The 576,716-nt window shown below is 42.6% G+C and overlaps 1 protein-coding gene across 1 annotated transcript; it reads left to right on the top strand.

Moving 5' to 3' along the window:
* The first annotated feature begins 126,284 nt into the window (after positions 1-126,284).
* Positions 126,285-438,864, top strand: LOC126456242 (GATA-binding factor A-like). The gene is made up of 7 exons (XM_050091994.1): positions 126,285-126,612; positions 379,114-379,321; positions 379,379-379,449; positions 391,528-391,707; positions 400,770-400,942; positions 412,651-413,005; positions 438,316-438,864. Exons 1-7 carry the CDS (start codon positions 126,285-126,287, stop codon positions 438,735-438,737), a joined length of 1,737 nt encoding a protein of 578 aa, XP_049947951.1. The 3' UTR covers positions 438,738-438,864.
* The last annotated feature ends 137,852 nt before the right edge of the window (positions 438,865-576,716 follow it).

Below are 576,716 nucleotides of genomic sequence, written 5' to 3'. Positions count from 1 at the left end.
GATGCAGCTCTCCATGCTACTCTATCCTGTGCAAGCTTCTTCATCTCCCAGTACTTACTGCAAACCTACATCCTTCTGAATCTGTTTAGTGTGTTCATCTCTTGGTCTCCCTCTTCGATTTTTACCCTCCGCGCTGCCCTCCAATACTAAATTAGTGATCCCTTGATGCCTCAGAATATGTTCTACCAACCGATCCCTTCTTCTAATCAAGTTGTGCCACAAATTTATCTTCTCCCCAATTCTATTCAATACCTCCTCATTAGTTATGTGATCTACCCATCTAATCTTCAGCATTCTTCTGTAGTACCACATTTCGAAAACTACTATTCTCTTCTTGTCTAAACTATTTATCGTCCATGTTTCACTTCCATACATGGCTTCCTGACACTTAAAATCTATACTCGATGTTAACAAATTTCTCTTCTTCAGAAACGCTTTCCTTGCCATTGCCAGTCTACATTTTATATCCTCTCTACTTCAACGATCCTCAGTTATTTTGCTCCACAAATTGCAAAACTCATTTACTACTTTAAGCGTTTCATTTCCTAATGTAATACCCTCATCATCACCCGACTTAATTCGACTACATTCCATTATGCTCGTTTTGCTTTTGTTTAAGTTCATCTTATATCCTCTTTTCAAGACACTGTCCATTCCGTTCAACTGCTCTTCCAGGTCCTTTGCTGTCTCTGACAGAATTACAATGTCATCGGCGAACCTCAAAGTTTTAATTTCTTCTCCATGGATTTTAATTCCTACTCCGAATTTTTCATTTGTTTCCTTTACTGTTTGCTCAGTATACAGATTGAATAACATCGGGGATAGGCTACAACCCTGTCTCACTCCCTTCCCAAACATTTCTTCCCTTTCATGCCCCTCAAATCTTATAACTATCATCTGGTTTCTGTACAAATTGTAAATATCCTTTCGCTCCTTGTATGATGTATGTAGATAAATATGATACCGGAGATATGATACTGCGTGAAGAGTTTGACAGAGCACTGAAGGACGTTAGTGGAAGCAAGGTCCCAGGAATAGACAATATTCCATTAGAGCTACTGACAGCCTTGGGAGAGCCAGGCCTAACAAAACTCTACCATCTAGTGAGCAAGATGTATGTGACAGGCGAAATATCCTCAGACTTCAAGAAGAATATAATAATCCCAGTCTCAAAGAAAGCAGGTGTTGACAAATGTGAAAATCACCGAACTATCAGTTTAATAAGCCACAGATGGAAAATACTAACACGAATTCTTTATAGACGAATGAAAAAACTGGTAGAAGCCGACCTCGGGGAAGATCAGTTTGGATTCCGTAGAAATGTTGGAACACGTGAGGCAATACTGAACCTACGACTTATCTTAGAAAACAGATTAAGGAAAGGCAAACCTACATTTCTAGCATTTGTAGACTTAGAGAAAGCTTTTGACAATGTTGACTGGAATACTCTCTTTCAAATTCTGAAAATGGTTCAAATGGCTCTGAGCCCAACGGGACTTAACTTCTGAGGTCACCAGTCCCCTAGAACTTAGAACTACTGAAACCTAACTAACCTAAGGACATCACACACATCCATGCCCGAGGCAGGATTCGAGCCTGCAACCGAAGCGGTCGCGCGGTTCCAGACTGTAGCGCCTCAAACCGCTCGGCCACTCCGGCCGGCTCAAATTCTGAAAGTGGTAGGGGTAAAATGTAGGGAGCGAAAGGCTTGTAGAGTACAGATGTAGATTACCACCGAGCCGGACACAGTGTTTACCTTACGTGCTGCACTCGAGGGGCTGCTACGACGCGAGTGAGCGACAGGTGCACCTAGACGGAGCGCCACCCGTGTTCCCACGCGGGACTAGGCGAGGCGACGTGACGAGAGCCAGCGCCGGAGTTCTCAGGCCGAGGAATGCCGCGCAGCGCCGCCCCCGATAACGCGGACGCAGACGCCGCCCGGCGCCCGGCGCCTCTATAAATCTCGGCCTCCGCCCCGTAGCGCTGCTCTGCCTACGGCACTCGCGACGCCGCCCGGGCCGGCCCACCACCGCCACAAGAAAAGAATTTTGCTTTTAAAACGCGCATTAAAGGCGAAAGGCCTCCCCTCAATTAACTCGTATACAAAACACGCGGCAGCGGGGATGGTCGGTGCGCCGGTGCGGCCGGCTTCCATTAAATTCTTTTTGGTCGGGTCGTTAGGACGGCGGTGCCCCGCTGGCCCAATTTGTCACCGCGGCTGCGGGGTGTGGGGCTCGGCTGGCGCCTGACCCGGCGGCCAGCCACTTACGGGGGGACGCCATTAGCGCCGGAGTGAGACGTCGCCCTATCGACGGACGCATCTCGGGGCTGCAGGTGACGCGCCGAACACGGAAAAGCCTCACAAACTGCAAGTGCACTTCCGTTACCCGCTCCGCTGGCGAGAAAATATTTACATTGCTTCGGAACTGCTAAGCAACTACTGTGCAGGTCCACTGTACAAAGCCACTGGCATGTCAAAGCTAACGAAGGTCACCCTGTGAATTCACCTTCTTTGGTGTCTTAACAGGTTTCGACTGGAGACTGTCCATCGTGTCCTGTTCTGAGTATCTTCCGTCAGCGGTTTACATCTTAGCCCTCTTCTAACGTCATTCACCATTCCCAGTTCTCTTTCTGTCTCTTCCTCTCATTCTTTTTCCTCTTCTCTCTATAAAGCCACTAGATATTTTCCTACTCTAGCAGATATCCTGCTATACAAGGTAAGGGAGGCAATTGTGGCGGCTGTGCACCCTTCAACTGCCTGCGAAACTTTGTATCAGTGGCTTCTCCTCCTTTGGTGTCTGTGAGGTTACAAGGGATACTGTAATAGTATAACTAATTTGCTGTATGTGGTAATGTTTACTGTGGAAGAACAGTTGGGTGTAGCAAGCACAGGTCAATATATTTATGGAGTCACCTTCTTGATAAAGAGAGGGGGCAGCATATAACAGTTTCACATTGAATTACTTAGTTACATAATTGCCTATGTCTCAGTGCATAACTTGGTACATATGTTAATAATGTAAGGTGTGCTTGTCTTGCTAATCATTGGATTTGCTGGGTATCTGATCACTGAAATGGGAGTACTCCATAAACATAAGAGCTCTTCAGAATAGTTCAAAATTCAAATTTAAAGCATAGTAGCAGGGATAATATTTGGACATTAAAGAACATGTTTTATATAAAAAATTAAGTTGTAACGATGTTTGAGAACATCTGCATAATAAATTATTGTCTTCTATTGTGAAGGTACTGTTCAGTTTTCGATATATGTAGAGCAAAGTGAGTACTTCGTATGCCACACCTTTTAGGCAAAGACGTGATTAAACAAAAGAAGAGGGGTGAAACTGCCAAAAAGTGGAGTGCCCTTAAATAGGTAAATAATCTGAGGTTTGTCTACAAAATAATATAAGGTATTTAGTTTTACATATTTTAATATTGTAACATTGTAAATGCATGATGACCATGTTTAGAAATAATATATTTGGCTACGGTAGTGTCACGTGACCGGACACAGGACAGAGGATAGGGACAAAGGTCGTGCTTTTTGATTGTGGTCCGTTGGTGTGGTAAGGTCAGTGCGGCTAAGAGCCGCCGACGTAATATCACGTGGTCATCAGTTTGTTTTGTGGATGTGAGTTAGTAAAATAAAAACGTTTTCATTCTAAACTGTTGTCGGTGTAAATCACTTGTGAACGATCGTGATTTAGACAAATACTTGAATTCATTCACTGCTGTACTTAGGCTGGCTATTTACTCAATATAGAGCGCGAATGCAACTGTGCACAACCGAATCCCTATTGCAGACGAGTCATGGTAAAAGGTTGTGTACAAGCCCCAGTGAAGTTGAACTTTTAACAGGTTTCAACTGGAGACACTTTCCATCGTGTCCTGTTGTGAGGATCTTCCTTCAGCGGTTTACATTTTTGCCCTCTTCTAACGTCATTCATCATTCCCAGTTCCCTTTCTATCTCTTCCTCTCATTCTTTCCCCTCTTCTCTCTATAACTATTTGTTGCAGAAAATTCCTATGCAGTATATGTCCCAGCCAAGATTTTTTCCTGTTTCTGATCACTTCCAGTAATCTTCTTTCTACCTATATTTTCCTGATCACTTGTTCATTCTTAACTCTTCCAGTCCACTTCACCTTACACATTCTTCTCCACAGCCCCTTTTCAAAACTTTCTAAATATCTTTCTTGTTACTTTTTAACTGTACATGATTCATTGCTGTATAGTCCTACACTCCATTCAACATTTAGCAAATCTTTTCCTCAGTTCCATTGGAATTTTTCTAGATGTGAGTAACTGCTCCAGCTTTTCATGTGCTCCGACTCCAACAGATATCCTCCTCCTTATTTCTTCTGTACAGCTTCAATTCCAAGTCATTAAACTTCACAAGAACAGAAATAATTTTACCTATCTACCTGTTTTTCATCTGAGAATATGTCAGCTGGAGCTACCTTCCTACTTATTCTCACAACTTTTGTCTTTCCTCCCTTTTCTTTCTTTCTTTCGCTTACGCCATAGTCCCACAGCAATCGCATGGTCGGCGTGGTTACAACGGATTTGGCAATGCCAGTGTTAGGCATGGCCAGATGCCCTTCCTGCCGCCTCACCCCATACCCCCCAGGATGAAATCAGTGTACCCCAACTGTCTGCGTAAACTGTAAATCGTGAAATAGTGCGGACGTGTTTCAAATGTCTGCAACACGTGTAACTGAGGCGGAACGTGGGGACCAGCCCGGTATTCACCTAGCGGGATGTGGAAAACCGCCTAAAAACCACATCCAGGCTGGTCGGCACACCGGCCCTCATTGTCAATCTGGCGGGCAGACCCGGCCTACCCGAGTCCAGGAAGCAGCGCGTTAGCGCTCTCGGCTATCCTGGCGGGTTAACTTTTGTCTTTCCTATATTTATCTTTATTCTACCCTCCTTGCCTTTTCATGCTATACTCTTCAACATCTTCTGTAGCCCCTCTTCTGATTCCTCCTGCACTGCTTGACCATCCGCATATATTATAGCCTTTATCCCTTCTCATCCAGTTACAAGGCGTCTTGCATCCTCTATGCCCTTACTTAGCAGTTCTTTCCCATAGATGTTGAATAGCTTTGGTGGCAGCGAGCATCCGTGCCTTACACGCTTTCCAGTGCTCATCTCCTCCACCTCCTCATTCCCTACAGTGTCAGTTGTTCCCATGTATACATATCCTTTATTAACCTTCTATCTGTCCAGTCAATGTCAACATCTCTTAAAAATTCTCAGCAGTATATTCTAGTTGATTCTATGGAAAGACATTTCCCAGTCGGTAAAACAAATATGCACCTTCCTGTTCATTTCTAATATTCTTTCTACAATCATCCTTAGTCTTTCCCAGTATTATACTCAGTCTTCTTTTCGGTTCTCGTAGTATGTCTAACGACATGTAAAAGGTGTTAGAAAAAGTATCCCATATTTTGGGAGGTGGTAATATGGACCAAAACATGACAAAAATAATGTTCAGTAAACCTTAAGAGCGATGAACATTTGTTTCTCTTCTCTACTGTGAAACACATCTCTTCCACTGCAAATTCTTTGTTAATACGAACGAAATACAGAGAAAAATAAACAAATGAGGACACATTTCTCGGCTATTGTCCACGGATACAGCATGCTTGTCCTGCTACGTAGCATTCCAACAACAACTGGAGATGGAGGTCACATATGACTGAGAACCAGCCCATTTTCTCCAACGATATTTAAAGGGCACTGGAATGGTCGGGGAGATCCAGTATGTTGGCCAGCTTGTTTTCCACGCAATCTTAATCCCTTGGGTTTTTGGATGTTGGTACACTTGAAATTTTTGTTGTATGTTATCCCCGTTAATAATGCATAAACACTACAGAAACGCGCCCTCAATATCTGCCAGCGTATCCAGCCGAAGTTTTTCTGAGAGCGCGTGTTTCCCTAAGACTTCGGGAAGATGCATGTATTACTATGAACGGACACCTTACTAAGCAGCCTCTTTATGGCTGACTCACAAGTGTAGGTTGCATGTAAAAGCAAGTAGATCACATCAGAAGCTCTGCTGTTTTACAGTGAGACAATAATGTGTTCTCATTCGTTTACTGGGTCCTGTAAGTCATAAGTAATAGGAAAGAAATAGTAGTGCCAGAGATGTGTTACACAGCAGTGAAAGTGAACAAGTGCTCATAATTCATAAGGTATTCATCTCGGAGCCAATATTTACTGTGTAGTTTTTTTTCTGGGCAATACCACAACCTTCAGAATAAGAATTACATTTTTTTAACGATTTGTATAAACGGAACGAGTCAATAGCGCCAGGAGCGCCAATATGAGATGTATACGTATCGATGTTTTATCTTAATCCTGAATACACGACGTAACCTGCAACGCTTCATGCAGTTGTTAGTCTCAGTAGTAATTTTCATAATGTCGCTTATTGATGACAGTAGCTGCCTTATCTACCATTCGCTGCCCTTGATGAGATTACATGACATGAACATTTTAAGGTGCCCGAAGAGGTTTCAGCTCGGACTGGCAAACGCGGAAGGTCGAGTAAAGCTACACATTATTATGGCAGGCCAAGCAACTTTTATTGATAGCTGCAGTACACTCAAAAGTGACGCAGATGCATGAGAATCTTTTCAATATAGTCAACAAGTGTCTGTAAGCATCGGTTGGAACGTTCTTACAATCGTTCAGTTCTTCGACAATAAATATCGGATCCACTGTACGAATTTCCTCGTCGCTGGAAAATGTTCCCCATCCCCCGTCCTCCCCCCCCCCCCCCGGCCTTCCCTCCCCCCTCCCCCAAATTCCTGCCCCGCCCTTCAGCTTGTCAAAAAGACTGAAACGGCATTGTGAAAGATCTGAAGTTTGGACTTCCCGATCTGTGTGTTGGCGCCGCCAGAATTTCACTGCGAATCTGTGTGCAGTTCAGACGTTTTACCTACGAGAATCACACTGTCCCTGACACTTTAGCTTCGGAGAAAGTTTCCAATTGCTGTGATATTTAAATAGCAAGCTGCGCTGCACCTGTTGTCAGTGCCACAACAGGACTATGTCTACAGGAAATAAGTAATGTATATTCTTTTCTGACGCTGCGCCATTCTTGTTGCGCAATGGTCTTAATGTGAGATGACAAGTGTAACTTACTTTCAGAAGTCCCCACATAGAAAGGTTATGTTTCCCTCGAATTTAATTTCCCTACTTCATCAGATGAGGATATTGTGAGTAGTATGGTAATGTCTTTTCCAGGCCATATTGTTTGTGTGGGATGCATACATTAAGGGGCAAGCATACATTCAGGGCCAAACTATTCCCCTCTCCTCCCCTTAATTCTATGTCAGCCCTTAACCTATTGTTCTTCTATGCCATTTTTTATTTTTTAACTTATTGTTCTGTGTACACTTTTGATATCTAATTATGCAAAGTAATTAGCTGATCAATTGATTACTCCCTCCCCTAAGGATGTCATAGGTTTCCAATGCCACCCCCTCCCACTTCCATTAATTTATTGTGCTGCTTTCTCCCCTCAGGCACCACTTTTGATATCAAAACAGTAGCTCAACTTCACTACAAGTTGATTGACTAATCAGTTATTGTTCTGTTCCATATCACCCCTTAACCTACTCTACCCTTTCCCCTCCCCAATCCTTCTGGGAAATCATCTAGCCTTCCTCCTTCCCCCTGGAGACGCTGTTCCATTTTGATGTAAAAAATTGTGCTATCAAATTGATTGACTAACTAGTTAAATCGATATCCTTTTGCGTGAATGGAACAGTTTCTTTCTTGCATCCTGTTGTTGGAGTTAGATCAACATTCATACTGTTTAATCCCACAACACACAGTTTGGCCCCCCATTTTCTTCAGGGTAAAAAAAAATTCGTTACTGCATATAATATCTCACTGACTATTTTGCAGAATATTTAAATATACGGCAGGGCTGTGGATCTCACTTAGATCACTTAAAAAATATCTGCCAAAATAAAAAACACCCCAATAATGTCACCCACCACGCCTCACTCACTATACCAACGACTGCCATCTCACTGCCCACTGACCTCACCTGCTGCAAGCACCGACTGCCAGGCACGCACAACTGGACCACGCACAAGCTGCTACAGCATGCTTTTGTGAACTACAAGCGAGGAATGAGCTCAGGGTGTCATTCTGGAATGCGTGCAGTCTAATTCTGTCACTGGTACAGTTAGGATAGTTTGGCTGCCAGCACATGTGAGAACTTATGCTGAGGCAACTGACAAGTATGTGTTCCGATCTAATAGACTGCACCTAAGCAAACTTCCTTTGATGTCAATGTAACATGCCACCTAGACTTGTCCCCACACGTGCATCTCAAACCTGCAGACAGAGCTGTCCTCTCCCTCACTTCCTTTACAGAATACTGTGTTCCTATTGGCTAATAACCAGTCAATGAAAGTACACTCAATCGCCCTCATTCTGCCATTGTCAGCGATTGTGTCACGTTGGTCGTCATTTTGGTTCTCATTTGTGTGTATGTTACCACTTTGATTACTGAAAATGAAATGCTCAGGAGCATCAGGCAGTGGCAATGCCATTAGCAGTAGCAAGTGCCTGAAGTAGAGAGAGGAGGAAAATGGAGAATTAGCTGGTAAGTACAGATTCAAATCCAAAACTTAAACTTTTTTCTCTAAGAATTTCTTAGTAGCAATATTGAATACACGTCTTCTTGTTTCATCATACATCCACCAAATCGTAGATGAGCCAGAGTCCACAGCAGCAGCAGCATCATAAGTAGTATACATATTATTCTTTTTATATGTAATGTGCTGCAGTTATTTAGTGGCCAATCAGTCTTTGCAGTTGTACATGATTTCGAGAATCAAAATCGATGACTGTAATTATTTCACAAAGAATTTCGTAGCACTGATACATGTCGTCTTATTTGTTCGGTATACATCTAGTGGGTAACTGATGACCTGGCTACTGAAAGCAGGCAGCAGGAGTAGTTTCATTGTCCAAAGTAAGTAGTATATATTTTCTTCTTCATAGTACGTTGTATACACATGTGGGCCACTCCAAAAGAAATGCACATTATTTTCGTAAAAATACAGTTTACATTCTGCATGTCTTGAAGTTTTACAGTGTGTAGATACATCCCTCCCGCTTGTTTTCAAACTTAGTTCAACCTGTTCCCGTGAGTGGCGCTGCCACAGCATGTCTTCAAGATAGATGCTACACTTGACGTTCGTCAGAAGCAACGTGCTGTCGTAGAATTCCTGTGCTGTGAAAACGAGACAGTGGGAAACATCCAAAAGAGATTGAAAAGGGCGTATGGAGATGCTGCTGTCAATCGCAGTACAGTTAGTCGGTGGGCAAGCAGGTTACGTGATGAAAACGGGCACGGCAATATTGAGGATTGTCCTCGCAGTGGCAGACCTCGTACTGCACACACTCCAGACAATGTGCAGAGAGTTAACGAATTAGTGACTGCTGACAGACGCATCACAGTGAACGAATTGTCACGCTACGTTCGATTACGGGAAGGACGTTTTTGCAGAATACTGAAAGTGTTGGCGTTAAGAAAGGTTTGTGCCAGGTGGGTTCCCAAGATGCTGACAGTGGCTCACAAAGAAACAAGAAAAACGGTATGCAGCGAACTTTTGGAACAGTACAAGAACGATGGAGATGAATTTCTTGGAAGAATTGTGACAGGTGATGAAACATGGCTCCATCATTTTTCACCAGAGACGAAGAGGCAATCAATAAGGTGGCATCATGCAAATTCACCCAAGAAAAAAATTCAAAACCGCACCTTCTGCTGGAAAAGTTATGGCTACGGTGTTTTTCGATTCCGAAGGACTCTTGCTTGTGGACATCATGCCAAGTGGAACCACCATAGATTCTGATGCATATGTGACGACACTGAAGAAACTTCAAGCTCGACTGAGTCGTGTTCGACCACATCGGCAAAAGCAGAATGCTTTATGTTGCACGACAATGCACGGCCACACGTCAGTCAAAAAACCATGGAAGCGATCACAAAACTCGGATGGACAACACGGAAACACCTGCCTTACAGTCGTGACCTGGCTACATGTGAGTATCATCTCTTTGGGAAACTGATAGACTCTGCTCGTGGAAAAGGTTTGAAGATGATGACTTCCTTGTGCACGCTGCCAACAGGTTGGTCCAGAATTTTACCGTGTGGGTATACAGGCGCTGGTTCCAAGATGGCGTAAGGCAGTTGAGAGGGATGGAAATTATGTGGAGAAATGAAAATATTGTTCCTAAAGGATGTATCTACACACTGTAAAACTTTCAAACATGTAGAATAAATATGGATTTAAAAAAAATAGTGTGCATTTCTTTTGGAGTGACCCTCGTAATATGCTGCTGTTAAACAAAAATTTCATTGTATACTTAATGTGTTGCATATTCTTGTTGTTGGTGTGGACTGTTTCGAGGAGCAGGTGCAGAGAGGGGCAGAGGTTATGATGACATCTACATCACAGGTATCGTATAAGTATACAGGGTGCTTCACTAAATGTATTTGCCTCTGTAAGTTACGAAGTAATGGGCGATGGAAATATTTGTTGCAGTAGATCACCATAAGAAACGTTACACTGTCTGCGGAGCTATGGACATAGCTTATTGAGTTATTACCTAAAGAGTTACAGCAAAAAGATACAATTTCTTAAGTGGAACAATAGTTGTTTCTATCATCCACTGGTATCAGTAACACCAGCTGTGTATACATCAACTTAAGTTATATTCCTATCACTTTTAGTTTGGGAGTTACAACCCTTCAAATTTTCAGGGGCAGATACCACACACGCAATGCGCCTTCTAAATGTGGTGCCGCCGAGTTGTAACGTCGCCTGTGTCACGGAGCGAGAAGCTTTCTCGAAGCGCTGTTAGACAGCGGCCGCACACGGCCGTATACCCAACAGTTCGAGCCACACAAACAAACGGGGCTCAGTATACCACAGTTACTGACATCAGATGAAGATGGCATACACGAACAACGAGTACGTTGACATGTTGCTGATGCTCGGCGAGTGCCGACACGATGCCACAGAAGCAGCCATGGCGTACGCCATGAGATATCGTAAGCGAAGAGTTCTGGCAGCCATTACCTTCTTACGTGCCGAACAACGACTTCGGGAAACGGGCAGTTTGGTAATGTGCCGCAGCAACAGATGAAGAACTGCAAGATGTGAGGAGACGGAGGTGCTTGTTTCAGCTGCAGTACTCCACGATCCTCATGTCAGCTTACGAGCCGTTGCGGCAGTCGCTAGTGTCACTCTCACATCTGTGTGGCGTATAGTGCACGGCCACACTTTAAGATGCTATCCATAGGCAGCCTAAGAGTGTGTGTCATGTGGCACCGACGACCCTCTCTATCGAAGACTATATGAAGTGTCTGCATAGCAATGTTCGCGGTGCAATGCTGCAGCCACAGCACATGGTGTGGCACATTAGTATTTGATCGAGAGAACATAAGGTGTTCACTGTGCTGCGTTCTAATGTCGGCCAGTCGCCTCCTGACCATAAAAGGGTCTAAAGCCCTGCAGTCATGGACTGTGCGGCTGATCCCGGCGGAGGTTTGAGTCCTCCCTCGGGCATCGGTGTGTGTGTTTGTCAAATGGTTCAAATGGCTCTGAGCACTATGGGACTTAACTTCTGAGGTCATCAGTCCCCTAGAACTACTTAAACCTAACTAACCTAAGGACACCACACACATCCATGCCCGAGGCTGGATTCGAACCTGCGACCGTCGCGGTCGCGCGGTTCCAGACTGACGCGCCTAGATCCGCTCGTCCACTCCGGCCGGCTGTGTTTGTCCTTAGGATAATATAGGTTAAGTACTGTGTAAGCTTAGGGACTAATGACCTTATCAGTTAAGTCCCATAAGGTTTCACACACATTTGAACATTTTTTTAACATAAAAGGGTCATTTATGATCAGCAGCACACCCGTGTAGTTCTAGGTTTTGAATAGTAGCAAACGGTAAGTTCAACGCGCCCATGCCATCTTCTTCTCGCCTTGACATAGTGATACCTCCCCTTGGAAAAATTTGTGAATTACAGTGCTGGTAAACCCCTTACGTTATTTGATTTTCAAACAGCTGAGCAAAACTGAACGTACTCAGACATTTCTCTCTTTACTTATTCTGATCATCACTAAACTGACAATATTTTTAGCGCAACGCAATCTGACTTTCAATAATCCCTGCAAAAGAATGGCCCTGACTAACAATAACCTATACCTTTCATGAATCACTCACCTCATAAAAATCTTCGTTACTCGAACTACTGCAATACAGCGAGCGCCAATACTGCCAGCTAAATAAAGGATTCTAACTACTGAAATCACTAACTACTGATAGGCATAGTTAGCAAATAAAAGATTTTGATAGAGAACAAACAATGTATTTACCTTAATAGTGTTCAAAAGTCGTAATATATATATCAGTTCATGACATCCAGTCTTACAAATTTACTCATGACATTCAGTCTTACAAAATTACTCTTTCTGATGGATACACGTCCACATCGTCCGCTCTCAAATTATGCCATCTCTCTCCCCACATCCACCACTGCTGGCGGCTCACCTCCAACTGCGCAACCCTACGTGCTGTTCACATCCAACTGCCCAACACTACAATAGCAAATATTCTAACAATGCAAACCAACCACAGACTTCACATAGCACAGTCGGTGATTTTCATATAGAGCGCTACGTAACGTTACCAACATAAAACCTAAAGAGCCTTCTTACATATGAAACATCCCCTTAGGAAAATTTATGTTTTTCTGTGCTGGAAAACCTCTACGTTATATGATTTTCAAACAGCTGAGCAGAGCTGAACGTACTCAGACATTTCACTCTTTAGTTATTCTGATCAACACTAAACTGACACACAATATTTAGCGCAACGCAATCTGACTTTCAATAATCCCTACAAAAGAATGGCCCTGACTAACGATAACCTATACCTTTCATGAATCACTTACCTCACAAAAATCTTCGTTACTCGAACTACTGCAATACAGCGAGCGCCAATACTGCCAGCTAAATAAAGGATTCTAACTATTGAAGGTACTAACTGCTGATAGGCATAGTTAGCAAATGAAAGATTAGCAGCACACACACTCGGCTTGACGTAGATGATGGTATCCGTGTGGACGAATAATCGAAGTGACGTCACCATATCTTTATTGGGTATGCCAGGATCATCCCAGTGAATTCCATTTGGCACTCCTCAATTTTTAGCACACTTCATACCCTTGAAAGATCTCAGTGATGCAATGGTTGCTGAGAATGTCTGTATTATTGTGGCATCTTCTGTGTGTGCTACGAATGCAAAATCTTAAAATCTGAACTGTCTATCCCTATTGTCATAGAAACCCTTAGCGCCTTCAGTGATGTTCACACCTTGAGATGCCATTGAGAAATGCTCTGGGTATGGCGCAGCATCTGTCGATTTATACAGTCGTTGCACTACACCAGTAAGTGGACAACAGTTAATTAAACGGTCACGTAGAACTAGAGCATAGGCTGCAGTGTGTCTGGGTAATATCCCAAAGATTCAGTTCGTACACCTGCAATTCCAGACTAAATTATCTCGTTCTTTTTGACCAGTATATTACGATGATTGGCGCCAGCTCCTTGAATTTCCATGGGCTCAGTAGACATCCTTCCTCTTCGTAGTATGAAGCACAGAACCTCACATACATATCAAATGCTGGACTGTATACATATTCATCCTACTGGATGTGTAAATTATCATAAGGGTAGAATTCGGAGTTCAGGTAGATTCTGACATTATTTATCCTGCAATTATCAAATTTGGTGGAATCATTTGTTATATTAACTCTTCTATTGGTCTGAAACGCAAGTTTGATGACATGTTCAGAAAGATGATGGAAGAAATACACCAGCAGTCAGAACTCATACGATACAGAGGTGTTGGCATTTTCCATTTTATTTCATTGGTGGTGAACTCGTTCTCCTCTTGAGCTCCTTGAATGTATGAATTGTTATCCGTTGCACTCCGTACCAGAATAAGTTCCTACTTAGCTTTCAGAAGAATTCGCTGCATGTCCTCAGAGAACCCCATAAGCAATTTTGAAGTTATACATGTAGTAAACCTCTCATACTCTTCCATTGTTCTGTGGCTGAGCGGTTCTAGGCGCTTCAGTCTGGAACCGTGCGACCGCTACGGTCGCAGGTTCGAATCCTCCCTCGGGCATGGATGTGTGTGATGTCCTTCGGTTAGTTAGGTTTAAGTAGTTCTAAGTTCTAGGGGACTCATGACCTCAGATGTTGAGTCCCATAGTGCTCAGAGCCATTTGAACTATTTCTTCCATTGTTCACCCCCTGGATCGTCTAAGAACTATCTACATTTTCCAAATCGTTCAAATCCGAGGGAGAAGAAGAGACATACGTTTTAAGAATTGATGTTATGCCTACATTGCATGTACGGTCATCTAGACCTCGTTAAATTCATGTTGTATCTCATGAGACATGAACGCTAAAGCAGTATGTAAGGTTCGATGCCACTGTAGAAGAACCATTTCGTATATGAATATGACCCATCAGGATACACGCATAGGAGGCTTAAAGTGTTTTATTGTTGGATGACAATGCTGATTTCATCGTTCTTATTAAATGTGGCTGATGCAAAATGTTTATTCGAGAAGTATTCCTAGCGTATAATTCACTCGTCGTATTCCACTGGGCTAGTATTATCGAACGATGTAATTGAGCGGCTTCAGAATTACTGATTTCAGAAACTCACGGTTTGCCCGTGTTATCTCCTTGCTGTTCTCTTGTGAAGTGCCACGATGTGCGTTGTGCTCTTTAGTTTTATACCTTAGGCCCATCCCGTCCTCGTTGACAAGCAGACCTGTTGCTGCGATCCCTGAATGACTGAAGCTCGCTGCCGACGCTTCGGTCCGGCAAGCTGAAGATCCCGGCTGGGTGAAGGCGCCGCCACCGCTTCTGGGTCTCTGCACGTTCAAGGTCAGCTTTAGACGTAGCTGTAAAACGATTACCTCGCCACAATGGTCAATAGGTTGAGTATTCTGGTCAACGGCCTTATACCCTGATGGGATGAATCGGTAAACTGTATGAATCAGTCTGTTGTTGAGATAAGAGTTTTTTGTGATGTAACACGTGACACGAATTGTACTGACAGGAATTATACACACCAACTGGTCGGATCTGCAGAATTTACTAGGATCCTTCTTCAAAACCGGTCCTTTTGGTAAACCCTGTAGCCACCAGATTGACCCTTTCTTTTAAAGTAAATCGTTGCACTCGTTGTCTTTATTTCAGACTTAAGTGTACTGATATTTGCACACCACACAAACCCTTTCCCAGACCGGTTTCAAACTTCGTTTAAATCTTCAGTACAGAATGCACCAGGTTCTATTTCTACAATTCCTTTTCCACCGTTAATTTTCAGATGAAGTTTATTGTTAGGCTCTGTGATATTTGGAATGCTGTTGTAAGTCTCCAGTCCAATCAGCGCAATACTCCACTCCTCACTGCTTTAAACAGTCGGTGAGAAGCAATTCGCGCGTAATACTGACAATCGTTCTCTTCAAGTCCGAATATACGACATTGCATCTGAACCTCGACTGATGGTTGGATGCTTAATGCACCTCCGTATAAATATGCTTCTTCGTAAACGTTACGAGGAACATGATGCACAGATGCCTGCATAAGCAGGTAGTGAAGTCTTGGTAGCGATGAAAATTGTAGAACATACGTCTTCTTTCGGTGAGGTATAGATGTAACTCCTCTGGTGGCTGCAAGTCTCGAAATAGTAGACGTTATTTGCATTTTTCTTAGCATACGCCACCAAATGCGTTCCTGCCTGCCGCCCCCCCTCCCCCCCCCCCACCCCCCCAGCAACATCTAAATTCACAATTCCACATTTGTCCCGATTTTCACACGGCCTTCAGTAACGTATCCCGTATAAATACACAATGGAAAATTGAAATGCTGCATTTTTTCCTAACAAACTTGAGCAGGTCTTTATTTGTAAACTGTCTATCCAGTAGGATGCTAACGGGATTTTTTTTTTGGTATGAAGAGAGCTAGTCCTTTCTTGTGTGGTTTCAGGTATAGTCATTTTCCGATGACTGCTGCTTCCATCATTCCGTTGTATCTTCTAGCTTGCTCTAGCTGCTTCTGGGAGTTCTGTGCATTCTTGACTGTTCGGGCAATAGCCGCAGCACCGTTAGCCAGTGAAGCCATCGCTGTGAGATCTGCGAAGGCTGGAATGAGGAAGGGGATAATTCCACCTGATGTCTTGGGTATGGGCGGAACCCTCGGTGCTTTAACTTTTTCCTCATGCTTCAGCACTTTTAGCTGCAGACATCGCTGTCAGGATACAGTTTTTTAAACACCCCTGCCCTGGCATCTTCTTCTTCTTCTTTTTCTTCGTAGTTTTCTTCTTCTTCTTCTCCTTCTTCTTCTTCAGTGAACTATGTGCATAGCTCATAGCTTGCTTGAAATTCAGGTCCAAACCCAACTTAATTTTACCACGCATGATTTTATCAACTACAAATGCTGCAACGCGCTGTCCTTTACCAATATCCTTTCTCGCACATATTGCCCTGGCTTTATCAGCTAAAATTAGATCTGCAGCGTGACGTCCTGGGAGATCTTTTTGTTTTGCGTATGCAATGTCATGTTCCAAACACGCCTCGTCGAGCAGGTTAATCCCCTTATCACCACGAGTCAAACGTTTTTGAAGCTGTATAGCAGGTCCACAGTAATTATACCCCGGAATGCGCAGTTCGATGGGACGTTTTTCGAGAGTACCATGGTCTCCTATGATGCATCTCCTATCAAGTATGCTAAGCTACACTGCTGGTTGTGCTCTGTGCACCCCATTTTAAAGCAAATCGTCGGCATCAACCCAGCTGTTTTACGTTGTAGGAAAACCAAGCCACTTAACTAGCGCTCTATTCCCTCAACGTCTTATGCTGTATGAGCAGCATGTATGGTTCTGAGTTTTCCTGCAACTCCTCGGTGTAGAAGCATCCTGCCATTCCAGTGCCACTGCTATACTTTAAGATGTAACTTCTGGGATTAGTTCTCTGCACTTTGGAAACTGAGAATATGTCACTCGATCAGTTTGGGAAGTATGACTTCTCAAATGCTGTCTTGTATTTTGAGATACGTACCGAATCACCTACATTAAATTTCTGCTCAGGTAGATAGTACGTTATATCCATGAGTCCATTATCACGCCGGCCGTTGTGGCCGAGTGGTTCTAGGCGCTTCAGTCCGGAACCACGCTGCCGCTACGGTCGCAGGTTCGAATCCTGCCTTGGGCATGGATGTGTGTGATGTCCTTAGGTTTAAGTAGTTCTAAGTCTAGGGAACTAATGACCTCAGATGTTAAGTCCCATAGTGCTCAGAGCCATTTGAACCATTTTAACCATCCATTATCACGAACATCGATTGATCTTATTTTTATTTTGCTATGTTTGGTTTGATTATACTGTGTAGTTATTTCTGGCAGGATATCTGTCCGTTTGTATGAGCCGCGAAGATTAAAATGCATCCAAACTTCATGTTCAAACATGTTCAGACGTTCCATGATACTCACGTTGAGGTATGTGATTGCTGAGTAGTGATGAATTCCATACCGCTGCATCACGTCTTGAAATACCTATTGTAAAACTCTCCACCATGTTCGGTTTATAGGTTATCAGGGTATCGATTCATCCCTGCCTGCAACCAACGCTCGAATACATCCGCGACATTTCTCCCTGTTTTCGTTTTCACTGGTAATGCGCACACAAATTTTGAGTCTGTATCAATAAACATAAAAAAATATTTGAAACCATTATTCTCATGAGAATATTCCCTCATATCTACAAGCTCAGCCTTCCATAAGCCATCCAAAGCTTTAATGATTACGTGCCTACCATGGTATCTTTACCGTGCTGCTTTGTGCAGGTCTTGAACTACCGCCTCCATACTTGTTCGATTTTACCTCCCTCTCTAACTTCTAAAATTATTGAGACAACATCATTCAAATGAGTAGTGTTTCTGCACAAGCCGATGCCATGAGCAGTCGTAGTCGATCTATTGTCTCATAGGGGTCGTCGTAGTATATATACTGTGGGGGTCGATCACGGACTCATTTACGCTGAATGTCAACACATTCACCACTGCTATACCGACTGTCTAATAATAATGGTTTTGTAATGTCACTGTATTTCGCATTCCATTGGTTTCCTGCTTTCACATGTACACCGATCAAGTGTAGTATTTCACCATACATCTCTCGATCTGTGGGTTAAAATGTTACTGTTTTTGAGGGTTTTAGGAAAATGAGGTTCAGCGTTTTTTCGTTTAAACTTTTGGACTATGTGACCAACACGTATGATTTTTCACTACTGACACCAAATGTTTTGTCTATCCTAGAACCGCTGAGACGGTTAACGAAACCACCAGTAGCATCATTGACATCGTTACGTAATTTCGCTGAGAGTTCTTCGAGAGATTCAGTAACTTGTTTAAAGGTTTCTCTCATTGTCTACTCTTGATCCCAATGTCCTAACCTTAGCAGCTGTAATTTCTCTCGAACAGCCTCCTGTGCAGCGATGACCTCTTGCTTATGCGAACTGCTTCACAAACTGCAGCTTATATGTATTTCGCTTAACGTTTACAATTAAGTCACGTGTTTTCTTTTCAATTTCATCAACCTTCACAACTAAGTCGCCTATTTTCATTCCCAGAATGATCCAGGTTCTAGTTCCTTAACCCTAGCATCTAATTCGTTGATCAGTCTCAGAAGGGTCTCGGCATACATCTCTAGCTCCTTAACTTTACGTTCGAGAGACCACCTCTAACAGCAACAAACACGCCACCGCCAGTCGTGTTTAGCCTATCCTTTCGGAACACCGTTCGGTTCTTCGCAAAAATTTCGGTTGAGCTTTTATCCGGCTTTAGCCATCTTTTACTGCCTACAACGATTTGAGCATCAGTGCTTTCTATTAGCGCTTGGAGCTCTGGTACTTTTCCAACACAGCTACGACAGTTTACAACTGTCATACCGATGGTTCCTGTATCTACGTTCTTCCTGTGTTCGGCATGCACCCTTTGTGACTGAAGCCCTTCTTGTATTTTCCCGAGACCCTCTAACCTAAAAGACCTCCCAGTCCACACCACACAGCCCCTGCTATCCGTGTAACCGGCTCCTGCTTACTGTGGACACCTGACCTATTCGGCGGAACCCGAAACCCAACCACCCTTTAGTGCAAGAGAGGAATCGCAAGCCTACACGGTCGCAGAACCGTCTGAGCCACTGATTCAGAACCTCCACCCGGCTCTGTACCAGAGGTCTACAATCGGTCCTGTCAACCATGCAGCAAATGGTCAGCTCTGCTTTTATCTTGCAAACAAGACTGGCAGTCTTTACCACTTCTGTTAGCCGCTCGAAACCAGAGAGAATTTCTTCTGATCCAAAGTCACACACATCATTTGTACCGAAGTGAGCAACCACCTGCAGTTGACTGCAACCTGTGCTCTTTATGGCACCCGGGAGGACCCGTTCCACATCTGGAATGACTCCACCCGGTATGTACAAGGAGTGCACATTATATTTCTTTCCCTTCTTGGCAGCCATGGTCCTTTCAACACAAACAAACGACTATCGACTCGCGCTACGAAAATCTACTGCAGACCCTGACGAAAGCGCAGGAACTGTGTCTAGTAAATTAAATAATTTGCAGAGATTCAGAAACTAAACTTCCGAAGCACTGAGATGAAACTAAATAATTCGGCCCTGATTAGGAACTTATAATACGTCACAAAATCGGTTTACTTCCCGACGCAAACGAAAACGCGAGAACTGTGGGTATTAGGTATTAAAGTAATACGCATAAAATCAAGAAACTAAACTACATTAAGCACATACATGATATTATAGAATTCGCTCCTGGTCAGGAACTCGTAAAAGTGACAATATCGGTTACTTCCCTGTTGCTGCTTGTGTCTCGGGCAGCTACTGCTGGCTGACTACCTCTACTTGTAAGAAATGATACCTACATTCTTCAGTAGATGTTTATAACTAATACAAATAACTAGGAAACTACATTCATTTAAGACAGCCTTGGTTATTCAGGAGGAATTGTGAAGTAAACATCGTTTTATTTTGTTATTGGGTTTCTTTTCGTTATCTGTCACACCCATTGAATTAAAGGCCAATATTCATATTTATCCCTGCAAATGGCGGTCTTGAGTTCGGGAACAGTTGTCTATTTTTCAGGTGCAGCGTGGTAGGGGCTTGGGGGAGCCACGCCGCACAGGGAAGGTGCTTTCTTGGCACCAGAGTCTGAAATCTTCTTCTGCGCGAGACGTGAATTACTTCAGAACGTCAGTGTTGTCCCGAAACCAAGTCCTTTCCTAACGAATACATGGAAGGGACTTGAAGCATGCGGACATTTACATGTTTCAGGCTCGTGACATTCGCTCACTCTTACATGTGAAGTTGACTGGCCGTAGTGGATGAAGCGAAGTCAGTCAATAGCAGACTGTGTTAGGGTGTGGGATGGAGAGGGAGAGCCTGGAAATGTATTATTTGGTCAAATTAATCCTGCTGAGCTTATAGCTATACAACTAGCACTTCTACACGCCGAGAAACGTCTAGATTATCAAACTGTTGTCATCTCTTATTTCAGATCCCGTCTGAATTTCTGAGATACCTCTCCGATGGACAAAACAGTCATCCTGCGGTACACAACATCATAACTCTGATAATAAAGCTAACTCCTAAGAACCGTGTTGTGCCATGTATTAAGAAAAAGATCACTGCGTCATTCTCAGAAATTAAACAAGCATAGCTCTTCCTCTGTATAAAACCTGCTTTGGTGTCAGTTTACTAACTCCCTCTATGATGATAAGGTCTCACAGAGTGTTTCTACTCAAGGTGATTCCGTATTAACCATAATCTTAGCCTCTCATAACCTGTTTGGTCGCTTTACTACAGAAGATCGTCGATCCATATGAAAATGTCCGCCTATCTATGTTACTGTTGTTCGCTACACACTACCCCGTCCTGTTACAACGAATCCCAAAATTTATCGCAAAGCTATCCATGATTGCTCCGTATCTACTGGCAATTCAGCCATATCCATATAAGCAGTCACCCACTAAACTTCAAGAAACCCGACAATATCGTTATACTATTCCTTCATGCTGGAGATCCCGTAAGAAGATGAATCCATTTACATTCTAACCAAACATTCACCTTAACCATGCTGTACTCCCTCCGTCTATTGTGACACTTCTTCATGCCGACAAGAGACTGAGATATCCTCACAGATCAGCAAATATAAAGACACGAAATTAACTAAATGCTAATAACTGCTAGCGCCTGCGGTCCAACTATCACTCGTACAGCCATGTATCGTGAGTGTCCGTCTTCCTCGCATGTTCCCTGCATTGTCGCTGGCGGTCATAAGAAAACAATATGCAACACATAAACTTGAAGGACTGTATTCCTCCGAGCTTCCAGCAGTGCCAGTTTTCCAGGTGGGCCAGGCCTCGCGACAGGTAGCGCTACCAGCGCTGCCACTACATCCCCACCACCACCCGTGTGCCTCCGAGTGCTGGTCCCCGCATTCACCAACGATCCAGCTTTCATAGGCCATTTATTGGGAGGTCAACAGCAGGACCAGCCTGCGCCGTGCAGGCACAGGCGTAATGGAAGGATCTAGGCCACACATCACGGATAGGCCACTCCCTGGCCTACCCAATATGTCGATGTTGACGACACAAGCGTTTGCGGTACACACGAAGCTGGAGATGGACAAATCGACACCTGAGAAGCCGCAGCAAATTCGTGAGATCCTACATCGCGCACTATCATGACGATCCTCTGTGAAAGAAAGAGCTGCGGACGAGAAGGCATGGAACCCGGACGAGGAAGGGAACTCAAATGTACCCTTCCACAATAATAAGGACAGTTCAAATGGTTCAAATGGTTCTGAGCACTATGGGACTCAACTGCTGAGGTCATTAGTCCCCTAGAACTTAGAACTAGTTAAACCTAACTAACCGAAGGACATCACAAACATCCATGCCCGAGGCAGGATTCGAACCTGCGACCGTAGCGGTCTTGCGGTTCCAGGCTGCAGCGCCCTTAACCGCACGGCCACTTTGGCCGGCAATATGGACAGTTCAATGGCGGTTCTGTCCAACATTGATTCCGAGAACAGTGCGAATCTAATGGAATGTAACCCACTAATGAGAGACAACGGTGTCCATAAACCCGTCGAAGACGCCGATTTCCAGTTGATGAAACGCAAATCAATCAAACAAAAACAGACAGACGGATGATCCCACAGAGAAGATGAAACGGTGCTGTTTGGCATAGGCCATCCCCACTTGCGACTCTTCCACAGAACTTGACGAGCAGATGGCAGTAAACACCCAACATGCAACCACTATGGCACCAACCACCATGAACACTGATTGGCGACACTGGTACTGTACCACGCAAAAGACTTTCCATCTTAATGCAGCTACGAAGAGCATAATCACAGGAGTCTTGTTAATGATATATAAAGGTGGCCAAGTCCGGTACAGCTTTGACACCACGGAAAGTCAACGAATTCCTTGTGCTCTACAACATGCGGTACTACACAACTTCCAGAGGACTGAAACCTGAAAGTCGCTACCTAAGGAATACTAAAAATGGTGGCTACCCAGGAAGTTTCCCAGAACTTGATGGAAGAAGCATACCAAGTTAAGAACATTCATCAGTACAACCAACGATTTGAGAAGCCCAAGAAACTGATACCCATCCTGGTTTTCGTCAAGTCCCTCCTGATGGGAAAAAAATCTGGGGCAATATATAACGAACGATACTCCTTTTACACAATGGTGCGTACTAACAACTTTGACCATGTCATGCACCACTCAAATGCTAGAATTGCCAATGTCTTCGAGACATGGCGAAGTATTCTCACCTTCCAACATGGTGTGCCAAGTGTGCTGGCCTTCACACATCCGCAACATGCACACTACCCACAAATGAAGAGACAACGTCAAAAAAGACCAAACCGCGAACTTTCGAGAATGGCCAGATTTTTTTTTTTTTTTTTTTTTTTTTTTTTTTAAATGGACTTGTAGTCCGGGGTGATATGTTACAATACAGCATCACCGGTCTATTGCGGTCTAACTGTGTTGGTGAGGCAGTAAATTTCCACAGGGCAGTGACTGCGTCACTGCAATTCACTTTGGAGGTGTGGCGGTGGGACTTGTAGTCCCGTACCACCCTCTGACGGTGAGAGTACTACATGAGTCAGGCAGTAAAATTTGGCCTAACAGAGGCAGGTGAAGGTGTGGCGGTGGGACTCACCCTCCGCATGAGAAGAATGGCCAGAATACCAAAGGATGCTTAAACATAACTGGCCATCCGTTAATCTGCGAGAGCCTCCTCCCAGGCTACAAGTACCAGTGATTGTCCCACCACCATTGGATAATGTGCAACACTTTCCTCCACTGAGGCAACAACAACCCTCTCCCAGCACCACAGCAGAGAGGCAGTAGCCCCACAAGCGAAACTAGCAATGCCTCGACAGGTAACGCGCTGAAGTAAATCACTTCGCTCATGGCGTTATTCTTGGAAACAGATAATGTCACCAAAATCAAGCAGACGGGTACAAGAATGAAGACCTTTCCTGACCAACTCAGATAAATTATGGCCCTATCAAAAGTGTAGTGTCTCTTTTCGAGTGGGTGGCCCATCAGAATGCTGTCAAACTTAATACTACTGCAGCTGTATGGAATGCCAGTGGTGTTAAGCGAAAGAAGACTGAGAACACTTCCCACAGTCCACAACGTAGATGTACTTATATTCAACGAAACTTATCTCTGTGGAAATGCTTTTAAATTACGGAATGTGCCATCATACTGAACAGACTTGCACCTCAGATGAGGCAGAAACAAAGCCATCTTCCTCTGGCCGTCTCTCATCCACCACAAAGACCACCCTCCACACATCCACATAGAAACCAAAGTGATAACGAGGCACATGAATACAGGGAATATAACCTTTGTGTTAAAATATCCAAGCACATATGCTGATTTATTGCAACAGGACTTGGAGGCCCTTGCAACGCTCAAAGATGCAACACTTATCAGAGGGGACCTCAACTGAAAGCACCATACCTGGAACTCTTACAAAAATCACAGCAATGGAAATCGTCTCCTGACCTTTGAGCAGGATCTGAACTAGGACAGCCTTGGACCACGGCAGTGTTCCAGTTTTACGGTGGGAGTGACCTGATGTCTTGGATGTAGTCATTTCAAAAAATGTACGAGCTGACGTCAACCTGACCATGGTTAATGATCTGCCCTCTGACCATCTACCAGTGTTCATTGTCATTCAGCGGATCTCCCTCTTACACACCCTATGGACGATTACGACGAATGACTGGAACTCATTCCACTGCTTGCTAACATCGTCCTCTGACACCCTCCTGGCAACTGGCAAACGGAGGATGACGTGCCATTGGCAGCGGAACACCTTACCCAAAACATTCAAAAGGCAATGCGCCAACCAACGATCAGCAAGGTCATACTCACTTCCCAAGTGACTGAACTACTGCCACTGCTCCAGGAACTACGCCTTCAAAATAACAGAAACTGTGGGGAATGGCAGCAGTATAGAAACTGGCAAGACCGACGAGTCATGCAGAGCTCTGGTCACAGTTCTCTGACTATAAACGAGAACAGTTGGAAGACAAAATGGATCCACCTTTAATAAAAACAAAGCTCTTTGTGTGCCTAAAGCCTCTAAAGGAGTCATAGACACGGGCCATGGCTTACGTTTTGATCCTTTGCAAGAGCTGAAGCCTTCGCAGAAGCTTACAAGCAGAAAAACGCCTGCCATGCTACGAACTTAACAACCACAAAAGGCAATTCATTAACGACAACCACCCAGACTTTCCTCACCACCCGAACAGAAATCAAAAAGTCATCAGGAAACGGAAAGTCTCCTCCACACACGAACGCTCATCTGAAACAGTTGTCGTCGAAGCCTCTCGTCCTGGTAACATGGATCCTCAACAAATTTATATAGATGCATTACTTCCAGCGACAGTGGAAAAAAGGCAAGGATCATTCACATCCCAAAATCGAAAAAAGATCTTAAGCTTCCAAATAAGTACAGGCCAATCAGCCTGCTGAGCACTATCAGCAAGAAGCTACAGAAGTTCAGGTTACAGTGGAAGCTGTCAGCAGAAATGCGGATCCTCCATCTCATGGAACGTATCTCGAGGCACTTTAACGCCTCCACGCCACGCAGCGGCATTTCTGGTCTGGGATAAAGTGTAGGACTGGGTGTGTTAAGAGAATTTAATCCACAAACTAGCGGTGCAAACGACTGTTTTGTTCACCCTGTTGATAACTACCTCTAGCGACGGCAGACTGTAGTTACGATAGAGGGAAAAGAATCCAGCATGAAGATCCTCTCCACTGTGATTTTCCTAGTGTCAATACTCTCAAAGACTCTCTTCAACGTCTTCATTAACGACTTCACCCAGGTGTACAATGCCCTACTGACGCAATTTTCCAACAACACGGGACTCTTTGCGAGTGGTCGATAGCACTACGCCATTGCCAACTGCTTACAACAGCAAATGAACAAGGTCATCTGCTGGTGTCACATCAACAGGGTTAAGCTGAATGCCAACAAAATGAAGGTGGTGTACTTCTGCAAGAGGAAGCAATGGGTGGACCCTATCATGGTACACGGATATAGGCTTACATGCTCTCCACACATCCATTATCTGGGGGTCATCTTGGACTCCAGCCTATACATACACACTCCAGATGGTCAAGGCGCTCACCAACTTCTTTATCAGCAATGAGCTTTACCAAGTTGTGCCTATACAATTCCACTGTCTTCCCAGCTATTCTGCAAGGCAGCGATGGCGTGGGGTCTTACGACCAAAACACAGATATTACGGCGGATTCTCCGTGTTCCCCTCTGGGAACGTATATTCGAGCTACATCCCGCAATCCGTATGGACACAATTAAGACTGCTGGCAGGCTCTATGCCAAAATCGTCCAATTCAGGAAAACGTTGCCCCAACTGAGGAACTTTAGAGTGCCGCAGCTTAGATCACAGAATCGTTTCAACATCCACTTGAACTTTCTCAAGGACAAGTTTTAGGCCTCATGCAACATCAATGCACATCTCTACTATGACACAATAGTAAGTCGATTTATCGCTCCTGAGTGCCATATGTGCTTGTTCCTACAAGTGAAAATGTTTATTTCAATAAACAGTAAAAAAAACTAACGTGTCAACAGTTCAAAGCGTGTCACAAAGGCGTTGGACTTGCACACAACAACGAGAAAAGAACCAATCTGCGGCATTTCACATGGAGAGTCGCTCCATGGCAAAGCGCCAGTCGTCGCTGTCACTCATTATAGAGTACGTTCGCCAACACACTTCACGATCCCTCCAGTTGGAGTTCACCTCCAAAGATCGAGGAGTACTTTACGGCCGTATGTCGAACTCCGTGGCCCTCACCCTGTGGTTCCATTACACCGCTTCGTCGGATTTCTGTTCTGACATTGTCTCCGAGATATTTCCTCGTGGAGCACAACCTACTATAGACTCCGCCCATAAGCAAATACCGTGTAGCAAATCCCAGGTCTCTTGTCAAAACGTCGGGCCATCTCCAGGTGCCTCCTCCGCCCCGCTTTGAGGGACGTTGCCTCCGTCATCGTCTCCCAGCCTTCCACCTTGCGGGACTTCAATCTACCACTGACAGCGGCCACCTGCAACCTTTATTAGGACATTCAGTGTACAGTGACGGGCTCTAAACCTGCACCAAGTTACGCACCTAAAAGACTATTGCTGCGTTATTCATTGATTTAATAAAATTCTACTGTGGCTCCTATCTAGTAGTGTGTTTCCCCTGTGTCACGAGAACAAAAGATAAAAATCGCCTGGGCTCTCCTCTTCTCTGAAACTAGCACTAACTGCCTCAGCTTTCATTTTACCATTCATTTAGCTACTTTATTTATTCTGCTCCTGTTTCTTGAAAACAACATTAGATCGATACAGAAAAAAATGCACTTACATAAATTATTACAACAATCAGAGTACTTTTTTACTGTCCTGATTCTTAAACTAAGTTTATAATATTCCTCATATCAATTTTTCTTTATTTCTGTTTATTCCTCCTACTATCACTCCAACATTTTATTGGCTACCTACAGGTTAATCTGTATGCATTTTATCCATCGATTTTTTTCGCCTGTAAGTGGAGTGACTTTCTCTGTCACAGAAAAACAGCCATAGGTTACCATTATGTACAATCAGTTTCAAATTATTTTCCTACTGCCTTCGTCGCCCACTGCTGTTAGTATTATTACAACTACTAAGTCTACAAGTACATATATGTTGTTATTGTGGTCTTCAGTCCGCGAAGGCTGGTTTGATGCAGCTCCTCATGCTATTTTATCCCGTGCAAACTTCTTCTTCTCCGAATAAGTACTACAACCTACATCCTTCTGAATCTGCTATCTGTAGTAATCTGTTGGTCTCCCTCTACGATTTTTACCTCCCACACTTCCCTCCAGTACTAACTGGTGATCCCTTAATATTTCAATAATCTTACTAAAGCAATAACAATCACTACGATAAACTTTCTGGCAGATTAAAACTGTGCCGAACCGGGACTCGAGCAAGGTCCCAACTCGAGTCTCGGCCAGTCATTCAGTTTTAATCTGCCAGGAAGTTTCAATATATTTATTAGCTGCGATTGCAATTTAGCCTTTTTCAGGCATACATAACGGATGCTTCGAAATACATGAGCAATATCACAAATAATCAAAATCAGTGGGATCCCATTTCATGGTGGCGGAAGAGCTACACCGACGAAAGAAAGAAAACTGAGATGCAGCCTTAAACAAAGCAATACAACTAACAGACCTTGTCGATGGAGCTGTTCCTACCGGCATGAAATGGGATCGGTGGATTTAGTTCGCTCAAACGATAAATATTTATATATTCAGGTTTGCAGCACACAATATGCCATATTGACGTTTGGTGCATGCCACCTTAATTGTGTTGCTATTTTAGTAGCCACCAGTTTATCAGTCATTCATTATTTGCAAATAATTCATGCCCCGCTGTCTCTCCACTTTGGCTCGCTGGATATACACCGAGGTGACAAAACCAATGAGTAATATCGTGTAATTTCCGCCGTGGTGCAGCATCTACATGTGGTATGGAGTCAACAAGCCGTTGAAAGTACTGCCTCTATAGCTGTCCATAACTGCGAAAGTGTTGCCAGTGGAGAATGTTGTGCAGGAACTGACATCTCGATTACGACTAATAAATTTTCGATGGAGGTCATGTAGGGCGATCTAAGTGGCTAAATCAATTGGTCCAACTGTCCAGAATGTTCTTTGAACCAATCATGAAAAATTGTACTCTGGTAACGTGGTGCATTATTATCCACAAAAATTCCATCGTTGTTTGGCTCCAAGTAGCCGAACATAACCATTTCCAGTTAATCATTGGTTCAGTTGGACCAGAGGAGACAGTTCATCCCACATAAACACAGCCCATAGCATTATGGCATCACCACCGTCTTGCACAGTGCCTTCTTGATAACTTGGGTCCATAGCTTTGTGGTGTCTGAACCACACTCGAACTCCACCACAAGCTCTTACCAACTGAAACCGGGAGTCACCTGACTAGTTCACACTTTTCCAGTCGTCTAGGGTCCAACCGATATGGTCACGAGATCAGGAGAGGCGCAGCAGGTAATGTTGTGGTGTTAGCAAATGCACGTAAGTATTGAGGCAAGAGTGGTGCTACCTCAAATTTCCGTCATCAAAGATGGCGGCGATGACGTCATCCAAGATAGTGGAGATGACGTCATCCAAGATGGCGGCCATGAAGTCATCCAAGATGGTGGCTATTGGCGGGAAGATTGAATTTTAGTGGGAAGATAGGTCAATTGTGCTACCTCCACTAACCTAACCGCCCTTCCCCTCCCCCAGAAAAATGGCGGGAAGTTCAAATTCCAACAGGATAATGCATCACACCTCTACTAACCTAAAAAATAGCGGGAAAATATGTCACTTGGGCTACCCAGACTTACCTAAGTTACTTGACTGCCACCTCTTCCTATGAACTGGCGCCTAGTTTGAATTTTGGTGATGAAGAAAGGTCAATTCGCGTATCTCTACTAAGCTAAGAAAATGGCGCGAAAGAAAGGACACTTGAACTAACCTCAGTCACCCGACCGCCACTTCCTCCTAAGGATCCTTGGGAAAAGGACTCAGCCTGCACTGGGCTGCTGGAGAGAGGAAGGAGTGTACTTTATTTATTTTGGAACAATTTGTTTAGCGATGGGCTACATTTATCACAGTGATACAGAACACACGCTCTGACAAGCTACACAGCATACAGACCTGCAAACTCCTCCTAAGTAACTCATGTATAATGCTCCACACATGTGCTTGCTAATTGTAAACTGTCAAGATAACACATTGCACAGCCTACAGACATGCAAACCACTCGCAAATAATGCAATACCTTTACGTCCAGAGAGCCAAACAACTCGTAAATTGTCAAAATAATAACCCATCTTAAAGACTCTGCAAACATGCTTGCTAATCATCAGCTGTCGAAATCATGCACCAGTCTTTATTTAAACAATTAGAGACAGCACCACCATCCAATGTGTTCTCCAGGAGGTTCTCACAAAAAATTACCTAGTACACAGTAGCACCATCAGAGGGCGCTGTCATCCATTCCGTGACGTAATCCAAGATGGCAGCCATGATGTCAGCTGAAGACACATGTACCATTATCCAAGATGGCGACAAACAGTGTGTTCACCACAAGGTCTGCACCTAGTACACAGTACCACCACCAGAGAGCGCTGTCATCCATTTCGTGATGCAATCCAAGATGGTGGGGGCAAATAGCAGGAAAACGACTCTGCCTGTGCTGGACATAAGTTTTTATTTTGCAGACAATGTCTCCACCACAAGATCCAGACTCCAACTGACTTATTACACAATACTGCCACCAGTGTGTGCTGTCATCATTCCTGTGGTGTAATCCAAGATGGTGGTCTGGAGGGGGAAAATGGCGCAGAAATGACTCAGCCTGCACTGGGCTACTGGATAGAGTAATTTATTTTGGGACAATTTATTTAGGGAGGGAGTATATTTATCACACTCGTACAAAACACATGCTTGGGGTCATGCCACACAACCCACAGACCTGTAAACTACTCCTAAATGACGCTCTGCAGACATGCAAACAACTCCTAATTTACCAAAATAATTTAAGTACATACATGCAGACTCAGCCTAAATAATGCAGTACACAGATGTACAGAAATCAATCTGGTGGCAGATGTACGAAATCAACTCATAAACTGCCCAAATAATGCATAGTGCAGCCTACAGACCTGCTCGCAAAATAATGCAACAGACACACAAACAATGTACACACCGTCCACCACCCCCTGTAGATCACACAGGAGGCTACCTCCAGCCCTGTGAAGTGACGCAGCGAACAGCTGTCAAACCATGCACAGATGCCCCCATGCATGAGGTGGGGAAATTCCTTTCATACTTGATACCTGAGAAATTCCTCTCGAAATATGTGTTCACCTAGGCACCATTGCTGACGTGACCGGGTGGGAGCGCAGGCACTCAAGGGTTGCATGCCGTCACAGCCAGGAGCAGCCACCAGTTGCAGGTGAAAATTGCCTCTATTTTTGGGTATTCAGCCAGTGTTATACTGACGTCGCCGAACTCCAAGGCACGTTGGTCTCATACGTGAGACGCCTCCGGGCAGCAGATATCTTTACCATTGATGACAGAGTAGCACAGTGTGTATTGTCCCTAGCATGACATGAGAGATGCGTCTAACTGTGCTTAACTGCAAACAGCGCATAATAACATCGAATGCACTCTTCCCAGGGGTCCTAAAATGATACCCCAGTCCATCACGTGTTATCCTTCCTGCTTTCAACACACATTAACGTTCCAACCACTATATAGAGGCTCCTATATCCCAGCACAAAGGATGTGAATGAATTGAGCATTATGATTGGCTCTTATCGAATTTATCCGCCGAATTACTGATGCTGTCGGTATCGAAGCACCATCCATCTTTTCTTTCTTTCTGTAGATGGGACCTTTAGTGGTAAAATTATTTTGCGTAGATTGCATTGACAGTTAAACCCACAAAGTTGTCTACAGATCATCAAATACATACGAGACTCACAAGAATATTACAAGCCTGGAACATATTTACCAGTATAAATAGAATTAAATATTATGATTGCTGCTACAGTCTGACACTGATCGATCCTCTTAATGGCTGTGCTTCTGGAACAAATTTCAGTATCTATAGTTCACATAATTTTCCACATAAAAAATCTCTCTCATACACCCACAGTTATCGATATGCTGAATCTATACGTCCCTCACGATAGGACACACAGTTATCCCCTCTAGTCATGCCACAACATGAACCACTGTAACTTTACAATGCAATATACACACATTTTACACAAACAGTGCAGGTATCTTTTATATCTGTACAGCACCCAAAACATTATGGTATGCCCGCACTCACACCGGCTATAGGTCACGATGCTCCTCAGTCCTAGGGAAGCACCATCCACCTTTTCTTTCTTTCTACAGACATGACATTCAGTGGCAATAAATTATTTTACACTGATCGCCATATTGCACTGACAACTAAACCTTGCAAAGTGCCATACATATCGTCAAATATGGAAAGACTCTTATTCAATTACACTGCTCTCCCACTGAGGACAGGAGTTTGAATATTAGAGCATGAAACCGATCTCTGAGCCAGCAAAATATCACCGTATACCATGTCGATGTAGTAAACATACATTTCATATCCTCCGCGATACAAAATTATCCCTTTTACATGAGAAATACGTCAGTGGATCGAAGTCACTATCAGAACTGTTGTGCAAAGACTGGCTCGTTCCCTCCTTGGTACAAACGCTTTAATGTTTCTGGTCCAGACCTGCCTGCTTGCTCACGTATCGACACCCATCTCCAGACTCTGGGATTACAAGAACACATCTAATTTCACATGGTTCGCACACAGCACTATCCTACCGATCGCTTACGCAACATAATTCTAAAGATATAGACTGGGGATTATTTGTATACAAACCCGAAACTTTAGCTAGGTGGAGCGTGCTCTAGACCACTGAGTAACTAGAAACAAATAGACTAGAAACGAAATATTGTTGCACTTAAATAATTCATAATTAAGGTGTATATCCTCATAGAATCTTCAGGTGATGCTATTTCCCTCTGGTTCTGTATGCGAGCTAGAATCTTTGGGTGATGCTATTTCCCTCTGGTTCTGTATGCGAGCGCTTCATCAAAACATTCACGTTTCGGTAGAAATATATCACAAGTATGACAGACGGGCGTACTTTTCGGCGGTATGAATTTCAGGAGACACGTCGCTTCGTCAGCCTCATTGGTATAAATCTTTTCGTGCATATTGCAATCAGTTTGTCTGTCCCAGGTATCAATAATGAATACAACTTTTCATTCTTTTCGCAAGGATGGAAGACAGTTTCAGGACTGTTCTTCAATTTTTTCTCGTAGACAGATAAAAACCTAGGTGAGGAACTTGCCGGGTGCATGTGCATTTTCAACTTCTAGCGACGTAATGAATAGTCCATTAAATTTCGGGCATGCAGTCGCGCAAAAAAAATTTCCTCCACATATGTTTCGGCCGCTTTTCGTCTGGCCATCCTCACAGTGAGTCACAAGACTGACGACAAGATGCCAAGCGCGGCCTTATATGCTCCACCGCGACGGTACTGTGTATGCTTGTCGGCGGGAAAGAAGTGCGCTTACACATGTGCCGCATGTGGCGAAGACATACAGACATTCGATTGGCTTATCCATGTATGATCGGCGGCGGTAACACCATGACGACTTCTCTGCAGTTTAATTACCTCAAGAGCCGGACCCACGCTTTGTCCAAATTAAAACCATTATCTCTATTTATTAAATTATTAGCTAATCTCATCTCTATAGCTTCCTTGAAGACAGATTCCCAAAAGGAAGAGGTGGATGTTAAAATCTTCACATCACTGTAATTCATGGAGTGCCCTGTATCAATACAATGTTCGGCCACGGCTGACTTGTCTGGCTGCAATAAGCGTGTGTATCTTCGATGCTCCAAACATCTCTCACGAACGGTGCGTGATGTTTGACCTATGTACGACCTCTCACAATTTCCGCAAGGAATCTGACACACACCCGCTTTACGGAGCTGTAAATCGTCCTTCACAGAGCCGATTAAAGCTGCAATTTTCGTGGGGGGCCGGAAGATCACCTTAGCACAGTGTTACTCAAGAATACGGCCTATCTTCGAGGAAAGAGCACCACATAGGGCAAAAACGGACTAGAGCTGAAGGAATTACTATCTTCTTCCCTATGACATACCTGCATTCTAGGTTTTGCATTGAATGCTCTACGAATTTGTTGCGGAGAAAATCCATTCGATTTAAAAATGCTCTTGAGGTATGTGAGCTCTTCTTGCAAATTTTTATCGGATTTACAGTGCGCCCTATGCACTAAGGTCTTAAGGACATCTGTGGTCTGTGAAGGGTGATGGCAGCTACTGGCATGAAGATATAGATTTGTGTGCGTTCGTTTCCGTTATACGGCATGTCCTAATGTGCCATCATTTTTACGGCGAACGACAACATCCAAAAAGGGGAGGCAGCCGTCTTTTTCTATTTCCATATTACATTTTATGCTAGCATAGATGGAATTCAAATGCTCAAGAAATCGATGTAATTTATCCATCCCATGCGGGCATACCACAAATATGTCGTCCACTTACCTCCAGAAGACCGTTGGTTTAAAACTTACTGAGTCCAGTGCCTTGTCCTCGAAGTCTTCCATGAATAAATTAGCTACCAGAGGGGAGAGGGGGTTTCCAATGGCGACACCATCAATCTGCTCATAAAATTCACCATTAAACTGAAAACAAGATGATAAAAGCACATGTTCAAATACGGCCGTAATGTTCTTATCAAAATTTTGGCTGACAAAAGATAAAGAGTCCTTTAAAGGTACCTTGGTGTATAATGATACCACGTCAAAACTAACAAGCACATACGTAGACCTACTATTTAGCCTGAAATTGCTGAGTCTCTGAATAAAATCCGTAGAATTACGAATGTGGTGACTACATTTTCCTACGAATGGCTTTAATAAGGAAGCAAAATATTTGGCAGAAAAATACGTTGATGAACCAATAGTGCTCGTTATAGGTCTCATAGACAAGTCCTCTAGACGCTCATTCTTACCCATCTTGTGAACTTTAGGAAGACTATTAAATCTCGGTGGTACTGCACCTCGTACTTTTAAACTTCTTATGACTTCCTCTGGTAGAGATGAAGCGTTCAGCAAGGCAGCAGTCCTTATTTTCACCTTGTTGGTAGGATCTCTGCTAATGGTTCAAATGGCTCTGAGCAATATGCGACTTAACTTCTGAGGTCATCAGTCGCCTAGAACTTAGAACTAATTAACCCTAACCTAAGGACATCATACACATCCATGCCCGAGGCAGGATTCGAACCTGCGACCGTAGCGGTCGCTCGGTTCCAGACTGTAGCGCCTACAACCGCACGGCCACTCCGGCCGGCAATCTCTGCTAATCTTCCGGTATGCACCAGAACTAAGTAGACCACATATATTTTCCTTGTAGACTTGCTGAGGCAAAAGGACTGTAGCATTACCTTTATCAGCACGCATCTGTGACCCGCATGCGCAGTACCGCAGCGGTGGAGCATATAAGGCCGCGATTGGCATCTTGTCGTCAGTCTTGTGACTCACTCTGAGGATGGCCGGACGATACGCGGCCGAAATATAAGTGGAGGAAATTTCATTTGCGCGGCTGCATGCCCGAAATTTAATGGACTATTGCCGGGTGCAGTTATACTGTACAGTGCGGTCGGCAACTGTGATAGCTTACTCAAGTTCCGTTTTGTGACCAAGGTTGTCTTGGCGCTGCCTGAGACTTTCCCGACGCAATAACTGCTCAGCTGTTTACAGCTTCGCGTCGGATAATGTTGTGAAAGCTGCACACTATTTCATCCAGACAGCAGTTCGTCATCTTCAGGTACATACTGGCATGTTGCTGCAGTGGACCGCCAATAAATGTGCAGGCTCGCAAGAAAAGCGCAGGTGTCGAGGAATGGGGCTATAAGGACATCGTAGACGAATCATAAAGCATGGCGACATGTAGTGCCCCGTGCCGGGGAAACGGGCCACGGTCTTCCCATGCGCGGCCCGGGAAAAACGAGGCCGCAAATCGCTGCCCAGCGAGAGCGCGGACAGTATTGGCGGCCCGTTTAAGTATACGGACTCCGTTTCCCCATCTGTGTTGACTCTGATCCGTTCATGTGCGCCCGACGACGCCGAAGCACCGTCAATGCTGGTTCCTGTGCCTTGCTAATTTGAAATCCCTTGTCTCTGTTAATCAGGTTTTTACTTTTACAAATTTTGACTACTTCTTTAGTGATGGAGTTCCAGTACGAAAAAGCACTTCAGTTAGCTGTTTTGAAACCTAAATGTTTCTAGAGATACGTGGACGACACCTTCGTAATAAGGTCACGTGATCAGCAACACTACCTACATTTCTGGAACGCCTTAACTCCCTCCAACTGAGCATTTGCTTCACCATGGAAATGGACAAAATTGGAGACTTCCCCTTCTTATATGTCTTGAACCTCATAAAAGAAGATGGTTCCTTGGGTCACAATGTGTTCCGCAGACCAACTCACAATGACCTATACCTACGAGTTACGAGCTGCTATCACCCACCTAAACGCAGTGGTGCATTACGGATTCTCGTTCATAGGGCCAAAGCTATCTCAGATCCACGAAGCTTATCAGCAGAGCTTAGCCATCTTCGCTCTGTGTCTGTACAAAACGGGTACACTGATAAACAGATCCGAGATGCATTTCCACCTGTACGCGACTAAACCTCAAGAATAGCCGAAGAAACGGAGAACACGAAGATGTTTTTTCTACCCTAAGTTGGTGGCGTGTCCTTTGAGGCTGGCAGGTGTTTCAAGAAACCTAAAATAAAATGCGTATTCCGCCCCCCCCTCCCCCCAGCGTGAGTGCAAACCATGCTGGGTTCTGTTAAAGGCAACCTAGGGTGTAAGGAGGCCAAGGATATACACTCCTGGAAATGGAAAAAAGAACACATTGACACCGGTGTGTCAGACCCACCATACTTGTTCCGGACACTGCGAGAGGGCTGTACAAGCAATGATCACACGCACGGCACAGCGGACACACCAGGAACCGCGGTGTTGGCCGTCGAATGGCGCTAGCTGCGCAGCATTTGTGCACCGCCGCCGTCAGTGTCAGCCAGTTTGCCGTGGCATACGGAGCTCCATCGCAGTCTTTAACACTGGTAGCATGCCGCGACAGCGTGGACGTGAACCGTATGTGCAGTTGACGGACTTTGAGCGAGGGCGTATAGTGGGCATGCGGGAGGCCGGGTGGACGTACCGCCGAATTGCTCAACACGTGGGGCGTGAGGTCTCCACAGTACATCGATGTTGTCGCCAGTGGTCGGCGGAAGGTGCACGTGCCCGTCGACCTGGGACCGGACCGCAGCGACGCACGGATGCACGCCAAGACCGTAGGATCCTACGCAGTGCCGTAGGGGACCGCACCGCCACTTCCCAGCAAATTAGGGACACTGTTGCTCCTGGGGTATCGGCGAGGACCATTCGCAACCGTCTCCATGAAGCTGGGCTACGGTCCCGCACACCGTTAGGCCGTCTTCCGCTCACGCCCCAACATCGTGCAGCCCGCCTCCAGTGGTGTCGCGACAGGCGTGAATGGAGGGACGAATGGAGACGTGTCGTCTTCAGCGATGAGAGTCGCTTCTGCCTTGGTGCCAATGATGGTCGTATGCGTGTTTGGCACCGTGCAGGTGAGCGCCACAATCAGGACTGCATACGACCAAGGCACACAGGGCCAACACCCGGCATCATGGTGTGGGGAGCGATCTCCTACATTGGCCGTACACCACTGGTGATCGTCGAGGGGACACTGAATAGTGCACGGTACATCCAAACCGTCATCGAACCCATCGTTCTACCATTCCTAGACCGGCAAGGGAACTTGCTGTTCCAACAGGACAATGCACGTCCACATGTATCCCGTGCCACCCAACGTGCTCTAGAAGGTGTAAGTCAACTACCCTGGCCAGCAAGATCTCCGGATATGTCCCCCATTGAGCATGTTTGGGACTGGATGAAGCGTCGTCTCACGCGGTCTGCACGTCCAGCACGAACGCTGGTCCAACTGAGGCGCCAGGTGGAAATGGCATGGCAAGCCGTTCCACAGGACTACATCCAGCATCTCTACGATCGTCTCCATGGGAGAATAGCAGCCTGCATTGCTGCGAAAGGTGGATATACACTGTACTAGTGCCGACATTATGCATGCTCTGTTGCCTGTGTCTATGTGCCTGTGGTTCTGTCAGTGTGATCATGTGATGTATCTGACCCCAGGAATGTGTCAATAAAGTTTCCCCTTCCTGGGACAATGAATTCACGATGTTCTTATTTCAATTTCCAGGAGTGTATAAAATCCCGTACCAGCGTGGGAAATCATACATTCGCAAGACATGTCGCACACTTAAAGACAGACGTCACATCAGTTTGGGTCAACTAGAAAAGTCAGCTATTTCTGAACACTGTCTTGACACGAGAAACGGTATGAACTAAGGAGAAACAAAGATCCTTTCGTCCGCCATCATGCAATGTGACTCCATTATTAAAGAAGCAGTCGAAATATTTATACACTCCTGGAAATTGAAATAAGAACACCGTGAATTCATTGTCCCAGGAAGGGGAAACTTTATTGATACATTCCTGGGGTCAGATACATCACATGATCACACTGACAGAACCACAGGCACATAGACACAGGCAACAGAGCATGCACAATGTCGGCACTAGTACAGTGTATATCCACCTTTCGCAGCAATGCAGGCTGCTATTCTCCCATGGAGACGATCGTAGAGATGCTGGATGTAGTCCTGTGGAACGGATTGCCGTGCCATTTCCACCTGGCGCCTCAGTTGGACCAGCGTTCGTGCTGGACGTGCAGACCGCGTGAGACGACGCTTCATCCAGTCCCAAACATGCTCAATGGGGGACAGATCCGGAGATCTTGCTGGCCAGGGTAGTTGACTTACACCTTCTAGAGCACGTTGGGTGGCACGGGATACATGCGGACGTGCATTGTCCTGTTGGAACAGCAAGTTCCCTTGCCGGTCTAGGAATGGTAGAACGATGGGTTCGATGACGGTTTGGATGTACCGTGCACTATTCAGTGTCCCCTCGACGATCACCAGTGGTGTACGGCAAGTGTAGGAGATCGCTCCCCACACCATGAGACCGGGTGTTGGCCCTGTGTGCCTCGGTTGTATGCAGTCCTGATTGTGGCGCTCACCTGCACGGCGCCAAACACGCATACGACCATCATTGGCACCAAGGCAGAAGCGACTCTCATCGCTGAAGACGACACGTCTCCATTCGTCCCTCCATTCACGCCTGTCGCGACACCACTGGAGGCGGGCTGCACGATGTTGGGGCGTGAGCGGAAGACGGCCTAACGGTGTGCGGGACCGTAGCCCAGCTTCATGGAGACGGTTGCGAATGGTCCTCGCCGATACCCCAGGAGCAACAGTGTCCCTAATTTGCTGGGAAGTGGCGGTGCGGTCCCCTACGGCACTGCGTAGGATCCTACGGTCTTGGCGTGCATCCGTGCGTCGCTGCGGTCCGGTCCCAGGTCGACGGGCACGTGCACCTTCCGCCGACCACTGGCGACAACATCGATGTACTGTGGAGACCTCACGCCCCACGTGTTGAGCAATTCGGCGGTACGTCCACCCGGCCTCCCGCATGCCCACTATACGCCCTCGCTCAAAGTTCGTCAACTGCACATACGGTTCACGTCCACGCTGTCGCGGCATGCTACCAGTGTTAAAGACTGCGATGGAGCTCCGTATGCCACGGCAAACTGGCTGACACTGACGGCAGCGGTGCACAAATGCTGCGCAGCTAGCGCCATTCGACGGCCAACACCGCGGTTCCTGGTGTGTCCGCTGTGCCGTGCGTGTGATCATTGCTTGTACAGCCCTCTCGCAGTGTCCGGAGCAAGTATGGTGGGTCTGACACACCGGCGTCAATGTGTTCTTTTTTCCATTTCCAGGAGTGTATGTAACGTATCCGTGGTCTAGGGGTAGCGTCTTTAATTTGTAATCAATACGTCATCGGCTCCAAGTTCAAAACCCGCCACGGTTTCAAATTTGGTTAATAATCAGAATTAGTGGTCGAAGACATCCGGCATAAGAAGTAAAAGAGGCCGGAGGAGCGGACAGAGGTTCAGGGAACTCTCTTGTCCTAGGGGTGGGTAGTTGCCCCTAAAGGCGGAAGAACCAGCAATGATCAACGTCGTCAGGATGCAAAAGGCAATCGAAACCAAGGCATTACAGAAACGCAATGTGTATCCACAGGCTATGTTGCCTCCAACTGAAAAAGTGTCATGACGATCTCTGCATTGGCGAAAGATTCCGGGATAATCTCACATTCGGATCTCCGCGAAGGGACTGCCAAGGGGGAAGTGACCATGAGAAAAGATTGAATAATAAACGAAAGGACAACGTTCTATGGGTCATGGCGTGGAATGTCAGAACCTTGAACGTGATAGAGAAGCTAGAAAATCTGAAAAGGGAAATGCAAAGCCTAAATCAAGATTAACAAGGTTTAGTGAAGTGAAATGGAAAGAAGAAACGGATTTCTGGTCAGATGAGTATACGGCAATATCAACAGCAGCAGAAAATGGTATAACGGGAGTGGGTTTCCTTATGACTAGGAAAGTAGGGCAGAGACAGTCCAATGACAGGGTTATTCTTATCAGCATCGAGGAACAAGGAATGAGAGAGGAGAATCACTAATTGAGCTCTTTAATAAATATAAGCTAGTAATAGCGAATACTCTGTTCAAGAATCACAAGAGGAAGAGGTATACTTGGAAAAGGCTGAGTGATACGGGACGATTTCAGTTAGATTACATCATGGTCAGACAGAGATTCCGAAATCAGATATTGGATTGTAAGGCGTACCCAGCATCATGTATAGAGTCAGATCACAATGTAATAGTGCTTTAGAATAGGCCGAAGTTTAAGAGATAAGTCAGGAATAATCAATACGCAAAGAAGTGGGATACGGAAGTACTAAGGAATGATGAGATACGCTTGAAGTTCTCTAAGCCTATAGATACAGCAATAAGGAATAGCTCAGTAGGCAGTACAGTTGAAGAGGAATCGACGTCTCTAAAAAGGGCATTCACAGAAGTTGCAAAGGAAAACATAGGTACAAAGAAGGCAACTGGGAAAAAATCATGGGTAATAGAACAGAACTTCTTCAGTTGGTCGATGAAAGGAAGAAGTACAAAAACGTTCCGAGAAACCGAGGAAAACAGAAATACAAGTCTTTTGGACGGCCGAGTAAAATGTTATTGCGTCCATTTGCTATTAGGATGGAATGCGTGGGCGGTAGTTCCGGGTAGTGCAGAACGTGGAACACGGAAAACTTAGTTTTACTATTTATTAATAAAGACGGTGCGACAATGCATTACGCGCGTCTGGTAACCCGTCATCACTGTGTCGAGAGCGATACATGTTCGCAACTGGCCGGTCTCAGACTGCTCTTCGTAGCCGGTGGCTTTGTACACGCCACGGCGCGCGACTCAGATTGCATTTCCCGTCAGCATTCCGCGTGATACGCGCACAGCGCGGCGACTCTGGCGCTGTCCGCTACGGCCGTACAATTCTGCCGTTACAATCACCCTCCCTCACGAAATCGAGCTACCGAAGGTTGCCCGAGGCGACCTCCTGGGCGTCATGCGTTTGTCTCGCGAATGGCGGCGTTGGGGGGAACTTCAACGTTTATTCTGTTTGTAGACACAGTGACGATGGGCACTGTCGGGCGGATTTTCAGGACAACAATTTCATACATTACATAGGCTGTACATACAAGAGACGTCAATAAAAGCACAAAGAACACAACACTGACAATCAAATATGGATTAGCATTATTGGAAGATTCAATAGACTTAATTTTAGTTGCTACTTCTAAGAAATTTAACTCATTATTAGTATTTATTACACTTTCATGGATATCCGCAATTAAATTGTCACCCTCGGGTAAGCTGGACAGAGAATGACTTGCGTAGGTCAGTAAGTATGATTCATTGTAATAAACAGGTAACATCCTTGTTAAGGGGAATTTTGCATCTGCATGAAAGGTAGTTGGTATACAGAAGGCATTTCAAACAGATCACATGATAAATCACAGTGCGTAATATTCAGAATTAATCCACTACCAGTTAATTTGAATGCGAAAGGTAGTTCAGGAGTATCAAACGTTTTACAGTAAATGTGATTTCGAGAGTCGAGTTAAACGAATATATTATACCTTCAGAATATCTTTTAAGGAATGGTTGATGAAGATGCATTAAAATCCTAGGGCTATCACCGCGAGGCGCATTGTTCATAAACAAATCTTTCTCACAACTGTACACTCTAGTATCTCTGGGTAAATTAGCTTATGACTACGTTTACACTTATGAACATCATGTTCATTCAGGGATACAAAATATCTTCTATCTTTACTGATTAATAAATAATCCTTTATCTGATACATTGCGTGAATACCTACTTGGTTCCATTTCACAGGGTAAGTATGAATTTTATACATTTCAAAATTATGCTTTGATACGGCAATCGGTATAGAAACAACTACAGTTAATTGATCTTCAACCACTAAAGAATATGTGGTAGATAATCTGTAATAAGCATATAAATTGTAGGAATTGACAGGCTAAATCATGGTAGATGATGCATCTAGCTTACGTTCAATCAACAGCAACATTTGTAAAAATTGGTCTGGATGCAATAAAACACTATTCAAGCAATCATTTGAACTACTTTCTAAGGCTATTCTTAAATTGAGAGCATCAAATTTAGCGTTTGATAAACTGTCAGTAATTCTTTAACAGTAGGTTGTTTAAATCTAAATGTGCACTCACAGCTTGAAGAATTGCATATAATTCACGGATGGTTGCATTCATTTCACCACGAATTGTGTTAAAATGTGTAATGAACTCTTTCACGATTTGTTCAATAAACAATGTGTGGTTAGTAGCGGTCTTTTGCATATTTCTTGACGCAATTATTTCATTATAAAGGTTAACTGAATTTGTGTTGGACATGCTGCTCTAGAGCTAGTATTTTATCCTTTATGTCCAATAGATCCTGGCTAGTTAAGGTACCAAACATAGTACGAAGAACTCTACCTCCAAAATCAAACCAGGCACGTTTGCACCCGATCAAGCTTTTATGTGGCAAACAGTTAATCCCTTGCTTATAGCTAACGAAAGTGGATTGTACTTGCATTTTTGCAGTAATCCAGTTGTTATACCAAGAGGTTCCAGTTTCCAAGACTGTATCATTATTCTTAATTGAACGGATCAAATCAATTTGTTTTTTAACACAATCAAATTGTTGGTGAATCTCAGACAAATTATATTTAAGCACAATTGTAGCACTGTGCGTTGAGGCTACCATGTCTGGTTGTGGTTCAAACAACACACCTGCATTCTGTGATACTACGTCTACAGCATTAATGGAACACACTAACATAACAAAGAATGGAATTACAGTAAACATGGTTAGTAAGTTCTACACACTAGAATTAAACAATGAATATGAAGAAATATGCGTTTTCGGCGACCTGTGGAACAGATATTATTTGCCGGCCGCGGTGGTCTCGCGGTTCTAGGCGCTCAGTCCGGAACCGCGCGACTGCTACGGTCGCAGGTTCGAATCCTGCCTCGGGCATGGATGTGTGTGATGTCCTTAGGTTAGTTAGGTTTAAGTAGTTCTAAGTTCTAGGGGACTGATGACCACAGATGTTAAGTCCCATAGTGCTCAGAGCCATTTGAACCATTTTTGAACAGATATTATTTACACTTGAGCACCTTGCGCAATAGCTGCGATTTTATGTTGCACAGCACATTCACATATGCACTCGGCTAAACGCAACACAACTTGCATTCACTCACACTACACACGCTTACGGAGGTTGTAAGTGTGCCTTGGGCTGGATCGCTGGGTTGGCGGCGGCGACGCCTCGGGCTCGAAGTCTGGACTGTGAACTCGCGGTGCTCGGCTGCTGGATTTTGGAGCAGCTGGTCTGCCCCTCGGTCGGTCCTCGTCGTCGTCCTGCGTTGCTACAGGGAATCTACCCAGGTAGGGCTTTACACGGTTGACATGGACGACAACAGAACGAAAATGCAGTTGGAGCTTTAGAGTGACAGGTGACACCACCTCCAATATCGGATATGGTCCCTTCCAAAACTTCTTAAGCTTTTTGACCTGCGACTTCTTTAGCACTACGCTGCTCAGGTAGACAAAGTCTCCCGCTCGATATTGCGGCGCGACTGCTTGGCAATCATGTTGCTTGGCTTGCTGAAGGAAGGACTGATGATTCCGCTGTTTCACTCCCCTTCATGCGTAATTTTCCGTGATTTTTCAGATCATATTCTTCCACACTTGGCTCATCTGTACACTGGGGCAAAAAATAAAAAAATTAAACGACAGGTCATTACAATATTACATACAAAGACAGTGAAACATATCTCATCGAATAACCCTTTAGTAACTGATTCATCTGCAAGGATGAACCCTTCTTCAAAGGAAAGGAAATTTACGTTTAGCATTGCCACTGTAGCTCTGTTCATTTCTTTGGCCATTTCTAAGGAAGTAGAATTAACTTCACTCGAAGGCTGGTCTGTAATGAGATCGTGTGGGCGGTAAATCGCATTCGCTACAAGAAGAGCGTTCGCCTTTGAATTTTTCAGCTTCCAACGAGGTCTCACGGGGAACCTCTTTCGTACTGGTGGAAGGTCCAGTTTTTCTTCCATTTCTGTTCTTTTCTTATCACACACCAAAACAGTGATTCGATTCACACACTTGCCAACCTTTCCGTTTATAGAGTTTTGACAAATGTTTGATCCGCACTGCGCGCACGATCATGTCACGCTGAATTGCTTTCTTCCCAACGATGGCAACCTCGAGGATGGTTGTAGATGTAGAGGAAATAACGGACTGTATACGAGGGCGGAGTTGCGGGTATAAAGGGAATCACGCGATTTGTACGAGGTAGTGGGGACACAGTTATAAAAGTTCTGAAATATACAGAAATCGAGAGTGAAATTTTTTTGAGGCAGATTTAGTCAAAAGAAAAGCAATGTACATTAATAGCGTTCCAATCCAGAGATTAGTCGACAGAATCGTGGAAGAATGAATAATTCGGCGTGAGATAGTAATATAAAAGTAAAAAAAGGAAAGAAACAGAACATCCCGACCCGTGCTCACCCTCTGAGCCACGCAGCCTTGACGATAGTTATGCAGCAGTACGGGTATATGAATCGCTTCACATTATTCTAATCGATTTTCCTCGAAATCAGCTGAGCGTTGGCGGCCAAAAAGTGAGGTCTTTAGTTTACTTACGATGAGCACTTCCTTCTCCCAAAACAGCTTTAAAATCCGTGGCTCTAAGCTGAGACTGTCTCCTTATAAGAAGACCAACAAATAGTCTAAATAAGAGAGATCAACGCTAATGTACACTCCTGGAAATTGAAATAAGAACACCGTGAATTCATTGTCCCAGGAAGGGCAAACTTTATTGACACATTCCTGGGGTCAGATACATCACATGATCACACTGACAGAACCACAGGCACATAGACACAGGCAACAGAGCATGCACAATGTCAGCACTAGTACAGTGTATATCCACCTTTCGCAGCAATGCAGGCTGCTATTCTCCCATGGAGACGATCGTAGAGATGCTGGATGTAGTCCTGTGGAACGGCTTGCCATGCCATTTCCACCTGGCGCCTCAGTTGGACCAGCGTTCGTGCTGGACGTGCAGACCGCGTGAGACGACGCTTCATCCAGTCCCAAACATGCTCAATGGGGGACAGATCCGGAGATCTTGCTGGCCAGGGTAGTTGACTTACACCATCTAGAGCACGTTGGGTGGCACGGGATACATGCGGACGTGCATTGTCCTGTTGGAACAGCAAGTTCCCTTGCCGGTCTAGGAATGGTAGAACGATGGGTTCGATGACGGTTTGGATGTACCGTGCACTATTCAGTGTCCCCTCGACGATCACCAGTGGTGTACGGCCAGTGTAGGAGATCGCTCCCCACACCATGATGCCGGGTGTTGGCCCCGTGTGCCTCGGTCGTATGCAGTCCTGATTGTGGCGCTCACCTGCACGGCGCCAAACACGCATACGACCATCATTGGCACCAAGGCAGAAGCGACTCTCATCGCTGAAGACGACACGTCTCCATTCGTCCCTCCATTCACGCCTGTCGCGACACCACTGGAGGCGGGCTGCACGATGTTGGGGCGTGAGCGGAAGACGGCCTAACGGTGTGCGGGACCGTAGCCCAGCTTCATGGAGACGGTTGTGAATGGTCCTCGCCGATACCCCAGGAGCAACAGTGTCCGTAATTTGCTGGGAAGTGGCGGTGCGGTCCCCTACGGCACTGCGTGGGATCCTACGGTCTTGGCGTGCATCCGTGCGTCGCTGCGGTCCGGTCCCAGGTCGACGGGCACGTGCACCTTCCGCCGACCACTGGCGACAACATCGATGTACTGTGGGGACCTCACGCCCCACGTGTTGAGCAATTCGGCGGGACGTCCACCCGGCCTCCCGCATGCCCACTATACGCCCTCGCTCAAAGTCCATCAACTGCACATACGGTTCACGTCCACGCTGTCGCGGCATGCTACCAGTGTTAAAGACTGCGATGGAGCTCCGTATGCCACGGCAAACTGGCTGACACTGACGGCGGCGGTGCACAAATGCTGCGCAGCTAGCGCCATTCGACGGCCAACACCGCGGTTCCTGGTGTGTCCGCTGTGCCGTGCGTGTGATCATTGCTTGTACAGCCCTCTCGCAGTGTCCGGAGCAAGTATGGTGGGTCTAACACACCGGTGTCAATGTGTTCTTTTTTCTATTTCCAGGAGTGTATTAGCAGCCGCACTCACCTCGCCGAGCTGCACCGGGCCGACAGCGATCGGCTTGTCAAACGCTCGAAGGGACCTACGTGCCTGGATACCTAAGCTGCCTTTCGTTGACTGTCCACAAATAGCCAGTTTATAGTGCACTTGCTTTTTCCGGAGGTCGCTCGCTTCTTGTACCTCCCTTGGTTCCATACCAGCAACGGTAACAAATTGCACACTCAGTAAGGATCTTACAAATGCAATTAAGACACAATAAATTCTAATTAATGTCTGGCGCCCATTAAGACTATACTCTACTGCTAATGAAATTGTGGTGACAATGAAATGGACTGTGGAAAATGCTGCAGTTGGACAAGTAACACTTTATAAATATTATTAACAACAACCAGATCCAGAGTTTTATCCCTCACTCCGAGAGCCACCTTAGCATAATCAAGATAGCACAAGTTAACAGACCACAGTAACCAAGCATCTAAATAGCAATTCAATTAATGTTGTTAAAAAAAACTACTGTTATTTACTATCCTTATAAGAAGAGTTCAGTAGACAGAAGTTAAGCCTCGATACCACAAAAAGGGCAAAATTTCAAGTAAAATAATATGTGACGCCATCTGAGCTTTAAATGCCTTGACAAAATAGTTACATGTGCCCGTCTTTAATAAAACTAAATATTACACTATAATGTGTACAGTGTCAAGATACGTAAACATTTAAATAAAAGTCTTAATGCTACATTGCTGACAACCATAACACGCCAAATCCTGGTACTCCTACATAAGCAAAAAGTTAGAGTAGCTATAGTAGACAGAAATCCAATGATCAGAACAGTGGGGAACACAATATTCTATTCTAGGACACAAGCTACTACCATATGAACAGGGAATGCTGATCAGAACCGCAACTAACAAATTCAATCTTGTGAGCAAACCAATACCTGCCAAACAACGCCATTCAAACACCGCTAAGCACACTCCTGCCGCTCATCACGACAAAAGGAAACCATCTTAAATGGCCTTTTCCAGTGTTTCGATCCGCAGAGCAGTTCAGTCTGTGCTAGAGACTGTGTGCTCCTCAACCCATTGCCACTCCGGCCAGAGCGTAGCCGTCACTTCCACATTCATCGCCGTCCTCGGTACACGGCCCAGCGTTAGAGGAAGAGGTAGAGAGAGAGAGAGAGAGTCAGCCAGTGCTGTATAGCAGGCACACGATAACTGCCCATCTTCTCGTTCCACAGTGTTGCTTCCTTTCCTGGCCTTTGCTGACTCCTCACTCCACCTCGGTGCACACTCTTCACTTACATCTGGGATGTGGGAGATATTAGTGTTAAAGTATTGGGGAAGCGGCTTCTCTCTCGGAAAGGTTTCCATTCAAGTTACTAGATATCATTCAGTCATGATAATTTAACTTAAGTTTAATGGGGAAAGAAGTTAAAAACGTCAGCTCAACGGGTAGCTGAAATAGCACTCACAAGGAAATCAGCTGCAATGTTTTTCTCTTTCTTTGGGAGGAGCGTGACTCCTGTCGAAAAAAAATCGATACGCGTCGCCAGAGCTTAAAAATTGATACCCCAGTCGCTACCAAACTGGTCACCAGCGACTACTTAACATAATGCTCGGATGTCCATTACAGGATCATAAGCATCATCCTACTTACCAATCAGCAAAGTGAGAGATGATTGTAATACTGCACCACAAGCTTTGTTTATTTAAGCTGTCTATGTTTAAGCCTGTAGTTGTTGTCAGAATCAAAAATATAACTTCAAACACCAATTAAAGTAGCTTCCTGTTGGTATTTTGACTCTGATAGCATAACATGAACAACAAAAACAACTGAGGGGGAATGGCCCTCAGCTACAGGTCTATCCTCAGTCAACACCTGATGCGTTATACCTCCACGGATGCTTTGTGTCCAGTATTTTTAACTTTTGCGCCGACTGTGTCGTCAGATAATTCACTTTTCCTAATATCTACAATTCTGATTTGATTGTGCTACCTGCTGGTTCCTCCATTACGAACCTCCAGTAACAATGCTTGAAATAATTTTACAATTGTGCAGCCTCCGCAAACACATTTTTCTGGATGGACTAAGTTTCTTCATCTGCCCTTCAGAGCTTTTTGACGAATTCAGCTGCCTCTTGCTAAGTGGTGTCTGCACTGCTAACTATATCTTAGTTTTAGTTTTTCCCTTAGTATCCTTGGGCCAAGTCTCCAGAACACTTCTAACATTGGCTCCGGCCCTGCCATGATGACTTGCGTTCATCCTGGACGCCTGGCTGCCCTCCACGGTACGGGTGACTTGCGTTCATCCTGGGAGCCTGGTAGCCCTATTCAGTACAGGTGACTTGCGTTCATCCTGCATGCCTGTCAGACCTCCATGGTACAGGTGACTTACGTTCATCCTGGATGCCTCTGCAGCCCTCCACGGTATGGGTGACTTGGGTTAATCCTGGACGCCTGGCAGGCCTCCACGGTACAAGTGACTTGCGTTCATCCTGGACCCCTGGCAGCCCTCCACTGACAGGTGACTTGCATCCATCCTGGACACCTGGCAGCCCTCCACGGTATGGGTGACTTGCGTTCATCATGGAGGACTGGCAGCCCACCACGGTACGGGTGACTTGCATTCACCCTGGAGGCCTGGCAGCCCTCCACTGTATGGGTGACTTGCGTTAATCCTGTACGCCTGGCAGCCCTCCATGTTATGGATGACTAGCATTCATCCTGGACGCCTTTCAAGCCTTCCTTGGTACGGCTGACTTGCATTCATCCTGGATGCCTGGCAGCCCTCCATGGTACGGGTGACTTGCAGTTATCCTGGGCGCCTGGCAGCCCTCCACGGTACGGCTGACTTGAGTTCATCCTGGACACCTGGCAGCCCTCCGCAGTATGGCTGACTTGCGTTCATCCTGGATGCCTGGCAGCCCCCACGGTATGACGGCCGGAAACGACAGTCGTACAACCATGGAATTCTGTTGCGGACGCTCACTTGAAATTCAAATATCTACCGATCCAGAGGTCGGACTAAAATAGGCTTTGCACAAATGAATATTATACTAAACAGATCACATACTGAGGATATATCCCTCTGTCATTCCTTCTTTACTGATTCAATTTCTTAACCTTAGCTTTAGGTTATGGGCATTGTCAGAGTGACAGTATATCACAGTCATGTCCCAAGTGATCCAGTATATCAGTCGAACTGTAAACCAGTCATACTTTTCTTATCCGTTTGTATTCCTGCTTTCTTCTATCTCGTCTCCTAATGTTATTGAATTGTTTCTCGCTCTTCCTTGGACCAGTCAGCTTTTGTCCACATTAAGTCCATCGGGAAACATGTTTCTATAAAATATCATTATTCATATATGACAAGAATGCAATTTGGAAGCTGCTAATGACAGTGGCATTTATTAAATTCCGCACATTCACGTACAAACACATTATCATTACTAGATATTTCTGACCACACATCGCTGTGGGCTCAGTCTGGTTAAATGGAAATGAAAGAAAAGAGAAAGCACGCATTTCTAATATGTATGGGACTTGTGTATATGACCTATCTCATTCTCCCTCCTTTCCCTGTCCATCTCCCACTCCCCCTTTATTTGTCCAACTCTTCCTCCTTCCCCTTCTCTCCTTCCATCATCTCCTCCAACCCCTCTCTCTGTCCATCTCCTCCTTTCCGGATTTTATGTCCATTTCCTCCCACCTCTTATCTCCTCTCTCTGACCTAAATCCTTGTTTATAGTTTTTCCAAATTCAGATTCTGTAGGAGTATGCTAATCATTAACTGATAAGCCATAAATACAACTTTCTTCTTGATAACAAGGCATAGCCCATGTGAGTCCAAACGTTTATTACACAAATGTGTAAAGACTTGAAGTCAATCTGTCGAGTACTTTTATGAGATTTTTGGTAAAAATGTTTCCCCATTATATTTTACATATTTATTTTTATGTCAGTAGTTTTTAAAAAATACTTATATAAAAATAAGTGTGAATTCGGATCCATGTTGTGTCGAAATTTTGAAGTAATTTTTAAAGAACTTTTGGAGATTTAAGACTTTGAACATTCGATCATTCACATTTTTATCTATAGTTTTCCTATATATATTTACATATTATTCGTGGCTCTCTAGTATGTATATAAAAACATTTGCGTATCTGGATACAGCGTTGTGACAAAATTTCAAGACGATCGGTGAAGAGCTTTAGGGGATTTACGATTTTAAACAGACGAGCATTTAAATTTTTTTATTGGATATCATATTCGCCATTGACTATATCCGGAGACTATGTCTTGCCGTATTTAATCTATTTTAGCCGTGCATCATATTATTGCATAATGATCAATTTATATTTTTATCAGAATTATTTTAAGTACTTTGGAATTTATAACTATATGCTTTTAGATATCGACATTGGTTTGGTAAGAAGATATATACCGTATTTATGACGTAGCGTCTTGTGATGTATTATCCAAATTTGCTGTGCTGCACTGCTGGCTGTATCACTGGCGCACAATTCGCGCCTTGTATGTTTTTTCGTCAGTTGCAATGTATAGGCAAACAAAGATTACTGTTGCCATGTCAAGCGCCGGCACACCAGTCGGGAACGACAGGGGAAAGAAGGCTGTGAGAAGAGATCAGCCAATCGTACACTGACCGGACCACTCTCCAGGACGACAACGCGACAGCAGCGGCCCCTAGGTAAAGAGGACATAAGTGCCGCGACCGATTGGTGTCGCCCCAGTTCAATAGCAGCTTCAAGATTAGCGGTTTGTATAGCAGCGTCAACAATATTCATATCCCTTGTACTCTCTATGTAGCGCAGACTGGGATTGTCTGTACTGAAGTAGCTTGACTATTTTGTACAACGCCCTTTCCTCGCGATACATCAGTGTAACTGCAAAGTATTCTAATTTTCTTTTTGTAATAAAACTCATTAATACGATTGGTTTGTCTAGCGGTCCGAGTATGCAGGCTTTCTAGACACCACACCATATTCTGTAAGAGTACCCAAACCTGTGTGAGAACATTAGAATAGATAACATTTGTATTTTTACTCTATTTTGTTATTAATAAATTTTCGTATCCTGTCCCTTTGCGTCTTACGACTGTATCACCACCTATACAACTGTATTTTGTCAGCTGATGTAAAAAGATGTTATGATAAGAAGCTTACAACTACTATCTCTGGAATGTACTGTATGTGGGTAGTGTACAGGCACTCTTGACTTGTGAATGTATTTTCGCGCCATCGGCCTTAGTTCACATGTAGTGTGCTAGAACATCGTTTCATAACAATTTACGTAAATGATGTTAACATTGGTAACATTTCACGTAATTTGCTCTTCGCACTCGTCTGATGCTACTGTATCTCTACAGTTGAAAGGTCTATTTTTTACGATGACGTATATACATTCAGGAGGATTTCAAGTCTGACATGTTTCGAAGCAAAATGTAATGGATGTATTATTTTTGGCATTTTTGTAATGTCTACATAATATGTTTGCAGAGTTCTGTATATACGAGTACACTCTGTGCTTCATTTTTGCATTCTTTTAGTTGCCTTGTGGCGTGGTCAATTAGACGGTACCCTGTTACGTGCAGTGCGCAAGTCTTGCGCCCACCACCTGGTCTATTCCGTAGTTTCGCGCTGTCGTCCTTGACATTGTTTGCGTTGCAGGCTGGCACCACGCCGAGTCTCGAAGTATTTTCGGAAGTGCGGTAGCAATGAAGTACACTGTTCCATTTGCTTTAAAAGGAAATTGATCTTATCAAAGAAACGATGCAGGGAAGTCATCAACTTGTAGCCTTTCGCTCTCGCCATTGCTGCACTCGTCTGCTTGATCTTCGTCATCTTTGTGGAAAGAGACAGATTTCTGCCACAGCCTCAACCCACATCGATCAGTATCTCCTGCGCCTTCACCTACACTAGAATTTTTCAGTTTTTGGAGTCTACGAGTCTCGGTCGGGCACACAGTTTCAATCTGCCAGGAAGTTTCATATCAGCGCACACTCCGCTGCAGAGTGAAAATCTCATTCTGTCTACGTTTATTGCTTGCAAATAATAGCAATAAAAGATTGAAAATCGGCTATATCAGAAACCAGTTAATCTAAGTGGTTCCAACAGTCATGTTAAAATGAAGGCAAAGAAAACAGTATAACCGAAAACCGATTGTTTCATCGATAACCGCCATCCATACCGGGAATCCCGCAACAATAGCGCGCTGTGTTGAATGGCTGCGTCCCAGTGGCCGAAGGCGTGCGATACGGCGGCACCCACATCACATTAGCAAATAGCGTCTGCAGTGCCCAGGGTATGACCCCATCCTTCCTGGGTTGTAATCTGGGTTGCTGATGGAGTGAGCCTGGGAGGGCTCTGCTCAGACGTGGCATAAATCCGGCATTTTTTTTTGACTCATTTAATTGGTTTGATGCGGTCCGCCTCGAATTCCTCTCCTGTGGCAACCTCTTCATCTCAGAAAAGCACTTGCGACGCACGTCCTCAATTATTTCCTGGATGTATTCCAATGTTTATCTTCCTCTGAAGTTTCTGCCCTCTACAGTTCCCTATAGTACCATGGAAGTCATTCCCTGATGTCTTAACTGATTCCCTTTTCTTTGTCAGTGTTTTCCACATATTCCTTTCCTCTCTGATTCTGCACAGAACCTCCGCATTCCTTACCTTATCAGACCACCTAATTTCCTCTGTAGCACCACATCTCAAATGGTTCGATTCTCTTCTGTTCCGATTTTCCCACAGTCTGTATTTCATTACCATACAATGTTGTGCTTCAGACGTACATTCTCAAAAATTTCTTACTCAAATTATGCCCTGTGTTTGATTCTAGTAGACTTCTCTTGGCCAAGAAGACCTTTTTGCCAGTGCTAGTCTGCTTTTGATGTCCTCCTTGCTCCGTCCGTCATTGGTTATTATGCTGCCAAGGTAGCATCTACTTCGTGACCATCAATTCTGATGTTAAGTTTCTCGCTGTTATCATTTCTACTACTTCTCATTAGTCTCGTCTTTCTTCAATTTACTCACGGTCCGTACTCTATACTCAATAGACTGTTCATTTCAATCAGCAGATCATGTAATTCTTCTTTCGTTTCACTCAGGATAGCAATGCCAACGGCGAATCGTATCATTGATATTCTTTCACCGTGAATTTTAATTCCACTCCTGAACCTTTCTTTTATTTTCATCATTGCTTCTTCGTTGTACGGATTGAACAGTAGAGGCGAAAGACTACATCCCTGTGTTACACCCTTTTTAATCCGAGCACTTCGCTCTTGGTAGTCCACTCTTATTATTCCCTCTTGGCTCATGTACATATTGTATATTACCGGTCTCTAACTATAGCTTATATCTATTTTTCTCAGAATTTCGAACGTCTTGCACCATTTCACATTGTAGAACGCCTTTTCCAGGTCGACAAATCCTACGAACGTATCTTGATTTTTCATTAGTCTTGCTTCCATTATCAACCGCTATGTCTGAATTGCTTCTCTGGTGCCTTTACCTCTCCTAAAGCCAAACTGATCGTAATCTAGCGCATCCTCAATTTTCTCTTCCATTCTTCTGTGTATTATTTTTGCCAGCAGCTTGGATGCATGAGATGTTAAGCTGATTGTGTGATAATTCTCGCACTTGTCAGCTCTTGTAGTCTTCGTAATTGTGTGGATGATACTTTTTCGAAAGTCAGATGGTATGTCGCCAGACTCATACATTCTACAAACGAACTTGAATAGTTAGAAATACTGATGGAATATTATCTATCCCTTCTGCCTTATTTCATCTTAAGTCATCGAAAGCTCTCTTAAATTCTTATCCTAATTCTGGATCCCCTATCTCTTCAAACTCGACTCCTGGTTCTTCTTCTATAACATCAAATTTTCTCCTCATAGAGGCCTTCAGTGCACTCTTTCCACCTATCCGCTCTCTCCTGTGCATTTAACAGCGGAATTCTCGCTTCTCTCTTAACGTTTCCAGCCAAGTTTTCAGTTTCATCGAAGATTGTTTTGGCTTTCCTGTATGCCGTGTCAGTCCTTCCGACGATTATTTCATTTTCGATTTGTTCACATTGTTCATGCAGCCATTTCGTCTTAGCTTCCCTGCTCTAATTATTTATATCAGTCCTCAGCGCCTTGTACCTTAGAGATGTCCATTCCTCTTCAACTGTTATACCTACTCAGCCATTCCCTACTGTTGTATCTCTGGCCTTAGAGAAATTCAAGCGTATCTCACCGTTCCTTAGTACTTCCGTATCCCACTTCTTTGCGTACTGATTCTTCCTGACTAAACTCTTAAACTTCAGCCTACTCTTCATCACTACTACATTGTGATCTAAGTCTATATCTGCTCCTTGGTACGCCTTACAATTCAGTATCTGATTTCGGAATCCCCGTCTGACCATGATGTAATGTAACTGAAATTTTCCCGTATCACTCGCCCTTTTCCAAGTATACCTTCTCCTATTGTGATTCTTGAACAAAGTATTCGCCATTACTAGCTGAAATTTATGACAGAACTCAATTAGTCTTTCTCCTCTCTCGTTCCTTGGCCCAAGCCCATATTCTAGTGTAACCTTTTCTTCTACTCCTTCCCCTATAACTGCATTCCAGTCCCCCATGATTATTAGACTGTCATCTCCCTTTACATACTGTATTATCGTTTCAGTATCCTCATATACTTTCTCTAGCTCCTCATCTCCAACTTTCGACCTCGGCATGTATACCTGAACCGTTGTCGGTATTGTTTTGCTGTCGAATCTGATAAGAATAACCCTATCACTGAACTGTTCACAGTACCGCATTCTCTGCCCAACCTTCCTATTCATAACGAATCCTACTGCCGTTATACCATTTTCTGCTGCTGTTGATATTACTCTATACTCATCTGACCAGAAATCCATGTCTTCTTTCCACTTCGCTTCACTGACCCCTAATATATCTAGACTGAGCCTTTGCATTTCCCTTTATAGATTTTCTAGTTTCCTACCACGTTCAAGCTTCTGTCATTCTACGCCCCGACTCGTAGAACGTTATCCTCCCTTTGGTTATTGGAGCTTTTTCTTATGATCACCTCTCCCTTGTCAGATCCCTCCCGGAGATCCAAATGAGGAACTATTCCAGAATCTTTTGCGAATGGAGAGATCACCATGACACTTTTTCATTCACATATCCTATGGATACACATTATGTGTCTTTAATGCAGTGGTTTCCATTGCCTTCTGAATCCTTATGCCGTTGATCATAGCTGATTCTTCCGCCTTTAGGGACTGTTTCCCACGCGAAAGACAAGAGAGTGCCCCGAACCTCTGTCCGCTTCTCTACCCTCTTTGAAAAGGCCGTTGGCAGAATGAGGGTGACTTCTTATGCCGGAAGTTTTCGACCGCCAGTACTGATTATTTGAAAATTTTAGCGGTGCCGGTTTTCGAACCCGGGACTGATGACGTTTTGACTACTAATAAAGAACGCACTCCTACACCACAGCTAGCGGACTCATTGCCAGGCGCAGGTATCACGACGGAGACCTAAACTAGTGACTGCTGTTGGCTGCCCCATGCCATCCCCACGCTTGGCGTAGAACCCACTTTCTCTTATAACTGCTGGGCTTCGAATTAATTTGCTATCAAAATTTCAACTATTTGTGTGGAATACCAGCGGTCCTATTATGCCAATGTGCCGCTTCTCATCACATTTTCAGGAACACTACTGAAACCCGTCGGTGGAGAAACCTCCTTTCCTGTACGGCAAGAACCGCGCCTTAACGGTGCACTGCTCGCCCGTCCAGCAGTAAATCAATAGCTCTGTTACGGTTATCGGAATGCCAACGCCCTGCGCTGGTCGGCGATCAGCGGCTACTGCGATACTTCTCTACCATATTCTCAAAAATTTGTCCATAAAATATTATTGGCACTACCGCGCTGAACATATTCCAGTCCAGTGGTCGGATCTCGCAATATTTCTTGTAAATAATTAGACAGCTACAGGGCTTTTGAGTATCGAGTTTGGAGCTGTAGCAAGCACCCAGTCTCGCGGGTCGAAGCGAGGCTGAAGACATTCATTTAGACAGATTTAACGTGAGTATCAGTGCAGAGAATTAAACAGGGTTCACCAAGAAACGTTTTCGATTAAATCTCAGGAGCAGTACGTCTCGCTCACCGTTCATCGCCAAGAGTACGTGGATGGAGGCTGTGACGACGAATGTGGGCTTAGCACGACGCCGAACAGGCTCCGAGACACGAACGAAAGGAACGTTCCAAAATTTCTTCGCGGTGTTCTTCGTTGGTCAGAGGCGTGCTTCATCAAACAGTGATGACTATTTTATTTTCGTACTAAAGCAAATCTGGTAACACTGTTGTGTACACAACGCTGCTTAAAATAATAGGGATAGTTTTTGCTCGCACAAAGGCCATAGTTCGTCTTCTTCCTTGAATATTTGTTGTTATACACACCTTTTTACTATTGTGACCTTCAGTCTGAAGTCTTGTTTAATGCAGCTCTCTACGCTATCCTTAGTAAGTACGAATGGCGTTCAATAAGTAACGCAACACTTTTTCTGTCTCGACCAGATTCGGTTGAAAAATTGGGGGAATTTCACGTGGGACATCGTGGAATATTCTCGTTTCAGCCCCTATATTTTCATAGGCCTCTACAATGAAGGTGTGCTCCAAGCAGAAGACAGTCACTGAGATTCTTTTGACGAAAACCAACAGCATCACAGGCTATGAACAAAAGCACGGTGAGTAATAGGGTGCGTCTTCTTTCATCGTAGCAACAAGATAGCACAAACCTGTCCGATCTAGCCGGCAGCACACATCTGTGACCCCTGCAATGTTGGAACGTGTGGACACTTTCATTCAAGATGATCTACGGGCTGCACAACCTGACGTCTCTGTTGGTAGTGCTGACACATTCGTCCACCACGTGGGGTACTCAAAGATATATGCCGCCTGGATTCCTCGCCGCGTAACAGAAGACCTTGAAGAGCAATGAAGGCCCGCCCAGTTAGCCGAGCGGTCTAACACACGGCTTTCCGGAGTGGGAGGGAGCGCCTGGTACCCGGCACGGATCCGCCCGGAGGTCGAGGTCCGGTGAGTCGGCCAGTCTGTGGATGGTTTTTAGGCGGTTTTCCATCTGCCTCGGCGAATGCGGGCTGGTTCTCCTTATTCCGCCTCAACTACACTATGGCGGCGATTGCTGCGCAAACAAGTTCTCCACGTACGCGTACACCACCATTACTCTACCACGCAAACATAGGGGTTACACTCGTCTGGTGTGAGACGTTCCCTGGGAGGGGGGGGGGGGGGGGGGGGGGGGTAAAGTAGACTGCGGTAGTCGTCGTGGGGTTGTGGACCACTGCTGATGTGGTGGGGACGGAGCCTCTCCGTCGTTTCTAGGTCTCCGGTTAACATACAATACAATACAAGAGTAACGAAGGACCATCTATGCGGAACTGGCTGCACGTTACGACACTGATAGCGACAATGTTTTGTAGAACATCGTAGCAGGCGATGAGACATGGATTCATCATTTCGAACCAGAAACAAATCCGCAATCCCTGGAATTATACCATCTGTCCACAAGCCGAACCCCCAATCGGTAAAGTCGTGGCGACAGTCTTCTGGGACGCTGAAGGGGTTACTCTGTTTGATGTCCTCCCTCATGTTGCAACGATCAACTAGCAAGTGTATTGCGCTACCATCAAGAAATTGAAGAAACGGCTTCAGCTTGTTCGTCGCCACCAAAACCCAAACAAACTTCTCCTTCTTCATGACAACGCAAGGCCTCACACAATTGTTTGCACACGAGAGGAGCTCACAAAACTTCAGTCGATCGTTCTTCCTCATCCGCTCTAGAGCCCGTATCTCATATATTCCATCTGTTTGGCCCAGTGAAGGAGGCTACTGATACAGCAAAACTTCAACTAGCAGAGTGGTATCACATGGGAATACAGGTCCTCCCAGTAAGGTACCGTAAGGCCGTCGCATTTAAGGAAGATTATATTGAAAACTAGGTTTTTGTAGCCGGAAGAGTGGGAAATCCCGAATAAAACGAACCTGCTTTCACAAAATAATGTGTTGCATTACTTATTGAACGCCTATAGTACTTATAAAATAAGTAAGCTAAATTTGTTCGCCGTCTCGATAACTTTTTCTTCAAAAAACCTCAGCTTTAATCCTATGATGTACTGCTGACAATCCCACATCGAGATAACTTGCACTACTGAATTATGCTAAATACATTCGAAACCAGACGTTTCCAACATTACTTTTTAAAAAGAACACATTCATTCGCTGAGTCCCGAACACGGACGCGACAAAAAAGCGCTCTCCGGTGCACAGGCAGTAAAGTTTGTAGCTAACAAGACTAATATATCCTGGGAGTATGTTAGCAGGTTTTAAATTTCTCTCCATGGAAGTCGAGCGAACACTCTCTTCCAACCACGGAAGGCATGCGCCGGGCCTTTTTCAAGAGCGGGTGCTGGTTTAAAACCCACATCGAGACTTCCTTCTTTTTTACGCTCTTGGAATGCAAGATGAGCTGCAGGTCGGTGCACCATATTAAGCGCAGTTACTACTCTGTTAATGACAGCAACATTTCTCTCAACGCTGGTCAGAGCTTCTGAAACCTTCCGGCAGGTCTGAAATCGATTGCTGCACACGTTAGAGAAATTTATTTCACTCGAACATGCTATTGCGACGTTTGGACGGATCAAATACAGCGATTTTGTAAATGGAGGGCTAACGTTTCAGGTTAAATAAGCTGTGAATAGCATCTACACATAGTCCATCAGAATAGAAAATATTAGAGAAGCGTGCAGAAATAACAGTACACTCTTAATGCAGATAAATTGGCAATATTTCATTGCTGATTGATGTTACTGATATATGCATCCCTTCTTAGAAGAAGACAGTAAAATTTACTGATAAATTTGGTAAGCTTATAGTGGTCCTATTGTCCACGCTAAGTTCTGGCAAGGAATAGCTTTGATCGGAAACATTGCTGTGGCAACAGATATGGCTCAGGCTTTACAAGTTACTTTACCGGTTTATATGTTGCAATGGGTACTATCAGTGTACTGCTTAGGAACATGCGGATTCTTTAGAAACAGTTTTGTATCTCTCCCGGAGCTAGCTACTGGAACCATTCATCGTAGTGAAACATAAGATTTGAATTCAGAAGAACTGTGTTTGATTCCTTGTTCCCGAAACCTGATTATAAATTTCTGTTTATGTCACTCCAGTGGAGGATTTTCAAACAATTCTTCCTCTCTTTATTTATTCATTCACCCGCTCATAGCTACATCGTGTACTGAAACCCCTTAACGAGTAAACCCGAAATAAATCTGGTATATTTTAAAATGGTCAGAAACTAATTCTACAGCCTAAATAAACAAAATTGCGTATAGCGTCACTTACGTTAAAAAAGTTCACAAAAGTGCTTTATTGAAGAAAGGAAAAGAAATTGAAAAAAAGAATAGGAACAGACGTGACTGGTTTTACGAGACGCAATTTCAGCAGTGCGGCTATTAATAAATGGAAGATTTAAGAACAACAAGGAAACATCACAGCATTCGTAAATTAAGAGAAACCTTTTAAAAATATCAGGTGTTGTCATTCCAGTAATGCAGAAGGCGTAGTCAGCACTGCCAGAATGGTACAAGAAGCCTAAATCTGGAAAGGTGTGGTTAAGTGTTGCTCATTGTCAGCACTTATATTTAATTTACGTACTGAAGCGTTATTCGGCTTGCTGGTGGCACGTCAGTATTCCCCAAAAGGAAACAGTAATTGAATTAGATGCTCAATGAAATGAAATGACAACTAGCTGATAGCTACAATATTCACATAAATAAAAGCGAAAGGTAACATTGTAGAGGAAGGAAGCGGGTGAATTCCAGAAGTGGAACACATTGAGACGTGTGGTGAATAAAAAACAATGTAGCAAGAATTTCACGCGATTAAAAGATTTTTAATGTAAAGAAACGGTTGCCATCATCCAAAGATGTAAGTCCTTAGACCAGACAAATAGACATGAAAATATGTCTGTATGAGTGGGAAACATGAACAGTGGGGAAGTCAGAACTGAAATGATTTGAAACCTGTAAAATATTATGATACAGAAAGCTGATGAAGCTCAAAAGACTGCTCGAGAAAGAAAATGAAAGAATTTTGCAACAAATCAATGAGAAAAATTTATTGAGTCGAAGTGTTAGAATGACTGAGTGCATATTAGGACATGGATTATTGCTGAAAACTTCGGTTTAAGGTGTGGTAAAAGAAAGGAACTCCAAATTTAAGTCTAGGCACGAATGTATACTGCAGATTGTTGGTGATATAAGATGCAGCAATCATTCTAAAATGAAGAGAATCGGAAAGCGAGAGGAATAAGAGATTTCTATAAAACAAGTCATCTGTTTTATGGCTGAAACAACAACACTCAGTTCATTCCTAGATTGTGACTAAACATTATGAAGTTTACGGAAAAGTTGATACTTACGAAAAAAAAGGATTACTGACATTTATTTAATTTATCTGCTCCCGATTCACATTATATACCCACATACTATTACAAAATTATATTTACCCCTTTCACCGTGTTACCAGACACGTACTATGTCAGTATGTCACCTTATAAACTAATTGATTTAACATCCTTTTACTATCCCGAAGTGCTCATCTTCGTCCAGCAGCCAACCATTCACTACATCAAGAAATAGAGCTCAGCGTTGAAAATAAGAGCAGTAAAATAATAATTTTCTTCTATGTTTCCATACACATAGACAATGAGGGAAGCAAATTTAATATTATTCAGACGATGTCCACGTGAAGATCTGTGTTTAAAAACACATCACAACTGGACTTGTCTGAAGAATATGTAAGCTACGAAGTTCAACGAATTGCGGCATTTTTTAACATTGTACAATGGTTGGTAACAAAATTGATTAATTGAAAGGACACTCATAAAATATGTACAAAATAGCGGTACTCAGAATACTCGTTAGACTTACACAAAAACCAAGATTATTCACCATGATTAAGGAATGATAAGTCTGTCCAAATACAATCAACAAAAACCTTGAGGTCATTATCAAGTAGCACTGCAAAAAAAAAAATTACTTCAACACATGACAAACCTTAGAACCTTCCGACCTGTGTAGATGTCTTGAAGTAAATCTTTTGCAGTACCACTTGATCAAGACATGATGGCTGAAACTTCAGTTTTGAAATAATTAATCTCTACAGTCCATGGCGAATATGATGGCCTTAAAAATATTCTGCATGACTGTGACCCCATGAGAAGTTAATGATTTCAAAAGATCGCCTTTATTCGGCCGACGTTGGTGGTCGGCGGAATGCCCCCGAGGTCAGAGCCACTGTGACCCCAGTCTACATAATGTCTTTCCTCTCGTTCCCCGCCAAATATTAGAGATAAAATTTTTTACACTAGCAGTATTCGAACCGGTTACCCTCGAGCCGAACATCAACGCACAAGCCTGCATTTGTGAAATCGGCGACGAAGTGGGTACAGACACTGTGTTACAGTCTCTCATATATGTCCGTGCTGTTGCTGATTACACGACGGACGGTAGTTCTAGCAGAAATACTAATTTGTGTCAAGAGTAGACTCGGGTCTCCTTCATAGTACGCTGATAAATCAGAGAGAAAGTTTTTCGTCTACTTTTTCCTTTGGTCTCAAAGTAGTGTTATCCTGTTTCCCACGTCAACAGTTTGGCCTCCAGAATTTTACAGAGGTTGCAAAAGGTATTGTTGTACGATATTATTTCTCAACACTGTGTGTCAGTCTTCCTCGAATTATTATTTTTCATTTTCTATGAGTTACTGTTAAACCTTCTTCCAGAACGTTCTAATGGACTTCGAAGTTACTCGCACCAGATGGTTATCGTGATACATTCAAGCTTAATTGCGGTTTCCTTGGTGTACATTCTTCCACAGGGCCCATAAATTATGCTTAACGCTGCACTGAGAGTGGGCCGCAGAGGTATGGCTGCGTACTGCTAAACTACTAGACGGTCTGTAAAGATTCCTTTACGTAATTACGTAGATCGTTGCAGCAAGAAAACAAAGAGGAACAGGCAGCAACTAAATACCCTTTCTTAAAATCTCGTACGTTACATTCCTTTTCTAAAGTATCCAGGAATTCACTACAGGAAATGGTTCTCCACTATTGTGCCAAGAGCTTTCAACTTAGCTTTAAAGTGATTGTAACAGTGACAAGGACTCAAAAGGCGAAATCACTCTTTTGTGGAATCACACAGTTTGAGAAAGATGGCAGAAAACGAATAAAAAGGAACTATAAAGTTTTATGTCTAGAGTTTTAATGTTTGGGAATTTATACTAAATATGTTACCAGTAGCTCGCTTTGATCACAAGGACACGGTAACCTAACGGTCTAAGAGTATCAGCTTTTCTCAAGATGCAACGTTCTTCTAAACCATCTGAGCATCACATTTTGGAAGCGCAGAATATTTCTGGGAGCTACCACCGATTTCATATCGAACTACCAATGCCCTGCACGCTCACAAGAAGAGATACACGCAAATTTTTCGCATAGACTAGTATTCGATACTTCAAGCGGCATCAAGGAAGAAATTTTTAGCAACAGTACAAAATGACAAAAATCTCTCATAATTTTTCTAATAAGAGATACGTTTAAACAGAAAGTAACAATACTAGAACGCAGCTGACTGCCCTCTAGTTGGTGAGAAGACCTTACAAGTGAGTCAATGATGCTCAAAACACAGACAGCTACAAAGATGAATCACCTTATTTTGCTACAAGTTCAGACCAGGCTGAGAAACCATTAACCCAGAGCCTTGTCCTAGTTAGTTAGTTAGTGGTATATTCCGTGTATAGTAATTGAAACCTCTCGCAGTTTTACAGTCCTACTACACTTTCTCAGTGAGAAATATGCCATCATGTCGATTATTTACAAGATCTCGTATGTTATGTTTCTTTTTAACATCAGAGTGCAGTGATCTCTCACTCTCTCTCTCTCTCTCTCTCTCTCTCTCTCTCTCTCTCTCTCTCACACAGACACACACACACACACACACACACACCATGCTAATATACATTCAGAAACTTTTCTATGGATTGGAAGCAGTTGTAAAGCAGATATTATTTCAGTTTGAGTTTGAAATTAATTTTACTATCTATTAAATTATTTACATCACTGATTAGGGCGGTCAAAGCTTCTTTTAGTTGAGTACCCCACTCTCTTCTGCGTCATACAAAACTTAGTGATGGCTAGTAAAGTCATTTCTCCTTCTTCTCAGTATGAGCGGCCACGGGGCGTCTCTCGGGTTTGCCGCAAACAACGGACGCCGGCGGTGCTTGCAATAAATCGCAGACGTCACTCCGCCACTGGCTATAGCTTGTGTGACTTAGTTGTCCACTTTGTGTCACAACTAAATTATATTAGTTTTTGAGCGTCGAAGCTGGTGACCGGAGTAATTTTCAGCGTCGGTTTACACTTTTAAAGATAAGAAGTAACGCTGTCATACTGGTATTAATATATGAGAAGTCTGTTGAAGATTATGTCTACATCTACATCTACATGTACATCCATACTCTGCAAATCACACTTAAGTGCGTGTTGGAGTGCTCATCGAATCAACTTCACAATAATTCTCTACTATTCCAATCTCGTACAGCATGCGGAGTAAACGAAAACCAATATATTTCCGTGCGAGCTCTTATTTCCCTTGCTTTATTGTGATGATCGTTTCTCACTACGTAGATCGGAGTCAACAAAATATTTTCGCATTCGAAGGAGAAAGTTGTTAATTGAAGTTTCGTTAGAACAATCAGCCGCAACGAAAACGCCTTTGTTTTACTGATGTCCATCCCAAATCCTGTATCGCGTCAGTGACACTCTCTCCCCTATTTCGCGATAGTACAAAACGTGCTGCTCTTCTTTGATCTTTCTAGATGTACCTCCGTTATTCCTATCTGGTAAGGATCCCACACCGTTCAGCAGTGCTCCAAAAGAGGACGCACAAGCGTAGTGTAGGCAGTCTCTTTAGTATATCTGCTACATGTTCTAAGTGTTCTGCCAATAAAACGCAGTTTATGGTTTGCCTTCCCCACAACATTTTCTGTGTGTTATTTCCAACTTAAGTTGTTCTTAATTGTAGTTCCTAGGTATGTAGTTGAATTTACGGCCTTTAGATTTGGCTGATTTATCGTGTAACCGAAATTTAAAGGATTCCTTTTAGTACTCATGTGGATGACCTCACTCTTTTCATTATTCAGGGTCAATCGCCAATTATCGCACCATACAGATATCTTTTCTAAATCGTTTTACAATTTATTTTGATCTTCTGATGGGTTTACTAGACGACAAACGACAGCATCATCTACAAACAACTTTATACGGTTGTTCAGATTGTCTCCTAAATCATTTATATAGATAAGCAACAGCAGAGGACCTATACCACTGTCTCGGGGAACGCTAGAAAACACTTCTGTTTTACTCAATGACTTTTCCGTCAGTTACTACGAACTGCGACCTCTCTAACAGGAAATCACGAATCCAGTCGCATAACTGAGACCATATTCCACAAGCACGTAATTTCACTACAAGTGGCTTCTGTGGTACAATGTCAAAAGCCTTCTGGAAATCTAGAAATACAGAATCAATTTTAAATTCCTTGCCAATAGCAATCAACACTTCGTGTGTGTAAAGAGCTAGTTGTGTTTCACAAGAACGATGTTTTCTAAATCCGTGTTGACGATGTGTCAATAGACCGTAATAATTAAATTCCGCTCGCTCAGGTCGGTAGTTTCCATATAAAAGATTGGTGGCATGTGCCATATAAGTACCTTTTTTGTTTTTTGAGTACGATGCCAAGGTTGGAAAAGAAACCTGCCGGTGAGGGTGGAAGGGAGTGGGCCGAGACTGCAATGAAGCAAGCTGTTTCAGGTGTGTAGGAAGGCGAAATGCCCGCATGTTAGCTTATAATTTAATAGAAAATTGAAAACTGCCTCACAGATTTAGGAGAGAAAAGAAATTGTCCGGTAAACATTTCTATCAATACTGTATGAAGAATCCAGGAACGTCTTCCAGAAAACATCAGCCATTAAGTTTAATGTGTTAGTTCAGTCGACCGTAAATTGACAGGTTCTTTAACAAACTGTTTTCTGTTTTATCTTGTACTTCTGATATAAAAACGGATTAATTAGTTTTATGTATTATAAAAACACCTTTTCTGTATAAAAAAACCTATATTTTGTTGTATGTCACATACTATCTATACTTTTCTTAACAGCTCGAATTATAAGTCTTCAAATGTTCATATGTGTGTGAATTCCTAAGAGACGAAAGTGTTGAGGTCATCGGTCCCTAGACTTACACACTACTTAAATTAACTTATGCTAAGAACATCACATACACGCATGCCCGAGGGAGGACTCGAATCTCCGGCGGGAGTGGCCGCGCATAAGTCTCGGAAAACCTTTTCGTGATGTGTGTCATTTTGGTTAGAAATCTTTTTTCATAATTTTCACAAAAAAAGATGTTGATTCAAAGGCTTTATGCAGCTGTACTTGATTTCAAAACAACAACATCGGTTTTATAACAGTTTGGCTTACTTGGTCATACTAGCCGCCATTTATCTACTATTATACGAGTGTTTATGAATGTTACTGTTGTTTTCTGCGCCTAAGCAATCAACAGAAATTATCGTTCTAGCTGCTGTAAGACGAAAATTGCTTGACAAATTTTTTTTCGTTACAAATATTTTTTATCAACCACAACTAATTCGGCATGCAATAATCATTTCCGAAATCGTGAATGTTTATACGTGGGGACTTAAGGTGGCAGTTCGGTGGCTAAGGATGATAGTTTGTGCAGAAACAGAACCACACGTGCCGTTCAATAAGTAATTCGACACTTTTTTTTCTGAAAGCAGCTTGGTTTTATTAAGGATTCCAATGAAGCACATTATTCCCCACTCTTCTGGCTAGAAAACCCTACTTTTCAACATGATCTCCGTTCAATGCGACGGCCTTTGGCCACATTACTGAAAAGGCCTGTATGACAGCGTGGAACTATTCTACTGGTCGACGTCAGAGCCTAAGGTTTGCTGCATCAATAACCTCCCTATCAACCACGTACTGCTTTCCGCGGAGTGCGTCCTTCATTGGGATAAACAGACGGCTCTTCGTTGCTCTTTATGGTCTTCTTTAGGCGCACACGCTTTTGAGTATCCCAACCGGATACCAAGAGAGAGGTCAAGTTGTGCAGCGAGTTGCATGATTGTGACTCTTCAGGGACCTCGAGTGAGAGTGTCCGCACGTTCCAACATAGCAGGGTCGGCGCACGGGAAATCGGACGCCTTGTTGCGATGATGACAGACGCCTCGCCCAAAGACTCGCCGTGCTTTAGTTAACTGCCAGGTCTCCGCAGACATTCTGCAAGTGACCATGAATATCTCCGATGCTCTGGTTTTCCACCAAAAGAAACCCAATGACAGCTTGGAACGCACCTACGTTACAGACGCCATTTTGAATTATACACTCCTGGAAATTGAAATAAGAACACCGTGAATTCATTGTCCCAGGAAGGGGAAACTTTATTGACACATTCCTGGGGTCAGATACATCACATGATCACACTGACAGAACCACAGGCACATAGACACAGGCAACAGAGCATGCACAATGTCGGCACTAGTACAGTGTATATCCACCTTTCGCAGCAATGCAGGCTGCTATTCTCCCATGGAGACGATCGTAGAGATGCTGGATGTAGTCCTGTGGAACGGCTTGCCATGCCATTTCCACCTGGCGCCTCAGTTGGACCAGCGTTCGTGCTGGACGTGCAGACCGCGTGAGACGACGCTTCATCCAGTCCCAAACATGCTCAATGGGGGACAGATCCGGAGATCTTGCTGGCCAGGGTAGTTGACTTTCACCTTCTAGAGCACGTTGGGTGGAACTGGATACATGCGGACGTGCATTGTCCTGTTGGAACAGCAAGTTCCCTTGCCGGTCTAGGAACGGTAGAACGATGGGTTCGATGACGGTTTGGATGTACTGTGCACTATTCAGTGTCCCCTCGACGATCACCAGTGGTGTACGGCCAGTGTGGGAGATCGCTCCCCACACCATGATGCCGGGTGTTGGCCCTGTGTGCCTCGGTCGTATGCAGTCCTGATTGTGGCGCTCACCTGCACGGCGCCAAACACGCATACGACCATCATTGGCACCAAGGCAGAAGCGACTCTCATCGCTGAAGACGACACGTCTCCATTCGTCCCTCCATTCACGCCTGTCGCGACACCACTGGAGGCGGGCTGCACGATGTTGGGGCGTGAGCGGAAGACGGCCTAACGGTGTGTGGGACCGTAGCCCAGCTTCATGGAGACGGTTGCGAATGGTCCTCGCCGATACCCCAGGAGCAACAGTGTCCCTAATTTGCTGGGAAGTGGCGGTGCGGTCCCCTACGGCACTGCGTAGGATCCTACGGTCTTGGCGTGCATCCGTGCGTCGCTGCGGTCCGGTCCCAGGTCGACGGGCACGTGCACCTTCCGCCGACCACTGGCGACAACATCGATGTACTGTGGAGACCTCACGCCCCACGTGTTGAGCAATTCGGCGGTACGTCCACCCGGCCTCCCGCATGCCCACTATAAGCCCTCGCTCAAAGTCCGTCAACTGCACATACGGTTCACGTCCACGCTGTCGCGGCATGCTACCAGTGTTAAAGACTGCGATGGAGCTCCGTATGCCACGGCAAACTGGCTGACACTGACGGCGGCGGTGCACAAATGCTGCGCAGCTAGCGCCATTCGACGGCCAACACCGCGGTTCCTGGTGTGTCCGCTGTGCCGTGCGTGTGATCATTGCTTGTACAGCCCTCTCGCAGTGTCCGGAGCAAGTATGGTGGGTCTGACACACCGGTGTCAATGTGTTCTTTTTTCCATTTCCAGGAGTGTATGTATAGCGCCGCCACCTATCGGAACAATAGGGGCTGAAGCGGAAATATTCCACTATGTCCCACAACAAAGATACACTTTTCTTCAGCCGTAACTGGCCGAGTAAAATATGTGCTGCATTACTTATTAAACGCTACTCGTATATTAGCAGCAGTGTTTTCAACATGATTTTATATCCCCCTCACTTATTGCACCCATTACCGGAAAACTAGGACTGCAGGCTTGACTGGCGTCTAGTTATAATTATAATCTCGTATAGATTCCCAGTTACTTGCTTCAACAGGGTGCAATGTCAGCCTCTTTAGATCGTCATTACAGGCAGAATTTTACGGGAATTTAAGTTATCATATCAGAACTTAATTTAATTCTGGTGATTATCTTGAAATTGCTCACAAAATACTTACGGAAGGAACAGCAGCAGTGAAAATTCTTTCCCACATTGGATGCAGCGCGGGAGATGGAGAGAGCACTTCGCTATCGCTGAATTACGTGCGAGAGAATCCTTTTAACGTCTGCCGCGTTATACCGCGTGGTTGCGTAGCAATGTTTACGTCGATGAGGTAGGTCCAACATTACCCGTTGTATCCTAAGCGTACGCCAGATTAATTACGAAGTAAGCATTAAAACTGTTGCTATACACCTGAAAATAAATGCTCCAATTATCAAATACTTTGTGGTGTCGCTCATAATGTCTGAAGCAACTGTAATACGAGTCATTCTCCCTAAAATAATACGCGTTTGTGCCGTAGACAGCACGGCCACGTCAGCACGGCCACGTAAAAAAAAAAAAAAAATTGTTTGGACAATATGCGTCGTTATACTATTGGTGATTGCGGCAGTGTTGTGAATACAGCTTTGGTGTGCACTGGGTTGTTACCTAATTTGTCATGTATCCTCGTTCATTGGTCAGCTTGCAGCTGCTTTTAAACGCAGAAAAACATAACTTTTGCACCTTGCTCGTAATCTAAAACATTACGCCATCTTGTTGCCCGCTTAGTCGCAAACATGTATCGCATATTGCAAGAAGGTTTTGAAAGAGTGTGTATGTGTGTGTGTGTGTGTCTGTGCGTGCATGTGTGTATGTGTGTGTGTGTGTGTGTGTGTGTGTGTGTGTGTAACTTCTGTGTCGGTTCTCTTAAGAGCCCGAAGGAGTGTGTTATTGCAAAGTGCTGTGTTTTTATTTATTGCGTTTTTCCCTTCGACTATAGCCTTTTGTATGTAATAAGTTTCTTCTATTGCTAGTTTTCGGCGTAAATGTCGCTGTGTTTCAGGATGTGTAGATCAGTTTCGATGTTAGTGGGTTGGTGGTTTTTATTTACGAGGTATTGTGCGAAACTGGAACGTGTGATGTCACTCTTCAGAGCTCCCATGTGCTCTATGTACCTTGTTGGGAAGTTTCTACTCGTTTGTCATAAGCACTGGACTTGACACAGTTTATAGGTGAGTTGGTATATTCCTGCACTGCTGAATTTGTCTGAGGTTCTTTTGTCTGATCTTAGCCTTCGTTGAGCTGTGTTGTTTGTTCTGAATGTTACTGGGACCTCAATCTTTTTCAGTATCTTTCCTATTCTATGCGCTATTTTATTACTTTATGTTTACGTGTACCATCTATTTTTTTTTCTCTAGTCCCACACGTCAAGTACACCGAACACTGCGAGATCTCAATCGATCGACCGTTATCATTTCGAAGCGTCAAAAGGCACCCTTTCGTAGCTGTTACAGAACATTTTGAGCGTTTATACTATTAATCGTAAGTGAAAAATATTTTACACTGCTTATAGATCTTAATTTCAAAAATGAAAATTGTTGATAGGATGTACCTCATGTTTAAAGACTGCCACTTCATTTGCAGCAGTTTATGGTAAACTGTTTAACCAGTAAGAATTTATATTGCCAGTGTACACACTTTTCCCTAGCGTTTATAGAGTTCATTGTGTTTCTCTGTCATTTCTCTACAGTGTGCATAGTGTTTAGTAACATCGGACCGAGCGCGCTAGGGCAGTGCTTAGTACATTGGACTCTCATTTGGGAGGACGTCGGTTCAAATCAAGGTCCGGCCACCGAGATTTAGGTTTTCCGTCATTTCCCTAAATCGCTTGATGCAAATTCCGGAATGGTTCCTTTGAAAAGAGCCGGCCAATTTCCTTCCTCATTCTTTCGTAATTCGAATTTATGTGGCGTCTCTAATGACCGCGCTGTAGACGGGACGTTAAAGTCTTTCTTCCTAATCTTCCTTATTTTTGGTGATATCAGTCAGCACGTTAATTTTCCATACAACAGCGCAATCGACGGCCACGTAAAAAAAAAAAAAAATTGTTTGGACAATATGCGTCGTTATACTATTGGTGATTGCGGCAGTGTTGTGAATACAGCTTTGGTGTGCACTGGGTTGTTACCTAATTTGTCATGTATCCTCGTTCATTGGTCAGCTTGCAGCTGCTTTTAAACGCAGAAAAACATAACTTTTGCACCTTGCTCGTAATCTAAAACATTACGCCATCTTGTTGCCCGCTTAGTCGCAAACATGTATCGCATATTGCAAGAAGGTTTTGAAAGAGTGTGTATGTGTGTGTGTGTGTGTCTGTGCGTGCATGTGTGTATGTGTGTGTGTGTGTGTGTGTGTGTGTGTGTGTGTGTGTGTGTGTGTAACTTCTGTGTCGGTTCTCTTAAGAGCCCGAAGGAGTGTGTTATTGCAAAGTGCTGTGTTTTTATTTATTGCGTTTTTCCCTTCGACTATAGCCTTTTGTATGTAATAAGTTTCTTCTATTGCTAGTTTTCGGCGTAAATGTCGCTGTGTTTCAGGATGTGTAGATCAGTTTCGATGTTAGTGGGTTGGTGGTTTTTATTTACGAGGTATTGTGCGAAACTGGAACGTGTGATGTCACTCTTCAGAGCTCCCATGTGCTCTATGTACCTTGTTGGGAAGTTTCTACTCGTTTGTCATAAGCACTGGACTTGACACAGTTTATAGGTGAGTTGGTATATTCCTGCACTGCTGAATTTGTCTGAGGTTCTTTTGTCTGATCTTAGCCTTCGTTGAGCTGTGTTGTTTGTTCTGAATGTTACTGGGACCTCAATCTTTTTCAGTATCTTTCCTATTCTATGCGCTATTTTATTACTTTATGTTTACGTGTACCATCTATTTTTTTTTCTCTAGTCCCACACGTCAAGTACACCGAACACTGCGAGATCTCAATCGATCGACCGTTATCATTTCGAAGCGTCAAAAGGCACCCTTTCGTAGCTGTTACAGAACATTTTGAGCGTTTATACTATTAATCGTAAGTGAAAAATATTTTACACTGCTTATAGATCTTAATTTCAAAAATGAAAATTGTTGATAGGATGTACCTCATGTTTAAAGACTGCCACTTCATTTGCAGCAGTTTATGGTAAACTGTTTAACCAGTAAGAATTTATATTGCCAGTGTACACACTTTTCCCTAGCGTTTATAGAGTTCATTGTGTTTCTCTGTCATTTCTCTACAGTGTGCATAGTGTTTAGTAACATCGGACCGAGCGCGCTAGGGCAGTGCTTAGTACATTGGACTCTCATTTGGGAGGACGTCGGTTCAAATCAAGGTCCGGCCACCGAGATTTAGGTTTTCCGTCATTTCCCTAAATCGCTTGATGCAAATTCCGGAATGGTTCCTTTGAAAAGAGCCGGCCAATTTCCTTCCTCATTCTTTCGTAATTCGAATTTATGTGGCGTCTCTAATGACCGCGCTGTAGACGGGACGTTAAAGTCTTTCTTCCTAATCTTCCTTATTTTTGGTGATATCAGTCAGCACGTTAATTTTCCATACAACAGCGCAATCGACCGAGCAAGGTGGAGCAGTGGTTAGCACGCTGGACTCGCATTCGGAAGGACGACGGATCAAACCCACGTCCGGCCATCCTGATCCATGTTTTCCGTGATTTCCCTAAATCACTTCAGGCAAGTGTCCGGATGGTTCCTTTGAAAGGGCACGGCCGACTTCCTTCCCCACCCTTCCCTTATCCGATGAGACCGATGACACCGCTGTTTGTTCCCTTCCCCTAAAATCAATCAATCAATCAACAGCGCGATCATTTCGAATTCTAGATTTCACTAACTGATATTATTAGAGAAGGCATGCGAAAGGAGGGATACTTTGTGATCGGTGCATTCTGACTGAAAGCGCACAAGGCACACATAGCTAAAATTCATTGGTTGCTCAGAAGTGAGGGTATACGGCATCTTAGAACTATTACCTTTGTCAACGTATTGACATCGTAAACATGAAAAATGGGCATCACGCTCGTTTACAATTGGTATCTCAAAGTGTATTTGGGTATTTAAAGTCGTTGCTCTGAGAATCTGGGAACTGGTCCAAAGACCAGTTACATGACAAACTTCTACGCAATTCTCATACGGCAGTTTATGTGTTGAACGATGCTAAATTATAATTTTCTTGTGCAGCGCGCAATTTCTCTAAAATTGTACATTCTAGTACAAAATGAAGGTATTAATCTACGTCTTGTATAATGTCTGTGCATGCGTGCTTTCTGGAATAGGGAACACATTCACTAATCTTGTTTAACGTCGAATGACACAGACAACCTCAAACCCACATTTCAACATTGAAACAAGGTCTAAATAGTCATCTCTGTTTCTCACAACGTAACAGGGAGTTAAGTGATGTCACCAGAGGAAGACACAGACCGGTCATATGTAACGCGAGGGCTACGCCAGGCTATGTGCACGCATTGATGCCAGTCTCGCAGGCAGTATATCCGCCAGGCGCGGCGCCTGGCTTCACTGGCATAGCGTCTGTTACCAGCGGGCGTAAATGGAACAGAAGGGAGCGGAACGTTAAGTCACTTGACGTAACGTTACGCTTTTTAGAAGTTACAACAGACCTTCCATCTTGTGCATCTACTCCCATCTAAAGCAAAATACTTACTAGTTGTTCTCTACTAGGCTTCTGCGGGCTCCAAGGATTGGAAGAAGAGGAAACGCTGTTTACAAATATTTTAAAAGATCAACTTTTACTACAGAAACTATTTATAATTACAGAAAAGGCAATTTTCAAGAGGTAGACCAAATAACTATTTTTTATTGTCCATTGTCTCTACGCAAAATACAGCGTGCGTCAAACAGATTCTTACGATCTCGCAAGACAATATATTCTATATGAATGAAGATAGAAACCTAGGATAAATTTTACACTACACGTGGAAATACAAAGTTTTTATTTTCAAAAGAACTATCCGATTTTACGAGGGTATCCAGTTGTAGCTGCATTCAACCTGATGGAAGAGACAACGCAGAAGGTCTTTTGTTGTTATGTTATTGCCTCTCTACTAGACGGACATTGGGTAATGAACGGGTGAGTGAGATGCCCCCAAGACCCAAACAAAACAGAACCAAAATCACGTTCCATGAGATAAGACGACCTGCCAGGCCAATGGTGCGGTGCGAGATTGATACATGCCTTAGCTGATCCACCGTTGCTATTGCTATGAAATGCTGTCTCATATAGATACTATTACGGTTGTGTTCCATCCTGTAGAAAAAAAAAATTTTCGACGTTTTCTCGCAGCTGTGAAAAGATTTCTAACACATCGAGCTATATGGTTCTTGTAAACGACGTTTCAACAAAGAAGGATGTGCCGTAAATCTTTTTTTCAGGGAACGGAGTAGAACACATCAACTTTTGGAGAGTCTGACTGCTGTGTTCTCCATAGTACGTTTCCTCTTAAATGGAATGTAGCTTCTGAGCACTGAACACAATACGGGATAGGAAATTATCTTCTATCTTCAAGTACAGAATGAACTCATGAAACTGGACGTTTTTCTGTATCACAGTCCTAAAGAGCTTGTAGCGACTGAATCCTTTATAGTGTGAAATGCAAACATCGCCGCAAAACACGTCACACAGAGATATGAAGAGTGGCTAACACTGCTGGGATAGCATGACGAGCGGACTTCAGTGGACTAACTCAAAAATGTACACGCTCTACGTCTTGAACGAGCACTTTGAGGCGAACTGTGGATTCCCCCCCCCCCCCCCTTTACTTTATAAACACTGCGTGTCAAGAAACTGCTGGTACCGTCGTAGAATATCTTGAGTTGTGGGAGTGCAGTGTGAAAATCACGCCGCACAGTTGTAGCTGCATTGGACCTGATGAAAGAGACAACGCAGACCGTCTTTTGTTGTTATGTTATTGCCTCTCTACCAGACGGACGTTGGGTAATGAACGAGTGAGTGAGATGCCGCAGTTAGACCACTAACGCCAACCACAAGGAACGTCAACCTACCACCGGCGGAAAGCAAGCTTTTGGACTCGATTAGTAGCTAAAAATTCACACTGAGTTTCAGTCTACATTCATGCGGAAATAGTCTTTCACTTTGCTGTTGCAAACCACATTTCCCCGCTCGTTCCGACGAATTTTGCAGTTTTTAGTCAATATTCACAAAAAAGTTTTCAATAGCATTAGTCTTGTTTAGGTTCTGTGCTGTCTTTTGTTTGTCCAAATATAGTAATTACTAAGGAAAATTATTAACTTCAGAGATTACGGTCTTTCGCGGAAACGCAATAGTTGGAAATATGTTAACTCCTCGGGTAAGCATCACAATTTCTAGCAACAAAAGAAAACACAGATAACGTCAGAGAACGAGATATCATTATCAGTTGATTACGAGACGCGTCCGTTCAGTCAATGCAACACTTAGACTTTCGTGCAGAGAACCATTACGAGACGGGACACTAACGTACCATTCGGTTACATTCCGTTGACGATTAAAATTATAGTGGAGATTTACGTGTGGTTATGTGGCTTTGACGTGACGTCCAGTGCAAAGCGTCCGCAACACTTCCTGCGTGCTGCTTGTCCCGTGACGTTAATGCACTAATACTCGACAGTCGCCGTCGCGACGATGTACGTTATTGTACACTAGGTGGAAGATATAGTATTCTAACGGACTTACAGACAAAATGCATTTCTACTCGGTTTCTTATATGGAAAGACTTCTTTTAACATGAAATTATATGGATGGAAGTAAATATAACAATACATAATACAACAAAACAGAAACACGGAAAGATATGATAAATAGGTGCATTGTTCCAACAAAACAGAGCCATATTTAGTTAGTGCACAGTTCGCAGGCTTTTATGGTGGGAGTCAGTTTTAATAAAAACCGGTTCGGGTAGCTGTGCGTGTTAAAGCACCGCCCCCTGGAGGGGAGCCGCGCGGGGTAGCCACGCGGTCTATGGCGCTTTGTTATGGTACGCGCGGCTCCTGCCGTCGGAGGTTTGAGTCCTCACTTAGCTTGAAAAAGTTTTTTACCTGTATCTTTGAATTTTTTTATTTTCTTTGTTGGTTTAAAGATTTTATTTATCTCATTTATTTAGTGAAATTTTTTAAGAAAAAAATGTGTGTTGTCCTTACCGTAAGTTAGTTTAAGTTAGATTAAGTAGTGCGTAAGGTTAGGGACCGATGACCTCAGCAGTTTGGTCCCACAAGACCGTACTATAAATTTCCAAAATTTCCTGGAAGGGAAGGTGCACCGGCCTCGAATCGAATCCACTTGGTGGATTAACGACGAGAGTAGGTGTGCCGGCCAGGCTGCAGATGGCTTTTGGACCTTTTGCCCACATCAAATTAGTTGGATACGAAGCTGTTGCCAAAGTCACGCCTCAGTTACACTATTCTAAAACATTTAGAAAATTTTCGCCCGCCTTCACATGAAGAACACCACACGCAGTCAGCTGGGGTACACACATTCCGTTCCACAGGTGTTCAGGGCGGCGACAGGAAGGGATTCTGGCTATCATTTAAATTTACCGTGCCATATCCGTTTGCAGCCATGCCGACTCTGCATTGATGCGGGGCAAAGGTACAAGAAAAATAAGTCTATTTCAGTAAAATTCTTCTGGATGTGTCACCTCGTCGTGGTGCGATAAAACTACTTACGCTCCGACTGCTGCTGCAAGCAGTTTTCAACTGCGATGCAGTAGGAGCTGAAACATTGGTAGCTGTATCGCAGATGACGCGGTCGCACACCCAGTAAAGATTTATTGGAACTTAAATACCACCCATTACGAGAATTTAGACCTCAGCTGCCGTGAATGCAACATGTGGTACATTTATCAGAACGTCACGTGGGATCCAAGCAGCTGTACGTTACCCGGGCACGTATTACAAAGGTGGTGCTCAAATGCGTGCAGCTGCGCGTCATACAGGGCACTGGAAATATACGAGTATTCTCCGCAATCAGCTGCCTGCATCATGCTAAACGGATCATTTTCTCTGCCTTTCAAATACAAAGCTTCTCACTATTGCGACTTTCTACACAACTTTCACGTCAGCTCTAAAGAGGGGGAGCATCTCCTGCCACGTTGTTACTCTCTGAATTTGTCGCTCAGGACTGCCAATGCACGATCAACTTGTTCGTCAGGATTTTGCAAAATTTCGAAGGGTAGTCATAAATTTTTAACTGCTCACCTCGATAAAATAAAGTTACTTCCGTCAGAGTTCCGAAACACGTCGCTACACGATCCAATCCAAATGGCGGAGCCCTTTGTTAGACTACGTACGAATGGCAGTCATTAAGATTTAATTATCACCTCAGTCAAACAAAAAATTAATTACCTAAATTCATTGTTTCGAGGTGATAATTAAAACTTAGTGACTACTCTCTTACGCGCTCTACTAATGGGTACTGCCATTTGGTTTTGTATGGTCTAGCGGCGTGCGAAGGAAATGTGACGTGGGCCTTTCTACGTGTACCGGGACTGCAGACATGTATCTGCAAACAAATAAAAAATTATTTTCGTAACTTCTGTGTTTTGAGTTGATAATTAAAACTTTATGACTACCCGCCGTACTCCGAAATCTTCGTTGTCAGTAGACAAGTAGGTTTCCCCAGCGTCAACGTTCTAAACTGGTGGACGTGAACTCGTGATAAAAATCGATTCTCTATGGCGCGTGACAAATGAGGAGACGTCAAGACATCCAACGTGCATGCTGGGACTTGCCGCCTGCACGGAGAATCTTGGCGCTTCCAGGCTGCGCCTTTTTTGCAGGCCCCACAGTAATCTTAATGAAACTCTTTCGGCTTCTGCATAAGTCTTACTGCAGCCTGCTCACACAGTACAGCACAAAAAGCGGAGTAGTGTGGGACAGCGGGGAGATCGACACCAGGATCAGATTAAAGCATCGAATTTAAGAGTATTGGTCTGGTATACGAACAATCATAACGCGCCTTTTAGGCAGATTCCCACATCCAACGAGGCAAATGCTGAGCTTCCACATTTCCACTTTACAAAAGTAATACACAATACATATTCCCGACAAATTGTCGGTGAAACAACGACCAATGCAATACTGAAAAACTATATGTTTTAGTATATACTCGCAATTTATTTAAGTTTCCGACTGGTTACCGGCTTCGGTAGACAGTACCTCCTCCAGGCCATCTTATCATACATAGTTAGAACAAAAGTGAAAGAGCAATTTACAAAAACATTGTTCACTTTGATAGAAAACGTATGGTATACAGTGGACCTTAAAATGTATAGAGAACCTCTCACTGTTGGTACACAGCGGCGCGGGATTAGCCGAGCGGTCTTGGGCACTGTAGTCATGGACTGTGCGGCTGGTCCCGACGGAGGTTCGAGCCCTCCATCGGGCATGGGTGTGTGTGTGTGTGTGTGTTTGTCTTTAGGATAATTTAGGTTAAGTAGTGTGTAAGCTTAGGGACTGATGACCTTAGCAGTTAAGTCCCATAAGATTTCACACACATTTGAACATTTTTTTGTTGGCACACAATCGTCACACTTGCTTTCCAAGTAGTTATGTCAAAGACTAAAAGAAAAGGACAATGTTCAGCTTTAAACATATGTTATTGGCAGTTATAAGAGTGCCCCATATGTACAGAGCTTGTTTTTTCCTCTTTTGTTTTACCTTTCAAGAAAGTCATAATGTAAAAGATACCTAAAATTGTGTAAGATATGAAACTAAGAAGTTGTATAACAAAGTAGTCCCCACTGCAGAAAACACCAAAAGCAAAATTGTAAATATTTTTAGCCAAGTTTACAATTTGCCGTTATATACAGTTTATATCACAATAAAACATTGATCTCACCATTAATCTTTAGCTAAGCAAGTGTCCTCGTAATAACAGGATTACATATTAAAAATACAAAATTATTTTTGTTGAAAAGAAATGAAGCGTCCAGAAGAAATAATGACATACTGTGGCTATGTATTACTTTGCAACCGTAAGTTCACGATCTTCGGCCATATCTTCAGTTTCGTGTTTGTCCAAGCAGTGTCCACGTGCCCGCATCTCGTGGTCGTGCGGTAGTGTTCTCGCTTCCCACGCCCGGGTTCCCGGGTTCGATTCCCGGCGGGGTCAGGGATTTTCTCTGCCTCGTGATGGCTGGGTGTTGTGTGCTGTCCTTAGGTTAGTTATGTTTAAGTAGTTCTAAGTTCTAGGGGACTGATGACTATAGATGTTAAGTCCCATAGTGCTCAGAGCCATTTGAACCATTTTAGTGTCCACGTGTACGCTGGGGCTCTCCGCGGCGCTGCATCGCAACTTCGCCGCGCCGTGTCGCAGCTGTCAACCAGCACGGCGGCGGTGACAAGCAGGTTGGTTTTATTCAGGATTCCGATACACCTTATCATTCTTTCGACTACGAAACTTTATTTGTCAACATATCTCCGTTCAATGCGACAGCGTTACGCCACTTTACTGGGAGCTCCTGTATACGGTCATGGTACCAATCTACTGGTCGAAATCGGAGCCAATGTCTTGCCGCATCAATAATGTCCCCATCATCCAAAAATTTTTTCAAATGGCTCTAAGCACTATTAGACTTAACATCTGAGGTCATCAGTCCCCTATAACTTAGAACCACTCAAACCTAACTAACCTAAGGACACCACACACATCCACGCCCGAGACAGGATTCGAACCTGCGACCGTAGCAGTCGCGCGGTTCCAGACTGTAGCGCCTAGAACCGCTAGGGCACAACCGCCGGCCCCATCATCCACGCACTGCTTATCGCGGAGTGCATCCTCCATTGGGCCAAACAGATGGAAGGTGCGAGATCCGAGCCGTAGGGTGGACGGGGATAAAGTCCTACGAAGTTTTGTGAGCTCCTCTCGGGTGCGCAGACTTCTGTGACGCTCTGCGTTTTCATGAAGAAGGAGAAGTTCGCTTGCATTTGTGAGGCGAAGAACACGCTGAAGTCATTCTCCGGTTTCCTGATGGTAGCAAATTCACTTCAGAGTAGACCATGTACTATGACGGAGGACATCAATGACCCCTTAAGATGCCCAGAAGCCGTCGCCGTGGCTTTACCGGCAGAGGGTGCGGCTGGAAACATTTTCTTCTAAGGAAAGGTAGTGTTGCGGCGCTCCACGGGTTGCTGTTTTTTCCGGTACGAAGTGATGAGTCCATGCTTCATCGCCTGTCACTATATTAAACAACAAATTGTCAAGTTAAGCCTCTTAACGCACCAGCTATTTCCGACAGATGGTCTTTCGTAGCTCTTTATGGTCTTCTGTTAGGCGGCGAGGAACCCAGTGATCACACGCCTTTGAGTACCCCAACTGGAGGACGAGCGTGTCAGCACAATCGACAGAGACATCCAGTGGCGCAGCGAGGTGTTTGATTGTGGTCCGCCGATGACGTCGGATGAGAGTATCCGCACGTTCTAACACTGCAGGGGTCACATGCTGCGCACGGCCGGCCGTCACGCGAAAGATGGCAGACGCCTCGCCCAAAGACCCACCGAGCTTTTGTTCACTGCCAGGTATCTGTAAACTTTCTGCAGGCGCCTATTAATACCTGCATCTACATCTACATCTACATGATTACTCTGCAATTCACATTTAAGTGCTTGGCAGAGGGTTCATCGAACCACAATCATACTATCTCTCTACCATTCCACTCCCGAACAGTGCGCGGGAAAAACGAACATCTAAACCTTTCTGTTCGAGCTCTGATTTCTCTTATTTTATTTTGATGATCATTCCTACCTATGTAGGTTGGGCTCAACAAAATATTTTCGCATTCGAAAGAGAAAGTTGGTGACTGAAATTTCGTAAATAGATCTGGTTTTCCGCCGAAATAAACTGAATGACAGCTCTCTGCTTGGAATGCACCACCATTACAGACGTCATTTTGAAGCCTATGTATAACATCGCAGCCTAATGGAACTCCATGAAACTACAGGGGCTGAATCAGGAATATTCCACGATGTCCCTCAAAAAATTCCGCATATTTTAAACAGAAGCTGGCCGAGAAACAAAATGTGTTTGCATTACTTACTGAACACCCCTCGTACATAATTCAGTTATAGGGTGATAATTCAATTATCTGAATGGAAGTACGCAGTGGGATAAAATGCTTGTCGATCACAATTCGTTTACAAAAGTGAAAAAACCGCTGTAATTTTTAATTTTTATTTAATTCATGAAATTTTTTCACATCAGCATAAACATTTGTTCGCATTTTAAACCCGGAACTGCATTCCGTATACTTATAATGCATTTTGTTTTGATTACTCGTCAACATGGCACTCACAGTGAAAGTAGCAACATCGAAATATCAACAAAACGAACATCGACGACGAAATGAAAACACAGATGAACAGCAGCAACGAAGGTCAAACGAAGCACACGACGTGGCCTCTGTTTAGGAGACAGACGGTGACGTGACGTCAGGTTAGCATACACAGCCGCAGCCGGGTCCTGCGTGGGACACTCCCAGAACTCCGCAAGCGGTTGTCGCGACTTCAGAGGCTGCGGCAAAAACCTCGCACGAGGTGTCCGTTGGCCTGCTACAGGAAAAAAATACATGTCCTGATGGCTCGATCGCTGTTCGTATCTTGTCATTCAAGCCTCTGTACACCCATTCACACGTATAACATACGATACTGCAATGCCTGTGTTGTTCAGAATGACGATGCAATGTGTTGCATCGTAACTACATCACAGGCATTGCAGTATCGTATTTATTCGCCAACTTTCAATTAAATGTCCCCTGTACGGGAATATACATGATGAATGCGCAAGTGCACATTTTACACACATGGCTAACGACATATGGAAGTTTGGGCCTGGCTTCGAGTTGTGTTCGAATAGCCTAATGGTAAGGCAACCGCTCTCGATAACCAGGAAATCTGGATTAGAGTCCCAGTCGGGCACAAATTTTCACTGGCGTCATTTTATTATACAGCTGACTGTTGTCCACATCCGCAACTATGAATACAGTGACGAGCCAAAACGTTATGACCACTTGCTTAAAAGCATGTTTGTTCGTCTTTGGAAAGAAATACGCCACTGATGCTGCGTATCAGTACTCCGACAGTTTGTTGGTAGGTTTGTGGAGATACGTGGAATTAGATGTATACGCACACATCGCGTAATTCGCGTAAATAACTGACCGCTGATTTGCGTACGCGGTCATGGCGCCGAAACAACAACGTGAATTCACTATAATGCTCATCAAACCACTATACCTCGGTTCTGACTCCGAGACACGAACATCGCCGTCGGAGAAGACAACAACCGTGGTTCGCAGCTACCAGCGTGTCTTCGATTACTATCATAGGTCCCATGCAAGCGCAGGTGAATGTCTGCCATTGCTGCTCCCAGCAGTCTGTGTCCGTGTCGCGCTGCATGTTTCGGGTCACCGTTCATCCAGATGACAGTGTTTTTGGAGACGACCAGCGACCCAGTGTAGCAAAAATGTGATTCAGCCGAAGAGCCGACATGTTTCCATTAATCGACGGTCGAATTCCAATAGTCTCACGCGCACCGCAATCGTAACACGATGTTGTCGGGTCAACATGTGAATTCGGAGAGGTGGTCTGCTACGGAGCTTCACGTTCAACAGAAAAATGGAAAAGAGCGTATGGCATCGTTGGCCGGAGGCCGCTATTCGGGGAAGTTCGGCCGCAAAGTGTAATTCTTATTTCACTCGACGTCACATTGGGCGATTCACGCGCCGGTGGTGAGGATGAAATTATGATGAGAACATGATGGGAACAACACAACAGCCAGTCCTCGAGCGGAGAAAATCTGCAACCCGATATTTTTGGAAGCGAACCCTGGCCCGCTTGCAATGGAGACGAGCATTTTATTACCCAGCTAAGCAGGCGGACTCCAAGTTCAACAATGTGCGGTGAACGGTGTGCTCCAAACACTCGTGCGTGCACCAGCATTGTGCTCTTCCGGTAGAGATGGCACAATTCACCATCTCTCCTACTTTACAGAGCAGACAAGCCTCCGAACCCCACGTTCAGTGAAGATTCGTGGACGTTCAACCCTTCAGCCTCTACTGGTGATTTCACTGTCCTCTTACCGCTTTCCTTATATGCTCGCGACAGAAGCACGTGAACATTTGACCGGCTTCCCTGTTTTCGAGATATTCGTTCACAAGCTCGGCGTAATAATAATCTGCCCTTTGTCAAAGTCGCTTATCTCAATGGATTTCTCTATTTGCAGCCCATATCTTCGCTAAGTTAATCCCCCGTCCGTGTCTGCTCCGCTTACAAACTTTCGTTTCCGCGTCACGGGCTCCCAACCCCACCAATCGGCATCCAACGTCGCCGTGGGCAGTGGTTTGGCTTATCAGTGTATATTTCATGTACTCAGTTCACCTTGCTTTCTATGTTGATGTGTACGGTTGGTAGTGTGCGCTGTCATTTTCGATGATTCTAGTTTTGTCCATGCGTACTGATTTGAGCTCACGTTATTTACAGTCGCAAGGTTTACTTTCTACAGTACTTTAGGCCATCGTAAGTCTTGGCATCCACATGCTACAGGATCAAGACAGTGATACGAGATGTCGTTTAGATGACTTCTTCCTCACTCTTAAAGTATGTATGGCGACAGGACAGAAGCTCAGATACAAAAACTAAATGCTGAACTATGGGTGGACGTTGAAAACTGGAACAACACCAGGTCAGAAAGCGCTGCAGAAATCACTGGGAACCTACAGTACGCCCACCCACATCCGCATGCACCCTCTACGTTCATTCTCCATAAACCATCTCGTAATGCATGCTGGATCGTATTTCATTCAGCCTTTGATATTTTTTCTATTTCATTCGCAGATTCAGCTCAGGAGAAAATCCAATTTGCGTCGCCGACGTACTTCGATATAATGCACGATGCGTCTACAAAAGATAGTGCGACTAGAATTTATTCAGTATCTTTTTCTAGCGATCTCGTGCCTACTAGATAATCACATTACATATGAACTTGAACTTTATACCAACTGTCATTCCAAACTGAAAATAATACCGGAAAGACAACTAATATACACTGAGGAGTAGTATCATGTCTTCTGATAGTTACTGTTTTTGACAAGTAAGCCACTAGTACAGAAAGGTTGCGTTATGTATTCAGAAGAAGTTAGAGATTTTATAATTGTATGAGCCAAGCGCTGTCTATCTTACTTTTTCTATACAACCAGCTAATGCTCTTGATAGTTACCATTTCAGCCATAGTTTTATATTCAAAATGGTCTCATCCTATCGAAAGTGGTTATAGAAAATAAAAATACATCATCTAAACGTGCTTTGTTCATAAAATTCATTGTCATAACTTGCTATAATGAAATGCAATAAACGTAAGCAAAAGAAGCAGAGGGTGCAGTCCCGTTACCTTGGATAAAGAATGCAATATCGATTTCTTCTGAGGGACAGCGTGAGAGCAGTATCTTATGTAATACAAAATAATTTTCTTAATACTTACCTTCCAAAGGGCGAATACTACGAAAGTCTTTTAAAGCAACTGAATGAAGGAAAAAGCCGTGAGAAACTGACAGATGTATAGGTAATTTCAGGAGTACACAAGGAAATGTGAGAGGAGCGTTACTGCTTAGAGCATATATAAACGATCTAGTAGTAAATGTCGGAACATCCGTAAGGATATTCGTAGATGATGCGGTTGTCTACAAGAAGGTAGCAACGCCAGAAGACAGTAGCGATTTGCAAAAGGAGATTCATAAATAGTGCAGGCTTTGGCAGGTGACCCTGAACGAAAATAAAGGAGGTAGCACATTCCGGGAAGAGCCGGACAACATATTATTTTCTCCCACATACACCTCGCTAAACGACCTCGACCAGAAAAAGCGAGTAATTAGAGCTAAAACATATTGCGCACACATAGGAGAAGAATTCAACTACTGAACAACTACACTATTGATGACTAATTGCTGGAAACGCTAAACACCGTGAAATATCTATGTGGGGTGACCTTAAAGTGGAATAACCACAGTAAACAAACAGTAAGAAATGAAGCGGCTTACAAGGAGCTTGGTCGGCTGATTCTTGAGAATGGCGCATCACTCTGGGACCCTTACCAGGGAGGGCTGATAGAAGAGATACGGATGGTTCAAATGGCTCTAAGCACTATGGGACTTATCATCTGAGGTCATTAGTCCCCTAGACTTAGAATTACCTAAACCTAACAAACCTAAGGACATCACACACATCCATGCCCGAGGCAGGATTTTAACCTGCGACCGTAGCAGCAGCGCGGTTCTAAACTGAAGCGCCTAGAACCGCTCCCCCACAGCGGCTGTCAAGAGATAGGGAAGATGCAATGAAGAGTAATGCGTTTCGTCACCAGATCGTTTTGTACCCGCGAGAGCGTTACAGAGATGCTCAACAAACACCAGTGGCAGACGCTAGAAGAGTGGCGTTGTGCATCGCAGAATGGCTTGCTATTGAAATTCCTAGATAGTACGTTCCGGAAAGAATCGGACAACTTCTTCCCACATACATCTCGCTAAATGGTCACGACGAAGAAACGCGAGAAATTGTAGCTCAAACAGAGGCTTCCCGACAATCATTCCTCCCACGCGCCATTCGCGAATGGAACAGGGCTCAGATAGTGGCACCAGAAGTACCCTCTGCCACACACCGTCAGGAGGCTTGCGGTGTATTGATGTAGATATAGATGTAGAACAGCCCTGGATTTTAAATGAAGGATCTAATCTTCCACGAAGAAAATGCATTTGACCATAAAGTTAATATGACAATGAGAAAAACAGACGAATCTTAAATATAGTTTATTGGCAGATTCATCATGTTCATCTAATTTTGCGTCTTCTAGAGAAATTGGAAGTGGCGGAAAACTTACAGAGTTCACTGAAGATGTTACGGCAACTGTAGGTTGGTATTTTTCTGGACTTCCACAATCACACAGTGGAACCTATCTACCGGGAAAACAATGGATACTTTATTGACCTAAAATAGATATACCACAAAATATAAGTGGACTTTTAACTATGAAATTCATTCACTGGCAAGTTCGGAATTTTTTCTTCACTTTCATAACTTTGTCCCGAACACATTCCTATTCACTTCAGCCTTATCTAACTTTAAGTTTGATAAGAAAAGAAATCTGGAAGGTCGGATGAGAATTTAAACGACTTTTTTCCAGAATATGCTAACCCACGAGCGCTCCAAAGAGGGCGGATAACGTCAGTCGTTTAAATGCTGTGGTATCTGAGGAGATGAAAACAAAAATACGTAAATTTGCATGGACACCACAGTGCTGTACAGGACTTTATTTTCTGATTACTCTTTGTCAGTTACCAGCTATTGAAACATGTAACAGAGATCGCAATTATTCTATTCCACAGATCTTGCATTCTGTTCACTTTGTTACATAATGTACGGCTTTCAATTGTATGTAGTCCATCAAATGTTATTTTCCCACTTCGGTGCCGCCTGTGACGATATTTTGTTTTGGTATTAAATGAGGATTCATGTTTCCTAGGCCAAAAAATGTTTATCTGTGAAAACTCTCTGCTGTAATTGATTCTTCAAGTCCTTTTGATGTCTTTATTTACTTTGCTTCCGTAACAAATTGTTCAGTTTCTTTAAATAGCTAGATTACGAAATTAGATACTTTTGCATGTTTTAGTGTTACTTGCTGCAGCTGAGTAATCGACCTCTTCATTTATTGTTTATTTTTCTCCCTTTTTATCGTTTGCGAATCCCATTATCGTTACTTTATTTCCCGCAAATGTAAGTATTTGATACTGCTGATCTGTAACAATATTTATTCTTGATGTCTTGCTTCGTAATTACAGTACCATTTTTGGTGCATTGCGTCTCGTTGCTGATTTCTGTTTTGTCACCTTCAGCTACTGAGATTTTAAAAGTTTGCTATAAGGGCGTTGTTGATTACTCCACATAGAAATATGTGGTATTAAGTTAGATTTTCTACACCAGATGCAATGTTTTGATACATATATGGAAAATCAATTTGTTCGTGTATTACATGTTTCCCTTCTCTTGAAGAGTGAAAAGAACAATGGTTCAAATGGCTCTGAGCACTATGGGTTTTAACATCTAAGGTCATCACTCCCCTAGACTTAGAACTACTTAAACCTAAGTAACCTAAGGACATCACACAAATTCATGCCCGAGGCAGGATTCGAACCTGCGACCATAGCAGTCGCGCGGTTTCTGTCTGAAGCGCCTAGAACCGCTCGTCCACCGCGGCCGGCTTTGAAGAGTGAGTTAACTCGATTATCTTAATTCGCATACTGAGTGGCCCATTTACCTAATTTTCATTTCTTTTTTTCTTTTCTCTTTTTCGCCTATGTTTTATATCTTTCTTGTCTGTTCTATATATATATATATATATATATATATATATATATATATATATATATATATATATATTTACCTAATTTTCATTTCTTTTTTTCTTTTCTCTTTTTCGCCTATGTTTTATATCTTTCTTGTCTGTTCTATATATATATATATATATATATATATATATATATATATATATATATATATATGTTTTGCATATCACTATTTATTTCGTTTTAGTCAAGACCATAACAGTGTTCCGTAACTCCCTAATATCTAGCACTGTTGTTTTATTTCTCTTGCAAGTGTCACTTGCCCATAACATTTCTTGTCAACACGTGACTCATTACACAGGGTGTCTCAGATATGTTGCGACAGACTTCGAGGGGCTGTAGAGAATGTCAGGAGAAACAAATGAAGGACAGTAATCTGTGTCTCCAAACGTCATCTAACGAGCGTCGAAGTTATAGGCGCCGGTGTCCGCCACTAGACCACCCCTTCGGCAGCGAACGTCACTTTGTACACTGACGGTCCACAGGTGGGAAGTTTCACAATGCTTTATCTTATTTAGTGATCGGAACTGCATGCCACGATCGCCATTGGAGAAGATGCTCTGTTGCCCTCGTGGATAACGTTTTGGGCACGGGTTTCCCTTGCAGTTTATTGTTCTCCTAAAATCACCAATGTTTTTTCGGTATACAGGAGAAAAATAGTGTATGCTGATTGATGTAAGACGTTCTTGACGATGATCAGTTTTGCACTAAACTCTTCAGTAATGAGTAGATGGACGTCATTTTGCATGGAACAGCGACTTTAATTAATATCGTAGAAGAAGGACAAGCTGTAAGATGGCAAGAACTATACTCCTTACATGAAGTCATTAAAGATCACGTAACTCACGTTGAGCGAACAGTAAGGCTGAACAAAATGACTGACAAGGCACAATGCATCTTGTACAGGGTGTAGTATGGAGGTAGTGGAATAATTAATGTTGGGTGATGGTTTTAAAGTAATTCACATGACATGAAAACTTTGTGGAAACGAGTCGCTTTACTGGACGCTAGTTTACCCCAGGGATGTATTTGACCGTGGCCAGCCAGGGGAGCGGCTGAGGGAAGCGACAATAGGCAGCTTAGGGCGGCTCAAGCTCTGAGAAAGCGGTAACGCGGCATGGCCTCCAGCCGCCTTAAGATGAGTGACAGTGAGTGGGTTGTTGAGCCCAACTCTATGCTGGTGTACCGGGAAGCAGACGGAGAACATGTACTCCTGTTGATAAATGTCCATCGTCCTGTTTTCTGTGAAACATGCTACAAAGATGCGCAAGCTACCGTGGAGCGGTCAACAGAGGTCAAAATATGCGTGTTCGTGACTATAGCAACTTCACGCTGAATTCACGGTCTGCAGAGCCTGAAGTAAATCAGATGAAGAGCGACAGCATGAAATACACTGGCCTCCGATGGGAACGTAGGACCAAGGAATTTGAAGTACTCTCCTGGGAGTCAGAATTCCAGAAAACTTGGTGTTTGTGCAGACGCTAACCTTGATGGGTGGCCTGGGGGGAGCTAAATAGAAGAAGTTGAGAGGAAAGGAGAATTTGTGGGAATTCGTTCACTTCCCAGAGCAGGCATTGGTCGGCGCTGGGAAGCGACACACAATTAAAGCAACTTGCGCTGCAATTGGCGTAAGTGATTTTGCTGGTGGGGGACCCCAGGCGAAGAGCGGACTGGAAGAAGTCTCAGTAGAGGTCTTCCGTTCCCAGCTTGCCTAGAGTGTGGACGTGGCGTTCTTTACTCAGCTTGCCTGAGAAAGAGTGAGCATCTCTGCAGTTTAGGACTTAGCAAAGGGAATGATTGAGCTTGGATATAGAAAGTTTTGGTTCAGCTATGTACTGAGCGAGATAGCTAGGAGTGAATAGACGAGCGCAGTCTTGCAGCACCACGAGGTCGGCCGACGTCCACACAACAACGCCACTCCGCCACACTGAATTCGGTGATATTGCGCCCGCTCCGGCCACTGATTAATTTGTTGGATCACGTCAGCAAGGTTTCCACAAGGGTTTCATGGGCCCTGTATTGTAGAATTCTTCTCGCATTTTGCATTACGCCTGGGTCAGTCGATAGGAATTATTTTTGATTTATCGTGCTTTACTCCACACAAACGCAATTTATTACCACTGCCTGTTAGGAGAGTCATGTAATGTGATGATTGAAGGTCGTGAGTTAAAATAAATCTGTACTAATCGACTGCATCTGTTTTCAACCAAGTTGTTGAAATCCCAAGTCACTTTCTTAATTAATTTTATGTTCAACATTTGCATCTGGTGTTCAATAGTTGAATATAACATCAATGTGCAGCCCTTTTTAATTAAAAGGGATCAACTGTGAATCAATTAATGTCAACACTGCCACCGCAGTTCAATCAGGAGTCACAGGGCCTTATTACTTTCTTTGCGTTATCCGACATTGCGGCAGTTTTGCACTCTCTGTTGATCTGTTAGTGAATTACCTGGGGTGAACACACGCCAAAACCAGATAAGTGATGGTTGGGGTGTTACAAAGTAATTAAGGCTTAATATCTCATCGATGACGAGAACATCAGAGATGAAGCACAAGGATGCGTTGGGGGAAGAAGGCAGAAGAAATTGGCAGTGTCGTTTTTAACCCTTCGGTGGGCGTGCCTTTCATACTTCCATGAGTGGGCGCGTTGCGGCTTTTGCACCGCAGTTAGTTTTACATTATTAATCTAATGAAAAATAACCATCCGATCAGTAATAAATAGGTAAAATGCATCAATTTCTTTTCCGTAATTTCAGCACTTGGTTTTGGACCTGGCAAAACTTTTAGGATGTTCTTGGCCTTGGTTTTAGGAGGAGAAGGAAGCAGTTCACTTATACAAATACTTTCTTTATCTTTTCCTACGTAAAATCGGTAATCCTCTGTTGTCTCCCCTTTTCAACCAGGTGGTCATCTGTTTCCTATGTTGATTGTTCGGAGTCACTACTATGGTTTTCTTCTTCAAAACTTCCACTTCCGACTCAGATTCACAAGAATCTGACAATTATTGTAATTATTCTTCTGACAGTTCTCGCAGTACTTTCTCATAGTCTTCAGGACGTACAGTTAGACGGTGCCTGTCAAATGCCTTCATTTTCTCCATTTCCACGATTTTATGAGACCTAATGAAACACATGTCTTTGTAAAAGTAATATATTGTAGCAAATCAATATCCAAGACTGGGAACTCTGATTCGATTCGAATATTCATTATATACTAATATAAAAGAAAGATTGCCTTGAGGCGAAAGAAAAACACAAGTATAGAGAATACCTACAACATAAGGCGCGTAGCGGCAAACACACCGTAAACGCAACACTCACGTTTCAAACGACAATAGCGACCAAACTGCTGAAAGCACGAATAGCGCGAATGTAGGAAGTGCTGACATTCGTTGAGAACAACAAATATGTATCTGGTCGTGGACGCAACTGTAACGCTATCTGTGATACTAACAGAAAACTACATTTTGCGCCAGCTGCCGCAGGCACGCCCACCGAAGGGTTAAAGGAACCACACCATAATTGATTTTACACAATTAGGAGAACGGAGGAAGAAGAAAAGAAATCTGGTAGGTCGGATGAGAATTGAAACTGCTCTTCTCCAGAATATGCTAACTTATGAGCGCCCCAAAGAGGGCGGAAAACGTCAGTCGTTTAAATGCTGTGGTATCTGAGGAGATGGAAACAAAAATAAACTTGCATGGTCACTGCAGTGTTGTAAAAGACTGTTTATTTCCTGATTACTCATCGTGAATTACCAGCTACATGGAACAAAATATCGTAGAAGTCTTCCAGAAGAACCCTACGCTGCTAGTGTGAAACTCTTATAAGTGCTATATGTGCTCTCTTCCGTGATTGACTCTTGGCAGCAAAATGGATGGACAGGAACGCTTTGGCGATGACAATGTTGAGGCAGAATCCACAGGACGTTCTGAGTCACCATTGCTGAAACATGTACACCTCATTACACGGGTGAGGCCAAACAACAGTGACAAAATATGTAAAACGAGTTCACCATGTATCTCGAAGAGCATTTTGTGAGTTGGAAGCTCGTCAGCGACTGCTTCTTGTCATTCTCAGGGTGTAATACGGACAAGTAAATCCGAAAAAGGCAGAATGGTACCTGGCCACCTCCTTGTCATTTTACATCCGTATGTACATTCCGAAGACCGCTGAGGAGTCAATGGCAGAATGTGCTTCCCATTGTACGATACATTAGGGCTTCTCGTTGCATTCATGTATGGTGTGCACGAGGACTGATTGCCTAAATTCACCTGTGTGTGCTGCAGCTATAGTCTAATTTTGTGTTCGTGGACCATCCAGGATCGCTAAGTACAGTGTTGTAGTTCATTTCTAGATTCCTCCGTTAATGCTCATTCTTCAGACGTTTTGGAAATTTGTGGTAAGGTTGTATGGGACCAAACTGATGAGGTCGTCTGTCCCTAGGCTTACACACTAATTAAACTAACTTAAACTAACGTACGCTAAGGGCAACACACACACCCATGCCCGAGGGGGGACTCGAACCTGCGACTGGGAGCCGCGTGAACCGTGACAACACGCCCTAGACCGCATGGCTACCCCGCGCGGCTTCAAAGTTTTTAAGTCGGCTTTCGTGGGATAGCTTGCGTCTGTCCTCAAGCGGTCGTCCAGATGAAGTTTCCAGCACTTCCGTGACGCTTTCCCACGGGTCAAACAACATTTGACCATCCGTGGTTCCCTTCTCTGTATACATTCAAAAAAATGGTTCAAATGGCTCTGAGCACTATGGGACTCAACTGCTGAGGTCATTAGTCCCCTAGAACTTAGAACTAGTTAAACCTAACTAACCTAAGGACATCACACACATCCATGCCCGAGGCATGATTCGAACCTGTGACCGTAGCGGTCTCGCGGTTCCAGACTGCGGCGCCAGAACCGCGCGGCCACTTCGGCCGGCTGTATACATTCAGTATCCCCTGAGAGTCCTATCTGATATTGGTCCCCGACGCTCGAGCAATATACTTACCTTTCTAGCAATATCCTTACCTTTAGAGCAGGAGTTAACTGAAAACTGAGCACGATTGACAAAAAAAGACATGCTCATGACCATAAGTAGATACGGGGAATATTTCAAATGGAGGAATATTCGGTACGACTTTTTGAAGTGTATCTACGGTGGTTCTACATACGGATTGTCAGCGTGAAGATTACGGAGCTGAACAACGCTAGTCGTAATCTGCACTGCCACAGAAACTGTCTTCTTATCGCTCAGCCGGTTTAGTTCTACAGGAGAGGAATTATGATTAGAAGCAAACTATCCGAGAAGCGACTTTCCAAAACTCTACTATCGTATCAACAGTTCAGGAAAAAGAAGGCAGAAACTATGCAAGACCATATACTGCTTTTTTGAGGGAGACAATACTGGAACAGGCGAAGCTCTGGAGATTTGTCAGGCTTATCTTGGTGCCGTATCTCTGTGGGAAACAGACAGCGGTTCCGGCGATAAGGCTGCTCGCGAGGCGCGCACCCTCCCGCGGAAGCAGGAAAAAAGCGGCCAGCTGTCAGCGGCGGCGGCGCCATCTTGACGGCGCCAGATATATTCTGTGGCGCGCGGCGCGCTCCACGCACGGGCGTGTTTTAGTGCGGTCAGCTGCCGGCCGGCGCTGCGCCGGGGGAGGGGGAAGTAATGACCAGGCGCGCGGAAGAGGAGTGGGCGGGGCCTCTCCAGCCAATAGGGCGGCGGCGCAGCTGCCACGCCCCGCCCACTGTCAGCGTCCGCGTCCGTGGCATACCCTCCAAAAAGGCCAGCGCGTTATTTAGGAGCGGCGCGTGCGGCGCCACCAATCTTCATTAGACGGGCTGATTTACGGCGGCTGTCAGCGGCGCGGCGCGGCGCGGCGGGCTGGTCGCGTGGGCCCGAGGGCGGCCGCCGCGGTCCTCGCCGCCTGGCACAGCCAGACTCGTTACACTGTTGCTTCCACACACCGAACGCAGAGCGCATTCCGGCGTAATCACGTCGCTTTCTGCGGGTCATCCATTACAATACACAACTGGGTACCCCGTCTCTACCTCTCCAATGACTCACTTCGTTTGACGACAGATCTGCTTACTCTTTCAATATCGGTATAGCTCTTTTATTTTTCCAACTATTACTTTGAATAAAATGAAAAAGACTTTTCGCTTCCTTTTCAAAGGTGCTGTTCTACTCTTTTTGTCCCATCGTACATAATATAACCAGGCATTCCGTTTCACTCAAATGAAAACAACACAAGCTCAGCAGACAGAATAGTATTCATCCCCCTAAAAAAGCACGCCACTCATTCTGAGTTGCTGTAGTTGGAGTACAAATGATACTAGGCTGTCATAAGACCCTCCACAGTTGACGTTAAGTCACAGCAGTGAGGTTCTGAACACATGCCAGTTCTACGTGTGCAAACAGCGCAGTACCGTAACAAGGGTGGGCGTTGAGATCTGAGAATATGACAGGAAGGAGCTATAGTGTTTGGACGTGACAATAACCGACCACACTGTGACTGAAGTGACTCGATTCGGTGGTTTATAAACGCAGACTGTCCAACGTTTCTACAAGGAATGGTTGAATTTTCTGATTTTGAGGCGACCGAACGAGCTATCTGTTTTACTTGCTAGAAACATTCACCAGCCGAGCTCACATAAATGTTTGTTTATTCAAAACAGCCAGTTTTAGCAGGCTTTACTGTCATCTTCAGGTCTTAAAAAACGATTTGTTAAGAAAGATGTTCATTTTACGTTGGATCTCACGACAAAATGAAGTCTGCGACGTCGTCATTAGAGCCCTAAGCCAGCAAATATAACACGCGAATCATTCGCACACGATGCAGCTCTACCATGATATTCGAGCATCAGCGGATAGCTCAGACGGTAGAGCATTAGGCTTGTAACCTAAGGGTCCAGGGTTCAGGTCGCCGACCAGATGAAGGGTTTAACACTTTCGTTGCGGCTGGCCTTGTGCGTTTTATTCACATGACAACTAGGCGTGAGGCCCAATGTAAAATGAACGTGTTTCATAACAACAAGATTTTGTAAGACCTGAAGATAACAGCAGAGGCTGTCGAAACCGGTTGTTTTAAATAAAGAAATATTTATGCGAACATGGCTGTTGAATGTTTTTAACAAGGAATGACATACCACTCGTAGCTAGGTAACACGGCGTAAGAACAGTGGTCGTAAAAATATCCAAACCGACATGGACTGGAGGTGAGTGTCACCCCTTGTCAATGTTCCGACAGGAATAGATAGTGTCACTGAATGCAGATGCAACCAACATTGAGAAGAAAACCTTATGCAGTGGACATTTGAAGCTGGACACCTCGCGAAAGACCACTGACTTTTTTAAACCATATTCTGAGTGGTTTCTGCTTTAGTGTATATATCCGACAGGACAAACTCCACTCACATATGTTCATTTCTGGAAAAAGGGTAATGTATCCTCGACGTTTGTTTCTTTGCGGACGCACAAATATCGTCCGAACATCTACTGGAATCAGAATTGGCGAGTAGAGATTTTATTGGACGACGAACTCTGCATTACAGCGTGCGATGAGATGGAAATTTACATTAAGTCAAAGACCCGCGCCCGGACGGCCGAAGCGCTTAGGCAACCGTTCATCAAAAGCTGTAAATCCGGGGCCGAGTCCAGTACAAATTTTCAACTTTCGTCGCTCTGTTACTAAGAAGCCCTGTGCAACTATCCATCCTTTCCCTTCCCTTCCCCTTCCTACACATCATGTTTATATGACCATTGCCACTGACATTGCTCACAGAACTGGACCTCTTCAATATGTAAAACAACACAGAAACTAAGCATCTTTTGGAGCACAGTTCCTGCTAAAACTGTTCCTGCAAATTAAAATAATTTTTTTAATAAAAACAGTCTATGATGGCAAGTTAGTTGCAAAAATTTAAAATTTATTAGTTAGGTGACCAGTTTCAACTGTCATACGATCATCTCTGACCATTGTAACTCCATGATAATGGATGGTGATAGTGTGGCGAACAGCAGCCCACAGTCTAGCGCCGATAAACACTCTGAAGGTGATCGTATCTGATCGAAACCTGTCACCTAGCTTAAGTTTAAAATTTAACGTTTACATGTTACCCGCATTTTCCATTTAAAAATTTTCAATACAGTAGCTGCTTAGTGTCAGTGGAGACGTGTTTTGAGGTCCGACTTTTCACGGCTTTTTTCCAGATGATACAAGCGCCGACTGCACCAACGGTTCACAGTGAGTACAAGTACGCATCGCAGAAGAGGGGTGGTGCGGGGAGCGGGAACACAGTCGTTTCCCTCTCTCCCTGCTGCTCTGAGGCTGTCAGTGGTCGTTGTACTGCCCATCTAAGAAATATTGCGATACCGGAAGGCTTCATTGTTAGCCTTACCGTGACATTTTTCATTGTTCGACTTTACATTCTTGACATTTTTAGAAAGGCGCATATTATTCAGCCGCAGGTCACGTCATGTCCAGAACTACAGCCGCATGCCTGCCGGCCGCATTCTTCTCAGTTGCGTACAGTACAGGGCCACTGATGGTTCTGTGATGTTCCCAGGGTGTTTTTTGTACTAACACTTGAGCCTGGTCATTCAGGTTACCATGAATAACAGTCGGGACGTTTATTTCAACACTCTGGGTGAACAACTGTTGCCTTTACTGCTACATTTTTATGCTGCGGATATTCGGTCCTCCCGAGATGACAACAGCCATGTTCACAATTCCTGGTTAGACTAAAGCCTGGTTGAAAACTGGTATCGCAGGACAGAGCGGATCAGGTTATACTTGTGGAAAGGGGCCAAAATCAGTTACTGTCAGTTGCACAAAACACACAAACTTTATTTTCTTAAAAACATTTAATCACACATGCCCTTAAAAGGATTCAAAGCAATACGGCTGAAAGCCCGAACACATTACAATTGCTTTAAGGAATACACGCGGCTAAAGGCCTTACTTAAAAAAGAAAATCTTACGCAAATACTCGGCTGAAGGCCACACACTGGACACAGAAGAACTGATGCTTAAGGCCTGGATAATAAGAATTTTCAATAGAAAAGAAAATTTAAAAAGGTTTTAAACAAGTGAACTTCCAAATTTTAATTTAAGATTAATATCTTAAAAATATTTTACATAAAAGCTCGGCCACATACTAAACATAGAACAACTCTCGGCTTAAGGCCTGGATAACAAGGATGTGCAATAGAGCAAAATTCCCCTTTTTTTTCTTTTAAAAAAAGTTATTTCAAACAAGAATATTCAAAGTTTTAACTTAAGACGACTGAGGGCCTTATTTTAAAATTAAAACAACCTAAATTAATAGGTGGCTGAATGTCTCGCACCGTACTTGATACAAACATCACAACCTAAAAAGAACAGAACAGTGGTGCTCAGAAGTATTCCAAGAGTAGGCCTGAGGAGGTAACTCTGACGTAAGGTTAGCTGAAATAGGCAGCCAAGAATAAGATTAAGCAATCAGATGGCAACCCGACCCAGGGACGGCCGAAGGACCGACCAACAACCTAATCAATTTCGCTGCGCCGACCAACGGCGCAACAACGGAAAATATCAGCCGAGGACGAAGATACCAGCAGCACTAAGTCTTCAAAACTGGCGTTTAAAACAGCCAAGGCACAGTAACCACTCAAAAATATGAACAACACCCAAGGCTGTCGAACTACACGCAGTACGGACAGCATCAATACGGTGAGCAAAATCACACTCCGGAACACTACGCTAATGCCCTATCCGCGTAGACTTCCTCGCTGCACTGTCCCAACCGACCAACTGCCTACTCCAGTACGCAGACAGCTTTAATATAACTGCTCAGTCGAAATTACACACGCTAGACACAGTTCCACTAAAACACTTGCACAAGAACTCGAACAATCGTAAAACCAATCACTGTGGAACAACCACGACGAATGACAAGTCGGCGCACACAGAGAACCCGAAGCGGTCGGCGACCAAATATACGTCCTCCGATGAGACGACCAACCGAACGACCAACCACGGTCGTCCCCACTCAAGTCATGTATGTCAGCAACGGTCGGGCGAGTCTTGGCTGCCCGGACCTCACTGCAGCTCCATCCCGACCAACTCCATGTCCGTTCGGAACTCGGAGACACGGCGAACCTGACACACTGGCTCGGACCCAACCATGCAGAGCTAACACTTACTTGCCCATTGGCCACCCGACATCTCTGCACAAGGAAGGAACCGAGCCACGTCCGGCAAGATGACCAACTGACGAGGCCCAGAAACGGTCAAAAGACCAACCACGCCGCCACAGGAGACGACCGATCGAACGACCAACCAACGGTCATCGGACAGTGTACGTGTGTCGCAAGCGGTCGGCGAGTACTGGCTCTCCGGACCTTACTGGCGATGCGTCCAGACTAAACCCCCGACACACGACGAGCCGGAAATACTGGCGGTCGCTTCAAAGATAATACGACAGTGCTCTTATCGATACGCTCTGCTGCAGCCACTCACGGGCAGGCAAGCTAGCAACTTAGTGACGCCAGAAAATCGAATAAGAAATGAGGCGACAGTTCCTTAAAGAGAAGCTGTCAAGCAAGAAACGGCATGAACACGAGCAGCGCACGGCCCACTGGTCTACACGTAACGTTTTGTAGTCAGTCTTGCATGATCACGCGAAACTAGGGACAAGACTAACACAAATCGCGCAGCTACACTATTCAAACTTCTGCTCAGTCGTTCCGAAGAAGTCATGGAGGAAGAGCAACGAAGCGACGACGGTCGCACTATGTGCTCTTAAACTGACGGAGAAAACAAAGTGTTCACGTCGTTCACGATGGTGCCGTGATTGTTTGTTGAATAGAAACATTCTTCCGTGTGACTTTTCTTCATGTACTACGGCCCTAACCAGGAGACTGGCGCAATTATTTACGTGTGGACACGGAAACGTACTGTAAACTGTTAACGTTTGTAACGCCAGAAATTCAAAAAGAAGACAGTGTCATAGGGCTGCTGTCAGGTTCTTAGCTACTGGCAAGAGTTAGAAGGATCTTTAATTGTCTAAGTTTGTGTGAGGGACGCAGTAAATAACGGTTGATCTGACCATTCAAGAAGGAAAGTAAATCAAAGTACCACAACGAAGATTTATAATTTCTTCCGCTCCAGTTTCAAATCTCATTTTATTTTCGTACGCTCTTTTCTTTAAAATGTTCGAAATGAATTGACCTTTTTGGTGACCAATTGTTTTGTTGCTTCACGGTCGACCTCTTTGTACTCATTAATCAATGTGGTATACGCTTAGCTTCCCTTACCTCGGTTGCTGTAATCCTTATCGTATACTTGCGAGGGGCAAGGAAGACTTTGGTACACTTCTATGAACCCCGTGAAAAATTTATGAATCCAGCGTAGCAAGTCTACCATTTTCTTTCGCCACTACGTACACTAAATTGAGAGCTAGAACCTCTAGCGTCTCAGAGAGTAGATTGGCAGCAGTGCTATGTCTGAACGATGAGACTGACGAGCGTCTACATACACAGACTTGTCGGCAGGTTTGCATGTACTCAAAGCTCGAGCCCTTCAGTTTTTTGCGACTTTGCCAAACTTCATTCAGTTCATGGAAGACTGTCAAACTTCCGACATGTAACGTTTTATTTGACAAAACTGGCATAACCGTACAAGACTGACGAGAAAAGGTTACATGTGGACCAGGCTTAGCACCCCATCGCTCCTCGACCGGCCCGCTGAATCATTCGATGTTAAAACCGCAGAAAATACCTAAGTGTTATTTGGAGCAGTGGATGAAACGAACAAATCAACATCCCGTAATTATGGAACTGTATAGAAAATAATCAACAATGAGTGGCATCGGCTGGATAAACCATACCTAATGAAATTTTTGGACTCTCTTCGTCGCCATATTGAGGCCAAGGCTAGAGACGGCGTTACACGGTATTAGTGTGCTGTTTCTTGCAGGTGCCAAATTTTTTGCCCGGCGTGTTTACTTCCGGAAGACAAAGGTTCGTTTCCTCTCTGGCTAGGTCGATTTAGGCTTCTCTGTCTCACTTCAAGGAAACTGAGGGAGATTACTGTTCCATCTAAGACCTTGTTGTATAGCCTGAGAAAAATGTAAGGGCTCTCTCTCTTCTTCTTCTTCTTTCTTTTTTTGCTCCGTTTGATGCGTTGCGCGAAATGGAAATCACAGTAAAAATCAAACATGTTTTATTTGTAACATCTAGCTGCACCTTACAGCTCCTTGTCTACACAGCCGCCACATCATCTTAGACGTTTGTCGTATGGTGATAGCAACCTTCCAGTACCCTCGTCATAGAAGGCAGCCGCCTGTGCTTTCCTCTAATCCTCTACGCTGCTCTGCAGCTCGCTGTCTGAGGCAAAATGCTGTCCTCAGGGCTAGCAGTTCATTTGACCATAGAAATGAAAATCAGAGGGAGGCAAGTCCGGGCTGTACGGTGGGTTATCAAGCAGGTGACACAGGTGACACAGAAAACGCTGTAGCAGCGTCTTTGTTGAAACTGCAGTGTACGACCGAGCATTGTCATCAAGAGGGACAATACTTGACGATAACATTCCTCTTCGCTTGTTCTGAATTGCCCTTCATTGATGATGATTTTCTCGAATCGCCTGCCACTCACTGAGCAAGATCATCGGTTGACACTCGCTTCCTTCCCCGACCGCCTGCACCATAAACGTATGTGTCCTGCTTCGAAGTTTTCGGACGTGCACTTTGGTGTCACGCAAGACAGTTACGTTATGTGGGCTGCAACAAGTCATGTGGGACCAAGGGCGCCCATAGCCAGCGGCAAGAGGGACCGCGCCCCCTCCCTACCCCCCCCCCCCCCCTCCACAGCCACCACCAGCTCTCAAGGAAAGGAAAAAAATACAGTGTAATCAGTTGTTTTTCTTTCAAGAAAACAATTTAAAAGTCGACATTACTCTGGTTTCTAACATGGTTAGAAATGGAACTTTTAATGGCTATTTACAAGTCGCCATCGATCTTCCAAAATATAGATAATATTCCTTATCCCCACGTCTAGCCCCCCTCCCCACAAAATATCGTACGCGATCTCCTCAGCATGAAGAAATCGAACGACAGTACGCACTTCACTCTTGACAGGAGAGTTTATTGTTTCTAGGCATCTTTACGTGTCCACTGCGCACTCATAACTGAAAAGCGCGCCGTGCCGCGATCGACGGGCATATTAGAGACACTGTACACCACGTCTCCACAACGGTTAATCAGACTTTCACTGAGGTTTTAATTTCACGACAGATCGGAACTTAAAAAAATAACTTTCGTAAAACTGGTCCTGAAACTGTTTCATGCACTTTAAGGTAGGCAAATCAATTTACGTCCCCCCGCCCCGCCACTCGAGTAAAGTTGTGTGAGTTGAGTTGCCTTAAGGTGTGTCAAACCGTCACTGGACCAATTCTATTTTGTCCACCCTGTACTCTTCATTTCCTACTCCTTTGTCGGATGCCGATTGTCCAACCGACGCGCAAAATAGTCGTAGGAACTATCCTCCTACACCGCGTATCAACAGGATGGATAGGTTTAGTGAAATTTGAACCTAGCATGATCTACTGGTTCTATCTCCTGATTTTAACAACATACCACATATTAGCACGGTTTTATCTCTACGTTTTGCCACTGATAAGACCAGCACTTACAGGTGCTAGGCAGTATACATGGTGCCAACCCGCATCTGATGGTCTTTCACGATGTGCTATTAAGAAACTCGAGTGGAATAATATATTTCTGTAGCTTAAATATGTTGTTTGAAAATCCTTTAGTAAAGGTACAGTGGCATGTTCGAGTCCTGACAGATAGCAGCATATTGAAGTTCTTTTAAGTTAAATACCATGCGAGCTGGTTGTAGAGAAAGGAAGCCGCAATTGCGAATATTTAGAGGGGGACTTCCAGTTAACAAATTTCCCTTATAACCGAAGGAAACTTATTGAACAGTGTCAAAATGGGTGATGCGAATTAATTTAACTCTCAAGGAATTTGCATAAGACAAATATATGAAAGCCTAGTGTACATGTAAATGTATTTATTTTCAAGTATAATACTGCATACTAATAGTTTTATATAGACCATTGGCGTGTGGCTGTCCACCCTGTCAAATTCTGAGTTAATGATTTCAGTTTTGCGGCGAGGCGGATTTGTCGTTCTGCAAGAAACTTTTTTTTTTTAAAAAAAAGGTTTCTTGCGCCAAGAAACGACTAAAATCACAGTTTTTAAGATGTGTGTTTCATGACTGAACGTTTCATGGATTTCAATACAGCACCCGTGTCACTCTTTCATGTTAGACGCGAAATCATACACACGAGAAAAAATTTGCAACACCAGACAGGATAGCAAATGACGAAATTTTACTCTCTGTGCGTATGCAGCGTAGCAAAAAAATGGCTCTGAGCACTATGGGACTCAACTGCTGTGGTTATCAGTCCCCTAGAACTTAGAACTACTTAAACCTAACTAACCTAAGGACATCACACACATCCACGCCCGAGGCAGGATTCGAACCTGCGACCGTAGCAGTCCCACGGTTCCGGACTGCGCGCCTAGAACCGCGAGACCACCGCGGCCGGCGCAGCGTAGCAGGAAGTATAAATGATTTACTGGTATAAATGGCACGAAATGTAGTAGACTACACAGAGATGCCACCTCTAGCGACAAAAATGGCTCTAACGCGGTTGGGCACTGAGTCGAACTGAGCTTGAATGACAGATGCTGGTACGTCATTCCGCATTGCTTCATCTCTGTTCCAGACTTCATCAGTCTTGTTGGCTGGCGGATGCTGGGGTGCCAATAGTCCCGCTTCCCATGACCTGACACTATCAGTGGGTGCGAGTTCTAAAGAAGGTGTTCACCATCCGGCCAACACCTGTGTCCAGAGCAGCACTTGCAACATGGGTTTTGCGTTATCTAAGTTCAAATGGTTCAAATGGCTCTGAGCACTATGGGATTTAACATCGGAGGTCATCAGTCCGCTAGAACTTAGAACTACTTAAACCAAACTATCCTAGGGACATAACACAAATCCATGCCCGAGGCAGGATTCGAACTTGCGACCGTAGCGGTCGAGCGGTTCGAGACTGAAGGGCCTAGAACCGCTCGGCCACACCGGCCGGCTGTCTTGTAGAAAGATAAGACCTCGAGGAGACGGCGCTGTTAAGAGTCTTAACACGTGAGGAACGTAGCAGCTGCTGTCCAAAGTACGAATCAGAGGTGGTCGTGTTGTGGACAGGTAGCACCCCACACCATCTTCAAGCTTGGTACTAGGCTCGTATGACAATGACGAAAACAACCAGGCAACATTTGTCCTCCTCCGAGCCTCCATACAAGGGTGCATCCATTGCTATGTTATAACATAAACAGCGACTCGTCTGAGTACACGATACGGTGCCACCCAAGAGTCCAACGCCGTCGTTAGAAGCATTACTGCCGGGGTGCGTCTCCCTGCTGCCATGTTAAGGGAAGCCACAACAATGGTCATCCGACAGACAGTTCGTTGCTATCAAGTCTTCCAGTGAAGCACTAGTAAAACGGTTTGAATTCGCGACATCCAGGGATATATGGCACTGTAAGACTTATCATTTATTTGGAGGGATGTATATGGAGCCTGAGGATGGCATAGTGGAATGCCGAAACTGGTAGTCGTCAAAATAAAATAACGTCTCAGTTACACGGCTGTTGTAGAGGGTTCGCAGTTGGTTTCGTTGCACGTTTGAAGCGGCAGTCTAAGCTCACAGTTGTTGGCTTTAGGAAAGGTAAAGACACCAGAGAGGTGGTTTGTTTGGGGGAAGAGACCAAAGAGCAAGGTCATCAGTCTCATCGGATTAGCGACGGACGGGGAAGGAAGTCGGCCGTGACCTTTCAAAGGAACCATCCCGGAATTTACCTGGAGCGATTTAGGGAAATCACGAAAAACCTAAATCAGGATGGCCGGACGCGGGATTGTACCGTCCTCCTCCCGAATGCGGTCTAAGCTCACAAAACCTACAGACATATACTGAATATATAAATGAGACACAACTGTGAATAGACGCTGTAAGGGAGGCTGTATGATCATCAATTTACCTAGGTCTATCTGTTGTAAAACCCATTAGACGTGCACAAATAAATATACTAATTCCATCATTATTACAAAGAGTAATAAATTAAATCAAGAGTCTTAATACAAAACCTGAAATAATTATAAAATCAAAATATAAAATAATGAACTAAAACATAATCTTAAAGTGTGTGAAACAAAAAGCTAAATACGTATTTCATCTGCAATAGACCTTTATTTAGGACTGTAACCACACAGAGCATAGAAATGTAAAACCAGTTCTTGTCGATGACTACCATACGATTGACAAGTCAGTGTGACTCACCAGCAGCCACAATACAGTCTCGCCTTAGCGTCGTTGCCAGTTCACAAGGCAGTTACATTACTGAGCGATCATGTCATCTACGACGTCGTCTCTACTCTTAAACCTCAGTTGCAACAAACTCCGTCACTTCTCACTTACAGCGTGACCGCCCTAACCATCGTCTGATCGCTTGTGAGACTTCAGTATCCGAATACTGAACAATGCAGCTTTTGAGGAACATTTTGTACAAGCTCTTGCTTAGCTTGAAAACTCTCAATACATAACAGATAATAATAGCAACAAACCGGATTTGTAGTGTACGGCCAGCCGGAGTGGCCGAGCGGTTCTAGGCGCTTCAGTGTGGAACCGCGCGACCGTTACGTTCGCAGGTTCGTATCCTTCTTCGGGCATGGATGTGTGTGATGTCCTTAGGTTAGTTAGGTTTAAGTAGTTCTAAGTTCTACGGGACTGATGAACTCAGCTGTTAAGTCCCTTAGTGCTCAGAGCCATTTGAACCATTTGTAGTGTACGCTATCTCTGTGTTTTTCTATCTCGTCTGCTGCTGCTTCGTATTCTCCTAATGAAGCATCTAAATACCGAGACAATAGTCGCAAATATAGGTGAATATTGCAAAATGTGGGGCTGTATGTCTCTGGCTTTATTTAGTTTACCATTAATTCGTTTTGTAAATAAGAAACGCTGTTTTCTTGCTGCAATGTATTTTACTTGTTCCATACGCGTTTCGACTTTTACTTAAAGACATCTGTTTATAACTGAAACAGCAGCTAGCCACAGGTCCGATTTAATAAGGTTTATTTGGATCAAACCATGAGCGATTTCTGACTTTTTTTACAAATCCATCTTCAGGTGGGTGTTACACGTTTCGTTTTGTTTTCTTACTGGGGCATCTTTTTGTATCCGTTATGAGTTCGATGATACAAAACGAGGCCCCGGCAAGGAAACAAAACAAAATGTGTAACAGCCGTCTGATGATGGATTTGTAAAACAATCCGAAACAGTTCATGGTTTGATCCAAGTAAGCCCTGTTAAACAATATCTGTCGCTGGTTGCTGTTTCAGTTATAAACTTATAGAATAGACACAGTTCTCAACATGGCGATTTTCGACAAAATAGAGTTAAAGACATCTCATTGGAATCTACAATGAAAAAGTTTTGTTTTCATATGTGATATTTGTAGATTATAAAACGGTTCACGTCTTATTTTTTACACAAATAAGTGATTACTTACAGTTAGTCGAGGTTTTTTGCTGGCATCTATGCTTCCTCTCTCCTGATCACATGCTGAAACGTCAGCTACAACTTCACTTACGAAACATAAGCACTTTTTCACGTTACGGACTGTTTTATTCGAAATTTTCGTATTCTTTGCGCTAATTTCTGTGGAGCACAATTATTCTTCTGTTAGTAGCTGTAAATATTTCACCGAAAACTGTGATTTAAAGTCGTAGCTGCTGTGCGTTCACATTATGTCTCTTCCTATTTGGTGTGCTTATGTACTCGTACATGTAGCCAATCTAAAGAAGTATATGCAGAAAACTAACGTCCGTTCATTTCTTTTCTCTTTATATCTATTTGTTATATATATATATATATATATATATATATATATATATATATATATATATGTGTGTGTGTGTGTGTGTGTTTGTGTGTGTGTTTGTGTGTGTGTGTGTGTGTGTGTGTATGTGTGTGTGAGAGGAGAGAGAGAGAGAGAGAGAAATGGAGTGTATGTTTTTTTTTCTTTTTTTACAAAAATAAAACTGTATCATTCTAGATTGCACTGAAGATGCCTTAAAGTAAAAGGCGAAACGCGTGTGGAACAAATAAAATACATTTCTGCAAGAAACATCCGTTTTTTATTTACAAAACTAATATTTCTATGCATGCTGCACATGATGGCCACGCAAACAAATTTGTTACAATTAATTGTTTAAAGACTCTCCTTTTGGTGGAAGGAAAGACAGAAACGTTAGAGTTTAAAATCTCATCTATATTGTGGTCATGAGAGATTGCCTCTGCTTTAGGTTTCTCGCCCTGATCTTTTCAACCATACCACCATTACGTTTCTTCTCAAAGCCATGATCATCGCAACGTAGTTGCATCATCGTTTCCTTTTTTCTTTTCATTTGACTTGAGGTAACAAAAAACTAGTATGTTCTCGAGTTTTATTAAAATCTTTATCTGGCAAAGATCGCAACGTAGAAAACAGTGACGGATTACTACTTGAACACTTCAACGATCATCTACGGACCTATAAATCGTTACAAAATGTTGCAAGTCAGAACGAAACGGTAGACTTAGGAATTTCAGAAAGCAGCTTACCTATATCGCCCCACGGAAGTCAGCACGTACTCCGGGTTAGCTGCAGACACAGTTATGCTGTGGCACAAATAACAGGTGCATCACAGTGTAGGCGTGAAATCTCTCGGTGACTGGATACCTAAACCAAAGTTGAAGTACACGGAACCAAGGGTGACCATATCCAGTGGCAAAAAGGTCCTCCCGCCCCCCCCCCCCCACCACCCTCCAGAAGCTCTCAGGGAATGGAAAAACATATAGTATAGTCAGATTTTTTTTTCAAGAAAGTAGGAATTAGAACTTGCTTATGGCTACTTACAATTCACCAGCTGTCTTTCAAATATTAAAACATACTCAATGCCCTCAAGTCTAGGCGCCCCTCCCCCCTACAAACTATCGTATGGGTGCCCTTCCACGGGACAATAAAATTATTTTAGGTAAGCTGTCTGAACTGCACACATATTCTTCCCGAAGTTCTGTCGGTATATGGACGAAATGCAAAGTCGCGTCCAGCTGCAATGAAATGGTGCCAGCAATTTGAACTCGGGCGAACAGACGTGGATCAGTCTGGAAAGGAAGGCCACCGACAGCGATTCTTGAAGGGCTCCGTGACCAAGGTGCAAATTTGACATCGTCGAGGAAATGACCCACTGCTGGAACGTCGCGACCGTTGGTTTCAGGGACTTGGTGACTGCGATGAAAAACGGTGTTCCACATCTGTGTCATGCGGAGGTTTAATGTAGGATCTACCGTTCAATTAAAAGTTGCTTGGCCTGCCATATAACGCATAATTTACATTTTGAAGGCACCTAGTACATAGACGTAGTCAGGTATTCATTGCAGACCACTATAAAATGCGTAGTGGAAAGTACTTGTGCCATATATGAAGGTTTCTTTCCATTCCATTTACTGATAGAGCGCGGAAATAATGATAATTTACTTGCATTTGCGCGAGTTGATATTGAACTAATATACAGCAGTAAACTGGGGTTTTGAAAGCTGTTTTTTTTTTTCGAGATATTAAGCGCCTTGGTTCAAGTGTATGTCAGTCAAGATATTTTTCGCATTTATTCCACGGTAATCCAAACGACCACGCGACTATTAGCATTGCTTTTCACGATTTACATTAGATGCCCGTTTATAACCTGACCTACTACGAGGGGGCTTCAAAAAGGAAAGTTACACTTTATTATGGCAGGCCAAGTAAGTTTTATTGACCGCTGAGTTACACTTCACATTGACACTGATACGTGACACTATTTTTCGACATAGTCACACGACTTTCGACCATTTGTTCAGTTCCTCGACTACAGAAAACTGTTACTTGCTCACTGAGCCATTCAGAAACCGTTGTGTGAACATCATCATCGATGGAAAATCTCTTTCCCTGCAGATGGTCTTCCAGTTTGCTGAGAAGATGGAAATTACATTGTGCAAGATCTGGACTCACCGATCAGCATCACCGACGTCTGTGCTCCCTCTGTCGAATTTTGTCACCTTTACACTGCAGCTGGATGCTACATTGCATTTAGTCCATACAGGGTCAGAATTTCACAGTGAATCTTGATGCCATTTAGCCGTTTCGCCCACAGCTATTGCACTGTTCGATGAACTTCAATTCTGGAGTCCTTTCCAATCGTTACCCCATTTTAGTTGCACACTGTGATACAACTGTTATCAGTACCGCAGTAGTCTTAGGGTGCGATGACAGGTGTAATTTATTTTCTGAAGACCGCACACACTTGCCCAAAATATTTGAACACTATTTCTAGTATACGCCGTACAATGCAACAATTTATAGCGTAGACAAACTACAGTTTACCAGTAGCCTATTAATAAAACTAAGCCCATAATTTGGTTTACGTGCTGCTTAGTTTGTGTAATTAGTCCACATCTTCGTGTTTTCTTACTCCCACCTATTACTATGACATGTCTGATTACACTGAACTGAATAGTTAGGCCCGTAAATTAATCATGATAATCCACCACTTGACGTTCGTAGCTGCACGCATCCATGTTTTCTGAAGTCATCTATCCCCGTTCCATTAGGTTGCCGTATCGATCTTTTTACCCTTGGTTAATCTATCACTCACGTCCCGCCTACGTCAATTTTATTTTCATTAGTCGTGATTACGTATTCCATTCCACTCTATCCATTTGATTGCTTTTCTGTGTCTCGTAGAAATGCTCAGCACGCGTCTCTCAACTACTCGGAGGGGTATCATCAGATTTTGAACAGCTTTCTCATTAAAAGTCATATCCCAAAGCTAGAATTCACAACTGGCAGTACAAAGTGACCGTAAAATTTTATTTTCATGAAATTTTAGTTCGACACTGCAGGTCATTTTTACTCTTCTTTTCTCCCATAGATGCAAAGGATCATAGACTTCAATACTACTTTGTACAATTTCTTCTTGATGTGTTTATTATATTTTATTTTATCTTGTTATAACAAATTTTGAAGTCTACATACACACTTGTACTATTACATTCTTCAATTAGTTAGAGTTTATCTGCACTAAAGTCAAGCAGTATGATGCCATCAACACATAAGGGTAGTTCTACTATGTTCCAGTTTTTCTTACTTCCAGTTTGGGAATCAGAATTCTACCTTTGGAACTGCTGAAAACACTTTTGTTATTAGGGACACACCCTGACAGATTACTCTCTTCAGTCTGTATCTCCCACTTAACCGATAAAGTCTACTGGAAGCTGCAACACATGACGTATGTGTTCGTCAATATATACGCAAGTTGAACCAAGAGCTGCTTATGGAAATAATTCTCAAAATATAGAAGTTCTTCACAAACTGATGATTCAGTCTCATAACTTCGTTCTACAATTACTCCGTCCTGACACATCTGCTTCTAAAGTTGGCTTGTTCCGTTGCTTCAATAAAATCATTTTTTTTTTTCTTCCTGTTATGTTGGTGATCATTTTAGTGAATAGATTATATATTTCAGAGAGTAGTCTGTAATTTTGTGTCTTGTCTCCATTCTCAAGACGTAGAAAAATTACAGAATTATTCCGGTGTTAGGCAATTTTCTATCCCTCCAGATATTATACAAGTAATCTTGCGAGTTCGTTTTTTACACGCCTTTCTCCAACTTTAATACTCTTAGTGACACTTCATCACCTCCGAGCGCCTCTTCTTTCTTCGCACCTCGACTGGCTTTTCTGGAATTACATCAATAACGTTACTGCTTTTTTGAGGAAGTAGTCCCTAACTGCGTTTCTGATCCACGTCATGAACTATACAAACATCCACAGAAATAACAAGTTGTTAGTGTGGTCTTTTTTCACGACAAGCATTTTTCTAAATCCACATGCATTTTCCTTGCTGCAGTATGATATTTATGATATTCCAGACTCGTTTACCCTTTTATATTTAAGATATTGAGTGGATTTTTTCCCTTCTGGAATAATACAATTTTGTTTCTACACACGACACAAATTCCAAACAATTCATACCATAGTTTTTATATTTAAAACTGTCACTTACAGTCCTACTAAAAGGAGCGTTTCCTCCCGTGTGGTCAAAGGTTAGCAGTAAACGATTTCATCGTAACATTGTTTATTTAAATTGGCGTCTCTTGTCGCGTTTGTGTGTGTGTGTGTGTGTGTGTGTGTGTGTGTGTGTGTGTGTGTGTGTGTGTATGTGTGCATGCTAGAAGATTGTGTCTAATTCAAATGTGAGTACAGTCTTTTCTCTTTCATTAGCTGCGTTGTTACCTGCCATGTTAATTGCGAAAGAAATCTGTTCTGCCAAACCAGAATAAGTTTCAATTTTGGCTTACTGATACTCATTTTTTTTTATCAGTTTTGTTGTGGTGTCTCATCACGTCCTCTAGAAGACATTTCTCAATAGTTTCGTTTAGTTCAGGGTACTGAATAACGTTCTTACTATCATTTGATTCACAATCTCGTCTTTTATTTAATATTTTACTAGTTTCATTTAAGAATTTTTATTTGTTTATATTTTTGATATCTAAAACATCTGTGATTTGCCCAAGTAGCTTTGTTAAATAACTGCCCTTTCATATATATCGGTATAATCTTCAATTGCTAAGGTTCGGAACTTGTCGCCCAGTACTATCCTAAATGCCACCCTATTTGTAAATAAATGCTCATAACCTAAATTTCTGAGACCGTGGTGGATTTGTTTCGATTTAGCCTATGATCATTTGAAGTCCTAAAATGGGTTAAAACCGTCATGTCTTGGACAATTTCCTTGTTCTTTCTAATAATATTGTCAGTTACACTCAGGTTCAGGAAAAAACAGAACACCTTGAACGGCTAGAGATAGGACGTTCATATTCATAGGACATACCAGTATGTTCTGCAGAAATTATTATCATTTCAGTTACCCCGGTTCAGCATGTGTCCTGTTGCCTAGTACGTATAGCGTCCGCCATGGGCCCTGATAAATTGTTCCATACATGAGGGCATCGACGCTTATAAGGCGCGAATGGCGTCCTATGGTATAGGCATCCACACTGCGTTCACCTGGTACCAGAGTTAATCTGTGGTATTTGGCGTTGGGCCACAGCGCTGTACACATTTTCGACTGGCGGCTCAAGTCTGGTGATCTGGTGGGCCAGGACAAAAGGCTGACATTCTGTGATACCAAAAAGGCAAATGTTCGTGCATCAACATGTGATCGTGCATTGTCTTGCGGAAAAACGGCGCATGGGTTGTTTTGCAGAAAGGATATGGCTACGGGTCGGAGGATGTCATTCACGTAGATCACACTGGTCACAGCGCACTGGACACACACGAGCCGTGATTTGTGGTTGTACCCCATAGCATCTCCCTACCATAAGGCCGTGAGTTTGCGCTGTATGTCTTATGTCAATGGAGTCACTGTGATGCCGCTCCGCCTGTATGCGACGAACCCTAATGCGACTACCATTTTCAAACAAATAGAACCTGGATTCGTCCGAAAACACTATCTGATGCCATTCCTGACCGCAGTGACGTCGTTTCACACACCAATGCCGTGCAGCATGTTTCTGCACATTCGTCAAAGGTAGGCGGAGAAGTGGACGACACGCACGTAACCTACGTCGTAGTAAACGGCGACGGACTGTCACCCCTGATAGTGTAAGATATGTTCCACTGTTCCACTGTCGCGCCACAGCCGGGAAGGACGCAGATCTATCCTGCAGTTCCATTCGGATGAGGTGTCGATCTTCTCGGGGAGTGATCTGGATGGCGCGACCTGACCGGCCTCGTCGTGTTGTACGGCCTTTCGCATACACTCGTTGCACAAAGAAACACTTCGTACCACACGAGCAGCAGTTTCCGGGATGAATGCATCACATTGTCCTATGCCAATAATGCACCCTCTTACTTACTCAATGATTTGACGGTACCGTTCGCTTATAGGTCTGCGAGGCATCCATCCTGCACATCTGCTCAAGTCACACTGATCCAGTACCTTCGGTTTACAGCGACAACGAGAGCTGCAGGCACATTTTACCGCTATATCGATTTTGACCTCCAAATGATAACAATGTCTATAGAATATACTAATGTACATGTCCTGTGAATATGAAGGTCCTACCTGTAGTCATTCAAGATGTTCCGTCTTTTTTTTCTGAACGTGAGTGTACATTTGAACAGCATTGTGTATTTTTTGTTTGTGACGTTTTGCAAGAGTTTGCTAATGACAGTGACGTTCTTCTCGGTAAATACTAGCGTCTGATGTCTGTGATCTCTACTATTACACCCAAAGAATTTCCAGCGAAAATAATTATTATTTAATTTTTGTCCTGCTTTCCCATTAAAATCATCTTATCTTTTAGAGTAATATTTTGTCATTTGTCAGCTTCTGTAACTATTTGTAAAGATCATCTTCTCCTCATCTTAATGTGAGCATGTTGGTCCTTAGTCTATTGCGGAATGATTTCTATGAAATACCTGCCTGTTGTTTACTTTAAATAAAATTATTATTATTCTGTTGGGAGTCGGTTAACAACTGTACCTACACCAAAACATCAAAAGAAAAAAAATGAAAAATTGTAGTTCTTGAAATTTTTGGGTACCAATCTACAAACATAATATCGAGGAACAAAACCAAATTTTACACACAATATATTCTAAAAAAGCCTCGTCGACTCCCCAACAGGAAAGAGCAATATATTGTATAACGTTGAAAACGTAGGGTCAGAAAAAAACGTGTAAATTAGATTACCGACACATACACTACCCTATCTGATCAAAAGTATTTGGACACCCTGTACCTTTATGACGGCTTGAACTCTTCAGTGAGGTGTCTGAATGTCTGTGAAGGAATGATAAGCCCATTCTTCCTCAGAGCCGAAACCAGAGAAGGTAATGATGTTGAATGCTGGGATCTGGAGCTAATACGTCGTTCTAACTCATCCCAAAGGTGTTCAATTTGGTACAGGAATGTTACTGTCCACACACCACTGCCCCACAAATGCTGGTTTACGACAGTCTTCGTCTCCAAGCTGGTCCTCTATCTGCCAGTACACAGTGTTGTGAAATATGTTAGTATCCTTCCACAGATAGAATTCTGTTACGCAAAATAGGGGACAACATCCTGACCACGGAAACACCGTAACACAACCCCCTTCGTACTTCACTGTTGACACTACAAATAATCGTAGGTAATGTTCTCGAGGCATTTGCCAAACCCCAATCATTCCTCGGATGGCCAACAGGCATTGTATGATTCCTCACTCCAGATCACTCTTTTTCCACTCATCACTGTCCAGTTTCGATGCTCTTTACACCACCTCAACTGTCGCACACCATTGATTACAGAAATGTGTGGCTTATGAAGAGCTGCTCGACCACTGTAGGCCATTCTTTGTAACTTCTGCGCACGGTTACTGTGTTAGCTGGACTGTACGTAGCACTTTGGAAGTCACGAGTGATTTCTTCCGCTGATTTCATGCGATTTTTTACAGCTGGCCTACGCAGTGCTTGACGGTCCCTGTCCGTCTGCATGTTATCGTGTGGACAAAGCTTTCACAATCATAGAAAACTGGGATACACTTGAAAAGTTTTAAATTATACGACGTTTAGGAAAGTGTATCTTCCAAAGACAAGACGACTGCAATAAACAGCACTGTGAAGGTAATCCAATTATTTTCTACCAGTTTATTTACTATTTTCTTCGTATACAATCATGAAAAGAAAAAAATACTTACTACTTTCTTCGCGCACGATCATGGAAAGAAAAAAGTTTCGAGATGTAATATGCAATTTCAGTGCGTAAACTTACTGCAAAACTTAGTGTTATCTCCAGTAATAAATGTTGTCGATTTTGGATTCTCATTATCTGCCGCGTGATTTATAAGGGGGGAAGGTCACAAAGTCCGAGCACTGGTTACGTTGGAAACGGGGGTGGGGGGTGGGGGGGGGACCACGGCCTCTTCACGGAATCGCCCCAACGTTACCCTGCTGCGAATAAGGCAAATGGCGGGAAACTGAAGTCAAGTGGAGCGAAGCGGATTTGAACCCCGCTGCTGCGAAATACACTGCGCCATCGTGCTGTCCACATGAACATTCTGTCAGCCTCTAGTAGAATACTTCCTAGAAGAAAGTTAAAAATGTTATCAGGTAATAACATTTATCTTTAGACATAACACAAGCTGTTTGCATGACACTTGCACATTCACTTTCAGTTCAGGTATCACCAATGATATACGTCATGTCCGTCTATATAACACTAACATATCGAATTCATCACAACTTCTACAGCTTCATCTTATCTAATTCACTCTTACAGAAACCGTCGAATTTTACGAGGGCGTGCTAAAAAGCAAAGTCTACGAATTTCTTATGTGAAAATTCTTAAAGATTTTTAAATGAAATAAACATTGTTAACAATTCTACATATTTATTCCTCATGTCTACATATTTACTTCTCACCCTGGCGACAATCACATGTGTATCAACTAGGGAGCAGTTTGTTGACATCGTCAGTATAAAATGTCTGACTCTGTTAACAGAGTCACACCCTTACCTATGCTGCCACCCCTTCATCACTATCAAAGTGAAGCCCTCGTAGGTGTTCTTTAAGTTTTGGAAACAGATGAAAATCGGATAGAGCAAAGTCTGGACTGTAACGAGGATGGTCGATGCCAGTGAGCCCAAGGCGCTGGATTGTTCCAGATGCCGCAGCTCTCGAGTGTGGTCTGGCATTGTCATGCTGAAGGAGAGGTTGTTCCATGTGTGGAAAAACTCTTCGAATTCCAAACTCGATCACAGCACCTTTTTCTCACGCAGGTACGTAGTTACGTTACAAACTAACACACTATTACACGCTACAATTCAAGGTCATCTATCGACAGAGGGCTGCCAAAATAGTAACATGAAGACTAAAGCTGTAGAATCTTAATAATGTTTGTTTTATTTAAAAAGCTTCAAAAGTTTTTACATACACGGAGGAAAATCATTTCAGAAATTGATTCCAGACAATACGTTAGATAGGTATATCTCAATCACGGGCGTACATCTGCGTAGAGATGAAAATTATTCGCAAATTACCTATTCTGCTAACGTCAAACAAGCTAAAACGAATTATAACAGGGCTACAAAATTGAAGATAGGTAATTCCACTATAAGAAATAGCGTAGCGTACACTGTATAGATTTAAATTTTGTTTAGATTAAGATTCTGTTTTAGAATGAAGCAAACAAAGTAATTCACGTTTTACCAGAACAGTGTGCCATATCGGAACTCGAACCGAAATCCTGCCTTCCGTAGGCGGTACAGCACCAGTTACGTTATTTGAGCTCACCTGAAGGACCGACTCATAACTTTAACTGGTCAGGGGCCTGCTACTTCCTTCCAAGTTCTTCACCGGCTGTCTCACGGCGCTGTGAGACTAGCATCTGCGAGAGGGTCAGTATAACATGTAATCTGACCCAGTAGTTTCAGACTTGTTAATGAAAACGAATTTTCGTACATATATGAACTTGATTTTGCGTACCAGGCCCTACAGGATTTAACTTATGGAGCAAAATCAACACAGCTTGTACATCGCGTTTACTGAGATAATTCATTCTCGTTTTGTGCCATAGAGCGACGCTTCGTATTCGAGTGGAAAGTAAATATATTGCCTTCAGATTATTATGCCATACATTGTCGTTTCCGGATTCTGATTCAGGAGACTGACGCATTCTTCTTTTCACAGCTGACTCATCGGTCCTTCTTAATTCTACTGACCTAATCGGCTTCAGTGAAATCATCTCCACTAATGTTTCCTCATCTCAAACTTATTCGTGCATTCGCCAGTTTCCTAACTGACTGTTTAAAAATCATTTTCTGCAGTGCATCAACGAACAGAAAAGAAATTATTGCTTTGTGTTGCAGCCTATGTAATCGCTTCATTGATCGAGTTCCTGTCGATGCTGGTGTTCACTTTGAATCATTCTGCTGTTTGCATCGACTCGAAAGACCACTGTATTGAATCAAAAGAAATCATAATGAAGAACACAGAAGACTGTCGAGCGAGTGCTTTTAAAACTCTCATCTGTTACATTTTAACCCAAACTCTTGTAAATATTCTCTTGAAAAAGTTGCGTGAGGCCGAGTTAACGCGAAAATCAACTACAGAACATAAAACGCTCGTTATACTGTTGATAAATGTGAGAAATGAGACAATGGCTGGAAGAGAACAAGCAAGGAAGCACTGTAGACATTCACACAATTATCGTATTGCTCCAGGTCTACACTGTAATCCCTTACGACTAAGGCATTTATACTGATTACTTGCCGTAGGTCAGAAACGGAACGTCAAAAGCTTTGAAGGAGATAACGCTTAGTCAATGGAAACATGTTACATCACTGGAAGTGGAAGTTTTTGATGTAAGCTTACGTGTCCTGCTCGCACTTACAAACGCCTATCAACTTGAATAGGTGCGACCGCATGTGAATGTGGAAACTGTATTGAGCCGACCGCTCAAGTCGCCAACAAACTTTCTTTGTTTAGAAACAACAGTGTTGAGGACCGTGACCAAATGATTTAATTTATTAAAGTCTGACTGAACAATAAGAAATTCTGGAACATGTTTGGAGAAGTAAAACAAACAAACAGGCCGAGGCCGAATATTTCTCCTCTTTTTCACGGCAACCACGGAAAGAAACGAAAGCATTAACATCCAAAGAGATGACTTAACAACAAAATCCCTCCCCCCAACCACCCACCCACCCCTGCCCACACACGCAGAAAATTCTTTAAAGAATCGAATTCCCATGTATAAAACAGCTTCAGACGTCTGAATGTTTCACAAGTGAGTTACTACTGGCGAACAATTTCGAAAAATTTTCAGGAAAAAGTGTATTTACGATCGTTGGTGGCAGGAGTGTTTGAAACAGTGGAATTTCGAAAAAGGCATTACACATGGAGGGTGATAAGCAAAAACAGAGTAAATGTCACCTTTGAGAGCGCATAATTTAAAATATCTAATTAAGTTGACACATGTGAAGTGAACGTATCGGAACACGTTAAAACGTTTAAAAAATAGTGTTTGTGTGTTTGACAGAGAGAGTGGGGGGGGGGGGGGGGGAGGGATGAAATGGAGGAGGAGGAGGAGAACAACATGAGCAGCAAAAAGCAACCATGCTACACCTCAGTCGAAATTTGCAACTGCTGTTAGTGTTTCATACATGGGAGCATTACATACGTGTTTAAAGAATTACCTCTCGACGGAAGAGATGGTGCATGAGCGGTACATACATAATGCACAGCATGTTTCACAATTCCTATAACTTACTTGTACAGAGGAGGTAGTAGATAAAGTGTTAATAAGGAATGTATGTGCGAAAATGTACCGTTCGGATGCAAGATAAGTTTGAAAATCGGATTACTTTCAAATATTCCACTTCGTGATACTCACAGAAACCGAGAAGAGGGTGACATCGCCTGCCCCTGTTGTAATTATGACATCACATGCCATATTCGTCCTTCTACAAGAGTGCTGGTAGAAACTGACAGGTTTGCAACTGTGGTGCTCCAGGGATGCGCCACACTGTACTCGAAACATTGCCCACGCCATGCGCCCCTGCAGAGCACACAGGTGAGAGCGCATTGTCTTCGCTGGGTGCGTACCGCGAAGCGGGAGATCTGAAACTGATCCGATTTTCAAACTTATTTTATATCGAAATGGTTCATATCAGGCCAAACTTTGTTTACTAAGGCACCTCTACAACCCTGGCACCTCTACAACCCAACCGCGCGGGATAGCCACGCGGTTCAAAGCGCCTGGCCACGGTTCATGAGGCTCCACTCGTCGGGGGTTCGAATCCCACCTCCGACATGGGTGTGTGTGTTGTCCTTCGCGTAAGTTAGCTTAAGTTAGATTAAGCAGTGTGTAAGCCCAGTGAGCGATGACCTCAGCAGTTTGGTCACATAGGGACTTACCGTGACGACTACCACGATCTACAACTCAGGCACAGTGACTTTGCACAACTACGCGGCTACCCTAGCATGCGTCCCTTCTCTATCTACATTCCCATTCACGCCTCAGCCCACTCGGTATGCCCCCTAAACTCAAACAACATGGCAGAGGCTCTCCAACTGCTCTGGAATAGCGCATCATCGCCTGAAACCCAAGCATAGATGATTTAATCAAATGAAATTGTTGGCTCCAGAAACATTTTCAAGTCTTGAAAAGGTTCTCTGGAACGATGCAGTTTCATTTGAATTTCGAATACATTTGCAATCAAAATAAAACAAAGAACTAAATACAAGTGAAATATAACTGAAACAGATGTAACAGTTTAGTTTTTGCTTTGTTTTATATACAGATCTCCTATTCTTAATTTTCGTATGTGTATGTGTTGTAACGTGGACGATCTGTCAACTAAACAGTGAATGTGGTATGCTTCCGTAAATGCTGTCTGAAGAAATGAATCGCCGAATCTGTCTCAATTTGCGTAGCTGTATTCTAATTAACTTTTACTGAAATAATAAGAAAATTTATAACTGTTTACTAAAAAAATTGTTCTGTGAGTATTTTGCAGTTCAGTGAACAGTGGAACAATACGTGACGTCACAGTGTGTGTCTTGCAGTTCCAACACACAAAACTGTAAATAATAATCCTGCATAAAATTACAAAAAGAATTTTGAAAAATGTACCAAAACTAAGTAAAATTCCGAACATTAAATGACAGACGCACCTTAAAATGTAGCACTGTGCTTCAAGAATAAGAATGTCTTACAAAAGAAATGAGATCTGAACTAAACTTTAATGGAACTGACCCTGATAATAATGCTGAAATGCAATGTTTGAGTTTAAAGAATCTTACTGTGTCCAAGCAGTGATGTTAAACTGGCCTAACAAACATTCAAAACTTACCCTGTGGTAATAAATACTCGACACTGCTCGAAAGTGGTGAATGTAAAAATGCAACACAGCAGCAAAGCAGCTAAAGAAAACTTTGTTTAGGTGGTAGTCAACAGCAAATGCAAATTTTAAAAAATGGTTGGCACTGTGCTGTCTGTAATAATGTAAAGAAAACCTTGCCGACGCGCTGGTATCTGTGTGGTCCGAGGCGTCTTGCCACGGTCCACGCGGCTCCCCCCGTCGGCGGTTCGAGTCCTCCCTTGGGTATGCGTATGTGTTTTGTCCATAGCGTAAGTTAGATTAAGTTAGATGAAGTAGTGTAAGCTTAGGGACCGATGACCTCAGCAGTTTGGTCCCGTAAGATCTTACCACGAATTTACAATTTACGATTTAAAACCTTGTCCAAGTGCAATGAAAAGCGGTTGTGCTGATCACATGACACTTTGCGCTTTAAAACCTGTGTTCCACTAAGTGCAATGCGGTGACATACGATCACAAAAATAAAACTTTAGTAAGAAGTCACTGAAAGAAACTGAACTTGCTGTATCCTATAAAGAAAACACCATTTAAAAACTGTATTGTGAAACTTATTTTTCTGTATTACAACAATCTTTACAAAATTCACTTATGGAAAAAATATAACTGTGCCATGTAATTCGTAATTTAAAAGGTGAAGGAGAGGTGAATCTATAAGTCAGAGTCCAAGCCCTGTGAGTAGATAATTTTGTTTGCTCTCGTGCCGACAGTCGAACTAACCTAGCCCAGTCAATAACGAAAAATCACACTGAAAATTTATCTTTCTCAAACTCACCATAAATACACTCGAGCAATGCAGCGACAGCATCACCTGAATATCTTCACACTTCTAAAATCAATATTTACAAATCCATATTTCCAAAAATCAACACCCTCTGCGTACGCGTCACTTAAAATTGAATGATGAATTTGTGCTGCTAAAAGTGTCATTCACTTACAACACACGTTAACTACTTCTATTGCGTATTTCCACAAGTCCTTCTCGTCGTCAGTTTGAAACTAAAATTTTCCCAACACAAATTTACGGAAAAGAGTATTTAAAAGATTTACGTTAAAGACTGATCGTCGTTGACGATAGAATATTGCTGTAGTTTCATACGAGGAAGATCTGGTCCTCCACATAGCAACTGGCCATCAATATTAAAGTTTCCAAGGCTAAATTTTTGGATAGTTAGTTTGTAAAGGATATAACAGATTTCGTTCCGTAAGATTGTCCAATCTGAGCTTATATCCCGTCTCTAATGACCTAGTCGTTAACGGGACGACTAACCCTAATCCCCTAATCTTCCTTTCTTCTCCCTGCCACCAAGATCTTTGTCCAATGATGGAAAGCAAATTCCTTTTCAAAGGAGCTGTTCCAGAATTCGTCGTAAACTATTAAGGAAAATAACGATAAATCTGAATTTGGACGAATGATGAGAGTCCAGCATGTTAAATATTGTGTCACGCCGCTCGGTTAAGATATCAAAAACAGTCTACATGGTAAAGACGCAAATCGGTTGCCCCATTATGCAAGTCATGCAAATGGAACAAGTCGTGGGTATTTGATGCGATACAGTATACACCATTACAAAAGTGACAGAAATAAAATGCTTACCTAATGTTTACTTACGCGGATAAACGGCGAGGTGATGCGAAACGGTGCGTATGTAGAACGCAGGACAGGTGATGGAGATAGTCGAAATACTTGTCCGACAATAATAATTCAGTTACATGCATAAGCGTGGATGTGCAAACACACACACACACATACAAACACATTTACTCTCCGAGATCAGTGGCTGTCGGCACAAAAAAGAGGAGTTTAATGCAGAGCGCGTCGGAAAATACTTAACCGGTAAAAACAGCTATTCGAAATTAGAACACCTCCTCTGAAGGCGCTGGGCTCAGAACTTCCGTCCGAGCACCTCGATTTACATTTTTCTACATTTACCTGATGTAAGCACTAAGCAAGCGAGTTCCATCCTGTACCACTGTTGTGTCTGAGCTAGTGCTCTAACCCTGAAACACTAAAGGGGAAAAATGCCTCTTGCTACTAAAACATTGTAAAGATTACTACCCCACATTTTATTCAAAGGAAGTCATAATTTATAGGTTATGCATTAGCTAATTACAATTATGAGATCTCCAGTGGTAGGTACGTTACATACCAAATTAAGTACAAAATGTCCCGCTTTATACACTACTACTCGTACAACCGTAAATTTTACGAAGGTTTAGTAATCTAGGGTTCTATGATCTCGCTGTGGAAGGGACGTTAAATTTATGCCTTCCGGACGACAACATGTATTTACCCGGTACTGAGAATTCCCGATACAATTACTCGCAAATTCAAATAATTCTTTTAATAAATATTTACAAAATTACGTTCGTGAATAGCAGTCTTTTTTATCTTCGAGTTTCTAATTTCCTGATTTGCATACGGGTATCCAAAACATCAATAATAAAGACGAGTGTTAGTGCGTCAGTGTGATGAATCACGCTAGAACTTGGGGCAATTGGTTGGAGTGGTTTAGGTATAGCAAATGCCTAGAGAACGTTACCTGCTGCCATCATGTGTAGCGCCAACAATGAAGTGCACAGGAGGTAATGTTACGATATGCGAGTGTTTTTCGCAGTGAGGTTGTGGTCCCCTTATTGACGTTAAGCGAACGTTAAATGCGGAAGGATACGAACACATTTCAAAGCATTGTGTATTGCGCACAGTAGAGGAACGTTTAGGAGACTATATCTGTATCAACATGACAATGCACCCTGTCGCATAGCAGCATCTATGAGGCATAATTCGCGGACAATAACATTCCTGAAATGGACTGGTCTGCACAGCGTCCTGACCTGAACGCGATGGAACATCTTCGGTATGATGTAGAATAAATCGACTTCGTTTCAGATCCCAACGTCCAACAACACGACCTTGCTTGGTTTCGGCTCTTGAGGAAGCAAGGGCTGTAGATCCTCCACAGACATTTAGACACCTCACTTAAAATCTCCCCAGCAGAGTTCAAGCCGGTACAAAGGATAATGGTGGACACAACCCATATTAATGTGCACTAATAAGTATCCGGATACTTTCGTTCAGGTAGTATAAATCGAACTGGGGAGGAACGAAATTTACGACGCAACTAAAAGACTGCATGATGATGGGACACGAGGTGTAGTTTTCACCCATCAAATAGTACAAGCCTTAGATAATAATATATAGTCAGTTGGTACTTTTTGTGATCTCTCCAAAGCATTTTATTGTGTAGATAATGTTACTCTCTTACAAACACTCAGGTTTTATGGAACTGATGGGTTTACACACAGCTGGTTTGAATCATACTTATAAACAGAATGGAGAAGACTGATGAATAATTCAGACAACGTCGGAAAAGTATAGAATTCTAGTTAGTGGGGGAAAAAAAAAATCACGAAGCGTTCTCCAGGGGTCAATTCTGGATCCACAGTTATTCCTGATATATCTGACTAACCTTCCACTTAACATTCAACAAGCAAAAATAGCACTTTTTGCAGACGACACTAGCATTAAAACAAATCCGATTAGATAGGAAGCAAGAGAAGAGTTTGTAAATTATATTTTTCAAGGAACAATTAACTGTTTGTCGGAAAATGGACTCCCCTAAATTTTGAAATAAAAACACACATTACGTACAGCTCTGTACAACAAATAGAATTATACCAATAATTGATGTAGCACATGAGCAGCAGTCAGTAAATATGGTAGTATGCTCCAAATTTTTGGGTGTACATATTGAAGAAAACTTTGACTGGAAGAAGCACATTACTGAGCTTCTCAAACAAGTTCAGCTACGTTTGCTCTTGGTGTAATTGCTAATCTTGGAAACAAACGAATCAGTCTCCTGACATATTCTGCATATTTCCACTCAATAACGTCTTATGGAATATTTTTCTGGGGTAACTCGTCACTTAAAGACAAAGTATTGTCTCCACAAAAGGGAGCAGAAAAAATAATGTATGGTGTTAACCCACGAACGTCCTTAGGTACCTCTTCAAGGAGCTATGCATTTTAACTGAGTCGTCACAATTCATACGTTAATGAAATTGGCCCTAAATAATCCATCACAACACTAGAGGGAAAAGTGATTGTTATTACGCATTGTTAATGCTGTCAGTGGTTCAGAAGGGAGTTCAACATCCAGGAACAAAAACTTTTGATCATTTGTCCAATGATATAAAATGTATGATAGGTAGCGAGGAACGCTGAAATTAATAATTTCTCACTGACAAGTTCTTCTATTCCACTGACAAATTTCTTCTACAAAACTTGAAGCCAGGAAAAAATTGAGTATAGTTGCGAGAACATATCTACTCAGTTTTCTGTACTGAATAGGCTTCATACTGTTGTATGAATTTTTACAACTTTTTACTAACAGGGTTCTGTGCCTTCATTTTCACGCTCAGTCTTGGACGCTTTAGAGATAGGGCCTATATTCTGTTTTCGGTATATTTATTGAATACTCCACTGTATACAAATGGCTCTGAACTATTGCAACATGAAAGGTGTATTTCTCCCCCTTTCCGACACTAAGTTTAGCAACCTGTCTAGAAACTGTCGAAACGAACACCATTGCTTATGTCTTCCTGTTCTGTTTTAAGACCTCAGTTTCTTTGTTCCTCAATTTCTTCCTCAACCTTGCGCAGCAGTATTTTCTGAAAACTGGCTAGGGAGGCAGAGTGGTTCTATCAGAAAGAACATTCCACGCAACCTCCATTTCTGTGTACTGCAACACATTATGTTCCTCGGTTTCTCTAAATCCTCGTGAGAAGTAGAGAGAATGTTTTGCTAACTATACCCACTTGCACATCTCGCCTTCACATAAGCAGAAGTACTATTCTCCCTCGTAAGGAATATACATACGCAGTATGAGAAGTTGTTATTATATCGGACAGGTACCGAAAGTGTGCAATAATACACTGAAGAGCCAAAGAAACTGTTACACCTGCCTAATATCGTGTAGGGCCCCCGCGAGCGCGCAGAAGTGCCGCAACACGACGTCGCATGGACTCGGCTGATGTGTGAAGTAATGCTGGAGGGAATTGAAATCATGAATCCTGCATGACTGTCCATCCGTACGAGTACGAGGGGTGGAGGTCTCTTCTGAACAGAACATTGCAAAGCATCCCATATATGCTGAATAACGTTTATGTCTTGAGAGTTTGGTGGCTAGCGGAAATGTTTAAACTCAGAAGAGTGTTGTTGGAGCCACTCTAGTAATTCTGGACTTGTGGGATGTCGCACTGTCCTGCTGTAATTGCCCAAGTCTGTCGGAATGTAAAATGGACTTGAATGCATGCAGGTAATTAGACAAATGCTTTAGACACGTGCGTACGTGTCACATGTCAGAGTAATGACGTATCAGGTGTCCCATATCACTCCAACTGCACACGTCCCACACCAGTACAGAGTCTCCACCAGCTTGAACAGTCCCCTGTTGACATGCAGGTTCCATGGATTCATGAGGTTGTCTCCACATCCGTATACGTCCATCCGCTCGATACAATTTGAAACGAGGTTCGTCCGAGCAGGCAGCATGTTTCCAGTCGCAGCATGTTTCCAATGTCGCTGTTGACGGATCCAGGCGAGGCGTAAAGCTTTGTGTCGTGCAATCATCAAGGGTACACGAGTTGGCCTTCGGCTCCGAAAGCCCATATCGATGATGTTTCGTTGGATGGTTCGCACGCTGGCACTTGTTGATCGCTGAGCATTGAAATCTGTAGCAATTTGCGGAAGGGTTGCACTTCTGTCACACTGAACGACTCTCTTCAGTCGTCGGAGGTCCCGTTCTTGCACCATCTTTTTCTGGCCACCGCGATTTCGGAGATTTGATGTTTTACCGGATTCCTGATATTCACGGTAAACTCATGAAATGGTCGTAGGGGAAAATCGCCACTTCATCGGTTCCTCGGAGATGCTGTGTCCCATTGCTCGTGCGCTGACTATAACCACGTTCAGACTCACTTAAATCTTGATAACCTGTCATTGTAGCAGCAGTAAACGATCCAACAACTGCTTCAGACACTTGTTGTCTTTCATAGGCGTTGCCGAACGTAGCGCCATATTCTGCCTGTTTACATATCTCTGTATCTGAATACGCAGTTTCTTTGGCGCTTCAGTGTATATTGACTTGCATGTGGCAGTCAAAGTAGAAACATCTCTGGATCTCATCCTGATTTTTCCACTCCAATGTCAGAAAATATGGATATACTCTTTGGCTTTACTTTTTCAGGTGATTGAATATCGCAGCTGTCACTGAACGTCTGGTACGTTAAGTTTTTGTATGTCCATCCTTTTGGCAGGAGGTCTCTGGGACGACGGCCGTTTACTACTGTGACAAAATAAAAACACCTACAGCCGTCCTTATAATTTTATTTTATTGCAACCAGTTTCAACGGTTCAACACGTCATCTTCAGGTCTGTATGCATAAAATAGTAACGACAAAATTATTAACTTATCAATCACGTTCATAGAAAGAGATTAAAACCGAATGAGAAACAATGGCAAGACTCTAAAAGTGAATCTACACCCAACATTTATTAGAACGAACAGCTACATCCATTTTGATGTAGTTCAAAGTCCATGGTATGTGTTGGTTACAATACATTTACTCATATGCAATTTATATCTTTTTGGGTTTCTTACATATGAATACTTTTCGAGTGGATTGCTGGTCAGAAAGCTGACGTGAACGTTGCTGCCCCTAGCCCCTAGTTACGTGTTCGGTGGTGGAACCGTGTATGTTAAATGTCGCTTTCTGTAACGTGCAATTATTTTAGTCATATATGACACATTTATTGATTATGTACCTGTCTTCTATTTCGCGTAGATTTGCATTACATTACCTTAAGTTCCACTACATACGACTCGTAGCGCCGTATTCAGCCTGTGTACATATCTCTGCATTTGAATATGCATGCCTATAGCCCGCATCTCGTGGTCGTGCGGTAGCGTTCTCGCTTCCCACGCCCGGGTTCTCGGGTTCGATTCCCGGCGGGGCCAGGGATTTTCTCTGCCTCGTGATGGCTGGGTGTTGTGTGCTGTCCTTAGGTTAGTTAGGTTTAAGTAGTTCTAAGTTCTAGGGGACTGATGACCATAGATGTTAAGTCCCATAGTGCTCAGAGCCATTTGAACCATTTTTTGCATGCCTATACCTGTAAGTCGATATTTACATGAAGTGGCTAGGGAAAATGTAGATGCTCAGAGTGGGTGACGAATAACGTCATGTTAGAATATAGTGTGTATGTGTACATATCCGGTACTGACTCGTCCCACACTATTTCGGCAAAAGAATCGTTCAAATCATCTGTGGAACGTGTAACTGTGTAACTAACTAAATACTCTAAACGAAGATGACGGCTTGACTACAGTAAGCAGTTCAAATTGATGGAGATTCTAATAGCTGTGCAGATATGATGAGACTTGCACAGGACAGGATTCCGCGGAGAGCTGTATCAAACCAATCTTCCGAGTGAAGACGGCAACAAATACAACTTCTATATCTACATCTACATCTACATCCATACTCCGCCACGGTGTGTGGCGGAGGGTACCTTGAGTACCTCTATCGGTTCCCCCTTCTATTCCAGTCTCGTATTGTTCGTGGAAAGAAGGATTGTCGGTATGCTTCTGTGTGGGCTCTAATCTCTCTGATTTTATCCTCATGGTCTCTTCGCGAGATATACGTAGGAGGGAGCAATATACTGCTTGACTCCTCGGTGAAGGTATGTTCTCGAAGCTTCAACAAAAGCCCTTACCGAGCTACTGAGCGTCTCTCCTGCAGAGTCTTCCACTGGAGTTTATCTATCATCTCCGTAACGCTTTCGGGATTACTAAATGATCCTGTAACGAAGCGCGCTGCTCTCCGTTGGATCTTCTCTATCTCTTCTATCAACCCTATCTGGTACGGATCCCACACTGCTGAGCAGTATTCAAGCAGTGGGCGAACAAGCGTACTGTAACCTACTTCCTTTGTTTTCGGATTGCATTTCCTTAGGATTCTTCCAATGAATCTCAGTCTGACATCTGCTTTACCGACGATCAACTTTATATAATCATTCCATTTTAAATCACTCCTAATGTGTACTCCCAGATAATTTATGGAATTAACTGCTTCCAGTTGCTGACCTGCTATTTTGTAGCTAAATGATAAGGGATCTATCTTTCTATGTATTCTTGCTTACTTACGTCATTAGAGGAGAGTTGAGAGGCTGGTGCCTCGTATTGGTGTTGGTTTGACGGTAGTGTCCTTCTCCTCGGCTGTGTCAGTTAGTGTGACAGAGAGCAGAGGGCAGGCGTCAGCGGCAGGTAGGCCGTCTTCATTTGTCGCGCCGTAGCCCGGAGCCGGAGAATGCGAGCAGCTGCCCCCCGCCCCCTGCCCCCCTTCGCCACCTCGGGCTTCCGCCCCCGCCCCCGCCCCCGCCCCCGCCCCCACCCTCCGGCGGGCAGACGGGCGCGCCGGCGCCGCAGCCAGTGTCGCCACGGTTCCCGTCGGACGCAGGCGCGCGCTCTGCCACCGACAACTCGCCACCTCGCCAGCTGCTCGCCGCGTCCACGCTCGCCTGTGCCACTGACGTCTGCAGCAGACACCCCATCACCGAGGCGTCTCCCAGGCTCCTCGCCAGTCTACCAGCTGCCGCCTCATCCACAGCCCTATATGATATACGCCGGATACAACGGTAAGTCTTCTCGCTGACTACTCGTCCGTTGCGTAACCTTATTAACGGGCTACAGCAGAAGCGAGCACAAGAGCCTCGAAGATGCGTGCTCTCCTTCTCACGAAGTCTCTAGAGTAAAATGACACGATTCTGTGTGTCAGAAGACAATAACCCACTTGTCCATAATTTGTTTACGTAAACACCTGCCGCGTTTAGCCTCCACCCTTCCAACAGTAGCACTCATCAGTTATACTAGTAGGAACTAAAAATTAGGTGGAAACATTCCACAAATTAGTGTTTTAGTGCGGATGAGAATGTTATTTATTTCCGTCACGTGTTTCACTAGAAAGAGGGGAAGCATTATGAACCCAGTGTGTGAAAATACCATACTTTTGTTGGTAGGCCTACATGGAAGCCACTTGGGGCAAATTTCGGCACCAAGTAACATACTGCCTCGTTGCCTCTGAAGCGTTTTGTGCCGTGGAATACACATTCATAACAAAGGACTATTCACCTGGGGGTACATGCGATGCACATGCCACCTGTAATCATTATTTAGGACTTACACTTGTTTCTCTAGCTACAGGCATTTAAGACGATATCACCACCGATGATTTTTGCTATAGTGAAGGAGAAACACCATTAGGAAATGTGTAATTAACTAAATTCGTATACATTTATGTATTGTATATATAATTAACATTTGTCTTGGGAGAGCTACAGCTTCAAAGATCGATGTTTACCAAATGTGTTTCATTTATTATCAGGATCATGTTCTTTTATCAATATTGACACTTTCATTTTGTCTGTCACGGTATCATCAGATGGCTTCATCCCACCACAGTTACACCATGACAAGCAATTGTTAGGCTATATTTTATTTTACGTGTGGGACGATGTCTCTGAGTTGATTACGGGATATCGATCATGGAAACATGGTCATCTGATAATGACAGAACTGCTCACATCGGGTAAGGGCAGTATTAATAAAAGACGCGATTGTGAGTGATAAATAAAAGTAAATAGTGGCATATGCCACCCATGTTCGTTTATTTCTATGTTCTTATCTTGCAAGGAAATGAAATTAGTTTGTTCATGCTGCACAAGATACTCGTAATTACAGTCTATGATTCAATTTGCGACGATCACTTTATAAATACATTGCATATGTTTGCAGTTCTTATGCAGAAATAAAGAGTTCTGCACAGTACAAATTTGTGTCAAGGGCTACAACGAACCAGTTTTCGACTAAGCGGAAAACGTAATTTTGGAACTTGTGAATTTGTATAAGATGCGAAATTAGTCATTTGAATGTGCTAAAGAGGGTTTGTTGCTTCATACACATGTTTGCATTGCTTTGCCTCTGCAGGGATCTTATAAGGCACACAAAATATCATTTGTTTCTGCCGTTGTAACTATTTTATTTATTACATACTTAAACAGTTGAATTAAGATGAGCAATTGAATCATTACTTACTACTTAAAAACAGAGCAGTCAAAGGAGCAGGTTTTTTTCCAAATACAATACTACATCGAGAAGTTCTCAATGAATAAGTGTTGTTTGTACATTCCTTTTCTTCCGATACAATCACAAAACATTGCCGACTTCCTTTGCTCACAGTAATCATTTTCATCATATTAAAAATTCACTACTGCGTGAGTATTACCTGTGGAAAACAGCACACGTGTTGTGCCAGGTAATGTCAACAGTAAAACAGTAGTTTTGATGTCGCACTGCATAAAATTGGGTCAACATGAAGTTCACCGAGATAATTTCGGAGTTCGTTCAGGATTATTTTCTGGACACTTTGGCGTGAGGGGCACTTGGCCTCCGCTGGCTCGTTGCAGAGAAATTGCTTGTTGTCTGATTTCTTCTCCCCATTTACCTTCGTGTCTATAGTGCACTGAAAATGTCAGCAGAACACTCTGAATGTGTATGGCTTGCGCTACACGTCCCGTTTGGAAACAAATTTGCTCCATTCAATCACAATACCTGATGTTGACAACATTAGTGTCCAGTTTACTCTTGCACTGTGAATACCGCTCGATTCTACCTCGCATTTGGTTTATCGGCAGTGTTAGTTACACGTCAGCAGTGGAATGGATACATTTGTTTACTGACGAAGAGTTGGCCGAGAAGCAGCTCGTGCATGGGATCGCCGAATTAAAAGAGCAGCCCAACACCGTTATGCTGGGATGTTTTCCGCCGCGGCAGCCACCACATCACAATACTAATTGATTCTTATATTACTCTATGTTTTGTGTTGTACGCTTCTGCGACAGCAAAATTCAGCGTTTTCATTGCTGTGAATATGTTTTCAAATAAACGAAGTTAATCCGGAGTAACAAACTGGATAAAAGATGCATTATTACTCCGTAACATTATTACTCTGTCACCGGACACAACGGATCGGTATAGCAAAATACGCAAAAAATATTCGTGATTTTTGTCAGAGGATTCGGGTTAACCCCTTTTATGCATAGTTTTCCAGAAACACGATTCTCAATAATATGTTTTACTCTTAAGATGCTTGTTGTGAGGAACCGAAACTAGTCATTGTTGTGATTATTTCATGACTGTGTCGGACGATAAAGAAATGTACAAATGTCTTTCTCTCTCGCCGTGCAACACAGTAGCTCTCACTGCTGTTCATACGAAAATCCGAAGAAACATCTTCGGTCGGTAGTTTCGTCCATACGAAAATCCGAAGAAACATCATCGGTCGGTTGTTTCAAACTGTATTGGATATGACACACAGTTGAAGTTAGTTCCTGGAGCAGTTTTTACACAATAACTTCGTGTTTAAATTATAGGAAAACATTCTCATTTTGTCCCATCGTCTTCGGGGTTGTTGACCGTGGAGCGATTTGAGAACATTATTACGTTCTTAGAGGTTTTTCTGATTTTTACAAAAGTATTGGAATCACGAGATTTTAACATTTCAGCGAAGAAATAGCCGCGCCTTGACACTCAAAACTCAATCGTAGACTCGCCCTGAAAATTGCTGTACCCTTAACAGCTAAAATATCGGCGTGACTGTCCCGGATGCACGCCCGAAGGATTGACTGTGCTATCCACCGGCTCTTATGTTTCTAAACCAGTGTAAAATACGAATTTTTAACCAAAGTCGGAGAGGAGGTAGAGCCACGGAATGCGGCGGCAGACACATCGCGACCTGGTAAGTACCGGTCAGTGGGTGTGGCGTGGCGGGCTGGAGTGGAGAGGAGAGGAGTGTATCACAGGCGAGGCAGCGACTGCCTCCGTCCGGCAGCCGTGGGCGCAGCCACAGCCGGAGCAACACTTACCGGCGACACGTCATGGGTACACGCCGATCCGATGGGGAACCGGTTTCTTTGTTCGCTCAATGACCTTCGCTATAGCGGATCATTGCACCAAATGTATGTGTCCGACTGTGAGGCCGACAATTCGACGCTGTTTCATCGCCGGTTTCTTTCGTGTTAAACTGTGTCGCACGTTCTTCGCCTTTGACACATAACGTGTTTCTCGGCCTTGTGGCCGAAATCGCCAACACATATTTCTTTCCCCTGTCATCGCATCTGCCAGTAATCCTTGCAGGTTTCACGTAATAGCGACGGTGTTCGGAAATAACAGGAACTGTGCTTCGTTCGTGACACAGCAATTTGTCTGTACGTCGTAGTGACGTTTGTAAACACATAATCTGTTTCGTTGTTGTTCGTATCCGAAATCAATCGCTCAGTTAGCGACGACTTTATAGTAAGGAAAACACTATGTGATTGTTCTAAAATGCACTCACAGGAATTGTAACAATGGCATAATTATTATTTATTTATTTATTTATGCATTTATTTTACCTGGCAAGATTAGGGTCTTCAGGCCCTCTCTTACACCTAACCAGGCATACGCATATTGAACGAATTTCAGTTTGTACAGAACATTATGGACATACCACGTTATACAGTATTAATGTTAAAGAAAAAAAATAGAGATTATAACAGTAATACAAGGATAATTATAACAACCAAAAAATAATTATAACAATCAAGAATAATAATAAAAATAATAACAATAGTAATGACAATGTATATGAAAGTAAACATATTTTTCTTTTATGAATGTCACTCCTATTGCTAGTTGGGAATTTTCTCGTTATGTTCTTGCAGCTTGTGAGTAATTCACATCGAGCAGAGACATAAGACGACAGAATGGGGTGAAAGAGATATAGAAGAGGTAGCTAGGTTAGAGGAAGAGAAATAGAATGGTAAAATTCGAAGCTATGATGGAGAGGAGAAAGAAAGAGATGAGAGGGGCACAACAATGGTGGCTATACCGTCCCTCATATGTCCTGTCTCGAGTGGCTAACGAAATAGAAACCAGACGCAAGTTTTTAAATCTGCCAATTTTGAACAGCCCAGAGCGTTGGACGCTTCACTCAACGTGCGGCATTGTTCTAAAAAATATACATAAGGAACGAGTTGTTAAATTAATGCAAAGTAGTACGGCTACGCATTTGTAAAACCTTTATTTACGTTAACCGGTTTCGATAAAATTGAGCTACCACCATCTGATCTGAGAAAAGTATACCTAAAGTGTAATGCATATTAAGTTATGAAAAATGACGTACACTGGCACAAATATAAAACGTAGAGTGAAATCTTATTACACATACCTCGGTAAACGTTAATATAAGTGCCGAATTAAGGCTATAAATGTACCCCATATCTTAATCAGCCGGATGAATTGTCATGTCAAAGTTAAAACCAGTATCGCCAGCTGCATCTGTCCCATATTACAAGTGAGAGTACTGCACTGATACAAGAGCATCGTCATCTTCATAATGAGTTACATATGGAACTCTATACTATGCAACATCATTGCCTACTAGATTTCTGCTGGGTAAGCACATTATCAATAAATGTTACTGTGCGATTATTTTATCTTGTATCCGACGTTGTACATAGATAGGATTTTGAAATACGACTAAGATTGCAATATTACCGATATGTCGTCTTTTTCAACTTATAGTTTTACCCCTATGCGGTTAGGTATATTCTTTCAGTTTATACAAAATATTTTAGCTTTTACTTGTCACAAAAAATTTATAACTGTATACCAGTTACCACATATTAATTAAAATTACGTATTTTAATTTGCAATTGACGATGACATGAACACAGAGGCGACCTCTAAAGGCACTAAATGTCAACTTGTTCTCTATTAACTTTCACCCCCTTTCAGTTCAGCGGTGCTCTTATATACTCTGTGCCTCGTAATATGGTAGAGATGCACTTGGCGAAACATACTGTAAATATTGGTTTTAACTAAGTCACCTATCATCGAATATTTTATTTCTGAGCAGTAGGAGCCCTTACAGCTATACGAAGATAAAAAAATTATGACGTTAACGAAAGTGACATTTTGATTTTCAATGCTCGATGCAACTCAGCTGCATAATTCCTGATGTGTGATAGTTTCTTTACTATTTACTTCCTGTGTGAATTGACTCGTATCATCTGCATACTCCACGTGGGCGATTCGTATGCACATTTTCATTGTCCTCAGAATATGATGTAAAACTTAGAAATCCTCACTGAAGAAACTTTACCGTAGTGTCACCATTACGAGTCTGATAACTACTAAACAAGAGAATACGTCTACTCAGTTTTAAATAATGAAGAGGATACCTACTGTTCTGTATAGAACGTTTAATGATTACTCCACTGTACACTGTACACGAGCGTAAACTCTTGTTAGTAATTACGCACGTTGTGAAAATGAGCAAGTTGTATCACTATAGCACAAGATGAAAATTGTATTCCTCATCGCAAACACGGCGTTTATCAAACTGTCTGGCTACTATCGAAACGAACACTATTCCTTAAGTCTTCCTGTTCTTCGTTTCTTAATTCCTTCCTCAACTTTCGGTTGTAGTATTTTCTGATAACTGAGTAAGGAAGCAGAGTGGTTCTTCGATAAAGAACGTTCCGTCCGGTCTGCTTTTCTGGATACTAAACTCATATTTTCCTTGGTTTCCCTAAATCCTCCTGAGAAGTAGTGAGAACGTTTCGTTAACCACATGGTTCAAATGGCTTTGAGCACTATGAGACTTAACTTCTGAGGTCATCAGTCCCCTAGAACTTAGAACTACTTAAACCTAACTAACCTAAGGACATCACACACATCCATGCCCGAGGAAGGATTCGAACCTGCGACCGTAGCGGTCGCGCGGTTCCAGACTGAAGCGCATAGAACCGTTCGGCGACAACGGCTGTATAACCACATATATCTCCTCTTTATGCAAATAAAGGTAGTATTCTCCCTCTTTCAGAAAATAGATATACGATATGTGAAACACGTAGTTGTTATCAGGATATCGGGTAGATACTGGAGGAGCGCAAGTAAAAGGATAATCATGCATGTTCTTGAAGGAGACATGTGCAGGAAGTGTCTAAGCAAAATATAGCTGTTCAGAGTAGGTGGTGAATAATGACACGTCGGAGTACAGTGTGGTGGAGACGGAGAAGTGAGGTTATGAAATCAGAATGCCCGTGTAATCTGATCATCTCGTAATCATAAAAGGGCCGTCAGGCTTGACGCCCTCCGTTCAGTGAACATACGGCGTCAAATGCCGTCAGAAAATAAGACTCAGGAAGTGCCTTAGCACGACTTCCAGGACGATGACATTCAGTCTGGTAATTAGGAACCACATCTCGCCATATTTGCTTCCCTTGTTGGTTACGTTCTGATGATAGTTCGATTCGTTCACTTACAAGTTTTCATGGGTATTAACACAAGTACGATCGCTAAATACAGTATTTCAAAAAGAGATAAGGATTCTTCAAGGGTCCGGTGGAACTATTTATGAATGATACTGATTTAGGATAATTTCCACTGGAATGAAATATAACAAGGTTGCTTTAAATAGCTTAGCTATAGAAGACTATTGAACTCAGTACAATAATTACCCGCCAACACATTCTAAGGTAAAAATATTTTCTTCGCTATTATCAACTGAAGAATGCGCTTGAACTTATTAACCACACACCTACTTTTCTCCCATTATCTCAGCATTTCTCTTTCTTCTTCATTCCATTCTGTATTTTCTAACGTGGTTCTGGCAAATTTATGTTTGTGGCTTGAGGATCCAAATTCGGGTCGATACTTCATGGTTTCTCCCTGAGTGCCAATTTCGTCTTAATCTTATATTCTTTTCATTTGTAATGCAAGATTTAGATTTTCTTCCTGTTCCGGTTTCCATCCGTTTTATCCGCACGACCGCAACATTTTAGACGGCATTTCATGATGGTAAGGGAAGGCCAGGGTAGTATTGGACACGTAAGCGTTTACGAAATTATATTATTTTCTGAAGGTTGTTTTGGAACATTTCTTACGCGAAACAAAACTGTGATACTTTACTTAATAATGTTGCAAAACTTGATGTCATATAGGTTCGTTGATTAATTAATATTTTTCCACCCTTTTCATAGTGGTCATTTAAATTTTTGGAGACTGTATGGGACGAAAAACTGAAATGTCATTTGCTGCAAAAATCTTTTCATTGGCTCTTAGATGATCACAGATTAGAACATATCCAACAGCTCACCTAGTTTAACAGAGAATCTGTCCACTTATTGCCTGCTGAAACTTGCTACTCGCTGCAAATTCATGTGTTCAGCTATCCTCAGTCTTAATTCTTCATGTCTATTCGTAAAACGTAGTAAGATCTTTAGCCGCTTTCCTTTTTATGTTACTGAATTGCTGCTTTGTTTTAAGTTGCTCTGCAGATTTGTACACTAGATTTAGGGACACATCTTTACTTGAAGGTATAAGCTGGTTATCTAAATTTTAACAAGGCCATACAATATAGTTTTCTGTTTATCACTGAAGGTTATTGGAAAAACGTATTTTCTCAATCAGGTTTCATGACCATCTCCTAGTTTTCTCGTGAAGCATTGGATAGTACACAACCCTACACTATATATGGTTTCTTGTAAACATTGGTAGATTTAGAGCTATTTCTTTTATAAAGAAAACTGTTTTCAGTCTGTAATCATTAACTTTTTTCTATATTTTTTATTTTTGCTTTATCAATTATCAAAAAATCTTCAGACACGTAATGTGATTATCCTTTCACAGCTGGGTTACTCTGTTGATATCCTAACTTGTATAGGAATTGTTGCCTAATCGATCCTGGAGAGTTTTATGTTTTAGTAGTTTTGCAGTTTGGTCTTTGATTACGTGCCACTTTAAACTAGCTGATTAAACAATTTGGTCTAGATTATTTAAATCGTCCACTAAGGAGATAGTTCAGAATTTTCTTGTTACGATCTGATTACTGAAACCTCATGTTGTCTCTCTTCCACGTACATCTCCCCGTGTGAAACATGGAGTGCGGTTTTCTTTGGCTCGTGTATATCACCTCTATTAATTCTACCGATAGCAGTGCCAGCCTGACAAGCAATACTTTTGAATTGGTGGTATCAGTTTTTCGAGTATTATAGCTTTCCTCCGTAGATAATGATGAGGAACGCTAGTAGCAATGATAGGATTTGTATTTGGTGTCTTTATTTTTGAAATAATTTTTTGTTGTTGTTAGTAACCTGACCGCACATTCAACTTTCCTGAAAAAATTAACTTCGTAGTTTTATTCAAAAACTTATGAACAGTACTTACTTTCCTGTCTCCATTTGTGAGAGACTTGCAGAGGGACTAATTCTTGGAGGTCAGCAGGATTTTTATGCAGTAAGCAATTCAATTTGTTTCACACATGAAGAATATTGTATTAAGTTTTTACTACACGAAAATATGAATAATTTCTTCCAAACATTTCAGAGTCGTGACTTTTTCTCTTGCTCTCGTTTAAAAAAAATAGACACTAGTAGTTACAAGTTATTAGTACGCTTTCAGCGTAATTTGTCAATTTTTGACCGACGAACTTGTATGCTGGGACGATATATTTTCACGCATTATGGTAGTATACGCTACATCGAGCAAGATTAAACTTTCTGTCGGACCAGGACGTCAACTTGGATTCTCAACGTTCGGAAATAGAGCACTACCAATAACGTCCATCGCAGTACTTGGCACAATTGTTGTAACTTTTATACGTCATCTATTTATGAGATCACGTGGAATGAGTGCCATAACATAAGCTCAACCACAGATTATTTACACCGTCAGGTCTTTTCTTTAACTTGCTATTGTCATTTACGATGTAAGGAGTGTCGTCAACTAGCCAATGTCAGTTGATAAACAAGGGCTCCAATCCTTCCGTGCTCAAAACGTTTACTTTTATCGAGACCATGCTTATGAAAAATTTTCTTAAATTATGCACAATATTCCGAACATTCCTTGGCTAGCCTCCATGATCTCGGGGAGCAGAGAATTGATTCTCCCCCAGAACGTAGGCGTAAAAGTGTCGTTATTGTTTGTTCTGTGTAACTATAGAGATATAAATCGTAGTCAGTCTTGGCTTCGAAGGACATGTTGACCGCAAAATAAAAATATAAAGAAATAAGTAGCGATAAAATAAGTGAGATGCATTTGCCGATTATAACAACCTTTTTCACATAAATAATCGGAGCAGATTCGTGGTGCTGTGTATCTCCCTGTAGTCGAGACATGAGTTGTAATTGTGAATGTCCGTAAGTGGCGTTTAAATATCCTAGGTGAAGCAGATCATTAAGCTTAAAATGATTTTTGCTTCGTTGGCGGCCACAGTCATAATGTACTTTCTGAATAAAATTGCCGCCATATGGCTAAGTTTTTTTTTCATTTATTTCACTTTACCGCCAATTCGGCTTTACAACCATTATCAAATGCAAAGGCGAAACAGTCGTTAAATTTCCGGCATGTCTGAATCACATGTTGTGGTCGCAATATTACAACATACATGTGACTATATACACCAGTTGTCGCATTATAAGATCTGAGTGCGAACTGAAAATAGATATTGTAGCAGAGACTACGCACAACTGACGCATTTTAACGCGCTGTGATAATGATGACCAAAACAGAGCTTTAGCAGGTCTTATAACGCGAAGGCTGGCGTATCTAATCACATGTATGTTATAATATTGGAAGACGATATGTCTTTCAGACAAGTCCTATATTTAATAACTGGTTCACCTTTGCACCTGATAATCGCTATAAAGCCGAAATCACGATAGTGTGAATAAAAGAATAATAAAAATTCTTAGTCAAATGGAGGCAATTCCATTCAGAAAAATCAATAAAGAAGTTTAAAACTGTATAGACAATGAAATGATGTATTTACGACTGCTATCCGCACATTTTTTTACGTAGGCGTTCTTTTAAGATATCACATAATTGCATGAAGTCACAAGTAAGGTGCAACTTATTGTTTTATTACAAACACACAGTGATAAAAAATGAAGAGGTCAGTACGAATATTACGAGAATTTTACTACCATCACAAATTTCGAAAGGAAAGCCTATTCAGACCATGGAAGTTTGTAGATGTTTCATTATTGTTATACCAGCGTGAAAGGGGGACTAACTTCTGAGCAAATAAGAGAACTTGAATTACTTGAAATGAGGTTTCCCAGCAATGAAGCAGGATACTCGCTCGTTCATCATAATAAGAATATCTACATCTCCGCAAGCCACCCAACCGTGTATGGCGGAGGGCACTTTACGTGCCTCTGTCACCTCCCTTTCCTGTTCCAGTCGCGTATGGTTCGCGGGAAGAACGACTGCCGGAAAGCCTCCGTGCGCGCTCTAATCTCTCTAATTTTACATTCGTGATCTCCTCGGGAGGTATAAGTAGAGTGAAGCAATATATTCGATACCTCATCCAGAAACGCACCCTCTCGAAACCTGGACAGCAAGCTACACCGCGATGCAGAGCGCCTTTCTTGCAGAGTCTGCCACTTGAGTTTGCTAAACATCTCCGTAACGCTATAACGGTTACCAAATAACTCTGTGACGAAACGCGCCGCACCTCTTTGGATCTTCTCTATCTCCTCCGTCAACCCGACCTGGTACGGATCCCCCACTGATGAGCGATACTCAAGTATAGGTCGAACGAGTGTTTTGTAAGCCACCTCCTTTGTTGATGGACTACATTTTCTAAGCACTCTCACAATGAATTTCAACCTGGCACCCGCCTTACCAACAATAAATTTTTATATGATCATTCCACTTCAAATCGTTCCGCACGCATACTCCCAGATATTTTAGAGAAGTAACTGCTACCAATGTTTTTTTCCGCTATCATATAATCATACAATAAAGGATCCTTCTTTCTATGTATTCGCAATACATTACATTTGTCTATGTTAAGGGTCAGTTGCCACTCCCTGCACCAAGTGCCTATCCGCTGCAGATCTTCCTGCATTTCGCTGCAATTTTCTAATGCTGCAACTTCTCTGTATGCTACAGCATCATCCGCGAAAAGCCGCATAGAACTTCCGACACTATCTACTACGTCATTTATATATATTGTGAAAAGCAATGGTCCCATAACACTCCCCTGTGGCACGCCAGATCTTAGACAGAAAATAAATATGCACTCATTCACAGATCTTGTCAGGAAATACAGAATAAACGTGACAGTCACGTTCAACGAATGAAAGATAATGGAATAATTGAGATTCCTTCGCTGTAAGAGGAACGATACTTCTTGATGTCAATGATGATGATGATGAGGAGGAGGAGGAGGATGATGATTTACTTATTTGCATTACAGATTAAAAGAAATTTATCATTATAAGTAATACAAAAAATTATTATGCATTGAGAAATAACGCTGAACATCGTTTCCAATTTTTCTTAATAAGGACATTCTTACTTAAGTATCTGTAACGTAACGCTTCAGAGTGTAAGATAATTCATTGTAGCACCTCTTGATGTTGACACGTACGCTTTCGCGGCCGTTGTCAATTGTATTAAACTCTTTCTAACTGAAGTGTCACACCATAATATAAATTATTTAAAACAGCCACGTCAACGGCCTTCACTCGTATCTCAGCGCCCTTCATCAGGGCGGTTTCTTTTTTTTTTCTTTTTTTTTTTTTTTTTTTTTTTGAGGTGGGTATTTTTACAAATTGCACCTTTACCAGTGTCATAAGTTCTCCGATATCTGGTGTCTCGTGCAAAAGAGTGAGAGGATTTTTGGGAGTCTTTGTAGAGTTGGAAGCTTGCCGATAGTATATTAACCGAAATAAAGTAAGGGAGGCAATCGGAATAGCGAGGGCAGCTGCGTGCTCCTGAGGCGCTGGCCTGCCGGTGCTCCTGGTACTGCGTACCGGGACTGGTCATTGGCCGGTGACCTCACCGGACTTTGCCACAACCGGCTAAACATACAGCAGATGCAGAACCGAAGTCGTATTCCCGCGACTGCCAGCAGGAAAACACGGAACCCAGAAGACTGTCGTCGGTTTCAAATGGCCCACCGATTATCAACAAGCTTTGTGATCCAAGAAGAGTCTCCCACACATCCCCTCTCTATTCCATAGAAGACCATTGATATTTTGTGGTCAATAAAAAACTCGGTATGTTGGCATCTCTAGCCTTACGGCACCGATAGGCACACCCATCTCAAACAAAAATACGATGTGACTGAGCAAGGGCACTGCAGCACAACGGAAACATCAGCTATCTTAATAATTTCTGTATTTTAAGCAGAAGGCGATATTTTTTACAAACGTTTACAAAATACTGTCAAAACAATGGTTTCTCCTGAATGGATTGAAAGGTCGTGATAGGAAGCGAGCAGACTAATGATAGATTAAGTTTTCGTTCTCTCGCTGTTAAACCGAACTTCTCTCTCGGAGCGTCATGCCGAATACTTTTACAAATGTGTAGGATGGTCATTTTATATATTAGGCGTGACAATTTCATCGTTCTTTTCGATCTCATTTCCATAACATGGTACTGTCGAGTGTATTCCATTTATGGATTCAAATAAACACAGTTCTTTATATTCCCTCACAGCACTTGCGCAGGAAATAAACGCCATGTCCGATAAGTACCAAAATATCGACTACGGGGCGGAATAGTAAGGCACTGCGACTTCGTAGCCGCGGACATTCTGAATACAGAGTATTTCGACAGAAACAGTAAATATTTCATGTGGTAATACTGTGGAAATTTCTAATGAGAATACCTCAGTCAACGTTTGTCTTGTCGATATTGTGTTACTAGTGTTTTAATGTTGTATGAATAGAAAAGTTAAAAATATGCTCAAAAAACTCAGTTTATGTTTCAAAATAACGAGAATATCTCACATCAAATGTGTGAAACATAGTATCTCATTCTTAATGGAGTGAAATCGTCAGACGTAACTGTAACTTCGGGCGAAAGCTAAGGCAGCGTTATAAGACCAATATTGTTCACAATATACATGTAAATGGCCTAGTAACACAACGTCAGGAGGTCCCAGAGGCTGTAAACGGGTCATGCTGTTATATACAGAGAATTTCCAGCGAAATTCAGGAAGACGTGGCGGAGGATCGACGCTTGGTGATAGGAGTGCAGACGATTGTCACCATAAATGAATGTAACATATTGTGCGTAAGTATGTGGGAAGGCCCATTATTGTATGATTACACGGTTACAGAACAATTGCTGGAAGCAATCGTTCCCATTAAATACCTTGGTGCATGGTTACGGAACGATTTAAAGTGGAATGACCTCATAAAACCAATTGCTGATAAGGCAGGTGCCAGACTGAGATTCACCTCTGGGAGATTCATCAGGAAGTGCAGTCCGTCCACGAAAGAGGGACCTTACAAAACTCTCGTTCGACTCACACTTGAGTAGTGCTCATCAGTCTGGGACCCGTACCGGATGTGATTCACAGAGGAAATAGAGGCGACCCAAAGAAAAGCAGCGTGTTTTGTTACAGGTTCCTTTCGTAATCGCAAAAGCGTCACGTAGATACTCACCCAGCTCCTCGTTGCAATAGAGGCATTCTGCATCACGGTGTGATTTACTATTAAAATTTCAGAGTATACATCCCTAGAATAGTTAACCAATTACGGCTTCCACCTGCGTACATCTCGCAAAAACACCATGAAGGAAGATCAGTGACATTCGAACTTGGAGGCTTCCCAAGAGTCATTCTTCCCGCGCACCATTCGCGAGCACAACAGGAAACGGGAAAAATGACATGGAACACAAAGTACCCTCCGCTATATTCCGTAAAGTCCCTTGCGGATAATAGATGCAGATGCAGAAACGCTTTACCAATGGACATCAGTACAGTTTTCTCCCATTTGCATTCATATACTCTGTGGATTTTTTTGTAGAATACTCTCTCTCTATGTACGTGCTTCCTAAGGCTATTTGTTCGGATAACTGACTCGACTAAATGACAGTCGAACGCAGTGCTATCAATGACAGAAACTGAAGAATAAAGTTCGTTCTATGATGATCTCTCCATCCTGAACTGTTTATTTCGCTGAAGTGCAAACAGTGAATATGCGGTACATCTGCGTTCTACAGAGCACTCCACGTACACCACGCAGCACGGTGCTCAAAGTTACTGACGTAAGCTTTTCTGTTGGCTGATGATGAACGTCATGTGCTCCAGATTGGTGACAAGGATAAACCATCTTCTTAAAAAGCATTTTCATACACAGTCAACACAACAAATATTTTCGTGAGGAAAAATAGAGCTACAGATTTTGCTGATGCTCTCAAGAGTGCAAATATTAACAGATGTCATCAGCAACTAGCTATCACTATTCGATTTTGCAATTGCTCCTACCTGTCTTTCGTGAAGAAGACCCTAATTATTTCCTAATTTAATCTCGCTGGAACATGAAAACAATGATATTTCTGCAATGTTCCTTCGAAATCCATCCAAAAAATTTCGGTGGTTAATCACGGATGTTTTGTGAGTATTTTGGTGTAAGGGACCCATCATCTTCGGTGCCTCGTTAAAGAGAAATAATTTAATCATCATTTACTCGATTATGTATCCCAGTTCTACATCTACATATACAATCCGTAAGCTACCGTACGGTGCGTGGTGGAGGGTATCCTGTACCACTACTAGTCGTTAGCTCTCTCTTGTTCCACTCACAGATAGAGCGAAGAAGCCGCGCGGGATTAGCCGAGCGGCCTATGGCGCTGCAGTCATGGACTGTGCGGCTGGTCCCGGCGGAGGTTCGAATCCTCCCTCAGGCATGGGTGTGTGTGTTTGTCCTTAGGATTATTTAGGTTCAGTAGTGTGTAAGCTTAGGGACTGATGACCTTAGCAGTTAAGTCCCATAAGATTTCACACACATTTGATTTGAATAAAGCGAAGAAAAAACGACTCTATGACTTCGTATGAGCCCTGATTTCTCGTAGCTCATCTTGGTTGTCCTTAAGCGACATGCGTGTTGGCGGCAGTAGCATCGCTCTGCATTCAGCTCCAAATGCCGATTCTCTACATGTTTTCTATAGTGTTCCCCGAAAAGAACGTCACTTTTCCTCCGGCGATTCTTATTGGAGTTCACGAAGCTTCTGTGTAACACATGTGTGTTGTTCGACCCTACCGCTAACAAATATAGCAGCCCGCCGCTGAATTGCTTCGATGTGTTCAGTTAATCAAACCTGGAGCGGATCCCAAGCAGTACTGAAGAATATGTGGTGCCAGAGTCCTATATGCAGACTCCTTTACCGATGAACTACATTTTCCTAAAATTTTCCTAATAAACCGAAGTCGACAATTCCCCTTGCCTACACAATCCTCACAAGCTCCTTCCATTTAATCGCTTTGCAACGTTACGCCCATATATTTAAAGGACGTGTCTGTCAAGTAGGGCACTATTAAAGCTGTATCCGAACATTACGGGTTTGTTTTTCCTACTCATTTTTGTACATTTAGAGCCGGTTGCCACTCGTCACACCAACCAGAAATTTTGTTTAAGTCGTCTTGTATCGTTCTGCAGTCACTCATCTTTGGAACCTTCCCGTACACCATAGCATTATCAGCGAACGACCATAGATAGCTCCCCGACCTGTCCTCCTGATTATTTATGTATACAGAAAATAAAAGCGATCCTATCACACTTCCCTGGCGAACTCCTGATCATACCCTTTTCTCTGATGCACTAGCCGTCCAATAAAACGTACTTGGTCCTATTACTGAAGAAGTCTTCGAGTCACTCAAATATCTAGGAACCTATTCCGTATTCTGAACCTTGGTTAATGGTCTGCAGTGGGTACAGTGTCAAATGCTTTTCGAAAAATCTAGGAATATGGAATCCGCTTGTTGCCCTTCATAAATAGTTCGCAGTGTATCGTCTGAGAAAAGAGCAAGCGGAGTTTCACACGAGGGATGCTTTCTAAAACCGAGCTGATTCCTAAACATAAACTTTTCGGTGTCTAGGAAATTTATTATATTTGAACTCAGCATATGTTCTAGAATTCTGTAGCAGACAGATGTCAAGTATATTGGTCTCTAATTTTGCGAATCCGTTCTTTTACGCTTGTTATATACAGTAGTCACCTGCGCCTTTTTTTGCAGTCTCTTGGCACTTTGCGCTGTAGAGAGATTCATGATAAATGTAAGCTAAGTCAGGTGCCAATGTCGTAGAGTACTCTTTGTGAAGTCGAACTGGGATCCCATCCGGACCTGGGGACTTACTTGTTTTCAACACTTTCAGTTGTTTCTCTACGTCAGGGGTGCTTCTTTCTACGTCACCCATACGGGACTCTGTGCGATGTCAAGCGATATGTTTGTACGATTCTCCTACAACAACAATTTGTTACACGCAAAATTTAAACCTTTGGCTTTCGTTTTGCTATCTTTAACTGACACGTCAGACTGGTCAATTAATTAATGGATGGAAGACTTAGACTCACTCAGCGATTTTACGCAGGACCAGAACGTTCTCGGGTTCTCTGCCAGATCTTTTGCTAAGGTATGACAGTGGTAGTTGTTGTTTACTTCGCGCATAGATCTTTTCACAGACGCACTAATCCTACTAAACTTTGAACGTCGTCATTTGCAAGTTTCTTTCGAACCGAGAGTGCAACAGCCTTTGCCTTCTCAGCATTTTCCGAATTTCGTCGCTAAACAACGGTGGGTCTTTTCCGTCCTTAAGCTACTTACTAGGTACAGATTTTCCCAAGCACGAGCAACAGTCTGATTAAACTTTGTCTATAATTCCTCTATTTCCATCACTCTGGAACTAAGTAATTGCAATTCACTGTCTAAGTGAGGTGATACCAACTGCGTATTCTATTCTTTCTAGAAGTAATACTCTCCCATCCTTCTTCACTTACTTATTAACTCTCGTAACCATTGTCGCTTGGATATCATGATCGCTAATCCCCGTCTCTATATTGCTTGTAGCTAACAGGTCTAAGATATTTCCGTAGTGTGTGGGCTGTCGAACTAGCTGATCAAGACAGTTTTCGGAAAACATGTTCAGAAGTGCTTCGCAAGACTGCCTGTCTGTACCTCCTGCAGTGAATCCACAGACGTCCCAGTCTATATTCGGTAGGTTAAAGTCACTTCCGCGCCGGCCGCGGTGGCCGAGCGGTTCTAGGCGCTTCAGTCCGGAACCGCGCGACTGCTACGGCCGTAGGTTCGAATCCTACCTCAGGCATGGATGTGTGTGATGTCCTTAGGTTAGTTAGATTTAAGTAGTTCTAAGCTCTAGGGGACTGATGGCCTCAGATGTGGAGTCCCATAGTGCTCAGAGCCATTTGAACAAAAGTCACCTCCAACTAGTATTTCATGATCTGCGTATCTATCCGCTACCGACCGTAGACTTTCTTTGAATGACTAGAACTGTCACAGTATATTTGGGTGGCAGGTAAAAACATTCAACAATTTCACCTACACCTGTTACACGTGACCAAATAAGCTCACTGTTACTCAGTTTCAACCTCAACAGAGACAATATTTTTATCAATTGCAAGGAACGCTCCCCCTACTATGGCATTTAATTTGTACTTACGATAAACGTTACATGACTCGCTAAATATCGCAGAACATTCTAGCTCGGATTTTAGCCAGCGCTTGGTTCCAAGAATAATCTGAGCGAGTCTGTACGTTTGTTTCTGTGAAAGTACCTTCACAACAGTGATAAATTCTGTAATATGCAATTAGCAAGACGTACACTGCAATAGCTACCTGAAAAACAAGACCCAAAGACCGAACCGAGCAGTAATGAACGCAAGCTTGATGGCAAAGAGTGAAGTGGACATTACTGTTGACAACAGTTGGTACCCTGACTGAATGGAACAAGTTTGTTTCCGAAAAAGGCACGCAGTGCGGACGGCGCTATTTTCATTGGGATACAGATATTTTGAATGCAACACACATACAAACATAAATGGTGGCAAGAAATAAAACTAAATGGAATTACTTCGTAACGAGCCACAGGAAACCAAGCGTTCCTTACTCTAAAATACTCAGAAAACATCCCTGTTGAAATCAGATCCATCGTTATATTTAGTATCCTCCTGTTTGTACGGTTGGATTCTTTCACAGTGTCATATTATTACTTTGAGTAGATTGAGTGATGGCGCATGCAGAGGACTTGACTTGAATACAAAATGTATATTTTCTTTAAATTCATAGACATAGAGCTCAGACTCTGCAGCCTTAATGGATTAATCAGTTAGAAACTGATTACGTTTTACTCGTAAACCTGGACATGATATATAAGAAGGTACTGTTCTTAACAGATTATTCCAGTCAGACCCTTATCTGGTCTGCGGTTACACAATGCAGAAAATATTTAGAAACAGGAACAAAAATTCATTTTCTTACCACCCACTAAAATTTTGTTGTACGGCAGTGTCATGTGGTACCCTGTAGCAAGCTTTCGGTACTGCAAGTCACTGCACGTCCCTTCATCGGCATCCCTTCTTCCTATTATTGGCATACAGTGGGAGAAATCTACGTCTAACTAAGGATATTTAAGGAAATTTTCTGCTGAAAATCGAAATCTCTTTTTTTGTAACAAATTGCAGTTTTAAATTTAAGATTTTCATTGGCGGGCTGCGTTCGTTTGACCTCTACTTTCTCAGTTTGTAGTTTTCACTATCTGATAATCGATGATTAGATGATTTCTTTCGGAATAATATTAAATCAGTTTGTCTGTTTACCTACGGACCGATAAAACGATATTGACGTTCGCTCATCAGAATTCGTAGGAAATAAATGGGAGATTTCTACTATTGTAGCTTTTGTACATATATATTATTAAATATTCACTTTCTCGACGGTTAAAAATTTTCCTAATCAGCTTGTCATGAATGAGCTATTCTAAAACTGCGTATATTCCATTGAATCTTTATATTTCTTGCAACGTATATTTTCCAGTTCTCGTTGACGATCTTTCTATGATTTGCTAAGAACTTCTCAGATATCCACCTGACACATGGCAAGCCGTCTAAGCATTTTAAAGCTTCGCGACATATTATCTTACATTGTAACCGAGTTTAACTTCGAAATAATTTTGCTAGATACATGTTTTATTATTTATCTGTGAGCATAGAGTTATATTATACACTGTAGACATCAAATGTTAATATCAAAAGCGAACAAGTTACGAATTATAGTAAACCCTGTGTGGAGCTCCAGCTGTGTCCTGTCATGATTTTCCTATTATTATGAGTCACAGTCATGTAGAACTGCCTAAATGGTAAAGCTCTCACTATCTGACTTATTTATTTTATTTCGGCTCCAACAATGAATCACTTGACTACGGCTTTAAAACGGAATTTGCAATAGTGTATTCAAAAGGAAGTAAACAACAGCCAAATTCCAGAAGCAATATGATTTGGACAATGCATCTTTTCACTTCAGAAAAACACTAAATTTACACAAATTTATCATACAAATTGTCTACAGCTACAGTCATTATTGGAGAAAGTATAATAAGATCACTTATGGTAATACAAATAACTTAAAAGCGTAGTAAGCGAAAAGAGTTTTCACATTCGCTTCATAGAATACAGTTCTGGAAATTGGTTCATGCAATTACTAATGGACTACTGTTACAGCCAGAAACAGTACCTTCTTCAAGTAACTTACTTCTTTTACTGGAGACTAAAACTGTTCACGATGTACTGCAACTAAAATTTAATAGCTGATGTGGTAGCATGTTTGCGCTTGTATAATTCTCCCGTCACTTTCAGCCGTTTGATGTTGTGTACAAGACGCTCTTACAGCAGACAGAATATCATTGTTAGCTTTCGGCAATAATTTGTTTTTGTGTATGTATATGTCTTCCGTTGTTGGAAATGGCACTCCACCTTCCACAATTAGTGTTAATGATGCCAACCGCTTGGTTTCTTGGACACATACTACGAATATTCACAGGCAGCGCCGTGGGAAATTCTTATCGAAACTATTCTCAACCAGGTGCGTTTGGCGTTTGATTGACATTTTTTCTGCCTGATTTGAACGCTGTTTATGGTCAGCTTTATCAGTTAAGATTGAATGCCATATAGCACACGCCATAATGTATTACTAGCGTTCGGCAAGAACTGCATCTAAATTTTTTTCTCTTCTCATACGAGAAAAATGGACATTCCATAAATTAAAAACGCTTTCTGTGAGCCAGTAATCTTCCATTAAAACCTTTTTATACGATTTTCTTCCATCTGAATTCACTCTTGGCTTCTTTAGACAATCCTCCAAAAAAGCTTGTAATCATATGTAGCAGTCCACCTCTACAATGAGAGACGCTTTCTCACTTGTGATGCCAAGGCTAATAACGAGATATAATTTTTTCCTTTCTTTTACTACCTTGTACTCCACAGATATATTTCTGATGACGTAGAGTATTTTTCATTTGGTAGAACAGGTGTATGACTATGTTTACTGTGCTATTTTCTATACGAGTTCCTTACGTAAAGACCTGGATTTTGTTTCTGGTGATCTTTCAGATAGTTTTATTAAATGTACTGTGTGAAACGAAATGCAGTAGGCAGAAGTTTTGTAAGAACTGTGGAGCGATAAAGATATCGGTAGTTGTTGGGTCGAACAGTGAACAGACTGTGGCAGATGGCGAAAAGCATGGCGGTATGGAGGCAAGTACTGTGTGTAGCAATGGTGTGCGTTTAACGCGATATTAATACCGGATTTTTTGTATTAGACAGGTTTGGAATTTGACTTTATGATGGATATTCTAAACGGACGTTGTATTACGCAAACGCTGTTGGTTTTTGCAGAAAGATGCCTGTGGCAGAGAGAGTGCACTCGTGAACTGACAGTATTGCCGTCGGCTTAGAATTGAGCTGCAATACGTAAACTGTGTAATATTGCTCAATTTCTTGACTACGATGTATGACGGGGTGAACCGAGTTGCTACGTTAGTGACTGTTTTCGCGGGAACAGTGTTATTATGAACCATGAATATTAACAGTAGATGGACTGTCTGACTTCACAATTGACAAGTTATAGCAAATGGAGTGTTAATTTAAACACGCCCTGTGGACTGTGCCAAACTATAGCGTGAGAAAGTTACAAATGAACTAATACGACCTTTAGACACTGCGTAAGCAGTTACTTTGTTCCGGTCTACGACAAATGGATGCTACGCAACTTTTTACCACCGCCAGCCGAAAAAGAATTTAAGGAAAGATGATATTTGTATGCCAAAGACACGACTGGATGAACTTATAGGATTCATATCAGCGACTTCAAACTGCTTATACCGCCGTCACCACATCATGCCGACCCAGAACAGATAAGAATCAAAAACATTTCTCTCTTCGAGAAACACAATTTTAACCAATTTAATTGCTATATGCTTTGTAATAGACTATCTCTTAATGTTTTTCTCTGTAAATAATAGTAGTGCATTCTAAACACTGTTCACCTTCAGTGATTGTTGACCCCACTCCTAACAGTAGTTATTACCATCATTTATTTGTTTTTGCTTTTGCTTTTCAGTGTATTTGTAGTCGTTGCATCCGTTGTATGTGTCTTTTGGAAGGGTGTGTTTAGATGTGTATATACAGTAAATTAGACGGGAGAATTTGTGTGTTGCACTGCGAAATGTGGCCAAACGTGTAAGTTGAGGAATCTGCCATTGAAGCTATTTACACCGACCAGTTACAAAGTAGCTTATTCGCTATTGGTTCAAGTTAGCGTATTGGAGGGAACTTTGAACCCGACATTTGTCACAGTACGTGATCTTTGCCATGCCACTTAATGTCATATACCCATTCATTCATGTTTAGATGCAAAATTATCTAGGTTTAACTGTTACTGGTAAGCAAAATTACAGTATAACGAGTCTTTATTTATCAAATTAGCTTCAGAGTGTTTTACTGTTTTCCACTATCAAAGGATTTTAACAGGATTTGGAAACTTCTCGTATAGAGGTGTGCTTCTGAAGTTTCCGGAAGTAAAACGGGTTCGTGGGGTTTACACGATATTAATTTAATTCATGCAGTTTTTCTTTAAACATTTTCAGATTACGAATTCATAGTAAATCTCCAGGAACCGTTTTCTACGCACACTTGAACGACTTCATTAGCACCCGCCACGTCTCAGGAAGCGAGTTTCTTCTCTTGCCTTTGAAGAACCCAAGTTTTCGAATGATATGCGAGCTAAAACACTATTTTACATTCTTTTTTCAATATGTATTTGTTGCTGAGACAGTTTCAAGATGTTTGGCAAAGAATTTCAGATAGATTTGTGACATGTTATAAATACGGGGGTAAAATGTAGCTTGAGAGAGCGATTCAGTATTTTAGATTCTGCGATGAAGTGTACAGATTCATGGTAAACAAAACAGGTACTAGGAAACATAAATAATAACCCAACGTCACCAGTCACTAAATTTAATTTCGTCATTTCCGATGCATATCGAAGGCTGAGCTCTATCATCAGGTGACATTTTCGATGTTTAGGTCACGTGCATTACTTCGGGGAAACGAACGATGTCGAAATATGTGCCACCTTGTGCAGCTTCGTTGAATACTTTCCTAAAGAGCACTGCATTAGAGCTTAAAACTTTGACGAGTTGCAAACCAAGGAAGCTGTTGTTAAAGGAACAGTTCCAGCACCCACATGAAGTGATTTAAGGAAACTATGTCAAATCTTAATCAGAATGGCGCAACGGGAAATTGAAGACGCTCCTCCAGCAGTAACATGGGCAGTGTCACTTGCTTCCGGTACCTGATACCATCCGTCATACATCATATCGTTACTAGCGGAATGTAACTGTAGATACAAATACAGCCGCTCGAGCTCTGGAGAGGGGGTTGAAGTGTAGTGTCCCATCAATGACAGGACCATTAGAAAGGAAAGACAAGCTCGAATTCTGAAAGGACGGAGAAGAAAATTGTTTGCTCCCCCTTTCAAAGAAACTATTCCCACATTGCCGTAACCGATTTAGGGAAACCATGGAAACCTTAATTCTTTGACCAACATACAGGGAAATATAATCTTGAACTCATGAATGTCAGTTTAGTATTTTAACAGATAGGCCAGCTTGCTAGATAGGTTTGCTCAGAGAAATTCTCTTACCTTCGTATTTCAGAATCATTTTTCGGTTCAGGCTTGTATAGAATCTCTGGAACATATTTCCACTTAGTATACCATACGGTACAAGAGTAATACAAAGTTGTCTTCTTTTCTTTCAACCTTTTCTTTCTCCATTCCAAGGAGCGGAGTGAGCTGCTAGAGATTCGGCCCATTAAAGGATCGCGGTTCCATTCAGCCAGTTAACAGACAAGTTCATAGTGGGGCAAATGGGGATCCCAATTGGGAATACATGCGAAGGGTTTACCAGTCCCTGCATTCGGCGGGAAACCTCTCACAAACCTTGGTCGGAAGCGGAGGACTGCAACATTATTAATTTATTTGTTGCAAATGTCAGTTTGGTCAGAACAGTGTTCTTCATAGCTGTTAAGCTCATTATGTCGGAGCTAAGTGAATTCGAACGTGGGAAAATTGTTGGTACTGGTATGGTGGGTGCTTCTGTGACCAAAGCAGCCGGAATGTTTGGCTTTCAAGAAGTACCATCTCGAAGATTTATACCGCATACGGACAAAGCGGAAAAATTTCGTCCGCTAAGTCGCAAAGCGAACGAAAGTATGTGTTGAGTGATCGCGACGGACGATCACAGATGAGGCCATATCGTGGTATTCCATGGTCCCACGGTTACTGTAGCCGCATTACTGCCAAGGATTATGTAACCATTTTGGCTGATAAGATCCAAAACCATAGGGTCCCTATTCACACAGTTCGCATCTTCCAGGGTTAGTTATGTAAGCACGTGGATAGATTGTCACATCTCCCATGGGCACCACAGCCACCAGATCTCAATATCTTTGAGCTTTTATGATCTACTTTGGATAGAAGGATACATAATCACGATCCATTTCAGTCGTCGTTACTTGAATGTGCCAATATTTGGTGGAAAGATTTAACATTCTCTCGAAAACCATTCTGGGCCTTTGTTCATCCATTCCGAACAACTAGAAGCTCTTTTGAATGCCAACGGTTTCCTACGCCGTATTAGGCATGGTAATGTGCTGGGTTCTTGGTTTTTTCATATTTTTGTACGCCCCTACACAGTACGCAAGTCATCAATTGTTGCATGAATCAATTAAATCGCGTCCTCAACCTTATTTGGAGAGCGTCCATGGTTAGAGAGACTGACAGGAGCTCATCTAAATAGAGATCTAACTACAGCGGTGACCAGTTTCCATGCCAGCACCAACGCCAAACTGAGAATGAGCTGAAAGTTTTGAATCCCACCAAACCCGGAAAGAAACCAAAGGTAAAACACCGGCTGAGTCAGCTATCTGTCAGCACAACAGCTAGGTAAAACAAAGAGAAGAGCCTAAGTAAGTTAACAACGATTTTTGGAAACCCAATAAAAAGAACAGACGAATGTAGGCAAAGCAAAAACATGTAGAAAGTTCATTAGTCTCTAGGTCGGAAGAAGGTATGATAATTACAGATTTGTCTCTGCTGTTATTCGCTGCTACGTTTGTACCTAAAAGTCTCGGTATGATACCGTACTTTTACCTGCATCCACTTCCAAATCGTGTGTATACAGACTATTACTGTGCACTTCAGTGCAAAGAAATTTTTTGTTATCAATTCTTTCTGTTGTATTCGCTGTGCTTGCACTACTATGACCGCTAAGAAAAATACCTCAGTTGCCTGCAATGCCAGCTGATGTTGTCTGCTGAAAAACTTGTTTCGTAAGATTCCAGTACATTACACTGGGTTGACACTCTTGTCCACTGGGAGAGATATCCCACGGAACCTGGCCTCTTGTTGGGATAAGAGACTTTTCGCAGGAAGCATACAGGCACGCTAGGATTTTTTTTTCTTGTCTAGCAGTGTAGCACGGTGAGTCGTAGCCTACAACACATGTTAATAGGAATTAGTTTTTATAAATGTTGAAAGGTTGAAAATAGCTGCTAATCATTACTTATTATGATTATTTCGCCTTTAAAAGTTTCTGGTTCGTGTGTCTATCTTCAGACGAGTCCATGGTTAGGTTGAATGTGACAGGAAAGTTGTCAGTTGTCGAGGCCAACAAATGTGAAAGCAAAAGCACGTAGTTGTGGTAACTGATCGTAGTTTGGAGCGAAGTCTAAGTTAAGTTGGAAGGCGACAGTCTGTTTTTGAACTGGCGGAGCTAGTGAACGTGAAAGCAAACAACTACCTAACGTGTCTTGGACTCCGTATAAGTTTAACGTTAACACTTTACATTTCCGCTCGAGTGACTTTACGCATAGCTATCACAGAATCCATTACGCGTTTGTACGACCTCCACATTCTCCAATACATTTCAATTTTTAAGGTTGAATGACAAGTACACTGTTTTTGTTCTACTGTTATTTGTTTATTTCTAATAAGTTTTCAGCTTATTGGACCATCTTCAGGAAACAGCTCACTAGCGTCTGCAAGGGACATTGGTTCTTAGATAATCAAATATTATAAGCAAAGATACAATCCACATGCACAGTGGCATCTTTGCTTGTAATGTTTGGCTAACTAAGAAATAGTGTCCCTTGCAGACGCTAGTCAGGTGTTTCCTCAAGATGGCACAATAAACCGATAATTAATTAGAAATAAACAAATATCAGTAGAACAAAAACAGTATTCTTATTATTCAACCTTAAATATGGAACTGTTCCGCCAAGAAATGACCGAAGAATCCATAAATAAGATATGCCTAAATAAAAATGACATGACCTATTGCTTGTCAAGACACAGTGTTTCGCAGAGAAAGTTTTATAGGCTTATAGCAAATATTACTTGATTAACATATTTTTTTCTAGGAATTTCAGAGTAGAAAATGTTTTTCTACCTGTGAGACATCTTCTCTTACAATTTGTTCGTTGCAGTGAGACACTGATTATATGTCACAGTTTAAAATTAGAACCAGGTTTTCCACCTTCATGGGCTGTGCGCTACAGATTGAGCTATCCGAGCAAGCCTCAAGAGCCGACTCAAAACTTCAACAATTCCCTTTTTTTCTACGTTTTCGTTTCAAACTATCGAGAAGCTCTCCCACGGAGTGCTTGTCTGGTATAATTTGTAACGTACTGCCCACGAAAGATAGGAATCAAGGCTCGAATTTTGATCTAACACCAAGTTTTAGCTTGCCACTTATAATGGGCGCCTCTCGCTCTTTGCAGGGAGGAGAGAATAGACTCAGGTTAGTTTACTTGTGTTCCTCATCGTTTTGGTGAATATATCTTCTGTACAAATGACTGCGACGATTTTACAATAGCCGTCCGGAGTGGCCGAGCGGCTCTAGGCGCTACAGTTTGGAACCGCAAGACTGTTACGGTCGCAGGTTCGAATCCTGCCTCAGACATGGATGTGTGTGATGTCCTTAGGTTAGTTAGGTTTAAGTAGTTCTAAGTTATAGGGGACTGATGACCTCAGCAGTTAAGTCCCATAGTGCTCAGAGCCATTTGAAGCATTTTTTGATTTTACGATAACAACAGCATAGTTCAACTGTGATTGAGTTACGGTAGAACAAAAGTGGTTAATTTTTATTTATCAGTATTCATGTTCTTTCTTTTAAAAGATGTCTTTCTTTAGCTCTAAATACTGTCTGAAATGAAAAGCACCGTAGATAAGTAAATATAATATGTAACAAATAATATAATAGTTTAATATGCCTGAAAACAATAAATACATACAGAAGACAATCAGTCAAATGTGATTCATGAGACTGTACATGATTCGTCATAGATTGTAGTAGGTTCCTTGTCGAAAACTGTCCTCCGAATTCACTATCCGGTATTTAGATTTGTCTACAGCTAATGAAAGATTATTTTTCTTTCTCTATTCGACACAAGATTTGAAAATATAGGAATACTTTCCGCATTCGCTCCTCATAAAAAATACGTGTCGTCATTCGCACTTCTGAATATGGAAAGATTATGTTTAGCGTCAAGTGGACGGTGAGGTCATTAGGACGGAACATAATCTCTGATTGTGAAAGACTATGGAAGGAAATCGACCGTGCATTTTTCAGAGGAACTATCCCGGCATTTCCCTTTGGTGATTTAGGCAAGTCAAGGGAAACCTAAGTCACGACAGCCGTCGGGAAATTGACCCGCCGTTCTTCTTGATATGTATTCATTATGTTACCACACTCGCAATAATGGGAGTCGCCACAATCTGCGTAATTTTCGCTCGTTACCGGTCGCTGGGTAAAACTCTCAAGTGGACTTCTAACGAACAGAAGCATTTTATGCAGTATCACTTTAGATTAGAGCGACTTGCAAACTGTGAAAGTATAAGCAGATTACTAACGTAACACGAAGTGCGGCGGAAGCTATTATGTAGATGACGTCGACGGCGTAACTGCCTAATTTCCCTAAATTGCAAAAATCGCTAATTGCAGCCCATAAATGTAGATAGAACTGTCATTCAAAAGAAGATTACAACAAGAGAGAGGATAAAGCGAATTGCAGACGGTCGCATATTACACTGTGAGGTTCAGGAACCAGTTGCGGAGCTACAGCTAGCTGTGAGGTAGTTCTGCTTCACGCTGGAGGGATGAAACGGAAGTAATGACCGAAGCAGCACTCGCGAACAGCAATGAAACCCAACCTGGAGGAACAGGGAAATTAGGACGACGCGTTTTTGTGGTATATACCAGTGCTGTTCGTTTATTATGGTCCGATCTGTAGCGAAATCGAAAGGACACAGAAAATCCGACGAAGCTTTGCACAGATGTGTTGATCAGTGTTTGGCATGCCTGTCTATCGCGCCATGCCGCACTTTCAGTGCTAAGCTCGGGAGTGACCACGTAAAGATGACGAGAAAGTAGTGTCTCCCGCCAAGTATGAGTGCGTGCTGAGAGATTTTGTCTCGTTTCATGCAGTCCATCCAACGCAACTGTCATGCATTTTCCTCTTCGTGACAATTATCGGCCGCACACTGCAAGGCGCAATGAAGGCGCTCGTGCAGCGTTGTCGATGGGAAGTGTTTGATCACCCACCACACAGCCACTCTCGGCTCCCACTGATTTTCATTCATTCTTACAAGAACCACTGGCTATAAAGACAACGTTTTGACACAGATCACTAGCTGCACAGGAGCATAGAAACCTGACGAAAATCACAAGCTGTCTTCTACGACGAGGCTATTTACAAAGTTGGTACACGAATTCTGGCACTGCGTCAGAGGCCGACGTTGTCCTCCGCGCAAGCAGAATGCCTCTCCCTTTCTTGCGAGTTCTCAAACGCAAAGTTTTTTGTTTCCTTAGCTGATGGGTCTCTAGCCACAAGTAATATGAGCAGTCGAAACCCCGTGTCTCACTAATTTCAACTAGGTTCCGCGTATTAGAAGGGTAAGAGAAAAAGGGGGGGGGGGGGAAGGGGAAGGGGGAAGAAGAAATTAAAAGTAAAAGCTTAGATGACAAAGCTTCAGTTTTCGAAATGATAGAGGTCTAAGACTATGACGCTAGGTCCATTTCGGACAGAGAGGAGTCAAGAGAACGTTCAAAAATAAATTAATTTACATCCCCGTCACACGTCCAGATGTTAATGAAAAACGACTCCCGTTGCTGCTGAGAACTGAATTGAGTCCATTATAGGTTTCAGCTTTTATATCAGACAATTTTCAAGTGGTTCTGAAAAGTTATGCTGTAGAGAATAACAATAAAATGATAAAAGTGCAAGTAAGATGGATTTAAAATGTTTACGTTGACCACGAAGACATATCCAGGATGAATGAGTCTCAGTGTCGTTTCTTAACAGAATATGAAGAGAGTCGTTATAAGATCCAAGATGAAACGGTAGACGTCGACGAGTTGCTGTACAGCGCCAGATTTGCACCGTGGGGCCAAAATTGAAACTAATTTTTTTTCCAGCGTATATCGATTCCACATTAACACATTTGCTTATCTACCAGGTTTCGACGCCGTACGATAATTGCATCGCACACTGGACCTTCGTGAGCAGTTTCACTTTAGTTACAACTACCTGGTACTATATTTAGAAATTAAAAATTAGAATAGTGTGGATAAAAAACACACACACGCAGTTCATATTCATTTATGATAGGCACGAGGGCTATTTCCTTTTCAAGATAAAAACAATAGCGAAAGTCCGATGAAGCAGTTGTCCAGTGTCTCTAGTACACCCGTCGATTCCGTCACGTCACACTTTGCAGTTCTCAGTGCACGGTAAGCAATTAACGTTGCCTAGAACAATTGAGTCTGCCGCCAAGTGTAAAGTGTGCGGTATCATTCGATTTCTTCATGCTAACAGATTCCGCCTGATTTCACACAGACTGTATAGCGTAACTGCCAAGGGTAATGGTAAAGTGCGGCAGTGATGCAGGAACTTTCAAGAATGACGTTTATGATGCAGGCGATCAGGGAAGAAAGCTAGTATCAAATGGTGATCTCGCTCAATGAGTGGATCAGGCGATTCAAGACAGTCGCCTGCGAAACGCAATTCGGAACAAGCGAGGAGGAATGTTGTCATCAGGCATTGTGCTTCATCACAATGCTCAGCTGTCGACTACAGCTGCAACAAAGGCACTCCTGCAGTGTTTGTGATTGGGAAGTGTTCGATAAGCTACCATACAGTGCGGACTTGGCTCCCTCTGATGATCATCTCACGCTCATATCAACCGCTGGCTATGAGGACAGCATTTTGGCACAGTCAACGAGCTGCAGACCAGCCGAGAGACTTGGCGGAAAGCACAGCCAGCTACCTTTTACGCGTACCATGAGGGTACTGAAAAGTTGGTACCACGCTACGACAAATGTCCAAGTCGGAGCGACGAAGATGTAGAGAATTAGCTGGAAGGTGAAGCCTAAAGTGCTAGATAAAAAATTCTTGAAATAATTCTCATTTATTCTTCAGTCTCAATTGCACAGAGGGAACTTAGAACAACCTTACAAAACACAGAAAAAATGGCTTTAGGAAAAGCGGTTGACTTAGTGGAGCTTCTAGAACTGACGTAACCCTATATTTCACGTTTAACGATAAGATATACCACCAACGTGAGAGGCTAGCCATGGGGAATGGCTGACATTTTCCTTAATCGTTCGGAAAACCATTTGTTTTACTAACAACCCTGCAGTAGCCAGCAAAGTTTTCTACTATTACCGCTGTGTGCATGATGCCACTTTGCTAGTTAAAGGAGATGAGATCGATGTTTATGTCATAGCGGAGATCATGAAAGCTTCAATTTCTCCAGGCGTATTTTATGACGAAATAAATCTCGGGTGAACAGCCTGGTATGAGTGTGCATAGGACACACTCATACCAGGCTGTTCACCCGAGATTTATTTCGTCATAATGAAAGCCATTCATCGAAAAATTAACAGTTGAACACAAAAATAGAGGACACATCAGCTATCTCAACATCACGGTTACAAGGTAGACGGGCGAGCACCGATTAGCGTGCACAGAAAAGCCAATCTGCGCACACATTATTATTGACTTAGTTTTGGGACCCTGACAGAATCAAGATGGCATATTTTCGATCTGTGATAAATAGGTTATTAAAACTATCATTAAGCCAGCATGAGAGAATAAATTGATCGCTATTATAAAGAAAGTTATATTAAGCAATGGTTACCCAGTCTCGAAAGTAAGTTACTACGGAATATCAAAAGACAACAACAACGAAAAATCAATGACAGTACTCTAACGGGGGAATAGCAAGACCAGAAAATCGTGTACATGCCTATGAGCAATAAAGGACGCGTTTCAGGAATTATCGGTAGACAATTATGTAATGCCAATATGTGTGTATGGTTTAAGACTAATGGCATTATTCGATTCTGACTGTGGCACCGTTTGAACAGAAAAACCTCAAAATTCACAATGGGAGGAGCATATGAACTCAAGTGTGGAAAATGTACAAACCTTTACGTAGATCAAAAAGACAGGACGCTTGAAATACGCTTTAATTCATAATAATGAAACAGCGTTTGATGAACATCTTCTAACACTGAATCCCGCTTTTGGAACTATTGGTCTGCATTTGGAAGTGCTGCAAATTGAACCTACAAGACTCCTGACAATGTTGGAAGAAATTGAGATTTTTATACATGTTCTGCAGGAGCCTGGCAACACATTAAATCAGCTGAACGATTTTATAACAGAGGATCTTGTTTAGAAACTTTGGAGGTCTTGTCCAATCGTCCATCTCGCTGCAGCACACGCATAATCAACAGCCCCACTCAACGGGAAGACACAGTGCCAGCGCATCGGGTCACACAACGCCCTAGCAGCAGATCGGCGTGTTTACTGTCTTCCGCACATACTGCAAAACTGCTATTTGACAGAGGGAAAATTGGCCATATAGATAATTGGAAACGTTATGAGAATGACAGGACTAAGTGCTTCAGCTGCTTAAAAACAGCAGGGCATCGAAATGTACGCAGAGTGGAGGGCAGCTGGTTCCAGAGGCGGACAGGAGCAACAGCGAAGGAGTTAGTGAATGTTTCTGTTTTATGAATGGCCACAGCTAGGGTACTGGATAAATGGGACCTCGTGTTTCGATTGTGATGACAGGTATCTACTCTCTGATGCGAGTTATTGGTAACTTGTCTCGCTGGAAGCACGCTTACGCCGGCCGAAGTGGCCGTGCGGTTAAAGGCGCTGCAGTCTGGAACCGCAAGACCGCTACGGTCGCAGGTTCGAATCCTGCCTCGGGCATGGATGTTTGTGATGTCCTTAGGTTAGTTAGGTTTAACTAGTTCTAAGTTCTAGGGGACTAATGACCTCAGCAGTTGAGTCCCATAGTGCTCAGAGCCATTTGAACCATTTTTTTTTTTTGAACCATTTGAACCAAGCACGCTTACTGAATATATAGTCATACAGACGACAGTTCCAGGAGTAACGCATACAATCTCTCATCATTAGTTCTGAGCGTCTAGTGGTTTTACTACTCGTGCCGTTCTTAAATTACATCATAACAGTGGACGCTCGGTGGGACGAGTGATTAATCAAATTTACGTTTCACATCCTGTGGAAATAAGTTCCAAACCTTTTTTAGGGTGTAGAGGTTAGCGTTAGTCTTCCTGCAGATGTCGACAGTACGAAGTGTACTTGTAGTTTCCAATGTGTCGGAGGGTGAAGTTCAAAGGACACTGTCTTCCCTCAGTGCTTCTTAGTGGGTTGTCCTCCAGGCCGACTACACGATGGGCGGTTTTTCTCCCCACGATGTTTTCCAGCACTTGTTGGAAACAAACATTGAAATGCCCTCTCAGGAAGCAACTCCTTGCTGAAGAGCGGCAGCAGCTAGTGAAACTAACTACATTCTACGTGCCTGCCGCGTGGGATTAGCCGAGCGGTCTGAGGCACTGCCGTCATGGACTGTGCGGCGGGTCCTGGCGGAGGTTCGAGTCCTCCCTCGGGCATGGGAGTGTGTGCTGTCCTTAGGATAATTTAGGTTAAGTAGAGTGTAAGCTTAGGTACTGATGACCTTAGCAGTTAAGTCCCATAAGATTTCACACACATTTGAACATCTACGTGCCTGGAAGACGCGATTGTTACAATAACTTGCAGAGCTCATGAATTAAGGACTAGGCAACCCTCGGGGGGTTGATGTGGGAATTCGGGGGACCCATAGGACGGAGCTGGTGTTTTAAAGTGTTTTACCTTCTGAAGTCACGAATTAGTGAACAATAAATCTACTTTTCAAATATGGGAAGACTACAACAATTGAAAGTGAGTTCCCGTGAGACTCTAATCAGTCTTTTCCGATTTTCTAGGCGACTATTACCATTTAGTGAGCAAATGCTCGACAGGAGAGGCATCATATATCAGGGTGTAGAGTCACAACGCGAAGCGAACTTGGTGAGGTTTAACTGAAGCCAATAGATCGCATTTGTTGACGTGGAAATTTGTGATGTGATGTTTACACGTGTGTTTTGGCTTACTTACGTTGAACTGTATTCATGTCTTGTTATGGTCGAGATTATCGGCGGACGTTGCTAGGAGCCGGAGGCGTGAATGAACTGCTACCGTTGTAGTAATTCCACTCTAGTGGTTGCATCTCGGATTAGTCAGATATCTATAAGACTTGTCAGTATTAACTTTGGAGTAGTCTTATTGTCTCGTGGGTCAATGCGAGTATGGCGCCCATTATTTGGAAAGGTTTTACCCGTTTAACAGTACAGAGAACTAATCCAAGTTCGCCTAAAATACATTTCCAAGTAAACCTGAGAAGTAAATACGTCTAATAATTTGTCTCGCGCACCGCACGACGCTAAGGGAGTGTGGATCCTGGCCACCCGCAAATATTTCTTGCGACTCTACAGAAGCTCCCAATCACGGATAAAATGAATTTTTCAGATCTGTCACACGTCACGTAACTATCGACATTAATCGCATCCACTTGTAATCCTCTGAAGATGCACAGTGTTAGTTCTACAGCTGGAAACCGTATATGCCATTTGTGCAATAAATTCAAATGAAAGCCAAAACTGCGATTAAATTTTTCTTGATAGATATTTCATATTGCCACAAATACGCTGTAAGACGCCAGTCTCCAGTTGGCGCGTCAGATAGTGAGACTCCCGAAGTGATTAGAGGGCCGTGCCCACAGTGCTCAAAACGTTCTCAAGTGGGAACATGTTCGGCAGTCTTGCTGACCAAGGATGGTATCCCACCGCCATCCGGAGCGTCTCCAGACACGTCCTCGGCATAGCTTCTCATCGACTGGAGTAGATTTGTGGTCAGTGGTGAATCCTGCTTCGAAATGAGCTCCCATGACCAGCGTAGGCGTATCTGGAGACGCCCTGGACAGCTATGAGATACCAACCTGATTGTCGCCCGCCATACGGCCCGACAATCGGGAGTGATGGTCTGGAACGTATTTTCATTTCATAGCAAGACCTCTTCTGTGTTCATCCGAGGCACCCTTACAGCTCAGTGGTACGTCGACGACATTCTACGCCCCGTTTTGTTCCCCAAAATGCCAAGTCATCCTGGGCTTATGTTTCAGCAAGGTAAATTTCGTTTTTCAGCGCGTTTCTACTGTTGCCTTCGTACTAACCAAACCTTGTAAGTAGGCTGTTTAGGTTGTTATGTTGGTAACGCCAAATAGTGCCCTATATGAAAATCGCTGACTGCGCTGAGTGCAGTCTGTGGCTGGTTGGACTCATTGTTGGAATATTCGCTTGTGTTGTGTTGGGCAGTTGGATGTGAACAGCCCGTAGCGTTGGGCAGTTGGACGTGAACCGCCAGCAGAGGTGGATGTGGGGGGAGAGATGCCAAAGTTTTGAGAGGTTACTATGAGCGGACGATTTGGACGTGTGTCTCTCAGAAAAAGGAAATTCGTAAAACTGGATGTCACGAACTGATATTACTTTTGAACACTATTAATGTAAATACATTGGTTCAAATGATTCAAATGGCTCTGAGCACGATGGGACTTAACTTTTGTGGTCATCAGTCCCCTAGAACTGAGAACTACTTAAACCTAACTAACCTAAGGACATCACACACATCCATGCTGAGGGAGGATTCGAACCTGCGACCGTAGCGGTCGCGCGGTTCCAGACTTGCGCCTAGAACCGCTCGGCCACCCCTGCCGGCGTAAATACATTGTTTGTTCTGTATCAAAATCTTTCATTTGCTAACTATGGCTATCAGTAGTTAATGCCTTCACTAGTTAGAATCTTTTATTTAGCTGGCAGTATTGGCGTTCGCTGTATTGCAGTTGTTCCAGTAACAAAGATTTTTGTGAGGTAAGTGTTTCATGAAAGGTATAAGTTATTGTTAGTCAGGGCTATTCAAAAATGGTTCAAATGGCTCTCAGATCTATGGGACTTAACTTATGAGGTCATCAGTCCCATAGAACTTAGAACTACTTAAACCTAAGTAACCTAAGGACATCACACACATCCATGCCCGAGGCAGGAGTCGAACCTGCAACCGTAGCGGTCGCGCGGTTCCAGACTGAAGCGCCTAGAACCGCTCGGCCACACCGGCCGGCTCAGGGCTATTCTTTTGTAGGGATTATTGAAAGTCTGATTAAGTTGCGCTCAAATATTGTGTGTTAGTGATGATCAGAATAAGTAAAGAGAAAACTGTCTGAGTACGTTGAGTTTTACCCAGCTGTTTCTGTATCAAACAACGTAAGATTTTTTCCAGCACTGTCATTCTTAATTTTCAAAGGGGAAGTTTCAATCCTACCTTGGCCAGCAAGGTCGCTAGATATCTCCTCAATTACGTAAGTTTGGAGCATTATGTGTAGGGCCCTCCAACCAGCTTGGGATTTTGACGTAACGCACCAACTGGACAGAATTTTCTACGATACCCCTCACGAAGACATCCTACAACTCTATCTGTCAATGCCAAGCCGAATAACTGCTTGCACGAGTGCCAGAGGTTTCTAAGGTTCTTTCTCGTGTATAAATCATCTAATTTTTCAGGAACTGTAATCATTTGTTTGACTATACATGTACGTCACATCTACCGTTTTCCGTACCATTCGTGGTGCGTGTCTTTTTCTTACTCTTACAGTCTATTTGGTATTACGTTTTTACTTCCAAAGTACAAGTAAAAATCGTGATAGACTGATGACTTTACAGTTGGAAGATGCTTTTTCTTCTCTAAGAAGAAACCTGTAAGTTGCTACCAACTAGAAGAAGTTATTTATTGCACTTCACACCTGATTTACGCCTCTAATGAAAGCTGGAGAACCATATCCTAAAGAAGTGAGCCGGTATTAAGAAAACAATCAGTAATTCTCAGTGGAAGGAATTGGCAGGTCCCCTTTATACGCATCGGTATAAACGGCAAGTGCAGACCAGGGTCATTCTCCGCAGCTTCAATGATTGTAAACGCTATGGCGGGCGGAGCTGCACACGTATCTTTACGGCTCTGCCGACACGCAAAAATATCTTAAAAGCCGGAGTGAAGCAATAAAGTTAACTTCACCTGCCGCGGTACCGAAGCGAGCCGAAGAGCAGTTCCTGTCGTAGTTCTGCGAACCAGGCTGGTAATGAATTCTGTGAATTCTGTTCTGATTGTATGCCGCAGTGCTGTTAACATACATTAAGCAACACTCCGTTTGGTTTCCTGGCACTGCTAGATGCCTTGGTAACTTGCCGTTACCTATACATCTGCTATACATAATCTGGGTGGGGTTAACTCACATGAACGCTTATTGCAGGGATCCACGCTTTTCAAACGACAGTAAATCTCTTCTGGCTTCACATGAGTATGAGAAACGTTTGACGCAATACTACTCTATTAAGTCTTCGCCATAGATATGCATACTTGCAGTAATATCGGAACCATAAGATAAGTTGCAGACAGAACACTGATTGGCGATTTTTTGTACTTATTCCAGAGACTGGTTCTGAAGATGATTTATACTAATGGTAATGCAGTGATCTATACAGCGTGCAGGACCGAACAACAAAGACTTATTCTACACATTCTGATCACAGTGGTGCTCCTCATGAGACTAATGGCCAACAGTATAACACTTAAACCAAACAAATCATGTAAAAGTATTTGGATCTTAAGTTCCTGTCATCAGCCGTTCCGATCGACAATAATATTTTACTACAAACAAAATCGTTCTAGGTGATTAAAATTCTTCTGGGTATTATGCCGCGTCATTGCTAAGAACTAACAACAATAATAAACTAAAACCGACGTTTCGGCCGACTTGCAACGGCCTTCCTCGTGCCCTGAGGAAGGCCGTTGCAATTCAGCCGAAACGTCGGCTTTAGTTTATTATTGTTGTTAGTTTTTAAATGACGCGGCATAATACCCAGAAGAATTTTAATCACTATGACACCGGCCGCGGAAGCCTACGTTCTTATAAAATCGTTCTTCTTGCACAACTCAAGGTACTTCCCCTTACTATTTAATGTCGTACTGGCAGACGCTAAAGCGTCAGTCAGTCAATTGACACATTCCTCCGCGGAATGCATAAAAGCAGCAACACCCGACGGATAGTTCGTGGGTAGACAGCGCCTTCGAGACTGGTGGATCCGCCACGGCCCTTACGAAATGCATAGTCCTGTTCATGGTACTTTAATTCAGACATACAAATTTTTACTCGGTAAACCATAGAATGAAGGTGGGGAAAAGTCTTCTGTGATCGGAAACAGCACAATAACTCCCATGTCATAGAAAATTGTACTCGAAGACCTAACTTTTTTTCATTATATACATTGCCTACACAAAGGATGACGTACTGCGGCTGTGATTTAAATTGGCGATTTATCCGATGATAAGTATGCGACCAGTCGCTTTTTCACGATTTATGCAACCGTGAACATGTTTTCAAGCCACTGCAGGCTCATCATCAGATGGAGGTGTTACAAGAACATTATACTGTGGGCCAAGTGTAGGTAGATGCAGTGTTGGTGAATGCACTGCCTTATGGTATACATATCAGATTTCTTCGTAAAACGTCCATTATTAAGCTATGTACACAAATACACAGAGTATTGAGTTTCTTTTTACTTTAGCTTCTATTTACTTTATATGAATCAATGTAAAACCAAATGCCGCTAAATACTGTGTATATTTGTGTACACAGCTTAATAATGTACGACGTACATTACGGGAAGAGATGTGATATGGATATCACAACGCAGTACACTCATCCGTACTGCATCTACCTACACTTCGTGCACAACATAATGTTCTTGTAACACCTTCATCTGATGATGAGCCCGCAGTGGCTCGAAAACATGTTCATGGTTGAATAAATCGTGAAAAAGCGAGTGGTTACATATTTATCAACAGATAAATAGCCAACTTTGTTTGGTATACCTCACAACATCGTTTTACTTTTAACGACTATAAATGTTGCAAATAAGCAAAAGCTAACTCATCTGGTTGAGTTAATAATCATGATTCCTTACTCATAATGTAAGCTTTTTGACTAACGCTATCATCTACTAATAAGTAACAGGTAATTTCCAATTTTTTATTTATTTGCAACATGCTCCATCACAATATTTGAACCAGCACATTGGTACAAAGTCTAATGGTCAGGAACTTTACGCCACAACTCTCCTCCCCTTGCCGGTCAAATACTGGCAATGATTTCCTAAAGTTGCTTCACATTTCTACATGTACATTAATACTCAGCAAGCCACTTGACGGTGTGTGGCGGAGCGTACTTCTAGTACCACTAACTGATTCCCACTTCCCTGCTCCATTCGCAAATGGCGCTTGGGTAGTATGATCGTCGGTAAGCCTCTGTATTCGCCCTTATTTCTCAAACTTTCTAGTTGTCATCATTTCGCGAGACGTATGTGGGTGGAACTAATACTTGAAGCAATATGTTATACGACTCTTACCGGAAAGTATACTCTCGAAATTTCTGTCAGATTGTATCGTAATCTGTAAAGTCCTTACAAGCAGAATTTTTGAAAGGACAACATTTTCATCACATCACTGACATTTTTGTTTATTTTCGTTATATGTGGTTCACAATTTACGTTGCATTTCTGACTGTCCCTTTTTTGTGCTCTACTCTCACGTAAGCAAGTGTTTTACGAAGCATTCGCTTATCAACCCTGCTACAGAAACAGTCAACATGTTTTCACTCTCTTTGGTAATGCTATGACACAATTTTTATGTATTACTACCAAGACACGTGAACTAATGCGTTACTGATAGCGGGACATTGCTGAAGCATTCGGCCTCAAAGTATAGTGTCAGCGTTCACTTTGGTACGAATAAAAGTCAGGCAACAATTCAGCAGCACGATTTAGAGGAATCTGTGGTTTGGAGACTGGTTTGCGTGATATAAGCTGAACAGACAGTGGCTGGCTTGGCAAGTCTTACTGGAGTGACTCAAACGCCAGTTTACGGCTTTCAGTCTTGCTTGTGAAATCAGATCATCGAGGCACAGTTGACCACGAGAAACTACAAGCCAGGAAAGACTGCTGTATTTTCACGACAGCTCTTCGAAACAGTCAGCTGCATGTAAACGAATTGCAGGGAGGCTGGCAAACAGCGCGAGGGCGCAGCTTATCAACAAAAACTGTCTGCAGCCTTCCTCACGAAAGTGCCGCATTTTCGCGTGAGTCCTTGTCCTTGCAGCGTCTTAGTAATCGTACAACACTGCAGTTCCCGAAGACAGTGGATGAGAAAACCATCGCACATGGTAATTCGCTGAATTTTCCGAGGTTTGAATTTTTTTCCCTGACTGTCGAGTATGAAAAGTAATGCGTGTACATCTGAAGAAAGCGCAGAACGAAGAACACGAAATATCTCGTGTTAACAAGAGTTAACGTTGGCAGTTCGAAGGTGAACGGACATGATTTCCCGACTTTTGCTTGTCCCCAGACAGCACAGCTGGCGAAGGGTGCTGTAAAAAGTAATGAACCCACACAAATAGCGTGGCCATATCTCAAACCGTTAATCCTGCTGGGACATCTATGTTTTTCTTCGGACATCCACTGCTAACAAGTCAGCACATTCTCCGATGGTGCCACTCCTAAATAGTACGTAAATTTCATTCAGGTTTTAATCGATAAATTAGTTCAATCCAGGCCATGTTGATAGGAAGCAGTATGTTGACACACAGACAATAATTACGAAACCTTGGTTATTTCTGAAGTTTTTCACTAGGTTACTCCTGGACTGATGCACATAGGCAAGAATTAGTTATTTGAAAAAATACGCTACTACACATGGCAACTGGGGGAATGCAAATCTTATCTTTCCGTAAAACGTGACATCTGATCCTTTAATTGTTACATTCAGTTTGTATTTCCCAAATTACTCTTTCTTTGCATCATAGTATACGCCGTTATAAGGTTTCTAAAAGAAATCTGCACACCTAGTAACGACCCATTGTAACATCTCAGCCTCACACACCATATTTTGCGTAAAAAGTAATGATGCTTGTCTGGATGGCCCTGAAGCGGATTCTAGTCCTTCTCTGTTGAAAATCATAAATTTGTTAAAATATAGTTTCAGCGTTCATAATTTCTAAACCCCGGAAAGGCGTGAAACAATACATACGGTTCCGGATATAAAGAATTTGCGGTCAAACATAGGCACAATGGCTGTAATGATGGTTCCTCGCGACTTTTCTAAATGACTTTAAGTAAATGTACAAGTGAGCCATGGCAAAGATTGTGTACCGCTTCTTGCATGTCCCGAGGATAAGAAATTTGAGGGTGTTTGCGACTAAAATTGTAAATTATATGCAACTTTCCTCTGCCTCATCAATTACTGTGGCAGCATCATGACAAAAAGTAGAGTCTTATTTTACAAGACAGGGCGCGGATTTTCTGTGTCTCTTTGTCCAGCTCTGTTCACTTCATCGATCTGGGTCAACATCTCTGCGCAACACATGATTAACTCTACTGGTATAGCTTCGGAACTGTTCTATTGGACGAAATAAAATATATGATAAGAGACACAAATAGGAAAAGATCTTTGAAATATTGCTTATGAGCAAAATACGAGCTTCAAGACTGTCAGAACAGATCTGTGATTGGATATAGGACTTATATGCAGATAGACCTCAAAAATGGTTCAAATGGCTCTGAGCACTACGGGACTTAACATCTGAGGTCATCAGACCCCTAGAACTTAGAACTACTTAGACCTAACTAACCTAAGGACATCACACACAGCCATGCCCGAGGCAGGATTAGAACCTGCGACTGTAGCGGCCGCGCGGTTCTAGACTGAAGCGCCTAGAACCGCTCGGCCACACCGGTCGGCAGATAGACCTCAACACATCGTTCTGGATTGAAGAAAATCGACAGATGTAAGGTAATTTTGGAAGTACCACAGGAATAAGATTGGAACTGTTTACAATACAATAAATGTTCTAGTGGATAACGTCAAAACCTTCAGGGGGTTGATTGTAAATTATGCAGTTGTCTATAAGAGAGTAACAACGCGAGTCGATTGCTGCGAATTGAATGTAGTCATGCAAGGGATAGACTGCCTGTTGACTGTGAACGTGACACAGATATGTGCGCTGGTGCACTATCCTGCTGGAAGATTACGTTTGGCTGTGAGTGATGAAGATGAGGGACAACTAACTGCTCAATCATAGCCAGGTAAAACGTTCCTGTTACTGTTTGATCAAAGAAGAAAACTGATCCAGATATGCTGTCTTTCATCGGCACACACCACATATTCACCTTCCCGCTGTTTCTGAGGTGGTTTCCCGAACCCCAAGTGTGAAAGAATGTTGTACTGGTTAATCTTCTCACATGTGTGGGAAGTTGATTCGTCAGAGAAAACAATATTACCTACATAGTTGGAGCTTTGTGGGACCTGGTCCTACGTGTCAACAACAAGTTCGTGGGTTGGCTGCAAGTCGGCTGGCTTGAACGCTTGCACAATTTGAAGTATGTAAGCGTACGAGCGCAGTCGTTTATGCATCCCTTGTGATCTGCTGAGCAAGGGCTGTTGAACTGTCGTACTCCTCAACGAACAGACTTGACTGGCCTCCTTTGGAAGATCTCTCTGCTCTACTAGTTCATTAGATGTGCGTTCTCTGGCAGAACCTATCTGCTTCCAAGTGGCTAGCAAATTGTCATAAAGAGCTTTCATCTTTAGTTAGTATAATGTTACATGGATCATCTGTACGATTAATCGTAATGATGCAGAAGAAGTCATTTTACATTCAAATTACACAGTCGTCTGTATGCTAAATGTGGCTACATTCTGACCGTTTACAAAGAGCGTTTATTCTTTCTTCTATGCAGATTTGAGTTAGTAAGACCCACTCAGCACCTTTCAATGACGGCAAAAATAAATCATTTCTTCGAAATAGATGGAGTTTTTAACGACAAACTTTCTCAGTTTGTTTTTAAATTTATCTGTACTGTCTGTGATACATTTTGTATCATCAGTTGAGTGATCAAAATGTTTGACTGCAGCATTACGCACTCCTTTCTGTGCTAAAGACAATCTTAAAGAATTAAACAATCATTGCTTTCTTTGGACTGCAGTGGATTACTGACAACAAGCTTCATGACGAATCAAATACACTTTAAAGCAGTATTGAAACTTCTAACTCTTTAAACACACGTCTACAAGAGGATAATATGTAAGCACCACATTATTCTTACAGCTCGTTTTGAGCGAAGAAGACTTTCTTTCTGAAAGATGAGTTACCGCAGAACAATGCTCCATACGATTTTATTCTACGAAAATTATCAAAATATGTCAACATAACAATTTGTCACTCCCCAATATTTGCGATGATTCGAAATGTAAACGTGGAAATGGCTCTAAGCGCTATAGGACTTAACATGTGAGGTCGTCAGTCCTCTAGAACTAAGAACTATTTAAACCTAACTAACCTAAGGACATTACACACATCCATGCCGGAGGCAGGATTCGAACCTACGACCGTAGCGGTAGTGCGGTTACAGACTGAAGCGCCTAGAACCGCTCGGCCACAACAGCCGACCCGTAAATGTGGCTGAAATAAATTGTTTCAGAAGTTCCAAAACGCACTTTTTTCCAGTTGTCAACGTAGGCACCTACGAGTTTTGATTTATTATGATTCCTGTCTAGTATCACAATGTTTATTTGTTATCAGGCTATTAATTTCGATCGGTAATGACCATCTTCAGACGTGAGTGGAAACGTGTCGCATTATACATATCTTGCTACTACATATGATGGTGCAGTCAAAATCATCACATGTAATAGCGTGATGTGCGTTGTGCAACATGTTTCCACTCAGGTTTAAAGGTAGTCATTAACGACCGAAATTTTGATTACAAATAGACATTGTGATCCAGGACTATAATTATAATAAAGGAAATGTTTCCCTGGATCGCTGGAAACTTTTTCGTGACTATGTCACAACTTGTAAATATTTTTAAGTTTTCAACCTACTTATTCAAAAATGACCCTGAGCACAATGGGACTTAACTTCTGAGGTCATCAGTCCCCTAGAACATAGAACTACTTAAACCTAACTAACCTAAGGACATCAGACACATCCATGCCCGAGGCAGGATTCGAACCTGCGACCGTAGCGGTCGCGCGGTTCCAGACTGTAGCGCCTAGAACCGCTCGGCCACTACGGCCGGCAACCAATCTATTTATTATTTGCTCACCATGTATTACACTTGCCATTGGTATAGTACCTCTAAATGTGCAGAACTTAATGTGTTGTCTCTTTTTCATAATGAGAGTGAGACTTTTAGCAGAAAAACACTTAGAAAATGTTTATAAGTACATTATTTACAATTGTGTTGCTGTATGATTGTTCGGATTGAACACATTGCTATTGTCCGGTTAAAATCACTTGACGGTTGACGTCTGCCACTTGCCGCTACGGCGTTGCTACATCGGCTGCCGGCTACCGTTCGGTTATAGGTTACACACAAACACGGCAGGCCACTTCACAAATGCGGAGCAATGTTGAATGCGACCGCCGCGAGGTATGTCGGAAATAAAAGATGCTCTGTCAGCAGGTGATTTTAAGTGACCAGTGACTGAATCGCGGCAGACGACGCGTGTTGTAGCCCTCAATTTAAACTCATTTCCTAACTTAACAACAAGCTCGTGATGTGCAATGAATCCGAGAAAACGGCGGTCAAGAATTGGCAGCAGAACTAAAATCAAGATCGATTTGTTCACGGCGATTAAAGCAAACGTCTACGATCAAACACAAGACAGAAAAATTTCAGACCCAACGCTGAAAAACAATGTGTAATTTCTCACTATCATTCATAGGTTACCTGAAATTATCCTCACACTGGCTACACGAACTGCCGCTTTACCAGCGGATGAGCAGTCCTGGTTGGCCCTTCGTTGTGGAGTATAGATGATACTGGCAGGTTCCAAATGAATAAAAGAGTCATAGGATAAAAAATAAGGGCGAATAAAAATGCCAATACGATAGCGAAAAGTGACGCGTAGAAGTATTAGAAATTGATAAACACAGATTTAAATCAATTAATTCAATAACAATAGTAATGGAAACGACTTGATTGGATTTAGAAATAAACAAAAAATTTCACTGTATTTCATCTTCATTGTATTTCTTCTTCTTTCGTTTCACCCTCTTTGGGGTACGCTGAATCAATCATTTCTTTGTGCGTTGTTCTTTTCTTAGGGCCCAGTATTTCTTCATTCTTCCTGATCTTCTTCTCCTCTCTTCATCCGAGATGAAGGGTTTGGACTTTTGTGTAGATTTGTCTTGGAACCTTATGTTTTCATCTTTAGTAATTAATTTAGCTGTTCGATCAATAAGTGAATTTCCTGAAATCTTTAATTCTACTAGGTCTTTCTCAGTCTCTTTAAACCAGTTGGGTTTCGTTTTGCGGTTACGGAAGAAGTCAAAGATTTGTTTTGTTAATCTGTTGTAATTCATTCTGAGAAGATGACCATAAAAATTTATCTTCCTTTTTCGCATAGAATCTGAAAGTTCTTCAATTTTCTTGAAGAGAATTTCATTTTTGATGTGTATAATCTTATTGCCTTGAAGTTTTGGCCCAATGATTTTTCTTAAAATTTTTCTTTCCTTTAGCGCAAGTTTCTCCATTTGGCCTTTGAAATTCATGTTAAGTGTTTCTGCTGCATACAGTGCTTCTGGCTTAATCACTGTCTTGTAATGTGTAATTTTGGACCCCCATGAAAGGGATTTTTTGTTGTATGTATTTTTTGTTGGCTGGAAGGCCAATTCAAGTTTATTTTTCTCGATTCCATTGCTTTGCTTTCCCCAGCATTCCAACTAATCCATTCTCCGAGATATGTGAATTCTTTTACTATTTCAATCTTCTGTTCTTGAACTTTGAGGTATTTACATGAGTGCTTGATGTTTGTCAGTATCGTAGTTTTTTCAAAGGAGATGTGAAGACCTATTTTAGCTCCTTGTTTCTTTACTTCAAGGATTTGCTCCCGTGCTTCTTCCATTGTTTCAGCAAACAGGGCCATATCATCTGCAAAAGCAATGCAATTTACTTCAAGCTTCTTCTTTTTGCAACCCAGTCTTATACCACTCTTTTGTGTTCCATTCTCTGACTACTTTCTCAAGTGTACAATTGAACAGCAACGGTGAGAGCCCATCTTCCTGTCGCACTCCCGTTTTTATTTCAAAGGGTTCCGATAATCCGCCCATAAATTTAACTTTCGAAAATGTATTTGTAAGGGTCGCTTTTATAATGTTAGTTGTTTTCTTATCCAAACCTATTTCTTCCAGGACTGATAACAGAGATTCTCTATCAATCGAATCATACGCTTTTTTGAAATCAATGAAGGAGATCGCTGTATTTCATGACCAGTTAATGCGCTTATCACTGCGCTATGGCACTACGACGCGTAATGTTGTTACATTTTAGACTCTGATATTCCAGTAACAAAAACAAATTGCAGCCTTCAAAAATTTAACTCCACATAATGTCATGTGAAACTTTTCTAACGTAAGCTGATTTGGTAATTATAATAACTGTATATGTAACGCTGAATCGTACCTAGCGCGGAAGGATCCAGTAATGTTTGTGTATGAAACGCATGTGTATCGTTAGCATCGTTTTGTGTGTGTGTGTGTGTGTGTGTGTGTGTGTGTGTGTGTGTGTGTGTGTGAGAGAGAGAGAGAGAGAGAGAGAGAGAGAGAGAAAGTGTTGTTTTGTGGTTATGTGTGATGAAATACGAAATTAAAGGGCCAAATCCAGGATTCGGGATCCAAACACAATACGAAAGAAAGCCGGACAAGATGAACTGAAAAATTGTTATGGCAGTTTGGCAACGGCGATAGGTTCGGACGTGACGATGAACGCTCTAATTGGAGGAAACCAGCTACAACGCGTGAAGTGTCAACTACCAAGAAATTTTAATCGAACTAATGTCGTCCGCAAAAAGAACTAATTCTGCTTGTTGTACATAACACGGAAGTTCATTTACACAAACTTCAGTTTATCTAATATTGATCCATGAGAAGCAAACCCCATAAACAATTTTTCCCGTTAGAAGTACCTAGTCTTAACATCTGACGGCTTCCTTTGTAATTCACGTCGGAAATTTCTTTGGAGAGCAATGGGCAGTTTCGTTTACACTTCCCCCTTCTCCATGAGAAGCAAACCCCATAAACAATTTTTCCCGTTACAAGTACCTAGTCTTAACATCTGGCGGCTCCCTTTGTAATTCACGTCGGAAATTTCTTTGGAGAGCAATGGGCAGTTTCGTTTACACTTCCCACGCCACGCATTGGGCTCTCTCTTGAGGGTTTTTTAACTGCATTTGGAAATGTACTCAATGACTGATTACCTCAAGACTCTGTTTTTGCTTCAGTGTTATTCAACCTCTACACAGCTGACCTGCCGAATTTGACCTGCCGAAAATTTCAATATGCAGATGACCTGGCAATTTCATATCAGAGTGAAGACCTTTCTGAATGTGAAGAACACCTAACGAACAGCCTTACTAATCTTTATATTTTGAGACATGGCGACTGAGACCAAATGTTCCTAAAACCGAGGTAAGTCTGTTCCACCTCTCTAATCGCCTTTCATCAGCAAAGATCAGTCCACAGTTCGGCCCTCTTGGCACAGTCAGATACAACGAAAGCCCAAAATACCTGGGAGTCACTCTGGACAGAACTTTAACATACAAAAAACACCTTTCCAACTTGGCCAAGAAGATACAAACACGAGTGAACCTTGTGAGAAAGCTCGCAGGCAGTACATGGGGAGCAACTACATCAGTTCTCCGAGGAGCATCCCTTGCACTGGTATACTCTGCAGCAGAATACTGTGCACCAGTTTGGCTCCGAAGCAACCACGTAGTGAAAGTAGACGTCCAACTGAACTCAGTTACGAGGGAAATTAGTGATACAGTCCAGTCTACACCTACTTGCTGGCTACAAGTGCTTTCAAACATCTGTCCACCAGACCTCCGTCGAAAGGCTGCTCTTTACAAAACCTGTCAGCAAGTTTCTGAAAACAACTCGATCCCTCTTCGTGACGATTTGCTATCACTGCCCAGGAAACGCCTCAAATCTAGAAGACCAGCATATGAAATGGGAGTCCAAATGCTATCCACAGGATTCGACCAGGACGCAGAGTGGAAACGTGAGTGGTAAGCTACAAGAACCCGAAACCACGAACTTGTAGACAATCCAACAGTTCCAGTTCCAGGCTTCCACCAACCAAGGGAGGTGTGGATGCAGTTAAACAGATATCGGACGGAAGAGGGTAGGTGCTAATACAACATGCACAAGAGGGGCTTTTCAAGTGACAGTGTGTGTGACTGTGGTGACACCGAAACAATGAGCCACATTGTGAATGACTGTCCAATCAGACGCTTCCCCGGTGGCATTGAAAAGCTCCATCAAGCATCCCACGAGGGACTCCGCTTGATCGAGTCCGTCAACATCCGAGTGTAGTCAGAGCCGTTTTAAAACTTGTGTACTATATACAATTTCACATGTTCATTTTTATATATACACTACTGGCCATTGAATTTGCTACACCACGAAGATGACGTACTACAGACGCGAAATTTAACCGACAGGAAGAAGATGCTGTGATATGCAAATCATTAGCTTTTCAGAAATTTCACACAAGGTTGGCGCCGGTAGCGACACCAACAACGTGCTGACATGAGGAAAGTTTCCAACCAATTTCTCATACGCAAACAGCAGTTGACCGGCGTTGCCTGGTGAAACGTTGTTGTGATGCCTCGTGTAAGGAGGAGAAATGCGTACCATCACGTTTCCGACTTTGATAAAGGTCGGAGTGTAGCCTAACGCGATTGCAGTTTATCGTATCGCGACATTGCTGCTCGCGTTGGTCGAGATCCAATGACTGCTAGCAGAATATGGAATCGGTGGGTTCAGGTGGGTAATGCGGAACGCCGTGCTGGATCCCAACGGCCTCGTATCACTAGCAGTCGAGATGACAGGCGTCTTATCCTCATGGCTGTAACGGATCGTGCAGCCACGTCTCGATCCCTGAGCCAACAGATGGGGACGTTTGCAAGACAACAACCATCTGCACGAACAGTTCGACTGCGTTTGCAGCAGCATGGACTACCAGCTCAGAGACCATGGCTGCGGTTACCTTTGACGCTGCATCACAGACAAGAGCGCCTGCGATGGTGCACTCAACGACGAACATGTGTGCACGAATGGCAAAACGTCATTTTTTCGGATGAGTCCAGGTTCTGTTTACAGCATCATGATGGTCGCGTCCGTGTTTAGCGACATCGCGGTGAACGCACATTGGAAGGGTGTATTCGTCATCGCCATACTGGCGTATCACCAGGCGTGATGGTATGGGGTGCCATTGGTTACACGTCTCGGTCACTTCTTGTTCGCAATGACGGTACTTTGAACAGTGGACGTTACATTTCAGATGTGTTACGACCCGTGGCTCTACCCTTCATTCGATCCCTTCGAAACCCTACATTGCAGCAGGATAATGCACGACCGCATTTTGCAGGTCCCATACGGGCCTTTCTGGATACAGAAAAAATGTTTGACTGCTGTCCTGGCCAGCACATTATCCAGATTTCTCACCAATTGAAAACGTCTGGTCAATGGTGGCGGAGCAACTGGCTCGTCACAATACGCCAGTCACTACTCTTGATGAACTCTGGTATCGTGTTGAAGCTGCATGGGCAGTTGTACCTGTACAGGCCATCCACGCTCTGTTTGACTCAATGCCCAGGTGTGTCAAGGCCATTATTATGGCCAGATGTGGTTGTTCTGGGTACTGTTTTCTCAGGATCTATGCACCCACAGTGCGTGAAAATGTATACACATGTCAGTTCTAGTATAATGTATTTATCCAAAAATGGTTCAAATGGCTCTGAGCACTATGGGACTCAACTGCTGAGGTCATTAGTCCCCTAGAACTTAGAATTAGTTAAACCTAACTAACCTAAGGACATCACAAACAGCCATGCCCGAGGCAGGATTCGAACCTGCGACCGTGGCGGTCTCGCGGTTCCAGACTGCAGCGCCTTTAACCGCACGGCCACTTCGGCCGGCTGTATTTATCCAATGGATATCAGTTGATCATCTGCATATATTCTTGGTGTAGCAATTTTAATGGCCAGTAGTGTATTTCTTTGTTTTGCTAAATGTGTATTACTGTAATTAATGCATACGATAATAATAATAATTTGGAAATGAGGGAGGTTTCATACGGAAAGTCTGTAGAACCCAGTGCTGTGAATAGCTGCGATTGGCCAGCGCTGGGGAAATGTAGCGCGTGTGCAGGTTGTGCACAGCTGCTGGACTCGGGCCCTCTGTGGCTATGGTCGCAAGCTGGAGCGGCCGCGGCTGGAGCGGCCGGCTGTCGGTTGTCCAGCTCCAGCGCCGGCTGTGGTCCGGCGTATAAATCGGCGCCTTCTGCCGTCGGCCGCGCCCGGCCCGGACCCGCCCACGCGCTCGGCACCTCCCGTACATCTGCCAGCGCGGGCGCGCCTCCGCTCTCACTGTGTGCCGGCCGCGGCCAGCCAGTCATACGTCTCCGGCGCTGCGTCCCACTGGAATATCAAACAGCGCGCCGTGCGGCGGACTCTACCACACTGTAACATCACCCGCCACACTCTAAATGTTTCTTCTATTCTGAGAGGACGCAGAAACGTCCACGCCTCGTGCGATGCACGTCATTTATCTACGCAAAGTAATTACGACATTTCATTGCGAGACCAGCATCGCTTTCGCGTTTATCGCTGAAACGAAATTGCTCGGCGTGAATCTGCAGGACACCTTGCGTGTGGCGGTTGTTACTTTGTGTTTCACTGTCACTTCTCCCAGTTCCTGTTCCAGTTGTGAATAATGGTCGGGAAGACCTGTTGTTGTTACGGCTTAGTTTCAGATCGAGTCACTCTAAAGTTACCTTTTTGGTCTTTCCGCGAGATAATTATCACACCAAAGGTACCGGGGTTTCTATTTGTGGTTATTAATGTGCCGTGTGTCTACCCTTCGCCTAAAGCCTGAATATACTGGGTGATCAAGAAGTCAGTATAAATTTGAAAACTTAATAAACCACGGAATAATGTAGATAGAGAGGTAAAAATTGACACACACGCTTGGAATGACATGGGGTTTTATTAGAACAAAAAAAAAACACCCCATATTGCTAGACGCATGAAAGATCTCTTGCGCGCGTCGTTTGCTGATGATCGTGTGCTCAGCCGCCACTTTCGTCATGCTTGGCCTCCCAGGTCCCCAGACCTCAGTCCGTGCGATTATTGGCTTTGGGGTTACCTGAAGTCGCAAGTCTACCGTGATCGATCGACATCTCTAGTGATGCTGAAACACAACATCCCACGCCAATGCCTCACCACAACTCCGGACATGCTTTACACTGCTGTTCACAACATTATTCTTCGACTACAGCTATTGTTGAGGAAGATGGTGGACATATTGAGCATTTCCAGTAAAGAACATCATCTTTGCTTTGTCTTACTTTGTTATGCTAATTATTGCTATTCTGATCAGATGAAGTGCCATCTGCCGGACATTTTTTGAACGTTTGTATTTTTTTGGTTCTAATAAAACCCCATGTCATTCCAAGCATGTGTGTCAATTTGTACCTCTCTATCTACATTATTCTGTGATTCATTCAGTTTTCAAATTTATACTGACTTTTTGATCACCCGGTATGTGGAGAAACACCAACCCATTCTTCCTCGAAAGCCGAAACCAGAGAACTGGTCGCTGGCATTTGGAGCGAAATCGGCGTTCTACATCAACATCTACGTGATTACTCTGCTATTCACAATAAAGTGGCTGGCAGAGGGCTCAGTGAACCACCTTCATGCTGTCTCTCTACCGTTCCACTCTCGAACGGCACGCGGGAAAAACGAGCACTTAAATTTTTCCGTGCAAGCCCTGATTTCTCTTATTTTATCGTGATGATCATTTCTCCCTATGTAGGTGGGTGCCAACAAAATATTTTCGCAATCGGAGGAGAAAACTGGTGATTGAAATTTCATGAGAAGATCCCGTCGCAACTAAAAACGCCTTTGTTTCAATGATTGCCACTCCAATTCACGTATCATGTCTGTGACACTATCTCCCCTATTTCGCGATAATACAAAACGAGCTGCCCTTCTTTGTACTTTTTCGATGTCATCCGTCAGTCCCACCTGATGCGGATCCCACACCGCACAGCAGTACTCTAGAATAGGGCGGACAAGCGTAGTATAAGCAGTCACTTTGGTAGACCTGTTGCACCTTCTAAGTGTTCTGCCAATGAATCACAGTCTTTGGTTTGCTCTACCCACAATATTATCTACGTGATCGTTCCAATTTAGGTTATTTGTAATTGTAATCCCTAGGTATTTAGTTGAATTTACAGCCCTCAGACTCTAAATTTAGCTGATTTCTTTTAGTACTCATGTGAATAACTTCACACTTTTCTTTATTCATGGTCAATTGCCACTTTTCGCACCAAACAGATGTCTTATCTAAATCATTTTGCAAGTCGTTTTGATCAGCTGATGACTTAACATGACGGTAAATGACAGCATAGTCTGCAAACAATCTAAGACGGCTACTCAGATTGTCTCCTACGTCGTTAATATAGATCAGGAACAATAGAGTGCCTATAACACTCCCTTGGGGAACGCCGGATATTACTTTTGTTTTACTCGATGACTTTCCGTCTGTCACTACGAACTGTGACCTTTCTGACAGAAAATCACGCTTGTGAGGGACGGTGTCGAAAGCCTTCTGGAAATATAAACATATGGAATCAATTTGACATCCCCTGTCTATAGCACTTCATGAGTTCTAGCTCACACCAAAAGTGTTCGATTGTGTTCAGATCGGGACCCTGAGCAGACCAGTCTTTTCCAGGAACATCATTGCCCACAGACCATTGCCTCAGAAATGCTGCTCTATGACGGAGTACATTACCATGGTGTTACACTTAGCGTCTTCGAACTGTCCCTCCACTGCACGCAGCACACAATGCCGTAAAACGTGATTACGTCCTTCTGCAAATAGGGTTTTCTTAAGCCCAACAAGGGGACCACACCTCCTCCTTACTTCACTGTTGGCACGACGCAAGATGGCAGGTAACTTTCTGTCGCCATTCACTTATCGCAAAACCCCTCCATCGGATTGCCATTCGGTATACTATGATTCGTCACTCCTGGTCACTCATTTACTGTCATCTAATGCCTGGTGGCGTCGCTCTTTACACCTCCTCAAGCTGACTACAGACATGTGTGCCTTACGAGGAGCTCATCGATCATTGCACCCCATTCTGCTTACTTCCCTACGCACATTCACTGTGCCAGTTGGACTCCAGGTAGCAATTTGGAACTCACGAGTCACATCACCAACAGTCGTCTTGGGCAGCTCTGCAGGGATTGAATGTCCCTGATGGATGTATTACTCGGGAGGAGGGGGTAGAGGAGGAGATTAGCGTTTAACACGCCGTCGACAACGAGGTTCTTAGAGACGGAGCGCAAACTCAGATTAGGGAAGTATGGGAGAGGAGAAATGGCTCTGAGCACTATGGGAATTAACATCTGAAGTCATCAGTCCCCTAGAACTTAGAACTACTTAAACCTAACTAAGGACATCACACACATCCATGCCCGTGGCAGGATTCGAACCTGCGACAGTAGCAGTCACGCGGTTCCGGACTGAACCGCTCGGCCACACCGGCCGGCGATATTGTAGCTATTCTGCGGTAGAGGGTCAAATTTTAAACATCCTGCTCTTTCGCCAGCACAGGCAAAATTGAGGAAATCGGTTGGTCTTTTTGTATTGGTGTGGTCTAATGTGGGCCTTAGACGACCTATAAAAGCGACATTTGTTCGTGGGCTGTTCCTGGAAAAAGCCAGAGAAATCATGATTTTTGGATACGTAAAGGAGCTATTTTTGGATGGCCACTTCGGTGATTTCTGTTCATGGAAAGTGGTCGAAATTTTTACGTTTTGTTCTTACCATCATGTTCTCGAGGAACCTTGCAACTTTTTTCGATATCATTATCAGAGGTTTAAAATTACCATACTTATGCACGTAAAATACGTGCGTAATATCCTGTCTGAAGCGTAAATGTAACGTAAACGCAGCCCCTATGGAATGGGTTCTAGTGTCATCTCAAGGGTTTTGAGGTTACCAAACTATGTTTCTAAATAGTATCTTTTCACGAACAAAATTTTATGATGCACCGTCTCTGTATACACTGAGGTGACATATGTCGTGTGATACCTCCTAATATCGTGTCGGACCTCTTTCTGCCCAGGGTAGTGCAGCTCTTTCGACATGGCATGGACTCAACGAGTGGTTGGAAGTCCCCTGAAGAAATATTGAGCCATGCTGCCTCTGTAGCCGTCCATAATTGCGAAACTAATGTCGGTGCAGTATTTTGTGCACGAAATGAAAAAATGGATCAAATGGCTCTGAGCACTATGGGACTTAACATCTGAGCTCATCAGTCCCCTAGAACTTAGAACTACTTAAACTTAACTAACCTAAGGACATCGCACACATCCATGCCCGAGGCAGGATTCGAACCTGCGACCGCAGCGGTTGTGCGGTTCCAGACTGTAGCGCCTTTAACCGCTCGGCCACTCCGGCCGGCCACTGGATATCGATATGCACAAATACAAATGGCTGTAGTATCTTGTGCACAAGACATAAAAAGGGCGTGCATTGGCGGAGCTGTAATTTGTACTCGGCTGATTCGTACGGTAAAGTTTCCGACGTGATTATGCCCGCATGACGGGCATTAACACCCTTTGAACGCGGAATGGTAGTTGGAGCTGGACGCATGAGACATTGTACCCTCCCAACTCCTCGCTTCATTAGAAGAGGCTTCCTTTACTGGAAATGATTCATCGTGTTTTGACGTTGGCGATATTTTAATAGGGTCTTGTCGGTGGTTATTTGAAAGCTTTCGTGCCGCTTTGCATTTGCTGCCAACTTGTGCATTACATCAATGTGTAGCACTGTAGTAGGGATTACGCAGTGAATTCTTTATTGTTACTTTGTTGGGAGTTACGTTAAATAGGATCGTGACGTGAAGAAAGCTTGCGTCTGGAACTGGGGTGTGTATTTTACAACGAACTGATTCTTCAGTACTATAACTATGATGTGAAGTTAAATTTGATAGTGTGAATTACGCAGTAAAAAAATGTAAACCCACACATAACCACAAGTATAACGAAAGCTACTGTAAGAGTTTAATAAATATTTTAAATGATTAAATGTCATTCTTGTCTTACTCATTTAATATTTGTATGAGAATGGGCTTAATTTAATTTAATAAGTAAGTAAGTACCACATGCGAACATGAACGATTCCGTAAAAGATTGCTCCCACTAAACCTTATTACTATTATTACTAGAGTGGCACATTTCTAACATACATAGTAGTTGACTGGCACCACGCAAAACTCGTATGTGTGTTGTCAGCACTGAGCAAGATGGCGAAAATTATTCTCTCCGTACCATTCCTCATTCTGTGGCAATCGTCGCTCAACCTTCGCCCCCCCCCCCCCCCTCTCCATCCCGCTCCCACCACCCTCTTCCACCAAGTCAGGATTCCTTACAAAGTTAACAACCTATAAAAGTGCGCCTAAATATTTGAAAATGTCAAGAGGTGTGTAGTGACAAAAAGTCTGGGGACCTCTACCCTAGAGGAATACAATGTGTTATACGGATATGGGTCGGAAAACGCTTTATTTCCATATCAGATTTCATTTTCTGCTTCTCTTCACTACAACATTAATCATAGGAAAAACATAAGAACGGAACGCACTAGCATTACATGAAACGTTTTCTTACGTGAAATGTTCAAAATACCCCCCCCCCCCCCCGGTTACGTGTCTTTGGAATATCCAGTTAGTTGTCATTCTTAGGTTCACTGCCATTATTTGCGTTCCAATTGAACGAAGCTAGTGTTGTTGATGGTATGTGGCACTCTTCATTGTTTGTTTTGACATGAACCTAACCTCACTGCTCTGCTGGCATCAGTGGAAATGTACTCAAATGCGAAGTTGCCAGTTGCCCATTTGCTGTACGGATTGGCATATGGTAATGGCAGTGGCACACAACGTTTGTATCGGGAGACATTTCCAGAACGACGAAGCCCCGACAGGAGGACGTTTAAAGAAATTGATCGTCGTCTAGCATGAGACGTTTATGCCTACTACTCGCGACAGGGGGAGGCCTAGAAGGATGAGGGCATCTCAATTGCAGGAGGAACTTCTTTTGAGCAGTTAATTACAACCCTAGTGCCAGCGTAAGATAGTTTGCTGCAACAAGCAATGTTGCCCACATGACTGCTAGGAGAGTGCTACATGAGAACCTGCTGCGTCCGTACCATGAACAGCGTATGCAGGCACTTTCAGCAGCTGATTTTCCTGCGCCGGTAGACTTCTGCAAGTGCTTCATTCAACAATGTGTCAACTCTCAGCCCTAAGAAAATGTTTCATATTGTGGTGATACGTTCTTTTGCGGTATTTTTCCCATGATTAAAGTGTTAAAGAGTTGTAGAAACTGAGCTGTAACATGGAAATAAAGTATTTCCGGACTAATGTCCGCACTAAAAATTTTCTTCCCCTATGTGTGACGGGAAAAAAAGCTGGGAATTTAAGGAGATGGGACCTGGACAAACTTAAAGAACCAGAGATTGTAGCCGGCCCCGATGACCATGCGGTTCTAGGCGTTCCAGTGCGGAGCCGCGCTGCTGCTACGGTCGCAGGTTCGAATCCTGCCTCGGGCATGGATGTGTGTGATGTCCTTAGGTTGGTTAGGTTTAAGTAGTTCTACGTTTAGGGGATTGATGACCTCAGCTGTTAAGTCCCATAGTGCTTAGAGCCATTTGAACCATTTTTTGAACCAGAGGCTGTAGAGAGTTTCAGGGAGAGCATTAGAGAACGATTGACAGGAATGGGGGAAGGTAATACAGTAGAAGAAGAACGGGTAGCGTTGAGGGATGAAATAGTGAAGGCAGCAGAGGATCAAGTAGGTAAAAAGACGAGGGCTAGCAGAAACCCTTGGGTAACAATATTGAATGTAATTGAATTAATTGAATTTATTTGATGAAAGGAGAAAATATAAAAATGCAGTAAATGAAGCAGGCAAAAAGGAATACAAACATCTCAAAAATGAGATCGCCAAGAAGTGCAAAATGGCTACGCAGGGATGGCTAGAGGACAAATGTAAGGATGTAGAGGCATATATCACTAGGGGTAAGATAGATAGTGCCTACAGGAAAATTAAACAGACCTTTGGAGAAAAGAGAACCACTTGTATGGATATCAAGAGATCAGATGGAAACCCAGTTCTAAGCAAAAAAGGGAAAGCAGAAAGGAGGAAAGAGTATAGCCCGCATCTCGTGGTCGTGCGGTAGCGTTCTCGCTTCCCACGCCCGGGTTCCCGGGTTCGATTCCCGGCGGGGTCAGGGATTTTCTCTGCCTCGTGATGGCTGGGTGTTGTGTGCTGTCCTTAGGTTAGTTAGGTTTAAGTAGTTCTAAGTTCTAGGGGACTTATGACCACAGCAGTTGAGTCCCATAGTGCTCAGAGCCATTTGAAAGAGTATACAGAGGGTGTATACAAGGGCGACGTACTTGAGGACAATATTATGGAAATGGAAGAGGATGTAGATGAAGATGAAATGGGAGATATGATACTTCGTGAAGAGTTTGACAGAGCACTGAAAGACCTAAGTCGAAACAAGGCCCCGGGAGTAGACAACATTCCATTAGAACTACTGACAGCCATGGAGAACCAGTCCTGACAAAACTCTACCATCCGGTGAGCAAGATGTATGAGACAGGCGAAATACCCTCAGACTTCAAGAAGAATATAATAATTCCAACCTCAAAGAAAGCAGGAGTTGACAGATGTGAAAATTCCCGAATTATCAGTTTAATAAGTCACCACTGCAAAACACAAACGCGAATTCTTTATGGATGAATGGAAAAACTGGTAGAAGCCGACCTCGAGGAAGAGCAGTTTGGATTCCGTAGAAATGTTGGAACACGTGAAGCAATACTGACCCTACGACTTATCTTAGAAGGTAGATTAAGGAAAGGCAAAGCTACATTTCTAGCATTTGTAGACCTAGAGAAAGCTTTTGACAATGTTGACTGGGATACTCTCTTTCAAGTTCTGAAGGTGGCAGGAGTAAAATACAGGGAGCGAAATGCTATTTACAATTTCTACAGAAACCAGATGGCAATTATAAGAGTCGAGGGGCATTTAAGGGAAGCAGTGGTTGGGAAGGGAGTGAGACAGGGCTGTGGACTATCCCCGATGTTATTCAATCTGTATATTGAGCAAGCAGTCAAGGAAACAAAAGAAAAATTCTCTGTAGAAATTAAAATCTGTGGAGAAGAAATAAAAGCTTCGAGGTTTGCCGATGACACTGTAATTCTGTGAGAGACAGCAAAGGACCTGGAAGAGAATTTGAACGGACTGGACAGTGTCTTGAAAGGAGGATATAAGATGAACATCAACAAAAGCAAAACTAGGATAATGGAATGTAGTCGCGTTAAAAAAAGGTGATGCTGAGGGAGTTAGATTAGGAAATGAGGCACTTAAAGTAGTAAAGGAGTTTTGCTATTAGGGGTGCAAAATAGCCGATGATGGTCGAAGTAGAGAGGATATAAAACGTTGACTGGCAATGGCAAGGAAAACGTTTCTGAAGAAGAGAAATTTGTTAACATCGAGTATAGATTTAAGTGTCAGGAGGTCGTTTCTGGAAGTATTTGTATGGAGTGTAGCCATGTATGGAAGTGAAACATGTACGATAAATAGTTTGGACAAGAAGAGAATAGAAGCATTCGAAATGTGGTGCTACAGAAGAACGCTGTAGAGTAGATGTATAGATCACATAACTAATGAGGAGGTATTGAACAGAATTGGGGAGAAGATAAATTTTTGGCACAACGTGACTAGAAGAATGGATAGGTTGGTAGGACATGTTCTGAGGCATCAAGGGATCACCAATTTAGTATTGAAGGGCAGCGTGGAGGGTAAAAAATCGTAGAGGGAGACCAAGAGATGAATACACTAAGCAGATTCAGAAGGATGTAGGTTGCAGTAGGTACTGGGAGATGAAGAGGCTTGCACAGGATAGAGTAGCATAGAGAGCTGCATCATACCAGTCTCTGGACTGAAGACGACGACAACAACATGTCTGATGAATGTTTCCTGAAAGTTTGGTCATATCTTTTTGTTACACCCTGTTAAACAAAAATCATTTTAGAACTTTATCACTTTAACAACATCACAAACTAAAACCGTTGGACAAAAAAGTCTTCACCTTATTTTATATTAAACCCTCTTCGTTTCCTACTGCTACCGTCGACCCCATATCCTTGTTCCCTTCTGCCTCCATCGGCTGGCGCAAGCACCTCGTATCGTGCTGCAGGTAGAACGGGAAACGTCGATCGGCTTTTTGGTGCATCTGTAGCGTTGGTGCACCTTTGGCGCCACACACTAAACACTCCATTCTATTCCTTCGACGTCCTAAGCACAGTCTTGCTCCTAGTTATTGGCGTGTTTAAGGGATTATGCAACAAATGTATGGTGCATCCGCAACGGTGCTGTGTTACTCCTCTCCTATTTTTGAGAACGACGGAATTTATATAGCAAGTATACTGACAGTGGGACAAGTTAATTTAATTCGCGTGCACACCTGTACCACGTAACTGGATATCGAACTTTCAAAATACGCAGATTATCGCCGGTAGTCGTGTCAGATAAGAACTCAGGCAATGTTTTTGTTGCGATTATAACGTCTTGATACGTCCATGCTGCACAATTCTGAATGCCGTGCAGAAAGGCCAAAGCGAGGTAACCGTATCTTGCTCTAAGATTGCAGACACGAACTGTTGAAACTTAACGCTCTCGATCACTGTACCCGAAGCTAATGGTTGTAACCTTGAATTTAATACTCGATGTTCATTTACGTGCTTAATACCGTATCTGTGACCTCATTTTTAATGCACCGGCGACTGTTACTGCAAAGTTAAATGTGTTAACGTGATGGAAAAGTTATGTAAGGAATTAGTAAACACGAAATTATTCACTTTAAGCATGTCTCGCTGACGACAGAAATTTTATAGAGATATACTAAAAGTGTACAACACTGCTAGAAAAGAAATTACAAATAATACTGAACGTATGTGCTGGGTGTACGCAGCGTAGGGTCAGCTAATCACAAAGAGTTTTGTTATTGTATGAATTACAAATTTACACTGAAATCCGTAACAGCGAAATAAAATTCTAGGTATATTTATGACAATAACTAATATCTATTAAAATTCATAATTAGTTTTCAGTGGGTAGCCAATATTATATGTTATTTTTGACATCTTGGGTTGTCGGGGGTTCTGCCGGATATCAGCGTCGTACTTGCACGATATTTCGGTCACCTTCATCAGGTGCGATCTGAGACTGCTCCTCGAGCAGTCGAATTCTCTGGGCTTCCATCCTGTATTGCAAGAAGATTCAGCGCCCGGTGGCACTCTGTCTTCTGGTTTAACTATCCTGGGTGTTCCATCTTCGGTCTGGTGCGCCCAGAAGTGGGACTGGTGGGCGCGGATCGCAGAGGGAACATCCAGAGCCGCAGCGGACGAAAAACGGAGCGGCAACGCTCCAACAGGTCGTGGTGAGCGGGCGCGGACCGCAGGGGGGACGCTTGGTACCCCAGACCGTAGTTGAAACCCCCAGGAGCAGGTTTGGTGGGCGCGGACCGCAGAGGGAACACCTAGAACCGCAGCGGACGGAAAACGGAGCAGCAACGCTCCAGCAGGTCGCAGGGAATAGGCGCGGACCACAGAGGAAGCGCCTGCAGCCGTTGGTGGAGGGGGAAGGCCATAAGCATAAATACTGGACCAGGTCTTCCTTGCACCCCAGCGAGACAAATAAAGAGTGCCAAAACAGAAAAACTTTACCCCATGGCTGAAAAGAGCTAAACGAGCGCTCTACAACAGCCCGCCCTTCTCCATCTGAGAAGGGAATGAAAAGTGCAAAATAAATAAATAAATAAATAAATAAAACACTCGAGGAGCAGTCTCAGATCGCACCTGATGAAGGTTGCGAGCTACGTGACCGAAATATCGTGCAAGTACGACGCTGATATCCGGCAGAACACCAGACAACCCAAGATGTCATTAGATCGCCGGGAAAGCCTGAAGAGTTATGTTATTTTTGTTCAGCAGATCGAACTAACAGCCAACCCGCCCCATGAAAGCGGCATATCATTGGTAACTTGAACGAACATCATCAGAAAACGAATGTGTAAAGCACTGATACAAACCTCGAAACACACAACGTTGTTTACGTAATTATGTTGAAGACTGACCCCAATGCGAGAGATATCGCCAAGAGCCTCAAAGAAACAATTGACAAGCAATGAAAAATTATCACCCTCCAAAGTGTAGTTAGTGAAAATGCGCGAAGAGGTACTGTTTAGGAGTGGGTATGAACTTCACAAAGACTTTATGAACGAGAGAAGAGCAAACAATGTTGGTAAAAGATACAGTGCTTACACGTCGAAAGCCTTTGTTAAAGTAGTGTATGTGGAATAAACTAAGGAAAGTCAGGCATTTATATCAAAGTTACGTTACTGACAATAGGAGAAAAATAGTTAGGCAACAGAAAATGTTTTAAATGAGGTTCACCAGTATTATTCCTCGACCTTGCTTTCAGAGAAGATACATAAAATTATTCACGTTAATAGAACGATAATACACTGAAGTTAACTAAGATTTCAGGGACATATAATTAGGTTTTTCCTGTCACTGGGACTACACGGGGAGCAACAAACCATTACAGAGACTTCAATATACTTCAAATTTTAAATGTACTTTCATTCCTTCCCTGTTCTCCATATATCAGTACGCACTTAGGCAGGGAAAATTGACTCGTAATGCGACATTATATGTTAGCACAAAAGTTTTCTGGTTACGGTAACGGGTCATATTCAAGAGACTATCATTGATGAAACCAATGTTTCGGCCACTGTTACAATGACCTCCTCCTATGTCACCTCAGACAGAGAAAAAGGCCATGGCCATGGCCGAAACGGTGATTTCATTAGTGACAGCTATAAAATGACCCGATACCATAACCAGAAAATCTTTGTGTTCACTGATAGTGGGCGCAGAAGTCTTCGTAATTAACTCCATTCAATGTTTCTATTTGTCAGTAACGGAGGTTTTGAGTCCTTTGCGGTATCTGAAGCATTTTCTTTCCATTCACACTTCACCCGGTTAGTAAGAGGTTTGTATATAGGAGTTTTAGAATGAACCAGTGAACCTCACTTCTTTAAAAAATCGAACTTCCACGCATAAAACAACTTCAAACGTCTGGTTACTTTCCAAATGAGCTGATATGTTAAAAATTTGGCGTCAAGCATGAATCAATGAAAAAGTATAGACAATGTTTGAAATTATGCTTAAAGTTTGTTGAAGATGTTAAGTGCTCTCATTATGAACCACTGGATGAATATAGTGTGGGTAATTTGCGCTCCATTTCAAGCAAAAACAAGTTTTTCATGCGTCTCAACGTTTATGACGTCACATCTCCTGAACTGTGAATTGTAAAGTAATATCATTTTGCAGGTACATCCGGTGACATACGTAGATAATGTCAAAAGAGTATGTTGTGAATAGAGTTAGTAGCAAAGAAGTAATTAACTAAAACGTCATGCCTGATGTTGAAGTTTCACTGCAGGGAATTTTAAACAGAAATTAGTTTTTCATGCATTTGAATGTCTAAGACGCCCTATCTCCTAAACTACTCTTAAAATGACATAATTTTGCAGGTATATTCAGCATTATTGTGGATACTGTCTGCAAACTGAGTTGTGAATGGCTCTGTTGTAAAGAAGTATAAATTAAAACATCATTTCTGGTGCTGAAGTTTTACGGTATGAACAGCTAAAGTGTAGTAAGAAATAAATTGTTTTTCTTTCATCATTTTGTGGGGGCTGTCAACGAAGAAAAGTTTCACACAAGTTTGAAAATACAGCGTGATCAAAAAGTCAGTATCAATTTGAAAACTTAATAAACCACGGAATAATGTAGATAGAGAGGTAAAAATTGACACACATGCTTGGAATGACATAGAGTTTTATTAGAACCAAAAAAAAAAAAACCACACACACACACAAACTATTGCTAGACGCGTGAAAGATCTCTTGCGCGCGTCGTTTGGTGATGATCGTGTGCTCAGCCGCCACTTTCGTCATGCTTGGCCTCCCAGGTCCCCAGACCTCAGTCCGTGCGATTATTGGCTTAACTGAAGTCGCAAGTGTATTGTGATCGACAGACATTTCTAGGGATGCTGAAAGACAACATCCGACACCAATGCCTCACCATACCTCCGGACATGCTTTACAGTGCTGCTCACAACATTATTCCTCGACTACAGCTATTGTTGAGGAAAGATGGTGGACATATTGAGCATTTCCTGTAAGGAACATCATATTTGCTTTGTCTTACTTTGATATGCTAATTATTGCTATTCTGATCAGATGAAGCGCCATTTGTCGGCCATTTTTTGAACGATTGTACTTTTTTTGTTCTAATAAAACCCCATGTCATTCCAAGCATGTGTGTCAATTTGTACCTCTCTATCTACATTATTCCGTGATTTATTCAGTTTTCAAATTTATACTGACTTTTTGATCACCCGGTATGTGCAAAGATTGTTAGAAGTCACAAGAGCTCCCATTCTCAAACACTGGACGAAAAAAATTCGGGTATTAGCGCATCTACATCTACATGGATACTCTGCAAAACACACTTAAGTGCCTGGCAGAGGGTTCATCGAACCACCTTCACAATTCTCTATTACTCCAATCTCGTACAGCGCGCGGAAAGAATGAACACCTATATCTTTCCGTATGAGCTCTGATTTCCCTTATTTTATCGTGCTGATCGTTCCTCCCTATGTAGGTCAGTGTCAACAAAATATTTTCGCATTCGGAGGAGAAAGTTGGTGATTGGAATTTCGTGAGAAGGTTCCGTCTGATTTCCCTTATTTTATCGTGGTGATCCTTCCTCCCCATGTAGGTCAGTTTCAACAAAATATTTTCGCATTCGGAGGAGAAAGTTGGTGATTGGAATTTCGTGAGAAGGTTCCGTCGCAACGAGAAACGCCTTTCTTTTAATGATGTCCAGCCCAAATCCTGTATCATTTCTGTGACACTCTCTCCCATATTTCGCGATAATAGAAAATGTGCCGCCTTTCTTTGAACTTTTTCGATGTACTCCGTCAGTCCTATCTGGTAAGAATCCCACACCGCGCAGCAGTATTCTAAAAGAGGACATCGTCAGTTAACGTTGCCTCAAAACAACCACATACTTTCTTCCTGTAATACCGTGCCTCATTCTGTTAAACTTTTGACGTAAGATTGTATCTGCTAATGAGGATATAATGACAGTATTTTAAATTTTTATATTCGGCCAACAATTATGCGAAGTATTGAAAATCAATATTTTGTTGCCCCTGGGAACCGTTAGATCGACAACCTGCAAGTGGTACTGGTTTCCGGGATAGCCGCTAAGTAACTCAGCTCCTTTAGTAACATGCGGCCAGTTTCGCATTTTACTTATTTTTATGTATTTATTTTCCTTTGTATTTACATTATATTCCGTATATACACAAGTTAGTCACTTAGCGGCAGTGGGCTGCTTTTCCTGACTCTCTTAGCAAATGTGGTTTTCTTCCAGTGCCTTGTACTAAATACATTTTCCAAGATGTCTGTAAATACTGTAACGATAGTCGATACAAGCAGACCGCAACGAAATCTCAAGTATCACATACTGGAAGCAAAGTAAATTTCCAGAGATATTGCAGTACGAAGAGAAAACAAAAGACAGCGGCGACGCGTTACAAAACAGTGGGTTGTCCAAAAAGCAAGTGCCTCACACTGGCAAAACACAGTAGGTTCGACACTGAGTGTCGCCGTTGTAGCGGCTTAAAATGGTGGCTCTGAGTCCTTTTCGCATCAGGTGCAACGGTAGGTCTTAGATAAAACTGTCAAAATAAGAAAAGTATGTCGGATCGAATTTTAGCTTCAGACCTGTCTCATGTGTTTTGGAAAAGGATTCTGCGTTGGTGCAAGTCATTCAATTGGAAGCCCATTTCGGCGACTAACGGGTCTCTAACCTACCCCAGTTACCCAATTGGGAAAAGTATAGCTACAATTTAACGTAGAATCCCAATTTATTTAAGAAGCCGAGATCCACGACGCTCGCACTAGCATAATGACCAATACAAGAAGTTATAATGTTACTTCTCCGAAAAGAGTTAGCATGTTAGCAAGACGAGCCTGTGATGCTGTCCGTATGTTTGGGTAAGATCACCGACTAATACGGTCGCATCGAGGGGAAAGCAGACAGCGATTGAAGAGCAGCAGTATTTAAGGACAGAGGGATAAACTGCCATGGCAAGCGTCGAAGGAAAGAAACCTCTGCGACAGTCTGGACGAATAGTGGTGCTACTGGTGAGCTCATGCGAGTAGGGACAGTTCACACGTGGGTGATAGTGGATGGTGTCCCTGCTTGTTGTAGCTACGCACAGACAGTATCTCACGCGCCAACTGCAGCGTCAGCGTACGTGTACAAGCCAAAGTCGTCGTAAACAGACGTTTCCTCTTTTTTCACTCACATATGTTTCCCTGAAGATTCACCATCATCAGTGGGTACCTTTTCTTTTCCTGACAGCACATGCTGTTGTATATGTGGCTGTATGTCGTCTGCAGTACGAGTGATATTTTGGTTCAGTTCATCGTCTGCAATTGTGGTCTCCCCGTTGTCTCGATTTTGTCACAGTGGCACTCTGATGCTGCTCGTAATATCGTTTACCTCGAATATCTTCTTACGGTCGCCTTTTTCAAATTATACGCAGTGGTCCAGCTATGCAGTCCCACTAATTGTACCATGTGACTTCATTTCCAACTACACCGCGTCGAGGGCAGAAAGAGAAAGCTCGTTTTCTCTAGCAATTAGCTGCGAAATCACGCAACCACTTTTTAAAGAATTCTGTATTTAACGTTTCTCATAAACAAATAATAACATCGAGTGAACAGCTTTCTCATTGACAATAAGTTCGTTGCCAGTCTTGACATACTAAGTCATCGAATTACAAGTAATAAATAAATAACAGATAAACATAATGCAGCTTCATTTCTTCTAGGTTAGACCATTGTCGTCGGGTCCCTTCTCTGGAGTCCACAGCATCCCCAAAGCGCGACTGCAAAGTGTAGACGACTTCTCCACTGCAAGTAAAGTTACTGGCTCGTCATCGCGTCTTGTGTGTGGACTGCGCTCACATTTCGCTCTTGATATCTGCACATGCACCCAAAAAATGCAAGGACAGTGGGTTGTTCTTCCTACACTACTAATTAAAATCATATTTCCACAAGAACATCTTTCATCAGTATAGCAGGAAGAAATGAGACATGTTGCCTTATTAAATAACAACTTTTACCAGTAAAAACTATGCGTCACCCATCAAACGGGCATTTTGGCGTATAGTCAAATTTTACGTTGTCATACGTGGCAAAGAAGCAGTTGCGTGGCCCAACTTCGTAGTAAACAATGTGACACTTGTGTTTCTTGGTTCAAATGGCTCTGAGCACTATGGGACTTAACTTCTGAGGTCATCAGTCGCCTAGAACTTAGAACTACTTAAACCTAACTAACCTAAGGACATCAGACACATCCATGCCCGAGGCAGGATTCGAACCTGCGACCGTAGCGGTCGCGCGGTTCCGGACTGTAGGGCCTAGAAACGCTCGGCCACTCCGGCCGGCTGTGTTTCTTGAACAGCTGTGACGTAACTCACCATTTGCAAGAATAAGAAATTTGACTGTAACTCAAATGCGTCCATTTGACAGGTTATACATCTGAAAATGGCTACATGGTAGAAGTTGTGAGAGACAAAATAAAAGGAAATTCGAAACGAGGGCACGACAGCCAGTTCGGCAGATTTATTGTTATTCAGAACACTTATTTCGGGTGTGGACGGAGTCGCAATTAAAATATGGTTTCCTCACTGTTTATTGCCTTACGGAAACTTGCTTTCCGGTTTACTATAGCATCTCTGGAAGTCTAGTGTTTATACCAAGTCTTTTTATTCTGTGAAATCACAGCAAGTGCTCTTCCCTAACTCCTTGGCTGTTTTCTTCCATTAGAATAGAGAACCAGTCCCTCGACCAAAACAGTCCGTTATTGAAAGGAAAGATTCACTTGCTTCAACTTTCGCCTGAACCGTGTGCCTGCCACTGGAGTGGCCTCGCGGCGCAGCCAGCCACGGCGTACCTGTTCGGCGCTATAATCGATTATGGCGGGCAGCGAGCGCGGCGTAAGGCAGATCAGTGCGAGTGCGGGCTGCCTCATTGTTACGCGGGCGCGGTAACTCTGGCTGAGTTAGCGTGCGTGTAGCCGCCTAATGCACGAGCGATAACGCGGCAATGATTCACGCCGGTGGCCACAGCGCGGCGCGGCCACTGGCGCGACTCGCCGCACCGCGCCGCGGCGGCGCTGGCATCGCGGCGTCCGGCCGCCGCGCTCGGCCACTCTGCCAGGCCGCGGACCAATTAGACCGTGCGTCCCTTTTTACTGGCCGACCAACTCCCCCGTCATAACCCGCGCCGTTAAAACGCGTCCGTAAAAGCAGTGCTGTTAACAGCGCTCCCGCTACTCACCGCAGAACAGTAGGGGCCACAAACCAGTGGAGGAGGGAAAAGGCGGTCTGCTTTGCTCGAGGGCAATGTGCCTTCTGGTTCTTTTTTTTCCCCCTCCCGTAAGGGAGTACCACGGCTATAACCCTGGGAAATACAACGCAATCGGTGCGGAATTTGAGCATGTTGTCACCGCAGTAATTCTGCGCGAAACCGGCACACGCAAACAGATAATGATGCAATTCCCTTGAGTCTTTTGCACATATCATAGATCAGTACGTTTGGAAGTAGTATGACAGCCATGTTTACCACACCGGTAGAAGATGATAAACAGTTCAGACGAGAAAAAATAGGTTTTGAAATATGGTGCTTCAGGAAATGCTGTAAATAACATCATTAGAATAGATAATGTGAAGATACTGAATCGAAATAGGGAAAAAGAAAAGTTATGGAATAAGTTGAGCAAGGCAAGGGACCGCTTGACGGGACACTTACTGAGCCATCACGGAATTGTCAATCGTCAATTTAGTAATGAACGGAAGCGGAAGTATGAGTCGGAGGGGGGGGGGGGGTTAGGTGGACGAGGTTGTAGAGGGAGACCAAGTTTTAACTACAATAAGCATGTTAAAATGGATGTAGGTCACAGTAGTTATGAAGAGGCTAGCGCAAGATAGACTAACGTGGGGAGCTGCATTACACCAGTCTTTGGACTGAATAGCGTCACAACTAGGCCGGATTTGGGGGGGGGGGGGGCGGCAAGCCTGGGTGTCTGCCCCGGGCGGCAATTTCAGGGAGCCATCTCATTCATATTTTTGAACAAACAAACCTTGTTTCACGGAGCGCCTAGATCAATATGATTTTGAAATGCACCCCTGTTGGTTTTTAAACATTTTTGAACACATTCGAAGTTGATTTCTGAACCAATCACAAGTTGATTTTTGAATGCGTGCATAGTGTACGTGGTGTCTCTGCTAGGGAATCTCCGTGCATCAAGAAATAAAAATCTTTACCGCAGGCAAAAGGCGCTATACGAGCCGAACCGAATAAACCCCGAACGGGTGAATGCCAATCACTGTTTCTTTATGTGATTGATTGGTTGAGCTAAAGATATTATTATAATTATTAGCAAAATCCATTGATTCAGACTACCAGAGTGGAAATAACCGACTAACAGGTATAATAGCTAAGAAAGATTACATATTATCTTCTCAGTGTTTCCACGAAAATGAAATTTTGACGGAAATTTTTTTCCAGAACGCCACAATACTAATGACCAGTTGTACAGTCCCCGGTCAGCAGCCGAAGTTCTATTCTTGGAATAGCGCGGAAAAAGCATTGTGTGAACACGTAATAATGCCTAACTGGAGAATAAACGCGGGATAACTAAACTTGTGATTCTTGCAAGGTTAGCGAAGTTTACTGGATAATAAGTTTTGACAATGGCAGGAATAATCACAGAATTAGTGATGACAAGATTATTTGTTAGAACGAGGAAGAAGAAAAAATGGGGACGTCACACATATTATATGGAAGAATATGACGCCTCCAGATTTATATAAAAATTTCGTTCTACTACTAGTTTTCGATCTCATGCTTGACAAATTGGAACATGTATTTGAGATGTGAAACTACTTCCTAAAATAAAAAATTTTGCTTGTAATAGGCCTAATAGGTATTTGATGTCGGTACTTCCTGAATTATATTCTGTAGTGTTAATTATGTAAATGAGGTACAAAAAATGATCATTTGTGCCAAAACAATCTCGCTTATTTGGCGTGTGTTGCTATTTCTGTAGTATTTGAAAGGCCTACTTCGTTTTATCTAGGAGACAGTGAGAACTAGACGTAATCAAATCGAGAAACCATACCAGTCTTGGGTACTATTCGTATTAGCAGCTATTTCGGTATTAGACAACGACATTTTGATTTTTCATGCAGCAAAACGCTTGACGAAGTTTGGTGAAGTAATAGATTCGTTCGCAGAAAGGAAAGCACGCCGAGTAAAGCTTTAGCTAGATTAGAGAGAAAAAATGCTGGGACCTAAGGTTTGGCGAAATGTGTAATGTTCTGCTTGTCTCTTGTTTTTACCGGTTTTATGTTTCCTATACTTTATTATATCGAAGATCCTGGGCTGACAACAACAGCAGATGATAGCTGAGATAAGCAAATTTGTCGAATGACATCGATTTATCAGTCGAACTGCGAAGGGGGGTCTTTGCCAAGTGACAGGCAGGTCAAACTCGGGCAGACAAAGTGTTGTGATAAAATATTCATCTTTCTGTCGCTCATAAACTGCAGCAGCGATAGTGAAGGGCTCAGTGGAACAATGAGTATCCCTCGCTTTGGTGAAAATTTAACTAGACTCATGTTATGTGACCTGGGACCATCTGGCGTCAGTTTATGTCACTGCTGAAAAGGATAAGTTAACACACATTACAAAGCAGTCTCAAACTATTGAGTGGAATAAGGGGGTATCCCACATCTCTCTGACAAATTGGTTTCGATAGGCTAACTAATTACCTAATCGACCAGTGGGATAGCAGCTTTATACCTTGGATTTATAATCAACATTGCTGGCACAGAAAGTGACAGTCCAGTTGTAAACACTGGACATCCAAGCAATACTAAGGTATTTTGCCTTGCGATGCAAGGAACAACAACTGTTCGCTTTAATAGAAATGCCGAAAGAGAATTTTGTTAGATCAACTCAATTAACAAAAAATAAGCTAACAAAAAGGAGCACAACCCTTCCTGGCATAAGCGTGTACATCCAAAACGCATCTTTTCTAAGATGCAGGGAGGGTATATAGTCCACGTACTGTTCGCATATAGTGATATAAGCCTCCATACGGCCATAAATTTGCAGAAGGGTAAAGGTAAGGCACAGAAAAATGGTTCAAATGGCTCTGAGCACTATGCGACTTAACTTCTGAGGTCATCAGTCGCCTAGAACTTAGAACTAATTAAACCTAACTAACCTAAGGACATCACACACATCCATGCCCGAGGCAGGATTCGAACCTGCTACCGTAGCGGTCGCCCGGGTCAAGACTGTAGCGCCTAGAACCGCACGGCTACACCGGCCGGCTAAAGGCACAGAAAATAAAATACAGTGACACTGTTAAGGAACCTAAGTATCCTATTGGCAGCTCCATAAAAGATGATAAACTATGTGATGTAATGTCGATTATGAAGTTGAAACCTCTCTTTCACCAAGGCTTTTATCAAAATCTGAAATCAGACTATGGAAATGAAATAGAAGAATATAACGAGCGTGATCTTATTTATAGTGTTTAACGAAAGTTATATTGTTTAGTCAGTTTTTCTCTTCTGTATTTTAAAATGTGTGTTGTGTTTACAATATCACCTACATCTCATTTATTAAGTCTAACCTTGTTCCAACAATAGCCAAAGTATCCTGCACTACGTCTGCAGGGAGTTAATACAATACCTAAGCAATACAACTTTTTTCTGATTCTTATTGTCTTGATGAAATTACAGGCAATCTAATAAAATTCTAAATATCTCAAAAGCACACTTTTGAGGGCTACCTGCATATTACACTAACCCCTTCATTTATTAACCACAATTTCGCGACGTAGACCGTTCAGCAAAGCAGGGCCAAAGTGTACGATAAATGTCGATGGCCGAAACCACTTACGTGTATTCGCGTCCGCAACCGAACGACTATCTTCCTTTGGGAAGGGCGGCATGACGTAGTGCTCAGTGCACTTCAGGAAAGTATTGTGAATATAAGGCGACCTGGCGCATTTATTATGCTCACCGCTCTTCACACAAGAGAGAATTCGCACTGGACTGCAGATATACACATGACCGTTGTCGTTACTGATTAATCTGCACTCGTTAATTTTTCCATGATGGCAAATGGGAACTACGTAACAACTAATGAACAATACTGATAAAATGTAGCCGGCCGCGGAGGCCGAGCGGTTCTAGGCGCTTCAGTCCGGAACCGCGCGACTGCTACGGTCGCAGGTTCGAATCCTGCCTCGGGCATGGATGTGTGTGCTGTTCTTAGGTTAGTTAGGTTTAAGTAGTTCTAAGTTCTAGGGGACTGATGACCTCAGATCTTAAGTCCCATAGTGCTCAGAGCCATTTGAACCATTTTGATAAAACGTAACATCTTCTATTGTAACTCATGTGAAGGCAAAATCGGTTCTATCTCACAAAACATCATTATCAAGTGGCGACATGTAAGAAAATATTTCATTGTAGTTAACTGCCTCGATATATTTACAACTGACGAATGATGTAGGTTGCTGCATGTAATGCGCAAGGAAAAAACTATTACTAACATCTTATCAGGGTAGGCAACGTCGAAATAGTTTTCCAAATAACCGTAGGTCGTAAATCCATCATGATGGAGCTTCTGATTAAGAAAAAAAAAAAAAAAAAGTTGCCAATGAGAGACGATTGTGTGGAAGTTAATATCTGTGAACAGATGTTTGCAAGAATTTTTGAAGCTGCCACACCCATTTGCAACACACTGGGATTTTTCAAGAATATGAACCGTTATTTTTTCTATCACATCAATTTTTTAGAAATGTTGGCTGCAGAAATTTCGAGCATTTGCTGCAAAAAGTGCATGACAAATCATGAGTGTCACAAATTTCTTTTATTACTCACGCTTACTGAATTACTTGTTACAATAAAAATGTAGTCATCCCCTCAGTAAATTAGGAAAAATTAAAACACGTGGCCTTTATATTTCATTATTATAAACATCGCATCTTATAGTACCAGATAGGTCTAACTTATTGCAATGCTATTTCTCCAGTGCAGCTTACTAACAAAATAATAGCATTGGCTACTTATAGAGTACTGTATTTAAAAGTCAAGCTTTATTAAATTAATATCTCAGGAAAGCCGAGTTATACGAAACCAACCTTGGATGAAAATGAAACGTTCCCCAGCTTTGATATATTTTCATAACAGCTTAAACAATTTGTTTGGGCCTATTCAGTCAGTAGCTGTGCTATTTTGCATTAAGATGTTACCTGGGGCAAGTGAGGGTGACGTCCTCCTAGGGCGTACTGAAAAGTAATACCGCCGATTTTTCATGTAAAAATTCTTAAAGCTTTTAAATAAAACAAACGGTACTAACATCTTACACTTTATTCTTCATGTATACGTATTTGCAGCCCTCTCGCGCTAGAGGGCTCAAATTTGCAGAGTGTTAAATGGCAGTGTGTAACGCAACTAAGTTGGTGGGCGAGAAACAGAGTGCTGTAATCGAGTGTCGAATTCGATTTCCTTCACACATTGAGCACCTTATCCCTCAGCCCGGCAACGCCAGACCGTACAAGAGCCCTGCGATATCTGCAATAATCTGACGCTTTCGGTTCATTGTCATAGACCATTCTACATACATCCCCGACTTGGCCCCATCCGATATTTACCTGTTTCCAAAACTTAAAGCACACCTTCGAGGACTTTACTTTGATAGTGATGAAGCGGTAGGAACAGAGGCGAAGTTATGGCTCCGTCGACAAAGTCAAACATTCTAAAGTGATGGTATCAACAAACGTCTCTCGTTGGGAGAAATACGTTCGTCGCCCGTGTGACTATATTGAGGAATAAATATGCAGATGTGAAGAATAAAGATGTAGAAAAGAGATTTCAAATAAAAATTTCGGAGCCATTATTTTTCAGCACTCTCTCTCATTATGGGCGTAGCTCGACAATCTAGCTGTCCCGATGTACAATTATCTGGAAAATTTTGTTCAACATCGTCTTCTCTGAACCGATATAATTGTAGGTCTCATTTTTCTAGTTACTCAATAACGGTCCATTTTCAGGCCAAAATGAGCTGTGGATTGAAATAAACCATTTACTAATGGAGCTGTTGGGTATTATTTTCCACGAAGTGCCAGCAGAATATTTTTAATTTTAGTAGAAGACTGAAGCCGTTACCATCGGTCAGAGATACTGGTGATTTCTTCGGTCTAGGCAGCGTACTTCAAAGGAGTGTTACATCCTTAAGCTGCCGCACAGTCTTACATACATTTCTCTTGGAAGTTCTATAGCAGAAGTCCATATATATTATTTATGCTTGTGTAGGCCTGCGTATTTCCAGTGCAACAGGCTTTTCCATTGTAGAAGGCGATAACACTTGCTCTCACGGCTGTGCCTCGAAGCCAAGTGAATTCAGCAACAAACTGTTCGCTCTACAGACTAATTCGAGAGAAGTGGGGTTCTAATCCCATCGCAGTCATCCAGGTGTAATTTTTCCATGATTTACAGCAAGGATTTATGGCGAATGGAGGCATGATTCCTATGACAAGCCTACGGAGGACTCCCTGCCGGACTCAACTTGTATTTAATCTTTGACTTCGTTATTGAGGGAATGTCACATAAAAGTCCTTCCTTCGCTCTCACCACCTGTAGCCGCTGGTGTATGTTCTTGAGTAACATGGTGCTTCCCTGCATACTGTTGCTTTCCTTCGGACATCTCAGTGGTAGACCGACATTCATTTCCTGTAGTCGTCACAGACAAAATCAATTTTCTTTTTCGCCGCGTTCCGTGCACTCTATCACGGAAATGTGTCTTCAGTGATGTGAAGCAAGTGGAAGTATAAAGAAACAAAGGCAAGCAGGTTATATAAAACAGAAAACAGGTAAAAAACCACAGCGTACTGTAGTACAAAACAGTTAAAATGAAATACGTGTTATCTTTTCGACAATACACTTACTTTTTATCATAAAGCAATACTGGTATCAAAAACAAAGCTAAACCGTTTTTCTCTTATTACTATCAATCCCGAAACTCTGCATTTCGCACAATAGTGGAAAGGGTGACACACTTCCTTTGGTGTATTTTTTCCGATGTTTCGAAACACAGTTTCCTTTGTATGCGCAGTTACAGTCAGTCGAAGCAAATACTGCTTTTTGAGTATTCCATGCGAGATACATCATCAACAAAACACTTCGCTTTGGTTCTTACTATAAGCAAAATGTTTTTCACAGCATGACTTGATAGCTCCAACAGACAGAGCAGCTTTTGTAGCCGGCACACAATGAATGTGATGCGTACGGTTAGATGACAGTGCGCTACAATACTAGTAAGTGGCACAATGGTTGATGTATGGGAATAATCTGAAGATGGTAGTGTAAACTGCTGAAACTGGTTATCAATATAGGTGTTTATTGCGGTCTGGAAAAATAAAACTTCTCTAGTAAGAAGATCCTGTTTTTCAAAATCAATAGTATTTTCGAATGTTTGGAAGAGTAACTTGGTTTATAAACAAACACTGTGACTACTTACTTGTTATATCAAGTTACTTGCTCGGATTTTCACGCACGCCCTCTCGACAGTCCTAAACTTTGCTTTTATAAATTCAGCCTACATACAGGCTCATTTTTCACTACTCGTTGAAAATTAAGTGTTTTAAGTTAAGCAACAATTCCTTACAGCACAGTATTTTCTGCAATAAGAAAATAACCTAGGAAATAGGTTCACCGTAAACTAGAGGCAAGTTCGTGTTCCAACCGTTCATTCAAGTCTCTTCTTGCATCTACATAATCATTTCCTTACTAATTGCAGTTCACTATCTATGTAATTCATTTAGTGATTTATTCCGTTATTTGAACAAATGAAAATAATGCAGAAAACTTCTAAGAGTGGTATCAATAAGCCTGTTAAACACCAGTGTATGTCTACTACCTAAATACTTTCAATATAGCGAGACTTCCTTTTTATTCAAGTCAGCCCAAGTACCATGCACAAATAAATTTCAGCACATTCTCAAATTATCATTCAGACATAAAATATATTCCTGATTTTTTTACTTTAACTTCTTATGAAGTACTTATAAACAGCATACGACAAATAAGAAGCGTCATTTGTAGAAAAACGTGAGGCAGGTGTGCTTTTAACAACGTAAATACTGTAACTTCATTATGTAATTCCTTCTCTTTGGTTAAATTTGTTTACCCACATGTTGCCAACCTAATGAAGTATATGAACCAACTTCTATTAGTGGCCGGCCGGAATGGCCGTACGCTTCTAGGCGCTACAGTCTGGTACCGAGCGATCGCTACGGTCGCAGGTTCGAATCCTGCCTCGGGCATGGATGTGTGTGATGTCCTTAGGTTAGTTAGGTTTAATTAGTTCTAAATTCTAGGTGACTGATGACCTCAGAAGTTAAGTCGCATAATGCTCAGAGCCATTTGAACCATTTTTTTCTATTAGTGATGTTTATATCAGTGTGCGTGCGTGCGTGTGTGTGTGTGTGTGTGTGTGTGTGTGTGTGTGTGTGTATGGGAGAGAGAGAGGCTTTTCTTATTTTTAATAGCATGTGTGTGTGTACGGAGCGGGGGGGGGGGGGGGGTTATTTACAGAATAAGTATTAAATAAACCTATGTTGTGCAACCAGACTGTTTTTTCTGTTGTAAAAATATTTTGTTTATGGAATAAGGATGAAACTTTTTCAAGTCATCACATGCGTTATTTGTGAAAAGCAGTATATGACATTTTACTGTTCCGATTGATGTCTGCTTCAGTTTCTTTGCTCACGAGGAGAACACAGCAATTGCCATCACCCAGTTTCCCAGGAGCTTTGCTCAGTGCAACAGGAGTCAAAACAAGCGAACTACAGGTCTCGGCTTACGCGCAGATACTCGACCGCTTCTGAAAAGGTGACGGTCACACCTTTCGAGGTATTTTCGAGGTACTTTATGTGCCTTTTACCTCGTGATCGCTTCAGACGACATGGTGGCTCACTGGTTAGCACCGCAGCTTCTTAGTTTTGCGCCCCGTGCTCCAAATCCGATTTTTTTATTTATTTTATTGTTTTCATTTACCTACGCATATCCATAGAAGGTTACTACACTAAAATTTCTTATCAGATTTGGGGAAACAAGGACATTATATGAACTGTAAAATTATAACTAGATTTCACAATAAGTGTCACACATTTATTATTTAGTCTGTATGGAATGTTAACGGGCTACAATCTTTTTTAAATTTTCACGTTCTGATATTTCATTTTCATATCAATTCATATATTAATTTTTATACTTTATTCATACCTTTATTCTTCAGGACGATTTGGTGCATTCCTTTGGATGATAACTATCGTAGAAACATTCAAACATAGATATTCCGAACGCCGAGCATCGCAGGAAGTCAGGTTTGTCATAGCGACATTTATTTATATAAACCTCACTAGGGAAAGAAACGTCGTTAACACTAGTGAAGATATCGCGCGTGGGCAGTAACTTCGCGACAAACCATGCATAACGGATCACTTTTCCGAAAACTGGCGCTTGCAGTTGTTCATGAATCATGATACACCACAAGAATTTCACCGAAAACAATTTCAAATAATTTTCTCATTTTTTTAAATTCATTCATCTGACATGCAAGTAGTGGATGAATAAGGACAAAGTTAAATCAATATACACTTGGAAAGTTGTGTGTAGTAATCTTCCACTGACATGGGTATATAAATGAAAAACAAAAATAAAAGTAACAATCGGGTTTCGAACACATGGCAAAAATTACAAAGCCTCCACCCTAACCATTGTGCCAACATTCCGTCTGAGGACATCGTACGGTAAAACGCATGTAAATTACCTGAAAAATACCTCGAAAATTTTGACCGTTGTTATTTCAGAAACAATCGAGTATCTGCGGGTAAGCCGAGACATGTATTCGCTTATTTGGATCCTTCTTCCACTGGGCGAAGTTTCTGGGCAATCAGATTATGACGCTTGCCGTGTTCTCCTCGGAGATTCATGTTTGGGCATATGTGTATTATACAGGCTGTGCTTTTTCAGCCCTAATTTATTTTCGTAGCAAAGTAAGTAGGTGATAAAGCTTTGTTCATTGGGAACATGATATTTATTTTTGTGGTCGCGTATGAGTCTTTGAGTGGTAAGGGGAACATTGTAGTGTACAGCTACACTTCACGTGCCTGCTCGAGATGAAGTGACGCGATATCACAAATGATCTCCAAGTCGACGAGACGTGGAACTCTGACCTAGTTTCCATCTTTAAGAGTCGTACCTATATACAAGTCGTGTTCTCTCTGTTCGCGCACTATAGCGTTTTAACAGAAATTTACCGACCTATGTTCGATTCCGCGAAAAATAATTTGAAGGTTTTAAAAAGAAAAGTAGGAGCACTCTAACGCTATTAAAGACAAGAGGTATGCATTGTTTCGCGGAGAAAAATTTAAATTTTGTCCTTTCAGTACTTATACATGTTTCTAATGTTCTAAATATGATCATCATAGAAAGTACTTAATCTAACTTCCTGGTCGTACTACCTGGGTATTAACAACAAAAGATGTCTGAGTGCATCTGCTCTAAATTTAATAGCAATGTCATCCGAAATGGATGTGCTCATAGTAATGTAAACTGTGGAGAGAATTCTGAGGTGGTGGTGGTTAGTGTTTAACGCCCCGTCGACAACGAGGTCAGTAGAGACGGAGCGCAAGCTCGGGTTAGGGAAGTATTGGGAAGAAAATTGGCCGTGCCCTTTCAAAGGAACCATCCCGGCATTTGCCTGAAACGATTTAGGGAAATCACGGAAAACCTAAATCAGGATGGCTGGAGACGGGATTGGTTCAAATGGTTCAAATGGCTCTGAGCACTATGGGACTCAACTGCTGTGGTCATAAGTCCCCTAGAACTTAGAACTACTTAAACCTAACTAACCTAAGGACATCACACACATCCATGCCCGAGGCAGGATTCGAACCTGCGACCGTAGCGGTCGTGCGGTTCCAGACTGTAGCGCCTTTAACCGCTCGGCCACTCCGGCCGGCGAGACGGGATTGAACCGTCGTCCTCCCGAATGCGAGTCCAGTGTCCTAATCACTATGCCACCTCGCTCGGTAGAATTCTGAGATTATTATATTTACATTATTTGTAATTGCGAGGTGAATAATGCTTAAAAACAACAATATCTGGAAGATTTTATGCTTATAATTTTATTTTTTCGGCAGAACTGAAAAAGAAACGTAGGAATAGAGATTCGTTTCAACACTTGAAGTAATGTGTAAGATGTGGGTCAATGTCAAATTTTTAATGATAAAACACATATCTTGTTGCAAGCACCGACGAGAAATTAAAATGTTATTTTATTTAGTGACAGTGTAAAAATGTGAGTTCGTACTGTGCAGTATATTGAATGTCGAATGAAAAAACAGAAACTATAAAAAAACGATTTGTTGTTTGTGACTCTGACAACGGAATGCTTGGCCGTATCATACCCAAAACTGTTGATTATTTCCCTGCTGTTAGTCAACTTTGAAAAAATCCCGTACGCAAAATTGTAGCTGCTGACGTGCACTGCAGTCAGTAAAAAAAAAAAAATTACATTTTTCACATGGATACTGCAGCTAAAAACTATCTGGTGCACAGTCCTAAATCCACTTGCTACGCGCCGCGCCACTTCTTGCCACTGCTTCTATTAGTTTTTCGATGCGAACGATGATTCGTCTACTGAAAACTGACGAAAGGTGACTAAATATTCGTAGAGAATGACAAATATGTATTATCCGTAACTTATTTCATAAATATGAAATTTACAACATATCTACAGTACATATATTTCTTTTAACTAGACATTGTAAAAATGTGAAATACGTGATACAACGTTCCAGACACAAATTTTCTGTGTACCATTAAGATAAAATTTCAACAATGGACAGTCTTGTGAATAGCAGACATGTTTTTACAGAAAACTGCCCGTAACTCCGATTCGAGGGTGCGCTGAAAAGTAATGTCTCCGAACTTTTTTCAATGGAAACTCTTACAGCTTTTCACATAAAACAAAAGTTATTAACATTCGACATCTTCATTCTTCTCATATACAAGCGTGTAACATGGCGTTGTGTAACACAACTATATCGCTGCGTGTTGAACAGCGTGCTGCAATCGAGTTGCGAGTTCGAAGAGTTGGTCTACACATCGAGCACCCTCTCTTTCAGTATGACAATGTCATACAACACACGAGCGCTGAGACATCTGAAATAATCTGACGTCCTGGGTTCATTGTCATCGACCAACCTCCATCCAGCCCCAACTTGGCTCCATCCTATTTTCACCTGTTTCGAAAACTTAAAGCGCACCTTCGAGGATTTCACTTTGATATTGATGCGAAGTTGTGGCTCCGTCAACAAAGTCGAACGTTCTACAGTGATGGTATCAACAAACATCTCTCTTTGGGAGACATGTGTTCGTCGCCTGGGTGACTATATTGAGAAATAAATATGCGGACATAAAGAATGAAACTGTAGAGTGTTAGAAACGTTTTTTATTTAGAAAGCTTTAAGAGTAACCACATAAAAAATTCGAAGGCATTACTTTTCAGCATATCTTCGTACTTTGAGGACTGCTGTGCATATTTAATTAGATTTTGAAAAGGAGGAGTGGCAAAAATAGCTTACCTGTCATTTTAAATTACGAATACTGTCACGGTGGTAGACTGAAAATTGCAGTGATGTGTATAATATTTGTCTGTGTTAACCCCGTGGTGCAGCTGTCAACTTTAACGCATTTGCACCCTAATGACTGCTTAAAAATGCCAAAGAAGCGACATTAACAGCTGCAGTGGACATATGCAACACAGGGTTAATGATCTGTGAAACCATTCTACTGACAGAAAAATTCTCTGTCTAACGACTGAAGTATTTTCGTCGTACAAGACGGAATCTGAATTATCTGTGCACCTCTGTCAGTGTGAGTCCGAAGTGAAGGTGACAGTGATTCAAAATTTTTTGACCTGACGAAGAGTGAGAATGAGGGAGGAGGTTCTATAACAAAGCGGAAGAAACGCGTGACGCATGAAACGTAAAATTTTCCTTTCCCATTTTTGCAGACTTTGATGTGTCTACATGAAAAGAATTTATGTGCATAACAGTGCGCTTATTATAGATAGTGCAATGTTTACGGTCGATTAGGTCCTACTGAAGACAAAGAAATAACATACCTTTCAGTGAACCGTCTATATCGGCCGCGTGGTTTGTGTACTTATGTGTGACTACAGACACGGACTCCAGAGTCGCCTCTGTATGATTTTCAGCGTTCAATCAATGCGTTTTTTCTCGTTTTCAAAATTAGACTGATAAGCAATGTACACGAGAGATTCGCCAAAACCAGCGACCTTATTCTTTGCATCTGTAACAACCAGCTTAGATTATAGTTGCTGATGAATCTTCCGAGATGTGTGGCCGTAGTTGAAGAAACTTTCCGGTTCGTCATTTCGTCCAGGTTTTCACTGGGCATATTCTCCGGACGAAATTTTAGGAACCGGAAAGTTTCTTTGACAACGGGCATATAGCCCGGAAGATTCATCATCAGCTATGACATTCGGTTGTGGAAGTCTTCATTGTACAACTTACATTATCCAAAACACCATCAGTTTATCGTTTCAGTTTTTGACTTTCCTCTCGATCGGTAGATTTGCAACCTTGTAAGAGCGAGTGGTTCAGTCTTTCAAATCATACCATCTACGCTGTTTAAACCTTATACCTACATTTAGTTTCGTCGTCGCTTTAGACTTTTCGAATCATTAGTTCCCTGTTTTTCAACTATGTAACAGTCGTTTCAATTCTTGTGTTTGCACTATACAAAAAAAATAGATTCTAAAATTGCCACTTTCACAAATTTAGCAAGAAGTATACAAAATTTACTGAATCCCAAACGTTTAATAGTTGTCCAGTCAAATATTCAAAAGTAGATTATTTTTTATACTTAAAAGGGAAGAATATTTCGTTAGTACATTACTATCAGCCTACGAAAATGGATATCGATTTTTTTGTTTAATGACCCGTAATTACAATCTTACATCATTAAATTCAATGTAACCAACTACTTGAGGGAATAAAATTAAAAAATACTCATAAAATATTTTCATCCACTTACCAACAACGTTAGGTTTAAACTGAAAACAGAAAATCTCAAAACGAAAAAAAAGGTAGATGAAGTAAATCCCACTGAATATCAACGGAAACAAATAGCAAATAATATCACTTCATATTAGTCCTCGAAGTGCTCAAATAGGAAATAATCCAATACGCTTATTTAGCTTTAATGCCATCCTGCACCTCCTTTTTTTTCTCACAAAACTTCACATCCGATCATGCTCCTACTATTTAATCTTGTTCAGCATATTAAAGGTTGATTCGGTGAAGTTCAAAAACATGTTTTGAAAGCTACATTTATTTTGGGTGAAGTTTAACATAGGGCCAGCTGCCCACGAGTCAGATGTACGAAACTTTCTCAAATAACTGTCAAATTGGCCGGCAGAAACGACTTTTGTCAGCCAAGGATTGATCCAAGATGTTCTTCATCCATCCAGTTTGACACATTGTTGTACAACTACGGCAACTTGTCCTTATTCGTAACTCTGAGACGTGATGTTGCAATCTGTTGCACCCCTTATATTCTGAGTTGGTACCATCTATTGTGGAGGACATATCTTCAATCTTGAAACTTTATTTCTTTTTTCCTCTCTTCAGGCGCAGAAAATGGTAGTGGTTCCTTTCGAATGCGCAGAAAATGGTAGTGGTTCCTTTCGACTGACGCATTTGAGTCCATAGATGTAGAATAGACGAACATCCCTATACTGCAGCATTGATTCCTTAGACACTACTACAGTCACTCTGTCGTGTAAAATTGAAGGCATTTTCAGTAGGCCTAAATCGGTCTTTAACATAGTTTAAATAGTAAACTACGATGTAATTACCGTGGACGGTAGGGGAAGAGGATATCCTTGGATTCGGGGATGCATGTCGTGTAGGTGAACTCCGCCGATGTTGATACTTTGCTGCGTGTTTGAACTGTCCCTTTCTGTATATCAATATGAGGTGTACGAGGAAGCGACAGAGAAAAGTTGGCGATTCTCTTTCGATAATGTTCTTTTAAGGCTTGCATTCGCCTTGACTGCAAAACAGCGCCAAAATAGCCAGCGCGACTTGGGACAATGTAATTTCCCGTGAACAGCCTGACAACTAAACTAACCTAAGTTGTTTCGTCCTCGTCAAAGCCACAATCTTTCTGTCTGCATATGGCAGTTCTTAATATGCAGTTTAATACAATTGCAACCAATCGTTTTGAGAACTATTTGAAAATGCTCTAACGAATAAAACTATTATTTGATATGATTTATTGTACCATTGACTAGTTTTCGAGACTCTTCAGGCTGATCATCAGAAGGGGGTGTTACAGGAACATTATCTCGTGGGTGAAGCGTAGACAGATGCTGTGGTGTGGGTATTGGTGACAATGACGGAAATTTACCTATTGATAACGAAACTTTCATGAAATGGAAATGTTGTTAGTTTTGAGTATTTAACAGTGCACTGCAGCGTGATACCACAGCAAATCAGTTCCCATTTTGTACATAATCAGGTAATAAAAATAAACATATTATTTATCTGCACTTGTTTTTATGCTTATTCATAGAAGGTAAACATTGGATGTAATTACAAAGAATATGAATATGATAGCTATCACACGTTTCCACATCACGAACTTTACGCTGAGATGTATTGTTTATACAGAATAAATATTTAAAAGTACAGATAACATATTTATGTAAATAACTGACTCTCGATAGCTGCAGGTGTGTTCTTACGTTGGCAACTTACATGTAACACGGATTATAGAGTCCTGAACATGGCTCGACGCAGCAGCTGCAATGCACACTTCATGTAAGAAAAGATGTTAAGCAACCAAATAAGTTGTAATACTATAAGGTTTATTAAAAACCCCTTGACATGGGTTTCGACGTCTTTAAAACCGTGTTCTTCAGTAGGATAAATGATGAATCTGGAGGCATTTTAAATATGTGGCGATAAGGCACAAACGAGGATCAAATACACCTTCATAATAAGATCAAAATATCGTACTGACTGTCATCAGAAACGACTTCACATTTCACATATTACATGCCACCTACATTACCAATACAAAACACATATGCATCTATCAAGATTCACTTAAATATGTTATCTGTATTTGTAAAAATCTCAGGCCAAAGTTCGTGATGAAGTCAAGGATGATATCTGTCATATTCACATTCTTTGCAATTACATCCAATTTTTACGTTCTGTGAATAAGTACAAAATCAATTGTAGCTAAATACCGTGTACATTTGTGCATATTACATGATAATGTACATTATAGGAATGGATTTGGTGTGAATATCACGATGTAGTGCACTGTAAGTGCCTGAAACATAGAACATAACCTTTCTGTTTGATAAACGTTTCGTCGTTGTTGTTGTTGTCTTCAGTCTGAAGAGTGATTTGATGCAGCTCTCCATGCTGCTATATCCTGTGCAAGCCTGTTCATCTCCGAATAATTACTGCAACCTACATCCTTCTGAATCTGCTTACTGTCTTCGACTCTTGGTCTCCCTCTACGATCTTTATCTCCCACACTTCCCTCCAGTATTAAATTGGTGACCCCCTGACGTCTCAGAATATGTCTTATCAAACGATCCCTTCTTCCACTCAGGTTATGCCACAAATTTCGTTTCTCACAAATTCCATTCACTACCTTCTCTTTAGCTGTATAATCTACACATTTCTTCTGTAGCACCACATTTCAAAAGTCGTTACTCGCTTCATGTGTAAACTTGTAAACTGTTTATAGTGTATGTTTCACATACACACGTGGCTTATACTCCATACAAATATTTTCAGAAAAGACTTCCTAAGTCTTAAATCTATATTCGATGCTAGCAAATTTCTCTTGTTCAGAAACTCTTTTGTTGTCATTGCCAGTTTGCATTTTTTATTCTCTCTACTTCAGCCATCATCAGTTATTTTGCAAGCGAAACAGCGAAACACCTACTTAGAGTGCCTCGTTTCCTAATGTAATTCCCTCTGAACCACTCAGTTTAACTCAAATTCATTCGATTACGCTTGTTTTGCTGTTGTTGACGTCCATCATATGTCCTCCTTTACATGCACTGTTCGTTCCGTTCAACTGCTCTTCCAAGTCCTTTGCTTTCTTTGACAGAATGTCATAGGCTAACCTCAGAGTTTCTATTTGTTCTTCTTGGTCTTTAATACCTACTCCAAATTCTCTTAGGTTTCCTTTACCACTAGGTCAGTGATACCGATAGCTAAGTTTCACCACCGCGTCTAGTTACACTTGGTCCAAGATGTAGTGTTCCTGTAAAACCACGTGATGATGAGTCTGCAGTGGCTTGAAACAAATGGTACAATTAACCTTATTGAAAAATCTGAAATAGCGACTGGTTGCACATTTATACCCAAATAAATCGCCAATTTAAATCACAGTTCCAGTTTGTCATCAATGATGAATGTAGTGAAAAAGAGCATACAAGTTTGATTCCAGGGGGGGGGGGGGGGGAAGCGTTAACGGCCCTCATCTTGCGGTTCCCCCCTCCATCTACCATCTACATCTATATCTGCGTACATACTCCGCAATCCAGCGTACGGTGCGTGGCGGAGGGCATTCTAGTCGTTTACTTTCCTATTCCACTCCCATATAGAACGAGGGAAAAACGACTGTCTGCATGCCCCCGTTTTTTTTTTTTTTTTGGTCCTCAGTCTACTGACTGGTTTGATGCGGCCCGCCACGAATTCCTTTCCTGTGCTAACCTCTTCATCTCAGAGTAGCACTTGCAACCTACGTCCTCAATTATTTGCTTGACGTATTCCAATTTCTGTCTTCCTCTGCAGTTTTTGCCCTCTACAGCTCCCTCTAGTACCATGCTAGTACCATGGAAGTCATTCCCTCATGTCTTAGCAGATGTCCTATCATCCTGTCCCTTCTCCTTATCAGTGTTTTCCACATATTCCTTTCCTCTCCGATTCTGCGTAGAACCTCCTCATTCCTTACCTTATCAGTCCACCTAATTTTCAACATTCGTCTATAGCACTACATCTCAAATGCTTCGATTCTCTTCTGTTCCGGTTTTCCCACAGTCCATGTTTCACTACCATACAATGCTGTACTCCAGACGTACATCCTCAGAAATTTCTTCCTCAAATTAAGGCCGGTATTTGATATTAGTAGACTTCTCCCGTAAGAGCCCTCAATTACTGGTATCTTATCGTCGTGATTCTTACGCGAAACATGTGTTGTATGCAGTCAGCTTCAAATTCTGGTTCTCTAAATATTCTCAATAGTAAAGTCGCCTTCCCTCGAAGGCTTTCCATTTGAGTTCCCGCAGCGTCTCCGTAACTCTAGAGCGTTGTTCGAACCTACCGGCGACAAATCTAGAGGCCCGCCTCTGCATCGCTTCGATATCTTCAATTCGACCTGGTTCGGATCCCAAACACTCGAGCAGTACTCAGCAACAGGTCGCACTAGATTCTACATGCGGCCTCGTTTACAGATGAACTTCACTGTTCTAAAATTCTCCCAAAACACCGATGTCGACCACTCGCCTTCCCTACCGCACCCACATCCATCCGCCAAGTATCTGGGTAGATACTTGCGAGACTGGTAGTTGCTGCATTTCCCGGAATCAGACCGTAGATGGTATTTTTTGCGCCAGTAGGGAAACGGGAAAGTTTCGAGGCCACGGTCGCTGTCCCGCGAGGGCAGCACCGGCCCCGCCGCCGATTTCCGGCGGGCGCGGTCGGGCCGCAGCAGCCAGCAGCCAGTATCGGCGCGGCGACCGGCCGCCATGTTGGGCGCCATCTGTCGGCGGCGGGCCGAGAGCCTTCCTGTGTAGCTGATGGCGGCTCTGATATTATTACGTTCATTACGCCGAGAGCCGCCCTCCACCCCTGCCGCCGACCGTCCCCGCGCCGCAGCCCTCTGTCTAATTAAAAAAAAGAAAAAGCCAGCAGCGGGGGCGGCTGCAGGTGGGCGCAGTCCCTACCCCCAAACGGTCACAGTCAAGCGTAATGCGGTGGTGTGGCTGTTCTGTTACAACTCTATAAATAACACACTAATAGGAAAATGAGAGATGAATACCTCCAAAGATATGACGTATGAGCACCGCGGGGACAGTGACAGACATGGGCGTAACCAATGAATGAAAGTGACGTATTGTGAACGTAGGACGAGCGTTGTACTGAGCATGGAAACATTGCGACCGTTGCAACTATGGCTTTCTGACGTTGTAGGCTGCTGTTTCGAGGTTCTTGAGTTAAAGGTAAGGAGGACGACCATTAATTACGTTGGCGCTTTTTCTTTTAAAAAGTTTGGATCCCACTCTCTCGATGGTTAGTCTTGGTGAGATGTGGTGGGACGCCCCGCAACCCATCTACCCGTTCGTCCCTCCCTAATCCCTGACATGAGGTTTACCCCGTAAACGGTAAACAATACGTAAAAATAATTTTTTATTTGTTTTAATCACTGATTAAAACACTTCAGGAAAACGATATTTTATATACAAATTGTATTAATCTACATCTACGTGATTACTCAGCTATTCACAATAAAGTGCCTGGCAGAGGGTTCAGCGAACCACCTTCAAGCTGTCTCTCTACCGTTACACTCTCGAACGGCACGCGGGAAAAACAAGCAGTTAAATTTTTCTGTCCGTGCCCTGACTTCTCTTATTTTATCGTGATGATCGTTTCTCCCTATGTAGGTGGGTGCCAACAGAATGTTCTCGCAATCGGAGGAGAAAACTGGTGATTAAAATTTCATGAGAATATCTCGTGGCAACGAAAAACGCCTTTGTTTTAATGATTTCCACTTCAATTCACGTATCATGTCTGTGACACTATATCCCCTATTTCGCGATAATACAAAACGAGCTGCCCTTCTTTGCACCTTTTCGATGTCATCGTTAGTCCCACCTGATGCGGATCCCACACCGCACAGCAATTACTCCAGAATAGGGCGTACAAGCGTGGTGTAAGCAGTCTCTTCAGTAGACCTGTTGCACCTTCTAAGTGTTCTGCCAATGAATCGCAGTCTTTGGTTTGCTCTACCCACAATATTATCTATGTGATTGTTCCAATTTAGGTTATTTGTAATTGTAATCCCTAGGTATTTAGTTGAATTTACAGCCTTCAGATTTGTGTGACTTATCGTGTAATCGAAATTTAGCTGATTTCTTTTAGTACTCATGTGAATAACTTCGCAATTTCCTTTATTCAGGGTCAATTGCCACTTTTGGCACCATACAGATATCTTATCTAAATCATTTTGCAAGTCGTTTTGATCATCTGATGACTTTACAAGACGGTAAATGACAGCATCATCTGCAAACAATCTAAGACGGCTACTCAGATTGTCTCCTATGTCGTTAATATAGATCAGAAACAATAGAGTGCCTATAACACTTCCTTGGCGGACGCCGGATATTACTTCTGTTTTACTCGATGACTTTCCGTCTGTTACTACGAACTGTGATGTTTCAGACAGGAAATCACGAATCCAGTCGCACAACTGAGGCGATACTCCGTAGGTACGCAGTTTGGTTAGAAGACGCTTGTGAGGAACGGTGTCGAAAGACTTCTGGATCTAAAAATGTGAAATCAATCTGACATCCCTTATCGATAGCCCTTATTACTTCATGAGTATAAAGAGCTAGTTGTGTTTCACAAGAACGATATTTTCTGAAACCGTGCTGACTATGTGTCAATGTTTCTAATACCTGATTAAAAACATTACATTGAATATACCAACCCTGAGTAATACTCGCACGCACAGACAGAGACAGACGGAAAAAAAGACTCCCGTTGATGGATTTCCAAAAAAATCGACCTGTTGTTGATATATTATACATCGTGAACCTATTCTTGCTTTGCAGACGAAAGACCACATTTTTGGCACCTTCCTTAGAACCTTATGATTGCGTAGCTTTCCAGACTCTTGATTTGTATGATCACTAAGAGAATTCTTGTCGGTGAACTTCAGTTTAGCTTCCTTCCGCAAACAATCATTTTTTTGTTCGCATGTCTCTTTCGACTTGACGGCATACCGCTTGATATACACATTGTAAACGTTTTGATACAAATGCATGTCGAACACAAAAACGTCGACTTTATTTTCTTTGTAGACTGTCACTACTGACTCACTGACTGATGTGCAGTGATTTCGACCGGCGCAGCAGAGAACTCCCCGAATGAAATCTGACACTAGTTTCAGATCTTTTAATACCAGGCGTGCACGTGTCTAACGCATTTAGTTCAGTCCGGAGAAGCCATAAAGACTGGTGGGTGCTTTAATATCGTCCGTTATAATAATGCATATTCTCTGAATAAAAATGTTGATCTGAAATTTTCTTTGCCCCCACCCCCCCCCCTCCCATTTTGGGCTTACCTCATTAATGAACGTCCTCTAAAGCTGTTATCAATCCGAAGATTGTTTCGCATACTGTTAGGCACGGCCCCTTGCCTTCCTCCGACTTATTGAACTTCTATGGGGGACCTACAGTTTAACATGAATTCCGATCTGTGGTACAGCTCGGCATTTTTCTCATTAACAAACATTTGCAGACGTCAAGGAAGTGAGAAGTGTCAGATAAAAGCTCCACACCTCTATATCTGCGATCTAACATATAAACACTATCGCTGTTGATTATTCTGGGCCTGCAGGAGACTGCATGGACCTTAACGATATTTGTCCGTCACACTGGATATGAAGAATATCAGCAAGTTGTTGTTTGTGTTGCTAGACCAACCGTGATGCACGCTCTCTCATTACGCTGGTTCCTAACGCCAGCGATACGCTTACTCAGGCTCGGAGCGACGCCTTAAGGTCGTTTCACACTGGATGTCAACTGAAAAGAAATCGGACAACACTGTCATATGGTGGTGGTGTCATACTAGACGGAATCTCAGCACAACGGCATCATATCGTGAGTCAGAGGCTAAGTGATATCACCCGTGATACATAAAATAAAAATATACTATCAGAATTAAAGAAAAAAGTAATGATAAAGTTTGTTAACGGCCGAAACGACATCATAGCGGGTGTTCTCAGCAATTTTGTGTGATAAATTCTATAAAGCGAAACAGTAGTAGAAATGTCATCTAGACATTCCAAAACATCATTTTGTTAGAAAAAACATGCACATACAAAACCATCAAGCGATATTTGGATGCAATACATATAGCCTTCTAAATTTATCCATTCTGGTTTTTTTTTTTTTTTTGCGTTTCTGACATCAAAAACATCCGTATTTTACCCTTCAACAGAGCTCACTTTCTCACTGTTAAAAAAGGGTTACTTAACGTAAACTGCTTTATTAGTTTATGTTCTTATTTATGCAGTGTGTAGGCTTTTTCTTCGTACAGGAACAGTAAAACCTAAATCGTTTTCCTCATTCAGATGCCTGGCCTTTTATGGAGAGCTCACGTCTCATGCGAAACCTATTCAAGCCCTCAGGGAACGTTTGCACTGTGTAAAGAAAACAGCAAATAATAAAATAAAGGCTGAGAAGACACAACGCATAAAATCTACCGCTAAAACGTGATTGGACGCGACGAGAATAGGTTAACGTCCGATGTTAGCAGACGACACCTACGTTCTCAACGTCAAAAAATTTTACCTAAGAAACGATGAATGTGGCGTACTGTTCTGTTCCGTTCCTTTGGCAGCGCGTGCAAATTCTGTCACTTTTGAAATCCATTGTGGAATATTTTTACGTTCCATGTCCCGTCATGTGTAAATCGGCATTTAGACGATCACACATTTCCGATCGCATGGCGTACTTTCTGATCATCGATAACTCCCGCCAGCATATCTTAACTCTTATAAAATTCCTTTTGGCAGGGAGCAGTATCATAGTTTCGTTTTCTTCCAGCGATATTCTTGTTTCTGCATTTCTAAGTATTCATTCTTTGATTGCACTTTCATAAACGTAGTTAAGTTAAAGATACTATCACCAACAATACATCATCATAAGTGCTAAATGTTTACGAATGTAAAGAAGAAATTCCCTCACAGTATAATGATACCTCAACAAGAAGACTGTTATGTAGACATTTTGAAACATAATTACCACACTTGGCGTATTTCAGTTGTTTTCAGGGAGTAGCAACGTAACATGTGTTTTTCGGACGATCCTCCTCCACTGAAGATTCAACGACGATTGAGTTTCAGAATATTAAAGTTCGAACTTACAAAACTGCTACTTCATGCACCAGTTAGTACGCAGATATTAACATCATGAGCCACTATAACTCCTTAAAAATAAAGATTTTGTTAAGAAAGATCGTTCGATGACGTAAGTCAGAAAATATCTATAGCAGAAGGTAAATGACTGGATTACATTCATTCGCTTGCTCACGAAGTACGAAAAATGTTCAAGTGTGTGTGAAATCTTATGGGACTTAACTGCTAAGGTCATCAGTCCCTAAGCTTACACACTACTTAACCTAAATTATCCTAAACACAAACACACACACCCATGCCCGAGGGAGGACTCGAACCTCCGCCGGGACGAGCCGCACAGTCCACGACTGCAGCGCCGTACGAAGTAGGATTGTGTCCGCTGTTTCGTTGGTAGTATCGTAGATTTCAACTGCTCTCTACTCAGTGGATAATTGGTTATTAACATACATAACGTGTCAGCCCCTTTAACATATACCAAAAAACTAATCTTCAGCTAGAAATTTATAAAAAGCCTGTCGCTACTATTGATTCAACGTCCCAGACACAGTAAAAATATTACGGATATACAAGGGTTTGGGGTAATATATGTGGCCACTAACTTATTTATGAATTCAACGTAGTCTTCTGTGCAGGAGCTTTCAAATTGTGTAAAGGGATTTGTACATTTTTCAGTCACAGTCATAGTAACACGCTTTTAATCGTCACCTGTAACGGTCACACATCGGTCATAGACGTAGGCATTGTCTGTCATATTGTGACAACAAATGTCACTGACATACCATCCACCAAATATTGCTTAAGATTTTTGAGTGCTAAAAATCAGCAGTTTACGGTCGAAAGCTGTCATGACTGAAAGACTGTGATTATATCTAAAAGAACAGTCCTATAATCATAGTAATAGTGTTGCACTCCGACCTTAATAATAGTGCCGAAAACAAATAACAATAACTGAATTCTTGAGCTTTCCCAAGCAACCATTTCGGCTGTAGGCGTCAAAGTTGATAGTCTTGCCGTCTTGACTGATAGTACATCCGGCATTGTTCACTATGCAACTATCACACGATCCACTGCACATCTTATTTACAAGCATAGGAATCCCACGCAGCGCTGCGTCACAGATTCCTAATTTGAAAACATATATTACGTACAATTTTCGCGGTAAGGAGCTGGCGACAAACAGCAGTATTAATAGTTCTAAATCGTCTCTTGCAGTTGCCTTGTTCTGTACTAAAATAACTAGCTAATTCATGAAATCTGCAATTCAAATCTCAGTTTCATCATGCAGGAAGGAATGCAAAATATCGACACATCATTGCTATTGAAGGTTAGCTTATGGTCATTCATTTTCATTATTTTCTCTCTTCCACAGAGGTCAGTCAAGATGGAGTACAGTTCAATTTACGTAAGATAGGAGAAAAACCAGCCGATAGTGTGCGCAGAATCCACATCCATTAATGTCTTGACTAATATTTGGACCCGTCTTCTCTCCAGATCGAGTTCAGATTGCATGTCCTCACTGGCTGTAGGTAACTACTACAAGTTTATCCGGGAGGCACCAATTCACATCACCTGAAAGTGACCCTTGAGTGTAAAACTACAAAATCACATGCAAGTCTCCTTGCACAGCTTCTACATTTAACGTATGCAGAGAATCCACAATGTTTCACATTTTTTATAAAAAATGGCTATGAATTTTTTTCTAGTTGATAATGACGCTTATAGTGTGCGAAATCTCTAGTAGACAACATTCAGCTATATGGATGTGTAAATATTAGTTTTTTCCTCCCTTAATTTCTATAAGAAAGGAACAGAGCCTTTCGAGCTGTCATGCTACTGATTTGCGAGAAGAGCTATCAAGTCATAAACTGAAATAAGCAGCAGTTTGTTGTGGAAAACTCAAAATTCAATCAGTTTGGTTCCTTCGTTTGTTAAGTTCATATTTCACGTAATCCGCCTTAGAGTATTAACGAACGTCGCGTGAGAGTACCGGTTTACGTGACACCGTTTTATCAGTGTTGCACATACTCTACACTCAAAAGCTATCTCCGGCTTCTTCTATATAGACACGATGTAGCAATATGGTAACAATGCGCTGCACGGCGCGCAGAACAGAGCACGTCCAATATATTTTAATATTTTAACCCGTGGACACCTACGAACACAAACGCTCTGTCTTATAAACGCACACGCAATCAGAGGGGAATGCTCCATATTGATGGCTTCACTCTGCTTTACTTCACGCGGAGCAAAGACGACCTCTATTTCAGCGTTTGATGCAGCCCGTCTAAAGATGCTAATGTTAAGAAATAAGAAATATTGCAGGCTCGTTTGGTGATTGCAAAACAATAATAAAATGTGTTTAAAGAGAATTACGTTTTTCATTTTTCCACTTGAAACAAGAACAGAAAATTAAATGAACATAGGTAAACCAGTGAAATAAAATCGAATGATTAGTTCGATATTGTAATGTCCAGTCTATACGTATAATCTTCTCTTGTGTTGTCTTTTACAATTCGTTTACTGTCGAGATAGGTGCGAAAACGCAGCAATGCAAGGATTATACAAGTCTTCTTTTTCTCATCTAAGAGTAGGCTACGACAAAACCTGATTTGGTACCTATTTCCTAGACCTTCCTATGTTTCCCTTTTGCTGAGTAGTTTGTCGCTACTGCTGGTGGTACATATCTGGCAATTTTTCCGAAGTTTCGCAGCATTTTATTTTATTTGTTATTTTATTTAGAAGCAGTTACATTCAAATTTCGCGTAAAATACGTATGTTTCTCGTCATGTCTCTTCAAAGTTACATTGATGCTACTTACATACACACCAACGTCTTTTGCTTCCTACCTTTCGATCGCTTCCATACATAATAAATGAAACTGATAATGTCTTCAAATGCGTTGTACATACGTCCATAATTTTTAAACTTCAGAATTCAGCGAATACTTTTCCCTGTACTTATTAATTTACCGTTTACATTCAGGTCTATTTTCTTCTTATGTGAAATTAATATTGTAGGCCCAAAGATTAAAATATTTTTGGGCATTATTTTACCTTTTTTTTAAAGTTAGTCATTACCTCTGTTTCTTCGTCGTCATTTTGTTGACAGTTATTTTGAAATATTATATACTGTTGCTGTCTTGTTTAAAAAAATTTCTGTGTGTCTGAGATTAGCTTCAATGTCCTGTCTAAAGCATAAACGATCAGCGCTGAGATCGACATTTATCGACATGGTTTTCCTTACACAAAATCCTGATTGATACTTCGATTTCCATGTTTAAAAAAGTCATCTATATACTTACTAAAATATGTTAGTAATAAGGTGCAATCCTGTCTGAGTTTTGCATTTGTGGAAACATCATGTGCTAATGTTCCAGTCTTAAGAAATCGTTTTCTGTCGTACGGAAATCGTCTTAGAAGATATTCCAGTCACGAGTTTTACGTGAAGATGTAGTGGATAGCAGAGAAACAGTTTAACAATTTAAGTTACACTAAAAACGAATAGTTAACTGCAATTCACATGTTCCGTCAAACATAGCAAAATCGCGTACAATTGTTCACCTATTGCTCAAAAAATTTTCAGATACATATATGAAATATCCAGATATCTAAAAGAATCTTGGCCGTGAATAGTGTGTAGGGCCGACTCTTGGGGATATTACGAACGAACTGTAAACGAGATTTTACACAACGGGTTTCGGCAAAGAGGCATTTTTGCATTCTTGTCAGCGTTGAGCATGGAATGAAAGGCAGAGGGACGAATAAAGTTCGTAAACTTCCTTCTTTAGGAGACGTCAGAATTCACCTTCAATGTGCTGACAGAGATACGCGGTGGAGACGGAACAGTACCAGTTTTGACTGACCAGTACGCTTGAGGCGACAAGACAAAGCCTGTGGGCAAACTAAGGACCGATACCCTGCGGATGGATCACACTCAAATGCGTGCGTTAAAAATTTTTTTTATTCCTATGTGAAGCATCAGTGCAAAGAAAACAAAAAAAATGCAGAATGCATAAAACAAGTAACTTAAAGTAACTCCATAGCGTAAGCGCTAGGGAGCACGCTATGTAGTCCACTAGACTTAGTGCCCACGAAAAAATCTTTCAAATTATTGTTCCAACGAGAATCGTCTACAAATTAAACTTTCCGCATCTACATACTTGCTGTGGATGGAGTCATTTGCTAGACGTTGGTGATATTCATGAAGCTTTACCTGCACCTCCTCTGTTGGTACATAATCATGCAACGGACAGCCAAGCTTGGTGATCATGTTTGTTCTCTCCACACTGGCCGCAGGCCTATGACAAATCTCTGACGGAGGAAATGTCCGGTGGAGGAATACCTGTTAAGTGATATAACTTGGAAGGCAGTGTAGGCTTAGACATCCAGTAATACACCTGCACGTTTTATTTAGCTCTCATCGACTTCTTTGCTTGGGCAGATCTTTACCAAACGGGAAAAGCACATTCTCCTACAGAGTAACAGACTGATAATACTGTTCTTTTTCAAGTTCATGGATGAGAGTCAAATTTATTCGGTATTATCTTGCTTAGGATCGTATTTCTGGATTCCATTTTATCTCTGTGTTGTAGCAATGCAGCAAGATACAATCAAGTGTGGTACCTAATTTTCTTTGGAGTGGTGTAGCATTCAATTGTACTTCTTGTTGCGAGACACAGATTTTATGACGTACCTGTCTGTGTTTAAGATGGTAAGCATGCAGCTAAGTTTTAGTTGGATTTGGACGTGAGACTGCACACAACATGATCATTTGGAGCGGCCTACGATTTAACGCAACAGAACGTAACACAACTTAATGAAGGAGTAGACTCAACTATTGTCCCACAATATCGGCAAAAACCTTAGCGTAGTAGGCCTACATTTCTTGAACCAATATGGCATTTTCACTTCCTGTTTCTGGACGGCAACGAGTCGGTTTCTGCTGCATAGGACTCTCATTTTCATTTACATAAATTAAAATGTCTAACTAAAATATATCATTATATAAATGAATGCTTATGGCAACATAATGTTAAATTCAAATTAATTGAATGTTGCAGTTATGAGGGAATGTTTGTCTATTAATGCACAAAATTTGTGATACGTTCCTTCTGAAACCTACATAAACCTTGATCAATAGTTGAAAATTTTTCTAGCATAACTCTCGAAGTACATATTCACAACAAAAACCGACACGCAGTTGTACGTGACAAGACGTTAGGCGCATACGCATTTGAGCCTTCAGGCCTTCTCTTACGTTTAACCATGTATCCTTAGCGGGCGTGACATTACGACGTGAATGATAAATGAGCTCTATATAACAATAATAATGATAATAATAATATATGAATAATGAGTATATTACATTACAATTACAGTATCGTCACTCTTATTAACATTGTGCTAATAATTATCTCGTTAGCTTCATGCCGTACTGACAGCAACGTATGGCAGCAGTACAGAATGAATAAATCTGAAGAAGTTGACATGTTTGTGAAAGAGCGAGAAATAATAGTCAAGTTACCAGACGAGATACACTGAGTCTCTTTCGGACAGGAATAACACAGCGAAAATGTGCCGAGAGAGAATGTACGTCAGTGATAACAGATAAAGCTGTAAATCTCCTCTTGAATGCAGCATGGTTTTGAATCAGTCGCTGGTTACTGGGTACTTCGTTGCAGTAATGTGTGGTTGAAACGGAGCACGAGATGGCGAAAGATGAATTGCAACACATAGCTGCAGGCACGATGCTCGATGCGTAGGATCTTGTAATTCAGCTAAGAAAATATAAGAACTTGGTAATAGTGCACATAATACTATTTGACACAGGCCAACGAACCACAAACGTTTGTCAGTGTTTCGCCAGTAAAGAACGGTGAAACAAAGCGAAAATGTGAGAACAAAGTTATGTCTCGTCGACTTCAAAGTGGTCCCAACCAGTAGACGATTTCGAACGGAAGAGAATTATTGGTCTCTGACAAACGGGTGTCTCATACTACTGATTATGTGGCTCGCAAAGAACGCGCATTATATAGCATAGGTTTTCATTCAGTAAAAGGCACAAACGCCTCAAACAAGAATACAGTAATTTTCATTTCGAATGAAAAACTGCAGTGTTTTCCATCGAGTCCTGATCAGACCCCTAGTACAGTTGAAGAAGTTGACAGCAGTCTGGCAGCCTGTTATTCCACGTGTGAAGATTCGAAGTGGTACTGCAAAATCATTTGATTTCTGCTTCTACGTATTGGTGTGAATCTGAACAGCAACTACCACGGTAGGAAGGTTTTAGAGTCCGTGGTACGGCCGCTACATATGACTCATTTCAGCATAAAAGTCCTTGACAAGACGCGGTTCAAATGGTTCAAATGGTTCAAATGGCGCTAAGCACTACGGGACTTAACATCTGAGATCATCAGTTCCCTAGACTTAGAACTACTTAAACCTAACTAACCTAAGGACATCACACACATCCATGCCCGAGGCGGAGTTCCCATACACGTGCAGTCGGAAACACATCAGGGGCTCTTGATGTCAACAAAGGCACGTACCATGTGCGGAAGAGTATTGTGTTACTGGAAAATGACACAACGGTACAGTCGCAGTAAAGGTAACACATGAGGACGTAGGACGTCCGAAACGCATTGTTGTCATATCTGGTTATGTGATATTTACCTGGAGTGGGGTTTGTGTTGCGGTGTTAATGGCAGTCTGCGCATGGGACGGTAATTCGCTAGTATGGCTACTGCTAGTATCCGATGAATGGAGTGGGATGACAAAAATGTTACAGGGAGTCCATTACTTGTTCTCAGGTGGCAGGAACACATGTGAAGGGCTTACGAAAACAGGGGTCCTTCCTTGTGGTGGTCAGGTGTTTGCGACTGGATCCTTGACGACGAGTACGCCTGCCCTGACATTCCCGTACAGTCCAGGTTCGGTCTGCTGTTACATCGGAATGCCCGACGAAACCAGATATTGCACGACTGGACCAACTTTCCAGTTGGAGATCCACAAGGAGGACCTTTTCGAACTCTGTCAGGTGCTGACAACATTGTCTCACATAATGCGCGGCATCTCTTCATAGAGGTCACTCAACATCTGACGCAGTTCACGCCCGTTATGCAGGGTGGTAGAAACTTTTTTTTTTTTTTTTTTCCAATGAAGTAAGCCTGTCAGCGCGATGTGCGAGTAAATTCAAGCGGCCCGCCAGAGACAGTGTCGCCAAACGTGTTCTCTGTTTGCTTTCCTGAAAACGAGAAAGAAAACGATACAAAAATTGGCCATGGCACGCTTGTACGGATCGAACACGAGACAAAGGCTGAGCAGCCTCGTGCACTATCACCTACGCTAAGAGAACAACTGACACTAATTGCACCCCTTAATACGTCAGGCGTGCGCTACATACGGAAGAGGGCACTAAATGCTCAGAGAATGCTCGTTCTTACAGATTGGATAATATGATATTAGTAAACTGCAGGAGCGTTCAACGAAAGGACGCAGAATTAATATCGCTTATGAAAGGTTATGATGCCCAGATAGCATTAGGAATAGAAAGATGGTTGAATCTGGAAGTGAATGCATCGGAATCATAGGTTCAGACTGGGATATTTATAGTAAGATTAGATCAGTCGCCAATGGTGGCGGGTATTTATTGCAGTAAAGAATTATATAATATCTAGCGAGGTTATCACGGATTATGAATTAATCTGGGGTGAAGTTAAGCACCAAAGGTCGATCGGAAATGGTAATGAAATTATTTAATAAACCATTGACGTCTGGAGCTCTAGTAGCAGAGTACTTCAGAAAGAACTTATAAAATTAAACACATTAATCATTTTTTAGATCATGCTGTCGTAATGAGTGTGACTTCAATTCGCCAGACATAGATTGGGAGAGTCTTGCTATCTGGTCCCAGAGACAGGGGCTCGTGTGACATTATTCGGAATTTTTTGTCCGAAAATTACTTTGTGCAGAAAGAGAACCAACTCGTGAAGGTAACATCTTAGACTTCTCGCAAAACACATACCTCAAATTATTAAATCAGTTAACGTAGAGGAAAGTAAAAGTGGTCATAAGGCTGTGGTAGCAACTACGACTTTGTGTTTTACAAGGAATATTTAGAGAGGTGGGTAGATATTTTTGCTTAGCAAGATTTACAGAATACAAATTACATATATTCAGTGATGAGGACGAAGATGTGGAATATAAATGGGAAAAATTAAAGATTGGGAAAGATCCATCATGCCTTAATTGCCGTGTTAGAAAGCTGCTCAAAACAGAGAAAGCTTCATCTCAGATTCAAGAGAGACCAAACCTATAGACAAACAAACGCTCAACTAAGCGAAAATGAGTGTAAAGAGAGCAATGAGACAGGCGTTCAGTGAATTTGATAGTAAAACTTTGACAACCTATCCGAGTAAAAACTATAAGAGGTTTTGCTTTTATGTAAAATTACAGTTGTTGTTGTGGTCTTCAGTCCTGAGACTGGTTTGATGCAGCTCTCCATGTTACTCTATCCTGTGCAAGCTTCTTCATATCCCAGTACTTACTGCAACCTACATCCTTCTGAATCTGCTTAGTGTTTTCATCTCTTGGTCTCCCTCTACGATTTTTACCCTCCACGCTGCCCTCCAATGCTAAATTTGTGATCCCTTGATGCCTCAGAACATGTCCTACCAACCGGTTCATTCTTTGCAGTAACCGGTTCAAAATCATCTATTCACTAACTCAGAGACTATACTGACACCGAAACGGATGATAACAGAGAAGGACGAAATATTGAATTCCGTCTCCCGAAATTGTTTCATCGCCGACGATCGTAACACAGTCACCCCTTTCAATCGTCTTACGAACATCGAAATGGCAGATATTGAGATCGCCTATCGAGGAACAGAAAAGCAACTACAATCGCTTAGTTGCGGAAAGCATTAGGACTACATGAGATACCTGTAAGATTCTACAAAGATTATCCGAAACAACTTGCTCCCCTCCCAGCAGCAGCTTATCGTAGATCGCTGAAGCAACGAAAGGTACCTAGTGACTGGAAAAAAAACCGCAGTTCATACCCCTTTTCAATAAGGGCCGCAGGACAGGTGCACGCTATTAAAGACCTATGTCGCTGACATCAGTCTGTCGTAGAATTGTGGAACATGTTTAAAGCTCAAGAATCATACAGTTTTATTTTAGAACGAAGATCTCCTCTGTAAAAATCAACACGTAATCCGCGAACAGAGATCTTGCGAAACTCCAAAGCGCTGTGGACAACGGCGCTCAGACTGATGCCGTGTTCTTCGACTGCAGGATGGCATTTCATACCATCCCTCATTGCCGTTTAGAAATTCGAGCTTACTGTGTAGATTTGCGACTGGATTCAAGAATTCCTTGCAGATAGAAATCAACACGTCGGTCTTAACTGAACAAAACAGAATGGTGTAAAGGTAATTTCCGGAGTATCCCAAGGAAATGTGATAGAGCCGTTTTTGTTTTCAATGTGCATAAAAGATCTAGCAGAAAGTGTCGGATGTTCATTAAGACTATTCGCAGGTGATACGGTTTCTATAACAAAGTAGCAAAGCCAGATTTGCTGAATGACCTGCAGAGGGTTGATGAGTGATGCAGGCTATGGCAGTCGACCCTGAATGTAAATAAATGTAACATATTGCGCATACCTAGGAAAAGAAAGCCACTATTGTATAACTATACTACTGATGAGAAACTACAGGAAACAGTATCTATCGTAAAATATCTAGTAGTAACAATCCACAGCGATCATAAGTACGATGATCACGTAAAGCAAATGTGGGGAAAGCAGATGCCAGAATGAGATTCATAGGAACAACCTTAAGGAAATGTAACTCACCCACGACGAAAGTGGCTTATAAGGCGATTTTTCGACCGATTGTTGAGTATAGCTCATCAATGTGGGATCCCTATCAGGCAGGACTGATAGAAGAGATAGAGAAGATCGAACAAAGAGTGGCGCGTTTCGTCACGGGATCGTTTAGTCAGCCCGAGAGTGTTACCGAAATGTTCAACCAACTCCGCTGGCAGTCGTCAACTAGACACGGAGTAGTTTACTATTGAAATTATAGAGAGCACTTTCCAAGAAAATTTGGACAACTTATTACTTCCTCACACATATATCTCGCCTAATGACCACCGCCGGCCGGTGTGGCCGAATGGTTCTAGGCGCTTCAGTCCGGAACCACGCTGCTGCTATGGTCGCAGGTTGGAATCCTGCCTCGGGCATGGATGTGTGTGATGTTCTGTTTAGTTAGGTTTAGGTAGTTCTACGTGTAGGGGATTGATGACCTCAGATGTTAAGTCCCATAGTGCTGAGAGCCATTTGAACCATTTTTTTAATGACCACCAAGAGAAAATTCGAGAAATTGGAACCAATACACAGGCTTACCGACAATCATTCTTCCGCTCGCGAACGGAACAGGGAAGGGGGGATAATTTAGCTGTACCAGTAGCACATTTCGCCACGCACCATGAAGTGGCTTGCAGATTATAAAGCAGATGTACATCTGGAGTACCGCTCCAGTTTGCGAGCACAACGGCTTGTTTGGGTAACTTCACTGCTAATTAACTCGGCAACAATTATTTCTCAGCACAAACTACCCTGTTGCAGCTTCTCAGACTGCTTCTGACCACCCTGTATATCCTATCAGGCCTATTAACAATAATTGTTAAAATTCATGGTGAATTGTCATTTATTTTGCACAATTCTCTGCCAGTTTCGGTCAGTGTTCATTATCAAGCTTAGCTGGCATAAACGGCCGTTTATGCAGCTAAGCTTGCTAATGGTCATTGACCGAAACTAGTAGCGAATTGTGCAAAATAAATGACAGCTGAAGGTTTCACAATGAATATTAACAATTATTTGGCAGCGGAATGTCCCCACCTGCAAACACACATAAACTACTAACAATACTGAACGTGAATAACACTAATGCATTCGCCTGTTCTTTCTACCTATAACAGAGAATTTCAACCCTAATCGTTAAATACCCGCTGATGGTATGTACACGTAGGAAGTTACACTGACTTCCGACCGTGTCTTGTGGGTGCTTCACTTTCTTTACTAGGCAGTGTTTGTCGACAAACACTTGCGCATTCATTATTCAATTTACAGACAATATTAACAGCTGCACTGGCACAGGCAATCTAATTTTACTCACAAATTATCATTCGTCTTCGATTATATCCACTTGATGTGTAGTGTCTACAAACAACGGCCAACTGAATCTGACGCAAAGTGATCAGCGATGACAGTGGATCTTTACATGTTGGGGCTCCAAATCGAATGGCAACAAGTATGTATATATGTGTGTATTGGACCGGGGACCAAGAAACGAGAAGTGGATGTGCGGTTCTAGGCGTTACAGTCTGGAACCGAGCGACCGCTACGGTCGCAGGTTCGAATCCTGCCTCGGGCATGGATGTGTGTGATGTCCTTAGGTTAGTTAGGTTTAATTAGTTCTAAGTTCTAGGCGACTGATGACCTCAGAAGTTAAGTTGCATAGTGCTCAGAGCCATTTGAACCATTTGAACCAACCTAGAAACGACGGAGAGGCTTCGTCCAACCGTAGCCCTCAGGAGTTCATAAACCCACAACCGGCCACAGCAGTCCACCCACCCCACTGCCGCCCCACAACGAACCCAGGGTTACTGTGCGGTTCGGCCCCCAGTGGACCCCCGGGAACGGCACGTACCAGGCGAGTGTAACCTCAAATGTTTGTGCGGTAGAGTAATTATTGTGTACGTGTACGTGGAAACGGTGTTTGCGCAGCAATCGCCGACACAGTGTAACTGAGGCGGAATAAGGGTACCCAGCCCGCATTCACTGAGGTAGATGGAAGACCGCTTGAAAAACCATCCACAGGCTGGCCGGCACACCGGACCTCCAGACGAATCGGCCGGGCGGAATGGGACCGGCACGCCTTCCCGCTCAGGAAGCAGTGCGTGAGACCGTGCTTCTAGCCGGGCAGGCTATGGACAGGTAGATGTCCGGCCCCGGACCGCCGCGCTGTGATGACGGAAGTCAACAGTGGAGGCGGCTTTCCGAGAGCCCGGAGATAGGAATCGGCGTGACGCCGGGAGGGCAGTCGCCTGGCGCCATGTGGGACAGGTAGCCGGCATTTCCGCCAGGGCGGTCTGAGTCGCCGCTTGCCGCACCAGGCAGGGAAGTGGCTGGCCGAGGCCCACGAGAAAGACAGGCCGCGGCGCGTACGTCACGAACGTAGTCCTGAACTCGCTCGCTCACTCAGCTCAGCAGACAAAATGCGTTTCTAAACCTGGTAACTAGCAGCTGGGCATGTAAGTACTAAAGAGAATTGTATCTTCCACTGGAATCTGCTATTATGAAGTCTTACTGATTATCAGTACGGCAGCAAAATTTAATTTCATATGAATACTCGATTTAAATGGTATAACGGCGTGTTTATAGCATTTAGTCTCTTCTCCTTAATAGTACTCATTACATGCTGGAAACGGTGCCTTATGCAATTGATAATCATTTTAGCATGATTTTATTTTATTGTACGCCAGTACAGCCGTAACAGATTATAAGTAGGCCCATGGACTTCCCATCATTATTGGACTAATAACAGTAAGATTCCATAAAAGCTGATTCCAGTAGAAGATTCAGTTTTAGTTTGTTCGGACATGCCTAGTTACGATTTAACAGGTGTAGAAACGTTTGTCTGCTGATTTGAGCGAGTGAGCTAGCGCAGGACTACCTTCGTGACGCACGCGCCGCGGCCTGTCTTTCTCGTAGGCCTCGGTGGCTGGCTGTATGACGTCACGTCCACAGCAACTTTAGTAGCGCCCGTGGTCAAGCTCGGTCGGATAGGACAGGGCCCGCGGCCTGTTCACACACACATGCCGGCCGGAGTGGCCGAGCGGTTCTAGGTGCTACAGTCTGGAACCGAGCTACCGCTACGGTCGCAGGTTCGAGTCCTGCCTCGGGCATGGATGTGTGTGACGTCCTTGGGTTAGTTAGGTTTAAGTAGTTCTAAGTTCTAGGGGACTGATAACCTCAGAAGTTAAGTCCCATAGTGTTCATAGAGCCATTTGAACCGTACACACATAGCTGCACCCTTCTACCCACAGTACGACGTGCTGGCGGGGCGAACATTTTCATTTTCCCCTGTCATATCAATTCTTTGACTCGGTGGCTAAGTGATAAATTGACATAGTACGAATCCATAAGTCTGGAGTTCGATTCCCGTTTGGTCCTGTGGTTTCTCTCTCACAGTTATTTCTTCCACCAGCAGCAATATTTGTTACAGTGAAAAATGCTAAGTGGCACGGTGGTTCGGAGTCTGCGTTAAATAGTAGATCCCTACAAAGCTGATTAAGATAATTCACTTCAATGAGCGGGGGAACGGAAGAGAATATCATCTCCAATAGGTTCAAAATGGTTCAAATGGCTATGAGCACTATGGGACCTAACCTCTGAGGTCATCAGTCCCCTAGAACTTATAACTACTTAAACCCAACTATCCGAAGGACATCACGCACTTCCATGCCCGAGGCAGGATTCGAACCTGCGACCGTAGCGCTCGCGCGGTTCCAGAGTGTAGCGCCTAGAACCGCTCGACCACTCCGGCCGGCTCTCCAACAGGACCACACATAGTACAACACTGCGGTGTTCGCACCAACTTTCGCGTAGATCACAGCTTTACTTTTTTATTGTATTCCGTTATATTTCTTACAGCGCATGACGCCATGCATCCATAAAACCTCAGTTTTCTGTAATTTTACCATCACGTTCATTACACGGAATGTAGAAACAAAGTAATACAGCAATACTTTCCTTGTAAATGAAAAGATTGTAGTAAACCTCTGTTTTGGAATTACGTTGGCGGTTTGTAATTGCACACTCCAAGGGGCACCTCATCAGAATGTTATCATCGGCGTAGGTTCCTTCTCGGCATATCCCAGCTGTTTTCCTTCTTTGCAACAACGAACCAGTATCTCTGCATCTACAGTACGGAACCCATACTGACCAGCAATATTCGAGTACTGATCGAATGAGTGTTTAATAACATACTTCCTTTCTTGATGGGCTACATTTTCTGAGGACTCTTCGAATGAATCTCACTCTGGCATCTATCTTCCTCGCGATTAATTTCATGTGGTTGTTCCACATCATATCTCCCTGTACCCATACTGCCAGATATTTTATGGTAGTAACTGCTTCCCAAATGACTATTCTGCAACTGTGCAATCACACAATAGAGTGTTTTTCTGCCTATGTATTCTCGATATGTACATTCATTTATCTATTCCCACTCCCTGCACCAAGCATCGATCCTCTGCATGTCTTCCTGTATTTCTCTATAATCTTCTAGCGTCGCGACTTCTATGTATACAAAAGCGTCATCCGCGAAAAGCCTCATGGAAAGCCTTTTCTGCATCGTCCTCCGGTTCATTGTCATTATGGTCACAGAGTGGACAGAGGGCTTCCACCTGTTTACATAAGACCAAAACTTCTTAGGATTTTCTGTCAAATCGGTGGGCAGAATTTCACTTTTGGATTCGTTGAAAGCTTCCCGCATGGCTCTCTTTACGCCAATTTCCGCTTCGTTTAAGTTTTGTTTGTCTGTGAGTCTTTGGCTACATTTAAATTTGCATAAAGGCTCTCTGCTCTCGTAGCAGTTTATATGTTTCTACCTTAGTTTTTCTTCCCTGTCATTTTTATTACTTTCGCCTTCGCTAAGACCTCTCAACTTCTTCTCCAGACTGTATTTCTTCTGTTTTGCTGCAATTCGTTGCTATTAACGTGTTAACATGAAGCGAAAGTTATTAACACGATAAAAATAAGGCTGATGTTAGTGGGATGTTATATTTTCATTGCTACAGTTATTATTATTACTATCACTATTATTATTATTTACAGCTCACGTATTGCGCAAACAGTAATACTAACTCGCTAAGAATATCTGGTTAGACGAAAGAGAGGGTCTGAGGGCTCTACTCTTGCAAGGTGAACTAAATACTTACAAATCTCTGCTCTGAACAGACACAACTGGCCGTAATTTTGGTGGACAATTTTTGAAGTTGTCAAATATGTTGGAGAAAAAATTGACTTTTAGAAGTTATGGCAGTATCATATTCCTCCTCTCCACCAAACCAAAATCCACCACTTTATCACATAACGAGGTACAATACATATGAATCTACCACGACAAAAGTTACAAAATTTAAGACAAAAAAAGACGCACCAAGACGAAAAAATGATTTAGAAAAATTGGATGATTCATTCAAGAGAAAAGAGCTTCACAAATTGAGCAAGTCAGTAACCTCCGGCACTTATTCAAGAAGTTATTCAGCATCACATAGATTGATAGAGTTGCTGAATGTACCCCTAAGGGATATCGTGCCAAATTCTGTACCGAGCGAGGTGGCACAGTGGTAGCACACTGGACTTGCATTCAGGAGGACGACGGTTCAAACTCGCTTCCGGCCATCCAGATTTAAGTTTTCCGTGATTTCCCTAAATAGCTTGAGGCAAGTTCCTTTCAAAGGGCACGGCCGATTTTCTTCTACATCCTTTCCTAACCCGAGATCGTGCTCCGCCTCTAATGACCTCGTCATCGACGGGACATTAAACATTAATCTCCTCCTCCTCCTCCCAAATTCTATCCGACTGGAGTTACATCGTTACAATTTCTAGCTGATTGGTGGGTCCTGCCAATAATGTTCCAAACGTCTTCAATTTCGTATAGACGTGGCGGTCTTTTTGGCCGGGACAGCATTTGGCAAGCACGAAGACAAACAGTAGAAACTCTCGCCGGGTGTGGGTGGTCATTATCTTGCTGAAATCTAAGCCCAGGGTGGCTTGACGTAAAGGGCAACAAAACGGGGCGTAGAATATCGTCGCCTTACCTCTGTTCTGTAAATGTGCCTCAGATGACAACCAAAGGCTTCCTGCTATGAAAAGAAGTGGCATCCCAGACCATCACCCCTGGCTGTCGAGCCGTTCGGAGGGCTACAGTCAGATTATTACCTCACTGCTGTTTAGGGCTTCCCCAGACACGTCTTCCTTGGTCATCGGGGCTCAAGTAGAAGCGAGACTCATCACTGAAGACAATTCTACTCCAGTCAATGAGATTGCAGGCCGAAGACATCTCTGGAGGGCTCCGTACTGTGGTCGGATACCAATCTGACTGTTAGTCGCCTTACGATTCTACAGCCATTTCATTTCATAGCATTACCCCTTTTGTTGTCATCGGCGGCATCCTTACAGCGCAGCGGTACGACGACGGTATTCTACGCCTCGTTTTGTTGCCCTTTATGGCAAGCCAGCCTGGGGTTAAACTTAACAAGACATTGTCCGTCTGCATACGACGAGGGTTTCTACTATTTGCCTTCGTGCTTGCCAAACCCTACCTTAGCCAGCTAGATCGCCGGTTCTCTTCCCAATTGAGAACTTTGGAGCATCTCGGGCAGGGATCTCCAACCAGCTCGGGATTTTGACGATCTAACGCACCAACTGTACAGAATTTTCTGTGATATCCCTCACGAAGAAATCCAGCAACTCTGTCAGTCAACGCCAAACCGAATAATTGCTTTCACAAGAAGCAGAGGTGGACCTACGTGTTACTGACTTCCTCAATATATGAAACTGTTCCTCTTGAATAAATCATCCATTTATTCAGAAATTGAAATCATTTGTTTGTCCCTTCATCTGCCAATTTGCGTCACATTTCGATAATTTCTTCGTGGTGCGCCGCTTTCTTGTCTTAGATTTAAATGACAGACTTACACATTATGAGTAAGCACTTGAAAATGGCACATCATTGGAATCAGCTGACCATGTGAAATAGGTGACTGATGGTAATATGACCGAAGTGGAAAAAAATGGCTCTAAGCACTATGGGGCTTAACATCTGAAGTCATCAGTCCCCTAGACTTAGAACTACTTAAACCTAACTAACCTAAGGACATCACACACATCCATGCTCGAGGCAGGATTCCAACCTGCGACCGTAGCAGGGGCGCGGTTCCGGACTGAAGTGCTTAAAACCACTCGCCCACAGTGGCCGGCCAAAGTGGAAAACGTCTTTAATAAACTTTTGTCTGTAATCCATGATATGAAAGAAGCTTATCAAAAGGACTGTGGAGTGTTTGCCGTCGGTGCGGGAACAGCTCAGTGCAGCTGTCTTTGTGTTGCTCTTTCATTGGATTCATTTATCAGCTGTATATCGGGCAACTGTTCATCAGTAGTCTTATGTACACTGCTCTGTACCATTGTTAATGAACAAGTAACACTGCCGGGAATCAAACCCGAGACAGCACGCGAGCACTATCGAAGGCAGTTTTCAGAGCGGTGGGTAGGATGAGCAATACCTGTCGCCACAGTAAGTACCTCCAGTGAATGGAACAAGTTTGATTCTAGACAAGACATTCGCACTCTTTTACTGATATTTGCAGTGCAGTACATATGTATGGACATTAACGGAGCAGTAAATCAAAGGAAACGCAATTACTGCATAATGAACCAACGAGGACGATAGCTTCCTTATAATAAAATTCTCGCGAATTATTTCTGAACATCCTCTGAAACTTTATCGCTGGAGTAAAGTTCATCCAGTTTATGAGCTCCTCTGCCAAACGCTCTGCAGACCCTATCGTTTACTTGTCGTATCTTGTTCTAAGTGTTTCTAAAATTCTGCTGACGATTGTACATTCGTTTCTCATGAAGCACTGAAGTAAATCAGTAAGGGGGTCGCCTGTTTAGTGCTGTTCACTAAGTCAATCTGTAGTAATAATAGATGAGTGATGAATGGCGAGCATGCTCTCCAGAACTAAATGTGTCTCTCATTTCGGGAAGCCGAGATACTGCACCTCAGCTCCTGAGCCTATAACTCAGGACAGCAGGCGCATTGTGTAATAATAGATGGACGCTGGTTCCCCCGTGAACTAGCGACGCAACATAACGGGCCACGGCGCGGCTGACCAGGAAGCGACCAGCTGCAGCCGGCAGTGTAATAACAGTGGCGTACTTCTAGTGGCAAACATGCTGGGCGCCCACGCATTCGTTTCCAACCTGTCTGCTCGCCGTTTCCAATGCAACTAAAGTGCCTGTGAGGATCAATGGACACTGTTTCCTGCTGTTGGCAAAAGCGCTGGTAAACATTTTCTGGACCGTAGTGAGTTTCTCTACAGAGCCGTAGCGTAGAATAATCACATCTAACGTTAAATGATTATTGCAGTAACAGTACAAAAGCAACAAACTGTGTACCGTAACCAGTCATAATATATTTAATTACCTTAAAACAAGCTCGTTCAAGCCTTAAGGACTTATCAGATATATATATGGAAGTGTACAAACCGGCTCAGGAGTTGCCGTTCAGATCGAAATTCCGTTCGGATATGTTCGCGTAGTATGACTCACATTGATAATTTAACCTGAGTTCTAACGAGACTGATTTACGAGCTACTCGCCAGACGGCCGCAGTGGCCGAGTGGTTCTAGGCGCTACAGTCTGGAGCCGCGCGACCGCTACGGTCGCAGGTTCGAATCCTGCCTCGGGCATGGATGTGTGTGATGTCCTTAGGTTAGTTAGGTTTAAGTAGTTCTAAGTCTAGGGGACTGATGACCTCAGATGTTAAGTCCCATAGTGCCCAGAGCCATTTTTGAGAGAAAATTCACTCGACACAAGTATCATCGCTGGTTATTTTTCATCTAACCTAGTTAGCTGTAAGTACTTCCAGTTCTTCCGTGTACTACGCAATACACAACGCCTTCACGCGTCCATCATGTAGTTCGATTTCTTTTTCTTTTAATTGCCTACTTACTCAGTTTCCAGCCAGCGCAAGTTATCATCCATGTGGAACACCGATCAAAGGCATGAAATCGAGAGAAGCTAAGACTGGCCACAGCATATGTTATGTATGGGCCTCATGGAATAAGGGTGACACGGCTGAGCCAATCAATTTGACTCATAGTCCGATCACGAGGTGTGGCCATTAACTGCATGCGTTGATCACGTAGGCTGACGTGAGGATCAATGAACTATACTTGACGGGATGTATCTGGAACATCTTAGGTGATTAGAAAGTTAGTAGACAGGAATACAACTAAATACTTAGCTTTAATTCAGCATCAGCGGTGAACGTCGATCTTGACTTTGTACAATAATATTTACAAGTTCAGTTATAGACTGAACTGCGAATACTTCTGTACAATTCTGATTGCTTCACAAATATAGATCAATTGTCAATGCTTAAACTGTATGTGGCGCCTATCTAGGTCGTAGCTACTGACTTAGCTGAAGGCTCTGCTAACTAGCGTCTCTGCAAATGATATGTCTGAAGCTATAACCAGTGAACCATTCCCAATTAAAGTCGGCTGTAGAACTGGCCAGTGCGCTAGCTTGCCTCGTTAAGGCCAGCCGAGTGGCGGCGCTCGGTCTGCTAGCGTCGACAGTGGCGACTCGCGGGTCCGATGTGTGCTGACGGACCGCGGCCGATTTGAAGCCTACAATCTAGCAAGTGCGGTGTCTTGCGGCGACACCACAGCAAATATACAGGGTGTTCTGTAATTCCCGTTACAAATTTCTAGGACTTGTAGAGGGGGAGTGGGTACACAGTATTTGAATAGGAAGCCATGGCCGGAAACGTACCGTTTCCGTTCTATAACGTTTCAGTTTAAATGTGTAACACGGCCACGTCTGCTGCACTATAAATTGAAAATACAGCAGATGGGATGGAAAGTGTGTACTAGAACGTGCTTCGTAAGTACATCGTCTGTAACAACGTTGGTGGTCGTCTCACCGAGCTGCTGTTGTAATGCATCAGCACTGTTCTGTACGTACTGTATGCTGGGTTCTTTTTTGTTTTGGAATAATGTAAACACGTAATGTTTAATTGTCAATATAAAAAAATGTGCTTAAGTGATAAATGGATATTCCGTTATGCTTCATTTAGAATTTTTACCTAATAATTCTACAGCGTCACGTCGATTTCAGTTCCTCGAGCAGAAGTGAATGAGTTACACATTTGAATTGAAACCGTCGTAGAACGGAAACGGTACGCTGCCAGACATGGGTTCCTATTTAAAATATTATGTACTCACTCCTCTATACAAGTCCTGGAAGTTTGTAACGGGAATTTCCGAACATCGTGTATTCATAATGAATAAATACGACTATACAGAGGTGTGGGTTTCGCCACGTTATAGTGGAAAACACGTCAAACTTCCTGACTTTCGGAAGTAACTTTTATCGTTTACACTCGTCGAATTACGACACCGGTAACTTTGTCTTTTTTTTCTAATGGAAATATATACCTTTCCTTTGGCATTTTAAAGAGGTTTTTAAGGGACCTTCAACGACATGACATGTACGGAACTTGATCAGATAGTATCAAAATAACGGCGCCGCAAAGCGCTGTCCCGACTTCAGCAGAAGAGGTTCCGCAAACGTTTGTCCTATTACACCAAATGTAAGCAAAGACGTAACTCAGGTACGGTTCGTATGTTTATTAGCACGTTTGTCATAAAAGTGCTCACAACGTTGACCCTGACTACTGCTACACGCTATAAAGTGATTCTGGTGAAACAATATTGCACGTTGAATAACGTCTGGAGTTACAGCACAGGTACGTTTCATTATGCATTTCATGCCGTCGGGAATCGTCAGTGTTCCCTGATCGACCCCTTGTTTTAATTTTCGCCACAGATAAAAGCATAGAAGTGTTAAATTTGGTGAGCTGTAGACCATTTTGCGTTTCCCGAACGACCGTTCCAATTCTCTCCAAATGTTTTCTTAAGAGCGTCTCGCATTGCATGGGCGGAATGGGAGGGACATCACACAATAGCATTATGTTCAGTAGGACGTCTTCCAATAACTGCGGCAGTAGCATATCTTAGGAACTCGAGATACCCATTAGTAACACAGGGACCAATGATGCGGGTCTTCAAAAACACGCACCAGATGTGATAGACAAAGAGAGTTGTTTTAATCCAGTTTTTGAGTCAGCGTGTACTTTCAACCGATTAGTACATATTACGAAAACTGATTGCTCATTGTTCGTAAACTATGCTTCTTCCTTAAACAAAATTTTGCATAGGTACGCCGTATCACTTTGCTGTTTGCAATGATGACATTCGTAGAACTTTAATCGCTTTGGAAGTCATTGCCGTGAAGCCGTAGATGCAGCGAAATGTGAAGAGGATGAAATGCGATGGAATGTAGTGTTCGCAGAGCAACGCACTCACATGGTTGATCCTCCTCGTACTCTCCAGATGCATCTTTGTAATATTTGCATTGTGTGTTACTGCTGATAAAATGTTAGTTTCATTTCTTTCATCGCTTGCTTTCTTTTTCCTTGGAATATTTTATTCTCCGCGCTTCTAGGTTCCAGAACTTCTTTTTTGTCTGCATAGACAGATCGTGAGTGCTTGGTACGATCTCTATACTCTTCAGCATACAACCGAACTGCTGCTGTAATAATTTGGCAACATTCGCCATAAATGATATTCACATTTTCGACTGTCTTGTACATGTTGAATGTGTCAACAGGTTTACGAGTGCATTACCTAATTGGTACAACAGCAGAACACAAACTGACGGGTTTCAAGCGCATACGTGAACACGAGAACCATACCTACGTTGTATGTTTGCTTACGTTAGATACAATAGGGTGGACGTTGGGGAATCTCGTCTCCTGGTGGCGGGACAGTTGTTTGCGGCGCTGTTATCTCGATACTAATTGACTGTCACATACATGTTATGTCGAAGTTGTCTCATAAACTTGTTTCAAACGCCACAGAAAAGAGTATATAGTTCCATTAGGGAAAAAACAAAGCCGGTTTCGTAATTCGGCGACCATAAATAATAAAAATTACTTGCTAATCCTCCACAGTTTTCGGTATAACTTGGTTAAAACCGCACCTCGATGTATTTATTCACTCTCAATAAATTCTTAGCTGCCTCACCCTGCATAATACTTTCTAGACAAGTCAAGTTGCGTTTCAGTCTTCCTCTCTACTATTTATCTTTTCTCTTCGCTCAGTGACAACATAGTAGCATCAATAGCAGCCTCTACATAACTTATTTTCGTTAGGATTATATGTATTATCTTGAATATGTAATAGACTTTTACTCTCTAACATTCGGCCATGTTGTTATCTGAATGTTTCATTGGAACACCTCAGAAAATATTCTGATGTGCTGGACTCTGGAATAATAACGATACCCGTACAAAGGTCGCATTTTTCTCTTTTTACGTACAGAATTCACTCGTGAGATAGTTATGTCCGTAACTAACATGATCGTAAGAAACCATTGTTAAGGTTACGATTCTTGTATTGTAAAGGATATTATTATACGTTACTGAGTATATGATAATCATTTTTTACTGTGATGCATCTAACTGAAACACTTGAGAATACCCAAGGGACAGAAATTAGTTAACAACTAAATCTTGAAATAAAGTGATTTATTTAAAAAAGTAAAAAAAGGCCTACGCTGGAAAAAGACTTCCTTTGGGAACTAAGACAGACTCCAAAATACTGACACGAATTATTTACAGAAGAAGCTGGTAGAAGCTGACCTCGGGAAAATCAGTTTGGTGTCGATAGAAATATAGTAATACACAAGACAACACTGATACTACGTCTTATCTTAGAAGACAGATTTAAGAAAGGCAAATCTACATTTATAGAATTTGTAGATATGGAGAGAGCTTTCAGCAATGCCCATTGGACTAAACTCTTTGAAATTTTGAAGGTAACAGCGATAAAATATAGGGAGGGAATGGCTATTTATAACTCGTACAAGAAGAGACTGCAGGTATGAGATTCGAAGGACATGAAAGGGAAGCAGTGGTTGAATAGGGAGTAGGACAGGGTTGTAGTCTACACGCGATGTTATTCTGTCTGTACATAGAGTAAGCAGTAAAAGAAACCAGGGAGAAATATGAAAAGTACAAGGAGAAGAAATCAAAACTTTGAGGCTTGCCGATGACACTGACATTCTGTCAGAGACGGCAAAAGACTTGGAAGATCAACTGAATGAAATGGATACAGGTAAATGAATGTAGTCGAATTAAACAAGAGAGAATTAGATTAGAAACGGAAACCGTCAAAATAGTGAGGTTTGCTGTTTGGGTAGCTAAATAACTGATGAAGGCCGAAGCAGAGAGAATATAGCAAGAAATGTAATTTGAAAAAGAAGAACTCCTTAATATGTGATATGAAATTAAGAATTAGGAAGTCATTTCTGAAGCTATTCGGAGTATAGACTTGTGCGGAAATGAAATGTGCGCGTTAAGCAGCTCAGACAAGAAAAGAATAGAAGAATTTGAAATATAGTGCTACAGAAGAACGCTAAATCAAATAATTAATGAGGAGGTTCTGATTCAGATGTGGGCCACTCAACATCATTGTCAGCAGCGCTTTGACGAAAAGTCAACATGCCACAGTCCAACCTGCCAATTCAGAAAATTCCAGAACTAGTATAACACTGATCTCAGTATTGGTGACAATGGCTGGCAGATCTTCAGCCAAACCGAGGGTTAGACACACGTAGACGCAGCCAGAATAAGTTCATCTCAGACTGTCACACCACAAACTTTACAGAGTGGTGGATCCTCCTGCCACAGGAGAAAACCGAGTGTTAAAAGGATGTTCCTATGCACAGTCTTTCATCGGTGATGATGGCACGAAGTCCGCCATCTCTGTGTGATAGATTTGAGAGACCGAAGTTTGTTTTCTGCCGCCTCCTACGACTGAGTTTTTCACTGACGCGTGATTCGTCTGTCAGATAATGAGATGATGGCGTGCAAGAGGAGGGCACGTCCACGTACAAAACCATCCCGACATCCCTTTTTGGCTGTTTTGTCGGCAATGTCGTTTTCTGATATCCCGACGTGTCCATGTACCTAGCAAAAGATCTCCTACTAGCCATGGTGCTGGAACCGCTGTAAGGAGCCTTGTCGCCAGTAGCTCGTTCTTCCTATGGGGATGGTAGCCCCGAGAATGTACTGAATGGAACTGGGAAAAAAGCAGTTCATGGCACAACTTAATTAAAAGAAGGAAGAGGTTGACAGTGGACATCCTGAAACAACAAAAAATAATGTGGTAGTGGAGGGAAGTGCAGAGGGTAAAAATTGTTTAGGGTGGGCCTAGGTGTGAATACAGTAATCAGGTCCAGATGGATGCAGGTTGCAGTGGTTATTTAGAGATGAAGAGTTCTATAGAGGATAGACCAGTGGGGAGAATTGCATCATACCATTCTCCAAACTGAACAACGCAACATTACGGATGTTCATTGTTTTCAAAATGTAATTCCTGGAGTTACTCATGTTTACAACAGATGACAGATGCCTCATCAGCTTATCGCTGCGCTAGCACCATACGGTGTTGAAATTTACGAACATCTATCAGCTGAAGCTTGCAAGAGGCGCCAGGAGAAAATTCGTTCCAGGTGTGACGTCATTACCAGCCGCGAATCTCATTTGTATATAGTTAACGAAATTTCTGCACCTACATTAACTGGCCTCGGCTATGTAGAAGATCAGAAGTCAGTTACGTGAAGAGATGGCAACACTGGCTTAGGTATGCTGACAGAAACGGCAGAATACTTCAGGCAGAAGTTTGAGCGAAGCATGCGTGAAAGCACTCGTTATTCCCTGCCGCATTTTGTATAATGAAAAATATAAATAAAAAAGTTACGGGATACTGTTTATTACGAAAACCAATAATTTGTTTTGATAACGTATATGAAATGCGTTCTTAAAAATGCACTCGATGTGGTTTGCCTCACATACAGCTTGTCTGTTTACCATTTCTGCATCTAATCTGCGAGCCACAGTAATAAGCGTTCCCTATGCAGCCTCCATGGCTTAGCAGCTTCTTCCATGTTCATACAGAACAGTGGTTCCCAACGTGTCTGAGGCCGTTACCCTGGGTGCAATCAGATATTCACTATTACCTCCTCCCCTCTCTCCGCCATCGTGAATATTAGCCCCTAACTAAGGCTTGCAATGAAAAAGAATTTTCTTTGAAAACTTTCATTTTTAAAATGACGGAAGATAAACGATATTTTGTTTATGTACGTGTTGTGTTAAACCACAGACTAAGGAGTGAATGGGACATTTGGTACTGCTTATTCTTAACAACCACTTTTATTTCCTTCTCAGATAAGGAAGCCAACTGTCCACATTGAGGGTAGACATTCGTTATAAAACATGCTTCCTCTGCATCACTCCTTTCACTCATTCTAGAGACATTTGTTTTACCCATCCCCTGTGCCCCCATTTTAAATGAACCAAATGAAAATATTTGCGCTATACTTAGATGTACTGTTCGTAAATTATGTGACTGATGGCTCCTTACTTCTGAGCTGTCAGAAGCTGGAAGACTTCAGGCAGCCGGTGCTTTGTATGTCGCCGTCACCATCACGCTAGCACTGCTACTACTACTACTACTACTACTACTACTACCACTACTACTACTAAAAACTAATTTCCGCCCGAACAGGTCATGAAGGCCCAACGGTACCGACCGACCGCCGTGTCATCCTTAGTCCACAGGCGTCACTGGATGTGGATGTGGATATTGAAGGGCATGTGGTCATCACACCGCTCTCCAGGTCGTTTAGCCAGTTTACAAGACTGGAGCCGCTATTTGTCAACCAAGTAGCTCCTCAGTTTGCCTCACAATGGCTGAGTACATCCCGCTTGCCAACAGCGCTCGGCAACTGGATGGTCACCCATCTATACGCTAACCATTTGCAAAAATGTCACACTCTAAGATGCTTTTGTAAAAAGAACGATGTGTTATGCAATTCAAAGTGCCATGGTACACGTCCTTGCTGCAGTAAATGAGTTTTACGTAATGTGACTATGTTTTCAAACTACAGGTGATAGATGCAGCTTTCGAAGTACGACTGTTTTGTTATTACAGCCATGGCTCACATTCCTTACCTCTTGGCAGTGAAGGTATACATTCACTAGTAAATGTGTATTGTTTGACAGAACTGGAATCAGTATTCCACTTTCACTAAATGGGTCAGTGAAGATGCACTATCACCAGTTATGGTATACTTTCTCTGAAACTTCCACTATAACATATATACTGTAAACTTCCTTAAGGTATTCTCGAGTATACCTTAACACCTATCGGTTCATTCCTTCAAGAACAAATATCAAGAAGTGCTGTGACTCCAGTGTTCCCCCAACTGATAAATGACAATAGTAATCTGCAGTCAGGATCTAGCATACTCGACCAAGTACGTGGAGCCGTTGTTGAGCCGACGGAATGGCGAGCTAAGTTGTATTCAAATTTTGACGCGAACATACATATTCATGATTTCCATAGGTTTCCCAAGAGACAAAGTCAAAGCTTGGGTGGTTTCTTTGAAACGGGTGCTGTCGATTTCCTCCCCAATTCATATAATTCCGAAATGTAGTCATCTCATTTCAGCCATTGCGATACTGTACATTATATAAGCAGGGCAAGCCGTTTATCCTTGGAACGAGTCATTAAGTGAGATTGTTAGCCGCTTAAATACCTTGTCTCTCTGGCGTTTATCAGCGGTTGTTAAAACGCGGCTGCAGGGGAAAAACTGTTGCCTCCAGTCGGAAAGACGACACTTGAACACTTGACAGCTCGTTGGTCGCTACTGGAGAACATATCTCTGCCCGTATCTAGACTTGTAAACAAACGCCAAACCGGTCGCAAAACGGTAATTAATGCAGTATACAGAGTATGCAGTAATTTCTATCAGCTGTTTCCATTTCCGATAACACATTAGAAAAAGTAAGAAACATTAGGTTCTAAGATTTCGACGACGGCTGTCGCACTAAAGACGTGTAAGTATATACAAGAAAGGTAACACAGGTGAGCCGTGTTCCTTTACAAAGGAAACATCCCAGCGTTCGCCTTTATAACTTACCGAAACCTGTGCCTTCCCACTGTGCCATTGAATAAAAATAACTTTCCTCATATCGTGAAAATTTATTGGCTCGCTGACAATGTGATGTCTGGGTGACTGGGAGCGTCTTACACATTTTCGGGGCGATGCTGAAAAGCACTGTAATCCATGACAGGCCAATCCCAGCTACTAATTCATACTCCCTAGCCACATTCGCTGGTGCAGATGGTTGCCCGCTGCCTTCCTCTGTATTGTTACGTGTCATGTGTGCATCTGTATCGTGTAAATAACTGAAGAATGCTCGCGCAAATCACTCTACTATTTGTGATGTTATGGATGAGTATGGAATGACTCAGACGTTTTAAGTCTAGTGGTGGCACACAGGCTTATCCTTGAAGAGCAGGAAGAGAACCATCGCACATAGCATCCTCATCTGACGGACCGCTAACCACGAACAGAATGACATTCTGCCGCTTCAGGAGTCAATGAAATGCTTGTAGCTTAATCTAGAACATTTTTTAAACACTATGGCCATTTCTTTCCCCTTCCTTGTACAATTCTATCTCATCTCTATCTCTGATGACTGACGTCGACGTATGCTTGGCTCTAGGTCACTGACTTCTTTCGATTGTTGGCCAAATAACGGTAGCGAAATTGTCTTCCATCCCGAGGATTGGAAACTGTTACCTCCAGCAGCATCACACTGGCATGTGGCACTGATCTCGGCTTCGGGTGCCATGAACGACATTCACTACGCAAGAATTGTACATCAGATATTTATTGTTTCTCTCTCCTGTTACGCAGCAGTTAAACCACATAAAACTCAAGCAGCCTCTTCGCTCATAGATCCCACTATTATGCTTACGTATGATGCGCTCTGAATTGCAAACACCGCCTGCAATTACGCACCAGTAGCTTTGAGCCTACGAAGCAGTCACGTGATATGAATTTTGCTATTAGATACACGGGCAAAATGTGAATTTTACAGACAAGCTTCCGAAGATTCTCGAACGACGTTGTCTGGTACAGAAAATCTGTAATCACTATGACAGGGAAATTACACTCTACTTCCTCTTTCCTGCTCCCCCCCCCCCCCCCCCCCCCCACAAAAACACTTGCTCTCTCTCTCTCCCTCTCTCTCTCTCTCTCACACACACACACACACACACACACACATACATACACATACTCACACACAACTCAGTTACCATAGTTACCATTAATTAGTATTGGATAAGTTGGTGAGATATTCTGCCTTATGCAAGACACTGTTTGTTTGTTTTAATTTTCCTAAACAAGTTTCTGTACTGTCATCAGTGAGATATACTCGTTTTTCAGTCTTAAAATTATTGTAATACAATAACATTTGAATTTCAACCTGAAAATATTTATGCATATATATGAAGTGATCACTAGGCCTCTGTTTTGCATTGATTTGGAAGGCTTGTTTGGTTCTTCTTCTTGCTCCACATCATCTTCATTTTCTACTGCAAACACACAATTTTCAGGTGGAATAGAAACTAGTGAACGATCTGAAGATTCGGGTACTGAACAGTTCTTTTCTTCATAGATAATTTTGCCTTTATGGGTGGAGTCAAACAGAAAAAGCTGTCACCTGCGTGGTTTGTAGGCTCCCGCCAAACCATAGGCACATAAAAACCCATAGATCGTTTTTTATTTTTCAGCCATTTTCGCAATGTAACTGAACATGCATTGCAACATATATGTGGAGCCCAAGACTTATCCTGGTCCCCAACTTTCATACCGAAATAATGCTGATAGGCAGTCTTCACAAGAAGCGTCAGATTAAGTTTTTGTGAGGAAAATGTTATTTCACCACAAATGTAACAAAAATTATTCACCTTATTTTCGTGGCTTTTTTATGAATTTTGTACAAAAAAACAATCGCAAACCAGAAATTCTGTTTTAATTTCGGCAGAAACTATATGAAACTGACAGTCACAGCAACAGTATCTATGTTTATGACTTACAAACAGCATTTGTTTTTTGTTATTGACAGGTGTACCAGTTCCGAAAACAAAATTTCCCCCAAACCGAAAATGTTGACTACAAAAATGAAATGTCACTTTATCTCCAAAGCAAGATCTAATCTGTCATTTTTATGGTGATCTTTTAAATCAGCCGATCGAAATATGTAAGAATTAACTATTTTTTAGCCAGAAACATTTTTATTATCGGCCAGTGTTATTATTTTCACTGCTGGTTCCTGACCGTGCAACGACACTTTATATTAAAGACTGGGTATTGCTATCGATGCGTTTTTAGTTACGTGAGAATATGATGAGCAATTAATCGATTTCTCTTTTCGAAATCAGGTGTTACGTGCAATAGGAAATCTGCTCAATAGTACCAACCTCAGCACATACAGCAGCAACCTCCAGCATGCGTTAATTTTCCACAGATTCTATATGATGCCTCCAGTCACAGTTTGTGACCACTTACTTTCCATTATTTTGCAGGTTCACATCCAACATTTGTCGAGTCTCTTCATTTTCTCTTGTACCAAATTCTACGCCACACATTCACTGCGAAGAAAGTGTAATCTCAGGAAAATCTTTCCTAACTCTTGATAACAGCAGATTTCTCTCACTGAACGAAATTTTACGCTTCTGCGCTAGTTAGCTCTCTTATATCTGCAGTTCAGAGGACAGTTTGATTTGCTCGTCAGTTAAGGCTCTTCAATTTCCTATTTTTGTTTTTCGGTTATGTAATTCGGTAGCTTATTCTCGATTTTATGCATTACCCCTTTTGTTTTTTTATTGAGATTTTTAAAGCAACGTCTATCCTAAGTGATCAAATCATTCTATGGAACACGTATTTTCGTTATTCCTTATTTTCATCGAGAATCCACTCATCACTATTCTTTACCCTCACAAATGTACTCCTGTGATGAATATTTCTTTCACTATCTTTCATTGTCTCTTCCACGCGCATGGTAGACAGTAAAGATTGATATATTTCATTACAATTTCGTTCTTGAAATACTGTCATTATTATTCGATAATTGTTCATATATATATTGTAAATTATTCCCTTACCTCCGTAATTCGTCAGTTTCCTGAGAAATATAAATTACATTTTACAGTGGCAGAACCTTTGCATGTGTCCACAAGTTGTTCGTTGATTGTTATCCCTGTTTGAAATCAGGTAACCAAAATTTTCTGAAGCTAGTGTGATTGTTATCCACTAACGCCCCCGCTGTCGGGGATCACGGTCTTCCCCCTTGGTGCGTGTACCGGGCGACGTAAATTAGTGCTGTACTTTTGACACTCGACTTACATGCAGAGGCATCAAGGTTCAAGTCACAAGTCAGACTTCCTGATTTAGGTTTTCAGAGGTTTCCTAGACCAGGCAAATGCCGGAATGGTTCTTCATAAACGCTGTGATTAATTTCGTGTCCGATCCTCGTCCAACTGTACTTATGAAGGGATGTTGAGGTCTCATTTTGTTTTCCTAAAACGTGCTCGACGCCTTTAATAAGCTTCTCAGACAACCTTTAGATCGACGAAAGGTACATCAACGTAACGAGGTGCAATGGAGTGGTGATGCCAGGTCGGCAGCTTTCCCTTTTTCCAATAGATTTCATTGCAAGCTCCTTTGTAATAGCCGGCCGGAGTAGCCGAGCGGTTCTAGGCGCTAGAGTCCGGAGCCGCGCGACCGATACGATCCCAGGTTCGAATCCTCCCTCGGGCATGGATGTGTGTGATGTCCTTAGGTTAGTTAGGTTTAAGTAGTTCTAAGTTCTAGGGGACTGATGACCTCAGAAGTTAAGTCCCATAGCGCTCAGAGCCATTTGAACCATCCTTTGTAATACACGAGACATGGATGACCATATCACAACATACTACTGGATGAAATAAAGCTTCATGTGTTTCATCGATTTAATTCACACCTGCAGAATACATCTTCCGTTCCTGCTTACAGTACACTTCACACCAGGCCCCATGGAAGAGAAAAAATAAATTCAGGAAGCACTTTCAATGTTGTTGTTGTTGTCTTCAGTCCTGAGTCTGGTTTGATGCAGCTCTCCGTGCTACTCTATCCTCTGCAAGCTTCTTCATCTTCCAGTACTACATCCTTTGCTTAGTGTATTCATCTCTTGGTCTCCCTCTATGATTTTTACCCTCCACGCTGCCCTCCAATGCTAAATTTGTGATCCCTTGATGCCTCAGAACACGTCCTACCAACCAGTCCCTTCTTCTTGTCAAGTTGTGCCACAAACTCCTCTTCTCCCCAGTTCTATTCAATACCTCCTCATTAGTTATGTGATCTACCCATCTAATCTATAAGAATCAATTTTACTAATACTAAAACACCTTACACTGTTTCATCTTCATAGCTGTCACAAATCAATGTCACTAGTGCATTACTGGCATGAAATGGAAGTGGGCTACAGTTTTTCTTCAAGACTGTAATTTTAACTTTATTAAGACCTCTTGTAGATAAGATCATATGAAAAAAGTACTTCAGTGTTATGTAGAAGCCTACTGTGTCTGCATATGAAGTGGTTTACGAGAGGGCCTAACAGAATTACAGTTTTAGTCGAAAAACGTCGCTTTCACGTAACTAATTTATGACTCTGGTACCAACTATAAAAACATAAAAAAATTCCCACAAAGCGTCGTTACGGAACTTCGACTTCAGGCCTTCGATAAGCTTAAAATCGATTGCTGTTGCGCCCCTTGGTTCTAAATCTCTCCAGTACTCGTCTCCTTCAAACAAATACTAACTGGAGTTCACTTTTCAAAACCCCTAGAGCTTACGCAGTGACACTGGCAAATCTTCACAGGAACTATGAGGCAAACTCAGTTCTGTGACGGGGGATTTTGTTGATGTTCCTCTGAACCTTGCTGTCTTCGCTTCCCTTTCACCCTGCCTATGTTTTCCGTTCCCAACAAGACTATATTTCGACGTACTGTCTTTAGCATCTGCGTCATCAGCAGAACGTTAAACCCTAATCGTCCTTAACTCCGTAGCACCCCAACTTCCCTGAAAGACCTTCTAGACACCGGAACATGCCACTGGCACAACCTTGTTAATACTGCCACCGTTATTTGCCCTGTCGCCAGGTAAGTCAATAGATTTCGTGAATACTTCCATCAAGAAGATAGCTGCAACATCTAGGAACAGAATTGTGATATGATTACACATCATATTTTTAGCAGGTAGGATTGTGAACTCATCTAATGCCAAATTAAAGACATCTTCGTATCACTACATGCACACTGTACAGCGTCAGCCGAAGAAAGAGAAGTGATTACTGTTAAGTATTATGAATGACTTATTTACTACTGCCAATTTCAGTAACATGCCCTATTTTAAGCCCATTCTCGGAACATAATTCCCCTATACGTAAATGTGCAGTTCGTAAATGCTGTTGCTCAGTTACAAATTTAATTTACCTGAAGGGATGAAATCTTCCCAACTTACATTGCAGACAGTTGAAAATGATTTCGTTTCTGATAAAATTAAAGAACAAGAATCTCGCTTGTCTATATGTATTGAAATTAATGGCAACTGAGAAATATATTTATATGTATAATGCTTTAAAAAGTTATTTGCAATGTTTTCTACAAACGTACCTGTTAAATTACGTAATAATATAGCTCCAAAAGAATAATGGAGTTCTATAATAACGGAGATACTGATTTTGCTACGACACTTATTTGCATTTTTTCTTTTTTGTTTATAGTGAGTGGAATTTTCGGTAGTAAAAAGTACAGCTATGACTGCCTCAGTCAGAAGAATTCGGGAATACATCACGTAAAGGACAATCACTAACTTTAAACTGGGAAAAACGTATTGCAAACACTGAAACAAGAGAACGAAAAACGGCGAGGAAAAATCCTCAGACCATAGCACACAGGCAGTCTGATCAGGTTAAGAAGATACCAAGACATCAGGCATGACACAGGTCTTTAAAACGTCATTAGAGCAGCCACATTAAAAGTTTTGTGCCATATCAACTTCATAAAGGTTTACAAGACAAACTGCTTATTTTTTTAAAACAAAAGTAAAGCGTAAACGAAAATAAATAAGTGGAGCGGGGAATAGAAAAAAATCATCAAAAAATTTGCTGTAACAACACAAGATGATGTCTACAGCAGGGATGTTTTACAGTCTTAACTTCAGTGACAACTTGGCCAGGAGGAAAGCCTCGAAAAAGACCAGGGCAACTTCGTCTGGAGTGAGGGAACAGAATGACGAAAAAGAATGTCCGACGAAAAGACAACAACAAATGAGAACGAATTAAAATTAATACGTGGTCCTTAACAGGCCTTTGTTTTTCATCAGTCTTCTGACGATTCGTCTCCTGTGTCACTCTCTTCATCTCAGAGTAGCACTTGCACACATCTTCCTCAGTTATTTGTTGAATATATTCCAATCTGTGTCTTCCCCTACAGTTTTGACCTTCTACTTCTCCCTATAGTATCACGGAAGCTATTCTCTGATGTCTTAAAACATGTCCTGCCATCCCGTCCATTCTTCTTGTCAGTGCTTTCCATAAGTTTCTCTTCTCGCCGATTCTGTGAAGAAGCTCCTCAGTTTTCATTTTATCACTGTACCTAATTTTGAGCTTCCTTCTATAGCACCATATCTGAAACGCTTCCAGCCTCTTCTTCTCCGAATCCACCACAGTCCATGATTCACTCGGATACAGTACCGTGCGCTCATGAATTTCTACCTCAAATTAAGATCAATATTTGATACCACTAGATTTATTTTTGTCAGCAGTGCACTCAGTGCCTCAGCTATTCCGCTTTTCATGCCTTTCTGGGTTCGTCCGTCATACATTATTTTGATACCAAATTTCACCGCTGCTCCTCATTAAATTCGTCTTTCTTCGGTGCATTGTCAATCCGCATTCTGTGCACAGCAGACAGTTCATTGCATTCATTGTGTTCTGTAACTCTTCCTCACTTGTACTGAGGATAGCCCCCGTCGTCATCGAATCATATTGTTGATATTATTTCACACTGAATTTTAATCCTACTGCTGAAGGTATCTTTTATTTCCGTCATCGCTTCTTCGTTGTAGAAACTGAACAGTAGGTGAGGCAACATACCTGTCTTACACCTATTCAAATCAGTGCACTTCGTTCTTGGTCTCCTATTCGTATTATTTCTACGTGGTTCTTACACGTATCGTATGTTAACCGTCGTTTCCTGCGGCTTACGTCTATTTTGCTATGAATTTCGAACGTGGTGTGCAATATCATGACGAACGATTTTCGTAATTCGAGAAGCCCACATCAAAAGTAAAATAAAACAAATAAAGACAACGAGCCGTAACACAAAAAATCTCGATAAGGGCTAGTGGGACTACCGCACCGTACAAATTTTGTTATTTATGTACAGTAGATAGTTAATCCAGCCTGGGAATCTACAGTTGATAGTACAGCCAGCCCGGTAATCTAGAATTTCGACGATTTTTGCCTGTTATCTATACAAATTCTTGAAAGATATCAAAATTATGACATACGTGGCTGTATCTTTTGATTGCATTGACGTAGGAGCTTAAATTGTTTACACTGCCAAGGGGCCGTGAACTTTAGTATGTGACACAGATTTCAAGCTGTTAGGTCTATCTGCTAGTGAGAAAAAGGGGTCTTGACAGAGGGGCAGACAGACAGTGTGATAACATTGACTTGGAAGTTTAGATTTCTTACTCCTCCAAGAGGCCGTAGACATTGGGTTGGGGTTGTTTTGTGGGAAGAGACCAAACTGCGAGGTCATCGGTTTCGTCGGATCAGGGAAGGACGGGGAAGGAAGTCGGCCGTGCCCTTTCAAAGGAACCATCCCGGCATTTTCCTGGAGCGATTTAGGGAAATCACGGAAAACCTAAATCAGGAGGGCCGGACGTAGGATTGAACCATCGTCCTCCCGAATGCGAGTCCAGTGTGCTACCGTAGACATTGGTACGTGGCATACGTCTACTCGTTCATGAGAAAAAGAGGTCTTAACAGACGGACAGAAAGATAGACGGGTAATAAATGACAAAGAAAATATTTGTTTCGTGTGATATAATCACGAATTAACAATATCCGAATTTTTTCCTTTACTTTTGCTGTGAAACCTTGTTTCTTGCTAAATTCCACGATTCTAGGTCAACGCGAAGTATGCTACAGTTCTCGATGAGTGAATTTCCGAGTATCAAAATATGTGAAAAATGATTACTTTCAGCTATAATGGCTATGTTTGTGAACCGTGACTGTGTGGGATAATTATTTATTTCAAGTTTCTGCTACCAGTCATTTTTTATTTTATGCTTAATCTAACATAATGCAACGCGTTTCGAACATGTTCTCTTCATCTTCAGGCAGCAGCAAGATGATGAAATTGTAAGTGATCAACTGTCATATAAAAGCCTTTCACACTATTTTCGTAACACGTAACTGATGCAAATCTATCTGCATCCTATACAGGCTGTGATACACATAGTCAACCACAAAGAAGAAAACCAGCAGGAGACATTACTGATTTCGATTTCTACCCATACACTGTCCCCCTCCTTCCCCCAAAATGCCACACCAGCAGCTACAGTAAAAAACGATGGACAAATTGTTCTAGATTAATCTAGTTTAAGTCTTTATTTGTAAGTAACATTTCTCTATGTATGTATGTGTGTATAAACACCTGAAGATGAACAGAACATGTTCAAAACGCGTTGCATTATGTTAGATTAAGCATAAAATAAAAAGTGACTGGTGGCAGAAACTGGAAACAATTAATTATCCCACACAGTCACGGTTCACAAACGTATCCAAATTTCTTACACCTCCAAGATGCCGTAGAAGTTAGTATTTGACATAAATTTCAACTTGATACGTCTGCGCGTTCCTGCGAAAAAGATGTCCTAAGAGTCGGACAGAGAGACGAGAGGTACGGACCCCTGAAAAAGCAAGAGTTAGAGGCTGTAGGTCTGAATTGAGACGTTCCGGGTCGCGTGAGTGGCGGTTTTGTATTTTTTTTTAAGTCCTGCGTGGGAGTTCGCGGCGTGGCGCCGGCAGCGCCGCTTTGAGGCGCCCTGACACTGTGCAGGGCCGCGGTAGCCGCCGCCTGGCGCCAGCCTACCACCACCAGCGGCGGCCGGCTTTGTGTTCGCCGCCAGACACTCCGGCAAGGCTTCCCGGCTGCCCGCTGGCACACCCTTCACGTCTGTGGACCTTCCCACCCAGGACAGTGCTCCCCTTAGCGACTGTTCCGTGTTACACACACGTAAAAACCACGCTGTTGACATACTGCAGCTTGGAGGCATCCTAATGTACATACATACTCCACAAGAGACCGACTACTAACTGCAACAACCTGCTTATTGTGTTCGTCCCTTTGTCTACCTCTGCAGCTTTTACCCTCCACACTACCTCCTATATAAGGAGACGATTCTGTGATGTCTCAGAATGTCTATCAACCGAAACCTTTCCTTATCCAAGTTATGCCACACAATTTCTGTTCTCCCCAATTCTATTAAGTAACTCCTCATTACACCTAGCCATCTAAGTCTTCAGCATCCTTCTGTAGCACCATATTTCAAAATCTTCTGTTCTCTTCCTGTCTGAAGTGTTTATCGCTCACGTTTCACTTCAGCACCAGACTATACTCCAGACAAATACCTTAAGACAGCTCAAAATTTAAATTTATATTGGATTTTAAGAAATTTCATTTCTTCACAGACGCTGTTCTTGTCATTTCCTGTTAACATTTTGCGTCCTCTCCACTTCGGTCATCGTTAGAAATTTTTACTGCTCCAACAGCAAACTACACTACTGGCCATTAAAATTGCTACGCCAAGAAGAAACGCAGATGATGAACGGGTATTCATTTGACAATTATATTATACTGGAACTGACATGTGATTACATTTTCACGCAATTTAGGTGTATAGATCCTGAGAAATCAGTACCCAGAACAAACACCTCTGACCGTAATAACGGCCTTGATACGCCTGGGCATTGAGTCACACAGAGCTTGGATGGCGTGTACAGGTACAGCTGCCCATGCAGCTTCAACTCGATACCACAGCTCATCAAGATTAGTGATTGGCGTATTGTGACGAGCCAGTTGCTCGGCCACCATTGACCACACGCTTTCAATTGGTGAAAGATCTGGAGAATGTGCTGGCCAGGGCAGCTGTCTAACATTTTCTGTATCCAGAAAGGCCCGTATAGGACCTGCAACATGCGGTCGTGCATTATCCTGCTGAAATGTAGGGTTTCGCAGAGATCGGATGAACGATAGAGCCACGGGTCGTAACACATCTGAAATGTAACGTCCACTGTTCAAAGTGCCGTCAATGCGAACAATAGGTGACCGAGACGTGTAACCATTGCACCCCATACCGCCACGCCTGGTGATACAGCAGTATGGCGATGACGAATACACGCTTCCAATGTGCGTTCACCGCGATGTCGCCAAACACGGATGCGACCATCATGATGCTGTAAACAGAATCTGGATTCATCCGAAAAAGTGACGTTTTGCCATTCGTGCACCCAGGTTCGTCGTTGAGTACACCATCGCAGGCGCTCCTGTCTGTGATGCAGCGTCAAGGGTAACCGCAGCCATGGTCTCCGAACTGATAGTCCATGCTGCTGCAAATCTCGTCGAACTGTTCGTGCAGATGGTTGTTGTCTTGCAAACGTCCCCATTTGTTGACTTAGGGATCGAGACGTGGCTGCACGATCCGTTACAGCCATGCGAATAAGATACCTTTCATCTCGACTGCTAGTGATACGAGGCCGTTGTGATCCAGCACGGCGTTCCGTATTACCCTCCTGAACCACTGATTCCATATTCTGCCAACAGTCATTGGAAGCTAATCATTTGCATATCACAGCATCTTCTTCCTGTCGGTTAAATTTCGCATCTGTAGCACGTCATCTTCGTGGTGTAGCAATTTTAATGGCCAGTAGTGTACATCTGTACCTTTAGTGTGTCATTTCCTAATCTAATTCCCGCTGCATCGCCTGATTTAATTCGACTCCATTCCATTACCGTTGTTTTGCTTCCATTAATGTTTACTTATATTCCTTTCAAAACACTGTTCATTCCATTCAACTACTCATTCCTCTGCTGTCTCTGATAGAACTGAAATGTCATCGGCGAACGTCAAAGTTTTTAATTCTACTCCCTTTTTCCTTCTCCAAATTTTTCTTTGGTTTCCTTTACTGCTTGCTCAAAGTACAGGTTAAACAACATCGCGCACAGGCTACAACCTTGTCTCACTCCCTCCACAACAACTGCTCTCCTTTCATCTCGTTCGACTGTTATAACTGTCGTCTGGTTCTGTACAAGATGCAGACAACTTTTCGCTCTCTGTATTTTCCCCCTGCTACATTCACAATTTCAAAGAGCTCCAGTCAACAGTGTCAAAAAGTTTCTCTAAAGTCTGCAAATGCTATAACCGTGGGTGTGCCTATTTTAAACCTATCTTCTAAGGATCAGTGTGGCCTCGCGTATGCTTACATTTCTCCAGAGCCCAACTGATCTTCCCCGAGGTCGGTTTCTACCAGTATTTCTATTCTTCTGTGAATAATTATTGTAAGTATTTTGCAACCATGATTTATTAAACTGATAGTTTGGTAATATCCATACCTGTCAGCACCTTCTTTCCTTGAAATTGGAATCACTACAGACTTCTTGACGTCCGGCGGCTTTTTGCCTGTCTCATATATTCTGCACATCAACAACAGCTATGGAAGCTTTAACTCAACACATGGTCGCCGCAATGTGGGAACAATCTGAATTCCGCATTGACAAATGCCGTGCATCTCAAGGGGGCACATTGAACACCTATGAAAAGGTATGAGAAAAAAACTTTTTGAGTTTCCCATTCATCAAAAAACAAAATTCATTGTATATGTTTATTAGTTTCAGAAATATAGACGTGCCAAATCGGATGATTCTTTTTGATACACCTTGTATTTCTATTTACATGTCCGATAGCTACAATGATTAGAGTTAGTAGTAAAGAAGTAACTGAATCGTCATTCATGATGCGGCACTTTTTCCATACATATCAGTGTCTACGATGTCATGTCTCCTGATCTATGATAACCATTTAATTTTGTAGGTGCATTCAGTGGCATGTGTGGATACTGACTGAAAAATGTATCGTGAATATTGTTAGTAGCACCCAAGTAATTAATTTGAACGTTATGCGCTATGCGGCAGTTTATTATGCATCTCATTACTTATGAGGTAATACCTTCTGAATTATGATGGTTAGATGGGCATTACTCCCAACGTGATTGTTGCCTGATGGTGAGAGATATGTGTACCAGGTTTGGTCGAAATCGGTCCTGTGGGTTAGAAGATGTGAAACATACACACATACATACATCAATTTTTATAATACTTATGAATGTCGCTGTGAGTTTCGATCCTAAGCTCATTTTCATGTGATCAACACCCAAAATTTTTCTCAAGCCAACATCGAGGTTGCAGTGCGCTTTGTCTATATGAGCTCTCGGAAACAATTACACTATACTGTATGTACAATTTCATGACTGGAGTGCGCTTAAAAAGTATGTGCATTTCCAGAATGAGATTTTTCACTCTGCAGCGGAGTGTGCGCTGATATGAAACTTCCTGGCAGATTAAAACTGTGTGCCCGACCGAGACTCGAACTCGGGACCTTTGCCTTTCGCGGGCAAGTGCTCTACCATCTGAGCTACCGAAGCACGACTCACGCCCGGTACTCACAGTAAAGCTGTGAGTACTTTACTGTGAGTACCGGGCGTGAGTCGTGCTTCGGTAGCTCAGATGGTAGAGCACTTGCCCGCGAAAGGCAAAGGTCCCGAGTTCGAGTCTCGGTCGGGCACACAGTTTTAATCTGCCAGGAAGTTTCATATCAGCGCACACTCCGCTGCAGAGTGAAAATCTCATTCTGGAAACATCCCACAGGCTGTGGCTAAGCCATGTCTCCGCAATATCCTTTCTTTCAGGAGTGCTAGTTCTGCAAGTTTCGCAGGAGAGCTTCTGTAAAGTTTGGAAGGTAGGAGACAAGGTACTGGCAGAAGTAAAGCTGTGAGTACCTGGCGTGAGTCGTGCTTCGGTAGCTCAGATGGTAGAGCACTTGCCCGCGAAAGGCAAAGGTCCCGAGTTCGAGTCTCGGTCGGGCACACAGTTTTAATCTGCCAGGAAGTTTCAGTATGTGCATTGTTTGTGAGTAAGCTATTTCTGAATTTTCACTAAGCGTGTTCAACATTTTATTTATTTGTATTGTGAACAGTAATTCCGCTTAGATTATCGTCAGCCTGTCGCTAAGGTCATCAAAGATGATTATCATTATAGTGAATAAATCCTAGAGTGAAATTAATCCTTGGTCGTAAAACGTCGCGTGAGAGAATACAGAAAGGTAAACATCTAATAAACTTGTAAGGATCATGGGAAAGGGGCGCGGGCTGCACGGCGTGACGAAATTTGGCAACAGCTTCAAATCGCGCTACAAATAAAACAAAATTGACGTAAGGAACCACCTACAGTGCCAAATTGAAAATTTTGGAGAAAAATTGATAGTTTTCAAAAGTGAAGTAACAGGTTTTAATGTAATGTTTTTTGGCGCAATGAAAGCGTAATTCACTAAGTTATCATGACAGGAAAGGGAAATGTAAATTACATTTTATCTTCTCAGATGATTTGGCATGACCGCGCATCGAAATTTAAACCACTGTAAGAATTTGTGAAACATTAAGAGTCATTCCGAGAGCTTCATTCAGAATTTTTCTAGCATCCTACGACATGCAAGATGTTGCGAAGAACTGCTTATTTGTGATCTCAAAACTTCTGGTGTTTCGCAATGGACAGTTTCCAGTGGACACCTAACAGCGAAGCAAGCGGTGTGTGTGTGTGTGTGTGTGTGTGGACGCAAGAAAAACGAATGTCACTTGTATTGCACCGTCCTCTCTGTCATCTTCCCATAAAGTCGAGAAAAATCTTTACGCGAATTTCCGGCCGTAATACGTAACATAACTAGCATCGACGTGTTCAGACTTAATCCTGCAAAACCTAGTCGCTTGAACACCGGTGTCATTTTCATCGCCGGATAAACAGACATATTCCATTTAGATTCAGTGTCCAAGTCAGATTTAAGGCGTTGACAGATTAAGCAGTCACGTATTCATTTTAATGTAAACGCTAATGGCGTTTCTGGTTTGCCAAGTATGCGTTTAAAGTTCTGTGAGGTTTTTGATCTGAGAGAAGCAAGAACCTGCGTCTTTCCCCAAGATATGCAAAAACATAACGTTGCATCTCCTCCTGTCTTGCGCCCTTCCCTCCGTTTCTATGTAAGTAGCACACACGACGTCCTCGATAATTTAATTTGCTTGCTCCAGCGTCTCTCCGTCTTTAGAATTACTCGGTGTTGCGCTCCTTAATTATTCCTTCATGCCGCACCAGGCATCCCACTAAACTGCGACTTCTTCTGATAATGGCTTTCCGTAGGTCTTAATCAGGGTTTATACCTTCACACTTCATCTATTGGCATATAAAAAGTATTGTTCTGGAGCTCCAAACACCAAATAATGCCAATTTCGAAAGACGACTGTCTCTTCGCACTATCGCCGATTTTTGATAATTAGGTTGTAAAATTTGGAGCCCAGACAACAAAAAGTGATACACCGACGCTTGCTGTGAGTATGATGGAAAAAAATCTTTATCAGGGAACTAAAAAAGAGAATGTATGATTCAAACATTTACAAGTTACGCCTCAACGAAACTGTTAAAGTAAGAGTTATGTAGCTGAAATTAATGAGGTGGTTAATTAAGAACTTCTTGGGTGGCGACATATTTCTTTCGTAGCCACAGAAATAAATGTAAAAATTCATCGGATGTTTGGAGAAAACGGTTCAATATGGTTCAAATTGCTCTGAACACTATGGGAGTTATCATCTGAGGTCATCAGTCCCCTAGGCCTTAGAACTACTTAAACCTAACTAACCTAAGGACATCACATACATCCACGCCCGAGGCAAGATTCGAACCTGCGACCGTAGCGATCGCGCGGTTCCAGACTGAAGCGCCTAGAACCGCTCGGCCACACCGGCGGGCGGGAGAAAACGGTGTACTTGTTTATATTGTCAGGAAATCAGACGTGTGCCTCTCTCTGCTGTTTGTACCAACAACATTCGTGCTCGTAGATTTCAGGAATTAAACATGCAATGTTTCAGCCTGATGTTTTCTGGACCAGAACTCCAGTTTTATACAGCAATTGTGTGTAAATGGTTAACACTGCTTTTTGGTGAAGTCGGTGACTGGCGCGTCATCCGTGCAAGTACTAACCGGACCCGACTTTGCTTTCCATTTTTCGATGATCGGGCGAGAACCAGTGTATCTAATGTGGCAAGGCCGCTGTTTTAGCAAGAGACTGGAACAAAAAGGTGCGTATTACAATACACAAATAAGTGACGGAAAAAGGAAGCAGTACTGACTGCATAACTGCACTTGATTTCGGTACTGGGTTACGCGTTGATTATGCAAACTCCTGTTTCTTTAATGGAAAGTGACTTGTTTTGATCTGTACATAGAGCAACGTACACAACTGCTGAGCAAGCCAGCCATCATCGTTTTTCTCTGCAGACTATTCTTTTCTTATTAAATCTTCTGGTACTATGTGAACTGAAGCTACGATTAACTTTCCCCATGATGATGTAGTTAGCGTCTCTGGAAGCAGATGCGAGAAGTCCCAGGCAAGATTCCTAGCGACCATGTTAGCAGAAGGTTGTGAAAGAGGGTCCACTCAGCTGTAGAACAGTTAAAATATGGAAACACTCAGAGAAACAGACACGCAACACACTGAAGTGATGACAAAAAGTACGAATATTGCACTAGTCAAGCGTCATACAACATTTCTTTATTTAGCTTCCAGAATAAGAAGGAGCGTTATTAATTTGTCTCTACCAGTTGTAACTGCACTTCTGTTCTAGCTATCGGTGGATTTTAGTCCATGCAAACTTTTCTAGGCAGCTAGAAAAAGTTACTGGAACGAGGAGGGTTCCTATCGGAACAGAAAAAGACTTTTGTTTAGAAGACTGACTGAAAAGTAGGGTATTAGCTTCCTCATTCTATGTTCCTCAGCACCCCTCAAAATTTTCCCAAATTTTTTGGCATGAGAACATATTCGCGCTCTTTTTAAAATGCAACTCACCTCTCATTCCCGCAAGCTCCCCTAACTGCAACTCGCTCACCACCCTCCAGTCCATTCCCGTAAGTTGTTCATATCCATCCAGTCCCACTTGTCCACTTTTATTCACTCTTTTTCACTGTGTCTTAGCCACAGTTTACTTCGTTCACTCCTACTATTATTGTCTCCTCTCACTGTCACAGTTTCCCTCTTGCTCTCTCTGACTCCCTCTTGCTCCTACTATCTCGCTCACTCCTCCCCACTGCTGCTGTCTGCTCTCATTGTCACTATCTCTCTCTCCTTTCTTATCATTATCATAGACTCTGTCTCTCATTATCACAAGCTCTTACCCATTTCCATTTTCTCCTAACCAAATATTCAAAATGACAGTCACAATCGCATTATTTATTTTGCCGCCAACCGGTTTCAACCTGCGATGGGGTCATCTTCAGGGCAACTTACACCATTTGGTCGCTCGCTGGAGTCGTCATCCTGCTAGTGCACGGTTGGCATCGCGTGTTGAAACCGATTGGCGGCAAAATAAATAATGCGATTGTGACTGTCATTTTGAATAATTGATTATAAGTAAACTAATCGCTGTTATCTCCACACAACTATATTGTCTAAAAATATATCCATTTTCCCCTTGTTTTTATTCCTCTCCCACTGGCAATGTCTCGATCACTCTTTTCCTAGCACTGTTCTGTCCTGTCATCTGTGTTCCATTGTCATTGTGTCCCTTTATTTCCTTCACGCTGCCATTGTCTCCTTCGCTCTTTTTAAATCACAACCACTGTCTACTATCTCCCAGTAATTTATTTTTCCCTCTCTTTTCCACTGCCGCTATCTTCATCTCCCTCCGCATACAAAAGCGCTAATATCTTTGCAAGCCAAAATTCTTCGGAAAACTTTCAAATGTGCTGAGGAAGGTAGAATGAGGCAGTTGGTACCCTACATTCGAGTCAAAGTCTTTTCAACATCAACATACAAGCTTTTTTTGTGCTTCGAAAGGAATATTTTTCCACTGGTTCCCTCACATGAAAAGAACTTCACGGGCCAGTAAAATTTGTAAATTTTACTTATGTGAAATTGAAGTAACTCAAATTAATTTTAGAACGTATTTTACGAGCTAAACACTTTTGCATGTGCTTCACTACTACAGTAGGGGGTTCCCAGAACCCTTCTGACGATAGAGGAGTCAAGTTAAAGCGTATTTCTACTTGCTACGTCATTTTATAAGCCAGGTTTTCACCTCACACCGGGTTTTAGGGGCGTATTTTGGGTATACAAGTCGGGTAAGTTTGAACCTCTGATTTTCGGAAATGGACAAAGAAATGAGAAAATTTTCAAGATTCTCCAAAATCGGGAGATTACGAATATATCGTACGAACTGCAGCCATTTGATGTGCATAGCTGTCTTGGAATGTGCTGTTCGGTTTTGGTACTCACAAACCAAGTTTTGGGGTGTTTCTCGATAACAGATAAAGATTTTTGAAAATTAGAAGATGGTACTTCTATATAAATTCCTAGAGAACCGCCTAAGAACTAAATTGTGCCTCCATAAGCCCGTTAAGGCGCACTGTAGACCACATCTAATGCAAAAAGAACCAACCGTTTTGCTCTATTTGCATAAACTAGTGGAGGTTTCTAATGTTTACACTTTGACCTTGTACTATCGGACGGTTACAGAAAGACGACACTTCTGCTGGGTATACCAATGGTCCCCAACTCAAAGACTATCCGAAACACTTAACCCTACCTTTCTGTCACCAAAAGTATCCAAGGTATGAGCGCCGGAAAAATTCCGCATTTATGAGCTGCGTTTTGGAACACATTAGTACCGCATGCTGTCACATGCGTACCGATGACATTTCATGTACTGTTCCACGTGGTAATAAATTCAAACGCTGTGTAAGAGAGCGCATGATATAACTCCATCACCGGGCAGAAAGTAGTTGGAGCCTCTTAGTGATTTCTGTACCAGCTAATAGTCTGAACGCGGCTGTTGGCATTATAGTGTTATAATTAGTTACGCTCGGAAACAGACTTTTCAAGCTTCTGTAGCAGTTTTGTCTTTATTAATGACAAGCCCCAGCTCTCAGAGCTCATTAAAATGATGCTAATTAAAGTTAGTAAGTGCATAGTGGGATATAATTGCATCCTCTGAGTCAGTACACAGATTTTATCGGATGGACAACTAGATTCAAATAGCTTTCGCGGAACTGTTAGCTGCGCCACCATAACCTTGTCTGGAGAAACGATTATAAAGAATGCTTACGAATATGTACGATATTATCCATATCTGTGACTTATCTTCGTCTGCAGTATGTTTTCTTTTATGCCGCCATACTCTACGAATCACCAGAAAGTGCATGAACAAGACCATTACAATGGTAATTAATAATAATAATAATGGCCCCATAATTCTTTTGAGGCGTCAGTCTTCTGAGTGGTCTGGTGAACCCTTCACGAGATCCTCTCCTGTGCTAACCTTTTCCTCTCAGAGTAGTACTTGAAACTTACGCCCTCAATTGTTTGCTGGGTGTATTCCAATCTCTGTCTTCCCCTATAGTTTCTTTTTTTCCTCTACAGTTCCCTCTACTACCGTAGAAATTATTTCCTATCATCCTGTCCCTTCTCCTTGACAATGTTTTCCATATATTCATTTTCTCGCCGTTCCTGCGGAGAAGGAGAACCTCATGATTCTTTACCTTATCAGTCCTCCTACTTTTCAACATTCTACTATAGCACCAGAATGCTTGGATTCTCTCTTTCTGGTTTTCCCGCAGTTCCGTGATTCAATACCTTACAATGCTGTGCTCCAAACTTACATTCTCCCTTGGCCAAAAATTCCCTTTCTGCCAATGCTAGTCTGCCCTTTACGTCCTTCTTCCACCATTCATCATGGGTTAGTTTGCTACTACGGCAGCAGACTTCCTTAACTTCCTCTACTTCGTGATCATCAGTTCTGATTAAGTTTCTCGCTGTTCTCATATCTCCTACTTCTCATTACTTTCGTCTTTTTGCACTCATTAAACTGTTCCGAGTTTCTTTCAGTCTCATTCACTCCTGAAGTGGGAAGAACAATAGCTTTTATACTTGTAATCTATACTTATTATTAGTCTAATGTGATCTTCATGGTAACTACAGGAGCAATACAAAGTAGGCTGAAGATTTTTCATATTCATTGTCCTGTAAATCTGTTCTCGGAAGACACTGTAACCCCCCAGCAGAAATATTTAAATGGAAATGGTGCCAAGTGTAGCCTCGCCACAGAAAAATAATGATTAAATGAATTTTTTCTAATATTGTAACCTCTGAACAAAATTGGGTCCCATTTATTGTCTGTGTGCAGAAATGCATTCACACTTAATATTCTCACAAAATTCTATTTTCATTTAATGTCAAGTTCAAAACAGAAAAAAATCCTAAACACCAAAATAATAAAAAAGTTTAGTAACCTGATAAATTTTATGAGGATAGCAGCGCTGACCTTCGGCCCTGTATTCTGAATAATAAAAAAAAAAGCAAAAATTCTTACCTCAATAAAACTGCAATTATATCTGCTCTTAATTAGTCATTTTTTTGACACAGCTTCGTGCAATGCTGGCGTATATTTTGTTTTGATTCTTGGAAGCAATGATAATGCATTGGAAAAAATCTTTAAATTGAAATGAATGCTTTTGTTTAAAAGAGTTACTTTATATTATGAAAATTATTATTGGGGCATCTTTTTGAACAAATTAAATTACAATTAACATACATTATTAAATATGCGCAAGGCTGCTTCTTTACCTTCTACAACAATACTCATCCTCCAGAATCCTGACCAGAGTCGCGAGCAGAGCACACAGCCGACGCATGCCGACTCCCGTCGACTCATGCAGACAACACCAGACTACTACAGACTCGCTACTACTACTGTCGACTCGCGCAGTCAAGCGCAGACTAGCGGCAAGCAACAACTAACGATAAACTACTCTCTGGTCAGAGATTCTGTCATGCCTCGCCCATCGCCGGCGAAGCATACGCCTTACATAACCCTCCACTGGGGGGGGGGGGGGGGGGGGGTCAAAATTTGGCAGCGATGGTGAGTCATTTGGACTTGCCATGAGCAACAAATTTTTCTTAATTAACTAAGTTGACAATCACAAAATATATACATATATATAAGTGCAGAACATGAAATAAAATATAGTGCACATGCACTGAGTACAGAACATATCGGGCAATGACAAAATATATACACAATGAGTACAAAACATATTAACAAATGGCAAAAGTGCACACGCACTGTAAAACTCTGTAGCATTTTATAACAAATAAACATAATGAGTACAAATCATATTGACAAATGACAAAAGTGCACACGCACTGTAGTTCAGAACATATCAGCAAATCACAAAAATGTATATGCAATGAATACAAATCATGTTAACAAAATGACGAAAGTGCACACGCACTGTAGTACAGAACATATCTGGGAATCACAAAATGTATACGTAATGAGTACAAATGGCATAAAGTGCACATGCACTATAGAACTCTTTAGCATTTTTACATAACACATCATGGAGTGAAATAAAGTGCACGTGCACTGTAAAACTCTTTAGCAGTTTTACAACAAATAAACATATCAAGGAGTGAAATAAAGTGCACACGCACTGTATAAGTCCTTAGCATTTTTACATAACATATCATGGAGGAAAATAAAGTGCACACGCACTGTAGAAGTCTTTAGCACTTTTACGTAACGTATCATGGAGTAAAATAAAGTGCACACGCACTGTAAAAGTCTTTATCATTTTACAAGAATTTAAACGCATTGTATAAGTGTTTACCATTTTACAAGAACTAGGAAAGGAATGGGAAGGATTGCGTCATGGTTGTAGCACTTTAGGTTGCACGCAGTTGCACTGAAAGTCCATATCTTTCTATAGAAGCACAACACCAAGTGAGACAATCTGAAGTTCTTTTCCTTGAAGTATTAATCAGTGTAGCCAAGACACTGAAATGTCGTAACAATATTTCATGCTATCATTTTGGTAGTACACTAGGTACACCAATTACTGGGACCATAATAACATCTCCATCGCTCAAGGTGGTGGACAGCATGTCGTGTCAACACCACGTTCTTGTAAAGTACATCAACGTAGAATTAGTGCAAAAACCAAATATAGTGCTCTATGATCATGAGGATAGACAGGACAAATGGATATTGCAGTAATTTCTGGTAATTAGGTCAGAAGGTGAAGGACATTAGGTCACATACTAGTCTTCATTGAGAATTACACTAGTCTAACAACTGATTTGAGTAATTGGTGGCACTCATCGCCCAGTTACTGAGCATTTCTGTACCATGTATGTAGTATTACAGAATAATGTTCATAAATTATCTGTTTACAGAGAACATTGGCACTCATTGTCCAGTTACAAAACATATAGCAAGGAATGAGTAGTACAAAACATTTTTCATCATTCAAGTGGCATACGACATATTTAAAATAATTATTGGCACTCATTGTCCAGTTACAAAACATGTAGCAAGTATTGAATAGTACAAAACATTTTTCATCATTCAAGTGACATACGACATATTTAAAATAATTATTGGCACTCATTGTCCAGTTACAAAACATCAGAAGTCATCATTCAAAACAGGAGCTAATGAATGGCATAGCATTTATACATAAGTCATCATATTACAGTAAACAGTGGCATTCATTGGCCAGTTACTAAACATGTAGCAAGTATTGAATAGTACAAAACATTTTTCATCATTCAAGTGACATACAACATATTTAAAATAATTATTGGCACTCACTGGTCAGCAAGTATTGAATAGTACAAAACATTTTCCATCATTCAAGTGACATATGACATAGTGAAAATGTAACATACTGTAACTATTACTCAACGTCTGTGATTAGAAAACATTATTCAGTATTACTCAGAATTCATCATTCAAATGACATATTACTCAGAACTGATCATTCCAGTGACGTAGAACATATTGAAAATGTAACATACTGTAACTATTGTTCAATTTTTTTGTGCTAGCAATGCATTGCGTTGGGATCGATAATTAATTACTGGGGCATAACAATATTTGCTTTTGAGTTATTGTTGCAAATGAAGATGTGTAACGTCATGAGTCAGCTGTAGCAAGGTTATGAAACCAGTAGAGTATATGTGATCACATTCATAAATGACATAGATTTAATGCACAACTGCTTATAGCACATTAATTTCATGAATAATTTCTCCTGCAAAATATACAAAAATGGATTATTAAACTGAAAGAAGAAACGCATATTATGCTGAAAAGTAGTGAACTTCGAATTAACAGGTAGTGGAATGTGTACAAAAAATATATATATTCTCTAGCTGTCCTTTCCAAAACCTTCAGTCATCATACTATGCGATATAAGACATACTGTCAAAACGAACTGCAACAAATACTTAAATAACTACATAGCATCTCTCAACTACCAGTAAATATATAAACTTCATCGTTATTCTCATCTGCAAAGAAAAAACTTCATTATCCATATTATCATAACTCCATTATTATTATCATCACCTGTAAAGAAAAACTTCATTATCCATAGTAGCATATTCTTCATCGTTATTCATCATCATTCATTATCATCTGCAAAAAAGTCACTTCATTATTCATTACACAACTATTCCTTATTTCTAGCATATTTCGTCACTAAAACTAAGATGTGTAGTTCTGTCTGACAGCCTGCATCAATTGCCTCGTATTCTGAAAGAAAAAAATTAGTTAAGACTGCTATTCTACGATGTGTATAGTATATTCTTGTTAATGCTTGTTAATTCTGATCCATTTACTCTTCGTCACGAGGTATTGCATCTTCTTTCGTTCATTCCGAAGGTGAAATTCCCATTTCTGTTTAATTTATTTCCTTTACACGTTATTTCTTTCTGAAAATGATGAACAAAGATTAATGTCTTGCATTTAATTCATATATCCACTGAATAAAAACTGGTTTATAGTAACATAATTAAGCACACAGCATAGCATGACAGAAAACGTAATATGTCAAAAACATAGACAGTGTTCAGAAGCAAAAATGTACACAGTGTATCACAATGTAGCAGCAAAAAAAAGTAAAGTAGTCACGATGTTGAGATATCATAAGGCAAAATTTTAAAGTCAACTGGTGTTTGTTATATCTTAAATATTTCATAGTGCGTACAAACAAAACAGGAAAACAATCATACATACATGAAAAATGGAAAATATGCACGGTCTAATGTGTAACGACAAGGAGAGCGACCTGCTAACCTTACCTTGCTGGGCACTTGCCAAGAAAAAATACGACAATCATCAGTAATTAGTCACATAAATATAATTGCATAAGTGGTCAAAGAGCGACCTGCTAACCTTACCTTGTCGGGCAGTTGCCAAGAAAAAATACGATAATCATCAGTAAGTGTACATGTGAATCTAATTGCATAAGTGGCCAAAAAAAAATTAGGAAATGACATTACAGTGTGATAAACCATAAAGTATGTTCATTCAATAAAGGGTTTGATGTTGGAGACGTGGTGGTTCCCTTTGGTTTTTCTGGTTCTCAAAGTTTCGACGTGTACTACATTGGGGTGAGGAATGCTGCGAATTCGATATGGACCTTCATATAGAAGCTCAAATTTACTGCATCTACTTTTTCCTTTGTTGGATAAATAGTGTGTACGTACTAATATCTTCTGTCCAATGCGAAAGTCACGGCGTGTACAAACCTGTTTTTGCTGTCTTCTCCGGCGCTCTGCGGCACGTTTGATGTTGTTCAGCGCAATGTCAATTATTTCATGGTGTCGCAGTCGACGAGATGTAGGAAAGTTTACTAATTCTTTAATTTTGGTAGGTGGTTCAACATTTTTCAGTATAACAAACGGAGATAGCATAGTAGATTCATTTGGTATGGAATTAATTACATCCTGGAATGAGAGTATGTGTGTGTCCCAATCAATATGTTTTTATGGCAGTATATTCTACACAGTTTACCAATTTCTTTCATTAATCGTTAACAAGGGTTCGAAAAAGCCAATCAATATGTTTTTATGGCAGTATATTCTACACAGTTTACCAATTTCTTTCATTAATCGTTCACAAGGGTTCGAAAAAGCATGGTACCTGGATATATAGATCGGAGAAATGTTTCTAGCTCGTAACATACGTGTCCATATAGCAGATCGAAACTGTGATCCATTGTCGGAAAATACTTTCAACACATGCCCTACATGAAATAAAAAATGTTTTACAAATGCTTTCGAAACAGTTTTAGCAGTAGCTTTGCGTAACGGAGTGAAGGTAACAAATTTTGAAGTAAGTTCAACAGCGACAAAGATGTAGCAAAAACCTCTATTAGTTCTGGGAATCGGACCAAAAATGTCTACAGCGGCCATATGTCTCAATTTAACAGGTACAATGGGATGTAATGGAGGAATATGTGAAGTCGTGTCTGATTTAGCTTTCTGGCAGATTTTACATGACGCTAAAACTCGTCGAATACGTTTCTCCATGTTGGTAAAATAACAGTTCTCTCTCAGTATAAGAAAACATTTTCTGGCTCCGTAATGTGCGTAACTTAATGAATATACCAGATTAATTTGTTAACAAGTTCGTCAGGAATGCATAATAACCAATTGTTGCTGTCAGGATGAGAGCGGCGAAACAGAATGTCATTGCGTACAGTGTAATGGTTTCTAATGGTAACATTATTCCTATCTTGCCAAAGGTGTTTAATTTCTTTCCACACGTTGTCTTTACTCTGCTCTTGTGCTATGTCTTGTAATGACGACGAAATGAAATTTTCAAATGCAACTTGTTGAATGTACATGGCGCTGAAATTTGCTTTGTAGAAGTTGGTTGCGATGTCTTGCTGATTGTTGCTGAGAGAACGGGATAGTGCGTCTGCTACAATATTTTGTGTGCAGGGAATGTGAACAATTGTAAAATTAAATTCCTGCAAATAAAGTTTCCATCTGCTTAATCTGTCGTGTGTAAATTTAGCGGAAAGTAAAACCTGTATCGCTCTATGGTCTGTATAAACGGTAGTGTGTCTTCCATAAAGAAAATGCCTAAATCTGGTAAAAGCCCATACAACACATAATGTTTCAAGTTCTGTAACAGAATAATTTCGTTCAGCAGGTGACAGAATGCGACTTGCAAAAGCGATGTTTTTAATTACTGTACAACCATCTTCTTCAATTTCCTGAAAAATGTGTACGCCTAAAGCGGTGTTAGAACTGTCGGTGGCAATGGAAAAATTTCTGGTAAGATCTGGGTGCGATAAAAGTGGTGCATTCAACAAAGCTTCTTTCAGGTTCACAAATTCAGAATGTGCTTGCCTATCCCAAGACCAAATAGTGTTTTTACCTGTCAATTGACATAATCTAGGGGTGTCTAAAGCAGAGTAATAAATAAATTTACGAAAAAAGTTAATTAAACCCAAAAAACTGCGTAGTTGTTTTTTTGTCGTAGGAACAGTAATGCCACGTAAAGCTTGAAGTTTTTCCGGGTCAGGCGTAATGCCCTCTGCTGAAATTACATGTCCAAGAAATTTTATAGAAGTTTTACCAAAGTGCAATTTACTGAGATTAACTGTGAGTCCTTGTGCACGAAAAGTTTGCAACAGTCGTTCAAGAATCAGATTGTGTTCAGACCAATTAGCTTCTGCAATAAGAATGTCGTCTACGTACGTTGTGATTCTGTCTTTAAGTTCTGTCGGAAGTATAGTATTCAAACCGCGAATAAAAGCTGCTGAAGAAATTGTTAAGCCGAACGGTAATTTACAAAATTGATAACAATCACCAAAATAGAGAAATGCTGTGTACTTTCTGCAGTTCGGATGGAGCTGAATTTGCCAAAATCCCGATTTCAAATCTAATGTGGAATAAACAGCAGTACCATGAAATTTCTGTAAAAGTTCTTCTAATGTCTGTGGGCGATCTGTTTCATTAACAATAATGTCATTGATGTGACGCGAATCAAGTACGAGGCGAAGTGAACCATCCTTTTTCTTAACAATATGGAGCGGGTTTATGTACGGACTAACTGCCGGTTCAATAATTCATTGGTCAAGCATAGCTTGCAATTCTTTCATAACTTGTTCTCTATGAATATACGGAATGGGATAATGCATGGCTTTAAATGTGACGTGCTGTTTAACTTTAAATTCATACATAAAACCGGACATAGTACCAGGAACGTTGTCAAAAACTGGAGCTTGCTGTAAAAGAATTTTGTGTAGTTGCGTGCGTTCGTCGTCTGTATTTGCACCGCTCTGTTTAACTTTATCAGAAATTATCTGTATAACGTCATAGTCGGCTTCGTCTGGAGTATTATAGTTGTGTACGTACGTATCTGTGAACAATGTGGAATTACGGTCTATGTTACGTGATGCAGAAATGACCCCTGTCCGATTAATTGTTTGTTCTTCTGCAGATAAAGAATGCTGAAATTCTAAAGCCAGTTGTACATTTTCATTCTTTAACATCAAATAGGAATTTTGAAAGTCCATAACTGCGTCGTGTTGTACCAGCAAATTCGTACCTAAAATAATGTCTGTCGTCAATAACGGAATAATCCAAAAATTTGAGTGAAATGTATGACCTGCAATACAAAATGATAAATGTGTCTGTAATTTTACATCTACTCCTTTACTCGATACTGCTCCTTTTACTTTCGTTTTGCCTAATGGTAACGTAGGATAGGTATTCTCTTTGTTATACTCGTTAAAATTTTCTTCATTTATAACTGACATAGGTGATCCAGAATCGATTACTGCTGAAAATTTCGATGATCCAATTTTAACTTCGATGACAGGGTGTGAAATGGTTTTTTGAACAACTGGTCTTTCCTGCAAAAGAGTGTCTCGGATATCGTCCAAAGTAATAACATTTTCGTGAACATGATTCTGTGTATCTGAAGTAGTGCTTGCGTTGCTGGAAGATGCGACCTGTCCTGTATCTAGTCAAATTCTATCTGACGTGTTATTATTTTCAGGAGGATGCTGTGGCATTTCGACTATTTGAACTGTTCTGTTATTTCTTCCAGACGTATTACGTTCTGGATGATACCTACTGTCTGGTTCATTCATCAGAATATGTTGTTGCTGATCTTCTTGCTGCTGATAAGATCGACTGCTATTAAATGTACGCAGAAAATTGTGCTCATTATTTTTACGTCTGTCGTGATAATCATTTCTATACGGTGCATTGCGATAGGAATTGAAGTAGTGTGTCTTCTGTACGTACTGATTCCCTTGTTGCTGTGCGTTACTATTTGTTGGGGGCGACGCTATACGCGTACGCGGCGAAACATTAAAGCCTGGTTGACCTTGCACATTACATTGTTGGTTAGGTATGCTAACCGGTTGGTTTTGTTGCTGTTGTTGGGAAAAACGTCTATTGTTACCAAAATGTGGTTCCTCTTGTTGATAATTTTGTCGATACTGATAATTAAAATTTTGTCTGTTATTAAAGTTCTGATGGTTATCGTTCCTGAAGCGTCTATTAGCTTTGCTACTGAAATTACGTGGCTGATGGTAATTGCTGTATGTTTGTTGACCTTTGTTATTATATGAAAAATTTTTGTTTATAAAGGAATAATCCGATTGCTGCACTTCCAAAAGCTGTAACAGATCTCTGAATGCCGAAATATTTTCTTTCTGCTGACCTGCTAAGAGACACTCTTAATGATCGTGGTAATTTAGAAATACATAATTGAATAAGTGCAGATTCACTATATAGTTCACGTAAGTACTGGTTTTGTTGGACCATGTGTTCAAAAAATTGCGTGACAGTGGAAAAATTTGAGTTCTCCTAATTTGGCAAACTAATTAATTGATCCTTGATTCCGCTCTGTGTCGTCTTCGACCAATACGCTGACAGAAAAGCATTCTGAAATTCTTCTACCGAATAGAATTGCCTCGCGATCGGTCTCATACGAGTCGCCGGTTCGCCTTCCAAAAAACTGCAAATAAATTCAAGTTTGTGCGTTACAGGCCAACTTGGTGAAAGAGCAAAGCTAAATTGTTGTATCCAATACAAGGGGTGAATCTGTGTTCTGTCATTTTTAGATACTTTAAATTTTCTCACGGATAGAAAATACTTGTAATCAAAATTATCGTCTCTGTACATCTGAACAGGTTCAGGATTGTATGAGAATCTATTTGCCTGCGACTGTTCGGAATCTAATTCACGTACTCTCTGTAAATTACCCAAATTATACTGACTGTGTGAGTGTGAGAAATGTTCAGAATGTGCCGTATGCTGTGACGTGTTATTAACTGAGACATTTTTCATCTCTGTTACCTCTTGCTGTAAAGTTGACAATTTTCTACGTAATGTATTATTAGACGAATCTATCTCACTGACTGTCTGCTGTAGATTTTGGAATTCAGGTGTTTGATTAAATGAAATCGGTGAAGTATCGTCTGATTTGCTGTCATTATTACTTTCAATAACGTCAATACGACTGGCCAATTCATCATATTTTTCAGTCAGTATTTTTATCTGATCATCGTTTTTAGTGTCAGAAGCATTAATTTGTTTTTGTATTTTACGTGTGGTTTCGTTCAATTTTTTAACGTCAGCTTTGGTGACATCGGAATCATGTGTTAGTTCTAATTGTTCAAGTCTGTCGGTCATTGTCTGAAAGTCTACTGTGTGTGTATCTGTTTTTGTTTTAAGATCGGAAATTTCATCACGCAGTTCTGTGTTCAACTGTTTGATTGTATTAATTTCGTCTGATACAGAAGCAATATTGTTGTCTACGTATGTTTTTGCTTTCGCAAACAATTTACGTTTATCTTCCTGTCTCTGTGCAGTAATTGTTCCCATGACTTGTCGTTTTACTTTATTTTGTTCCTGTATAAATTTACGGAAACGCGTTTCACTGTTTTGTAGGTGGTGATTAAAACGTTCGTCAATTTGACTGTTCTGTTGGCCGAATTTCGCGTCTAGTTTTGCATCCAGTGTGCGCGAAAGTTCTGCTGTCATTAATTTAAACTCGTCGCGTAACTGTTTTGCTTTTTCAGAGCATTGTTTACCGACTGCACTAATTTCGTCTCTAAGTGATTCTGTTATAGCTGTTTGCATATTCCTTAATTCTTGAGCAACAGATCTAATTTCTTCACTGCTTTTCCTAGCACAAGCCTCAATTTCCTCACGTAATTGTTCTTTAGTATCATGACATTGCGCGGCAACGGCTGCAATCTGTTCACTAAGCTGTCTGGAATTGTTGTCTAATTTTTCATTCAACAGTTTGGAACTGTTGTCTAGTTTTTCATTAAGGTTGTCTTGTTTTTCATTAAGTTGTTTGTGATTGCTGTCTTGCTTATCATTCGACTGTTTAAGACTTTCACTAAGTTGTTTGTGATTGTTGGCCTGTTTTTCATTAATTTCATCAAGTTGTTGTTTGAGATTTTCGTTAAGTTGTAGCATTAATGCTATGACTCTATCCATGCCAAAATTAGCTACTGTATTCTCTGTGCTGTGTGATGGTGTATCTGCTTTTGTCGCGTTTTCTATAACCATTTGGTCATTCTGTAATTCTTGAAAAGGTTTGCCAATCGGATGTGCACTGTTAGTCACTACACCGGAATTAAATAAATCTGTCGTATTTTGAGTACTCTGTTCATTTTCGTTAGAAAAATTTGTCTATTCACTAAGTAAATTTTGCAAACCGGGTGTGTCAAGCTGGGCAGCGTTCATTGTAACAGAACGTGCCGCGTCATCAATTGTCGTCAAATTAACAGAGGACGCAATTGAATTTATTTGTTCATCATTAAGATCAAAATCGTTACAAGTGGTCGGTACGCACTGATTGTCTGTAAATGGAGGATTGTCATCATTACACTGCGTGTCGCAAGTATTATCGGTCAAATTATTGGAGTCGGCTATTTCACTCATTGTACATCGCGATGTACTGTTAACAGTTTTTCGCGGCCTTTTTCACAAATCAAAATTATTCACAAATGAAACCAGCACAATGCAAAACGCAACAAACACGAATACAATAAAGAACAACAAATTGCCGATTATCTGTGAAAGAAAGAGTGACAAATTAGTAAAATGCGTTGCGCCAGATGCAAACTACGTTTAAGTAAATAAGAGCAGATATATGACTACTTCTCAGAAGATTCACAAAGAAATACGATCCTGGCCGGATGTCGTCAAGTGTAACCTCCCAGCAGAAATATTTAAATGGAAATGGTGCCAAGTGTAGCCTCGCCACAGAAAAATAATGATTAAATGAATTTTTTCTAATATTGTAACCTCTGAACAAAATTGGCTCCCATTCATTGTCTGTGTGCAGAAATGCATTCACACTTAATATTCCCACAAAATTCTATTCTCATTTAATGTCAAGTTCGAAACAGAAAAAAATCCTAAACACCAAAATAATAAAAAAGTTTAGTAACCTGATAAATTTTATGAGGACAGCAGCGCTGACCTTCGGCCCTGTATTCTGAATAATAAAAAAAAGCAAAAATTCTTACCTCAATAAAACTGCAATTATATCTGCTCTTAATTAGTCATTTTTTTGACACAGCTTCGTGCAATGCTGGCGTATATTTTGTTTTGATTCTTGGAAGCAATGATAATGCATTGGAAAAAATCTTTAAATTGAAATGAATGCTTTTGTTTAAAAGAGTTACTTCATATTACGAAAATTATTATTGGGGCATCTTTTTGAACAAATTAAATTACAATTAACATACATTATTAAATATGCGCAAGGCTGCTTCTTTACCTTCTACAGCAATACTCATCCTCCAGAATCCTGACCAGAGTCGCGAGCAGAGCACACAGCCGACGCATGCCGACTCCCGCCGACTCACGCAGACAACACCAGACTACTACAGACTCGCTACTTCTACTGTCGACTCGCGCAGTCAAGCGCAAACTAGCGACAAGCAACAACTAACGATAAACTACTCTCTGGTCAGAGATTCTGTCATGCCTCGCCCATCGCCGGAGAAGCATACGCCTTACAACACTAACAAGGTTTTCGTGGAATATTACAAGTATCTGCCATCTTGAATTTCTAAGTTACGCCCCTTCGACAGTAACGCAAATATATGACCATTCGCGCTGTTCCTCTCTGTATAATCTCGATGTCCCCAGTCAGTCCAACCTGACACTGGCGTACTTCCGTACAATCGATACATATTGTCACAAATGATTTTATGTCATAATGGAACGACAGCGATCGTATTTAACAATATTGCAGAAAACAGTCCAAATCGCAGTAATTTATTTATCAATTCCGGTAACCGGTTTCAGTCGTAGTGACCATCTTCAGATCAGACGTCAGATATTCTCCAAGTACCATTAAGTGGAGAACAATATTGTGAGTTGTTCTGGCTTGAAATGGCTCTTTCGAGAGACGAAGATGTCTAACGAAGATGTACGGATAAGAGTCCAAATTCAAACATATGGCTTCTGAGATCTTGTTGGCTGAAATGCTTGAATGTTTAAACAATTTTCGGGGTTGCTTGGAGTTTGCAAAATCTGAGACTCGTCCGGCAGCCTGTTACCTTGCAGTCGTGGGCCCTCTAGCGCGGAGGTGTTTCATAATGTTACTGGTTTCTGATGTCGGAAGTTAGTGATCCGCTGTGTTCTAAGAAGTTGTTCTTACCGTATGCAAAGCTTTCAAAAATACTCGTGCGTTCCAGTGCGCGAAATCTGAACAGTTTTTCACCTTTTCGTAGCCGAGAGCTGAGGCTTAGCAAATGTGCAAGTGCTTGGTCGGTGCAGCTCTCGTATTGTGTCGCGAAAATATCAGACAGCTCGTGGAGGTTTTGACTGAAGACCGTAAGTAGTGACGGGTAATTAAAATTAGGTTTCAATGAAAAATTAGTATTTTGATTTTGATTCGAATACATAGTTTTGAATTGTTTTCTTATTTTGACTTTGCAAAGAGTGGAAGTTGCAAACCATTAGCGGGTTAAATGATACGTGATAGCTCTTCATAACTGATTCTGAAAAAGCGACCGGAATGTGCTGGCGTCGTGACTCAAAAATGTTGGAAGTCGCTAAGTGTTTTCGTTATGAATTACTGGACGAATATAGTCTGGGTAATATGCTCTCCATTTTAAGCAAAAGTTATTTGCACGCATCTAAATGTTTACGACGTCGTATGTCCTGAACTACGTGTCGAACACTGATATAATTTTAAAAGTATGCGGATACCGCCTGTAAATCGGTAGTAAAGAAGTAATGAATTAAAACGTCATGTCTGATACTGAAGTTTTACAGCACGAACAGCGAAAATGTATTAAATGATAAACTTTTTTCCAGAATAACTGTAACACACGTAATCGAGAAAATTAACGCACATACACGATAAAAACACTAACAAAACCTCGATATTAGAACAGTTTTGTGAGAGAGAAGTGTACTCGTGAAATCCGAGGCATGAATTGCCACATGTGTTAAACTAACAATGGGTGCGCCACCAGGGACTTCGGGCTCGTGAATATATTCCGAGATCATATCTCCGAGTAGCGAAGGTGAAGGGACGACTATGTCTCGCACTAATCTTTCCTATCCTCTTCTTAAAAATTAAAATGTTGTAATTTTCCATTTCAGAATGTCATACATTATAGTTTCAAGAAATAATCGCAGCTGTATCTTATACAAGAGTGCGAGTAGACTTCCGCCCTGAGGTTACCACACAAAATTAATTATCTAATAGATAATAATAATAATAGTAATGATAATAATAATTTTTTTGTGTGACCAATGGCCTGTTGTCGCTTCGATGACCTGTGTGAACCTAACCTATTCTCGTCATCTAACAGGCGAGAGAGGACCTACAGTTTAAAGTGGAAGTGGAACGACGTGTTGTTTCTGGCGACTCGTCACATCGTTGAGATGTGAAGGGTAAGTTAAAATGAATACTGAAAAATCCGTGGTACGACGTTCCATCCCGCGATCTCACTGTTTCCAGTCACGCGCTTTACTGGTAGACCATCAGGCCCAACATCTATGTACCTAGTTCATCTACATAGTGTTTGATGAGTCTGTTAGTGAGTTTTGAAATATGTAACATAAATGGCCGCATCTTTTGATTTAGTGGGTGGGGTTCGCCAAAATCGCACGAAACCTCATGTAAAGTGGAAGCGCGGAAGGGGGGGGGGGGGGGGGGGGGAGCAGGCAATGAGACTCTAATGTCAATTTTTTAATTCAGAGAATATACATTACTACAGCCTGTAACACATTGTATTATAAAATTAATCCCAAGCCTAAACAATCCTTATAGCTTCTTTGAACTGGACTGAATGATTTATGCGTGTGTACGCCACGGATTCCCCAATTCTGAATCAAGTTCCGTGCAAGTGTCCTATTTCATTTGGGGAGTTCCCTGCTGCACCAGTCTAAATCATTGTCTGTCAGTCAGCGAGTCAGTCGTGATATTCTGCAACGCATATTAATATGACGTTATTGTGTTCACATAAATTTGTGTTAATCGGCATGCTGACAAATCGAAACACACGTGCAAGCAAGAAGTTAATCATTTGTGGAAGAAACCTAATCATACAAATCAAGAGACTGAGAACCCATATAAATTATAATCATACAGTTGAAAGGAAGGTCTTTCATCTGCAAAGTAATTAACTAACGTTTCACTGTCATTCAATGCATATAATATATCAATAAAAGCTCAATTTTTTAGGGATCCGTCAAAACGATTAATACTGTTTTCGCGCTGCTTTTTCTCGACTTTGTCCGTCCGTTCAGACACTACTCAGGTTCGCATGTTTAAAATAAAGTGTTTTTAATCGCATGTTAAAACAGTTTTATACACGTTCCACATAAAATATATTTTTATTGAAGTATTTTTATCAATGTTTAAAACAAATAAAAATTATTTTTACTTATTTTTACCAGAATACAGGGTAAACCTCACACGTCGGGGTGGGGAGGGGCTCCCACCACATCTCACCAAATCTCGCCAAGGAGGGAGGTGGAATCGAAATAAAATAAATACCCTGACGTAATTGATGGAGGTCCCCTAAGTGGACTGACTGGACCACTACGGTGCGCACAAAATTTATCAGGTGGCTGGCCCTAATGGTCTAAATGAAGCTTTGACAAAAAAAATACAGCGTTGTGAGTTACACATCATATATTATTTATATATGATATTATGTACATGTTTTAGTGGCTTTTAGCCAGGGCCGGTTTAAGACTCAAGCGGTACAAGTCGCTACTTGGGGCGCCAAGCTGATTTCTATACAGGACGTATCACAATTAACAGTGGCCGCTTGGGGCGTCAAGCTGAGGAAGACGCCCAAGTGCAAGGTCTGTGTACAATGTGTATGACAACCAGTAGCGGAAACCCAGGTCAAAGTGTAGGAGGGCGGTGATGGTATGCGGGAGTGGGACGAGGCGGAGGTGGAGATTGCCAAAGTCTCTTGTGTGGAAAAATTTTCTCGAAGAGGCGCTGTGTTTAGCTCAGTCTCTGTCTTCATCTTTGTCTTTTTGTACTGTAGGTTGAGATGCTCATTTAGAATCATACCGTTTGTAGCGTAATAATCATGCCTGAAATATAGCTGTCGTAGTTTTTATTGACATTTATATTAGTCAGTTGTAGAGCACAAAAAAATAAAGGCCACACACGGTAATATTTTTCGCCGAATTTTTGTCTCTTAAGTTCAAAGAAAGAAATCCTACCTGACAAATACAAAAACATGGTGGGTCAGACTGAGACTTGAGACGCGTCGGGTGCTGCCCAGTGACTCGAGCAGTGGAGTGACAGCCTGCGGCGCAGAGCGGTCTTGCGCGGCTGACAGTAGGGTGCGGAGGACCAGACGTCAGAGCGCTGCGCCGGTCACAACACGAGCGCCGGACAGACCCGGCTGACGGGCGGTTATCGCGGGCGGCCTTTTTGTGGGCGACGCGCCTTTCTACTTAGGCCGGGCCCATTAGTCAGGCCATCCGTCTCGGCCGCTCTGCCGGCGCCGCCCTCTCGCCAGGGGAATGCGCCGCGCCGCCAAGTCCGAGATGTACTCGTACGTGCATCTCGCTTGCGCACCAAGCGAATACTTCGACCGTTTTTCAAAACCGCTCAAGGCAAGTGTCAGGATGGCACAGACTTTCTATCGCATTGGATTATAGACAAACAATTGCTAAATGTGTTAGGGAATTAGATATACGTCCCAATACTCCTCTCCCCTCTCCATGTCCTCCACCTTCTTTCTCCATCTCCTCCTCAATTCTCTCTCGCTCTCTCTCTCCAACTCCATCTCTACCCTCTCTCTCTACCTCCTCCTTCACCCTCTATCTCCTCCTCCCCTCCTCCTCCCCTTCACCGTGTACATCACCGCCTTTCCCCTATCTCTGTCCACCTCTTCTTCCATCCCTCTCTATCTCCTCCTTCCTCCCTCCCTCCGTCCTCCTCTCTCTCTCTCTCTCTCTCACTCTCTCATCCTTCGCTCTCTCTATGTCCATATCCTCACCCCTCGTTGTCCATCTTCTCTTCCCCTGCTTCCTGACCTTCAGCCTTGTTTACTGTTATAGAAAATTTAAATTCCACAGTAGTATTCTAACAGCAAGCCGACAAGCCATAGAGACAACTTTCCTCTTATTTGTGAAAGTGAAGGCAGGAAAATGTGTATTGGTGAAACAATTTGTCTAATGGTTTAAATGCCTTGCTGTCATAGCTAAAACTGACTGCGAGGAAAAATAAACCGCAAATTTTCACAGCAGAGCATAGCACCGCATTTTCTTTCTCGCAATCGCTTTTAACAGAAACCCGGTGTATAGTTGTTAAAAAAAATATATAGCTTATCTCCATCTCAATCTTCATTAGAGTATCATTTAAATTATTGAAGTAAATCGGCGAATTATTTTTCAAGATGTTTTGCAAGAATGTTAGCCGTCTTTATATTATGTACATTAAAAAAATATATAGCATAAGTCCGGCTTAATATTCATTAGACTGTCATGTAAAAATTTGAAGTAAATCGATCAAGAAAATTTCGAGGTTTTTGCTAATTTATTGTTGCTTAATATTGTTACCAAAAATTTCTAAAAGTACTTTACCAATTTACCTCAAATTTTTACACGCTACTGGTCATTATACCCGACTAGTATCGTGTAAAACTTGTAACTAATTTGGTCAAGTACTTTTCCAGATTTTTGGTAAGAATATTAAACAACGAGTTGTCTTTATATAGTAGTATAGATTAGGCTTTGCTCCCTGCAGCGAGAAGCTAACTTACTTATAATTTCCACTCAGGATGGCTCCTTTGAAAGAAACAGGCCGATTTACGACGGCTATTTTTTTTCTTTTTGTTCAAGATCTGACCTGTCGCGAAATGGAAGTCACAGTGAAACTAGAAAATGCTTTCCATCTACTTCTCTACATAGTCGCAGCTCCGGCTTAGACTTTTGTCGTACAGTCGTATCGACTTTCCAATACCCTAATCAAAGAAGGCGGCCGACTGTGCTTTCCGCCAATTGTCTCCAGTGGTCTGCAGCTCGTTGTCTGTGCAAAATACTGTCCTAATAACCAGCAGCTCGCGTGAAATAAAAATGTCAGAGGAAGCCAAATCGGGTCCGTGCGGTTAGTTATCAAGCACTTCCCATCGAAAACGCTGCATCTGAAGTGTGCGGCCTTGCGTTGTAACGAAGAAGTACAATGCCAGATGAGAACACTCCTCTTCCCTTGTTCTGAATGGCCAGTCATATAATTCTCGAATCTTCTGTTCCACTGGCTGAACAAAATCGTTGGTTAATTTATCTGAATATCTTGCTTCAAAGTTCCTGCGCCATCCCCACACTTTGCCGTCACGCTTGACAGTTACGTTACGTAGGCTGCATGAAACCAGATGGAACCCCTCACCACGAAGAGCTCGAAAGACAGCACGCACTTCACTCATGGCGGAAGACTCTTGTTCTATGCACCTTTACGCTCTCACTGTGCGCTCAGGACTTAAAAGTACGACGTGAACCAATCAACGACCATACTACCTATAGACACACTACACAACATTTCTGCAAACAGCATCGAATTTTCCCTCTGGTTTTAATTGCGATCGGACCAAAGAAAAACGAAATAATAAAAAAGAGTGCTCTTGTACTTCCCCGACCCAAAAACTCGTGCTCCATTTATAATGAATCAGTCCCCAAGCAGACGTTAAACACTAATATTTCGTTTCTTTATTATTATTATTATTATTAATCATTATTTTTTAAAAATAATCTCATTTGCTACTGCATGCTCCACATAGTTCAGAGGATCTACATTTAAATCTACATAACCACACCGCAAGTCAGTTTATGGTAGTGAAAGCGTCGCGGGCAGACCGATTGTCGGTAAATCTTACTGTGAGCTCCAATCTCTTTAATTTTTCCTTCACAAACTTACCAAGCGAAAATTTGAGAAGAAATTGATAGTTTGAAGTTTGAATTGACATTGTAATTCTATCAGAGACGCCAAAGAAATCGGAAAAGCAAATCAGCAGAACGGATGAACGGCAACGGACCTTAAAGAGCAGTTGAACGGAATGGATGGTCTCCTGAAAACAAATTGTGAGCTGAGCACCGCCGGCCGGAGTGGCCGAGCGGTTCTAGGCGCTGCAGTCTGGAGCCGTGCGACTGCTACGGTCGCAGGTTCGAATCCTGCCTCGGGCATGGGTGTGTGTGATATCCTTAGGTTAGTTAGGTTTAAGTAGTTCTAAGTCCTAGGGGACTGATGACCTAAGAAGTTAAGTCCCATAGTGCTCAGAGCCATTTGAACCAAGCTGAGCATCAACAGAAGTACAACAAGGGTAGTGGAATGTAGTCGAATTAAATCAAGCGATGCTCAAGAAATTAAATTAGTGAATGAGACACTAAAAGTAGTAGATGAGTTTTCCAACTTGCGTAGCAAAATGTTTGGTTATGACTGACGTACAGAGGGCATAAAATGCAGAATGGCAACAGACAGAAAAACTTTTCTGAAAAAGAGGAATTTTTTAACATTTAACATCAATTTAAGTGCTAGGAATTCTCTTCTGTAGGTATTCGTCTGTTGTGTAGCCTTATACAGAGGTGAAACGTGACGATAAATAGTTCATACAAGAAGACAATAGAAGCTATTGGAATGTGGTGCTACCGACCGTATCCTGAGGCATTAAGGAAATGTATATTTGGTAGTGCAGGGAAGCGTGCGTTCGTGTGTGTGTGTGTACGTATGTATGTGTGTGTGTGTGTGAGTGTGTGTGTGTGTGTGTGTGTGTGTGTGTGTGTGTGTGTGTTGTGTGGAGGAGGGGGAGTTGTAAAATTGCAGAGCGAGCCCTAGGCATGAATAGAACAAGCAGATTATAATGGATGTAGGTTGCAATCGTTATTCGTAGATAGACTAGCATGGAAAGGTGCATCAGACCAGTCTTCGGACTGAAGACCACAACAACGACCTAGGATGGAGGGAACATTGTATCTCGGTTGACTGTTCTAGGAACGTACGCTGCCGGGCTTTTAACCACAACCACACCGTTATGCGCAGTAACTCTCGTGCAGCGTCTGCCACAGAAGTTGCGACGCTTTCACGCTTGCTAAACGAATTTGTAACAAAATGTGCTGCTTTTCTTTGGATTTTGTGTGTTTGCACTATCTATCCCATATGGGACGCAGGCTGAGAAGCAATACTGAAGTATCGTCGAACGAAGGTTTTGTAATGTACCTTCCTCGTCGGATGATTACACTTCTTGTGGACTCTTCCAACGAATATCACGAATATCAGTCCGTCAGCTGCCAGACCTATGGTTAGCTTTATTTGGCGCCTCTGTGTTTATACTATGAATACCATCATACGGTATATAGCGGAGGATACATAGCTTACAGAACAGTTCACTTTCAGCCCCCTGTACCCTGACCAATTTCTTGTTTCTTGTGAACTAATGATACGGGGGAAGAGAAAGTGATACCTGTGTACAGAACCGAAAGTCTTTATTTTGATGATGGTGGTAGTATCGTACATGGGACAAGATACTTTGTTATAATTGATAACAACGAATGGAGTTTACTGATCGACACTGATCGGAAGTAGTTATTTCGAAGGGTTGTAAGATACAATTGCAACTGTGCGTATGGATTATAACAAAGATCTTTTAAAAGATGCCATAATCTTATCCAGACTTTGTCTTCAATTGCTATCCTCTAAGTTTACAGGAGATGTGTATTTAAGTATGGGGTCCCTGTATCTTCCTCTTCTTCTTCTCCTTCATCATCATCATCATCATCATCATCATCATCCGTAAGAGATTCACTGCTGGATAATGATCCCTTCTACAGTCGATAAAATTCTTCTGGGTTTGTGACCGCATTGTCAACGATAAAATTCCGACGTTTCGTTGCTATAGCAATACACCCTGAGGAAGGCGCCTTGCAATAGTCGCCAAAACGTCGGCATTTTTTAGTTGACAATGCGGTGCAAAGCCAGAAGAATTTTATTGACTGTGATAACGCCGTGGAAGCCTACGTTTACACGTCCCTTCTACACTTTACACAGCATAACAATCTTCAATAACGCAACTATGTCGCCGTACGTTTTCTAACGTCAGTTGCCCATCTTCCAGTCGGTGGTCGTCTTGGTCTTTTCATGTGTAGCAAAGAACTCCTTTGTCCATTTTACATCCATTGCCCTGACTCGCCTCCGTTTAATTATCATTATGGTTTTAAAAGCTGCAACATGGTCGGGAAGAAAGGCAGCGAACTAGGAAGCACAGAATTCTTTACTCTCAATCCAACTGATGATAAATGTTATTAGACTATCGAATTCGGTCCATTGTGACCATGTTCAGAGATGAGTCAAAACTCTTTGAAAACTTTATTTTTGAGATACATTAGAAGCTTAGTTTTGAAAACCCTCTTTACATTACTAGCAATAAATTTGGTCGCTTTTACTTTTATGTCCATTGAGTCATTGGTTTGCACTGTCCTAAATACAAAAATCGTTCAATGGTTCTATGGCGTCCTTGTCAATCTGTACTAATTTCTGTTCTATATGTTTGTTATATTTTTCTGGAACTTACTATAATCGTTTTTCAACCTGTTGCGTTAAGATCTTTCATTATAATGTGGGTAAAGCTGAAAGCCATGCACAAAGGCTTTCTTGTAGCGTTTGGTGGTTTCTTTACATATGTTGCCACATGTTTTTCCATAGTATTGTTATGTTACTGTAGTACCTAGTATATCGTCGTGATTGGTTCGTTTGTTGATTTAGGCGAGGGGACCACACAGCGAGGTCATCGGTCCCATCGGATTAGGGAAGGATGGGGGAGGAAATCGGCCGTCCACTTTCAAAGGAACCATCCCGGCATTAGTCTGAAGCGATTTACGGAAATCACGGGAAACCTAAATCAGGATGGCAGGACGCGGGTTAGAACCGTCGTGGTTCCGAATGCGAGTCCAGTGTGCTAACCACTGCGCCACCTCGCTCGGTGGTTCATCGTGCTTTGATCCTTGTGTGTCTGGTCAAGTGCTCTTTCTGAAGTCCTCGTTGGTGCAAGGAGAAGAGCCTCGCGCTTTGCATTTGTCTAGAGTCATTAAAACTACGTCTTTTGAATTTTCGCATTTTAAATGTGTATTTCTTCTGAGGTAGGGAAGGGAGCTATTTTGACTTTTTATGATGGTTTTCGGGTAGCTATGGGTTTATTTATCGACTGTCATTTTTTAGTTGCTGTTTGAGTTTAAATATTGTCATTTTGCCATTTGGAGGTAGTAAGTGGAGTTGAGGACGCCAGAAAATAGAGTACCACTTGGAGATTTCGGAATATTTCAGTGATATTCCTTTGTGTGAGACATTTGCGCTGTGTATGGGGATAATGCCATTTTACAGAGTACGGCAGGAAAGTTGTTTTTCTCGTTTTAAGGAGGATCGTTTTGACATTAGTGACCTCACGTTCAGGAACACGTTCTAGGTTTGATGAAGTTCGTTTAAACGCATTGTTGTTGTTGTTGTTGTTGTGGTCTTCAGTCCAGAGACTGGTTTGATGCAGCTCTCCATGCTACTCTATCCTGTGCAAGGTTCTTCATCTCCCAGTACCTACTGCAACCTACATCCCTCTGAATCTGTTTAGCGTATTCATCTCTTGGTCTCCCTCTGCTATTTTTACCCTCGCTGCCTTCCAATACTAAATTTGTGATCCCTTGATGCCTCAGAATATGCCCTACCAACCGATCCCTTCTTCTAGTCAAGTTGTGTCACAAATTTCTCTTCTCTCCAATTCTGTTCAATACCTCCTCATTAGTTATGTGATCTACCCATCTAATCTTCAGCATTCTTCTGTAGCGCCACATTTCGAAAGCTACTGTTCTCTTCTTGTCTAAACTATTTATCGTTCACGTTTCACTTCCATACATGGCTACACTCCATACAAATGCTTTCAGAAACGACTTCCTGACATTTAAACCTATACTCGATGTTAACAAATTTCTCTTCTTCAGAAAGGCTTTCCTTGCCATTGCCAGTCTACATTTTATATCCTCTCTACTTCGACAATTGAATTCGACAACATTCCATTATTCTCGTTTTGCTTTTGTTGATATTCATCTTGTATCCTCCTTTCAAGATACTGTCCATTCCATTCAACTGCTCTTCCAGGTCCTTTGCTGTCTCTGACAGAATTACAATGTCATCGGCAAACCTCAAAGTTTTTATTTCTTCTCCGTGGATTTTAATTACTACTCCAAATTTTTCTTTTGTTTCCTTTACTTCTTGCTCAATATACAGATTGAATAACATCGGGGAGAGGCTACAACCCTGTCTCACTCCCTTCCCAACCACTACTTCCCTTTCATGTCCCTCAACTCTTATAACTGCCATCTGGTTTCTGTACAAATTGTGAATAGCCTTTCGCTCCCTATATTTTACCCCTGCCACCTTCAGAATTAGATAGAGAGTACTCCAGTCAACATTGTCAAAAGCTTTCGCTAAGTCTACAAATGGTAGAAACGTAGGTTTGCATTTTCTTAATCTTTCTTCTAAGATAAGTCGCAGGGTCAACATTGCCTCACGTACTCCAACATTTCTACGAAATCCAAACTGATCTTCCCCGAGGTCGGCTTCTACAAGTTTTTCCATTCGTCTGTAAAGAATTCGCGTTAGTATTTTGCAGCTGTGACTTATTAAACTGATAGTTTGGTAATTTTCACATCTGTCAACACCTGCTTTTTTTGGGATTGGAATGATTATATTCTTCTTGAAGTCTGAGGTTATTTCGCCTGTCTCATACATCTTGCTCACCAGATGGTAGAGTTTTTTGAGGGCTGGCTGTCCCAAGGCTATGAGTAGTTCTAATGGAAAGTTGTCTACTCCCGGGGCCTTGTTTCGACGTAGATCTTTCAGTGCTCTGTCAAACTCTTCACGCAGTATCATATCTCCCATTTCATCTTCATATACATCCTCTTCCATTTCCATAATATTGTCCTCAAGTACATCGCCCTCGTATAGACCCTCTATATACTCCGTCCACCTTTCTGCTTTCCCTTCTTTGCTTAAAACTGGGTTTCCATCTGAGATCTTGATATTCATACAAGTGGCTCTCTTTTCTCCAACGGTCTCTTTAATTTTCCTGTAGGCTGTATCTATCTTACCCCTAGTGAGATAAGCTTCTACATCCTTACATTTGTCCTCTAGCCAACACTGCTTAGCCATTTTGCACTTCTTGTCGATCTCTTTTTCCCATGCTGTAAGCATAAGTGCATCTCTGCTTTCTCGTTATCAGCTGGCTGCTATCCTGTATCGTTACTGGTTATCTGCGCGCATCCACAAAAGAAAACGTCATGCATCTGGTCTATTGCTAATTGCTTCCACTACGTATAACCATCACTGCTGACATTTATTGTCAACAACTGAGACGTCTTGCAGCCCAATCCAAGAAAAATGAACAGAAAGACCGAGTGAAGAGATACTACTTCACGAAAACTCCCACTCGCATTCTTCTAGACTAACAGAAAACACCGTACGGGAGTTTGTTTGGGAAGTAATTCCACACCCACCTTATTCACCTGACTTTTGCGCCCTCAGATTTTCACCTTTCTCCGCCATTAACGAGTCTTTTCGAATGAAAGTGTGCTCCGAGCACGGCTCGACGAGTTCTTCGCCTCAAAACCACGTGCTATCTGCAGTCGCGGAATCGAGAAGTTACCCAGCAGATTGTCGTAAACGGTGAAGAAAGATATATTTTTGATGACGTAAATCTCTGTTATGTGTATCTGCTGTATTTTTCAAAACCTATGGAACAACGCTACGAACTTATGCCACAACCCAGTAATTGTAATAAGAACGACGTGAAACGCATTTGGGCTGTTTGCTGCTACGTCGTCGGCGATGGCTGACAGTAACATACCGGTTATATTCCTTGCAACTGAAACAGCCGCAGAAACCTGGGGTGGCTGTACGCCAACGTAAACAGGTTCGCCGTCGGTCAATACCTGCCCGGCCGCCTTATCGGTGCAACGCCTCTCGGGCTCGTGGCGCTGCCATAGTGGGAAGCGTATTAACGGCGGCAGCGCGCGCCACACCGGAAGGTTGGTGGGTGTGGGTGTGGGTGGGAGCGGCTGGGGGCGGAGGAGGGGGAGGCGGGGTGTCACGCGATGTGCCGGCGGCACGCGACGCGGCCGCGATAGCGGCAGCCGCCTACCTGCGCTGATAGCGGCTGCACGCGCGGCGCGGCCTCGCTCCGGCCCTCGCAGTGGAGCGCCGCTTGACAGTGCACTCGCGATGCATGGCTCACTGAGCGGCGCGCTGGCAGGGTGCTCTGTGCAAGGTCGCTGCCGACTGGACTGCACACCTGCGCCAAACTAGCCCCAGACTGCTCTTTGCCAATCTCAATCTACACTGTATATAAAGTAGAGGAAGGCCGGATGGTCGACAACGGTACGGTAGCTCTCGGTCAGAGGGTTAGCTACCCTCTGCAACAAAGAACTGAATGAATGGATCAACGGAGAACCTAAACGGCTGTCATCGGACGCCTGCCCTGAACAACTTCAACGAACAATATAGAACAAAATGAGAAAAAAAGCGGTTACGGCAAATGTAGATTAACTGCCAATCCGCGTTCGAGTCCCGCTCTGGCACAAATTTTCAACCTGCATTTCACAACGTAAAGAAATATGAATGTTTTAGTTGGAGCACTTTTTTCGCTTTGTGGTAGATGGCGCTGAAATAGTCACAAACGTATAAGTACGTGGTATCACGTAACATTCCGCCAGTACGGACGGTATTTGCTTCGTGATACATTACCCGTGTTAAAATCGACGGTTTATCAACTGCGGAAAATGTCGATATCGTGTTGATGTATGGCTATTGTGATCATAACGCCCAACGGGCGTGTGCTATGTATGCTGCTTGGTATCCTGGACGACATCATCCACGTGTCCGGACCGTCCGCCGGATAGTTACGGTATTTAAGTAAACAGGAAGTGTTCAGCCACATGTGAAACGTCAACCACGACCTGCAACAAATGATGATTCGCAAGTAGGTGTTTTAGCTGCTGCCGCGGCTAATCTGCACATCAGTAGCAGACAAATTGCGCGAGAATCGGGAATCTCAAAAACGTCGGTGTTGAGAATGCTACATCAACATCGATTGCACCCGTACCATATTCCTATGCACCAAGAATTGCATGGCGACGACTTTCGACGTCGTGTACAGTTCTGCCACTGGCCACAAGAGAAATTACGGGACGATGACAGATTTTTTGCACGCGTTCTATTTAGCGACGAAGCGTCATTCACCAACAGCGGTAACGTAAACCACATAATATGCACTATTTGGCAACCGAAAATCCACGATGGTAGCGACAAGTGGAGCATCAGGCCCTTGGCGGGTTAATGTATAGTGCGGCATTATAGGAGGAAGGATAATTGGCCCCCATTTTATCGATGGCAATCTAAATGGTGCAATGTATGCTGATTTCCTACGTAATGCTCTACCGATGTTACTACAAGATGTTTTACTGCATGACAGAGTGGCGATGTACTTCCAACATGGTAAATGTCCGGCACATAGCTCGCGTGCGGTTGAAGCGGTATTGAATAGCATATTTCATGACAGGTGGATTGGTCGTCGAAGCACCATACCATGGCCCACACGTTCACCGGATCTGACGTCTCCGGATTTCTTTCTGTGGGGAAAGTTGAAGGATATTTGCTATCGTGATCCACCGACAACGCCTGACAACATGCTTCACCGCATTGTTAATGCATGTGCGAACATTACGGAAGGCGAACTACTCGCTATTGAGAGGAATGTCGTTACACGTATTGTCAAATGCCTTGAGGTTGACGGATATCATTATGAACATTTATTGCATTAATGTGGTATTTACAGGTAATCACGCTGTAACAGCATGCGTTCTCAGAAATGATAAGTTCACAAAGGTACATATATCACATTGGAACAACCGAAATAAAATGTTCAAACGTACCTACATTCTGTATCTTAATTTAAAAAACTACCTTTTACCAACTGTTCGTCTAAAATTGTGAGCCATGTGTTTGTCACTACCACAGCGCCATCTATCACAAAGGGAAAAAAGTGGTCCAACTAAAAATTCATATTTCTTTACGTACTACACGAATATGTATTAAAAATGGGGGTTAAACTTGAAAAAAAACGCAGTTGATATTCGTTTGACCTATGGTAGCGCCATCTAGCGGGCCATCCATAGCGCCATCTGGTCTCCCCCTTCAAGGTGGACGAGTTTAGTTCTTTGTAGTTTTTTCGTTTGATACTTATTTCGTGAGATATTTGTCCGGGTCACTATCAATGGATGCATATCCACTACTCCGTGCAGACACATCAGAACGGTGTCTGCAGGGCATTGTGAAATGTAGGTTGAAAATTTGTGCCAGAGCGGGACTCGAACTCGAACTACGTATTTGGCCCGGTCACGATCAATGGACTGTATATACATATATGGCTCAGTCAATTTTTGGTTTCTGTATCTACATACTCAGGGATTTAAAAACTTGACCTAATTTCTTGCAGATCAAAACTACTCGTTGTTACTGGACAAAACCAAAAACAAGTCAAACATCATATCTAGAAACAAATACTTGTGAAGGTATCCGCTGTACTGTCGTAAGATACCCATATCTCTGAAACTTTCTGGCAGATTCAAACTGTGTGCAGGACCAAGACTTGAAATCCGAACCTTTGCATTTCGCGGGAAGGTGCTCTATCGACTGTGATACCTAAGCGCGGCTCAATACCTCTTCTCGCAGTTTTACTCCAGCCAGTATCTAATCTCCTGCCAGCTCTGCTGCGAAACTAGCAGGACTACCAGTCCTGGAACTTCTGTGAAGTTTCGAAGGTAGGAGATGAGGTACTGGCGGGAGTAAAGCTGTGAGGATGGGTCGCGAGTCGTGCTTCGGTAGCTCAGTCGTAGAACACTTGTCGGCGGAAAGCAAAGGTCCCGAGATAGAGTGTCGGCGCGGCACACTGTTTTGATCTGTCAGGAACTTTCGTATAACTGTAGACTCCGCTACAAAGCGAAAAATTCATTCTGATCACATCCCTGTTGACACTTCATGGTCCAAATGGCTCTGAGCACTACGGGACTTAACTCCTGAGGCCATCAGTCCCCTAGAACTTAGAACCACTTAGACCTAACTAACCTAAGGACAGCACACACATCCATGCCCGAGGCAGGATTCGAACCTGCGACCGTAGCGGTCGCGCAGTTCCAGACTGAAGGGCCTAGAACCGCTCGGCCACTTCGGCCGGCTGACACTTCATGAGCAACTCCACGAGGTTACGAATGTTGTTACATAAGGAGCGATCAAAAAGTTTCCGTTCAAACGCCGTACAGTGCAGAACCGTTATTTCAATCGTGCAATATCGCCGTGAGCACTGAAGCAATCGTCCTTCCATCGCACCACGCTGAAGATACCAATTTGGCGAAACACGACGTCGTGCTGCGAGAAGAAATCTGTAGCTGCCTGCTGCGCATCCTCGTCCGACAGGAATCGTTCATTCGTCAAGGCATTTTTTAAGGGACCGAAGGCGTGAATATCGCTTTGGGAGAGATCACGTCTATAGAACGCGTGCCCGAGTGTCTCCTACTTGACATCCTTCAATACCACACAGATTATCACAGATTCCAACGATATGGCAGCGGTAGTGATTTTACACCACACACAAATATCATGAGGTATTTGCAATAAGCGGACACCTCATTCGGTTTGGATGTAGAGTATAGTAATTATTACTATTATCATACTCATTGGCGTCAGGCAAAGCTCATTACACCAGTACAGTTGTGTCACATAATGATTCAAATAGATTTCATTTCATTACAAAATTGGAAAAAACAGTGTACTACATAAGATCAAATATCATAAAGAAAATCGAATAATTATGCGTGATAATTAGTCTAAAAAGTACATTAGTGTGTATGCTATCGCTTTTCTATGACCTGTTTTCGCTATATATTTAATATTATGTTTTATTTCATGTTTAAAGAAACTAAGAATTCCGTTGAAAATATAAGGACAAGCTCAACCAGCAGTAACACTATACTACTGGCCATTAAAATCGCTACATCAAGAAGAAATGCAGATGATAAAAGGGTATTCATTGGACAAATATATTATACCAGAACTGACATGTGATTACATTTTCACGCAATTTGGGTGCATAGGTCCTGAGAAATCAGTATCTCTGGCCGTAATAACGGCCTTGATACGCCTGGGCATTGAGTCAAACAGAGCTTGGATGACGTCTACACGTACAGCTGCCCGTGCAGCTTCAACACGATACCACAGTTCATCAAGAGTAGTGACTGGCGTATTGTGACGAGCCAGTTGCTCGGCCACCATTGACCAGAAGTTTTCAATTGGTGAGAGATCTGGAGAATATGCTGGCCAGGGCAGCAGTCGAACATTTTCTGCATCCAGAAAGGCCCATGCAGGACCTGCAACACGCGGTCGCGCATTATCCTGCTGAAATATAGGGTTTCGCAGGGATCGAATGAAGGGTCGTAACACATCTGAAATGTAACGTCCACTGTTCAAAGTGCCGTCAATGCCAACAAGAGGTGACCGAGACGTGTAACCAATGGCACCCCATACCAGCACGCCGGGTGATACGCCGGTATGGTGATGACGGATACACGCATCCAATGTGCGTTCGCCGCGATGTCGCCAAACACGTATGCGACCATCATGATGCTGTAAACAGAACCTCTATTCATTCGAAAAAATGACGTTTTGCCATTCCTGCACCCAGGTTCGTCGTTGAATACACCTACGCAGGCGCTCCTGTCTGTGATGCAGCGTCCAGGGTAACGGCAGCCATGGTCTCCGAGCTGATAGTCCATGCTGCTGCAAACGTCATCGAACTGTTCGTGCAGATGGTTGTTGTCTTGCAAACGTCCCCATCTGTTGACTCAGGGATCGAGACGTGGCTGCACGATCCGGTACAGCCATGCGGATAAGATGCCTGTCATCTCGACTGCTTGTGATACGAGACCGTTGGGATCCAGCACGGCGTTCCGCATTGCCCTCCTGAACCCACCGATTCCATATTCTGCTAACAGTCGTTGGATCTCGACCAACGCGAGCAGCAAAGTCACGATACGATAAACCGCAATCAGCCGGCTGAAGTGGCCGTGCGGTTCTAGGCGCTACAGTCTGGAACCGCGTGACCGCTACGGTCGCAGGTTCGAATCCTGCCTCGGGCATGGATGTTTGTGATGTCCTTAGGTTAGTTAGGTATAACTAGTTCTAAGTTCTAGGGGACTAATGACCTCAGCAGTTGAGTCCCATAGTGCTCAGAGCCAAACCGCAATCGCGATAGGCTACAATCCGAACTTTATCAAAGTCGGAAACGTGATGGTACGCATTTATCCTCCTTACACGAGGCATCACAACAACGTTTCACCAGGCAACGCTGGTCAACTGCTGTTTGTGTATGAGAAATCGGTTGGAAACTTTCCTCATGTCAGCACGTTGTAGGTGTCGCCACCGGCGCCAAGCTTGTGTGAATGCTCTGAAAAGCTAATCATTTGCATATCACAGCATCTTCTTCCTGTCGGTTATATTTCGCGTCTGTAGCACGTCATCTTCCTGGTGTAGCAATTTTAATGGCCACTAGTGTACGTACTATTGGAATACAGCGTTACGCTCTCTGGAAAATGGAGAAGGTTTACTCCTTGTAAAATGTCATATTAAGAGGAGAGAACTGTATTGAATTGATACCGATACGATCTGAGAGATAGTGCAATTGCTAGAATATACAACAGATAAATTTGTAATAGACGTAACTACGCCCAATTGTGGACGACTTTTGAACTGTGATTGTAACTAAAAATACTGCATCAAGCATCACATTTAAATTTATTACTTATTTGCAGCATATTTCACAAAAAATATCCACATATGCCGCTGAATGTACCTACAAAATTATAATACTATACGACTCATAGTTCAAGAAACATGACGCCCTAAACATTGAGCTTGTGCGAAAACGAAACTGCAGAGCGAAATTTGCTAGATGTACAGGTAAAATATGCGTACAAACGGGTGTGAAACATGATAATATATGTGACATGTGCGTAGGCAGACAAAACAATGGTTAAAAAGCGCATATTAAACTCGTGGGTTCATTTCAACCAAACTTGGAGCACATATTACTATCTGGAAAGAAATTCTGCGGTGGTATGAAACAGCAACCTCCCCTTGGGGTGGGGGTGACAATGTGGAGAGAGAACGTGGAAAGAAAGATATGGACACACAGAGAGGGGAAAAGAGGATATGGACACAAATGGGGGAGGGGGAAACGGATGGAGAGAGTGGGAGAGGGGAAATGGACAAAGAAAATGAAGAGGAGAGAGAAAGAGAAAGCGGACTGAGGGGGAGGAAGAGAAGGTCGTGGAGCCATTCAGAGTGGGGGGGGGGGGGGGGGAAGGAGGAGGAGGTAGACTAAAGAATTGGAGGAAATACAGACAGAGGCAACGCCGAGTACTCAGCTTGTCTATCATAAGACAACGAATCTCATCCTTAAACTTCTTAGTAGGCAAACGCAGAGAATTTTTAATGAAAGTTGGACATTTTACCGTCTCTAACGGCCTCGTTGTCGTCGGGTCATCAATCCGTAACCTTCCTTTGATTATTTTAGGTATGTGTTTGCACCTGGACAACAAAGAAACTGACAAGTAGTAGAAAATGTCAGACAAAAATTCATACCGCTCCGTTATCACAGATGCCAGTTACCGCAATTAGTTGCGGACGATACTTTTGGCCAGTAACCCAACTTTGTGACTATTTCAGTGTGTACCTGGTATTACACTCCTCTGAGCGGCGAATTAATTTCGTTTTACAAAATGTCTGAAGCTGGTAGTGGTAACGTGCAGGGACGTGTTTAGGCTGCTGCAGTTCCGCACAACTACTTCTATCTACACGCTAACGCGTGTTGACAACGGTACTGCGCGTGCGGTTATGATTAACCTTGCACCACCTCCTATACGATACTATATTCATCTATTTGTTATTCTGTTTTAATCTCAGCTTCCGATCCTTATTCGAGGATTAACTGCAACCTACATGTGTTTAGTTTTAAATTTCTAACCTGATACCGAGCCGTTCCCTTCCTTAAAAGGTACGTCACATCATCCTGTCCTGACCGCGCGTTACCTTTTCAGAGTGCTGTTTCAGTCGTCACAGAAAACTGAAGCCTTCATTATCGAGGCTAAATTTCCACTCACCATACCATGTCTACGAAGGTGTGACCTAATGCAACTGCCTTCGTGACATCAAGGATTCGTACAATGAATATTCTAGTAAGAATCAAACCTAAATGTCAAAGCATTTTCAGGGGTTGCTAATAGTTGTTTAAATGAAGGGGTCGGTGAAAGACCTTTAACTATGCAGAAAGCTGAACTTCTCTTACATTCTGCCGGCCGCGGTGGTCTAGCGGTTCTGGCGTTGCAGTCCGGAACCGCGGGACTGCTACGGTCGCAGGTTCGAATCCTGCCTCGGGCATGGATGTGTGTGATGTCCTTAGGTTAGTTAGGTTTAAGTAGTTCTAAGTTCTAGGGGACTTATGACCTAAGATGTTGAGTCCCATAGTGCTCAGAGCCATTTCTCTTACATTCTGAGGACATAACAATGAACCATTTTGCGGGTTCCCGCAGTATTGTTTCTGGTCCAGTTTGAGTGCAGATTTCTTCAGTGGTATAGACCTCGCCTGGCCCGTCAAAGGGAAGCTATAATAGCTACTTCAGAAGTACAGTAGAGCAATTTTATATTTGTTTCTATACCCATTGAACCATCATACTGAGGTCAAAACATCGTTGTGACCGATATACGTGAATAACAAAAAACTGCTGTAGAAAACAATCTAAACGCATAACCTTAATATTGGCTAAATACCTATCTCGAAACTAATCTACTGCAAGAAAGCACTAGCCTGCGACCACCTCTCGCAACTCTAGCGCGGTCTGTTACATTAGGTGATAGTGCACTCTCTAAGACAAACACGATAATATCCAAATGATTAATAAATTTAACTCCAGTTATCCGTCCGGATATGATATTTTTCATAATTTTATTAACAACTGTGGCCCGTTTCCTCGTACAATAACATGACCTACAGTTACAGTTACCACTATCTGCATCTACAGTGTTTATCTATGTTGGTTATTGTTTTGACGGGTTTTGCCATTTGACATTGCTTCACAAACCTACAAACCTACTCTATTTACAATATTCTGATTTATCTAAAGGCCACTTAGCCTCGCTGTGCAATTCCCGGCAAGTTTCCATCCCTGGCCTGCTTCCATCTAGGAAAGACTGCAATACATTTTCCTTCCTCTCCCACATCCACCACCTCTAACTACTACTACTGCTAATAGGCGGTATCGCTACATTACTGTAATCTACGTATTTACGCCCCTTTAACGTTTTGCCTCTAATGATACGCACCTCGCCCTAGTCCGCGGGTTGGCGTCATCGACCTAAGGCATCCGAGTCCCAACCGGGGCGGAAATGCTAGGCATGCCAATTCGGTAATTCATAAAGCCATTCCAGGCTTTGCATCAGATTTCATTGCAGAACTTGTTCAAGATTCTAAACTGAGTCTTGTCCCTGAGCAGGACGCTTACAACATGGCAGAGGTATGTCGGATAGGCCCATGACCGGTCAGAAAGTGCATAGCTCCCCTCTTTGGTTTAAGATATTTGATTTTCAGTCTGTCTTGAAGGTTTTGAAACCATTCATAGACTCCTCTGTCTGTTTCTTCATTATCCCAGTATTTATGCCACAGATCGAGCGGTATCTCGCTTATGTGCGCGTGATCTTAGTATAACCTGTATTTTTCAATTGTTCTGTTTCTGCAGCAAAAAGTGTGGGTTTGCTGTCTGATGGAAAAGTGCCATACACAAAGTGCTGGAGATGTGCGATGAGCGCCGATTGATCTCACTGGTACTGTGACGTCCCCTCTCCGCCGCGTGCTCGTGTTGTCGACGCGGTGGAGCTGTTATTGCTACAGCTCGGTCGGTCGAGTCGAGACACGATGCGTGATGATGGATGTCTCCGTCGGTTAACGAGAGACAGGATCTGAAAAAGCTCGTAAGAAATCGTTCCTCGCGTAATGATTGAAGTTTGAATGCGAATCCGCACAGTTTCCTTATTAATGCGAACTGCACACTCTGATTGTCTCTTATGGTTTGAAGTTGGATTATTATGCGCCTAGTTAACACTTTAGTGCAGTAATTGATGAATCTTTCCTCATGAGCATCCTCCACAATACCAAAAGCGAGGAAAAAGTTCGATTTCAGATCGTATTGGTCGTTGTTTGTTCGTTGCTAAGTAAAATTGTTCGCTCTATATGACGCGAGATACACAGATACTCTTTAACAATGTCTTAAATATCTTGCGTCGTAATATTACGTATGTCCAAACCTTCCTTGTCACAACTAACAGTCCACGAATTTACTTCCAAGTTAAATAGTCAAATGGCTCTGAGCACTATGGAACTCAACTGCTGAGGTCATTAGTCCCCTAGAACTTAGAACTAGTTAAACCTAACTAACCTAAGGACATCACAAACATCCATGCCCGAGGCAGGATTCGAACCTGCGACCGTAGCGGTCTTGTGGTTCCAGACTGCAGCGCCTTTAACCGCACGGCCACTTCGGCCGGCGTTAAATAGTCACTGTTCATTAATTTTGATGAGCAATTACCAAATATTCATAGAATGATGGAGGCGACACGTTGAATTTCCACTTTCGATGAACAATTTTATTGTTCCTTTTCGCTAAATACTTTATAAACATCACGCCACACGCACACACGGTTAATTGGTTCAAAAATGGTTCAAATGGCTCTGAGCACTATGGGACTCAACTGCTGTGGTCAAAAGTCCCCTAGAACTTAGAACTACTTAAACCTAACTAACCTAAGGACAGCACACAACACCCAGCCATCACGAGGCAGAGAAAATCCCTGACCCCGCCGGGAATCGAACCCGGGAACCCGGGCGTGGGAAGCGAGAACGCTACCGCACGACCACGAGATGCGGGCAGGTTAATTGGTTCAAAAATGGCTCTGTGCACTATGGGACTTAACTTCTGAGGTCATCAGTCCCCTAGAACTTAGAACTACTTAAACCTAACTAACCTAAGGACACCATACACATCCATGCCCGAGGCAGGATTCGAACCTGCGACCGTAGTGGTGTCGTGGTTTCAGACTGTAGTGCCTAGAACCGCTCGGCCACCTCGGCCGGCACGGTTAATTAGTACTGGCAGCTCTGCTAGTTTCAAGTATCGTGACAATTACGACAGCTTTAACCCTCGGCGTAATTGTATCTTCTTCATGTATTCATGTCAATGTCTCCTACTCGAGACTCAACGTGTATTATAGTCTTTTGAAACTTTGTCCATTCTTTTCTATAAGTTCACTTATATGAATGTTGAGCCCAATATTGCCTACTTCCGTTAATAAAGTCCAACAACTCGATATACACAGTCAGCACACTATCTCGGTTGAAGTCTCTAGTTTGAATACCAGTTCACAAAATTCGTGCGTCTACGTCATGCAACAACGACTCTTGAAGGTAAAACAATCTCGTTGCGCTCCGTTCGTTCAACTATGGCAACAGCTGCTGTTGTGATAGCACGATAGCTAGCAAGCGACTTACTTTTTCTGTGAATGAGTATTGTAGAGGCATTGAATTTCTTCGTTTCGTTTACAACTCTCTTCCACTTTAAAGTTATCTCTGACCGACATTTCTTTGGACTTAACTTCCATGGTATTAATTTGCAATTATTGCTTAGTTGTTTGGCAAATAACTGAAGATTACCTTTCTTTCGTCTTCCTTTCTACCAAAACACACTCTTTAGTGCTTAATGTTGGTGTTTATCAAGACTTTCTGGTGTTATATCATCGGCAAAGTTGTCGTACCTGTCAGGATAACTTTTACATCATGCTGGACTTTCCTAATTGGGTTTTGGGGTTCATTAGGGTGTTACAGTACACATCTCTGGATTCTCCGCACGGCCATGGCCGGTCTCGTCCCGTTAAGCCCGTGACCCCAAACAGTCGATTCATACTCCACAATCGGCGTTAGCGTACTGCTATGGTATAGTTGAAGACCATCTGGTGACAGATGGAATCTGTTTTCTCCAATATTTATTAACTGATTTAGCACCTTAAGTGCCCTTTGCGTTACATCATCAATGTGAGAGGCAAAACTTCAGCCTACACCTAGGGTAGTCCCAAGATACTTGGCCCCCGTTTGACGGCGAACTGGTGTGTTATTTAACCGTGTATTTGGGCCGGAGGCCAATTTTCCTCTCAATAATGTATAGGTTGATTTAATTGGTGCAAGAGCCATTCTCGTTGAGCTGCACCATCTTGATATCAAGACTTTATTGGCTTGTCCTCAGGCTCCTAAAGAGAGGTCTGCCTCCAAAGAAGAGGTTATCTGCATATGCTATCATATCATTATCGAAGGATCTTGCTGTAATTGGATGTAGCAGGATCTCCATGTTCACGTCTCTGAACACTATCCCAGCAGAGACCTCTGCGGACATGCTTTAGGTATTAACCTTGTAGCCTCTGAGATAACATATGTACCATCCGATCTTCACAGTAGTTCCTGAGACAGTCATACATTGATTCTGGACACTCCATCTCTTGCAAGCGCGAGAGAGCGAGGGCCACCACAGGCAGTCAAAGGCGTCACTGATGTCAACATACCTGTATGGCGACCAGAGGCACATGTCGGCCGCCATTGTGAGCACACCTTAAGTCGAGCATCCAGCCCAGAAGACGAAGTCCGTTTATACCACACAGGGCCCGATGAGCCATCAGTCTGTCATACGGTAACTTTTCGAAGAGCTTTCACATCACCTCTAATAGATAGGTGGACGTATACGATTTGACTAAGACTGGGTCACTCCCCATTTCCTAATAATTACTTGTTACGCTCTCTTTCAAACAGCCTGGAAAGCCGAGCGCGTTAACACCCCACTTCCAGTATCGAGTAGGCTTCAGATCGAATTTTCCTTGGGCGTTAGCGATGAGGGCTGGTGAGCCGGCCAGTATAAATGTGATTTTAGGCGTTTTCCCATATCCGAGTAGGTTAATACTGGGCTGGTACCCACTATACATCTTCAAGACTCTTTATGCAAACAGGAGATGTTCTCATACTTAAACAGGAGATTTTCTCTAGGCACGTAGAGACCCCGGAAAAGACACCTGAGAACTCGGTAACCTCTCCAAGATGCTGAGTACAGGATGTTTATTCGGGCCACCCCACTAACATATCCTCCAAGACGTAGTTAGTTTGTGTAGCGAGCTGTGTAGCGTGCTGGTGCATGAAGATGACGACTCTTACGCGCCTTGACCGTCAGGAGAGGAGCAGGATTAGGAATAAGAACTCGCCGCGGCTGCCTGGGGGCGAACGGCCACTGTCCTACGTCCGGGCGCACAGCTGCTGGAGGTGCAGGGGCGACGGCGTCAGCAGGTAGAGAAAGAGCTGGCGCCTGCTGGCTGGTGGCTGCTGGCTGGTGGCCGCGGCCGGCTGACACCACAACTCCATTTGGCCCGCTACGCGACACCTCCATTAGGGAGCCGGGCGCCCAGCAGTCGCCTAGCACCCACCCCCGCCCCCGCCCTCCCACGACTCGGGAGATTCCCAGGAAGCCTTCTGGCGCTGCCGCCGCCCCCGTCACTGGGACAGTCCAAATAGCGGTTAGTCCCTTTCTGGCACTGTATACAGGTTGGTCAAAACAGGATGTTGAAGGGGAGGTTCTTCTGAGAAATAATTTTAAAAAATTAGATACGTTGCGCCTTTTCCCACTTATTTAGCACTGAAGTCAGCCAGTTAGGGCGTTACGTGCGCAAATTGAAGCAGCCTGCCACAGGCGGTGTTCTTCGTTTGGTTTCCTCTAACCGAACAAACCCAGATTTTGCTCACCTAGGTTAAATTTATGACTACCGAAAAAGGTACATTTTAACTGGTAATGAGAATTTCTGCAGCTAGAAGCTCACTGACCCAGAGATGCCTGTGCATTACCGCATTTTAGCACATGGAAGTACTTGAATTTGTGCCGCAACGACCGGATTGGCTAAATCGGAAACGGCGCAACGTATCGATTTTTTTCTTAACAATTATTTATCAGCACAACCTCCCCAGCAACAGCCTTACAAGCTCTTCAGACTGTTTCTAACCACCCTGTACATGGTCTAATTGGAGGTGATGAAATGTACAAATGTGTGTGAAATCTCATGGGACTTAACTGCTTCATCAGTCCCTAAGCTTTCACACTACTTAACCTAAATTATCCTAAGGACAAAAACACACACCCATGCCCGAGAGAGGACTCGAACCTCCGCCGGGGGAGCTGATATATCTTTGTCTTATTCTGACCTTTCTACTGGCTTACCCAACTCGTTATAGGGGGACCTACACCTGAAAGTGTCAGCTAAGTATTTTAACCTTGTACAAATCATTTCCAGCCGTGATAAGAACAATAACTGACAGTAAAACTTCTAAGACCGACTAAGAACTGAGCTCTGGATCTTGGCGTTTGCTGTCTGTAACTTAATGCACTGACCTACAGAACACACTCATCAAAATTGAAAGTGACTACACCATACTGTGCACCTCAGTGCTCTCCAGGTGGGCCTGCCGGTTTAATACAAAATTCTTGTTACGTTCAATTACATTTATCGCTTACATCACAAGTAAACAGGGCGTTCAATAAGTAACGCAAAACTTTTTTTTCTGAAAGCGATTTTATTCAGGATTCCGATACACCATATTATTCTTCACTCTTTTAACTGCAGAAGCCTATTTTTCAACATAATCTCCATTCAATACTATGACCTTACATCACCTTCCTGGGAGAGCCTGTTGGCCCGCATGGTACCACTCTACAGACAGTCGTGTTGCTGCTTCAATAACTTCCTGTGGAGTGTATCCTTTATCGGGAACTCGGAAGGTGCGAGATCCCGCGCTATAGGTTGGATGAGGAAGAACGGTCCAATGAAGTTTTCTGAGCTCCTCTCGGGTGGGCAGACTTGTGTGAGGCCTTGCGTTGTCATGGAGAAGGGGAAGTTGATTGCATTATCGTGGTGACGAACCCTCTGAAGCCGTTTCTTTAATTTCCTGAGAGTAGCACAGTACACACGCCAGTTGATCGTTCCAGTGTGAGGGAGGACATCAAACAGGATAACTCCTTCAGAGTTCCAGACGACAGTCGCCTTGACTTTACCAGCTGGGGGTGCGGCTTTGAACTTTTTCTTAGGAGGAGATATAGTGTGGCGCCACTCCGTCGATTGCCGTTTTGTTTCCGGTTCGAAGTGATGAATCAGTATTTAATCGCCTGTGACGATGTTCGGGAAAGAACTGTGACAGCGCGCAACCAACTCCACACACATGATTATTCGTAGCTAAGACTCCCGTTAGGCGGCGAGGAACCCAACGAAGGCACACCTTCGAGGACCCCAGCTGGTGGACGAGAGTGTCATCACGACCAACAGAGATGTCTATTTGTGTAGTGAGGTGTTTGATTGTGATCCCTCGATCACCTCGAGTGAGAGTGTCCGCACATTGCAAAATGTGTGCGGCCAGCTGGCATGCCGTAAATCGGATAGGTTTGCGCTACCTTGTTACAGTGATGACAGACGTCTCACCGACGACTCATCGTGCTCTTCTTCACCGTCAGGTCTCCGTAAATATGCTACAAACGCCTTTGAGCATCTCCGATGCTCTGGGTTTTCCTCCAAAAGAAACTCAGTGACAGCTCTCTGCGCCGGCCGCTGTGGCAGAGCGGTTCTAGGCGCTTCAGTCCGGAGCCACGCTGCTGCTACAGTCGCAGGTTCGAATCCTGCCTCGGGCATGGATGCGTGTGATGTCCTTAGGTTAGTTAGGTTTAAATAGTTCAAAGTCTAGGGGACTGATGACCTCAGATGTCAAGTCCCATAGTGCTTAGAGCCATTTGAACCATTTGAACAGCTCTGTGCTTGGAACGCACATTCTTTACTGGCGCCAATTTGAAGGCTACACGTAGCGCCGCAGCCTATCCGAACTTCATGAAACTCTGTGGGCTAAAGAAGGGAATATTCCACGATGTTCCACAATAAATTCTGCGTTTCTTTAACGGAAAAATGTGTTGTATTAATTACTGAACGCCTGTCGTATTGCCGTCGCTTCAACAAAGATTTTTTATTTCCATCGAACGCGAACTTGTTGGCAAACTGCTCAGTATCCACTCGCTGTATGCAGTCAGCAAGTTTTCGGGTGTTGACCGACGGTCGAAGCCGGAGAGTGTCACCTCCAAGCCACAAGTCTCTCTCTCTCTCTCTCTCTCTCTCTCTCTCTCTGGCACCGAATGCCGCACATTTGGAATAGCGGACAGTTGGAATCGGCAGGGTCCGTCGGACATTTGTGGTCACGCAGTTAGGTTGATCAGCGATCCCTCGGGCGAGGGAGGCCCTTCCTCGTGCTCGTTGTGTCCCGTTTCAGGCGGCCGTCTCCGCATCTTGCCGACACTAACAGCCCGCAAGGGACCTCCTTCTTCAACATCCTGATCTCTTTAAATCACGTTTCCAAACGAAAATACTGATATAATTATTGATGGTGCCCCACTACGCACATGAATTTTAGATATAGTAGTTGCTCCTAATACCAACATATTTCCAACTACAGTTTCATTGTGCCAGAATATAGAGCTTCTTTTCAATACCCGGATACCGAAATATTTAAAACTTTTGGGGAACGAAAGCTATACTATAGACTGTGTCAATATGGAAATAGTTCTTTCAGGTATAAATATAGTCCCGTACTCCCTGCATCTGTACGGTGGCTTATCTTCACACTTACTGACTGCGACCGAAACAGCCCATCGCCATGGGAGGAACAGGAAAGGAACCATGTAAAAAGAATGCGGATGTTCGCTAATCATTTTTATAGCTGCGCTTGCTAATTGCTATGACTGTCAGTCCAAAAAACAATAAAGCAATAAGAAATAGGCACGTGAGAGGCTGAAAAGAAGAACGATATACTCTTATGTTAATTTACTCACTAAAATCCGATATCCTTTGCGGCCAAAAATTCACGAATAATGTGTTTTGGAAGAACGTTCAAAACAGAGAAAGAAAAATAGGGCCACGAAACAGTGAACCGAGCTGCGACAAGCTTGTTTCATCATTAAGCTATTTAGAGATGATATTGTGAGGCCTGAGACGTTCTTTACTTTTAGCAAGTAGTAAATGCCGGTTTTCGCCACACTTCCCACATGCTTTGGACTGTCAAAATGATAAATGACCATGCACCATTGTGGTATATTTAAAATCAGCCAATCAGGCTTCAACATTTTTATGCAAGAACTGCAGCTCACTTTATTTATAGCTATAACTTAATATTACCGATAAGGCTGCTTCATTATACTTAAAAATTTTAACTAAATAATCTGCGAGGACTCAGTGGTCTTCATAGCTTTTTAATGCATTACTTTTTAACACATTTTTATCCATTTTCTGAATATCGGCAACAGCCTTCAAACAGGACCCAATGCTGCCAGCCCCTTCGTAATTTTTTGCTGTTCTCTCTATCCTATCGTCCATCTTCAAGTATTTCTTCTTTCTCTTCTTCCTTTCAAGATACATCTCCAACTTCATGTACATGGAGTTTGTGAACTCCTCTTCCTTCTTCAAGCCCTCCACCAAATAGGTGATTCCAGGGCGAGGTTTTATAATAACGTTATTTATCTTGTTGAGTCACCCTTCAACATCCTTCGTCGTTCGGTGCCTTTTTCTTTAGCAACTCCACACTGCTATTATTCTGAAGCCAGTTATCCATAAAGTAGCCAAAAAATTGAGAGAGCCTTTCGTTATCAGGAGCTTGTGCGTGAATCTGAGCCCATCCGTTAGTTACAGCCCCCTGGTTTACAAATACCAACGCACACAAGCTTACATGAAGTCTTAAATCTTTGTTCTGCCGGTATCCCTCAGCTAGGCTGAGATCTTGAAGTCTTCGCCATAAACTCTTCTGCATATGGAAATAACATCCATTTATTTCACTTGAGGTGAAAGCCAGAAGAGCTGATATAGCAGCTACCTCAAATTCGACGTTCATTTGTCTAGGACACCATTGTGTTCGAATCATCCTTCCATTGCAATGATCCGATTTTTGGTGCAAGCACAACCTTATTTAGATTTCTTCACTTTATACGATACGCGTAATCACAGTAATGAGCGTGCTCTTGGTCTTTGAAATAACTTCCATACTGATAATGACACCAGGAACTTCGGAAACAAAATGAGCATAAGCAAACGTGTTTCGACAACCGTGGCATTTTCCTTTCGAAGCAGGTAAAACTCCAAGAGTCTGAACTCCGTCCAGGAAAGTTCCAGGGGAAGCGTGGTTGGGAAGGAGAAGCTTGTAAAACTGCAAATTTCTGGAGTCGCAATTACCCGGATTCGCAAATTTCCGGACACGCTGGTGCCAGCTCCCAGGTAGCTAGGACCTATTTCATACTAACTCCTTTGCGGAGTTTATTTCTGCAATGACTAACTCCTATTTCTTTATGGAAGCCGTTTTCTTGCAGAGACTGTTGTTTTGTTTTGAAATAAACACTTCATATCATTGTTAGCAGTTACCTAATTTCGCCCCCTTGGGCACAATCAAGCTATCTGGTATTAAAAACAAAAGGAAGAAGAAATAAAAACAGAAATATAATACGCATACAAATATTTACACACTTGAGTTACTTACGCCAGTGTAAAACTTGTTATGTGCAAAAATAGTTGTTCTTCATCAATACACATCTATGAATATAAAAACATTGGCCGTGTTGTTGGTGTGAGAAAATCAAGTGTTTCAAGACTTTTTAGGTCAAGTAGTGATACCACCTAATTGTCTAAAAAGAGAAAAGGCAGAAAATAAAAAAAACCACACCTAGAACTGACAAAACCCTTCTTGAAGACAGAACCCTACTTCAGAGAGAGATACTGGCTACTGGGGCTGAAACTGACTTTTCAGCTGTACGGCGTAGACTTGTCGAAGGTGGGTGGAAGGCAGGAAAGCCAATAAAGGAGCAAATCTTAACACCTGCCACGAAGAAAAAACAGTTGACTTGGGCCAAAGTATATAAATCTTGGACCTCTAATGACAGGAACCATATGATTCTTAGTGATGACTCACATTTTGTTGAGCAGCACCTATGAAGCAGTGAAAAATGAGCATCTTGGAAACGCTGTAAAATACCCTCCAAAAAATGTTTCGTGGATTCTTCATTGCAAGTGGCCTTGGGGCACCGTTCCATTGATAGCGTGACAAATTCAAGTAAATACTCCATTACATGTAAATCCTAAGATATACGATTGTGCCTTTCCTATAGAACTTTGTAGATTGTGAAGGAACATTTCAACATTATTTGGCCCCATGTCACCCTTCTAAAATAGTAAAGAAAAGAACGTTAATGTGCCTCAGTGGCCTGGTAATTCAGACTTAAATCCCATCGCGGATTTGTGGGATGCATCTTGGTAAAATGGACTGTTCAACAAAAGAATACGTGTTAGAAACGTGGTAAAAGTGTGGTTTCATGTCGACTAACTACGAAACATTTGCTTTGAACTGGTCGAACCTACGGCACAACGTGTTCAGAAGCTCATTAAGGCAAAGGAGGGCACATTAATAATTATTATTTGGTAAGCTACAAAATGTATTATATTAAATTTGTGCATAAGTTGGTAGCATTTTAGTTTTGTATGTTGGTATTCCGGTAGCTATGAGTTCATTTATCGATTGTTCAGCATGACGGTTTGTCGTCCAACGGTCCCGGGTTCGATTCCCGGCTGGGTCGGGGAATTTTCTCCGCTCAGGGACTGGGTGTTGTGTTGTCTTCATCATCATTTCATCCTCATCCGGCGCGCAGGTTACCCAATGTGGGGTCGACTGTAATAAGACCTGCACCACGGCGGTTGGACCTGCCCCGCAAGGGGCCTCCCGACCAACGACGCCAAACGTTCATTTCCGTTTTTCCATCTATTGTCAGTTTTTATTTGTAGTTCACTGTTGTTACTTGAGTTTATATATTATCATTTTGTCATCTGGAGATAGTAAGTGGATCTGTGGACGTTAGAAAATGGAATGTCAAGTGGAAAAATCGGAACATTTCCGACATACCCTGCTGTATGAATTCATTTGTAGAGGGGTGAGAGGGGTGACAGCAGCGGAGGCGGCCACAAACATTTTCGCCGTTTATGGAGATAATGACATTGCACAGAGTACTGTAAAAATGGTTTTATTGTTCTAAGGAGGATCGTTTTGACGTTGGTGACTCTCCACGTTCAGGAACACCTTTGGGGTTTGATGAAGGTCGGTTAAACGCATGTATCCACAATGACCCGCGTCACTGTACTCGAGAACTGGCAAATGTGACGAACTGTGATCATTTCACCATCAAAAGGCATTTGCATGCAACGGTGAAAGTTCAAAAATCAGGCACTTGAGTACCGCATACTGTAAGCCAAAATCACAAAAATGGGCTGGTGGCCTTATGTGCCTCTGTTTGCTCGTCATAAAATGGCTCGTGAACAACACCGACTATTGCTATCCTGTATCGTTACTGGTGACGAGAAATGTAGCCTTTACGCTGACGTAACGAAAAGAAGGTAATGGTTGAGCTCAAACACAGGAACAACTCCCCTTGCAAAACGCTGTGCACATTCACAAAAGATAATGTTATACTTCTGGTGGAACAGCGACGGTATGATGTGCTACGATTTGCTTCCCCGAGGTGCATCCGTCACTGTTGCCATTTATTGTCAACACCTGAGACGTCTTGCAGACGCAGTCCAAAATCAGCAACCAGGAAGACAGCGTGAAATGATGCTACTCCACGATAATGCCCTCCCGTTTTCTGCTACACTGACAAAAAACGCTATAAGAAGCTGGATGAGAGGTCATTCCGCAACCGCTTTATTTACCTGCTCTTGCGCCCTCAGACTTTCACCTTTTCCGCTCTCCATCGAATAAGCTTCAAGGTATTTCCTTTTTGGATGAAAATGCACTCCGAACATGGCTCGACGAATTCTTCAGCTCAAAACGACGCGATTACTACGGAGACAAAAAGCTACCCCAGCGTTGGCAGACTGTTGTGATACGTGAAGGATAATACATTATTGATGACTAAAATCTTGGTATCCCTAAGTTTTGCGTTTATATGAAAGGGAAGCAGTGGTTGGGAAGGGAGTGAGACAGGGTTGTAGACTCTCCCCGATGTTATTCCGTCTGTATTTTGAGCAAGCAGTAAAGGAAACAAAAGAAATATTCGGAGTAGGTATTAAAATCCATGGAGAAGAAATAAAAACTTTAAGGTTCGCCGATGACATGTCAGAGACTGCAAAGGACTTGAAAGAGCAGTTGAACGGAATGGACAGTGTCTTGAAAGGAGGATGTAAGATGAACATCAACAAAAGCAAAACAACGATAATGGAATGTAGTCGAATGAAGTCGGGTGACCCTGAGGGAATTACATTAGGAAATGAAACACTTGAAGTAGTAAAGGAGTTTTGCTATTTGGGGAGCAAAATAACTGATGATGGTCGAAGTAGAGAGGATAAAAAATGCAGAATGGCAATGGCAAGGAAAGCGTTTCTGAAGAAGAGAAATTTGTTAACATCGAGTATAGGTCTAAGTGTCAGGAAGTCGTTCCTAAAAAGTATTTGTATGGAGTGTAGCCATGTATGGAAGTGAAACATGGAAGATAAATTGTTAGACAAGAAGAGAATAGAAGCTTTCGAAATGTGGTGCTACAGAAGAATGCTGAAGATTAGATGAGTAGATCACATAACTAATGAGGAGCTATTGAACAGAATTGGAGAGAAGAGGAGTTTGTGGCACAGCTTGACTAGAAGAAGGGATCGGTTGGTAGGACATGTTCTGAGGCATCAAGGGATTACCAATTTAGTATTGGAGGGCAGCGTGGAGGGTAAAAATCGTAGAAGGACAACAACAACAATATGGAAAAAAGGTACGAACATACGCAGCAACGCAGTACACAAATATAAACGTGAACTATAAAACTAAATACGTCGATTTCATATGTCTGCAGTTTGTCTGGATGAATTAAGCCAGGACTTCGCCTTCCTAGCAGCACCAACTTTGCTTTCCTCCAAACTCCGAAGGCTCTCCAGGACGCGAGGCTCCAGGCGCCAGGCGCCAGGTGAGGGCGGACAGGAGGCAGCGCCGCCCCCGCCCGGAGCAATTAGCGACGACTGACCCGTGATTGAGATGGGAGCCGGCGGCGCCCCATTACACGAGCGGAGTCCCATTTGGGGCAGCCCCGACTTACATAAAGCAGCCGGCCCGGCCCGGCTCGAGACAAATGGACGGCCCTTCCCGGGCGCAGATGTGACATTCCGATAGGCGGCGCCGCCCGCCGGCCAAACACCGAAACCCTTTCTGGCAGCGGCAGCAGGCGGCAGCCTCCCGACACGCGTCGCCCGCTCTAGCTGGAGGGTTGCGCTGCCACTGACCGCCGCCAGCGCCCGCTGTGCCCACAAATCCATAGTGACGAGCAGCAGGTACCAGCGACAGCCAGACTGACAGTCGGCCTGAAGGTCCGCCTTGTCCAGCCACGTCACAGTAAACAACACCCATCTGTGAAGCCTTCAGATCGCAGCTGGGAGCACGGAGACAGCAGGTGCATAACGGGATTCATAGGTCATGGATGTACGCCAAGGGTAGCAGATGTAATTTGTCCAAATTAGAAAAAAAAGAAGTGATGATCATGGTCTGCAAGGGCAAATGAAACAGTGCGTGCTTCTGGTGTAAGCCTATTGTGAAGGGAATAAAGATGCAATATAAATCAACTCAATCGTTTTCGAGAGCTGTAGATTGTGTAGACGTGCTAACCAGGTGGTCGTGTCACCCCACCGAGCGAGATGGCGCAGTGGTTAGCACACTGGACTTGCATTTGGGAGGACGACAGTTCAAACACGCGTCAGACCATCCTGATTTAGGTGTTCCGTGATTTCCCTAAATCGCTTCAGGCAAATGCCGTGATGGTTCCTTTGAAAGTCACGGTCGACTTCCTTCCTCATCCTTCCCTAATGCGATAGGACTGATGACCTTGCTGTTTGGTCCCCTCCCCCAAATCAACCAATCTTCGGCCGTAGAGGGCTTAGCTGAAAAAAAAAAGAACTAGTCACCCGATGCACAATTGGTCGATATTGTAAGGAACGTCTAATATGTCTTTCACAATAATCATTCTGACGAAAGGTGAGTTCGAGATGGGCTAACTCACCTGACAAACTCTAATGGTCTGAGATGACATGGGCTCTGTGAACAAAGGTACTAAATATCCCTTCAAATATCCCTTCACTTTGAGCGAGATGGTGACAGTATGAGTAGGCTTCCTATAGACGGTTTGCCCCAACTTAACAGCCACCTTACTCCTGACCAACACATCAAGGCAAGAAACACAGCCATCCTTTTCCCACTCCTTCGTGAAACGAATATTCGGGTAGATTGAATTCAAGTGTTCTAAAAAGTCGTTCAAATTCTCACTACCGTGAAGTCAAACGCGGGTTTCAGTAAGTGGAAGTCAACACATGCCGAAACTGGTTCGTTAATCCAGCACTAAGTCAAATCTCAATCAAGCGTAACGAATCAGACAGAGGAACGCGAGGGAAGAGAGACACCACATCAAAATTTACTAGAAAATCTGAGTCATTCAAACGCAATTCCTCGGCGGGTTTCTTACGTCGATGAGAGGCAATGCGTTTGTGGCAGTCAGTTGCAGTTGTGACATCTCATACATTAGTCAAACTATCAGGACTGTGAAGGACCGGTGAACCTATATAAGCGGCACAAACGCTTACAACAGCCGAGCCTAGCAAGTCTGCCATTGCAGAACGTTATCATGTCATTGGTCATCCTACGGAATATAACAACACAGAAATTCAGGCATGCGCTTCCAGCTGTTGAGATAATATTATTAAGGAAGCTGTGGAAATTAAATTAGCAAGTAATCTTACAAATAGAGATGGTGGCTTTTGTTTCAGTTCTGCACGGAATCCTACTCTCTCTCACTTGTCAAAAAACAGAGCAACAGAGTTCAAGCTATTCACCCGTTGATTATTAATTTCACTGTCAATTACTTGTGACGTCCGTTATCTCTGGTTTGTGACGAAGTTAATGTGGCCGGCCGTAGTGGCCGATCGGTTCTAGGCGCTTCAGCCTGGAACCGCACGACCGCTACGTTGCAGGTTTCAATCCTGCCTCGGGCATGGATGTGTGTGATATCCTTAGGTTAGTTACGTTTAAGTAGTTCTAAGTTCTGTGCTCAGTGCCATTTGAACCAATTTTTGAAATTAGTATTTACAGTGTGTGTGTGTGTGTGTGTGTGTGTGTGTGTGTGTGTGTGTGTTATCTGTACGGAGTTTCTCTGAAAACCGAGGTTTTAAATTCGCTTGCACAGCTACTACTTGTTGCAGTTTTGCCTTGAAAATGGCAGCGTGTGCTCCTGTCGAAATATCGGCGGTTGTCAATGCTGTCACCTGGCTACATTCCCGTAAGTTATACGAACATTGTATGCGCCGTGAGAAACTAAGGTCTCACAATCGATCGTATTTTTTCAGTAAACAGCAGTGCGGGACGGTGTCAAATGCCTTCTTGAAGTCGAGGATTACCGCATCAACCTGAGCGCCACTGCCTAGGCGCTGTGGATCTCACGGAAAACCAGAGCGAGCTGAGTTCGCAGCATTTCTGAGGAACCCATGTTGATTTTATGGAGGTGATTTTCCTTTTCCAAGAATGTCGCAATTTTTTAGCATAAAAGATGTTCCTTAATTCTACAACAGATAGACGTCAACTGCATAGGTCTATAATTGTGTGCACCTGTCCTACGGCCCTTCTCCAATATAGGAATGACCTGTGCTTTCATACAGTCACTAGGTACCATTCGTTGCTCAAGTGATCTACGATAAATTACTGCTAGAAGGGGAGCAAATACTTTCGTATAAGCTTTGTAGAATCTTATAGGTAACTCATCTGGTCCTGACGCCTTTCCACCACTAAGCGATTGTAGTTGTTTTCCTATTCCACCATCAGTTACGTCAATGTTTGCCATTTCGAAGTTCATAGGACGATTGAAAGGAGGTAACATGCTACAGCCTACCGCGGTGAAACAATTTCGGAAGATCGAAGTCAGTATTTCAGCCTTCTCTTTGTTATCTTCTGTTTCGGTGACAGTATGGTCACTGAGTGAATGAATAGATGACTTTGACCCACTTGCTGATTTTACATACGACCAAATCATCATAGGATTTTTACTCAGATCGCCTGGCAAAGTTTTACTTTCAAAGTCATTGAGTGCTTCTCTCTTTACTCTTCTTACGTTCATTTCCGCTTCGTTCAGCTTTTGTTTGCCAGTTAGTTTTTTACTTCTTTTGACCCTGATACGAAGTTCTCTTAGTTTGTGTAGCAGTTTTCTAACACGGCTATTAAACCATGGTGGGTCTTTCCCCATCACTTAAGATCTTACTCGGAACATACTTGTCTAGGGTATGTTGCACGATTCCTTTGATTTTTTTCTGTTTGTTTTTCACTTCTTCGTCCTCATCAACGAATATTTGATTCAGATTGCTCAGATATTATGAAATATGTATTCTGTCAGTCTTGCTAAGCAAAAATATCTTCCTACCTTTTTTAAAATTCTTTGTCAGATCCATTGCGATTGATACTATCACAGCCTTATGATCAGTAGTACCTTCCTCGCGTCAACTGATTCAATATGTTCAGGTCTGTTCGTTTCCAGGAGGTTTAACGAGTTACTCTCACGAGTTGGTTCCTATCTGCTCAAAGTAATTTTCGGACAAGACATCCAGAACAATGTCACACGGATCCCTGCCTCTGGCACCAGTTTTGACAACATGACGCTCCCAATCTAAACCTGTCAAGTTGAAGTCACACCCTGTTACAACTACTTTATCAGGAGAACTGTTAACGATATTCTGCAAGTTCTGAGCTCTTGAAACAGGTGGTCTATAAAAGCATCCGATTACCGTTTTTGATCAATCTTTGATACTTCACGCAGATTAATTTACAATCGCCGGCCGGGGTGGCCGAGCGGTTCTAGGAACTACAGTCTGGAACCGCTAGACCGCTACGGTCGTAGGTTCGAATCCTGCCTCGGGCATGGATGTGTGTGATGTCCTTAGGTTAGTTAGGTTTAAGTAGTTCTAAGTTCTAGGAGACTGATGACCTCAGAAGTTAAGTCCCATAGTGCTCACAGCCATTTCAACCAATTTACAATCGGAATAACCTCGACAGATTTTATCGAAATCTTTACTGCAATAAACACGCCGCCACCATTGGTGACTAACATATCCTTCTGATAAATATTCCAGTCTGAACTTAGGATTTCGTTGTCATTTACGTTGGTTTCAACCAACTTTCTGTTCCTAATAGTATCTGAGCATTATAACCTTCAGTAAAACCTTTTCATGTCTGATCTGAGACGACCAACGTTCTCTGAGGACACTGTGGCTAATTTACCAGGCAAATCGTCTTTAATCCCAAGGGAGGGTTTCTCTAACCTAAAAATGTCCCATGTGCACGCCACCCGTACTCCGCTACCCCAGTAGCCGCTTCCTGCGAATACTGCACGCCTGACCTGTTAAGGGGAACCCTACAATTCTGTACCCGACAGCGAAGGTCGAGAAATTTCCATCCGCTACCGTCGCAGGGTCGTCTAAGCCTCTCGGCTTAGACCTTCCACTACACTCCAAACCAGAGGACGGCGATCAACCCTCGGTACGATGCTACAAATAGACAGCTTAGCGTGGTCCTCACGTGCAATGCTAGCTGCCTTCACCAATTTAGCCATCCACCGAAATGAGTCGAGTACGCCCTCAAAATCCATGCGGAAGGTGTCATTCATTCCGACATGCTCCACTATATGCAGCCAGTTGCGCCCATTACGTTCGATAGCAGCCGGCAGAGACTCTTCACGTCACGCACGAGACTCCCCGTCAGACATACCGAGCACGCACTGGCATTATTTCCCGCGTTTCCTGCTATTTCCCTGAGGGTCTCCATCATCCAACTAACACTGGAGCTCCCAATGACAAGCACACCCACCCTCTGCACTTGTCCAGAGTGGGCAGGAAAATCGTCCGCTGCCCCAACGGGAGAGGTATTGCATGCTGGCTCAGAGTTATCGTCAACACTGGGTAGCATCTCGTGTCTGTTGCTACGGCGTAGGAAGCCAGCCGCGTGATCTATTCCCTATTTCGCCGTCTGCCCAATGAGACGCGGAACCCACCACTGTCTGACACCCACTCTCAAGTGTGGACAGACCGGTCAGACGTTGCGTATCAGAAGATGCAGCGATATCCAGATCAAAAGAGGATTCCAACGGCACCAAAGATATCGCAGGTCTCGTCCCCATTGCCGCAACTTTGAGCAGTAGGCGGGAGCATGTCGACGCTAGCCAACGCTGCTTCCAGCTGTTTACAGGCAGCAACCAATTCTCCTTGTATTCGCTCACAACAAGCACAGTCCTTAGACAGACTGTAGTGTGTAAAAATAAATATAAGATCTCAAACGGCGCTACTGAGTTTGGAATGTACGCAAAATATAACTAGGAGAATAAAGAAACACTAAAAACTGCTCTGCAGATTTCGCACACTGAGATGGAAGGCTCTGAAACAGAAATAAATTTCTCTACTGAAGTGGATGTCTCTGCAGTTACCTGTTACTAGAAACTCTTCTTACCCAAAAGCTACTGCACGAGATAAGTGTGCAAACTAGAATGGACTTTCTGTAGATGCTCACGACAATAGCACATGAACATTCGACTAGCTTCGCCGTTTTCGAGATACTCGTTCACAAGTTCTGCGAAATAATAATCCGCCCTTGGCCAAAGACACTTATCTCAATGGATTTCCCCATTTACAGCGCATATCTTCGCTAGGGTGATCCCTAGCTTACATACTTTTATTACCGAGTCACGTGCTACCAACGCCACCAGGTGGTATCCAACATCGCAATGGGCAGCGGTCACAGTATCTGGCTTGTCAGTGTACGTTTCCCGGTTATTGCCGGTTCCAGCCAACTTGCTTTCAAGTTTTAGGATATCAGATTCTTTTGCTAAGCGTTTCATCCTCAAAATTAACAATCGTTGTATGACTGTACTGGTATTTTCAAGTGCTTTCGGGTGCCGTTAATAGAAGTAGCCTGAGGTGATAAAAGTCGTGAGATACCTCCTAAATCGTGTCGGCCCTCCTTTTGTTCGACGTAGTGCACCATCTCGAAGTCCCATGCACTGAAGAAGTCGTTAGTCCCCTGCAAAAATACTGAGCCATGCCACCTCTACAACAAGCCGTGATGGCGAAAGTGTTGTCGGTACACGATTTTGCGCACGAAATGACCTCCCTTATTATGTCCCATAAATGCTCGATAGGAGGCTAATTCATTGCCCAGAATGTTCTTCACACCAATCGCGAACAGTTGTGGTCCGGTCACATGGCATATTGTCATCCATAAAAATTGCATCGTCGTTTGGGAACATGAGTTCCCTGAAAGGCTGAAAATGATCTCCAAGTAGCTGAACGTGATCATTTCCGGTCAATGACCCGTTCCGTTGGACCAGAGGGCCCACGTCATTATGGAGCCACCAACTTGCACTGTTCTTTGTTGACAAGTTAGGTCCATGGCTTCGTGAAGTCTGCTTTGCACTCGAACCCTACCATCTGCTCTTACCAACTGAAATCGGGACTCATCTCGCCAAGCTACGGTTTTCTAGTTCTCTAGGGTCCAACCAATATGATCACGAGCCCAGGAGAGGCGATGCAGGCTATGTCGTTCTTTAGCAAAGGCACTCGTATCTGTCTGCTGACATAGCTCTTTAAAACCAAAATTCGCCGCTCTGTACTAACGGATACGTTCGTCGTACGTCCCACATTGATTGCAGCGGTTACTTGTTGCTTTTTTATTAGCACTCACAAATCCAAGCAAACGCCGCTGCTCTCGATCCTTAAGCAAAGGCCGTCGGTTAGTGCACTGTCCGTGACGAGAGGTAATGTCTGAAATTTGGTATTCTCGGCACACTCTTGACATGGTGTATCTCGGAATATTGAATTCCCTAACGATTACTGAAATAGTGTGTCCCATGCGTCTACTTCGAACTATTATTCCGTGCTCGAAGCTTGTTAAATCCCGTGCAGACATAATCACATATGAAACCTTATCACTTGTATCACCTGAATACGACAGATACGCGAACGAATTGCCCTATTGTACCTCGCGCACCCGATACTAACGCCAGCTATATGTGTGGGTATCGCTATCCCATGACTTTCGTCAGTACAGTGTATATAATTCCACATGCATTAAAAAAGGTCTTGCATCACCTCGGTTTCGAGAGTTCCGGAACCTGTACAGAAAATTGGTATAGAGATCAACATAAACGTCTTTTCCGCCCTTTTTATTGCTCATGAAAACCACACATTGCATGTTGTACCGCCATAGAGCGAGACCTTCAGAGGTGGTGGTCCAGATCGCTGTACACACCGATACCTCTAATACCCAGTAGCACGTCCTATTGCATTGATGCATGCCTGTATTCGTCATGGCATACTATTCACTAGTTCATCAAGGCACTTTTGGTCCAGATTGTCCCACTCCTCAACGGCGATTCAGCGTAGATCCCTCAGTGTGGTTGGTGGGTCACGTCGTCCATAAACAACCCTTTCAATCTATCCCAGGCATGTTCGATAGGGTTCATGTCTGGAGAACATGCTGGCCACTCTAGTCGAGCGATGTCGTTATCCTGAAGGAAGTCATTCACAAGATGTGCACAATGGGGGTGCGAATTGTCGTCCATGAAACGAATGCCTCGCCAATATTCTGCCGATATGGTTCCACTATCGGTCGGAGAATGGCATTCACGTATCGTACAGCCGTTACGGCGCCTTCCATGACCACCAGCGGCGTACGTCAGCCCCACATCATGCCACCCCAAAACAGCAGGGAACCACCACCTTGTTGCACTCGCTGGACAGTGTGTCTAAGGCGTTCGGCCTGACCGGATTGCCTTCAAAATCAGCCAGACCGGGTTGTCTCCAAACACGTCTCCGACAATTGTCTGGTTGAAGGCATACGTAACACTCATCAGTGAAGAGAACGTGATGCCAATCCTGAGCTGTCCATTCGGCATGTTGTTGGTCCCATCTGTACCGTGCTGCATGGTGTCGTGGTTGCAAAGATGGACCTCGCCCATGGACGTCGGGAGTGAATTTGCGCATCATGCAGCCTATTGCGCACAGTTTGAGTCGTAACACGACGTCCTGCGCCTGCACGGAAAACATTACTCAGCATAATGGCGTTGCTGTCAGTGTCCCTCCCAGCCATAATCCGCAGATAGCGGTCATCCACTGCAGTAGTAGCGATTGGGCGGCCTGAGCGAGGCTTGTCATCGACAGTTCCTGTCTCTCTGTACCTCCTTCATGTCTGAACAACATAGATTTGGTTCACTCCGAGACGCGTGGACACTTCCCTTGTTGAGAGCCCTTCCTGTCACAAAGTAATAATGCGGACGCTATTGAACCGTGGTATTGACCGTCTAGGTATGGTTGAGCTACAGATAACACGAGCCGTGTACCTTCTTCCTGGTGGAATTACTGGAACTGATCGGCTGTCGGACCCCCTCCGTCTAATAGGCGCTGCTCATGGATGGTTGAATACATCTTTGGGCGGGTTTAGTGACATCTCTGAAAAGTCAAAGGGACTGTGTCCGTGATTCAATATGCACAGCCAACGTCTATCTTCAGGAGTTCTGGGAACCGGGGTGATGAAAACCTTCTTTGATGTGTGTATTTTAAGAAAACCATGCGTACTTGAGTATCTCGATCGATACAAGAGTTAAAACTCTTTATAACATAGAAAAAGTATGTGCCCCTTAGGATATTATACGTCCGCAGCTCGTGGTCGTGCGGTAGCGTTCTCACTTCCCGCGCCCGGGTTCCCGGGTTCGATTCCCGGCGGGGTCAGGGATTTTCTCTGCCTCGTGATGACTGGGTGTTGTGTGTCGTCCTTAGGTTAGTTAGGTTTAAGTAGTTCTAAGTTCTAGGGGACTGATGACCATAGATGTTAAGTCCCATAGTGCTCAGAGCCATTAGGATATTATATTTGGCCGAAAATCTCGTTTCGATATGTGGAACCGCTCACAAAATAAAAGGGATGTTACGTTTTACGTGATTCACCCTATACATCGAGAATTCCGGAGCGGATTTCCGAATTTATACCTGCAAATAAGTAGTCCAAATGTGTACAGCCAGTTCCGAGTCAGTATCGCTAACGACAGTAGTGCGAAGTGAGCGACCCACACTGACGCGGAAAATGAGTTCGCATGTGCGGCACTTTTACTATGCTAGGAGCTCATAACTCATATGTCGCACTTGAAGTCTCGTAATTGGAATCTACGGTTAGGGTGTCCTCCATTCAATCATTATTTTTAACTAATGGTACAAGCGGTTAGCATACAGCGTTCTGGCATTTCTAGTGAAAACTTGAGAATAACCTGAGGTCATAAAAAATTCAGTATGATTACTTAGTCAGTGTGGTCTAATTAACAAGACACTTGTGCTACAAATCTTTCAGGCCTTATATGTAGCAAGATAAAAGAAGTCAAGTGTTCATTAATTAAACGCAACTTCATATTAGAAGCTTCGCGAAAACGTTACGGGAAGATCTTTCATGTCAATTAAGAGCTAAAAGTTGCTCTAACTTAGAGAGCTACTATGTCACGCAGGTTACACGCCACCAGTTCCCATGTGTCTGTTGTCTCTTGTTAGCATAACTTTAGAAACTGAAGGAAAGACCGCTCCATTTATTCAAATGACGCGTTTCTCGAATGACTTTCTGATTTCTAAGTAGTTCCTATCTTAGGGATAACTTTAGCGAAGTTATTTTTTTCTTTCAGCTAGGAGTCCTATTAAACGATGATAAATTTTTATCGAGTGGTTTTTGCTTCGACAGAGAGAGCTATTTGCAGTAAACCGGTTTAGTAATTTGCTCAAATTCTGCAGATTCCAAATATGCGCAGTTCAGATTACGTGAAACCCAAGTGAGTAAGTTAGTTATTAGCGAATAATCGGATTCAGAGTGTATCTGTTTAAATCGGCAATTACGATGGCTTACTTGGTACGTGGTTTCTGAAATTCATGTATGTACTCTCATTAAAAGGAAAGATTTACGAAATCAAGCAAACAGAGTTTCACGTCTTTTACACAACAGACTTTGACTTAAAATTAACACCGCGAGAAATGGTTATGGTGTGTAAGGACTGTACAGTATAATGACACGAAAGGGACGGAATTCACATGGAAATCAACGTGACTCAGAGAGTTATCGAACAAAGTGTCACAGTGATTGAAACTAACAAATGGAACAGTTTTTCTTACTAAAATCAACAAATACGATACTGTTATATTTGACTGCCTCAAATAATTTACATTCTACAGGACGTGAAACCGCAGTCTTACTCCCTTCTTGTTTGTGTCTGAAACTGGTTTAGACTATGTAAAGTACAGTATTTTCACTTTTTGTATCTTCCCTTCCTTTTGCTATATTTTCAACGTTTGTCGTTCAGGAAGACTTGTTAGACAGAACGTAAACATATTTTTAGTACCAATCCAATGGAGAAATTGATCATAACCTTGATTAAGGGTTTGTATCTGTTATTCGTCTCAGGTATTTTAGAGAAATCAGGAAGAGCACAATCATAAAAGATGAAACAGATCCGAAATTGGTTCCTCTCCATTATGAGCACTTACGACTTGAATCGTTCAGTTGAAATAATAGTTTGTTATTATTTACGAGGCACATCTACTTTGATGCGAGGGTGAGTCAAATGAAAACGATAAATATGTAATAACAATATGACAAATAGCGGCTTCACATTTAAGTCGGTAATCGTGTTCCTAGATGCCACAAACATGATGATGTCTGAACACCGCTAGTCGCACTTGCATCTTGCACCAGGGACGAACATTGGTCGGTTAATCAGTTTCTGCGTGGTGGACATGAGAAATATATTGAATTCACTGCCCATGACACCTTTTCCCCGACTGTTTTTCGTATGTGACCGTTACACCTCTCACCTTGAAATCAGAGATAACACCTAAGAACAGCACTTACGACTTGAATCGTCCAGTTGAAGTAGTTATTATTTACGAGGCACATCTACTTTGACGCGAGGGTGAATCAAATGAAAACGATAAATGTGTGATAACAAAATGATAAATAGTGACTTCACGCCATAATAGCTACAGAGCCATTACTAAATGTGAGGACGCCTGGACGGGGAGCTCGTTAAATAACGTCTCTCTTTCGCCATTTTATTACCTGCTACTAGATTATTTGAAATCCTAGCAAAATTAAAAGAAAAGTGTGGAAACATTAAATCCATGTAATTTTACGAGGGTTGGAACTTTAATAGTGGCAACTATTTATTTACAGCTCGTACAAAATAGATACGTGTTTCAAAATTTTACTGACCTTTAAAGTAGTCACCAGCATTGTGTATAACCCGTTGCCAGCGATGTGGAAGTCGTAGGATACTCTTAGCAGTGCCAGTTGTGTTGACAGTTCGAGCGGCGTGGTGTATTGTCCGACGAATTTGTAGCAGGTCTGAAGCGAATGCCGTGAAGTGTTTCCTTCAGTTTAGAAATCGAGTTGAATCCATGAGGGCTTAAGTCAGGGGAATGCAGTAGGTGGTATAGCACTTAGCAGCCCCATCAGTCAAAGAAACCAGTAACATTCATGAGAGAATTTTTGATACGTCATTGCAACTACAAAAAAGCGTGATACAATGGCCACATAAAAGAAGAAATCAGTAACAACTTGCACTGTACGTGCTTGAGCATTATCCTGCAGAATGATGGTCAGGTCCTGCAGAAAGTGTCATCACTTCTGTCTCTAAGCTGGTCGTAGGTTGTGTTCCAAAAATAAACAGCATAGAGACAGAAGTGATGACACTTTCTGCAGGACATGACCACCATTTTGCACGACAATGCTCAAGCACGTACATTGCAAGCTGTTACTGATTTGTTTGAATGATGGGGCTGCACTTCCCTGACTGAAGTCCTCGTGAGTTCAACTCGATTTCTAAAACTGAAGGAAACACTTCACGGCATTCGCTTCAGAACTGCTACAAATTCGTCGGGCAATACACCGCGCTGCTCGAACTATCTACATCTATATCTACATCTACATCCACACTCCACAAGCCACCTGACGGTGTGTGGCGGAGGGTACCCCGAGTACCTCTATCGGTTCTCCCTTCTATTCCAGTCTCGTATTGTTCGTGGAAAGAAGGATTGTCGGTATGCTTCTGTGTGGGCTCTAATCTCTCTGATTTTATCCTCATGGTCTCTTCACGAGATATACGTAGGAGGGAGCAATATACTGCTTGACTCTTCGGTGAAGGTATGTTCTCGAAACTTCAACAAAAGCCCGTACCGAGCTACTGAGCGTCTCTCCTGCAAAATCTTCCACTGGAGTTTATCTATCATCTCCGTAACGCTTTCGCGATTACTAAATGATCCTGTAACGAAGCGCGCTGCTCTCCGTTGGATCTTCTCTATCTCTTCTATCAACCTTATCTGGTACGGATACCACACTGCTGAGCAGTATTCAAGCAGTGGGCGAACAAGCGTACTGTAACCTACTTCCTTTGTTTTCGGATGGCATTCCCTTAGGATTTTTCCAATGAATCTCAGTCTGGCATCTGCTTTACCAACGATCAACTCTATATGATCATTCCATTTCAAAACACACCTAATGCGTACTCCCAGATAATTTATGGAATTAACTGCTTCCAGTTGCTGACCTGCTATTTTGTAGCTAAATAATAAGGGATCTATCTTTCTATGTATTCGCAGCACATTACACTTGTCTACATTGAGATTCAATTGCCGTTCCCTGCACCATGCGTCAATTCGCTGCAGATCCTCCTGTATTTCAGTACAATTTTCCATTGTTACAACCTCTCGATACACCACAGCATCATCTGCAAAAAGCCTTAGTGAACTTCCGATGGCATCCACCAGGTCATTTATGTATATTGTGAATAGCAACGGTCCTATGACACTCCCCTGCGGCACAAATGAAATCACTCTTACTTCGGAAGACTTCTCTCCATTGAGAATGACATGCTGCGTTCTGTTATCTAGGAACTCTTCAATCCATTCACACAACTGGTCTGATAGTCCATATGCTCTTACTTTGTTCACTAAACGACTGTGGGACACTGTATCGAACGCCTTGCGGAAGTCAAGAAACACGGCATCTACCTGTGAACCCGTGTCTATGGCCCTCTGAGTCTCGTGGACGAATAGCGCGAGCTGGGTTTCACACGACCGTCTTTCTCGAAACCCATGCTGATTCCTACAGAGTAGATTTCTAGTCTCCAGAATAGTCATTATACTCGAACATAATACGTGTTCCAAAATTCTACAACTGATCGACGTTAGAGATATAGATCTATAGTTCTGCACATCTGTTCGACGTCCCTTCTTGAAAACGGGGATGACCTGTGCCCTTTTCCAATCCTTTGGAACGCTACGCTCTTCTAGAGAGCAACGGTACACCGCTGCAAGAAGGGGGGCAAGTTACTTCGCGTACTCTGTGTAAAATCGAACTGGTATCCCTTCAGGTCCAGCGGCCTTTCCTCTTTTGAGCGATTTTAATTGTTTCTCTATCCCTCTGTCGTCTATTTCGGTATCTACCATTTTGTCATCTGTACGACAATCTAGAGAAGGAACTACAGTGCAGTCTTCTTTTGTGAAACAGCTTTGGAAAAAGACATTTAGTATTTCGGCCTTTAATCTGTCATCCTCTGTTTCAGTGCCATTTTGGTCACAGAGTGTCTGGACATTTTGTTTTGATCCACCTACTGTTTTTACATAAGACCAAAATTTCTTAGGATTTTCTGCCAAGTCAGTACATAGATCTTTACATTCGAATTCATTGAACGCCTCTCGCATAGCCCTACTCACACTACATTTCGCTTCGCGTAATTTTTGTTTGTCTGCAAGGCTTTGGCTATGTTTATGTTTGCAGTGAAGTTCCCTTTGTTTCCGCAGCAGTTTTCTAACTCGGTTGTTGTATCGCGGTGGCTCTTTTCAATCTCTTACGATCTTGCTTGGCACATACTCATCTAACGCATATTGTACGATGGTTCTGAAGTTTGTCCACTGATTCTCAACACTATCTGTACTTGATACAAAACTTTCGTGTTGAGCCGTCAGGTACTCTGTAATCTGTTTTTTGTCACTTTTGCTAAACAGAAAAATCTTCCTACCTTTTTTAATATTTCTATTTACGGCTGAAATCATCGATGCCGTAACCGCTTTATGATCGCTAATTCCCTGTTCTGCGTTAACTGTTTCAAATAGTTCGGGTCTGTTTGTCACCAGAAGGTCTAATATGTTATCGCCACGAGTCGGTTCTCTGTTTAACTGCTCAAGGTAGTTTTCAGATAAAGCACTTAAAAAAATTTCACTGGATTCTTTGTCCCTGCCACCCGTTATGAACGAATGAGTCTCCCAGTCTATATCCGGCAAATTAAAATCTGCACCCAGAACTATAACATGGTGGGGAAATCTACTCGAAATATTTTCCAAATTATCCTTCAGGTGCTCAGCCACAACAGCTGCTGAGCCAGGGGGCCTACAGAGACATCCAATTACCATGTCTGAGCTTGCTTTTACCGTGACCTTTACCCAAATCATTTCACATTTCGGATCTCCGTCAATTTCCTTCGATACTATTGCACTTCTTATCGCTATAAACACGCCTCCCCCTTCACTGTCCAGCCTGTCTCTGCGGTATACATTCCAATCTGAGTTTAGGATTTCATTACTGTTTACGTCTGGTTTCAGCCAACTTTCTGTCCCTAGTACTATATGGGCGTTGTGACCGTTTATTAATGAGAGCAGTTCTGGGACCTTTCCGTAGACGCTCCTGCAGTTTACTATTAGCACATTAATATGGTTATTCCCTGTTGCATTTTGCCTACTCCTACCTTGCCGCGTCTCAGGAGGCGTCTTGTCGGGCCTAGGGAGGGAATTCTCTAACCTAAAAAACCCCCATGTGCACTCCACACGTACTCCGCTACCCTTGAAGCCGCTTCCGGCGTGTAGTGCACGCCTGACCTATTCTTCAGGGGGATCCTACATTTCTCCACCCGATAGCGGAGGTCGACTGTCAACACAACTGGCACTGCTAAGAGTATCTTACGAATTCCACATCACTGGCAACGGGTTATACACAATGCTGGTGGCTACTTTGAAGGTCAGTAAAACTTTGAAACACGTATCTATTTTGTTCGAGCTGTAAATAAATGTTTGCCACTATTGAAGTTCCAACCCTCGTATATACAGAGTGTTTCAGAATGAATATACGGGTTTTAAGGCTTTGCAGCGTGTATTACATTCAACTTGCAAATGAAAGAACAACTCAAACGATTTGGTTTGCATACCTGTTACCAAAGGGGAAGGTACGGAACGACCAAGTGTGACTGAAGACCGTGTTGAGCGAGTGAGAGTCTTTCAAGCTTAGGCCCAAGAAATCAGTTCGGAAGGCTAATCGTAAATTAGCAGCTGCACTGACGTCCGTGTCGAGACGTTTAACGAGACCCTTACAACTACATCCTTGTCGATGGCAGTAGTTACAAGCTCTAAAGCCTACATTCCACAATTTACGAGCCAACTTTGCAAACCAAATGTTGTTGCATGACGAAGAAGATTTTCTGGATCGTTTAATCTTCAGTGATGGATCGATATTTTACCGAATAAAAATGTGAACACAAATAATGTGCACGTCTGGGGGTCCACAAATCCATACGATATAGCACAGCTGCAACGAGGCTCCCCTAAATTGAATGTTTTTTGTGCGATATCACGGCGCGAAGTTTATGGACCTCTCTTTTTCTGTGAAGCAACTGGTGTTTCGTACAGTGATGCTCTGGAATCATGGCCTTACACTCTATTGGAAGAAGCAGAACCGCAGAACTTTATTTTGCAGCAAGGTGGCGCGTCGCCTCACTGGCAGAACTCAGTAAGTGACTGGTTACACGACGTTTTACCTGACCGCTGGATTGGCCACATGCGGTCGGACGACAGAGCTTTTTTTCACATGACCACCAGGTTCACACACGATTTTTACTTTTGAGTGTTCATAAAGGATCATGTGTAAGTGCCTCCGCTACCAGCTGATCTACCTGACTTTTTTTTGTCTCAAGTACAGATAGTGTTGAGGATCAGTGGACAAAGTTCAAAACCGTCGTACATAATGCGTTAGATGAGTATCTGCCAAGCAAGATCGTAAGAGATGGAAAAGAGCCACCGTGGTACAACAACCGAGTTAGAAAACTGCTGCGGAAGCAAAGGGAACTTCACTGCAAACATAAACATAGCCAAAGCCTTGCAGACAAACAAAAATTACGCGAAGCGAAATGTAGTGTGAGGAGGGCTATGCGAGAGGCGTTCAATGAATTCGAAAGTAAACTTCTATGTACTGACTTGGCAGAAAATCCTAAGAAATTTTGGTCTTATGTCAAAGCGGTAGGTGGATTAAAACAAAATGTCCAGACACTCTGTGACCAAAATGGTACTGAAACAGAGGATAACAGATTAAAGGCCGAAATACTAAATGTCTTTTTCCAAAGTTGTTTCACAGAGGAAGTTTGCACTGTAGTTCCTTCTCTAGATTGTCGCACAGATGACAAAATGGTAGATATCGATATAGACGACAGAGGGATAGAGAAACAACTAAAATCGCTCAAAAGAGGAAAGGCCTCTGGACCTGATGGGATACCAGTTCAATTTTACACAGAGTACGCGAATGAACTTGCCCCCCTTCTTGCAGCGGTGTACCGTAGGTCTCTAGAAGAGCGTAGCGTTCCAAAGGATTGGAAAAGGGCACAGGTCATCCCCGTTTTCAAGAAGGGACGTCGAGCAGATGTGCAGAACTATAGACCTATATCTCTAACGTCGATCAGTTGTAGAATTTTGGAACACGTATTGTTTTCGAGTATAATGACTTTTCTGGAGACTAGAAATCTACTCTGTAGGAATCAGCAAGGAAAACACTTGGCAGGAGATATCAGTTGACACGAAATAATACTGCAGTCCTGACGAAGTGCTATATAATTTCACAAGTTTTTTTTTCTTTTAGGATAACACAAAATAAAAATCGTTTAACATGAAAAGATTTCTCTTCTCAGAAGAACAAACGTAACTGCTTACTGCAGCCGCGACGTAACGGTATTCATTGGTTTATTTATTTTTTATTTACATTTTTGTGCCTAGATCCCGAGTGATTGGCTTCAATCTGACTCGTGGAAGAAATTCGTAGAAGTGAGAACGAGACACTGCAGAATTTTGCAACGAAAATTCTTAAGACAGCTATTGTAAAACGTCGTAAATAAAGAAATAGAGTTGACGACGGATAAATAAATGTAAACAACTGGAGATCGGGTCAATACAAAATGAATGTACTACCAAAAAAGGGTGTTCTGTGTCATAATTTTTTGGCGTGGTGTGTCGGGAAATGGATGCCATTCACATCAGTGCCTTACCCCACAAGCGTTGTCACGGACGCTGTAGTTTTTACTTTATGCGCTAACAGCGCTGCTGTCACGTGACGAGGCGGCCCGCGAGCTTAAGTGTGTGTGTGGATCAGCTCTGCAGGTCACCAAAGGTTGCCCATACCTGCCTTAGACCAAACTAAGATAACAATGGCCGGGACTGCTGCTACATTACCGCTTGTCTTTGGGTACTGCCATAGTAATCAACATTGGAGTTCGTATCGTCACTAAAACGGAAATTTGGTACACCGTGAAAAGCATGCGAAGCTATTTAGACGCTGATTTGAATGAAACGTAATGAATTAAAATTGAGTGATATCCAACAATTTATAAAACTTTTGATGAATAAAAGAACACTACAAAATCCAATAACAGAATTTAGCCCCTCCCTTCTACAAAAAAAAAAAGTAACGCAATGTATATTGACTTTCGATGTAAAGTATGTACATATAAGAATAAATTTAGGGAGGAAATAGAATTATCATACTGTAATAAATTTCAACGAGAACAAATACAATACTATCTCAACTTTACGGTTCAAAGCTCAAAACTGTTGTCAAAAAAACGTAGCAGTGAAGGACTCAAAGTCCCCCGACAAAACGTCCCTCTGTCGATCGAGCAGTATTAGGAAGACTACTGAAACTGCGTGCGCCCCACATTGCCTGTACCACGCAATGAGTTTGAATTTCATAAAGTGGCTAACACACGAGTTACAGTGCACCTTCCGGCAACAGACTCTAACTCGGCCGCCATATTGACGGTGGCCAGAACATTGAGAGAAGCCAGTTCATCTATCGTTTGTGGTTCAAAAATGGTTCAAATGGCTCTGAGCACTAGGGGACTTAACATCTCAGGTCATCAGTCCCCTATAACTTAGAACTACCTAAACCCAACTAACCTAAGGACATCACACACATCCATGTCCGAAGCAGGATTCGAACCTGCGACCGTAGCAGTCGCGCGGTTCCAGACTGAAGCGCCTAGAACCGCATGGCCACCGCGGCCGGCCTATCGTTTGTCTGTGCGGATGTGAACTGCTTTATTTGGTGAATCGTTTAATTTTTCTTTGTAATCTTTTTAGGGAAGTATAAATTAAATATGCCTAAAGTATGTTTAACGTTCAGTCGCACGAACTGAAGTGACAGGAGATAACGTAGAGATGGGCAGAACATAAGAAACGGGACAAACCTTTGTGAACTACAACAAGCTACATCTGCTTAAATCACCCTGAAGAGAAATATATGTGCGACACAAATGATGAGAAGCGCTTTCTGTCGAAGGCAATACCAAATGTCTTTAATTTCCCACAGCGTTTACAAAAAGAAAGAAAAATATAGGACAACCAAGGCCCAGAAAGTGAACTCTGGAGAATTTGGTCGATGATACTGCATAATCATCAGTAGCACTAAGTAAGTTCTGTAATTTAATAATTATACTGCCTTTACATATTCTCATGCAAACAAAAACACAGTTTCTATTAGCTAACCACAACGCATTTCGAAGTTTACTCCAAGCTCCTGCTCATTTTGCATTGATTTACGTTCAGTTTGCGAGAAACAAGAAGTGACCGTGGGTGGACGAAAACGTTTTGAGTTGTCTTGCGCCTTTATCTACATCGCGACTTTTATTTATATTCCTACTAAAACTTTCCTTTTTGCTCGCAGTGTACACAGAAATAACCGCTGTTTACAGTTTCTTTTTTGAGAAAAAATAAAGCTAGTATGAGTTAAAACCAGTTTCAACGGAAGCGTCACAGCAGACGATGCCCTTGACTACAGATAAAGTGGCAGATGCGTATTCAATTTACTTCAGACATGGCGGATGTGCAACCACTCTATGAAAATTACGCGAAGTGAAATGTAGTGTGAGGAGGGCTATGCGAGAGGCGTTCAATGAATTCGAATGTAAAGTTCTATGTACTGACTTGGCAGAAAATCCTAAGAAATTTTGGTTTTATGTCAAAGCGGTAGGTGGATCAAAACAAAATGTCCAGACACTCTGTGACCAAAATGGTACTGAAACAGAAGATGACAGACTAAAGGCCGAAATACTAAATGTCTTTTTCCAAAGCTGTTTCACAGAGGAAGACTGCACTGTAGTTCCTTCTCTAGATTGTCGTACAGATGACAAAATGGTAGATATCGAAATAAACGACAGAGGGATAGAGAAACAATTAAAATCGATCAAAAGAGGGAAGGCCGCTGGACCTGATGGGATACCAGTTCGATTTTACACAGAGTACGCGAAGGAACTTGCCCCCCTTCTCGCAGCGGTGTACCATAGGTCTCTAGAAGAGCGTAGCGTTCCAAAGGATTGGAAAAGGGCACAGGTCATCCCCGTTTTCAAGAAGGGACGTCGAACAGATGTGCAGAACTATAGACCTGTATCTCTAACGTCGATCAGTTGTAGAATTTTGGAACACGTATTATGTTCGAGTATAATGACTTTTCTGGAGACTATAAATCTACTCTGTAGGAATCAGCATGGGTTTCGAGAAAGACGGTCGTGTGAAACCCAGCTCGCGCTATTCGTCCACGAGACTCAGAAGGTCATAGACACGGGTTCACAGGTAGATGCCGTGTTTCTTGACTTCCGCAAGGCGTTCGATACAGTGCCCCACAGTCGTTTAGTGAACAAAGTAAGAGTATATGGACTATCAGACCAATTGTGTGATTGGATTGAGGAGTTCCTAGATAACAGAACGCAGCATGTCATTCTCAACGGAGAGAAGTCTTCCGAAGTAAGAGTGATTTCAGGTGTGCCGCAGGGAGTGTCATAGGACCGTTGCTATTCACAATATACATAAATGACCTGGTCGATGACATCGGATGTTCACTGAGGCTTTTTGCAGATGATTCTGTGGTGTATCGAGAGGTTGTAACAATGGAAAATTGTACTGAAATGCAGGAGGATCTGCAGCGAATTGACGCATGGTGCAGGGAATGGCAATTGAATCTCAATGTAGACAAGTGTAATGTGCTGCGAATACATAGAAAGATAGATCCCTTATCATTTAGCTACAAAATAGCAGGTCAGCAACTGGAAGCAGTTAATTCCATAAATTATCTGGGAGTACGCATTAGGAGTGATTTAAAATGGAATGATCATATAAAGTTGATCGTCGGTAAAGCAGATGCCAGACTGAGATTCATTGGAAGAATCCTAAGGAAATGCAATCCGAAAACAAAGGAAGTAGGTTACAGTACGATTGTTCCTCCACTGCTTGAATACTGCTCAGTAGTGTGGGATCCGTACCAGACAGGGTTGATAGAAGAGATAGAGAAGATCCAACGGAGAGCAGCGCGTTTCGTTACAGAATCATTTAGTAATCGCGAAAGGGTTACGGAGATGATAGATAAACTCCAGTGGAAGACTTTGCAGGAGAGACGCTCAGTAGCTCGGTACGGGCTTTTGTTAAAGTTTCGAGAACATACCTTCACCGAAGAGTCAAGCAGTATATTGCTCCCTCCTACGTAAATCTCGCGAAGAGACCATGAGGATAGAATCAGAGAGATTAGAACCCACACCGAAGCATACCGACAATCCTTCTTTCCACGAACAATACGAGACTGGAATAGAAGGGAGAATCGATAGAGGTACTCAGGGTACCCTCCGCCACACACCGTCAGGTGGCTTGCGGAGTATGGATGTAGATGTAGATGTAGATGAAATTTAAACTCGTTGGTACCACGTGTACGGCAGCAGGGAACGTGGAACATTCTGCTGCAGCGCAGAATGAAATAGTACTTCAGAGTACGGGGCTGTTTGACAGTTTCATCCTTCTGGTAGCGTTCCACAACAAGCCACCCGCCGGCAAAATGTAAGAGGAGTGGCCCGCGAAAGTGCATTCCACGTCAACGAGGGTGTCGCCGTGTTAACAAGGGGCACTTCTATTTGCGGCAAAGCCATCCGTCAGGTGGCCGGGTCAGCGCGCCTAATGAGCCAGCCCGCAGCACGGCCTAACTAGCGCCCCAGGCAAGCTGGGGACCTAATTTGGCTAGTCGCGTGCTGCCCCTATTCCAGGATCTCGTCACCTACGCTCTCCGGGAAGTGCTCGATGTGCGGTACCACACACACTATAGCATATTACGACCACCTACTTTAGCGAGTAGTTCATAATGTGTGTCACTTAATGTCCACTGGCGACACATTTAAAGAATAGACAAAACATTTAAATATCACGCAGCGCGCTGTGCATGGAATAGAAATGCTATGAGGCGCTAATCTGGCATTCCACGCTTGACGTAAGTCGTGACAGTGAAGCAATACGAGGGTGAGTCAAATGTAAACCTTACATTTGTAATAACAAATCGAAATTTCGCGCCGTTATCCTGTAAGTTGGTAAGCGTGCAACAAACAGCGTGCAGAATGGCCTGCAGGTGGCAGCATAGTGCAGATGCACGCATACCGTCGCAGTATCAGTATAAAGATGGCCGTCCCACTTGCGACTTGCACCAGGGAAGAACAGCGTTCTGTTACTCGGTTTTTGCTTGGTGAAGGTGTGAAAACTATTGAAATTCATCGACCAATGAAGGTTCAGTAGGTGATGCATGTTTGTCACAGAAGAAAGTCTACGAATGGAGTAGGAAGTTCGCAAATGGTGTGACTTCAATGGAAGAAGCTCCTCGTCCAGATCAGGCACAACGAGTTGTGACTCCACAGAACAATGCAGCAGTTGAAGCCATAGTGAAGGAAAACCACTGCAGCATGTTTACAGATTGGTCATGGGTCAGCACACCACATTGTGCATGATGTGCTCCAAGTTTTACAAAGTGTATGCAAGACGGGTGCCACGGCAGCTGACTCCTGAAATGAGAGAGCGACGTGTTAATGCTTGTGAAGAACTTCTTCGGCGCTTTGAACGAGAAGGTGATGGCTTCCATGTAAGAATCGTTACTGGGGATGAAACCTGGGTTCACTTCCACCAACCGGAAACGAAGAGAGCGAGCAAGGAATGGCGCCATTCCTCATAAAAAAAAACCAAAGAAGTTTGGAACAGAACCATCAGCAAAGAAGGTTATGCGGACTCTCTCTTGGGACGAAAAAGGCGTCATTTTGGAGAATTACATGCCTAGAGGGACCACTGTCACCAGTGGATCATACCCAGATCTCCTAAAAAACCAACTGCGGCCTGCAATCAAATCAAAGCGACGTGGACTGCTTTGGTGATCTGACGGGAACCGGTGTTACCACTGCGACAAGGCCGTTGGCTAATAGTTACCTGAAAGGCCGCTGGCGTTCCGCTAAACCACCAGACTTTAATCATACGGAAATATGTCTGGAATTGTCCAGAACAGTGGCTGAAGCCTAGAAAACAACATTCTTGCAATCTGGTACGTCTGCGTGATTTAATCATCAGTGAATGTCTTCAAATAGATATAACATATCAGAAGAAACTTTGGGACGCCGAATTGAGGCCATTATGAATGTTAGGGGAGGCGTTACCCGGTATTAGCGTGTTGCCTCCGGAGTGCTGACCAATTTTTGGCCAGTCTGCTTATATCAGTTCCCCGCTAGCTGTAAGCATGCTACTGTGCCCCTGCGAACACAAATGAGATACGTGACTTAACTGAGTTGATGAAGATGACGGTCATCGTGGTTTCAAGGCAGCGGAAGAAGAACAGCACTTTTGAAACAGCAAACAGTGGAAGGGTATTGACTAGCAGACCAGAAATTCTGTCAGCATTACACTGTCCTATTTTCGATTTTCAGCAACTAAGCATCTATAAACTAACAACTGAGAATAGCCGCAAACAAATACTATACCGCCAAAAGGGTGTAACAAGACACCAAACAGCGATACGTTTGGTTAATTTTTTATATAATTAACATTAAAACTAGTAGGAACATTTGCTACAGTATCGAAGGCTGTATAAACCTTAAATATCTTGAACTTAACATTCTGCAATGAAACGTAGTTGAGCACACGCCATGAGGAAGTAAAATATATTTGCACCTAATCTGTTTAGTCAGTTGTTAAGCACCATAAGGCAGACATTGCAGTCTGGTGGCTATTAGTTCTTACTTACGGATATTAGTTAATACAGTTACGATTTCGTTAAATTACATTATATAAAGACGTTTCATAACAACTGCATTTTTATTAAATCGTTTTCTTCTCTGTCTGTCTGTTACAAATTTTGCAATTGCTTTTAAACTAACGTCCCGACAAGCTAGAGATTTGCAGTTTTAAACGTAGGTCAGCACTACGTAACACTGCAATGTTAACTGCCTTTCTTGTCTGGTGTGTAATGGAGGATACCTTGTGTAGTGCTGCCATTTCCTTCATTTCCAGTTCCACGCATACATGATTCACGAAAAGAACGATTTTTAGTAATCTTCTGCGTGAGCTCCAACTTTGATTTTTACCTTCACGGTCTTTTCACAAGATATGAGTAGGAGGCAGTAATATGTTGGTTGGCTCAGGTGAATAGAAAGTGATATAAACTGAAATTTATCACAGGTCTGTTGCAATCTCATCAAAATGTTTGAAATCGGTCGCAAAATTTCACACCCACAATACTAAAAAACAGATAATAGTTATTGAAGTAAAAATGAATTTTTAATGTAATACATTTTTAAATCGGACTAGAACGAACAAAATAATTTCATCTAGTCTGATACAAATTCCTAGCCCCATACAGAGAGCCCCGAAAATTTTTGACTGCTAATTTCCAATAGCTATGAAAATACTTATAAGGTTTAAAACGAAGAACGTAGGGTGCATACAATAGATAGTTGATCCACAAATAGTTCACTTCCTTATTATTATCTATTGAATGCACTCCACTTTTTTCGTTTTAAATGTTATAAGTATTTTCATAGCCGCTAAAAAATTCACACTCACAAATTTTTATGACTATCTGTATGGGGTTAGGAATCTGTAACGGGCTAGAAGAAATTATATTATGCCGTACTTTTTAGTCTGATTGAAAATGTAGTACATTAAAAATTCATTTTTATTTAAATAAGTATTACTTTGTTCATTTCACGGTGCTGCCGATTTCGATATAATTTTGCGTCCTTAGACACCTGCCTAGAGACAGCCTGTATCGCTTGATGAAGTTCCATGAAACATATTTATATTTACTCGATTTTACAAGAACTATTATCAACATTCGTCGGCATCCACACTGAAATCCTGAATCTGAAAGTCCACTTTAGTGGACTGTGGTTTCAATCACAGCTGATTCAACGCTGATCAGTCCGAACAGTTGTCTCAGCAAACAAAATGGCTCAAATTTTCGTGAATAGCAACTTTAAGTGGCACCTTAGACTGTTTGAAAACAACTTGCCACTTCTTCCTAATTTAAGAATCGCATATCTACAGCTGCAACAGAAGCATCTGCAGAATCGCAACAACACAACTGCCTGCTGATGAAGGTGCATGAGTTGCCGACGGGCTGCTCTTTCCAAGACAGCGATCCTTATCCACTAAATGAACGCAGCATGCCTCATTATAACATGCAGTGCTGTCTCAGGTAAGCTGGAGTCACAAAAAGCATAGCATATGATACGTGGAGGATCATGGTATAAATATGGAGCTACACGTGGCATGTATGACCGAAATCAAAGCCAAAGACCACAGAATAACCGCCCGACATAGCACTTGAAAAAGACGTCAAGCAAACCTGTTACGGTCACAACAGCTCAGTGAACTTTTTGCGTACAATTATCGAAGAAGAGAAACAGTATGAGCAACTACGTTAACGACAAGGCTTACGCTGAAAAAGATTTACTTGACTGTGTTCTGTTCAGATCATACGAAATAACTTGCTCCCATTCCAAAAGCTGGTAGGTCCAGAAGTGACGAAGGGTTCCAAGCTACTGTGCAAAAAGACGCAGATCAAGCTCGTGTGAAGAAGGACGGTCTGGTACTTGCACGTAATTACAAGTCTATTTAGGTGAAGTCAGTTTGTTCTAGAATTATGGAACACATTTGATCATATCTGGAGAACGATTCTATAAGAATCAGCTTGGGTCCCGCTAACATAACTCGTTCTGTTCGTCTATGAGATACAGAGCTCGTAGATAAAGGCGATCGGAAAGTACAAGGGATGATCAAAAAGTTCCTGTCTGAGGGCGTTGTTGCAGCAAATATGCAACGCAACGTTCCGCTTCAGGGCGTTGCTGCGTTACGTACGCAGCAGGACCAACGTGCCGTTATTCCTTTCTTGGCTGCCGAAGGATAAACAGTAGTAGACACCCACCCGAGAATGAAGACTATGTATGGGGCAGCGTACCTGTCGAAAACCACCATTGCAGAATTGTGCACTAAAGGGTGCTGCTGCTTTACAATAAAGCATGTTACCGTATTGCAAATGTCCTAACGCAGAAATTACGTCAACTCAAGAGGGAGATAGCCGAACACCTGGCCTAGCCTTAATCCCTCACCATGCGATTATCATGCCCTTGGTCCCTTAACTACACTCCTGGAAATGGAAAAAAGAACACATTGACATCGGTGTGTCAGACCCACCATACTTGCTCCGGACACTGCGAGAGGGCTGTACAAGCAATGATCACACGCACGGCACAGCGGACACACCAGGAACCGCGGTGTTGGCCGTCGAATGGCGCTAGCTGCGCAGCATTTGTGCACCGCCGCCGTCAGTGTCAGCCAGTTTGCCGTGGCATACGGAGCTCCATCGCAGTCTTTAACACTGGTAGCATGCAGCGACAGCGTGGACGTGAACCGTATGTGCAGTTGACGGACTTTGAGCGAGGGCGTATAGTGGGCATGCGGGAGGCCGGGTGGACGTACCGCCGAATTGCTCAACACGTGGGGCGTGAGGTCTCCACAGTACATCGATGTTGTCGCCAGTGGTCGGCGGAAGGTGCACGTGCCCGACGACCTGGGACCGGACCGCAGCGACGCACGGATGCACGCCAAGACCGTAGGATCCTACGCAGTGCCGTAGGGGACCGCACCGCCACTTCCCAGCAAATTAGGGACACTGTTGCTCCTGGGGTATCGGCGAGGACCATTCGCAACCGTCTCCATGAAGCTGGGCTACGGTCCCGCACACCGTTAGGCCGTCTTCCGCTCACGCCCCAACATCGTGCAGCCCGCCTCCAGTGGTGTCGCGACAGGCGTGAATGGTTGGACGAATGGAGACGTGTCGTCTTCAGCGATGAGAGTCGCTTCTGCCTCGGTGCCAATGATGGTCGTATGCGTGTTTGGCGCCGTGCAGGTGAGCGCCACAATCAGGACTGCATACGACCGAGGCACACAGGGCCAACACCCGGCATCATGGTGTGGGGAGCGATCTCCTACACTGGCCGTACACCACTGGTGATCGTCGAGGAAACACTGAATAGTGCACGGTACATCCAAACCGTCATCGAACCCATCGTTCTACCATTCCTAGACCGGCAAGGGAACTTGCTGTTCCAACAGGACAATGCACGTCCGCATGTATCCCGTGCCACCCAACGTGCTCTAGAAGGTGTAAGTCAACTACCCTGGCCAGCAAGATCTCCGGATCTGTCCCCCATTGAGCATGTTTGGGACTGGATGAAGCGTCGTCTCACGCGGTCTGCACGTCCAGCACGACCGCTGGTCCAACTGAGGCGCCAGGTGGAAATGGCATGGCAAGCCGTTCCACAGGACTACATCCAGCATCTCTACGATCGTCTCCATGGGAGAATAGCAGCCTGCATTGCTGCGTAAGGTGGATATACACTGTACTAATGCCGACATTGTGCATGCTCTGTTGCCTGTGTCTATGTGCCTGTGGTTCTGTCAGTGTGATCATGTGATGTATCTGACCCCAGGAATGTGTCAATGAAGTTTCCCCTTCCTGGGACAATGAATTCACGGTGTTCTTATTTCAATTTCCAGGAGTGTACCTTGAAGGGTTGACGATTCCTGTCGGATGAGGATGTGCAGCAGGCAATTAGGACTTCTTCACGCAGCAGGACTCGGTGTTCTACCAAACAGGTATCTTCAGTCGGATGTGTCTGTGGGATGATTGCCTCGGTGCTCACGGCGATTTTACCTGATAGGCATACCTATTCTGGATTGTACGGCCTTCGATCGGGAACTTTTTGATCGCCTCCAATTATTGATACTGTTTCGCACTGTCGCTCGTTGAGAAAACAATTGGACTAGCTTTCAGAGTAGCAGGAGGGCTGTGTAACAGAACACTACTCGTTGACGTTTACAGGTCGAAATCGTCGTACGCAAAACTAACTTCGCTGATACTGTGGATGGAGTGTTAAAGAGACCGTTCACGTTCACTGGACAGTGCTAAAAGTCCCGTGAGGCAGCTCGTGGGTGGTGCTGTTGTTTTAACAGAACAGAAATGCCAGAAAACTGAAAAATGCAGGAAGACCTGCAAAGGGTCGGCGATTTAAGGAAGGACTCACAGTTGCCCCTCAGCGCAAATGCAACGTATTGCGATTAAATTGACGAATGTCTCCCTACTCTTCATTTATAGAACTGATGATAAATTATCGAAAACAGCAATCGTTTTAAAATATCAGAGAACACTATGTAGAAATGTAGAAGGCTAAAGTGAAACGACTACATGAATCTAATTATAGGAAAGGCAGTAGCTACACTTAAGATCACTACACTCGGTCGGCAGGGTCTTGAGTTTGGGACCTTTACTAGGTAGGGTTACTGGATGAGGCAGAGGAATCCAAAAAAGAGTACCGCGTTTTCTTACGGGTTTGATTAGTAAGTGCAAAAACGCCAGGGCAATGTTCACCCAACTTCAGTGGCAGTTGATGCAAGAGAGATATTGTCCAGTAAAGGCCAGGTTTACCAGAGAATTGACCATTATACGAATATCAGACATCTGACGGCTTATGTAAAGGCTAACTGATACCCGTTCTTCAAGTGCACAACCGCGACTGGAACAAGAAACAATGGAGAAGTAAGAGAAGAAGTGTCCCGCGACACACGCCGTAACACAAATTGCGTAGGTGCACTTTCATCAAAACTGGAATGGATGCCTCTGGTCCGACGAGACTTTGTACATCTACCTACGGAAGAAGAAAATGCAGCGAGAACAACGGTAGGATCCGGGATATCTTTTTGTGGTATTACCTAGTACCGTTAATGCATGGAGATCGCCCTCAAAAGCTCTGGCATAATGTTCATACGTACATCACGATTGCCTACCCCATAAACAAGTGGTTTATGAGCTATGTACAGTCGTTGCTACATAGCTCGAAGAACACGACCTACGCTGCGTATAGCTTCTGCGGACAGAAATTTTCTCGGATCTAAAGCCAATGGAATATCTGTGGAATCAACTCGACCGGTGATGAGCGAATCCACATTCGCATTCTTGTAACGTAGCTCAGATTCTCCCCCAATAAATTTTTTCAGTCATAGATCCTACATATGCTAGATCAAAAATCTTACCATCCACCGCACACACGATGACCGTTTTGGGTCCTGTAGTAGCATTGTTGACAAGAAAAGGTTGCTATCAATAACGGACTTCAGCTACAGCACTCATTAAATCTAAGCTAATATACATTTTAACTGCAGACACTGAAATGTATCGAAAACTACCCATCAGATCAAAAAAGTTATAATTCCAGTTTGTTTCTTTCGGAGTGGGGCAGCCAATCATATCACACTCAACTACGCGCTCCACCCCGTGCGTGGATGGCGGGGGTAAATCTGAAATCTTCAATGGGAACCTCCTAGTTTTTACTGAAGATTACGATTCTACGGCAAAATCTTCATACGTTTTGTCAGAAACATTGTCTTCGTTCCCCCACAGGTGGCGTTGTAATCGGAAATGTAGAAATGGGTACACAATCGTGATTTACGTCATGCTACTCAATGGCCCTTGAATATCCAGTGGCACGTGGGACCCCACCTCTATGCTGCGAGGGTAGGACAGACCACTATTTCATAACTTCTAATTAGAAACCCCATTCGCAAAGTTGGATTCCTCCGACATCGAACACGAGTCTACTCGACACGCCACTGTGACCTTGGCTCGAGGCGAAATAAGTGTTCCAACGTAGTACCACCAACTTCAATACACTTCGTGATTCACTTTTCAAATGACTGTACACAGGACAGAAGCATATCAGCGGGAATGTCAGCACAGGCGTTTCTGATGGGTTCGACCATGTCTTCACGGCCTGTTGGCACTTGCTGGTACATCTTATCTTTTAAATATCCCCACAAAAAGAAACCTGGCGACGTCAAATCAGGCGATCCAATGACCTAATTAATAGGGCCACCTCTGCCGATCCACTCCTTAAACACGGTCTTTAACTGCTTTAACTGCGTAATACGCTGGGCAATCGTCATGCTGAAACCACGTATGTTGTCGAACGTCCAGTGCAACATTCTGTAGTAGCAACGCTAGTTCGTGTTCAGGAGACGTTCGATATTTGCGTCCATGGGGTTCAACATGCAGTCGATAAAATACGGACCAATGAGTCGCTTTCCATGATAATACACCATATGTTAACAGACCAAGGACGTTTGAAACGTCCCCTTTGAACAATTTATACAGGACTGTGCTTAAACTGACATACAATATTTTTAGCGCAACGCAATCTGACTTTCAAAAATCCCTGCAAAAGAATGGCCCTGAGTAACATTAAACTATACCTTTCATAAATCACTTACCTCACAAAAATCTTCATTACTCGAACTACTGCAGTACAGCGAGCGCCACTACTGCCAGCTAAATAAAAGATTCAAACTACGGAAGGCACTAACTACTGATAGGGATAGTTAGCAAATGAAAGATATTAATAGAGAACAAACAATGTCATATAGAGCGCTACGTGGCGTTACCAATAAGGAAACATAAACAGCCTACTTACACGTTGACTGTCAACTTGCCGTAACTAGTAGGAATGCATATTATGCCGGCTAACGCTACCATGGTTTACGAATTTAAATTCATCGGAAAATAGTACCTCAGCAAAGAACGTGGGAGTCGTTAGTATTTGTTGACGTGCCCGTTTACGAAACACTACCCGGTTATGGAAATCGGCGCCAAAAAGTTCTTGATGCAGTGACACGTGGATAGACGCTACTTATGACGATGCGGTGTTGTCACAATACTACCTACGGACATACCGAAATCGCATTGTAATTGCCGGGCGCTTATCCGTGGGTTGTGGTGGACTGCCGCTAGTACAGATATCTCATTAGCATCTCCTATAACACGTTTTCTTCATTTCCTTTTGCCGGTCTGTACGTTGCCACCAGACACAAAGGCCTTCACAACTACTACGGTCGCAGGTTCGAAACCTGCCTCGGGCATGGATGTGTGTGATGTCCTTAGGTTAGTTAGGTTTAAGTAGTTCTGAGTCTAGGGGACTGATGACCTCAGATGTTAAGTCCCATAGTGCTTAGAGCCATTTGAACCATTTGCCTCCACAACATTGTAAAAGAACGGATGAAAGCGAGATTTCTCTGGGAAACGCTCGGTATACAAGGCAACAGCAGCCTCAACATTTCTCCTAGATTTTCTGTAAAACTTCCTCATTTTAAATGTTTCTTCGGTGGTTCCAACATTCGTCGTCCATTTGCACGTCTTATCTCCAAATAATAGGTAGCGGTGCAGGCAACAAGGACAGCGCAAGTATTGTAACGTTTAGAGCCGCTATCTGTTCTACTTGTGCTCAACACGTGAACTTCGGTCGCAGTGCGCTGCCTGTTAAGATACGTCGTAGTTCGCTACACGGCCGTGATGGCACATCGGGTAGTCCCTTTTCGATATTCCGCACGAATACAACTTGGGGTCCCACGTGCCATTGGATGTTCAATGGCCTTTTTAAATTACGATTGTGTGCCCTTTTCTATTCCTCTGATTACAGCGCCATCTGTGCTTCAGAAAAAGGTACGTAATTCTTTCTGTAGAATCGTAATCTGCATTAAAAAACGGGTGTTCCTATTGAAGATTTCCAAGCTGCCTCCGCACGCCATACTCGCACGGTGTGGAGTGGGGAGCTGGATGTCGTATCACTATATCCTCCTACGAGACAAACAAATTGGAATTATAACTATTTTTTGATACGATGTGTAGTTTGCGAGTTATTTCAATGTCTTCAGTTAAAATGAACACCATGTGTAATATATATTAGCAAATATCTCAAAAAGTTATTGTTCGATTTACACTACTGGCCATTAAAATTTCCACACCACGAAGATGACGTGCTACAGACGCGAAATTTAACCAACAGGAAGAAGATGCTGTGACATGCAAATGACTAGCTTTTCAGAGCATTCACACAAGGTTGGCGCCGGTGGCAACACCTACAACGTGCTGACATGAGGAAAGTTTCCAACCGATTTCTCATACACAAGCAGCAGTTGATCGGCGTTGCCTAGTGAAACGTTGTTGTGATGCTTCGTATAAGGAGGAGAAATGCGTACCATCACGTTTCCGACTTTGATAAAGGTCGGATTGTAGCCTATCGCGATTTAGGTTTATCGTATCGCGACATTGCTGCTCACGTTGGTCGATATCCAATGACGGTTAGCAGAATATGGAATCGGTGGGTTCAGGAGGGTAATACGGAACGCCGTGCTGGATCCCAACGGCCTCGTATCACTAGCAGTCGAGATGACAGGCATCTTATCCGCATGGCTGCAACGGATCGAGCAGCCACGTCTCGATCCCTGAGTCGACAGATGGGGACGTTTGCAAGAAAACAACCATCTGCACGAACAGTTCGACGACGTTTGCAGCAGCATAGACTATCAGCTCGGAGACCATGGCTGCGGTTACTCTTTACGCTGCATCAGAGACAGGAGCGCCTGCGATGGTGTACTCAACGACGAACCTGGGTGCACGAATGGCAAAACGTCATTTTTTCGGATGAATCCAAGTTCTGTTTACAGCATCATGATGGTCGCATCCGTGTTTGGCGACATCGCGATGAACGCACATTGGAAGCGTGTATTCGTCATCGCCATACTGGCGCATCACCCGGCGTGATGGTATGGGGTGCCATTGGTTACACGTCTCGGTCACCTCTTGTTCGCATTGACGGAACTTTGAACAGAGGACGTTACATTTCAGATGTGTTACGACCCGTGGCTCTACCCTTCATTCGATCCCTGCGAAACCCTACATTTCAGCAGCATAATGCACGACCGAATGTTGCAGGTCCTGTACGGACCTTTCTGGATACAGAAAATGTTCGACTGCTGCCCTGGCCAGCACATTCTCCCGATCTCCCACCAATTGAAAACGTCTGGTCAATGATATCCGAGCAACTGGCTCGTCACAATACGCCAGTCACTACTCTTGATGAACTGTGGTATCGTGTTGAAGCTGCATGGGCAGCTGTACCTGTACACGCCACCCAAGCTCTATTTGAGTCAATGCCCAGGCGTATCTAGGCTGTTATTACGGCTAGAGGTACTGATTTCTCAGGATCTATGCACCGAAATTGCGTGAAAATGTAATCACACGTCAGTTCTAGTAGTCCAATGATTACCCGTTTATCATCTGCATTTTTTCTTGATGTAGCAATTTTAATGGCCAGCAGTGTATTTCAAATGTTTTCGCGATACTGTAATAAACGTATGGGCAGACATAGGACAATCGTCCCACCGACACTTCAGATTGAAGACAGCGGTATGGTAAACTAATGTGCATAGCTGCGCCGAGAAGTCCTAGTTACGGCGTAAAGTCAGCTCCACCACGCCAGTCGGGAACGACAGAGAAGAGACGGCTGTGAGAAGAGGTCAGCCAATCGCACGCTGACCGACCTCCATCCAGGACGACAACACGACAGCAGCGGCTCCTAGGTGAAGAGGACATAAGCGCCGCTTCCGACTGGTGGCAGCCCTCTTCGATAGCAGCTTCAACGTTAGCGACTTCGTTATCCGACGCATGGTAGCCTCTTTCATTAGCAATTTCTACGTAGCACTCTAAAGAACACTGATTATTTTCTGTGTCGCCCTTTGCTTGCTACACGTCTATCAAAATTAAGTGTCTGTACTTGTCTTGTTATAATAAAACTCTTTAATATGAGTTCTTAGATTGTTTGTCTAGCGAACAGAGTAATTAGGATTCCTAGACACAACAGTCCTAACAGCCTGCTGCACATCCTCGTCCGACAGGATTCGTCGACCCTTCAGGGCCTTTTGTATAGGACAGAATGTGTGATAATTGCAAGCGGAAAGATCAGGACGGGTGTTCGAGTGTCTCCCACGTGGGTTGGCGTAACTTCTGCGTTACATTTGCGATACTGGAACGTGCGTTACCATGAAGCAGCACCACCTCTTGGCGCACCGTTCGATAACGGTGGTTTTCGCAGACAAGCTGCCCCGTACACATACTTCTTCCCCCAATGGACGTCTACCGGCAGCCAAGAAAAGAATAACAGCACGTTGGTCCTGTTTGGAAGCATTTGGTTATAACGTCGTTAATGTTTCCGCATTTACCAAGCGCACGTTAGAAAGAAACGACCGGCACTGTAATTCCTCGCCTTCATGTCGATGTTTAAATACCCGTTTCGCAATCACGCTCCGTAATATGTACACTACAGCAACGACTTTTAATGTCAATGGTTAACTCGTCCGCTTGTTGTCGAATAATGTACAGGTTTTCTGTAAGACCGACTGCGGGAAAGAAAATACTGTGCTGTCTTGTACTTGTTGTGAAAATGTGCGTTTTTATTTTCTGTCTCGCAGTCTGCTTATACGGGGTATTTAAACAGACAAATTGCTTATCCCATGTATATTGTTTCTCCAAGTAAATAATTTTAAACAAAAATTGTATACACAATAATGTGCTGTCTTGTTTCCTTCCTCGAAGTCTGTTTTAACAGAAAAGTTCTATTTATGGCTTATCGGCTTACGATTAGACTACTGCTACGCAACCTGAATCGTTCGAAGTTTTAACTTTGCGGATTAAAACAACGTGAAATAACGTCATTGAAGCTACTGTCCATATCACGTACGCGAAGAGCCTAACTGATTGAGCCATGCATCATGAACCTAGGTTTCGATTGCAGTAACAATAAACAACGCTTAAGGTCTGACATTCAAGTTCTTTGGAATCAGTTTGTGGTCAGACTTTTTAGCAGGGTCGCTTGTATGCCGCTCTTTTGCAAACTTGTGGTTCAGAAAACCAGTGTATACTTTTACCACACAATACCCAAGTACGAAAAATGTTGTATGTTCTGAAATTCGGCAATTTGTGTACCAAAAATTTAAGGGAAGCCCTTTAAAGCATTAAAAACGAAAACAAATTCTATATTAGTTATTATAATTTCGAATTACATACCTTCAAAGTGGGCAAAGTCGCAAGGGAAGTTGAAATTTGCGTCCTGACAGTTCCCAGCGACACCCCAGGTTATGACATATATCCGATCCCCATAGATATTTAGCAGTTGCGAAGTATTGCCAGATTCGCTACCGTCAAATAAAGTTGCATGCGATTTCAGCGTTAATGCCCGTAGCCTTTTAATAAAAGATTCCATGACACATACGAAGGAATGGTCAGATTCCCTTACGTTCAAATGGTTCAAATGGCTCTGAGCGCTATGGGACTTTACAGCTACGGTCGTCAGTCCCCTAGAAATTAGAACTACTTAAACCTAACTAACCTAAGGACATCACACAACACCCAGTCATCACGAGGCAGAGAAAATCCCTGACCCCGCCGGGAATCGAACCTTCCCTTACGTCCTAGCTCTCCAGACCTAACCTCATTAGACTTATTTGTAGAGGTAAGATACAGAGGGCGTTTGCGGCCGTGTTGTGGAAAACTGTGAAACCATACGATATACTTCCACCGCACAGAAGTACATCCGAGATACATTGGGATAGCATGCGTGGTGAAACAAAATTTAACCGCTGTCTTTTCAGTATTCTCATTACCTTGCTTGTGTAGGTAAGAAGACATGATAGTATAGTAACTGACTGTAAAGAAGTTAACGTTTGTTCAAGGCGTTATTTATTATTAGTGTTGGTACAAAAGTTTCGTATGTTCCATGACAGAAAGGGGTACTCCCTGCAATACGACGCAGACAGCGCCTTCGTCGTTACAGAGACCATGCCAACCACTACTACAGTCACAGCGAATTAAATAAAAAAAAATGTTATTCACTAATGTAATAAAACATTATTTATCTACCGACTCAATCCTGAAGTATTAATGGATTTATAAATGTGTAGATGGAGACAGAGAGGCAGCTTTACTTGAAAATTAAATTAAATTTATCAGATTAGCAGAACATTATCTTTAAAGTTCGAGTTACACGAAAGCGTAATAATTAGACCTGAGTTAATTTATAACTTGCAGCAAAAAGTTACCGATATGAGAATCATTTTGGTTTGTGGGCTATATCCTGCTATTTTACAAGAACTGAAGAGTGCTGTTTTCTCCAACTTAGTCTCTCTCGACAAACGAACCCCCTTGTTGAATTTAAAGTGGATTTAACTGAACGTAATTAAAATTTTAGCTGACAGTTACGCCCTTGTTACAAGAATTGCGAACACAGTCTGATAGACTCACTGTGAGAAAGCCGTGAATACCGAAGCTTCATTCATCGGATTCAGGAGCCTGCTACAGCACACAGATTGATGTACATACCAGGTTGAACATGTCACCTAGGGAAGTTTCATGTGGTACGCTGGTATATTTTGTTCTTCATGATTGATGTTTGGAACTTTCTTGCTTTTACTGGCTGAAACTTTCTTTTTTTTCTTACTGAGAATCAACACTACTTCCACTAGTGAGTAAACCCCATCACTTAGGCGTATTAACAATCCTCCGTATAGACGGAAATCATAGCCCCCAAAGGAATTAAAACCATTTGCATCAAGAAATCTCTCTGTGCACCGGCTCGCATCTCGTTGACTCATGTAGCATCAAACTTACCTAATGTGCTGAAGGAAGGAACATTTATGTGCACGATGTGTATAGGATACATATAAGTAGCAAAGTCTACTACAAAAGGGCGAAATTATGACTGTAGGGGAAACTGGCCGTGGATTACGGAACTATGAGGATGGCCTGCGAAATCAGTAACAACAGTTTTAAATAGATCTGTACTGAGAAACGCAATGGGGCTTTTAATCACAGTGTAAGCAAACACATGTCCGAATACTGAAGGAGCACAACGCGTTATCACGTGTTACTGAAAACGCAAGTCTCGTGAACTCTGTACAATGATTATAATTAGAAAAAACATTGAAAACTTTGAAAATTGGTATAAGGTAATATAAAGAACGAGCAAGGGAACAAGAATGTCCATTTAAACCACAACACGTGTCGAGATACCCATTGGTCGCTACACACGCTAAGATTCGCAAAAACAAACCAAAGTAAATTCTGCGGCAATAGTATATCCATAATGTTTACGCTGTGTTAACGGATAACGCAAATAATGGGAACCATCAAAAGCCTTTCGCGCAATACGTAAAAGAATAATGGAGACCTTGTTACTCACTGCAGGCAGTACAACCCATCAGGAGAAGATCTTTCTCGTTGTCATTCGGAAGTTCCCACTCACACCAAAGTTATTCCTGCATTTCCGCGCAGCCGGAAGTCGTCGTTACAACTCTGACCAATCTAACAAAAACGCACGTGTTTCTGGTGCCCAAAGATTTTCCTGTACTGATGCCCAAAGATTTTCCTGTCTTACGAATATCGAAACGGAGTTGTTATTTTTGCTTCAGCAGTTATTTCGTCTTCGGAAGGCTGACGAAGTACTTGATGCGAGATGAATGTTAGTGTGATGAATGTTTGTTGCTGTACATACAGAAAACACAGCCAACTTTTATGTTCTATTATAAGTGGTAGAAAATGGTTTCTGACATGGATATAAATAGATATTTTCCGGATCAATGTGCAAATAACATATTTCCTACTTCCGAGTGCGAGAAAAGTGGCCTGAAGGCTTGCCCGTGCCTTTTAATTAGGCATTGTATATCAAGCTACATCAGATGCTAGTGTCACGTAGTTCTGGCAAGTCAAGTGTTTAGTGTTTTCTGTCTCCAGGTATTTGTTTGATATTTGTGATAAGTGTGGGGGGGGGGGGGGGGAGAGACTAGAGGAACGTTACAAGGAACCTCAGACGATGCGGCTACCCCGCGCGGCCTGTCTCCAGGTAATATTAATACTACTGATATTTATGCAGCTACAACTATGATACAGCGTATCTAATTTCAGTGTAACGTAGCGGCTGTATTTCAGTATTAGTCAGGACGGATGGAAATTTGGCAACGATAATCAAGGACCTCGGATAACCCACGAACTATTTAGGAATCGTCACCGGTGCTGCGCCTCTAGCGGAAATTATATGAACTAAATAGTTTGTTGGACTACGATTCTGTAAAACAACGCTACTGTTTTGATTCACCGAGAGACGTTATAATGTGTTCTGTTGCGTCCTTTTTTCAGGATTTGTAGGGATTTCAGAAGTTCTGGTTAGGCTGGGACCTAATAGAACAACTTAAATTGCTATGAGCGAAACGAGCCCCAACGATGTTTAAAATCATGTGTGTAACGCAAATTTGACGCTTCTTTCTGAATAAGAACGACTTCTGAGGTAGTGGTTTGGTTGGAACTTAACAGCACTGCTAAAATTAACTTACGCTTTCACACTATATGACATTGTGATGATATATATTTCATTATGTCTCCACATATCCTCCTACGGAAACCTCATGAAGTTGTTTAACGAAAGCAATTCTGACACTGGTTTCACCATCGTATGTATTTACTCAACATCACCAGCCACCAACTTATAATCCGTTGTTCGCTTACTTTCCCTCGAGAATCATATAAAGTGTAAGTTATGGTACGTTTTATGGTTTTTGGAGGTAGATATACTTCTTGTCCACATTTCAGTAACGTGGACGTCCAACAGCTGAGAAATCCGACGTTGCCCAGGTATTTGCTTATTTCAGTATTCTATTAGTCCATCTCCTCTTTCCTCCTCTTCCAGTCCCCCTCTTCCTCCCCCCTCTCTCTGATCATTTCTTCCTTCCCCCTCTCTTTGTCCATCTCCTCATCCCCTCTCTCTCCATCTCCTCCAACCCCTTCTCCAACCGCCGCCACTGCCTTATGTGTCTGTCCTCGTCCCACGTCTCAGCATCCATTTCTTCCTCCTCCCCACCCCCATGTCACTGCACAGCCATTGTGGTCCGTCCGTATACCACCTGTAACGCATTTCAATACTACCGGCACACACGACGGTTCTGCAGGAAATTTCATTTGTCACGTGATTTTCTGCGTACTTCACAATAAGGAGAACTATTTTTTCACCCCTGCCCCTATCGGAAGTAGGCGTTCTTATCTCCGCCGTGATCCTTCCCAGACAGTAAGTGATATGGTACTGTTGTGTTGGCAGACGAGCCAACACCGTATTACGAGGGGAGGCCGAAATGCACGCGTTTTAGCTCGCGCAGGTTGGCGTGAGGAGGGAAGGACTATACTGACGTGAGGTCTGGAACATAACAAGGAGCTAGAATTCAGAAAGCGGACGTAATTAGTTTGATACTTAACTTTAATCCATTAATGATGAACGTCGCTCTTGACGGTACATGATTCACAATATTGTCTGTTCAGAATTCATTCTAATTACTGAATATGGCGCCTTGCTAGGTCGTAGCAAATGACGTAGCTGAAGGCTACGCTAAACTGTCGTCTCTGTAAAAGAGAGCGTATGTAGTCAGTGAACCATCGCTAGCAAAGTCGGCTGTACAACTGGGGCGAGTGCTAGGGAGTCTCTCTAGACTAGACCTGCCGTGTGGAGGCGCTCGGTCTGCAATCACTGATAGTGGCGGCACGCGGGTCCGACGTATACTAACGGACCGCGGCCGATTTAAAGGCTACCACCTAGCAAGTGTGGTGTCTGGCGGTGACACCACAGGTACAAAGTTTGGTTGAAATTGATCCAGTGGTTTAGGAGAAGAGGTTGAACGTACATACATATACAAATTTTTATACTGTACAGATTGTCTATCCTAACAGTCGTCAGGCGCATTTTCTACGGTGTTTCAGCAGATGTTTGCAGTTTTACAATTTCATTTTTGCATTGTGTAGCTGGAGTCAGTTCAAACAATTAGCGCTCGTCACGTCTTTCATACGACGCCCAGCGACAACAGAAAGCGTCAGTTTGTTTTCCGATACAAACAAAATGATTTGTGAAGCTAATTTTTACGTGCCCATTCGACAGAGCGGCCAAAAATTAGTCTGAGGCAATACTCGTTTTATCAGTGTTTATTGGCAGGGACAGTCAGACACCAAGAGTAATTAGTACTTCAGCAGTGACGGTACCGTCCTGACCAGCCGTGATTGCTACCGCATCCAGCACTACTGAAGCGCTGTTGAATTTTTGCTTATTCTTCATGTTTTACTGTCCCTGTGAATACATATCGCTAAAACGAATAAAACGAACATCACGCTAGGCTAATCTGGAAGCGCTTTATCTAATGGAAGCGTAAAGTTCCGATTTAAAAATGATTTTGTTAGTTATGGGAAACAAACCGACTCTTTCTGCTGGCACTGGGCATCGCATTAAAGACGTGACGTGCGCTAATTGTGTGAACTGACTTCAGTTACACAATGCAGTGATGAAGAGATCGTTGATTTGGTCAACAGAATTCATCCAGATTAGACTGACATAGAGTCTGACAAATCTGATGATGAAGATGAAGTCTTGATGCAAAAATAAAGTGCATCAGAATGCGACACTGTTCTTCTTGCTCCAGTTCGAGAAAGAAACGAGTTATGGAGGCACACACATGAATAAGAATAAGTGTGTTAAAAACAACATGGGTCATATGTACATGTTAGATGAGATTGCGGGAAATTAGGGCACGAGCGCCTGGCCCGACAAATAAACAGTCAGAAAGATTCATCAGTTTATGGATTTTTGCACTTGCTGCTGCATGGTTAGAATTCACAGAGACTGGAATGAAGTTTGGTACTGCGAAGAAACGTACAGTGCTACACTATCAGTTCTGTCTTTATACTGCTGAAAATTTAATACATTTTCAAGGTTGCCGATGGAACCTGTGGAGCAGCAGCTAAACTCTGAATATGAAGATGTTTCCCAAGAAACAAAAAGCCGGAAGAAGACCAAGGTATTGTGATCCACTACCATCGGTGGAGGTAAGACAAGGGAGTGTGCTTCATTTCTCTAAAATGATGAACCATATAAACAAGAGCAGGCAAAATGCTGGGAAAAAGGCTTCAGAGGACTCACATTTGTACTGAATGGGCAGAACGTCCATTAGTATTCTTTGAAGGAATCCACTGGATGTAGAAGATCATCTTTCCTAAATTCCAGACCACTTTTCACGTACCGACTCAAAGTTGTTTACAGTAAGTTCGTATATTGTTATCCTTTCGTCATTGTTCTATTGCTCTCAGCCAGTCACTATTCCACATTGTTTATTTTTGTATTTAATCTGGAAAGATTAGGGCCCTCTCTACAGCTAACCAGGAATTTTATATATTTTAAATAACATTCGCTGCGACAAGCATGTTACCAGTTGAATCTAATGTAAAATCCAACGTTTATAAATTGGACTGACGTAACTAGTGCAGAAAAAAATACCATTTTTTTGCTTTCATGAGAAGCGCAGCAATAACGTGAAATTAGAGAAAGGTAACTTTAAACAATGAGCGCTAGCAGAAGTGAAGTTAACAGAAGAGTGGCAGAAAAACGAACGCGATAAAATGCGATGAATGATGCTATGGCAAAAGAAAGTGGCGTGGCTTATTAAAACATGAAAACAGCAAAAAGCTGTTGCCCATAAAGTAGACAACAAGAACGTATTTGTATTGGTTAACACCTCAGCATCTCCGAGTGACATATTCATTTACGCATCTCCTTTTTACGTACAACGTGTGTAGGTGCAACCTTCGCAAAAGGGCACAAACTGAAATCTGTCGCATGAAAACTCCTGTATAGAATAGAATAAAACTGACGATACCTAATACATTGCCCGAACTTTTGTACTTAATTCAACCCGAAGTCTCATAGCCTTCTCCAACATTTTTGAAAGGGGAACCGTAGGGCTGCAGTACTGACGCTTTATCGGTGGCGGTCCGCCGTTTCCATGCTCGAATGTCGCCTTCCACTAGCTTCAGGCAGTTCCTGCATTTTATTGTTGATTACCTCTCTTTGCTCTGACCCCGCAGCTTACGTCATTTCAATGAATGTCATCTTGGAATTGATTTTGCATACCTCCTGCTTCATGTCACATCTTAATTTCTCGTCTCTATAGCTGTTTTACCTCTACCCCGGATCTTATCTGATCTTCTTCAGCAATCACTTTTTCTTTTGTGGCTCCTGGTTCGTCTACACCTTCATAAAATATACTTGCAGGGAACATGCGACGCGATGCTTAAAGTGACCTGGGGATCGAACATATTGGAGCCACATACTTCACGAAGATCAAGCAGAATGTGCTCCAGTTATGTAGGATTCATGTATCTCAGGCTACAGGGAGTGGACAAAAATACGGAAACAGCGCTAGAAATACGTGCTTGTACATAAATGGAAGTTCTACCTAAGCCTGCAGGTTGCGCATTTGTATTTGACCACGAACGGCTCCTGAGCTGTGCTCTCAACGCGCTGGAAGTGTCAGTCGTGGTAAGAATAGAGTTCTGCGTAGCTGTGAATGCATTATGTCGGAGCTAAGTGGATTCGAACGCGAGCACACATTTTGTTGGTAGTGTTTCTACGGTGGGCGCTTCAAGAGGCACCGATCGAAGATTAATACAACATATACAGAAAGCGGAAAAACATCATCCACCAACTCACAACACGGACGAAAGTGTGTTTTCGGTGATCGTGATGACTGTCATTCAAGAGGAATGTAACGAAAGGTAATAGGATGACAGTTGCAAAAGCCACAACAGAACTGAATGTCGCACTCGCGAATCCTGCCAGCATCAAAACATAACATGGGAGCTTCACAAGGAGGGAACTGCAGGGTGAGCTGGAATTGCAAAACCACTTGTCACTGATACAAATGCCCATCACAGGAAAACGTGGTGCCAAAGTTTTAAAAGCTGGACTATGGAACAATGAAAGAATGCCGTTAGGTTAGATGAGTGTTGTTTCGCAATGTTTACAACTTCCGGAGAAGTTTGCGTCCCAGAAGCGAAACATGGAGGGAGCTCGGTTATGATTTGAGCAGCTTTATCGTGATATTCCCTGGTTACTGTGATAAATGTAAATGTCGAGTGAGTAGGGCCTCCCGTCGGGTAGATCGTTCACCGGGTGCAAGTCTTTCGATTTGACGCCAGTTCGGCGACTTGCGCTTCGATGGGGATGAAATGATGATGATTAGGACAACACAACACCGTCCCTGAGCAGTGAAAATCTCCGGCCCAGCCGGGAATCGAACCCGGGCTCTTAGGATTGACATTCTGTCGCGCTGACCACTCAGCTACCGGGGGCGGACGTTACTGGGATGAGATCTCGAGTTTCCATGGATCGTTTACCGCTGACCCACAACTATATGCAAAGGACTGACTTGTTACAGAGCCAAAATGCGACAGTGAATAGACCTTTGTGTGGTAAGCGATTAGTCTAAATTCATTCTGCCGTTGTCAGATCGACGACCTAGTGAAAGGTACAGCTAGCAGCTATTCTTGGATATGAAAACAGGACTGAATCGGTAATTGTTGAAGGACGATCGTCATATACCAGACAAATTCTGCTCTCATCCATGATGGGAGCAGGTTACATTGCCCACCTTCTTTGAGCGCCGTGATTCTCGGAAATTTTTTCAGTTGTTCACAATCAACAGTTGGCGGCCAAATCACTGTCTGGGGTGGCACAGCCCTGCCAGTGGTTTCCATAAAGAAAGCGCGTAATTCCATTGCACTGTTCTCAGATTTCCTACCAGCCATAGTTTGTAGCTGATGGTGTTGACTGCGGGCAGCCACTAAATAGCAGATCTTCATCGCCTTTTATATCGCGATAGCGCAGATACTTGAGTGACGTCGCTGTCACTGTTGTGTTCGCCAATTTGGCGGGCAACTTCCAGAGCTCGTAATCCCCCGTGCCCTAAAGTAACAATGCGCGAGCGGTCCAATCTTGGAGTGATTTCTCGACTTATGAATGACGGACACAAGTTGCATTGTCCGTTCACGATTGGAGACACAGCGCCTTTCCTGAAACACACTTAGATGCCGGTTTACCTTTACATCCAGTCCACAGGTGACCATTTCTTGTGATCAGCAGAGTACTGACTGCCGCGCCGGATACACCAGATCCCAACAGAAAACGGGAATTATGCACCGTAGGGCGTTGCGAGAAATGGCCACTTGGGTGAGTGACCGTCTGGGTCAGCCGTGCGCTTTTGGCAAGCGAGGTACACTCAGGCTTTGTGAGGCCAAATGAGGAGTTACTTGACCTGGTAGAGCCGCCTCCAAGTCACTATAATTGACAACGGCCGAGAGAGCGGCGTGCTGACCCACGATCCTCCATATTCGCATCCAATGACACCTTTGGGCTGAGGAAAAGACGGTTGTCGGCCGACACCGTTCGTTCTTCCGAGGCCTGTTCGGATGGAGTTTAAGTAATATAGTACTGAGAAAGAACTTTCCATTAAAAATACTAATTGTCCATGGCATGAGGGTAGCTCACAACATTTGATGAGCACTTTATTTATTGAAGTATTAATTTTTAACTGTTGTTATTGAGAACAAATTCAAAGGAAAATATTAGACGATATTTGGTGGAATTCCCAGCAGTCAACAAGAAGTCTGTGGACGTGGACCAAGTATATTATGTGAATTACATTTAATACTACGAAAAATTAAGAAAAGGCAGAAACTGGTTTATAAATCAATACCACTAGGCATTTATTTACATGGAGCAGAATCTTTCGAATAGAAGAAACAAGACAGAAGACGACTTGAAGTCATGCAAATGGATTTTGGGGGAAGAAGTTGCAGAGTTTCAGGGCGAGAGAAGATACCAAATAAAGAAATCAGGAAGTGAGTGAAATCAGCGAAGAGATGCAAAAACTGTGTTTAAAATGGTACGGGCGTCTGGGAGATTGTGGGATGAATGATGGCCGAAAAAATTATTTTGCTGAGAACCTCAGTACGAGAGAAAAAGATGAAGACCCGCTGTGGTATGGAAAAATCAAATAAGTTGAAGAATTTTGAAAGAAGATTTATACAACGACCAAGAGGCTTGCATACGACGTTGCGAGCAATGGCCACAAGAGCTGCAAACAGGTCGAAAGTTTGTATATGCTACGTATATATCTCAGACAATCGAACTGAACAACACAAATAAAACTATTTGAATACAAGGGAATGGATTTATCTCTGAATTGTCATGAAACACCAACGCAACGACGCTACAAGAGTTATCCTACGGAAATAATTTAACTGGCAAGCATTGATGTGCTGTCTAAAACATGGACGTACCAGAGATGAACGTATATTATTACTTACATTGTACGAATAGCACTTCCTTTCCTGCGAATAGCACAGACAATTCTTACACTGGTAAACAAATATTTTGATAGGCGTAGTATCAGTGAATGTTGTTGCCTACAGTGTTGTGCACTTAGCGTTCGTCACAGTACAACGTGTGCAAATATATAGGCTGTATTCCTGTTGTCTCATCTTCCTGCTGATTGTTAAGGACGTATACGGAGTGAAATATCAGTAATGCCATCACTCCTTGTTCGCATTTCATGTAGTATAAATCGTGTACAGGCAGTAAAGTAAATCAGAACAGCTTAACGCCTTTAAAAATAAAACAGGAAGCAGTACAAAGAGAGACAGGTGCACAGGGTGTGCAGGCAGTAATCGCGTGCTTTCACTGCTGTAAAGTGTTCCTCGACGAGTTTGAGGCTTTTATGCAGCGTCGTAAACGTTCAAGCGGCGCAGGCAACATCGAGAACTATCTTTCGACGTGACACAGGCGAACTCTGGTTACTTTAACGTTCAACACCGCTTTTAAATAACTGAAGGTGCTGTCACCACGCTTACATTAGCAAAACATACTTTTGACCTGAAGAAATGAGAGAACACAAATACAACCGCATTAATAACGCATGGTACAAACAAAAAGTCTAGGCCTTGCCTACACATTTTTAACATTCTTTTTTACGCCATTTCATGTGCTGTGCACTTAATTGCATATGATCTCCACGATACTAATATTGCTGACCTCACAATACTAGCGATGAATCTCTTACCCTTTCTCCTATGTCGTCTTCAGCTCAAATGTCGTATGCTGCATCAACCAAATCATATCTGTAATGCAACTGTGGCCTTGTTCTGCTTCTCTTCCTGTTCATATATAATTCTGTATCACAGTTTTTAATCTCTCAATAAGTAAACAACAAATCGTTTTCGTGTTTCTGAGATGAATTTCCACTACCCCTTTCACCAGCTCTTCTGAGAAGATCCGTGTTCTCTTACTAGCTCTTCAGAGGATATACATGTTTATTATATGCTTGCCAGAACACAGACAATAACATGTACGAACCGGAAATAACGCCACATATACGCAAACAGACAAGTGACTTTAGAATTTGCGGATTACGAAGTTTCACGACAGGGAAAATAAAAACAGAAACATGGGGGCCACGAGGATTACCACCACATCATGTGAAATCGATGGAAAATGATGAGGCTTTCATCATCAATCCCCATCTTTGCTGTGACAGAATTTACCTGTCTTCCTCATCCGTTAATATTACTTGTGAAATGTGTTATATTACTAAATAATGATGAATGAACGCACCTAACATCTCTCAGGATACAGGGATACCTCTGGAGAGCTTGTAATTGCCGGCCGGGTTGGCCAAGCGGTTCTAGGCGCTACAGTCTGGAACCGCGCGACCGCTACGGTAGCAGGTTCGAATCCTGCCTCGGGCATGGATTTGTGTGATGTTCTTAGGTTAGTTGGGTTTAAGTAGTTCTATGTTATAGGGGACCGATGACCTCAACAGTTAAGTCCCATAGTGCTCAGAGCCATTTGAACCATTTTGAAGCTTGTAATTCTAGTGCGAATTAATGGTTCTAGATTTTTCCTTGTCTCCTTCGGCCTAATAAAAATGTAATTAAGAGATTTCATGACGATGACTTGCCGCAGCGACTTTACAAAGAGTGCAGATCATTTGGTATCCTGCAAATTCACGTTACAGCTGTACTTAGTGTAGGGTTGATTCTGTTGTACACGCACACTGAATCGTCTAAAGCCATATGCCAAAGGATCTAGGTGGCACTAGTTATTCAGCAATGACGAGGCTTTTACAGGAGAGAGGAGGAAGGAGAGGTGTCTCAGACTTCGGCTTTAAGATCACAACAACAGCCAAACTTATTACACTACTGGCCATTAAAATTGCTACACTACGAACATGACGTGCTACAGACGCGAAATTTAACCGACATGAAGAAGATGCTGTGATATGCAAATGATTAGCTTTTCAGAGCATTCACACAAGGTTGGCGCCGGTGGCGACACCTACAACGTGCTGACATGAGGAAAGTTTCCAACCGATTTCTCATATACAAACAGCAGTTGACCGGCGTTGCCTGGTGAAACGTTGTTGTGATGCCTCGTGTAAGGAGGAGAATTGCGTACCATCACGTTCCCGACTTTATTAAAGTTCGGATTGTAGCCTATCGCGATTCCGGTTTATCATATCGCGACATTGCTGCTCGCGTTTGTCGAGATCCAAAGACTGTTAGCAGAGTATGGAATCGGCGGGTTCAGGAGGGCAATACGGAACGCCGTGCTGGATCACAACGGCCTCGTATCACTAGCAGTCGAGATGACAGGCATCTTATCCGCATGTCTGTAACGGATCGTGCAGCCACGTCTCAATCCCTGAGTCAACAGATGGGGACGTTTGCAAGACAACAACCATTTGCAAGAACAGTTTGCAGCAGGATGGACTATCAGCTCGGAGACCATGGCTGCGGTTACCCTTGACGCAGCATCAGAGACAGGAGGGCCTGCGATGGTGTACTCAAAGACGAACCTGGGTGCACGAATGGAAAAACGTCATTTTTTCGGATGAATACAGGTTCTGTTTACAGCATAATGATGGTCGCATCCGTGTTTGGCGACATCGCTGTGAACGCACATTGGAAACGTGTATTTGTTATCGCCATATTGGTGTATCACACGTCGTGATGGTATGGGGTGCCATTGGTTAACGTCTCGGTCACCTCTTGTTCGCATTGACGGCACTCTGAACAGTGGACGTTACGTTTCAGATGTGTTACGACCCGTGGCTCTACCCTTCATTCGATCCCAGCGAATTCCTACATTTCAGCAGGATAATGCACGACCGCATGTTGCAGGTCCTGTACGGGCCTTTCTGGATACAGAAAATGTTCGACTGCTGCCCTGGCAAGCACATTCTCCAGATCTCTCACCAACTGAAAACGTCTGGTCAATGGTGGCCGAGCAACTGGCTCGTCACAATATACCAGTCACTACTCTTGATGAACTGTGGTATCGTGTTGAAGCTGCATGGGCAGCTGTACCTGTACATGCCATCCAAGCTCTGTTTGACTCAATGCGCAAGCGTATCAAGGCCGTTATTACGGCCAGAGGTGGTTGTTCTGGGTACTGATTTCTCAGGATCTATGCACCCAAATTGCGTGAAAATGTAATCACATGTCAGTTGTAGTAAAATATATTTGTCCAATGAATACCCGTTTATCATCTGCATTTCTTCTTGGTGTAGCAATATTAATGGCCAAGAGTGTAGTGTTTCAGGCTATACGAATTTCTATACCTATTGCTTCTTTCTACGAATTTTAAGAGACTGATATGCACTGAGGTAGGGAAACAATATCGGCGGACCAGAGACGAGTGGGATAATATTCTAGTGACGATACGGGCTACCAGCAGGGTAATAACGGTCAAAAGCGTCTTTGAAATAGAGCAGGTTGTTCTGATTCGGCGCATGGGAACGAGCATATACAGGATGTTTCCGTAAGTGAGCGCAAAAATTTAACAGGACTAGAGGATACTGCGTTGAATAATTGGAGGTAGGGAATCTGGGGTCAGAGAAACCAGATTAAGGAGATAATAGGAATAAAATCACAGTACTGTGTACATTTTCATTTACGTTAGTTAACTGCAAATAAAATCATTGACACAATGAACTTACCATTTGTACCGTATCTTACAAAATGAGCTGAAACTGACGACCATCAATCTCAGTGCAAACATGACACCGACGAACAAGATACTGACCAAAGCTGATAAATATCCCAGTGTGTTTCGTGTCACATCACAGGTAGCTACAATTCTGGCAACTAATTCCATCTCCGTATACACTGGAGTGACTTTAGATATCCCCATAGGAAATAATCAATTGTATTCAGGCCAGGTGACGTCGCAGGCCATGGAATAGGACCTCCACTTTGAATCCAGTGATCAGGAAATACTGTACCGGTACTGCTCCATTGTATTGTACTGTACGTCCCTGAATAGCACTGAGTAATGAATGGGTCAGTCGTCGGTTAATAACACATTCTGTCATGGAGCAGTGTAAATCCGATACAACATAGCCACCTTATGGACAAGTAAAGTAAAGAAAACTTGCATCATGACTTCCTGGTAATCAGGCTCGCCCTCCTTGTTTGCTTGTAGGAAATAAAGAATGTGCATGTAAATAAACAGCACAGTACGTGTAAACCTGTACGCATGTTAGTTGTAAAGAAGCTGGAAAACACTAATGCTAGACAAAACGGTACACAAGTTTACTTGCAAATCTCCTTACGCTGGCTTCTCCGACCACAGGCTCTGTACCTCAAACTGTTCAGTGGAGCATTCTCTGTGTCCTGTTACATGTTTGCGCTCTCTTACGGTAACGTCCTGATGAAAACGACAAAGATGAACAGCCGTTGGCGTACTAGTGTCATGAACGTCTGTGATAACTGGTTGACGGACGGTGAAACCACGAGCAAGCGACAAGGTACTGGAGGTGGGCGCCTCATCATAGAACGTGGAGGTCATGTCTGTGAATCAAGACAAGCGCCGATCTGTGGCATATGTGACGACAGATTACTTTGTTGGTGCAGGCTCAAGTGTTTCGGCGCACGCCTTTCTTCCCACATTGCTGAACATGGAGTTCCACAGAAGACTACTTCTACTCATTTTCAGTTAGAAATGCATTGCTCATTCCAGAGTACTGCAGTAACGTATTTCATGTAAGTGTACTGTTGAGAAAATCACTCCGTCTTGAGGCCACAAATAGCCCATCTGGACTATTCGACCGCCGTGTCATCCCTAGCTGAGGATGCGGAAAGGAGGGGCGTGTGGTCAGCACACCGCTCTCTTTTCTTTGACTGGAGCCGCTACTATTCGGTCGAGTAGCTCCTCAGTTGGCATCACGAGGCTGAGTGCACCCCGAAAAATGGCAACAGCTCAGGGCGACCAGGATGGTCACCCATCCAAGTTCCAGCCACACCCGACAGCGCTTAACTTCGGTAATTTCACGGGAACCGGTGTATCCACTGCGGCAACGCCGTTGCGTTTGGGAAAACGTTATTGCAATTATTGTTCTCTTGAATGCACGTTACAAACCTTCCAGTGCAAACGGTTGACTGATGAATGGTATGCTTTATACCTGTGTCTCCTTTTGATGACTGTCAACCAGGTGGACGGATTCTATTACTGAACTATGTTCTAATTCGAGAGGAACCAAATCAGTTTTTAATAACGTTATATTTGAGTGACTGGTTCTGTGTCATACGTTTTTGAACCGGTCTTGAGGAGGGGAAGTGGATTACCGAATAACAGATATAGGGTTCTATTTAAGAATACGCGCTTCTTTTCTTATCTTCGTGAAAGACGAAGTTATAAGAAGGGTAACCATGCTGGGAAGTATCCCCGTGCTTGCTAAACAGCACCTGCTTGATTCGTTTTTAATTTTCTATCCGCACAAAATTTCTGGTTGTCAAGATTAGTGGGACATCTCGTACGCATCTGACCATTAAAATTGCCATACATTGAAAGCGGCATGCAACGATGTCAAACTGAGAATTATACCACATTTTCGGATGTGTAAATGATTAACATATCAGCGCTACCACACAAAATACGTAGGAGAAACGCGATTTACATTTTCTATAGAGGGAAAAATTTCATTGCGGGTTTCTATTTAGAAATTTCATTTGAATGTTGGTTATCTGCACGAAGATCGTGTTTGGCTCTTGTAAAAAGAAGAAGGGCCTACCAGTATCCGGAATTAGACAGTGACAGATGCATCGAAAGTGTAGTATATCGACACTGTCGCTTTTTTAAATATACTGGCTTTCGATACGTGCCCATACAGCCATCCTAACAGTGGAATATTAATTATGACGATACGGGAGTAGGAACAACACTGCACAGAGTCCCCGAGGGGAGAAAATCTCCGACCCGGCCGGAAATTGCTGGGTTGAGGAGAGTCATACGCAACTCCATGCAGTACCTCAGCGGTCCCGTTTAACTAACGGCAAAGAAGAGAAACATTACTCGTTCGAATGCGCAGGGTTGTAGATCCACGTTACATACTCTGCGTTAGGAAATGGGCTTGTTTGAATCTAGAACAACACCGACACAGGCAGTGCGGCAACAGCTGGAGTCCCTTGACATGGAAATCTTTGTTGCGCCAAAAGACCTCACTGGACACATTAACTGCACGACGTGGTGTTTCAAGCGAGTCGCGGTTTTACGTTCTGCATCACGACGGATGTATCGGTGTGTAGAGATTCCTAGCAGAACTAACATTAATTAGTAAACTGCGTGCCCGGGACCTGGTATCATGGCATGCGGTGTCACTAGGTGCCTTTGGCTCTCATGCCCCGTAATTTTGATATCTCCCATAAGATTTCTGACGCTTTAAGGCCATTGGATGAGCCCTACCTTGACGGGCTTCATGAACAAGATAATGCAAGGCCGTAGGTTATCCTGCTGTCCTGTCCTACCTCGATTCAGCCTTCATTCAACAATTGTCCTCGGCAGACGGTCTACAGATCTCGCACCCGTTGAAAACGTTTCGTTATGGGTAGCCAGGAGACTCACGCACCATAACAAGTGAGATACTGCAGTTGATGAACTCTATCATAGAGCTGAATCGGATGGAGCAGCTATCGTCGAAACTGCTTCTATCTCGATTCACAGCTGGGCTGGACCCATTGTTGCCGCCAGAAGTGGCAGCTCTATGTGTTTCACCCTAATGTCATCTACATATTTACTCATTCACTCTTCTTGCTGTACTACGTACGCACAATAAGTAAAATTTCATTATATGCTATTCTTCCTTGTATTGTAATTTTAATGGGCAGCGATATACACTATTGGCATTTAACAGAACACCCGATATTCCATTTAGTTTCGCTACTTTTCAGCGTCCAAGGTCACGTACTGGATTCTATCCGACACGAAACGTCCAAGGAAATCTCGTAGACAGAATGCACTGATGACGTATTTCCCGGGGGTTCACGGAGCATGCCAGATGGGTGAAGCCCTCCCCCGCAGTGCTCTATTTGAGACTGGAGCGCGAGCCGCCCCGGCAGCCATTCATCACACGTGTCGTTGGGCGGCGGCGCGACCCACGTGTCGACGTCCGCGATGGGCGCTCGTTACTCGCCGCTGCCTGATTTACGAGCCGAGGCAGTCGGGGCTTTCTTCTACAGTGCGTCACGTGACACAAAATTACGTTTGACACAGCGAACACAGCAAATGTGTGCTCCCTCATTTCCCTGTGACACTGTGACTCAAAAACTTTGCAACGTGTAGTTTCCGAGACGAGGGGAATTCCACTGTCTATACTATTACTAATAAATTCATAAAACTTCGTCAACACGACCAGAAAGGATTCAGGATTCAAACTCATAGCAATGTAAGTTCAAAAGTATAAAAAAATATTTTTTCTTTACGTGTGAAATTTCATCATTTTTCACTTGCTATTGGCTGCATTTTTTGTTATAGGTACACTTTTCTTCACAAGTAAGAGAGATTCTTCGATGAATTTTGCACAGCATACAAACCATACTTACAGGTGTATGAAACTCTAGAATTTATTTAATTAATGAAAAAATGAATGAACTGCTACATTTTAAACTTGATGTTTAGAAAAAACTCAAATTTTATGGTTAATTATCAATTTTTAGCACAGTTTTTAATAGATTTGGAAAATTCTAGAGTTTCATACACCTGTAAGTATGGTTTGTATGCTGTGCAAAATTCATCGAAGAATCTTCCTTACTTATGAAGAAAAGTGTACCTATAGCAAAGAATGCAGCCAATAGTAAGTGAAAAAAGATGACAGTTCACATGAAAAAAAAAAACCATTCTGTTATATTTTTGAACTTCAACTGCTATGAGCGTGAATCCTGAACCCTTCCTGGTCATGCTGACAAAGTTTTATGAATTTATTTGTAAAAGTATAGACAGTGGAAATTAAAATGTCCTGTGGTGCCTCTCCTGCTCCAAGTCGGCCAGTTTGACGTCCTACCCCCCTTAAATTGCAACGGGCAACAGCAACACCACTCACGGATTATGCCTTCTGTTCCGGCTGGCCGACTGTTGCCCACGGGGCAGAGCGAGCAGCGATCTGTGACCGTGGGACACGTGGTCAGCACGTTGCCAGTCCCTGCAGCCGATATTAAGCTTAATTTGCTTTTTGGTGAGAGGTAGACACTGAACGGGAGTAATTTCTGCACATTGAGATGGTCCATCGATGGATTTCCGCCTGCGCAGGATGGTGTTAGTGGATGAAATTTCCACTCCCTGTATTTGGAGGGCAAGGGGCCGAAATGTGTAGGATACAGGTCTTGATCACTAATCTTTGCGCCAATGTCCTGGATTAAGTTCGAAACGTATACTCAGTGTCTCGTGAAGTAAGGACATTTGACACAGTTGATGGTGGTTCGTCCGTAGAGTGGGAACGTTTTTGCTATTCAAGAGCAGTAGGCTATGTGCTAGCAGAGGATTTCATCCTCTTCATTCTTTCACTGTCAACAGAAATATGAAATTACGCTATAGACAAAAATGGTTCAAATGGCTCTAAGCACTATGGGACTTAACTTCTGAGGTCATCTGTCACCTAGAACTTAGAACTACTTAAACCTAACTAACCTAAGGACATCACACACATCCATGCCGAAGCAGGAGTCGAACCTGCGACCGTAGCGGTCGCGCGGTTCCAGGCTGTAGCGCCTAGAACCCCTCGGCCACTCCGGCCGGCAGCTATAGACACATTCATTACACTCACACACGCTCCACAAGTACAATACGACACATCTGTCACATATTTGCAAGGAAAAAGGTTAATGTGCGCTGAGGAAGAACACTCTTCCCGAAAAGCGGCTGGATCCACGCCGATTGGTCGGAGTTGAAACCAAATTCCCTACTGAGCGATGAGATAGGTTTGTTTATCTCATCTACAAGTTTTCGGGCCGATTCTGCAGTTTCCTGTTCATCGTCAAGTTGACGCTTTGTTTGAAATTTCGTTGTCTTACATCTTCCAATTCTGTAGCACTGTTTGAAGCTATGCAACCATCCACTACTTCCCTTAAAATCACTGCAATCTAGGTTGCGCGCAGTTAGATGTGCGCGGCGTAGTAGGTCACTTTCATGCATATCCTGTAAATTGTATCGGGAATCCCTGAAACGCGCAAACACCAATCTTTGTAACAAGCAGACCTTGACTTCCCTTGAATATCCATATTTTCTCTTACGCAGTAAACGGTCATGTTGCAGCGGACTTATTCGAAATCTGTTCATAATTGCTTCTTTACCATGCTGCCCGTGATCTTCCATGGCGTAACTGTGTTTAGTACCTGCTCCTTGGGCAACGATTGTCCTTTAGTGCGTTTGATTTGAGCCTGGATTTGTGCTTCTTGCGCGACAAGGATAATGAACTACATGACGCGACACCTCTTTCAGTACCGCTTTCACTGGTGAGGAATGTGCCGTCATCATTGTGCTCATCATGTACATTGTCCGCACTGTCGAGCGTATACATCCTCACATATTCCACCGATTCATCTCGCAGAAACGCTAATATGTCATCTGCCACTTCCTTCTCCTTCTGCGAAATTCCATGGGTTCCTTTCCGAAGAAATGTCAACTGTTGTTGTAGATACAATGCAATGTTTGCTATGTTTATCGTTGCCTTTGCTCTCCTTTGTATCAACACCACTAGCACTGTAGCATTCTTGCGTTACTCGTCGGCTAAGCAGTTCCTCCGTAGCTTCGTGCTATGCTCACCACTGGATACCTCCAGTCCCGTCATTAGCAGCCAATTTTGTTGTTGGATGGTAGGCAATATGTGGTGTGTCGAACGCTGTAAATATTATTGGCCTTTTGCGACCTCGCACTAAAGTGGTTCCTTGTAAGAAGAGCTACGAGCGGAAGAGGAGCTCCAATCACTGCTACTGCTTCTTACTGGAGTGTCATAAATGCCTACACTCGACTGCATGGCGTTCTGATCCTGACACAATTTAAAGACTTGTCGCAGTGGTTATGCCGATTCCCGTCAGATCACTGAAGTTAAGCGCTGTCGGGCTGGGCTAGCACTTGGATGGGTCACCATTCGGTCTGCCGAGCGCTGTTGGCCAGCGGGGTGCACTCACCCCTTGTGTGGCAAACTGAGGAGCTACTTGATTGATAAGTAGCGGCTCCGGTCTCGTAAACTGACATACGGCCGGGCGAGCGGTGTGCTGACTACATGCCCCTCCACACCCGCATTCAGTGACGCCTATGGGCTGAGGATGACACGGCGGCGATCGGTGCCGTTGGGCCTTCCAAGGCTTATTCTGAAGGTTTTTTTTTAGGTATCTACTAAAACTGACGTTACTGTTTTTACCTTTATTATCAGCCTTTTATGCCAATAGAGCTTAGGTTGCCTGAGAACTAATTTTTTGATCTGGATTTCAATCTGGGGATCTATTTTAGCTCATTTAAAAAAAGATCCAGAGTTTCAGACAACCTTAGAAGTGTAACTTTTCGAGGGATTTTACAATGTCTTTCTGAACATTTAAAAGTAATTATGAAATGAGTTGCCAATTTAAAAAGTAGGCGCATTTCTACTGAAGATGACCAACACGAAGGACGTCCCAGTTCTGCACACACATATGACGAAACATAGATAAAGTGTAGTTTATAGTATTGGTCGACAGGAGATCGAAAGTCTGTGATGTAGTTGACGATACTGGACGTAGTCATAAAGTCTTAACTACCATCTGGAAAAAAATAAAGGTACGTAAACATTTCTATGTTTACTTGCAGGTATACGTCTGCAGCCCTAGGACACAATGGAATCTCCGCGCCATAGTAATGCAGCATGCCGACAGAGAAACCAAAATGAAATGGCGCAAACCATCGATATAGTGGAGCGCGGTGTTTCGTATTGGCTCCAGTGGCGGCATAGTGTTGTACTGCTGCTCGAGAGTTAAATGTGTACCCGGCTTCCATATACAGGGTGTTTCCGTAAGAGTGTGCAAAAATGTAACAAGACATAAAGAATGCTCCCCTGGAAAATTTGAGGTAGGGAACCTGGGGTCGTAGAAGGCAGGTTAAGGAGAAATGGAAGCAAATTTGTCTACCACTTTGCCTAGCATTAGTGTTTTCCAGCTTATTTACAACTAACATGTGTTCAAGTTTACACGTACTGCGCTGTTTATTTACATGTACGTTCTTTATTTCCTACAAGGAAACAAGGAGGAAGAGTCTGATTACTAGGGAGTAACGACGCAGGTTTTGTCTACTTTACTTGGCCATAAGATGGCTCTGTTGTGTCGTATTTACATTGTTCCATGACAGAATGCGCTGTGAATCAAGGACAGAGCCCTTCATTACTCAGTGCTGTTGAGAGACGTACAGTACATACAATATGATGGAGCAGTAACGGTACAGTCTCGCAGAACTCACTGACACGCACCTTGTGTATGGGGAAATACGTTGCAATGCTATCGCTGCTGAAAGGCTGTACAGGGAACGATTTCCTAACAGACATCATTCGTCACGATGGGTGTTTATTTCTCTCGACCGACGAATGCGCGGGAGTGGTTCATCTTGTTCTCCGATGTGGAGCTTGCATTGAGGCTGATGGCTGTCAGTTTCAGCACATTTTGGAAGGTACAGTACAAATGGTACGTTCATTGTGTCAATGATGGTATTTGCAGTAAACTGTAACTAAAGTAAATAAAAAAGTACAGAGTGATGTGATTTTATTCTTAATATCTCAAATTGTTCAGTGGAGCATTCTCTATGTCCTGTTAAATTTCTGAACGCTCTTACAGAAACACCCTGTATGTACCTGCAAACAAACTAAATATTATTTACCTAACTTCATCTTTTCAGGTGGTAATTAAAACCACCCGTCGTACAGGCTTAGAAGAAAACAGAAAGCGTTACGCGAAATATTGACTATTAGAAAGTTTCGTGCAGCGCTGATCGCTGACCAAAAGCAAATGTGAAAACAAATTTTTCAACGTTTAAGACTTATCAGATCGCAGCCTACGAGGAGAGTAAAGTCGTCAAATAATTGTAAAGAAGATAATGCAAGGCCATATCAAAAATATTTCAAATTTCGTTGTGCACTGATTTCCTACTGCGGATGAGATTCGGTTCCCCTGCTTCAGGTCGGAACCTCAACAGTAGTAAAACCAACGGCTAGAAACTGGGAACAAATTGACTTCTTCTGGTAATAACGCAGCGACCGAGAGGCAAGAGATGTAATTCTATTAGCCGGCCGAAGTGGCCGTGCGGTTAAAGGCGCTGCAGTCTGGAACCGCAAGACCGCTACGGTCGCAGGTTCGAATCCTGCCTCGGGCATGGATGTTTGTGATGTCCTTAGGTTAGTTAGGTTTAACTGGTTCTAAGTTCTAGGGGACTAATGACCTCAGCAGTTGAGTCCCATAGTGCTCAGAGCCATTTTTTTTTGTAATTCTATTTACATTCAGGGGGGAAGGGGGGGGGGGGTTAGGGAATCACAATTCTGACTCATTCGATGTGACCTGCCTTGAAGTTCTATGCTGCGTCAGCCTCATCATCTAAGAGTACCACTTGCACCCTACTTCCTCAATTGTTTTTTGGGTATATTCCAATCTCTGTCTTTCCCTACAGTTTTTATCCTATATAGCTCACTCGAGCATCATGCAAGTTATTCCCTGATGTTTTAACACGTGTCCTGTACACTGGAAAAATTCTGGCCATTATGTAGTATTCTAAAAGAGGATTATTAGGTCGAATAATTTTCTTTATTTGTATGTGATAAACAAATTCTGCTCTAAGGCCAAGAAATTCACTTTCCCATCATAGTACATATCGCTACAAATATGAAAGTGCAGTTGAGTCTGACGTTGAACAGCGCCATAGTCTCCATATGTACGTGAGAGTGCTGTCAGAAGAGAACACAAGGTCCCATGAATGTCGGCTTCTTTCATAAAGGGCTACATTTTCGTGGCGGCAGCGACAGACGCAGGGAGAACACGTGTGCTTGATAACGAAGCCTGCACTGCCGGCAGCCTTGCAAAGGCTCGCGGCTTTCCCAAAGGCTAACAGAAGCAGCAGCAGCAGCGGCGGCACACAGCAGGTGCCAAGAGCAGGCCAGGCTGTCGCTATCTAAATGAAGGCGCTCCGCGGCGCCTGCCGGCCGCGATATGCAGATGCGGCGCCAGCACACGCCCCCGCTATCGCAACCAGACTGGCCGCCTGGCCGCAAGAGGAGCCCTGCCTCTGCGCAGATGCGTCCGTCCATCACCCGCCAGACGTTATCCGCTTCCACAGCCGTGAGCGTCCTAGGCGTCCGGGCTTATTCACAACAAAATCAACGTACTATTCTCGTAGTTACAGCGCTCATCCATCTGTAGTGGTAATGCCGTCTCAAGAGAATTTATGGAGAAACTGACTTGAATTGGTTAGTACAGCATACCAAAAGCCTTGTATGGTGCCTTCAGTTACACAGCTATATTAACACTGGGTTACTACAGCTGCTTGTTGTGTTAGTACTTGTAACTTAGAAGTGGACCATCAGATGTGTTAATCATGGATTCTGACAAGTCTTAGGTATGTTGTAGAGGGACCTGTGCCGAGTACATGGTAGTGTCTTTTCATGCGATGGCCCCTAGTTTCCAAGAAAATCGATGCTGAAGTTTTCTGCGTACCTACTACATCTGTAACATTAACGATGTGGGGCCGATTTTGCTTAGCGTAGCGGCTAAGGATCGTGAATATCACACTGATGGTCCCACTTCAAATCCTGCCACGTGAATCAGCTAAAACTTGCACCGCAAATATTGCGGAAATGGAAAGTGCTATTGACGTGCGGTTTTCACAGAGTGGATAAGTAGTCAGGGGCTCGTATTGTTAGTCAATCAACAGATTGTAATAATACTGAGAAAGTGTAATTTGTGCAAATATACTTTCTTTAAATGGAGCAATCAATATTGACATCAACAAACTAAAAATAGGGTAAATTAGAACGCCAGAGCTGTTTGTTGCAGGATTTCAGTGCGAGAAGTTTATTAAATATCGTATTTTGAAAAGTTCCCACATCGACACTTGCACAAAACCTGTGCTAGCACACGCTGAGGAATAACTCAAGTGCATACACTAGTTGTGTAGATTGTGACCAGTAATGAGACAATTGACATCAAAGGCTGTGTTCAAAATGGCTACCGGCAGTGGCAATAGACTCATCCAGTCTGGTATGGAACGACTGCTGCACAAGGGCTAGCATTTCAGAGGAGATGTCTAAGCAGCCTGCAGTAATATGTCGCCGCATGTCATCGGGTGTAGTTGGTATGCCCTTGTTGACATCGTCTTTCAGCTTTCTCCACAGAAAAATGTCCACAGGCATCAAATCCAGGGAATGGGACTGTCGAGGTACAGGTCCTCTGCGTCCAATCCAACGATATGAAAAAAAAAAAAAAATCGTGACGACATGCTGTAGCACTTCGTGCACTATGGGCTGAACAGGCATCATGTTGGTGCTACAGGTTCCTCCTAGTCTGCAGAGGGACGTCTTCCAGCATCCGTGGAAGTATGTACATATATGCGGACCGGGTACACACTGATTTCTCCGAGCAACAGTACCACACTCCCCCGCCACAGGAGCCAAAACAAAATGCCAATGACGGCCAGACAGAGTTACAAGACATCCCCCGCTTCAGGAAACGAAACACGGCACTCTCCTCTATATCAATGGCCTGCGCCTTTCCTTTTGGCTCCTCTGTCGGCATGATGCAGTACCATAGCGGTCCGCCTGCTTAGCTGGGTAGTAACGTGCTTCCCTCCTCTGCACTGGGCCCGAATTCGATTCCCGGCCGGATTGGAGATTTTCCCCGCTCGGAGACTGGGTGTTGTGTTGTCCTGAGCATCATTTCATCCTCATCATCGGCCGTAAGTCGCCCAGTGTGGCGCCGACTGAAATAAGACTTGCACTTGGCGGCCGAACCCCAATGGGACATCCCGGCCAACAATGCGATACGATCATTTCAGTACCACAGCGAGGAGATTCCAGTGTGTCCTAGAACTGCTAATATGTACCTGCAAATAATCATAAAAATATTTACGTAACTTTATTTTCTTCCAGATGATAATTAAAACTTCATGACTACCTCTCGTATCGTCAGCTGTATCATAGACTTTAGACCTCCGGTCGTCCAAAACTATGCACTACACTTTCTCGATGTTTCATCATATCTGTGTGCAGAACTGGGACGTCCCTCTCTCTCGTGTGGATCATCTTCAATAGAAGTGCCCCCCCCCCTCCCCGTACGTTTGAAATCAGTAGCTACGATACTTGTCTGCGTTAAGTGTTCCATCTATTAAACACGGCCCTGTGAACTGATGGTTCACTTTCCCACACCACGCGTTTTACACTACATGGACGCTAATGTTCCACCTGATGAAGCCAACTGGGATTGTCAACAGAGCAATAGCGCATGTTTCGGCGGTTTACCTCGCCATGACTGGTAGGCGTCAATTAATTACTGAACAAGATACATGATATTTCTGGAGTATCCTGTCTTAATGCCCATGTACAGAAGTTTAACACGATTCTCATAATCGTTTCCATGCAACTTTTGATGGGGAGATATGTGAAGCGGATGGAACATATATCGATGGAGAATGCGTAGGAGACTTGCCTGACTCACGACACTTCCTCTCCTCGTGCTGTTGCGCTGGAGCTAACTTGCGGATCAACTACAACAATAGTAAGAACATTAATTTTCCCCTTTTCTGTCGTCACTTGTTTCCTCCTGTTATGTTTTCTATGTATTAACACTCCCACTTTCACGTCACTGGTTGAAGAGGCTGATATACACTCCTGGAAATTGAAATAAGAACACCGTGAATTCATTGTCCCAGGAACGGGAAACTTTATTGACACATTCCTGGGGTCAGATACATCACATGATCACACTGACAGAACCACAGGCACATAGACACAGGCAACAGAGCACGCACAATGTCGGCACTAGTACAGTGTATATCCACCTTTCGCAGCGATGCAGGCTGCTATTCTGCCATGGAGACGATCGTAGAGATGCTGGATGTAGTCCTGTGGAACGGCTTGCCATGCCATTTCCACCTGGCGCCTCAGTTGGACCAGCGTTCGTGCTGGACGTGCAGACCGCGTGAGACGACGCTTCATCCAGTCCCAAACATGCTCAATGGATGACAGATCCGGAGATCTTGCTGGCCAGGGTAGTTGACTTACACCTTCTAGAGCACGTTGGGTGGCACGGGATACATGCAGACGTGCATTGTCCTGTTGGAACAGCAAGTTCCCTTGCCGGTCTAGGAATGGTAGAACGATGGGTTCGATGACGGTTTGGATGTACCGTGCGTCTAGGAATGGTAGAACGATGGGTTCGATGACGGTTTGGATGTACCGTGCACTATTCAGTGTCCCCTCGACGATCACCAGTGGTGTACGGCCAGTGTAGGAGATCGCTCCCCACACCATGATGCCGGGTGTTGGCCCTGTGTGCCTCGGTCGTATGCAGTCCTGATTGTGGCGCTCACCTGCACGGCGCCAAACACGCATACGACCATCATTGGCACCAAGGCAGAAGCGACTCTCATCGCTGAAGACGACACGTCTCCATTCGTCCCTCCATTCACGCCTGTCGCGACACCACTGGAGGCGGGCTGCACAATGTTGGGGCGTGAGCGGAAGACGGCCTAACGGTGTGCGGGACCGTAGCCCAGCTTCATGGAGACGGTTGCGAATGGTCCTCGCCGATACCCCAGGAGCAACAGTGTCCCTAATTTGCTGGGAAGTGGCGGTGCGGTCCTCTACGGCACTGCGCAGGATCCTACGGTCTTGGCGTGCATCCGTGCGTCGCTGCGGTCCGGTCCCAGGTCGACGGGCATGTGCACCTTCCGCCGACCACTGGCGACAACATCGATGTACTGTGGAGACCTCACGCCCCACGTGTTGAGCAATTCGGCGGTACGTCCACCCGGCCTCCCGCATGCCCACTATACGCCCTCGCTCAAAGTCCGTCAGCTGCACATACGGTTCACGTCCACGCTGTCGCGGAATGCTACCAGTGTTAAAGACTGCGATGGAGCTCCGTATGCCACGGCAAACTGGCTGACACTGACGGCGGCGGTGCACAAATGCTGCGCAGCTAGCGCCATTCGACGGCCAACACCGCGGTTCCTGGTGTGTCCGCTGTGCCGTGCGTGTGATCATTGCTTGTACAGCCCTCTCGCAGTGTCCGGAGCAAGTATGGTGGGTCTGACACACCGGTGTCAATGTGTTCTTTTTTCCATTTCCAGGAGTGTAAATAATTGCCGAGATGGTTGGCGTCTATTGCGATATCTTTCCGCATATACCGTACAAGAACGAACTTCATTCTTCCTATAATCTCTACACGCCATGAGTTTGTCGGCTTTTTCTGCATGGGTAAATCCCTCACGACCTATTGCTTGGAATGTCACACAATAACTGGCTAGCGACTTGCAGTGCACTCGGAGAACACACAAGCATAGTGTAAGCAAACGTAACAACATCGCACCTAGCAACTAAGTAAGTTGAAACACGTATGCAGCGATGGCGAGGCATGACAGAATCTTTGACCAGAGAGTTATTTATCGTTGCTAGTCTGCGCTTGACCGCGCGAGAGTTGCGAGCAGCACTCTGTCGGCTGTAGTAGTCTTGTACAGCTGCGGGTAGAGTCGCGAGTGGGACGCAGTCCGCGGGCGTCGACGTGGGTCTCTGGTCAAGATGCTAAATGAGGTATATTGTTAAATAAGGTAACGAAGCTGCATTGCGCACATCAGATAATGTAATGTATATTTATTGTAATTAATTTTCAAGAAGTGCCCCAATAATAATTTTGTTTTCAAAGCATTTTTTAACAAAAGAGCTATTTAATTGAAAGGATATTTCCCTTGCATTTCCTTAAACAAAAGTTTCAGTTAAATTCAAAGAATATTTGCGATGCATTTCCTCCAAGCTATGGCGAAAAATAAGAGCAGATGCAGTTTTAGTGAGGTAAGAAATTAATTCTGATTTTTTTTTTTTTTTTTTTGCACAGGGCCAAAGATCGACTTTTCGGTCTAATTGAGTTTTGATTGTCATTGAGATTTAATTAATCATTAATTTGTCTTTCATTGTTTTGTGGCGAGCTTATACTTGGGTCAGATTGCGATTTTCACATTTAATTGTCATTGTCAGTAGATTTTATTGTGGGGAGGTTACACTTGGCTCCATTTTTATTTAGTTTGATTAAATAAAATTACTGTGGGGAGGTTACAAAGTAGAATGGCACAAACAAGTGTCAGTGTTCAAACATTTCAAAATACTATATCTCGTAAAGGACTCGCACTAGAATCGTGCAATACACCCCACTGACATTCTAATTTACCCTATGTTTAGTATTTTAATGTCATTAGGCTTTGTTCCATTTAAAAACGTGTATATCTGCACAAAAAATACTTTGTAAATATTAATACAAGCTGTTGATTGGCCAACAATCGAGCCCCTGACTACCAATCTATTCTGTGAAAATCGCTCATCAATAGCACTTTCCATTTCCGCAATATTTGGGCTGCAAGTTGTATATATACTTTCATGGGACAGAATATATTTTTATAGTATATGTTATGCAAAATTATTCAAAAATTATCATACTCGCCTTAGTAATTTCATTACTAAATCAATCATGGCAGCAAACATTCTTCAAATGTGTATTCTGTTTGTAGTTAAGATTTCAAATATTTGGACAACTTTCGTTTCCTGCGTTTCCTAGACGTGATCTCGTCTCTTGCTGTCCTATTCCCTCATGAACCGTTAACGAATTCCCAGGCCCTGTAAACCCGCAGTTTAAGTTGTTTACAGCGTGTCGTCAGTGTAATGTGACAGAAAAGTACAAGAAAAGGAAGAAGCAAGCGTTCTCTCAGAAGGACAGCCAAAAGAAGATCCATCACAAGTTGAAGAGTGTGATGAGTTTTCGAAGGGGAATTCACCAACGCCGTCAGATACACCGGACGATTGTTTCACGATTTGAATCTCCTTAGAAATACACCTCCGGGCAAGATTTCCGATAATTCCATTGCACCTGGAGATGTGATATCCAGCGCATTACAAGATCTGTTCGCCGAAAGACGAATAACATATGTGGATGATTTTATAGGCGTAATCTATTCTTTAACAAACGGACTGCACATTTGAAGAAAGTTTGCTCTAATAACTGATTTATTAACGAATTTACTGCGTCGAAAATGACTGTTTTTGAATAATTTTGCCTCAGTTATACTATTCAATGATATTCCGTACCATTAAATTGGGGAAAAATAGGGGAGAGCAACATCTGAAACCAGGTCATCATCATGGTAAACATGAAACTTAGTGCTGCGCTAACCTCGCTAGGTCTGATGTTAAGGGTGTAGGAGGTATGCATAAAATTTAAACATCGAACTTTTCAGGAGCTGGGATCCGCCGCATGAAAAGCCCTTAGCTAGGCACTCAAGACAGGTTCTTCTACAACGTACCAAAGACTCTCCAAAACCCGTGATCATTAGGTCTGTTGGCCCCCTTGTTAGTCTCAATTTAAGTTTGTAGCTTGCCCATTAACGGAAGAGATGTGGACTTCTCTAAGCACTTCAAGGTTTGAAATATAGATTATTTATTCTCTTTTTATTTGCATATCCGAAAAGCTGTATTTATTGCTTTCCAGCTTAATTACAATCGAATTCGAAACAACGAGGCTCCATCTTCAAATACATAATTTGGGACTCGAGCAATTATTGCAGCTGTTTGGATAAAAAGTACCACTGTCATCGACCAGAAGGTTGGTTAGAACACCACAGTGCTTTACTAGGCATGGCCCTATTGGAGATAGCATGATGTTGCCTCCCTCCGACCATCAAACTAATTTTTCCATCTAGTTACAGTGAGACTTACAATTTAACGTGTACTTTGTACAATGGCACGCATTTTTCACATTAACAAACATTGCCAGTGACGAAAGGAATGATAAGTAACTGTTTAAAGTTCTTGCACTGACATGTGACTGAACGCGAGTCGTATGGTACTTTACCACTGATCCATTACTGTTTCGATGTAAAAATAAAAACACCGTACTATCTAGCTTCCATCGTGTTTCATATAAGAATATGTAATAGTGCGCCTGAACAACGTCACTGGAGATAGTGATCGACTTAGTAAGTAGATGCTTGTTATCGGGAGACATATGTGTGAAAGAGGTGAGGCTCTCTGTCGTAGTTAAAGATCAGATCCAGTGTCTAAGCTACGACAGTAAGTAGTTAAAAGTTTGATCGAGAAATTTACAACTGCTGGACTATTGCAAATAACGGCCATTTCATGCAATTTTTACTAATGTGACTGCATTTTGCAAAATTATGGTCTACAGCCTGGCTGGCTCTCGATCAAACTTTTAGCTACTTATTGTCCTTGTATTGTTGGCCCATAATACGAATACACATCAGTGCACGACTACAGCTAATGATAATATTTTTCAACGCATATTCAACTCGTTTTTACCATTTCAGTTATCTGTAGTCCAAATATACGTTGGGAATACAAACTTTTCCAAAAGTATTAGTCAACCTCTGGCTGTAGGCATCCCCCATGATTAACCATAAATGAGAATTTTGCTTGAGAAACAAGTCGGACTGCAAACGCTGATCAGCTTGAATAGCACATGCGCTTGTTTACAGTTTTAAAATCACATATGCGAATTCAGTTCCTGGTCGGTCACGATTATCGACGCACAAATGTTCAAAATTTCGTTTGCTTCATCAAAATTATTGCCAACGGCGTTTTTGTTAGGAGGAGACGGAATATTTTTCAGCTCTTTTTAGTATGTTATGCGCCCTTTTATCCACTGACATCTTCACAATGTTCTTTTGAGTTTCTTCACCTACGTTCGACAGCCGAGAATAAAGTTCGAAAATATTTCCAGCTGTCCATTCTCGGAAACAAATCAGTGCAACTGGTGAGCCAAATGCAGCCGACATTTGCCAATGGAGATAGCATCTATCGCAGATCAGGTTGACGATTAAGTCACGTGAGATACTTTCTGACCGCTGCAGTTCGAACGATGAAAGAAACGTTGTGCACGTTTACATTCACATCTGATGTAAGGACGGACTTCAGTCCAACGACGACAGAATGGTCCTCTACGCAAGCGACAGCTCCCAAGAGCGGCCACTGGCGAAGACGGTCCATGGGGCAGCTGCTGCAGCACTGAAGCACCAGGAAGTAGTCGCAGGCTGATCCGCGCAGATTACCCTCTTTTGAGGAGGAATCTTCAGGAGAGTATCCACAGTTACTTGAGGAGGACGTCAGTGCCAGGCAGGCGTAAACACTCGTAGGACGGATGTTACCAGACTCCCGATATTACAGTCACTATATTGTTCGACTAGGACTGGACTTAATGTTTAACTACTCTAGAAAATCTCACATGTTTGACACATGCGTCTCTCGCTAACCTGTGGTAGGGATCTACTAATTACATAGATCACTATATTCGCCGACATTACATCAAAAACCTTTACTATATTTATTCCTATAACGCGTCTGCTGGAACCGGCTTGTATGGCAAGAACTGGTCTTGCAGCGGGATAGCTCACGTTGAAATGTCCCTTTTGAATGAAAAGAATGACTGTGCTGGTAAAACTTCTACGTTACTTGATTTTCAAACTCCAGCGTGAAGCTGAACGTACCGAGACTGTTTTCTCTTTACTTATTCTGATGATTTCTAAACTGACACACAATATTTTAGCGCAACGCAATCTGACTTTTAATAATCCCTATAAAAGAATAGCCCTGACTACCAATAACCCATGCCGTTCATGAATCACTTACCTTACAAAAATCTTCGTTACTCGAACTACTGAATACAGCGAGCGCCAATACTGCCAGCTAAATAAAAGATTCTAGCTACTGAAGGCACTAACTACTGATATGCATATTAGTTAGCCTTCAAAGGTCATTATATATATATATATATATATATATATATATATATATATATATATATATATATATATATATTCTTGACATCCAGTTTAACAGATTTCCTTTTTGTGACGGACACACGTCCAGATCGTCCGCTCATATTAACATGTCAGAACTCTGGCATCTCTCTCCCCACATCCACCACTGCTGGTGGCTCACCTCCAACTGCCCAACGCTACGGGCTGTTCACATCCAACGGCCCAGCACTAAACTGGCGAAAAACTTCCAACGACGAGTCCAACCAGCCACGCACTGCACACAGCGCAGTCAGCGATATTAATATGGAGCGCTACGTGGCGTTACCAACATAAAAACCTAAACAGCCTACTTACAACGTCTCAAAGCACATTTAGAGTTTTACTACATGGTGATTATTACAGACATCTGTCACAAGCGTCAACTATGTAGGAGGATATGTAAGAAGTTATATCTCGTGGAATGACCGCATAAATGCATTCGGGTGCCAACTGAGATTTATAAGGACGTCCCAAGATCTTTAATGCACTCACACAGGAGGTCGCTTATAAAAGCCTCATGTGTGGATCCTTACGAGGTCTAGAGTACTGATAGTCGGAGTAACGGAAGAGAAACACTATCTGAGCAGAAGTATCCGATACATATTAATGGATATTAATATGGGATGTGCCCTAAAGTCGGCTTGACCTCCGCTGGGGCCCTTTCATTCAATGAAGTATCTGAATGTCTGCGGAGAAATGGCAGCGCCTTCCTCCTCAAAAGCCGAAACCAGAGAAGGTAGTTATATTGGACGCAAGGGTTCTGCGGAGAAAGCGACCTTCTAGTTCCACCAAAAGGTGTTCCATTGGGTTGAGGTCGGGGTTCTGAGCAGGCCATTCCATTTTGGGTATGTTACTGTCCACAAAACATTGTCTCACTCTTGCTGCTTTATGACAAGATGCATTGTCAGGCTGATACAAAGAATCATATACCCCGAATTGTTCCTGTACTATACGCAGTACACATGCTGTAAAATTTGTTTATGCCCTTCTGCATTTAGCGTCTTCTTAAGCGCAGTAACAAGACCACGGGCCAACCACGAAAATCAACCTATACCGTAACACCACATCCCCATACTTCACTGTTGGCACTACATGTGATGGTAAATAACATTCACCGGGCATTCGCCAAACCCAAACCCTTCCATAGCATATGGAACACACGAATGATTCCCTCCACTGGTTTCGTGCGATGGTCGACGGCCCCTATCTTGGCTTAGCAGCGGTTGTTCATTAGCGTCTAATCACCAACATTTCACTTGGATAGTTCTGTAAGTGTTGAAATACGGCTTTGTTACTCAAGTGACGTTCGACAACTAAAGCATGCTCGAAGTTACTGAGCTCTCCTGACCGACCCATTTTGCAGTCACTGGTTGTCTACTCGTAACACAATGCTTCCCGCCGCCTATTTCCAGGGGGAGGGGAGGGGGATGCGTCTCGTGATATCTAGTGATCAGTTCCACGTTACGTAGGAGTGTCTGGATGCTCATCATCAGATAGTGTAGAGAGAATTGGAAGTTGCACTAATTCAATGCGAAAGTGTCTTGGAAATTATCAGCCTCGAATACAGACGTTGCACGACGGACACTGAAAGTTTAATCTTTAACTCGTGTTTGTGAATGTCAAGTTGATATCTGAGAAACATGTAAACTTTGTTCTGAACTCGAGGCATGTAAATCTGAGTGAATGGCATATGAACATAAAAATTAACGCATCTGACTTTCTGATAAAACTGCTTGAAAACTAACGAGGTAGCGCTTTACTGAAGTCTTCTACTAGTATTAAGCCGATGGACTGATATATTATTTTCACAAATACGCTCTGGCAACCACTGTACCTTACAGTGGACATGAATTTTGATGGTAATTAAATTTATTGGCCTATCTGTGCCCACAGAATGCTCTGCAACTTGTTGCTATTTGGTATAATGCTGTGACTGTCAAAAATCAAATTTAATTTACTTAATTGCAATGTGCAATGCAAGATGGTATCTTACAAATTTTCGTAAAATGCTTCTCAGTACACAACTCACATTGTGCAATGCGAGGGCGCAAAAAAAGTCATAAAAGTAAAAATGAAAGCGAGGAACTGATTTTAGTGACTAAAAATGCAAATGCCTGGTGGCTAGGGCCTTCCGTCGGGTAGACCGTTCGCCTGGTGCAAGTCTTTCGGGATGACGCCACTTCGGCGACTTGCTCGTCGATGGGGATGAAATGATGATGATGATAAGCACAACTCAACACCCAGTCCCTGAGCGGGGAAAATCTCCGATCGAGTCGGGAATCGAACCAGGGACGTTAGGTATGACATTCCGTCGCGCTGACCACTCCGCTACCAGGGGCGGACATCTGAGTGACTGATGAATGAGAATACAGACTTCAAGTTTAACTATGCTTCATTAAGATATGACAACAATACACAGTTTCATAAAGTTCTCTCATCTAAACAAGTTAGCAAAAATATTTCCTAATAACGTCCCAGTGTAAAATTGTCTTCCTAGACACTTGTTCCAACTATAAGACGACACCACACTTCTCATTACAAAATTTCTACAGCAAACTTCGACCAAATGCAATACTCTGACAATAAGGAACTTCACAGTTACAAATAAAAAATGGATTACCTTAAAAAATTCCATTAATATAACCTCGTTTGCTTAAAATCTTTCCTCAACAAAATATTATTACAAAAATCCTTTTGTAAATAATGCTGCCTCCACTACACGTTAGGCCGGCTTCCATTCTTTTAAAACCAAATACAAATGTCCGAGCGGTTCTAGGCGCTTCAGTCCGGAACCGCGCTGCTGCTACGGTCGTAGGTTCGAATCCTGCCTCGGGCATGGATGTGTGTGATGTCCTTACGTTAATTAGGTTTAAGTCTAGGGGACTGATGATCTCAGATGTTAAGTCCCATAGTGCTTAGAGCCATTTGAACGATTTGAGGCAAATACATAGACACACTGTCAAACAAACACTGCTACTCTCTTTAAATGAAGTAATCTCTCTGACCGACATCTCCGGTCAGAAACAGAGTCTTACAAAGAAGATATCGATATTACGGAAGTTGAGTACATTTATCAAATTCGCAACTTCATTCACGTATATGGTCAACACTTCCTGAAAATCGTCGTGACAAATAGAACAACTCCCTTTCAACAGTGAGCATCATGGATAACCACCTTTTCAAAATGCCGGGACTCCGGTCTCCATTATGAGACAAGAAATCTATTACTCCCTCCAATATAAATTTTGTGAAATTTTTTGTAGAATAGGATTGTATAATAGGGTGCCGGTCGTCATTATCTCCTTATCCCTTGTATCATCGGCGAGGGGGCGGCAGTTTAGGAAAGAGGGTAAGGGGTTCACAGATTGAACCAATACTTTCTGGAAAAAAAAGGAAAAAAGAAACCTAGCGGATTAAAACTGTGTGCCCGACCGAGACTCGAACTCGGGACCTTTGCCTTTCGCGGGCAAGTGCTCTACCATCTGAGCTACCGAAGCACGACGACTCACGCCCGGTCCTCACAGCTTTACTTCTGCCAGTATCTCGTCTCCTACCTTCCAAACTTTACAGAAGCTCTCCTGCAGGAGATGGTAGGGCACTTGCCCGCGAAAGGCAAAGGTCCCGAGTTCGAGTCTCGGTCGGGCACACAGTTTTAAACTGCTAGGAAGTTTCATATCAGCGCACACTCTGCTGCAGAGTGAAAATCTCATTCAAGAAACCTAGCGTTTAATTGGAAGCAACAACTGAATGTGTACCGAAGTGGGACACTTCCGTAAAGCGACCACTATAGAGAAAAGAAGATAGAGTCCCATTAGGTGCAGTATGGAATATGTTTAACATGTGTGAACCAGAAGAAATGAAAGCTCAGTGCGCCGTGTTTGACGCTGCAGATGTGGCGGTGAACGGCGGCGGCGGGGGCGGAACGAGCTGCGCCATGTTCGCGAGCGGCGGCTCTGCATCCGGGGGCGGCAGCACGTCGGGCAGCGGCAGCGCCGCCAGCAGTGGGGGCGGAGGGGGCGTCTTCGACAGCGGCGTGGCGTCGTTCGCGCAGGCGGCGGCGGCGGCTGCGGCGGCGGCGGCCCACCAGCACCAGCACCAGCAGGCGCAGCCGCAGCAGCCGCAGCAGCACCAGCAGCCTGTCTACGTGCCCTCCAGCCGGCCCGTGCTGCCCCACCACCACCACCACCATCACCACCACGCGCAGTACGCGCCCACTGCCGCCACAGGTACGAAGCCAAAAATCGTGTAGTCTACGCCGCACTAGCCTCTGGCGTTTCGGTAGTTGTAGCATCATCTTCAGGTGCGACTTCTTTCACCGTCGCTCGATAAAGAATGGCTAGTGATTATTTCATCACTGTTATGCTTCTTACTTCTACTCATCCTCTTTAATGCAGGGTGAGTTGTGCAAAAGTAGACCTGATTCCACCACTCTCGAAGTTCTGCCTACTGACAACGATAAAAACAGACGCTTTCTAATGTATCATTCCTGATCGCGTTCCCGGACTGTACTCTCGGATATTGTGGGCCCAGGGCCAGCTTCCATCATCCAGGGGACAAGACTCTGTCCAGCCTTGGAGATGATGGGTCATTCTTTGTATAATCCTTTTGAATGTCTTATTATCGGGACTTGCTAAGTTGACTCAGGAGCTTGTGGTCTTTCCAGAACCTGTTGGAAAGAAACATCTGAAAAGTCTTGACAGGAAGCAGCATCTTTCAGAATAAATGAAATGAGCGTTTGGCGTCATTGGCCGGGAGGCCCTTAGCGGGGCAGCTTCGGCCGCCTTGGTGCAGGTCTTATTACATTCGACGCCACATTGGGCGACCTGCGGGCCGGATGGGGATGAAATGATGATGAAGACGGCACAACACCCAGTCCCTGAGCGGAGAAAATCCCAGACGCAGCCGGGAATCGAACCAGGGACCGTAGGACGGAAATACGTCACGCTGACCACTCAGCTATCGGGGCCGACGCATCTTTCAGAGAAGTTCTGCTAGCGGCACAAAGGAATTATAGACATTGACTGCGAGTGGGCATTGATCAAATCAATGGGGATAGTTGAAAATTGGTTCCAGACCGGGGTTAGAACCCAGGTCTCCTGCTTACTAGGCAGATGCTCTGACCACTAACCCATCCGAGCCATCGCAACTGCACGAACTATCCTAGCACGCCTCCTGTCAGGCTCAAATTCTCAACTTATACACACTCATAAACGAATTGGCGACATGCCGCGAGAAATAATGATAATGTACTGTGTTGTGGATAAGTTGCGGATTTGGTTCTGAAGGGAGGAGCGCTAGTGTAGTCCGTGCAGTTGGGATGACAGTTGGGTCGGGATGGCTTGATGGTCAGAGCATCTGCCTAGTAAGGAACAAACTCGCGTTCGAATTCCGGTCTGTCACAAATTTTCCACTTTCCCCGTTTATTTAATCAATGTCCACTTGCAGCCAATGTCTGTAATTCCTTTGCGTCTTAATTCATAGTGCCCCTGTATCGGACACGTCCAAAAGAACAAACACAACACATATCTGTTAGCGGAAGTAAAATTTAAACTGTGAAAGAGCCTGCATTCTGCTCTGAAGGATGACTGTCTGAAAGGCTTGACTACTGAAACAGTTTTGTGTGAAGCGCTTTGGAGGTCTACACTACCTGAGCAAAAGTACCCGGCCACCCTTATTTGACGCATAATTGACCAGACATGTCACGAGAGACGGATCCGCCAGTACAAAAGCAGATGAGGAGTGTTGTGTTGCCGGTAGAGAAGCAGAATAGGTCGGTCAAGAGAGCTCAGTGGTATCGAACGTGGACTATTCGTTCTACATCTACATGGATACACCGCAAATCACACTTAAGCACCTGGCAGAGGGTTCATCGAACCGCATTCACAGTAATTCTCGGTTTTGTAAATAACAGATTTCAGCTATCAGTCGTCCTTTTTAAATTTTATTGGCAGATCCGGATTTCAGCTATAAACTAGCCATTCTCAATGCACTATTATTTTTAATCAATGCATATAATTCCTGTTGGTCGGGACTCATCCACAGTTAACTGAATACTACTCCAGTAGTATTCAATGAAATACATGCATTGATCAAAAATGATAGTGCATTGGGAATGGCTAGTTTCTAGCTGAAATCTAGATCTGTCAATAAAATTTAAAAAGGACGACTGATAGCTGAAATATATTATTTACAAATCATTATAACAGTCGCTGCGTGCAACAGCCTTCTGAATGGAATGTAACCTGATCAATTCACGCTTATTACAATCTCGAACAGCCCACGGAATAAACGAACACTTTCCGTGAGAGTTCTGATTTCCATTATTTTATTATGATGATCGTTTCTTCCTATGTAGGTCGGCGTCAACAAAATATTTTCGCATTCGGAGGAGAAAGTTGGTGATTGAAATTTCGTGAGAAGATTCCGCCGCAACGGAAAACGTATCATGTCACTGACACTCTCTCCCCTATTTCGCGATGATACAAAATGTGCTGCTGTTCTTTGAACTTCCTCGTTGTACTTCGTTAATCTTATCTGGTGAGGATCCCAGACCGCGCAGCAGTAGTCCAGTAGTCCAAAGGAGGACTGACAGGCGTAGCGTAGGCAGTCTCTTTAGTAGAACTGTTGTATCTTCTAAGTGTTCTGCCAATAAAACACAGTTTAGGTTTGCCTTTTTCACAACATTTTCTGTGTGTTCTGTTCAGTTTAAGTTCTTCGTAATTGTAATTCCTAGGTATTTAGATGAATTTACGGCCTTTAGATTTGACTGATTTATCGTGTAACCGAAGTTTAGAAGAAAGGCAAGCCTTCCTGTCCAGATGGTATACCAGTCAGGTTCCTTTCACAGTATGCAGACACAATAGCGCCTTTCTTAGCAATCATATACAACCGCTCGCTTGACGAAAGGTCTGTTCCTAAAGACTGAAAAGTAGCACAGGTCACACCAATATTCAAGAAAAGAAATCGGAGTAACCCATTGAATTACAGTCCCATATCACTGACCTCAATTTGCAGTAGGACTTTGGAGCATATACTGTACTCGAACATTATGAATCACCTTGAAGAAAATGACTTATTGATATACAACCAACACGGATTCCGAAAATATCATTCTTGTGCAACACAGCTAGCTCTTTATTCCCATGAAGCAATGAGTGCTGTCGACAAGAGATCTCAGAACGATTCCATATTCGTAGACTTCCAGAAGGCTTTTGATACCGTGCATATGGAATATCGTCTCAGTTGTGTGACTGGATGCGCGATTTCCTCTCAGAGACGTCACAGTTCGTAGTGATAGACGGCAAATCATCGAGTAGAACAGAAGTGATATCTGGCGTTCCACAAGGTAGTGTCATAGGCCCTCTGCTGATCCTCATTTACATAAGTGATCTAGGTGATAATCTGAGCAGCCCCCTTAGATTGTTTGCAGATGGTGCTGTAATTTACGGTCTAGTAAAATCATCAGACGATCAATTCCAATTACAAAATGATCTAGAGAGAATTTCTGTATGGTGCGAAAAGTGGCAATTGGCGCTAAACAAAGAAAAGTGCGAGGTCATCCACATGGGTACTAAAAGAAATCCGATAAATTTTGGGTATACGATAAATCGCGCAAATCTAAGGGCTGTCAATTCGACTAAATACCTAGGAATTACAATTACGAGCAACTTAAATTGGAAAGACCACATTGATAATAATGTTGGGAAGACGAAACAAAGACCGCGCTTTGTTGGCAGAACACTTAGAAGATGCGACAAACCCACTAAGAGACAGCCTACATTACACTTGTCCGTCCTCTGCTGGAATATTGCTGCGCGGTGTGGGATCCTTACCAGGGAGCATTGACGGAGGACATCGAAAAAGTGACAAGAAGGGCAGCCCGTTTCGTGTTACAGCGCAATAGGGGTGAGAGTGTCACTGATATGATACGCCAGTTGAGGTGGCAGTCACTGAAACAAAGGCGGTTTTCTTTGCGGCGAGATCTATTTACGAAATTCCAATCACCAACTTTATCTTCCGAATGCGAAAATATTTTGTTGACACCCTCCTACCTAGGGAGAAATGATCATCATAATAGAATAAGGGAAATCAGAGCTCGAACGGAAATATTTAAGTGTTCCTTTTTTCCCACGCGCCATTCAAGAGTGGAATGGTAGAGAAGTAGTGTGAAAATGGTTCGAGGAACCCTCTACCAGGCACTTAAGTGTGAATTGCAGAGTAACCATGAAGATGTAGAAGTTTGACGGATACCTTTTAGCACTTATGCTGTTGATCTCACTCTTTTCATTGTTTAGGGTCGATTGCCAATTTTCGAACCATACAGATATCTTTTATAAATCGTTTTGCAATTTGTTTTGATCTTCCGATGGCTTTACTAGACAATAAACGACAGCGTCATCTGCAAACAACATAAGACGGCTGCTCAGACTGTCTCCTATATCGTTTATATAGAGAAGGAACAGCAGAGAGCCTGAGTAACAAATTCATGAGGGACATTTCAATCGTTCTAGAGTTGGCCAAGTCGACTGCTGTTGATCTGACTGTAAAGTGAAAACGCGTAGAAAAATCCACAGATAAATCAAGACCAGACAGACATCATGTACATACTGTTCGACAGGGACCGAGGAGCGTTACGGAGGGTGGTTGTATAAATCACACGAAATCAGAGGAATAAATCACACGTGAGTTCCAAACTTCGATCAGCAATCCAGGTAGCACAATGGCTGTGCCCAGAGAGTTAAAAAGAATGCGGTATAATGGTCGAGCAGCTACTCCTAAGCAGTCAGTGCTGAGCGACACTTTACGTGATGCAAGGAGCGACGCCATTGCACAGTGGATGACTGGAAATAAATAATACGGAGACATGAATCACGCCACACCTAGTAGCAATCCTGGGTTTGGCTAATTTCTAGAGAACGTTATATGCCACAATGTGTAGTGTCAACACTGAAGTACGGAGGTTGTGGAGTTACGGTATGGGGTGTTTTTCGTAGTTAGGATGTGGTTGCCCTATTGTGCGTAAGAAAACGAGAAACGCGCAAGGACATTTACGCATTTTACGGCATTGTGCGCTGTGTGTAGAAGAGGAAAAGTTCGGGTAAGACGATTGCTTGTATCACCGTGAAACGAACTATGTCATAAAGCAGCACCTATGAAGTAATGGTTTGTGGACAATAACATTCCTGGAATGGAATGGCTTGTACAGAATTCCAAACTCAGTCCAAAGGAACGCCTTTGGACTGAGTTAAAACGTCGACATCGCTGCAGACACCAGCGTCCGACAGTCCTGTTTTCTCTGATTTCGGCTCTTGAGGCAGAACGGTTTGCCGTTCCTGCACAGACATCAAGACCACTCATTGAGAGCGCCCGGACGGTGGCCGAGCGGTTCTAGGCACTTCAGTCCGGAACTGCGCGACTGCTACGGTCGCAGGTTCGAATCCTGCCTCGGGCATGGATGTGTGTGATGTCCTTAGGTTAGTCAGGTTTAAGTAGTACTAAGTTCTGGGGGACTGATGGCCTCAGATGTTAAGTCCCATAGTGCTCAGAGCTATTTGAACCATTTGAAAGCGCCCGCAGCAAAGTTGAAGTCGTCATAAGGCCGACGGGCAAAGACACTATTAGGTGTCTGGGTACTTTTCATCACGTAGTGTAAGTTGTCGGCCGAAAACCATCGCTGTTGTAAGAGGAATTTCATGTACTATCTGGAGTGGAGGTGACGTTTTAAAGTGTCTCCGTTCTGTCATTTCTGAAGTCAAGAGTTAGTGACCCTTTGTGGTAAATCAAGTAATTTTCAAACACTGGAGGACAGCAAAATCTAAAGTGTATTCCCGTGTGCGGGAGTAATATTCTGCCTAATTATTTTCCGATTTTACAGGCGAGTATTATGGTTTAGTGAGTGTGCACGTTTTCTATTGGTAAGAGGGTCCGTAACAGATTGTAGACCCATTCCATAGCTGGAGATGGTAGTTTTTTTGAATGTGTCTTTTGATCAATGACTTGGAACTGTTTTCCCGTTTTGTCTTTGCGGATACTATCGGAGCAGTTGGTAGGAACCAGCTAGTAGTTGCCGTCGGAACTCTTAATTTTTCCGAAAGTATATAGACTGCTGCAGGGCATTTTCTGCACGCGGTGTATATCGCCTCAGCATTGACGTTGGATACGTTTTCGTTCTAGAGATGGTCTTCTTCCGTCTCCAAGGTGTGCTTATTCCCTCCGTGCAGAACTAAGCTCCTGAAAGTGTTCATTGTCTATCCAAAGCAGCCTTTCTTAACAATATCATTAGAACACAATTACAAAGTATGACAAACGCCTCAACGTGCCTGTAATTATTAATATTTCTTGTGTGTACGATAGAAGCTGTTTTAGATATTCCACATATACCGTGTTGGAGCTTATTATTATGGACATTCGAATAAATTAGCGATTCCTGAACACAGCCCTAAAAATAAGCATTAACGTGTCTGCTGACGACAAAATATCGTCTCAAGGAGCTAACGACTAGGTTTCTGGAATGAACGATAGAGCAGAAACCAGAACATCCAACAACTTCAACCTGTAGAGTTATTTCATCCTTAAGAAGCGAGCGCTTAATGCGTAGATGCTTCAAAGAAATTGTGAAGATGTTTGAATACCGCCGGCATCCGTTAGCGTGATATCTGGCTGTACCGTGATGTCCTGATATATGCCAGTCAATTATACAGAGGCTATCAGCTATGAAAGAGCAATTCGTAAAGTAATTTTCATTCGATCGTTACAGAAACTATGACTGGCATCTGTTTCGACTTTATACTATCTAACTATTAAAACTAAAACAGTAAGCTACTTTTCAACACAATTTCCTGTGACATTAATACACCCGTTGTAGCGATGAACGATGTAACGGATACCCTCTTCGTAGAACTGTTCAGACAGCGACTTTGTTACTCCACGGCATCTGAAATTATTCTTCGTTTGCAGAACACTGCGACGACAGCTGTTGGTCTTTCTTTTCCATGTCTGGAGAGGTAGTATACACAGGTAGCCGAACGGAAGGATGTGTGGACACAGTTAAATAACTCTCATATCAAACATGTCCAGAGTTTACGAAATTTTGTTACAGAGTCTGCAGGAGCTTTATTGCGCAGTAAAAACACATCAGAGGAGCCATGCGAAATTATTTAACTTTTATAGGTTTAAATAATGACAGTATTTGGAATGAAAATAGTTGTGGGAATGAACAGAAAACATCTTTAAAAATGAACCGAATGATGTGAAATAATAATCATGAATTTATGATACATCCTTGTCTATATATTTTCACGTGTCCAAAAACGCGTTTTGCGTTCGGAATGTTTCTCCCAGTTTGTACGACGGAGAGAGATTAAGGACTGTCAGTAGGATCACATAACGTATAACTTAAGCTCGACAAACATTATCACTCACATTTATCAGGTATTTCTAATAAGATAATATGAAAAGGGAGTCTCTCATTCGTGATTAATAAGCTAGCGTCGAAAACATAGGTACGAACCTGAGCGTTCGTGATGCCCTTTTCCCTATGATAGTTAAAAATATACTTTATATTAAAATTTTCCAGAAATAGTTTTAGCGCAAAACCAGTATGCAATATAATAAGCCGGCTAAAAATCCTTTCCTACGAAACCCTGTCATCCCGGAACTATTAGTATGTTTTTATAAATAATAGAGGACGTTTCAATTCTTTTAAATTGCCGTTTCTAGATTTTTAATGTTTCACTATATATTGTTAAGTTTTGAAGCTTGTCACTACTTTAGGAGTTTAACCTCTAAGATCATAAAATACTATTACCCTCCCCCCCCCCCCCCCCTTTTAATGCTTTAAAGCATTCCCCGTTATATGAAATCAGGGTCATAAGTAAACAAAAACAAGATATGACTAACTGTGATACATATTTCGTAGTAACATGTATCTTCTCATAGCGGAACGGAATAAATAAAGGCGGATTGGGGGCCTAAAACAAGCTTAACTAAGACAAAACTGAAACCATTTTCCGTATAACAGATTTCATGTAGCTATACCTTACAGATGTAATATGTATAAGTAGTCGCTATCCTACAACACCTAATAAACTGAAAAAATTCGGCCTAATTTGATAGCAAAATATCGAAGGCTCTGTCACTGCAACCACGTGCCTTGGAGCTCCCCTGCAACATGAACTTATCTGGCTTGCTGTAAATTTCATTTAAAACCGATGAGAAAGTTTCATCACTGCTGAATGTAGTTTATTCTTTCTCTCAGATATAAATATAACGTAAGCGAAAAGTAATTCGTTTGAGGTCATTTTTCTTAACTAACACATAAGGGAATTTGAATAAAGCTCAGAGGAGAGAAAAATAACTTCGTGGGGATTCCAGATTATATACATGGAGTAATGGCTATAGGTGCAGACGTCTGCTTATGTGATACGTACATACACACACCAGTGGGTTGGTTGATTTTTCTTTGCATCGAATAGTTCTCCTACAAACACATGAGATAATTTACTCCGTGATGCTCTTCAATGTACCGCTAAACGGACCATAGTTGTCAGTATGCATTAACCGTTGTCAGTCAATGCGTCCACACTTTCGTATATTACCTGTTGCCCTGGGAGAAAGAAGCATTAACGGCTCTTTCTTACCACATGTACTTGGAGGTACTGATCAATCTGAAACCATACGACTTGTAATAACTGTAATTATTTGCTTCAGATGGCGTGAATACTGATGTAACGTTGTTCCGTACACTGTCTTCAGTCACTAATAGCAATATCTGCACTTACATGTGTCCCAGAAATGTTGTGACAAACTTTGTAGTGGGTGTCTTGAGAAAGAAGTCGAGGTAGGAACGTACGTCTGGAAATGTCATCCAATGACGCGTCAGCGCCTGCCACTAGGCTACCCCTTCGGCGGCAAACGTGACTTTGTATGCTGACGGACCCTACACAGAACGTCGCGCTTTGTTGTTTGTCTTCAGTGATCGCGAATGATTGCCACGATCGCCAGTGGAGAAGATGGAGCTAGGTAGTGCGTACACAGGCCTTGATTTCGACGAACACAATCGTCTGTTGCCTTGTCGGATGACGGTTTCGGACATGGGTTTCAGTCTGCAGTTTATTTTTCTCCTGTATACCGAAAACCAATGGAGATTTTAGAGAGCTGCAGAAGAAAACTAAACTGAGGATGTTAACCTGTGCCCGAAGACCACTGAGGCCAGCGAGAATCTCATTCATAGGAGACAAGGCCTGTTCACACAGCAATTATCTCTGTCTGGCTATCGTGGCAATCAGTCGCGATCACTGAATAGCAAACAACAATGCGAGACGTTCCGCCTACAATCCTTCAGTGAGCAAAGTTACATTTGCTGCCGAAGGGGTGGCGAAGTGGCAGGCGCCGGTGCCCATGACTTCGACGCACTGTGGCGTCGTTGGGTGACGTTTCTGTACACAGGTTCCTATCTTCGATTTGTTCCTCAAGACACCCTCTACAACCCCTCGAAGTTGCCGCAACAGAAAGTGAATACAATACAAAATCTCACATCATCCCAGCAAGTGCCCTTCAGTGGACCATATGATTTTATATGACCATACATTTACAAAGACAAGGAAAATATTAATACGCATAATATTATTTACTGATAAGCAATGGGATAAGGTCTGTTGTTTCCTCCTATGCTGGTACCTTGTAAGCCTTTCATGACGCCATGAATACTTGATCTTATCGATACTTCTTTGGCGAAGGCAGTTGAAGATATTATAGGTAAATCCGTCCTATACAAACGAACAAATAATATCAGTAACTTCTTTCTGATTTTTCTGTTATATTTGCTATGTTCTGGTATATTTCAACATTTAAATTAAATTATTCTGAGAGTGTGATCGCATCATGATGTGGTAAAACTACCGACATTTCGGCTACAATTGCAAACAGCCAACTTGTGATATTGTTGTAAGAACACAGTTGGGCTCTTATACCTCCAGTTAAAACTGTCTGGAAATCTTGGGATGAGGTTTATTGGTTGGATGATGAGATCAAGATGGGAGGGACATCTGATGCTTATTTCTAGAGATATTATATGTCGATATTTATTGGATGTGATCGGTGAATTAGGTCGAACATCGACGAACTGCTGCTTACGTCCTAGCCTGTCATTTATGAGACCTGTCAGACGTTCCTAGTGCTTTACTGTGGGTCTGCTCCAGAAACCTACGGCACAAGTAATCAGCCTGTAGGCTATCTGCATTTCTTGCTGAAACGTCTGTAATTTAAATGCCTCATGAACAGGCTACACAGTGAGATGAAATTTATTGCAGTAAACTCCAGATGCAAAAGCCTGTGCTCAGATGTTACGAACTTACTTATCAAATTTCAGGAGTCTATTGCTTTAAGAAGCTCCAATATTTTCGATATAATTTTTCATTATATTACCAGTTTCTCTAATTTATGACTCAATACCAGGCATTTTCTTACACGTGGACTTTCTTGTCACCTGTTATTGTAGTGGTTTATTTTAAGGGAATTTTGCAAAGGCCTATGTTGTCAATGTTACATGAGCTAAGTTTATGTACATTTGACTCTGGAACCAAAAGAGGTAAAAAAATCTAAGATTTTTGCAGGTTGCTTACATGTGCTGTTTATGTCTACTGTCGCAGGATTAAGAGATAAGGTACAAAAGACCCAGTGAAATACTATTTTGTAAATTATGCTATTTTTTATTACAAATATTTGTACATTTAGCCTCCTAGATTCATACCGTTTTAATCATGAATTTGCTTCAATAGGTGTAGGTGTTATAAAAAAATAGGTCACAAATTTTCATGTAAGAGTTTTTAGTATTTAGACACATAAAGTATAAAACAATTCATTTTGAGAAAATTGCGTCTAAAATGATAAACACTCACTCATATTTTCAAATAAAGGCTCAGAAGCACCCAGCAGCTTAGTCAGCACCAACTTCTTTCTTTGCTGCCCTCCTTTCCTAAAAGCTTCTTCCTTCTGGTTCACTTTGCTTCCTTGGATGTGAACTCAGCTGCATACTGTGCCTCGGCATCTCAACTTGACTAATAGTTTCAACCGCTTTACAGCACGACAGCCAGAGGTGATGTTAAGATGGTGTGCAACTCTTATTCTCCCTATTTTCCCTAATTAAATGTTAATACAGCGTCAATAACTCCCCATTTCAGTGTATTTAACACTAAAAACAAAGTTTTCGGTACTCGCGTTGAGATAACGTTATTGAAAGGTCTATCGAGATTCTGAGTACGCCCATGTAAACACTTTTGGAGGAGGTCTGGATGGGCTAGGTCCCTATAAATTGTCTTGATGACTTCCACAACAGCTTCGGGAATAGCGTTGTTTTATTCAAAACACACTTCTGAAATTTCAGCATACAGGAATCTGCACCATGCTTCAGGTCCAGGTGGGCAAAGTGAATGTACCGGTTTTCTGTCAGTTGACAGTTTGTGGTATATGAGGTGCAGATTGCTTTATTGTGACTTCCTAAAGCATTTCCGTTATTTCTGGTGGCCATTCCATAATAGTTGCTCTATTGTTTTATTAGTCATTTGACCCCTCAGTGGCGTGCCATCTGACTGTGTTGTTTTCATTTTTTGAAGCGCGTGTCCATCCTCTTTTGAACATGTCCAAGAATTTCAGTTTCGTTACCTCCATTTTTTCATATGGATTTGATTCAGCGTAACACTTATTGGTTTTAGAATCACTTAGTTTCGAAGATAGCCACATACAAAGAGATGCACGTTCTTAGGTTCTATAGGGATACACAAGTAGTACAGTAAAATTAAAAATTAAATACTTACAAACGCCACACAGGCATAAGTTGTATACCATTTTACGAAGGAGCGGAGAATATTGCAGGATTTATTTTGTAAAGTCTCGAAATTTCAGTTCTTTGTCTGCTAAGGATGTTAGATAAACATGTTATGTTAGAAATATGCATCATTGTAACACATATATTTTTCCCAACCTGAGGATGTTAGTAAGCCACTTTCTTGAATTATTCGCACCTTAAATATCATTATGATTATGTTAGTTATTTTCATTTCTTTACCTTGTAGAATGAGGATCACTTCAGTATTACCTCTTTAGATTCCTTAGCACTATCAAATGCAAAACATTAAATAACATTGTGGTTACTGCAAATGACCTATGTAACCGTCGCATTGAAACTTCACATTGCTTTTCATCACGGGGTTTGATGTTTTCGGAAATAGTAGCGGAAGAATTCGCTTTCATATAAGGTGTAGTTTATGGAAGCAGAGTGCAGTGACGGAGCTTTTGGCGTGCGGCAGGGGGCGCGCACGCGCTGGTGGGCGGCGGGGGCGGCTGGGCGGCGCCGGTGTCGGCGGACGGCTACATGGCGCCGTCGCAGCACCACGGGCACGCCTTCTACCCGCAGGGCCCCGCCGTCGTCATGTCGTCGTGGCGCGCCTACGACGGCGCCGCCTCCTTCCAGCGCGCCTCGCCCTACGGTAAGCCCCCGCCGGCCGCAGCTCGCAGCTCGCCTCTGCCTAGAGCCGGACCGTGCATTCCAACGTGGACGTTGAGCGCGCCGAGTTCAGCGTGCCGGGTAACACTCAGAAACGATTCGGCTTGTATATACGGCACCCTTGCCTCAACGCGGATTCGCGGTGGCAGCGCACACCAGAGGCAGTTTTTGGCTGTATCTAACTCGCAAATAACACATTTTGTTTCCGAAATGAATGGGCGTATAATTACCATGTCAACCCTATTAACCCGTTCGTGACCAGTAGGACATATGTCTCACACATACACATTTATTTCACCGAGTTCGGCGTGGTAGCTGTGCCATCAGCGAGGGGGATAGCTAACCGTAGCCGAAGGTGGCCGGTCTCGATTGCTGGCTGGCACGGAGATTTTCCTCCGTTTGGGGAGTGAATGGTGCTTTGTCCTTACGTTCATATCGTCAGAAATGACATTCCACTGTTAAGGTGGGTATATGAACACATCCAAAAAGCCAATAAATCGCTAACAATATATTTCTTTAAGTTTACAGGAATGTGAAAGTCTCACGTCTGTACAGTGCTGCGATCTAGCGTTGAATGTAAAACAGTTTGGAGCCAGCAAGGTCACTGTCTGGTACTTAATTGTTTCAGTTGTGCTTTGTATTTTTGGTTTTTATTTGTAATTTGTTCTCTAGTCTGTAAAAGATAAACTCAGTAAATATCTACTTTACACTGTCTGCTAAAGTATACAGATTTGTGCATAAACACTTTACAGTTCGGTAGGTGGTTATGCCTTATGGCCAGTGCCTGTAGAGAATTTCTATTTGTCCCTTTTGTTCATCATTTGTGTCTAAATTTTTGTTTATGTACTTTATTCGCTGCTGTAATCTTATTTTATTTTTCTTGGTGTGATATGAAATGCAAAACTGCACAAACATGTGGTTTATTTTTGTGATGAATGCTTGCTTTCTCCTTCTCTCTACATTTCGCCCAGTTAAATCTGTGAAAAGGAAACCGGTCCCATTCTCCTCCATTATTACAGTTCCGCGTGATGAAATTATTTACTGTTGCATCGTGTGAAGGAAAACAAGAAAGACGATGCCACCATTTGAGTGACCTACTGCCAATAGCATATCTTTCTCTGCTGGTCGAACAGGTTTACAGCTCCAATTATATCTTTGTACTCTGCTATGGCTGCAGGGCAGGATAAAGCTGAAGTTGTATCAGCTATGTTTTTCTCTTTTGAAGTATCTTATATCTTTCGGATGGTAGGTACTTGACAGAACTATAACAGGCTTATTAACTTGGAATTTGTTTCACATAATAATGGTACTTACTTTCTCTTTTTCACAGATCCTAACTCCTTGTAAAAAACTTATTTCAAATGGGAATCATATGTCTCGCTGGACTCGAGAAGAAATAAATTTAGAGAACCATTATTTCCTCCTCGAGTCTAACCGGACAAATACATCCCACCTAAAATTATTTCAAAACTATAAACAATAATCGAGATTTAGAAACATTGTCCCACTCAGTACCATTCCGAAAGCAGAAGACCAATTTTTACAGTAATATGGGAAATTTTAATTATTTCAGTCACGAAAGGGTTAAAGCGCGCATTTCCTCCCTTGTCGATATGTAAATCCTATCGTTCTGTCGGTAGTATATATAAATACAAAACTTCAGTATCCGTGAACATGTTACAAGGCAAAAAGAGAAGTTGCATATATAGTCAGAAAAGTCATGAGCTTACAAAAATTCCATCACAAATAGCGCGATACAAATTTAGGATTGTCTTCCACATCAGATAAAAATTATTTCATCAATCTAACTTTCTTGTAAAACCCTAAGATGAATCTTATTTGATCTCTTTCTATTCAGTAACTGCATGTTTAGAACATGTGAAATACAATGCTAAACTAAGAAGTGCAAGTGGTGTAAGCTCTCTTGGTTCAAATGGCTCTGAGCACTATGGGGCTTAAATCTGAGAACATCAGTCCCCTAGAACTTAGAACTACTTAAGCTAACTAACCTAAGGACAACACACACATCCACGCCCGAAGCAGGATGCGAACCTGAGACCATAGCGGTCGCGCGGTTCCACCCTGAAGCGCCTAGAACCGCTCGGCCACTGCGGTCGGCTCTGCCTATCAGGGATCCTATAGTTTGTTGGCATGTTTGGTAGGTATGTGGAGGTATATTGCATTATACATGTAATTCGTGTAAGCTACGAAGTGGTGGTACCCGATAGAGACCCAGATCGGTTCCCTAGGATTTACATCAGGCGAATTTGGTCTCCGAGACATCAACATGAGTTCGCTATAGTGCTGCACAACCGCTGTAGCAGTGCGTTTATTACATTAATAATTATAATTTCTAAAGCCCAGTCATATTACGAGAAAGGGCGAATTTCTCGTCCCTGCACTACCTATCGGCGACACTCCGAAAATTACGCCGCTCATCAGCAAGGGCTGGATAAGAGCATCGATTATCGATCAGGGCTGAGTGGGATATCGATTGTCGCACATAATTCAAAAAATATAAAAGCCGTAACAGCCGCGATATTTCGAAAAAAATAAAGAATTGAACAATGTGATTTAAGTCAATAAATTTATGAATGTCGTTTTCTATGTTTTTCGCGGTTCTAGGCGCTACAGTCTGGAACCGCGCATCCGCTACGGTCACAGGTTTGAATCCTGCCTCGGGAATGAATGTATGTGATGTCCGTAGGTTAGTAAGGTTTATATAGTTCTACGTTCTAGGGGACCGATGACCTCAGATTTTAAGTCCCGTAGTGCTCAGAGCCATTTGAACCACTTTTCTATGGTTTTCCACCCGTAACTAAAAGACTCAAATTATGCAAGCACCCCAGTTGTGAGACTTCTGGACAAACAAGAGTGATTACTCCGAATCTAATATAAATTAGGTTCGTGGGTCAGTTAGTTTTTTAGTTATGAGTTCACTCGTTAGTAAGTAGGATGTTTGGTTAATTAGTTAGCTAGTCAGATGATTTGATTGATAATTACAGTTGTGTGGCCTCATGACCACGAAACAAACAAAACTTATCCGAATCTGCGGAAAAAATTAATATGTGGGTCAACATTTGTAAAACTCTAATTCCTCTCTCTCAAACCCCACCCTATGGGGAGAGAGGGAGAGTTTTAGTTTCAACGAATCAAAATTTACGAAGTAAATAAGTATTTTTTATTTATCCGTAACCATTTTCCACGCAAAAATGAGGACATGGATTTTCTTGAATTACAGCTCAACTACCAAGAATCAAAACAAATGTTTAAGACAAAATGTAAGTAGTTTTTTATGTAGAATCTGATTCTGCAATAAAAAATGGGGGTTCTCGTTTGAAATTTTAAGGTTGTCCCCCGCCCCACCCCCGAGGGCGCTGGGGCGGCGGGCTAATTTTGGCACTAGCAGATGTCCCCCTCGAAAATAATCAACTTTAGATTCTACACATTTTTTCGTCTGAAGCTTATTTTTCGTGTTATTTTGGTTTACCAACTTAAGATTTACACCCTGTATAAATGCCACATTCAGGGTGTCCGAGAAACGTTGCGACAGATTTCGAGGGGATGTAGAGGATACCTTAAAGAACAAATCGAGAAAAGGAACCCTTATCTGCAAACGTCATCCAACGACGCTACAGAGCGTCGAAGTTACAGGTACTGGGGCTGCCACTAGGCCTCACCTTGGGCAGCAAACGTGACTTTGTACTCTGACGGACTGTAGGTGGAACGTGTCACAACGTTGTTTGTTACTCAGTGATTGCGAATGATTGCCACGATCGCTAGTGTAAAAGAAGGCGTTAACTGCTGCGTAGACAGGCCTTATCTCCCACGAATGCGATGCTTTGTTGCCTGGGTGGATGATGGTTTCTGACACTAGTTTCCATCCGCAGTTTATTTTTCTAATGGAATCCTTTGAAATCTCCAGTGTTTTTCGGTATATAGGATAAAACTAAACTGCAGATGGGAAACCCGTGTCCGAAACCGTCATCCACTCAGGCAACAACGCATCGCATTCATCGGAGACAAGGCCTGTATACGCAGCAGCTAGCACCATCTCCTACATTGGTGATCGTGGCAATGAGTCGCGATCACTGAATAAGAAACAGCATTATAAGACGTTCCGCGTGCAAAGTCGCGTTTGCTGCCGAAGGGATGGCCTAGTGGCAGATGCTGACGCCAGTAAATTCGATGCTCTGTATTGTCGTTTGACGTCGTTTCTGGACACTGGTTCCTATCTCGACTTGTCCTTCAAGACAATCTCTATACCCCCTCGAAATTTGTCACACCGTGTCTGGGGCCCCCTTTATATAAATGACCGTTACATCTGAATTATCAGCTGGGCAGTTTCTCTTCTAAACGCTGAAGTTGAGTTAGTCCGGATGTCCAACGCATAGACAGTAATGATACAGATCGTTCCATAATACACTGAAGCGCCAAAGAAACTGGTATGGGCACGCGTATTCAAATACAAAGATTTGGAAACACGCAGAATATGGCGCTGCGTTCGGCAACGCCTATATAAGACAACATGTGTCTGGCGCAGTTGTTAGTTAGGTTACTGCTGTTAAAATGACAGTTTATCATGATTTAAGTGAGTTTGAACGTGGCGTTATAGTCGGCTCACGAGCGATGGTACACAGCATCTCCGAGGTAGCGAAGAAGTGGGGATATTCCCGTACAACCATCTCACGAGTGTACCGTGAATATCAGGAACCAGATAAAACATCAAATCTCCCACATCACCGCGGCCGTAAAAAGACCCTGCAAGAACGCGACCAACGACGACTCAAGAGAATCGTTCAACGTGACAGAAGTGCAACCCTTTCGCAGACTACAGCAGATTTCAATGCTGCGCCATCAATAAGTGTCTGCGTGCGAACCATTAAACGAAACATTATCGATATGGGCTTCCGGAGCCGAAGGCCCACTCGTGTACCCTTGACGACTGCACGACACAAAGGGTTACGCTTTACCTGGGCCCGTCAACATCGACATTGGACTGTTGATGACTGGAAACATGTTGCCTGGTGTGACGGGTCTCGTTTCAAATTGTATCGAGCGGATGAACGTGTACGGGTATGGAGACAACCTCATGAATCCATGGACCCTGCATTTCTAGATACGACTCTGACAGGTGACACGTACGTAAGCATCCTGTTCATCACCTGCATCCATTAAAGTCCATTGTGCATTACGACTAACTTGGCCAATTGCAACAGGACAATGCGATATCCCACGCGTCCAGAATTACTACCGAGTGGCTCTAGGAACACTCTCCTGAGTTTAAACACTTCCGCTGGCCACCAAACTCCTCAGACATGAACATCATTGAGCATATCTGGGATGCCTTGCAACTTGCTGTTCAGAAGAGGTCTGCACCCCCCCCCCTACCCCCACCACCAACCCCACCCCTCATACAGCCCTGCAGAATCCATGGTGTCAGTTCCCACCAGCACTATTTCAGACATTAGTCGAGTCCATGGCAAGTCGTGTTGTGGCACTTCTGTGTGCTCGCGTGGGACCTACACGATTTTAGGCAGGTGTACCAGTTACTTTGGCTCTTCATTGTATTTAGGATATTTTGCTTCTACCTTGCCACAGCGTTTGCGCTTAAAAGCGAGTCACTTCGTCTTACAAGAAAACAGGATTAATAACGCGGTCACAGTTCCATCTTATGCTTACAAAAGCACCGTTATGACTCCTTTCAAATCACCAAAGTTGATTCGATATCTTGTAGTGTCTTAGGTATTTGTATAACGCAAGTCAGGAACGTCGATGTTCCCACTGAGTGCTTTATCATCGTCTGTCTCCTTGTGGCGCATCTACGTCAGCAGAAGATATCAAAACAGCGAAACGGATCCGATCTCGGAAGAAACTGGTTCGTTTATCGGTGGTAGAAAAAGTTTTCATCTTAAGAGCGTCACGTGGAAGATGGCCCGACTGGGCCAGAGTAACCCGTCCTGGCGTATGGGGCGAGCCACACCGGACAATTATCCTCCTGTCGCGAAGAAGAGTTTAGCACGACGGCCTCATTACTGCTTATCAGAAGAAACCGACGTCTTGCTGGCTTCCTACTTACGCGTCAACGATGCAAACAAGACCTCGTACTAGTCGTCAACGTTATCATCTGTAACGAGCGTTTAGGAATATAACATTCAACTCACATGTTGCCAAAGGGAGCTATTAACGTATGTGACTGAAAATCTCTTCATTTTAGCAGCTGAACGTATCCGCTGGTGATATGACGCGCTTCCCTTTTAACGTAGTACACGTTAAGATGAATATTTGTTGCAAATTAAAACCATTCGCCGGACCGTGTTCCGATCTCTGATCCCTGCCTTGAGTTCTTATCTGCACAAGCCAAGCGAGCCTCGCTGGCAGGTTCAAAGCTTCCAAATGTCGACTGAATGACTCCCATTTTGCTGCGGGAGTAACACTTCTACAAGGGCGATGAAAATTCACAAAAAATCAGGTATATACGAAGTTACTTGAAACTCATGTCCAAATTTCTATATTCGACAAACTAGTAGAAGCAACACCACAAGCTTCAGAGAGTTCACGCATGCATTTTTACAACCTGAATCTACATGTTCCACATACAGATTCCCAAAACAGCCATTCCGCAAACAGCATAGAGCAGAACCTTGAGATTGCTAACAGAGGCATATAAAAATTGACTTTCTTGAAGAAATATTTTTGACAGCGCACTTACAGCATCAGACTACCTTCTGAGTGATCAGACTGTAAACAAATTTTTCTTACAGAATGCCCGAGATTTGCTAACGCATCATAGCCGACCATTTTGTTGATTGCGGAAGTTGCCTCTCCAGTGATTTTTTGTTTGTGACTCAAAGTGATGGACCAAGGTTTGGTCAAATACGACGATTTGTGGCAGAAAGACCTCTCGCTTCGCGTCAAGCTGCTCCAAGAGCTCCGGCGAAATGGCTATTCTTTGAAAGTTATGGTATATTGTGAGTCCTCATGGATCCGATCTGGAGTACACCTTTCAATATCCACGCGTCTCATTGCACACCGCTTCCGATGCTCACCGATAGCTAGAGAGACAACTGTCTAGTTGTGATACACCGACTCACATGAATAATGGCATCAGCGCCAATCACCATGTTGGGAGCAGTGGGTGCTATAGCACGTCACAAAACTGGCCAACTATGGAGTTCAGCTTCTGTGCTGCCTGCCGCTTTTAACTCAATTATCCATCCCCGAACACTACTACCAACTGAATCATTACCATATACTGTGCAAAATGCTTTAGGGTGTTCACCACGGTTTCTTCACTCGTAACCAAGAATTCAATCTCACCGCTTTACGCAGACGCAATTTTGATGCTCTATCATCAGCTCAAATTTTTCTAAAGTCCGCACACATCCAAAAAAGAATATCAAATTTGAATCCCCTAAATGGACATTTTCCTACAGATAGGATGTTACAATGTCTTTGTATAACATGTGTGGGGATGATAGAACACGTCATAGGGATCTACGTTTGTTATAGACAAAATCGCTTACGCTTCCTGGTCACGCGAGACTTACTTGTTTTTCTTGAATTCGCCGTCCTTGGGACGATGAGATTTCACCGAACTAACAGGGTTTACTTGTCAGGTGCGCTGCATCTGCGTACTACCTACTTTAGTAAACTGATATCGTGATTTTCGGCTTATCCCCTTGCAGGAGGAGCAGATGACTGTATTACTGGCGACACACATTGCATACGAAAGTCGGGCGTGCCTCAGCCCTACTCCCTCTCAGGGGTACAACCAATAATGAAGAAACGAAGCGTAGCCATGAAACCACAGAAAACATTTTGTCTCTAGTAAAAGTTGATCCCCCTGACGTGATCTGTCACCCCTACACTTTAGATGCAAATGCTTCGCAACATCCTGTATATTACCGGCCGTAAACTAAATTTGGTCATTACTTATTGAAGTAATCATGAGTAAAAAAACAACTGTATGTGTACGATAAATATTTATTTGTGAACCAACTAGTTTTATGGTATTAAGGCCACATTCTCAGGGATAAGTATTTACTTCATAACTTAATTCAAGCGATAACCAGTAGATGACCCAACACTCTCTCACTAATTGTAAAAAAAACTGCTCAATCCTCAAGATGTCGGTGGTCAAGTTAAATTACAGCAGAATGCAGGAAACATCATAGCGACAAAGGAAACTAGCGTCGTGATGCCATGAGGCACGCAGCGATCGCTAAGACTGCCAGTTTGACTACCGACCGCTTGACGAAAAAAAAAAAAAGAAAAGCAACGGCTCCGAGCACTATGGGACTTAACTTCTGAGGTCATCAGTCCCCTAGAACTTAGAAATACTTAAACCTAAGGACGTCACACACATCCATGCCCGAGGCAGGATTCGAACCTGCGACCGCAGCGGTCACGCGGTTCCAGACTGTAGCGCCTACAACCGCTCGGCCACTCCGACCGGCCGACCGCTTGATGGATGAACATTTTTATTACAACTGTACAGAGAATGCTGGGATGTCTACTGGTTATCGCTTGAACTACCGCATGAAATAAATATGTATCCCTAAAGATGTGGCTCTGAGTCACGAAACTAGTTGGTTTATAAATAAATATTTATTATACAGCTGGAGTGGTCATTTCCATCCTGATAATATTCTACAGCTGCGGATGCCGACATTCAAAATTTACTGCATGTATTGAACGACCTTCGGAGTAGTCCCGCAGCATAGTAGGTATGCCTGTGCTGAATTATGAAGATCTGGAGAAGAACTAGTGAATAGATACAGCTCTGAGCCTGAGGCGAAACATGAGCGGTCGGTGAAACTGACTGCGTACAACCTGCAAAGCATTGGGATCGCGATTGGGAACACAGTTTTACCACAAATCTGGAAGTTCCCTTCCACCCAACCTATCATCCTATTATGTCCCTAAACCGAGTACTTGTGCAGCAGTGGTGCAGCGACTGATTACCCATAATGTGTGTGGAATGTTCCTGACGTGTTAGTTGGCAAACTGAGGGAAGCCGCCACGTGCGCTTTGGTGTTGCAGACAGCGCGATGGAGTTCCACTTCGGCGAGGGCCGCGAGTGCGTCAACTGCGGCGCCATCTCGACTCCGCTGTGGCGGCGCGACGGCACGGGCCACTACCTGTGCAACGCGTGCGGCCTCTACCACAAGATGAACGGCATGAACAGGCCGCTGGTGAAGCCCTCCAAGCGCCTGGTCAGTATCTCACTTGCTGCCCACTACACACCACCACACTCTTTAAGTTCCCTTATACATGGTGTTACAAAAAGGTACGGCCAAACTTTCAGGAAATATTCCTCACACACAAATAAAGAAAATATGTTATGTGGACATGTGTCCGGAACGCTTACTTTCATGTTAGAGATCATTTTATTACTTCTCTTCAAATCACATTAATCATGGAATGGAAACACAAAGCAACAGAACGTACCAGCGTGACTCCAAACACTTTGTTACAGGAAATGTTCAAAATGTCCTCCGTTAGCGAGGATACATGCATCCACCCTCCGTCGCATGGAATCCCTGATGCGCTGATGCGGCCCTGGAGAATGGCGTGTTGTATCACAGCCGTCCATAATACGAGCACGAAGAGTCTACATTTGGTACCGGGGTTGCGTAGACAAGAGCTCTCAAATGCCCCCATAAATGAAAGTCAAGAGGGTTGAGGTCAGGAGAGCGTGGAGGCCATGGAATTGGTCCGCCTCTACCAATCCACCGGTCACCGAATCTGTTGTTGAGAAGCGTACGAACACTTCGACTGAAATGTGCAGGAGCTCCATCGTGCATGAACCATATGTTGTGTCGTACTTGTAAAGGCACATGTTCTAGCAGCACAGGTAGAGTATCCCGTATGAAATCATGATAACGTGCTCCATTGGGCGTAGGTGGAAGAACATGGGGCCCAATCAAGACATCACCAACAATGCCTGCTCAAACGTTCACAGAAAATCTGTGTTGATGACGTGAGTGCACAATTGCGTGCGGTTTCTCGTCAGCCCACACATGTTGATTGTGAAAATTTACAATTTGATCATCAGAATCGAGGAAGTACAGTACATAGCCTACTGACGAAACTAAAATGAGCTCTAACATGGAAATTAAGCGTTTCCAGACACAGGTGCACATAACATCTTCTCTTTATTTGTGTGTGAGGAATGTTTCCTAAAAGTTTGGCCGTACCTTTTTGTAACACCCTGTATAACAATTTCTTGGTTTTGACTTAAAACTGGTAGGACTACTATAGGCCTTTACTGCAGCCTGTAATGGCCGGGATGGTTCCTTTGTGAAGTTAATTGAAAGTTCTTCTGTCCGTGACTCGGAGCTTCTGTGGTGTCGCGAGAAATCCTATTCGCGGCCACAGTCAGAATCCACTTTTATCGATGTGTGGCGCGTGAGGAAAATTACAGCACGTTCTGCTCCACAGATTTTAACCTGAAACTTGTATTGGCGGATCTCGAATAATTATCTGCACTGCCACACTACTGAGGGTTATGTAACTGGTCCAGTTACTAGAGTTGACAGTGAACACGAGGAATTGTTTTAGGTTTGCGGTTGTGCTATCATAAACTTATGAAACGCAAATTTTCAGATTCGGTATCGTTTTTACTAGTATTTATTAGCAAGTCGCGTTTCGGCAGCACCATCAGGTACACATTAATCTGAAGTTTGTTGGCAATTGTTGTTAGGTGTGTGTTAGACCCATTTCAGTACAATGCATAGCAACGAGAAGAAGGTAGAAAAACTATTCGTTTATGGAGAATGTGAGTTGGCTGATAAGTAACTGCAGCAATGTTTTTTTATTTACAATGTGAAAAGATATTCGTTGACGGAGAATGTGAGTTAGCCGATAGGTAAACGTAGTAATGTTTTCTTATGTACAATGTGGTACATGTAGTAAAGTACTGTAGTACTTTTAAACGATATGTCATGTACAGTAAATATAGTTCTCGCTTAAAAACTGCGTCATTATTTTCCTGTGATTGCGGTTGAATCTAGGCGTAATACTACTCAGGCAGATATCTCTACAGAGACCAGTATCCTGTCAGGTACATACCTCCTCGGCGGGTGTTTTCCCGTCTGGTTGTGATGCTTCAGGAAATGGAAAGTGTCAACCCAATACAACACAGTTGTCATACGATAACAACTCGCACTTCTAACTGAAGACGGTTAACTGAATGAAGGGGCTGCACTTTCCTTGTTTTCCATTTGTTTGTTGTCAACTCGAGCAAATGGACGAATCATTAGTACGTTATCGCGCATACCTGTACTATCTGCTAATACAGGAGACTCAAAGTCACTTTTAATAAAGTCATGTTTACGTGAATGGTGCATGCGGTACGTTTCTGAACAGGTCTGAGTGATTACCAAATAAAAAATATAGGGTTGCTAGCCTCGCTTTGACCGGCGAGACATGGTTAAACCTCTCAAAACTCCATACTCAATAGCTAAACGCCCTGTTTAATTACTTTCAAGTAAGATTACGAGATCCATCTTACCACTGAACTGTAATGAGCTCACCACTAACAGTTCAATACACTACCGCTGACTGACTGCTAGCAACCTCCACCACTAATCTCCAACACAACAAGATAGGAATACAATTCAAAGTCAATAAGGAAAGAAACACCCAAAAATATGATTCTAAAATTTTTACGGAAACATAATTCTACCAGCGCCCAGCTAGCTGCTGACTTCGTTGTCTGACGCAGGTGCTCTGCCTAGCGAGCGTGTGCACGCTCACTTTAAGTTAACACACGCCTAAAACACCGGAGACATCAACCCGAAATCCACGGCCGCGCTACGAAACTCACTTTCGGAATCTCTCAATTTTCCGTACTGAAAGAAATAATTAGATTAATCACGAAAGATCGCCCTCTCTCAACTTCTGAAACACACTGCAGAAACACCATTTCTGCAGCAGAGGGCACACGACTTCTATACCTACACCAAACGAAGGCTGCAGGGCGACTCTTGGATTTCCTGGATTCCCAAAATCTATTAGAGTCAGATGCAGGATGACGGCATTTTTATTAGACATTCACGCCCCCACTAATAGGGCTACTGTAAGATTCTCCTTCCTGACAGGACATTTAGAAGTTTCTCTTTCAGAAAACAACGGCCATCAAACCATGTACGCCCCAGCCCCAGCCCGTTTAGGAGGAGTAAAGAAAGAAGGCCCATCATCTTCTGTCAAAACGAAAATCCCTAACCCCTCAAATGGTAAATTAGTCGCGGCGAAAAAGTGGTTCAAATGGCTCTGAGCAATATGGAACTTAACATCTGAGGTCATCCGTCCCATAGAACTTACAACTACTTAAACCTAACTAACTGAAGGACATCACACACATACATGCCCGTGGAAGGATTCGAACTTGCGACCTTAGCAGTCGCGCGTTTCCGGACTGAAGCGCCTAGAACTGCTCAGCCACCGCGGCCGGCTTATGTTTCTTGATCAGTCGCACTGTTTAGCGCTTCTCGTTGAACTCGTTTACATTGCATTTGCGAGGAGCACAAATTGGGAAAGTTCGTAGCGTTTCCGAAGCAGTTTTCCACATCAATTTGGTACCTTCCCACAGTGTTTGGGGAACATTATTGGTTAAACTGAGCTTTCTGTTTCAATATTTCAGGTGCATTTCTGCTCATTGTGTTGGAGCAGTTTCCCATCAATTTTACGAGATTTTATGTTCATTTCGTAGCGACCAACAATGATTAACACACTAGAGGGACCAGGGAAAAGTTTATATTAACGTTCTTGTCGAAAGCAAAATTACACTCCATCTACACTCTCCACCTGTCAAAAGCCTGCATAACTATCTTTTGTAGCGCGCGTTCCACTGCGAGACGTGCAGGAAGAGCGTTAGTGAGGTTCTGCAAGGTATCGACAGGGATGTGGGGGCATGCTGACTTCATTGTCGTGGTAAGTAGCGCTAGGTCTCTCGGTTGGGGATCCAGGTCGCGACCAGCCCGATCGAGGCGATCCCACAGTTTCTCGATTGGATTTGTATCTGGGAAGTTCAGTCGACAGGGGAGTATGGCCAACTCATCCTGTTGCTCTTCGAACCACTCACGTATGCTGCGAGTTGTGTGACACACTTCATTGCTCTACTAGTAGATACCACTGTACCGAAGAAAAACAAACCGTATGTAGCGGTGAACATGGTCTCAAAGGATAGATGTATGCTTGTGTCGATCCACTGTTCCTCCCAAAATGACGAGATCATCTAGGGAATATCACGAAAACATTTCCCAGACCATAACACTCCCTCCCCGGCCTGGACCCTTCCGAGTATTGTCGCAGGGTATTTGATTTCAGACGTTCCAGACCGTACACGCCAACGCCATATGCAGGATGGAGCACAAAACGTGATTCATCTAAAAGAGACCAGCTGTTGCCATTCAGTGGACGACAAGTTATTTTACTCGTCGGTGAACAGCAGTCAGCATGGGTGCATGACCCAAGCACCAGCTGCGGAGGTCAATGCGCAGCAACGTTCGCTGAACGGTCGTTGAGGAAACACAGTTGGTAGCCACTTGGTTCATCTGAACGTCTGTTGCTGAACAGTTGCACGTCTGTTCGCCCATTCACATCTCCGCAGAGTTCACCCGTGGTACACCACAGTTACCTCAGCACTGGCTATGAATAGCGCCACTTCGACGTACTAGGTATACTTTAAGCACGGTGCCACGCAAACAGTTCACAAAACTGGCCGTTTCGACAATGCTCCACCCTTGGCCTAAAAAGAATTATCATACCGTATTGCACGTAAGATAAAGCGCTCCGTTTCCGCATTACGACGACTGCAGTGTTTTCCACGTCCATACACCCCCCGCCCCCCCGCCCACAATACCGTTTATATACACTCGACTGTCAGTGCTGCCACCTACCTTCTGTGAGCGGCTATTGCACATTGTCGTCGAACATGAGCGGCGGTCACATTAATATGACTGCACCATTTATAATGACCACGCCGTCGACGGCACGTTCCTTCCTTATTCCACTGTCTTAACGACACTACCGAAAAACAGAGGAGTGGTGCAATCGGGAATGGAACACATTTTGCTGAGAGCGAGGCGATGCATTTTCCGTTTGATTGTGCTGTCTAGAGAATACATTATGAATCGCAGAAGTAGGGGAATTATAAAGGATAAGCTCGAGAACAAGGACTGGACTGTGGCTGTAAACAAGCTGTCTACGACAGAAAGGCTACGACTGGAAACAGACATGTCGGTAAACCGGTTCTCTTAACTAGTTTGCAAAAAAATTATAATGCCTTGGATACGAGACTGAATTCATTATTAATTTTTCCTGAACAGGTGTTCGTGTATTAGAAACAAACGTCTTAATTTATCACGACGGGTGTGAGGTATTGAAGATTCGTCATGCATGTACACAATCCTAAAGATAATAACAAAATAAGTACTGATACTTGTAGAAGCACTGCTAAATATGCTTGTTTTCTTCGATAATCGGTGGTGTGGATTTCATTATTAGAAATAACAGCCTGTTTTATTTTCATACCTCAAACACATTTTGCTGCTTCCTATTTGGTAATCTCTTGTGCAGAGGATGTTCCAGGAAGGAATGGTAGATATTCAGAATATGAAAGGAATGATCATTCGAAGTAAAAAGTCTAGTAAACATGGGCTCTAAAATGCATATCTTAAAAGCTATGCGCCGGCCGGTGTGGCCGTGCGGTTCTAGCCGCTTCAGTCTGGAACCGCGTGACCGCTACGGTCGCAGGTTCGAATCCTGCCTCGGGCATGGATGTGTGTGATGTCCTGAGGTTAGTTAGGTCTAAGTAGTTCTAAGTTCTAGGGGACTGATGACCACAGCAGTTAAGTCCCATAGTGCTCAGAGCCATTTGAACCATTTTTAAAAGCTATGCGCACTTCTTTACCTTCGATACTGTGAAACAAATCTCTACTATTATTTTATACATTTTGGTTTGGGAACACGGCAGCTGTTTCCATTAAGTGTCTACTATTCCAATATCTTTGCTTTCCCTATTCTGAAAGGTAGTAGAATGGACCAAATAACGAAAAAAGTGCTCATAGCTCTTAAGGTATGCCCTTTGGATTCCATGTTCACTAGATAAAGTTTTCTTGTTTTGGTCCATACTACTTTCTCCTAAAATATGGAAAGCAAATAACTTGCAGTAAATGGATTTGTTTCGCAGTATCGAAGAAGAGGAATGCTCATAGCTCTTGAGGTAGGCATTTTAGAGTCGATGTTTACTGAACTTTTTTGCTTCGAATGATCGTTCACGTCTTATCCCTGAATATTGACCACTCCTCCTGGGAAACCCTGTGTATTCCTCATGCTGAACGTAGCTACAGCTGGCTGTAGAATATTCCTCAGATCGCATTTCTGAGAAGTCAATAATCTCTATAGTCCTTCTGAGGCTATTAGAACTTCCAGTCTTCAACGCTCGACTAACTGTCTTTATGAGCAACAAGACCCACATTCTCACCTTGTATGTCCACACACTACTTTCGTAGTGTCCCACCCCAACACACTCAATGCTGCTTAGGAAGCAGTCCTAATTTGAGCTGCTCGCAAATGCAAAGTAACGAGTCCAACGAGACACACTAAACAGTGCGACTGATCAAGAAACATAAGTTGCGGAGTGAATCCCGCAAATTACGAGTTGCTCAGAAAACGGAAAGCGCTAACGCGAAATATGACACTTACTCCAAACTCGGCAAAAGTGCGCCAGCGCCGATCGCCTCCGGATATAGGTCGCCCCAGTCGGCGCCAGCAAGTGCGTTCCACTTGGCGCCAGAAGTCTGTCTCCTTCCCCGCCAGGACCGCAAGTGACCGAAATTATAATCCTCTAAATGCAACTCCCTAATTTTTAGAAAAATCCGCCTGGAAGGCATGACTCAATCCTACTCAATGTTACTAACCATCGAAATGTTGCTTTATTTACGTGAATTTTCCACTCTTGGCTTACAGAACATGCAAGGGGCTGGTATAAGCTGTTAGCCATGTTATAACCATTGATCGATCTCTTCGCGCCCTCGCGCAGTGGCGAGTAAGAAGCATTTTATTGGAGAATAAAATCTGGAGTGTAAGGCTGTGAATTTTGTTGCGATGGCCGAGCAGAGCCGCGGCGGCCCGTTCTTAGATCTGCGTACAGAGAAGTGAATTCGTCACACTCATTGAAACACTAGGCCATGCACTGGCTTGGCGGCAGACGGCCTTCAGAGAAGAAAACCGCGTTTGCCAACGAATTGCAAAGCAGAGACTTAGCGCCACCGACTTTCGCAAACTGCACTGCCCTGCGGACCCACGGCCATTCTCTAGAGCAATGGTTTTCAACTGGGGCCTGTGGGCCGCACGTCGCCCAAATCAAGTATTCTTGTGGTCGACACTTCTCAGTGTATAATATGCATCTAGTTATTAATATCCGAATCCAAAAACGTCAAGTAACGTTAAGAGCTTCTTTAGAGTGTAGTTTTCCAGGTCAGTAACAAACATAAATACTTACAGAGACAGTAATATTTTAAGATTTGCCCAGTTTTGATTGCCGCTAGTGAGTTCGAGCGTGAGCTAAGTGAAGCTGGCCGCTTACCTCAGGGTCAGAGGGGTTAGAGGATGTGATAAGGGGAAAGTCTTATTGTTTTTCTTCCAGTATCGACAACACACTGGCGTGCGTGACTCGTGCCGATCAGCTGCTGTCGTATAAATTTTTCACACGGAAGTAACATGGATTCGTGAATGCACATTTAGAGAGAGGGTAATCAAAAGCGGTACTTATTTTTTGCAAGGAATATGAAATTAAATTAAGATAGTTGTAATAAAACGCAGTGAGTAGAACCAAAATGACTGGAAATATTTAGCATACGTTTGTGATCGAGTGTTATATTTCATATAGTATTTAAATTTAAGTACAATTACTGTTACTAATCAATTAACCACCCTCTCACACAGACAACGCCACAAAACTTCATCAAGTTATTGCAGTGTCACAACTTCGCGGTCGCTGAAGGTGGCTGCATTCTGAAAGGAAAACGGTCGATGGGTCATGTTCCAAACAGTGCCCATTTTTAACTTTTGGTACTTCGAGGCCGCTGGCCATATATTGCGCTCTTACTATAGCTAGTCTGTTGGGGACTCATAAGATACTAATTTATTCTTGTGGTGTGCTTCGTCTAATGTAATTAAATGGAATTCTGTTTTCATTGTACCATACGCGTTTCGCTTCTTTTTATTTGGAAAACGCCTTCGGTGGCTATGCGTGGTCTTATTAGTGCATATCTGCCAGCATGAAGATGTACTTAGATAGTTTATGTACCCAGGATGTACAGTTTTCGGCGTTTCACCAACACATTTCGACTTAGCGCCTCACTTCCGCTGTTCACTGTGGATTAAATATTGTGTTGCTCAGCCATTAGTAATTAGACCTGTGCATATGGGGCTCGTGGTGGCATCGGAAGTTGTCGTACTGGCCCATGAACAAAAAAGTCTTACGACCACTGCTCTAGAGTCTCTGTGGCTGACCTCCTGCGGTCAAGTCCGATCACGGGACAAACACTTGGGCCCGCTCGATTTCTAACAAGAAAATATGAATCCTCCTTCCTGAGTTAGCAGGCCATGTACTCTCCCAAAAATAGCCAAGGAATTAGCAGAAAAGTAACCAAATAAAACATTTGTTGTTCCTGAAAGCCCTAACATACACAGTCTGCAACCGGGAAAGTGCGCAGGGTTAGCCATTTAGTAATACAGACGCTCGTCTTTTCGATCCCTCTGCTGAGATTTTCTTAAGCTCTTCACTGGTATCCGTGGATGGCTATCTAGGGATACCAGTGAAATGTTGAAAAAGATGCTGGAAGAGGGATCTAAACGTCGAGCATTGAGGAAGTTTAACGAGGAGTGCGATGCAGCCTAAAGGGGCTCTGACATGCTCAGTATTTATTTCGCAACGATATTGTGTCAATATATTGGTCGAAACTGCGAGGCCAAGAACGGCACAATATTACTGCAGTAGCGAACATTTCGGCGCTTGGCGATTTAACATGGCATGTATTGCGATCGCAGCTGCAGAGGTAGCGACGAAAGTCGAAAAAAAGACTTGGTAAGCTCTCTGCAACCGGCATCCTAAAACAGAAATGTTGCAGCAAAGTCAAATGACTATCGGAATTTTTTAAAGATGAACTAGAAACCTTTCAACGAAGTAGTGAACTTCGTTACAACTTATGTACACAGAAAAGATATTGTTCATACGTTCGTCTAAGTTCGCTTGCCACTGTGCTTCAACCGATCTATAAACTTGAAAAGACTAAGATACACTACAGTAGAGGATGGTAGATAATGTCATTACGTACTTCTGCAGTAAAGAATTCAAGCTTCTGACGCGAACAAATAATCAGCTGCCATGTTACTTACCTGCACTAACACAATATTGGCGAATGTTTCTACAGCTAATTATTAAGTAATCAAACTTGGTACTCACATGAATGCACTTCTTCACTCGATTACTTTCATCTGTCTTTCCTGATGTAATCGTGTTCATATGGCGTCGCTGTGTCAGTTGTATGCATGTCCGCATATCACGAAGTATCGGCAGGAACAGCCATGTACTGTGCGATATCACTCTCAGACGGTACAAAATATTGCTCAGTACTAAGTACTGCGCAATAAATATTGAATGTGTGAGTGCCCTTAACGAATCAGAAGATTTTACCCCCAATGACAACGGCCACGAAAGCCTTCAGACCTAACTGACTGCTAATGGCTCGCTTTGTTCATCGGGAGGGCTACAGAAAATGAATGCCCGTAGGTGCAGAAACCAGCCTTCTATGGGATGTATGTATTACACTTCACAAAATGTACATCGTCGACGCTGAAGGAGCATTCAAAACAAGCCATTAATTTGCACCATGAACACCGAATGAAAAATGGCGTCCCAAAGTGATCACAAAGGTTCGCATCACCAAGATCGAAGGCGAACTACTTGGGAGTTACAAACCGAGCGGGACGTTTAGCTAGGTATCCAATCTTAAAGAATGAATATATAATCATATTGGTGTAAGAGGATGATGAGAACTGACGGAATGTGATGGCGTGCAATCGAATGCGAAACACTCTTTTGTGGAGCTTATCGTGAAAAAGGCTATTATTGAAGCTGTGGGCGCAGATAGAGCGATAATATGTTTCTTAGGCACGGAAAAAACAAACTTCCAGAGGTGGTGTGAACTGCGATGTCACACACTTTTCAGCAAGGATACTCTGCTCTAAAAGAGTATGATTTTTATACGCGGACCTAGGATCAAGCAAAAGCTAGTTATTTTGACCAGCAATTGGCAAAAAGCAGTGCTCATAACATAGTTTTAGTTCTCTTCCGCCCATTTTCCCACTGTTGCTTGAAGTGACGTAAATATTCTCTACTGTCCTTGCAACATCACGCACATGAGAAAGAACGTAGGAGGCAGAGCAGCTCCAACTTCTCGCAGCACAATACATAACTTTCAAGCCAGTTTACCATCCAGATTAACAGTTGACATATACGTACACGAATTCTTTAAGGCATTGATGTTAGTCGATTTTGATACAACTATTTTGGTACCTCCAGGGTTCCTTTGATATGCCTTTCCCTTTCAAATCCTGATTGTGAAATGTGTGAAATCTTATGGGACTTAACTGCGAAGGTCATCAGTCCCTAAGCTTACACACTACTTAAACTAAATTATCCTAAGGACAAACACACACATCCATGCCCGAGGGAGGACTCGAACCTCCGCCGGGACCAGCCGCACAGTCCATGACTGCAGCGCCTTAGACCGCTCGGCTAATCTTGCGCGGCTCAAATCCTGATTGGTCGGAGTTGAAAAATTCCTTACTGAACGGTGGGATAAGTTTGTTTATCTCACTGTAAATTTTCGGAGCGATTCTGGAGTTCGCTGTATATCGTGAAGTTGACGCTTTGTTTGAAATTTCGTTATCTTATCTCCCAATTCTTTAGTACTGTTTGAAGATACGCACCCATCCGCTGCTTCCACTGAAATCATTGTAATCTATGTTTCGTGTAGTTTGATGTGTATAACGTAGTAGGCCACTACCATGCATATCCTGTAAATTGTATCGAGAACCATTGAAACGTGCCACCGCCCGTTTTTGTAAGAAATGCGCCTTGTCGTTCCTCGAATATGCATAATTTTACTTATGCACTAAAAGGTCATGTTGCTGCTGACTTATTCGAGATCTGTTCATTTTTTATTTTTTTTACTGCACTGGGACGATCTTCCATGTACGTAATTATGTTTGATACCAGCTTCTTGGACAACGATTGTCCTTTACTATAAGTTAGACTAGAGATGGGACTTGTGGCTCCCTACCCAGCACGTATGTTGATGGTTCGACAACTGTTTCAGTATCACTTTCACTTGTTTAGCACATATCGTCATCATTGTACGTCTCATGTACGTTATACATGTGAAACGTATATAACACCACACATTCCACTGACTCATTGTGCAGAAACACTACTATTTCATCTGCCACTTCTTTCTGCTTTTCTGTGGGTTCCTTTTGACAAAATGTCAACATTGCAGACTGTTGTTGTAGATATAATGCAGCGTTTGCTTTGTTTATCGTTTCCGTTGCTCTCCTTTGGATCAACACCACTAGCACTATAGCACTACTGTGAGTTACTCGTCGTCTTAGCAGTGTAACTACGCTTCGTAGCCTCATGCTGTGTTTGCCTTTGGATACCTCCAGTTCCGCTCCCCTGTTAACATTAGTAGTCAGTATTGTGGCTGCATGGTAGGCAGTATATGGGGCGTCGAATGTCGTAAAGATCGTTGGGATTCTGTGACCTCGCAAACCAGGGGTTGCTTGTTTGATGGCTTTAGTACAGTGGTGATCTCTACAGAGAGTGTGCTGATTCGGCGTGCGGTTGCAGACGGCGACGCGGCGCCTGGGCCTGTGCTGCACCAACTGCGGCACGCGCACCACCACGCTGTGGCGGCGCAACAACGACGGCGAGCCGGTATGCAACGCGTGCGGCCTCTACTTCAAGCTGCACGGCGTCAACCGGCCGCTCGCCATGCGCAAGGACGGCATCCAGACGCGCAAGCGCAAGCCCAAGAAGCCCGCCTCCGCCGGCGCCGCCGCAGCCGCAGCCACCGCCTCCGCCGGCGCCACCCCCAGCGCCGGCTCCACCCCCGCGTCGACCACCTCCGCCTCCGCCGCTGCCGCGACCGCCTCCTCGCCGCAGCAGCCAGTTTCCTCTTCGGGCGGGGAATCGCCTGTATCAGGTGAGACAGCTTTCCACTGGTTAACGCAAAAAGCTTCTTGTCTATCTCTGGCTACAGGGAACACTTGTAAAACATTCTATAGATTTGTGGTTACTTAATTTCATCCATCATTGTCAGTGTAACCATACCCATATACTCTATATACAGGGTGGTCCATTGATCGTGACCGGGCCAAATATCTCACGAAATAAGCTTCAAACGAAACATGTTTAGCTTGAAGAGGGAAACCAGATGGCGCTATGCTTGGCCTGCTAGATGGCGCTGCCATAGGGCAAATGCATATAAACTGCGTTTTTTAAAATAGGAACCCCCATTTTTATTACATATTCGTGTAGTACGTAAAGAAATATGAATGTTTTAGTTGGACCACTTTTTTCGCTTTGTGATAGATGGCGCTGTAATAGTCACAAACATATGGATCACAATTTTAGACGAACAGTTGGTAACAGGCAGGTTTTTTAAATTAAAATACAGAACATAGGTACGTTTGAACATTTTATTTCGGTTGTTCCAATGTGATACATGTACCTGTGTGAACTTATCATTTCTGAGAAAGCATGCTGTTACAGCGTGATTACCTGTAAATACGACATTAACGCAATAAATTCTCAAAATGAGTCCGTCAACCTCAATGCATTTGACAACACGTGTAACGACATTCGTCTCAACAGCGAGTAGTTCGCCTTCCGTAATGTTCGCACATGCATTGACAATGCGCTGACGCTTGTTGTCAGGCGTTGTCGGTGGATCACGATAGCAAATATCCTTCAACTTTCCCCACAGAAAGCAATCTGGGGACGTCAGATCCGGTGAACGTGCAGGCCATGGTATGGTGCTTCGATGACCAATCCAGCTGTCATGAAATATACTACTCAATACCGCTTCAACCGCACGCGAGCTATGTGCCGGACATCCATCATGTTGGAAGTACATCGCCATTCTGTCATGCAGTGAAACATCTTGTAGTAACATCGGTAGAACATTACGTAGGAAATCAGCATACACTGCACCATTTAGATTGCCATCGATAAATTGGGGGCCAATTATCCTTCCTCCCATAATGCCGCACCATGCATTAACCCGAAAAGGTTGCTGATGTTCCACTTTTCGCAGCCATCGTGGATTTTCCGTATGCTGGTTTACGTTACCCCTGTTGGTGAATGAAGCTTCTTCGCTAAATAGAACGCGTGCAAAAAATCTGTCATCGCCCCGTAATTTCTCTTTTGTCCAGTGGCAGAACTGCACACGACGTTCAGAGTCGTCGCCATGCAATTCCTGGTGCATAGAAATATGGTACGGGTGCAATCGGCGTTGATGTAGCATTCTCAACACCGACGTTTTTGAGATTCCCGATTCTCGCGCAATTTGTCTGCTACTGATGTGCGGATTAGCAGCGATAGCAGATAAAACACCTACTTGGGCATCATCATTTGTTGCAGGTCGTGGTTGACGATTCACATGTGGCTGAACACTTCCTGTTTACTTAAATACCGTAACTATCCGGCGAACGGTCCGGACACTTGGATGATGTTGTCCAGGATACCGAGCAGCATACATAGCACACGCCCGTTGGGCATTCTGATCACAGTAGCCATACATCAATAAGATATCGACCTTTCCCGAAATTGGTAAACGGTCCATTTTAACACGGGTAATGTATCACGAAGCAAATACCCTCTGCACTGGCGGAATGTTACGTGATACCACGTACTTATACGTTTGTGACTATTGCAGCTCCGTCTATCACAAAGCGAAAAAAGTGGTCCGACTAAAACATTCATATTTCTTTACGTACTACACGAATATGTAATAAAAAATGGGGTTCCTATTTAAAAAAAAAAAACGCAGTTGATATCCGTTTGACCCATGGCAGCGCCATCTAGCGGGCCAACCATAGCGCTATCTGATTTCCCACTTCAAGCTAGACGAGTTTCGTTCTTTGTAGTTTTTTCGTTTGATGCTTATTTCGTGACTTATTTGGCCTGGTCACTATCAATGGACCACCCCGTATATTACAAAATCGAAGTCCCCCACCGAGTTTTTCTGCCTGCACGTGAAGGCTAATTTTAGGATCTGTTGTGGGGTTTTTGATACGCTTCTCACTATTAAAGAGACTGATTCACGAGAAAGATTTGTGTATTGGATTGCCTTAACAATTCTGTCAACGGTGGGGTAACTTTTCTACTCCGCGACTGTAGAAATCACATGGTTTTGACGCGAAGAACTCGTCGAGGCATATTCGGAGGGCATTTTCGTCCGAAAAGGAAGTTCCTTGGAGGTTGTTTGATAGAGAGAGGTAAAACTCTGAGAGCGGAAGATCAAGTGAATAAGGTGGGTGCGGAATGACTTCCCAACCCATCCCCTGTATTGTGTTTTTTGCCACTTAGCAGAATGCTGGCGGGCGTTACCGTGGAGTAGCATCACTTCACGCAGTCTTCCTGGTCGTTGTTCTTGGACTGCGTCTGCAAGACATCACAGTTGTTGACAATAAATGTCAGCAGTTAGGGTTACACCTTGGGGAAGCACACGGTTGCTATGCGACGAGATGCATAACATTATCTTATGTGGATGCGCGCAGGTCTCCTTTCTTGTCTTTATGTTAGCATAAAGGCACCATTTATCGTCACCAGCAAAGATGCAGTTTAGGACTGGGCAGTGTTATTCACGACCCAATTGGTGACGAGAAAGCAGAGATGCACATACGGCCACTTGCTGATTTTTGAGGTTTGACTTAGAGCATGTCGTTCCCCACAAACCCGATTTTGAACCTTCCCCACTGCATGCGAAACTCGCACAGTTGTGGAATGATCACAGTTCATAACATTCGCCAGTTCTCGAGTACACTAACGTTGGTCTTTGTGGATTAACGTGTTTAAACGATTTTCATCAAACCCTGAAGGTCTTCCTGAACGTAGGGAGTCACTAATGTCAAAACGATCCTTCTTCAAATGAGAAAACCACTACCAACACCGCGCTCTGTCCAATGGCACTATTCCCACACACGGCGAAAATTTTTCTGGCTGCTTCCGCTACTGTCATCCCTCTACTAAATGACTATCGGAAATGTTCCGATTTCTCCACTTGGCACTCCATTTTCTAGCGTCCACAGCTCCACTCACTATCTCCAAAAGACAAGATGACAATATGTAAACTGAAATAGCAACAGTGAACTATAAATAAAAATAACAATCGATAACCGAAATATCAGCAGGCTTAGCAAAAATCTACAACCTTTTGCATCAACCTAATATATTACTAGGGGAGAGTCTTATATCTTGGAACACTTTCCAGGCTTTCGCCTCTAGTCACCTCTACAATACAAGTATAATATATTTTCTTCTTCCATTTTTAATTTAACCATTCACTGTGCTGCAGTCTTTTTCTGAAATTACAGTAGTTACTCTGGAAAAGTAAGTCTTTTTCCAAATGTGGAAAGATGGTCCAAGATGTATACAGTATACGAACGATGGTTCAAAAATGGTTCAAATGGCTCTGAGCACTATGGGACTTAACAGATGAGGTCATCAGTCCCCTAGAACTTAGAACTACTTAAACCCAACCAACCTAAGGACATCACACACATCCATGCCCGAGGCAGGATTCGAACCTGCGACCGTAGCGGTCGCGTGGTTCCAGACTGAAGCGCCTAGAACCGCTCGGCCACTACGGCCGGCAACGAATGATGGTTTATATATAAAAATCGCAATGAAGTAGTGAATTTTCACTGCTGCAACGCACCGACAGCCACCTAGGGCTTCAATAATGACAACAAATAAAATACTTTCACCTCTGTAAGATATAGATTCCTCCTGTCGTTTTTTCCAGCGGTTAATTTTTACGTGCAGTTGCATAAGTAGGTCTAAAAATAGCGTGTACTTTAATTTTAACACCAAAAATATTTACAAATCCTGTAAACTGACTCGTTAACTTTATTTTAAGAAATCGATATTAAAATTTACTTACTACAATGTGAACTTTATCACGCAATAAAGGTATGAGCTGATTTAGGTCACAATAATGTATATTACAGAAGCGAACCAATGTGTTCCAATAACTGTAGTAATCCCACAACAAACAGAAGCTGATTGTTGCAACAGTTTTCATATAATTAGCGCAATGTACTACCACAAGATGTCTAGCATACGGACACAGGTATGACTTGTTCCCAAACGGTCTGGAATACCCTTAAGTTGGTGGTAGAAATGCTTCCCAAAGACCACGAACGGCAGATTAATCTGTAGAAAAGCATACTTCACAACCCCCTTCCAATAACTACTTTGGTGGTAACCATACTTCCCAAGAACCATTAAAATACCGTTGTTTGGTGGGATAGATACTTATCACCCTGAAGGCTATATTTCATAACCAACAGAAACTACATGTCGTGCAGCGGACTGTCACTAAATGCCACGACCGTACAAAAGTGGTAACACATACCGGTAAACGCTGTAAAGAAATACACTTAGTGGGAAGTATATCCCCCACGGCCCGCGGAAGAGTTAAATAAGTAATGCCAGTATAAACGAGTAATGATATTTCTGTTATTCTCAAATTGCAGTTCATGTCTAACATTCTTGTAAAAGCGATCTATGGACAGATAAAATGGTCCTGTTACTACTGCTACCACCGCTATTATGAGGGTAATCCCAAAAGTAAGGTCTCCTATTTTTTTTTAGAAGTACAGAACTCTGTTTGTGTGGCAGTTGGTCACACTCTTATGAAGAGTGCTTCACGCGCGCGCTGTGTGTAAACATGCGCACGCCGCGCTGAGGTGCTCAGTCTTGGCTTGGCAGCCGTTGAGAATGGAGATCCTGTTGGATGTTACCGCCAAGTGCGAATTGCGCGCAGTTATTCGGTTTTTGAACGCAAAGGGCACTGAGCCGATTGAAATCCATCGCCAATTGACGGAAGTGTATGGTGAGTCGTGCATGGACGTCAAAAATGTTCATAAGTGGTGTAGAGAGTTTGCAGCTGGTCGGACCGAAATTCACGACTAACAAAGGAGCGGGAGACCGTCAGTTTCTGAGGAGACAGTGTTGAAGGTTGAGCAAAGCATGCGTGAAGATCGGCGGATCACCCTGGACGATCTCTGCACGTTGGTTCCTTTCCCGAAGCACCGCTCACAGAATTTCAACGGAAACATTGAACTACGGGAAGTTGTGCGCAGGATGGGTGCCACGCATGCTGACTGAGGACCACATGTGGCAACGAGTTGATGCTGTACATCTGACCCCAAGCAGCAATCACGCCAGTGGCGGCATCCTTCTTCGCCAAAGCCGCGGAAATTCAAACAAACATAGTGTGCCGGTAAAGTCACGACAATCGTTTTTTGCGATCGGAAAGGGGTATTGTTGGTCGACTTTATGCCCACTGGGACCACAATTAACGCTGACAGGTACTGTGAAACTCTGAAAAAACTCAAACAGGCAATTCAGAAACGGAGAAGACGAATGTTGACCAAGGGCGTACACATTCTCCATGACAACGCTCGCCTACACATCGCTTGGCCGACCCTTGTTCTCCTGCAACAGTTTCAGTGGAACATAATCACCCACCCACCCTATAGTCCTGACTTGCCGTCCAGTGACTATCACTTGTTCCATAGGTTAAAAGAATATTTGGCCGGAAAGCGATTCAGCTCCGACGACGAAATGAAAGAAGAGGTTCATAACTTTCTGAACAACATGGCGGGGAGCTGGTATGAGATGGGCATACAAAAACTGCCAGAGCGTCTACAAAAATGCATCGACAGAAATGGTGACTATGTCTAAAAGTAGCTAAATGTTCAAGCTGTAAACTGATGCAAACCCTTGTAGAAATAAACAGGTGTACGTACTTATAAAAAAAATAGGAGACCTTACTTTTGGGATTACCCTCGTACTACTAGCACTCGGTTGATCGCCCGTCAAGACTGCACTTGTGAGACAGTATGGAAGGAAGGTAGAGGAAGCACCGAGTATAACAAATTACGAGAATCGGCGAAACTTGTGGTCAGTGAAAGCTTACGACGTGGTTTTAGATTGCGAACTGCACTTGTGAGACACTTAGCCCTTCAGAGAGATAATGACACAACAACACGTCTCTTGCGTACTTCCACTCTGATAACTGCCACAGTCTCCGACGTCGAGCAGGCGAAACATCACTCACTTTTTACGAGTCGTTTACTACTTGTTGGCGGATCTACAAGCGACTGCTCTGTAGTTTTATGGGCTCCTTTAGATTATATCAAGACTGTTCATCGAGCTCTATTCCTTATGCAAATGCTCGCCAAAGTTCACAAACACACACACGTTGATTTCCTCTCACAAACGTACGGCGGAGAGAATAGTTGGAGACAGCCTACAAGGATGCTAGTTGTGAGTTTTACATGTCAGACGGTGAAAGCACAACTACTACTTCAGATTTGCTTGGTAAGGTGCCCACAGACATAAACGTAAATAATGGCACTGAAAACTATAATAAAGGTCAAATAGTTATTAAATCAAAACTACTTTTTATTGGAGTTCTTTTATATTAATCAAGGGTTTTAAATAATTACATAATTACACAATTTCTACGACTTACAAATTAATGGCACAGAACTAATTAACACACAGTATTTTTGTGGCGGCGTTCGTAGCGACAAGCAATTCGCTGTAGAAACTAGAAACGGCTTACGAAGTCACCGCCACACTTTTAATAGCGGGCCGACCGGTCCGCTGGAACAGTGAACAGAAATATGAAAACCCAAACACTCTGATTAAATAAAAGTCAGTACTTATCTTTATTAACGAAGATACCGAAACACGGTAGTGAACTCCGTGTCTACAGAGATCTGTCTAGTTCGAGTCGGAGCGGCTAGGTCAGCGTCGGCTGACGACAAACAACAACTCTGCTGCGATGAACACACAACTGACTAGCAAGTATACAATTCGGTGGCGAGTATACAACTGAGCGGCGAATCCAGAACTGTCCTAGCGCTCGCGACTCCAGCGCTTAAGAACCCAGAAGCCAGCGGTGGCGCGCGCAGACTTGCGGCGATTTCCTGTCTCGCTGGCGCTGCTTATGCGGACGGCGTCCGGACTTTGATGCTGCCAACCTTTTGGCAGCGGTCTCGGGTGGCATTACTGGCTAGGACATAACAAGTATCATCATGCAAAGCACTGAGCATACTGATTATGGACCTTCTCTACCCTTGCATCCATGCGTTTTTAATTTAAAGATTTTTTAGTCTTATTCCATTGTTTTAACTTTTGTGGAAGTTATTTAACTAGCGATGAACTATAGACGGAAGCAGGCTTATGTAAAGAACACACGCCAAACAAACTTGTATTAATATGTCAGAATCCGACTGTGATGTCGCTACAGGATCTATTGTCCATTACTAGAAATCTTTTCCATTTTTTTTTTTTTTGGTTCAAAGAAAAGTGACACTTTCCACAAATTTTTACCCATATTCACAATATTCTGGACAGTGCACCTGACAACCTACAAAGATTTGTTAGTGGTATTTTTAACGTTTTCGATCATAAACGTTTAAGTACTTGTATGCGATTTATTTATGTTGACAATCAGGTGGAGTCTGCATTTGCACTATTCTCTACACATGATCTAATTATTGATCCATTATTTCTAGTAAGCCATAATAATGTTTTCCACTCCCTTTCCTTACTTCCCACTAAGGAATTTTTTCCAAGAAAATGAGTCATAATAACAGTATCAGTTTCTACAAATTTCTAGAAAATGGATTAATAAAAGAATTTGTGCTTTACTGTTATTGTTTTGTGGCGTTCATACATTTAATCAGCGTTTCCCTACTTTTTTTTAAAGTGAAGGAAGAACAGTGCCTAAAATCTTGACGCCGTATTCTCGACTAAGAGCATTAAGATCATCGTCCGTGATATGTAAATTAGAGACGTTATGAATGCCGGACTATTCCGTTAAGAAAACCGAAATATCGTCAGTTACTTCACTTCATATGAATGATGGAGAAGTTTCTTCAACATGACCAATCCTTGATCTCATATCCAACAAAAACAATTACTTTTCAAGACTAATGCTCCTCTACTGAAGCTTTATGTATTTCCCCAAACACTAACCTTTTTTATTCCTTCCTTCGTAGGACGATGGACGTTGCTAGAAACACTCGCTATTTTTCACATGAAATTTGCACAATTTCTTAAGCGAAACACATTCCTAATTACTTTCTCATGGTCTTGGTTCACAGTCGTGTAGAATTTTTTAAAGGACATTACATTCGCGCCGTTGACTGAATAAATTGTTTGTTTCACAATTTCAGTTTCGGTCTTTGGTCCATTTCCAAGTGGTACTGCAGAAAATTTTGCTTTTCATTTCCTGATGTACAGGTCTTCACACTCGTTTAATGTTACTGCATTTCTACAGTGAAAAAGCTTATTTTAGACGATGACATGTATGCAGCTCAGAGGATTTTAAACTATGAGATGTGCTCAAGAAAAATCTTTTGCAGTAAAACTTGAAAATGGCCCAAAATCCGAAATGGCAATTCCGAAATAAACAATTTCTACTGTTAACGGCGAATATGGTGTCCTTTAGAAAACATTCCTAATCCTTTGTTGAGCGACAGTTATCTTGTTTTTCGAATTCGGTTATTTTCGCAACTGATACAGCTGATATTCTGTTTATGATTTCAATATTTTTTTCACAATCTTCACAGACAGTCTTTCAAAGTCTAGCACGCTAGTTCTCCGAACGTCTGCATATCGGAGTTAATGATACGGACCAGCAATTAAAAGAATCACTCCTACTACCTTTCTTGAAGATTGGTGTGACCAGTGCAACTTTCCAGTCTTTGGGTGCGGATCTTCCGTAGAGCGAACGGTTGTATATGATTGTTAAGTATGGGCTTAATGCATCAGCATACTCTGAAAGGAACCCAATTGACATACTGTCTGGACCAGAAGACTTGCTTTTATTAAGTGATTTAAATTGCTTCACTACTCCGAGGATATTTACTTCTACGTTACTCATGTTGGCAGCTGTTCTTGATTCTAATTCCGGAATATTTACTTCGTCTTCTTTTGGGAAGGCATTTTGGAAGGCTGTGTGTAGTAACTCTGCTTTGGCAGCACTGCCTTCGATAGTGTCTCCATTGCTATCGCGCAGAGAAGGCATTGACTGTTTCTTGCCGCTAACATACTTTACATACGACAAGAATCTCTTTGGATTTTCTGCCAGGTTTCCAGACAATGTCTCGTTGTAGAAATCATCTCGCATTGAAGTTCGCTCTAAATTTCGAGCTTCTGTAAAAGATGGTAAGTCTTGGGGATTTTGCGTCTGTTTAAATTTGGCATGTCTGTTTTGTTGTTTCTGCAACAGTGTTCTGACCCGTTTTGTGTGCCAAGGAGGATCAGCTCCGTCGTTTGTTAATTTATTTGGTATAAATCTCTCAATTGCTGCCGATACTATTTCTTTGAATTCAAGCCACATCTGGTCTACACTTATATTATTAATTGGTAAGGAGTGGAGATTGTCTCTCAGGAAGGCGTCAAGTGACTTTTTACCTGCTTTTTTGAATAGGTATATTTTCGTTTACTTTTGGAGGATTTGGGGATTACAATATTCATTCTCGCCAGGGCAACCATATGTTCACTAATCTCTGTATCCGTTTTCATGCTCGTTATTAGCTCATGATTATTTGTTGCTAAGAGGTCAAGTGTGTTTTCAAAACCGTTTACTACTCGCGTGGGCTCATGAACTAACTGCTCGAAATAATTTTCAGAGATTGCGTTTAGCACAATTTCGGATGATGTTCTGTGCGTACCTCCGGAATGAAACATGTATTTTCGGCAACATATCGAGGGTAAATTAAAGTCACCACCAACTATAATCGTATGAGTCGGGTACGTATTTGAAATCAAACTCAAGTTTTCTTTGAACCTTTCAGCAACTGTATCATCTGAATTGGAATGTCGGTAAAAGGATCCAATTATTATTTTATTCCGGTTGTCAACAATGACCTGTGCCCATACTAACTCACAGGAACTATCTACTTCAATTTCGTGACAAGTTAAACTACTTCTAACAGCAATAAACATGCCACCGCCAACCTTATTTAGCCTATCCTTTCGGAACACCGTTAGGTTCTTCACAAAAATTTCGGCTGAGTTTATCTCCGGTTTTAGCCAGAATTCAGTACCTATAACGATTTGAGCATCAGTGCTTTCTATTAGCGCTTGGAGCTCTGGTACTTTTTCAACACAGCTACTACAATTTACAACTGTTATGCCGATGGTTCCTGTATCTACGTTCTTCCTGTGTTCGGCACCCTTTGTGACTGAAGCCCTTCTCGTGTTTTCCCGAGACCCTCTAACCTAAAAATCCGCGCAGTCCACGCCACACATCCCCTGCTACCCGTGTAGGCGCCTCCTGCGTATATTGGACACCTGACCTATTCAGCGGAGCCCGAAACCCAACCACCCTTTGGCGCAAGTCGAGGAATCTGCAGCCTATACGGTTTGCAGAGCCGTCTGAGCCTCCGATTCACACCCTCCACTCGGCTCTGTGCCAGAGATCCGCAATCGGTCCTGTCGACTATGCTGCAAGTGGTCAGCTCTGCTTTCATCTTGCAAGCAAGACTGACAGCCTTTACCACTTCTGTTAGCCGCTCGAAACCAGAGAGAATCTCGTCTGATCCAAAGTGACACATCATAGGTACCGACGTGAGCAACCACCTGCAGTTGGCTGCAGCCTGTGCATCTGGGAGGACCCATTCCACATCTGGAATGACTCCACCTGATATGGACACGGAATGATTTGAATTTTGTTTTCCTGCTGGACTTAGTGTCTTGCCTTGATTCCAAACGACAAGCAACGATTGTGCACATTCTGCGCTACGTACTTCTCTAGTTCATGTTGCCACGCGGAGCCATTAGATCACAGCACATATATATGAGTTTTGTGGATATCAGTAGCTAATGATTACGTTGAACTGAGATGTTGCGGCGATCTACTGGCTGTGGTTGTTTGAAAAGGAGAACATAATGTTGTAATATAGACAATTACTAGTAACCTCATATCTGAGCATCATATTATGATTTGTACTTGGAATTTTGTGCAGATTGGGTGTTAACGACATAAATTTAGTGCTGAATGAACGCAATTCTGCCGTCGATCTATCATGAATTAAGACCATTACCTTTGTTATATGCAGCTTTAACGGAAGATTAGATTCCTTCTTCAACAGAGAATTTTGATTTGGGTTGCGTTTCGACAGTGTTTAACTGTACTTCATAGATTTTTCAGTTGTCAGGTGCCAGTCTCTATATAAAAAGCAGTGCCACGGAAACCAGGGAGCGAAAAGGATCATTATGGATTTTCTTAAATTTAGTGTGTCTCTGGGAGATGTATTTTTCCCCGAGCAAACAGAAACAGGAGGGCAGAAGAATGTGAGACAGTGTCGGAAGATGAGTTAGGCACCTCTGAAAAGAAAAATATCTACAACCTTCATTCAAAATATTTTTCTGAGCAGCGTTTTAACATTTACAAAACAAACGATAAAAACCCACCATAAAACATTTAACAGATGTCACAATGATAATTAAAGTTATTTAATACTTAAAGAAATTTATGAAGTTGCACACACACACGGTTTTTTGAATAAGAGAACCACCTTTAACAAAACAGTGAATAGAAATATAATTGACAGTATTAATCACAGGTGAAAGACCTGAAACATATACGCTAGCGCAAGGCGAACAGCTCCCTCTATGCCCAGACATCATTCGTTCCTTCGTTCATTTAGATTAGGAATTTTAGAATATACACACATTTCAAGCCACGAAGACACATGATAATACCAACAGAGGTAAACTGTAATTTGCATGACAAGAAACCTCACAAGGCACTTTCAGGTTTTAATTGTGACTCAACAATAACGATAGTGTTTCGCTCATGAGTATTTAAACAAGAACACATCCTATCAGAGGTTAAATTTTCGAGTTTTATCATATAGGCTACTAAAAGGAAGCACTTAATTTAAAAATTACTTTCTCGTTAGTAAATAAACACAGAAATAAAATTTATAAAATAATCAAAACTTAACACTAAGGTCTGTTTGCGTTTTTACATGTAGGCTTAAAGTAAATCGAGCTTGTACTGGTAGCCAGGAATGCTGGTAAGCACTGGGGAACTAAGACCAAAGTAATGTTAGTTACTCAAAGCTAGACAGCGTTGCAGGAGAGAACTCAAATTCAGTCTCTATAACAAAGCCTCGCTCAAAGAACGATCAGCACGTTAATCACGTTTAACAAAAGGGCTAATCTTTGTCTTTCTACTCCAGTTCTTGGCTGCCTAGTAAGATACTGGTAGCTCAGTATGCACAAACCCTTTGAAATAGGAAACGTGCCGACTCTGAATACGCAAACCCACGACCATGAATGCAGAGAGAAACATTATTTCTTCAAATGTGGTAGGCACACTTTGCACAGCCATCCAAAACAACGAACTGGACCTCAGTACTAGGACATCAACCTCAGTTACTATGCCAAATAGCCGACAAACACTGACAGTAGGAGTGATCATGCGTACGATTAAATCAGTTCAGTATGCGACCTCTAGCGGGACGATAATGAACCTGTCGCCAGAGTACGAAGAGCACTGAGGTATAATGAGCAGCAGATATGAATTCAACGCACACGAGGCTCAAGCAATCTTGAACATACCATCTGACGGGTATGAGCGCCAGCCCACAGTGACATTTTGTCACCACAGACGTGCCAATATGGACGGCGCAATACCAAAACTAAAACAAAGTGCATAAAATGTAACCGCGTTGTCGGTATTGCAAAGGAAGGGGATTATTTCAAACTGTTTCAAAAATGGTTCAAATGGCTCTGAGCACTATGGGACTTAACATCTGAGGTCATCAGTCCCCTAGAACTTAGAACTACTTAAACCTAGAATGAGATCTTCACTCTGCGCTAACCTAAGGACGACACACACACCCATGCCCGAGGCAGGATTCGAACCTGCGACCGTAGCGGTCGCGCGGATCCAGACTGTAGCGCCTAGAACCAGCGCTGGCCATTCTGGCAAAAAGTGAAGCGGTCTGCACCATGTATTTAAAAAGGTGCAAATTTATCATGATTATAAAAATAAAAAGTTGTAAACAGAATTAAATTTTCACTCTGTAGCGGAGTGTGCGCTGATATGAAACTTTCTTGGCAGATTAAAACTGCGTGCCGAGCCGAGACTCGAACTCTGGACCTTTGTCTTTCGCGGGAAAGTGCACTTGCCCGCGAAGGCAAAGGCCCAGAGTTCGACTCTCGGTTCGGCGCGCCGTTTTAATCTGCCAAGATAGTTGCATAAGCTGTAAACATTCGGATAGCATTTATAGTAAATAAAAGTAAAATAAGAATAAGATTTTATTCAGTACTTTGTTTACAATTTCAAATATGTGGCAGTGCGTCAGAGGACAATTAAGCTGGAATAAAGACTGTCCCACACGATCGTGCTGGTACTTTTCCCATTAAATTTGTTGTAAAAAATTTTTAACTATTTTTTTCATTTTCTAATGTGCCGAGGAATTCAGAGGATTGTAAATAGTTCACCCTTATCTTTAAAAAAGTGGCCAGTTTGGAAAGGAGTAGGAATGATGCTGTCAGAGGTTACTTCAGAGGACCTGCAACATGACGTGAAATCAGAAACACGGTGCAAATTGACACTGTTCGCATAACAAATCATTGCCTGAAGTAAGGGAAGCAATATCTGGCGTATGTAGTCCTGGGACTCATCAAGAATACAAATGTTATCCTTGAATATATAGCCTTGCAATAACCCAGTCACCGAGCATTCAGGCAGGACAAAATAAAATTGTATATTCAATCTACGAAACATGCCGCCTTCCTCAGATAACTGATTCCACTGGATGTATCAGCTTTTTGTAGTACGAAGTAGATAGTGTTTTAAGTAGAGTGGTAGTTACGTAGGAGAATGAAGCACATACCAATCTGAACTGACAGTGTGCTCGAAGAAATTTCGCATCCTTTTCTCCTGTGGTTAGCACGTTCTGTCGTGTCCAAATATGTTACTTCACTGTAGCACCGACCTTAAAAGACTAAAGTGGAAAACTTCTTCCAAAATGTTAAGTTATTATCATTTGAAAAGATTACTTTGGATTTTGAGTCTGCTTCATTGTCTTCAACCTATACTTATCTTCAAATTGTGTGGTGACAGAAGACTGTGTGGAGTACACCATGGAGAGTATTTTGTGTGTAAAGTCGACATTAGAGGAAAAACGCACGTTCAGTTTGACTTCGCCACTAACAGAGTTCGTTTCTAAACAAAAAACAGTGAAGAACGAGAATATGACGAGGTGTTTGCGACCCAACGAGATGCGTTTGACGTAGTCAGCAGTTCTCTTCGGCTGCAGGTTGCTGGTCTGTTATGCTGCTGCTGTCATCAGGGAATATCGTAATTACTCTATTTGCATACTGGTTTGCAAAGTATATTCTGCAGAAGAGGTCTTGGCATCACTTTATGACAGCCTGTGTACTAATGTGTTACTGAGCGAATAATTACGTCTCCTGGCCACCGCCTTTGGCGCGTATCTTGTCCCGTAATTAATAACTGTCAGGCATGACTGTATTATTTAATTCTAAAATTAATAATTAGTTCTCGAGGAAGCCAATTTGAGTTCCTGGAAAACGTATCACTGAAATATTAAAAATTCTGCACTTATATAATTATTCTGAACCTTAAATCCTAGTCAGCGGTAGTTTCATGTTCGTGAGTTCTTGCTCATTTTAAGCACTTTAGAGTAACTTTATGAGTGTGTAATACAGATTGGGAAGGATATTGATCCCGTTTCGTGAAAATAGTTTCGAGTAGAAAAGGTGGTCCAGCTAGTGCATAAAATGTACAAGAGCTTCACCTTACGCTGCTCGTAGTTTACCAGTCACGCAGATTTTTCGGTTCACAATTTTATAGTTATTGCTTTTTCTATACCATGTCATTGCAATGAACTCCTATTATTCGTACGTTATCACCTCGTTTTCAAAACAAAAAACTTAATTTTCACTAATACATCGAAAAATGAAGATTTTTCTCTGAAAATGAAGCTATTGCGCTTTGAAACCGATCTCCATTCTAAACATATTTGGCAGTGGCTTGTTTAATTTCGTTTTTTACGGACTTATTCCAGCTGTTGGCATTTGTACATAACGATCATTCGTTCGTACCGGGTAAAGTAATTATCATTTGAATGGATGACACTCCTGTCACAACAGCCCCATTTATCATAACCTGGGAGATGATGTCACGTACGCCATCTGCCTGCGAATCCTATAAAGCTTGTTTGTCGTTCTTCAACCGCGTGTGTGTTGTGTTTCTGACACGGAGATGGGGAACCAGTTCGGAATTTGCATAGACAGGTGTCGAAAACCGGTTAAATATCGCAAGCGCACTGCCCGATGGCCCAGACCTATCGTCATCACCACAGCAGGCCAGTTCTATCGCCCAAGGGAACTGATACTGAGAACCACGCAATCACAAATGTCTCTCAAATGCAAACGCGTCCAGTCTCTATGCTTTTAATCTTTCATGTGAACAGCGTCCCACAGAAACTGCAGTATACTAACATTAAGATACGAACTTTATAACGGAAATAAACTCTGCAGTAAACAAAGCACAAAACCTAAACTTTGCCGTTCGTAGGCGACGTTCTTACCATCTGGACGATCCGGACACCCGTCAGAGTCTGGTGCAAGCCTCAGTTAGCAGGAATTTTCGGGCATATCCTGCTATACGGGCACTTCAGTTTCATTACGGGGTACACACTACTACAGTCAGCAAGTTTCGTTTTCGAATATTACAAACCTTTTCTTTCCCCTTACATAAAATTCACATTACGCACAAGGGATCAGTGCGTCACATGTTATCAAACTTAGTAGAAGGTATCTGACTTGAGAAAGGATAACATCGCGAAATCTGTCACACAATAATGACTATAACATATTTCGAAAGCTAATATACGTGTCGAATTGACCGTTTGTCTTCCATAAGGTACCTTACTTTATCTTACATACGTAATTGTCCATATGAATTCAGTGTAAGCGTACTTTCTTGACGTCCATGGTCATTCAACATCCATTCATACCTAATATACTGCGCCACCCTTCAGATACCACTAACGCCAACTTTGTACTGTGTTTCAGTAGCAGGAGATACAGTGTATGAACAAACTGTACAACGTAGGTAAAAAGCAACGTCGGATAATGTAGCTCACTCTCGTAATACTATAATTAGTTGTTCTGACAAGATCTTGCCTACAGTCAACGAAGTAATCTATTGACTTGAAATAATCGTCTGTACTAACACAACGGCGTCACGTAAGATTGTATATTCAGTTTCTTACGCTATACGTTACACTACCGCTCGCTACGACATCACTATGTACGAAAGGAGGGACACAATAGCACTTTTCGTGGTATAATTGGGTCGGTGATAACGATCTGGATATTAATTACAACAACTCATCTGACTATCAGGGTTCACTAGGTTCGTAAGATAAACTACCACCAAAGCTAGCATCAATCACCAAAAAAAATACTAAATACGAGAGTCTATGGGGAGTAGGAATGATGTATTTACTTTACCAATAACCGCAAACTTTAATGGAATATGTTCACAAAGCATGATAAACTATTTACTTAATCTCAATCTTTCAGAATTAAATGAACTAAGTTTTTATTAATAACTTATCACTTTTCCATAACACACAAACTTGCTTTCTCTGCCTAAAGATTAATTATCTTTCTTTTCGTTACAAATCGTTCACTGAAAAATACTATTCCTTGTCTTTAATTTCTTAGAACTTTGCTTTTACCAAATTACAATCTTTTACTTTATTGGCATTTGGATTTACTTTATTCTGAAAAGATATATTCCAGATATTAGTCTGCTTTGAAATAATCCTTTGACTATTTTTCCTTGTAATAATTTTGGGTATAAAAGACAAGTCGGGTGCTGACTTTTTCAGTTTAAAACTGTTTTCTTTATAACCTGTAATTAAGTCAACTACAGGTACATGTCAGCGTTTTATTTTTCGAGTGCTAGTTATCTCTTGAAAATCCCACTAAGTGGAAATGTAAATAAAAAAAATCAAACAAAAAACCTGAGTGTCACTGCCACTTTTCAGCTACTTGAACTTCAATTAATCAGACAAAGCTCAACCGCTTCAGGCGTTGACTTCTGCGACCCACCAATATTTAACCCTCGAAACACAGCACTCGATGATCTCTTTCAGAGAGAATTAGAGTGTTCTCTTTTAAATGGTTCTTTATTTGTCGCTTAGGGACAAGTGGAAAAGTTACCACATACTCAATAAACTTCCGATTGTTTCTCAATAAATAACTATTGCGTAGGACGACCATTCCCTTTAACATAAACTACACATTCAGTGCATCCAACGAGATTTCGCGAATTTCCTATATTGCGACCCTCACGTCGAAGTCACACAATAAATTCTACCCAAATGTCGCTTAGTCACTACTCTTTAGTGCTTGCGTACACCTATACAACCTTAACTAATACACTGCAACGCTATTACCACGTAGTGCGTGCTTTAATCCTCAACCACAAAACAAGTAAACGACTTTGCATGAACAGGTCTCTTCACATACACCATCCAACGGAAAATCTCACAAAAATATGGAAATACGGTCCGCCTACCATCATGTGGCTATTAAACAGCACAACGCACCATTAATCACAAATTAGAGAAACTAATCTCACACTTAAATGAGTCGGAGCTTTCCCTAAACGTGGTGATTCTACACTCTACCAGAAATCGGCGAAATAATCATTTCCTACATAAACAGCTAATCTTCTCAGAAATACCTTTCTAAACGACTTAGAACAATTTGAGTTCCGTACCCATTGCAGACTAGTCCATGTATCGTACGTGTGAACCGATGCCATCACACTCGAGATAATTTCTCTCGAGGCTCACTACTCGAAAGATACTCGGATACTACTCCTGGAAGTCTAAAAGGACAAGCATAGAACCATTCTCTGTGAACAAACATATCGCTCTTTAACAATAAGTGTTTCTTCTTTGCAGTAGCTGGCAAACGGCTTAGTGGCCAGCTGCATCGTAGTTGTTATCTTTGCCGCACGTCGTGATTCAGCAATCGGCTGGGCGTTGCAAACTCGCTGACTTGACAGCTAACTCGACCATCAAGTGTCACGTATCTGCAACGCTTTAATACAAAAGTTTAAGAAAACGATATAAACAACATAATCTCTTCATTCTTCTAGCACTTAAAAACCGACAGTAAGTTGAGGCGATACAAACAAGTGAAGACGGGATGAAGACAATTTGGAGCATTACACTATCCTGATGTCCTCCCCTATTAATAGCGAAGATGCCAGTCCAAACTGTCAACATGCTTGTAAATCTTTTCCATTTAGTGGTCGAAGTTTCAGCGTCGTTATCGTGTGAAATAAAAACGGATAATATTAGTCAGAAAACAATTTTTAATTTTCATTGCCATTTTCTCTTAGTTAATAGGCATATACCTATTACAATACCCGTAGTTTCTTGATCCGCTCAGACTTGTTCAGCCTTATTGTAAACACATTTTACTGTAAAAGGTACTCTGCCCTATTCATTGTCGTAATGTGTTGATTCCAGTTTGTTCTGTAACAGTCAGTTTCATTTATAAGGCAGTCAGTGTTCAATTTCTTGCTAATATCAGTTTTTGTAAGGGTATCGCCTAGTATATCTTTTCTGTTTTGCGAAATATTATTTCTGGTAACTGAATTGGGCTGTGTCATCCTTCGATAGTTGTGAATAATTTGTTACCGTATAAGACAGTTGAATCAATTTATAATATCTAATACTGATTAGTTGCCTATTTTGTTCCATCAGTAAATATTTGTCATTCCATTATAGTCCCAAAGTACAGTAGTATTTTATTTATGGCATAACTATTTTTTAAACCGAAAAAATTTAAGATGTTCATTGTTTATTGTTTTAGTTTATTGAACCACCTGAGGGGCATCATCAGTGCTCTCTATCCCTTACGTTGTATTCCTTACCAGCTCGCGAAAAACATTAATGTGTACGTCATTGTTTGCTGTAGACGTGATAACACCATTTGCTATTTACTCTTGGGTAAATAGTTTGTCAATAACGAATGTAGCCCATTTCAGCTGATTCAGACAAAAAATGGAAAACTTGTGCTATATGAAATAAGTTTGCATTTCCAGTATGTATTTTTATTTATGGACTGTAATTAATGTTAATTTAGTCTTCATAAAGTATTTCGAGTGACGCTTTATAGTATTGGGTACATTTTGGTGTCTTCCCTGCCCTCAGCTTCTGTTACGTACTGAAATATGACTACCTGTGGGGGGAACACGAGCTTGACTGGACAGTGACGGGGAAGAAAACCAGTTATGGAGGAACTAGTCCAGAATTCGCCTGAAGTGTTTTAGGCAATTTACAGTGAATCCAAATCAAATGGCACAGACATTAAATGTAATAGATGATAATTGCTTATTCCATTCAATCCGGGATAATTGCTTGATCGTTTCTGCTTCCTGTATTTTGCTTTATGTTATCAACACGTGTGTTAAAATTCCCTAAAGGAAATTAAAACCAGGAAAGCAACTCGGACGGATAAACTAAACACAGGGCTATGAAATTATCGGGGTATGATGTTACATAAGAGGTTATTACACATTTTCAACCAATTCTTGCAGACAAATCATGGAAACCAGGAGAAGTAATATACAAATTATAGAGATATAAGTCTTCTTAAATCAATGTATGTGTTAGACGCAACAATTATCAATACAGACTTAAAACAGTTTCGGAAATTCTCATTAGTGAAGAACCGGCTGGGTTTAAAAAAGGAAGATCAGTGGCAGACAATGTATTTACTCTGAAACAATTAACAGAGAAAGTGCTAGAACGTAAAGGTTGTAAGAAGTCTATGTTACGGAAGTGATGCCCCGCAGTTTCGTAAATATTTGAACATCGTTATGGCTTCCGACTAAGAGCTACAGACAAAATTCCTTTATTGAAGAACCAGTTCCTGTCCAAGAAGCATCATCAGGTTCATAAAAATATTTACATCATATTAAGCGATAAAATCAATGGCACTAAATAATAAAGTCCATGGATTCGTCAATGTTGTTAAATACCAAAGTATTACATCATCAGTCATAAAAATGTGCCGAAATATACAACGTGCTATATACTACTTCAGTTACCTTCATAAACAATACGACACTGAGGCTTCTAAGACGAAGACTACAGTGAAGGCTTCCTGGGGTAAAGATTCTGACCGATGGAAAGTCGCAGCGGGTAATATGATTTTACAACAAGTGTCAGCCTTCACATAATTAGGAGGTCAAATTGGCCAAGACAGCACAAAGATCTAGATGTAAAATTAGCTAGATTTGGAAATAAGATCAGACAAGAAACCAGAGTAAAAATTTTATGAAACTACGGCTCCTCTAGCACTTCTTCATGGGAGACCTGCAAAAATTTCATTAGCTAAAACAGAAGAGCAGAAATGAAATTTCTAAGATTTTAAAAAGCTGCTAAAGAACGAATTCCATAAATAATGAAATAGGTGCGACAAGAACTAAAAGAAGAGCCAATTAACAGCAGGATAACCAAACATCACAACACCTGGTACGAACGTACAGAGAAATGGTAGTGAACGACTTCCTAAACTTGCTATAGCTTATAAAGCGACGGGCGTTGGAAGAGCTAAGAAATGATGGACAGACAATTTGTGAACATGGAATATGCTCAATGCTTAGACGAAGACGAATTAATTCCCTTGAAATGATACATACAGGTGATATATTATGCAAACATTGTAGAAGGAATCATATGATACCTCTATGAAGAATAGTGATATATCACGGTTTTAATTTGTTACCAGAAGGTGAATGGCTTATTTGTAAAAGAGCCACTTCCTGACAGTTAAATCTATACTCGATGTTAACAAATTTCTCTTCTTCAGAAACGCTTTCCTTGCCATTGACAGTCTACATTTTATATCCTCTCTACTTCGATCATCATCAGTTGCTCCCCAAATAGCAAAACTCATTTACTACTTTAAGTGTCTCATTTCCTAATCTAATTCCCTCAGCATCACCCGACTTAATTCGACTACATTCCATTATCTTCGTTTTGCTTTTGTTGATGTCCATCTTATATCCTCCTTTCAAGACACTGTCCATTCCGTTCAACTGCTCTTCCAAGTCCTTTGTTGTCTCTGACAGAATTACAATGTCAGCGGCGAACCTCAAAGTTTTTATTTCTGCTCCATGGATTTTAATACCTAGTCCGAATTTTTTCTTTTGTTTCCTTTACTGCTTGCTCAATATACAGATTGAATAACATCGGGGAGAGGCTACAACCCTGTCTCACTCCCTTCCCAACCACTGATTCCCTTTCATGCCCTTCGACTCTTATAACTGCCATCTGGTTTCTGTACAAATTGTAAATAGCCTTTCGCTCCCTGTATTTTACCCTAGCCACCTTCAGAATATTAAAGTGAGTATTCCAATCAACATTGTCAAACGCTTTCTCTAAGTCTAGGTTTGCCTTTCCTTAATCTTTCTTCTAAGATAAGTCAGTATTGCCTCACGTGTTCCCATATTTCTACGGAATCCAAACTGATCTTCCCTGAGGTCGGCATCTACCACTTTTTCCATTCGTGTGTAAAGAATTCGCGTTAGTATTTTGCAGCTGTGACTTATTAAACTGATAGTTCGGTAATTGTCACATCTGTTAACACCTGCTTTCTTTGGGATTGGAATTATTATATTCTTCTTGAAGTCTGAGGGTATTTCGCCTGTCTCATACATCTTGCTCACCAGATGGTAGAGGTTTGTCAGGACTGGCTCTCCCATGGCCGTCAGTAGTTCTAATGGAATGTTGTCTACTCCCGGGCCCTTATTTTGTTTCAGGTCTTTCAGTGCTCTGTCAAACTCTTCACGCAGTATCGTATCTCCCATTTCATCTTCATCTACATCCTCTTCCATTTCCATAATATTGTCCTCAAGTATATTGCCCTTGTATAGTCCCTCTATATACTCCTTCCACCTCTCTGCTTTCCCTTCTTTGTTTAGAACTGGATTTCCATCTGAGCTCTTGATATTCATACAAGTGGCTCTCTTTTCTTCAAAGGTCTCTTTAATTTTCCTGTAGGCAGTATTTATCTTACCCCTAGTGAGGTAAGCGTCTACATCCTTATATTTGTCCTCTAGCCATCCCTGCTTAGCCATTTTGCACTTCCTGTCGATCTCATTTTTGAGACGTTTGTATTCCTTTTTGCCTGTTTCATTTAGTGCATTTTTATATTTTCTCCTTTCATCAATTAAATTCAGTATCTGTTCTGTTACCCAAGGATTTCTACTAGCCCTCGTCTTTTTACCTACTTGATCCTCTGCTGCCTTCACTACTTCATCCCTCAGAGATACCTATTCTTCTTCTAGTGTATTTCTTTCCCCCATTCCTGTCAATTGTTCCCTTATGATCTCCCTGAAACTCTGTACAAACTCTGATTAAGTCAGTTTATCCAGGTCCCATCTCCTTAAATTCTCACCTTTTTGCAGTTTCTTCAGTTTTAATCTACAGTTCATAACCAATAGATTGTGGTCAGAGTCCACATCTGCCCCTGGAAATGTCTTACAATTTAAAACCTGGTTCCTAAATCTCTGTCTTACCATTATATAAAATAACTGATACCTTCTAGTATCTCCAGGATTCTTCCATGTACACAACCTTCTTTTATGACAGAGCTATTGACGTATTATTTTGTATGAAGGCTATTGTTTTTAATGGTCTGAAGATGGGCTGCGTTACCATTGACATAGTAAGTGTTCTCATACTTAGCGTCGAAGACAGTTCATTCGATTCTGCAGGAACATTCAGCTGCGAAAAAGTCTGTTCCTGCTGGAATGCGCACAATTTGGCCGAAGCTCAACAAAAACAAAAAAAAGGCTCATATCAATTAGTGTTAGGAAATAATCAAAAAGTTCAGTTGAAGAAGTGAAAAATTCATATAATCATCGTAAGAGGGGATAAAACATATTGGACATTTTCAACGAGCCGGAACCTTAGTAGCAGTAAAGGTTCCAAGATGAACCGCACCAAAAAAAAATTTTTTTCACGAAGAACTTCAAGTAAATATTCATTTGCTCCTTTTTTCTCGACCTTTGCTTTGGATCAGAAGTAGTTAATGGCTACTGATACATAACAATTTAATTGCCGCAAGTCGTCGATGAAATTAAGAAAAACGACAAAAAACTTCGTATCATACAGTTTTAAACATGGCTGTTTCTCAGCAAACGTATACAATTTTCAAACATATGAATTATACAGTCAACCGGTTACATATAGGTGTTAGGTACATTGGCCTGTGTTTCAACACCAACTAAAGATGTCTTCGTCAGAGTGAAATTTTGAGAAACCGTAAAATTACGTAGCAAGAAAGCAATAGTTAGAATTTAGAGGAGCTATGCTCAATTCAAAAATAAAATCGGTCCGGCACACAGTTTTAATCTGCCAGGAAGTTTCGTATCAGCGCACACTTCGCTGCAGTTAAAATTTCATTCTGAAAATAAAACGCGTTGTAGCCTTGTGACGTATGCCTAGCTAGGAACAACATCATACTCCTAGCTACGCATATGGGACAAGGCCAGAACGTGTGTTATTTTATTATTGACTTGAACGTAGCTGCTCTAAATTCTGGCCATTGCTTTCTGGCAATGTAATTTTACGGTTCAAATGGTTAAAATGGCTCTGAGCACTATGGGACTCAACTGCTGAGGTCATAAGTCCCCTAGAACTCAGAACTACATAAACCTAACTAACCTTAGGACAACACACACATCCATGCCCGAGGCAGGATTCGAACCTGCGACAGTAGCGGTCGCGCGGTTCCAGACTGTAGCGCCATAATTTTACGGTTTACCGAAATTTCACTCTGATGAAGACATCCTCCGTAGGTGTCGAAACCTACGTCAATGTAACTAACAGTTATTTGCAATCGGTTGACAGTATAACTCCTAGCTAGGCATGTGCGACAAGGTTTGTGACGTGTGCCCAGCTAGGAGCAACATCAGACTCCTAGCTAGGCATATGCGACAAGGCTAGAACGTGTGTTATTTTATTATTGACTTGAACATAGCTGCCCTAAATCATGGCCGTTGCTTCCTGGCAATATAATTTTACGGTTTTCCTAAATTTCACTCTGATGAAGACATCCTTAGTAGGTGTCGAAACCTAGGTCAACGTAACTAAAAGTTATTTGCAATCGGTTGACAGTATAACTCTTATGTTTGAAAACTTCGTATCATTATACATCATGACAGTTGTCAGACAGAACCTTGAAAAACTGGTTACTTCATGTAGTAAATGTCGAATTAATTTCTTGCTGTAGCATTCACGTGACTTGTTGCGTAACAAAACGTTTGCTCACTTATCCTTGAAAAACAGCACAAGTGCGAGAAGGACTGACGCTCTGGGGGCTCCATATAAACGTAATTATGTATATAGATAGACGATACACGGATTTTGATTCAGTTCGAGGGTATCGGAATATGTGACGTAAATGGTCGAATCTTGTGACTGCATTGATTTGGAAACTAGTTTTTTAGACCGCCAAGTGAAGACAGACCTTAGAATTTCATACAAATTTTGACTTGATACCTTTACCCGTTGCCGGAAAAAACTGATTTTAACAGACGGCCATATCTTTTGACTGCTTTGAGTTATAACCTAAAATTTTTTTACACCGCCTACGGACCGTAGACCTTAGTATTTGACATAAACTGAAACTTGTCAGCTGTACAGGTTCCTGAAAAAAAAGGAGTCTTAAAAGACGAAAAGACAGACAGACACACAGACGCACCACCAAGTGATCCTACGAGGGTTCCGTTTTTAGCAATTCAGATACTGAACCCTAAAAATATACGAGTAGATATCGGTTTTCATCGCCACCAGAAGCTGTCGAAAAAATAGAAAAAAAGTTCCCAGAATTAGTTCGAAGGCTTGCAAAATTGAATAGATTTTAAAGGCGAATATTTTCCATCATTGTTTTTGGGAAAACGCGAGAGTCGGTTCTCGTATCCCAGAAGACTCCAGAATGAAAATACTCTAGTTACTTCGTTTCAGCGTTCCACTGTGACAATACCGATTTTGTTCCTTTTTCATTCTTGACACTACTTACGCTCTTACAAAAACTTTCTACATTTTCTTGAGTCCATATAGTGGTTCAGCTGTTTGAAAAACTTTTTTACGCCTATACTTATCCTTGCAGACAAGAAGAGCCCATCTGGAGACCACCGCAGCCATCACCTGCAGCAACAGCAGAAACAAGAAGAGCGGCAGCAGCAGCAGCAGTACCTGTCGCAGACGATGATCCCAGCTTGCGTCGTCAAGACGGAGCCTCCAGAAAGCGGAAGGCAGCTCCACTCGTACCACCAAGGCCACCAGCAGCAGCACGTGGCGCACCAGTCGCACCACCAGCTGGCCCACCACCAGGCTGCTCAGCACCACCACCAACAGCAGCATCACCAGCACCATCACCACCATCAACAGCAGCAGCAACAACACCAGCACCAGCAACACCAGCACCAGACCTTCCCATTCGCGCCTCCAGCTGGGGACGTCAGTGCTTACATCATGGGTCACCACCACCATCACCACATGGCAGCCACCAAGTTAATGGCAACTACTTAAATCCGTGTGTTTTGAGTCCCCTGTGTTGGCTCGAGATGTTGTGCGCGTCCTGGGCGTGTAAGCATTTAGTTTTTGCTAGCGTCCACCTCTTAAATGCGTTCAGTAACATCGCTTATCCATTATGCACCATTATACATAGAATGTGAGCGACAAGCGAACTGGACAAACATTCTTAATTATAATCGAAGTGCTCGATCTGTGTTAAGCGCCTGATTGTTTGTACAGGATGTAACTAAATTCTCTTTACAGACTTTGAGGAAAGGTTCCTTACAACGAGTCAAGAAAAAAAAAGTGTGGCAAACATGGGCTCTAAAATGAGACTTTCACTCTGCAGGAGTGCTAGTTCTGCAAGGTTCGCAGGAGAGCTTCTGTTAAGTTTGGAAGGTAGGAGGCGAGGTACTCACAGAAGTAAAGCTGTGAGGACGGGGCGTGAGTCGTGCTTGGGTAGCTCAGTTGGTAGAGCACTCTCCCGCGAAAGTCAAAGGTCCCGAGTTCGAGCCTCGGTCCGGCACACAGTTTTAATCTGCCAGGAAATTTCATGGGCTCTAAAATTCATACATTAAGAGCTATGAACGTTTGTTCAATAGAAGAGGTGTGTTTCACAGTTGCGAACGTGAGCAAGTACTGAGAGCTCATAAAGGGTGCATTTTACAGCCCATGTTTACTGGACTTTTTTTCTTCTTTTGGTTCATAATACCTCCTCCCAAAATATAGAAAGCAAAAAGCTTAAGTAGAAGAAGTATGTTTCACAGTACCGAAGGTCAAAAATTGCTCATAGGTCTTGAGTTATGCGTTTTAGAATCCGTATTTAATAGGCATTTTTTCTTGTTTTTATGTAAGGAACCTGTTCTCAAAGTGTGTACAGGGAATTTAGCTACGCCCTGTATATACTGCAAGCGTAAAAGTGCCATACTGTAGAAAAAAGCGTTATCGACGGTGTGATCAATTTCGACTTTCGAGAGTATTCCTCAATATGTCATTGAAAAATAATTATGCGACTGGTAGAAATGAGTTATGTAAGAATAGGTTTTCAAGTTTCTTTAATTTATTATGCACTGTGGTCTGTGTAGAAGTTTCGCAACAAAGTGTTAAGAAGTGACCTACTACGTTCTTAATTTATACAAATAAATAAAAGTTCAAGAATAAGAACTTAAAAGTTCACTGCTATTACGCTGTTGTAAGTGTACGTACATTAAAATATTCATATTCTCTCCTTAGGCATTGTGATACACCGTTGTAACAATTATCATGACAAACTGCAACGTGTTACAACACGTAGATTACGAACAAAACGATTTCCTGACAATCATCATTTTGCAAATGAAACTGAATGTGCAAAACACTCTAAGTTTCGATGTGCTGTAGTTGAGTCTTTCTTTTGCGTGGGTTAAAATTGTTGGATACGGAAGCGGCATGACAAACAATGCGATTTACCAGCTGTCTGTTCTCGACCGTTCTTCGTGCGTCTTCAGCAGCGCAAAAACCAATGTGAATATATTTCTCACTAAGAGGTATGGTGCAACTCATTGCGATGATAGCATTCTCAGTGCCTCATATTGAGACAACGTCTCACTGTCAGATAATTTTTGGTAAATACTCATTAGACTAGTCAAAAAATATAAATTCACATAATACTTCCCAAACTATGGATTTTGCAGAGTAAACTTCGCCTATGGAGAGGATTTTTTTTATGTGCCGGATGGGAAGAACTATTTGAATTTATGAGTATGCTGCTTTGTGCATTAGAAGCTTCGAGGACTTCCCCACCTTTTTCGCAAACTCTGATACTAATTTCCGAAGCGACAGCCCGGGCACACACATGTGTTACATCAGCCATTAGCCAGACAAAAAAATTATGAACATTTCTGAAAGAAATGTTAACGAATGAACTTTTTTTTTATAATGAAATAAGCTGCAATGTCACGCTCGTATTTTAAGATTTTCTCTGTCGTAATCGAATCATTTAATTTATCCAGTGTAATATGAAGTGCAATGATCTGTCATAATTTATAACATGCTTTGCTTAAATCACTGCATCGAAAGAGAAAATCACTGTTCTGCGCAACAAACAAATAGGTATTTGTAGTTGTACTGTATGTATTACAAACCATAGTAATATTAGAAGTGTTGATTCGTTTTGTAAATGTCGTTGTATTCCCTGTAGTTTTAATTAAACGATTTCGCGTAGTAATTTTCATTGTATTATTTACGCCGTTAATTTACTAGTTAGAATTATGTATATCTCACCGAAGACTTCAAGCGAACCAAGCACTTGTGTGTCGGCGATCCTCATGCGCACGGCAGTGTTCATCTACTTGTGTGCAAGTGAGGCACTCTCATGTCTATTACACCAGCAATGTGAGGGTGAGTGTTTCCTTCCCGCTCCTAGAACTTGTCACAAGGTAATGGTACTTGTTAGCCTCTGAAACCAAAATTACTGCCAGCGTTGTGTGATGCCACAGGACTCAGCAGGTCTTTTGTAGAGGTCAAAACAAATCGGTATCGACGATGGTATCATTGCAGCTATTTGACTCGACTCCTTTCAAGTGAAATTATTTGGTTTCTCCCGGTCTCAAAACTGCCAACTAGTGTTTCCAATAAGGCATGTAGAAAAGAAAGACAAGAGTCGCAGTCGTTTATCAATTGTCGCAGAGGCCGCGATTTTACAAAAATCGACTTTCAGTATGTAGCACGTTTACAACTGGTCGCTTTTGGAAATTGTTATTATTATATGTATGACTCGCTTCAACACACATTTTGTCAAGCAGGAATCTACTCTTTTTAAAAATAAATCTCTTTCCTGTTCGATCGTTGTAGACCTTGAGAGGAATAAGTTTCTGCGTATATTACTTATCAGTAGACTACCTGTTTACGCTTTTACTTGTAGAAAATGAATATCTTGGAGTAATAGTATCTGAAAAATAAAGATTTATTTCCATAAACGTATTTTATATGCCGCGAATGCAAGTGAATAACAAACTGCCACCCACATCGATAACTTAACCAAAAGCCCAGATTTTCCTGCCTTATTTTTAGAAATATCTCTCATTCTGTTGTCATGCAGACAAGATTATTAGGATGCATTGCACACTTTCATTCAATATTGCCCTTTGGTACAATGATATGGGGCAATGCTCTTAATGCCATGAAAGTAATTATTCTATAGCAACGTGAAATAAGAGTTTATGTAAAGTTGATTAAGGAACATCTAGCGGAACGCTTTCTGAGACCGTGGGGTTTTTATACTGACGAATAAATTACTTTTTAATGGTATTTTTGGAGAAAAAGAAGAGTGAATTTAAGATCAGCCACCGCTATAGAACTTTTTCCACGTCACTGTCTATGGTACAGAATTGTATTTTAGATTCTGGGACATAGGTTTCTAACAGGCTGCCGTAGGCATCAGGCAGGGAATTGGAAATCTCCAGATAATTCAATCAAAATGTGAGTACTTCATTAGCCCCTCCGTCTACAAGCAATGTGAAGTGCGGTTAACACGAATGTTAATATTACACAGGTTCCCAACTTTTCCAATCTGTAGACGTCTGAATTCAGTATAGTTACATAAAACCTTAGTATGAAGTAGCGGATAGAAATAGCAGCGAGTTATGTAAAGGGAAGAGCAGTGACTTTTTTGAACCGTGATTAAAAGTACTTTCATTATTATCAGTATGTGTAGATCAACGTTATTTGTTGTTGTGGTACTTTAGACCTGGAGTCGGTTTCAGTCTGATACTGTATAACTTAACACTTTCACATCCCTGAAGGCTCTTCTTCGTGATGTGATTTATGCAACACGGTGTATGAATAAATGAATGGATCAATCAGTCAATAAGACAGTTAATCAGTCAGTCATTCAATGAATCACCAACACAGGGTTATACACATTTCGGCAGCTTTTCTTCAGTAACAATATAATGTCTTGGTGATATTAACCTACTGTCGGCCTCTGCCTGAAACGAATTGGTACTCCATGTCTCTTTGAGTAGTTCGACCGACTGTGCCTGTAAGGCTAGCTAAAATAACTGAACAAACAACGAATGCGAGATTAATGTTACTCGGCGAGTCCTCTGAAAGACTAATCGCTGAATTTAATCGGATCAATGTAGACTTTCAAATCAATTTTTCTGAAGTCTGAACTTACGACCTCGCACTCAGGGTGTTCCTTGTCAGCTTTCTTGCGATGTAGAAGAAAGACAGTATGCAACAGTCAGAATTTCTCGATTTCCAAGTTGTACCTTCACATGGTATGTAGAAAACAAGAAGCACAGAGATTATACCTTTCGTTTACTTTCATACACTTTGATGATAAATTGACAAGTCAGATTTGAAATATGCACTTAGAATGTCTTTGGAAGATGAAAACTCACTTTTTTAATGTGGAAACATTTAAAAATAATAGTATCTGAAGATGAGAGAATATTAAAATCATAACACCGAACCCAGTAGACCTACTAGTTTAACAGCAAAAGGTTCTCGAAAGTGACCAGTTTTTTCCATAAATCAAATGCCTGTTTTACATACTTTATAAACTTGCAGATGCAGTTTGCATGAATAAACAGTGGTTGGTGTGGGACTTCCAGCCAGATTAAAATTGTGTGCCAGCCCGAGACTCGAACTCAGTGCTTTACGACTGAGCTACCGAAGCACGACTCATGGAACTTTTGTCGGAAAGACAAATTAGACATCATAACTGGGGGAGTGTTCATTGCAGTTGACAAAAATATGCTCTCTACTGAGGTTGAAATTGAGTGTGATAGTGAAGTTATCTGAGGTCTAGATGAAATAACGTTAATTATTGGATGTTCTAACCGGTCACGTGATCCGCTGTGACAGTTATAGATTCAACCAAGGAAAGTCTACGGTCACTAGCGCTTAACCACCCATATCACAAAATATTAGTTGGAGGCGACTTTAACAAAAAATGTTCAGATGCGTGTGAAATCTCATGGGACTTAACTGCTAAGGTCATCAGTCCCTAAGCTTACACACTACTTAACCTAAATTACCCTAAGGATAAAAATGCCCGAGGGAGGACTCGAACCTCTGCCGGGATCAGCCCCACAGTCCATGACTGCAATGCCTGAGACCGCTCGGCTAATCCCGCGCGGCGCAACTTTAACATACCGGAGAATAGACTCGGATAGAGCTATGGATTCGTCGCGGCAGGTACAGACATACTGTCTTGCAAAATACTTTCGAACACATATTCTGAAAATTGTACTGAGCAGCTGGTTCGGCAGCTCACACGCAATGGAAATATTTTAGACCTTATAGTTACAAACTGGCCGGACCTTATCGACACCGCCAGTACAAAGACGGGGATTTAGCGGTCATGATATCATTATAGCAACTACGGTTACGAAATTTACTAAATCGCTCAACAAGGCTAGGAGAATGTTTCTGCTGTTAGTGTGTCACTTAGACAGTGAACTGACATCACTTAGTTTCAGTAACATGGACGTAAATTAATTAAGGGCGAAGTGTAAACGGATTGTAAATCGTGGTCTGGGTAATTAAGTACCTAGCAAATGGTGTGAGAACGGGAAAGGCCCGCCGTGGCTAAGCAACGGAATTCAGAAAATGGTGAGGAAGCGAGGCCTGTTGTATCGGTCAAAAAGAGAACGCGCAGGTGACGACGGGAAAAGGTTTGTAGACATTCGTGCGTCTGTTGAAATATCTACGCGCGAAGCGTACAACAACTACCACTGTCATACCTTAACAAAAGATCTGGCCGAGAGAACCCGAGGAAATTCTGGTCCCATGTGAAATTTCTAAGCTGCTTTGAGGCTTCCATCCAATTAGTCGTTGGCCAGTCTGGTGTGGCAACTGAAGATAGCAAAACGAAAGCCGAAGTTTTAAATCCCGCGTTTAAGAAATCGTTCGCGCGAGAGAATCTTACAACCATACCGTCATTTGACCGTCGCATGGAGTCTCGAATGGTGACATAGTAAAAAGCATCCTAGGAGTAGACTTAAAGAGATGAAAACAAATAAATTGTCATCTCCGGACAGAAATCTAGTGTGGTTGCGAATCTCTCGCCCAGCGCAAAGTCCGAGGAGACTGGAAAAAAGCGCAGGTACTCCTTTCTATAAGAAGAGTAAAAGGACAGACCAATATCCTTAACATTGGTTTGCTCCAGAATTATACTACATATTCTGAGGTACGGTATAATAAATTTCCTAGAGATCGAAAATATCGCTCGTGTGAAACTCGGCTTGCCCCTTTCTCACATGATATACTGCGAACTATAGATGAAGGGAAACATGCAGATTCGATATTTCTAGATTTGCGAAAAGCATTTGACATATTACCCTATCGTAGACTGTTAAATAAAGATAAGAGCATAAGGAAGAGGTTTCCAGATGTGTGTGGCCCGAAAACGAGTATCGCGAGTGTTCATCAGAGACAAGTATATCGCCAGGAATGGTCCAGGAGAGTGGGATAGGACAGCCGTTATTCTCTATATACATAAAGGATTTGGCGGACGGACTGGATACCAGTCTGTGGTTGTTTGCTGATGATGATGGTTTGGTGAACGGTAAGTTGTCGAAGATGAGTGACTGTCGCTTGATACAAGATGACTTAGAGAAAATTTCTAGTTGGTGTGATGAATGGCAGCTAACTCTAAATGTAGAAAAATGTAAGTTAATGCGGATGAGTAGGAAAAACAAACCCGTAATGATCGGATACAGTATAAGCAGAGTCCAGCTTGACACAGTCATCTCGTTTAAATACTTGGGAGTAAGGTTACAAACCGATATGAAATGCGATGAACTCGTGAGGACTGTGGTAGGGAGGATGAATAATCGACTTCTGTTTATAAGAGAATTTTAGGAAAGTGTGGTTCATCTGTAAAGGAGACCGGATACGAATATAGGACTCTAGTGCTGCCTATCCTTGAGTACTGCTAGAGTGTTTGGTCTGATGAAAGGATAGTGTGGTTCATCTGTAAAGGAGCCCGGATACGAATATAGAACGCTAGTGCTGCCTATCCTTGAGTACTGCTAGAGTGTTTGTTCTGATGAAAGGAAGACATCGAAGCAATTCAGAGGCGAGCTGCTAGATTTGTTACAGGTAGGTTCATACAACATGTAAGTGTTACGGAGATGCTTCTGGAATTCAAATGGATACCCCTGGAAAGAAAGTGCGTTCCTTCCAAGGAATACTACTGAGAATATATAGAGAACCTGAATTTGACACTGACTGCAGAATATTCCTACTGCCACCAACATTAATTTCGTGTAAGTCCGACGAAGATAAGACGTGAGAAATTAGGACTTATACGGATGATATCGGTTTTGCCTCGCTGTACCTGCTAGTGGAACAGGAAAGGAAGCGACTAGTGATGCTACAGAGTACCCTCCGCCAAGATCGTATGCTGGCTAGCTGAGTATGTGTGTGGACGTAGAGGTAAACAGTCGGGAGATGGCGACACATGTCCACTTTTGATATCAAATTGTTATGAATATTAATTAAATTGATCAATTAATTAACCATTCAACACCATCCCCCACCCCGGAAGATGTCATGTGTTTTTCTCTTCTGGCACATCTGTCCCCGTTCCCTCCCTCTTCTTCCCCCTCCCCCTCCCTCACCAACCCTATTGGTGGGAACTTCGAATTTTGGAGGGAATTTGCAATTTTGGTGAGAATTTCATTGCCCCAGGGCTGTGCTGACATCCCACTCCGCCCTCTCCCACAGAAATAGGCCGGAAATTAGAAATGGCAGTGCCATTTCCGTGACTGAACCTTAGTCCTGCTGGACAGAGTGACCAAGTGCACCCCCCAACACATGGAAAGTGTCCAGACCCTTGGGAGGAAAGTTAGGTTAGTGTACTTTATTTATTTTGATTGGGAATCAGAAGTAAAGATCGGTCCTAATTTCATAATTAATCATAAAGATCGGTCCTAATTATACTACTATGCTGCACAGCACTACACAAGGAGTGGCTAAAAACGCAGTACAACACATAATTGACGCCATACAACTGGTATTATTCTGATGGTAAAAAATTTCACAATACCACTTGAAACTAATGGCAGACATATTCTAAATCTACTCTTGATCTACAAGCTGGCAGGAAAAAAGACTGGAGTGAGAGTTACTATCTTTATTTTTTTGTGGGAAATACGTTCAACTGACGAGATATTGATTTTGGACGGAGAGTAGTTTAATAAGTGTGTTACCTGCAATATATAGCTGAGGACTTTATCTATTAGTGTTTGATGTCAAAGTTCACTACAGACATCTGATTCACAATCACCCTGCAGTGCAGGTAATAAAAGCCAATACACACTACCACAAGTGAGGGTAAATGCATCCTGTTCTAATTACGGATCGAAGTTGTAGTGAAAAAAAAAACAGCACTCATAAACAACAGGTCGTAATGAACAATGTACTAGGTAAAATCGTCATATCAAAAGTTTTCAGAGGAGATGGCAGTTGTAAGTGCGTTCTCCTTGAGACAGCCAAGAACTGTTGAGATTTTAGCGAACCAAACAATACGAGAAAAATGCACCTTATACGAGAAAAGTGCACCTTATTTCTTTGTCTAAAATATAGCAGCACCACCTACCACACACTCCTCCCTCTGGTCAGAGCACAGCTGCCTAGGGCGACCACACACACACACACACACACACACACACACACACACACACACACACACTCAAACACAAACAAATACACACTGGACTGTCACCACATTGCTCTTGCAACTGCCTGCCATTCTGCATGTGAATACACTGCACTGTAGCAGTTGTATTTAATGTTAATTCATCTCTTACAGTCGAGCATCTATTAAAAAGGAAAACACAATTGCGATGATAGTACACACACAAACACACAAACACAAACAAATACACACTGGACTGTCACCACATTGCTCCTGCAACTGCCTGCCATTCTGCGTGTGAATACACTGAACTGTAGCAATTGTATTTAATGTTAATTCGTCTCTTACAGTCGAGCATCTATTAAAAAGGAAAACACAATTGCGATGATAGTAAATGTCCTCTTTCCACGTAATTAGACGCAGTCCATTTTCTTATAGTTTTATGAACAAAGTTGGTATAGTTTTTATATTCGACTGCAAGATACAATTTGCATCTCACTATTTTGCGACACCCAATGAGGCACACCGCCGCCGATTACAAATGACCAAAATCCAGAGGTCTATGTATGTCCACCCCGGGTAAAATCGGGGAAAAAACTCCCACTATTATCCTGCGAAAACCAACGATAGCCAAATAATGTCCTGGTTATTCTGAAAAAGAACATATACATTAAGCGATTTCTTTCAGCTTGAGGGACAAATTACACGACCTAGTAGCATCTCTCACATTCAAATCAGTGTCTGTAAATAAACTGTCATGCACATGTATTACAAACGTTTGGGACACGTGAAATAACATTAGAGAATACAATCTTTCACACCATTTGGCCACATGTCGAAAGAAAGCACAATCCTTTTATGTTCAACTACAACAAGCTATTATTCAAGACGACGTTGCTGTTTTATATACTATGGCAAGTCTCGTTTTACCTATGCAAAGCTTTAGCACACTGGTGTTCATGAAACAAATTGTGAAAGCATATCTGAAATAGAACTTCCTATAAGATTTTAATGCATCTATCTCTTCAAATACTTCGAAACCAATTACCATCTGCATGTTACATTTGACATTTTTGGTACATAACTACCTTCTACCAACCTCTGTGTAAAATTTCTTTTATCCAGCAGAGAATCTTTCACAGTAGCAGCAGATTCTTGCGTAGTTAGTTTTACAAGTATTTTGATCATCACAGCCTTTTTCACGCAGTCCACTCTCATGTCGGGAAAAAACACTATCATTTCGAGGTTCCACAATTACCTATAAGTCAAGTGTTGTTTACTTTGTAATTAGAGGTTATAAAGTATTAAATAATATAGGACATGCAGTAACACCTGTTTTTTAAACACACAATCAAGACAATAATAATAAAAACAGTTATGAGTCCTCAAGAATAGATACACCCTATTTCTATTAATTTTACAAGTAAAATCGGCGTAGCTTTGAGAGATAATATGCATCTAAACTTTAACCTCAATGTAATAGAACCTCCTATTAGGTTTTACTGCATAGCTCTTTCTTCCGATATATCGAGAAATGAATACCGACTGCATGTTGACATTGAGCGTACCACATATACACATATTGCTCCATCAGAGTTGAGGCCAGTGGTCAAAGGTGCTTGCACAGATCTGTGCAAATTTTTGTTAACTGTACTGGAGGAAGACCATATCCAATAGATTATCAATGCCAAGAGAGATTTCCTGTATTGTTCCTTCATAAGCAGTTTATTACATTGTTTTTTAGGCTGTAACACATTCAAGCAGTGTATGACTACAGCTTTGTACACTGCCATACACTTTGTTTTTCTACCATGACTTCGAGAGCTGTGTCAGGTGGTAAACACATTAACACATATCGATCCATTGGCTCTCACAGGAAGTTGAACATCACATGATGAAAGCCACACAGCTGCCACAACACACAGGTTGGTAAAAATAAAACACAGAGGTGATGTTTCTCAATGACAAAAATGTGGAAGACATCGCAACATATGGAAACTGGAAGGGTTTGTGGCACTGCAGAGTGTTTCCAACAGCTATCCGAAGGTGATGATCTATTCATTTAACATCATCTTCCACAGCGATGGGGTAGTGAATGTCTCAGTTTTCCGTTTCGAACAGCATTGTTTCCCCATTTTGCAGTCATGTAAATGATTACTATTCTGGTGTTGACCATCGCCAGAAAGTACCGTGCATAACATGCATGAGGTAGTAGTATAGAACGATGTACTGTAATACGCACTGCAGTTGATAGCGTGGTCAATTTTAACAGTTTTACCAGTTGTTCTGTGATTTCAACACCAGCCAATGACACAACAGATTGCTTCCCAATTTCCACATCATCGCTAAATCAGCCCTCCACTACTTTGCAGGTACCATATATTAGATCGTGAATGCAGATGGCTGTGCAGTACATCCATTCAGCCATGTGACCAAAGTATATAGAACACCATCTTATATTGGTGCAATTAGGTTATCTACATATTTCCAGTGCATCAAACCAAGTGAAAAATTTACGATTACGATGATCTGAACATGGGAGACGCTCTCATGTCATGCAATTTGTCCATCAAGCTGAAATAAATTGCTTCACATAAATATTTTTTTCTTCAGAGTTTACATTCCCGCTTTTTCTCTACTGAAGTTTTTCTCCTGATTGCACTGAAGGTGGACATGTATAGACCTATGAATTTTGATCATCGGTAATGAGATGCAAATTGTATCTTGCAGTCGAATATGAAAACTGTACCAACTTTGCCCATGAAACTAAAAGAAATTGGACTGCACCTAATTACGTGGTAGGCGGAAATGTATTATCATCGCAATTGTGTTTTCCTTTTAAATAGATGCTCGATTATAAGAGATACGATGACGTTAAATACAATTAGTGCAGAGCAGTGTTTTCACATTCAGAAGGCGGGCAGTTGCTGGAGCGATGTGGTGACAGTTCAGTGTGTGTGTTTGGCCGCCCTAGGCAGCTGTGCCCCGACCAGAGGGAGGCGTGTGCAGCGGGCGGTGCAGCTGTATATTAGACTAAGAAACAAGGTGCATTTGGGTTGGCCCCAATTTTTCTCATATTGTTTAGTTGGCTTTACATCGTTTTCTACTGGCGAATGGCCAATGCCTGGAACAGGTGTGGTCAGCAACTGCAAGCTTGTCTACCGGAGGGACGGCCATAGGCCGCAAAGCAAGCCGTTTGGAGAGATCTGGATGGATGGATGGAGAGGGGATGATGAGAGGTGGGAGTGCCTACAATCCCACTAGTTCTTGGCTGTATATCAGGAAGAAAGCAATTTCAACTGCCATCCCCTCTGAAAACTTTTGATATGACGATTTTCCCTAGTACAATACATTGTTCATTATGTCCTCTTGTTTTTAAGTACTGGTTTCTTTCACTACAACTTTGATGTGTAATTAGAGCAGGAAGTATTTTCCATCAGTTGTGGTAGTGCGTACTGGATTCGATTACCTGCACTGCAGGCTGATCGTGAAGCAGGTGTCTGTAGGGTACTTTGACCTCAAACAGTAATACATGAAGTCCTCAGGTGTATGCTTACAAATATTACAATTATTAAACTCTTCTCCATCCAACACCAGCATCTCGTCACTTTATTTCCCACAAATATAAAAAAAAATAAAGATAGTACCTCCCACTCCAGCCTTTTTCCTGCCAGCTTGTAGATGAACGGTAGGGTTGGAGTATGTCCACCACTAGTTTCAAGTGGTATTGTGAAATTTTCTCCCAGCAAGATAATACCAGTTGTATGGCATCGTTAATTATGTGTTGTGTTGCGTTTTTAGGCACTCCTTGTTAGTGCTGTGCATATAGTAGTGTGATTAGGAACGATATTTACGATTAATTATGTAATTAGTACCGATATTTACTTCTGATAAAGTACACTAACCTAACCTTCCTCTCCTGTATCTGGACAGTTTCCATGTGCTGGGAGGTGCACATGGGCGCTCTGTCCAGAAGAACTAAGGTTCAAGTCTCGGAAAGGACACTGACATTTCTAATTTTCCGCCTATTTCTGTTTGAGTGGGTTGGGGTGGACCTCAGCACAGCCCTGGGACAATGAAATTCCGACCAAAATCCGAAATTCCCACCAAAATTCGAAATTCTTTTTAAAGTTCTAAATTTCCGCCAATTGCGTAGGTGGGGGAGGGGGAGGGAGTGGAAGGGGGCGTGGTCCCTCGTGCTGGCTGAGGAAACACATGACGTCATCCAGGGGTCGTGTGGGTATAGTAAATGGATCAATTTAATTAATTTTCATATGAATTTAGTATGGTACGTAAGATGGTGCCATTGTCTCCCAACTAGGACGTAGATGTATTATGGATGTGATGCACACAATGGTGAGGTTCAAATAATAATTAGAACCAAATTACGATGAATAATGGGTCGAGACCGCTTCGTCTCTTAATATTACTTTGGCATGACGGAATGGGCCAGATATCTTCATAATGATCATCTAAATGTAATGTAATGTAATGTAAAGGAATGTGATGATGAGGGCGTGTTTCTAAAACTAGTGACTAAAATGGTGGAATATCTCCACGCAAGATGGGGAAAATTAGCTTTGAAATTCAGGTTGAATGAAAGCTTTGAATCTCATAGACGATTTTCACTGACCACTGGGAAAGATTTTAGGACCACTCTGTGTATTTGAATTGTTTCTCGTGTTGTAGATCTACTTCAGGCATTTACCAGTCGACAGAGTAACATGAATACTAATTTGAATAAAATGAGTGCCTGGATATGGAGACAGCTACTACGTACAAAAGGAGCAGAAATGACAATACGAATATACAATATTTTATTGGATACAAGCTTAGCAGCCGCTGCTTCGCTCACGTACACTCTATGGTCTGCAGAGATTTTATTTTGTTTGTTATTTAATCGAATATGCAATGTACTTCTGACCAAAAAGCGATTCTGGTAACCAAAATCCAAAGTTTTTGTTAATATACCTTTTGCGTTCTTGTCGAGTTATTTCTATAGCAACTTTCATCCCCTGAAGAATATTTCTTTATATCTAAGCAAGTGAAATACCATTTTTCATAAATTAAGCTGTAAATTTTTGTAATGTAACCAAGTATTTCCTAACAATTTTTATCCCCTATTGCACTTCTCTATGGGTTAAATTTCCAGAAACACTGAAACACGTATTTTTATTTCTAACCGAGAAGTCAAATACCAGTTGTCATAGATGTAACCTCAAATATTCTTTAGACGTTATTTAGTAATTACTTATTTTCAAAAAACTTTCACCCAATGGTTTACCCCCTCATTGGCTAAATTTCCAGAAACGCTGAAATTTCTGACTGAGAAACCAAGTAGCAGTTTTCGTACTTCTAGTTTCGAAATTCCCTTAACAGCGACGTACTTTCAAAAAGTCTATCATCCTCTATTTCGCCCCCTTAGAAGCGGAATTTCGGAAAATTCCTCCTTAAACGATACCTACAGTATGAAGTCTACACCTTCTCCACACTTCAAGTTTCTACTCTTAGCGGTTTGGGCTGTGCGATGATGAATCAGTGTATCAGTCTCACCTTATTTCGCCCCCTTAGGAGTTGAATTTCCTAAAACAGTGAAACACATATTTTTTAAATTTCTAACTGAGAAGCCAAATTTAATTTTTCATAGATTTAGCTTTAAAATGCTTGCATAACAAATTTTTTTTAAAAAATCTCGTCCCCTATTTAACCCCCTTAGGGGTTCAGTTTCCAAAAACACTGAAACAAGTTTTTCTTTATTTGTAACAGAGAAGTCAAATACCAATGTTCATAGCTGTAGCTTTTATTAATTCTTTAATAATGATACGTTTTCAAAGAAAGCTTTCGCCCACTATTTCACACCCACACGGTTAATTTTGCAAAAATGCTGAAACACGTATTTCTTATTTCTGATCCAGAAACCATATACCAATTTTCGTAGGTCTAACTTCAAAACTGTCTTAATGGCGAAATGTTTCAAAAAACCCTTCATCCACTATTTCACCCACTTAAGATTGGAATTTCGAAAATTCCATTCTTAAACGACGCTTACAATATAAGATCCACATCTTCTCCAAATTTCAAGTTTGTATCCTTAGCGGTTTGGACTGGGCGGTGATGAGTCAGCCTATGAGTCAGTCGGGACATTGCTTTTTGTATACAGAGATTAACTACATGGTATTTAGATCACGACTGTTCAAATTTTATACTTTAACTACTGCCATACAGTCATGACGTCTCCCCATGCAATTTCCATATATCTGGAGCCCTGAACGACGACATTCGTGGCCGTCGATTACGTCCGGACGAAGACGCGCAAGCATGAGTACTATCGTGGTTCCGTTTGCAACGACAAACACTTGTTCATGAAGGCATTGAACATCTTGTCTCATAGTGGGATAAATAAGTTAAAAGTTATTGCGGTTACTTTCGAAATGATTAACAGATTTCTTACATTTTCCTTGTGTCTCGTTTTCATTTGACTTACGAAACAATCCGAGTTCTGCTCACTTACTTACACTATGATATGTATAACTGGAATCTGGGTGCAAATCTGAAAGTAACAGGGCTATTGAATGGTATGCAACCACATTAAAGGAAGTCCTCTTTTTTTCTGTGCGAGTGGGTAGTAAAAACAAGAAAGACGTTACGTATGTTACGAGTGGCCTAAACGAAACGCCTACGCTGAGGAAAAAAGTCTTAAGTAAACCATGAAGATGTATATCTTCCACCATTGCATATTAAAATGGAGGTTAATGAAGATATTTGAAAAATCGCTGGAAAGAGAAGAGGATGCTTTTGCACACCTGAAGTCAAAGTTTTTCTCTATCAGCGGCGCAGAGATTAAAGAGGAAGTCTTTATTGGACACCAAATACGACAGCTTAAGCAAGATACGGATTTCATCAACTCGTTAAATAAGACTGAAAAAGATGCATGGAACGCGTTCAAGTCACTGAGTACGCGCTTTCTTAGAAATCACAAATATGATGACTATAAAGAGAATAAGATAAGGTATTTTCGATGTGTGAAGTGTCAGTATCGCCGAATTTACATGTCCTTGATCGCTATATTGGCATTTCTCCACATAGCTTGTGGAATGCAAGTGATGAATACTGTGAACGTTTCCACCAGAACACTGGTAATGGAAATGTGGTATGTACGGCGGTGAAACTGCAGCATGTTGGCAAAATATTGTTGGTTCTTAGTTAGAGACACTGCAAAACATGAATACAAAAAAGACCAAAAAGGCCTTTCTAAGCTTATCCTTGGATGAAATATTTGTCTTTCTGAGTTTTCAAAATTTTGTGTTTATCACAAATAATACCTCCACTTAAGAAAACGGTATCTGAAATAAATTTTCTATTTTCAAATCCTTACTTCCCATAACCATGACATGGAAAAACAGTAATTTCACCCAGAGGACAGAGACGAAGTTAAAGTATATGTGCTCTGTAAATAGAGGAACCTAACATGAAAATTACCATGAAAATTATCAACAAAATATTACACGCAACGGAGGAGGACTGAACAACAAACTAAGCACGGAATGAATAGTGTCTTCAAAAGGCTTTATAAGGTGAACATCAAAAAAGCAAATCATGGATAATAGAGTGTTGTCGAATTAAATTTGGTGATGCAGAGAGAAGTACATTAGGAAATGAGACATTAAATGTAATGGATGATTTTTAATATTTGGTGAGGTAAATAAAACCGGATAATGGCAGAGGTAAAGATAAAATAAAAATATATCCTAAAAAAGGAAAAAAAATGTTAAAATTTAATGTAAATGTCAGCAATTGTGTGAAGTGTTGCCTTGTAAATAAGTGAAACGCAGACGACAATCAGAACAAAAAAAGAAAATATAAGTTTTTGAAACGTGGCTGTACAGAAGAACTCGGGAGACTAAGCGGACAAGTTGGATAGTTAATGAAAAAGTACTAAACAGAACTGGCGACAAAATAAACTTATGGTACTGCTTCACGAAAAGAAGGGATATGTCAATAGGTCACACCCTGAGGCAACAAGGGATACTAATTTAGTAATGGAAGGAGGTCATTGCAGCTGAGACCACTACAACAACCAATTAATTAAACTGAAATAAATACTGCAAATGAAAATAATTTTGAAAAAGTATAGATGGTGAAATTAATGTAATAAGAATCTATGTACCTGGATGATAGGTACATGTAAGGTGTCAGGCAAATTCAGCACCTTCCATGAAAACCCTGACATGATAAGCAAATCCAGTAGTATGTCACTTAGCTCCGAATAAATTGTGACATTAAATTAACCAAAGTAATACGAGTAACGAGTGAGCAAATGGAATACCACAGACTAACACAAGAATGCCTAAATGCATGTCATACCTTCCCACCGTGAGACAGACGCAGTTCCTAGGGGAGAAACGAGAACAGAAGCCGAGAGCAGAACCATGTTAAGTTAGAAGGTCCTACGATAAGGGACGGGCTGGACACCCACGTCGCCAGCTAACCACTAGGACAACGCCAGCTGCAAGTTTTAGCGTGAGACTTTTTCGCGTCTCTGTTACGTTAGGACCACCCTCCAGCCCATGTTAAAAGCTAGAGCCCTCCAGAAGAACAGTATAAATCTTACGATAACACAAAAAGGGCCACAACACCCGCAAGTTTTTAGTGTGAGACTTTTTCGCGTCTCTGTTACATCAGGACCACCCCCAGCCCATGTTAAAAGATAGAGCCCTCCAGAAGAACAGTATAGATCTTATGATAACGCTAAAAGGACCACAGCAGCTGCAAGTTTTAGCGTGAGACTTTTTCGCGTCTCTGTTACGTTGCAAACTCTAAAAACATTGCCCCACCACGAAAAGTACAACGTTTCTCATTGGATAGACATAATTTTTGTAGGCGGAGCTTAAGGTTAACATTGAGACCCTGATTGGTCAGATGAAAACACGGCCAGATAGTTTTTTTAAACCAATTTCGGTAAATTGTAGTAAGGAGAAGTTAGGAAAGAGTTACTTCCGAGACGGCGAGGTGAGCGGCGTGGTGCTGTCCGCCGCCCCCTGACGAACACCGACAACCTAATGAACGCACGTGATGCCGCATAACAGCGCATAAAGCTTCACTCAGAATTGCAGAAGTCTCATCTGTTACACCCCCTTTTTGCGTAATACTAGTGTCGATCGTCAATTAAAGCTCATTGTGTTCACATTTGCTACTTGAAGTAAAAATCCGAAACGCGATGATTTTTCTGTTATATAGTTATTGAGAAGCCACATCATCCACTGTAATTTACGACAAGTTAGATAAGTAATTAAAGATAATTGAGGGTCACTGTAGACCATTTTGATAGTTTTCTCTTTTGTGAAACTTAATTTAAACCTAGATTATAGATGTGATATGGCATAGGTCATCCTTTGATCCATTGTAGAACTTGGAAACCCATTCAGGGAATATTCGTTCACATTTTTGTTGAACGCAGTTGGTTTTTACCATCCTATATTAAAAAATTTCCTTTTATCAATAGTGCAATTTATAAACGATGTTTTGTGAGTAGAATAAAATTTCCATTGGTAAACTTAACTGCTTTTTCGACGTTATTTTGCCAGCTAACTAAAAATGGGAAAGCCTTGAACCCCTGCCACTAAATTTAGTTAGTATTAAGATTCTTTTACAGGGAGTGCAGTGGAGCTGACGCTGAAATCATTAAGTATTTGGTTATATCATCGCTAGTCTCACTGAACTCTTCTGAATTCTACATGTCATGTGTGGTCTGGCGTCTCCTTACCAGCAACAGGTCCCAGGTTCAAACTAGACAATTCCCTAAAAAACACGCTCAGAGTGGTAGGGAGACACGATATAGAACAAACAGACACCACACAGAATGTTAGAAAATGGCGACCCTGCCAGGAAGGTAAAATACCACGACTGAAGGTCGACCACATGCCTAACTAGGTCAGAAAAATATCCTGCTGAAAAATTTTCGTAATAAAAAAAATTTTTTTTGAACGTTATAAATAGTCGAAAACAGTAGCTGCAGCGATAGATAGTGATAAAGTATTCAATAGATAGACATTCCAGCAGAGACATCAGCATAATTAAGTTGTGAATTTTAATATTGTTAGAATTAAGCATTCTCTCCAATGCAAGCGCACAGGTGGCGGATACATCGTTGGCAAATTGGTTCTGACCCAACAGGTAAGTAAATTGATTGTCAAGTCGTGTGTGCAAGAAAGTTTATGAAACGCGTGAGATCGTATGAGCGCATGTTGACGCGAAGTAGGGCGCGTGAATTGCTTTTAAAATAGAAAATAAGGGATTCGGAAAGATTAGCAATGGCAAATCGAGACCTTGACCGAATTGAGATAGAGACCCAGCATGAAAATGGACAGAGAATAGAGGACAGTACAACAGACGATGCAGTATCGCGAGAAATAGGACAGATAACGCACCATAACGAGAATAATGTACGTCAAGGCATAGAAAACATAAGTCAGCATACGGCAGAGGAGCAGGAAAGTAGAGAGACAGTCGATGAGGATTCTAACTTGCGTCTTGAATACGTAGAACCCATAGTACAAGTAATCAGAGCTCCCTCACCACAGAGTACAAGGAATTCGAGCAGAAACGAGTCACCGCACAGTTCAATGCAATCGGTTGCGAACCAACACTTGGGCGAAAACACAAAGCGTAGGACGTCGGAAGAAAACGCAGTAGGACCCACCAATCTGGCAGAATTATTACAACAAATTACGGAAATAAATGGCAAAGCAAAATAAAGACATAGCGAACCAAATTCAAATTCAGATTGCAGAAACCACGAGACAAATGCGTGAGATTAAAGAACAAAACAAAAAAATTCAGTTACACCTAAGTCGTATTGAAGACGAGGCAAATGAATCTCGAGAAGTGATAGGAAACTTAATAACAGGTCACAATCAATTGAGAACAGACATTGACAAGGTACAAGTGGACGTACAAACATTGCGTAATGACATTCAGGACGAGATCAAAAGAATTACGTAACAACACCCAGCGAGAAGTCAAGAAACTAGAGAAACAGATAAACGTAATTACTAGACAAGCAGCAGGTACAGCGCGTGAAATTGTTGAAAACAGTGTGTTACACAAACGTATCACAAAAGCAGCGGTGAAAAGATATGATAACCGCATAGTCAAAATAGAAGTGCAAACGAAGCGACAATTTCAGAAATTGCAAACAGAGTTGTTGCAAACCATTGAAGAGCGTAGTGAACAAGATCGAACAAGCACAGAGTCTGCAACCACATCCGTATCTGTAACAGCACCGGAAAAACAAGCAATTAACGAAGATATTATGCATTTGCGATTCCAATCACAGGCGGAAAGTAACATACGTGGAATCAGACAGCCTGCACAGCAACAAACACGTTTCGAAATTCTTGATGAACAAACGGCATCACAAACACATGCGGAACCACAAATGTATGTTTCAAAAGATCGTGCAATGAAGCAGCAAGGTTAGCCAGACAAGATACCGAACCAATACCTGACAATGGAAAGCCAGGTCGTGAAGAGTACAGTGCAATGCATTCAGCTACACGTTCACAACCGATGGAAGAAAATTATTGCGTACCACTCCAACGATACCACGCAAGGGTAGGCGAAAGTTACAGTGGACAATATCCTATGGATCTACCACAACCGCAAAGAACGACGGGAGAAATGATCAGAAACAAAAGTGGCGAAGAATCGCGAATTTCATATGGAACTATGACGAAGTACGACAACGATCATTTCCTCACAGTCAGAAAAATTCAACACTTTCGAGAAGGAAACTCATTACATCCACAAACTTTTATTGATCAATTCCGAGTAGGATTACCAGAACACTGGACGCTAGCACACAAATTAGACTTTATATGTGCACACATGTCAGGAACAGTCGCAGAAACCATGCAGAATGTGGCAGCGACATGCCGATCTTACGAAGATTTCAGAGAGAAGTTTCTCTCACGATATTGGTCCAGCGAAGCACAGAACAGAGTGAAGTACGAATTATTACAGAACCCAGCAATCATTAGTAGGTCGCGGAGGCAATGACGTCGAAGCATTTAAAGGTTTCTAAGGGAACTAGAGTTCATATTTTCGGAAGATGACGCAAGAAAAAGACAAAGCGCACGTGAAAACGAAAGCAAAAAGCAGTGGAATCCACAAGACACAGTACGAAGAAACAATAATTACGAACCATGTGATAACTTCGCACCAAGAAACGACAATAGATTTCAACAAAGAACCGGTTATGGATTTAGAAGAGAATATGGCAATATCTATAATTCACCCAGGAACGACGAAAACTATTACAGAGGGAATAACGACAACCGGAACGGGTACTAGAGAACCAATAGACTGACAAATTATCAACAAAGAAACCACTATCAACAAGATGAAGAAGAAAAGAGAATACAGATAGAAGAGGTGGAGGTAAGACCACCAAACCCCAATAAACGTTCGAATTGACAGCTAAACGCCCATGCCAAAGAGAATGACGCACCGACCCAGGACAATTGCAGCACCTTGAACAGAGAAGTAAAAATCTTATCACGAGAAGAGAAGAAGGAAGAAACAAATCCGCAGGGACCAGATGAAAACGAAGACAAGAAAATAACAATATCATGTTGGGACGAAATTAATTGGGAGAATACTGACGAGGAAGATGAATTACCAGAGGCATGCACAACGAATGTAGGAAGAAAGGACGAAGTAATGAGTATTGCAGAGCTATTTGAGATGGAAACCAGGGAAAGCGAATTCAATGAAGATAATGCGCAGTCGACAGAAGTTGAAAATAAGTTACGAGTGGGCACCCAACCCAACGTATATAATGAAGGAAGTTATGAAGCGATAATTAGAGCGTTTAGATGCGATTATGTGGAAGTAGCGACGAAGAAGGAGAAGATAGACGAGGATGGGGAAAAAGTAGAGGATGTTGAAGAAAGCGTAAATGAAGGAAAAAATAGAGAAGAGGAAATAAAAGAGAGAGAAGTAGCAGTCGAAGCTTATCCTACAGAAAGTTCGAATTCACAAGGGAAATTCCTAAAAAGACTCATGTATGATTCAGTGGAGGATTCGTTGATGCAAGAAGGACAGAACCAACCCTTTCAAATTCAATCAATTGTGAAGGCCATGGTAATGCATATCCCAGTCAATATTGTAATGGATAGCGGAAGTGAACTGACTGCGATCTCAGAAAATTTATTCATGCAGTGCAATGCCAATGAGGAATTGCCAGTTCTGAAAACACGTAAGATTAAAGTAAGAGGTCCTATTAGAAACAATGCTGCGGAAGTTACGAGACAAACAAGGTTAACTCCTTCGTCTCAAGGTCAAAAGATCGAAGCCAACTTCGTGATTATACCTAAACTAATTGTATATTTGATTATAGGTGCAGATTTTTTAAATGAGAGACGAGCGATAATAGATATGGGGAAAGGTAGCGTAACATTTGGGAATGTCACATTTCTCTTTGGGCAAAAGCTAAAATTAGAAGAAATACCAGTTATAAACAAACAATTAAGAATGATGCGAGATAAAGAGGATGAAGAATTAGAATGGTATGCACAAAAGGGGGAATCGCCTCAACTGATGTTAGAAGTCCATAAAGAAATCGACGAAAAATTGCAAGAAGTTCAAGGTATTTCGGAACACAGTAAAAGAGAATTAGAGGGTATTTTACGAGATAAAGCAGAGGTATTTTTACCTAAGACTGGCAGTATTAAACACTTTCAGTACAAGTTTGAAGTAAAACAGCACAAACCATTTAGAGTGCCACCCTATACAATCCCATTAAGCTACAGGAATAAAGTATTCCAGGAGATATCTAAAATGTTAGATGACGATATTATTGAACCAGCTACCTCCACATATAACAGTGCACTCCATATTGTACAAAAACGAGATGGGAGCATCAGGTTAGTGCTTGATTCCAGACAGATCAACACAATCATAATCACTGAGACAGATCGCCCAGAAAAATTAGAGGAATTGATACAAAACTTCCACGGTGCTAAGATATTTTCATCAATTGATTTAGTTTCTGGCGAATAGAATTGGCCCCAGAATGTAGAAAATTTACAGCATTTATCGTATTCGGTAGATCCTGTATTGAAGCATTTCCTTTTATCAATAGTGAAATGTATAAACGATGTTTTGTGAGTAGAATAAAATTTCCATTGGTAAACTTAACTGCTTTTTCGACGTTATTTTGCCAGCTAACCAAAAATAGGAAAGCCTTGAACCCCTGCCACTAAATTTAGTTAGTATTAAGATTCTTTTACAGGGAGTGCAGTGGAGCTGACGCTGAAGTCATTAAGTATTTGGTTATATCATCGCTAGTCTCACTGAACTCTTTTGAATTCTACATGTCATGTGTGGTCTGGCGTCTCCTTATCAGCAACAGGTCCCAGGTTCAAACTAGACAATTCCCTAAAAAACATGCTCAGAGCGGCGTTGCGCAAAAGTGGTAGGGAGACACGATATAGAACAAAGAGACACCACGCAGAATGTTAGATACATCGCAAGGTTAAAACCGTACAAATAGTAGAAAATTGTGTAGGTAATAATAACGTTGTGATGAATGAACCTCAGGAGACAAACAGAGGTATGATCTCGATGCCGATATTAGTTGCATTTATAAGGACTTTAATATAGCTACAACCAACATTGTCGTGGCGGTAATGCATTTTATCAGAATATGACCGATACAAATGAGGAACAACAAACCAGTGATTCTTGGATAAGCTACTGACGTAATGGAATGCCACTGAAAGACACATTTAGGGAGACGTATCATTGCAAACAAACAAACACACACACACACACACACACACACACACACACACACACACACACACAAGATCATTTTTGAACTTGTGCAGAATCTTCTGTCTCTTGAGCGAATATACTCCGCCATTTCTGTGCAGTAGCCCATGGAGCAGAACGCTCGTGAACTGACGGTGTAGGACAGGACGCGAGTCTTGCTTCCGTTGTTCGTTCGCAAAGGCACAGTTGTCGGTCTGAGACCCAGTCTGGCACACAGTTCTTCACTGATGCAGTACGTGCTCCACGCAACACACTGCAGTCTGTCAGCTAGTTCCGAAACAGTACATTCTCCGCTACAGAGTGGAAGATTTTTTGTAGAAGGTCTCAATTGATTCACTAGGATTTAATTGAGAAGAATTTAATCAAGGGTTAGACCAGGAAAACGTTTGTTATGGTCCTCGTATATGCTCTGCTGACAGCGAGACGTTACTACTGCCAGTCGCCACTGTCTCTCCACCTAAGGAATAACTTACTCAGAAAAAGCGACACTGAACAATTTCAGAGGAATACGTAATTTCATCAACTATTAATTTGTTTTTAATCAGTTGCATCTTCTTCTAATATTTCAAATGCAATGTAATAAGTAGTAACAGTTTCGTAGTGCAAAAACTACTGGCAGTAGTTAAAGTATAAAATTTGAACAGTCGTGATCTAAATACCATGTAGTTAATCTCTGTACACAAAAGGCAATGTCCTGACTGACTCATAGGCTGACTCACCACCGCCCAGTCCAAATCGCTAAGGATACAAACTTGAAATTTGGAGAAGATGTGGACCTTATACTGTAAGCGTCGTTTAAGAATGGAATTTTCGAAATTCAAATCTTAAGTGGGTGAAATAGTGGATGAAGGGGGTTTTTGAACCATTTCGCCATTAAGGCAGTTTTGAAGTCAGACCTACGAAAATTGATTGGTATTTCGTTTCCCAGCGAAACTTCTGCAGGATGATCGAAATATCTACGGTGACATGTGGAGGGGCAACATAGTTACGTAGGCATTGTCTTCTCGCGCAGTGGGGTACATGTATTAATAGTTACGGTGATTACTTTTGAAATAAATAACGGTTTACTTACTTTTGACCGCCCCTTATACAACTGAAAAAACGAATTTTTTGCGCCTTATGTGTTTCACCGTTTTTTTGTTTGTTTTTTTTTCGAATGCATCAGAAGTGGCAAAGTATGTAGACGCTGCTCTGCATGTTTTCTTGTTCTTGTTTTGGATTTAGACTTTTTCTGATTTTAGAGCTCGGAATAGCCTGCAATCCTCCCTCACGTTTTTCTCAAATACTGTCTCCATTTCATATCCTTCAACTCTTATAACTGCTGTCCAGCTTTTTTTTCAAGTTACTGATAACTTTTCGAGCTCTATACTTTACTTCAGAGAACTTCAGAATTTGAGGGAGTGTATTCTAGTTACATAGCTAAAGCCTTTCTTTAAATCTGCTGATCCTTTAAATATTGGCTTTTCTTTGTTAAGTCTGTCTTCTAAGACAAGTGGTAGGGACTGTATAGTCGAGGGTGTTCGTGCAGTTTTTAGATGTATATTTCATCAGTTTGGCTTCAACCAGTCTTTTCTAGATGGTCGTTTTAGATTTTGCGACCTTGGCCTACCACTCTATTGGTTCACTAATATTCACACTTATCAGCATCAGTCTTCTTCGGGTTCGACTGTCTCCTATATCTTGCATACCTAGTGAAATATTTTTGAACGGTTCGTTCTACCAAGAAACTTAAAAATTTTGGGCGAATGCTGTCTATTTGGGTAAGCCTTTGGTACTTTAATAATCTGCCAAATTCTTCACGCGGTATTGAACTTCATCCACTTCCTCCCTCCTTTCCATCATTTTTTCTTCACATTTCGTTCTTGTATATAGTCCTTCTATACAGTCCTACTTACTTTTCATACAGTTGCTTCTCTTTTTCTCAAAGATTTAAATAATTTTCTATGTGAAGCAACTGTTTTTTCCATATTTATGTACACTTCTATAGCGCTGCATATTTCCTCTTACCATTCTTATTTTGTCATTTTGCATATTTTGTTATTATCAACTTTATGATCAACCCTTTTGCCTACTTCTTTTGTTGCTTTTTCATATTTTCTACTTTCATCAATTACATTTAGTATCTCGTTTCTATATGAAGATTCCTAGTGGACATTGTCTTTTTACCTGGTTGTTCCTTGCGTCCTGCACTATTTCATCTGTCATAGCTAGTCTTGTATCACTGTATCTCTATTGACTAATTCAGTCAAGCTGAAACTCTGAATTACTTGTAGTAGTTTCAGTTTATATAGGTCTTACCTCTAAGTTTCTACGTTTCAGTAACTTCTTCAGTTCAATCTGCAAGATAATTAAACAAATACCAACTGAGAAAGAATACGAAACCGAAGTCATAAATAAACTCTATCACTAAACTAAAACAAAACGAATGACAATAAATTACACATACAGCCGACCAGAGACAACACAAGACACATCAGAGCATATGACAATAGGAAAAAAAGAAAAGAAAATCACTGTAACAATGTAGTACATGGATTCGATAATACACTGACGAAACGAGAGCTAGTATTATTGTATAGGACAAACACTTAACATCGAAAAGACAAACAACAGAGCCCCAGGCAAATACAGATGTGAATACCAACCTGCAAAACGTGACACTCCCTCTAACAGTACAAGCATCCAGAGAATTCAGAACCAGATGCACTGAACGCGTGTAAGCGCTCGCACTTTACATTCACAGAACATGAACGAAAGCCACCAATCAACAGACATTGACACCCGATACACGTATTCTGAAATACAGCAATAGTCTACAGAGGAAATGAACTTCAGGACAAGAATATTATACACAAAAGGTACCAGCAGAAGCCAAATTGGTAATACACGAACTCATTACCCTCTAAACATAATTCGCTTCACCTGCCTAAATGAATGAGGAATGACACAAACTCTACACCCCCCCCCCCTCCTCCACCTCCCCCACCCATCCAACAACACACACACACACACGCAGGAACTGTAACGTAACCCATAAAAATATGAATTAAATGTAAGACGAGATTATTATGTGATTAATTATTCGGGAGGTGGGACACACCACACAGACGACAGCAGGCGTATACCAGTAACACGGAGTATAGATTCTTTATATTAATGGCGTAATTGAAATTTCTATTGAAATTTCTACTGCGTCGAATAAAATTTCATTAATTATGACTCTAAATACTTGCAACAGTCAGGCGCAGAAGTCGTCTTTGGAGAGCGGAAAAGATTGGTGGGGCATGGTCGCGGAAGTATTTAATTTCAATGTAACGAAAGATTTGCATGACAATATCAATGATAGACTCATAAACACAAGATTATACTGCAGGTTCAACTTGTGAAAATGGAAATATACATACAACAGCGTACTGATGGTGCGCGATAATCGTCTCAACAAACTAACTACTTCTAACGTCTTAATTAGATGAAAACATATAAATGGTCTACAATTAGAATGACAGGATCATAATAGTTATGAAACGAATGGAACAAATGCATTTCTAGTTATTAAATGTCTTTAAAAAAATACAGTTCCTCTTTCACAGTACGTCCATTCAGCAGAGCAAACAAGGAGCAAAAGACAAGTGATGAAAGCAGATTAAGTCGAGCATCATCTTTGAAAATTGATGACCCACGTATTTTACACCGATTTTATCCTATACGCTGAATAACAATTCGTTACAACAAACAAACACACCCACACACACACACACAGACACACACACTCACACACACACACACAACACACACACACACACACACACAGAAAGAGAGAGAGAGAGAGAGAGAGAAATCTCGATCCTATCCCAGGTATCTCGCCATACATCCCTATTCCTCTCTTCAGCCAATATCATCCTATGAATAAGAATTATTTTCCATATGTCATGGATTGCAATTCAGAAAAACGCAAAAGTTGAATTACTATGTGTCTTTAAATACACTTATATATGAAGAAAAACAGATCATATTGAACGAGCAGAGATAGAACGTTTATATTCATAGAATATGTACATTAGTATGTTGTTCAGAAATGATTAGCATTTGAACCATATCGGCCTCGGGTCCAATGTAACTTCGGTCTCGCGGCGCAACACCACCTACTGGTAAAATGAGCCTGCGGATCTCGTTGTTGCTATAAAGCGAAGGTAACGGACCAGTGCGACTTGAGCATATGTGCAGGATACCTCGCAGACGTATGCGCGAACTGTACCGTCAAATCAGTGAGTTTGAAACAAGGTGCTTTACTGGCTTGAGTGAATGTAGTGCATCCATCCGGAAAAATTGCTGCTCGTGTGGGACGAAGTGTTTAGGCAGTGCAGTGTGTGCCAGATGGTTCACGGAAGACAGCAAAACACAACGAGACGGGTCAGGTCGCACCACCCAGACCACCCCCGAGGAACATTGACACCTTATTCGAATGGCATTCTAGGACAGATCTGCGTCATCCTCGGCTCTGGCGCAACAGTGGAACAGTTGAACACGTCGTATACTGTCAGGCATGACAGTTCGTCGTCGTCTGTTACGGCGTGGGTTACGTGCGCGTCGTCCACTTCTCCGCCTACCTTTGACGAATGTGCAGAACCGTCTCAGACGGCAATGGTGTATCGAACGACGTCACTGAGGACAGGAATGGCATCAGATAGTGTTTTCGGACGAATCTAGGTTCTGTTTGTTTGAAAATGGCCGAAAACGCCTCAGGCAGGCGGAACGGCATCACAGTGACTGCATTCGCAAGACATAAGCGCCAGCTCAAGGCCTTATGGTGTGGGGTGCTATTGGGTACAACCACAAACCGCAGTTGGTGCGTGTCCAGGGCACTATGACCAGTGTGACCTACGTGAATGACATCCTTCGACCTGTAGCCATGCCTTTTCTGCACAACACCCCAGACGCCATTTTTCAGCAAGATAATGCACGACCACAAGTGGCTGTACGACCAGTTGTGATCTTGGTGTCACATGATGTCAGTCTTTTCCCCTGGTCCGCCAAATCACCAGACATGTTGAAAGGTGGCTACACTGAGCCACAGCGCCAGAGATTGCGCCAAAGAGTTTTATTCCGCCGCCTCCACTGGCAGTGCTTGTCGAGAACTGGCAGTAGGCAGTGCTTGCTGAGATGTCGTAGTGAAAAGTTCTTGTCGAGAAGTCGTAGTGGAGAGTGCTTGTTCCACGTTTTATGCAGTTGTTTGATGGGATAGACAGCAGATGTTGTTCGAATGGAGATATTGTAATGATCAGAGTGCTTTTCGTCAATATATATGAAGGTAACAAATTCCCTGTTTTTTCTTTTTATTATTTCAGTGTCTTAAATAATGCGTCATTACAGGTTCAGTCAACAAAGCATCTGGCTTGCGTTCTTGTGTTAGAGTGTAATCGTGGTTTTCTTGCGCAATTATAGTATTTCTATTTTCTTTTAATCACTTCAGTATAAATGGTATTTGAAATTTCTTGTCGTATTGAAGAAGAACCGTGCCAGATGTGTACGATGAGTCATAGTTCCACACACAGAACAGTTATACTTGTGCTTTGGTTTCGTAGGTTTTATAGTTGCTGGGGACTTAATTAATTAATTGTGTTAACGAGAATTTTCATTTCATTCTTTGTTGTTGTTCTATGCAGTCAGATTGCGTACAAAAACTAGTCAGGGCCAACCGTTTACGAGACTACTTAATCGGACAACTACAGCGCTAAAATTAAAAAATATTTGCATTTCATATTTATATAATTAAGCCGCCATGCAATGTCGCCAGTCGGAAATGTATAGGATATGGCGAAACGACGAGTGCAGCACCGTGACCCAATGTCGACCACCACAGATGAACTTTGGAACCAAGTGAACGCAGCATAGATGGCTAAACCACCGGACGCCATACGCGCCGTTACGCATTGGGCAAGTTATCAGGGACCATGGCGGACTCTGTGCCTACTAGGCAACAGGACACTTGCTAAACCAAGTTGACTGAAATGCTAATCATTTCTGCAGAACATACTAATGTACATGTCCTGTGAATATGAACGTCGTCATACTGATCGTTCAAGGTGTTCTGCTTTTTTCTGGACATGAGTGTATGTCAACAGAGAATCATGGTATACGACTGACGCTGGCAGGAACTGCAACTTAAGGTAGGTGTACGTATAATAAAGAAACACTTCCAACTTTGCTAAAAATGTAGTTTCACCAAAATATAATTCATTTGTCTAATTTACAGTTAGATGTTCGCTATGTTTTCCAGTAGCGAACAACTAGTTACATATACCAGTTAACGTTCATTCAAAAAATTCATTACACCCCTGTTTTTATAATAATAAAGTTAATTGACGTCGATAATACACTGCACGCACAATAACCACTCAGGATGTAAATCGCATGCTGTATGTTGTAACACATCTTGTAACAATTTGATGACGTGCAAGGCAACGAAAGAAGTACTGATAAACTTTACCATATTGCTAGTAATATCAAAAATCGAAAATGAAGTTGATTTCACGTTAGTTTATTATACTGCATCAGTTCTGTATACCCGTCGTGTTTCAGTATAGGAAGCTAGTATAGTTAAAATTAGTCTAAGTATATGAAACAAGCTGTTTAGCATCAAACCGAATCAGAAATCACTTATTGTTTCTTTGTACAAAGGGAGCTATAGTGTATTTCTTTGTAATAAGTAAATAAGTACTTAGGATGATGTAACAAAAAATAATGCTCTTGAACCATTTCGCATTGTCCTTTTATTTGGGTTATTTCTACATCTACATCAGTTGTGCGTAAAGCGTCCTACAGTGTGTGGCGGAGGACACTTTCCATCCTACTATCATATCCCCGCTTTCCCTTTTCATTCGGGAATTATGCGTCTGAAGAAAGACCATCAGAAAATCTCCGTATGAGCTCTACTTTCTTTGATTTTCGCAGTGGCTGTTTCTTGTGACGTATCTGCGAGGAAGTAATATGCTTACTGACTTGTAGGTACTAATGGTATCACCGACTGGTTTTAACAACTAGTTGGCCAATCGACTGTTTTTTCGTTCTGTCGGTTTTTTTTTTTCAGTCAAATGACCTCGTGAATCGGTGTTTTTCGGTCACTTCCCGGGTTTTTGTGATTTCTCTTAATGTGAGACAGCCGACTGACAGAAGTCCCTGATAGTTACTTCTGATATTTGAATGTTTTCGCTCGTTGTCGATCTTCAGGTTTAAGTGACGTCACTCACATACTTTTGTAGCCTTTGCGTTATACAAGAGCCAAGACTAGGGTTGACAACTTTTTTACAGGTAAGTACTGTATTTTATTTCAAGCAGGAATTAGTAAAAAGTAAATTTCTAAAAATGAAATATTTTCAAAATTTATGTATTTTTTTTTTTTACTTAAATACGAATTTTTCGTTGTTCTGTCACTAAATACAAATTTTAGGTTCATTTGTAAAGTTTAATAATGGGTGCTACATTTGTGTTTAAATAAATGTACAATTACCTTTTCATTGAAATTTGTTGAATCTCCATCTGTCGCTTCCTGTTGGTTTGCGCCCATCACCGATAATTTGCTTTCAGTAAATGCTGAGTTGAGTAAACGCTGAGGTGGCGTGAACAGAAAGAACACACGGTAAGGTTTTTTAATTGTTTGGTGACTCAATCACTTGCTTGTTAAGAATTTACTCTAATCTGTCGGAAATATTTTTTCATTAGAAATATTTCTCATAGTTAGTTCATTTTCTTTGAGCGTCTGTAAGTGACATAGTTTCAAAATATGAATCATCGTTGCAGATATTGTGCATAACATTGGATTTATCTTAAGAATCATACTATTTCTTCAATCCCACGCCACTGAGCGTTTCGACATCCAGACACAAAGCGTGCTATTAACTACATACCAACTCATAAACATGGACGACAAACTAAATGAAAAGCTACCATTTGGTCCTAAATAAAAAGCAAACATCGGAACGACAGTTAATACTGTGCTTGCCGAGTTGTTGTTTCGATTTTATGCACAATCTTTCGACGACCAGCAACGCGAATTATGTGAAATACGTGTACTTGATTACATGTATTTTATTTTCCATTAGACATACTTTTTTCAAAAAGCATTTCAGTTTTATTTGAAATACTTAAAATGTAGATATTCTGTATTTGTAAAATGCAAAGCGCTTCTCTTGAATTTTTATTTCGTATTGTGTAATTTTCATTCATTTAATGAGCCATTTGTTTGAACAAAAGTATTTCCATGACAGATACAGATGCCGCAATAAGCGCCAAATATACACATGTCAAGTGAATATGATTATGGTCCTAATTACTAGAAAAGACTGTTGACTTGAGCTGCTGGTAAACCTTTCTGGACGTGAGGTCGTGGTCCAAGAAACTCTTCTGTCCCTGACGTTTCGTCCAGAACTCCGCTGGACATCCTCAGAGGTGCTCTTCCACTGAGGGTTGCCGTCTGACCGGTCGGACGTCCGAGAGCGACATATACAGGGCGAGCCACTAACTATTGCCACCAAGAGAAACTCCGAAAGTATGATAGTAGCTGAAAAGTTTGAGGGACAAATGTTGAATGGGCAACGGGGGCCATAATATGACGTTGGTTTTTTGTTGCTAGGCGGGGTCGTGTCAGAGATATGATGGCCAACTTTGCTTTTTTTTTTTAAATGGGATGCTATAATTTGGTACCTATTTTCTGAGACGAATCCAATGATGTGCAACAGTAAGGTCTTTAAAGGTCAACGAAGCTCAAAAATGTGGCATCAACGTCCATTTACACAAGGTATTCGAAGTGATGACCATTGGTATCAATGCAGTGCTGCAATATTCTTCTCATGGATTGAGTGGTATTCCTTATCACATCGGCACTTATCGAAGCATATGCTCTGACAATTCTCTCTCGTATATAGTGCAAATAGTAAATATTCGCTGAATACGGCATATCCATCTAACGTGCCATTGGCATGTAAACACCATTCGACAGTTTCGCAATACAACAACACTAATAGGAACAGTAAGGCTGGTATCGTCGAATCAAGCGAAAGTAACAACAAGTCGATATGCTTCTCATTTACGGAGAATGCCAACGAAATTCAGTGAGAGCTAGGGACTTATACGCTGAAAGATATCCTCAACTTACTCACCCTAAAGCCGTACATTTAAATATGTGTATGACAAATTGAGATCAACTGGATCTTTAACGCACCGGGAACATATCCGGCAAAGGAAAGTTACTAATGAGGAAACGGAAATTGGTACTCTTGCCACTGTGGTTTCTAGATCCTTGTCTTAGTTCGCGTCAAATCGGAAGGGAATCTGTAGTGTTGTTCGTGTTCTGCATCGCAAAAATATCATCCTTACCTTATCAATCCCCACCAAGAACTAACTGGCAAAGACTTTCACGAACAGCAGACCGAAAGGTGATGGCTTCCTTCTTCTGGGATCAGTGTGGTGTCATTTTCATTAACTTTTTGGAGCCTGGCTCCATAATTAACTGGGACGATTACTGTTTCTCATTGGACAAGCTGCGACGTGCCATCAAGACCCACAGACCACAGCTTCAGGGTCAGCTCATCAGATTACACCATGACAATGCCAAACCCCATACAGCCATTATGACGCAGAAGGAAATCACGAAAATGTGTTGGAAAATTGTTCCTCATCCTACCTACAGTACGAACTTGGCTCCGTCTGATTTTTACCTCTTTGACCGTCAGAAGGCCCACCTGCGTGGTAAACATTTGATAGTGAGACAGACAGTATTTCCTGTGTCAAGCGATTGTGTAAAAGTCGATCCCCAGAATTTTACCAAAGCGCATTTACATCATGGAAAGAACGTTGGTCCAGATGTGTCACAGCTGATGGAGTCTATATTGAGTAGGCTCAATATATAGCTAAATGTTCCAAGTACGTTCACAAAAATTTAATTCCCCTCCTGCAAAAAAACAAAAACAAAAAAAATTAGAGACGACTGTGCAAAACTTTTTGAATGACCTTTGTACATTCACGGATCAAGGAAATGTTAATTTGCATAAGATGCATTACTGGGCACCTCAGAATCCGTGTTGGCTGCGGCAAGTTGCACACCAAAACCGTGGTCGATGAATATATGGTGTGGGATCCTGGAAGAGAGAATTATAGGCCCCTACTTCATCGAAGAAAATCTTAATGGTAGGAAGTGCACCACATTCCTGGAAGAAACATTAGGTCTGTTACTGGAAGAAATAACTTTAGGAACAAGGAACAGAATGTGGTATCAACACGATGGGTGTCCGGCACATTTTTGGCCGGTGGCTAGAAATGAGTTGCAGAGACAATTCCCAAATCGTTGGACTGGATCCGGAGGAGATGTGTCGTGGCCAGCTAGTTCACCGGACTTTACGTCTCTGGATTTTTTCTTGTGGGAATTCGTAAAAGACATTGTGTATAAAGACGTTCCAACCTGAGCATATGCGAGAGGGAATTGTCAGAGCATGTGCTTCGATAAGTGCCGATGTGATCAGGAATACCACTCAGTTCATGATAAGAAGGTTGCACCACTGCATTGATACCAATGGTCATCTCTTCAAACACGTTCATGCCACCTTTTTGACCTTCGTTAACCTTCAAAGACCTTGCTGTTACACACCATTGGATTCGTCTTGATAGCCGCTATCAGAAAATAAATACCAAATTATAGAATCCCATTCTTTTTTTAAAAAAAAAAAACAAAGTTGACCTTCACATCTCTGAAGCGACCCCACCTAGCAATAAAAAACCAACGTCACATTATGGCCCCCATTGTCCCAGTAACTTTTGTCCCACAAACTTTTCTGCTCATATCACACTTCTGGAGCTATTATTGGTGGCAATAGTTAGTGACTCTCACTGTATACTGTAGGAAAGGGGGCGTGGTCGAAGTAACACATGATGAGCAGAGATAATCCTTGTCAAAGATAAAACTTAACTATCGATTGCCGTCTTGTCAAAGATAAAATTGTCTAGCGATTCTGGAGAGCTGCCGTCCATATGTCGCTAAGTTTCATTGCCATCTCTTTCCTATTAAAATTATCCTGATGCTTATAAATTTCAATGGCTTCTCTACATAGTCGTGGATCATAATTAGACGTTGTAGATAAAATTTCTGTTCCAGAAAACTACACTTCGTGGTATCCTTACTGAAGAGCATGCTTTGCTACAGCTGATTTCTCTATTTTTCCTATTCGGCAAAGACAATTTTATCCTTGACAAGACAGCAGTCGATAGTTCAGTTCTTCTTTAACAAGGATTCTCTCTGCTCATCACGTGTTACTTCGACTACGCCCCCTTTCCTATAGTATACATGTCGCTCTCGGACGTCCGACGAATCAGTCGGCAAGACTCAGAGGAGGAGCGCCTCTGAGGATGCCGATTTCACGGAATTAGAACGACATTTGATGCAACTGCGACTCTTCCAGTAACTTTGCCAACACAGAGCGTTCTTTATCATTACGTATGGTAGGGAACATCTGCGTATTGCTCTTGTCATCATAATTGTGTTTTACTGCACTAATATCAAGATTCAGATAGATCTCACACATCCCTGTCCCACTACGAATGCAATAGTAGCAGTTGTGCAACACTAGCAGAGAAACGGAGTACGCACATCTGCCCGTAGCTCCTGAAGTTGTAGATAGTAATTTGTAAATAGTAATGTGTAATGCACAAAGGCAATACAAATAACATTTAGCGAACTTCAGTTCTCTCGTATGACTCGTAGCCGTTAGTTTCGATTATCCGTTCCCATATGCACAAATTAGATGATTTATTGTGCTTGATTAACGGTGAGGATAGGAACGCTGTGCTGAAGTCAAGAAACCTGTACATCAGGAGCAAAAGCAGATATGAAGGGACGTGCTCCACGAGCAAGTGAGACGTCACTATGGAGGATGTGGTAGGTAGTGTAGAAGCTTTAGATAATGAGTAGTAGATAACAGCAACTCCTGGCCTGCAGAAAGCAAACTGACGATGAACTGCAGTGCAACACACGAATCCTGAATCTGACGCGGGATTCTTGTAGAATCGAAATTTTACTGCAGCAAGGTGATTAAATAATTAGTCTACTCCAGAATTCTAGATTATGTGGACTGAAGAAAGATGAAAAGCTCTCTTGAAAGTATAATGCTCAGAATTTTGAGCAGAAGCTAATAGCTGCTATCTTTAGAATAAGATTTAACTCCAATATTTTTGACAGTAAAACGTAATGCTAGTTTACCTTGCAGACTTTCTCTCTATTACATCCTACAGCATCACATTTTGGAGCAACGACGTGCATTTACAAATAACTGCTAAGTTCAGAAAACAACAGTCAAAGGATGTGCGGTGTCAGTTCATGAACTTTCTGCAAGCCGTTGTTCATGCTTCTCGGAATTCTAACCTTGCTGACACACTTCTGCACGGAATATATGGTTAAAATTCTAAACTCATTCAAAAGATGAAAAAATTATATGCACTTGGATAACACTTCTTTAACCGTTAATACAGAAGAATGTATATTGTTTAGATTGTCAATATCTGTTGGGTTTTCTTTTGCTTCGTAGTCATATTTTTTTAAAATTTTCTTCTGGGATTAACATGAATTATGTAGTGACTCGATCCATAACCAAATTAATTTGGTTCACACGGCACCACGAAACAAGAAGGAAAAATAAATAACTATATTTGGTGAGACTATATCCTGTCCCACAGGCTGGTACTATCGAACAAAAATCTCCAACGAACTACCACAGTAACGAAGGTGTAAACCATCGAATTTAAGAGAAACGGACGTCTTTCGTTCCACGCAGAATGGTCTGAAGAAACACTTAAGCCTATGTCTGAGGTGAATGACTGCTCGGATATAGCTTTCTTTCGGTGCACTATGCTACTGCAGCTGGTTGTCGCTGCAGACTCGAATTCCAAGTGCTCGTCACAGACTCGTCTGCAATGAATCCATCTCCAGAAAATTTACATTTCAGAACTAAAATAAGTCACTAGCTCAGAGCTTTGAATTATCGCCACACGATAGTCCTGCCACAGTCGGTGCTTATACATTTCCTATTACGATCACCGCCTCGTTAGTCTGGCGATGAAATACTATTAGACCTGGTTCACGCTTCAATTATCAGTTACGTAAGAGACATTGCAATTGTTTCAAGAATTTGATAGTTAATGATAAACAAAAGTTGTTTAGTCCGTTTGAATATACAAACTACTTGGATAGTCCGACTGCGAGACGCAAGAAGACAGAGGCTGGGCTGGCGGGGTTAGTAGTTAATGTACGCTAATTCACAGATACACCAATAACATTTTATTCTAATGAAACAATGATACTGAGATACCCGAAATGAAGTTTCTAACGTGCATAGTTCTATAACTTGCAGGTATCAGAATCGATACTCGTAGTAACCGTAGTGAAAGGATTTGCCTGGGAATAATACTGAAGAGGATATCGTATGATAACAGTCTTGCGTGGGAGAAGGAATCAATAGTTGGGACGTAGTGATCAAGTTGGTGAGGTTGTAGTTAGACTGGGAAAGGGTAGCTTGGAGCCTCTATGTGGGATGGGACAGGACGGGCAGGTATATTTCAGGTGTTGAAATTATTGTTTGGTTATGCAGTGTTAGATGGAAAGATGTCAAGATATTGTATATGTGCGCAGCAGCTTGTCATTGTGCTCATGGATGGAGGCAACGATAGGAACGTTATAAACTGTTACTGCATATGAGTGGGGGAAGATATCACACTTTTGTGTCTTTAGATTCTGTATCGCGCTAGTGTTTAAGAATTTCTCTGTTGGATCCCAATCGTCCGCTTCTGTATGGCTACAAATTTTTGTTTTCATTTCAAATAAATATGTCAAGCAAAAGCAATCACTTGAACAAATGGTGACTACTAACATGTAGATCAAAACAATTACATGCATCTGCGGAACACTCAAGACGTAAAAGTTCTCATTCAGAGTGAAATGAAGATTAAAAGTGACCAATTGCAAGACGAAACTACTGTAATAGCGAAGCTTCCTTTTATCTACTTTTGATCACAATATCACACTGCACTTTTTCAGGCTAAATTTTGTATTATATCTAAAGCTACTAGGATAAATATCCAGTAGCTTCATGTGAAAAAGAAAGTAAACAAATTCACTAAAGGTAGCATAAAAAGTGCTGAAACACCTCTAGGAGAAAATAAAACCAGAATAGGGTGTCTCGTATAAGACAAAATTCCTCTCCAACTTGTCTTCTTTCAAGCACAGGAAGAGCTGCAGCGTTCACAAAGTGGTTAAGGGAGATAGTCTGTGCGGTGCTATGCGACATCCGATCACGTCCTAAATATTAGACTGCACCATGTTGTAAAACGTATCAACGTTTAGGCCACCGCTGCTAAGTGACTTTGATCATGGTCTATAATATAAATGCTAATGGTCAGCACTAACTTACCACAGCCCACAACTTTCATATCGCCCTCTCTACAAGTTCGGCGGAGGAGGAGGAGTAGGAGGACATTAGTGTTCAACGTCCCGTCGACAACGAGGTCATTAGAGACGGAGCGCAAGCTCGGGTGAGGGAAGGATGGGGAAGGTAATCGGCCGTGCCCTTTCAAACGAACCATCCCGGCATTTGCCTGAAACGATTTAGGAAAGTCACGGAAAACCTAAATCAGGATGTCCGGAGACGGGATTGAACCGTCGTCCTCCCGTATGCGAGTCCAGTGTGCTAACCACTGCGCCACCTCGCTCGGTAGGTCGGCGGAGGCTCTGCGGACGTCTACCACACCACAATAGCACTGGCCGATATATACCCAACGGAACATGTGTCGACTATTCATTGTGCCGGGCGGTATTGAACACTTACGATCCCATCTACGTGTTGAGAGAAGAATGGTGGTTTTTATTACTTTAACCAGTGAATCACGATGTTCCCTTTCCAGTTACGTTCTCAGCTGGAGACGTCTTCAGGTCAACGGGGGAACTCATGGTGATGCCCAACAGTGATTCTATTTGGACTATGTGATGTGACCAGTCGCTCCTAAGCTCTTTGCAACTATCAGATTTCTGAATCTGGCTTGTCTGCACATGATGTAATATTCATGACGTATTCGTTGCAATGATCAGAAAACAAACCACAAGAGGCGACTTTTAGAGGTGCTAAGCGCATGCATATGACAAGCTAATGGAACAAAGGTATATAGAGGGAAGTAGCACCAAGCTGCAGATGCTTCTTAACAGCCTAACCATGTTGTTGTTGTTGTGGTCTTCAGTGATGAGACTGGTTTGATGCAGCTCTCCATGCTACTCTATCCTGTGCAAGCCTCTTCATCTCCCAGTACCTACTGCAGCCTACATCCTTCTGAATCTGCTTAGTGTATTCATCTCTTGGTCTCCTTCTACGATTTTTACTCTCTACGCTGCCCTCCAAAACTAAACTGGTGATCCCTTGATGCCTCAGAACATGTCCTACCAACCGATTCCTTCTTCTAGTCAAGTTGTGCCACAAACTCCTCCCCAATTCTAATCAATACCTCCTCATTAGTTATGTGATCTACCCATCTTATCTTCAGCATTCTTCTGTAGCAACACATTTCGAAAGCTTCTATCCTCTTCTTGTCTAAACTATTTATCGTCCACGTTTCACTTCCATACATGGCTACACTCCATACAAATACTTTCAGAAACGACTTCCTGACACTTAAATCAATACTCGATGTTAACACATTTCTCTTCTTCAGAAACGCTTTCCTTGCCATTGCCAGTCTACATTTTATATCCTCTCTACTTCGACCATCATCAGCTTTTTTGCTCCCCAAATAGCAAAACTCCTTTACTACCGTAAGTGTCGCATTTCCTAATCTAATTCCCTCAGCATCTGCTTCTTATGAATGCCAATTTGCGGTATTTTTTCCACATTCCACAGCACTACGAACTGAACGCTTGTTTCAATGCAATGTTTTGGTTTCTGTTGCCGACTGTCAAATGGCAGAAACATTTGATAGTCGGCTACAGAAACCAAAACATTGCATTGAAACAAGCGTTCAGTTCATAGTGCTGTGGAATGTGGGAAAAAAACCGCAAATTGGCATTCATAAGAAGAAGAACAACAGAAAAAATGCAACAGGAGCGTAATATGTAAGAAATTGTCCACGCAAACTGCCTCTGATGATGCCTTACAGAAAATAAAGGCGAAACGCGTGTGGCACTAAAATTGTGTTTTATTCAGTTGCTGTCAGACGGACCATAAGTAAAAATTATATTACACGCAACTGAGGAAGACAGGACTACAAAAGTTGAAGATGTCCATGGATTTTAATACCTACTCCGAACTTTTCTTTCGTTTCCTTTACTGCCTGCTCAATATACAGATTGAATAGCATCGCGGAGAGGCTACAACCCTGTCTCACTCCCTTCCCAACCACTGCTTCCCTTTTATGTCTCTCGACTCTTATAACTCCCCTCTGGTTTCTGTACAAATTGTAAATAGCCTTTCGCTCCCTGTATTTTACCCCTGCCACCTTCAGAATTTGAAAGAGAGTATTCCAGTCAACATTGTCAAAAGCTTTCTCTAAGTCTACAAATGCTAGAAACGTAGGTTTGCATTTTCTTAATCTTTTTTCTAAGATAAGTCGTTGGGTCAGTATTGCCTCACGTGTTCCAACATTTCTTCGGAATCCAAACTGATCTTCCCCTAGGTCGGCTTCTACCAGTTTTTCCATTCGTCTGTAAAGAATTCGCATTAGTATTTTGCAGCTGTGACTTATTAAACTGATTGTTCGGTAATTTTCACATCTGTCAACACCTGCTTTCTGTGGGATTGGAATTATTATATTCTTCTTGAAGTCTGAGAGAATTTCGCCTGTCTCATGCATCTTGCTCACCATATGGTAGTGTTTTGTGAGGACTGGCTCTCCCAAGGCTATCGGTAGTTCTAATGGAATGTTGTCTACTCCCACGGCCTTGTTTCGACTTACGTCTTTCAGTGCTCTGTCAAACTCTTCACGCAGTATCATATCTCCCATTTCATCTTCATCTACATCCTCTTCCATTTCCATAATGTTGTCCTCAAGAACATCGCCCTTGTATAGACCCTCTATGTACTCCTTCCACCTTTCTGCTTTCCCATCTTTACTTAGAACGGGGTTTCCATCTGAGCTCTTGATATTCATGCAAGTGGTTCTCTTTTCTCCAAAGGTCTCTTTAATTTTCCTGTAGGCAGTATCTGTCTTACCCCTCATGAGGTAAGCCTCTACATCCGTACATTCGTCCTCTAGCCATCCCTGCTTAGCCATATTGTACTTCCTGTCGATCTCATTTTTGAGACGTTTGTATTCCTTTTTGCCTGCTTCACTTGCTGCATTTTTGTATTTACTCCTTTCATCAATTAAATTCAGTATCTCTTCTGTAACCCAAGGATTTCTACTAGCCCTCGTCTTTTTACCTACTTGATCCTCAGCTGCCTTCACTATTTCATTCCTCAAAGCTATCCGTTTTTCTTCTACTGTATTTCTTTCCCCTTTCCATTCGTCTGTAAAGAATTCGCATTAGTATTTTGCAGCTGTGACTTATTAAACTGATTGTTCGGTAATTTTCACATGTAACCATAGATTCCACAAAAACACCACACACACAAATGTCAAATCAGACTATTTTGCACGTCAACTGCTCGGAGATGGAAGGTTTCTAGATAAATGCAACGTGGACATAAAAGTTAAAGGGCTACACCACACACAAAAGACAAACGAAACATCTATGCTATTTGGTATGAGAGTACTCGATACGGGAATCAATAAGTGAAAAAGGCACAAGGTAAACGACCTTGACGACATACGTGTGGTACAGACAAAAATTTCAGACCCGCGACCAATAAATGCTTACTCAGACTGCATGACGCTCCGCAATATACCTAAGGATTAGGGAAAGTCTTGGGACATAATCATTCTAAGACCTGGCAAGAACAAGGGGATTCACTAGCTGTAGGTCAAATTCTCGAAACTCTACAGGCTCGCAGAAGTAATGGTGCCTCTTTTGACTCCGTAACAAGCTGACTTTAGAACAGACAACCATTGTATTTCCCAGATACTGAAACTAACGCAATTTTTTGGATACAAACGAGTCCGCCTGGAGGCTTACATCGAAGAGGAATTTCCTGCACACAACAGAAAATCTCACTAAAACACAGCATCAAACCAGAGTGGAAATGTGGTGAAAAAGAGCAAAAGAAAGAAAAAAGAAAGAAATAAACAAAGAAGGAAAGAAAGTCAATAACCGAGATGGTCTCTCCAGTGGAAGAATTTCCGCAGGACACTTGGAGGAACGGTTTTAATTGTTTATTTCTGACTTAAGCATGTCTGCTCTAAACTTTGACTATTGCCTTCTCGGAATGTTACTTCACGGCTTTTAAATTTCCATTCTGGTGAAGACATCCTTAGAAGTGTCGAAACCTAGGTAATCGTATGAAACAATTATTTGAAATCGTTTGGCTGTGCAATTTCTCCATAGAGACTTAGAGGAGTGGTACATATGAAGATCTCTGAAAATACAACGTTCCGGAGTTCCAACATGAATAGATAGATGGAGGTTATCATAAGGAAACGGTACTGTGCGATTTCAGGTAAAGCAAACTACTACCAATCTTTGAACATTGCCAGCTATGCAAAAGCAAGTGGACTGTTGAGAAGCTTTTGAAGGCTACCCCAAATGCATTAGAGGTGGCCAGCGTCTTGGTCAAAATTTCTTGGCCCTATATGAGTATATTTATCCACAGTATATAGTTCTATAGATTCATCTTCGAAAATTTTATCCATTATTTGTTGCTACATGTAGTATTTGAGTCTTCTGATATGATTAAATAAATTTGACTACAATATCAGTGATTGGCGGTTGGTACCAGTGAAGTCATGAAAATACCTTACTGTAACAATTTGTAAGGATATGAAGTGGGATGATCATAATGGCTCAGTCACAAGGAAGCCGGATGGCAGACTTCGGTTCTCCGGCAAAATGTTGGGAACATGCATTAGGTCTACAAGAGAGAGTCATTTCAAAACAGTCGTGCGACTTACCCCGAAATGTTGCTCAAGAACTGACAGAGATATTGAACGTACACAAACAAGTGTGGCACGAGTAGTCACAGGTTGTTGTCCTAACGGGAGACCGTCACCTGAATCGATGGACTCGTGGAGATAGGCGCAATTATCCCGCGGAGGCTTATTTACAAAGTTTCAAGAAGCAGTCGAAGTGAAGGACCCGGACATACACTTAACCCCCCTTGGCATCTCTCAGGGAAGGACCGTTAAGACAAGAATAGGCTAAGTACAGTATGCACAGAGGCATTCAAGCAGTCACACCTCCCACGCTAAAACGTGACTGGAACTGGAAGAGACTCTAAATCGTGGTACCATGCTAAGCATTGACTGTCACTCATTTCGCAGAATTTATTTAGGTTACAGATGTATATGTAGATGTATAAACCTCCGACGAGGCTTGCCCTCTCCGTTCCCACCCACTGCCAGCCACCGAAGTATGATACACCACCGCCCTCTCGACGGAAGATCTGTCCTAAAAGCTGCAAAGGTGCACAAGTTACACAAATACACAAGAAACGAAGTAGAAGTAACTCGCAGATTTTTTTTTAAGCCATCAGTCTTCTGACTGGTTCGATGCTGCACGCCACCAGTTTCTCTCCTGTGCCAACGTCTTCAACTCAGAGTAGCACTTGCACCACACAACTTCAACAGATTTTTTTAACTTTATTCGCATCTCCGCCTTCCCCTACAGCTTTTATTATCTACAACTCCCTCTTCAACCGTGGAAGTTATCCCCTTACGTCTTTGCATGTGTTCTATCATCCTGTCCCTTCTACTTGCTAGTGTTTCCCATATGCGCCTTTCTTCGCCGAGTCTGCAGAGAACCTCTTAAATCCTTACGAGTCCACATAATTATCAACATCTTTCTTTAGCACCGCATCTCAAAAACTACAGTTCCCTTTTTTTATGGTTTTCTCACAGTTCATAATTCGATGCGATACCATCCTGAGTTCCAATCGTACAGCATCGGAAATAAATTCTTCTAATACTAGTAGATTTTTGGCAAGGAAAGACCTCGTGCTTGTGTAAGTCTGCTTTTTATGTCCTCCTTGCTATGTCTGTTACGCAATATTTTTCTTCCAAGGTAGCGGAATTTCTCAAGTTCGTCTCCTTCCTGGTCACCAATTTTGCTGTTAAGTCTACCAATAATCTCATTTCTGCTACTCCCACTTACTTTCGTCTTTCGTCGGTTTACCCCTTCTCCTTGTTCTACATTGAAGAGCCAAAGAAATGGTACACCTGCCTAATACCGTGTAGGGCCTCTGCGAGCACGTAGAAGTACCGCAACGCGATGTGGCATGGATTGGACTAATGTGTGAAGTAGTTGCGGCGGGGTGGGGTCAGTCACCTGTGTTGTTGTTAAACGCTATCGTTCAGTCCACCTACCTCGATAGGATTTTTGCCAATGTCCCTTCACTCTGAGGCAGTGTACAGCAGCATTGACGAAACCATTACCTAATATCTACAACACAGAGGCCACGAAACTCTAGTGGAAAGTCAGTTCCTGAAAGTTCATGATTTAAAAATCGGGCGTTCGGGATATTTAGTCTACTTGCAGAAAAGCGTTTAAAATGAGATTAAATCTGTTTCTTAATTATATTGAAACACATGAAATGGCTATCAAGTCCGTATATAATATGGTGAAACTTTATCATTGAAAGTTCACTGTCTGTATAACCAATATTCACTCGAAAAGCAGCCAGAATTTTAGCAAGTCCGACTCGGCTAATTTTCACATTCTACCACTCACAGACCCACAACTATTTACGAGTTACTCATTCGGTCGTTTCAGTGGTCTTCTTTCTAAGAAGTGCTCGCCAAAATATTTCGTACAGAACACGAAACACGCCACGCGGAGTTGTTCTTATGACCAGAAAGTTCACACATTCATATCTCTCAAATAATATAACTCAGAAACACCAAACCTTCATTAAAATGTTCAGAACTGCAGTCGCTTCAATCGCGATATGTTCGAGCCGAAATTAGCTCACTATTTTTAAGGAGCGACCTAACATCGTGTTATCTGTAGGCCGGCTAGCAAGCGACTCTCTCGAGGTACTCTCCTCTCTGCACACTCCTCTATTCAGGCGGGAACAGCTTAATTCTGATTTGCTGTTGATCGAAACGACCAATCAGAACGTTCCGTCCAGAACATTTTTGTGGAAAATGTTGACTTATCCAATCACTAATTTGACAGTAATTAATGTCAGCAAAACTTCAATTTCTTGTATTATGTTTAATTAAAATAAGAAAAGTGCGAAATATTCTTCAAATTGATAAATAAACTTATTCCGCCTCTAACTGTCATTCTGGCTGCTTTTATACAAAAGCATGCTCACAGAGACATATGTCACCCGAATCGTGGTTGCAACACAATTTTCCCAAGGTTCGTTTGCACAAGGTTTTACGTAAAATAAAATATTAAATTTTAACGTATGTCCCACATACACTCTCTCAATCATTCTCACACACTCACACACAAAATATAATCAAATAATAATTTTGACCGATTTTTGTGTTATGTAATGCAAAGTGACTAAAGTTTTAAAAAGAAAATTCTAATTAATTGATTTTTATGCAATGACAACTTTGTAATGACTTCAAATGATAATGAAAGTCAATCTCTTACTGTTTCCAACTAGGTCTTAAAAACAAGCGTAGGTTTTAGGACTTTTAGGTTATTCTCTTTATCTCCGGAACTATAATAAATAAAATGTAATATTTTGGCAGCATCATTCCCTCAATAACAAAAGGCTGTGTACCAAATTTGAACAAAATCGGATAATAACTAATATGGATTATTTAGATTCGTATAGAGTATGAATCTTCGTATCGACTGAATGTTACGTTATGCAGTTCTCACGGCATGAGCGTCGACTGTACTGTGAGCCAGGTAAAAAAAAAAAAAAAAAAAAAAACCATAGCCATCCTGCAGCCGCCGTACTAGACGGCTGTGGGCCTTACTGCAAAGAATGTAATCTCGTAATAACTTGCTGCTTTACATAGTGCTGGAGGGAACTGACACCATGAATCCTGCAGGGTTGTCCATAAATCCGTAATAGTACGAGGAAGTGGAGATCTCTTCTGAACAGCACGTTGCAAAGCATCATAGACATGCTCGATATGTTCATGTCTGGATAGTTTGGTGGCCAGCGGAAGTGTTTAAATACAGAAGAGTGTTCATGGAGCCAATCTGTTGTAATTCTAGATGTTTGAGATGTCGTATTGTCCTGCTGGAGTTGTCCAAGTCCGTCGGAATGCACAAAATGAATGGATTCAGGCGATCATTCAGGACGCTTACGTACGTGGCACCTGTCAGAGACTATCTAGACATATCAGGGGTCCTGTATCACTTCTACTACACACGCCCCGCACCAATACAGAACCTCCAAGGGCTTGAATAGTCCCCTGCTGACATGCTGGGTCCATGGATTCATGAGGTTGTCTTCATAGCTGTACACGTCCATCCACACGATACAATTTGAAACGAGACTCGTCCGAGCAGGAAACATGTTTCTAGTCATCAACAGTAGGCGTTGATGGGTCTAGGCGAGGCGGGAAGGTTTGTGTTGTGCAATCATCAAGGGTACACGAGTGGGCCTTCGGGTCCGAAAGCCCATATCGATGATGTTTCGTTAAATGGAACGCACGCTGACACTTGTCGATGGCTCAGCACTGAAATCTGCAGCAATGTGCGTAAGTGTTGCGCTTCTGTCACGAAAAAACGATTCTCTTCAGTCGCCGTTGGTCCCGTTCTTGCAGGATCATTTTCGGGCCGCAGCGATGACCGAGATTTGGTGTTTTACCGGATTCCTGGTATTCACGGCACACTCGTGAAATGGTCGTACGTGAAAATCCCCACTTCATCGCTACCTCGGAGATGCTGTGTCCCATCGCTCGTGCGCCGACGATAACACCACTTTCAAACTTACTTAAATCTTCATAACCTGCCATTGTAGCAGCAGTAACCGATGTAACAACTCCGCCAGACCCTTGTCCTATACGGGGTGATTTACGAAGATATGCAAGTATTTTAATATGTTATTCTACAAGTAAAACTAAAGAAAAATGTTCATTTAAACATAGGTCAGCAATTGTTTAATTACGGAGTTAGGCTAATAAAAGATTTTGTCTGAATTTTAGCAACTTTGCTAATATGAAACCATCGCAAAACTGTACGAGGTTAAGCACTAATTCCATTTATTTTGTTGTTATTGATCTGACACGTCCCAGACGTGTATCAGCAGTAGTTTTCCAGAACATCCAGAGAAGCAAAGAAGTAATTTCGTAAATTTTTTAATTTATTAACTACTTGGCTCAATTTGTTTTCTAATTCCAGCAAATTGGACAAAGTTTCTAACAGAAGTTGTAGAGAATTTAATTTTGGAAAAATGATAGTAATAACACTACTGAAACTGTATGTCCGTGCCAGATAATCAGCTTTTATTAATAACATAGCACACGTGAATTCATGTTAAACCGGAAAAAACAAAGCTTGGTGTTTTGAAAATTGTATAGTGTACACGTTCAAAAATGTCTCCACCTAGTTTAATGCATTTAGCTGCACGTGTATAAACAGATTTTGTTGCTCGTTTCAGTTTCACAGGGTTGTTCCTAATTTCGTCTGTTGGATTGCTAACGCAAGCAAGTAATGTCTCACCTGTATTGACTTTGTCCTCATCCATCCCCATACACAAAAATCCATTGGTGTTAAATTGGGTGATCAGGATCGCCACAGACGTGTAGCACGACGACCAATCCATTTATGGGGAAAATGCTCATTTAAATGTGTAGTAACGGCGTTGGTGAAATGTGGAGGCGCGCCGTCACATTGAAAATACATTTGCAGTCGCGCAGCAAGTGGAACATCTTCGAGCAAGCGAGGCATTTCTTCTTCAAGGAATTGTTAAGTACGTCTCGCCAGTTAGATGTCCTGGGAAAATGAATGGTCGAATACAGTATTTGTTGATTACACCACACCACACATCTATGCTAAATCGCTGCTGGGAATTGCGTTGTACTGTTGCATGTGGGTTTGCTTCAGATTATACGTGCTCGTTATGTAGATTGCTTATACCATCTCGAGTAAACTGTGTCTCATCAGTGAATAAAATGTATTTGTGTAACTGCCGATTAGTACTTAACCAGTTGCACAGCTCCAAACGAAGGGCACGATCTTCCGTACGTAAATGATGCACTTTTTGTTTATGGTGAGGATGCAGGTTATTGTACTTCAGTGTACGCCATACCTTAGATTGTGAAATGCCTAATCGTTGAGAGACACCTCGTGTACTGGTAGCAGGGCTACGTTGAACAGCATCCATAATATCCTCATCATCTTCTTCAAGTATCGAGCGCTCGTATTGATTATGAACTAGATAGCGAACCTGTCTCCCGTAACATCCGAAATACTGCACTAATGGTTTTTGCATTCGGAATCTTCCGAATTGGATAATGTAAGCGATATTCGTTAACAGCAGCCGTAGCATTACCATTACATTGCCATAAATAAACACCATATCGGCGTATTCCCCTGTCGTAAATTTGAAAGGCATCCCTGTTTCATAAGTAATCTACAAACTACAACAGTTACTATGTGGTTTCATTTAAATACGCTGTTGTTATTATGTTCCTCCACTGAACAATACAGAAAACTAACTCGTTTCATGGTAAGGAAACGACTGAAGCAACTCACTAGAGGTTGCCAACAATGACAAACTTTTCTACATTCTTAATGAAAAGTAAACAAGTTTACTTGTATAGTAACTTTTGCTTCTCTGGATGTTCTGGAAAACTACTGCAGATACACGTCTGGGACATGTTTTATTCGATTCACCATACCAATGACAACAAAAGGAATGGATTCGTACTTACCTTTAATCTCGTATAGTTTTGCGATGGCTTCACATTAGCGAAGTTGCTAAATTTCAGGCTACATCTTTTATTAGCAGTAACTCCGTAACTAAACATTTCCGGACATATGTTTATATGAACTTTTTTCTTTAGTTTTACAAGTAGAATAACATTAAAATATTTGAATATCTTCGGGAATCACTCTATATAGGCGTTGCCGACCACATCGCCGTATTCTGCCTGTTTACATTTCTCTATATTTGAACACGCATGCCTATATCAGTTTCTTTGGTGCTTCAGTGTACATTCATTGTGCTGTTCATTTCATTCAACAAGTCTTGTAATTCTTTATCACTTTCACTTAGAATAGCAATCTCATCAGCGAATCTCATCATTGATATCTTTTCACTCTGAATTTTAGTCCCACTCATGAATATTTCTCTTATTTACATCACTGCTTCATCGATCTGTAGGTTTAGGGCTAATAGTAGGGATGAAAGGCTGCATCTCCGTCTCTTTATTTCGAGCACTTCGTTCTTGTTTTTCCACTCTTCTTCCTGCTTATCTCTTCTTGTATACAGGGTGTTACAAAAAGGTACGGCCAAACTTTCAGGAAACATTCCTCACACACAAATAAAGAAAAGATTTTATGTGCACCTGTGTCTGGAAACGCTTACTTTCCATGTTAGAGCTCATTTTATTACTTCTCTTCAAATCACATTAATCATGGAATGGAAACACACAGCAACAGAACGTACCAGCGTGACTTCAAACACTTTGTTACAGGAAATGTTCCAAATGTCCTCCGTTAGCGAGGATACATGCATCCATCCTCCGTCGCATGGAATCCATGATGCGCTAATGCAGCCCTGGAGAATGGCGTATTGTATCACAGCCGTCCACGATAAGAGCACGATGAGTCTCTACATTTGGTACCAGGGTTGCGTAGACAAGAGCTTTCAAATGCCCCCATAAATGAAAGTCAAGAGGGTTGAGGACAGGAGACGTGGCGGCCACGGAATTGGTCCGCCTCTACCAATCCATCGGTCACCGAATCTGTTGAGAAGCGTACGAACACTTCGACTGAAATGTTCAGGAGCTTCATCGTGCATGAAACACATGTTGTGTCGTACTTGTAAAGGCATTGAGCGCAGGTGGAAGAACATGGGGCCCAATCAAGACATCACCAACAATGCCTGCCCAAACGTTCACAGAAAATCTGTGTTGATGACGTGATTGCACAATTGCGTGCGGATTCTCGTCCACCCACACACGTTGATTGTGAAAATTTACAATTTGATCACGTTGGAATGAAGCCTCATCCGTAAAGAGAACATTTGCACTGAAATGAGGATTGACACATTGTTGGATGAACCATTCGCATAAGTGTACCCGTGGAGGCCAATCAGCTGCTGATAGTGCCTGCACACGCTGTACATGGTACGGAAACAACTGGTTCTCCCGTAGCACGTTACCTTGTACAGCAGCAACTTCTCTGACGCTGACATTAGGGTTATCGTCAACTGCTCGAAAAATTGCCTCGTCGTTCTAGGTCATCCCCAGTCGCGACTCATAGGCTGGAATATTCCGTGCTCCCTAAGACGCCGATCAATTGCTTTGAACGTCTTCCTGTCGGGACGCCTTCGGTCTGGAAATCTGTCTCGATACAAACGTACCGCTCCACGGCTATTGCCCCGTGCTAATCCATACATCAAATGGGCATCTGCCAACTCCGCATTTGTAAACATTGCACTGACTGCAAAACCCCGTTCGTGATGAACACTAACCTGTTGATGCTACGTACTGATGTGCTCGATGTTAGTACTGTAGAGCAATGAGTCGCATGTCAACACAAGCACCGAAGTCAACATTACCTTCCTTCAGTTGGGCCAACTGGCGGTGAATCGAGGAAGTACAGTACATACTGACGAAACTAAAATGAGCTCTAACATGGAAATTAAGCGTTTCCGGACACATGTCCACATAACATCTTTTCTTTATTTGTGTGTGAGGAATGTTTCCTGAAAGTTTGGCCGTACCTTTTTGTAACACCCTGTATATACCATCTTTCTCTATAACTTCTATTTTTTTAAAAAATTCCGAGCATATTGCACTATTTTACACTGTCGAATGGTGTTCTTAAGTCGACAGATCCTTTGAATGTGTCTTGACTTTTTCCTGTCTTGCGTCCTAAGTGCAACTTCAGAAATACCTCTCCGGTGCCTTCACTTTTCCGGAAGCCAAACTGATCATCACGAGACAGGCCCTTAGTTTTCTTTTCAGTTCTTCAATTATTGTCTTTAAGAACTTGTATGCATGAGATGTTAAGTTGAATATGTGACTGTTCTCACTTTTACCTGCCTTTGCTATCTTTTGAATCGTTTTGAAGATATTTCTCAGTAGATGATGATGTGACTCCAGTCTCATACATTCTCGACAGTCGTTTTATTGCCATTTTCTTAAATGATTTTAAAAATTCTTGAAGGTTGTTAAGAATCCCTTTCGTTTTATTCGATCGCGAGTCTTCCAAATATCTCTTAAGCTCTGACTCTAGTATCACATCCCCTCTCTTCCATATCGACTCTCATTTATTCTTCTGTCGCGTTGTAAAACATTTCCTCCCCCTACAGAGGCCTTCAATGTACACTTTCCACCTATCTGCGCTCTCCTCTGCGCATAATAGTGGCATTCTCATTGCATTCTTACTATAGACGCCCTTGCTTTGCTTTACCGAAGTACGCATTTACTTTTGTGGACGCTGGATCAGTGCTGCCAATGACTATTTCTTTTTCGATTTCTTCATATTTTTCATGCAGTCATTTGTTTTTCATGCACTTCCTGTTTGTTTCACTCATGACTGGCTTATGTTGCTGTACTTCTGTAATTCCCCGAACATTTTTGTACTTCCTTTCGATCACTTCATGTATTTCTTCTGTCGCCCAAGGTTTCTTAGCTGAATTATAGACCTATATCACCGACGTAGATTTGTAGTAGCATTTTAAAACATATACTGTGACAATTTCTTGCGGGATTTTAGAACATATACAGAGTTCCAACATTATAAAAAAACAGACGCTCTATTCATACATAAGCAGCACAGAGATCGAAAATATCTTTCTTGTGAAACACAAGTGTCTCTTTATTCACACGAAGTGTGCTATCGATAGAGGAACTCGATTTCTTATATCTAGATGTGCAAAAGACTTTTGGCACCGTTCATAACAAGCGGCTCCTAATTAAATCGAATGCCTAGGGGGTATCGTCTCAGAGGTGCGCCTGCTTCATGATTACCTCACAGAAAGTTCACAGTTCGTGGTCACTGACGGAAAGTCATCTAGTAGAACTGAAGCTATACCTGGAGTTCGCTAAGGAAGCTATCTGGTGCTCTTAAACTATTTTAGAATATTTGTAGGTGATGCCTACGTTTGCCGTCTACTAAAGTCGTCAGAATGCGAAAACGATTTGGGCAAGATATCTATATGAAGCGAAAAGTGGCCCTGAACTCTGAACGACACTGTTTGATATCTTCCACACGAGTTCTAAAACAGGGTCCGTAAAATTTCAATTCACAACAAATCACAAAAATTCAAAGGTTGTCGATCTAAATGAATACCTAGGGATAACAGTAACGGAAAACTTCCATTGGAACCATCTCATAGGAACTTTTGTGAGAAAAGCGAACTAAAGACTGCGTTTTACTGGCTGAACACTTAGAAGGTGCAACAAATATACTAATGAGGCCACTTTCATTACACTTGACCCTCCTCTTCTACAGCAGTATTGGATCAGATAGGATTTACGAAGGGCATCGGAAAAGTTGAAATGAGAATATCTCGGTTTTTTGTTAATCTCTAAATAGAGGAGAGAATGCCACGGACGTGATAAGCGAACTAGTGTGGCAATCATTAAAATACCGGAGTTTCGTTGCGGTGGCGAGACTTTTTCACAAAATTACAATCACCAACTTTTGACTCCAAATGGCAAAATATTTCGTCGCTTTCCATCTACACAGGAAGAAATAAGAGAGATCATAGCTTGCATGAAAAGATAATTTTTTCCACGTGCTAGCCGAATGTGGAGTTGAAGAGAAATAGTAACAAGCAAGTGTGAATTGCAGAGTGGTCATGTAGACCTTGATGTAAATACTCTGCTTCTTGTCAAAGACGTTAAGATAATCACATCTCCTCGTACTGCATACAAGTAGTCGACCCGTATCCGAAGTATCTCTAATACTTGTATATCTCCCATGCCACATCGTGTGCAGTTCACCGACAAAGAGTAGAGTACAGGAGATGTAGTTCGAATGACGGATGATCCACGTACGTACAAAAGAGTTCAAAGTACTGATTAGAATGTGGGGAAATCGATATAACATTGAAGTAAAAAGAAAAAAGAGCCACTTGAAATTTACCTATGTCATTCAAAAATTCATGGCACCGTGCATAGCGAAATCCATGACGGACCCTCTACTACTTAAGACGAGGCGCTTATGATTTGCCAGAAATGATTCTGAGTGTCAGAGCTTATAAATAGTACTGCAGTGACATCCATAATCGAAACACCGAAAATGTTGTTTCGGAACTTGTTAGAATGTTAACTGTTATAACAATGACGTACACATGGAAAACTACGGGTAGTGGAAATTTTATTATTAAACTGAAGCGCAAAACAATTAAAACCCAGCAAGCATTGAACTAAATAAATCACATTTATCAGTAAGTTCCTACATATGACGGGTAAAAAGGTGTTAGACTCCTGCGTTGGTCAGAACGTGTGTCTACAGTAAACAGAATTCTCTTGTTCACAGATCTGGGAGAAATCAGTGATCTGGATTAAGGGCACAAGAAAACCTATAAATATTATATTTACTGATACGTGTTTCTTATGCACCAAAAATTGGAAACAGCATTCATTACATCAAATGAAACTGATTTATAAACAGTAGTCTCCAGCTGCACAACAAATATTGTGACACCTTGCAGATCCGTGGATAAGCTAATAGCACTGCGAGAGACGCGACTACGTCAGACTGTTTGTGTGCTGTACGTGTTGTGGACACAGGTTTTTTTTTTTTCCCCGTGTTGTTAAGAAGTTAGTTCGCTGTAGCTTGGTATGGTTGCAGTAACTGAAGTGGAACTAAAGAGCTCGAGAAAGTGTGCAAGACTACGTACAAGAATACAGATCACTTTGATACATGAATTAATTTTTCCATTATCACTTCAATTTCTGTGGAGTTGCCCAGTTTCATTCCCTTGGACATTGTCTAGAAACATTACACACAGACATGGTATAAGCATTATTTGTCACATGCACATTATAATCCACACAGCGGTGCAGTGTATCAACACGTAACCCAATAAATTACAATCAAATATCACAATATCGGACGTAAACAGGTATCGGGCTTCGCACTCAGAGTAAATTAGCGCAACACTTGTTCGGGCACAGTCCCAGTACTTCCGTGCAATGTATTACATTAACATAAGGCAGCACATGTTGTAGCACATCGAATGACCAACGTATCACTATTAGTGATTTTTTTTAATGTTGCTTGATAATGTCGAAGGTAGTGACATTTGAAAAACGCGCGTGTAATAAAGAATTTCGAATTAAAATAACGGATGTAAGGAGTGAAGATGACTTCATACAGTAAATTAAGTTCGGCTGTGACACATGAGTAAAAAAGGTTGCTTTAAGTCTGTAGAAACATTGGCAAATGAGGCAGAAGCTCGATAGAAGCGAGTAGCACATTCTTCCATTAAAAATCGGTTCTCAAAAAATATCAGTTCCGCGACTGACGCACGATGCAGAGTGGAATATATCACTGACTTGTTCGGAAGAAAGAATGAGTTCGGTGAGTCGGTAGACACGTCTATCGCTTTTAAGATCACCTCATAGACGTTTGGATTGCGTAAGAAAATATAAATTCTTTACGTCTGAAAGAGAACAAAGAGATGCTGACGAAACATTTAATTCGGACATTATAGTCCGAGGGGCATTCGGTACATGGAGTGTAAGTATGCCTGAAATAGAAGATCCTATTATGGAAATTTGCTTCAAGGAAAAGAGAAGAATAACCACAAACCGAAGAACGCGCGTAACTATGTGGAAACTAGGTTTAAAATTATTACTGCTCTCCTAAAGCACAACTTTGTAGTGTACACATCGAAATTTAAATGCGCTTTTCACACAAAACTGCGAGACCATTTATGAAACGTTAACAAGCCAACGAATTAAAGCCGTTTAGCATAATCTCACTGTTTCTTGCATCAGACTCTTTTACATAGATCACAACCATAAGAATTTCTCTACTGTGTTCACAAGTGTGTCTATAGGAATTATTTCAAATAATTATGATAATAATGAAGATATTGACTGTCTTTTTTATCTCTACTTTCAGAAACTAATTCTTTGGTAACTGAGAAGGCTATTTTATTCTGTGTGTAAGTTACCGGTCTTGTTACGATTCGCGCCTACTCGAACTACCAAGCAACACCAAAAATGGTTGTAGTTGTGTAAACAAAAACCGTATGTGTGTGTTTCATTCACTTTTAGTCAATAACTTCTCGTCAACTTCCGGTTAAGCAGAAATAAGTGGTAACGTGAAAGAAACGTTAGAAGCGTTTTCGGATGTATTTCGTAAGCGCATCAGAGCCGAATATGAGTACGGTAATTTTGTAGTATTGGACTCGATGTAAGGCGTAGCTGTAATTTTTCCCAGTCAGTTGTAAGCGTTTAATACTACAGCATCTGTAATTTCACTTATTTATGATTATTCACCTTTCAAATAACTTCCAAGTAAAACTATCTTAAGCATCGTCATTGTTTGAGCTACGTGGCGGGGTAAAAGCTCTCTGCCAGACCTCTAGGAGGTGCTGCACTCTGGTGTCGAGATCGCAATTCTCCAGCAAGTATCAGCTACGGCGGCTTGAGCTGGCGCTCACTAGGTGGCAGGGACAGCATCAGAACGCTAAAGCGCTATGTACAAAGGCGTCTCGTTTCGAAGTTCTGCAAGTATAATTTTGACGAAGGTTTAAAGTACAGCAGCCATATGTACGTGGTTGAAAGACAATAAATTATGATGCATGGTTAGGTAACTTTAAAACGTAAGTAAGATTGGGTAGGAAGCAATAAAAACTCCAATTCTTTTCATTGCATTGGTTCATTAGGAAATATACTGCGATTTTTCCAAATTTGTCAACATTCATTCTAGATTCGGTTTAACAACACCACCTTCTTCTGCAGTTTGCTAAAATCAAGTTTGTGTCTTCTTGATTCCGTAGCTATCACCTCGAACTTAGTAATAAATTAGCATATCTTTGACTAATTCTCCAGCGCAAAATAATCTGATAACCCTATTTACTAACCATCCAATGACACTCTCACAATAGACTGAAACTACTAAAGACCAAACTTCTATACCCTCTTCACCTAAAAACACCCTAGTCGCCTCTTGATCAGCTTCATTTTCATAGATTGGCACTGTATACCCTCAATATTTAATCACTCTTTGCAAGCCCTTGAAAGCTCATATCACTTCTTCCTTCTCACACACACTTTCCGGTTAGTGAAAATCCTCCCTTTTGTCCTCGAATTTCTCGTTCATCATACGGTATCACCCAAGAGCTCGAAGACAACATCCCATTGTCTAATCCGACATTTTCACCCCAAGCTGTTCTTGTACCCGTCCCAACATATTTTTCTCCCTCCCACACCGTCCACCATTTCTATAGCTCCTACACCCTTCCCTTACATCAAGACTCCAGCATTCCACACACCAGCTCACACATTCCTTTTCCCTCCCACCGTATATTAACATACCTCTTAATGTTTAAAAAACATCCCGTCTTCCCTCACCACCCCAAACCCTGCACATCGTGACCCATATTGTCCCTGTCGCTTCCATACCATTTCAGCACACTTATTGGGACTTGTCTATCGTGCAGAGCGGTATTAACTGTTTACTCATCAAAACTACCTCGTCGTCTGCTTGTAGATCTGCCCACAACATCGCCATATGTGTTTTGTGTAGTAATGACATCAGCAGATGTCATCCGTGTTGCTTTTTAGTACCAACTGTTTTATTAATCTGAAATGTACAACTCTGACACTGGGATGAAGAGCAGAAATATGTCTGCTGCCAGTTCGCATTCCCGAGAGACGTGATTGAAATTATCAGTGACGAAAAAATGAATTGATACATCATCGCTAATATTTTCCCAAGAAAGATTCTCTTGGAAATTTGTCGATTAACTCATATCTACACACTGTAAAGCACACTGGTACTTACATTTTACATAGGGCCTATACTTATACATTCCTAATCAGTTACAATGAAACGACAAAGGAAGCTTCAACGCTAACGAGCGAATTGTTTTAATTAACGAAATAGTCCTACTATTTCAAAATCTGTATAAGACTAAACGAAAAATATGATGATCCAGTTTCTTGACTCAAAATTTTTATTATCGTACAAGTCGTCCAAACGACAGTAAGTAAACGCGTATGTGGAATAAATTAAAAATAACAAGTTTATGTGCAAAACTATGAAACTAAATTTACAGAGCAAAACACCGTTCGTGGACTCAGTCCTTATATTCAGATGGATAAGTAGCTCGTTACGTTCTTTGCTCGTCAATTTGGTTGTGATTTCGGTGTCCAGAATGGTAGTGGTTGTATTAGGTAAGTGCTGACTATGGAATAAACCTCACTAAATCTATTTTTGTTAACACCAGTAACACAGTAGAAACAGACTTACCCATTTGACGAAGTCACAATGGCTCGTCGATCAAGCTGTACTGTAGTAGGAAGGTATGCTGAAAAGTACTGCCTCCGAATTTTTCTATTCTGTTCTCAGTATCGGTTGATATATTACATGTCAGTCGACTTTCCCGCTTCGCTGACACAATCTGCTACCCCCTGACGCCACAGGGCTCCTAATGGTAGCGTGTAACATGGCGGTGTGTATCTATGTCGGTGCGTGAGAAACAGCGTGCCGTTAACCAGTTTAGAATTCGAAGATTTCTTCCACACACACATGGAGTTCCTTCTCCTTCAGGACGACAATGTCGGACCACACACAAGCGCTGTGACATCTGCAACAATCCGACACGATGGACTCACTGTAATCTCTTATCCTTCGTCAGTCCCTACTTGGCCCTCCGATTTTCGTCTGTTTCCAAAACCTAAAAAAAACTCTTTGGAGGACTTCACTTTGATAGCTATGAGGTGGTGCAAGCAGAGGTCATGTTGTGGCTCCGTCAACGAAGTCAAATATTCTACAGTGAAGGTATTAACATAATGGTCTCTCGTCGGGAGAAATGTGTTCGTAAACAGGGTGACCATGTTGAGAAATCAATACGCAGGCATGAAGAATAAAGATATAGAATGTTAATAACTTTTGTTTTAGTTAAAAAAAATTCGGAGGTGTTTCTTTTCAGCACGCTCTCGTACATACAGTTACGTGAACACAATGAAGACTTCTTTTTCTCATTTATTTCGAAATAGTTATGGGCTTTCGGAAATAGAAACTAATAAGTGCACCTTTAAATCATATGCCAAGTGTTACAGTGCTTACTATGATGTCTTTTGCACTCCTTCATTCGTAGGAAAAACTGACCAAAATTTCTCGTTCGAAATTATCCGGTCTTGAGTTGAGACCTCATTCTTTTACTTCAATTAATCCTCAGTCACAAATCTCTAAGCTTCTCTGTATCGAATTATTCTTTTGGTGAGCTAAGAGTTCACTCTGCGCTCATATAATTTCACATGCGGCTGACTTCACTCATAAACATCCCGCGTCTCTCCACAACTGCTTTGCGTGGTCGAGATGCGCTGGGAAATTCTCAGTCCAGAAGGAGCGCAGACCTCGCGAGAAACTTACAGATAAATATTACATTAAGCCACAGCCCGCTTAGCGACACACAAAGAAGCGTACGCTACCGTTCTCTTTTACAATGTGTAGCAGGGTCTGAGAGCGAAACGAATATACCACCTATCGCAGCCGGCCGCGGTGGTCTCGCGGTTAAGGCGCTCAGTCCGGAACCGCGCGACTGCTACGGTCGCAGGTTCGAATCCTGCCTCGGGCATGGATGTGTGTGATGTCCTTAGGTTAGTTAGGTTTAAGTAGTTCTAAGTTCTAGGGGACTGATGACCACAGAAGTTAAGTCCCATAGTGCTCAGAGCCATTTGAACCATATGAACCAGCCACCTATCGCAACATTGCTTATGAAATGCCCTTGCAAGTCTAATTATTAATTTCAGTGGACGGAACAATTTGATGGTCTCTCGGGCTATCTTTACACTCATGTAAGAAATGTTTGGTCGCTCTGTATCAAGATCACTCAGTATTTTCCCTGGTATTAGAAACTGTACGGGATTACCGTCCTCTGTGAGCCACGAAGGAGTCTCCTGTCTCAAAGTAGTGTGGCGGTAGAAACATTTGTTTAATTGCCCCGTTAACCTACCAAAACATGGTGTAATGGATTTTATCGCCATGTACTGTTGTACCAGCTGTAACTGACTAGGACGGAGTCTTATAACATGGAGAAGGGGCACCAGTAAAACTTTCATTTTGTTGGAACCAAAGATCTAGATGGTCCTCTTAGCGACTGATCTGTTACACACATGCAGGTATGCGGCGAATGATCTTCCATTGTCAAGACTAGGTCCCTGAAGCTTAACATCCCTAATTAGATCAGGAATGGTCAGCTCCGACATGACCTAGGAATACTGTCAACGCTCTCCATAACTGTGGTGAACTTCGTGGGACGATTTATGGTATTGAAGACTTCGCGCTTAAATATTTTCTTGCTCTCTTTAATTATTCGGACTGCTTCTTGCCAAAGGTAGTGAGGGCGATGTTTGGATCTGTAGCAGAGCCCAAGACAGCCCATGTTTCCAAACCGCCATTCATTATTGCAGCTCAGGACAGGAAGTTACTGACTGTGAACTGAAGGTTTTGGAATGGCTATATCAACGGCCTTATGGATAACGTTCGTAACGTGAATCACCCGTTCAGTGATACTGGATAGACGATAGTGGATGCACAGAGATCAGTCTGCTTGTGTAGCTTTGTCGGCTGTTTCCTATAGGGCACTGCTCAATCTTCTAAGGGCATCCAGGGCGGAAAGTACAAATAGTCGACTAGTTCCTCCGAGAATTGTCGGGGAAGACGAAAAACTGATGGCACAGAACGACGCAATGCATTGAGTTAAATGTTAAGAAGCCGTAGAACTAATAATAACATGCAGCCCTCAACAGTTCTTCTTTTTGGGCGTGTAGTACAGGAGTGCAGCGGCTCTATTCTGTGCACTCCAAAAGTAACTTTACAGGCGAAATAGAGAAAAACAGTTCTGTTAACTACTTGAACTTGACGATCATTAAAATTAATGTCATACATATAACCCACGTGCATCGTCAATATTATTCGTGCCAAATGCTGTCACTCAACGTGACATACTCGTGGAAGAACCTTTTTTACTATCTTGATATATCGACTTACTCGTTGGTCACTAGACAGCCAAGAAATACGTATGGAATGAAACATATTGAAACTAACTGCCGTGACAAACTGGCATACAGAGAGTTCTGTCATGAGGCTGTATTTGCGCAACACCGCACTGGACACAGGCATACTGTAACCGTCTTACACTGCAACATGCAAGTCGCACACGTTGCGGCAAAGGGCAGCCTATTAAACCTTCTGGAGAACTAGAGCTTCTGAATGGACGGAATGGATTTAAGCGTAGCGCCTTTTCTTCACTGTATGATAGGCTATTGCAGTTCTTCCACGTCCTGATAGTCTGACTCTGTCATTTTATTTTATCTGTCTGGCTCCGTGCCGCCCTCATCCCGTTCGCGAGCCTGTGCGTCTTCTGTTTTCGCAGGCTCAACGTGCCTATGGATTTTTTAGCGTCTAGGCACGTTGTTTTATTCACTTTCTTATTTCAGTTCCCAACATAGGTGCAGGCTGGTGTGGATAAAATTGCTCTTCAGCCAAAGGTTACACAACAATCGGGAAGGTGGTTTAAAATATATAAAAAACAGACGAAAATGAATGATGATTTTTTAAACAGCACATTGGTGGAGAATATTTACCATTGTTATATAAAAACTGATGATAATAAATAAAGAAATTGTACAAAATACAGTGGTGGACAAGACTGATGATTTTTTAAACTTTATAGATGATTTTATGTTAAGCCTACGGTTAAAAAATGGTCATTGATGACAATGTGAATGGAGCTGAGGTGTTTTGGTGATGCTGCCAATGCATGAAAATGATAGTGGTTATGGGGCCCTACGGGACTACAGGTAGCGGTTAAAAGTCAGCGAGGTGGAGGAAGGGGAAGGGAATAAAATGGCAGGACATGTGAGGTGGAATGTTAGGACTAGGGTTGGAAAGAAGGTGTATCTTGTGACCAGGCGAAACTACTTTCCCCTGGCCACAGCTGTGTGTTATTTGATTGCTCTGTGAGAAGGCTGATCAAATTAGAACACATGAAATATTTATTCATTTTATTACATAAATGAATTAAAGATTTACTTACGGTGGCTACGCTTTTCTGCCACAGGATTGCTGGATAAATTACAACTGTCACTGACTAGCAAAGCATCACCTGACGCATCTGTTAGCACTGTTCTCTTCGAGTACCAAATAAAACATTATGGAAGTACAATAATTCATAAGAAACTTCGACAGCTGTTACTGTTCTACACAATGATGTCGACTGCAGTAGATGACGTCACGAATTGGGCAGAGCTCTTACATGCTGACACTATATTGACCTCTGGTTCGAGGGCGCTGCAGCGCTGGCGTGGTCTTCAGCAACACCTCTGATTCCTCGATATGGTTTCCAGCGGAACCTCACTAACGTCTGTTGTATCATTATGCGTTACCGATTTTGGTGTGTCGTCGCGACCTCTGGACGATGCCAAATATCTCGGGACGGATTTCGTCGTTAAGGAGTGGGAGTTGGTCGAAACTCCTGCGTGGGAGCAAAGATAGGGTATGGCGAAGTGTAGAGAGTGGAATGTGGATGTAGTGGTGCAGCGGAGTACCTGGGTTGGTCATTAGTGGTGGGATATTGACTACCGAACAGGGTTTTGCGATTGATGTATTCGATTCCAAGGTGCTATAGGAAGAGAAGAAGTGAAGGAAGTGGATGATTTCATATAGGATACGAGTTGGGGTCCCCTATGAACCATGGATCTTGCCGCCTGTTGTGTGGCTTTCGTGCCTCAGCAATACGTAGTTGTACAAGTAGGCGCAGCCACAACGTAGAGGTATCTGCTGAGAGATCAAACAAACGTGTGGCTCCTGAACACGAGCGGCAGCCTTTTCAATAGTAGGAGGGACAACAATTTGAAGGAATGACTGATTTGGTCTTCTAACCTCAATCAAAACGGCCTTGATGTGCCGATACTGCAAACGGCTGCAAGCAAGAGGAAACTATAGCCGTAATTCCTCCTGAGGATATGCAGCTCTACTATATGGTTAAATGTCATCCTCTTGGGTAAAATATTCCGGACGTAAAATTGTCCCCCATTCGGATCTCCAGGCGGGGACTACTCAGGACTATGTCATCAGGAGAAACAAAGCTAAAATTCTACGGATAGAAGTGTGGAATGTTAGAGCCCTTAATTGGACAGGTAGGTTAGAAAATTTAAAAACAGCAATGGATTGGTTGAAGTTTGATATAGTGGGAATTATTGAAGTTCGATGGCAGGAAGAGCAGGACTTCTGGTCAGGTGAATACAGGGTTACAGCGGAGTACCTGGGTTGGTCATTAGTGGTGGGATATTGACTACCGAACAGGGTTTTGCGATTGATGTATTCGATTCCAAGGTGCTATAGGAAGAGAAGAAGTGAAGGAAGTGGATGATTTCATATAGGATACGAGTTGGGGTCCCCTATGAACCATGGATCTTGCCGCCTGTTGTGTGGCTTTCGTGCCTCAGCAATACGTAGTTGTACAAGTAGGCGCAGCCACAACGTAGAGGTATCTGCTGAGAGATCAAACAAACGTGTGGCTCCTGAACACGAGCGGCAGCCTTTTCAATAGTAGGAGGGACAACAATTTGAAGGAATGACTGATTTGGTCTTCTAACCTCAATCAAAACGGCCTTGATGTGCCGATACTGCAAACGGCTGCAAGCAAGAGGAAACTATAGCCGTAATTCCTCCTGAGGATATGCAGCTCTACTATATGGTTAAATGTCATCCTCTTGGGTAAAATATTCCGGACGTAAAATTGTCCCCCATTCGGATCTCCAGGCGGGGACTACTCAGGACTATGTCATCAGGAGAAACAAAGCTAAAATTCTACGGATAGAAGTGTGGAATGTTAGAGCCCTTAATTGGACAGGTAGGTTAGAAAATTTAAAAACAGCAATGGATTGGTTGAAGTTTGATATAGTGGGAATTATTGAAGTTCGATGGCAGGAAGAGCAGGACTTCTGGTCAGGTGAATACAGGGTTACAAAAGCAAATGGGCGTAACGGAGAAGTAAGTTTAGTAATGAATAAGAAAGTGGCAGTGCGGGTAAGCGACTATGAACAGCATAGTGAACGCATTATCGTATCCAAGATAGGCACGAAGGCCACATCCACCACAGCAATACAAGTTTATGTGCCAACTAGCTTCGCAGATGATGAAGAGATTGAATAAATGTATGATGAGAGACGAAAATTTAATTGTGATGGAGGACTAGAACTCGATAATACGAAAAGGAAGAGAAGGAAAAATAGTAGGTTAATATGGACTGGCGGAAAGGAATGAAACAGGAAGTCTCTGGAAGAATTTTGCACAGAGCATAATTTAATCATAGCTTGGTTTAAGAATCATGAAAGAAGGTTGTATACGTGGTTGTATACCTGGAGACATCGGAAGATTGCAGATTCATTACATAATGGTAAGACAGAGACTTCGGAGGCATTTAAAGCAGCAGATGTAGACGCTGACGATATATTATTGGTTATGAACTGGGTATTAAAACCTAAGAAACTGCAAAAGGTAGGAAATTAAGGTTATGGGACCTGGACACGTTGAAAGAACCAGAGGTTGTTGAGAATTTTAGATGGAGCATTAGGCAACGGTTGAAAGAACAGAGGCAAGGAATAGCAGAAGAGAGAGAGAAAATGAAATAGTGAAGGGAGCAGAGGAGCAATAATTAAAAAGACAAGGTCTAGTGGAAATTCTTGGATAACACACGACATATTAAATTTAGCTGATGAAAGGAGAAATCATAAAAACACAGTAAATGAACCAGGCGAAAGGGAATACAAACGTTTAAAAAATGCGATTAACAGGAAACGTAAAATGGCTAAGCAGAAATAGATAGAGGAAGAATGTCACGATTGAAAAGCATTTTTACCAGGGAAAAGATAGAGACTGCCTAGAGGAAAATTGAAGAGGCCTGTGGAGAAAAGCAGCTATATGAATAACAAAGAGCTCAGATGCAAAACCAGTCTTCTGCAAAGAATGGAAAACTGAAAGGTGGAAGGAATACACAGCAGGTCTGCACAAGAGACACAGGTAATAAAAATAGAAGAGGAAGTAGATAAAAATGGGACGGGAGATATGCTACTGCGTGAAGAATATGACAGAGTACTGACATACCTAAGTCGAGAGAAGGCCGCAGGAGTAGATGACATTCCGTCAGAACTTCTGATAGTCTTGGGTGAGCCAGATACTACAAAACTCTTCCATTTGGTATGAAAGATGTATGAGACAGGCGAAATATCCACAGATTTCAAGAAGAATGTAATAATTCCTGTTCCAAAGAAACCAGTTACTGACAGGTGTGAATATTACCGAACTATCAGTTTAAAGAGTCGTGGTTGCAAAATACTAACACGAATTCGTCACAGAAGAATGGAAAAACTGGTAGAAGAAGACCTTTGGGAAGATCAGTTTGGATTCCGGAGAAGTGCAGAACACGCGAGGCAATACTGATAGGTAAATGAAAGGTAACCCAACTTTCATAGCATTTGTAGACCCAAGGAAAACGTTTGACGTTGTCGACTGGAACACTCCCTTTGAAATTATGAAGGTAGCACGGGTAAAATACAAGAAGCGAAATGCAGTTATAAGAGTCGAGGGGTACGAAAGGAAGCAGTGGCTGAGAAGATAGTGAGACAAGGCTGTAGCCTATCTCTTATGGTATTCAGTCCGTACATTCAGCAAGCAGTAAAGGAAACCAAAGAAATATTTGCAGGAAGAGTAAAAGTTCAGGGAGAAGAAATAAAAATTCGAGATCTGCCGGAGTCATTGTAATTATGTCAGAGACAGCAAATAACTTGGAAGAGCAGTTGAACGGAATGGACAATCTCTTGAAAGGAGGATATAAGATGAACATTAACAGAAGAAAAACAAGGATAATGAAATGTAGTCGAATTAAATCAGGCGATGCTGAGGGAATTAGATGAGAAAATGAGACAGTAGAAGTAGTAGATGAGTTTTGCTATTTGGGGAGTAAAATAACTGATTATGGCCGAATTAGAGAGGATGTTAAACGCAGAGTAGCAATGGCCAGCAAAGGTTTCTGAAGAAAATAAATTTGTTAACATCGAACATATAGTGTTAGGCAGTCTTATCTGAAGGAACTTGTCTGGAGTGTAATCTCGTATGGAAGTTATTCGTGAATGCTAAGCAGATTAGAGAAGAAGAGAATAGAAGCTTTTGAAATGTGGTACAGAAAAATGTTGAAGATTAGATGCCTAAAACACTTAACTAATGAGGATGTTCTGAATGTAATTGAGGAGAAAGGAAATTAGTGGCACAACCTGACTAGAAGAAGGGATCTGTTGACAGGACATATTTTGAGACATCTCCAATTTAGTGTTAGAGGGAAGTGTGGGAGATAAAAATCGTAAGGGAGAGCGAGAGATGCATACAGTAAGCAGACTGAGAATGAGGTAAGTCGCAGTTGTTATTCGGAGATGAAGAGGCCTGCCCAGGATAGAGCAGCTTGGAGAGCCGCATCAAACCAATCTTCAGACTGAAGACTACAAAAACAACAACGAGTCGGAGAAGGTAGGCGCCTGCGGAAGGCAGGGAGGAGTGCATGTCTTTCCAGGATATCACGGACATGGTGGAGAATAAGTGCATATGGCTAATTAGTGGAAGGCGGGATTTTTTTGACTGATATGGCTGAGATGGACCTTCTTTATTTTATTTTCGTAAGAATAATAGAATGTACATTGGAGCTTCTGAAATAGAGATCCCTGCAAGTCGCAGGCTCTTGAATGGCAACGCCAACAACAGGTTATTCTCTGGCACCTGGCATAGAGGGCAGGTGGCAGGCTAAGGTCATCTAGCAACGACGCTGTGATTACAAACTCTCGATTATTTAACAGCGATACCTTCTCCAGCTTAAAACGACTAACAACTATAATTATAAAACTTCAGAATTCTAAACTAACTGAGATATTTAAATCCTAATTTTTGGAATCTACAAAATTTTATTTCTTTAAAATGGACTCCAAGGCTAAAAATGTTTCGATAATTTAAAAAGGACCTGTTCGCATGTCTTGATAAACTCGATTACCTTCGGCTGCGTAAAGCGTGCACCACTGGTAATGCAACTCACACGACGGCGGCAGCAAGGCATTTAACACACATTTAGCAGCGTATTTATTCTCTTCGTATTGAAAAGATTTTAAGTATAGATCTTTCTGATTTTCTGTGATAGCGTGTAATTACCGCAGTTTCGTTTATACACTCCTGGAAATGGAAAAAAGAACACATTGACACCGGTGTGTCAGACCCACCATACTTGCTCCGGACACTGCGAGAGGGCTGTACAAGCAATGATCACACGCACGGCACAGCGGACACACCAGGAACCGCGGTGTTGGCCGTCGAATGGCGCTAGCTGCGCAGCATTTGTGCGCCGCCGCCGTCAGTGTCAGCCAGTTTGCCGTGGCATACGGAGCTCCATCGCAGTCTTTAACACTGGTAGCATGCCGCGACAGCGTGGACGTGAACCGTATGTGCAGTTGACGGACTTTGAGCGAGGGCGTATAGTGGGCATGCGGGAGGCCGGGTGGACGTACCGCCGAATTGCTCAACACGTGGGGCGTGAGGTCTCCACAGTACATCGATGTTGTCGCCAGTGGTCGGCGGAAAGTGCACGTGCCCGTCGACCTGGGACCGGACCGCAGCGACGCATGGATGCACGCCAAGACCGTAGGATCCTACGCAGTGCCGTAGGGGACCGCACCGCCACTTCCCAGCAAATTAGGGACACTGTTGCTCCTGGGGTATCGGCGAGGACCATTCGCAACCGTCTCCATGAAGCTGGGCTACGGTCCCGCACACCGTTAGGCCGTCTTCCGCTCACGCCCCAACATCGTGCAGCCCGCCTCCAGTGGTGTCGCGACAGGCGTGAATGGAGGGACGAATGGAGACGTGTCGTCTTCAGCGATGAGAGTCGCTTCTGCCTTGGTGCCAATGATGGTCGTATGCGTGTTTGGCGCCGTGCAGGTGAGCGCCACAATCAGGACTGCATACGACCGAGGCACACAGGGCCAACACCCGGCATCATGGTGTGGGGAGCGATCTCCTACACTGGCCGTACACCACTGGTGATCGTCGAGGGGACACTGAATAGTGCACGGTACATCCAAACCGTCATCGAACCCATCGTTCTACCATTCCTAGACCGGCAAGGGAACTTGCTGTTCCAACAGGACAATGCACGTCCGCATGTATCCCGTGCCACCCAACGTGCTCTAGAAGGTGTAAGTCAACTACCCTGGCCAGCAAGATCTCCGGATCTGTCCCCCATTGAGCATGTTTGGGACTGGATGAAGCGTCGTCTCACGCGGTCTGCACGTCCAGCACGAACGCTGGTCCAACTGAGGCGCCAGGTGGAAATGGCATGGCAAGCCGTTCCACAGGACTACATCCAGCATCTCTACGATCGTCTCCATGGGAGAATAGCAGCCTGCATTGCTGCGAAAGGTGGATATACACTGTACTAGTGCCGACATTGTGCATGCTCTGTTGCCTGTGTCTATGTGCCTGTAGTTCTGTCAGTGTGACCATGTGATGTATCTGACCCCAGGAATGTGTCAATAAAGTTTCCCCTTCCTGGGACAATTAATTCACGGTGTTCTTATTTCAATTTCCAGGAGTGTATTTGCATTGCAAGACTTATTTTTATCTGTTTTGAAATGCCGAGATATTTCCGTCTCGAATGAACAAATAAGAGTAAATTTATAGAGTTACGTAGTACTGGTACGGAAACGTGTGTCTTTCTGTAGATCTACAACAGCACTTAGTGTTCACTCACCCTCGATAACATATTTATTTTCTCATTGTGCTGTCTGTTGATATGATGCAAGCGTAACACGAATGTAGCCGAGGTATTCTCTACTTTACTGCCTTTCCAACGTCTCCTGCGTTTATTGTCTAAAAGAAGTACAGTCAGGGCATAGTAAAGCACTTTTTCAAGTCAACATTCTTCGGGAACACAAGGATGGTTTCCATGCACTGTGCCAACTCTCAGCGTTAGTGTTCAGAGAAATGACCACTGCGCAACATGCATTCAGTGTCTTCTTCAGATCACACATCTAAATCATTGTCATCAATTAAATTTGTATCACACTCAGAATGACTGAAAGATTATGTATTCTATGTTTTTCTCTTTTTCTTTTTCAAGAACAAAACTTTCGTTTCTATCTCCTTTGACTGCACTGCAACTTTCTTCTCTTTGAATTGTTTCCAATGTTCCCTGTATGAAGAAGATGTTAGCTACTTAACTGATTCAAAACGTGCTGATGGCTCTTGATGTGGCTTGCTGATGACTCACATTTACTCTGTTGTTTGCATCTTGTATATCAAACTCCTAGTATACAGCAAAATCATTGTCCCTTCAGTATATGCCTGTTGTATGGGAACAGTCCCCTTTCCAGCGGCCGTTTATACACTACTGGCCATTAAAATTGCTACACCACGAAGATGACGTGCTACAGACGCGAAATTTAACCGACAGGAAAAAGCTTTTCAGAGCATTCACACAAGGTTGGCGCCGGTGGCGACACCTACAACGTGCTGACATGAGGAAAGTTTCCAACCGATTTCTCATACACAAACAGCAGTTGACCGCCATTGCCTGGTGAAACGTTGTTGTGATGCCTCGTGTAAGGAGGAGAAATGCGTACCATCACCTTTCCGACTTTGATAAAGGTCGGATTGTAGCTTATCGCGATTGCGGATTATCGTATCGCGACATTGCTGCTCGGGTTGGTCGAGATCCAATGACTGTTAGCAGAATATGGAATCGGTTGATTCAGGAGGGTAATACGTAACGCCGTGCTAGATCCCAACGGCCTCGTATCACTAGCAGTCGAGATGACAGGCACCTTATCCGCATGGCCGTAACGGATCGTGCAGCCACGTCTCGATCCCTGAGTCAACAGATGGAGAGGTTTGCAAGACAACAACCATCAGCACGAACAGTTCGACGACGTTTGCACCAGCATGGACTATCAGCTCGGAGACCATGGCTGTACTTACCCTTGACGCTGCATCACAGACAGGAGCACCTGCGATGGTGTACTCAACGACGAACCTGGGTGCACGAATGGTAAAACGTCATTTTCTCGGATGAATACAGGTTCTGTTTACAGCATGATGATGGTCGCAACCGTGTTTGGCGACATCGCGGTGAACGCACATTGGAAGCGTGTATTCGTCATCGCCATACTAGAGTATCACCCGGCGTGATGATATGGGGTGCCATTGGTTACACGTCTCGGTCACCTCTTGGTCGCATTGACGGCACTTTGAACAATGGACGTTACATTTCAGATGTGTTACGACCCGTGGCTCTACACTTCATTCGATCCCTGCGAAACCCTACATTTCAGCAGGATAATGCACGACCGCATGTTGCAGGTCCTGTACGGGCCTTTCTGGATACGGAAAATGTTCGACTTCTGCCCTGGCCAGCACATTCTCCAGATCTCTCACCAACTGAAAACGTCTGGTCAATGGTGGCCGAGCAACTGGCTCGTCACAATACGCCAGTCACTACTCTGAACTGTGGTATCGTGTTGAAGCTGCATGGGCAGCTGTACTGTACACGCCATCCAAGCTCTGTTTGACTCAATGCCCAGGCGTATCAAAGCCGTTATTACGGCCAGAGGTGGTTGTTCTGGGTACTGATTTCTCAGGATTTACGCACCCAAATTGCATGAAAATGTATTCACATGTCAGTTCTAGTGTAATATATTTGTCCAACGAATACCCGTTTATCATCTGCATTTCTTCTTGGTGTAGCAATTTTAATTGGCAGTAGTGTAGCATCTTCCACTGTTAATGCTCTGAAGTATGGTACATCGCTCCAGATAACTTCGTAGTCAAAAATGAAGTTATTAATTGACCTGGATTATTTTGTCACCAAGTTTCTATTTCTTCGGCTAATACCCAGAAATTCTAAGAAGCTGCATTTAATGCGTGGAATGCGGTGATAAACGAACAATGTGGACACGATTTTCTTTTGCTTGGCTTATCCCATAAATGTAATATGAAGCCCATGAAGTATTAGCGCAACACGAATCTCTTCAGATGGTTTCACATAGCTCCAAAAATTGTCAAGCGAGCACGTTCGGTTTAAGGCCCAAGCGACACAAGAGGCCCCTTGGGGCGAGTAACTAAGAGGGGCGCCAAAGGTGATTAGTGCAAAATTTGTACACATTGTGTATAATAATTAGTAGGGAAAACAACCTATGTTCAAACTTATTAAATTTAGATTTATTTTTTAAGTTCATGGAGGTATGTTCCGTCTATGCAACTAATCATGAAGAAAGGATACAAAATAGTTTACTGGTATAGATATGTGGATGATATAATCTCTTTCGTAGATAAACCAACAGAGAAAATAAACTTCATACAGACTTAAACAGCATACTTAAAAATATTTAATTTACATTGGAAAAGCAACACAAAGGAAAATGCATTTCTTGGATATAACAATGAAGAGAGAGAACAATAAACACACATTTGACATCGTCAGAAAGCCAACAGCCGTAGACACAATTATACGTGCTTCATCCAGCCACCCCCAAAATAAAAAATTAGCGGCCCTACGACACATGTTACACAAACTAAATAATATCCCATTCAGCAAAGAAAATTATGAAACAGAATTACAAACAACACCACTCGTAGCCACAAACAATGTTTACAACACCCATATAGTACAAAATCTAACCCAAAAAAATGAAAGCAAGCAGAGAACACAAACACCAAAGAACCCCACAGACACTACAGCACACATGGATATACAAAACAGTAACACTCATGAGATGACCAACAGAAAAAACGGCACACTGTAACATACAAACACAAACCAGTACACAAGATAGTAAATGTAGTAAAGGAACAGGGATTACACATTGCTTAAAGAACAAGAAACACTCCAGTCACATTTAAAAAGACAAACAAACCAAATATATACCTAACAGCAGGGATACACCAGTTAGACTGCCGAGAATGTGAATCAGCATACCTGGGGATGACAGGTAGGAACTTCAAAAGAGGTTGGTGTTACTTAGGTATTGGGGATGAGGGATACACTTAGGATGGCAGGCCAAGGCCCCTGTAATGACACTCTTTAAACAGCAACTACCAAATTCACTATTTATTCAAAACAGACAATCAGCGTGGGCATCTTTTTATAAAATATTACAGGTATCTTGCTTCTCAAGCAAGACAGCAGATAACAATTACCAACAGACTTTAAGAGATTACCCACAGAGATTTCAAATAAATTACAGTATGAAGCTGATTTTAAAAACACGAATTTAAAACCCTTTTCTTTAAAAGGAAAAACAAACAACAGATGAAATAGGTTATACTTATCAAACGGGCTGCCATAGGCAAGGGTGACATAAATGCCGGAAGCAGCCGACAAGCCGTCCAAACAACACATAAGCGTCGGGGCTCAACCGGGAGTCACTTCCCATTAGACGGCACGTCACAGCTTCTGTGCTCCGAAGCGGGACGTGGCGCCGTACCCACGCACCCCAACACGCAGAAACTGGAACACAAACAGACCGCAGAAAACACGGCAAACACCAACCAAATTTCAATCAATATACATTAATAATTCGATAAAATACACAAACAAATTACTGTTGAGTGAGTGCATTCAATAAGTGCACGTATATAAGAAAGTACATATAAATGAGTAGCTTTACCAAATACAAGTTTTACTAATAACAGAATAACTGGTTGTAAAAAAAAAAAAAAAATTACAGCTATATACCAGGGACGTCGCTTGTTGCCAATGAACCCAAAATCACACGCACGCCTAATCTGCCTTTTAATAGTCATCCAACCAGCGAATTTTAAAGCAAATAGTAACTGCTGGTCTGCATACAGTCACACAGACTGCCGGCTGCCAACCGACCAACAAGTTCACTCGCTGCAACGCAAATCGTTTGACGAAACGAAGGCACCAAAACTACTTACACGTACGATGGAGAGCGTTGTTCGAGATGGTCTCGAGGGATGGGTCTCTCCGAGAAAACAGGCCCCAAAGCAATGCGACGAGCAGCGCCCGATGTTGACATCAGGCAGGTCCACCACAAACTCGCGACCGTCTTGCTAGGTAGACTGGCCGCGTCACCGCTGCCCGAGCCCGCGTGTTTGCTCCCCTACCGCAAATACCCGCTGCCAGATCACAACAGGGGCAAAGATAGCAGCCGGGTAATAGATAGGACAGCCAAAGAGCTGGTGTGCCAGAAAAGGCGCACCACGGCTCAGTTGGGAATATGAAAATCGTCATTCTACCTTCGACGAACACCTGATAAAATATGGACGTGTCCGATCCAACCTGGAACAAGACGTGTCAGTTATTAGAGTGAATAATCACAACAAAAAGCTCACACACAAAGAGCTCTTGAAATGAAAAAGAAGGGACTTAATGATTAAATCCATATAAGCAATACGTCTTTGATCATGTTAGTCACTAAAACAATAATAAACAGAAATCTGAAACATAACCAGAATAAAAAATTAATGAAGGTTCCTCTGCCCCCCTTCTCTGTCTGTCTCTCTCTATCACTCTCTCTCTCTCTCTTTCTCTCTCTCTATCTCTCTCTCTTACAGACACACACATATCCACACACACACACACACACACACACACACACACACAGACGCACACAAATATCCATTATAAAATAAAGAAACACGCTTTCACAGAGAACGACACATTTACACACAGCAAAATATGCTCACACAAACACACATACATACACACACACACACACACACACACACACACACTAAAGACGAAAGATAAGAACACAGCTACAGTTGGCAACGCTAGTAGCCTTAAACAAACGCATGTTGAACACAAAATGTATAGTGCAAGTGATGTAAGCGATGTGTTGAAACAAATGTGGGTGAAAGATCGCTGGAACTCGACCAACTGGAGCATGGAGACTAATGAACACATCTCCATGACCAACACATGTGCTAACAGCGCTGGAAATCGTAACAACCAACGATAATTTCACATCACGAAATTTATGCTCCAAAAGTTGATCCTAACCTGAAAAATAAGAGAAAAATATGACAAAATGTGACATAGTAACATATTGTAACTAACATATAATGCATTTATTATACGTATAAAAAGAAACATATATAACGGGCCACTGAAGATGCTTCACAAATAAGAGATGCGAAACGCGTTTGGAAATAAACTGTCTTCAACTAGTTGCATAGACAGACCGTACCTCCATGAATTTAAAAGCAACTAAGGAACGATGGAAAACAGAAAAACTGAGGATTATTTTTAAAGGTGTAACAGAGAGCCCAAGAAATGGCAAATAAGGCACGAAACAGGGATGGAAGAGGGGAGGGGAAGCCAAATAATACTCGCCTGTGTAGGAAAATGGTGCGACTGCTACGGTCGCAGGTTCGAATCCTGCCTCGGGCATGGATGTGTGTGCTGTCCTTAGGTTACTTAGGTTTAAGTAGTTCTACGTTCTAGGTGACTGATGACCACAGCTGTTAAGTCCCATAGTGCTCAGAGCCATTTGAACCATTTTTTTGTAGGAAAATGGACTTGGGGAGGGAATGGGAGGTGGCACTGACGTGTCAGTTCTCTGGAAAAATGTTCTCTGGCCGGCCCTGCAAACCAGTTAGCAAAAATATGAGTGTGAATTCAGCTACTGAGGTGACAAGCAGTAGTTGTCCTAGTATGAGACCGCGTGTCCTAACGTGCGATACTGTCGCGTAGTAGGATACCCACGGCATTATGTATTAGGAATAAGTCATATTGCCCTAGAAACCTAGCTTCACAGTTACGCTGCCCGCATCGACTGACGATTCGTTATAGCAGATGCAAGGCTACTTCGTGAAGAATACACTAGTATGAATTTTGTTGCAACAGCTATTCAATTTCAGACATTAAAGTTCTACAAACACATACATTAAAAAAATTGAAATCCAACTCTTTTAAAATCAAGGCATCTCGATAATGTCCAGCTCTGAAATGGTATTATTCTCACAGTTCTACGCCTCATGTTCCGTGAGGATTAATTTCTGATACTTGCCAGCGGAGCTGAGAGCTGACTTTAGACAAAACCTTCCCGTCTCACATTAGCGAACTCTTCCTTGATAGGGACCTTACCTCTAGATTCAAAATTATTTTCAGTAATGATAGTATCTTTTAGGTAAATTATAAGAAAACAGTCATTTTCTAAAATTACATTGTAATTGTCGCAAGGCAAAATGTAGTGCGTTCCTTCGTCTAGTGTCTGTAATTTCATAACCGGATAGGACCGAAATTATTGAGTTATATTTTCCCTTAAAATTAAGCAGATATGAATCACAAATTCCGCTGGAAAACAGTTTTATACACTGTCAATTAGGTGGTCGCGCAGTTTCGTACCTGCGTATCACTTCCGATTATTATAAACGGCCAATCGGATTTTCACAAATATTCTTTGACAGAATTTAAGCATCTTATTCAGACTCATTACAATGAATACTTGGACTTACTCTTTCAAGCATTTTGGTAGCTTTACTTCGACACTTCATGAACTCACAATCAAACATTTATTCTTTCCTATTCAATTTCATGTTAATGATTTTTTTCTGTCGCATCTGATTTCTCTTTTTATCTTCGGCAACTTAATTTCGACCAGATTGTTTTGGAAATGGAGAATGATAATGAATTTTAGTGTTCCCAGAAGAAAGAACAAAAGAATTGCTGCTGTGCTTGATGCTTACATTTGAGTCTGTCTTTTGGAAATACCCGTATGTTTGTCACTTCCATTCGTACAAAAGAACTGAATAATGATTCGATTACTTACACGCTCCCACAAATGAAATACCAGCTTTATAAAAGATGAAATTTTGCTACACGTCTTATTGATCTGAAGTGGCTTGCTTCTCAAAATAATAATACTCCCTCGCTACTATAAAACATACTACTATAAACATACTACTATAAAACACCCCCCCCCCCCCCCCTCCCTCCATGAAACATGGACCTTGCCGTTGATGGGGAGGCTTGCGTGCCTCAGCGATACAGATAGCCGTACCGTAGGTGCAACCACAACGGAGGGGTATCTGTTGAGAGGCCAGACAAACGTGTGGTTCCTGAAGAGGGGCAGCAGCCTTTTCAGTAGTTGCAAGGGCAACAGTCTGGATGATTGACTGATCTGGCCTTGTAACAATAACCAAAACGGCCTTGCTGTGCTGGTACTGCGAACGGCTGAAAGCAAGGGGAAACTACAGCCGTAATTTTTCCCGAGGGCATGCAGCTTTACTGTATGATTAAATGATGATGGCGTCCTCTTAGGTAAAATATTCCGGAGGTAAAATAGTCCCCCATTCGGATCTCCGGGCGGGGACTACTCAAGAGGATGTCGTTATCAGGAGAAAGAAAACTGGCGTTCTACGGATCGGAGCGTGGAATGTCAGATCCCTTAATCGGGCAGGTAGGTTAGAAAATTTAAAAAGGGAAATGGATAGGTTGAAGCTAGATATAGTGGGAATTAGTGAAGTTCGGTGGCAGGAGGAACAAGACTTCTGGTCAGGTGACTACAGGGTTATAAACACAAAATCAAATAGGGGTAATGCAGGAGTAGGTTTAATAATGAATAGGAAAGTAGGAATGCGGGTAAGCTACTACAAACAGCATAGTGAACGCATTATTGTGACCAAGATAGATACGAAGCCCACACCCACTACAGTAGTACAAGTTTATATGCCAACTAGCTCTGCAGGTGACGAAGAAATTGAAGAAATGTATGATGAAATAAAAGAAATTATTCAGATTGTGAAGGGAGACGAAAATTTAATAGTCATGGGTGACTGGAATTCGAGTGTAGGAAAAGGGAGAGAAGGAAACATAGTAGGTGAATATGGATTGGGGCTAAGAAATGAAAGAGGAAGCCGCCTGGTAGAATTTTGCACAGAGCACAACATAATCATAGCTAACACTTGGTTTAAGAATCATGAAAGAAGGTTGTATACATGGATGAACCCTGGAGATACTAAAAGGTATCAGACAGATTATATAATGTTAAGACAGAGATTTAGGAACCAGGTTTTAAATTGTAAGACATTTCCAGGGGCAGATGTGGACTTTGACCACAGTCTATTGGTTATGAGCTGTAGATTAAAACTGAAGAAACTGCAAAAAGGTGGGAATTTAAGGAGATGGGACCTGGATAAACTGAAAGAACCAGGGGTTGTGCAGAGTTTCAGGGAGAGCATAAGGGAACAATTGACAGGAATGGGGGAAAGAAATACAGTAGAAGAAGAATGGGTAGCTTTGTGGGAATAAGTAGCGAAGGCAGCAGAGGATCAAGTAGGTAAAAAGACGAGGGCTAGTAGAAATCCTTGGGTAACAGAAGAAATATTTAATTTAATTGATGAAAGGAGAAAATATAAAAATGCAGTAAACGAAGAAGGCAAAAAGGAATACAAACGTCTCAAAAAAGAGATCGACAGGAAGTGCAAAATGGCTAAGCAGGGATGGCTAGAGGACAAATGTAAGGATGTAGAGGCCTATCTCACTAGGGGTAAGATAGATACTGCCTACAGAAAAATTAAAGAGACCTTTGGAGATAAGAGAACGACTTGTATGAATATCAAGAGCTCAGATGGAAACCCAGTTCTAAGCAAAGAAGGGAAAGCAGAAAGGTGGAAGGAGTATATACAGGGTCTATACAAGGGCGATGTACTTGAGGACAATATTATGAAAATGGAAGAGGATGTAGATGAAGATGAAATGGGAGACATGATACTGCGTGAAGAGTTTGACAGAGCACTGAAAGACCTGAGTCGAAACAAGGCCCCCGGAGTAGACAACATTCCATTGGAACTACTGACGGCCTTGGGAGAGCCAGTCCTGACAAAACTCTAGCATCTGGTGAGCAAGATGTATGAAACAGGCGAAATACCTTCAGACTTCAAGAAGAATATAATAATTCCAATCCCAAAGAAAGCAGGTGTTGACAGATGTGAAAATTACCGAACTATCAGTTTAATAAGTCACAGCTGCAAAATACTAACACGAATTCTTTACAGACGAATGGAAAACTTGTAGAAGCCGACCTCGGGGAAGATCAGTTTGGATTCCGTAGAAACACTGGAACACGTGAGGCAATACTGACCCAACGACTTATCTTAGAAGAAAGATTAAGGAAAGGCAAACCTACGTTTCTAGCATTTGTAGACTTAGACAAAGCTTTTGACAATGTTGACTGGAATACTCTCTTTCGAATTCTAAAGGTGGCAGGGGTAAAATACACGGAGCGAAAGGCTATTTACAATTTGTACACAAACCAGATGGCAGTTATAAGAGTCGAGGGACATGAAAGGAAAGCAGTGGTTGGGAAGGGAGTGAGACAGGGTTGCAGCCTCTCCCCGATGTTGTTCAATCTGTATATTGAGCAAGCAGTAAAGGAAACAAAAGAAAAATTCGGAGTAGGTATTAAAATTCTTGGAGAAGAAATAAAAACTTTGAGGGTCGCCGATGACATTGTAATTCTGTCAGAGACAGCAAAGGACTTGGAAGAGCAGTTGAATGGAATGAACAGTGTCTTGAAAGGAGGATATAAGATGAACATCAACAAAAGCAAAACAAGGATAATGGAATGTAGTCTAATTAAGTCGGGTGATGCTGAGGGAATTAGATTAGGAAATGAGACACGTAAAGTAGTAAAGGAGTTTTGCTATTTGGGGAGCAAAATAACTGATGATGGTCGAAGTAGAGAGGATATAAAATGTAGACTGGCAATGGCAAGGAAAGCGTTTCTGAAGAAAGAAATTTGTTAACATCGAGTATAGATTTAAGTGTCAGGAAGTCATTTCTGAAAGTACTTGTATGGAGTGTAGCCATGTATGGAAGTGAAACATGGACGATAAATAGTTTGGACAAGAAGAGAATAGAAGCTTTCGAAATGTGGTGCTACAGAAGAATGCTGAAGATTAGATGGGTAGATCACATAACTAATGAAGTATTGAATAGGATTGGGGAGAAGAGAAGTTTGTGGCTCAACTTGACCAGAAGAAGGGATCGGTTGGTAGGACATGTTCTGAGGCGTCAAGGGATCACCAATTTAGTATTGGAGGGCAGCGTGGACGGTAAAAATCGTAGAGGGAGACCAAGAGATGAATACACTAAGCAGATTCAGAAGGATGTAGGTTGCAGTAGGTACTGGGAGATGAAAAAGCTTGCACAGGATAGAGTAGCATGGAGAGCTGCATCAAACCAGTCTCAGGACTGAAGACCACAACAACAACTATAAAACAAATCCCCTTAAAATAACTCGGATGTCTTTTGTTTAAATTTTGTGGGTCTTGTGACACAGTTATTGTTAGCTCGTACTACAACAGTTCTCTTCTACAAATACGTAATATCCAGCAGTGTTGTACTCATCAAGAAAAGAGCCTGCCACAGAAAGGCCGTATGCACCTGCCACGACGGGGGCATTAAAATTTTTTGGCATAGCTGGCGGAATCGATCTCCGGTTCAACGATTGAAGACAAGATCTTGACCGAGAGATACTTTCACAGCGTCCTTCACATCTTATCTAGCAATGCCGGTCAAATCACTATATATTTCTCGATCGCCGCGGACATCCTATATTTCCGAGTGTGATGTTTGACTGGTATTAATTTCAAATGCTGTGTGTAGTACCTCTAGCAGGTGTTATAATACACTGAAGCACCAAAAAACTGGTATAGGCATGCGTATTCAAATATAGAGATACGGTGAAGACTGAATACGGCGCTGTGGTCGGCAACGCCTGTATAAGGCACGTGTCTGGCGCAGTTGTCAGATCGGTTACTGCTTATACAATGGCAGGATATCAAGATTTAAGTAAGTTTGAACGTGGTGTTATAGTCAAGCACGAGCGATGGGAGACAACTTCAAGGTAACGATGAAGTGGGGATTTTCCTGTATGAACATTTAACGAGTGTACCGTAAATATCGGGAATCCGGTAAACATCAAATCTCCCACATCGCTACGGCCGGAAAAAAATCCTGCAAGTACGAGACGAACGACGACTGAAGAGAATCGTTCAGTGTGACAGAAGTGCAACCCTTCCGCAAATTGCTGCAGATTTCAATGCTGGGCCATCAACAAGTGTCAACGCGCGAACCATTCAACGAAACATCATCGATACGGGCTTTCGGAGCCGAAGGCCCATTCGTGTATCCTTCATGACTTCTCGACCCCAAGCTTTACGCTTCGTCTGGGGCAATCATGACCGACATTGGACTGTTGATGACTGGAAACATGTTGCCTGTCCGGACAAGTACCGTTTCAAATTGTATCGAGCGGATGAACGTGTTGTGGTATGGAGGCAACCTCATGAATCCATGGAACCTGCATATCAGCAGGGGACTGTTCAAGCTGGTGGAGGCTCTGTAATGCTGTGGGGCGTGTGCAGTTGGAATGATACGGAACCCCTGATATGCCTAGATGCGACTCTGACACGTGACACGCATGTAAGCATCCTATCTAATCACCTGCATCCACTCATGTCTATTGTGCATTCACACGGACTTGGGCGAATCCAGAAGGACAATGAGATACGCCACACGTCCAGAATTGCTACAGAGTGGCCCCAGGAACACTCTTCTGAGTTTAAACACTTCCGCTGGCCACCAGACGCCCCAGACATGAACATTATTGAGCACATCTGGGATGCTTTGCAACATACTGTTCGGAAGAGATCTCCACCCCCTCGTACTTTTACCGATTTATGGATAGCCCTGCAGGATTCACGGTGTCATTTCCCTCCAGCACTATTTCAGACATTAGTCGAGTACATGCCACGTTGTGTTGCTGCACTTCTGCGTGCTCGTGGGAGCCCTACGCGATATTGGGCGAGTGTACCAGTTTCTTTGACTCTTCAGTACCTGTTGCCGCCACAATCCCACATGGGGACTGACGGGGCGATAGTGTTGCCACAATTTGTGACGTGGCTATACTCGCCGAGAATGTCTCATGGGGGACTTAGACATTTTCCGAGCCAGCAATTTTGTTTTGTCGACTGTACAGAAAAAAATGTTCAAATGTGTGTGAATTCCTAAGGGACCAAACTGCTGAGATCATCGGTCCCTAGACTTACACACTACTTAAACTAACTTATGCTAAGAACAACACACGCACCCATGCCCGAGGTAGGACTCGAACCTCCGACGGAAGGGGCCTCGCAGTCCGTGACATGGCGCCCTAAACCGCGCGGCCACTCCGCGCCGCGACTGTACAGAGGTTACGGTGCTAAAGGACTGGCGGCGGTGACCAACTGCGACGGCGGCTGCATCAATCCCACAGCCAGCCACAGCTGTCACGCCTTTGAGATCGAGCCGGGCATGTGCAGCTTTTTCGAAATTCTACGGACACCTGGTGAGGATTACCATCTGCTTAGTGCATCACAGGGGCTCATAAGGTATCTTAGGAGTACATGGATGTACACGAACGCATTTTATTGGCAGTAAGGCATGGACATTTAATGAGAGACCCACTCAAAACCTAAGAATTGCTGAACAAGAAATGAAAAGACCAGTTTTGGGAATTACTAGGAGAAAGAGAAAACATATTAGACTTATTAGACTGATTTGTGACTGTGATTAAAATAAAATGCAGATATGTGGGGCATGCAGACATGCGAACGTATGTTAAACGGACAAAGGAAATGCATCTCTAGTTAACAATACACCCACACGACAACCAAATAGGAAGCTGGTATATGGCACTGCAAAATATGCAGGAGCAGCAATCATACAGATGACTATAGCCAAGATGGTCAACAGCAATGAAGGTGGTTTAGGAAACTCTGTGAGCGGAAACTGGAGGTTGTGCAGAAGCTGCGAAGCAATTGGGGCGCCATCTGGAGTTGCCTTAGTAGTTAAACAACGAAGCTAGCGGTGGTTTTATAAGTGACATTGTGAGTTAATGTGTAGCTAGATGAGATAATCAAAGCTTTCAAACGAATGGCAGATGGAGGTGGTTGTGCTGCTGCGTCTACATCCAAACCTTCAGATATCAGACACTCAGATCGGTACCAAACGTTGTACGTAGGAAGAGTACCGACCAAAACACCGATTTAGTTCGTGCTATGTGCTGTCATCCAGCAGAACATGCGTAAACGGTAATTAAACGTGAATGATAGTTATCCACACGACGCGTGGGTGAGTTGATAGAGAGTGACGCCGTCTTGCTAAAGCCTCATGTTCAAACTCCGTTGATGATAGTTTGCTTTAACTGTTTAGGCGTAAAACTATTATACGAGAGAACATTGTCCTGACATGTAAAAGAATATTTACGAGTTTGTAGCAATGTATTTTTGGCAATAGGCTTACGCTTCGTTTGTTGAAAGTAGCAAACCTATAGAACTCACTTGTATAGACAGGTATGGTGTTCTATCAGACACGTGCGACAGAAGAGACACCACTCGTGATGAACCAGCTAGTGCATTTGTAGTTTCACAGAATAAACATAAACAATCGGAACTGTAGAATAAAGAAAGAATAGCATCACACGTGCAGTAGTATTAATAGTCCCATATAACACTTTCACGCATAATACAGTAAAAAATGTCGTCATTGGGATATGAATCCAGGACCATTGGGCTATGAACATTGGTACGACGATCTAACGCTCTACCAACTACCTCATGGAAGCTATACGTTTTAGTTACTCACTCAAGAAGGTTGTATACATGGAAGAATCCTGGAGATACTGGAAGCTATCAGATAGATTATATAATGGTAAGACAGAGATTTAGAAACCAGATTTTAAATTGTAAGACATTTCCAGGGGCAGATGTGGACTCTGACCTCAATCTATTGGTTATGAACTGTAGATTAAAACTGAAGAAACTGCAAAAAGTTGGGAATTTAAGGGGATGGGACCTGGATAAACTGACTAAACCAGAAGTTGTACAGAGTTTCAGGGAGAGCATAAGGGAACAATTGACAGGAATGGGGGAAAGAAATACAGTAGACGAAGAATGGATAGCTCTGAGGGATGAAGTAGTGAAGGCAGCAGAGGATCAAGTAGGTAAAAAGACGAGGGCTAGTAGAAATCCTTGGGTAACAGAAGAAATATTGAATTTAATTGATGAAAGGAGAAAATATAAAAATGCAGTAAATGAAGCAGGCAAAAAGGAGTACAAACGTCTCAAAAATGAGATCGACAGGAAGTGCAGAATAGCTATGCAGGGATGGCTAGAGGACAAATGTAAAGATGTAGAGGCTTATCTCACTAGGAGTAAGATAGATACTGCCTACAGGAAAATTAAAGAGACCTTTGGAGAAAAGAGAGCCACTTGTATGAATATCAAGAGCTCAGATGGAAACCCAGTTCTAAGCAAAGAAGGGAAAGCAGTATTTGGAGGGTCTATACAAGGGCGACGTACTTGAGGACAATATTATGGAAAAGGAAGAGGATGTATATGAAGATGAAATGGGAGATACCATACTGCGTGAAGAGTTTGACAGAGCACTGAAAGACCTGAGTCGAAACAAGGCCCCGGTAGTAGACAACATTCCATTAGGACTACTGACGGCCTTGGGAGAGCCAGTCATGTCACAACTCTACCATCTGGTGAGCAAGATGTATGAGACAGACGAAATACCCTCAGACTTCAAGAAGAATATAATAATTCCAATCCCAAAGAAAGCAGGTGTTGACAGATGTGAAAATTACCGAACAATCAGTTTAATAAGTCACAGCTGCAAATTACTAACGCGAATTCTTTACAGACGAATGGAAATACTGGTACAATCCAACCTCGGGGAAGATCAGTATGGGTTCCGTAGAAATATTGGAACACATGGGGCAATACTGACCCTACGACTTATCTTAGAAGCTAGATTAAGGAAAGGCAAACCTACGTTTCTAGAATTTGTAGACTTAGAGAAAGCTTTTGAAAATGTTGACTGGAATACGCTCGTTCAAATTCTAAAGGTGGCAGGGGTAAAATACACGGAGCGAAAGGCTATTTACAATTTGCACAGAAACCAGATGGTAGTTATAAGAGTCGAGGGACATGAATGGGAAGCAGTGGTTGGGAAGGGAGTGAGACAGGGTTGTAGCCTCTCCCCGATGTTATTCACTCTGTGTATTGAGCAAGCAGTAAAGGAAACAAAAGAAAAATTAAGAGTAGGTATTAAAGTCCATGGAGAAGAAATAAAAACTTTGAGGTTCGCCGATGACGCTGTAATTCTGTCAGAGACAGCAAAGGACTTGGAAATGCAGTTGAACGGAATGGACAGTGTCTTGAAAGGAGGATATAAGATGAACACCAACAAAAGCAAAATGAGGATAATGGAATGTAGTCGAATTAAGTCGGGTAATGCTGAGGGAATTAGATGAGGAAATGAGACACGGAAAGTAGTAAAGGAGTTTTGCTATTTGGGGGGGGGGGGGGGGGCAAAATAACTGATGATGGTCGAAGTAGAGAGGATATCAAACGTAGACTGGCAATGGGAAGGAAAGCGTTTCTGAAGAAGAGAAATTTGTTAACATCGAGTATAGATTTAAGTGCCAGGAAGTCGTATTTGTATGGAGTATAGCCATGTATGGAAGTGAAACATGGACGATAAGTAGTTTGGACAAGAAGAGAACAGAAGCTTTCGAAATGTGGTGCTACAGGAGAATGCTGAAGATTAGATGGGTAGATGACATAACTAATGAGGAGGTATTGAATAGAATTGGGGAGAAGAGAAATTTGTGGCACAACTTGACAAGAAGAAGTGACCAGTTGATAGGACACGTTCTGAGGCATCAAGGGATCACAAATTTAGCATTGGAGGGCAGCGTGGAGGGCAAAAATCGTAGAGGGAGACCAAGAGATGAATACACTAAGCAGATTCAGAAGGATTAGGTTGCAGTAAGTAATGGGAGATGAAGAAGCTTGCACAGGATAGAGTAGCATGGAGAGCTGCATCAAACCAGTCTCAGGACTGAAGACCACAACAACAACAACATTCACAGTTATGCTTTTCCTGAGCTCCGTTAGTTCTGGTGTTAATATTAATTAACGTTTACGCACGTTCTGCTGGACGACAGCACATAGTACGAACTAAATCGGAGTTTTGGTTGGTACTCTGTCGTCATCCAACGTTTGGTGCCGAACTGAGTGTCTGACACCTGGAGTGTTGGGTGTTAGAAATGCAGTTTCAAAATGGAGGCGCTGACAGGGAAGTGTAATAAGGTTTTTGCGTTTAAAGAAAATGTCTCCATCTGCAATTCATAGTCAGCTAGTTGAAGCTTATGGAGCGAGTGTAATTGCTCGAGATGATGTGTGGCACTAGAATTTGATGAATGTGGAACGGATACGAGAGAAGAGTAAAGGGCAGGACGGCCGAAATGTCCATTTCGGTAGCGTGTGGCTCACCGTAGGGCTGATTCAAGACTTCCGTCACATCCACGTGGGAGAGACTGTCCACAAACTCAGCAAGTTCATTGTTCCTGTAATGTATGTCGTGCACAACATATTGGACTACTGTAAGACATTTTCTCGCCGAGTAGTGCTGCAACTCTGAGACAAGAATAAAGCCAAGCAAATAAGGTTGTTCCTCCCGGTTCTTAACGCGTTATCAGGTGGACAGTGTTCCATTCCTGCACCGTATGGTCACATGGAACCAGACGTGGGTGACACGTGAGACGTGGAAAGCTTTTTGTACTATCGTTCTCTTGCAGTCTAACGGCAAACGTGGAAACTACAACACAGCTTAAAGCGTTGCGGTATTTTTATGCGAAATGCTATCTTCTCCTGTTTGGGTCCACCCTGCTTATAAATATATTGAGAATAACAGCGCTGCTAAGTTACATTGATGAAATTGTGAAAAATTTTGAATGCAAGTTCTCCACAGAAATAAAGGAAGAGGTAGAAAGACAATAATAATGAAGAACTCACACTGCTCTCCACAAATTCTCAGATTCGGGAGTAAATGACGAATGTTTCTGACAATAAGTGGGCACATCAGTAGTGACAACTTTTGCCACACCGTACACAAAGACATTTATCGTGACTGCTACTCTACTGGCTGACTTCTGTGAATGTTTCACTTTTATACCGAAGTCCTGTCGCTCAAGCTAGCGTTTGTAATCAACAAAAATTACGATTTAACGATTAAAAAAAAACCTTTAAAAATTGCGGCGAACACGAAACAAAAAGCAGTATTTCTTCAATGTGAAAACAAACCAATCCTCTGTTCAACGAAAACTGGTAGTGCTATATTTTGTCACACTTAGCACTGGTTTCTGCTATATTTTGTCCGTATTTTACACCAACAGTTTTGATGTTGAACAAGTGCTTTCGGCTTGTGCGTGTGCGAGCAGACATATACTATAATTTTGGTACTGAGGAAGGACACTTAGCGCGTGCTTGCATGCATGAGTGTACGTGTGCGTGAAGGAGAGAGAGAGAGAGATAGAGAGAGAGTACAAAGTTTGTTTACCGACCTGATTCCGTGTCCCATGACAACGGACATCTCTATAGTGCCAATTTCAGTGAACCGTAGACAAACATATCAACTATAGTCGCATCTCGACTGGCTCATATCTGTGGAATGCTCAGTTGTACACTATATATGAGGAAGAAATGAGGCAAGTAAGCAGCTTGGAATAATCGGTGAATCGCTCGACATTTGAATAGGAGCGATGCCACTATTCGAGAATGTTGGCATCTCGACTGGCTCATATCTGTGGAATGCTCACGAGGTGCGACAATAAAGTAATGAGACTGATGTGAAAAAAAATGTTGCTTACCGTTTCAGTGAAATTTAGTGTTGTCTCCTTCAAAGTAGTTCTGATTGCACATACTTTTACCAGCGCTTCTGCCACTGATGGTAACATTTCTGGAACTCCTCTAATATCCTCCAAGCTCCTCGTCACAACTTCTTGGACACCTTGTGTTATTTGAAAATGGTGTCCCTTGACCGCCGTTTTGACTCTTGGAAATAGAAAAAAGTCGCACAGAGCGATGTCTGATAAATAAGGTGGCTGTGGTAGTACTGAAATTTGTTCAAATGGTTCAAATGACTCTGAGCACTATGGGACTCAACTGCTGTGGTCATCAGTCCCTAGAACTTAGAACTACTTAAAGCTGCGACCGTAGCACTGAAATTTGTTTTGAGGTTAAAAATTGCTGTAGTGACAGAGTAGTATGGGATGGCGCATTACGTGATGCAAAATCCAGCTATCAGCAATATTGGCACGGACACGAAGAACTCTTTTACGAAGTCTATCTAAAAGATTTTTGTAGGAATATTGGTTAACTGTTTGTCCAGGAGGCACCCACACTTTACGAACAATTCTGTTGCAATAAAAGAAGCACACAAACAAGCATTTCACTTTTGACTTAGACATGCGAGCATTTTTTGGTCTGGGTGATCTCTTTCAGCACCATTACGAACTTTGGCATTTTGTCTCTGGATCGTACTGAAAAAACCAACCTTCATCAACAGTGATAACACGGCTGAACAATTCTGGATTGATTTCCGTTTGCTCTAACGGATCGGCTGCCACATTTTTCCGTTTTTCTCGCTGATGTGGTGTGAGATTTTTGGGGACCATTTTTGCACAAATCTTTCTCATACCAAAGTCTTCAGTTATTATCAGAAGAACTGTTTCTCGATTGATGTTCAGATCTTCTGCAATCATTTTCACGGATAATCTTCGATCAGATCGTACGAGTTACGCATTCTGGCCAAGTTGACATCCGTCTGTGAGGTTGATGGTTCGCCCACTGCGGTCTTCATCTTCAACATTCGTTCTGCCTACACTAAACATTTTATGCCAACGAAAAACTGGAGCTCTTGACATAACCTCCTCTCCAAAAGCCTTCTGAAGCTTGCTGTAAGTTGTCGTCGCGTTTTCACCCAATTTAACGCAAAAAGAAATGGCAATCCGTTGCGCAATATTATGCGGTTTCATTTCCGTGACGAGAGACACAAACACATGTTAACTTATTACAGCACAACTCACGACTGAGCAGTTGCATCGATGTGCCACTTGGGCTAGAAGCAGCTTATAGACCAAGGTCAAAGATATTGTGCCTACGCAAGGCTTCAAGGTTGCCACATCTTGCAAAGAAAATCAGTCTCACTGCTTTATTGTCCCACCTCGTAAAAAATGACTCGAGGAAGCAGCTTGGAATAATCGGTGAATCGCTCGACATTTGAACAGGAGCGACGCCACTATTCGAGGATGTTGGCAGGAATGGGTGAGGTATGGCCAAATGCAGTGTCGAGAAGGAAGCAGTTGACCTAAAGAGACGACAGAACGAGAGGATCGAGCAGTCGTTAGAGGGGCACTCAGAGCTCATGATTCATCATTATCATCGTTCCGACGTGCAGCTGTCGCTTCTGTGACTATGAGGACCGTTAATAGGCTTCCCGCAGAAAGGGAGCTGAGCTCACGGCGCCACTTGGCCCGACTTCCATTGACCTCTGTACGCCAAAAAGCCCGTTCTCAGAGGTGTCTGGCACATTCGGCCTCAAATGTCATTGACTTGAGTAGTATTATCTTCAGTGATGATTCCCGCTTCGAACTGAGATTCTATGACCAGCGAAGACGTATCTAGAGACGTTCCAGACAGCAGTGGGAGACCATCCTGACTGTCATCCGCCATACGGTCCGAAACCAGGAGTGGTGGTCTGAGATGCCATTTCATTTTATAACAGAACACCTGTCGTCATCCGAGGCAGCCTAACAGCACAGCGGTTCGTCGACGATATTGCATGCTCCATTTCGTTGCCTTTCATGTCAAGCTATCCTGGGCTTGCATTTCAGCGAGATAATGCCTGCCCGCTCACGGCGGGAGTTTCTGTTGCTTATCTTCGTGTTTGCCAAGGTCGGCGGATCTCTCTCCAGTCGAGAACGTTTGGAGCATTATGGGTAGGGCCCTCCAACCAACTCAGGATTTTGACGATCTAACGCTCCAGATGGCACGATATTCAGGAGGGCATCCGACAACTCTCTCAACCAATGCCAAGCCGAATAACTGCTTTCATGAGAGGCAGAGGCGGACCAATGCGTTATTGACTTGCCCAGTGTCTGAAGCTTTCTGTAGAATAAATCATTCATTTTTTCTGAAACTGGAATTATTTTTTTGTCTTTACAGGAACATCATATCTACCGATTTACGTCCCATTCGGATAATTGTTTTTTTCTTCCATATAGTGTATATTGTAACACTATCTCCGAACCTCTCATTAACGTGAATATCTTGCGTGTATCTAGAAACTATATACCTTGTCAACGCGTCACCCCTACGAACACCAAGACATGAAATGTTACGGTGTCCAGTAAGCAGTCTGTGTCCTCAGAAACTTTCCTTGCGGCATGACTGATTAAGATCTCCTCGGTTTTCAGTCACTTTCAATAAAGTTATTATTCTAGGAAATTCGAAAGCGCTCGCAGTCAGTGTTTTAACCCCTTAAGATGTAGACAGTAGTAGCTGTCTAAAACTCAAGATTTTTAGCTCAAATGATGCGGCTTGAAAACCGTGAGAATTTTATTCGGTAGTCATTTTACTTATTCCATGCTCTGGCTTCTGCATATCTACCTCACAAAATTTCTAACCAAGCAATAAATGGGTAGCTATTCGTTATGACTTAAGACTGTTGACCAAGGACGTGGTATGCAAATCTATTCATAAATCGTCATAATGCTGCAGTAGTATTACCTCACTAATTGCAAAAGGTCAAGGAGATGTGGGACAGCACACGCTGTTATTAGCACCTGTTCTTTCTGCAGTGTGTGTACACTCACCACATCAACTTACAAATGGCGCTAATCTTATACAGGTGAAGAACCGCCATCCGCATTTCGTTTTGTTTCTCTTGGAGCGTGGAGTTACCAGTGAATCCTCTACCTCTGCAGGTTTGCTGTGTGTAAAAGTAGTTTCGTACCGTGAACTTTTCACACGAAAAACTTGAATAATTGTAGTTCCTATGTCTGCATCGATGTTGCAACAGAAGGCTAATTAAGCTGTATACGGCGATTCGTCGCCTTAGCACGAGACTGGACAACTAAGATACACGTCATGGATAAGTGAAACCCGTATCCTACTTCTCTTTTGGATTTTGAAGCAGGGCTATAGGCGAAAGGCAAAGGTCCAGAGTTCGAGTCTCGGTCCGGCACACAGTTTTAATCTGCCAGGAAGTTTCAGGGCTGTAGGCAGTTAATATTCTAGGAGTAGCTAAACTAGGAACTGTAATCTTAGCGGTAACGGGCTGTGAGCATTTCCTGTGTGCTACACAGTCTACAGTTCTTGTTGACGCCACTATGGTGGTTTGGTTGTCAAGCGTGTACGAATGTAATTGTTTATTGCGAGTTAATGAGAAATGCTTCTGGTGTAGCTGTGTATGTTAAAGATGATGAGAAAGTAGGGAGAATTTGAAATCAAGGAATGGTATAAGGTCTGCTCCTCTAGAAAGTACCAAGAAACCTGCCGCAGTTAACATTCACATTCGATAATCCAGAATGAGATTTTCACTCTGCAGCGGAGTGTGCGCTGATATGAAACTTCCTGGCAGATTAAAACTGTGTGCCCGACCGAGACTCGAACTCGGGACGTTTGCCTTTCGCGGGCAAGTGCTCTAGAGAGCACACAGTTTTAATCTGCCAGGAAGATTCACATTCGATGTACGTGTCGCTATCAAGACCGTCACAGATTGTTGTTGATGAGAGACTGCGGAGATATTTGAAATTTAGCCATGGCCATGGCTCCAAGTCAGTTCATGAGAGATATCACACCACCAGGTCTCCTCCCCTTGTCGGGGAATCCTGAAACAATCCATTAGTAACCAAACAATTGCGGACAAATCAGGTCGGAAACTTAAGAAAAGACCGTGTGTATGAAAATAAACGTATGGTTCCCTCATTTATTTTGTTACAAACCTATAACACTCGTAATTCTCATTTCACCAGATATCGATGGCACTTAAATTAATTAAACGTTAGTGACGAAAATTTCTTCCACGACGAACACGTTAATTTCAAGAAGAGCGCATACAATGCATTAGTGTCAGCAATCTCTCGATAGTGAACTGGTTAGCACTGTATCGTGCAACATTACGTGGAAAGGAAATGCAACTTTTTATTACTCACTTAGCAGGAGGGATTAAAAGAAAATAAAAGCAAATCTGCAGATAACAGGGGGGCATTTTTACGATTAGAGCCCTACAGTACTTTTGAAAACCGTCCAGAAACTTATGTTTTGGAATTGGTATGCTGAGTCCAAGATAATGCGAAAAAGATTAAATTAAAAAGAAGTTTTAAAAATTAATGTAGTTTATGGCGTAATTATTCTTAAGAGATTAGGTGAATTATAAGAACACACAAAGCCATAGAGACCTCATATATTTTAGGAGATAGAATGAAGAAAGGCAAACATATGTTTAATAACATTTTGTAGCTTCAGAGAAAACGTTTGACATTGTTGACTGGAATATACACATTGTTGACTGGGGTACACACTAAGAAGTTCTGAAGACAGAATACGCACAAAATTAATTGGTCCTTAGCTGCATAGACGGCGCCGTGGGCAGGCAGCAGAGATAGTGGAGGGAGCTTCTTTGCCTGCCGACGGATGTAGCGCGATAGAGGAGGTGTCGTTCTATAGCTTAATCATTCACACAAATGCCTATCTCACAGAACTTCTGACGTACAGCTAGAGAGTCTGCAAACGATCGAAGAAACAGGCTATGCCAGGACGATCAATAATCCGACATGTCAACCACTCATTATCAAAAACACAATCTGTTACAGGACTACGCTAAAAGTACAGTAGAAGGAGCTATTTATTGCCGCCTGTCTTTTAAACATTTTTGCTTTCTCTTGTTGCCTTGTTAAAATTAGCATCTTTCACAAAAACAAAGCGGGATTTACACAATTTGATCTCATTAACAGCTAATGAAGTTGCAAATTGCGACTGAATCCTGAAACAATCCATTAGTAACCAAACAATTGCGGACAAATCAGGTCGGAAACTTAAGAAAAGACCGTGTGTATGAAAATAAACGTATGGTTCCCTCATTTATTTTGTTACAAACCTATAACACTCGTAATTCTCATTTCACCAGATATCGATGGCACTTAAATTAATTACATTATTTCATTGAAGAAAATCTGTAGCTGCTCGTATATCACACTAGATAAGAAACTTTTGCATGTTACTATAAGGGAAATTCTCTATGCTTGGAGTTTATCATTTTCCAAAAACTCCTGTCGATATTTCAAAATGTTTATGAGATTTGAGGGATGTTATAAACATTTCTCTTTCACTCTATCACTTTCGTGTGCGACTGGAAGTGAGTGCACCGTATACAATACATTTTCTCGAGGTAGGTATAGACTTCGTCTCAGATTTAAAGAAAACTTTAGTATGTTACCTAGATTTTGTATGCAGCAATGTATGGTATAATATCCATGAAATGCAAAAGCTCAGCGACCCCTATTATTCATTACAAACTATTCAAATTTCTCACGGTACCTAACTCAGAATAAAAATATCGAAATAACTATGACCACAACAGCAATGATAGGCAGTTCATCATGAAGTTGGTGAATGAGGAGGATATCAAATTTTTTACCGAATGCTTTCTTCAAAATTTTTTGAGAAGGGTCACAGCGCAGCCGTTATGCGCACGTGCCTGTTTCCTCACTGTTTCCTCATTATAGCCGAAAGGGGGGGGGGGGGAGAATGTTTCGTTTATTACAGAAGAAGCGTACGGTTCTAGACCGAGAATGTGTCCCAGCGCGGGGGCAATTTCAGGTATGTGGAATACGTAGTTCTCGCTGTGGTGTCACCGCCAGACACCACACTTGCTAGGTGGTAGCCTTTAAATCGGCCGCGGTCCATTAGTATACGCCGGACCCGCGTGTCGCCACTGTCAGTGATTGCAGACCGAGCGCCGCCACACGGAAGGTCTAGAGAGGCTTACTAGCACTCGCCCCAGTTGTACAGCAGACTTTGCTAGCGATGCTACACTGACACCTACGCTCTCATTTGCCGAGACGATAGTTAGCTTAGCCTTCAGCTACGTCATTTGCTACGACCTAGCAAGGCGCCATAGCATTTGATATTTATTATGTGAAGCATGTATCATAAAGAGCGATGTTCTACAATTGTGGATTAAAGTTAAGTATTCCAAGAACTACGTTCTTTTCTTTATAGGATAATTACTTTACCTTGTTCCAGACCTCACGCCAGTCTACGCGTGAGCTTAACGTGTGCGTTTCGGCCTCCTCTAGCAACACGGTGTTGGCTCTTCTGCCAACACTTCACTCGCAGTAATAGCAAGGGACGCGAAAGATCAGTCTGCTAACTGATAGCATCTAGAAAACAAGTTATTCAGAAGTTGGACAGAAATATGGAAAAACTGCGATAAATGCATGCTTGAACATAAACGCAGTGCTTGACAAGCCTGCAGGTTGTGCTGCAATATTTGACTACCAACGTCACCAATGTAATGTCCTCAGTACGTTACATGTATTAAAGGTGCTCAGAACAGTGTCATGTATAGTTGTGAGTGCATTATGTCATAGCCACGTGAATTTGAAAGTGGGCAAATTATTGGTCCTTGCATGGTGGGTGCTTTCGCAATCAATGTAACCGAAGTGTTTGGTTTTTCAGGAGCCATGGTATTGAAGATTTATACAGCATACAGAGAAAGCGGAAACACATCATCCGCTAAGTCACAACGCGGACGAAAGTGTGTGTGGAGTGAACGTGGCACCTGGTCACTGAAGAAGATTGTGACGAAAACTAAGAGCACTATAGCTGCAGAAGTCACTGCAGAACTGTATGTCGCTCCCACGAATCCAGTCAGCAGCAAAACAACACGAAGGAAGCTCCATAAGCAGGGAATTTGAGGGTGAGATGGATTCCTAAAACTATTTATGCAGATGACTGTAACAGAAAACCGTGTTGCCGAAGCCATGAAGCCTGGACAACGCAACAATAGAAAAAAGTCGTTTCGTCGAATGAATTTTGTTTCACACTTTTTCCAACTTCTATCCGAGTTTACGGCCCCCCCCCCCTCACACACACACACAAAAATAAAAAAAAAAATAAAAAAAGTGGTGCAGTGCGGTGATGATCTGAGCGGCCATATCGTGGTATTTCATGGGCTCCATGGTTACTCTGTAAGGTCACGTAACTGCCAATGTTCATGCAACCATTTTGGCCTATCAGGTCCATCCCATGCTGCAAATTTTGTTCCCTAATGAGGATGCTATGTTCCAAGACTACAGGGCTCCCGTTAACGAAGCTCGCATCGTCCACAACTGGTTTCGTGGGCACGTGGTATAAGATTTCCTTGAAAACCATACAATACCTATATTTATCCATTACAAGACAACTAAAAATGTTTTGGGTGTCCATGGTTTCTTACACTTATTAGGCTTCGTAATGTGTTGTGTCTTCGGTGTTTCCGTATTTATATCCAACTCTTGGACGATGAACACAAACAGTAAAATACAGTAAAACATGGTGAATGGAATGTATTCTAGAGAATCAGATTTGGCAATGAAAAGCTAAAAGTAGTTGCTGAGTTGTGTTGTAAAATAACGCACAATGGTTTAAGTAAAGAGCATACATAACGCAAACTGGCAATAGTAAGAAAAACATTTGTGAAAAACCAAAATTTGGTAGAGTCGAATCTAAATTATTTTAAGTGTAACCTTGCGCGAAAGTGAAATGTCGGTGATAAACAGTTCAGACAAGGCGAGAATGGTGGCATGCGATGCCACAGAAGAATGCTGAAAGTAAGAAGGGTAGATTGCAAAGCTAATAAAGAGGTACTGAATCGAAATGGGGAAAAAAGCGCTTCGTGGCACAACTTGAATATAAGAAGGGATCAGTTGCTAGGACACATCCTGAGGCATCAATGAATAATTTTGTGATGGATGGGACTCTAGGGGTTTGAAAATTGTAGAGAGGTACCAAGGTTTGACTACAGCAAGCAATTATCAAGTGGAATGTAAGATGTAATAGCTAGGGAGAGACAAATAGACTTGCACACGACAGACTAGTTTCGAACGAAGGAAGACTGGGTTTTAACGTTCGGTTGACGTCGATATCATTAGAGACCGAGCACAAGCCTGCATTTATTGAAGGACAAGGAACGAAACCGGTAGTCTCTTTCAAAGGAACCATCCCGGCAATTGCCTGGAGTGATTTACGGAAATCACAGAAAACCTAAATCTGGATGGTTAGAAGGGGATTCGAACCGTCGTCTTCCCGAATGCCTGTCCTATGTGCCCTGTCTGTCCTGTGTGCTAAGCAATGCGCCACGTCGCTCGGTACTGGCGTCGACAGCTCCAGCAAATTAGTCTTAGTAACAACAGGCGGTTTTCAGATGTGGGGAAAGTTCCTTGGCATTATATTGTCATCGAAATTCTTTTCGTGGTATCGTCCAGAATCCGCGGCGCTACGTCAAAGTACGCAACAACAAATGGGAGACGTTCCAGAAGACACGCCCTCGCTCTTAGTACAGCAACGCCCTCGATCTAAGATCAAGATTGTGTAGAGCATTCAAGAACTCTGTCCCATTTCGAGACTTTAACTACAATAGTCAACACCCTACTCATCTTAGTGTAGGACCAAGGAGTTTTTAAAGTTTCAGATCAACTTGTACTGTTTTTAATTTTCACACCTTTCTTTACCACAAAAGTACTGGAAAATTTGCATTTGTACGGTAGTCCACCCTCAACTCATAGAAATGTCATGAAATATGCTTAAATTGGCTAAATACCCAACATTGTTTGATAACAGAGACTGAGTAGTGCCTCTCCAGATTAATTTGAAGTAAACGAAAAAATAGGCCAGCTGTGGGAAAGGCTGATGCCAGACCGAGATTTAAGGGAAGAATCCTAAGTAAGTGTAATTCACCCACGAGGAACATCTACGAAACACTTGTGAGACCAACTTTACGCTGCGGGAATTTCAGTCGTGAGGAAACCTTGATCTTCATTTACAGTGCTGACTAACCTTTTAGGAGTCTGTTTGACTGTCTGATTTCTGAGTTGTTGCTTTCCCTTAACGCCAGAGCAGTAACGTCAACGCAACTTCAGAATTTAAGCTCACATAGTGTGATGGCTCGTCTCTGTACGCTGACCACAAAACAGGAGCAATTAAACATGAAAGTCTTCTCAGTAGATTATTTTTGAATACATCGTGGGAGCAGACAGTGATCAATGTTATTACCAATAGTTACTATTAAAATCAGTCTTGATCACAAGTTTATTTATTCAGGTAACCGGTTTCGACCACGCCTGTGGTCATCTTCAGACCAAAATGCTGTATGAGCAGGAGCCTCCTTCTGGTGGTTGATCACAGGACAAGCATTTTGGTCTGAAGATGACCACAGGCGTGGTCGAAACCGGTTACCAGAATAAATAAACTTGTGATCAAGACTGATTTTAATAGTAACTATTACTTCTTAGTTGACATTTCCTCTGTACGAAGACAGCTGGTGCTCTCGACGTCCCTCCTTCTGGAGTAAGTTGTGGCGACAGGAATCAAGATTAGGTACCGAGTCCGATACGACTAAAGCGGAACATCGCGAGCGGTACCTCGTAATGCTACCGTCTTTTAAATAAAAGACATACAGGGCTGCAGATTCCTTCTTCAGGGGATATGGCCTAAACACCAGTGTGGTGCCAAAGCTGCAGTATTTACAAAGAAAGAATTTTACACGGTTATCTGTTAAAGACTTCCAATTTAGTTCTGAATAGCAGAAATCTGGAACAGATTTTACGGGAATGCAGCTTACTGACAGTTCTACATAACAAGTCGCAATTGAATTAAACTGATGAGTTAAAACATCGCGAGCACTGTCCACTGCGATGGTGAACGCCGCCTGATGGCGTTGCAGGCACGTGAAGAGGTATGGGGAGCATACAAGCGGAGACGTACGGAGAGTCATTCTAGCAACGATACCGACCAAAAAGAAGAAATCTTCTGACACAAATGACTTTGATAAAGAGAAAATTGCGTGATGTGAATAAAAAGAGATGTTCAAATGGTTCAAATGTCTCTGAGCACTATGCGACTTAACATCTGAGGTCATCAGTCCCCTACACTTAGAACTACTTTAACCTAACTAACCTAAGAACATCACACACATCCATGCCCGAGGAATCAAACCTGAGACCGAAGCAGCAGCGTGGTTCCGGACTGAAGCGCCTAGATCCGCTCGGACACAGCGGCCGGCAAAAAGAGATGTAGCTGTCTTGCACGATTTTAAGCTATATCTAAGTTACTTGTGAATAAACGTTGTAGGTTCTAATATGATAAGATGTTTCTTCGCTTTCCCGGACGGGCTAGATTTCTGCTGTGAATAAAGAGTGGAATCTAGTTTTCATGCTGAATTACATCTAATAAATGAAAAGCACCAGTTTGCTTTTGTTCTACAATATTACTTTTATTGTTAACCGGTTTCCGGCTTACATCTAGGTTATTCCAAGGACGGTGGTGCGGCAAGCTAGCGCTTCAACACTGTCCATCAGTCTGCGGCATGGCCATGATCCTACCGCTCGGCCATGAGAAACGATATCAGATTCGGCAGGATGTTAGGTGATGTAAAGAGCTGTTGCGATTTGAAACTGAAAATAGGGATTTTTTAAATGCGGAATTTATGCCAGTATGTCATGAAACACGTCGAGGAGTCCTGAATTGCCGAAAACAGATGGAAATACTCCTTCGTTGTGTGGCGATCCTGAATTCCAGACTGGGGGCCAAGTATTTTGGTGTTGACCAGACAACAGTACGTGAAACAGTGGGTGATTTTATGGATCAGATAACTTTAAAAGCTCATGACTGGATTCAGTTCCCGTCTAAATTGCAGGAAATTAACACGGCTAAGCTAGAATGGCAAAAATTATTTCGGCTGCCAACTGTTTTGGGACATGGATTGCACCCAAATATAAACTAGAAAAACATCATTATATGGTGATGTCCGCCCCGATAGCTGAGTGGTCAGCGTGACGAATTGCCGTTCTACGGGCCCGGATTCGATTCCCGGCTGGGTCGGGGATTTTCTTCGCTCAGGGACTGGGTGTTGTGGTGTCTTCATCATCATTTCATCCCCATCCGGCGTGCAGGTCGCCCAATGTGGCGTCGAATGTAATAAGACACGCACCAAGGCGGCCGGACCCGCCCCGCAAGGGGCCCCCCAGCCAATGACACCAAATGCTCATTTCCATTTCCATAGGGTGGCCATACATCAGTCGCAAAGGTTATGCCAGTATTAATGCCCACGCCCACAGTAGAAGCTGGTGAGAAATTTACTAGCATGAATACAGAATGGCTTGGTAGTGTGCATGCTGTTACAGAGACGTAGCCAAATTGAAAATACAGTTCCAGGGTTCAACGGGAATGCTTGCTTGCTTGATGATACAGGGTACGGAATATCTCCGTGGTTAGTCAGCAATAAATGCTGATCAACGTCGGTTCAGTTTTGGCCATGCCAGAGAAAGAGCGATGCTGTCGAGTCGTTGGTCAATTGAAGTAACGATTTCCGATCATCGGTAATTGGTAAGACCTTCTTTAGAGAGAGTCCCTACACTAACAGCAACGAGCAACGAGCAACGAGAACATGTCTAAGCACCTGAAAGATTACTTTCAGTACCATTTGGAGAATAGGTAAGATGCACAAGAAGAAGAAGAAGGAAAGTGAGAGTTCCGACAGGCAGCTGCAAAGCAATGTCAGGAAGATTCGTGGTGAACAGAAGCGCTAGCAAATGCTATGATTTATTTAGGTGTTTTTTCTTGATTTAACTGTGTACTATTCACATGAAATAAGCAAAATATAAGGAATGTAATTATAATTGAGAGTCGCGTAATTACAAGGGAGGAAGAAGAATGTACAAATCGTATTTTTATTTCTTTCTTTCAGACAGTAGCAGGGAACACAAAACATGGTAATACAACACGATTAACTATACAATATTATATACTACTAATGTGTTTGAATAGATTTGTCCTCTGCAGTTTTGTTCTACCTTTTTGTTTTCGTATTCTATTTGAAGGTTCTGTAATTCCAGTTGTTTCAACAATACAGGTCCCTGAAGTTGCGGTAAAGAGAAGTCGTTTGTTTCTTCAGTTTCACAGTTGAGATTAATCGTGAACAGGCGAATGCTGCCTCGCAGTGAAAAACAAGACGTACCTACCCCTGTAGGATCTATTTGCATTTTCCGACTGAGTAGGATGCGTATACCTAGACTCAGCTGCTAATTATTCACTGCACAAATAGTCGGGGTTATATCTAGGCCCTAGAGGCTATTAACTATACTGCATGCTTTATTCACATCACTCAATTTCATTATCTGGTACATCGACAGAGCTTCTTGAAAACGGCAAACCTGGCCGGCTGGTCTCTATGGAAAGTGGTTAAAGGATAGTGAAACCATGAGAAGGCGATAACGTATTTCACACCCACACTTCATCACAGACTGTGAAAGTCGGAAGTTTGCACACTGTATAAAGCAAGATATGTCACCATCTGTGACAGGTTTGACGACAGAGTGCAATGCAGGTATTGAACAAGTGTTTCGGAGCAAACCATTGATCACACATGTTCCTATGTTGACACAACGATGTCATCAGCTACGACTGCAGTGGGCTCGGGATTATCGAGATTGGACGGTGCATCAATGGAACGATGAATTATGTTTCTTCTTACAAGAAGGGATCTGCGACAGTTAATCGAAGGCACCATGACACTTGTGGGACTACATGAACATTATTGCGGACCACCTATATCCCTTCATATTTGATGCTTTCCTTGACATCGATAGCATCCTCCAACAGAATAACTGTCCACATCGCAAGCCTAGAATTGCGCAGCAGTGCTGTGAGGTGCATCACAGTGAACTCACTTTGATATCTTGGTCACCAAATCCGTGTGATCTGATTCGGTTGGAACACATCTCGAGCGCTATCGGGCTCCAGCTCAGCAGCCACAAAGCACTGGCCCTTAATTTACTGTAGTTTCGTAATCTGCACGTAGACATGTTGTGGGAAATACCTACGGAAACTTACCACAGATTTGTATGCCACCTATAATCATGCTGTGTTGTGTTTAAAAAGTGGACAAATACGCTGTTAGGCAGTTGATCATGATGTTTTTGGACATTCGTGTGCGCCGCTGAGAAAAAATTCAACACTGTCAAGAACTGCGTTTAGCTGCCCCAGGGAAGATATAATATGTGGATACTGAAGGGTTGCAGTATTAGTGGTTCATCTGTCACAGTCACTGGCGATCAGATGCTGTAGAGGTGACCTGTCTGTTAACACAATGCTCTGACTCTACAAGCAGTAACTATGCTCAGTTTAGAGGTGATCAGTGTGTGCAACATTCTTTACAGAGTTCAAAATTGTCCAACCGACGAGTACGTACTCCTCGTGAAGAGTTTCAGCCCTTTGAACGGGGTTTGCGGGAACATGGTTTGCCGTACTAACGAACAGCTGCAAAATTTGGGCACAAAATATCGGCGGTGTGTCACTGTTTTCAGCAGTGGTCTGTTTATCATTTCTACACATGTAGACCAGGTTCTGGGCATTCGCGTATTATATGTAGATACATTGTACGAGCAGCGGTGGCCGACCGAACATTGTCCAGGGATGAAATCTGGGCACGACAACACAACAGCGCTAAGCATGGGCACTCTGGTGGCGTGAAAGAGTTAACTGGAGGGTGCTGAGAACAGAACCTGTATGTATGTGAGTGATGGACGTACACGTGTATGACATAGACCTGGTGACCTGCTTAATCCAGAGTACATTTGCCAACCACAACAGTTTCCATCCCAGGCTTCATAGTGTGGAGGCCATAGGTTACAACTCGCTGTGAACTTTGGTGTTTCTGCAGGGTAAAGTAACCAGTGCCCGCTACATTCCGCTACTGCCATTTCTTCGACAGGAAAGTGTTGTGCTTTTTCAGCACGACAATGTGCTCCCACTTACGGCTGCTGCGATGCAACGTGCTCCTCATGGTGCACAAAAACTGTCCTGGCCAGCAGGATCACCATATCTCTCGCCATTGACATGTATATGACACGATAAAGTAGGAACTTAGTCGTTCGCCAGGGTCTCGAAGAACCATTGCCGAATTGCAACAAAAGACAAAAGATCCTTGGGACTATCGAGGATACCATTCAGCACCTTTATGACGTTTTTTTACGAGAACGCACTCCAGTACACTGCGTTGGTGCAACTGTTTTGGCACCCTTTATTGAGACATTTGTGTCTCATTTAGTGTGACTTGTGATATTTTCCTATAATGGAACTACATGCCGCCTCAATAGTGAATAAAGTGACCTTATACTCAAAGATGTCAATTTTTTCATCCAAATGAATTCTTCATTACCACTGCAGTGTTGAAGAAAACCAATATCCGTGTTGCTACGTGCTAGAATTTTCTATGAACTTTGATCCTGACGTGCAAATAACAAATTGTCCCTGCTGCATTTCTACAAACTTAAGTTTATGTAAGGGAGCAACGACTAAATGCCGTCTGGCTTTCCTGGTTTAGCTTTCCAGTGGTTCTCCTGAAATCGTGCAGTTTCTCAGTTGGTTTCTTCGACAATATCGATTCTTTCCACACGTTTCGCTGGTTCGATGTCAATCGCACGTTGCATTTAAGCCTTCTTTGCCTTTAGTATTTTACGACTTCATAACCGTATTTGACATTAACCTGAGAAAGTTACAATGAGTAACCAGACCTTCCAGAACAGGAGTATTTATTAGTGATATCTGCATGCAACACGATGTCCTTGCTGCATCCAAAGAGAACGTTTGTGCTAGAAAAAGTAGAGGGTTTAGGTTCCCAGATATGTGAGTGGCTCGAAGACTTTGTAAGTAAAAGTCAAAAATACGTGGTTCTCGACCGCGAGTGTTCATTAGAGACAATGCTATCATTAGGACTGCCCCCGGGAAATGTGGTACGACCGTTTTTATTCTCTGTACATATAAAATACCTGACTGACATGGTGAGCAGAATTTATAGTTGTTTGCTGATGACGCTGTGGTGTACCGGAAGGTGTCGTCGTTGAGCGATTGGAGGACTATACAGGGTGACTTACACAAAATTTCTGGTTGATGTGATAAATTACAGTTTGCTCTGAAAATACAAAACTGTAAGTTAATATGGATGAGTAGGAAAAACAGTCCTATATCGTTCGAATACAGTATTAGTAGAATGCAGCTTGACACGGTAACTTCGGTTAAATATCTAGACGTAGCGCTGCAAATTGATATGAAATGGAATGAGCACGTCAGGTTGGTAGTAGGAAAGACGAAATGTCGACTTCGTTTTATTGAGAGAATTGTAGGAAACTGTAGCTCATCCATAAAGAAGACGGCATATAGAACGCTAGTGCCACCCATTCTTGAGTACTGCTTGCATGTTTGATATCCGTGCAGGTCGGATTAAAGGGAAAAAAATGGTTCAAATGACTCTGAGCACTATGGGACTTAACTTCTGAGGTCATCAGTCCCCTAGAACTTAGAACTACTTAAACCTAGCTAACCTAAGGACATCACACACATCCATGCCCGAGGCAGGATTCGAACCTGCGACCGTAGCGGTCCCGCGGTTCCAGACTGTAGCGCCTAGAAACGTACGGCCACCCCGGTCGGCGATTAGAAGAAAACATCGAAGCAATACAGAGGGGGACTGCTAGATATGTTACCGGTAGGTTCGATCAGCACACAAGTCTATATTACGGATATTCTTCGTGAACTCAAATGGGAATCCCTGGAAGGAAGACGATGCTCTTTCCGCAAGGCAGTATTGCGTAAATTTAGAGAACAAGCATTTGAGGCAGACTGCAGATCGGTTGGGCTGTCACCAGCGTACATTTCACGTATGGACAGTAAAGATGAGCTGCGAGAAATTACGGCTCGTACACCGGCATTCAGACAGCCGTTTTCCCTCGCTCTGTTTGTGAGTAAGCCGGCCGGTGTGGGCGAGCGGTTCTAGGCGCTTCAGTCTGGAACCGCGTGACCGCTACGGTCGCAGGTTCGAATCCTGCCTCGGGCATGGATGTGTGTGATGTCCTTAGGTTAGTTAGGTTTAAGTAGTTCTAAGTTCTAGGGGACTGATGACCTCAGATGTTAAGTCCCATAGTGCTTAGAGCCATTTGAATCATTTTTTGTTTGTGAGTGGAACAAGCGAGCCATGATAGTAATGATACAGGATACTTTCCGTCATGCACCGTACAGTGGTTTGCAGAGTATGTGTATAACTTAGGGTAAGATGCTTCAACGCGGAAGAAAAACACAGGATGTAATAAGTGTTCGACGTTTAGGAAAGAAAAGATATATTAGGGATATACAAAGGGTAACATATGTGTTCAGCTGACCGCAACGCGTTGCTGGAAGAACATCAAGAGCAGTGCTCTTAGCTGAGAGAAAAGCCTACAGAGGCAGCTGCAGCAGGTCACAGATAGGCGCGGCCGGACTCGTTCTGGATTCTTCTTTCACACAAATAAAACAAGGCGCTGCGGAGCGGCTGTACAGACGGAAAAAAGACCCGTTTTCCCTGAACCTCGCGCGGCCTTGCACCGATACGCTGTTGCGCAATCGCTACGCCACGTCTGGCCGCTACTATGGACAGGGAGCTGCGCGCGCATCCCTCACCGAGGACTGCTTTGGCGACCGTCCTCGCTACTGGGGTACAGACACACTCCGCTGGTGCTCACATATTGTACAATAGGAGAATAGGACCTTAGATACATTAGATTTATCCGTTAATCGCTTATATTTTCTTTATGTTTCTTTTTTATTTTGCACAAGTTACATTATGTGATCAAAAGTATCCGGACACCTGGCTGAAAATGACTTACAAGTTCGTGGCGCCCTCCATCGGTAATTCTGGAATTCAATGTGGTGTTGGCCCACCTTTAACCTTGATGACACCTTCCACTCTCGCAGGCATACGTTCGATCAGGTGTTGGAAGGCTTCTTGGAGAATGCCAGCCCATTCTTCACGGAGTGCTGCTCTGTAGAGAGGTGTCGGTGTCGGTCGGTGAGGGGTGGTACGAAGTCGGCGTTCCAAAACATCCCAAAGGTGTTCTATAGAATTCGGGTCAGGACTCTGTGCAGGCCAGTCCATTACAGGGACGTTATTGTCGTGTAACCACTCCGCCACAGGTCGTGCATTATGAACAGGTTCTCGATCGTGTTGAAAGATACAGTCACCATCCTCGAATTGCTCTTCAACAGTGGGAAACAAGAAGGTGATTAAAACATCAATGTAGGCCTGTGCCACGCCAAACAACAAGGGGCGCAAGCCCCCTACGTGAAAAACACGACCACACCATAACACTAATGCCTCCGAATTTTACTTTTGGCACTATACACGCTGACAGATGACGTTCACCCCTAATTCGCCATACCCACACCATGCCATCTAATCGTCACAATGTGTACCGCGATTCGTCACTACGCACAACGTTTTTCCAGTGTTCAATCGTCCAATTTTTACGCACCTTACACCAAGCGAGGCGTAAATTTGGCATTTACCGTCGTGATGTTTGGTTTATGAGCAGCCGCTCGACCATGAAATCCAAGTTTTCGCACCTCCTGCCTAACCGTCATAGTACCTGCAGTGGATTCTGATGCAGTTTGGAATTCCTGTATGATTGTCTGGATAGATATCTGCTATTACACATTACGACCCTCTTCAACTGTCGGCGGTCTCTGTCAGTCAACAGACGAGGTAGGCCTGTACGCTTTCGTGCTGTGCGTGTCTCTTCGCGTTTCCACTTCACTATCACATCGGAAACACTGGACCTAGGGATGTTTAGGACTGTGGAAATCTCACGTACAAACTTATGACACAAGTGACACCCAATCACCTGACCACGTTCGTGAGTTCCGCGGAGCGCCCCATACTGCTCTCTCACAATGCCTAATGACTACAGAGGTCACTGATACGGACTACCTTGCAGTAGGTGGCAGAACAGTGGACCTAATATGAAAAATGTATGTTTTTCGGGGTTTTCGGATACCTTTGATCACATAGTGTATCTTCTTGATATAAAATGACAGTGTTATGCAGGTACGTCATGGTGGACCCATCATATTGTTTTATAGATGTAACAATGCGTTTGGCGTAGAGAGAGACGAAATCTACGTCTACATCTACACCTATTCTCTGTAAACCACTGTGAAGAATATGACCGAGTTGCACCACAAAGAGTTTATTTGCCTTCGATTCTCATACGGAGAGAGGGAAAAATGAGCGCTTTTTATTCTTTTTTATTTCTTAATTTCAGCTTTGGATTACAAGGACCATACAGCCAACAAAGGTTATAAAGTGCCAAAGAAACATATCTGCAAAAAAAGCAGAATAGAAGAAAATTACCAAGTTGGTATACAAACACTCTGTTAAAGTAACATAAAAGCGCAATTAGACAAACACCAGACAGCCGGCGGTAGTGATAACAAAAACATTGGAGCAGAATTACGAACAGCACTATACAACAACATTATGACAAACATGGATATGCTCTTAAAGTAAAAGACAAAAAAATTAAAAGGCAAATACCGTACATCATACAAGAAATACAATAGTTAAAGAACAAAACTGCAGGTTACATCGTATAGCAGTATAAGGAATGTAGCATACAGACAGACGTACTTAAAGTAAAAGAAAAACAAACGGTAGGTACAATAGTGCTAGTAGAACACTGACATAAAACGCACAAGAGAGCAATAATGAAAATGTTGTGCACCAATAGGGATCTGTAAGCAGTTTAAGACAAAAAATTTCAAAACCCGATTTCTAATCGGGCTGATGTCACATGAAAATGAAGACCTCGGTAACGTAAATTAAACCTGGATGCTGGGGAGGGGGTAACCTCTCTCAACCAGTTTCTTATATAAGACTGTTTGAACAGTCGTGTACTTGGAACAGGCCAGTATGTTGTGGTTAAGGTCGGCTACCTCCGTTGAGTTCTTATCGCAGCGGCCAGAAGTGAGAATCTTCAACCGATATATGTGCGAGGGGTAACACCCGCGGTCTAGCCTCATGCGAATGATAGAAGTCAGATGACGTCTACAGAGCTATACTGAGGCGAACTATAGTGAATGATTGCTTGAATGCCTCTGAGCGCCTTGTAATGAGTCTGACCTTGTCTTGTGACTCAATGACATTGGAGTTACAGAATACTACGTTTCTTCGTTTTGTGAAGTGAAGAACTTTACATTTAAGAACATTTAAAGAAACTTAGCAATCTTCACACTACACTGAAATATTATCAAGATCACATTGAATATTTGTGCAGAACTTGGCCGCAGTGGATAACACCTGTTCCTGTCAGACCACCGAAGTTAAGTGCTGTCGGGCTTGGCTGACACTTGGATGGATGACCATCCACGTCTGCCGAGCGCTGTTGGTAAGCACATCTCGTCACGTAAACTGACATCGGAGTGGAGAGTGGTGCGCTAACCACATGCCTCTCCAAATCCGCATCCAGTCATGCCTATTGGCGGAGGATGACGCGGCTGTCCGTCGGTATCGTTGTGCCTACCGAATCCTGTTCGGACGGAGAGAGTTTATTTTTCACACAGTACTTCAATTTAGATAACTGCATTACCTGAGTTTACTACGACGGGACATCAAAAAGCGTGTTACACATTACTGCGGCGGGGCAAGTAACTTTTATTCAGTGCTACTCTAAACTTCAAAGTGACACAGATACGAGGGTCACTCCAAAAGAAATGCACACAACTTTTTTTTTAAATCCATCCTTTATTCTACATGTGTGAAAGTTTTACAATGTGTAGTACATCCTTTAGTAACAATATTTTCATTTCTCCACATAATTTCCATTCCTCTCAACTGCCTTATGCCATCTTGGAACCAGCGCCTGTATACCCACATGGTAAAATTCTGGACCAACCTGTTGGAGCCACTGTTTGTCAGCGTGCACAAGGGAGTCATCATCTTCAAACCAAATTCCGCGAAGAGAGTCTTTCACTTTCCCAAAGAGATGATAGTCACATGGAGCCAGGTCAGGACTGTAAGACGGGTGTTTCAGTGTCGTCCATCCGAGTTTTGTGATCGCTTCCATGGTTTTTTGACTGACATGTAGCCGTGCATTGTCGTGCAACAGCAAAACATCCTGCTTTTACCGATGTGGATCGAACACGACTCAGTCGAGCTTGAAGTTTCTTCAGTGTCGTCACATATGCATCAGAATTTATGGTGGTTCCACTAGGCAAGATGTCCACAAGCAAGAGTCCTTCGGAATCGAAAAACACCGTAGCCATAAATTTTCCAGCAGAAGGTGTGGCATGGATTTTTTTTTGGTGAATTTGCATGATGCCACTCCATTGATTGCCTCTTCGTCTCTGGTGAAAAATGATGGAACCATGTTTCATCACCTGTCACAATTCTTCCAAGAAATTCGTCTCCACCATTCTCGTACTGTTCCAAAAGTTCGCTGCATACCGTTTTTCTTGTTTCTTTGTGAGCCACTGTCAACATCCTGAGAACCCATCTGGCACAAATCTTTTTTAACACCAACACTTTCAGTATTCTGCAAACACTTCCTTCCCCTATCCCAACGTAGCGTGACAATTCGTTCACCGTGATGCGTCTGTCAGCAGTCACCAATTCGTTAACTCTCTGCACATTGTCTGGAGTGTGTGCAGTACGAGGCCTGCCGCTGCGAGGACAATCCTCAATATTGCCATGCCCGCTTTCATCACGTAACCAGCTTGCTCACCGACTAACTGTACTGCGATCGACAGCATCATCTCCATACACCTTTTTCAATCTGTTATGGATATTCCCCACTGTCTTGTTTTCACAGCACAAGAATTCTATGACAGAACGTTGCTTCTGACGAACGTCAAGTGTAGCAGCCGTCTTGAAGACATGCTGTGACGGCGCCACTCACTGGAACAGGTTGAACTAAGTTTGAAAACAAGTGGAAAGGATGTATCTACACACTGTAAAACTTTCACACATGCAGAATGAAAACTGTATTTTAACAAAAATAGTGTGCATTTCTTTTGGAGTGACCCTCGTACATGAAAGTGTTTTTCAACATACCCACCAAGCCTTTGTAAACAACTGCCGGAACGCTCTAAAAATCGTTCGCTACATCGACGATAGCAATTCGATCTTTGGCCGCTAAGCCATTCTAGAACCGCTATTTTAGCATCCTCATCGTCGGAAAATCAGCAATTGGTGCGAATCAGCTCCTCGGTTGGCTGAACACTGTCGTCTGTGGTCAACGACCGTGGTCTTTCTTCCCGATCGGCATCACCCACGTCTGTGCGGCCTTCGTCAAATTGTTAGCACCTTTTCACTACGTCTGAACGGGACATCGCCTTTGGTCCACATACCTCCAGAATTCCACAGCGAATCTGCGTGCAGTTAAGACATTTTGCCCACGATAATCCTACTGTCCCGCGTGTTTCCACTGTAGAGCACGTTTACAGTTGCCGCACCATTTCACTCGTACATTGAGATGCAAGTGTTACCCGCACCGCAGCGACACTGTGTTTAGAGGAAACCCGGAACATGCACCTTCTTCTGTCAACGCGTCACTTTTGTCGTGCAGTGTTCTCAGCGAAGTACAAAACATGTAACTTACTTTTTGAAGGCACCTCCTATTAACATTTTCTACCAATTACATGTAATGTACTTCCGTCAATATGTGAGAATATTGTCGCTTGAGTAAACAGTGTGTTCGTCAGACTTCATAATTGGCTAACCGCTTGTAAACCTCAGTGCAAGAAAAAAAATTACGAGAACACGATACACTTCGTAGTTATCAAATTTCTGACATGCACTGCAGCGTTTCGAACTAGTTTGCGGGCTTGGATGTGCGGAGGGAAATACAGGTTACAGAATAGCACTGTTACTAACTCGGAACACTAATTTCTCCTTGAGCAAGACGGCGAGTTTCACTGCTGTGAATAATTGACGGCAATAGTAATAGCAATGGTAACATTTAATATACTTTTTGAATGGCCTTGTATGATCTCCAAACCAGTCATGGTGGGGTTGTTCTCATTGCCACCAACTTGAAGAACTGTTTGTACATAAGTTCCGAATCAGAATAGAACAGATCAATTTGCATACAGCAGTTTTTATAAGTAAATGAAAATTTATCCCATTTCAGTGTCTCTTAAGGACAAAGAGACTGTAATATTCTTTACACGAAAGAAAACAAATGTAATATTCACCTTACTTTCATTAATTACAAAATTTTCCGCAGAATAATCTCCAAGTCGCACATTGTAACTACACGATATCTATACACGCCATTTCTCTACTGATGTGAGATCAATGTACTAGTGTGCATAACATTCCACATGACAAGTTCTGACTAACCAGTAATTGTTTAAAGTGTTGAAGTACCGTGTACAAAGCGGCTTCGGACGTCTGATTTTAAGTGAATAAATGTGTTGAATACTTGACGTTAAGTATGTAAGCGAGAAAAAGTTTACAAAAGGTTTGAAACTATGTTCAAAGTTTACTGGAAGTCATGAAGTGCACTCATTATGAAACATTGCGTGAGTATAATCTGCGTAATTTGCGCTCCGTCTCAAGCAAATCTAGTTAGCCCGCATCTCAATGTTTAAGAGCCATATTTCCTAAACTATATGTATCGTACATTGATATAATTTTGCAGCTACATTCGTTGGTGTACGTGAATATTGGTTGCCAAATGTGTTGCGAAGGGAGTTAGTTGTAAAGAAACAATGAGAAGTAATACCGTATCCTCAAGTTTTACCCCATGGACAGTAAACATGAAATAACTGACAATCATTTTTCCTTTCGTATTTTGTGAGGGTACCAGTGAGAAAAAGTTTCGTAAAGATGTGTTGAAAGTTACTAAGCACTCTCATCCTCAAATACTGGATGCATATAGTCTGAGCGATTGGCGCACCTGGAGTTATGCTGCGCCAAGACACATACACAGTTTCTAACTGTATTACGATACTTGTCTTACGGCTGAAAGATGGGTGTCTACGGCCACTTTTAGTTATCTTGCACGTGTTGTCGGTTAAAGACATTTAGTGCTCCACAGATGCTTTTGTTTGTGCGTTTTTTGACCCCGCTGTGAAGAGACTCTTCATGGCGCACCGATATTTATTTTTCTTGTGCAACAACCAGCTTCCTCTCTTCTTCCACTCCTTATCAGAGAATAATCTCTTCCAACATAAATGTGTGGGCGTACGAGGTCGGTCAAAAAAATTCCGGAACTTTGTCCACACAACTTTTCTACGCTTACCTTTTACTTAATATGCATGGTCTTCGTCGAAATACTCTCCTCCACAATTGGTAGACCGCTCCCAACGCCGTTTCCACTTCCGGAAGCAGTCTCGGTACGCCTCTGGCTGGATCGCGCGAATCGTCGTCAGCGGATTCTCTTCCATCTATTGCTGTAAATCTTCGTTCTTTCAACGGGGTTTTCAACTTTGATAGTAAAAAAAGTCCTCAGGGCCAGGTCTGGAGAGTACGTAGGATGAGGAAGCACAGTGATTTCTTTTTTTGTGCAACAGTCACGCACTAACAGGGACGAATGTGCGGGTGCGTTATCGTGATGCAAGAGCCATGAATTGTCTCGCCACATGTCAGGCCATTTCCTTCTCACATTTTCATGCAGGTGTCGTAGCATCAAATAACAGTTTGTCCCTGTGGCACGAATTCATGATGAATTAATTCTTCAAAGTCAAAGAAAACCGCCGCGTGGGATTAGCCGAGCGGTCTAGGGCGCTGCAGTCATGGGCTGTGCAGCTGGTCCCGGCGGAGGTTCGAGTCCTCCCTCGGGCATGGGTGTGTGTGTGTGTGTTTGTCCTTAGGATAATTTAGGTTAAGTAGTGTGTAAGCTTAGGGACTGATGACCTTAGCAGTTAAGTCCCGTAAGATTTCACACACATTTTTTTTTTTCAAAGAAAACCCTCAGTACGGCTTTGACATTTGACGTGACCTACCGAGCTTTTTTTGGTTTTGGACAACTTTTCCCGAGCCATTGTGAAGACTGAACCTTGGACTCAACATCGTAACCGTTGACCACGTCGCCGGCCGAGGTGGCCGAGCGGTTCTAGGCGCTACAGTCTGGAACCGCGCGACTGCTGCGGTCCAGGTTCGAATCCTGCCTCGGGCATGGATGTGTGTGATGTCCTTAGGTTAGTTAGGTTTAAGTAGTTCTAAGTACTAGGGGACTGATGACCTCAGAAGTTAAGTCCCATAGTGCTCAGAACCATTTGAACCGTTGACCACGTCTCATTACTAGTTACGATTCTCTTAAGGAAAATTTCGTTCTCATTTGCGCATTTCTAAAGCTCTCACAGAGTGCAAGGGGAAGGTCTTTCTGATCTTGACTCATGGGCCGTGGGACGAACTTGGCGGCAACACGATGCATTCCAAGATGTTGTGTCAGGATGTCATGACATGATACAACTGAAATCTGCAGTCTCTCGGACAGTCAGTCTTCCATTGGCACTCACAGTTTCATGACGTTCCTGACATGAGCGCCGTCGGTAAACGTCTAAGCGCTTCTTCAACGACACTCATCTTTAACTTCCGTCTGGCCATTTTTAAACCACGAGAACCATTCGTAACACCGAGTACGTCCTAAAGACTTACCACGGTAGGCTTCTTGCATCATTTGGCGTGTCTCTGTAAAGATTTTCTTGAGTTTCACGCAAAATGTAATGCAGATGCGTTGCTCTTCTGTCATCTAGGAATTCGCAATCCTCGCGACACAGCGTTCTACTCAATACAACACTGAACAATAACTAACAGACATACAACAACGAAGCTTCTGGTAGTTACACATTAAACACAGCCGTGTGCAGCGATGTCAACCGCATTTCGGTCCAACACACCATTGGCGCGAAATTAAAATGTTCTGAAACCGTTTGAACAGACCTCGCATTTAGTTCAGATCATCGGCGAGACAAATAGGGACTTTCTTCCTATTGCTGTAAATCTTCGTTCTTTCAACGGGGTTTTCAACTTAGAAAGTAAAAAAAAGTCCTCAGGGCCAGGTCTGGAGAGTACGGAGGATGACGAAGCACATAGTGTATTACAAACCTTGCCAGACATCACCGTTGAGGTTTTGCAAAGGGCTTACTTTCGAGTTAAAGTGTTCTCGTTTGTTTCTCTCCGAAATACTGGCAGTGACATCCACACTCACTCCCTTAAGCAATGAATGCTCTTCACGGCGACCGCTGTTGGCTGGCCGATTGAGCGGTTGGAAAATTTGTTTTTCTCCGAATGAGAATTTTTACCGCTCTTCCGGCACCCCGAACCGTTGGCTATACACCCTCTCAAAGCAAAAAGGGCTCTCAGGGCAATGGTTACTGGCTAGCGTCTTGAGACGGGACACCGATGTGATAAGCCTCAATGCTCTTCGGAACATGGTTTGGTACATGCTTTGGATTAGTGAGGCCAGACACTTATGTAGTTGGGAGACTTCTTCCTTAATTTCTCTAAGTGTTCGAGACGGTTCTTCATTTCGAATAGTGCAGTTTGCTCTGGTAATTCTCTCGGGTGATCTCTGTACGTATTTGAATTCTTCCTTTGTTCGTACCAGTATGGATCACGCGCCATCAGAACTGGCCCCTCTTTATATGAAAATCACCCCGTACTGATTTACAAACCAGTACTTTCTTCAATTTGACCGTGTGGCGATAATGATAGTAACTAATCCCCGACTGGCCGTTGTGACCGAGCGGTTCTAGACGCTTCAGTCTGGTACTGCGCGACCGCTACGGTCGCAGGTTCGAATCCTGCCTCGGGCATGGATGTGTGTGATGTTCTTAGGTTAGCTAGGTTTAAGTAGTTCCAAGTCCTAGGGGACTGATGACCTCAGATGTTAAGTCCCATAGTGCTCAGAGCCAATTAATCCCACACCAGATTTAGTGTGAAACTTAGCTGTTTCCATTTGCAACATGACGTTTTGCTATAGTGAGGGTAAACAGCGATGGAGGAAGCTTTGTTACTTTCAGTTACTATGTTGCATGTATGTAATTTAACATTAATGCATGATTATTCTCCTTGTTGCATGGATCCCTAACTTTTAAGATCATTCATCCTGATGTTTCCCTGTATCTTCAAGTAAGCCTGACTCCTGCAAATGAGGGAGTACACAGTGATTCAAAAATCGTGAGGAATAGCACAATCCGTTATTTGTGCAGATGCCGAAAAAAAAGGCAGAGGGCAAAATTGTTGGAGACACATTCTTTGCATTATGAGCTTAATCGTTGTGACATAAGATTCACCATTCTGCTTAAGTCTTCGGTAATTATTAGTCTGCCAGAAATCACAAACGTAACAAAACAGAAAGTTTGTCAAAATGGGAAATTCGGGCAAACAAACAAAATAAAAGTCATATTCTTACATCGTTTACGACTTAACAACAAAGTTGACAGTCTTAATAGCAAACTCACGGAGTGGCAAACTGAAACAAATTAATGACTTGAACTACCATTTCCTGCAGCTGCACCGTTTGGACACTAATGGAGAAGTTGTTAAAATTGATTGTTATCCTGTTGACGGCACAACTCTTGCGTACACAACACCGCAGGTGTTATTGCTGCAGAGGCTCCACTGATGTTACCCTGCAGTGTTAGGGACCTCTTTCTGTGCACTACAGATTTGAGGTGGCCCCAGAGGAGAAAGTAAAGTGGTGGCAAATCTGGCAACATAGGTGGCCATTCCACCGCATTTCTTCGACCTATCCAACACTTCATTTACCAATTCGCTAGTTGTTTGTCCGAAATGTTACGCATATCGCTGAGAGAAAAACTTCCTTTTTTGCTAAGGGTATTATCCAGATGGAGCAGAAGTGTCACCTCGAGATGCTGACTGTACCGTATAGCAGCGAGCTTGTTGTTAAGAAATACAAGACCAATGAGAACATCCCCGTGTATGCCACACCACACGTCTAACCTTGGCTCAGTCTGATGGTTAGCGTCCAAGCAATGTATGGGTTCTCGACTGCTCAGTAAACAGCGATGTGTATATTCACTGTTCCGTTCAGATGGAAACAGTCCTCATCGCTGAAAAGAATATCAGTTCCAAGGTGTGGCTGATGCTTTCGTCTTTTGGTAAACCACGCACAGGACGACAGCCATCTATCCTTGTCATCTCCATGAAGTTCCTGGACAAAATGCACAAGTTATGGATGGAATCGATCTCTGGATGATTGGCTGAGCAGTTTTTCTTATTGATCATGTTGGGCTGACTGTCAGCTTAGCTACTACGACAGAAAAGGTTGCATGATCTGTTGCTGTATGTGGCAGCCCAAATCGTCGTTTGTCATGGATACTGCCTGTTGCCTCAAACCGCTCCAGTAAACGACCAGTGGTTACGTGACGTGAGGATAGTTGATGTGGATGCAGCCTGTGACATTCCTCCGCAGCTGCCCGTTGATTCATGCTTGGGTCGTGAATAAGAACAGTTTCACACCTTTCCTGAATGGTTTACTGGGACAACGTTGTTGATTATTGAAACAAGAAAAATTCAACATGAAGGTTATGATTTAAAACGTAATTTCCAACAATATTGTTGTTGAAACTTCCTGGGAGATTAAAACTGTGTGCCGGACCGAAACTCCAACTCCGGACCTTCGGCTTTCGCGGGAAAGTGCTCTACCATCTGAGCTACCTAAGCACGACTCACGACCCGTCTTCACAGCTTTAAATTCGCCAGTACCTCGTCTCCTACTTTCCAGACTTCACAGAAACACTCCTGCGAATCTTACAGAACTAGCACTCCTGGAAGAAAGGATATTGCGGAGACATGGTTTTGCCACAGCGTGGGGAATGTTTCCAGAATGAAAAAGTCTGAAAACATCCCCCAGGCTGTGTCAAAATGGTTCAAATGGCTCTGAGCACTATGGGACTTAGCAGCTGTGGTCATCAGTCCCCTAAAACTTAGAACTACTTAAACCTAACTAACCTAAGGACATCACACACATCCATGCCCGAGGCAGGATTCGAACCTGCGACCGTAGCAGTCGCGCGGTTCCGGACTGAGCGCCTAGAACCGCGAGACCACCGCGGCCGGACAGGCTGTGTCAAACCGTGTCTCCGCAATATCCTTTCCACCAGGAGTGCTAGTTCTGTAAGATTCGCAGGAGTGTTTCTGTGAACTCTGGAAAGTAGGTGACGAGGTACTGGCGAAATTAAAGCTGTGAGGACGATTCGTGAGTCGTGGTTGGGCAGTTCAGATGCCGGCATGGTAGCTCAGCGTATTGTGCAAAGGTTACGAGTTCGAGTCTCGGTGCGGCACACAGTTTTAATCTGCCAGAAAGTTTCGTATCAGTGCACACTCCGCTGCAGAGTGAAAATTTGATTCTTGAAATATTGTTATTGATTACCGAAGAAACACAAAATCAAAATCGGGGTCATGATTTAAAACGTTTGTCCATCAGTTTTGGGCTGTATCGTTTTTTCGGTATCTGCAGAAATAGCGGAGATGTCCTATGTCGCACGATTTTTCAGTCATCTTGTGTAGATCATGTCGTTAATCTAACGTTAGGCCATATATTCCATGTGTGTTAATCATTGTAGCAAAGTCATTGTCTTAACCAGAATAGCATTTCAGTTGTTTTCTTTCCCCATTTTTCCACACGTCTTCTAAATGTTGCACCAAAAGCAGTAGATTTCAAATCGATACCTAATCAGGTTTTATTCATAATGAGTATCTCTTGGAAATGCATTTCGCCAACATGCAATTTAGTCGTATTACTGGGGTCTAACAGCTACGCAAGTTCTACACCTGCATCTATATGCATACTACACAACTCACCATACGGTGCCCGGTGGAGGGTACCTTTTACCACTACTAGTGATTCCTTTTCCTGTACCACTCGCTAATGGAGTGAGGGAAAAACGAAGATCCATATGCCCCCGTACGAGCGCTAATTTCTCTTTTCTTATCTTCGTGGTCCTTGCGCGAAATGTACGTTGCTGGCAGAGTGAAACGACAGTCACATTAGTTACGTGCTTCTTTATTTCGATGCCTGAGGGCAAGCATCAAAGGCAGTGATGTACATCTGACAGCTTGTATTACCACTCATGGACAACAAGTTGTCGTCGTGGGTTACTTATTTCATGCAGAGCTCCTGCTGTGTTAGTAACAGAGTAAACACGATGCGCTTGACGATTTTTATATACAAGTGTTTTAAGAAGGAGTGTGAAACATTTAACATAATATTATACTTCATAATGAATAGTTTATGAAAGCATTTTGAATTATTAAATCTCCTTCTTCTTCTTCCTCTCTACAAAGATTAGGCGTCGTGACCTGATCTGGCTTCATACAATTTTTCCCATTATTTCTTTAGTCTTCCTACACTTCTTTTCCGACTGGCTTGTATATACTTGCTGCTTTTGATACTCTTTTATGTAGTTGTGTTTTATCATTTAGCTTATATATTTGCAACTCTTCTCTACTCTCTTCATTTCTAAATTAATTCGTTTACAACTTCCTTTTACAAACCTTAGAAGTTTCATTTCCGCTGTTTGTACGCTGCTTCTGTGTCTCTCTCTCATTAACCATGATTCACTTCCATAAAGTGACAACCATTACATAAGACAAGTCGAGCTGCGTGACCGTTGGCGTTTTATTTTTTATTCTTGTGGTGCCACATATCATTTTCAATTTATTTAATTTAATATATATGTCTCTGTTGTTGTCAAAAGATATATTATATTCAAGGTAGCTTAAGTTAGAAAATTGTTCAGTTAGTCTGTTCTTTATCATTATTTTGGCTCTTAGGAGGGTTCTTATGAGATCCATCACTTTTGTTTTGTTTACGGAAATACTGAGATTGTGTTGTGTTGAGCACAGGTGCAACTTATGGTATGCCATTTGCAATACATCTTCTGTTTTATCTATAAGTAGTATGTCGTCAGCAAATAACAGTGTATTAATAAATTCGCTACGTCGTAGGTAAATGCCTTGTGTCGACTGATTAATTGAGGGGGGCTATGGGACTAGACATCAGTCCCACGATACATTGTGTCGGACGTGTGCTTTACCACATACGACTGGCGTCGTCTAAACATAGATTAAACAGTGTCGGAGAAAGACTACGTCCTTGCCATATTCCTTGTTTTATAATTAATACCTGCTGATCCTTTCCTAATTCCAGAACTCTCTGTGTGTTCAAATACAGGCTCTTTGTTGCTGATATAAGATGTTTATGGTATACATGTCCTTGTAAAATTTCCCACAGTCTTCCTATCTACCTCGTCGAGGGCCCTTTCAAAATCAACGAACGTGATGTATGTCGTAAGGTTTATTCCCTTCGTTTCTCCAGTATTCTATTTATTGCGTGTATATTATCTCAGCAGGACCTTTTCCTAAATCCGTTTTGAACTCCAGGTAATTTGGTCTCTGCTATGGGTTCCAAAAGGGCATTAAGCATCTTAGCGTATACACTGACGGAAAAATGTCAACACAATAAAATAATGAAGAGTAATGAAAATTCATAAATGCATATGTCTAGGTAATATCTTACAGTGATTAACACTGTAAGATCACAAGTTAATGGACGCGAGATAAGCCATCGCAAATCTGAACTGCTGGTACTTTAATAACCGGTGTAACCGCCAGATTGTTGAATGAAAGCTTGCAAAAGTGCATGTACTGTTTTGTACAGATGCCGAATGTCAAGTTTGTGGGATGTAGTTCTATGCCCGTTGCACTTGGTCGTGTAATGCAGGGACGGTTGTAATGTTTGTGGACGACGCTGGAGTTGTTCGATGATGTCCCGTATGTGCTCGATTGGAGACGGATCTTGTGATCGAGCACGCCAAGATGCTCTGTATAGCATCTACTGTTACAACAGCCGTATGTGGGCGAGCATTATCATGTTGTAAAACACGCAAGCTGTCCATGAATAACAGCACAACATCTCGAATCACCAGAATGGGACACAAATTGCAGTCAGGATTCACGGGAGAACCGTAAGAGTGATCCTGCTGTCACGCGAAATCCCACCCCAGACCATAACTCTAGATGTAGGTCCAGTGTGTCTTATCACCAATATAGGTTGGTTGCAGGCCCTCGAGTGGCTTCTTTCTAACCAACACACGGTGATCACTGGCCCTGAGGCAGAAGCAGATTTCATCAGAAAAAACAGACCTCCACTCCGTCCTCCAATGAGTTCTCGCTCGACGCCACCGAAGTTGCAAAAGGCGGTCCTTTGGGGTCAGTGGAATGCACGCTACAGGGCGTCTGTCTTGGAGCTGACCTTGAAGTCACTGATTTGTAAGAGTTCGTTGTGTCACTGTAGTGGCAAAAGCTGCTCAAATTGATGCTGCAGATGCCGTGCAAAGCACCGGAGCTATACACCAAACATGATGCTTGTCCCTCTCGGTATTGCTACGTGGCCGTACAGAGCCCGGTCTTTTTGCGACTGTACATTCTCGTGACCACCACTGCCAGAAGTCATGACCAGTGGCTGCACTGCTGCCAAGTATTTCTGCAATATCGCAGAAGGAACATCCAGCTTCTCGTAGCCCTATTACACGACCTCTCTCGAACTTAGTGTTAATAATGGTGTCTTTGTCGCCTTAAAGGCATTCTTGACTAACACGATCTCATTACATCCATTCTCAAAGGTAAGTAACGCTCACGACCCAGACAGCGTGTGTTTGAAACAAACCTGATTTGCATCCTACTAGCGTCACTGATGCGAAATCTGAATAGACATCTTTCACCTGTCGAAATACACCTACCATATTTTTTTATGTTGCAAAACTCCTCCTTAGTGTTGCAATTTTTTTCGTCAGCGTATTTTGTATCCTGTGTTCAAGATTCTTACTCCCCCGTAATTCTTGACTACAAACGGGGATTGGTGGAGAGACTACATTCTGAGACATCAAGGGATCATCAGTTCCGTGTTGGAGAGAAGTGTGACGGGTAAAAACGGTAGAGGGAGGCCAAAAGATGAATACAGTAATCAGATTCAGAAAGATGTAGGTTGCAGTAGTTACTCGGAGATAAAGAGGGTGGCACAGGCTCGAGTAGCATGGAGAGCTGCATCAAACCATTCTTCGGACTGAAATCCACAACAACAACTTTCTGCGCTGAATCCATCCCCTTTCTTGAAAACTGATACTATGTTTGCTACCTTCCACTGATCCAGTATCCTGTTTCCAAGCCTGCACATATTTATCAAATGCAGAGAGCGATCATTTAGTAGCGTTCCTCCGTATTTCAATAGTTCCGTAGAAATCCCTCATTAAGCGTTGGTCTTTTTGTTTTCTCCTTAATGTTTCTTCCATCTCTTCTATAGCTATGCGATCTAAGCCTTTTATTTCCACCATCTCTTCTTCTATAACCAAATTATCATTGCAGCAAATATTTTTTAATATTCCATCCAATCGTGAATTTCGCAGTATCTCTCCCCGTCTTATTCAGGTTTCTCAAAAATTTATTAGAGGAGTCCACAGGTCCATGCACATTGTTTTCTACTTGGGTGACAAACCTATTCCAGCTTTCTCTATGTGCGGTCCACACTATTGCTTTTGCTTTGTTTCGTTGTCCGTACTTTTTTTCTTGATTCTTCTGAGTCACTTTATATTAAATTCAAATTTTAATTGCCTCCTGGAAGCCGTTAACAAGGCAACCTACTAATGGGACTATAATAAATGAACCACGAACGATGAACCACCAACCAGGTTAGACATCTAGCAATACAGAAAGAAGCCGTGCAAGAGTTACTAGCACTAAGTATTCAAATCGGGCCTCTGTGTAAAGGGACGAAATAACACGAAGCACCTTCATTAACGCCTTAACTTCGGCGATAAATATCAGCTTTTGTAACTTTCGCTATTAGCTCAACTGTGCGCATGATACTGCTGCTGGAATGTAAGCAGGAAGAGATCTATTGTATTTACATCTGAAAAAGAAAGGTAACTTTTTGTCAAGTCTCTATAATTAAAGACACGGATGACAACTTTTTTCACAAATTCCTTTATGGTATATAACAGAAGACCAACAGTTCTCTATCCGTGGAAAACCATCGTAGAAAATTATATAAAAGACAGGATTTTTAAGCCTGCTCGTGATACAAATATAGATTACTGGCTGAGTATCTGGCGTTGCCCGGGAACGTATTTATCCCAGTCGTCTATTGGTCCGTATCTTACTTCCCCCTCTGTCTCCTCTCACGTCCTCTCGCTGTCCATCTCCTCCTCCTCCTCCCTCTCTCTCCATCTCCTCCTCTTTCCTTTCTCTGTCCTTTTCTGTCCATCTATTCTCCCAACTCTACATCTTTTCTTCTTCCCTTTCTCTGTCCATCTCTTCTTCTGTCCTATCTCTATCTCTTCTCTTTTATACTTCCTCCCCATTTCCTCCTCCCCTCTCTCTCTCTGCCATCCTATACCACCTTCTCTCTATACATCTCTTCCTTTCCCCTCACGTTGTGTGTTTGCTGGAGTATTCACGAGGTCGTTCATTCTGAAGTGCTGAAATATGGACAAATTGTGAATCTGTGATCTTTACCATGAACAACTGGATCGAGTAAATCAATCTTCAAGCAAAAAGTGCCCAGCAATCGTCAACAGAAAAGGCGTTGTTCTGCAAGACGGTAACGCAAGATCGCACTTCGTGAGACGAATCCTGCAAAAAATTAGCGAATTTAGGTGGTAGCCATGTATCATACACGCACGCTGTTGCGCCATCGTATTTACGTTTATTCCTATGGCTACAACATTTTCTAACTGGCAAAATATGTGACAATTTGGATGATGTCCAAAGTGCCATCTCCAGAAATTTTGTGAAAAAACCAACTGTCTTTTATCGACCCGGCTCTGAAAATTTGCACATCAGATGGAAAAATATTGTTGATAACGAGGGTGATTACAACTCTGATTAAAAATAATTTTTTTTTAAATTTATCTCTTTGCATTTTATGTAAAAAATTAACATTACTTTCCGGTCCCCTTAATAGAAAGATTATCTCGTTCATCGAAGAACTGTGGAAAAAGAGGCAGTTCGTAGTATCTCAAGCTGGAACTTAAACATTTAATTCTGGGAAGAAACATCTAGAAGAAAAAAATGGTTCAAATGGTTCTGAGCACTATGGGACTTAACATCTTTGGCCATCAGTCCCCTAGAACTTAGAACTACTTAAACCTAACTAACCTAAGGACATCACACACATCCATGCCCGAGGCAGGATTCGAAGCGCCTAGAACCACACGGCCACACCGGCCGGCCATCTAGAAGAGATGTGGCTGAAGTTTAGAGGAATAGTTGACCAAGGGAATGATAGATGTGTAGCTTGGGGAAATACATCGTTAACTGGGGGACGCTCAGTTATATACAGTCGCTGTAAAGAAACTTCTAAACGACTATTGCCTGTTAAGGCGAAAGCAAAGCTTATAGCTATAGACAGAGAGATGTTAAAAGCGTTTGGTTCTCAAAAACGCAATGCATAAAATCCTCAAAGGTTGCCGCAGCAGAAGCTTATCGGAGGACCTCCCATATAACACAAAGGAGGTTCGGTTATATGTTAGAGAAGCTACGGGCACCAAAGTTAGTGTGTAGACAGTCATGGTTGGCACAGCTAACGAGATTGCGGTTAGAAAAACAAAAACAGAATTGATAAATCCCGTTTTCAAGTTTTTCTTTAGAAATGAGGGTACAGTAGCGCACGGTTTAATTCTCGAACCACTGGAGAGATGAGTGCTATGGATGTTAGTGTCGGAGGCCCTCAGAAGCAGCTGAAATCTTTAAAATTCGGCAAGGCTCTTTGGACCGATGGAATCCTGACAGATTCATACAGAATCGGTAGAAGATTTAGCCCTTATTCAAATCACAACATACCGTAGAGCCCTCGAACAAAATCTGTGTCCAGTGTTCGTAAGCAAGGACAAATCACACTCATCTACAAGAACGGTAAGTCCTTCACAGAACGGCTGCCTACTGTCATTTACATTTACGTGTAGAATCGTAAAATACCCCTAGAGCAGTGACCAACTCCATGCCAGCAAGCATCCATTCCATAACGATCGGTTGAGGAAAACCAAACTCTCGATTTTCTCAAATGACGTTCTGAAATCCACGGATAAAGTCAGTCGGGTAGATGCTATATTTGACTCAGTATCACTCTAACGCTACTTATCGACGCTAAGATCATATGTGGTATCAAACGAATTTCCTCAATCGGTTTAGGTTTTACTAGAAAGAAGAATTCAGCATGTTGCCTTGGATGGAAAGTTATTGACAGGTGATTCAGTGATTCAGTGATTCAGGCGTAGCCCATTGAAGGTGTTGGGACCTTTGCTGCTCATGTTGTGGCAGACAATATCATCCACTTATCTACAATCAAATACTATACGAAAACCTGAACAAATCTATGGTGAGATTTTCATGAGATTTAAAATTTGTGCTAATATTTGTGACTAATTTTAAACGTTCAGAAACATAAAATTGTGCACTCCACAAAACAAAGAAAAATAGTGTGACCATGACATTAGTGTTTCAAAACTTGAAATCACTCACTTCATACAAATCCCAGGATGCAAGAATCTGAGATGATATTAAACGGAACGCTCACATAAGCCCTAACTAAACTCCGCCCCAACAAGCCTCGCACAACGGTATAGACCGAACGCAGTGTCATCCTCAGCTGATAGGCGCTCCTGGTTGTGGATATGGAGGGTCATGTGGTCAGCACACCGCTCTCGTGACCGTTGTCAGCTATCGTGACCGGAGCCGCAGCTTCTAAATCAAGTAGCTCCCCAATTGGCCTCACAGAGGCTGATTGCACCCTGCTGCCTGCCAACAGCGCTCGGCAGACCCCGACGATCGTCCATCGAAATGCTAGCCAAGTCCCAAAGCGCTTAACTTCGGCGATCTGACGCGAACCGGTGTTACCACTGCGGCGCAGGCGATGGCTCGCATAAGCCCTATCGTCTATAGCGGTCAGACTGCAGTTCCTTGTCAGGATACTGAATCAGTGAACAAAGGAGATCCCTTTTAAAACAGTCATGTGACTCATCGTAAAGTATTGCTCAATTGTCTAAAACACATACTAAATTCGATTAACAAGGGATATTGAACGTATACAGATAAGGCCGGCGCGATTGGTCACAGATTCATTTGAATCTCGTAAGAACGTCACAGAAACACTGAAAAACTTAGACAGACACACAACTGAAGATGTAAGCAAACCATCCGGCGAAATCCGGTTTACGATGTTTTAAGAACCGTTACTGAGGAATCTATTAGTATACTACTATTCCCCCCTCTTCGCTTTAGTTGAGACCGAAGAGACAAATTTAGACTAATTGAAGCAGTGATTCTTCTCGGGCTGTATACGTGAGTGGAACGGGAAGAAAGCCTGATATGTAGCGTGATAGGATGTACTGTTTGCCATGCACTTTATAGGGGTTTGCAGAATACAGATGCAAGTGAAGATACGGGGTGTAAAGGGTATTTCTATTGGTAACTGAGGACGGTGTACTGAAGAACATCACATCAATATTTACATCATTTGCAGATGAATAACTACAGCCATTACAAGTCGCATGCTTTTAGGTTTGTTAGTACCTCCAAGTACATGCGGCAAAAGCAAGCTATTAACGCCTGTTTTTCTCTGGGGAGTAAGTCAGGTGTTAAAGTGTGGCCGTAGTCCACGTAATGGCGTAGTTGCGACAGTGCACAAAAGATCAGGTAGTAAATTGCGTGACATGTTTGTGGGAAGACTGTTCGACGCAGAGAAGAAATCAACATACTGATGTATATACGTCTTAAGGTACCGCATATAAAACTATCTGCACATATACCCGTTGCACCCCGTATAACTGAAGAAATCCCACGGAAAGATATATTAATTCTGTGAAACGTAATATTACATTAGATGTCAAATAGTATCACTTCTTGCAGTGGTTTAGCAGTGGCAGATACACTGCATAAGTTTGATTTTTTTCTTTCTTTTAGGCAGACTACTCTCTTTCTCTTTCCCTCTCTCTCTCTTTCTCTCTCTCCCTGTCTCTCTCTCTCTCTCTCTTTCCCTCACACACACGGGTTTGAAGTTAGTTATTATGTCCAAGCAATGATGTGCAGAAGTTCCGATCCTCCAGTTCGACCTAGAATCACAGGAAGTTTCCGTTGGTCATCAGAAGAATGCAGGAACTGGAAATCCTCTCACAAAGATTCACGGTTATGGCTTCCTTTGAACCATTCCTAGCCTGTGTGTGTATTTACCCGAAAAGAACAAATTCTCCTGAGCAGGGAATGAAAGATGTGAGAAAAAGAAATGCATGCAGCTCTGTGGAAAGGTTGGGAGATGGGAGGGTCCACAGATTATTCATCGTGAAATAAACTTCAAAAATTAAGTTCATGCAATGTAGATCCCCATAAAGAGTTCACGTTCTCGAACCCCCAAATGAATATGCCCTCCAGCGTTGCATATGCACTGCTGGTTAAACATATTGAGCCGTGTGCAGTTCGCGTTCTTGCTGTTCATAATTTGGCGTCTTGTAATAGCAGTAGTGGCGTCTAGTTTCCTTCTTGTGTTAATGGCGCCACTAAGTCTGCTAGTATTGTTTGTCAGTGAGTGGCAGCAGCAGCGGTTATCGATAGCCAGTACTGTGGTACTATCTTTGGTGCCATGGTTAGTATCTCCGGGTCGTGTGTGTGTCAGGCAGGGCAGCTTCGGACAGAGCAGCGAGGTGGTCCGGAGCAAGAGGGTCAGGCCGGGACTGCTGGCGGCGTGCAGGCACTGTCGAACCGAGGGGCTGCAGCCGACGAGAGGCCCCAGTATGTCTGAAGTTGAGTGAACCTTATCCAGTAGTTAAACCTCTACTGTTTGTGATCTCGCTGTTGTTTGCGCGTTGCTGCTCCCAGGGTTGGTGATACCAGCCACAACACGTGGAGTCCGTCAGGTGGGCAAAAGCTATTAGCCGCCTTCTACTGCTTGATGTTAGTTTGGATTTTGTGTTACTATTGCTGAAGTGCAACCAGCGGTATCTTATTGCCTAGTGGCCACTAACGCCCCAGTTACCTGCCTTGAAGGTTAGCATATTTTGCGGCAGTGTACAGGATGATTCAAAAAGAATACCACAACTTTAGGAATTTAAAACTCTGCAACGACAAAAGGCAGAGCTAAGCACTATCTGTCGGCGAATTAAGGGAGCTATAAAGTTTCATTTAGTTGTACGTTTGTTCGCTTGAGGCGCTGTTGACTAGACGTCAGCGTCAGTTGATGCTAAGATGGCGACCGCTCAACAGAAAGCTTTTTGTGTTATTGAGTACGGCAGAAGTGAATCGACGACAGTTGTTCAGCGTGCATTTTCAGCGTGCATTTCGAACGAAGTATAGTGTTAAACCTCCTGATAGGTGGTGTATTAAACGTTGGTATAAACAGTTTACAGAGACTGGGTGTTTGTGCAAAGGGAAAAGTTCTGGACGGCCGAGAACGAGTGATGAAAATGTAGCACGCATCCAGCAAGCATTTGTTCGCAGCCCAGGAAAATTGACTTGCAGAGCTAGCAGAGAGCTGCAAATTCCACAATCAACTGTATGGAGAGTCCTACGAAAATGGTTAGTTATGAAACCTGAACGTCAACTACCCGAGGCGATGGATCGGCCGCCAGGCAGCCCGTGACAGAGCACTTCATCACTGGCCTCCAAGAAGCCCTGATCTTACCCCCTGCGATTTTTTCTTATGGGGGTATGTTAAGGATATGGTGTTTCGGCCACCTCTCCCAGCCACCATTGATGATTTGAAACCAGAAATGACAGCAGCTATCCAAACTGTTACGCCTGATATGCTACAGAGAGTGTGGAACGAGTTGGAGTATCGGGTTGATATTGCTCGTGTGTCTGGAGGGGGCCATATTGAACATCTCTGAACTTGTTTTTGAGTGAAAAAAAACCTTTTTAAATACTCTTTGTAATGATGTATAACAGAAGGTTATATTACGTTTCTTTCATTAAATACACATTTTTAAAGTTGTGGTATTCTTTCTGAATCACCCTGTACTTTTCCTCGTCTTGCCGATGCTGTCCGGCATGGCATGTAATTTGACAGCTTCCTTGATTGGGTTATGGATAATTTTTTTTCCTTGTCTACCTGCGTTATAGTGCTTCCTTCCGCCCTTTGGTGTTTTAAACACTGGATTCTGGAGATGCAGTACTGTCTGTAACCTCCCTCTCGCCTGAATTATTCCATCGTTGTACTGGTTATCTGGCGTTAGGTAGACTTGCTAAGAAGGTTGATCGGCGTTTAAACCGTCTCTAGTTTGAGTTTGCCCACCTTAGGTGAACTTTACTCGTGGCTACCGGTCTCGCCGTTTACACAGCTATAGCAACCTTCCTCAGGTCGATCCCGGGAGCACTGTCTTTGGATCACTCAGTCTTACTTGGTCAAGTGATTATAATTGTTTAAAATTCACCCTAATATTATAACGTGTAATTGCCTTCCTCACTTGTAGGCTCTGAGCACTATGGGACTTAACATCTGTGGTCATCAGTCCCCTAGAACTTAGAACTACTTAAACCTAACTAACCTAAGGACATCACACACATCCATGCCCGAGGCAGGATTTCCTCACTTGTAATTCAGGCCTTCAGCCATTAATTGTTTGTAACACTGCTTGTCGGCTGGGGGGCCATCGACTTACTCGGCGCCTTGCATCATTTAAAAAAGGCAAAATAGTGACTTGAAGGAAAATATTACACACCGCCAGTCACCTACTCCTCTATTTCTGTGTTGTTTGGCCCACTGGATACACGCAGCTATATCTGTCACTGTGAGCTAGCATTTGCGAGGTACCTGACTCAAAATATCCACTGCATGCAGCTTCCTTCGCTATATTTGCTCGGAAACTGGTTAAGATAGCCGGCTGGGGTGGCTGAGCGGTTCTAGGCGTTACAGTCTGGAACCGCGCGACCGATGCTGTCGCAGGTTCGAATCCTGCCTCGGGCATGGATGTGTGTGATGTCCTTAGGTTAGTTAGGTTTAAGTAGTTCTAAGTTCTAGGGGAGTGATGACCTCAGAAGTTAAGTCCCATAGTGCTCAGAGCCATTTGAACCATTTTTTTGGTTAAGATAAATCTATATTCTCTGACGGCAGCTGTTCCTATGTAGTTTGCCATTGTCTCTGGTCAGGATCTTCTTGCGACCATTGTCCTTACGCCTTGTTTCATGGCTGAGAGTGGTAGGCAGACCTACACCATTTCTTGTAGATATGTTGGACGGTCCCCTTTGATCCAACAATAAATCGGAGAACTTCATGTACGGTGTGATCATGAGCAGATTCACAACCGATAGCTCCTTTCTGCCATTCTATTATGTTCCCACGCCTACCCATCTTACTGCACATATTCCATACGTTGCTACGACTTACTTTAGTGGTGGAGATCCACAGGACTTCATGGTACCAGTTCTACATCATCTAGAGTGCTCGAAAGCGACAAGTGTGGGGCGAGTAACTTTTCGTCTGTTGAGCCTGTCTCCCACGACGGATGGACGGATGGGAGAGGACTGGTTCCATGTCCCACGCGTTCCCCCTACCGCAGTCCTTTCGACTATTTTAATATTTATCTGAGTATAAAAAACACTGAAACACAACATACCAGGTGTGGCTATAAAATAACAAGATTATTGATGTAAAACATTTTATTTCAAAAAATAGATGTTTAGTTATTTTCAGCCTCAATAAACTCCCTCCTCTATCCCTAAAACGCTCCATGCGAATTTTCAAGTGATGGAAACAGTGCTGGAATCTTCCCCTCTGAGCTCCTTGATGACGTATACCGCTTTTTCTTTCACTGCCTTTTAATGCAGATTTGAACTTGGGTCATACATAAAAGTCATATGGTGCTAGGTCGGGCGAATGAGATAGGTGGTCTAACACTAGGATGGTGAACTTCTCTAGAATCCAACAGACAGTGTGGTATGACAGGGTGTATTGTCTTGATGTAGAACTCATGACTTGCTCTTCACAGTTCGGGTCGTTTTTTCTTATTTCCTCGCGGAGATGAGCAAGAGCATCAAGATAGTAATGTTGATTAAGAATGGTACAAATGGCTCTGAGCACTAAGGGACTCAACATCTGAGGTCATCAGTCCCCTACAACTTAGAACTACTTGAACCTAACTAACCCAAGGACATCACACACATCCATGCCCGAGGCAGGATTCGAACCTGCGACCGTAGCAGTCACGCGGTTCCGGACCGAAGTGCCTAGAACCGCACGGCCTCCGCGGCCGGCTGTTGATTAATAGTTTAACTTCCAGGAACCCAGTGAAGATACACAGTTCCATGAATAGCCAAAAAAACTCTATCGTCGTTTTCAATCTTGAGTTGCTCATTCGTCTTTTTTAGCCCTCGGTGAAGTTAGACCTTTCCAATGCACGAATTCAACGTGTCAGTACAAACATTTTCAAGAGCTTCTTTTCGTTCTATCTTGAGAATTTTCGGCGCATTTAAACTGATTTTATAAAATTAGCTTTAAGTATTCTTTATCAGTTCCCACAGTTTCAGCAGTCGATCCGATATTCAACCAACGTCAGATCGAATCAGATCACCAATTGTTTTTTCAAATATTTTCTTCCGCTTTTGATGTTGAAGGGCGTTCCGGACGTGAATCATCTTCAACGCCTTCTCAGCCATCTTGGAAATATTCGAATCACTCAAAAACAGGCGTATGTGCTGAGCAGTCTTCTCCACACATTTCCTCCAACGAAAGATAGATTTCAGTAGCAGTTTTTCCAAGCTTCATGTGAAACTTCAGGATAGTTTGTTGTTTTTTTATTGCACTTATCGTTTTTCCGCCAAAACAGAATAAGAGCTGTGACACAAATGAAGGACACTGACGCACTGATGTTTCTGCAGACAACCTAGATGTCGCATTCGACTGAGAAGGCTTAACGCTTCACATTTATAGGTCGTTCATCTTTAACGTATGCGCAGCTACTCTGTGACAGCATCAGTCCCGTTATTTTATAGTTACACCTCATAATCCTGAAACTGCAATCTAATATTAATTACTGAGATGATTTGACTCTTTTGAATTAAATTTTAGCAGCCAGGACGTAATGGTCTTTCGCTGCAAAACAGTCCTCCGTGTCTCAGGGTGAGTTGGGTTGATTTGGGGGGGAGGAGACCAAACTGCGAGGTCATCGGTCTCGTCGGATAGGAAAGGATGGGGAAGGCAGTCGGCCGTGCCCTTTCAAAGGAACCATCCCGGCATTTGCTTGAGGCGATTTAGGGAAATCACGGAAAACCTAAATCAGGATGACCGGACTAGGGATTGAACCGTCGTCCTCGCGAATGCGAGTCCAGTGCGCTAACCACTGCGCCACCTCGCTCGGTCACAGGGTGAAGTAAGATTACTGCAAAGCAACGAGTGTTCGAATTCCTGCCTTGCCCCATATTCACAATTCTCATTATCACTGATGTCTCAATTTTTCAAATTAGTCTTGGAGCTTGCCATTTCTGTTCTCAACTGTTGAGTGTCTTTCAAGTCCCGTATTACATATGGCAGCCTGATGGGAGCTTCTCTTTGCCGTCCACAATCCTCCATATCTCAATTCGGCGGCCTTCTGCTGAAGTTGGAATTGGTACTGTCGATAGGAGAAAGGTTCTCCTCGATTTCAGTCGCGATGGAGAAACATGAGTCCTAAACAATGGATGCCTTGGATCTGTTTCCTTGCTTCTTCTCTTCAGTCTCTGTTGCAGCAGGTCTTCTTACATCTGGCAGTGCTATTCCCACGTGTGGAAAGATGTTACTGATTGGAGTTGGTCTTAGGCACCCTGTGACTACGCGGTCAGTCGTATAAGAGCGTGTGCAGAATTGCTCCAGACTAGAGCCGAATGCCCTGCAGCAGGGAAAACAGACGTCAGGGGATGTGCGGAGGATGCTGGGCATCACTTTCCGTGGTGTTTGTCAGTTTGCGAATGAGACTGTTGCTGGTGCACACCTTCTGTCTGGTGTCTATACAGTATTGTTTATAAGTTAAAGCACGACCCAGTTTACATATTGGCAGTGAACACAATGATTTAAATTGCGTCAGCTTTCTTCTGGCACCCTTTTCAAATGGTTCAAATGGCTCTGAGCACTATGGGACTCAACTGCTGTGGTCATCAGTCCCCTAGAACTTAGAACTACTTAAACCTAACTAACCTAAGGACACCACACACATCCATGCCCGAGGCAGGATTCGAACCTGCGACCGTTGGCTCCCTTACTGCACAGGCATTTTAACCGTATTATATTTCAAGTGATCGTCGCCATAGCAGATGGCAAGTTCTTCGACAGCAGATGTTATTTTGGATTCTACTTCTTCATATGTCGCTCCTTGAGCAGCGACGGCTGTGTATACGCATATAGTCTGTTCCTGGTCGGGTTATTCAGTAGAAATATGTATCTGACAACAAACTAAAACATATACATTCATCAAGTGTAAACAGAAGGAAAATGCGACTGCAATTAATAATACATCCAGCCACCTGCATCGTCGATAATTGCTTAGCTTGTCCGAGGCATGCTTGAAACCAAGTTGTCCGCGTATTCAAGTAGAAAGTCCTCCAGATAAGTCGAATATGCGTTGACTGTATCAAAGTGAAGATCTTCGTTGCAACTTCTTTTTGACGTAAGACCACACATTTTCAATAGGGCCGCGCGGGATTAGCCAAGCAGTCTGAGGCGCTGCAGTCATAGACGGTGGGGCTGGTCCCGGCGGAGGTTCGAGTCCTCCCTCGGGCATGGGTGTGTGTGTTTGTCCTTAAGATAATTTAGGTTAAGTAGCGTGTAAGCTTAGGGACTGATGACCTTAGCAGTTAAGTCCCATAAGATTTCACACACATTTGCACATTTTTTTTCAGTAGGATTAACGTGAGGCGACTGTGAGGACCAATCCAGTACCTGCACATCTTCCTCATTTTCCCAGTCGCTGCAAAGCCCGCAGCGGTGCGTTGGATCATTGTCCTCTTGCAGGATGCAGGTTTCATTTTTGTCGATGAACCAACGTTTGGCAGTCGGCATCAAACATCTTTGATAAACGCGACGCGTAAGGTGCACTCTTGTCTCTTGTTGTGTATTTCAGTCAAGAATTCAAATGAAACTAATGATTTATGGAAACTGCATGAAGAACAAAGATTCCCTCTGATAGGCTGTGAAAGAACTGAGACGATATATTTTACCATCTGTGTGCAACGCCGACCACACTCTTACTCAACAGACTGTATGCTATATAATATCGGAGCCACCACACTTTCCCGGGGAAGACCATTTTCCTTCAATGTCCATCGACTCGTTTTTTTAATGAGAATGATAAAAATCATCTGTTCTGCAGCAGTCACTGAATCAAATGTGTAATTCGGTAATTTTAGTTGTTTTCCGCAGATCATTTATTAGTTTCTTTTGATTCACTGTGTTGTACTTCCACTTATTACAATCATTTACACAATAGGCATTCCTAACGCAAAGACTGTTCAACAGCGTGTATTGGAAGCCTGCGGTTCGATTCAACACTAACCTGACACGTTTGAAAAGGTGCGACAGTCCGTGATACGACACCTGCAGGCTCGGTTAGAAGCAAACGCAAGGCATTAGTTATGAGCTTCTCAGTCAAGGACTTTATAACACGTTCTTTCATTAATAACAGTAAAATGAAGTGTCAAAAATGGTTCAAATGGTTCTAAGCATTATGGGACAACATCTGAGGCCGTGAGTCCCTTAGACTTAGAACTACTTAAACCTAACTAACCTAAGGACATTACACACATCCATGCCCGAGGCAGGATTCGAACCTGCGACGGTAGCATCAGCGCGGTTCCGGACCGAAGCGCCTAGGACCGCTCAGCCACAGCGGCCGGCAACGAAGTGTCTTCTGACATTACTTTTAGTGGATATTGATTCACGTTTAGGTGTGAGTTATCTGCCGCCGAAATTTGAAACCAATTCTGACGTTTAACGAGGACAGGTGCAGAGCAGCAGCACATTGAAAACAAGTCGAGGCGGGAAACAGACGTATGATTTGCTCTTTACGAAGTGACGGCGCTGTGCCGAGCTGAGGGAGCCCGCTGTTTTGGGGCAGGGAGGGCGACAGGCGTGGCCTCTACAAAATAATAACCCCGCGTCGCTGCTGTGCTGGTGCCCCAGCGCCCGGCCACCTGCCGTCCGGCAAAGCGTTTCTGGAGCGCCATACGTCACTGTCGCTCCAAGGGGACCACCCTTGACATTCACGTGACACAGAAAAAACGCTGTACGCCGGCCGAGGCGGAACCTGATACCACCTGTGTGTAGTTCCACAGACCAGCCTAGCCGATTCATATATCGTTTTGTTTGTTTTTTTTTTTTTCGTTCTTTAGGCTGTGATACTGAACAGTGAGGAGCGAGAGCGTCCAGGCAGTTACCATCCAGTGTGCTCTGTAACTCCTAAGACGCTGGCCTCTTTGAGATCAAAACCCAACCTATCTCAATCAGTTACTACTTGTGTGTAACTTTTGTGTTCTTCCTCAACTCATTTACTTTCCCTGAGAATGTGGTTCAATTTTATTCAGGAAGACAGAAATGACGTTCTTTCAAAGTCTAAAAGAAGAAAATACGTCTCTGTTTGCATTTCCGCGCATTACAATCGCACTAACGCAGCACATTATTTGCAAGTCGATTTCCTTCACATTCCGTTTCTATTCACGCAAAGGGCGTCGTATGAAAAACTCGAAGGCTTTTTGGTGCTATTACAGATGGCCTTCGTGAGGATGTGTACATCCACGGGTGAATAAATTGCGTCCGTATGGTAGTAAACGCACAAAATCGTATTTAACCGTCCCTGTACAACAGAGGAGTGGCCCCTGCATTTCACTGCGATATGTATCCTGAATGAATGGTTCAAATGGCTCTGAGCACTATGGGACTTAACATTTGTGGTCATCAGTCCCCTAGAACTTAGAACTACTTAAACCTAACTAACCTAAGGACATCATACACATCCATGCCCGAGACAGGATTTGAACCTGCGACCGTAGCAGTCGCGCGGTTCCGGACTGAGCGCCTAGAACCGCTAGACCACTGCGGCCGGCATCCTGAATGAATAAGAATACGTAAGCTGTGGGCGAAATATGCACCCTAAACAACAGTCCTGACGATATTGTTGACTCTCAGAATTATAAATACACTCCTGGAAATGGAAAAAAGAACACATTGACACCGGTGTGTCAGACCCACCATACTTGCTCCGGACACTGCGAGAGGGCTGTACAAGCAATGATCACACGCACAGCGGACACACCAGGAACCGCGGTGTTGGCCGTCGAATGGCGCTAGCTGCGCAACATTTGTGCACCGCCGCCGTCAGTGTCAGCCAGTTTGCCGTGGCATACGGAGCTCCATCGCAGTCTTTAACACTGGTAGCATGCCGCGACAGCGTGGACGTGAACCGTATGTGCAGTTGACGGACTTTGAGCGAGGGCGTATAGTGGGCATGCGGGAGGCCGGGTGGACGTACCGCCGAATTGCTCAACACGTGGGGCGTGAGGTCTCCACAGTACATCGATGTTGTCGCCAGTGGTCGGCGGAAGGTGCACGTGCCCGTCGACCTGGGACCGGACCGCAGCGACGCACGGATGCACGCCAAGACCGTAGGATCCTACGCAGTGCCGTAGGGGACCGCACCGCCACTTCCCAGCAAATTAGGGGCACTGTTGCTCCTGGGGTATCGGCGAGGACCATTCGCAACCGTCTCCATGAAGCTGGGCTACGGTCCCGCACACCGTTAGGCCGTCTTCCGCTCACGCCCCAACATCGTGCAGCCCGCCTCCAGTGGTGTCGCGACAGGCGTGAATGGAGGGACGAATGGAGACGTGTCGTCTTCAGCGATGAAAGTCGCTTCTGCCTTGGTGCCAATGATGGTCGTATGCGTGTTTGGCGCCGTGCAGGTGAGCGCCACAATCAGGACTGCATACGACCGAGGCACACAGGGCCAACACCCGGCATCATGGTGTGGGGAGCGATCTCCTACACTGGCCGTACACCACTGGTGATCGTCGAGGGGACACTGAATAGTGCACGGTACATCCAAACCGTCATCGAACCCATCGTTCTACCATTCCTAGACCGGCAAGGGAACTTGCTGTTCCAATAGGACAATACACGTCCGCATGTATCCCGTGCCACCCAACGTGCTCTAGAAGGTGTACGTCAACTACCCTGTCCAGCAAGATCTCCGGATCTGTCCCCCATTGAGCATGTTTGGGACTGGATGAAGCGTCGTCTCACGCGGTCTGCACGTCCAGCACGAACGCTGGTCCAACTGAGGCGGCAGGTGGAAATGGCACGGCAAGCCGTTCCACAGGACTACATCCAGCATCTCTACAATCGTCTCCATGGGAGAATAGCAGCCTGCATTGCTGCGAAAGGTGGATATACACTGTACTAGTGCCGACATTGTGCATGCTCTGTTGCCTGTGTCTATGTGCCTGTGGTTCTGTCAGTGTGATCATGTGATGTATCTGACCCCAGGAATGTGTCAATAAAGTTTCCCCTTCCTGGGACAATGAATTCACGGTGTTCTTATTTCAATTTCCAGGAGTGTATATAGAGAGCATATGAATACATCCACTAGCAACTACCGAGCGATGTGGCGCAGTGGCTAGCACACTGGACTCGCATTCGGGAGGACGACTGTTCAATCCCGTGTCCGGCCATCCTGAATTAGGTTTTCCGTGATTTTCCTAAATCGCTCCAGGCAAATACCGGGATGGTTCCTTCGAAAGGGCACGGCCGACTTCCTTTCGTAACCCGATGAGACCGATGACCTCGCTGTCTGGTGTCCTTCCCCAAAACAACCCAACCACAAGCAATATGACGTAAAGGATAACACATGGGATTAATTAGCGTAGAAAATCTTACATTACGAAAGTCTACAAAATTTTGTAGAGCAACAAACCTCCCATACAATCTCTTAAGAAGGTACGCTTTGATATGTCTGTCAGGATCATACTCATGGTGATGCATTTGGAGTTAAAGCTTGGTTTAGCCTTATACATAACTCTGTTCAATTGCTTCGACATATTATTATTATTAGACCATGGCAGATTTTGTTAAAAAATCTTTGTTAGGCTAAGATCGCAGTAAAGAGGTCACTGTTATTAGTTTGAGTCGCTTAAAAGTCCGCAGCTCGTGGTCGTGCGGTAGCGTTCTCGCTTCCCACGCCCGGGTTCGATTCCCGGCGGGGTCAGGAATTTTCTCTGCCTCGTGATGACTGGGTGTTGTGTGATGTCCTTAGGTTAGTAAGGTTTAAATAGTTCTAAGTTCTAGGCGACTGATGACCATAGATGTTAAGTCCCATAGTGCTCAGAGCCATTTGAACCAAGTCGCTTAAATAATCACTTCATATCTGAATACAAACATATCGTGTCTAAATTAGGGAATAAGTAAGACACTTTGTCTTTCCAATGTTAACATCGTTAAGGAATTGTCACTTACAATGAGAGTGTGTTTGCTGCTTTGACCGTTATTTAAAACGGTTAGCACTTTTTCTCTCACAATCAGTGCGATCATATAACTCACTGAACGCTATCATACTCCACAGCTTGAAGAAGACAGCCAGGTCGGTACACTTCCTCGGGCATCTTGTGGTAAGCAACCGTGTAAAATTAAATGTGTCGAACTACGTTACAGCCGGCCGGAGTGGCTGAGCGGTTCTAGGCACTACAGTCTGGAACCGCACGACCGCTACGGTCGCAGGTTCGAATCCTGCCTCGGGCATGGATGTGTGTGATGTCCTTAGGTTAGTTAGGTTTAAGTAGTTCTAAGTTCTAGAGGACTGATGACCTCAGAAGTTAAGTCCCATAGTGCTCAGAGCCATTTGAACCATTTGAACTACGTTACATGTTCCGTGGGCCGGTAGTTTGCGGGGACGTAGTTAAATATTTGTTACTGCTATAAAAGTGTTAGATCTCTACGGTCCCACGAGCTCGTAATGTACTCTGTTGAAGTTACAAGAAGGGCATAGGAAGAAATGATAAAACACTGTGCCTAGACAGTATATCCACACTTGCACTAAATTTTGCTGAGGGGATGCGGATTATGGTGAAGCGTTGTACTTTGAAACACTGCTTATGATCAATAAATGATCAAGGCACAATTCTCTGTCTTGGCCACGGCATAAATCTCATAATACAGATATCAACAACATCTCAAAAAATGGTTCAAATGGCTCTGAGCACTATGGGACTTAACTTCTGAGCTCATTAGTCCCCTAGAACTTAGAACTACTTAAACCTAACTAACCTAAGGACTTCACACAGATCCATGCCCGAGGCAGGATTCGAAGCTGCGACCATAGCGGTCGCGCGGTTCCAGACTGTAGCGCCTAGAAACCACTCGGCCATTCCGGCCGGCAACAACATCTCAAATACCTGTCGTGATAGTCTGCATTGGGTAGCTCATAAAATGTTTGGACGCCATAAAACACTAATTATAATAACTGACCGACATATGTAATTGTTGCCACGTGGCTTTTGTAGCACAGGCCGGAATGCATGCCAAAATGCCACACGCGAGTACGTCAATAAAAATTATTTAATGACCCGACTCGATATAACTAGAAAATTCAAAGTCCCATGCACTCGTGAAAGTTTAAATTTATTTTTCAACAGTGTTCCCACATTTAAATTACGAAATGTCAGGACAGGGCCTTTCTCCAAAATATTGTCCGAAACGAGTTACAAATTTTTAAAGTACTTTTCCTAAACGTCACTCCTTGGCCGAAAAGCAAGTCCACAGTACGTATTGTCACTTTGTGCGGATGAAAAAATTGAACGACGTGTATTTGACATAGCTGTACTGAAGACTAACTACACAGTCCTGCATCCCTCCCTTATACGTGCAAAGCGAGTGGACCGCATGCAGAATGCTTGTTGATCATTACTTGCACAGATATCGTAATGGCCAAGCGTTCACATAGTGAAACATTAAACCGCTTGCCTCCATCCCATTCATGTAACTACTAACTCCCTAAATTTTTCCTAAAAATGTAGATCCCTTGCTTTCTCCGTGGTCAAAGCGTATCTTCTTATCATTAAGATTGACGTCGCAGGAATTCTGCTAACAAAATTATGCTTTAGGAATTCTGCTAACAAAATTATGCTTTTACTTCTATGCGATTTTCGAAACTTCCTACGACTGGCGTTATCGACCTCAGACTTGGCACAGGATCATTTGAACAGATATAGAAAATTTCATTAATAATTTTGAACACAGATCAAAATTCATGCTAGGTAACTGATATTAAACACGAATTACTCAAAAACTACTGCTGCTGTGACAGCATGCACTAAACCCATGAGGATAGTGTACAACTAAAGTCTCATATCAAATTTAGTATTCATAGCTTTGATTTACAGCTGAATGCAATGTCAATAAAACATCGATAAAATGCTAATAACCCGCGAACTGTTGTTTTCGAAAGTGAAAAACTCCGGCTCCTGAGGCTTTTACACATCCTGAACCGAAACCTGTAACCAAAATAATCGCAGAACGCAGTTATAACAATCGACATATTGTTAACAGTGGGGTCGCTAGTAACTCTTCGCTGCTCGGCTGCGGCAAATGGACAGTACGTAACTAATGGCCAAATATACCTCGTATCCTCGCAAGCTGTTTTACTTGCTGTAGTCCGCTGTGACAGGTTCGTCAATAAAAACGAGCCCAATAACGCATTGAAAACAGATTATGCACCAAACAGTGACGTTTTTTGATAAGATAGAGCATCAGATTGACGCCCAGTGGTGTCAGTTATGTTTGCTGATGTACCCATGGAGGTGGAAGTGTGCCTCATCACCAAGCCAGATCTGATCCGTATCGACTGTTCCATTTTTAAAGGCCTCAGTGCTCTAATTTCCGAAAGAATATCGCCGATCCACATCCCTGTCCTTGAAGGTTAGCAGCGTTGAATTTTCTGAGGGGAAAGGTTAAGTTTCTCTCTCTCTCTAAGCACTGGCGAGCGCGTCGTGACAACCTGAGTTGCAGTGCTGCATCTCTTGTTGATGCAGTGGGCTCCTCGCTCCATAAGGTTCCCACTCGTTCTACATTCTCCAGGGTCACAAATAATGCTCGTCTTACTGACTGGGTCTTCCTGGAATCATGTCAAGATCCGATCTCCTCAAAACATTTCATCAGCCTGTTAAAAAACAGGGAAAACATTACACATAATTTGTATCAGTGGATGCTTAAACTTTGTCATCCAATTTGACTTCCCCTCTTTACTGTAAACTCACCGACAGGACGTAATTTGGATGGTGCTCAAATGGTTCAAATGGCTCTGAGCACTATGGGACTTAACAGCTGAGGTCATCAGTCCCCTAGAACTTAGAACTACTTAAACCTAACTAACCTAAGGACATCACACACATCCATGCCCGAGGCAGGATTCGAATCTGCGACCGTAGCGGTTGCGCGGTTCCAAACTGTAGCGCCTAGAACCGCTCGGCCACTCCGGCCGGCTAGGATCGTGATGTTCGTGGACCAATATGCTGTTGAGCGCGCATCTCACCACAACGATTCGTCCAGAATTTGCGTAAAATTTCATTACGATCAACAAACGCTGTTCCAGTGTTAGTGCTTCCTTTCTGAAATGTGAACTCGGACATCGGTGAGTGCGAGATACAATTTAACAATACCACAAGGAAAGTTATCTACGGCATACCATTATAGCAAAATAGACAAATACTTTCTAACACCTGTTTTGCGCTACCCTGTAAGAAATTCCTCGTTTAACCGATACGTGAATGTCGCTCCTCAGTCTGCTACCCCTACCATATAGGATTGATTGAATTCTCTTAGCAAACGAGAAAGCATCACGGAAACCATCATCCAACTCAATTACAGAGGCTACAACCGTTGTGTAGTGTGGTTAAATACTGAAATTCCGAGAGCATACGTTCCTAGAACAGTCAGTCAAACGGTTGTTGACAAAAAAGTGAGACACCCGGAAGACATGATCCGATATGAATATAGGTTCATACACAAGGAAGGTGGGCAGGTAAAAAATTAGAGTTGCAGTTCTCTGTGACAGATAGAACGGCCACCAGAAGGCAGTGATG

The sequence above is a fragment of the Schistocerca serialis genome, chromosome 2 (assembly GCF_023864345.2).
Source record: "Schistocerca serialis cubense isolate TAMUIC-IGC-003099 chromosome 2, iqSchSeri2.2, whole genome shotgun sequence".
Taxonomy (NCBI): domain Eukaryota; kingdom Metazoa; phylum Arthropoda; class Insecta; order Orthoptera; family Acrididae; genus Schistocerca; species Schistocerca serialis.
This window is presented reverse-complemented; position numbering and strand designations above follow the sequence as displayed.

Bases quoted from the DNA above. Each gene is read 5' to 3' on its own strand.
- LOC126456242 (XM_050091994.1), top strand. From the start codon at position 126,285: ATGCGAGCAGCTGCCCCCCGCCCCCTGCCCCCCTTCGCCACCTCGGGC. The intron at 126,613-379,113 runs GTAAGTCTTCTC...TTGACGCTGCAG, and splicing joins GATATACGCCGGATACAACG to ATGTGGCGGTGAACGGCGGC. The intron at 413,006-438,315 runs GTGAGACAGCTT...TTATCCTTGCAG, and splicing joins CGGGGAATCGCCTGTATCAG to ACAAGAAGAGCCCATCTGGA.